The sequence below is a fragment of the Limanda limanda genome, chromosome 14 (genome assembly GCF_963576545.1).
Source record: "Limanda limanda chromosome 14, fLimLim1.1, whole genome shotgun sequence".
In the NCBI taxonomy this organism is placed as follows: domain Eukaryota; kingdom Metazoa; phylum Chordata; class Actinopteri; order Pleuronectiformes; family Pleuronectidae; genus Limanda; species Limanda limanda.
In genome coordinates, this window is record NC_083649.1 from 20,549,759 (window position 1) to 21,092,855 (window position 543,097).

Below are 543,097 nucleotides of genomic sequence, written 5' to 3' on the forward strand. Positions count from 1 at the left end.
AAATCAAAGTGCACACCACTGTGCTTTGAACAAAGTGCAGGAACCTGCCTTTCAGTGAACAATGGTTTAGGCTGTGTTATCACTCATAATAAATACCACTACCCTTATTCAGTTTATGGCACAGAAGTCTCAATGCAATATTTTTTAGCTCTGTTTATCCCCCTCCTCCTCCTCCTCCTCCTCCTCCTCTTCGTCCTGTTCTGTTCTCCCTTTATTGCCGTTTTTCCGTCACAAGTAAGGAAGAGTGTGGAAAATATGTGAGAGGAGAAAAACATACCCATGGCTGAGATTCTCTTGCTCCCTTCCTCTTTGCATGAGAGAGAGTGAAAGAGGCAGCAGCACACACAGCACGGCGGTTGGCAGCCTGCAGTACTTCCTCATCCTGACTGCTGTACAGAGGCAGGCAGTTGTGCTCCTGACCCTTCGTTTCGCCCTCAGTTTCTCCACGGAGCTCGGCAAAGGGCAAATCATTTTAGTGAGCTGTGCTTCAGGGCACTCAGGCAGAGGGCCGGCTCTAGGACAGCGTCCAGCACCTAACACGTGAGTGAACTTCCCCACTGTTGGTTTGTTTGTGTGTTTAGTTGTTTCTGTCCTTCACGCTCTCTCTCATTTCTCACTATGGTGATATTGGGATATGTGGTAGTGGATGATTTTCGGGCTGTAATAGGAAAACCTGAATTCATTTTTATTAAAAGTTTGGAAGAAAGTGAGAGCAACATCTGCTGCTGATGTTTCTGCCAGGTTTCTCACACAACTGTCAGTGAAATGTGGCAGTTGCTCAGCTCAAGGATTAGTATATACAAAATGTTTTACAGCATTGGCTAACCAAAGATGACAGTATTTATGCTTGTGATGTTACAAATTGCAGTATGTAATGTCAAGGCTCATTGAAGCTGTTTTTAAAGTTAAGGTGCCAACCAACCACTGAGCAAAACCACAAAGCATTTTTGAGAGGATGTGATGACACACAGTGACTTTAGCCGAGTATCTTATAGGTAATTTGTTTCTCTCTACCAGTGCATTTAAAAAAACAACCTATGCAACTAACGTATGTACCTTTTTGCTACTAATCTTATATGACGTGATAATTGCTGTCATTGTTGTATGACCTGGCTCAGGTCTAACCCTTTGAAAAACAAATACATACAGAGCATGAATGTCAATGAACTTCTTTTAGATTGACAGTCATATCTGAAAAACAGCACAAATAATTTATTGTAGGAATAACACCCATAAATTTGTGTTAAAGTGAAGCCATAGTTTAGGACAAAGTCTAAAACAGCGCAGTAACAGCATGAAACTGTGGATCAGCACATTCAAAACCGAATAAATAACAGGTCTTTAAAAAAAAACTGTAAATGTGAAACCACAGAATACCTCTCCCTCTATCTTTCATGAAATACTGTTGACATTTTAGCAAAAGCTAGCTACCGGAAATCACTTCCTCTTTGCTGCTATAGAAACAGTTCATGCCAGGGGCAGTACAGCGCAAGTGCTGTTTTGAAGCAGCTAAGAAGAAGTGATTTCTTGAATAAGAAAATTTCAATTTTATCAGTTTGAAAATGATATTCTTTAATAATATTTTCAACATTAAGCTTTGTATATGTTAATGTAATTGAATATCTAGAATATCTAGAATAATGATAATTGATTGTTGCCAAGCAAGGCTCTTAGCCTAATAAAGTGCCCTCACAGCTAGGCAGCAGGTTTTGCAGCCTGTTGTAGAACTGCAGTTTCCTTTTCAATGTCTGTATCAACGGCAGTGACTGTGCGTTTTCTCTTATGCACAGAATGTTCCTGGCGCTGGGAGATTTTATGTCACTCCCATGTGCTCCATATTCTACACAAAAACATCAAGTGAACATTTAAGGGGTGGTTCACATGGCTCGTCCTGCAGTGTACCAGAACAGCCCACATTTAAGGTCAGAGAATGGTCAGGGCTGGTTAGCTCGGATTTCCTTCCATAATCTGAGGCAATTTGTGGTTGTGGCGAGCTGAGCTGGACAAGTTACATATTGGCTCAATGAATGTGTACATGCAAGGTATTTTACCCTGTTACAGTATATACTGTAGTAGGGGGTTGTACAGAGTAATTATTGGTTTTGTCTCAACATCTGTGCTATTTTTGCTGAGCAGTATAGTTCTATTGCAAGTAGTAAAAATATAAATACCACTTTTTTCGTACAACTAAATTATAGTAATTTTTGTCATGAATAATGGGTAAAATATAGGACTGTCGTCACAATAACTTATTTGACATGTCAAATTTGACCTATTATATATCTTGCCTTTAGCAATTTGCACGAGTTTCGATCTGGGTTGTGTGAAGAAAGCACATCATCCTCTCCCACAGGGTTGATTCAGATCAGGTGATATTCAAGAGACTGTTTCAACCAGACCAAAACAGATAAGTATCAGCTGCTATTGACTCCTCGTGCTTTCTCCTTATCTCATCGCAGCAGTGAAGTCGAGCAGCAACCGTCAGAAAAAGTCAAAGAACCTCCTATGTCACATATTTAGCCTTTTACAGTCATCAGCCCGTTTTTGGAAGCAATATAATTAGAGTCAATGACAGCCCATTACTTATGGCTGTGGAGACCACAAATTACATTTGGTTTTCTAATTTAGTATTTTCAGAGAAAATTCAAGATTTAGCTTCTTTTTTGGGGGGGTTTAAGCCACAATGTCATAATCTTATATGTTGGTATGTGGTTAAGTTCAGTAAATGTTTGTCATTTTTGTAAGCTGAGTTGCTTTTAAATAGAGATACCAAAGTCACTGTCTTAATTCCGGGTTTGTTCAAGTTTACAATACAACTTTGCTGTGTGTCTCTCAAAGACATGTTAGCTTGGTAACTGGGTCGTTTTAAAGTAAGTGGGACACAGCTCTGGCTTCTGAGAATCAAGTCACTGCAGAGTAATATGGAGATGCATAATTGAGTGGTCCAAAGAAGGTGGATGAGTCTGTAACTAACATGCTCTAGTGCTTAAGCTGGTAAAACCTTTACATTTACGTTTTCAATCATTACACTTCACAACTCTCTGATTTAATCTGTTATTTGTAGTTCAGTTTCCCCTTTTATTTCCAGAAGTAAAATAATACAGCCTCAAGAGGAACATACTCAATTTCCCCTCGCTTCCTTCTTTGTGTCAACATCAAGATGACAGCAGGTTAAGAAGCAAGTCAACCGGTGCCTGACAAGGAGTGGTGCTCTAACCATGAAAAGTGATCTGGGGGGGGGGGGGGGGGGGGGGGGCGGGGAGCTATCACACAGCTGAGGTCTGATTCCGCCTGGACAGGGGGGTTAGTCAGAGGATCTTGCCTTGAGAGGTCTTCGTATCATATGATGGACCAGCAGGCTCTCATACAGGCAAATACACAAAGTGCATACATTGTGTTCTTAATCAAAGTCCTTAATTCTCAAAGCAGCAGTGTAAAATGTCCCGACCTTAGATGGCAACAGTTGCTAACGGGTATCTCTTTAATGTACTTGTAGTTAGCTCAGGCCCTCACTGCTCCTTTTAAGCATAATATCATTATTTTTAGGTCTGCCGCAGAATATTGGCTACTGCAGATTTTTTATTGCGGCATCACTTGCCCTGCCTTTAGCTGTCATGATGCCAAAACGCGACATTTTAGGCACTGCAGCAAAACAACCAAATATAAATGGATACAATCAGAGATAAGATGTTGTCCTTTTGACGGCCATGTCCTGAGATGGCTTGTTCACGTGCATGCAGAGAGGAGAGGGTTTCCCCATGTCTGTCAGAGGCAGAGGATCAGGTTACCTCAGCTCTGATCAATGAGTCAGCCTGTCCTCTGGGAGTTGCAGGGCTTTTTACCAGTGCACTCTCCAGTTGCTAACAGTCTGTGTGACCACATCCTGCTGGAGTGGGGAAAACGAAACCACCAGCTGCCCTCTGTAGCAACTCTTGGCTTGTGTATTTTGGAATGGTCACAAATGCCATTGTTAGACAGTTCTTATTCACAAAATGCAAAGATATACTGCCTGTTGTTCTGTGCTCCCCCCTCTAGTTTTAAAGCACACAGGGAAAATTTCTAATTATTACTCATTCAGAGTAGTTGTATTGCCAAAATGTTTTTTATAATATGATTATTGTAAAACATTTGAGCAAATTACCTCCACTGTCCTGTGTCACCCCCTATATATCTGTTTGTTTGTTGGTTGGTTGGTTTGTATGTTTGTTTGTTTCACCACATTTTTTCAAAAACTACTGAATGGATTTCCATAAAACTTGGTTGAGGTATGTGGTATGAGTCAGTGAACTTTTGTCACTTTCCTTAAATTTATGACATAGGGTGTTTATTTTCTGACGTTTTGACTGATTTCCCAGGGGAAAATTAATCGATTTTGTTAAAAAAATATCTCGGGAAGTGATTTCTCTAAGTGTTTGCAAATTGTTGCAATTTGATTGAACGTAAAAAAGAAGGTTTGGCCTTGGTGAAGGTAAGCCCTCAATAAGTGCTATTCTAGTTTTAGGCGTTTTAATGTTCTTTTTGTCAGTGCCTCTTTAGTTGATGGGAAATCATATGTTCATATTTGCGCCATGCTTCCTTGAGGCAAAGACAGTGGCGTGCTGTGTTAGAATAGGGCAACCTTCAGTTAGACGATACTGACGGTCTGTGTTGGAGGAATCTGCCCACCAGGTCTGATCTGCTGCACTGCAGTGAATACACAGGCATCACACTCCAGTTTTTTCCCTCTAGATAACAATTTAGAAGATTTTCTGGCACTTCATGTTTTCTGTTTTCTCTGGACTTTTCTCAGGTGTACTTTAGCTGACAAACAGCCATGCTCAAAGCGGGCGCCACCAAGGTGGGGCTGCCCAAGCCCGGACCCCAGGAACGGGCGAAGCAAGCCTCCTTGGTCCCCTCCTCTTCCTCAACCACCTCTACAGCCATGAAGACCTCCAGATCCTCCAGCATGCTTGCCTCAGAACAGCGCCTCAGCAGGGTGAGTCATCACATTGCAATTTACAACTAATATGCTGACACATTTACATGAGGGATGTCAGTTTGAATGAAATAACTTCAGGACATTATTGTAACATCATTAGACCCGTAATGATGGTATTAACAGCAGATGTGTTTCTATGTGTGTCTAGATGAAGAGAGCGAGCAGTGACGATGCGCTGACAAAGCCTGCGCTGGGAGCTGCTGCCTTTGGCTCACGGATGAAGAAAACTGTGACCACCGGCGCCATCTCAGATCTGGCCGAGGCCCGTCCCCGCAGCCTGTCCGGTAAGGGACCACAATAAATACAGAGGAATGAAAAATTTAATGAAAAACATGAAAACATTACTGAATATCTTTGGGATGTTTCGGACCAACATGTTCACAGAGCTCCCCACCACCATTGTCAAAACACCTAATGATACCTGTAGAGTTTAAAACTGACTCAACACTATAGTTGTTCTGGTGGCTCAAGGTTGCCCAACAGTATACTAATGATCTCTTACAGTTTGGGTTCGATGTCTTTAAAAAGCAATGTAACGCTGAAAACATGGAAAAGAGCTGTAATCTTCACAAAATGTTGACGTGATCCTTAAATTGCACCAGGGTTTAGAGATAATCACAGTAAACACTATGGTAAGAATGTAACTAACCACAATAGGCCACTAGAGGGCCACATTACACCACTCAAATCACAGTACACATAGTCGGTGCTGGTGGTAACTGCTTTTATTTACACTTTTCTCTTCGTGCTTGGTTGGCACTGGTGGGGTGCAGGTGGCTGAGGACTAGGGTTGTCTGGGTTTTGATCCAAAACTGAGAGACTGGGTGCATTCATAGTCGCCTTGGACAATATCTGCTCATTTTTTTCTATCCAAGTGCAAGGGAGGAAAAATTGATGTTGCTGTGGTTATTAGCTGGTGTTTTTGTGTTACCTTGCTTCAGTGTGTGTACTTGTGTGAATCGTTTATTTATTGTGGTTTATATTATGGTCTTTTCATGTGCCTTATCACAATCACTCCTGTCAAGTGGCTTGTTTACTGTAAAAGTGCATTCACATGCTCTTCAGAGGCTCCCATTTCACCAGTTGCAAAGTTGTTCCGACTTTGGTAATTGTATTTATGTGTTTGTCCCAATTAAACAATGCATTGACACATCTTTCCAATATTGACATGATAATGAAGAGCAAAGCAATAGGATCAGGTGTGACAGGCAAAGAGATATACAGATAGATAAACATCGGCACGTCAATGATAACTAATATTTGTATTGGCTAAAAGGAATTGTGTTAGGCGCTTGTGAGAGATCAACACACAAGTGACAAAAGTGCGACATTGAAGAAGTTTGCATTAGAACCTACTATTTAGAGCTGATTGTAAAACGTAGTTAATTGGTTTATAAGTGATAGCCTCAGAAACTCGACTTTGCGAGTAGTGAATTTTCCCAGTTTTTTTATTTATGAATATTCCGTCACCACATGAACCCACAATATTCACCTATCACAAATGTATTGATTAATAATATTTACTTATTATTTAACCTAATCCCAGTCAGCTGTCTTTGTACTGTACAAATTTAACCTTATATAGTTTTTCACAACTGTGCTGTGCCATGGAGCAAAGTGTTGCTTGCTATGGCGAACCAAACAGTCATCACTGTGATGTCGGTGAGATGCTTTTGTATTGCTGCTCTCTTTCTCTACCAGAATGTTCACCTGTGTGCAGCTATCTGTAAAGGTGTGGCAAAAATTAAGGGAATGAATTAAACCAAGAATTGCCCCTGCATTAATTCAAGTGACATTGTGGTTCTGGTGTTAACATGTGAAGGCCAGAAGAAGGGTGGAGATACCTGACAGACCACATCTTTGAGTTGATAATATGCCTCAGATGAAATGCAACACATTGCTGTTGTTGGGACGCTGTCCATCCATGTTCCCTTTCTGTGGTTGAATCACATTTCTGTGTGTGTATATGGATGTAGATAATGACAAGGATTTGGTTGCAGTAATTATTGTTGTTCAGAGAACACTCCTCAGTGAGGGATATCACTGTGTTTGTTTATGGGGGCTCATCTCCGCAGCGTGTTGATCCTGTGCTCTCGTGAGATTTGTCTTCAAAGGTTTTTGCTGCTGGAGCAAAAATAATTGAATTCTACTTGACAAAAGACTCTGGAGGAGCCGAGAACCCAGGGCCAAGTGAGGCCCTCAGCTCTTTCAAACACAATTAGACCATGATCAGCTATCACTGGACTGAGTGTTAATTAACCAAGTTTAGATTTTTTTCTTTTCACACCCCTGGACAGGAACAGGATCCCACTTTGTGCTGTTCATGATAAATTCATGATTTAAAACGTACTGCATTTGACCTAGTTTTACTCTGTAATTACTGGTAACCAACCAAAGCTGAGGAGAGGATTTATTTTAAATACAACGTTTATTGGTAAAAATATAACCATCTTTAATAGAAGGCAGAGTGGTTTGCTTTATATGAAATAAGCTAGTCTTTTTATTTAGCTTGCTTTGTATTGTGGTCGATGATTAGGATGTTTATATCATGTCAGATTGGATGTTTGTTTTTATACACAATAACCAGCTTTATTTACTTTTATGTTCCTAATTAAATATTATTGATGGTTTGATCTCATCAAATCTATAAGAAAAGATTAGATTGACTTTTAGATAGAGCGTATTTTAAGCGAAAATAAAAATCTAAAGTGTATATGGAGTAAATGCAGAACCAGATCTTACTAGAAATACCAATTGAAATAAAAACTTACCTGATCTATTAAACTAAACTAAAGCTTTATGAAATACTCTCAAACTGGTATTAATTCCCAGTAAGTCTAATATCCTATACTTGTGTATAACTGTAGACACATGGCAAGAGTGGTGGTTTTGCTCAACGTGATGTTCCCATCAGGTCGTCCACCTGGGCTGGGAGTAGGATTCTAAGAAGCCACTTGTCAAGACGTATGAAGGCAGACAGTGAGAGGATCTGTCAAACAGGTTACAGAAAGCGAGCTAATCAGCAAGTGGAAAATCAAATCGGACACCTGAAAGAGCAGTGATGGTAAACTATTCATGCAAGCAAGCGGTGACAGTCATCATTTAGTCTGCTGCCTGCTTCTAAGTGACTGCACCTGACCTGAGAGGTCTGCTGAAATATCCACACAAGGGAAATGCCATGATTTGAATATAGATTGAGGTGATGACATGTGGTATTTTCAACTCTTTGAGATAAGCGCATTTATTCATGTGGAAGGGAGTAAAAACATCTCTCTGAAGATGATTTAGTTTGTGGATGAAAAATTGCAAACATTGCATCATGACATTTTGGAATAAACATGTTCTGGATTTATTGGGGCTCTAAGACACAGAGCAAAGATTGTTCATCGTGATGGAAAGTGATCAAGGCTTTTCTCAGACGCTGTCATGTACATGTTGTGATAAGACTGTGGTTGCGTGACAGACTCTTTACTGAGCAGCGAAAACAAATATGTTGTACGGAGAAAGAAAAAATGCACCTTATTTTTTTCCTTCACAAATGATGCACTCCATCTTTGTGCAAAAAACAAATCTAGTGTCATTTTTTTATGGACGGTAATTTGCACCCACATCACATCACATTGAGCAAATCATTAATTAAACGTTAGGAATGAGGGCGGCAGTGGTGAGATGCAGAATTTATTTTCACAAGCTCCATCAGAACTAGGTCGTTCCTGGGATACTGTGCATACATAGAAAATCAAAGAAACAACACGGATGATAATTATGCTAATCCCTATCATTTTGAAACTACTGCAGTGCTTTGAGAGCGCACATTTTCTCACATCTTTTTATAATCATGGAGCTGATATGTGATGCCCTCTTTCCCTGGATGAAATCAATCCAACCAGCCTACGCTAGGCACAAACTGCTATTTTTAATCTTTTCAAATATTTTGTGGTACCTTCTCATCTCCAATTCCTACTAGATATCAGCCAGCATGTACCCGCAAATGGCAGATCTCATTGTAGTCACTATATTTGTGTGTATACATCTACAAAAGAACATTATCCAAACAGACTGAATATGATTTCATAATGAAAAGAACAAAAAGAACTTGAGGTTATAAATCAGAACACACACACGCTGAGTGACAGTCTTGACCAACAGTCTGACCCCACCCTTTCCTGCCCTCGCAGCATGCTGCACTATTAATCAAAACTGTTATTTTTGCTAATGCGGTCTTGTCCCAATCCCAGTTGGCACTTTAACAATTCTACCATGCTGTCAGACAACGGGTTAAAACCCAGCCACGTCCTGATAACTTATTTAACGTGTCATCAATAATTCAGCAAAGCTTTCACTCGGAGAGGAGTCCCTGTGGAGCGTGCATGGAGAAGAGACAAAAGATAAGACTACCTGCTCTATAAATAACAAGCCCAGCAGGGGTGGCAGCAGGGCATATCTTTGTGAACTGGCACTTCATTGACAGGCATTTTCTACACCTCTTTTCCCTCGATGCGTGCACACTGATCGTTAATAGCAGTGATAAGCGGCATATAAAAGTCCCTCAACAAATCTTTACTGCTTTAGATTGTCTTAAACAACAAGTGTCAGCTTGTAAACACTACTTCAGCATCTATCTACTTCTACTGATACTTCACCTCTGTGTCATTCTACTGCTGCTTTTCTAAGTTATATTACAGTTTTGTTTCAGTGGTGATATCTCAGGCAATAGATTTGAAGTCAGCAGCACTAGCATCACATTGGCATCACAAAGACTATCGTAGGAGATTATATGTTTATTATACAAATAAATGATTGCAAAAATAAACTTTTGTGTAATCATTTTGAGTTCTCGTACAGGGATTGTTGTAATTGTATGATTTTTCAATGTTTGTAGTGCTATGTTTAAGTGTTGTTTTCATAGTGTGTTCACTGTTACATTTGTGAATATTTGCAGAATCTAATATCACATTTTGCCTTCAGGTAAAATTTAGAGCAAACATTTTGAGTCTTTGACTGCACATTTGAAAACACGTGCGCCTGTCGGTGTCAGGTTTCTTCGTTCTGAGTGGGTGGCACATGTCGGGGTTATACAGACCAAAGTGAATGATCGGGATCAGCTTAGCTTTTCCCTCATGCCATAGTGTTCAAGTTTCTGTCCTTCTCATCCCAGCACGTTCTGCTGATTGTAAACACACAATAGTAACATGTTGTCTCACATTTAAAACTAATGATGATTATAATCATTATTTTCATACGTGCTGATTCAAAGGCAACGTACAAGGGACCAAATGTATTACTTTCGCCAAGGAGGTTATGTTTTCACCCCTGTCGATTTGTTGGTTTTTTTGTTGTAAGCAAGATTACGTAAAAAACTACTGGATGTCTTACCATGAATCTTGGTTGTAGGATGCACTATGAGTCAGAGAAGTCATTACATTTTGGTTTGCATCCGGGCGGATCCATTTTTTTTTTTTTTGGTAGTTTCTTTGACATTATGAGATTTCACTGATTTCCCAGGGAATAATTAATCTTAATGAAAAAAGGCATATTGATTTTGTATTCATATTTAGGGGAAAGATATATATTTGGTGCAGCTTGAATTGAATTTAAGGGGACTGTTGGGTCTTGGTCGGGGGTATGCACCTAGCTACTATCATAGGTTTTTGCTTTGTCATTCTTTATTAATCCATCAACCTAACCTAACACAGGTGACGATTTGTGTTATCTTCCAGTATCTGCCGTAGGAGAGGTCTGTTGTCAGAGAGTGATGGACACAAGGTTCCTCTTAGTTTGAGTCTTGTTGGCAACATCAGATCACTTTGTGTTCCTGATTCATCCGCTCGTAGCCTGAATCTTTTCCTAATAGCGCCAATTGACTGTTGGGAGAGACAGGAGAGGATGAATTTATGAAGAAGATGACCTCAACCGTCTCAGTCAAGGAGAAGAAGAGCGTGTGTGTGTGTGTGAGTGTCACAGCCCCAGCCCAACTCAGACTCCAGACACCAGTAATGTATTCCCAGCAGGGTTCTGTCAGTGTGTGTCCGGGTTTGTGAGGCATCAGAGGGGAGAAGTATGGTGCTCGAGCTCCTCATATCTGTCAGATCAATTAATCAAACATGGCTCAGTTCACTGGGACGCCTCAACCTGCATAAGCACTCAGCCATAACAGACGCACACTGGCACAAACAGCAAGAAGACGTATACGGGTCAGCATGCAGATGGACACTTAAAGATATGCATGCAAAGTTACCCACACCTTCTGCATTCTCCATACTGTCCTCTCTTAGAAGCAAGATATACAGTATGATCACTTACTCCTCTGTTTATTATGCATGCAGTATAGAAAGGATTATGGTAAGCTCAATAGCTTTACACCTACTCAATACTGTGGGTTTGTTTTAAAGGCCAGAATTAACACTGTGTTGACAGATCAACTCAGACAAAAAGACACCTAGCCCTGTTTTAGGTTTGTTGACCAGAGTTTTGGCATCAAATCTGAAATTCCTCTCTTTGTGACCCCACTAAGTCCACATAAAGATGCACGACAGAGTGAAATGGTATTGCCAGATCTTGAAAGAGGCCTGAAGGACCCACAGAGATGGACGTCCTGCGGTGAGGAGAACATTCTTAGCTGGATTACTGGCATGTTTGTTTACTGAGGTGAATGTGCTGCTCCAAGATTAGGAGAGAGGAGAATATTAAGAAAGGGAGAACAAACGACCAGCGGTGTTTGCATCATTTATAAGATATGAAAGGTTTGGAACCAGCCGTGTACAGTAATGTAGCGAGCAGTTAAGTATTCATCCTGACATGAGCAGAATCACGATGCAAACTAGCCCTTCTTTTCAGCCTGTGGATGATTTTTAAAAGGCTTTTCTGGAGCTGAGAGTATTTTATGCATCGAATAAATTTTTCACTTTCATTTTCATGGTTCTTCTCAGCGGTGAGCAGGAATGAAAAAGGCTGGTAGCTCTGAGCTTATGCAACACACTGTAGGTGCCCAAACACCTAAAAATATCAGTGCTTATCTGTTTCAAGTATGGCTTTAAAAAAATATAGTAAAGTAAGGATGAAATGTGAATTTTGGTTTCTGATGGATAATACTTCACACTGACATGTGCTGTTTGCTAAGAGGGTTTCAATGATTGATAATCACAATAAAATACTGTATCACAGTAATCACGGATTAAATTAAGTAATTACTAACTGTTAACTGAGGTTGGATGAAACACTGGCTGTCACAAGTAGAGCCAAACAGCTTGTTCTCTCACCTTCACTGTTTTCTTATTTATATTAATTTATAATAATGTTTATGCTTAAACTGCTCTGTAAAAAGAAAATAGATGGACCAATTTAACAACAATACTTCAATTGTTAACACACAAATTAATTATGTCCGTTCAATTGTTATATTAACACAATTGCTAACTTTAATTTTCATCTTTTTTAGTAGTTGGTAAACAATGTAACATATATCCCTATGTCAAATATCAAGCCTCAATTAAAGTTCTTTGTCATAAGCATATAGAAATTTTAAGAATCATTACATTAAAATATATATATATCAACTATTATATATGTATCAGACATTGTTCCTTCCTAATATCGCATCAGCAACTGTTTTTAATCTATAAAGAGTTTCTTTATACTTCCTGTGATTTTTTGGTACTGATGATTATTATAGTATTTCTTGATCTTGAACAAATTGTAATAACTTTAATAAATTAAAGACAAGAGTTAGGCCAAATATTCTGAAAGCTGATTACACACATTAACTTACTATGACACAACATTGAACACTGGAAATGACTAAAAAAGTCATTCTTCCTTCTAACTTGGTTTCTCCCTGTAGCTCTTGTCATCATAAAAATGTAACCAGTGCGTGCATTGTGAATGAGAAAGGGCAGAAAATAACAAGCCATATTAATACCAACTTCACCCAACCTCACCAAAGCTAGAACATGACCCCCCCCCCCCCCCCCCCCGTGCTTATACACATGTACAGGCACACTCACATAGACACACACACATGCATACTATTGTCTCCTGCTGGGCGTCCTGCAGGGGGGAAAGAACAGAGTCTGGGGTGGCCTCTGATCCCCGGCACAGCATCTCCTCTCCCCATTTATGAAGACATCTGTTGGGTAATGGCAGTTGTGATTCTATGTGGGGGGAGGGAAAGGATGGGAGATTTTGTTAGAGGTCCCAAGTTGCAAGTTCACGTGGAAAAAAAAAGACAAGAGCTGTACTGTCCCCCTCTGCCAAAAACACAAATAGTGCCTTTCCTTTACTTGAGCTCTTCTTTCCTTCCTTTCTCCCTCCACCCTCCTTTCACTCTCTCTCATACTTGTCCTTTCAGTACCAGAGAGGGACGGTTCATCTCACCATTGTTTAACTCATAGTGGTGTGAGCAAATTGGCTGACAGCAGTGGGAGGAGGCGTGTTGATGTGCATGTGTGTGTGTGTGTGTGTGAATGTGTATGTGTGGCCCGGGAAGCCACTCCTCCTCTGAGCTGATTCTAGTCATCACAGCAATAATGAAGTGAACACGACGCTGCCTACCCGCCTCCCTGCCAGTGTGACATACTGTCACCGTTCTGGAGGACACACACACACACACACACACACACACACACACACACATACACACACACACACATTAAGAGACGCGCTCATAGTCACTCACTGACAGGACACGCAGCCTGCCTCCTCACAAATGCATACACACACTCGCACAGTCCTGGGAAGGATTGGAGACAAGAAAAGAAGAACAGAAGGAAGGAAGAATACATCTCATGGTTTCCTCTCTATTTCACTGAGCGCTTTTGGATGTGGGTGCTGAGCAGAGACAAAAACCTACACACGCTCACACACCTACCCTGCAGCCACGGATTCTTGGATTAGTCCGCCCCGGCGTGGAGTGTGGGAGTCGCGGAGTGGACCACTATGGGGAACCAGGCGGGGAGACAGGAGGAAACAGAGTCAGGTCTGCTTCTCTTGTAGCGTGATGTTCCTCAGCATCACTCGTCCCTCTTTGTGTCTGTCTATCTCTGTTGATGTAAAAGGAAAAGACGTTCGTTTGTTAAATACAACAGAAAGGAGCTTAATCTCTTGTCATGTCATATTTTAGTACATCCCTAACAGACAGGTCCTGAGTAATGAGTGTTGACTACAAAAGAGTACTGACTGTTGAGTTCTGATTGATATAGCCTGGGGTTATAGCAGCTGTTTCTACGAGTTTGAGTTTTTTTGCACTGTCATGGATCAGGTGTGTCATGTTTCTGTGTTCAGTCAGTACAGGTCTGTTTGTGTTTATATGGGTGCACCTGTGTGTGGATATTCCGAGTCAGGCGGGGGAAAAGGAGTGAGTGCTAAGCGTGAGACAACCTGCCCCCCACTGCTCCGAGCTCGCTGCTCCTCTGTAAGATTTCCATTTCAAAGTCCCTCTGAACTGCACTCGGCAACAACTTCACAATCGAAACACAACCAACCTTCTCCTCATTTCTAGCCTCTGAATTTCACAAACAAAACAAGAATTTGCATCTCATGTGTTGTGTGTGAGCACATATCCCCCTCATATGTTTACAGTTACACAAAATGCATTTGTACAAATAGAGCTTTATTGTATCTGTGTGCTGGTATGTGATTTTATTTGCATGCAGCTAAACAAAGTGGATACTGAACTGAGCAGACTCGCACACAAACACACAGTGGAGTGTTATATCAGCCGTGGGTGTTAAAGCTGCATCCTTTCATTGCAGTTGCATGTGTTGCTTGAAGATAGAGCACAGTAGGCTCAGATTGGTGGTAGCAAGCTGCTGCATGCTTGAAAAGATTAGCTCCCAGTTTCTTCTCCAGATGCACATACATTATAGTGCAGAGTGCGCAGTTAATGCATGATACACAGAGCCAATGATTGTAGAATAAAGACATAGGAGGAAAGAAGGCTATTAATACTGTCTTTGATCGAACAAGTTATTATGTATTTGTTGTTCATAAATCCACTATTGTTCTTGTTTTCCGGGCTATGAAATGTATTTAAACTCTGCTACGTATAGGACTTTTTTTTCAAACCTACCTCATGAACCAACGTTATAGCTGTCTCAGCTATATGTTGTGAATTGATTGACTCCCCACTTCGAGCCTCTACAGTAAATGAGAATTGATTATTAAATAGCTTGATTTTTCATTATGTCCACTTGTGAGATGAAGCTGTAGATGAGTACTGAGGGAGGGGATCTGAGAAGCCCTTGAATCAATTCTCACAAGTATAACAATAGTAAGCATGCAGAATTTTAAACCTCTAATTGAAGCACTAGTTAATTATCTGCTTTGTTTGAACAGCAGGATAATAATGGATAAGAGCAGTGAGGTTTCCACTCTCCATGTTAGCCTCCGTTCTACACAGATGCTGAAACAGAGCCAGCTGAGGATTGTCAGACAGAAAGACAGCATGGTGCTAGACGCAGGGAAAGGAACGTGGGAATATGAGGAACCGTTCAAATTTGATTGATGGCGTTATCTGTGAAGTGGCAGGGTAAGGAGTAAGCTGTCTGCTGCAGCGATAAGGAGGTTGGTATCAGCAGCAAACTACACCAAAGGCTACTACATTGAGCCTTCCTGTCTCCCCACTGGCTCACCAGGAGAGCAGCCAGGACCAGAGCCTGTGGTCAGCATGTTGTCAGCCGTTGATGAATTGTCAGTAATATATAGTCCAAAAACAGTGGGTCTATTTTCAGGACTCGGTCGCTCATACCCGTTTTGGCTCAGGATCAAACCAAAGCGAAAACATGTTTGTGTAGTGAGGTAAAATAGATTGTTGTGACTTACATGTGGGCAAAAATGGGAAAGTTTTCACTCTTGTGGTTCTCTGCCGAAGTTTGATTGGATGCCTGAAGGGAGCTGTAATGTTGAGGACACTGCCAAAAACATGCAAAAGCAAAGAGTTGGGGATACTATCAATATAGCAGTTGGCATATTGTCACTGGAATAACATTGTTCTTTCTGTTCACAGCAGCACAGCAGCATTAAGGTAATATTTTTGAATGGAGATTGGTAAAAGGGTGTAGAAACCAAGCTCAGCTAGCTACATGATAAGAAGATTTGTCTGAAAAATCTGAATATAATTTCACTGAAATTTTATAGTTTTTAGAACTCTTTAATATATGATAGCCAGATTATTCAGCTGAAAAGTATACTTCCACTTTTAAATACATTTGTGCTGTACTACTTTTAATAGCCCCTCCACAACCATGGCCAACAGGTGTTTTCCCTACATCTACTTCTTTAGAATGCTTCACAGCAGTGTGTGGGTGTTTGCACATGATTTGATGTCTCCGAGCATCTCCCGTTAGCTTTGTTGTATCTGTCGGGGTTGGGACATCTCACACATTTGTCATTTTAATTTGTTCGTGCCAGTTTAGTGACCTCACAAGGTTCCCATCATAGAGTATTCCAACGGAGGTCTCATCATGTAAAGCACCTGTGTGTGGGGGGGGTTGGCCTCGTTGAGATTTAGCCGCCATCTTTATCATAGCACAAGAACTAGATTGCATTCCTTCACCTTAATTGATCAAGCTACACCAAATTCCCATACATGCAAAGATATCAGTTCTCTAAATATGCTTCTATTTTTCATTAAGACCCATGAATTATTAGAAGGAAGAGATGTGTTTTTAGCCTGTGGCGGAAGATGTGTAGACTTTGTGCTCTTGTGATGTCAATGGGGAGCTCGTTCAGCCATTTCGGAGAGAGGACAGCAGCAAACAGTTGTGATTTTGTTGAGTATCTAGGTGTCCCTCGCAGTGAGGGAGCCGCAAGCCGATTGGCCGATACAGAGCGGAGTGGCGGGCTGGGTTGTAAGATTTAACCATGTCCCCGATGTAAGATGGTTCTGTTTCACTCTCAGCATGGTACGCAAAGACTAGTGTCTTGAAGCAGATCAAGGAAGCCACTGGTAACCAGCAGTGAAGCAGGTACAGTCTTGGTGGGGGCTACCACAGAGTTGTCAATGGTGATAGTAAGGTCATGGGTGGGAGAGCTCTCCCCTGAATGGAAAAGTAGGTCAGTCTTCTAAAGTTTGATTTTCAAGTTGTGTGCGGTCATCCAATGAGGGTTTAGTGTCAGACAAGCAGAGATTGGTGCTGCTACCTGTGTTTCAGACGGGGGAAAAGAGAGAATTAGTTGGGGATCATCTGCGTAGTTATGGTAGGAAAAGCCATGGGAGTGAATAACAGAGCCAAGAGAGTTACTGTAAAGATAAAAGAGGAAAGGACCCAGGATGGGACCTTGAGGGACCCCAATAGTAAGAGGAAAAGGTTCTGACACAGATCTTCTCTAAGTTACCCGGTAGGTACAGTCTTTGAGGTAGGATGAGAGCAGGGAGAGAGCAGAGCCTGAGACACCCAGATCCTGAAGGGAGGAAATAAGGATCTGGGGCCTCATTTATAACCGTTGCGTACGCACAAAACGGGCCTGAAACGTGCGTACGCCACTTCTCACGCCAACGTTGGGATTTATAAAAACAAACTTGACGGGAAAATGTGCGTATTTCTGCGCAAACTTAGACCCTCCCGTACGAGCGTTTTGGGGAGACGGGAAAACGGCGACACAGACGTGAGATGGTGAACTGCAGCAGATTATTGATCCAATTCATCATTTACATTAAAACCAACAGTTTTTCTCGCGCGACGTATCTGCTCCACATGAGCCTTTTAATTAAAAAAATATAAAACAACTTTAAGCAAATAAGGTTCAGATTCGATTTAACGGCAGAGTTACGGAGCCGAGTCATTAATAGGTTTTAATAATATCTTCTAACACTGTGCGTGTATCATCAGATCGCTGCAGTGAACGGGACTGAGCCACAGAGCGCACAGAGCACTCAGAGCACACAGAGCACAGAGCGCACTGGAGATTACTTATAAAGGCCAATTTATGCCTCTCCGTTTCTTCTATTACGGACAGATAAGACCGCCCTATCCGTCGTGAAACGCCCTCTCCGAATGCTTCGTACAGCTTTTCGTACACGTCTGATTTTTCTAACTATCCGTCTTCATGTTGGAGACCCGACGGACCGCTCTTGGCTGTGATTGGTCCGCGAACAACATAATTTCCGTATGACGTCATTTCCGTATTTCCGGACCTCAAACTTCCTGTTTACTTCCTGTTTACTTCCATGTAGCATCAAACCCAAACACAACTATGATTCTACGATTAATGTGACGTGTGTGTTAAGCCAGCGGAGTTGTCCGGCTGACGGTGGCTCGTTCGAGCACTGAGGGCATGTGTGCACGGTCACAGACGGTTATAACGAGCTTTCAAAACGGCGCTAGCAGGCTAGGCTAGCGGGCTAGGCTAGCCACCATGCTAACTGCGGTGGTAGCAGTGCAAGAACCCGCCGTCACGACTTTAATTCCACTTCTATCATGACACTGTTTCTATAATACCGTCAGGTTAGAAGCAAACACTGGATAGTAGTAGTTAGTGTCGGGAGTCCTGCTGACTGTGTGTGGAAGCTGGGGGGAGCTAGGTCCGGGTAGCTTCTAGCTACATGTAGCCTCAAGCAGATTCAAGCTGTGGAATCAGCAACACAGTTCGGAAACAAGACCGGGGAACCGCTGCGCTAAGAAACTATAACATCAGCATCTTGACCCGCTGGGTGTCACTTTATTTAGTTCTGTTAGTTGCCATGGTTCAGTGTGTGGGACGCAAGCTAACATGTCAACAGAGACACGTGGACTTCTTCTTCCCAAATGGGGTAGGCTTCTCTGAGCTCGTCTTCCGTTGCGCCACCTATGGGTTTGGCGGTGAATTTTTTCCGGACGTAGACTGACGGAGAAGTAAAAATCAAAAAGAGTCTTTGTCTCCTGCTGAGAACTCTCCGAGAAACGGACACGTAGTAGTATATAAGAGCCTTAAGAAATGAGGAAACTTTCCAAATAATATCCCAGAAGAGGTGAGGATCCACTGATGTGAGGGAATCGGCCCGATGCTCTAAATAAATAAATACTGCCGTGACACCGGAGCGGGGAACTGCTCGATGTTTGCATGTGAATGGGAGGACGAGGAGGAAGCGAGGCTTCAGCGATCTCTGATCTCACACAGTGTGTTATCCACAGCAGCAGCAGCAGAGTGTCAGTGTATTTTCTTTATTAGTGACATCGCTGCTGTCCCATAAAGTCGCTCTTCACCTCCACCTCACTAACAAACACCTCGCTGTCAGTGTCAGAAAGTTTCACTTCCTCTTCACATCGCTTGATGCCGTGACTCCGTCAGGACTCACGGTGGAAACCCATTGGTCAGCAGCATCATTTAATATTCACGCTGTGCTTTGCGTTGACCATTTATGGTTGAAAGTGGGCGTGTGGAGGGCGGATTTGGAGGCAGATCCACGTACGAACGTTTCCAAGTGGACTGTGATTTTTAAAGCGAACATTGCGTTCAGTTGTACGTGCGCACGGTTTTATAAATCGGAATTATCTTTTGCGTACGCCATTTCCGGATTTTGTACGTACGTACACTTTTAGTATGAATCCTACGCACTCTTTTATAAATGAGGCCCCTGGTGGTTCACCGTGTCAAACGCAGCAGAAAGGTCCAGAAGGATGACTTCAGAGGATAGAAACCCTAGTCTAGAAGTGTGAAGTTGCTCAGTGACAGCAAGGAGGGCAGTCTCAGTTGAGTGGCCTGACTTGAAACCAGACTGCTGAGGATCAAGAAAGTTGTTCTAGTGCTGATGTGAAGAGTTGATTAAAGATAGCACACTCAAGTGCTTTGGAGAGAAAAGAAAGAAGAGAGACAGGTCTGTAGTTATTTACTTCAGATGGGTTGAGGGTGGGTTTCTTCAGGAGAGGGTTCACTCTTGCTTCCTTCAGAGAGTTAGGGAAGCAACCATTTGACATGGAAGTGTTTATAAGATGGGTGAGAAAAGGAAGAAGGGTGTGAGCAATAGACTGTAGAATGTGAGAAGGGATGGGGTCAAGGGGATAGGTTGATGTCGACAACATACAAACCAAACAAAAAGCAAATGCACAGTGACAGGGGTAAAACATAACCTCCTTGGCTTACGTACTTAGGTCCCAAGAAAAGACCCATTTCAGTTCAGTGGTTGCCTCACTTTGAGATTGTTGAGTTCTGCTGCCTGCTTTTTAGAGGTTTTTCCTATCTTTATTCAAGAACTCATGTAATGTTCAAGTTAACATTTGTCATTCAAGACACTTCTAGCACTGATAGTAAATACATTCCTGTCTTTATTAATGTCTTTTGAAGCACTGATTCATTGTGCCTGGTGAGTACTGCTCCTAGCCGTAGCAGACACTGACACCGCTGTGAGCAACAAGCCAAAGAATGTGGAAGTGCGTAGATTACTGTGCCATCTCAACACCATATCAGAGGAAATTGACACAGGGCAGGGATTCAACATGAGGAAACAAGTTTGTCCGACTTCTGATAGCAGGGACACCATGAGGAAGTTACATCAGTCATACTTTCCATGGCAGGGAGCAGCTGGTACAGTAAACACACCCGCCGTTCCACACTGCTTTGTGTTTGCAGAGGGAGGCGTGTGCTGGTTATATATCCTGTTTGTTTAACCAGAGACACCGGACTGACCATCAGAGTTCACTGTAGCCTTTAGGCCTGAGGTCACATCAGAAATCATCAATTTACGGAACTAAAATGTGTGTATGAAACTGACACCCTACGTTACTGGAGCTGAATCTGACATGTAAAGCCACTCACGCCTGTGAGTGTGTGTTCAAAAGACAGCAAAGCAAAGTTGTACTCATGAGGTTGCCGTATCTGTCAGGTGCGTGCGGCAGTGGTTGATCCTCACTTTGAGATTGTTGAGCCCTGCCCTGTTTTTTAGTTTTTTTTTCCTATGTTTATTCAAGAACCTGCTCTATCAGTTTAAGAGCAGGATTTATTGATTTCACATTATTGGTTTCAAGGCAGGTGGGCAGGACAAGTTAATTCATCATTACTACACCTGGCCTTCTGTGGGTTGGGGAATGTGATAGACTTGTTGCACAAAAAAAGAAAAATTCCTAGAGCAAAGGAGAAATCCAAGAGCAGATGTTTCACATACACAAAAACAGCATGAGTGCGAAGAGAAGAGTTGAAGCTTGAGCGCAGGAAAGCTGTCCAAGCAACAAAATATCTGAGTGCAAGCAAGCAGTTTGATCACAAGTAGAGCAAATCTAAGCACAAGTGGGGCTATCAAAGTGTCTGCGCAGAGACTTAATTAAGAGCATTTCAAAATCTGAACATGAAATCAATCAGTCCTGCTGTCAAACTGAAACACTCTGGACTCAGGTCATGAGTGTCAGGAATGAATGAGATGTTGTTCATTGTAGTCGAATGCACTGCAGAACGTTTTCCGCTTTATGCTGAATTTGTTGACTGTTGGTTAAGTCTTAGACGGTGCATCACTGGAAGAACAATAGCACCTTAAATGGTGGTTGATACATTGCATCTTGATCTTTCTACAGAATTAGTTTGTATATCCTTGTTGTGGTAAATCCAGGAAATTAAATCCTGCATCTACTTTCCTGGATTCCCCAAGAGGAAACATTTGTTATAATACATTGTTTATTATAAAGGTTTAAGGCTCAGATAGAAATTAGTTCAGCAGTACTTATTCCAACCTGTTACCCATCACATACACTGCTGCCATAAACATGCTGTCATTTAAAAAGACTTATCATTATTTCTTCATCGAGGGCTGAATTGAACTGTTTTCCATCTGAAGCATTGAGACATTGTCTCTCTCAGTGGGCCGGCTCATGGGCCATGCTATTGGATATATCTCTAGGCTATTGGATCCATAGGCATTTTGAAGCAGAAGGTATCAGCATACGGAAACTGTGTTAAAAGTCTAGGCATGCAGGCCAGTTGAATGATTCAATTAGAATGATTAAAGGAGCACAAGAACCCAGGCCAAGTGGCACTTTGTGGCTCGCCAGCTCTCATGCTGTGCTGCAGAGGAAGCACAGAGCTGTTTGCGTTTCAGTCAGAGGCAAGCAGCTCAGCTGAAAGACACAATCGAGTCTTGCAAACTGTACTTTTTTTTTCAAGGCAGGATGGAAGGTTTGCCCAGTCAGCTGTTGGCATGTTTGATTAACGTGCTGCCTGCTGACACACAGTCACCGCAGTGACTTCAGACTAACACTGCACACGGCTGTTTGGCTGCACTGCGGTTTACAGAGGAGGTTAGAAATACTTGAAGTGTTCAACGTGTTAAAACCACAATGTTCAATTCCCCTTTTAATGCTTCATTATTTCCTTGGTTATTGAGTAATCTCAAGAGAATAAATATTACTTCGCCTTACATCAATATAGAACAAACTGTGTGTGATACTGCCATTTAACTAGCCTCCAAATTGGAAGGGTTTTGATGTCAATATGAGAAGAGATAACTGTGTTAGTGAAAATGATTTTGAAGAAAATCCCTTTATGATGTATAGCAAGTCAAGAACAATCTCCAGGATGTAGGCGGCCATGTTTCTTTGTCAACAATAAAGAGGAGAGATCATGACCAGAACCTTGCACACAAACAAAACTGTTTGAGTTATGGAACAAAAAGAAACAAATCAACTTCTACCATAATTTTGGAAAGACGAAAGTGTGGATAAAAAAGACCAGCTCATGAGCATGGTGCTGATACTGTTGTGGCTTTGTGATCTATGGCACATGAAATGGTTTAATTGCTGAAAGAAGCATCGAGGTGAATGTCATACAGAAGCATTCTGTTCTCAGATCAATTCAAATACATCCAACCCATTGGATGACATTTCATCATTCATCCGGAGAGAGATCCTAAACCTATACAACCAAGCAACCAAAGAGCTTTTCAGGTTGAACAGGTGGAACATCTTTGTCTGGCTGAGTCACTCACCAGACCAGACTAAATGACAGGCAGTCATTGACATAGTGATTATCAACTCAATATAAAAAAAAAAAACATAATTTGTGATTGTTCACTGAATCAAGCACACTGTGTCTTATATGTAGCACGATTCAGCTGATGCCAGAGAGAAAGATCTCTTGCGGTGCCTTAAATCAATTCAAATCAGTTCAGTGCTTTTTGAGTAAACAAATAAAAACACCAACAAATAAACACTGGTGAAAACGTCCTTGGCCAAGTAACAAGGTAACAAGTGATGCTCTAACGGTTTGCAGTGGCACATTGGACTGTTGTGATACAGTTTACAGAAGCATGCAGCTAATCTCTGCTCAGCCACTGTGGCAGTCATGGAGCCTCGGCTCTGACTATCTTCCACTTCACTAAGAGGAAAGGAATGCCTGTGAGTCCCAGCAACTGGCAGACGGGCGCCTGTTGACCTATTCCATACCCTGTCATTCGGACAACAGGAAGGCCAGCGACGCAGACTGGGATTTCTGTCCCTCGTCTCCACTTCCACCTGACTGAAAACGAACTGCACACAACATTTCCTGGAACCCAGAAGGGTTGACAGAAAAGTGACAGCCAGAGATTCCCATCCAGCGCTTGTTTTGAGGTGATGAGGCCAGTGCGTCATTTCAGCTGCCAGCGCTCTGACACTTGACCACCTGCAGTCAGTAATTCAGTGTGACTCCTCAGCCGTAACCTTCCTGCTCTGTAAATTGACGACTCTGTGCACTGGCTGGCTCCAGTTAACGGGCTGGTGCTGGACTGTTTCCAGACACGTAGCTCATGCTGTGGATTTGAAAGCTTATCTTCATTAGAAAGAAAGAAGCCGGCATTGTGCATTACTGTGATCACAGCGCTGACTTCCCACAAAATAACTCAATGTCTTTGGATTACTGGAAGTCAGTATGAGCAATACAATTAGATAATTAGTTGTAAACCACACAACCATTTCATATACTTCTTATTTATGTTTATTTAACTTGGCAGTACTGTCTGTGTGTCTACTGACTAAATCCATTTATCCATTATCTATAGCACTTATCCTTTCAGATGGTTTATCATTATTTGCTTCAATCAATATATGGTTGACATTTATTTAGTTTATGAAAAGCTAGCGTGTAAATCCCTTTTTTTAGACACTGAATAAAAAAATTACATTCTGTTTTATTGGGAATGATGTTTCACAGTATTTGCACTTTGCTATCAATAATAGCCAGTCTTCTCACAGTGCATGAGTATTTATTCCCTGCTGGAGGAGAAAAGCTCCTCTGTGAGCCATTTAACTGCCCATTCTTCTCCTTTTCACAGATTTAGTGCTTCTCAGAGCTGGTTCCTACAAATGGCGCTGGAGCTGAGCTGGCCTACGTCGAAGACGGCACTAAATTAAGACTGAACTGACTCTTATCCACAGGGGTGTTTTATATTTTTGCTTTGATTTGCAAAAGAAAAGATGTGCACTTGCACATTTACAAAAGATAAATTATTCTAAGAAATGTAGCTTTTGTTCCCCGTGGAAGAAGGAGAAATATACAGATTTAATTTAATTGCAATCCCTGCTTTTCATTATCATTTTTTTTTAAAGGGGGTCCTCTAACGTTTGGTCAGTTGTAGGAATGGCATTTTTATAATCATCATTTCTGGGAGTTTGTCACCTAATACACAAGGGATTAAAACAACTGTGATGAAAAAAACACCCATACATATAACCTGCTCTGCACCTGTGTTTGTACTGCAAAATACATGTTGGTATTTGTTTGGCTGGATTAAAATATGGTAATGCATACTCTACGCAATGATAATTATATTTTTGGAAACAGTCTCAGGCCTTGATGTCCAATTCAGAGCTTCCCTAACAATCGGACACACTATTCCAGTGACTCTTTAGCATCTTGCTGTCGTGCATGTGTTGGCTCCTGGCATCCAGACTGGTGTCATTCCTGTGCACACATTAAACAGCTGTTGTGATGTCATGGTTAAAGAGGTGGGCGATCTAAAGATGAGTGAGTTCATGTGCTCCATCTGGGTTTTATTGACTAAGACCAAAGGGAAAACAGAATATGATGGAACAGCGAATGAAGAGGCTGTCCCACAGTCCCAGGCGTCTAATCACATCGGACACTTCTCTCTCTGTCTCTCTGTCTAACAGGGACTCATTGTCCCTCTCTTTGTACCCACCTTTAGCAAAAATATGACAAATGGCCATAGATTAGACAGGACCTGGTATGTTTCTTTCTATTTCTGGACCTGCAGTGTGAAATAATCATTCACAACACACATTGCTGTCTTGGTGTTAAAATCTTCCATGTGACAGGACAGAGTTAACTAGTGCACGCTGTTCTCAATCTGTCAGTCATGGATTCGTCCTCTGTGAAGTGCAGTTATGGCCCTATGCATCTTTGTGAAGTGCAGGCCTGTCCAGTAAATCCATCGCATTGGAACGAAATGCTTATTTTTTTAATGTGTATTTAAACGACAACATATCTTAAATCCAAGCAAGATGGAGTTCTATTTAAGGAGCAGCTTTTAACTGAAAGTCTTATCACAGAGACATTCAGAGTGAATAGAGCTGAACATCTTTGCTTTTTTCTTTTGAATCTGAGCCCTTGGTGTGTAGCTTATCATTATAAAATCAACTGATTAAAGTGAAGTTACCCAGTGATGGTCTTTATGTCAATACCTAAAGCAACTCACTTCTTAGGCCACAGCTGCACACTCCAGGAATGTTAAACAGCTTTGTTGCCGAGATATTGTGCCAGTGTTGGCAGCGTCTCACACAGTCGCCAGTTTATTCAATAAGGGGATAGTGTGAGCAAAGTGCCTATCAATGGCAGACTACTTAAAGGTCCCACAGGGGTATAGGATTCCCATTCCAATGTGTGCGTGTGCGTTTGTGTGTGTGTGTGTGTGTCAGAGTGCCAGAGTGATGTGCTGTCTATCTCCTCACATGGGCTGTCTGTCTAGCCCCCTGCTCTGTGGGTTTGATTATGATGTGTGCACGTGAGAGACACAGTGCTGTCTTTGTCCATGCACTGCTCAAGTTGCTTTATGCATGAACGCGCTACATGCACAGGGACCTTTGTCATCCTTTGAAACAAGCAGCCCCCTTGTGTCGGCATCGCTGTTTGTTGATGATCTGAAAACAAAAACAAAACCTTGTCAGGCAGTACCCAGCTCGAGTCAGTTATCGGTAAATACTCTCAATATTTGAGAGGGGTCTGGAAAAGGCTCGCTGGCAGCCCACGCTGATGCCTTTTGAAATGCCACAGTTAAGCTCTGCTGCGACAATGAATGACCACAGACCGCAACAGACAGACAGTGCCAGGCAGATGCTCTGTTGTCCAAACAGAGAATATGTGAATAGGCTACAGTGACCAGCAAAATGAAACTGCTGAATAAGTATATGAATGTGACACACTGTCTATGGTTCACGGTTCCAGCATGTCACTATGCTGATTCTATTAACCTTCTTTCTGTTTAAGGCCTGCTAATTGGTGATTCTATTGAGAAAAGTTCAACCACTGAAACTTGCTATAGTCAAAATTCACTGATAGTAAAGGGTAGGTTGAGGTGAGGGGTATTTAATAATATAAGTTTATAAATATTCTCTACATGTATGTTTGCATGGTTATTGTAAGATTTGTAATTATATTTGTAATATGAATAAAATGTAATAAAAACAACTTAATTATTGACCTATTTAAAGCTTCAGTGTGTAGAATCTAGTGAACTCTAGTGGTGGAGTTGCATGTTGTTGCTGAATACCCCTCACCTCACGCTCTCCTTCCAAACATGAGAGAGAACCTGTGGCAGCCTTCAGTTGTCATAAAAATTCAAAAGGTGTTTAGTTTGTCCAGTTTGGGCTACTGTAAAAAACATGGCGGCCTCCGTAGAGAGGACCCGCTCCTGACATATTAATATAGAGTATTTACATTTCAAGGGCCTATGCTAGGGAAAAGAAACTAACAATTCCTAGAATTTAGATGGTTAGACAATAGTGAAAACATCACTAGGATTATTTTATATTCAATTTCTGCCATTGGATCCTTTTCACATAAATCTTACACACTTTTAATAGCACTCGTTTAGTTTCATCTCAGGTAGAGAGCCTTTGCTGTAGTACTGCTCTCATCTTCTCTACTTTCTGTTTCACCATGGGTGCATCTTGGCCTCTCCTCACACACATGGAACAGAGACGGTTATAGGAGAGACAGGCTGTCACCTCATTATGTTAGGGGAAATAGAAGCTTTCCGACAATTGCTATATATCCCTCTAAATCCAAAGAAAGACAGATGTCAACTTCCAATGTCTGAAAATCATGCTGAAATCAATCTTACAGCAGTGGTGGGGATGCTATTATCAACAAACATGCCTATATTTCTCTTTACAGGTCAAACACATTTGACAAAGGCTAAGGTCCTAACTTTTGTGAATGGAATAACTTCTGAATACATTTCGATTTGATCATTTAAGTGCGACAACACTGTCTCAATATGTACTTTTGTTTTGTTAAGGTGTTCAAGGAACCAAGAAGTCTGGTATCCCAGCACCCAGAGAAATCCCTTCTTCCATAACAAGGGACCGCATCTCCCTGAAGGACCAGCTGAGGAGCTCATCTACGAAGAGAATGGTTTCCAGTGCCAGCACTTCAAGCCTCTCCACCTTGGCAAAGCAGACTCGTAGCTCAACCAAGGCCCGCGGAGATGCAGAGGGCCAAGAAAAGGGTCTTCTGGAGTGCCAGGTGAAAGAGCTGCTGGCGGAGGCCAAAGCTAAAGACTTCGAGATCAGCAATCTAAGATTGGAGTTGCAGCGCTGCAAAGGTAAAGCCTCCGCTGCTTCCTCTTCGCCCTCACACAACTCTGTCTTGAGCCAAGATCCCGCTGCAGATACAGAGCAGGAAGAGGTCACGGAGGCCCTAGTTCTGGTCGGGGAGCTGAGGGAGAAGAATGGGAAGTTTCAGAGAGAGCTGGCAGCCCTCAGAGAGGAGAACCAAGTACTGAAGGGAAAGCTGCTTTCCTTGGAAGCTTCTCCGCTCTCTAGTGCAAAAACCCCCTCCCAGTCTTTAGTAAATGGCCTGCCGTCAGACTCCAACTCCTCGGCTTCACAACTAGACAGCCCCCCTTCTACTGCCAGCCCATTCAAAACCTCTGTCTCTTCCAGCTCCGATATCACCAAGGATTCACCTTCACCTGACTCCTCGGAGTTTGAGAAGATCCCGTCATGCTCAGAATCAGTGAGCAGTAGTGTCAGTTGTGAAGTCGTTGCACCGGGGGCAGCAACCAGTGTGTCGGTACGGAGCCTAACAGAACAGATTCACAAGATGGAGGAGAGCCACCACAGTACAGCAGAGGAGCTGCAGGCCACTTTGCAGGAGCTGGCTGACCAGCAGCAGGTGGTGCAGGAGTTGACGGCTGAAAACGAACGCCTGGCTGAAGAGAAGCGCCTCCTGCAGACCTCACTTCAACAGCAGAGAGAACGTCTGGAGATGCTGGCCCAGAAGAATGAGGCACTGGCTATCCAACTTCAAGAGCAATCCCAAACTCAGGCCCAGAGGGAGGAAGAGCTGGGTAGCCAAGGGCCGCGGCTGGCCGAGTTGGAACACAGGTATCGCGAGCTGGTTGAGGGCTCACACTTTGAACGGGAGAAGCTGGTGGACATCCAGCAGCAGCTGACCGGCAGCTTGCGGGCTCTGGAAGAGGAGCACCAGGAGTCCCAGGGTCAGGTACGCTGCCTCAGGGAGGAGATGGACATTCTGCAGGCTCAGCTGGCCCAGGAGTTGGAAGTTGGAGATCAGGCAGCACAAGCTGCAGAGGAGCAGAAGGCTAGAGCAGAGTGTCTCAGACTGGAAAACAGTAGGCTGAAAGCGCAGGTGGACATAGAGAGACAGAAGGTGGGTGAGCTGAAGGCTATGCAAAGTGCCAGCGACAGCACTGAGATGCAGAGCCTGCTGAAGACAGCCCACAGTGAGAGAGACAGGCTGGAGGTGGAGCTGACAGAGCTGAACCAAGAGATGCTACAGGCTCAGGCCGAGACTGAGCATGTGCGAACCACAATGTCCAAGGTAGGAAAGATGCTTACATGGGAAATCAGTCAAAATACAACAAAAAGCATTAGTATTTATCATTTAATAGAACTTGTTGCTCTCAACAAGTATAATTTAAGACAAGATAAGTTAAGCTTAATTGATCCCATGCCAGGGAAATTAACTTGTTACAGCAGCAGATAGTCAGAATGAATGGACAAGAAAACATGAAATAGTAACTTTCAGTACAGACAAAAATATTTTATGTATTTAAATAATGTACAGTAGCACAGGATAATTTCTCGAGGATGCATACTGTATATGTGCACTATGTATGATATATTGAAATAGACGTATACATATATATGAACAAATATACATATAGATATATACAAATATATAGGCAGGTATATTATACAATATGAACATGAGTATTACAAATTATATGTGCTATGCATATATTTATACAGTAGTATTCTAAATAGCTGTATACTATAGTTGGTTTTCACAAAAGGAGGCAAACATATTGAATAATGTTATATAATTTGTATAGATTATACAGATTGAAACGTAATGTGTAAAGGACAATTTTTTTTAATTTTATTAAAAGCTATGCAAGTAAATTGTGAGTAGTTATGATATAAATAGTAGTGCAAACTTATTTTACATTACAAATGGTGTTAAAGAATTGGACAGCAGTGGGAAGGAAGGACCTGGGAAGTTTATTTAAAACTGGACAGTTCTCTGGTAAGAGAATGTCTCTGTACAGTTATAAGTTACAACATTTTCCACTTGGTTGCTTCCATTCTGTTGGTGTGTGATCAAACCTTCTCATTTTATATTTGTTATCTTAGTGATCTCATTATTTGTGTTGTGTTTGACAACCTACAGGAATCCCCTTCAGTACAATCTATCATCCATGTTTACTGTAATCAGTGAAAAAGCTATTCAGGCAGTTCACCCATAGAAACTGTTTGTTGGTTTCTGTTGAGATGCTCTACTTGCAATGCAGTGATGTATATGAATAGCACTGAAATAAACTATACTGTTAGTTATATGTCTAGTTACGGTAAATATAATTATACTAATAATAAATAATGATAATAGGGCCCAACTATTGAATGTGAATATGAGGACACACATCTTACACAATAGTTAGGATATGACCATTAAAGAGGGTTCACAGATGTCAATGGTTGCTTCTCTTCACCACCACTGCACATGAACTCAGTTTCACTCTTAACGGTTCTCATATGTTTCTCAGTAGTCACTTTGGTTTTCCCCTTCAACACCACACACACTGAGAGGCTGAGGGAGTGTTGTCACCACCAGCTTAGTGATGTCATCATTGTTGGAGTATGACTGTGGTGTGCCAGCAGTAGGGTGGTGCACCAGTGTGTGAGTCACTCCTGTCCTCTGCCACATGGGTGTGAGGGTGAGGCTCCTCCATAACTTCCCCTCACGAACATATAATTCTATTAGAGCCACATGCTGCCAGTTGGACCGTGTCCTGGACAACTACATCATGTACTTGTTCTAGTATATTCTGTTCACAGAGATCTGCTGCACAGTGTCATTTCTCAGGATGACTGCAATCACAACATTGACTTCAGCTTAATAGTTGGAGCAAATAACACAGTGACGCAAAGCAGTGAACTTTAATTACTGTCCTTGCATGAAGCCTATTTACACAACGCCTTACTGTGTGGTCACAGCCGAACTTAAGTTATTACATTTAGCCTTATTTCTATGTGACTTTAGTCATAGTTGGTAGCTAGGTGTACCAACAATGCAATGTGTAAAGATATACAGATTTTTGTTTCTGACTACAGACATGTGCAGTGTAAAAAAATCAGGGGGCACCTCACCACTACATAACCTTTCACCACCTTCATCCCGTCTTTGCAAAGCTTGTTGCCAGCTGGCAAGTCATGTTGAAAATCGTGTGGTGCACACTAGGCTTTACACTCAATTAAAAGTGTTTTCTTTCTTCAGCCTTCCATGACACTTGTGTTTGATGAAAGCATCTTTATCTAATTGTTAGAAAAGTGGAGATTTAGAAAAGCACCATCAAGACCAAACTGAAACACTGCACCACTACATCTAAGTGCATGTGACAGTGAGTAAACCCTGCTTCTTTGTTTTAACACAATTCTGATCTGAACGCCACACAGGCAGAGGCCAAATGCCAGCAGGTTCAGGATTGGGCTGAGAGGAGGGAGCAGGAGCTCAGCAGCCAGGTGACGTCCCTGGAGGAGGCTGGGAACCAGGCTGACAACCATGTGAAGGAGCTGAAGGAGACCATCTTTGAGCTGGAGGACCAGGTGGAGCAGCAGAGGGCCGTCAACTGTCACACCAACCAAGCCGTCCTGGACATGGAGAGTATGTTCATTTCACTGGCTCTTCTGTTCTCTATGGCTCAGTCTCAACCTGCAGCCTTAAATCTTCTGTACACATATAAATCAGACAGTTATTTTCTAATATTTATTTTATTCTCATTTATATAAATGAGGGGCGACAGATTAATAGAAATAGTTGATAAAGTTAAATAATTTCCTCTTAAAACAGTTCGAAAAATGTAAAACCGTCATGAAGGTAACACTTCTATCAGGGCTGCTGTAACAAACTGTAGATGTATTATTTTTAAATTAGATGTACCCCATCAATATCTTCATAAACTGACAACTGAAGGTTCTGACTGTTTACTAGTAGCCCAGTTATGAGGCTTATCTTGGTTTTGATCATATTCAGGAGTGTTTACATAGAACATTGAGAAATCTGATTATTTATATCCTTGTATACATGATACATACAAGTATCCCAGTTACGTATAACTGTGTGCTGTTTGCCCAGGCACCTTTAATGTTTAAGTTTACTGCAGTTACAACAACACAGCCTACTGAGAATTTCGATTCCTTTATGGTGACTATTGAAAATGAGGCCACTTTGCCTGATAGCAGGCTTAACCAAGATTGCGTTGCGAATTTGGCCCATCCACCTTATTGCCGGCAATGGTAGATGAGAGCTACGGCAAGCATTAAACATGTCCTCCACCTCCAACCAGGGCGCTTACTGAATGGAGAGAAAAATTCTGTATGAATAGGGCATCCTTATCCTTATAACAGCTGTGTCACAATACTTTCTAGACGTAACTCTTACTTTGATATGAGCCTTTGTGCTACAGATCTAGAGCTGCTGTGTCACTCCGACACTGAAAGCTGCAGTGAAATCTCTGTTAAAATTCCACCTGATACTACAGCACTGAAGTTGGGAAGTGGCTCTAAACCTTCCATTTCCTCATTGCAGATCTCGTTAAAAAGATGGAAGAGCAGAAAGCTGAAGTTGAGCGGCAACTGAAAGTCTTTAACAGACAGATGAAGGTGAGAAAGCTTTTTTATAACATTTGTGGTGCTAATATTTATTCATTTTTAATCCAGTCGTGAGGGACTTAGACAATACAGGCTGAATACACAAGCCAGCTGTAACCAAAAACTAAAACTGTTCAGTTTTAATCTCCCTTCTCTTCTCTAGGTTTCTTTCTTTCTTTCTTTCTTTCTTTCTTTCTTTCTTTCTTTCTTTCTTTCTTTCTTTCTGAAATAAAAGCAAAACTGCCTAAGTAATTAGATGTGCCATTTCTGGCTTTGGTTCGAGGAAAGACTACAGTATGAGAAGCACATTGGGGTGAAACCTTTTAGTATTTAGAATGTACAGTAGAAAAGTGGATTATGCAAGTTTGTCGTTTTTTTTCTGCCTAAACAAGGTTTTTACAGCCATTCGTCATCTTTTCATGGGTGAATTAGAAATAATTATTAACAACAAATTTTAGGTGCACGGTCACTTTAAGGTAAGGATGATGTTCAGTTTTTCCCTGTTTTTTAGCCAACATGTCTGACCTTGAAGGAATTTTTCCATTGTGTTTTGTTCTAGTACCACTGTGGATCATGCAGGAAGTCTGATCAGTGTGTATTTTTTGGCAGGCACAGATATATTTTTTTTCCCGAGGTTTTCTTCTTTGAATATCACTTCTGTTTAGTGATTGTTTTATATCACCTTATCAAGTGCACCAGATCATCTTCCTGAATTTAATTGTTACATCTTTAGACCATTGTGGCCACAGCTTGGGCTCTTCCTTTTATTTCTTCATTTATTTACCTGACCATTGATTTGTTGATTCTTACTCAATGCTGAAAATATGAAATTATATTTGTAAATTCCTTGTATATAAGCCCTGAACTTCGAGGAGAAGTTGAGGTACCCAGTAGAAAACATTATTCCAGTTCAAGCCTTTAATTTATTCACTGCATATAGACCTACGTATTTTACCTCGGTGCCAAGGGATATCTACTTCCTTTTTCAGCATCTTTTGCCTCCCACAAACCAAAGCGAGACTGTTATTCTGCCTCTCCTTTTGTGGTTCAGAATTTTCTCTTTTGAGATTCCTCCTTGCCTTAGGAGTTTCTGCTGTTTCACACAGGTCTCGATTTAAAAGCAGTTACAGTCTAAATAAGATCATTATTCAAGAACTCCATATACTGTTCCAGAACTAAATGTGTAAATGCTATACCTCTGTATTTTTGGTAATGGTCTGCATACTATATTCTCTAAATCAGATAACATTTGACATTTGTTAGACTTCATTTTAGCACTATTTGAGTGCTGACATTACAAAAACTCTCCGTGTAAGCTGATCATTTACTTACTAAAGAATTTGATTGTATGCATCCTTTTTAGGGATCTGACTACAGCATACATCCATATATTTGTGTCTTTTAGGATGAAAAAGAGGAGTGGCGTCGGTTTCAGGCGGACCTCCAGACCGCAGTTGTGGTGGCCAATGACATCAAGGTGGAGGCTCAGCAGGAGCTGCGTGCCCTCCGGAGGCAGCTGCAGGAGGAGCAGGATCGCGGCGCAAAGCTTTCTTCCGACCTAGAAGCCGTGCAAGGAGTCAGGTACCATCCTCCCCATACTACACCAGTCCCCTGGCCCCCAAAAAACCCTTCCCTCCTTTGCTCCCCTTGTTTAGCGTTGGGCTGCAGTTCCTTTCTCTCTCAACACAACGTGGAAATGAGATACCTGCCAGAGTCTCGCCATATTCTCATTCAGAGCCATGTTTCATACATGTCGTTAAAAAGTAATATATTTTAATCTTAACTCTGAAGAATCTCTTGCTTAAGAGGTTTCTAAAATTCCAACAAGACGTTAAAGCAGGATCGTATTATTCATTTCATATCTTGGTATTTCACAAGATTAAATCTTTGGTGTTTGAGAGTTGAGCTTTGTGGGATTTGGCAAACTCTGTTGGTAAATGAGCAGTCTCCTGTGGTATTTCCCTCTGTTTATTCTACTCCTTTAAGCTGCTGCCCTCTCTGTCTCCCTCTTCCACACTGACCATTGCTCTGCAGTAACATTCAAACCTCATACTTCACTATAAACCACAGTCTATTTATTAGAGATTATTATTTTATGAGAAGGCAGCCGTGGTGGCAGATCTGCCAAACGTACCGATACTGCTCAGTTATTTTAGTGAAAATGTTCCAGAACAATGTGTCATGCTATTGCTATTCAAGAGTTCATGGAGTGTTGTTGCACTGTGGCCATGCAGTATTGTGATTGATGTATTTATTATTAGCGTGGCATTGGTTTGTGTGCAAATATAATGTATGTAAGTGTTTGAGCATGCAATTCCACCTTCATTATCATAACAGGTCAATATATTTGTACCTGTGGCAAATTTATGCTGCTGTTTATCTGTGTGGCCAGCTACAGTATTCTTTAAGCAAACAAATAATCTCTAAATTATTCCTTATTCCGTCATTCATATGTATATTATCACCTCATAAATCTCATGAGAGCAGTTTTAGTATGTCAAATATTGTAATATTTGGTTTAAACCAATGAATATAGTGAATATAATTGATTTAGTATATTACTGGTTTTAGACCATGGCTAAATCAGCAAACTCTCCCAAGATTAGCTGTTACGCTACAACCGCTCCCCACCTCCAGCAGCTCCCTGTGACGACTCTGTCAAAGATGTCCCTCTGACACGCCTCCCTATGTAAATTCCAGGTGAGTTCCCTGCCCTGTCAGCCCTCTCTCAGCCAGCCTGCCTCTCCCTGCCCTGTGTGCCGCTGCTGCTGCTGCTGCTGCTGCTGTTCCCTGACCTTCCTACCTGTGCTTGGCTTGGTGTTGCTGTTTCAGCCTGACTCCGTCTGTCTTTCCATACGCTGGCTGACTGTACTCTCAGGGACCGTCTGTCTTTACCCTCTTTCGATTTGCTTTGCCTGGTCCTTCTAAACCTTCCATTCGAGTAGAAGTATTTGGTGCCCCCTGCTGTTCTTTGAATGAATAACCCTTCTACCTTTTGTGGTTAAATAGCAGGATGGTCTGCACGGCATGACTGGATTTAACTCATGCTATGCATCATCTGCTGCAGATAAATTTGTATATTTGACTTTATTAGTCAAATAAGGTCTGCATGGAGCAGTTAAAAAAATTGTCCAACAGCCCAATGGTCTGCATTTCATAACAACGACATTCAGAAGAAATTACAAGTTTTGCTGCACATGTACATCTGCACATGTTTAATACAGTCTTCATAGAGTAATTGTATACAGAAGTTCATCTTCCTCCTTTTTTGTTTTTCAGAATAAGCACCGGAGCCACTTTTGAAACCAAGACGGCAGTAGAGGGGCACTAGAGAAGTGCCCTCCACCTCTGCACCAAGTGAAGACAGTGTTATTGTTGCACTTTTAAGCTTTTTGTGTTATTCAAAATGTAAAGTGGTGAACAAGCGAGTCATCAGATGCAGTACCCAAGCAAGACTCTCATGACACAGAGTCTGGTTTCCATTACTCCGCGTCTTTACATTTTTGGAACCTTCTGAGTAATAATGTGTTCTGTGGTATTCTTTCTCGATGAATGTACTCTTATTGTTTGTTATTTTCTTGACTCGTGCTGAATAAAAGTCCCTTTGTTTGAGAGACTCTCCTTTTGCAAAGTAGATTTGTGCCTTTTAGAGAGTTGAGGGGAGAGAAGTGTGTGACCTGTTACAAAAAGTACCATGTGAAAAATAGAGTAAACAATACTATTCAGCCAGTATGACACAGTTAAGATTCCGAAGGCAGACTAATACCATCAGAAAATACACACGTCAAGACAAGAGCAAAGCAAGAGGATTGAAAGTGATTTTATCTACATCAAAGTGGCATATTTTAAGCAGTCAAATACTTTAACTTTGAGCTCTGTTTACTTTAAAACTTGTGATATAAAAAACAAACAAAATGTGACCATTCTAAGACCTACGTTTGGTTTTGGCTCTGTTGTTGGAATTGAAAACTGACTTCTGAGTCACATTTAGCCTTTAGATGGCACTATTGAACCATAAACAGGGGACTTCCATGTGGATATACTGGTAATGTCTGCCCTGTTTGTCTGTCTTGTATTTACACAGCAATGCATATCATTGTAACTAGAACAATGTTGATGTTAGCCACGCTGTCAAAATTAGATTTGACAACTGCCACAAACACTGACACCTGTACCTCAGGGTTATTTATCTCCTCACAACAAACATAAGGTTAATGGTCCATTTTAACTCAAAGACCAAGAGACTGTGCTACAGGTTCCTGAAGGGATTGTTTTTATCCTTACAGCAAATGTCAAATCATCAATTAAACTAAATTTTCTATCATTCTACTTTTCAATACCCACAAATTGTAGATGTGTAGATGATGTGATTGATGATAGAATCAACCACTTATCACTTATCCAAACATCAGAGATCACTCAAGGCTCTGGTACTTCTTAATTAGTCGTGATTCACCATGTTCAATATTTACAGTTCTTCTTGAACGTCCTCCTCAGTGTAACAGATATTTGTGATGTCACACGGTTTCATCTTTTCAGCCGAACGCTTACAGAATATGTGTTGTTGTGGTATATTGGCAAACAGTTGTCTCAGGTTTTACTTAAAGTCCAACTTCTATCTCAGATATTCAATTTGTGCATTTTTATTATTAAAAGCCATATTGTTCAGCCAGATATTAAAGCGCTGATGCTCAATCTGCTCTTAAACCATATTTAGAAAAAGAGGAGTTGGGATAGATCATTTTTAAGCCATTCAATGAACAATACAGGGAATGTGCTGTTTATTTATTCTCCAAATAAAGACCCAGAAGCACTTGGTGACTGTTTTTTATGCCTGTGAAAGAGACAGACTAGTGTGTTGTACATCTGTTTGACTTTTGTTCATTAGGTCAATGAATAAATGAAATTGCACCAGTCCAACTGTGGTTTTGTCTCTCTGTCTACACTCTTTGGAGGTGAGGTCAACACAGAAAGTCCTCACTTGTCATTGACTCCTCATTCATCACTGATAAAGACCCGCTTATCCCACAGCCTTTGGCCTACAGTCCAATGTTCACCAGGGCTAATGGTAGATGATGATCGATCCATGATTGAATTAGCTCAGATCAGTAAGTGAAGATCAGCTATTTACGATTTACCATAATCACTTGATCCTGTCAATATACTTAAACCCTTTATGTAAACATTCGTCGTAATGAGCAGGTAGTCTTGTAAGAGGAGATGTAAAGGGAGAGATTTCAAAGTCCAAACCTCGCCAGTGCACATGCTGTTGTTTTCCATTGAATGTATTGTATCTGTCTACACAGCAACCAATTCATTTTGTCTGTTAGGTTCCAAAGTGAAGAGGGGAGAGGGTCCGACTCTGATAGCAGCCGTCACTGGTGTGGCATCTCCATGATCCCGACCACGCCCTCCGACGCCAGTGGAGATGCAGAATCAGATCCCGGAGCTACGGTCAAATCCCTCATTAAGTCCTTTGATACTGTCGGACAGAGTGAGCACTGAGCACCGAGCACCTCTCCTCACACACACAGACAACACACACTCTTTTCTGGGAGTCCCACTGCAGCAGTTTAACTATAGAGAACAGCTGGTGAGATATCCAGTGTGGAGATCTGTCACTTCTCTGGAACACAGTTCTGTGTAATGGTGTTGAACTGTGTGGCCTTAAACGACCACAGGCAGGTTTGAGAGTCATTTCTGTTTCGGTCAGTAGAACCAGTAGAGCCTATGTGTTTGAAAAAAACTGCTCAAGATGAACTATTTAATTTTTATTTTTTGAATTATAGCTCCACTGTTTAAATGGTTGCTCTGGTGAATGTGTCTTATTCAGTTCAATATGTATCATATAATAAATTATACTATAATTATTAACATTATAATTAATAAAAAATACTACAAATTATGTGGAGCTAGTTTTGATAATGGTTTAGCTCACTTTGACACTCGAGTGATTTTTTAGAATTTAGAATAGCCTTCAATTATACACTAGCCACTTTTTGTAAGTACACCCTTACAATCTAATTCAATCCTGTCGGTCATAAAGTTTTGGTTTTGGTTACATCAATTTTTTTTTAGAATTGATTTGTAATTCTTTATGAGTTCATAGTTAAAGGTGGCACATATTGTTTTGAGGTGTTTAAATTTGATGTCCTTCCCATTTACACACAGGAGGGGGCAGAATATTACAAATACTTTTCACTATAATGCAGTTAAGTACAACATCAGCACTAATTGTGAATTAAGTGTTAAAACGATTGAGTTAACACAAAAGTACACTAACGACAGAACATCTGTATTAGATTACATTAAAATTAAATGTCAACAATACTTGATAGTGTTTAGTAGTATATTGACAAAGATTTAGTGAATCATTCTCTGCTGTAGGCCTTGTTTTTCCACTTTGTTTTTTTAATTTCAGTAATATCGTGGGCTGTACTAAAGACAGATGTTACAATCATTTTTTAATGACCTTATTCATTTACTTCTACAGTTGTAAAAAGAAGCTTTAATTGTTTTCTGTACTGGAGTAATGGTGCCCTTCCTCTGTAATCTATACAAAGCTGCTATACACTATCTGTCTTCTCTGTGGCATTGAGTCTCTGAATTAATGGGTTAATTATTAACTTGAGGCTCTTTGATAGAGAAATCAATTAGTATTTCATTTGTTTTGGTCTCTTAGATGGACCAGCTCACACAGTTCAAATGCATTCCTCCCCAAGAAGCCCACTGAGCGGGATTCCTGTCCGCACCGCCCCTGCTGCTGCCGTCTCCCCCATCCAGGTATACACCACGACATGTTCCTTAAAAAAATGGAAACCCCTCAGTGCATGTGAAGATGTTTGTGACCCTCTCTTCTGTTCCTGTAGAGACACTCGTACATAAAGCCCCTGTCAAAGATGTTGGAAAAAAGAATCAATCAGGGAGAATTCTCTCATCCTCACGGTACGTTACACACAGATGGTTTATAGGTGTTCAATTCACTTGTCTATCCATATTTCATTTAGCACAAACTAAGGGCCTCACATTCTGCTTTTATGTTAGAGCACAGCCAGCCAAAGTACTGCTATGAGTCAGTGCTTTTACAAATTATATAAAGCTGACATGTCCAATGTAATTAGTCTGTAAACACAGTAAAAGGAAGAGGAAGAAGACAGAGGCCCTTGGGTAGATTCATTTAGTTTGAAACTAAAGGTACTGCTTATTCTCAGTCAGGAGGGTAGATTTGAAAAAAGTAACATTTATCATTTCGTAAATTATATGAATGAATTTTCTCCAAATTTACATTTATTGGAAATCCTTTACCTGGGCTATCTGTTGGACTATGGTATTTTATATTTGTAGGATCTATATTAGAATACATATTATAAAATTTTCTATTTCATTTTTTCCCAGGGTTTTTTTATATGATCTATTTTTGGAAATTGGATGCTTCACCCAAACATATGTTGCAGTCTAACTTTACTCCTATGTGAATTACTTTACCGGGTGATGTGTCAGATGTTCTTTATAAAGTAAATTATGATCCCTGTGTTTCTGACTCACTCCTCACATTCTTCTTTGTTGTGCCTCCCTCCCTGTTTGGGCATTCTTCAATTCCCTCAGACAAGTTGTCGGGCTGCGGCGAAGACATGAAACCTAATAGCCTTATGAGGAAGAGCCCTTCCCTGGAGTCCGTCATTAAAGCTCCAATCTCCTTCAGCAGCCGCACAGCATCCTTCAGCTACAACCGAGGCAACAGCAAGCTCAGGTGGGCTTTTCCTCTCATCTTGTCTGATAGTTCCAGTTGTTGAGCTGTGCAAGTCTCAGCGTATTAGTATTAATCAAACATGCTTCGGACTTCTGGTGAATTGAACGTCATTTTCCCAAACAGCACCACTCCTCTCTATGTAAACTCAAAAAAATCATTGAGTAAGTTGTACTTCCTGCACCTGTACCAGGTCGCACGCGAGGTAGATTACTCAGGCTCGCATTAATGTGTTGTCACAGAGAGACAAAGTTATTTTAAGCAGTCAGAGACTTGTCCATTGCAGAGGACAACACCCTCATCTTCAGCTAAGACACTATTTACATTAGTAAGCTCCACTCTCCACTGCAGTTGGTGCAAATACTGTATAAGTGCCACCAGCAGCGATACACTTTTAACGATCACACATTCACACACATATGTTACGCTCTTGCGTTACATATATTTGCGTGTTATAGAGGTAAAAGACGTTTTTCATCATGTTGCAGACCGTCTCTCTCAAACAGCAGTTTAGCAGCCGTACATTCAAGTGTTTGTTAGTGTATTTGTGTTTTAGTGTTATGGCACAGCTACTCTGTCACTGCCTCTGCCTTGTTAATTGAACAGGGCCTAGCTGCCTCTGGCCGTCGGTGCACGTTGAGTGTTTAGCATTCTCAGAGTGATGATCGTGTCTGGTGCTGCTCCCATACGCTCAGCTTCAAAACAAACCCCCGGGAGCAGACCCTTTAAATAACACCCAAGATGGGCCTTAGACCAATCTGATGTATCACTGGTAATCTCTATGTGTCTTTTGATTAGGCAGTAAGTATACTGTGTATAGATATTAGAGCATGAGCCAAGAGTTTATATATTAGCTGTTTATTGTTAGCTTCACACAAATATGAAGTTCACTCATTATCTACTCACCACTAAGCAGAAGTGGGGGGGGGGGGGGGGTGGTTCTCATGGACACACCGGAAAACCGCACACACTCCCATCGCTACGTCCACTAGCATCTACTTTGAGTATTGGACTTTTAGGCCTGATCACTGCATTAGGTATTAGGCTACACTCTGCAAGTAGGTTTACATTTAATACTTGATGTAAATTTGGATTTAACTTTCTTTTACTCAATCAGAAACTTTAAAATCCTACTTTTATTTTAACTTAAGTAGATTTTTATCGTTTTGTTTGTACTTTCTCAGGGGATATCAAACACTGCACCTCTCATATACTGTTGAATGACATGCTGAAACTGTCCCTCTCTCTCTATGCCACTGCGGTTTGTGCACACTGGTGACAGTGTGGAAAGAAAGGACCCCTTGGCTGCACTGGCGCGGGAGTACGGCGGATCTAAGAGAAACGCTCTACTGAAGTGGTGCCAGAAGAAAACACAAGGCTATCCGGTAGGGATCAGAGGCCAGAGACCTCTCTCAGATACAAGGCAGGCTCCATTCACTTTCACACCCTGTTTTTCTCTCAGCATCCTTGTGCGACAGTTATATTTTAGTCTCACGCTCCTCAGGTTCTCATTTGAAAGTTCTCCCCCTGTTTTGATTGCAAAGATGCAATATTGGTGTGTCACTGCCCTCAGGTTCACGAGGTATTTTATTTGGTCAGCCATCTCTGAGGTGTTAGACTATAGTGGCACATTACTGTGTTTGCAGACCCGCCATTCAGCCAGCGGTCATCTCACTGGACACACAAACTGTGCTACAGAGGTAATGGAAACAATGAAGCAAAGCGCTCAGTGTCGTATACAAGCTGGATTTATGCATGTGTGTATTTTTATAGCCCGCCATGTTTTAAGGCATGCCCCTTTGTTTATGCATTGTTTTTCTGTTGTGTTCCCATCTGTGTTGCCTGTGTCCATGGAGCCAAATGCTGACAATCACCTGGCTTAGCTGCTCTTCTTATATCTGTTATTACATATGTTTTATGGAGCACATTTAACACAGTGGGATGAGAGATTTGCCAATGTAATCATCATGTTTGTGTGCCAGTTAGCTAATGCTAAAACCCTTACCAGGAGGCCGGCTGGTCACAGGCTGCTAACTCTACATTATCTTCAACTCTCTCAATGCTCTGGTAGAAGATCGACAAGTGTTTCTCTCCTGTTTAGGCTCAGTCTAAACGCCACAAAGCTGTACCTCGACCAAGTATGAACGATGATAACTGCTCAAAATAGACCTGACCTCCCCGCTGGTAAATGGTCTGAATAATTGGATGAGCCGTCCGATCAATAGATCCTATTTCTCAGGTGCAGCGCTGCTCGGTGAACTTTGAGTCACCCTCTAATTATCTCTGGTCGGATGTTTGAATGGTCACACGGCGCATTTGTTGGTAAAATACAAAAAACTGATCCTCTGTGATGGAAACATCTGAGCAGATCAGATAACATTGCTGCTGAATAACAGAAAGTCTGATGAGCTGTTTGATAAGATGCTGGATGTGTGTACAGGGCACTGTTGCTCAAATTGTTTTAACATGAGTGCAACGTTGCGATAATATGAGTGTGTATAAAGACGCCGGTGTGATGGAAGGTCTCTGCTTTATTTTATGATGTCTGCCAATGTCCATCAGCAGCTAGGTGCTTATTTGAGAGAGTTGGGATCAATTTTCAAGTTGCTATTGATGAAGTGTGATGAAGAATTATAGATATAAGATTTATTGATTTATAGGTATAAGACAAAAGGCAGACAATTTCAAATGTTGACACTTGTAATTGTAAATTAATGAAGCTTATTGAAAATAAAAAGTGCAGCACATACTATTACAGTATTCTATACACATTTTTAAGACAACAATTTCTATTACACAAACACAGCCAGTCTGATGTCTTCCTGTTGTGTAAGTGTATGACCTAGGTCAATGCACAAGTGATTGATCAAAGTAATATCAAATTGTAAAAATACTCTATAAACAATAGATAGTCCTGCGTTTTCCCAGAATATAATATTAACAGAATTTCACATTTTCAAACTAGAGAGATGCTGGTAGCAAATTATTCACTCTGCAAAACCTCCCATTCACACTAAGTGTTACATCATTGTAGATTTCAGGGCCAAATATGTAATGAACATTTGAATGCATCATCTGGTTAAGTCGGAGCCAATTTTAACGACTTTGTGTTGGATATAGTTCCACTCTACACAAAAGTATCACATGTTATGTTACGAGCAGCAAGCAACTTTAACTGTCAAATAAATGTGGCGAAGTGAAAAAGTCCAATGTTTCCGTCTGATGCCAAAGCAAAAAGCATAAATATTTTAGTATATGTTTTACAATTTTCAAACCAAAGTGTTGTACTTGAGTTAAAATACTTAAACTTAAACCCACATGGAATTGCAAATCCCAGTTCAGTTCGGGACAGTGAGTTCCAGCAGCAAAAACAAATCCCTTAACAGAACTGTATTCCCTCTGGTCTGTATTTAACGATGGAACCTATGATCCCCTCTCACAAAGGGTTTACTAAGAGTGTGATTATTTCCAAGTACCAGGAATGCAGTAAGAAGATTTGGCTACTAGTAGTGTTTCGGCCTGTGGCTTAATCACTCCACTCCTGGAGCTGTAGGTTGGAGCTGTGATCCTTTGTGCATTTTCTCCATGTGCTCCTTTTGCCTACCCTGTAATTGGACCTTTTCACACTGTTGAGCGGTTAACCTTAAGAAGTTTATTTTTAGAACGACTGGCACTGCCTCGCACTGTACTGCCTCAGGGGAAATTGATCATGAGGCATTTACATATCGAATCAATATTTATCCCCGCTCAACTTTGTGTTACAAATATGTTCAAAGTTAAGCTTTTGTTTCTATCAAGGGAACAAAGATGTTTTTGGATTTGTCCATCAGACCAATTTACAAAATAACTTCTCAACATTATGTATTACAATAAATATCCTGCACATTTGGTTTAACTTAAGTTTCTCTGCAGAGATTTACAAGATCGGCCACTATTTGCCTCTTGAGCTTTCTCAATCTGCTGGTCAATTCCACTACCTTCCACAGGGATTTATATTTCCGAGAATGCATGGATATGTGCTGTATGTTCGTATGTGTTTGTGTGTGTGAGAAGTATAGTTTCACTTAAACTAAATTAGTTTAAATTAAGCTCCCGGCACCAGAAGACATGTGACCACAGGCCTCTCATGGGAAACTAAGGGAAATGGTTACTGTCAGAAGACGTGTTGAGCTCCATATGTCTATTGAAAGGTCAGGTTGTTACAGCGTGATGAGGCCTCTGTCCACATGCAAGCTGCTAAGTACATGTCTCAGGTCCAGAGGCTCTGACTGACCTGTCATAGGGTTTGTAGCTCCAGGAAAGCACGGTTAGGGTTAGCGAGGATCAGTTTTATCGATACATCTACACACACTCTGCAGTCTCTCTCTTCTCTGCTGTGGACTAAGGTCAACGAGGTAGTAACTCAACACTAATAGGCTCTTTAGTATGGAGTCATATGTCGGCCTCTTCAGTCTGCATAATTAATGGTCACTTTGAAGAGACAGCTTTGACCATCGCTGTTCGCTTTCCATCCCATGTCTCCTTTCCAAATGGCAGAGTCGGGGGAAACAAGCTCTTATATCATGCTCACCTGCTGCCAGCACAGAGCCAGAGGAGCCGCTGCGTGTGAGGCGAGAACAAAGCCGATGGGAGGGTCAGCCCCGTGCCAGTTGTTATTACAGTCCTATTGTTGTCGGACCTTTTGCTCGAACAGCAGCCTAATTAAAGTGAAACAGAAAACGGGAGCTATTGTAAGCATGTCGGGTGATTATGTGATGTTTAGGTGCAAATAGCTGCCGGAGGCACAGTAAATCTGTGTGATTACAGCTGACTGGAAGCCAGATGTCCTGTTTACTGTGATCAATAGAGGAATGAGGACCCAAATGGAGCTTATGTTCACCTTAATTATTGTTTCATATGAGCTTCCGTGGCTCTGCAAATTAAAGCTTTTGCGTTTTTAATGAATATAGATGACATTGAAAGGCGTTGCCATGGCCTACGTGCCTCAAGTCATGGATCCAGCTGAGCTGCGAGAGCGTGTGCGCATGTGCTGGTGTGATCCTGTGTCTGCTAGATGGATTGGGTTTCTGGATAGACTGTGACCGTTAACACTGCTAGAGGAAGAAAAGAAGCAAAGGGAAAACAAGGCAAATGGAAGGCAAGTAAACACACACAGAGTAGGACAGCCGTGCTGTCACCATGGAGAGGAGCCCTTAAACCCCAGAGGGGAAAAGGAGAGAGTGAAGGGGTGTGTTTACCCACCATGCACTGGTGCTTGGAGCCGCTCATTACCTGAACTGTGGTAAACTCTGAGGGGAGGACGAGACATGAGCCCAGACAGACTTCGTCACACCTCAAATGTCAGATTCTGGGAAGCGTAGATCGATCAGTGAAGACCTTAAGCTGGTTCTGATTGACTCTGCCCTGTGGGAGAGACTGAAGGGGCCTCTCACCGGAAATTAGCATCGCACGTCAGCAGCCAGCTGGACTCGAACCTGAAACACAAAGATGCGACTTCTGTTGCTTTGGTCTTCAAGTGCTGTTATGTGTTTTCAGCTGTGTCTTCCTGCTCTGCATTTTAAAGTCATTACATTGATTCGATTTTGTGTTTGGACTGCAAAACCAGCTGGACCATTTTCCAAATTTTTTGGTTTTTAGTTGATATGTTATATTTCTGCCAAAAATGTTCACTTAAATGTATTCTATGAATCAATCTTCATTTCAACACAGCTGTTGTCCCATGTTAAGAAGGGTTTCTATAAGTTTCCATTTTTGGCAACACTCAAACCTCCTCCTGTATATTTATTTATCAGGCGTTTTGATGTCTTAATTTAGGACTGCTGGGGACACTTTTTTTCTCAATTAACCAAAGAAGCCAAACAAAAATAAATGTGCTGTTTGTTCAACATGGGAACAATGAGCAAAGGCTCTGAGCATGAGGCTCAACTGGGCCTGACAGAGCACAGCTCATCCGGTCTACGTCTGGGAAACACACACACACACTCACACACACACATATTCACAAAACCCATTGAAGAAAGAGGATTGGACCTCCAGGGGAGTGTGGAATGGAGGTCAGACATCGAGGAGGGGAAGAGACTTGGAAATCAAAGAATAGCCATTACTCTACGTCTACCGTCTAATAATGTGGTATCATCTGTGTGAAATAAGAGATTAGTCACTGCAGCTGAAATAATGGACTATCTTGCAAATAATCAGACTTCCTAAATTCTGATCATGATGTACACGTCAAACCAGGAAAAGAATTTGAGAACAAAAAAACGTTGAGGCTCATTCAGCTTATGTAAAAGAAATCACAGTGAGGAACATTGACACTGGGTAAGTGAATGTGCTAAGTGGATATTAAATTCTCAGTTATAACAATTGGAGGAAATTATGTATTGTCCAGTTAAAGTCACAGAAATACCAACTTTTCTTTGAATAAGATGAGCAGATTGAAATCATGTACAGTCCAGGAAGTGTTGAGGACGAGCTTTAGACAAGCGGAGCTAAAGTCATAAAATTACTGGGATAAATGAAATGACTGGTGCAGGTGTCAAACTGACTGACTATGTTCAGGGCTATGATATAAAAAAATTGTTTGTAGTCGTAGCAGTTTACCATCACAGCTTGGTACACTGTACAAGATAATACCGATACTTACTCATATCACATCAGTGTTCCTTGCTCATTTCCAAACATCCAGTTGATTCAAACTTATGTAACATGAGTAAACTGGAGTAAGAGGAAGTAAAATTGCCTTGTCAGATTTTATAGTTTAGTTAATGATAATACATTGCATATGAAGGGGAGAGTACCAAGCTGAGTGCAAAAGACGCTTTATTAGATCTTATACTGCAACAAGGACATCAATGATAAACAAACCTCTTATATAGTCAGAATAATCATATTCATATGGGCTCAGAGAGGTGAACATTTCAATCAAAGACACATTTATCACAATCCATCTGCACAGTTGCTCTGAGCGCTCGTGAGGCCTCATGTGACCTGTGTCGTCTGCCACACACTTCATCTTCTCCTATGTGTGAAGGGAGTCCATTAAATGGTATGTAGATGCTACCGGGTCGATGGAGAGCAGCTCTCTCCAGCTGCACCAGCTCTGTGACCTCTCCTTTTTGCCCCGTCTTTTTCTCCGTACTCCTGCCTGCCAGGACTTTTCAGTCATTGCTCGTAACTGTGACTCATTGCAAAACCTACGAGGGCGTCAACCCCCCCTCTCTCCCCTCTACTCTTTCGTTCTTTGTCTTTTCAGTTATGACTGTCTTTTCTAGTTTTAGTCGTCCCCTCCGTGCTTGTTTGCTTTCCCTCTTCCCTCATTTGTACGAGCGTTTTTTTTGTGGTTGTCCGTGCGATCTATGCCAACATACGTACAGACATACATACTCTGGTGAGCTGGATACCTCCAGAATGCCATCAGACATTTTTGGCTATTACTTTAATATTTAGAAGCTAATCATGCCAACATTTTTAAAAGGTAAAATTTTGGTAAACAGGTAAAACAGGTAAAATAATTAATTGATTGCATTTTATCCAACTTGTGACATCAAGATGCTTTGAAAAGACTCTTTATCTGGTCAATATTCAACAGAAGAGGAGATTGTGACCATATGTCCTGCAACGTGACTGGTTGGCATTGTTCACTTGTTTATACCGCCAATAAAGTTGTGTTTTTGCCCTCTTGTTGGATTGTTGGTTGTTTTTCACGTTTGTCAGCAGGAAAACGCAAACTACTGGACTTCAAACTTTAAACTTTTTGTTTTTTAAGCTGTGTTGAGCTTCCCTACTGTAAGAAATTAAATTTTTTACGGCTCTATGTCCTGGGACTTTGGACTGTTGATCTATACAAAACGAAATATTTGGCCCTGGAATATTAATAATCATTAGCTGCAACGCTAGTCATGCTTTCTTTTGCGAAAATATTGCAATAAATCTACACAACTTTCTCCACAACTTTTTCCTCCTGCAGCAGTTTCTACTATATCTGTCATAATTTGTTACCTGCTCTTTTGTGACATAATAAGATGGGTATTTTTTTTAAAAGTTGACTATTTGACTATACGAGTGTGGAGCCCCTACTCTCTCACAGGAACAGCTCAACGTGTGACACATGTCTGCCTTTTGTTAGCTAATGAAAATCTCCAGGTTCATTTTCACCCCTAATTTAACAAGTGATGATATCATAGATCTTATCTGCTTTTCACTTGGACTCAGAACAAAGCAGCCACACGCTCTGCGCAGTTCTCTCGCTCTCTGTACAGTCCCCTGCTTCCCTCATACTCTCTCTCCCCCTGAGCTCTAAAAAGCGACAGCTCGGCCTTTTGTGCCGAGCGAGACTCTTCCTGTCGCTTGATGCTGTGTTTGCTTTTCTGAGCCGGCTCCCAGAGAGCTGTTGTTGTCCGCTGCTGTTTTAGCATTCATGCTTCTCCCTCTCTTTCTGTCCCGAACGAACAGCCAGCCCCCCACCTTCCTCTCCCCACTCCCACCTTGACCTCCAGCATACCTACAGTCCCCTACCTTGCATGTGCTCTTCTCAGACCACCCCAATACCCCCCCACACACAGCCCCTCACAGACAGATAAACAGACTGCCCTCTACGACTCTCTTACCATATTACTTGTCATTGTCTATCTTTGTCTCAGTCCCTCTGGGGTCTTACTGGGGACAAACCCCCTATCACGACCTCTGTGTGTGTGTGCGTGTGTGTGCGTGTGCGTGTGCGTGTGCGTGCGCGTGCGTGTGCGTGTGCGTGTGTCAGTCAGCGTGCACATACATCACAGACACAGTGCTAATAGTGTGGCTGCTGAGCCAGCTCAGAGAGACGGGGGAGTTATGAGAGGAATGCGAGCTGACATGACTGCACAGGTCTGCCCTCCAGACATAATAGAGAGGCAGTGACTGATGGAGAGGAGACTTGGGCGTTCAAAACGCACTTTCAGCTTCTGTTATACCATCAACAACTAATGTGTGTTTGAAGGATTACCTCAGTGCTATTTGCAGGAGACAAATCACTTTTGGTGAGAGATGTGAACCTTTTACTGTTAATTAATGTTCATAGGTATCAAAGTTTGGCTAAAACCACATAATGATTGGTATTTTTTAGCAATTGGTGTTGAGTTGTGGCTGTTTAGGTGACTCTTTGAATCCCAAAGCCTGATTCCAGAATGATGTGGATGTACGTTACTTCAGATGAGGCAGCTGCTCCTTTAAATCCCATTGAGACATTGACAGTTGGCTAAACCCTTTAAAGTCTCATGTAATTCCGCATTTCAACAAATCAGGTACATTAGTGTAATTGATAAGTTTGTGGCTTAAGGTTGAAGGAGATTACTTAAAGGGATAGTTCACCCAAAAATGAAAATTAACTCATTATCTTCTCACCACTATGACACTGAGGGGTGTGTGAAGTGTTTGAGTCCAAGAAACACTTTTGGAGTTTCATTGGTAAACAGCGTTGCAGCCGAATCGAATACAATTAAAGGAAATGGCGACCACTTCTTCAAACGTAACAAAACAGAAAAAAACATGAAATGCCTCCATACTGCTCCTGTGGTGTCATCCAAGTACCAGCAAGCACCCGACATTCTAATTTGACTCAAAACTGTGTCATTTACACCATGTTTTTAGCCTAAATTTACATTTAAGCCCCTTTTCCAGTGTTAAAAAAAACCCACTAACATCTTGCAAAGGGAACGGATACATTCGGCATTCACACCCGGATCAAATGACTCTAGATGGAGTTTTAATCGGCTCTGGCTCTGATCGGCATTGATGGAAATGTGACACCCAAGTGAACTTTCTAAGTGAGGTGAGAGCACTCCTCAGTTTTGGGTGCGATCACGACATTGAACATGAAGCACCTGGGGGGGAAACATTAAAACAAACTCTGCTGGCACCGGGATAGGAGTCATCGCCCTTTTTAGCAGGTTTATCTGGTTTTATAAAACCCACAAATTACTGCTAATTTTGGTGTAAAAGAGGTGTTATACAGCCCATGTTGTACATGCTAAAAAGTACATTTCGGTTGTGAGTAACTTTAATTCACCACAGTCTGAAAAAAAAGACATCAAACACACAACTACATGGCTGAAGTTGACACAATTAACTGAGAGATCACACAGAGATAAGGCACATTTTCACAACAGTGACCAGTAATGACCACAGCCGCCACCAGGTTAGGTCAGGCATGATGGGTGCTTCCTCTCTAAAGTTGATCGGCCTCTCAACCTCGTCATTTTAGGAACTGGCATCAATGACGCCAGAGCAGACGAGTGAAGGCATTCACAAAGAACCTAGCTCAGTGGATATTCATGACTGCAATGACTTTATGCTGTGATTTGTAATTCCTGTCCTCAGGACCCAGAGTTGTTTTCCTGCCCCATCAGGTAGTTAATCACATTTACCTGATGTCACGTGTATGGATCAGTTACTGATTAGATTTATAGAATGAAAATCCGCAGGTCCTCAGGGGGACGGTCGCACACCACTGGCTCAGAGCAACAATCAACAACAAACACACGGCTGCATCCATCTGATTTTTAGCATATCACTGGAGCCAATGCTTTGTATACAGACGCACATCAGACTTAACGCAGTGGTTTATCCCAAATAAGAACTTTCTGTTCCTTTTGAACATCTCAGAAACAAATGCATTAATTTGAGTTTGTTGTTTTTTCCGATCTTTATGCAGTACAACAGGCACATTTTCTCATCTGGACAGACATTACTATGTTCCAAGCTGTGGCTGTTTCGCACATAACCACAGACAATGCCCCAAATTTTATTTTAAGACTTACTTTTATTTAAAGACTTTGGATATCCTTCTTACTGTATAAAGCACATCAGGCCAATTTTTGTTAACCCGCAGAAGTTTCATATTCTAGCTTCAATTTATTTTATCGCATGTTTTGAAATATTAAACAAACTGGATGCATGTCTGCTCTGAGGGCTCAGGGTATTTTTACCTGAACAAAATGGACCTGGACTGTAATACTTTAACTTTCCCACGTTCTGTGGGATTTTAAGTGTTGGGGTCATATGGGGGCCTCGCAGACAAAGCCATGACTCAGTAGTCTCCCTATAGCTTTGAGCCCCATTCCCAAAGCTCATACGAGGGATAACAGAGGAAGACACTGGAAACAACTTATCTGTCCTATGGGGGGCCTGAAACGACAAACAATGGCCTGGAGGAAGTTTTTCCTCCGAGCTTTCGACTCTTATCTGGCCCTAAATATGTTGCATACGGTGTTTGAGGTGACGATGCTCTGTGAATCACATACACACACGAAAACACAACAACAGACTGGACGTGCCGCTCTGCACGTTTGTCACACAGAGGAGAGATCAGAGAGAACATGGGAGGATTAAAGGGGATCTGAGAGAAACATCCTCCTAAGCAGACATTAATGGAGTCTGAAAGACCAAGAACATAGTATGAAAACATAAAATGTTATGGTCACGTTGTTTCCTGTGGTTCTAAGACCAAATGATTATATTTCATGGCCTGTCAATGTTGTCAAGAGGCTATTAACTGAAATTACGGGCACTTTCTACTCATTATCATTGTGTGATATTGATTTTGGGTTGTTCATGACTGTGACCTGAATCGTGCTCATTTCTTTTATAACCCTTTAGAATATCGATGTGACTAACTTCAGCAGCAGTTGGAGTGACGGCCTGGCTTTCTGTGCCCTTCTGCACACGTATCTTCCGGCCCATATCCCTTACCAGGAACTCATCAGTCAAGATAAGGTATAAAACTACGGGAAGACTGCACAGACACAAACTCTCTCTAAATACTATAGACATGACAGCATCCACTCTTCCTGTGGTACATGTAGGCCTCACCAGCATTTACAACACATTTGATACAACATGATTCATGCACTCCATCTCTCTGCTCAGACACCTCAATATATTCCTTACCATTACCATTGACCTCCATATCGAACTACATGGCACACTTACATATTTGGATTCATTCATCAATGGGATGTGACCAAGATATTATCCAAACATCCATAAAATAATAACTTTATTTGCACTTATCTAAACGAGGTTACAAAGTGCTTCACACAAAAGTCCATGACAAAATGAAGAATCGATTGTAATAAAAGATATTCGGTTCATTCCAATTTAAGAGCCAAATCATAACAAAATAAGTACCTTAAGTTTATAGAGAAACCCAACAGTTCCCACAATGAGCAGCACTTTGGCGTCTGTAGAGAGTGAACACTCCCTCATTTAATAATCAGACTTCCTAAATTCTGATCATGATGTACACGTCAAACCAGGAAAAGAATTTGAAAACAAAAAAACGTGGAGGCTAATTCGGCTTGTGTGAAAAAAATGAACAGTGAGGAACATTGACACTGGGTAAGTGAATATGCTAAGTGGACATTAAATTCACTTGTCTTGAATATTCTCAGTTATAACAAAGGGAGGAAATTGTGTATTGTCCAGTTAAAGTCACAGAAATACCATCTTTTCTTTGAATAAGATGAGCAGATTGAAATCATGTACAGTCCAGGAAGTGTTGAGGACAACATTAGACAAGCCGAGCTAAAGTCATAAAATTACTGGTATAAATTAAATGACTGGTGCAGGTGTCAAACTGACTGACTATGTTCAGGGCTATGATATAAAAAAATGACTCCGTGAACCAGACTCCGTGTGAGCGTCCATCTGCCTTGACCGGTTGGGCTGAGCGGAGAAAAATGGGGAAGAGAGGAGAGGTGGGTGGCAAAGAGGGAATAGAAAAGAGAGACAGATGGGGGAGGGGGAGCCTAATCTCATCAGGCAGGGAGGTCCAGAGGCTTGGGGCCCTGACAGAGAAAAGCCCAGAGAAAAGCTGTATGTAAGAACCAGCCCATGTTGAGCTTTAAAAGTCATTCAAATAATCTTAAAATCAATCCTGAATTGATCTGGTAACCAGTGAAGGGACACAAGAATCGGCGTGATATGAGCCCCAGGGCTGTTTTTTGTTCAGATACGAGCAGCCGCTGACACAGCTACAATACGATCTGACTATATTCTTGTGAATGTGTTAATACAAAAACTGACTTCACAAGGATATTTATCTATTAGACCTTGAGCACGAATTGAAAGTAAAGTAACTTTGTGGTCAGCCTCTTGTGCCTCCAGAAAATATCACACATTAATTCACTAACATAAGTTGTTTGTGGAAAATGTGAAACTGTAAGCTATAAAACAAATTCCACTTATGCAGTGTACATCTGAGAGATGCATGTTTGCGATGAGGGGAAAAAAAACCCCCACAAGGCTTTGAAGCCATTTTGCTAGGCGTCATTTCTTCCACCAATAAGCTGCACAATAAAGACCTTCTTTATGAAGTATACATTTGACAGTTCCAGCCCAAGGATTATTTATGAAGTCAGCACATGTTAGTCACACTGAAAGAGATCCTCGGCACAGTGCAGTTGCTTTAGCTTTGTGATGACTCCTCTGTAGTGTGGAAGTGTATGTTGTATATACAGTGACTCTGCAAACAATATGGTTCCTCTCTGGGGATCGCGGTGCTTTCACTCGCTACAATAGACCCTACAACACCGCCGACCGGGCCGGACGCATCTTATGTGACACATTAGTCATGTGTGCCTCCGCTCACGCTCGTGTTGGTCGTGAGCGTGTAACATTAAGCTAATGACAGAGACATCGTGTGGCTCTTCTCTCCGAATAATTCAATAGACGTGTGTTTGCCTTCATAACTTGCTGCGTGATTTAGCCAGTCTGTTCCTATTATAATCCTTCCAATAAACCCATCACTGCCCTTCTTTATCATTTATCACAGATGTTTTCAAGAAAAGTTAGGATTGAAATTCAGTAGTCTGCAGCTGCAGAGCAGATTATTATCAGGGATTTATTATTTATTTGTTCCCTATTCTAGCTGTGTTGATGTCTAGAGGCAGTAATTATGACGGACTGGTTGTGAGAGTCACGATTAGCGACTCAGGGACCTGAACTCACATTCATAAACTTCACAAATATTATTGAGTTCAGGTTTCTATCAACTGCAACAGTTTGTTTTACTATAGTATTATTGTTATTATTTTAAGTTGCGGAATATCACTTATTTTCTTTGAAATAATGATTGCGACAAACTCCACAGTCCCATAAGGAGAATTAGGTCAAAATCTGGGATTTCATTCATGGGGATATTGGTTAGGTCACAGACAGGTCTGAGATATTGTCCAGCATAGTGTTACCAAGTGTTTTTATTTTTTTTCAGGTCCGGAATCTAACCCTGGCTTTCCAGGCAGCTGAGAGCATTGGCATCAAACCCTCCCTGGTGAGCTGAACTGCCACAGACCCCCCACACACAACCACACAGATAACACACAGGAACCATTTGATTAGACAAATTGGAAACAGTACACTTGGATTCTGTAAACTATCAGGATGCAAGGCTTCAGAACGGAACTGCTCTACAACCTCCTTATTGGACCATCTCTCCCACTGACAGTCCGGAGCTATATTCTGTCATATCAATTACTGAGTCCTGCATTGGTGATCTGCCTCCAGCCTGTGCTCCAGCACCGCACACTGGTAATCTGCAACAGGAAAAACCAACCTATTACATATTTCAGATGTGAATTGACGTTCATTTGTTGAGTTAGTTTGTGAAAACATTAATTGCTCTCCTCTGAAATGGGTTTGCGTAAAAACCAAAACCTCAAGTATTCCGCCTCTGTGAGCACTTCCATTTTTAACATGGCATGAACAAAGTCACGTTCACATATTTTCCTGTGAAGCAGTGCAACAAGTATTTAAGGATTTAAGGATTTTTTCACCCACTAACATTCTATTGGCATGTTAGATAAGAAAGAGGTGCAACTTATAAGATTGTACATAGGGCTGGGTTTCGTTTCAATTTGATCGATTCCGATCCCATTTCTGCTTATCGATTCCGGTTACTTCGGCTTTTTAGTATATTCCATGTCCCATCCACTAATATGGAGGAGGCATGATTTATGGTCAGTTGTGCCTCCAGCCTCCAGGTCGGCAGATGTTTTGGGTTCTCTTTTGGGGAGCTGTCCATCTTCATAGCAGACTTTGGTTGTATCGTATTTGTTTAATCCACATAAGTCAGAGGAATAACGAGGCAGAGTTAGTGCATTTATGTATTTATAATATATAATATCATTAACAACATTTATCAATATTACCAGTGGCTCTTTGAGTTAAAGGCTAATCTCAGAATGCTCAAAATCACTATGATAACACTGCTAAAACATTGCTAGTTGAGGTTTAGCAGGTATAATGTGAACCATGCTCACCACCTTGTTAGGATGCTGATTAGCACTAAATACTAATTACATTTTTCACCTGATAAGAGCAGTATAAAACCTTGTTTTCACAACTGCACATATTCTTTTAAATAAAATCTAAATATATTTAAAATCGTCTCCAACCACGCGCCCTTCGTTTTACAAATTATTTCTGGCCCGATGAGAACACAAAAACTTCAATAAAATGCTTGAACAAGCTTCACGATCAAGTAGGTGGCAATAAAGTCCACATCAACAGCTTATTCTCATTTGGCTGCAGTAACTTCAAAAACCAAAACAGTAGTAGCTTGTTATGTTTAAGTCATATCTTTGCTCATAAGATGGGGGTGAGGCAGGTGTCTGTGAATGTGGTGCAATGATGCTAAATGTCGCTGCAAACTTGAAATAACACCTGGCAGTGCAAACCAAACGTAGAGAAACCGCTATATAACGCTATTGTTGTTATTGCTGGCATATGCTCATCACGCAAGGCAACAGTGGGCGTGCGGGATGTAAACTGTGACCTCACTGTTTCACCAATGTTTTAGTGACTGTAACAATACCCAAAACATGTTAAACTTTGCTCGACAAAATTGTGTTCTTGTAAGAAGCTGATTGAGGAAAACAACTTCGTAGGCTATTTAAAGTCATTCTTTGAATCTGATGCAATTCTTCAGTTAAATCAGGTGATGTTTTGGGATCAAACTTAATCATCGTGTTTGGGTCACGAATGTTACAGTCGCAGTTCCTGACTCATCTGTCTCATTTAAAACATTCACTTCTCTGCCTGCAGGTCATAGTTGTCATGCAAACACATCATCACGAAAATGCACACAGGCCTTTGTGTTTTTTAAATACTTTCCTGCTTTTTTAAAGGCCGAGTAAAGTGCTGTATATGTCAATAAGTGATTATTAAAACATAGGAAAAGAATGGTAACTATGTAGTACTGAATTGTGAAGTTTGACCGTGTTACAACATTCCTTGGTTCCAGAGCTTTATAAAAGTCAGAGAAGGGGACCGCACGACGTCATCATAACTTTTATTGGTCGACATGCATGACCCCCAAACTATATAATACTGCACTGAAGCATCAATGGTTCTGTCTGGCTGCAGTTGTGCTGGTCACACAGGCAGCAGGTCTGCTGCTGTTCTGCAGAGGAGCTGTTCCCCTACTTTGTGAGGGGAAAGGAAAACCAAGCTCTTCTCCCCCGGTCGCAGGTGACTAGCGGCGGTGCTATGCTACATGCTAGTGCCTGCAGGGGATGAGTTCAAGTAGGGACGTCAGGACGGAAAAAAGCTGTGAACAGACAACGCTGCAATTAAACACAACACTGACAATGATTTTTATTGATTCAGGTGTAATTAATTCTAAATATAAATTTCCCGGAGCCTTTAGCTTGTACTCTGTGTAGTGTTTTGGATTTTCGACAGCATCTTAAGGCAGCACCTGGCCCAGCAGCTTTGGAAGCCACGCCCAGTTAGGAAGAGCTGTGTGACAGCAGAAGAATTCTGATCATTTTCTCTATTTAAATAGACTAGCCCTTTTTCTTTAAGCTATCCACTTTGCCTGGGTGGTTGAAAACACATTGCTCTGTGGTGTGGGAAAAGCCCAAAAATATATTTTTAATTGCTGTACGTGGTCTTTAGAATGTTCATTCTCATAAAAAGAAACCCATGAAACTATCAGTGAGTGTGTGGGTAGTAGATAGTTCATTCTGACCAGGGCAAGTGAACTCCTCATGCACACAACTTCCAGGAAAAAACGGATAAAAAAAGACAGTGGATTAATCAGAGGAGTAATCTGCGTCAACAGCCAATGGAAATAAGGCTTTCATTAGTCATCAACATCCTGGTGTCTCTTTTAATCATTTAAAATATGCTGGAAGTGGATTTAAAATACTCTGCACACAGTAGAGGTTAAACTAATGTGACCTCTACTTCCCGTTTAATGTCGCCGCTTTTGCATGTTCTCGCTCTGTACTTCTGATAATGGCTTCATGATTTAAGGAACAAGGTAAAACACATAAATTAGAAAGTTAAATCTGAGACGACTTTGTAAAATACACAAATCTGTCGAATTATGTATTGTCATTCGCTCTAAATCTGGCTGGACCTCAGCGGAGAAGTTGGTTTGGCTGAACTCTTGGAGGGAGATCAAAGTTCACCTCACTTTATCTTGTTATTTCTCCATTACGTGCTTATGGTTAGGAGACTGAATGTGGCAAACTGGTTCCCATGTCAGTGGAGGAGTTGGTTCCTGGAACCCAGCATTAACTGTTTCTCATGCCCGACATCCAATGTTTTCATCTATCTCTCTGCTGCATAAACACAAGCCGAAGACACAGCCCACAGAGAAGTACCAGAGGTGACCGTGCTGACGCTTCTGTGGACATCTGAACTAACAGAAGATTCTGTGACGCCACAGTCATGTGAAAGTCCACTTCAGCAGCTGACTCACCGCTGTCACACTGCGTTTTTGTCTCCCAGTGGCTGAAAGCAGCCTCACATAACAAAACCGCCATTCCTGTAGATTGCAGATCTGTGAACACTCTCAGTCATCCAGGTCACGGTCACCCAGGACGAGTTGAATTAAAGGAAACAGGTTTTGGTGGAAGATGTTTTCGCATCTCATCCAAGATGCTTCTGAACATGGACACTGTAGATTACAGTTTCTCTCACCATTGTTCACAAAGTTCATCAGTTAATTCTGAGAAGCACAACGCTTTCATTTGTCCATTTGTCCTGCACAAGCCAATCACTCACTCAAGAAATGTAACTCTTGTGTCAGAAAATAAATTTAGATGTTTAAATCATCAAATATTCTTTGTCAATATGAAGAGTTGTTATCACTTCCCCAGAGGAGCTTGTGTTTTCACCCATGTCAGTTACTTTGTTAGGTTAGATAAAACTTGAATGAAACTTGTTGGAAGGATATGTTATGGGTCCATGAAATGTTGGTGTGGATCTGGATCAGGGGGCAGATCCAGGAGGGTTCTGTTCACTTCATTTAACTTTCTGAGATAGGATGTAATTCTACATTTTTGTTGATTTCTCAGATAATAATTGATGGATCTTGATAACTAAAATCTGGCATGGGTAGGGGACTCATATGCATGAATGTGTGGAATTTGGTACAGATCCAAATTAAAATCTAGATCAAGTGAATAGTTGCTCATGGGTTGAATGAGAAATAAGGCAGTACCTCAATAGTTAAGTCTACTCCGGACTGTATACACCTCCTGACAGTCATGCAAATCAGTGTTTAAAAAACAAATTGGACAAATGGGAGTGCGGTCATTTCCGAAATCTCTCACATTTTTATTGGCAGATGCTTTAATCGGGAGTGGCTTCATTATGATACTGCTCATTGCTTATGAGCACAAATATAATTAAATATTTACAAATAAGAGAGGACAAATATTTGCTGCAGTTTTGACTCGACAGATGTTTGGGCCTGATGTGTGTCTGTTGCTTTCAAAGCTCGAATCTTGTTTTACAAACCCTGAAAAGCCGTAACTTATCTCAGTCTCTGTCCCAAACAGGAAATCGAGGAGCTGATGAAGACCGACAGGCCGGACTGGCAGAGCGTCATGCAGTACGTCTCTCAGATCTACAAGTACTTTGAGACCTGACTGGTGAGGAAGAGGAGGACCTGGAGCTCGATGAAGACCGGAGGCACTGCAGCACTTTTCTGCCCCATCTGTCAGCACGACATTCACCTTTCAGACAGAGAGACCGACTGCTGCCATGTTAACCCTTCTCCTGCTCACTGTTCCGCACCAGACACACAGGACAGAGGACCGGTTCTGGTTGTCGAGGAATGGATCAGTCATCGATTGATTGACTGATTTCAGTGCAGCGGTGCAGAAGGAGACACAGCAGCATGTTCATTTTTACAAGTTTAAAGAGTCGGTTCAACATCGGAGGCGGAGACAAAGGGAAACAGACAAACAAGAGTGTGATTCAACATACTTTTTAAGCTTTGTAGCGGTTGACAGAATTCTTAATATTGATCCAGAGGATTTTTTTTTTTAGATTTTTGAAAAAAATACATTTCAAAAAACATTTGTCATACACTGGCTGTCAGTCGGAAACAGCAAAAATCTTTTCTTTAGATCAAATTTTTCTGTAGATTTTGGACGTCTTCCTGTGCTTCCAACTCTTGCCACTGGAGCTGTTTGACTCAAATGCTCTGTGGAAATCTTCCTTGTGCCAAATCCTCTGCCAAACACAACCCATAGGAACTCTCTGTGCATGGTTAAAGTCTGGTGTTCTGTCGCAGTCTGGACTAAAACCGGTGTGAGCCCGACTTCCGCGAGATTTGGTTTCCGTTTGCTGAAATGTTGCTGAACAGGATCGACACTGACTTCTTGATATACATTAGTATTTTGAACTGACATGTTTGAGTTGAGCTGAAGACTTTATATTTTCTTTATTTGTGTATCTTGGTTTGTCATTTAAAAAAAAAAGAGTACAGACAAACCGGAGCTGTCGGCACTAAAATGATTTATTACTACGAGAGCTGCTGAATAGTTTTGTAGGAATGTTTTTTATGAAACAGATTGATCTCTGTGTTTGAGTACATTGACTCAATCGAACCATGTTGCTGTTCCCTCCTGTTGTTCCTTGATTATAAAGTCTCTCTACAGCGACGGTACTGCAGCTGCTTTGCCAAATATGTGTTTCTATATTTCGCATGGCATGTTCAATAATGAAGGAGACGGTGACTTTTACATGTAAGATGTGAGGCACCACGTCTTCTCTGTGGTGGGGTGCAGATTAAGCCTCTGTTTGCAGACGGCCGTATGTTTTGAAAGATTAAAAGTGTTATTTATTTATTTACAAGACATGCATCCTGAAAAGTGTAAATGTGGCCACACATGCACACAGTTTTCTATTTACAGATATCCGATGTGGGCCATGTTTGATGAAGATTACTGAATAAAGTATGGTGAAGTTTTATTTTCAACCGTTCTCTTGTTATATTATTCCACTGTGTATTTTAAAGCCTGAACTGTGCCAGGGCTGAAATAACATCTGGGTGGTTGTTAGGACTTATTGGGAAACGGTGTCATGCTTTACACAGCACACCTTAGTCACACATTTCAGTGACACAAGCTGAGCAACACTTCTGAAAAGAGACTAAACAAAGGCTGGAATAAAACTTCCCTGAGTTTGTTTGGTTTTTAGTTAAGAGATCATCAGCCAATCAATAAATCATTTCAGGTACACGAAGCGCACTTCCTCTGCTTGACACGGATTTCCATACGCAAACATCTTTCTGTCTCATGCGTTTGCGTCAGACTGCAGCGGAAGTGCGATAAGAATACACCAACACTGTCAAATAAAACAAAAAAGAACGTGGGCACATCGAGTTTTTACGATTTGTGCTTCCCTGCCCGGACTCTGGTGTCGGGGGCAAAAAAAAACCCGATTCCGCCCTTATTGAAACCAGATGCAGGCATGTGCACGCGTGTTGCGGGTGCTACAGTGTGTGTTGTTCACACAAGAGATCGTTTACATAAAACGGAGAAGCACGTGGGGGCGTCGTTGGATGTTGACTGAGCGCGTAATTACGCACGGCGGAGCGGTGACGCTGGGCAGGGATTCCATCCTTATCAGCAACGCGTGTGTGTGTGTGTGTGTGTGTGAGTGTGAGTGTGTGTGTCTGGGGAGTGGCTTCTCTGTGAAATCAGTTCTACCACCCCCCACCCCACACACATGCACACTTTTTTCTTGTGTTTCTCCCTCCACTTGGAAACTGCTGCCGCGGGGAAGTAGTGTGACAGTGTGCCGGCGCTCCAGAGCCTCAGATGCCGCTTCGCTGCTCCACAGATCGGTCGGTGCTGATGTGAAATCATCCAGAGACGATGAGCAGGTTCATTAAGGTGAGTGGACAATCAGATCCGGTGACTTTATACGTGCGTTGTGTGCACGTTTGTGCGTAATTACGCAGCTACACCAGCTTCTGTCAACTTTGTGATGCAGCAGCAGTAAACCGCTACTTGTTTCCCTCAGCATGTTGTAAAGTAAAGTCCCCTCTCTGCTGCAGATGGCTGACTGTGCAGCTCACACTTGTGGAATATTCCTGGATTACGGCAGAAAGACTTCTTTACTCCTCTGGGACTAGACTCGGTGTCGGGGGCGGATTCGTCTTCTCTGTGAACTGCAGTTTTTAGTCCTTGAACACACTTTAGCTGATATGTATAATTTATACATCGTGATTGAAGTAGTGATTGCTGTTCTCTCCATATCCGGCAACGTGCTGGTTTGCTGGGCTGTCGCCATCAACACCAGTCTGAAAAACGCCACCAACTATTTTCTGGTGTCTCTGGCCGTGGCTGATATCCTGGTCGGTTGCCTCGCCATCCCCTTCGCCATAACCATCAGCGTGGGCATCCGCCAGGACTTCTACGGATGCCTCTTCCTGGCCTGTTTCGTCCTGGTACTGACACAGAGCTCCATCTTCAGCCTTCTGGCCATTGCCATCGACAGATATGTGGCAGTTAAAATCCATTTAAGGTGAGTGTTCATCTTATCTTCTTGAGCTGATCAGGATCAAGTGAAGTTTAAAGGTTCAGTTGGGTCTTGTTGCTCAGTTTGGGAGACAATCCACTCATCTGTCAATAATCAACTTCAATCTATTCTAATTCGTATAATACAGTTCGCTCGGAGTCTCACTGTGCTTTGCAGGAAAACACAGAAAATATGAAACCAATGAGATAAAAAATACATATTGATTCTCCAATAAAATAACCTGACAGTCACCCTCACCCGCGTGCAATATTTATTCTCTCCTTCACACACACACACACACACACACACACACACACACACACACACACACACACACACACACACACACACACACACACACATACTACTAACAACCAAAAGCCAAAGAGAGAATAAATGTTTTAAGTTTGCTTTTAAAAGAAGAAACAGTTGCAGCAGAACTCAGATCATTCGAATATCAGGAGAAAAGCTTCACAGTGCCTAAATGCACCTTCACCTGATTTAGTTTTGATTCTCTGTACATTACACATGCTTCTGAGGGATCTGGCCAGGCTGGTATCAGTGAGCAGGTTACATGTGCATTGTGCTGAATAATCAGAAATAGACAAATTTCCGTTTAAGAGCTCAGCATCTGTTCTCAGAGCCGCTCCATCCTGTCATGTGTTCTCATTGGAAATGATCTGAATGCATGAGCTGGTTGATCAGTATCAGCTCTGTGATCTCATGAGTCATTGTCATGGTGAGATTAATGGCTCTTGTAAACACAGCAGAGTTACTATGTTAACATGGAATGATAATCACATTATACTTCCGTAAACTGCAGGGACAGAGTTAAACACTTTTGATGATGTCATAAACTAAAGGGTATTGGTGTGTGTGTGTGTGTGTGTAATAGCAGCAGCAGTAGTGCAATGACTCAATGACTGTTGGTACTGACCCAGCTGTGAGGTGTTTAATCTGACGTCTTCTGCAGCTCATTAAAAGGTGCAAACATCTGTCATGTAGCCGTGTGATGTGGCACCTCAGGAGAAGCTGCGCCGGATCAATACCTGGCCACAGCCTGTGTCACTTCCATTGATCCTGATGGCAAAGGTCACAGAGATCCAGCTGCAGCTGCAGAGCGTTCACAGTCCGCCCGAGGAAACAGACAAACACACAAACACACACAGCATGGTGCTGCTTGATGTTTCCTTGAATTGAAGAACAGGAGCTTTATTAACAAACAGCGAATCGTCAGTCTGCAGGTGCACCTGGTGTTTACGGCATTTCGCTTTGTCAGAGTTGACAGTTTTGTTTTTTAAAGGTTTAGTGTGTAGAATTTAGTGACATCTAGTGGTGAAGTTGCGTGTTGCCGCTGCATACCGCTCACCCTCCCCTTCCAACCATGAAACAACCTGTGGTATGCTCCAGTTGTCATAAAAACTCAAAAGTTGTTTAGTTTGTGCAGTCTCGGCTTCTGTAAAAACATGGCGACCTCCAGAGAGAGGACCCGCTCCTGATGTAAACATAACATATTTAAATATAAAGGGCTGATTCTAGGGTAAAGAAAACAACAATACGCACAATTACACATTTTTGCCAATAAATCTCTTTCCCCTAAATCTTTTACACTGGACCTTTAAGGGCAGCGTTCAGTGCAGTGAATGTCATGGGCGCTGGATGCGTTTCAGGGGCTGTTTGGGCTGAAGGGCTGTGATGTGCTGTCATTTCCATTACTCTCAAACACTGGCAAGAAAGAAGGACAGTTTGACACCAGACTGGGGAGAAAGTTGTGTCCCACCAACCAAGAAGTTAGTAAACTCTGTATTTTGTTCTTCTATTTTTGACATGTGGATGGAATCCAAACCTAAACACACCTAATCTATCTCCTCACACAGAAACACTGTACATTAAAAGTTATGTTTCTGAGATATTACACATTAGTGGATTAATGGCATCCTAAACACAGAATGAAGTCACACTCACTCTGTGTGTGTGTGTGTGTGTTGATCTTCTGTGCCCTTTGTTTTGTTAGCTGGTGCAGGCACACATTCATGTTAGTGCCTGTGTCTACATGTTAGCACATGCGGGCCCCTCCTTGTGAAACTGAGGGCCCTCATCATGTTATTGATCAATATAGCAGAGTCCAGGTTAGGAGCAAATGACCCACAATTCTCTCCACTGAAGGAACCATGAAAGTTCTGTTTACACTGGACAACAAACCAGTTCTAAATATCTGATGTGTCGTCTTCAGTGGGAAAGGGTACAAGCTGCACAAATTGACTGTATAGGTAACACCCACAGACTGTTTATAAAGATGGAAATACGGCTTCACTTCCCCCATTGCACAAAAATGAGGTCAATATACCCCAGATACTGGCTCTGCAATAATGTGCCTGTGATGTAATCCAGAGCCAGTCTGCACTGAAGTGATCCGGGGAGGATCGAGGGGAGCGAGGTCCCGCCTATACGCTCTCTTGACCAATTGCAAGTCAGTGTCAGCTGTCAATCATGAAGTCTGACAGATATCAAATAACTAATTAAAAACAAATTTACTGGAAATATAAGTGTGTGAATTTCCCAAAATGACAGAAACCATCTTTTAAGCCCACGTCCTATCCACTAACATGGAGGAGGCTCGGTTTAAGACCTACACTGCAGTCAGCCACCAGGTTGCCATCCAGATGTTTTGGCTTCACTTTCCGGAGTTGTCTTGCTGGGGACATTATAGGAGAAGACAGGGGTTGGGGGAGGTGTGGCTGACAGTTTTTGTTTTGGTCCGAGACGCTGTTGTTAGAGTGAGTATCGTGTATATAACCTATGTAAACCAGCGACACTCATAACATTCCCTGTCAAAAGTTTTCAACGTGACATTTTATAGTTTCCTCTAAAGGACTGGTTCCCTCTGTCACAACACACACACACACACACACACACACACACACACACACACACACACACACACACACACACACACACACACACACAAACACAGGTAATAAGATCAGTGTGTGTATGTTCAGCTCAAATAACATGCAGCAATGTGTGATGCTTGTGTGTGGTCTGGGTATTTAACATGTTGTGGGGACCTAGATCTGTACACAGCCACACAAAGAGGACAAACAGCAAAAGTCATCATAACGTACATCATTCAAATTGAAAGTGAAGACGTGTTTTAGTTTAGAGTTGGTTTATGTTCAGGTTTGGGTACAACTGCAGGAAATGACAAGTTAATCTCCTCTGAAGTCATGGACACATGACTGTGTGTGTGTGTGTGAACTCGTCCTGTTCCGCAGCCCTCTGGGGCCACATATCTCTCTCAGATAAAAGTGTTTTCACAGATGGTTAGGGGAAAAGTGAAAAGCCAGAACCAGATGTTTTAAACCCTGAGAGACGACGGAGCCGAACACCCACCCGACGCTCTCCTCAGGCCCCCGTCTTCCCTGTTAGCATTTCTCTTGGCAAACATCCTCCAGCTATTATGTCCCCTTGCTCCTGTTTAAGCTTTCATATGACAACATTTAGCACAGCGTAGACCGCAAAGGATCCTCCCACACCAGCAGCTCTGTAGACAGAGGAGTGAGCATCATCTTGTCTCTGGCTTCTGAAAATGACCTGGGAGCAGCTGTGGAGGCGACACTTTAATGCAGTGCGATGATTTAGGACTTGATGTCAGAGTTGTGTAACTTGGGATTTGTGTGAGATTCTCAGCTTGACAGTTTCTGACATTTCCACACCACAAAAAAAATAACACCCCGAGGGTTAGATGAGAGGGCTGATGTTACCCCTGTGCGCTAAATGAAAAGCCACAGCCAGGAGACGGTTAAGATATGACGTAGACAGGAAACAACATAAAAAAATACTCTGCCCCAGCACTAGGGTTATATATAGTTTAGGTCTTTTCAGATGCTTGTGCTGAGTAGTCACTTTTAATAAAGCTCCGGGGCCTAAACTGTGCCACAACTGATATCTTTTTCCATAAAAAAAACATTAAGCTACAGTTTATGGTATCAACAGCTTTTTTTATTGCGAAGGCAAATGAGGATTTTAAAGGTATCATTTAACTGTTTGAGTTTTAATTATACTAAACTGAAATATACAAAAACAAATAAGTGCAAAACTATTAAAACATTTACATTAGATGATCGCAAATAAAACCGTATCTATACCCATACTAAAATCATTTTACACTAAATAACCGTTTTAGTGGTTAATAGAGTTAAAATAAAAGTCTTCCCCCTATCCCGATCACCACTGCCGACTGATGTGCTCCGCATGAGGTCACACAAACCCCCCACCCACCCCTCCCCAGCACCTTTACCACTCACTTATTAACATGGTTCATCGTGTTCCTTTAATCTGCTCAAGAGCCAAAGTGAAGATGTGGACAAATTGTGGTTGAATAATTTATCTGCTGGCGTAGAGGAACTGCAGTAGTGTCAGTATTTAAATCACACATCATATTAGAGAAATAAAAGCGATAGATATAATGCTGTGTGATATGTTGTGTTTCTTATCTTTAGAGGTGTGGGTGGAGTATTTCTGAGCTTCAGACAGAGTCAGGCTAGCTTATTGTACTACCAGTCTAAACTAAGCTAACCTGGACTCACTCAGCAGTAGTTGTATGGATATTACAGTTTCACACCTGGGTGCACCTTGTCATAGATTCAAGTATCAAACTCTACAGGAGGAGTGATCTCAGTTCCGTTGGACGATATGGCCAAAAAGGATTTCTGGATTAAAACTGTTCCTGCATTCAATTGAGACCTGTCCAGAGTGAACCCTGCCTCTCATCCAATGACAGCTGGGATTGACTACACCCTTCCCCCATGTGGATCAGCGGAATAGATAATAGATGGGCGGTTAGAAATTAGTTTATATGATAATTATCACCATAAAGGTCACATTGATGCTTCTGAGTGAAGGTTGTGGTTTTACACTCCTTCATGAGCAGAGAATGAAACTCGATAAACAGCAACAGCATTTCAAAAAAATGTATAATTATATCATATATGCTGGATCTCTGTTATATTGTTATTCATTTATATTGTGTTTATTTTAAATATGGTTTTATTTTCCAGCTTTATTCAAAACAGTTGGATTCACATTTCCCTGTAAGGAAGCAGCTGCATTTTATGTATGTGTACACTCATAGGTTTGTCCTTTAATATGTCACCAGTGTGTTTGGATGTTTTACACACATGAATCGGTTCTGGAGGTAATGGGTTAAATCCACTCAGACTGCTGGCTGGAAGCTGCAGTGAGTCTGACCCCAGCCTCCATTTTCTGAGGGAAAAAAATAAAATCTTCTGTCAAACCTGCAGGAGCTGAGTATGACGCACGTAAAACATAGATTGTGAAATGTTGTAACTTCACATACGACACACGGCGACATCCTGGCAGAGCAAGTTCTGCTTTTGCATTAAATGCACAGTGATTGCAGTATCTGTATTTACTCTGCCCTCTGTCAAAACAAGTCTCACATGAGCGCAACACTAACAGAGCGTGAAAAGTTGACATGGTTTATCTCTCAACTTCTCTTTGTCGCGTTATGCAAAGAGATACTCACAAATACATAGCACAATCGTATGCTATGCAGTTTTGTCTGCATACACACTGGTCGGCTGGGCGAAGTATGAAATCTTAATTTGTAAGTGTGAGCGGCCACATGTTGGATTTTGTTTTTGCCGAACTGGTGGGTGTGTATATATGTGCCAGATATTTAAGGGTCCGTTGTGAGCAGAGTGAGACTTTGTGTGTGTGTTGTGTGTTGTGTCTTGTGTGTTTGGAGAATGGTGCAGGAGGAGACAGCAAAACAAAGATAGATGCTGGCGTGCTGGTGTCATGCCACTGCTAAACCACTGAGCCCCTCGCCCATCCCCTGCCTCCAAAGAGAGAAAGAGAGAGAGTGGGAGGTGATGGGCAGGGGAGCAGACGCTTTCTGGGAAATGGACGCGGTCATGGTGGGCTCTGAACCCCCCCCCATCCCTGCAGGCAGAGTGCTGTATTATTCACGGCCCCCGGGGCAACCTGCCCGCCTCCCCGGAGGAGGATGGAGGCTGGAATCGCACATCACTGATGAATAATTTACTCTTAGTATAATTATGATTTTACTTTCACAGATTCTCTGCATCTGATGTCCCGAGTGTCCTCAGCCAGAACTTCCCCACAGCACACACTCATCTCTCCCAGCGTTGTAAAGGAAGACGCAAGTTTATCACGCAATCATTGAATCAATAACGTTTTATTTGTATAGCCCATATTCACAAATCACAATTTGCCTCATTGGATTTAACAAGATCCAAAGTCCTCTGTCTAACATAATTTGATCAAACTTACAAGTAATTCCTGTGTAGCCAGAGCCTGATAGTGCTCATCAAAAACATAAAAACAAGAGTGATACTTTCAAACCGGGCGGGGTTTTCTGCACACATGTCTGACTGAGAGTGTTTGTGTCTGCACGTTAGTCTGGGCAGAGAGTCTGCAGAGAAACAGTGAAGCCAAACACCGACGTGTTGCAGCATCAGTCAGGAGACTGCAGGTCGGGCTGTGTTGGGCTCACTGTGGTCAGGAGCACAATAAATACCACTTAGCAGACTTCAGCCATGTTTTTTTTATAGTTACCTCAGCCCCAGGAGGTTACGTTTTCACCGCTGTCGGTTTGTCTGGTTCCTCTGTAAGCAAGATTATGCAAAAACTACTGGACGGATTTCAATGAGACTTAATGGAAGGTTGTCATATTAGTCAGGAAAGAACCCTCTGCATTTTGGTGCAGCTCCAGATCTTTCTAACATTGAGAGATCTTTTGTTTTTCAACTTTTTCTTTTCTCAGAGAATAATTAATGCATCTTAACAATCAGACATTTTTAGAGGACTGGTATTTATGAGTGTGTGCAACTTAATGCAGATCCAAATAAAATCAAGATCCAGGGAATTTATATGTGATTTTATTAGGGGACTGCGGAGGTATGTACACATTAGGGTCAGCTGTACTTTATAGGGTAATTTACCACAGGACAAGAAGTGTGGGTTTTCTCCTCCGACCTTCACATTGGAGTTGCATTGTTAAGGTTGTTTATGGACAGGAAGATTGATTAATGACCAATAATGCTTTTGTTGTGTGTCAGACCATGAGTCATTTAACATTCACAGTGAAATTATTTGCAAAAAAAGGTTAATAATATATACAATTAATCATTCACAAAACAAAACAAAAAACAAGAACGTGGCAAATAGGTTTGTTGACAACACTGGTACTGTATGAAAATGTGTTTGTTGATTTATTGTTTTTTTCACCTTCCATATCCAGAATCAAAACAATCACAGAGGACTTACGGTGGAAAGTCACAGTAATCTTGAATTACAACAAAAAGTACAGTGCACATATGGACCGAAAATAATAGAAAACGTGCCAAATAAAACTAAAGAATGTGGGTGAAAAACCAAATATTATTCCATCATTCACTAATTGCTTATTGATGACTGATCATTTATTACACATAGTTAATGCAACAGTCCCATGTTAACTTCTGATTTAGTGTGTTCATGTAGAGTGCAGCGGTATAGGTCAGATGGATTATTTATGGCACCTACAGCTCTAACTGCTGTGTGTGTGTGTGTGTGTGTGAGCATGTGTGTTTGTGTGTGTGCGTGTGAGGGTGGGTGTGACTCATTACCATGCGGTTGCTCGCCTGACTCAGTTTGAGGAAGCTGCTAATTTTGCTTCCAGCACAGTTCATATGATGTGGAGAGTCAGGACGCCACTTGTGTCAATCAGCATCTGGACAAGCAGCCGCTGAGCGTCTGTTAATGAGAAATTCACATCATATTTCAGTCAAGTGATTCCTCTGCAGGAATCTGTGCAGATTGTCAAAAAACTAACTTTGTGGTCTGTGAACTCCCACCTTGTCGGAACATATATGACATATGTGACATGTGAAACTGCCTCTCACCTCAAGTCAGTGGTGTGTGAGTTCAGCGACGTGTTTGTTGTATGAATTGGTGATGTGAGGCTGTCAGAGAGAGCGGCAGGCTGATGATGTGTTCAGTCCGTTTCAATTTTTACTTTCCGACCACGGAAAGTACAAATTACTCGGTCTTTAGCTAATCATGTTGAGTTTGTTTTTTTTGTCTTGCTCATGAGCTGGTTATATTTAATTGAATTGACGGTGTATCCTCCCCTCAGAGTGCACATGACAGGGTGAGAGCAGACTGTGACATGATGAAAGTCTGTGTAAATCATGAGGTTCATTCACTAAGAATCGAACCGAATGGAAGCAAACAATGAAAAAACGCTGCTTTGTGTGTGTGTGGTGCTTTCACAGGTTTGGCATCAGACAAACTATTCTGTATGATACTATCTTCTCAGAAAAATGAACACACACACAAACACACACACTACTACTTATTTGAATAAATAAAGAGTGAAACTTGGTATACCCAATACTAAATTGCCCAAGCTCATAAATATCAGTTCCCAAAATCTGTTCATTTTTCGTCAAGATCCATTAATTATTCTCTGAGAAATGTGTTAAATTGTCAAAAAAGGCTCCATCTCGTGACATCAAAGAAAGCGGTAAGAAATCCTGGAATCTGCACCAAACTTAGATCGCTTCTTTCCTGACTCACACCGCATCCTTCTACCAAGTGTCATGGTTTTGTGTTATATTGATTACAAAAATACAACCAACAAACCAACTTACAGGGGTGAAAACATAACCTCCTTGGCAGAAGTAGTAAATTAACGGATGACAGGAAAGGCACCTGGAGTAACCCTTTAATAACGATCTGTCAGGGTCACAGTGTTTTGCCAAGTTGTTACATTTGCATCTACTGTGGCTGAGCTGTACTCAACCTTTAACATGCAAAACTTCCACATTGGAAACATTAAAGTGAAAGTAACTCCTGCTGTGTTTCCTCCAGGTACAAGGAGTTGATGACAGGAAAGATTGCCCGAGAGATCATCGCTATTTTATGGATCCTCTCCTTTATTATCGGCCTCATCCCTTTCTTTGGCTGGAACCGGAAGCATTCCGCTTGTAGCAACAACAGCTCCGGGGCAGACAACACTACAAACGCCACCCTCATGCCGGAGCTGAGCGGAGGCTTGCTGCAGAGTTGCAAGCTGACGTGCTTCTTTGAGATCGTGGTGGACATGCACTACATGGTCTACTTCAACTTCTTCATCTGCGTGCTGCTGCCTCTGCTCATCATGCTGGGCATCTACCTGAAGATCTTCACCGTGGCCAGGAAGCAGCTGAGGAAGATTGAGCTCAAGTGCGTGGGAAACGGCGACAGCCACAACCACGGGCTGTTACAGAAGGAGATCCGGGCGGCCAAATCCCTCTCCATCATCGTGGGCCTGTTCGCCTTCTGCTGGCTGCCCGTCCACATCCTCAACTGCCTCACGCTGTTCTACGGGGGGCTGAAGAAGCCGGAGATCGTCATGTACGTGGCCATTATTCTGTCTCACGCCAACTCCGCGGTCAACCCCATCATCTACGCTTACCGCATCCAGGACTTTAGGGACACCTTCCGCAAGATCCTGTACCAGCACTTCCTGTGCCACAGGGAGGAGCTGTACGTCAGCTCCAACGGCAGAAGACGCAACAGAGACCAAATACACATGACCATCGACCCTCTGCTATAGAAAGTCGAGCTGAGGAAGAGCGTCGCTTGTGTCAACTGAACGGTTTCAGTCTTGAATTTGATTTTTACTGAGGTTTATAATGTTTACAGAAGAGGGGGATGAGGTGGAGCTGAAGCGCCTTGAATGTGGCATTTATTTATGATCTGTGCCAAGTGTCAGGGGTCGAGCAGTGAAACGTGGAAAAGTGAGTCTTATGTAACTTTTGTATTGTGAAGAATTTTAGACATTTTTTTAAATAAAGTGAACTGGATGTGTAGGACTGTGAACAGGATCCAAACTTAACATGCTATTTATCATTCTGAATCCACCCCGTTACTACTAATCTAAACGCTTGTTTTGTATTGTCATCATTCAGAAACAGTGTTTGATAATTTATTTATTAAAAACCTTGTGTTTGAGAATGTAAACATCAGAAAAAAACTTTGTGTGGCTAAATCTGGACTTGGGGACCTAGAGAGGTACAACAGCAGTCATCTACATCCCACATTCATCCTCATGACCACCACAGGCTCTATATAGGGAAAGACGGATCTACATGGTTATAAGAGGAGGCTTTTTCACGTTATATGTACAAATACCTTTGTATAGCAGATATTTTCTTGTTGCTAAGGGCCAGTGTTTGCAGGGACCTCTGCCGCTTCACTGTTGCATCCTGCACAGAAGCTGCAAGCACAGGCGGAGGGACACGGTGGAGGACACAGAGGAATCATAAACAGGCACTCTCCGGCCAACAACTTCACTAGAAGAAAATGAGGACAAATGGGTGCATAAACAAGAAAGAAAAGCTTATTTTCCTATCCCATGAATCCTCTCTCAGAACCACAGGGGTCAGCGATTTTCATCATGACCCCGTGGGTCCGACCCAGAGAAGGGAGTTTCCACGGGTTCCTCGAAAAACAACTTGATTTGATTCAGTCCCGCAGGACCAGAACTAAGAAGCAGTTCACCAAGACACACCTATAGTGGTTCTGCCTATTATTTCCATATTTCATCAGACAAAGGATCAGGAAGTGGGAAAGTGATTGTAGGCTTCATAGGAATATGGCATCCCCACAGGGCATGTCCAGCTGCTTTTGAGTAAACAAGCCAGTTAGAGTTTCCTCATCATGCAAATTCCCATGCATAGAAGTTGTTCACAGAACAAGAAGCACCACTGCTTTGTTCAGTTAACTGTAAATGAATGTTACTTGCCTGAGGAGTATAGCTGAGCCCCCCCCCCCCCCCCCCCCCCGAGATAGTCTTCAACTGGGATCCTGAGGCTCCTCAGTCCTTCAAAAGCTGCTGAAGTCACCACTGATTTGGATTTTTAAGGCTGATCCCTCAAAGGACACCTGCCCTGAGGACTCATTTTAACTGCTTATCATTTTTAATATATAATATCATATTAATTACTCTCTTTTCTTATAAAAGATAGATGACAAAGTCCAGTTTGCCCCAGAAAAGGAGAGATCACTTTGGAGAGTGAAACAGGAACAATGACACCTTGTCCTTGTTTGCTCTCATTGGTGCTCACAGGGCATCATCATAGTTGGAGGGAACGCAGCTGCTGCACTGCTCTCCGGCACCTGATGCTGTCTTTCTTCTCCGCGGGGCTGTGGTGGTCAGCATTGTTCTGGCGACAAGGGCATAGGAATCTCAGAAAAACATCTGATTTGATAGAGATTAATCAGAGTTGGTTTTTTTGTGCGTTTGTAATTTATGTGTAGCCATCACTACACACATGGAAACACATTGCACTGACATTTTCGAGTATTTCCCACATGATGTGCTCCATCGGTTGTGTTGGTGTTGAACCAGTGTTCTTAAGTTGAGCACTTGCCTCCACTGCTTCATTACCCCCCCCCCCAGCCCATGTGTCCAGTAAACAACCTCTGACCTGACTTCAAGGGCTAAAATACAGGAGTGTGCCGACATTTCAGTACATTCCAATGGAGACAACTATACTGTAACTGCACTGTAACGTTGTGTTATATTGTCAATGTCGACTGATGTGTGTAAAAAATGTACTATAGGTGTCTGTCTTTCTACAAACTCTTCATTGATGTCAAACTTCTGCCTTGTTCTTTTTGTGATAAAAAAAAAAAAGGAAAGACGGACAATAACCAGTTGATATAGTTCAACATTCCTGCCTTTCATTCCGAAGTAGCTATCTGTCGGTGTGCTATAGTGAAGTTACTAATCAGGAAAAAACATCCACTGTGCTCGAACTGACGTGCAACCTTTTCCAGAGGCCATTTTTTTTCATTCAACAAAACAGCTGCGAACTGATACTGCTATTTAACATAATGCAATCTGTATGTATGGTGAATTGTTTTGTTAATAAAGTTCATGTTTATATTGTTACAGATCCATCTTTATTCCATGAAAAAACAATTTCCAAAATTGGACAATTCATGTTCACAAAATAGAGCAAAGGACACAAATGCTTCTGAGATAACTTCAGCATGCAGATGCACAATACTTCTTTTAATAATGTGACAAACAATAACCTAAAATGGGAAAGGTCACATAGAAACACTGATGAAAGAGTGAAGTAGATAGAATAGAATTCGGACTGAGAGTTTGATGTTTGGGTGGTAGAAATAATAGATTGTGTTTTCACTTCCATATAAAATATATTAAGGTTTAAAAGAATGGGTCTGAGGTAACGTCAGCATGCACATGAACAATACTTCCTTAAATAATGGGACAAGAAATAACTTCACAACATCAAGAACACACACACAATGAACAGATGTTTCCTTGACACAGATTGAGGTTTCTTTCAACTAAATAAAATAAATAAAGCAACTGGTACCCCAAACAGAGACTTCTGTCGAGCAGCAGAGCAGCAGTGTGGCCATACTTTGAGAGTGCTTCTCTGCAGTGGCACAAAATGTGAGTGTGAAACGTGGGCCCTCATTCAGGAGGCTCCATGCTTTCCCTTTGGAGCCAGATGTGCTGCTCCTGCTGCTGAACTTGGTGGTCAACGCACCTGCGTGTCAGGGGGCTGCGGTCCCGCTGAGCAGCATCGACATCTGCTGATCAGACACACTCTCCTGCTGAGTCACACCCATGGCCTGACAGAGGTAGGCAGCCAGGATGTGTTTGCACTGCGAGAAGAGAGAACGGACGCTGATTCACTAAATCACCACAGGAACCAGTGTGATTAATGACATGCATATGAAGCCCTGGTAATTTAAGAAGCTTCTGCTGAGTAACCGTCAGTCCAAAACTGTGAGTCACAAAGCCAAATGCCAGAATCATTTCAAATGTTTATATGAAATTATAAATATTGACATAAATGGAAAGTGCATGTGATTAAGAGGGTTATGAGTATTACTTTCCAAACGGAACGTCTGGAGAAGAATTACGAGTAATTCCTGATGTTCATGTTGAAGTCTGTATCTTTGCATGTGACACTGAACAGGTGTCATTGTTATCAGTATGAACATGTTAATCATTGACTTGTTTTCAGCCTCAGCCTGTTTCATGCATTACAAATGAGGTCGTGTTTTGCATTAACAATGAGCCAAACTCCAAGTGTGGTGAAAAGGACAAATGTGCAGGAGGTTGTTTACGAGCATCTCCTGTCAGCTTGTTTTTTTGAACTCATGGTCGTCTGTTGTCAGAGGCAGCGCAGCTTTATCTGTCCTCTGACCTACTGGTCAACAGTGTGGACCTGGTCTGGCCTCAACCAGTCATGCTGGAGCCCCTGAATGGTCAGAGTGGCTCCGGCAGGGTGGGACCGCAGATGCCATGGTCAAACTCAAAAGTCTCCTGAGTATCATACAGTTTTGGACTTTGGAAATGAGAAGTTACAGTAAAACCTGATCCACCAAAAGTATGGATTTTTGGGGGTCAACGACGATCGCGAAATTAGGAAGCAAAACACTTCTGATACAGATACATTGACAGTATAACTATAAACTTTATTATGAACAACTATAAATATGTGGTCCTTGGGCAAAACACTGAATCCCAATTGCCCCCATTAAGTCGTGCACATAGATGCACTGTATGAAAATGTACTGTGAAGTACTTTGAGTGGTCATGAAGACTAGAAAAGGGTTATATAAACACAGACTATTTACCATTTAAGTTGAATTTAGAAATAAATGCACATTATGTCTGTAGTTTATTCTGTAAGATAAGTTTCATATGAGCAAACATTAACGCAGATATCGACGATATGTCTGGGAGAGGCTCACACTGGCTGATTTCTATTGGCCAACAGATAAATCAGTATGTTATTTTTCGTGTGTCTTCATGGGGAACCAGTGGCATGGGTCCGCTCATCCGTAGCAGATCTCGGTTCTCACACTGATTTTAGCAGCGTTCTCCAGGGAAACAAATCCCTGTGATACTCCGAGCAGCAGCTGAGCTCTTTTCCTCGCAGATATTTGGAAGCTAAAACACCCAGTCGGGGCGGAGACGCCCCTCAATAACCAGACAAAAACACGACCAGACCACACTGCATCTGCTCCATACACAGTTCAACATGTGCTTCTTCTCATTTTGGACTGAGCAAAGGTTTTTTCTCTAAGACGCCTGACTGACAAGACATAATGGTTGTGAAGCTGACTTCACCTCTATGTGTAAGAATGCTTTTGTATACACTGTATACTGTATATATATATATATATATACACACACATATATATAAAAAAATATTTCCATTTGCAGCCCAAACTGTTTGTCACTTTCTGTGTGAGACTCACCAGCAGACCTTCGTTTCTGCGGAGCACAGTGTAGGCGAAGGCCGGACACGGGCAGAAGTGACAGGAAACAAAGCAAGTGTATAAACGCCCCGAGGCTCCGATTACCTGCAACAGAAATATGCAAACCAGTTCCAATAAATGGCTATTTGTACACAGCAGCGTGTTTGACAGAGTCATACAGAGTGTGAAAGTGTAAATTAGTCCAGAGATGAAAGCTTGAGCTCTGCAGAGCAATAAAAAAACACAAACATGTTTCCAAGTCACAATCTATTTCATCTCTCACAAAAGGATGTTTTCGACCACCTTGGACTTTCTTTTCAAGTTTTCCTTTTGTAACTTTGATCTTTATTGAATTTATTTAAAATATAATGACATTAACACACAGTAAACTTTTAAAAAATTAATCTAATTTCTATAATTCTATGTTTTGTGAGCTGGAAATTCTTTATATTCAGTCATTAGTTGGAGCCGGTTTGTCATTAAATTACTCAGCAGAGACAAACAGGTTATGAATATAAAGGTGGTATTGTTAAAATGCCTTGAAAATGTTCAAAAAGTACTGATTCACAAAATGAAGTAATTTATATTGAAATATCATATAATATTGTTCTGTAAAAATAATAATTTAGCACTAAACTATATCAAATGTCCAGCTAGAACGTTGAAGAAGGAAGGCTTTGGCTCTCTAAAGTTTTTTGTTTTGCATTGACAACTTCCTACAATACGGTTTTAAATGATACCTTAAATAAGGAAATCCAATGCGCATATGAAAACAACACAACCATTATCAACAAGGCATAAAAAACCACAGGAAAACAAATCCAATGTCAGATACTGAAGACACAAAATGATAACACAAAACAAGCCACCCACTTCCTCAGAACTGCTTTTCATGAAGTGCAGTTTATATTTCTAGTCATTTACTTTTATTAGCTGTCTAGTCTGCTCTTAACCTTTGTAAAGTATCTCTGGACATTCTTAAAAGCAAATGTATTATAAATAAAAAATATTAATATTATTATCATCCAGTGTCTCTTTTGAGGATAACTCCATTCTGGACTCTCCTTGTAGATGTTTAATTACAGTGACAGACTGGTGGTTGAGTTGAAGGTGATGTTGCACTGACCTCATCATTTCACATGACTTATTTGCAGGTAACGAGATAGAAACAGCCTGTGTGTGGAGGCTAATGGCTTTCAGTCATTCAGTCTCATTCAGTCTCGTCCTCATGCACATGACACACAAGGACATTAAGTCTGTGGATTAGCTTGATACTTCACAATAACTAATGCTTTCCTGGATGGCAGAGAAGGGCTCCATTACTTTCCAGGGCTTCCATAAATTACCTTTCCCTGTGACCTACTAAAGTAAAAACACCTAATTTGTCCACTGTGACACTTCATTATAAATAAGGCACAAGAGAGACCATCACATGGTCTTAAAAATCCCCAGTGAGGATGAATAAAGCACCACACACAGCAGGATGGGGACAGACTCAGTAGAACTGTGTTGGCCGAGCCAAGGGCCGCTACACTTTGTAAAGAGCCAAAGTTTATTGAAACCCAGCTCACACTCGGGGCCTTTTTGTTCTCTGCTGGCCTCAAGGATTGTGTGGCTCTACCGCAGCTCACACTGTAGAGCTGGAAGCTCACACCACACAAACTGGAGACGTCCACTGCCTGGCAGGGAGTCCACTGCCTGCCAACAAACACCACACATTCAAATCTGCCGTTCACCACTCGCTGCGGATGGAGCAGCGAGAGTTAAAACCTCAGCAAAGCCCCTTCTCTGTCCGAAATGTTCCCTCTCATGGGAATACTTCTCAGGCCAGGAGTTTGGACGGCCCTCTGTCCACTGGTTACGCACTACAAACTGGGGATATTTAGAGCTCTGGGAAGTTACACAGCTGTGCTCCGTCATCACCAGTCACCACAGATTGGATGCAATACATTTGACACCTGAGTCTTTGGCTGATGAACTCCTTCTTCCTTCTTCTTTCTTTCCACATACAGTTTATTGTAAATTGCAGTTGAAGAGCCAAAAAATAATATTATGAAATAAGATTGGAGGAACTCTTAAGCTGCCGCTGGTCATAACCAGTCACTCACATTAGCACATCTTCATCTCAGCTGCTCCTTTCGTAACACAAGACGTGCTTATTGCTGTTTTTTTTCCATCTACTGAATCATTCAACCTGATACGTTCTGATTAACTTGAAGAAGGTATTTTAATGTGTATTAAGCAGTGTTGGTATGTAATGTAGTGTATTTACTTAATTTCCTTCCATGGATCTGTACTTTACTTAAGTAAATATATTTACTCCACCACATGTATCAGCAAATATCTCTAATGTCTACTCCAAACAGTTTTGACAATTCATTGCTTTAAATGTTCACATTGTTTTTATAGTTTTTAACAGTGCTGAGAGGGGAAAAGGTTAATTGATCCAATCAGGTCAGAGGCAGGTAACATTAGACCCCGCCTCCTGCAGCAGCATCATCACTGGTGAAAAAACCACCTGACTTGAATTCAGAAGATAGCACCACAGAGACTTAACCATTAATTAATATGACAGCGTGTTTTCAGTTGCATCATCAGCATTCTTCTAAATATGACAGTGTCTGTATTATTCTTATATTAAACGGAATATACAGTAGGCACAATGATGTAGTAGACTGTTGAATCGGGGAATAAGCTACAATCGACAGGCACTTTTACTTTAAATACTTTGACTATATTTAAAAGGAAGTACTTGTGTAATTTTACTCAAGTATGATGTCACAAGGTCAAACAGATGGTCTTGTACTTCACCCATACTTAGTTCTCTTCATTGGCTCTATGTCACTGACAGGATTCAGTTCACAATACGCACTCTTTCATATTGGTCACTTGACATCAAGCCCCTACACATCTAACACATGTTTAAACATGCATTCAGGTGACATGTGTACTAGGTCTGTCTCTCTTAATGCACTTTACTGGGCTCTGTATTATTCATTTTAGTGAGTGTGTGTGTGTGTGTGTGTGTGTGTGTGTGTGTGTGTGTGTGTGTGTGTGTGTGTGTGTGTGTGTGTGTGTGTGTGTGTGTGTGTGTGTGTGTGTGTCAATATCCATTTTGTATGGTGTAACTCTGTATTTAACTTTGTGACTCTTGTCTCTGAAAATAATTTTGGTCTCTCAAAACCACAAGACATTCAGTTGGCAGTGAAACAAAATGAGATAAAAACAAAAACCTCACATCTGATGACACTGGAACCAAGAAATGTTGACTCAATGATTAATCAAAACCAAAAGAGTCGATTAAAGTCGTCAACTATTTAATCAGCAACCAATAATAGTTTGTTGAGGAAAAAACTGACAGCTGAGTGTGGAGTTTTATTACTGCTGAGAATACACTAACGACTTCCTTTTCTCAAGAGATTCCGATACACCAGAAAAGGTCATGCAGTGTTCACTGTGATAAGATGAAAAGCAGCGAAATCCCAAGATTTCATGAGTTATTCATTCCTCTGAGGAAAGAGGTTGACAAATGTCCACATCAACATGAGTAACTCGGTGTCCCACAGGAAATGACAAAAGAAAATTGTGTAATTTGTGAAATCCTCAACTTCTTTTTCTCTCAGACACAGAGTCCAGTTAGCACTCACTGTACTCCCAGTAAACCCGTGCTGTGTGAGAATATTATTTTTGTATCCAAACTGGGGTCTCTGGGAATCTAACTTCTATTATTTTGAGCATAACGTCCGAAATGCCATATTTCATTTATATGCTGATGACACAGTAATATACTGTTGTGGCACCACTCTTGCCGAAGCCCTTGGTAATTTACAAATTGCTTTTAACCTTGTGGAAAATCAGCTCATTGAACTAAGACTTGTCTTGAATGCCGCCAAAACCAAACTGTTGATATTTTCCAATGGCAGGAAAGTGCCTGTGTCTCCACCCAGCATTTTGTCATTGCAAGGGTATGAAATTGAACTTGTGAACTGTTACAAGTATCTCGGCATTTTAATTGATGATCGACTTTCTTTTAAACCGCATGTAGAAAATCTGGTAAAAAAATTAAGAGTGAAACTGGGATTCTTCTTCCGTCACAAATCTTGTTTTTCTTTTTTTACCAGAAAAAAGTTGATTGCTACCACTTTCCTCCCTGTACTTGATTACAGTGATCTCTTATATATGAATGCCCCAGCAAACTGTCTGCGTTCTCTAGACACTGTATATCATGGTGCCTTAAGGTTTGTCACTGGTTATAAAGCCCTCACTCACCCCTGCATCTTATATGCTCGAGTTGAGTGGCCATCTCTGGCAGCACGCCGCCTTATACATTGGCATATTTTTATTTATAAAGCTATCTTGGGTCTGCTCCCCCACTACTTATGTAATTATATCTTTAAATCCCAGAGCAATTACCTCTTACGTTCAAATGAGTTTTATTTATTAATTATGCCCAAAGTTCACTCTGAATTTGGTAAGCACTGTTTTAAGTTCGCTGCACCTGCTGCTTGGAATGCACTGCAAAAAACTCTAAAGTTAAAGGAGCTCATAAACCATGAAACTTTGAGGACTCGTGTGAGAGAAATTGGAGCGGCTTCATACCGCACTTGTTCTTGTTTTGGTGTGAATCCGGAGCTTTAGTCCTGTTGCCTTATCTTTTTCTTTTAAATGTATTTTATCTGTGTTATGTGATTTCTGTGTGTCTTGTGACTGTTGACATTTTTTTGTATGCTGCTGTCTTGGCCAGGCTTCCCTTGGAAAAGAGGTCATTGTATCTCAACGGGACCGACCTGGTTTAATAAAGGCAAATTAATAATAAAATAACATTTTATAACTTGTTGAGATAAATCTGCTCTCTTCTCCCTGCATTACAGGAACCTCACGAAGACAAGATGACTAAGTGCATTTGGGCTTTTTTTTTTAATGAAAGCTCTTCTAGAGGTTTGACATGGTCGTCACGTGCTGGCCACGTAGATGTCCGACGATTCTTCCAAGAAGATATTAATCAAGGGCAACTGGACTTTGTTGCAGATACTTGAGAATCTCTCATCCCTTGGTCTGTCAGTGCTCCTGGCCGCTGTAGCAGAAATCATTAGAGCTTTTTAGTCAGAGTGTAAACGGCAGTCTGTTGATTACAAACGCTGGACACACTGAGCAAAAATACAGAGCGCCCTGACCTTAAATGTCACGGCTGAGAGGTGTTTCCTGTCCTTTTGTTTCCTAGAAGTAAGACACCTGCTGTGATAGTATTTAGCCAGAGCCTAAATTATAAAACAATGCCATGTCAACTACGTTCTGCTTTCAGGCAATTAGTTGAGAGAGCTTGGTTTGTGTTTAACAGCGGCCCACAGAAGTGGAAGCTTAAACTAAATATTTGTGCCATGGCTCAGTGACGGAATTTGAACAGACCCTGTTTAAACTTCAGTCTCACTTAATGTCTCCCAAACTGTCCCAACGTAAAACAGAACCTGGCACCACTACAGCAGCAACACTCACAACTGCTAAATGCCACAAAATCAACTCAATCTTCAAGATTTTTTGACAGAGAAAGGATAATATAATGTGTTCATTAATGTTTATGCAGTAAAACTTTAAAGAGGAGGTTATATGCAGGCTGATAGTGTCAGAAATTTTCAACCTGGAACATTCTGAGAAGCTGAAAAGGTATAAAAAAAAGAAAAACTTTAATTAGTTATTAGTTTTGTGGCTCTGAAGGAAACTGACAAAGTCTGTGAAACCTTTGGAATGAAGCAGTTTTTCTGTATTAACTGGTCATAAAAGGTTAAATGTGCATTAAACTCTATAAGCAAGACATGTTGGGTTAATAATTAGGCTTTGAAGGTGCTGGTAGGTAACCACCATGTTCTGTCATAGCCAGGCAATCTGTTCCCACCTGTATCCCATCTGATAAAGAAGTCCCCATCTTAAATACCCATAATCCATATAATAATATAATAAACGAATATATAATAAATATACATAGAATATGATGTACAAAATATAAAATATAAACTCACTTCTATAATTCAAGTCACATCAATAGTTGGTATTCCATCACAGATTCTGGCTGGATAGAGTCAGACTACAACATTCAGGCGGATGAAAGAGAAATATCTATAGAAATGTGTAATCAAGAGGAAAGGATGGAGGAAGTGAACTCACAGGAGTGTTCTAAGATCATAGTCTTCATTTAAACCTAAGTTCCCATTATGTATATCTAGAAAAAAATCACGTTTTAAGAGCATGGAGTTAATATCTCTGCCTGGTGGCTTTTGGGTGTCGATACCCGAGCCTCGTGCTCAAAACATCACTAATAAATAAATCCTGGTACTGCGAGAACGGATTTTCTCTTTTTCAAAATTTTTGGCTGTTTTGTATTTCTCAATAAGCTGAACTTTAACTGATTTTTTACACCATGATTCTACAGCTGTTTCTGAGTCAGGGCCGGAAGTGTTGAGAGGGGGGGTAAACAGTGCAGAAATAAAGCAGAGCTAAGTGGGAGACAAGTGTGACCTTTAAGTTCACACTAATGCAGACGACCTGAGACATTTCCACTGACAGACACCAAACCAGAATCAACAGGAAAAGATCATGTGTACTCAGTTTAGCAAATTACATGAAAACTGTGAGATTGAGAAGAAATGGCCATGGTGTGGACAGACCAGGATAGCAACTACCGACTTTTTGTCAATGAAATGATAACAATACACATGATTAGTGTAAAAACACGTCCACATTTCTAAAGTGACTCTTGTTTTGTTCAACGAAAAGTTCAAACCTGACACATGTTTAATTTACTATCGTACATGACAAGAAGATGGAAGAAGCAAATGCAAAACTGATCTAGACTGAGTTGATTAATCACTGCCGCTCAAGTAAAGAATAAATACATGGTTAAATCTTCTGTTAGTTAGCAGATCTTAATGTGTATGGGTTTATCAGAAAATTCTTAAAATCTGTTCCAATAATACATTTCATTTTTATTTCGGGAGTAATTTGCAGGAAAACAAACAGGGGTTTGAAAAGATACATAATTGTTCAGAAGATAGAATAAAAAAATATTATTGAGTTATTTAGTATATATATATTTCCGGTTCATTTTGCTCGACCACAAATATCCAACTACTAAAACAGCAACAATTGGGCTGAAAGTGTCCCCACGAGAACCCATGTCTTTATTTAGCTGCATTGTATTTTACATGAGTTTCCAGGAAATTTGGGTCACAAAGACCATAACCTCAGTGGACTGCCTTGTTCTCCCACCACAAGGAATTCTGCATCCTTTTGAGGATAACTTTGAACTTTCAGAGAACCATTACATAGTTTTCAGAGAATGAAAAAATGAGTAATCCCCTTTTTTCTCAGATAGTAAATAATGTGGTAACTATGAAGGATATCCTGTGTTTGTATAGGTCTGGTTTTTAAATGTTGTTTCACGTTTTAACAAGTTTAAGGGTCCTATCTTACAATTGATGCAAAACCACACCAAACACAATGCAAGTGTACTTGCTTGTTTCAGATGGACGCAACTACAATTTCCCATCTTTTCTTCATTTTTGTAGCATATCAACTCATGTTGTTTTCATCTGAGGTATTTCTATGATCGGAATCATTTTGAATGATGAAAAAAATCAGGTCATTGAGGCTCCGAACACTATTAGACTTAGAATCATGGTATCATTAGAGATAAACCCTATGTTGTGGGTTGTGGACCTTAACACTAAAATCAGACAGACTTTGCTCCAGTAAAACTTTGCTCCTCCACCTTTTCCTTTAAAAATAATAGGAAGCCAACCATGCTGGTGGTTTTCATGATCTACAGCAAATACATATTTTACAAACAGCTACTAAACTGATTATCAGCTTTTTTTGGGTGAGAAGTGGAATAATTCCTTCCCTTTCTGTTTTGGGAAAATACAGACCTGGAAGGCCTTACGTCCACTGGGAGAAGACAGACAGGTGACTGAACGTTGGTCAACCAGGTCCAACGCCTGTAACGCACAGGGACCAAAGACAAACTTCAGCCTGAAAGACACGAGGAAGAAATTGTGAGAGAAAAACACTACAACACACAAATTTTCAAATGTACGGTATAAATGGCCATACACGAATATCAGTCTGTCAATCAAAAGTTGATTTGTAAAGCACCTTTCATAAAGGTTAGTGCAGTTCAAAGTGCTTCACAATTGACTGAGTAGACAAATCTAATAAAAGTACTGAAAATAAGATGCCATAAAATAGATTTATAAATAAAAGTTATAAAAAAACAAATCAAAACCCTTTTAGACCAAACAAGGACCAAAGAATACATTGAATACATACATATATAAATATATGACTAAAAATATTATTCTACTATCACTATATATATCATGATATAGCAAAGGGATGCAAAGTATAGAGAAAATAATTATTTTGATTTAAAATGCCTTATACCATGTCTTTCTCCCTGTAACTCAGACCATTATGTTGGGAAATGTTTGGGTAAAGATACAGAGCAGCATCAAGGCCCCGTGTCTCACAACTATGTCACTTTGGCAAACGTCTCCCTCGTCCTCCTCAGTGTGGTTTCTGCTTCACTTCAAACCCACTCACATTCAGTCATGTGCAAACCTTTTCAGTCCAACAATAACTCACCCAGTCAAAAATAACTTGATTTATGGTTTTAAAGGTCCAGTGTGTTAGATTTAGATGAAAAGGATTTATTGAATATACAATAATCCTTGTGATGTTTTCACTTAAGTGTTTCATGTAAATTTATGCATTTTTGTTTTCTTTACGCTAGAATGGGCTCTTTAAACTTTCAACTTCACCACTAGATGTCACTAAATTCTACACACTGAACCTTTAAAAGTCTCACATCTTGAGTGACAGCAAAATAACATGGCAGAGTTACCTATAGATATTCGTGATGGTAATACGATAATGTACACTTACGCGATAAGCAGGTCATCTGGAACTGCAAAAAAAAAGAAGAAAACATTTTTTTTTATTGAAAATCCAATTCCAATTATTTTAATTTAGGGCTGGGCAAGTTAACTCGTTTTAATCGAGTTAACTCAAGTGATGAGTTAACTCGATTGTTTATCCGCCAATTATTTTCTTTTTTCCTGTTCTGCAGCAGTCAGCAACAGACTTTCACAAAATAAAAGCCTGACTTTCACAATAAAACAATAAATAATCAAACCTGAGTTAATGCGAGATAAAATAATTAATTAACTCATCACTTGAGTTAACTCGATTGAAACGAGTTAACTTACCCAGCCCTATTTTAATCATAAATTAGCTGCAGACAAATAAGGTGGTAATATATGCTTTACCTGATTTAATCTGTTTAGATATACTACAACACAGCATTCACTAGGAAAATACAAGGCACCTCAGACAAACTGTTAGACTAAATAATTATATATAGAATTAGTAGTAGAAATAGTTTCTGTTTTAACATCCTGCTTTTGTTGTTGTTGCTGGGGCTCTAATTTGTTTATGCACAAACCCTTTGTCCTTGTTTGGTTTGACTTTGCTTTTCAAGAAAGGTTTATGAGCCACTGGAAAAGAGACATGATCATCTGATCTTTTCATTCTGTGATAATGTAATTGCGTTTAGACCGTATTTTAATAGAGAGCACACAAACCAATACCTGTTACTTCATTCTAGAGCTATAACAATTAGATGACAAATCGATGAACTGATACATTTATCAGAAGATAATTTGATAGTTGAGTCAATTTTCAAACCAAAGTGTAAAAGACATTTTTAATATCATTCATACTTCCTGTATAGTGATGAAGTGTGAAGAAGAAGGTTCATCTTCTCAGGTGTGGTCTACAAGCACAAATGTGTTACAGCAGCGCCCTCTAGCGCTAGTTTATTAAACCGCAGTGTTCAAAAACAGCGGAATATGAAAATGATAAAGTGCATCATTGATTTCTCTTTGATGCAGGGTCACGACAGTTGTGTTTGAATAAATCTAAAGAGAAGTTAACTCTTGTTAAGATCAGCTTTGCACGTAAAGACAATAAAATGACTCTTGTCTAGGTCTTGCTATTAGCAGCTGTTAGCTCCTGATGCTAACTTGTGAACTGAAGTTGTCCAGGAGCCAACCGTCACGTTGTCTTACTGTGAGACGTGTCCCGGTATGTCCTCTGGATGTCCCGGAACAGTTGTTCAGCCACTGCAGGGAGAAGTGAGGACATCTCTCTCTCTCTTTCACATCAGCACAGCTTCCCTCCACAGGGCACAACCAGAGATCACAATTTCCGCCTGCAAGTTCCCTTTCGCCTCCAAAATAAAAGCCCTCATCGTAATCTAATAACAAGCTTTCCTTATTGCTAGTCTTGTAAGGTGATGATGTGTTTAGTTTATTGCTCCTGATACCACACAGACACTTATTGTAGAAAACTGTGGACAGAGCATCTTTAACATATGTTCAACCCATACACTGTATAAAATGATATGGTTGAGAGTAATAATCAGGGACGGGTCTAGACAGGCATGTATGAGGGGGCAGCCACAAATCTTGAGGGGGCATTGTGCTTTATTATATTATTATTATTATAAATTGGGATTTAGTTTGAGGGGGCACAACATTTATTTGAGGGGGTCAGGCCCCCTCTTGCCCCTGCCTAGACCTGGCCCTGGTAATAATACTAAATATTATTATGATAATTTTCATTATTAAAATTATCAGTAGTAGATCCGCTCCATGATTGCAGATCGGCACCAAAATGTTATGGATTCTTCCCTGACCCACACCTCATCCTTCCATCAGGTTTTGTTGTAATCTGTCCAGTAGTTTTGTGTAATATTGCTTACAAATAAACAGACAGACAGGGGTGTAAAAATAAACTCTAAGTGGTTCTATTAAAAACTTCAGAAAATATTTTCTATGCTCCACCAGAAAATGGACATGTTCATACCAGCTATTGTTGAGATATCTATGTTTTGTTCTCTATCTTACGAATATATTTTACTATATTTTACCTACATTTATATCCTGTGAATCAATATTAGCTGTGTAGTCTATAGAATTAACAATATAACTGTTTCTTTCATCTGGAGTAATGTATAATTTCTGGACTCAAATACAGGATCAAACACAGAGCGCAAACATTTGAGTAAGGAGAGAGGATGTGCCCGGACTAAAACAAAGAACCATTTCATGAATTATTATGGGAAAAACATATGAAATCCTCCTCTAAGGTTTAATCTGCTTGGTCTCTCCACTGTGAAAGACTCCCTTCTTGATAGAGACACCTGTTGGAGTAAACCTTCTCTCACAATGATGTGCTTGCAAAAAACTGCACTTTGAGAGACAGTACACATCTGGCCAATTGCTGAGTGCCCTCAAGAAAAGAACCGCCTCTGTGTTGCACGCTGTGTCTCTTACAAATACTGTGGACTTGGGAAAGTGGGGGCTTCTTTCGTGACATGATCCAGTGACCTGGTGACGTGTCCGGCAGAACTCCAGAGATTCTCTGTAAGTATTGTTCTTATACAATGAATGTACTACTGTGAGACTTTTGAACACTGGACTTGTCTAAATTATTAACCTTTCCCACTTGAACCTCGAATCAACGCACACGCTGTCTGGTCCAGAAGGGACCGGGCTCGACACTATACCTGCTTTGAGTCATACCATAACAATTTACTTATGTTGTCCTGTAATGAGACCTATAAGTCCTTGGTCTATGTGACTCTCCCCATGAGTGTTTTTCATTGATACAACAGCAACATGTAGGTGTTAGGACACATGGGATAAGCAGCAACAGGCCTGTCTTCCTTTAGTTCGGGTCTTAGTAATAACTAACTGAAGAGTTTACATACCAATCATTTTCACATATGGCAGCAAAAACATTGGAATTATTAAAATACACTGATGGCTCCATTCCAGGGTTCAGGTACTGAGCACTGAATCACTGACATAGAACAGAGCCATTATTAATGTTTTTAATGACTCATGCCGTGTTCCTACAATGACAAGTCAAATATATGTGACGAGAAGCAGGCGTTTACCCGAAACCTGACAACGACACGCCTGAATGGAAGGAACTATCTCTACACCTTTGTTTGACAAGCTGCACCTGCTGGGAGAGAGGTCTATTGTCTTTCATTAGCTGGTACACAGTCAGTCACTGACTTGTGATATATCATCATTATTAAGTGTCCTAACAGGATATTAAGAGAATACCATCAAATGCACCGCAGCAAGCTTTTTTCATCACAGTTTAAGAAATAGAAAATCTGTCATTTAAATAGTCCAATGACGTACTCAGACCTGATATTAAGTATTACACCCATCTAATTTTATACATCGCTTGTTTAACCTGGCAGCAGTAGAATTTGGGATGAGGTGCATAAGTCGTGGTGAAAATGATATGACACCCATTAAGAACCTACACGTTTTTCAGTGGTGGAGAACTGATCCACTTTATTTGATTGGTCTGAACTCTTGTAATAGCCTACTAAGAGACATTGTGCGATACAAACATTGCATTTCAACATCATAGGATACACTGGTTTTTCAAGTCTTAATTTCCAAAAGACAAAAAAGTCACCACTGTGTGTTTGATAGAGCTGAAAAGATGCTCCAATTCTTTTTCGGCTTCATGTCGGATTTTCTTTAAGATTCAAGTTTGTAAACTCTTTTTTGTCATTGCCTTTGTAAACACATAGCATCCCATCTAAATAGGATGAATAACAAAGATGTTGAAAATTACAGGAAATAAAAATCTGAACATGTGCAAAGACAAATGATTCAGAGTAAAAGGAAGAAAGAAAATATCAAGTTTATAGCAGAACTGATTAGTTGACTGAGTAAAGTGAGAGCAGAAAAAGCCAAAAATATTGTATTTCTTTGACATATCTAAAATGAAAAGACTTGCAATGGAACGTTTCTGCCATTTATGATGTTGACCAAGTATATTCATATTCTAAGCTTTAAGCCTGTTGATTGACACTATGAAAGCAGAGATTAAGTGATCATTGTTTTGAATGACCATGGCAGCAAACTCCTAAACATTTAACGGTACCATACACTTAATAAAACTGTAACTGTGATGCAAGTGTCACACTACAAACTTATGTACCAGCTACAAGAAAAGACAGGTAGTCAAAACATCCAGATTTCTGTGAGTTGTGGGGGGAAAAAAACCTTAAAGCACATCTTAGTATACTCCTGTGCTGGAGGATGAATAAGTTACACAGCAGGTAGTATGCTTTTTGTTGTCAAAAGCTACAAAGCAAAAAAGTGCAACAATGGTGCAGACCATTCTTTATGTTTGGTTAGTTTTGTCTTTTTGTGTAACTGAAAGACAATTTACAGAGTTCAGATTTTTGTCAGGATAGTATATAAAAAAAAGGGACTACAGAAACAAATACAAACATCAAACACCAACGTATATATCTCTGAGAAAATTACTTAAAGCTGCCTTCTTTCTCAAGTCACACGGCGTGGCAAAACTGTCCAAAGAAAAAAAAGGTTCCTGACAAACTTAACTGTTTTTTACCATGACAACATTGCAGAGCAGATCATTCTGGACAGGCTGGAAACTATAGAGAGAGACAGCAACATGTGTCACGCCATGATCAGCTCTATTGGAAAAAAAAAAAAAATCATTGGCTCACTTACGTAATTCAGACTGGGTCCAGGAGTAGTCATGAAGATATATGTTTTCTGTTTAAATGAAGCTTATATGACGTCAGTGATCTCAACCTTTGAAGACATTTTTCTGTCTGCTCAGAACTGGGTGAGAAGTTAACATCTAACATCTGATAATTACAATCCACACATCATCTTCACTGTGTGGCGAAAGCAGGCGTCGGATATTGAAGCGGTTTGAAATGTTAGTCTGCGTTTAGTCTTGTCCTTGAATATCTGCGATGTTCAGGCTCTGGTGGTGTTTGATAGACGGCGCAGGGCAGCACAATCTCTGTGCTCCACTCATGGTCAAGTACAATGCACAGGTCTGGTCTCTTAGCGTCGCTATGGTGAGAATATTAAAATAGGGGTCAGGTGACATGGGGGTGGCGATGGACTGGGAGAGACCAACTGTGATATTAAAGATTAAACCCCTACTCTTCCCATTTAAAGTGGATCAATTTAAAAGCGACATTAAAATAAGAAATAATCAAGGTAAGAAAAACACTGCAAAAGGTTACTCTATTTACATACAATTAATTTTCTTAAAGACAAAGTATATCTTTACAGAAATCAAACAAAATTCAGAAATAATCTCTTATGATGTTTCTTTTTACATAATAACTTCTTCATCTTTACTATAGCTCAACACAACCCCTAAGTCGAGTCTTGTTTACTTTCCCGATAGGCTGGGTGAGTGCTTCCGGACCAAAAGCCTGTCTCGTTCTGGAGAACCCTGCCCGTCACAGGCTGCTGCTCGTACTCTCGGCAAACAGCGAGGGGGCGCCATAGCACCAAAATTAAAAAAATAACACCACTCCATCAACATGTCACACTTGCCAGTGAGCAAGGTTAGTTCTGGGAGAGGGGGTGACAAGCCTCAGTGCAGGTGTCTCTTGTGGTTACTGGAGCTGTTGCAAGCAGGGCTCAGTCGTCACTGTCAGACAGGGTCTCATATTGCTCTGACAGGAGAGACTGCCAAACGCGCTGCTGGGCCACAGGGGCTCCACTCGGAGGCGGCTGCGGCTGCTGCTGCTGTTGTTGTTGTTGTTGTTGTTGCTGTTGTTGTTGCTGTTGCTGTTGCTGTTGCTGTTGCTGTTGCTGTTGCTGTTGCTGTTGCTGTTGCTGCTGTAGCTGCTGCTGCTGGCTCTGTATGGAGGGTGAGGATATGCAGGTTGGTGGTGTGTTGCTTAGGATGCGCATGGTCAGTGGGTTGTAAGGGAACTGCATTGATCCTGAGGAAAAAAAGAGGGGGAAATGTTAAAATTAAGATTAAACGGACCAAGGTCTTTTCTGTCTTTGATTTCAGCACGGAGTTTTTGCAGACACTGAAAACATGGTATGGACAGCTCACCTGTGGATGAGGGTCGGTCATCCCAACTCCACTGGGGCTGGGCTTGGGCTTGTCTGTGATAATCTCCCTCGGAATGGACGGAGGACACTGAAGAGGGACGTTCCCCTCCAGCGTAGGCCTGACCCAGATTAGGTGACTTGGATTTCCGGCTGTTGGCTTTGCCCTGCTTCTGCTTCCCTGTACATACAGATAGAGAGAACATTTGAATCAGCAACATGGTAAATGTAGGAAAGTGTGATTAATAAAAGTCTGATTTGTGCGTACCCATGCTGGGTGATCGGTTTGCATCTTGGCGGGCGTCACTGCCTGCGCCGGGTGTGTTGTTGATAGGACCCTGAGCCCCTACACCTCCCTGGTGCTCCTCCTGTCTTTCCTCTAAGTTACCCATCAACGCTTTGCGGATTATGTCCTCCAGGCCCAGGTTACTGGCTGGATCACTGAAAGAGTGATTCCTCTGGTTGATGCCGCCTAAAAACCAACACAACAAATCAATGAGGAAGGATGGATCAGTGAAGTGACGAGTGTCTGAGAGAGTTTCACTGCTACTTACCGGAGCTGGTAACAGCAGGCAAGTTAAAAATCTCTGTGCCGGGTTGCGCATTTCCTGCAAGACAAACAAAAACTGAATTTCTGACCAGATATGATGTCTTTATCGCAGTGTGTAATGAGTTTAAAAAAGAATAAAAGCCTTGTGGGCACACATTAGAGGAGTTTGTTTCATCTTCTGGTGCATGCATGTTAGTTTGAAGGAAGAAGATAAGAGAGGACCCACTTACCAACATCAGAATCACCGACACCAGAAGAGTTCAACTTACGAAAGATCTCCTGCTTCTTGGATTGCACCATTGGCGAGGTGTTCTCCAGCTTGGTGAAGAAGGAAGGCAGATAGCTTACGCTTCCCGGGGACCTCGAGTCACTCCTTGAACCAGACAGAGGGTTAATAGTCAACGAGCAGGATGGTAACTGGGGCAACAAGCCCTCTCTAAGTCCACAAATACTTTTCCGTATCAGATTTGAGGTTTTTAGTGTATTTTGGGGCCCAATATGTTGATGTACTATGTACTAGGATTATAGGCAATGTTGTGCAGAAAGAAAATAATAATGTCATGGTAAACATGACTGGTGTCATGGTAAACAGAAAAAATAGCCCAGGACTCCTAAAGGTACCATAAAGCTGTATTAACTAAGACATGTACTAGCTTGTTGGACTTACAGCTTAAAACTATCAAGTTTGCAAACTGTGCAGCACAAGTACCTGATCTCAGAGTTGTCAGCATCTCGCCTCTGAGGTGGAGGCGGCCCGCCAGCCTCCTGCTTGTCCATGACTTGGTAGCTCTGTGGTGGAGAAATGGGTTCGTAGTTCTCCATCAGTCTGCCTCCTCGCTCTGGAGACTTACCCGGCCTGGACAGGAAGTAAAAAGACAGATTTTAAGACACATGATGCATAGTAAAACAGTCTAACTCCCATTACGTCAGGGTTAATGAGCTGGTCCACGTACCTGGACCTGGGCTTTTCAGGAGCAGTCTCTGGTGAAACTCTACTGGAAGGTCTTTGGTGGTGTAGGGCCTGAACCTGGTTCTCAGGGCTGTAGCGGCTGGGCACCTTGGCACGTCCTGAAGAGGACCCAGATGGCCCCACGTTCTGGAATGTTGAAGAAGCTGAGGAAGAAACCTGGGGAGGGTCCTGATTCCGGGCAAAGTCCTGGGTTATGATATGCTGCATGACAGGGACCACACAAAAACAAGGCGAGTTAGGTATATCAGGACGATGTACTTTTAAAACACACTGCATTACTTTTTCATTTTCTTCCACGCAGCTTACCGAAATGTGATCTGCCAAGGTCATGACTCGGTGGGTCTTATGGTGCTGAGAGTAGTTATCTGCCTGGGAGGATGGGGGCTGATGGGAACTGGGTTGTGGCTCCCCTGATGGTCGGTAACGACTCATATCGTAGGCCCTCATGCCAGCTGGTGAAGGGAAAATGTTTTTATGAGACATACTTATTACAGTGCATGGCAACAGTAACTGATCTACATTTGCTTTCAGGTGACAAGAATAACTTGAAGTCAAGTGATGTGACTAGTCTGGTGCAGAGGAACGGTGTCAGATGGCCTCAAATGAAAAGGTCAGTCAGAGATAAGTCATTCAAGTTGTTAGCTTTACTCCACTAGCAGCTAAATTTAGCCTTCTCAGTGACAGAATCAGTCTCACTGTTGTTGCATGTCATCTAGGACATGCAACAACACCTTTTAAAAATGTAACTGAGACATTCAGTATTCAAGTTCTAAAATTGAATATGTTGAAACTGAGTTTGTGTTCATACCTGCTGCCTGCTGTTGCACTTCTTCTGGTTTGTCTTGTTGGAGCTGGACTGGGGAAGTAGCAGGACTGATCACCTCAATGGCTCCTCCACCGGTATTGTCATATCGATTAGACGACACTGCAGGACAAGTATGAGCAAAGAGTCAGTTCTGTAAAGGTTAAGGTTTAATCATGTTGCAGAAAGTTGTGCTTGAAGAAAATTATTAATTTTAAGGTATAACTCATTTGTGTTCAAGTCCGCTCAGGTAACTGACAGTATCAGATGGCACTTATGTTCACGTTTAATGAGGTTCAGTTATTTCTTGGCCATGTGTATCCAAAACACTTACAGCTGCTCGAGGAGTCAGAGCTCTGAGATCCTCGCTCTCGTGAGTCCTTGTCGGACGCTATCTGCCGTGTGATGATGACATCAATGAAGCTTGCGGCTGTGATAGTCGTCTTTCCTCGGGTCCGAAGCTCCTCTTCGATGCGGGACTTTGATGTTTGAGGTCCTTTATCCTTAGCTCCAACGCTATGGCCCTCAGCATAAGCTGAATGGGGCTTACCTCCCGGCAGAGACATAGCACCGTATGGGGACTGCATGGATCGTCTGTCTGCCTCCTGTTGCTGCTGTTCGGCTGCTCGCCGAGCAGCAGCCGCTGATGCCATTTCATCATCCCGATCGTGTTTGTTCTCCTTCACCTTGGACACATCCATCTGTGGAGCAGAGGCTGCAGCGTCCACCAATGCAGCCAGAGCATCCGCGGCAGTACTGTAGCGAGAGTTACTTTGTGCTGCTGCCGTTGCTGCTGCTGCTGAATGAGGCCTGATGAGGAAAGGAAGAAATTAAGGCATCAAAAATATTTCCTGGAGGATTGGTTAGTTAGTTGTGAGATGTATGTAATGAATTATAACATTAACTAGGGCTATCTGGAAAACAGATAGTGAGCAGATATAAACAAAGTTCAAAGTGTTTAAACCTACATTAAAGCGGTGATGACACTCTTGCCCTGGAAAATGCTCGGCCGTTGTTGAATCACTACGTCCTGTGTTCTTTGTAAGGGAGAAGGGGAGTGCAGATAACCTCGACTTCCTGGCCGGCCTGGTTGCTCTGGTCCACCTAATACACAAATTCATCCAACATTAACAAATTTGAATGTAGACTTTCAAAACATCTACTACTGTTTTATACAGCCACAAAACAACTCACCTCCACGCATGTATTCATTGGTTCGCTCCCGGTCGCGGTCTCGTTCGCGTTCTCTCATTTCCCTCTCCCGTTCTCTCTCCCTTTCACGCTGCTCCCTCTCCCTCTCCTTCTCCTGATGCTCGCGGTCACGCTCCCTCTCCCGTTCCCTCTCTGCACTGGCGGCAGCAGTTGCAGCAATATGGGCTTGGTGACCTGAGGAGAACAACAACAAACCGGAGACATGAGATTTTGCACACACCCGTCATGTGGCAGGATGGGCCAGAGCCTCGCTCACACGCTTGGAATCTGTCACAGCACAACCATGGGAATATTCTGTCCGGGGAATATTGCCATCTTTACCACTTGAGATGAAACATTGACTGCAATAGACTGCTGCTTTAGTTGTATATATGCTTAGAATATATATAATTACAATTAGGGATTTTTAAGATAATCATAACCCTACTTTGGGTGAAGAAAAAAACATCTGGAGACCTATCACATCACTAATTTGTATGCCTCTAGGGTTTTTACGGCTTATACTGAATTTGAGTCTAAATATAAAAGTATGGAAGATAATACAGCTAAGAATTACAAGACATTACAGAGTTTAGGCTGCAACATATTGACACTTCATTGCTACATGTTGTACATCAACAAATTCTATGGCCATTCAACACTCAAGTGTGATGAGAAACCCTTCCCAGTATGACTGCAGTAAGATTCAACCTCATCTGTGACTGTACAGGCGGAACTGACCTTTGACACCTCTGGCCTACACAGGGTCACACTCTTACAGAGGTGCGAAGGAACATGGTGATCGTGGCAAGGTAGATAAAGGAACATAGGGTGTGGGGGTAGGGAGGGGAGGGGAGGGGAGGGGTCCTCACCTGGCGATATGGAGGTTGGGTTGAAAGCCCTAGGAGGGAAAGGGGACTGAGCTCCGGGGAGGTAGGCAGTGCGTTCCAAAGTGGGAGCACCTGTTCCCCCAGGGTGAGGCAACAGGATAGTTGGAGGCATCTGGGCTAGATCAATAATCCCTTTTACAGACAGAAGCAAAGGGCCAGCGTTGAACAACAAAAAAGGATCCATCAATTTCTGAATTTACGAACCCCGAATACATTTAGCTTTAACCCATCACCTTCATCTGTTTGTGCTCCCAAATATAGATTTATCATAAAGCAACAGGGCTGCAAAAAGAGGAATAGTGGTCAACTTGTAGGAGGCAACCACTGAGCAAAGGGAGATTTGGGAGACCAAATCCACTTGGTAAATTGAGTAGTAGTATCAGCCGAATCATTTGCAGCCCCAATATTAAGAGCAAATTGGCGAAATTTCTATAGGTCATTTGCTTCTGGGCGTCTGGAAAAGGTAGCCACTACTTCACAAGCACACAATCTGCACCACTACACCTCCCCTTGCCTACAGCCTCTCCCCTGCCAGATGTGGCAGATGAGAGAGGGTCAGCTGGTGGAGGGACATACCTCGTGCTCCAGCTGGGTAAGGGATAGAGACAGGTTGTTCCCTTGGTGACAATCCCCGGGTCATGTCAGGCCGAGGAATGACTTGCATCTGCTGAGAAGTGATATAATCGTTGAGGATGGTCTGCCGTGTGTTCTCCATGGTGTACAGCTGGTAGGTGTTGTGGTAGTTTGCTGGTGACTGCTGCCTGGCGAACATGAACGCTGTGGCAAAGGACGGGAGGAAAACAAAACATATGAACAGAAGGCTCACAGATACTGATCGCTCCTGCCGATGTCAACAGCTGAAAAAGATCCTGGACATGTAATGCCTATGAATTTGGCCTGAGTTGCTATCATCATTTTATGCACAATCAAGGCTACTATCATCAGTTTACAGTTGTGGTGGAACGAGTGGAAAGGGATTAAATACAGTACCAGGATCCAGCACTCTGTGGAAGGCCAGGGTGGGGTCAAGATGCGGAGGCAGGTGCGGTCGGTAAATTTCCCCAGGAGCAACAGGCCGGTGGTGGGGGTCAAAGGGGCTGTGAGAGGCTACAGGGTCCCCACTCGACACAGGGGACTTTGCCGGGACATTGTCCCTCTGTGTTGGGGTCATGGCACTCTTTCTTTCATGTGCAGCAGATTTCCCAGAGCTCATACCACCTTTGTAGGAAAGAGGAACCCACATGACTCATTCAGTTAGTTAAACAGGAACAGAGCACCATCTCAAAACAATACATGTGTGGCAGAAACCCAAATTCAGGAATTAATGTCCACTCAGTGACCTCAGCAGTGAGTGCATGTTGTTACGTAGTGCTCATAATATGCTTATTTTGGCAAACAAGAAGACCCGACTTAGCAAGATAACTAATTCAATTTTGTCTAACAATATAATTGCCTATATTTCCTATTAAGACAATAAATGATGGCTAAGGACCTGCAGTCCACAGTGTGAGTAAAATTAGTATGTAATATACCTTCAGCAGCACGTCCCAGCATAGGTGAACCTCTGGATACGGGATTCGTGCTGTAGTTGACAGGGGTCCTGCGAGCATTGGCATCCTCGTACATGCCCGGGCTGAGCTGCGATTTGTTCGCCTCTTGGTGTGTGGAGCGAAGGACTGAGGTGGAGTTGACCACAGAGGTGTGGCGTACTGCCTTGCTCTCCTCGTATTTGGCCCGTTCCATGGCCTCAAGTTGAGGCATGTTGTGGGGAAGCTTGGAGGGACTGGTGATGAGAGACTTGACGTTGTGCTTGATAGTCGTCTGGTTGTGAGGGTGAATCTAGGAAATGGAGGCCACAACAGGTCAGTGACAAATTCATCCCCCTCATTGTTTCATCTATCATGTATATAAGATGATGCAAGTTTGACCAGATGCAACGGTTTTGTGCTGGTCCCTAGAGTCTAATCCACAAGGTTATTATATTAAAGACACGTGAAATACATTGTTATATACTGAAATACTTGTGGGAAAGGGAAGATGTTTTTTAGTGCTATTTAAGCCTGCAAAAAAGTTTGACTATTGGCTGACTATTAAAGCTAGGGGAGATTTTGGTCAACATTTAGTCAGCTCTTCAGAAAACCCTCATATTTCAGGTGGTAGTTTTCAAACGATGATTGTGTCTTAAGAGTGTGGGTTTTTTCAGCCGGTCATCCTCTTACTCGAAGTGTCCTTGGGAAAGATACTGAACCCCAAATGCCCCTGCTGCACATACAGTCGAATGTGTGTGTGTGAATGGGTGAATGTAAAACTGTACTGCTCTTCAAATCTGCAACTGTCTTACCTGAGATATGGATCCCTCCATAACCCTCCTGTCTGACATGTCAAGGGTTTTGCAAAGGTCCTGGCCAGACAGTTCTTGCCGGGGGATTTCGTGAATAGACCGTCCCATTTCTTTGATAGTGTTCACCCCCTCATAGGGCTTGCCTTTGCCAATACCCCCTTCGAAGGACCGGATCGGTGGGCTCTCTCGCTTGATCTGTTTGCCATATTTCATCGCATCTTCATACGTCTCTGCAGCAGTTCTAGGTGTTCCTGGAAATGATTTCAAAGTATTTCAGATTTTTCTCCTTGTTCTGCTATTAACAGTGAGCAACTTCTGGAAATGTGGGAAACTGTACAATTTTGCTACCTTGCATGATGGATCCAGTCATCATTGGTCTTTCCTTAGAATCTCCATGGCCTCCTTCTCTGGGCAAGGCTCTGCTAATTAAACCTGAGAAACAAATAAGCCCCATCACCATACTGATACAGAACGGAAAAAAACAAAAACGCGTTGTAAACTCAATGTCACACCAGCAGTACCCTCGAATGGAGCTCCTTCCCGCCCGGTGTGGCTCTTGCCCATGGATCCCTCCATCATGTCGTAAGAGCGCTTCATCTCATGGCCTGTTCTGGGGCTGCGGGTGTTTTCCCTGGGGTTCTTGATAGCTTTTGGACACATTTTCATGATCATGTTTGTATTCTTAATGAAAAAATACACTTGTTAATTTGTATACCAATAATCAAAGCCCCTACCATCAAAGGAGAGGATGTGACCACTCTTGCCTTCGTAGATGACGTGACCTTTAGCCAGCTGTTCTCCTCTGGCCTTGTCTTGGATGTTCAGGTCCTCTGTGGCCAGCTTTGTGATTGTGCACTTCAGGAGATCGGCAGCAATGCTGGACTGGGGCAGGGACGGTGTGCCCTATTTAAAAAAAGAGCAAAGATGTAACACAACACAGACTCCATTGCTCCAGACTGCGAATGAAATGGTTTTAATGCGCAACCATTTTTTTGAGCATGTGCAAATTAAAATTTCACAGGGTCACATTTGCGCACGATGATGAATAGGCTGTTTTGATGCCTTTACTGTCTCTGCAGTTGGTTGAAAGTAGTACTTTGTCTTCTTCAATGGCTGAGTTAGTCTCTCTGCCTGCACTTTTATCACACGTGCACTGATGATGATGGTATGAAACAATCCATTTAGCTGTTAATTGGTTCCAAATATGAAGCAGTCTATGGTCGATTACTTTAAAAACTAAATGTGCAAAGAGAGGAAAAGGATCAAGTAGAGGGAGAGCCAATTAGAGTTCCTGACTCAGGCACTACTGAGCCAGTGAAAAAGAAAAAAGCATTACTTTCAACCACAATGGCTGATGCAGCACTGGATGTGACAGTAGAGGGGGAATGCAAAGCTTTGTGTGTATTGTAAGTCTTGTGGCTCGTCCATGACAGCCAACTCTTAACTTGTCAATGGGACTACATAGTTTAACCATTGAATTGGGAGGAAAAAAAACCTGCAGGGACCTATGCATCAACCAAAGCAGTGACCTCTCCTCCCTTTTTTTCATTTGGTAAATCATTCAACAGAGGAGAATGTTATAGTCAAGTACAGTGTTGCCTAAAACATAATGAAAGAGGAACACCCCTTGTGGGAAAAGTCATTTATCCATTGCTACGATCATACCAATACTCTAAAAGAACCCATTTCATCCAGTCCTTACCTGAGTAATTGATCCTCTGTAAGTCAGACCCTCGCCCACCTTTGCTTGGTTGCCTCTGCCATCCTGTATGGATGAAACTGCACCTCCTAGAGAACAAATACAGAGTAAAGTGATGAGTGATTAGTGGAGTTAAACCAAAAGCTTGAATTTTTTTATAAATCGGTACATGCACTGTACTTGTGTGAAGCTTTTCTAACTTAGTGGACAAAGCTCATTAACACACGCACGCACGGGACTGCAAAAGTCACTGAAGACACCACTTTGGAGACAGTGGCTAAACATGTGATCTCAGATTAGAGTGATTAATTTGACTCCCTTATAGGACAGATGATTTTTCACATCTTTACTTTTCAGTCATCACATAAACCTTCAAAAAGCATGCAGCAAATTTAAAGTGCACCATCAGTAGTGCATCTATTTGACTTGACAACAAATTTATCAAATAATAAAATGCTATGATGTAGCAAAAGAAAGTGTTATGGCCCGTTAAGTATAATGATCCGGCATCACTGCAAAGATGTCACTAAAATAGCTAAATTCAAGTCCTCTGGTACACAAGAAGCCTATTGTTTGGTTTAATCTGGATGGGGTCCTGTCTGTTTAAACTGTCTGATGACAAAACAGTGTAGCAATGTGACCTTCTGGAGTCATACCAGGTTTGCAGGGATCCTGCTGCCGAGGCAGACCAAGAGAGATGGAGCCCACGGCGCTCTTAGTCCCCTCTGGACCATAGACAGCATGGGGTGGGAGGTATGTGCCAGGAGTTCCCTGGAAAAGCGAGGTCAAAGAACAGTTTTTCTAGGTCAGGTCACTGTGTTCATGAAAACAAGACAGCGGTTTTAATTGACGTTGAAGCACATTAATGTATTACAGCTATTAATTTATAAACTGTGGTATGTGAAAACAAACAAGTAATAAACACCTTATTTTCATCACTACTGCACCTTCTACAAAAGTAATTTGTAAATAGTAATACATCATTTTTTTTCTGTGCCTTTTTAATTTATTCAAATTTTTAAGCATTCAGAAACTAAATGACCCCTCCTGGGTCAAAGCTTCTCATTCTCAATTTTAAGAGTTGCATTTGTGCAAACAAAGTCTATGCTGCTATGAAGGTCAAGTTACACAGTGCTTCACTCTTTTAGTTTGTCATTTAACTGCAACCCATTTGGTCCATTTTTGGAAGAGAGTTCGAACAATGCTTTTAATAAGATGGTATTTAATGACTAACTGCCTATCAGACCCAGGTTAGTTCATTTAAAGCTAAAGCTCAGCTGAAATTGATAATTTAAGAATTGTAATTGTTGACATTTGTTAATCTGGGGCCACCACTCAATGGCAAGGTGTCTTACCTGGGAGATGGAGCCTCCTTGGATGAAGGACGGCTTGTCCGTGGGCTTGGAGGTTGGAATGAGTGGAGGAGGAGAGGGAATGTTGGGAGGTCGACTGGGTCTGCTGAATGTCACACGAACGCCATCTGGCATACTCTGTACCAGCTGGTTGGGAGCAGGGTGAAGGACTGGTGGGAATATAAAAAAGGACAAAAACATTTTTTTTCAAAACTTTCTAAAGCCAACTTTTGGGAGTGAAAGACCATATGTGTAAAAAGGAATTGCAATATCACTTCTGATTCCCCCGATGCTACTCCGATCCAGACAACATACATGTTCCATTAAGTTAAAATTTCAATCAAAGACTGCATGATAAAATATTCAGCTTCATTCTGACAGAATCTAGTGAGTGGTGAAGTGAGTATTGAAGACATCAGTTAATAGCTTGTTCCTCCGCCTGAGGTGACCTTGTCCCAAGCCTACTGTCTATTTAAAATCTCCGGGGAAAGCAGACGAAATGGATCATAACCCACACAAACACACACATACACAGAGTGGCAGTAACCTCCCTGCAGGGTGTGCACCTCATGATTTGCACTCAAAGCAAAAATCAAAAATGCTAATGTCTGTATGAGAGTTCCTCTAGCGGGCATAGACGTCATCGTCCTGCTGGCTCATCCAGGGACAGATGAGAAAACAAGCCACTCCATGACGAATTTATAAATTCCTGTTGCAGGGAGACTGTGTGTCACACATTAACATTCATGCTTCGTTCACCATAAAGGACAACAACCTAATTTGTCAGGACACAAGAAATATGTTTGCATTGAAGGACAAAAAAGAGAAACCATTGCTGTCATAATTCAGTAACAGTCCAACTGCCTCTTCCTGCTGCACAGCACCTTTTTGTTCTTTAATTATAATTCTGTAAATAATGTTAATCAATGCAATCCTGTAAAATACTGATAAAGCCCAAATTGCCAGCAAGATCAACAGCAATCCTACTTCTGCTCCCACCATAAATTACTTTATTCTAGATTATTAAAAGTCTTCCAAATTAATGAAAATTGTCCAACTTATGAAACTTTCTTTCAGTGTCACAACAGCAATAAAAGAGGGTTCATGATGTTATTCAATTGTATATTTCAAGCTCTACTAAACAGGAAGTGAACAACATTAAAAGTAGACAAAGTGATATTGGATGAACTGTAGGGACTAAGCCTTAGCTCAGTTGCTCTTATTTGAAGATTGGTAATTCTCCATAACAACCACTTACAGAGGTCGTCTCATTTCTCTCTGTTCAGGGTGCAATAGTGTGGGTGTTCTTCATTCAGCAACTAAAATATACATGCATGCAAAACTGTGTTTGTTATTAACTGTTGCACATTGTGTAGGTGATTATGATTTAAATAGGTAGGTGTTGTGAATTTATAAATCAGAAAAGGTGACTGACTGAACAAATTTGACGAAATGTGAGTTATCTGGTCTTAGTCATTGAAATGTACAGTAAGTAACACTGGATTGAGAAGTGAAGTACATTTTCAAATAGGTAATGTTATGTTATTCTAAGCAATAGAAACACAAAATTAAATGGATGACCATGGCAATTATTGATTGACAATGATTCACAAACCACATCAGCTTGAAACAAGAATGTAGCACAAAGGGCAAGATTAAGGTTACAAATATGTGCCTGTGTTTTCTTTGTGCACTGGGGGACAGAACAAAAAATGTCAGATTCATACACTGACGTACTTGCTGCAGTTATAAAGTGGCCAGCCTACTTAAGTGTAAGAACCAGAAAGAGCTGGCTCCTGCTTGTTTGATCTGTACTGGTGCACAAGCACATAGGGCATTAACCACACAAAGGAATCTAGATTCTGCGAAGCCTAAGAAGCATAAATACATAATGTTATGCATCAATGAACCAAAGAAAAAGACCCAATACATAAAAAGAAATTGACTCTAATTTAACATTGGTCCACCCAAGCACCTATTAAACAAAACATTTCCTATAAAAACACAGAAAATGACACATTCCCGCACAAAAACTACTAGAAAAAAATATATCACTCGGTTTAAGTGAACCTTTCTGGTTCAATATCCCTGGAGAGAGACAACCTACGTATGAGAGTAAAATATTAAAACATGTCAAACTGAACCTAAGTAAACTCTTTGGCAGTCCAAACTATATAAATAAATATCCTGCTGCCGACAGTCAACAAAGTGCCTCCATTGTCAAACACAAAAGGCTCAATGTGCGTCGGCCGAATCTACGTTATATCAGGACAGGAAGGGAGGAGGCAAGAAGGGAGAGAGGGGGGAGGTGAAGATGTGTGCTTTTACCTGGCGGCACACTGTAGCGGGAGGCACAGGGGATGTTGGGGTCAGGCTGGGGTGAGGCCCTGCTCAGCTCCCTGGGAGAGAGTCTGTAGGGAGAGCCTGGCAGACCAGAGTGGGCCTCCTGGTCCAGAGCCAGCTTCATTTCATAAGGCAAGTAGGATAAGAGCTTACCTGCAGTACACAGGCATAGGGACAAAGGGAAGACAGCCACTATTAAAACAAGAACTCAATGCCAGTGAGCATTGAGTTGACCTAGAATGGACGTACCTCTCAACTAACACCGCCACCTGGACACACCCGCTGAAACCTATGTAATAAATATCTTGGTGCCAAAGCCCAGCAGCTTACTGACAGCTGCTTTCCTCTTCACAGCACTAAGGCTAAAAGGTGCTAAACGCTTTGCAAAAAAAAAAAAAAAACATAATACAGTCTGCCTTGTGACTTCACCGCTCTCCCTTCAGAGGCTAAGTGGCTAAACTCAGACTGAATGCACAGACCCAGTAAGTGTCCTATGCTGACACGCTCAAGTCAATGAACTTCAAAAAGCACCACAGTCCTTTTCTTCCAAAGGCAATTCAGGAGGGGCACCACTGCACACCTCTGTGTAAAACAGGGTCAGCTAACTTGTTTTGTCTTGGCTCAGGCGGAAGCACACTACAACAGTCCAGTTCACCTTCAAACGCTTCCTTTTTTGAAACTGCACAAAAATGATGGGGGCCTAAAAATGCATTAGCTATAAATAGTCCACTGCTCACAGCAACAGGGAACGAGGCTGATGGAGCGATGAATAGGGAGGAGGAGTGATGAGGACAGAATGAGGATAGTTTTATTTTTCCACCTACCATCTCTGTCGAGCATCGTGGGGCTACGTATGTTGAAAGGTGGCCTGCGATCCAGATCGGCCTGATCCTGCCTCTGCTTCTCCTCCTGGTGGGCAGACTCGTGCACCGCTTTGATCTGGTGCTGCAACATGGCAAAACCACTGATGGGCACGCCACCAGGTCCAAAAGGACCAGGCAACTAGAAGAGTAATGATGGAAAAGGTGAAATTAAGATATGATACTGAAGCACTGCACAGAGACCACAAAAAAAAATCAAAAATCGAATTTGTTCTCTGCATATCTTGGAACTTAAAAAGATACGAGACATTTCTTGACCATAAATCAAAGTGAGACTATACATACAAATTCTACATCTACAGATTAGAAAACAGTCCATCAAGGAGCCCATCAGCTAGCATCGGATGATGAATTTGCCCCAGAGAGCAATAGCCATCATTTTGTGGCTTCTGGGGTAGACATCAGATATTAGAGCAAAGACTCTGTCTTCCTTCTTTCTACACTATTTACTGTCCGACTTGTTTCTTTTATCACAATAGTCAAACGTCTCAACACACATAACACAAACAGCGATACTTTTTGTTGGTGTTTTAGGTCCCAACGACATTTTGGCAATTTCGTTTAAGAGCTATCTTCATATGAATGCACATTACTCAAAAAGCCTTGCCGATACATTTCGGTCAATGTGATCCAACTGTCTTGCTCTCCACATGGACTGTTTACATGTGGGCAACCAAAGCCTGCAGAAACGTGTGGTCAAACTAGCAACAGAGGCGAAAAAAGGCTTCTGGACCCAAAATCTTGTCCCTCACCTACAGATTCTGCATATCTGTTTCTAGAGATTACCAAACAGTCAACCTCGACACAACAGCACACAATCGAACAGACCAAGAGTTTATGATCTGGCCACATTGCTCATAATGATTGATGTGTATGTATATTTATAACCTGCTGCCTGCCTCTGTCCCAATCTAGATGGATCAACATGAAACTGTGACTAACCATGGCTGGGATGGAAGCTGCCCTCTGATGCAGCTGCTGGATGTTGAGCTGGACTTGCTTGGGTGAGGACACCAGCACCGTGCCTGGAGGGTTGAGCAGTGAAGGCTTATCCATGGAGAATATTCTGCCGGGACAAATGGAAAAGCATATCAGTGTGCCATGTTCTTGTCAACTGCAATTTTGTTCACACAAGTTGAGAACATGTCAGGTAAAAAACACACCTCTGTCTTTCAGGCTCTGCTTCCACATCCTCGTCAGCACTGCAGGTGGCACTGGAGTCATTATCTGAATGAAGATCCCTATGCATCTCGCCATGATCTCCCTTTTCTCTATTCTCCTTCATCTCAGGCTCCATCTTCACCTGAACCTCTCCGGTCTTCATGTCCACATCCTGTGGTTCAGTTTTGGGATGTACTGAGCCAGCATAGGGTGCCACCCTGGCCCTTTCTTCCTGAGATCCAGTCTCACTCTCTGGACTTTTCTCTTCCTTGACACAGAGTTCCCCGTATGAGGTCTCTGGGGCCTTTCCATTGCTGCCCTGACCTTTGTCCTGGTCAGAGCACTGAGCATCTCCCGCAGCGTTCTTGGAGTCACCAGACTTTGAGGAGTCAGTCTGAGAGGGGGAGGGGGCGCTCTCTGTATCGGAGCTGTTGTCACCACCTAAGGAAGCATGACAAGATGAATTAGTACATGTCGAGGATGAATGAAACCACTTGCAACTGACAAGGCATTAGAGCAAATTTAAATGTAATTTAAGAATACAAGGACAAGAAAAAATATTATGTAAAAAGGAACGTAAAACCTTGAATCCTTTGAAAATGGCATTAAAATATTTTTTCTATTAATTAATAAAAACTGTGACAGATGATGTGAAACATTTAAATGTCTCATTCAGCAGCTTTCATGACCAGCACACACTATATCTCCTGACTAGTGGACAGTTTCCTCCACTGTTGAGAGGATGATTAAGCCACAGTTGCACTACTTAATAAGAAACATCTTGCAAAGTTTTATGTGGGTCATTAATGTTGTCTGATTTTACCAGTTCTTGGAAGACTAAATCCAATTACAGAACAACGTAGATAAGACAAACCACAAAGCTGTGCAGGCAGCAGGAAGATGTTGCTTTGTACAGTGGAAATATGGCAAAGCCAAGACCAAGGGCTCAAAAATCTCTTCATGATACACACTTATCTGTTCTGTTTATCTCAAACTGAACACACAGTTTGTCAAACACATCACTGAGAAAAGCAACTTTTCAGTCACATCAAGCAATAATTAATATCCAAAAGTCATACACCTTGATGATGAAATCTGTATAAATCTACCTGCCTCTGTTCGTTTTCATCTGTTGTCCCGGTGACAGTAGTCAAGATGCAATGTCTATGCAAAAACCTTTGCAGATGAATTAAATTTATCAAACTTAAATCAGAGATGCAGCATTACTAAACATCTAAATGAAAACCATCAAATGTTTGTGAGTACACTTTAATAGAGCTGTACTGACGCCTCTTGTGCCTTCATGTTTGAATATATAATGTGGGATCTGCAGGCTGCGGATCACCGAGGCCAGTTTGGGTTTTTTGTGAGAAAAGAAGAAAGTCAAATAAACATGTCAAAACCTTTGACCTCCTGTTGTTTCCACTGCTTTCTTGTGAACTGGGGTTTTTCTAAACCTGACCACTTTCCAGAATCTTTCCATTAAATCATAACATGTTTATTGTTTTACTAATAATATTCAGTGTTTATCCATATTTCTACAAATAGCTGTCTTTTTCAACCCTGCACCATGTAATGCCAGAAAACATGAGGACTTCTGGCAAGGAGTCAGGTGATTAGACAGACAGTCTTACGGGATCAAACAAAAGAACCAGCACTTTGTGTTCAAAGAGCAGGATTTGTTGAGTCTTCAAAGCCAAGAACTCTTATGCAACAGGCGCCTATGTAGTCAGAATTGGTTCATATCTTGTATTTCTTCCTCTCCCCCTTGCCTTTTTTCCTTATTTGACCCCCCCTCTCTCTCATTAAAACTAAACTTAACAGACAGCAAGCACATTACTCTCAACTGAAATTCTTTCATGACAATACCGAGGCCTTTCAGATCCGGATTTACTGCTTTGCACTATACTGATCACTACAATCTTTCTCTCTTTAATCTATTCTACTTAATACTTGGTAGTATCAGGCACAAAGTTGGATAGGACAAAAAACTGGATAAACAATCTCTTTATCCATGTATCTTTAACACTTGTACCTCAGAGAAACAGGAAGAAAAGTCCCACACAAATGTGTGTGACCATGCTTGAGTATGCGTGTGTGTGCCTAACTATGAGCACATGCTTTCATATTATCCATCTCTCTGACCTTCACTGTCATCTGCGTTGTCCTCATCATCATCAGGTGATGCTGTGGCTAGACCTTCACCTTGAGACCTATCAGCACGAGCCCGCCTTGTATCCTGGGAAACACAGAAAAGTAGTATCTTGCGTTCATACATTACAGTTACTGAAACACGCAATGACAATGACAGATCAAGGGTAGAGAGCGCAAGATAACCAGCAGCTTACTTGTTTATGCTGCTGGAGCAGATTGTCCAGGTTGTGGCGTCTCTTGTAATTGAAGTAGAAGTTCTTGCACTGCGCCTCACTTTTGGTGCCCACCATTTTGGCAATGGCTGTCCAGTTTCGCCCGTGCTCAACTAGCCCTGGTTGAGGACAAAGACAGACAATATTAAAGATGTCCGCCCTTCTTAATGCCAAAACAAAAACTAGTACGGCTGAAATGTATATAAACTAAGGCTATATTAAAGTTACGCTGTATGTATTGTAAAGGCACAGCTCAGTGGTATAACCAAGAAATCAAAACCCGATGCAACAACCCCGTTCAAACCTGGTAATAACATACGTCCTGAGTCATCCGATTAAAAGTGGTCAGTCCAGGTCTGAGTGCTCCCATATATACGACCTCAATGCGTCCTGAGATCCAATCACTCAAACCCCATTAGATGGTCTAGGACTCAAGTGGCCACATTCTCTTTCGCTGTGATTATTTGCATATAGAGCAGGGAAGTGTGATTCTATCACATTCAGCACGTATTTCAATATAAGGTGTAAACACATGGACTTATGGCTGAGCACTTGTGATCAGATCTCTCAGAACAGATGTTAATACCAAGTCTGAATAGGGTTAATGTCGACTTACATTGAAATTCACTCTCATTTCCAATTGTTGCTTCATGTTGTGCCAGGGTGATAATTATGATCAAAGCAGGGGATCTCAATAAATTCTTCATAGTCTTTCTTTACAATAAAATGCTGCTGCAGTTATTCTTGTTGAGGGTAAACTTTGGTATTGCTGCAAAACTAAACTATACTCCTGGGGTCCATGTTGCCATGGCTTCTTTTTAGTCTTCCCCGTCCTGATTACCACTGAGCTTAACACACAATCGGCTTTGACGGTCTAACTAAACTAGCTGCAGTTAACTGGCAGACAGCCGTTTACCTTTGACATAAGGGCAGCTCTTCTCTAAATCCTGTAACCCCTGTGACCTCCCTTTCCTCCCAGCCTCACTGAGACAAGGGATAGTGGTCGACAAATGACGAATCACCACAGAGCTTAGCACAAAGCCCCATTACTTTTCACTTCACTGGGAGAATGGGGGTATTGTGACTGTTAAGGGTGACTTGGGCCCTTTCAGAGTTGTTAAAACATGCAGATAAAAAAACATCCAATACACCCAATTTACACCAATCAGCCACACAATTAGAACAGGCAACTAGGTTTAATGTTCAAGCTAATCTGTCTAATATTAGTTTACTTGGTCAAGTCAAGTCATAAATAATTACCCAAACGAAAAAATAAAATTTTTGAAATATACAAGCAACAGGCAGTAGCGAAAAGCTCTTAAGAATATATGTTTGGTTGCTTAACTGTTTGATTAATTGTGACAAAATTGTTCACAAGTGAAATGTTCACACATTGAATGAATTCTGCCCATTTTTTCATTTCTGGATCTGGATAAAACTTTAGAGAAGTAACAGTCTGATGGTGTTACCATGGCAACTACCTACCCACTGTTTTTGTGCAAACATCTTTGACTTAAGATTTTTGACTTGAGATCAAAATCTGAATTTTAAATTCTTGTCTTGGTAGATTCTTGCGTGTCAAGTTTATTATAATTATTGTAAATGTTACAAGGAAACCTTCTCCTCTTGTGTCATAAGATAGTGTAGCAGCCCTGCAATAAAATATCGTCTTTATGAAGCTTAGAATGTTCCTTATTTTCTAACAGAGAGGAACTGGTGAGTTATGCTCATTCAGATCAACAGGTTGCAACTATGACAAAGGGGGAACTGTATTCAATAATCAGGCAGGACCAGCCATACATGGCAGCATAGCATCTGAACATGTGCAGTCATATGACTAGAGGAGGTCGAGCAGGTTTCTTTTAGGTAGACTAATCCAGACATAGTTAAAATACAGGTCTGAATGCCTGAAGAGATCATAACTGCAATATATTTCTGTTAAGGGAAAGCAAATTCCAAAACCTACCAAACAGTCTTAATTAATCCACATTAAATCCCCAGTGTATGGTTCTTGGCACTAAGGGAACCCTTCAGCCAGTGAAAAATAGGGAGAGGGGGCACACACAAATGGTGTATGACCTGACTGCAGCAGTGCACTCTGAGAGCAGCATGTAACATTTTAAAGAATTTACGAGACCAAAGTGACTTTAACATTTTTCTAAAGGATCTGACAGAGTGTTTGAATCTGAATAATAGATAGCAATCTCCGGAGAACCCACAAGAAACCACTGATGCTTAATGGATGGCCTTAAAAGATCAATTCTGAGAATCCAGCAGAGTGGTGGAGCTAAAAGACAGAGAAAACCCTTCATGGGTCTCTGACAGCTTCCAGTAAAGCAGCAGCAGCACGAGTTTATATTAATGCGAATGCATGTGCATGTTCATTCCTGCGTGCATGTAAGAAACAGGCAGGGGCGAGGCAACATCAGATTATCAGAGGAGGAAAAGAGAAAGAAAGGGGAGTGGGGGGGACGAGCAAAGATCATAAAAAGCAGAGGAGCAACACACAAAAACACAAGGACAGAGAGATAAAGCCATAGAGAGATTAATTGAAGCGCTACCTTTTTTGGCGACCTCCATCTCCTCCTCGGTCCAGCGAGAAGTTTCTCCGGTTTCAGCAGCACCAGCTAAATCACAAAGAAGAGAAAAGAGAGTCCCATAAGCACTGACAGCGAGAAGGACAGATAGAGAGCAACAGAGAAGGAGGGAGGGAGACAGACGGAGAGAGAGAGAGGCAGTCCTATGTTCAGCCGTCTTCTTCTCATGGCCACTAATCTAATAATCTGTTTACATTCAGGGGCCGAGAGTCTCTCTCTCTCTCTCTCTCTCTCTCTCTCTCTCTCTCTCTCTCTCTCTCTCTCTCTCTCTCTCTCTCTCTCTCTCTCTCTCTCTCTCTCTCTCTCTCTCTCTCTCTCTCTCTCTCTCTCTCTCTCTCTCTCTCTCTCTCTCTCTCTCTCTCTCTCTCTCTCTCTCTCTCTCTCTCTCTCTCTCTCTCTCTCTCTCTCTCTCTCTCTCTCTCTCTCTCTCTCTCTCTCTCTCTCTCTCTCTCTCTCTCTCTCTCTCTCTCTCTCTCTCTCTCTCTCTAGTACATAGGCTCCTCCTCTCTAATCCATGAGGGGAGGGCCTTGGTCAGCTGATGTAGCACCAGACAGTGGAAGAGTTAAGAGCCGTGCCTCCCTCTCTGGGAAAAGGCCTTGGATGGAGACAAATAGTCAGATAGAAGAGCCAGCCCTCCCTCCCGCCCCTTCTACTGTGACACCGTCCATCTCATACACACTCCTCCTTCTTGCCCTGGTTAAACTACGCAGATCCACAGCCCCCCACCCCCACAAACACAAAATTCACAAAAGTGCAAAGTTAGCGTGGAGGGGGCCGAGTGAACTCTAGCCCACTCTCGTCCATGGCAGGCACTGAGACTGAATAAACATTTGGACTAATATAGCAGCAGATGTACCCTTGACATTAACATGAGGCTTGCCCACCACCCACACCCACCCACCTCGAAGCTAAACTCTACTGGACTACGCTTCCGTCTCCAAAAGCAAAAACTAACATGTTCTCCCTGTGACAGCCTAGGCCCCATTGAGCATTAATCTCTCGGCTAAGAAAACAGGCTGAGTGTCTGTCTATAGCATAACATTTGACCTAACGACAGTCACACAAAAGCCCAAAATGAATCAGCAGCTTCCTAAACTTGCCTGGCACCATTTCAACGGGGAAAGGCTGACAGATAGCTTCCCTTTAGTGTCTAGCCCACATATTTCTAAGAAGTACCGTAGCTGGAGGGATTACAACAGAGCAAGCAAACAGTTGACACAGTCCTACGTAAAGCGTGATATGCCCAGAGCAGAGCCAGAAAGGTCAGAGGGTTGACAGGATGGAAGGAGATAATCAATCACATTATAGAGCTGACTTTGCATAACTTTAAGATTGAGGTAAAGCTCGACAAACGGCACAGTAGCAGGTGGCAAAGAAGCACAGCACAGTTATAAAACAGTCAATTAATGATTCAAATTAATGACACGCGGGCTTAGCACACGGGGACTCGGATACCTGAAAACCTGAGCTAACACCGTCAGAGAGACAGACTTCAAAGGGTGGAAGAGTACAAGTGCATGACTAAGTACCATGACAACAGCAAAACCAGAGCCGTGGATTGCCATGGTAATGGACAGACTACAAAGCCCTTCCTGAGTGGAGCACAGTGCAAGACAGAGTCTGTCTGACACCTCGCACTCAGAGTATGAACCTATTGAACCAACGGTCAACTTCTCATTTCAAAAGGAAGAAACTGCAGCACTAAAGCCCGACAGGTCTCTTAAAATAAGATATACATTTATTATTATATCTTGCAAGTGTCTGTTCCATTCTTCCAAAGCATAACATAGAAGAAAAAAGTCTGAAGTTTTTATGTTACATCAGTGACAACACCTAAATTATTCATCAGAGAGAAAAGAATATCTTTTCGCCCACTGTGACATTCATGAGGCTGAAAGGGATGTCAGACTGGACCGGGCTCACTTCTCGGTAACATTCTAGTTAATTGTGTAGGTTACCGTGTGCTTTATGATAACTTGTGAGAAATCTTTGTATGTATAAAACGGTATAAAAAAATCTCAAAACTGAGATGTGACGTTCAAGTGAAAAAGACACCTCAACTATATTCAATATTGAGATAAAAACTGTGTATCTAGCTTTGGATAGTCATTGAATCATAAAGCACATTGTTCTTTGGTTAAAAAATGTATGATAACAATTTTATGGTTTTATCTAGTCACAATATCACATTTTCACACATGATAATTGTTTCCAAAATCAGTAATAATGATATAATAGCAATATCTGTACGTTTGCTCATGTCAGTTAATTTGGTTAATACTTTTCACTGTGGGTGCATTCATGAAATGTTGGGTCTCCGCTACGTTCCGTGCCGTATCACCCTGCTGCATGTTTTCCCTCCTCACTCCCCCACTGACCTGCGCTCACATTACACATTAATAACAAACACCAACCCGATCAGGACACGTATTTAAACACATTGAAAAAAAGTCCAACAGTTTCAAGTTCACAAACAACACGAGACGTAACGTGACGGGCACAGCCAGGACATCAGGCTTAAAGCGACCTGAACGATCCGGATTCATGATCCAACATCATCGATTAATAACTAAAGAAGTTTGTGTGAAGCGCGACAGGGACGAGGAGACACACAAGCAGTAGAGTAGTACAAGGCATAACATTGTTTAACACTTTTTAGTTTGTGGTGTTACTGGTGACCACATAATTATACTGTGAAATAGGATACATTTAAAAAACTATAAATCCTGCTCTTTGTTCTCTCCTGGGTTTCTGCTCTTTTTGCGTACTCCCCGTAACCACGCCAACAGCCAATAACACACAAATTACTGCTATCTGAATATTGTCATTTTCTATTGGGATGTATAGGTGTGTTTGCTGTGTTCAGTTCACACGACCACACCTAAGGTGAAAAAACACTTTCATTTTGTATACAGCAAAATAAGAAAAACAAGAAAACTCAAGGCCCTGCAGCCACAACATAACAAAAATAGTTTTCGTGTTGAAAGGAGAGTTGTTTGTATTTAATGAACAAAGTTGCCCTTCAGTCAGCAATAGACTTCACATGACAATATTCATAGCTTGGAATATTTTATTTTGATTCTCTTAATCAGTGACCCTTTATGAACTACAGGAATGAATTACGCATTTCTTTTCCTGGTATGTGTGAAACAAATTGAATGGTTGAATTGTGGAGAATCTAAACATGCTAATGATTTGTGGGAGGTCAACATTGAAAAATGTTAAAGCTTTTATGGATTTATGTCTTCTGCTGCAGTGCCTTGCTCAATCGTTAACTGGACCCCGGAGACCGCCTGGGTTCAAAGAGGCACTTGTTTATTTATATGATACTATAATATTTATTATGTATATGTATGTACACGCATAAAGTTTGCATGTATACGTATCGTTAAAATTGTGAACTCCCTTTCTGTGTCAGCATATGTGCTCCTGCATAGTAACATATCTCCAACAACTTCCAGAGAGCATGCCCGAGATAATTCACCTTTATTAGCATCCATGGCTGACACTGGAGTTTTAGCAGCCTCCTTCATGGCCCTCTGTGCTGGATCAGATTTCGGGAGCTGTGGAGGATCTGGTAAGGCAGGCTCAGACGAAGAGGGAGGTGCTTCCTCAGCCGCCACAGTTGCAGCCTCATTGGCCATGGAGCGTGTGGTGACTGTCTGCCTTCCCTTACGACGGCCCTGGCTGTTGGCAGTCTTCCTGCCACGCGGCGTGTTTTGCTCCTTTCCGTCCTCGTCCTCCCCACCGTCACACTTGTCTTTGTCCTTGCCAATGTCCCTGTGGTTTAGAAGAGGGAGAGCACAGCGTTAGAGAGCATGGGTACATTACATATCAATTCCCTTCTGACTCAGCAACATGCCTTTTTTGTAATCTGTTCTTTTCACCCCATTATTTAACACAACAGAAAAAAAGGGTTTGTCAACACTCAAACTGAACAGACTTGTTAACAAGTTTCCAAGTTGCAAACTAGTAGCAGTACACCACAACAGATACTGCTCTGCCACTTCAAAGTCATCACTAGACCAAAAACATGCATGACTCCACCAAGAGCCTGCGGATGTAAAGTCTTATTATAATTGGCAACACAATAATAAGGATTTGTTTTATGATTAAAAAAAAGACCAGCTACATTAACTGTGAAGCCAGCTTTGTAAATTCTTCTCTCTTTTACTCATTCCTTTTAAATGTCAACAAGTTACATCCAAAATTGCTTCAGACAGCACAAGCTAAAGTCATATCTCTTGTCCATGGGTTGGAAGCATATTGTTCATATACACAACTGTAAGTCAAATAACTCTCTAATATTTCCTTAAATAATCCTAGTGTATGGACCAAGGTCTGACACTTTGTAACTCTACCTGCAGGGCCTGATGGGACCGGAATAACACAGAGACAGACAACTATTCCAAACTCACCTAGAATCCTCCTTTTCATCTTTCTCTTCCTCGTCCTTCTTTTCCTCTTCCTCTTTTTTCTCGGACCTCTCAGATTTTTCCTCTTCGGTTTTATCGTCTGCCTTCTCTTCTTGTGAGGGACGCGTTATTTGCTGTGGAAAAAACACAAAGGGAAAATATTAGGTTTTTTCTCCTCGAAACATTAAGAAAAAGGTCAATGTGCATTGGAAAAAAACAAAACAAGGCAGTGTTAGCTCCTCAGTCCACACTGATATCAATGTTTTAATTTATAACTGCCACACACTCTATTTGCCCTGTGAGCCCAGAGGACCATGTACAATTATACAACAGATTATGGGCCTGAACTGCTTAAATTTTCTGTTTGATAGCAACAGAAAGCAAGTCAGGCGAATGGTAAAAATGGATGCTATCATCTGGTGATTGGACTTTCATCTGATGATTCTTCTCAAAAAGTACTGACAATAAGAATATGAGGCTTCTAGTTGCACACCCTGTGCAAACAGATGGGCTACACCATGTTCGGATGATCTTCACATGGTCCACTATCTGTAAAATCATACAAAACACAAACCCACCACATCGCAGATTCTGATCATTCTGCTTTGATTTAAAAAAAATCCTGAAATTTGTACAGTGGCCGATTCTCATGCCTCATTTGTATCAGTAAATCCCAGTAAGAGAGATGACGGAACAAATACTATGAAGTTTCTCCCATACTGCAATGGATAACAAATTTAGAAAGTCCTAAGCAGAAAATGAGAAGATTAAAAATTAAGATATTTAGAATTTTAAAAAGGGTTGGACGTTGAGTTCAAATCAATATCACTTTCTACTAAAGAAAAGGGGAAACTCAATTGAAAAACTTGGTTTCAAAACACAGGTTCCACAGAGTGATTGAGGGCCGAGCAACATTCTTTATCATCACCGCTGGCGCGGCACACCACAGAATGCTTCCTCCTGCATGCTCCATGAAAGCGCTGTGCTGGAACAAGTCTGGTTATGCCAAGCCAAACATCCCATGCTGGTACCAGATGGGGTCAAGGAATGTGCTTCACTCAATGGCAAAGGCAAAAAGAAGTAGACTGAGGCAAAGTGAAGGAAGACAGGGCAACAACATAAAAAAGAGAAGAAAGCAGGGTTGTGGCTGGTCAATTTTTCTACAACACGGCTCTACACATGAGGAGACTGGCTGCCAAAGCACACAATTAAACCAGATGCAGAAAAGCCTGACACCTTTCTAGAAATGGTCACACTGATAAAATGATAACAGGTTATCAGAGTCAGCTGTAGCTGATCAGACAGTAACCGTTTTAATGCTCGTGTCTACTGACTTGCAGAAATTGCTCCGACCAGCTCTAACCAGGAACAGCCAATAACCATCAGGATTTTGCCTCCCAGGAGTGGAGCTACGTGACAAGCTAAAAAATATCTACAAGACTAAAAAGAAAACTCCATGTGATGCTCTATTAGATTTACCATGTATACTTTATATAAGTCTGATCACAGCCTCCCCTTCGTGCCCCTTAAATCAATTGTAAACAAAACTGTAAATTTGATTAGTAGTTGATGTCACTGCTGTTATCTGCTTATTTGTCAAGACTGTTGCTAACATGGTACGTTTGCTCTTACTTTTTGCTGCAGTTCCGGTCACGCCAGAATTCTGAATATGATGGTGCTATCAAATGTGTTGACCTAATTCTAGTCCTGCAGATTCAGAGCTCAGATTGAAAGTTAATGTATGCCGGACAGACATGACAACGTGACTTTAAATTTCTTGACTCATGAATGTTTTGGCACTAAACAATTCAGAGGCGTTTTTTTGCAGCAGGGAATTTTGTGTTTGAGGCAGATTTATTCTCCCCATTCATGTCCTCCATTGAGATGCTGTTCTGGTTAGGTATGGGAGCGCTTGTGTTTGCTTTGGAAGTGGTCAGAGAGCCGTGGCATTCCTGCCTCTTCTCCCACATTGCGTAAAGAGCCTCTCCACACAGATGTCCTCCAAAAGTCAATGAGGCCCTGTGGTTCTGCGGTTCTGTGGGTTTCCAGCATTTTAAATGAAGCTCTTTCATGACCTGGCTTGAATACTTTGAGTTTTAATTTCTCTGCTCTTTTGCCGATTCACAATCACAAGTCCTATTTGATTTAGGAAATAATGGAGCCACAAATCAATCTTCCCTTTCCTACCACATAATTTTTGCCACCATAGGAATCTCTCACTTTTGCTTCAGGCTGTTTCAATGCAGCAATAGGAATTGTAAAAATATATATTTGATGCTGATTATTATGAAGCATCACCTCCATCCATGCAAATCATTACAGTTATTGTCATCAATTAACCATTCTAGTTAAATGAGGAAAGTGGAAAAGAATAAGAATTGGTCAGCCTTTATGGAAACCCAATAACAAAGAAAAGACATGAGCAAAGAGTTGCACATATTTTCTCAAGCTGAACGTGTGATAGAATATATACACTTTTCAAATGTACCAATATAAACACATTAGGCTAAAGTGTAGAGAATTAGGTAAACAGGTAGACAGCCAGGAGACAAATAACAATTATATGAGAACATTTCCGTCTGCTCCTATTTTTTTACATTTTAAGAAGTGTGCATTCCACCAGAGTGCTAAACCTCCAAAGTCGAATCAGTTCTTGAGTGGGAAAAGATGGCTCATCCTCAAAGCATAAGAAGCTTGTAAAATATAATCATCACAATGTCATGGCTGATGTGTTTCACCAACAGGCATCAGCATTTAAAGTGTTGACAACAAGGTGCTTGTATACAGGACAATCAGGTCAATTAGTTGATTAAATGGGTGTACCGAAGACCACTCCATGTCATTTGTGGCTTTGAAGAAAGTACTCTCCCCCAAAACATCATCAGAATTGAGCGGTGTCATATTTTTCATTATTTAATGTGTAAAATCTTCTAATTCCAATCAGCAAATTATTCACATTTTGCTTTCTAAGTGTTTATATTGTGTTTTTAGTCCATGCTGGCATTTTACCACAAATACATGCTCTGCAAAATTCTCAGTGTCTTCTGATGAATGTGATGCGTCAGAGAACAGCGCCTGGCCTGAAGCGTAGGTGTCTCGTTTGGTGTTTCAGATGAGATCAAACTTAATGGATGGTTGTGGTAAAACTGGATTTCACAGGATTGGATAATGGAAGCTGTAACTTCTGCCCTGCCCTACTCTCACAGTGTGCAGTTCTTGTTTCACACTTGTCTTTGGTTCTTACGACAATGGCAGATGAACACTGGCCCCATTAAAATGCATCAGAGAAGATATGTGAAATGCAATGATTGTTGTTGAGTTCATTTGTTTAAGAAAGAATATACATATTAAATATTCTAAAAACTGAACCTAACATCATCAATAAAATGGGATTTAAGAGCATTGCCAAATAATGCTGTGGGAAGTGCACAACAGTGGAGCTCTAAAAGGTCACTAAAATAATTATGAAAGTGACAGCATCATGTTATTATCTCTGAGGGAGCACACCTCCCTTAGCTTTAACGTAGATACAGTGATAAACCATTATCGATGCCATAAAAGAGAGTATCATAAAGACACACTTCATTATAACTGGTCCTAATTCAATTTTCATATAAACAGTCAATGGCAAACAACATGAAAGCGGCATAAAAAATACTAATGCGTTAAAATGGTCCTTGACTGCAAAAACCTTTTAGTTGAGATGATTTTTAAAGTGAGGACGTAATAGCTAACATAAATAAAGAGATGCTGTGTTTCTGTCAGACCAGACAAGCATGAACAGGATGACCCTCACACAGAAGGAGATACTTCTACTTAACATTAACCAGTGAAATGGTTGCAGACAGGGTGGGGGGGTGCAGCCTGTGCTGGCTTCCACAATAGTGTTTGTTTTGAGTGTGGAAGTGATTTTTGTTCGCTTTTATTTTAAATATTCATTTAATTTCATGTCAGTTAAATTGAGCTGCCATGTGGGAAATACACCTAAAGCACATCTACTCAAGAAATCTAGAAAGTATAATGTCAAAGTGTTGGATTATGTCAAATAAGCTCTGTTAAGTAGAATTTGACATGAAGATTTGCTCATGTAAAAAAATCTTACCCCAGAGCATAAACACAAAAGCACATGCATGACCACGCTTCCATGGCTTGACAGTTAAATTAAAGACCATGTCTACACATGTCCTCGAAAAAAAAATACCTTAAAATAGCCGAGGGTGACCGCCTGCAAGCCTGAAGTAAACATGCGGGCTAGGAAACAACCTGCACATGCAGTAGAGCAGCAGAAAATATGACGATAAACCAAAAAATGACAAGACAACAAAAGTGTTGCATCAAGTAAAAATAATTTGGTTTCATATCTAGTCACATACCTGTAAGCTCATTTGCTGCTCATAACCCCCCCTTGCTGTGCTGTGAGCCACAGCTTACTGGTGTTGCAAAAGTGAGTTTACCCTCCAGTAGCTCCATAGCGCTGGGAACGATAGCAGTAGAGGGGCAGGACAGCACCATAGCAGAGCTCCTTAGAAGGGCTGCCGGGCCACGGCACCGGCGCACGTATTCCAGGAAAGCGTGTCATCAGGCCGCTTAAGCCGCCCAAAGAATTGTCCATCTCACATGCACACACTAATCTATGCAGGGTCATTCAAGGTAATCCCTGCCGTGCACTCCTCTTTGATTGGCACTCACAGCAGCAGTGAGCTTTTTGGACCTGTCAGATGGCTGGGCTGTACCAACCTCACCGTTTCAGAGAGGGGTGACTTTCTCTCTCAGTCGCTCGCTCTTTTGCTCTCTCTTTCTCTCTCTCTCTCAAAAGGAACAGAAGAAAGAGGAAATGGAAAAGAAAAAAAGCAACAGCACATACTCCACCAGATAAGCTGCCAGCGCTGACTCTGTCTAGCTGAGGATTTTTTCATTTCACTCGCTCACCCTACATTCCTTTTCTCTTGCTTTAGCTCACTCCGTCTCCTTCCTTCCCTCTCTAATGATTCGCTCTACTCACTTGAACTGCAGTTGTGAAGTCGCACCAGTAGCTTAGAAACTCACCACCTCCTGAATTTAACTGGTTCAACACCAGAGAAAGAAAATGTATGCTGCTCCTATTTCTCACAATAGACAATGCTTTCTCTTTATTTAGAAAAAGGAACCTGCAATTGACCCGCTGTTTGAAATAACCACAAACTCCAGAAACACATGGAGATGGTCTTCAAGAAGCTGCTATTAACAGAAAATAAGTAATCTCTCAACTGCTGACATGTTCACACACGAATGACACAAAGATTAAAAGGTTAAGCCGAGGTAAGTCGTCCATGAAGAAACCGTGCCTGTCACTTGGAGAAATCTGAAGGGCCATCTTTGTGTTGAAGATGTAATCATGAATATTTGTGCTCTCCAACTCCTCCTATGTAAAGAAACAATCAACAACAAACCCATTGTGTTCCACAGTAAATTAACTTGACGCAGGGACAGAATGTCCTGTACGGGGACTTTGTCATCAGTGAAGCAACGAGAAGTCATCGACGAGAAGGAGTGAAAACAATGTTTAGTGTCACCCAACAGACTTGGGCGATGGTGCATCTATTAGTACTGGATTTTGATGCAAAGACAACAGTAACACATTGCTCTGGTCATCAACAACATATCTTCATAGTAGTAGTACTTGCCCACACATTAAAAGAAGAGGAATCTCCACTTAACCTCTATTTTATTATTATTTTGTGACCAAGCAGCAGCAGACACAACAACAGGATGAAGCAGACAATCTTAAAACAATCCCACAAATATTTGCAGTTGCTGTTACTGATTTAGTGAAACTGATCATTTCATTTACATTTATTTATGCTCTTTTTGTTTATATATTTGAGTGAGTCCGAAGCTTCCCAATGCTCTGAATGTCCTCCTTGCTCTGGCTTAACCATTTGTCTCTCTGTGTGTTTGGACTGAGTGGCAACTAATGAATATTTCCATTAGATTAAGCAATAATTTTATGTACAAAATGTTAGGTTTTTTTTAAACATTAAAATGCCCGTATGCCTCAGATGTGTCCTCAAATATTTTGTTGTCTTATTTTTGTCCTCGCCAAGAGAAACGATGGAAAGACGTTGTCGTCTATACCGAACATCAACGCTTACGGACATTTTTGTGCCAATGGAACAATTTTTTTTTAAAATGTCTAAATCTTGACGAACATGGTTTTAAAGACAGTATTTTTGCAGAGTGTGCATTCTGTTTCCTTTACCACAAACCTAATATTAAGTTGTTTCTAACTTTTATTGTAAACTCGTTCAGATTTTAAATGGTACACACAGTAGCATCTTTATTTAAACCCAAATTTAACTAACTACTTTGTTATCTTCAATATTTTATTGCTATTATATTCACCAGAAGGAGCATTTCAGAGATATGCTGAGGAAAAAACAACTCGGCCTTACCTGGTTCCTTCCTCTCCGTCTTCCATAATTTCGCCTCACCAGCGTCTTGTAGTTGTGGTTCTTCTTGGTTAGGTAGTAATATAGGGCACAGTCGGCAACACACTGAAACAAGATATAGCAACATATTCAGCCAGTTGCTTGTTTCTTTTTACATGTCTTTAGGTATTACTGCTGTACAGTATAACATCACAACCATGTGTCTTCCCGAGGCATAAACCGCTCACAAAGTTTATTATGAATCAAGATGGAACATTTATACATACTGGAGCAGATTTTAATATCCATGTTCATTATATATAAATACATTGCAGGGTTTTCCCTATCATTACAAGCAGCACTAAGCCGAATGAACACAATATACTATACTCAACTATGCTGAGTTCTCCAATGCTGACAATAAACTTTTTCTGAAACATGGGTTAATGAAATTAAGTTGCCTTATATTTCAGGACTAAACAATTACATTTCTATTCTCCAATGTTACTGCAGTCTTTCAGATAGTCTTCAGGGTGCATTCTGGGTTGTCAATAATGTTGCTAGGCTACCAGGTTTTTATCAATCTGTCTAAAGTGAGTCTTTCAGAATGTTAATCATTATTTTGTTAGCCCAGTTTAACCTTCAAAAGTCTACAGAGGAAAGTGTAACATGTTCTGCTGGAATTGATGGTGTGTTAAATAACAACATAAAAGGTGTTAAATGCAAAATAAAATAACTATGCAAGGAGTAGGACAGGAATTAACTCACAACAATAATTACGTAGATTAACTAGTAGGTTAACTATGGATGTCTTACTGAACATAAAGCAGCCAGACACTGTAACACTGGCAAATGTCTCAGGATGAAGAAAAAATGTAAGCCTTGCTTGACCCATAGAGTTATTGTGTATTGTATATCACTCAGTGTGATGATTCACAAAAATGTGGAAGATAACTTTTAATAGTTTGGTTCTTTTTCTTGTAGCTAATATCTGTGTATTGTGGAAAGCAGCAACCTGTGTTATGTTCATACAAAAACACAAGCAGGAGTTTACCTTTCTCTCTAGATATGAGGCAATCAGGCCAAAGTTCTTGGGGTGTTGGATAAACCTACAAAGAGATGACAGCTGTTACTCATGTGCCAAAGCCAAAAATAAATTGGTGCAATGTGACAGGTTCATAAATCATTTCAGCACAACATATTCACATGGTCAAACTGTGACCTGGCCACATTGTGTCACCGACAAAACAAAAACAACTTACTTCTCCTTAAATATCTCCTTCTCATGTTCTGTCCAAACATTCATGAACCCTCGAGCTTTGTACACCTTCATTGGGTCATCCATCAGGCCATTCATGTTGATGAACTTGACTCGCCGCTGCTCGGTGTCGTACATCATGGGAGGGATGACTGACAGCTGTCTCATCTGTTTCTCATTGTTCTGTGGAACATGAACAGAAAAGTTTATTGAGTAACTCCACTCCCCATTTTTCTACTTGAAAATCTGCTGTCAGGCTTTGTGGCAGATTGAAACAGAGACAGTTGGGATCATTAAAATTCTTTGCTGATGATAAAGTCAACAGACAAAAAGGTCTAAAGGAGATTCTAAGTTTTGAATTCGGCAGCTGTTCATAGCAACGTTCATATGTTGGTTAAGCCACAGTTTGAACCCACCTCCTGTTCAGACAGGCCATCTATGATTTCAGAAATTTCATGCTCGCTTCTTGCAATTGTTGCAGAAAGGCCTGTTCCTCTTTGTCCAACTCTGTAGAAAAAAGGAACATATTGCATTATAAATGTTAAACTGTTACATTAACTATCTATGTGGTGCAAAGTAGACATAAGTTATGTTCCATCCTTTTCAAATTAAATTAAATTATACAAGCTTGCAAGACTCTTTCACAGTTGTGTCCTTGGAGATCAATACCAAGTGAATTATTTAACATGAGCAACTGGAGAAGTTGTGGAACTCTCAACAAACAGAATCACAGTTCCTGTTAATAATGAAATAACTATCTCTGACTAGTTATTTTCTGCTTCCTCCTTCATGGTCTAGATGTCTGCATAAACAGTGCCGGCATGCAAACTCTGAACTTGGAGAAATCAATGTAAGTACAAAGCATCAGCTCCTGCAAGAGCTTTCTTAGTTATCCATGATATACTGAATATCTGCCGATATTTAGAGTGGTTGGCAGTTTTAATGTGAACCTTGCCATTCTTTCAAATTTAAATTTCATGGCATTTTATAGATCAATGATTGTGAAAAATAACTAGTTGATAAATTGATCAAAATAGTAGTTAATTGCAGCCAATGCCGATTTTAGACCCTGTCTGGAGTTGGCCTTTTACAAATGCAGCACACAACAGTTGGGCAATGTCTAGAAACGTGCAGGGTTGCAGAGCATGTCTTAAAGCTGCTATTTACAACAAAAATTGCCCCTGTCAAGCGAAATCCACCACACACTAATACGTTGACAAGGAAATCCTACAGAAGAATTGCATCAGAGTGATTCTGAATAAGATCCAATCATGGCCAATCTGTATATTGTGCTGCAAATATAGTCACTGTGCTGACTGGTGTTACCTCTGGAAGCGCTCCTGCTGCTCTCTCTGCTTACGGATCTCAGGGAATTGTCTCTCATAGTACTCCCGTGTTCTGCCGTCCTTGGCTTTGCGTCTGGGGTTGTTCTCCATTCGGTCCACCTTCTTCTCCCAAGCCTCCATCAGCTGATCATACCGCTGGCAGATCTTCTGTTCCTGTGTGCACAGCATGACAAATGTGTATCAGTATTAGGCACTGATCACAACAACATAGGACTAACGTTACTTCCAATGCAGTGATTAAGTAACTTTTATATACAATCGCACATTTCACAGGTAAAAGCAAAAGTGATTTATTAATAATTAAATGTGATGAGTGTACTGATATTCTCAAATCCCTAAATAAAATCTGGCAACTACAATTAAAATGAATTATAAAACTACTACAGTAAAAGGGAATATGCTGGTACTGTTATTTTACCTCAATACAGGATATTTAAAATAAGGGTTATTCTGTTTTGTTTTTTTAAATAACACATTGTCATATAGTGTCCTAAAAAAGAAAAACTGAGAACTGAGTTCAGTTTGTTGAATGTGTGTTGCTTGGGACTGGCTGTGTTGTTTGTGGGTTTGTATCGGTCTTCAAAAACGCCATATTTCAGCCTAACACCAGCACAGTTTGTTCTGATGCAACTACTCTGTTTACAAATAGTTTACAAAAGCTCATTGTCAATTTGTTAAAGATGCTTACTTTTTAGCATCATAGAGCTCTGGAAAAAATTATAAGGACACCGCAAAGAGAACTTTTTTTTTTTTAAGTCTGTCAAACTACTTCTCCAACAATTCAAGATAAAAATACTGGCACTTTGAGGATATGTTAGCAGAAAATGACAAGTGGTAAGTCCTTTAAGTTGAGGACTATTGTCAGAACAGGAAGGATGGAAGCCATTTGTCTTCCATGTTAATCTCGTTTGTGTCTTGATTCATGCGACCTTCACAAAGAAAATACTGCCTGGCTTCAGCCTTGTTGAAGCAATGATCCTACAACATATCAACTAGTGGGTCCGAGGCACTGCGGCTCACATATGAAGAACACAGCATGAGATTTTTCAGTCAGATGCATTCACACAGAAATCTTCGATGCAAGCAAGGGGTGGCCCAGCTTGCAGGAGACAGAACATGACAGATCAATTCTGCTGCAGAGATCACGTTTTTTTGTTTAAAGCAAATCAACCCCGCCGTCTATCCTCATGACCAAAACCTCTCAAATCTCTTTGTCTTGCCAAGTTGACATCTTTGTTGGTGAATTCTACATGTATGACACCTCTTTTTCATTCTGAGATAATCGTTTTCCTTTTTTGTCAGTTACTGGATAATCTGCAAGTTTTTACTAGGGGGCTCACATGAAACTTTGGAGAAAGTCTGAAGCCTCCGAATCTGACATTTGCTTTCTCATATACAGCCCTTATGAATAATTTCAGATCGTTATACGGAGGTCAGCTCATGTCTGAAAGCATCTCAGGTCTCGAACCCCGAGTTCAACAGACTAAAAAGGAAAGACTACCATACATATAGAGATGCTGGTATAGGGAAAAAAAAAGAATTGTAATTACTTTCTGAGCTGTACCCGTAAACACTGTTACTTTATATTAAAAAAAAAACTAAAAGTCAAACTCCTTTCCAGAGGTGTAAGAGTTAAAATGTTCAGAGAAATTTTGGAGAGACGTCTGTACTGGGAGGACAATACACCCTCGTTTCCACTCTCTGCTGCAACGGAAAAACAATCACCTTCCTCTTGGCACGAGGCCATATGCACTTTGCCATTGTTCAGAGTCCAAAAAGGTCTTTCTGTCTCTGACAGCAAACAGCCAGACAAAGGTGGGACCCTCTGAGCCAATGCACTACAAAAAGGGCCAAGTGTTTCAACATGGCTAATTCAGAAATATTTACCGGTTACAGATAAGAAGGACAGAGAGACAATCGTTTGGCCAATGTAGTGGTCAAATCTGTTCTTTGATGTGACAATATTTGTTATTCTACTGCATATAAAAGCAGTTTCTAGCTCACAGAATACAGATTCAAAAAGGGGAAACCTATGAGTTCCCCATGACTCACTAAAACCAACTCAATGCAATGTTGGTCAATCGGTCCATTAGTCTTGTTGCTAAAATAACTCAACAACTATTGGATGGATTTGAATGAACATTTGAAGACATTCAGGCCTTTAACTTGTATTATTTTCCTAACTTTTCATGGAGCAACACCATGAGGTTGACTTTTGAGGTTTAAAGTGAAAACAACTTACTATCACCAGGCCCAAACTTTTATTGGATGGACGAAATGGCAATCCCATTTCGTTAAAACCTTTGGTTTTTAATATTCATGTTTAAAGCGAACTATGACCAAGAGCATTATAGCTGCGAAACATCAGCACGATAGTGATGTCCTTATGATTGTGTTAACATGCTGATGTTAACATGAATAGAATCACAGAGCCTGAAATGGCTACAGGTTCATGGTCTGGTAAATTCATCGGATTCACTGCAGCCCCGTATTCCAAATTTCACATTACGTGCAAAAAAAAACCTCATTATTAGATTTTGTATAAACTCTAAATAATCTGCAGGGCAAAAAGCTAATATTCACTGACTCTAGTATTTCACATTCTGCCTAACAATATAGATAATCAAAGAAGAGTGCAAAGTATTAATGGGGACACTTACCTTTTGTTTACGAGCATGATTTCTCCGCTTAAAAAACAAAATCAGCTTCTTCCTCATGACTTGGTTGCTGTAATACAACCAAAACAAAAACGATTTTATCAATTATATATTATATAAACTTAAATGACACATACAAAAATAATGTAGGCATAGAGGGCTTTTATTCCATGAGGGAAGATCCAGTGAGTACAAAGCTCATAAAAAAGTATAAAAGATTCTTGATAGAGCTTGATTTATTTCACCTCTGGCTAAAATAAATTTAATATATCATTGTTTATTTGCAATGTGGCAAATACAAAATACTGACAACACTTGTGCAACACATGTTTACTTACGATGGGGGCTTTGGGGAGAAAACATTTGGAGAGCTAGCCCTGAGGGTGTGGCCAATATTGCTGATTCAAACAGAGGTGCTGTCTGTCTTGATAAAATGCTGAGCCAGATGGGTCGCTCCCGTAGCACACACTGAAAAGGGTTTTATCCTAGAGGACATGACCTTCAGCCCCCAACACAACCCGTCCTCAAACGTACCAAATGCAGACACCTGTACATTATTTCGATCCTTTTACAGATCACTCTCCCTGGTGTCAGTAGGGCAACACCATCAGGTGACTCATCAATCAGATTACACAGAATTATCAGCTTGGTTTATCTTGTTGAGGTCAGTGTTACCTCCAACACTTTGCTCACATGAGACGGTTTCTACACTACAGGTGTGTGGCGTGCATCAAGTCTGCTGTAACAGTCTTGCACGTTACAAAGCCGACAGATGCTCATATAGATTAATCTGTAGAACAGATACTTACGTCTTGATGTTGTCATGGTACACCTTTGTGTCTGATGGCTGATTGTACAGGGGCTAAAAAAAGAAAAAGCAGACCAGGAAAGGGTAGTGGATTAATCCTTCGTTATTCGAATAAGCACTAATATTATCTAAAATGATACTGAACCAAGAAGCTACGGAAAGAAAAAAGTAACACAATTATCAGAAGACGCACATACCAGCTCAACTATGGGACCAAAACCTTCCAGAACTTTATGGGCTTCCTCAGCTTTTTTCTAGGAAAATGGACAAAAGTTGAACATATATTTACAAGCTTTACCAAAAGCAAAGTGAAACTGAAATATGAGCACTTCAGAGAAAAAAACATTGTTACATCAAATCATATTTGAAGTTCTGTATTATCTGTGTTACTATTGATCGATAGCACATTTTTATCGGTCCCGGTACCTGGAATTTGCATCCGCCTCGCGACAAAATTACAGTACAATGGAAACCACTTATAGGAATCACGTTTGTCCAGGACCAAATTCATCACTATAAGCGATTTCTTACTTTAAAATGAGAGTGTAGCTTCTGTATGTTAGCACCGGCACTTGAGGGAAATTGAGTTGTGGAGCTCTGCATGGCTCCCTGGGTGTCTGCACCATTGACTCGCATTTGTAGTGACTGCGTGCACTGATCAGAAATGAGCATGGCTTGTTCCAGGGGTGAGTCACATGGTCTTGCTCTCTCTTTCTATATTAAACATATACTCTCTTTCACTCTCACCCATGTACACATACTCTCTCACCCAGATGCGCTCACAGGTATCATTTCATATATTTTATAGATCTATTCAACTTTTACAATTACCTAATTATCCAATTAAGTTACTGATTAATCATTAGAGCTGTTACATAATAATGAAAGATTCAGAAAAACTAAAACTTAGATAAGAGCCATGGACCTTGGAAATTATGTTTGCAGGATCATTTGTAAATACATTTAATTTGCTCTAGAAGAATGGTCTTTTGCAATTTGTCAATTTGAAAAGTGTACTGAATATATTGCTCCTTTCTGGGAGCAGTCTATGATAGAGAAAAAACAGATAAATAAAGACGAAATAATGTTTGGAGACAAACACCCAGACTAAATGCTCTGAGTGCACTGAGCTGGAGCAGCCTCAGAGTCTGAAGGGTTAATGGCTAACTGAAAAGGAAGGTGCTTCTCTGCACTCACTAACCTTAACACTGTCTGGCATACATGAACTACAGTGACCTATATATAACAAGCAATCTGAAAACAGTGATGTTACAAACATGCATGTTGGAGTGAAACTATTCTCCGAACCACAAAGATTAATTTGGAAGCAACAAAAGTAATGACAGCTGAAGACAAACAGTCTTAAAGACACATGTTCAGTCATCACTTTTGTAAGATTGCTTGTTTTGAGGGAGGAGACTCTGGTTTGCCAAGGTCACCATGGCTATTCCATGCTATGAGAACACAGCAGAAACACATGTTCTCGCTTCACGGCACAATTTAAGGGGGATTAATCAGGCCAATGGAAAAACAAAAGGGTGCAGACAGAGAGATAATAGCTAACAAAATAGCTGAAGTTCTCCAGAGCTTAAACAACATGAAAGGAGATACTGATGAGAACTGATACTGGTTGTTGTTGTTGTTGTGTGTTGATGTTTGCAGCAGACGACTTACCCTGTTCTCATCGTAGATGATTTGGACTATGCTGCGGTGCTTGTGCTCCACTGGGGGAGGGGTCACTGGTTTTTCGGGCTCTATTGGCTTTGCTGCTTCCTCCTCCAGTTGTTGCTAAGAGACAACACCAATACACAAACATGTGATCAATACAACACAATAAAAGATGCACAATATACACACATCAATACAAGAACCCTCTTTTTCTTCTTAACATTTTGTATGTTTTTGTCTGTATTGATTTTCATACACAGGAAATGGTGCAAAACAAAGATACATCTACACAGTGTTGACCTGATTTTAGCTTCTGGTGTTGTCAGATGATTCTAATTGTTCTTGTCTTTTTTTAACCCAACTGTTTTCTGCCATTGAGGCCCTGCTGATACTGACAGACAAGCTTAGCTTAAGCGTCTGGTAAATCAATGTTTAACGTTAAAGGTTATGTAAACTACCAGGTTACAGGGATAAGATTAAGAGTTCCTGAAATACCTCAAATAAACAAATAAATCGCTGAGAGAGAGAAAAAACTGAGAGGTATCCCTCTCCCAGAAAAGCTGAGTTTACTTTCATATCTAATGAGACAGAATAAAAAGAAAAAGAAAAATGAAGATTGGCTGAAACAACAAGTTTAAAACTAAAAACTATGTTTTTGAGAGCACCTTATTGGCAGAAATATACAGTCTATGGTGGGAAGAAGCAGACAGATTTATAGACTGACAAAAGCAACTTAGACCTCTGTGTGCTGATTTAACACCTCACTGAGAATACAAACTAGCCTCTGGATTAGCAGCAACTTCCTCATAAATATTTGGTGGAGCTTGTTACCTTAGCCCCTCTTAACCAGCCAGTTCAAGGCATGAAATTTGTGCCTTTATTCCATCTCTCGATACTGTATAAAACAGTTCGACAGATTGAGAGGTCATTGTCGTTCCACTTTTATTTGGTCGTCTGTTTGTGTAAAAGGGAGCCAGCATGACGGAGCAGGGTGCAGACGCTGTTATTTTACACGTCACACCTCTGACTCTGGAACTCTAGCACGCTATCTAAAAATCACACATGGGGGCAGCAATATGCTGGCGTGTAAGGTTCTGTGTAAAGCAAACAAAACAAGGACTCTAATTCATGGCAATATAGTGAGATATCTGTACAGAGAGGACTATCAATACCATTTTTTTCAAGGAGGCACAAATATATTATTCCAATTGTAAGTTAATGTTACACTACACTAAATGCTTCACCTCAGCTGATGTTTCTCTTCTGATACATCACTGTACAAACACGCTCTGTCAGTTGTGACTCTTCTGCAGATTGATTAAGGCCAGTGTCATAGATTTCTATCAAAAACGTAGCTGGATTGGACTCACATGTAAACAGTTACCTGTAAACATCATCTTGGTTTGAAGATCAAGAGAACGGTATCTCCCCTTTCAAGGCATCATCAAACTAGCTTTTTCTGATTCTATTTTATCAACACTGAACAAAAATAAATTGAAAGACCTTTACAGCTTCCGTCATTGTGGTTTATAATTACACACAATTTTATAAAGGGCAATAAGCCATTTAGGTTTGTCCTCATTGCTGCTCTAAAATCCCCTCATTGTCTCATGGGTTAGTGCTTAATTTAAAAGCTGTTACTTGTGCCAAGTTTTTTCACACAACACCATTTAGTTTGAAGCATGTTCAGAGACAAAAAGTCTCACTGGGTATTAGGTAACGAACCTGCTTTTTCTTCAACTTGAAAATCTGCTGCTCCACTTTAGCAATCTCCCTGTCCACCCGGTCCATACTCTGGATCAGCTCCTCTTTGGATAGTTTGGAAGGAGAATTGTCTTGATCTTCCCCCATGTGTAGTGCATGTCCTCCCTGGGAATGGGACTCCGCTTTGACAGTGAACTGAGATTCCTGGCAAAAAAACCATAAATGTTTATTGAGTTATTGAGAATCCTGCAGTCATATTGTACAAACTTCAAAAAGCAGTGTCAGAAAAGGTTCTATCTGGGGACTGTATCTATTTATAATATGATATTACACATCTGAGAATTATGTCAGCCTTTCACAGACAGTATCTTCAAAGGCATTAAATGCAGATATAAAAGGTTTATATTCTTAATTAGAGTTCTACATATTTGTTTTTTTTCAATTCCATTTCTTTGTCATATAGGTTTGATAACGACAATATAAAATACAATCCATATTGGTCTGGCTCTACTTTTAATATCCCAGTAAATTATGTTATTCTTTCAATTAACATCATTTATTATCAATAGTGAAAAACAACAGAAAAGTGTCCCAATAAGGTCATGAGGTCAACTGTGCGGTTACCTTTTTGGCGTCCAAGCCTGCTCTGAGGCTGTCCTGTATGTTATGAGGCATGGGCATGATAATACCCCCAGCAGTGGAAGGGTTTCGGGTAATGTGGCCCTCAGCAACACTTTCCATGCGAGGGCGTTTAGAGTCCAATGCATCATGATCAGCCTGGGCTGTGATGGAGTGAAACTGCTGTTCGTAACCATGGCGTCTCTCTGGAGGCCTGCAGAACAGAATAAACAGGAAGTTTACTGATCTGAAGCTATCTGGTCCATCTCAGTATATGACTCCCACACTGTAATCTAACGATTTCTATGGAATCTTTGAGTGAGTGCAGGTGGAAAAACTTATACTCAAACAATAAAATTGAAGATTTAACAAAACAAATCTAGATGGCATTTATAAGCATACACTTAACTTGTATAAGATATTTAGGCAACAGGTGATATTTGAAGTGAAGCCCTTACCTTTCAGTTCCGGGGTGGAATTCAGAGAGTAAGGATGGTCTTCTCCGACCCTGTGCATCCTGCATGTGAGTCCGATAGTCTGGGACGGTGAAATCCTGTAGGTAAGAGGAACAAAACACAAACAACTGTATAAAGAAATCTGAACAACATCATTGCTCCTGCAAACACCATAAAAAAAACCTTTTTACAGGTGAAGAAACTAAATCATGCTTATGGAGCAGCAAAGTCCTGCCTGCAAGGGGCGAGTTTCCACTGCTGTTTATATGGTCTGTCTCTGTGTGATGCAACAGATGCACATCAGTTTAAACTGGCTGCTTTATACACGCTTCAGGAGCTGAAACATCTCTTCAGCTTAAACCTGTGGGTTTAAGAAAAGGGCTATTTATAATTTCACCAGTTTAAGTCTGGTCAGGGACCTTTGTTGCATTCACTTCCTGTAGGCATTCTGTTATACAAACTAATAAGAGGCAGGATGGAAGAGGGACCAATCAGGACATGGCATGGGAACAACAAATAATCAAAGCATCCTGAGAGAATGCAGCTGTGGGGGTTCCAAAAGGACAACCTAACTGGGCCAGTGAATCCAACAGAGGAAGGTAAAGAGCAGTGGCAGCTAAGAGACGCAAACTTGTGCTGCAGAAACAGAGAAGAAGGAATCAGAGCTTAGTGGAGATCCAGAGTTCTACTAATCCTTTCAGCTGGTAATAGAGGATGGCCATTCTTCCATGCATGGAACTGCTAAATGAGTTACACCTTTGGTGGAAGTCATGGAGAGAGGCAAGGATGGGAAAAAGGAAGGCTTGAACAACAAGTGGAACCATTTCAAAGTAAGACTCACACATTCCTGTGCAGGCTGAAAGGGTCAGGGAAGACAAAAGATGCAGGGAGAAAGCATGGACATCTTCTGGGACCCTTTCAAGCGGGCATATGGCGCTGCTGAAGGAGAAGATGACCAAGACGCCGCAGACCACCGTTCCATTCAAGTAAAAGGAATATATCAATCTACAATAAGTTGTCCATCAACAAAATAAATGAAAACCAAAGTAAAATTCAAGTAACTTCGTGGAGGAAGATCACAGCGAGCACCGACCGGTCTGCTCGTCTCTGTCATTCTGTTTATATATGTGTCTCATAAACTCCAGATCTAACCAAACAAACACAAAATAAACCCTTAGCACTCAGGTGTCCCAAGAAGAACCTTGGATCAGTGACACGGGGTCCACTGTCAAGTGCAAGGTGAGTGCAAGACAGCGGGGGAGCACGGACATGTGGCAGGGAAATATGGCACGTTACAAGGACACCGGACATGCCCCAGTGCACCTGCCCCAGTCCCGAGATGAAAGTTGGTTGTAGAGTCTACTGTGGTCACCCTAGCAGTTCCTGAATTATCTTGGAATCCCAGGTTCCAAGATGAAGAAGGCTCTAAAAGACCTGGTAGAGCAGGCAGACCAAACAAAGGGCAAGCTGTTAGGAAAGCAAGCATCTAAGAGCTAGTTGCAAGGGGCAGTAGGAGACGTTCCTTCCACTGCTCCACCACCAAGAGATGTTCCAGGATTGAAGGGGCAAAACATCAGAAAAGGTGGCCCCTGGCTGATGATCCAGCACCTGACCCAATAGCACAATGGGAGGGGCATTAGCCAGAAATGCCAAACAGGTGGACCCACTTGTGCTCAGATAAAAATTGGTCAAACTCCTGAATTAAATAACAAGGACAGGAAGAAGTATACCTTACTATAGAAGAGCTGGCTCTGAAGAGGGGCAACAGCCCTCCTAGAATACAATATCTCATCAGTCATGCACAATGAAATGATAGAAACCAGTAGCACCGCTTTCATCAATAAGCTCACTCACATAAATGTTATCAGCACACTGTGACCTCCAAACAAACCTGAACAAGCTAAATCAGTTACAGGAAATATTTCCAAAGGCCAGATTGGTCCCAGATTAAAGCAAACATCCAAATCCTCAGAAATGAACCCCTGACACTTTTCTGTGAAAGAAAGCTTCTGAGAAGTATGTCAACTAAAAATGGCAAACAAACATTATCCGATAATCACAATAGTCAAAAGACTGTCCATCTGGAAAATGTCGTGAAAATGTCATGAATTCCAAAGCTTTACAAACCTTATAGAGTTGTAAAAGTACCTGAAACTAAACTGAATATCACAAGTATTTGTTCAGTAATGAGAGCATGATTATCACAATTACTCCTCCTAATTACATTTTAAACAGACAAAGAGTTTGGTAGTCTAAACCTGAAAATATGTCTCAATTGGAAAAATGTGAATATATAAACTTGTTTTTCTTCACAGGAAGTGGGAGTCTATTTAGAATTAAAATATAAATGAAGCCACAATCAGCATGTAATATTTAAATCAATATTAATATCACCACAACAAGCAAGCAAAGCATAGAAAAACCAGTCACATTTCACTTTCAGATTGTAGTACATACTGAAAATGATGTTACTGAAGCTTGGTTCTAGTGACCAAGTAGCAGCAACAGACACACTTTATCTATAGAGATTAATGGTCACCATAGGTTTATTTGTTAATTTAACAAATAAGCCGAAATTGCCCCACAACATTTTCATAGATTTGATCCTAACAAAGTCTGAATTCAGTCTCTCTATCTCACCGAAGCCTCAACTACAGTCGAGAAGAAACCAGAAAAGGTAAAAACACAGTATCTGACTGGACTGGGTAAGGGTAGGGCTGGGCGATATGGGAAAAAATGTTATCACGATATGTTTTTCCATATTGATCGATCTCGATTCTTAACACGATATGTAGTTTTTGATCAGTTTCCTGAAGCCGTCCCTCTCCACTGTGCTCAGGGGCATCATATCTGTAGCTAAACAATAAGTAATAGCGCTCGTTATATTTTTTCCCCGCTTTCGATTGTTTTCATATGGGGCAATGGCTGCAAAACACGACTGGATGGACTGTTGTTTTGCTAACATAGCATCGCTAACGTTAGCGATGCTAACAGGAGACGTAGTGGTCTTGCCTGTCTCTTTGTTTGGTGTCGTGCAAACTTGAGCCCGCAGAGTCAAACTCTCTGTGTAATCACTGGGATGGTGCCGTCTCAGGTGATTGAAAAGGTTTGTGGTGTTTCCCGTCCTGGCTGGTACCGACCGCCGGCATATTTTGCAGACCGGCTTCGTCTGCTCCTCGTCCTTTTAGCCGTATCCAAACCACGTCCACACAACTGACGTCGCGTTACGCTTTTTTCCGACAATGTCTTCGGTTCCGGGTGATGTAGGGATGTCGCTCTCACATTTGGCATTATTTTCGCTGTCCCGGACTTCAGTTTCACTCATTTTTTCAACTTCGTTCTCTCTTGTTCTCTCTCTCGCAACTGCAGCAGTTCTCACGATGGGAAGGGGGCGTGTCGTGTCCTGCCAGCAGACGGCAGCCGGCAGACTCCGACACTGTTGTTGCGCTTACTTTTGCCACGTGAGATCGAATACATGTCACGAGGAGATAATCGAAATCGATCAAAATTTTATCGCGATCCCGAATCGGGATTGAAAAATCGCCCAGCCCTAGGTAAGGGTTAGCAAAATTTAATATTTGACTGGTGATTCCTTTTTTCCCCCTCATACAGACATAAAGCTAACCCTCTGCATTTTGCTCATAGTTTACTTATGGTATCCTACCCCATATTGGACCGTCTCACTAATTGGGCTGCAGACAGCAATAGGGTTGGGTACCGAGAACCGGTTCCAATATGGAACCGGTTCCAATACAACCGGTACCTACCCGGACCGAAACGCAACGGAGATTTCGGTGCCTCATTTCGGTGCCTGAGCCAATGGAAGACTGAGGTCTCCGCTCGTCCCGCCTCCTCACACTTCCGCTCCTTCCTTCACGGGAAGCGGCGGCTCCCGCCGGGCCACGCGGCTGCCGGTGGACAGACTCTTGTCCCCGCGCTGCCCGCACCCCGCGTGCGTCAGGGCTCCCGTGCAGGTGTGGGGGGGGGGGGGGGGGGGGGATCTCCTCGTGAGACCTCTCCCCGGCGCTGGCTGGCCCCCGCCGTGCGCATTTCCTCCGTGGCGGTGCGCCGCGACCGGGCTCCGGGACCGGGCTCCGGGACGAAGACCACGCCGAGAAATGTTTCATAAAAGTGACCGCATTTTAGGGGGACGAAGGCGGGCCGAAGCCTGCCTGCGACAGCCCCAGCCGCGGAGACACGGGGGTCTCTGAGTGATGGAAAAGCGACCCTCAGTCTTCATTTGGCTCAGGAACCGAAGGCAGAGTCACGAGTCAGAGTGTGTGTGTCTTGTACTTATTTTTATTTATTTAAGTTTAGTGTAAACTTTTGTTAACAGTTCGTATGTTATTCATAGTTTTGAGTTAAAAAGGGTTTTGTATTTATTTATATTTATAATCTACTTTAAACAGTTAATATATTTGGCAATAAAAAAAGCCTTTCTTAGTCAAGCATCGTTTTGTGCACTTTTTTGAAAAAAGTATCGGTTCAGGCACCGTTTAGGCACCGGTATCGTTTTAAAAGTATCGGTTAGGAACCGGTATCGGATAAAAACCAAACGATACCCATCCCTAGACAGCATTGTCCTGCGATGTTAAATCAGCCAAATGCCAGTGGTTTCAGATTTACCTGTGCATGTTCCCATGATGGGCTTGAACTTTTCAGCATGCAGAGAGAACTCTGCCAACACCTGACTATAGAGCCAAGAGCCTCAAAGAAGCCAACAGAGAAAAGTCGCCTTCTTCAATAACATGAAAGTAACTTTTTGCCCAAATTGCTTTAAAAGGGCGATTGCCAAAATCCAACACTTGGCAAATGACCAGTGGTGTGACTGTCACTCGGTAACTCACAGACATTCATGTTTATAGTGCTGGCCCTGCTGTAGCGGTCAAGCCAAAAAGAAAAATTACTTTTCTTATTTGGAATGTTAGCCTGCCACTTGCTGAGTGATTTCACAGGAGGAGTACGACAGTGAAATAAAATTAAAACAAAAAGTGTGTAGTTCTGAGCCATAATCTGCTCTCTACTGCACTCAATAACAGAAAACCTGGGGGGAAATTCAGATTTGAACATAATTTATTGTAATTTGAACTGTAAGGGGACCTACAACAAAGCTTAAAAGAGTTTTTACCTGTTGGTGGCGTGTGCCAGTAAAGGTGTACTGGACAGAATGGGAAGGATATCGGCCCTGCTCGCTGCTGAAGCTCCCCTGGCTGGGGGGGTAGCCCGAGCTACTGGACATCCTGGCTCAGTGCTCCCGGGCTGCTGCGGCTTCACGAATCAGATACTTCAGCTAGACCATGTTTGGAGACACAAACCACCTAACCAAAGACAGAGACACATATATGTTTGTTAAAAGTCAGATTCTAATCATTATAGTGGACATATAAAACACTCATGAGTATCTGTCTGCATGAAAAAATAAATCTGTCGTATAAGATTCAAACATAGTAAGTTAGACTGACAATATGGGATCAAAGAAAATACTGCAGTTTGAAACATGCTTCTGCAGCATCAAAGTAAAAGAGTACAACAGGATATGAGCTGTGTGGTCTATTGATACAAGTTAGTATGCACAAAACTACACACAACCGGACATTTCAGAAATGTTCATATTAAAGCATATTTCATAAAAAAGTAAATTGGTTAAAACAGATGCTTCCCATCTCCTTTCCTTTCATGTTTTTCTTTTTTGAAATAAAAATAACTTTGTTTCCATGCAGGTGAGTATAGGAACACTGCCCTGCTCATATCCCCTCCTGTTTCTAGTAACATGTAAAAAGGTAACAATCAAATTCTAAATACACCATTATGAATGGTCTAGTATGTGCAATTTGGTGCAGCTTGATTGAATTTAAGGGGACTGATGGGTCTTGGTGGAGGTATGTGCTCAACCGAGTGCCATTCTAGTTAAAAAGGGATTGGCAGGGTGTTGAGTCGTAGTTAAAATATTTTTGGATTGTATAATGTTTCTAAGATGTTAATTAACTTGTTTGCTTAATAAACTGTCATGCAGCAGTGGAAAGAAAGTGTTGTCTCTAATCTCACATTGCATGGCAAACATATCTGAATATTGATCATGGTTTCAAATATCCTCTCATGTTGACACTACTTCAGAATAGTATATATCATGCCATCTTTAATTATTCTTATTTATAAAATTAACAAATCCACCCCCACTTGAATTTGAACAAATATGTTAGTTGGATAAAATTAGCACGTTTATTTTAGCTGCATATTATGGCTTGGCTCAGTGAAGCAATGTGCAAAGAACAGGGACCTGGCCAGAGCGCAGCGACTTTTGATGAATGACTGCTAATAAAGAAATATCGCAGTGCTTTGCAATAGAACAAACACAGATTTTCTGTTTGGATTTGATATATTAGGACTAAAACATGGTGCTAAACACATGCAGGAAACCTTTTTTCAGGATATTTGCTCTGTTCCTCAGAGGGATCCATCATGTGAATTTGTGCTCTGTTGCCTCTAACATTTTATTCTAGGACTGCGAGATTTACAGTATGATTATGATGCTAACTTCAGGGTAGGAAAAGCTGCAACCACTGCCACCATAACCTGGGTGTTTTTTTTTCAATCCGCAGGCCACAGCATTCAGCAGGTCACAGAATTGAATCCACTTTCACGATTTCAGAAATACTAAAAATATATCAACAGCAGCTGGATAACGTCACTTGTTACTAACCAGCTTTGGTTGCAATTGCTGGTTTTACCATCTAAATAATGAGTTGGTTTTATATTTACTAGTTTCTCATTTACATTGATGGAACTTTGGAAAACTACAAGCAGGGACAAATGGCGTCATGTCCTCTACACATAACAGGTCATGAATCTGATTCTCATCTGCAACATGTTCTGACTTTGAGCCAAACTAACTAGGAACAAATAAAATGATAAAGCTAGGTTTTAAGTCTTGCTTTCACTGTTTCACTCTTCCACGATTCGTTCAATGTATTTCAGGAGACTGACTTCCTCCGAAGGGTAAGGTTTTGACCAAAAAAATGTTGCACATGCTGCGAGAGGAGGAGGGGGGGGTGATGATGATGTCATCTTCATCAAGTGAGGTCCGGCTCTGCTACAAATAGTCAACAACTTTCCTCCAAGTTTTAACAAACTAACTCATCATGCTCCCAATTAAAGGAAAAGGGAGAGCTCATGGGTTGAAGTCTGTGACACAGCATGTTTCAGCGAGTCACCAGGTCGCTGCATCATTTTTTGCTTTCGTTCAAAGCAACTGAGAATTCAGGGTGATATCAAAATGTCTGAATCAGCTGCAGCAGCCATTGAGAGTATCCTTATTATCCACAACCTGCTTGATCAAATCAATGATGGGTATAATTGTCTGGATATATTTAAAGGCCAGTTGAAGCTGTCCCTCTCTCTCATCCCTGTTTCCATAGATCATGAACGTAGCTGGAACCAATGGAGAGAACAATACATGTAGTCCTGGGGTTTTCTCCCACATCTCTCTATCATCGCCATTTAAACACGTTTCACATATATTAACCAGAGGGGTTTAAGGCATTTTCATGCGGGCATGTACGCTGCTTTTGTCGTCACCCGGTGAAGCTCCTGGTAAAGTTAATTTGAGAAACCCTTCGCAGTGGTCTCTCTGATGATGTGAATTCACACGGCGGAGATCGTGGCGCCGCACACAACAGCAGCCGTGAGGAATCCCGCTGCTGTGCGTTGTTATTGTTGTCTTTTACCACCACAGCATCACACAAACGCAATTGGATTTGTATCCTATCTTTGGGTGGTGGGGGGGGGGGATGGGTCCACAACAGAGAGCTCCCCCGGAAATGCACCAAATACATGCGCCACGACGAACGCAGATTTTAAAGTGTATGCTACTTTGCCAGCCCGGCGTTGAAGCGTGACGCTGGAGATGTTGTTGTTGTCGCTAGCTGGCGAACTTAGCCTGTAATTCACCTTTGAAATCCCAACCACGTCGCCATCTTGCAAGGCAGATTTTCGGCGTAGACCGGGGCGCTCAAAAGCGGGATAACCAGACATGTTTCTAGGGTTCACATGAGCAATTTGCACTCACCTCATATATAGAAATTCTACGGATGGCGGAGGTGGGGATTCCCGGGCAGGAATCTGTGTGAATACTTGATTGTAAATCCGCGGGTCTGGGACTGTGGACGACTGAGCAGACTGAAGGCTGCGCCGCATTTGTCGGACGATGTCCTGACAGCATAAAATAAATTGTCCGTACTCGGCTAGTTTCACTGGAAGCTGTCGCGTTTCAAAATTTTTTTTTACATGAATAAAATTATGATTTTTGCACTTATTAAGTTGATTAACTCCTGTGTCTGTATTTTGATGAATACAAATACATGTTCTCTGTGGATTTTTATCTGCCTGTAAGGACAGACCGGTGTGACAGCTAAATCTTCCCCTCAAACATGAGAACGTTTGTGGTGTTTGTGTTTTTCACGCTTAACAAATAGACATTTCCACGTGATGATTTAACTTTATCCCGTTATTTACAAGTCTTATTTATTTAGATGCGGTAGAAAATAATTTTCCAATATTTTTTATTGCCTGCTTTTCCCCAATGTTTTTGTTTTACACCCAAATTTAAGTGAGAAAGCGACAGTGACTCCTGGGGAGAAAAATACATTATAGTTGGCTAAAAGGGGCAAGATGTGGCTTTGATGGAGTTTCATTCCTGTGATGCTTTATAGACGAGGTCGCCTCAGATACAGCACACAGACGTGCAGGTACCCCGAGAGAGGAAGAGGAAGGATACTGCGTACCTGTTTTAAACGTGGAACTATTTACATGTCAGGCTTTTGTTTTCACACGGATTGTTTACAGTAGCGGTCAAAATAATGACTATTTACCTTGGTGTCTTCGTAGTTTTATCCTTTCTAATATGGATCAAATGCATTCACCGTCGACAGCGAGGAGCTTTGTTGACGTCGTTGAAACATTTATCGAGCCTGGAAACAGTCGGATCTGATCTCAGAGCTCTGGTTGTTACTGCGCATCCGGATGATGAATGTATGTTCTTCGCGCCAACGATTATACGACTCGTGGAGTTGAATGCCAGCGTCCACTTGTTGTGTTTATCTGAAGGTACGGTGACAACACAGCGGTGGTTACACATCAATCACACACTAAGGAGTCAGTGTGAAGTTAGGGGACGAATTGTTATGAGTGTGGTCTGATGCTAACTAGTGTTAGCCAGTCCTAGTTACATGTTAGACTCATGAGAGTTAAAAGAGAATAACAACAACATCTTCAAAAGAGGCAGAACATCACACAACATCACAAACGTGTAGTTACAGTTTATGTACATTATCTGTCTCTGCTTTACGGATTACTGGGTCTGATTTATACATCATGTTGGCATGTGAGGTGCTAGAGACAATTCTACTCTACTGTCCACTGGTTTGATGTATTAGGGCCTCCTTGCCTTAAAGTGGTTAAAGATAAAAGCACACAATTATTGCTCTCAATTACTGAACACATACAGAGCTGAAAAACATTTTTGTATATTCGATTGAAACAGAGCACATTGATGATGAGAAGTATACATTCAAAATGTAAATATTCTACAGCTAAGAGTTCAATTAATCGCACTTTACCTCTATTGTCGCTAGGCCGGTAAGAAGCAGGAATAAAACACCAAGCTCAGATTGATACTTTACACGTAACAACTACAGACACCATTATGCTTATATGCAAATCAAGAAAAAACACTTGACACTAAAGCTTAAGTAAAAGAGATCAAAGCTCTTGTTTTCCATTAGCCATTGTTTGAGATGACTTTGATGACTTTGGTGACTTTGATCCAACATTTACTTCCCTTTACCAGCTGCACAGTCTGTCCAGATGTGGTACACCAACATGACACCATACAGTCCTGTTGAGTTGTGCCATTAGTATTGTTGCCAGTGTCATTTAAAAAAAAGAAAAAAGTATTTTAGATAGTCACAACATTATCAACCTAAACAGCCTCAAATTAGGAGCTTGCTTGCTGATCTTTAGTTTGTGATTTCTGAATGGCTTGCACTAAGGGTATATAGCAAGCTTTGCACATCTTTAGTTTTTTCAGTGAAGTTTGGAAAGACTTCATGAAAATTAGATCTTGAAAAAGAGTAATGCCACCAAAGCAAAATATTACAATCAAACAAATTTGTGTCACCAAACGATTTTTTCAACCACAACCATGTTCATTTTCATAAAAAACAAGATAAATTTTGAGCCACATTAAAAGTGAAATACAAATGTAGTCATTTTTCAGTAGAAATATCCACCTTTGTCACACAGTCTAAGGAATTTCCAAAAACGGGGACATTCCTTATTGTACTCGTAAAAACAACGTCTACCCAAAATTTAAATCAGCACTCCAAACTTGTGCCACATTTTCATTTAGATCCAACACAAGTAATGTTATATGATATTTCAATTAGAGATGAACATTTCACAGTGACAGAATTTCCTTAAATTGTTCCGTACATTTTGTATCCAAATATTCCACAGGAAACTACTACAATCAAGGAGCACAGCGTAAACAAGAACTTCTCAACAGCTGTGCCGTGTTGGGGATACCGGCCTCCAGAGTCACCATAGTCGACCACAGGTGAGTAGCCTTCTGTACTAAACACACAACATACTGTATATGACAATATTTCACTTGGGTGCCTTTGGAATGTTGACATATTTGTGTTGCTTATGATGTGTGATTTTGAATGTAAAGATTTGTGTGTTAAACATGATTGTGTCGTCTATTGCAGAGAACCAGAATTGTTTAAAAAAGACTAATTATTGGCTATAAAAAATAGTTCCATAGAGAAATGTACCTACTCTGTCTTAAGTTCAGGACTCAGGTCTCAGCATTTCTGCCTCCTTGAGCTTGTCAGTTAGAGCTGACCACAAATCACACTCGCACAGACAACGGAGGCAAGACAATGCAAGTTTAAAAATACAATACATGTTATCTTTTTGTGATCTGACTTCTACTATGATACTGGATATCAAATGGATTCTTTAACCCTCGATTTTCCTTTATGGGTACAAGCATGTCATGTGAAAGAAATACATGGTCCCAACGATGTTGCCAGCTAACTACAAGCAACATGTTCAGAACCATGAAAAATATATTAATATGATATGAGAGGAAACGCTGAAACCTGCAGGTGAATTCAGTTGTAGCAACATCCACAAGTGATATTCTGCAAAGAAAATGTAAACAGTATGATCATATAGTTAGAATAGAAAATATATTTTTATTAAATTAAATGAGACTAAGGATTTACTGTCAAGAAGAGCATTAGGTCTGATCTGTTGGACAGTAGCCCCCTAAAGCCCCCTTATCTACAGTTTAATCAAAATCTACACATATATTAGTGTATCCTTCTCTAAAAATATAATTAAACAAGTTCCAAAGTTTTCCCCAATGCAAACTTTACAACAGTTTTTTGAGTTTACTAACTTATTTTAGTGGGACTGTGTTAAATTCCTTGTCGTGTTTGCAACACTCAGCTGTTTGTTTGCTCCGAGCAATCTATCAATCTTTTTGACAGTTGTGATGGATCAGTCAATGGCAGGTATCCGCATTTGGGTGACTGTTCGGGCTGGTTAACATGTTTTTTGGCAGCAAATAAATTACTTAGTTTTCTCTACTAAATTAGATTATTAGATATTTTGGGGGTTTCCCAAATACAATCCCTCATTTAACAGCATCTGCTTCACCAGGTAGCTCAGATTTAAGTTTTGATTTGCAGGTCACATATTTAAGTGTCAATGGATTTTAGTTTGAGTTTTTTGTCTGGGAAAACCTTTGAGCATATCTTCCTCTCAGTGTTGTGAATGAACGGTGCCACTCTGTGTCAGTGGTTCCATAACAAATGCAGTGTTAAGAAACATTCTGGCTTTTGTATGCTAGCTTATTCATCTCAGTTCTCCAGGGAAATCCATAAAGAAAATTATAAATTGAGAAAATATCACTTCAATAAAATAATAAATAATATAAAATAAAATATGTATATTTTAAATGCTGTGAACTATATATAGACACAGATACATTTTTCTTAATCTGGCTATAAATTACTCCAAGTTGAAACAAACATAATCACAACCATTGTCATTTCATGTTCAAAGTGGCCAACAGAACTCAGAGACAGCACTTCAAACTTGATTGCTGTTCTTCTTGTGTTTTTTTCCCTATATTTTGTTTTCTTGTGTATGCAGCTGTACGGCTTTCAGTCCCCACGGCTCTGGATATTGGCAACGTCAAGTTACAGAGAAAATAGTTGTTGAAGGTGTTGTTGAAAAAGCAGGATTTGTTTTCCCCCCGTGGAATGGATCAACCCTGCAGCTTCCCTTGAAAATGTTTGGAGTTTCCAGGAACCTCAGGGAAGTGCACATGTGAGAGTGTGCATGTTGGCTAGCCAGGAGAGCTGTATGAACTATGGCACTAACCTGGAACTCACAGTAATAAGCTGGCAGCCTGCCGAGGTCGCCTGCCCCAGCGAACACTGCTGCTGTGTGTGTGTGTGTCCCTCTACTTATATCATTGTGAGGACCATTTTAAGCATTGACGCTACAGAGTGAGGACATTTATAGAAAGACATTTTACTCTCTTTTCAATAGGCTGTTTGAGGGGTTAAGACTTGGTTTTTGGGTTGGAATTAGGTTTAGGTTCAGGTTAAGCATTTAGTTTGGCTGGTTAACTTTAGGGTAAAGGTGGCTAGGGAATGTATTATGTCAATGAATGTCCTCACTAAGATAGAAGAACAAATTGTGTGCGCATGCATGTGTGTTTGCATACTTGTCTGTGTCTGTCTGTGACATCACAGTTTTATCATCTTGTGCACACAGAATATAGCTGAACTTTGATCTCAGTGCTGTCTGCACTTCTGTTGAACTGGAGTGTTGCCCATTTTCCCTTTCTGTGTATTCTGTTGTTTGCCCAAAACACACACCTAATCAGAACTTTGGGAGCCCCAGCCCCGCTCACTCACAACCAAGCGCTCTCTCTCTCTCTCTCTCTCTCTCTCTCTCTCTCTCTCTCTCTCTCTCTCTCTGTCTCTCTCTCTCACTCTCTCTCTCGCTCTCTCTCCCTCCCCCTCCCTCCCCCTCTCTCTCACTCCCCCCCTCTCTCTCCCCTCCTCCTCTTGTCCATGTCCGCTGGAGCCAACTGCCAAGGACTGTGGATGCATTTTGGCAGCCCTCTGAGCGCTGCTAATGTAGGTCATTCCAAACAGTTTTTCTCTTTGTGTGTCTTTACATGGTTAGCAAGGCTCTGGCTTCTTGCTCTTAACCTTCACTGGCCACATATGAACTGCCTTGTTTTTCTCACTGGTCATTTTATTGTGCAAAAAGGAAGAAAAGGGGAAAAGGCAGTGCAAAATCAGTTGGATTCATAAAAACAATATACAGGGTTGAAAAATTGTGCTTCGGCTATAGGCAAACTTAAGTGTTTGAGATAAAGTCAAGCGTAAATAAGGACATTGTCTTAATGCAGATCTTTCTGCATGGTCAAAAACATTTGCCACCGTTTTGTCTGCCAAACTACACTAACCAGGACATGTGCTATGCTTTGGAAAAAATCCATCTTAATGAGTCTACAAGAGTGAGAAAAAACTGCTCCAAAAACACCCCAAACATTTTAATGCGAGAAAAAAGAGACATATGGGAGGTATCCCTCTCCCAGGACAGACAGAAGGCAAATGGTTGTTGCGTTTAACAAAGCACATCAACAAAATAACAATATTCATAACATTCATGAGAAAAGACAGCGTTTAAACAGTGTTCTAAACATTAATGCAGGGGAAAATGTTGAACAGAGATGAATGGAGCAGCATTGGCAATTGTAATGTTAGCTGTATGGTCAGCAATAGTTATAGTAATAAACAGGTTAAAACCACTGTTTTGCAAATCATCTTATATTAAGAAATACATGCCACTGTCTGCATACAAGTAAACATCAAGAGATCAAGAGATTATCAGAACTAGTCAAACTGTATTAATAATTAGCAATACATGTTGTAGTAGTCACAACAATACTAGATGAATGCTAACTCTTTGCATTATGGGGAGTTTCTATGTACTGTCGTCTCATTAATTACGGTGGTGTGATGTACTGACGCCACTGGCCAAGTTCACAACAGAAGTCAATGACACACAGTGTGGGGTATGTTTCCTGATGACAGATCTTGGTGAAACTTTCCCAATCATAACCACAGCCCAGTTCTACAAGATGACAAGAAAAACACGTGGATTCTGTTGTAAAATAGGCTTTTCACTTTAATGCACACTGAATAGGACAGCTGTGTTGACAGTATCTGGGGCTCCAGTGCATGTTGGGGCCTTTGTGATCAAGCTGGATCTGAGCACGCTCTGCTGCCTCTCCATTTGCACTGGCTTGACCTCTGTCTGCTCCCTGGACTCCATAATGGCTGCAAAGATCCAGCCATTCCAATTCTTCATTACATTATCCATCAGACTGAACTGAGGCCTCTCCGCCATCACATGTCTCAGTAATTCTAAAAATGTCTGTCTGTCCCTGATAACATAGCACTTGCATGTAAAAAAAAAAAACCTCAGCAACTTTTAAAAAAGGAAAGTAGATTCTACTACCCCCCCAACACAACTTTTAAATATAAATTGATCAATGGTAAAAACATAGACCGGGCTGATTTATAAGCACATGGCAGGGCGCAGTAAATTATGGAGAGATGTTCCATCCCTGCCACTGACCTCAGGCTGTGCTTTTATCCCAGATACATTTGTCACTACCAGACACTGGCATCTGCACAGTAAAACTCCCAGTCATTGAATTTTGCAGGCAGCAGAAAACTCACATTGATCACATTAGATTGCTTTTGTTCTGAATTACAGTATCATTTCCTTTCATTTTCCTGACAGCTCATTTCCTTAGCAAAAGTTTGTAAATCATTGGATGGGAAGAAAACATATCTGCTGCTGTTGTTACTATAGTTGTAACTACCTTATTACACTTGGATATTGTGGGTGTACTGTAGGCATTTAGTGGCATCTCAACCATTCCCAGCAGGGCATATAATCTTACTGTGTGGACAGAAGTCTGGCACTTTCACAGGCCTGTGGTCCATGTGACCAGACTAAACAAGCTCTCTCTCTCTCTCTCTTTCTCTCTCTCTCTCTCTCTCTCTCTCTCTCTCTCTCTCTCTCTCTCTCTCTCTCTCTCTCTCTCTCTCTCTCTCTCTCTCTCTCTCTCTCTCTCTCCCTTTCTCTCTCTCTCTCTCTCTCTCTCTCTCTCTCTCTCGCTCTCTCTCTCTCTCTCTCTCTCTCTCTCTCTCTCTCTCTCTCTCTCTCTCTCTCTCTCTCTCTCTCTCCCTCACATACACACATGCAGAATCCCCTTACTGGGCCAAGGTTCAACAGCTGCATATAGATGCCTGCAAGCAATTAGACATCCAAATGCAAAGCTAGAACAGGGAGGCAGGGAGGTTACTTTAGGACATTTTATACTGTTGCCATGGCAAAGTTGACACTCAGCCTGCATCCTGCTTGAGAAAGGTCAGTTGTCTGATATCTTTTGTTCATTTTTCTTACCCCCCCCCCGCCTAGCCAACTTGTGCTTAGCTACGGTTGTCAGGCTGTAAGACATAATAATACATTATAAATAAATAAATGCAGCACAGCAGAAGAGACTGAGTGTTAAAACATGAGATGAAATGAAACCGAATATTTGCCTAATTCATATGATGCACTTTGGCAAAAACTATTACATGTTTCCATCAGCTTTTTCAGCTGACACACATGGGGACATTGGGGTTGTATTTTATTAATTGAGGCAGTATATAGCATAATATGTCAGTTTTAAACTATCTCTGAACCTCCAACTCTCCGCCCCCTAATCCCCCGGACATTGCCGAGCCCTCCATCCCACCCCCGACTCCCAGAGCCCTGACCCTCACATCGCAGGCAGCCAATAGATTTGTGGCCTAATCCATCACTTCCCTGCACTGGCTCAACCGTCCTGACTCATTGTTTGCCACGAAGGGGAGGGGAACAACTGTTGACACACACTGAACCCAACTTTATGCACTTTCAAATACATACATGCACCATCTCTCGCACCCACCATGGGCCTCCCCGAGTGAACAACAACACCTCAAGTCAGGGATTGTGATCCTTTCCAGCACCTCTACTGTTTTGCAGTCATTTCAGTATTCAACTGAAGTTCTTCAACATAGTGCAAAGAATTGATCTACTTAAAAAGCAGCACTGAGATCTTTGCCTTTTTGTGCGAACTGTTGTGTCCGAGTTTGTTTTTAAGCTCTTTTTGCCCTTTTTTTTGACTGGTTTCTCTGGAGTTCATGAGGAACAGTCATAAAAAGCCACATTATTATTTTCCATACTGAGAAAAGAAATTATATCAGCCTAAAATGGAGTTTGTGTATGTAATGTAGGCTCAGAGCTTAAGCTGGTCAGGTGTAATGTTTGTTGCTATGAGAGTCTCCTGATCCTTAACCCCCAGACTTCCCTGCATGCCCTCATGTTTGCATTCCACAGCAGCCTATTTTCAAACGCATGGGTTAAATCTGCTCTGTGCAGAAATCCTGTGCTTTATACAGGAATGAGACGGTTCAGCCTCAGAAATATTCAGTGAGCTTAGGTTGCATAAACAATTTCTGACTCTCAGTTACAGTGGAGTTCTGGTATCTCAAGCTGTCTCACAAATGAACTCTGGAAATTGCCTGGACAAGTGGGCCAGGCATTCCCCGCAGTAGGAGATTGTCTGAGTCAGATGCATTAACAAGAACAGGAAAACAGAACAACAAACAGAACTCAGGTGAGGGTTGGCGTCTGGGTTAAACACACAGGAGGCAGGCTGTTTTTGATTACAGCACATCAACACCCACCTCAGCCCTTATCACCAAAAGCTCTTCAATCTTTGCATCTGTTACATCATCAAAAACGCCCACACGCTCGTGAATTCTCCGGATAAATAATCCTGCTGTATATTCACATGGGCTCATTTGGCCACTCTCTGGAGTTATTGGCAGGAAAACCTGGAGCAGTTGACAAAGGACTACAGGAAAGCCAAAGTAGGACAGTTTTTGGCCAAGACATGTCATTGTCCATGTCTGGAACAACTGACATTTGAGTTTTCACATCCCTGCCCTCTGGATAATTCAGTAGAATATTCAGAGTTCAGTGCATGTCTTACAACAGCTTCAGCAAAACACAATGTTCATATTAACTTTGATAACCAGGGTCTCTTTCTTTGCTCTCCAGAAAACTTCCAGACGACCCCAAAGCCGAATGGAGCATCTCTTTGGTCTCCTCTGTAATTGTGAAGCACATTAGAGCCCACTCCGTCAACATGGTAGGATGTTCATACAGTTTCTTGCCATTCTTTGAAAGTATCCTATATTGTTTTGTTTTTACTATATGTTTTGGCATACTGCTAGTTCATTATCCTAGTTCCACTGTGGTCTGGATAATAATCCTGTAAGCCTCATCTCTTTTTGTCCAGTGCAGACTGCATTTTCAGCCTCCCTTAAAAAAACAGGGGAAATGGTCTCTGCTGCAGGATAAAGTTTGGATTTAGTTTCTGAGATTCTTATCAACCCCAGAGCAGTTCTGAGCAATTAGCTACTGGGAATGTGGCAAATTTAGAAACAAGGAATTTTCATCCAGTCTATCTCAACAAGGATAAAACAGTCAAACCACTTGGTGAACAGAAAGTACGGCAGCAATTGTAAAAGAAAACAAGTTCTTTAGGTTGATAATTAAGAAGTACAGCTGAGTTCCTCCGTTCTTTGGCTGCTGATCTCTTTTTTCATCAAAGACGGCAACAAACACACATACTGCCTCCTCCCATCCTCTCAAGCTCAACAGTGAAAGTGCTTCCAGACAATTAGAGAATCATGTCAATCTCACTGCAACATCTGCTCTGTATTTTAAAACAGTGATGTTTACCTACAACCAGATGTGAAAAGTTATTAATTCCCCCCTCTTTTAACAGGATTGTTTCAGTAGGCAAACATTATGCCATTACATTTCATTTAGCTGAGCACTGTCGCACTTTTACTCTGCAACCCAGCCCAATCTAACAGATTCTGGTTTTAGGAGTTTACTCATAATATGTAGTGGTTGGGAGTTTAAACTTATGCTGATGGTAAATACATAGTCATGGTAGAATACGCCTAAGCATAGAACATGCCAAGTCTTTAGTCAAGCACTTTTTCTTTCCCTTTGACCTGATTCTTTTTTTACTTGTTTCCTCCAGTGTGCAAGCATGCACACAGAAAAAGGCTTTTTAAATATCAGTTGTCAGCTGCCAAGCAGCTCCACAGTCAGACACAGAAACCCTTTAACTAACCCTACCAGCATCTGCCCCTCTGTTGTTCAGTTTATTTAATATCACTCTTAGATATCCTGACTCTGGCTCTTCGTCCGTAAAATGAGATATTTTGTTGTTTCAGGTGCTGACCTTCGATGGAAGAGGTGTGAGTGGCCATGCCAACCACATAGCCATCCATAAAGCTGTAAGGTACAGCCTGAACTTTAAGGCTTTGCCATCAGAAAATCGTGAAAATTTAACTTAGAAAGGCCATTTTTAGGGATATGATGTGGCTCACACACATGCACATAGTAACCAGCCTACTCCAAAATCGTAAAAGGATCTCCAGGAAAATGAAGAACATTTAGACTCGCATCAACATCCATCTCTCCAGATACTTCACCACAAGCACACATGCACAGACAAAAACACACACACACACACACACACACACACACCATGTTTTTCAGAATTGGTCTCTTACATAGCTGAGACTGAGAGGTCATCCAAACAGTCCTGGCTCTGCTTCCATAGAGCAGCAGTAAATCCTGTCCCTGAAGTAGTGAGTTGGAAGAGCAGCTCTGGTTTGGTGAGGCCAACAAAGCAAGTTACATCCGACTATTGGTTTAAAAAAAATGTTTTGCTCTGGGAAGTGTATGTTGTTGTCCCCATATTGGACTGTTTTTCCCTCACTGGGCCTATATACTCTAGTTCTGTCAATCCGTGGGCCTAATCTGTTCAAAATATGTCTGCTCTTCAAATCACATGTCATTATTCCCATTAGGATGAAACCCATACGGATTTGAACTTATGCTCCAAATCTCAGCCGTTTGCTTCTGGGTTTTGTTTTCATCCATATTTTTTAAAACTATTGCCTATAGAAATGTAAGCTTGACTGTGCTTGCATTAACACTTGAAGAACTAGATTCCCCTTTTTTTTAAAGTCCTGGAACCATCACCTGATCCAGAGCTGCGCCAAAATGTAATCAGTTATTTCATGACCCATACCATATATAACATATACCATGATACACTATGGAAGTTTGTATACGTCCACCGAGTTTCATGGAAATGTGTTCAGACGTTTTTTTCAACATTTTGTTTACACACAAATAAACTTACAGGGGTGTAAACATGATGTTGTTGTGTGTATATATATATACACGTATTGAGTTTCATGGAAATGCGTTCAGACTTTTTTTTCATCGTCTTGTTTACACACAAACAAACTGACGGGTGAAAACAGGATGTTGTGCTACACTGAAAAGAAACCTTCTTGCTGCTGCACTAAGTTTACAGCGACTGACTTTATATCCATTTGTGTTGAAATCAGTGTAACCAAACTTAAATCACAGTTACATATTATAAGTAAAGCATGACATACAGATGTACAGATGTATAATCTCTGTGACAGTCATGTTTCGTCGTCAATTTCCCTGGTGGAGGTCACTGAGGTAGTCAAACATCTCCGCAGTGGCAAAGCCCCAGGGATTGATGAGATCCAGCCAGAAATGCTAAAGGCTCTGGGTGTTGAGGGGCTGTCATGGTTGACACGCCTATTCAACATCGCGTGGGAGTCGGGTACAGTGCCAAAGGAGTGGCAAACCGGGGTGGTGGTTCCCCTGTTCAAAAAGGGGGACCAGAGAGTGTGTACCAATTATCGGGGTATCACACTTCTCAGCCTCCCTGGTAAAGTCTACTCCAAGGTGCTGGAAAGGAGGGTTCGGCCGATCCTCGAACCTCAGATTGAAGAGGAACAATGCGGTTTTCGCCCCGGACGTGGAACTACGGACCAGCTCTTCACTCTCGCAAGGATCCTGGAGGGGGCCTGGGAGTATGCCCATCCGGTCCACTTGTGTTTTGTGGATCTGGAGAAGGCGTATGACCGGGTCCCCCGGGAGAAACTGTGGGAGGTGCTGCGGGAGTATGGGGTAAGGGGGTCTCTCCTCAGGGCCATCCAATCCCTGTACTCCCAAAGCGAGAGCTGTGTTCGGGTCCTCGGCAGCCAGTCAGTTTCGTTCTCAGTGGGTGCTGGTCTCCGCCAGGGCTGCGCCTTGTCACCAATCCTGTTTGTGATATACATGGACAGGATATCGAGGCGTAGCCGTGGTGGGGAGGGGTTGCAGTTCGGTGGTCTGAGGATCTCGTCACTGCTTTTTGCGGATGATGTGGTCCTCATTGGATCATCGGCTTGTGACCTTCAGCACTCACTGGATCGGCTGGCGGCCGAGTGTGAAGCGGCTGGGATGAGGATCAGCACCACTAAATCTGAGGCCATGACTCTTAGCAGGAAACCGATGGATTGCTTACTCCGGGTAGGAAATGAGTCCTTAGCCCAAGTGAAGGAGTTCAAGTACCTCGGGGTCTTGTTCGCGAGTGAGGGTACTATGGAGCGTGAGATTGGCCGGAGAATCGGAGCAGCGGGGGCGGTATTGCGTTCGCTTTACCGCACCGTTGTAACGAAAAGAGAGCTGAGCCGCAAGGCAAAGCTCTCGATCTACCGGTCGATCTTCGTTCCTATCCTCACCTATGGTCATGAGGGCTGGGTGATGACCGAAAGGACGAGATCGCGGGTACAAGCGGCCGAGATGAGTTTTCTCAGAAGGGTGGCTGGCGTCTCCCTTAGAGATAGGGTGAGAAGCTCAGTCATCCGTGAGGGACTCGGATTAGAGCCGCTGCTCCTTTACTTAGAAAGGAGTCAGCTGAGGTGGTTCGGGCATCTGGTAAGGATGCCCACTGGGCGCCTCCCTTGGGAGGTGTTTCAGGCACGTCCAGTGGGGAGGAGACCTCGGGGAAGACCCAGGACTAGGTGGAGAGATTATATCTCAACACTGGCCTGGGAACGCCTCGGGATCCCCCCGTCAGAGCTGGTCAATGTGGCCCGGAAAAGGGAAGTCTGGGGCCCCCTGCTTGAGCTGCTCCCCCCGCGACCCGACCCCGGATAAGCGGATGAAGATGAGATGAGAGATGAGTCATGTTTGCATACTGGACATTTTCATTGTGTAATATTTTGTTTTTTACTCCTCCTACAGCCACCTTGCTTTCACTGGACAAGTACCCGATGGTATGTTTGACATAAAGAAAACTTTAAAGAAGTTTATATTTTCAAAATCTGTGAGCACAGTGTCACAGATTGAATTCACTGGTCACTCTTGTATTGTTGCTACTTCAAATATGAAGGGCAACGATAAGGAGTACATGTGCTTATAATTGTATTTATATCTCAACTTTAAGGGAAGAGCTTAAATCAAATATACAGAGCTGTCTCACAGCTAGACGAGACAGGAAGAAGAAGCATTACCTCGCCAGTCTGCATTTTTCACATTGAGAATTCTGGAAAGGACTGTGAACACACTGGGCATTTTGTTAATGTACAGCGCCCTCTTCTGATCAAAGTGGTTTCTTGGGTCTTGTGTCTTTTAAATAGTTTGATCTGCTGGTGGCAGCAAAAGGCCAGTTGGATCCTAGAAAAAAACAGTTGTATAGCAAATGTTTCTTTTACAAGTGTGTGCCTGAAATCTAAATATAATGTCAATCCAAATGTACATGATTTTTACTTTCAGTTGCCTTGTCTCATGATGACTCCCATGGGGATTTTTTTAAAACAGAATGTGAAAGGGAAAGTAGGACAGTGAGGGGGTTACATGTTACAATAGGAAGACTACTTTGCTTGTAAGGAAAAACATTCAGTTTTACAGAGCTTGCAGAGACCATGATAAGAAACAAGCATCCCATGTAGTTAATTATACATGGGAATCTAAAATGTTCCACCAGGCTGATGAATGGCTTCGTCGTCCTAGCAACAGCAAACACACACTTTATTCAGGACAAACATACTTCGTTCTTCCTTGAACCCTGTCCCTGCAGTGAGCCATCTTGAAAACACGCACACAGGTTATACATTACCAGACAGCATCTAACCTGCCGGACTGGTCTCCCTGTGGCCTATGGAGGAGGCAGGAGAGAACTAGGCTCAACGTCACTGGAATAAGCCTCCTCACCTTGCAGAACAGAGAGACTCCCTGAGGATTACCAGCAGCTTGAAGCTTCTCCTGCTCCACAAACTGACAAATGTTACAGTCGAAGATGCCATTACAATATTTGCAGTCTGTGCTTGCTAATAGAATCAGATAGTTTTACACTTAACTCCCGTCAATTAGTTCTTACAACCCATAACACAAAGGGCAGCTTGAGTTTGCTACTTTGAGCATGTCCTGATTAACTGCCTGCTGCTCCTGTGAATGTTAAACAACATTAGCAGCTAACTGGGTCTCTGTCTCCTCTCCCAGACTGCTGTTTGCTCTCCCTGGTGACTGTCGGCCTTCTCAGGAAGTATATCTCCTTCCTGGAGCTCCCCCTCAGCTGGCTGCTCTCTTCATGTCTCTGCTGTGTTATAGGCTCACAGGGCTACAGGAAAGCCAAAGTAAGACTGTTTGCTGGCCAAGACCTGTAACTGTAGAGTCGTAGAGGGCAAACATCATTTAAACACGTTCAATATTTGTGCGGAAAAAGCCAGAGTGGAGATGAAGTTAGTAAAAAGAGACACTTCACTGAAGTGGGGAGTGAGTTTAAATTGTTTTATTAAGCTTATAGTACATAAAGAAATGAATACCTTTAGAGTAGATTTAAACTGTATCAATCAAAACATATGAATCAGCTAAAACACGATAAGCTTCAGGTAAAATAAAGTGACATTAAAAACTGTTTCCAGTGTTCAATGCATGTTTTAAATGTCACCATCATCTAGAACAGAAAATTATAATCTCTCTTTTTCTTGTCAGGCTGCAATGATCTGTCATCGCACTCAACTCCTGTGGTTTCGGCATCTCTACGTTGCCTTCTCGCGCTACATGTTCATAAACACATTCCAGATGATCCCACAAGGACCAAAGAACCTGAAGATCTATTGAAAGTTTGTTCTATCCTGATTGTTACACTAGCCGTGAATTTACTAGCTTGTTTACACATCTGATGAGCTGTTTGGCTTACAGTGAATAAAGATGTATTGTTTATGGCTAAAGTAGCCCAAACATTTTCACAAGGCGTCCACAAAAGAAGGTGACAGACGTTTTTTAAATGGCAACAATAGAAATGTCTGTTGCGTTGTTGCTATAGAAAGGTTTTTCAGTCATTACACTGTATATAAACACTATGCTGCGAAACAGGGTCCAAAATACTGTACAGTATCTTGTGTACTACTGATTAAAAACATTTGATTTTTGTATCTTATCCTGTTATTTTCTTTCCATCCACTATGTCCGGTGCAGGTCTAGACATGTCCCTGATGCTCTTGTGAGCTTCCATGCTTTCCTCCCACTTCTCCCCACAAAATTTCTCCACTGTGGAACTTTGCACTGTACCTGGATCCAGACAGTGTGGAGCAATGCCTGGGAAGAAAAAACAACAGCAACAAAAGGCCATTAATTTGTTTGCATATAAACAATACAGTCCACAGTCTGCAGCACATTTCAGCATACTCTCTTTTCCTGAGGTCACTGTTAGTTTTCAAGTCCCATTGTAAACATTTCTCTTTATATAAGTAAAAGCCACGGAAGTGGGGCATTAGAGAGCAGACAGGTCAGCTTGGAGTAAACACGACATGAGGATGTTGAAATAAGTTTACACCACATGTGACAACGTGTCAGGGTCGTACCATATCCATCTGGGTTGGAGCGAGGTACGAAGAAACTTTGAACTCCACAGATTTTACAGAAGGTGTGTTGGCCAATATGAGTGCCAAATGTGTATGTCGTCAGACAATCCAACCCCTGGAAAAAAAATTTGAAAAATAACATTATTTGCTTAAAATGTTTGAGAGAGTTTAAAACTATAATGGAAAGCATTGTTTCCTACCTGTAGGAGTTTGAATTGATTTTCTGCAACAATGAAATGATGGTTTTGTTTCTTTGTGCAAATGCTACAACTGTAAAAGTAACATACATCAGTTTAAAATGAGAGAAAAATTGGTCAAGCAACAACACGTTGGAAATCTCTTTACTATCATTACTTAAATATTTATTCTGGGCCAGAATAACAATTGTGGCAGCGGACTACCCATTGATTATAGATTCAATATAGTCTTGATGTATTTTTATATGATTATGAAACATTGAAATTAAATCAACTAAACGTACTTGCAATCGAAAACATGGAGGTCTGGAGAATTCCAGACTTCAAATCGAACAGCTCCGCAGTGGCAGCCACCTGTATGTTTTACAAGATCCATTCTGTGGGTGTAAAGAAAAGGTCAAAACCATTGTGTTTAATACATATGTTTGTGTTGTTGTATTATGGGATGGTCAGCCTGAATTCAGTTACTTTGCTGTCAACTGAAATGTATTTACCCGGCTCCTCCTTGGAGAAATTAGTGTGACGTGTTTGTTGTGTAACCTGCTGACGTGGGACTAGGCGTTCCAACCTAACAACCACCCTGCTGAGGAAAACATAATGGCCCTTATCAAAGTCCATCACTGATAACAGTCACATTTACATGAAGAGCCTCCTGCTCGCAAACAGCTTTGACCCAATCAGGCTGCTGATATAGTCACTAAATATGTCAATTCAATGAAAAAGTACGTACCTTTATGCTGACAAAGCGTCGAGTTTGCTGTTCCAAGCCGAGATAACTTTAAATGTGTGTGCTAACAGGGTCGGCTTCCACAGTTCTCGGCTGAGCCTATTGCTTGAAAAGTTGTTTTTCCTGGAACACTTGGAGGCAGCACATAATAGTTCCAAGGAGAGGGGGTAGGGCAGACTACAGCAGGTTTCGCACAAACACATTCGTCAGAGCTTGAACAAGTTCAGCCACACACCCAGCAGCTCGGGTGAAAGGCCCTGGGCGGCTCATCACGAGTTGGGTATCATATGACAGCGTGTTGGAAGGGTGGAAAGGGAATGTTTGACCCAATTGCATACATTATTACTCTCCTGGCTGTATCATATCTGTGACCCAAAAATAGGAACCCACTAGGCCACAGACACCAGTATGTGAGCTTTAATTTAGATTACAGTGCCACATATGTCTTTAATATAGGTGGAAGATAAACATGGAAAAAACAGTGGTCAGCACTTGAAACTGCCAGGAATGAAGTAAGGCAGCAGCTGCCACTATCTTACTGGACTACATTTGTGCTATGTTGGTTCCCACAATATAGAGACTATTGTGCCAAATATCGATGCTCAGATATGTATAATCAGTCTATGGAACAAAAAACCCCACATCAAATGAAAATCTTTGTCTGACTGACTTTAAAGGTAAAATGTATGGTTAATCAAAGCATTCTTCAGTCAGTGTTTACCACGTGAGGATTTTCCAGTCAAACCTGTTGCATTGCCGTCACGCTGTGCACAGTTGGACCCTTGAAGCATTTTCCAGTAACATCGACAATAAAAGAACTTGAATAGTTCACCTTGCACTCCCACCTACTTTTCTGAATGGTTGTAAATAAATCTGCAGCTGTAGCATTACATCATAATCTGCACTGTCAGAGTCATTCGGGTTCAGCCATAAAAATACGCCAATAAGGCTTTAAATAATCTTATCATGTCCTGTAAGGAAACAAGGAGCGTTGAGAGGCCATCCACAGCTTTTACACTGCAGTTATAGTTACACGTGAACTTTTCAAATCGATACTAGCTACATGGGGAGGCCTCTTTAAAAGAACAGTACAAGACTAAAATCTACAAAATGTTGTCTATCAGGGTGTAAAGTATCCCGTAGGCTAACACTCCTAAATTCATGACTAATGCAGTTTATGGTCATGAGACTAAAGCTGTGCTTGCCAGATAAACAGCATCAGATAATTCCCCTTATGAAATACATAATTTGCTGTGGTGTTCAGATTGGCAGTAGATCAAGAACATATGCTTTATTTAGATGGTCTGTGCAATGGGAAACCTGGCGTTTGCAAGCACATGAAGTAAAGTGGGCATGGGGAGGCCAGCTAGCAGAGTGATCTTCTTGTTTGGCCCAGATACTCCAGCCTGTTGTCACAACAGCTGGTAGCTACTTTACCAAACAGGTTTCCATCTGTTGACAGGCACGTTTCATGGAGATCGACAGTCTTCTTGCCTGCACTATCCCTCTTTAGTGTCACAATTAATAAGTGCCTGATAAGTTCTTAATAAAACAATGGCTTCTTTTTTTGTGTGTTTATTTTATAGGGTTGGGACATTTATTGAACAAACTACACGTGTGTATAATACACTAGCCACACTGTCCTAGCATGCTGTTATACAAGGTTCTTGTGTGTATTTAGGTGATCATGAATGGGTCTGTGTTCCTATCAGAATCCTACAGTCGTGACCACTAGCAGGCGGTACGTTATGTCACATAGCAACCAATCACAGGTCAGACAAACAGTCTTGCCATCCAATCACATGTCCGGGCAAAGTCCCTGTTGCTGGGCTTCTAGAACATTCTCTAGCCGGAGTGTGGCGAGATGTTACTCCGCCGCGGGGGATACATCAAAATATCGCTATAAAACCCTTGCTGTCGAAATAGACATTCCCTTGTATAACCTTTATGCATTATTATGTATAAACTATATCGTTCAAATCAGTTGTATGTGTTCAAATAACACGCTGCGGAGCAATGGGGACTATTTTGGCTGCGGATGGATATCATTGAGTGACGTACACAGCCTCCCCTATATATGTGACGTTGCAGTAAACTGCGGCAGATCCAGACCAGGAAGCACACAAGACAGACATCTTCTTCGCCTGAAAATATAAACTACGTTGCGAACGTAAGTAGACATTTATATTTGTTCATGAACTGTTGTTATACATACACGTTAACAGTAGTGCCGTAGACTGTTTAGTGACTTGTGTGGTTTTAAAGTTTCCCTTAGACAAGCGTCAACGGTTTCAAAATGTTGAATCCCCATTCAAATCAGTTCGTTTAGGGACAATACCTCAACGTGCTGTTAACGAATATCACTGTTTGTACGATTATCGTCGAATTCGTCGAAGCTACACCACCTAAGGGAAACGCTAATGCTATCTACAGCAGTGACTCGACTCTTCCAGTATCGTCCATTAGCGGGTGACGTTAGCTGAACAAAAGGAGAGTCAGTAAGATCTCAAAATGGCGCTGGGGCCGTAATGGCGGCCGCGCTGCCGCTGGTCGGGTACTGTAAACCCTATTTGTAAATCGACATTTTCAACTGAGTGTTATTACGTGGCTCATATATTAACTTAAATATGTTCCTGTCCATTTAACATTTCACACGAAGATATTGCTGCTCTTTGTCGAGACACAGGATATTCATTCACTTAAAGAGACAACTGTATCGCTGTAGTTTACCACGTCTAATGTTAAATAAGATGTTAAGTAATTTTCTAACCCTGACCCCCCCCCCTTTTCAATTCTACATAGGTTAAACCATGCAGATCTTTGTCAAGACCCTCACGGGCAAGACCATCACCCTTGAGGTCGAGCCTAGTGACACAATTGAAAATGTTAAGGCCAAGATCCAGGACAAGGAAGGCATTCCCCCAGATCAGCAGAGGCTGATCTTTGCCGGCAAGCAGCTGGAAGATGGCCGCACCCTCTCCGACTACAACATCCAGAAGGAGTCCACCCTCCATCTTGTCCTCCGTCTGAGGGGAGGTATGCAGATCTTCGTCAAGACCCTCACTGGCAAGACCATCACCCTGGAGGTCGAGCCCAGCGACACCATTGAAAATGTCAAGGCCAAGATCCAGGACAAGGAAGGCATTCCCCCAGATCAGCAGAGGCTGATCTTTGCCGGCAAGCAGCTGGAAGATGGCCGCACCCTCTCCGACTACAACATCCAGAAGGAGTCCACCCTCCATCTTGTCCTCCGTCTGAGGGGAGGTATGCAGATCTTCGTCAAGACCCTCACTGGCAAGACCATCACCCTGGAGGTCGAGCCCAGCGACACCATTGAAAATGTCAAGGCCAAGATCCAGGACAAGGAAGGCATTCCCCCAGATCAGCAGAGGCTGATCTTTGCCGGCAAGCAGCTGGAAGATGGCCGCACCCTCTCCGACTACAACATCCAGAAGGAGTCCACCCTCCATCTTGTCCTCCGTCTGAGGGGAGGTATGCAGATCTTCGTCAAGACCCTCACTGGCAAGACCATCACCCTGGAGGTCGAGCCCAGCGACACCATTGAAAATGTCAAGGCCAAGATCCAGGACAAGGAAGGCATTCCCCCAGATCAGCAGAGGCTGATCTTTGCCGGCAAGCAGCTGGAAGATGGCCGCACCCTCTCCGACTACAACATCCAGAAGGAGTCCACCCTCCATCTTGTCCTCCGTCTGAGGGGAGGTATGCAGATCTTCGTCAAGACCCTCACTGGCAAGACCATCACCCTGGAGGTCGAGCCCAGCGACACCATTGAAAATGTCAAGGCCAAGATCCAGGACAAGGAAGGCATTCCCCCAGATCAGCAGAGGCTGATCTTTGCCGGCAAGCAGCTGGAAGATGGCCGCACCCTCTCCGACTACAACATCCAGAAGGAGTCCACCCTCCATCTTGTCCTCCGTCTGAGGGGAGGTATGCAGATCTTCGTCAAGACCCTCACTGGCAAGACCATCACCCTGGAGGTCGAGCCCAGCGACACCATTGAAAATGTCAAGGCCAAGATCCAGGACAAGGAAGGCATTCCCCCAGATCAGCAGAGGCTGATCTTTGCCGGCAAGCAGCTGGAAGATGGCCGCACCCTCTCCGACTACAACATCCAGAAGGAGTCCACCCTCCATCTTGTCCTCCGTCTGAGGGGAGGTATGCAGATCTTCGTCAAGACCCTCACTGGCAAGACCATCACCCTGGAGGTCGAGCCCAGCGACACCATTGAAAATGTCAAGGCCAAGATCCAGGACAAGGAAGGCATTCCCCCAGATCAGCAGAGGCTGATCTTTGCCGGCAAGCAGCTGGAAGATGGCCGCACCCTCTCCGACTACAACATCCAGAAGGAGTCCACCCTCCATCTTGTCCTCCGTCTGAGGGGAGGTATGCAGATCTTCGTCAAGACCCTCACTGGCAAGACCATCACCCTGGAGGTCGAGCCCAGCGACACCATTGAAAATGTCAAGGCCAAGATCCAGGACAAGGAAGGCATCCCCCCAGATCAGCAGAGGCTGATCTTTGCCGGCAAGCAGCTGGAAGATGGCCGCACCCTCTCCGACTACAACATCCAGAAGGAGTCCACCCTCCATCTTGTCCTCCGTCTGAGGGGAGGTATGCAGATCTTCGTCAAGACCCTCACTGGCAAGACCATCACCCTGGAGGTCGAGCCCAGCGACACCATTGAAAATGTCAAGGCCAAGATCCAGGACAAGGAAGGCATTCCCCCAGATCAGCAGAGGCTGATCTTTGCCGGCAAGCAGCTGGAAGATGGCCGCACCCTCTCCGACTACAACATCCAGAAGGAGTCCACCCTCCATCTTGTCCTGCGTCTGAGGGGCGGGCAGTAAACTGCAGCATAATTCCATGTTATTCACTATTGTTCTCGCCATATTTGTTCAAATATGACATGCTGTTAAAGTTATTTCACATTTTAACCTTTACATGACCAAAATGACAATTAATAAAGGGTTAAGCTTAACTTTTTGTGTTTATCTTTCTTGATGCGAATCTTATTTTTAAATTGATGGTAATTCCAACACAATATTAAGGAACAAGTAATGGCAATGTTGACATCATAAGCTTATATGTTAAAAATGTATTTTAAACTTTTCTTAGTCATTGGAGCTTTTGTGACGCTAATGTAAAGCAGCCCTTAATTTCTAATCTTGTCAAACAAACTAAAGGCCTACAATGGCAATATTATTGCAGGACATGTTCCTGCTTAGTATTGGAAATCTATTAAGTTGTGTTTTCTCTGGTCAATTCAAAAGACCAGATGTAACTATAACATTAAATTAACTTATTTTCATTAACCAATATAGCTTTCATATAAAGCTGCATAAAGTACATAGTCCAAATAACTAATTGCTGGCCTAAGGCAGTAGATGCATATATGTGCTGCATATATGTATTTTAAATATATATGACTAGAAGTAAGCAGACTTCTTCTAGACCCATAATGTACATTACATAATACATAATGTATGTAACACTATTTATTACATTGAATCATCCAGAGATATTCTACAAGCCTGTTCATAAAGCAATGCTGCTGTAAGCGGGTGCAGAGGGTTGACAAGTCGTGTGCAGAACAGCCGAAATGGTTGAGGACATTTTTTACATTAGGGTGTGGCGCCATCTAGTGTTGAGCACGAGGTGTAGTCTCGTAAGCGTTTTTATCCAGAGGGAGAACATTTTGTATCATTAGAAAAGACAAAGAGTCCATGTTCATATCGCACTTCTGTACAAGCACTGTACTGCAGTGGTTATGTCCTGCTGGCAGCCAGAAGGGAACATGATGTCCTTCCAAGTAAGCCGAGGTAGTCATTAAGGTAATATGCTTTATTCAAAGCAAAAAAACATTATACATCCATAAATGTAAATAAGCTATGGAATGTAAATAACTAGATACATGTAATTACATCAGAGTGAAATATACTTTTTCTCCAATAACATTTATTTGACAATTATAGTTTCTTCTTAGATAAAGCTTTTGCATACAAACCTGTGATAGCTAAATATACAGTAAATATACACAATTAAAGATTAAACAAGTTGTTCCCATCCTTATTGGCCTGTGATCCTTAACAAAAAGTGTTCTTGTTATTTTACAGCTGTCTGAATTAACAATTCCACCAAAGATATATTTCCTCTGCAAATCTCTAAAATATATACTTTTTAACAACTGGTTTTAGGCCCCGAAGATTAGAAAACAGAAAACATATTTGTGCAGCAAAACTTAGTCTTCCTTTTTCCCCCACACCATTATTTATCTCATGACCCAATCATATGTATTATGTGAACTTATGTAAGATGCCCTACCCCTAGATTGAGAACCACTGGACTTAGCTGTAAAACTGAATAAATCAGTTGATGCTAGTATCACTTCCAATGGTCCATTGTTTCTTATGCACTGATGCATCACTGTTAACACTCTAATTACATCATATATGATTATATAAAAGTCACAATGGCTATTTTTCTTTTATTGTTAATTTTTCATGAACATTAGGCTGATAATGCATCTGCATTTTTTTATTTAAGTTAGATTTTTAATGTCATAAAAGATCCTTGTTGCTTTTTAACCCAACTGATGTGAAGTTACTTGAAAGGCGAAGTCTAGGGACAGCACTGTAGGAATGTCATGTGGATTATAGAGCACACCAGGGTTGTGCTGTGGTATTTACCATCTATTCCAAAAATAAACTGGCTCAAAGCTGTTATGTGGATCATCTGGTGTCATCTGTTTATTCTGCCGACGACATTTATCTCATAGTCTCATAGAACTACTGACTCTACAATCTGCTGTTAATTTGTGCACAAAGATCAGGAAAGGGTAAGAGGAAGAATTCGTGAAAAACACTCATTAAATTATGAAAATAAACTGTTTCATATACTTTTCAGAGACTGGTTGTACTCTAAAAAACAATAATATAAATTAGCTACTTGACTCGTTCAGCCAGTTCCTCTGAAACTATTTTTTTAAACAAAGTAATTAATCAGTTGTAAGTTGTAACTAGTCCCACCAGTCTTGTTGTAAACTAACAGATTAACTGTGTGGTTTTGTTGTTTTTATTTATCATGTCTTACTCAATATGGGAGTGTGTATTATTTCTATGGACTTCCTGGTTGATACAATTAGAAGAAGAAGAATTATTTGATGAACACTTCACTGGATGGCAGACTGATTTCCTAAGATCTCCACATGACTCCTTCACATGTGACTCATGATGGTCACATGACTGCCGGTTAGTCATGCAGGTGTAGACAGAAACTACTGTGAGCAGACTGAGCACTGAGTTTTAGTCATTCAGTATTTATCTATGTGCTTAAATTCAGTTTCCAAAGTCATTATCCTGTTCACCGTCCTTTCACATTCATATTCACTTCTCATACTTTATAATTTTAGTATACTGCACAAAAATCGAATTGTCCGTGGACATTGCACTGATGTCAGCGTTGCTTTTCTTTCTTGCTTTTACGTTTTGACAAGCTCCATGTGCCTTAGAATTGCCTTCGGGCAACAAATAAAGTTGTTTTGAATTGAATTGTACTGAATTCTGGTGTGTCTAGTTTCCTGTCTATAATTTCACAAAATGTGCCACATATAAGACAACTAAACTCCTTGTATGACAGAGTAGACTATATGAGAATACATGGTGGCACTGGTTGTCAACAAAACATTATAAAGAGGGTGTATAGATGGATAAGGAGGGCCAGCTCGGTTCTGGGATGCCTCCATGACCCAGTACAGCCATCTCTGCTCCCAGTAGAACTTCACACACCCATTATGGAATGCACTTTAACTCTGGTTTAACTCTCCTAACTGTGCAATATTCATTCTGTCTGTGCAATACAATGGTTCATGTACAATCCATTCACTGTTTCTCACACTGCACATACTTTTCTTGTTTTTACACTATATATATTAGTTTAAATTCCAATCATATTTTTTTTATATTTCCTTACACTTTAGTACTATTATCCTTACTCTTAGGTATGGCATGTTAATTATTATTACTTACTGATGGCTATGTTTGTCTCTTGCTGCTGTAATATTGCAAATTTGAAGATAATTGTTATCTTAAAAAGGAGAAAAAAGACGACAAGGCGGCACTATTTTGAGTCGCGGATGGACACAGGTTGATGACGTGTCTCCTGTATAAAGGGTTCCTGTCCCCCAGGCAACTGCATTCTTGGGAGCTGTTGTGACTGAGAGCGGCAGACGACACCGAAAGGGACTGTAAGTGTAACCATCGACCTCTGAACATGTCAATCCTATATATTAATATTAATTTCTTATTAGCAGTGACATCTTAGTTGAATTGTTCTTTTACCAGAGTCTGTGGTCTGTGTAGCAGCTTAACCGAAACTAACGCCTCTCAAACAAACAACTACGTCATCTTTGTTTTACGGTTCATGTAATTCATCCTAAACTTGCGTAAGCACTTGAGAGACACGTAGGAGTAGTTACAGGTTAACAACGGGACGTTTTCGAGCTGTGTCCTCCATTAGCGGGTAACGTTAACCGAACAAACGACAGCAAACAACAATAGCTTATTTTAAAATGGCGCTGGTGCTCGAATCACCGGTTTCCTCCCAGTATGTTCATGTCGCACAGGAGCTCTCAGCTAACTGTCACTGCTCATAACAGCAGGCTGTATGTGTAAAACGTGTATAACGTTTTATATGATTCAAAAATTGTTATACAGCTCTTGTCACAAATCCTGTAAAGGGATATTTAATAAACTGTAGATGTAAGATCGATTTAAAATGGTTGAGGCTGTGTTCCATGGCAGTTAGGTCAAATATTTATGACACCATTTGGTTGTCCTGTCAAACATACAATGTGTTTTCATTCCTGTGTTTGCTGTTGTATTAAAAGGCCTTAAATAGTGTCTTTATATTTTCTCAGGTGCAAACATGCAGATCTTTGTGAAGACCCTCACTGGCAAGACCATCACCCTCGAGGTCGAGCCTAGTGACACAATTGAAAATGTCAAGGCCAAGATCCAGGACAAGGAAGGCATTCCCCCAGATCAGCAGAGGCTGATCTTTGCCGGCAAGCAGCTGGAAGATGGCCGCACCCTCTCTGACTACAACATCCAGAAGGAGTCCACCCTCCATCTTGTCCTCCGTCTGAGGGGAGGTATGCAGATCTTCGTCAAGACCCTCACTGGCAAGACCATCACCCTGGAGGTCGAGCCCAGCGACACCATTGAAAATGTCAAGGCCAAGATCCAGGACAAGGAAGGCATTCCCCCAGATCAGCAGAGGCTGATCTTTGCCGGCAAGCAGCTGGAAGATGGCCGCACCCTCTCCGACTACAACATCCAGAAAGAGTCCACCCTCCATCTTGTCCTCCGTCTGAGGGGAGGTATGCAGATCTTCGTCAAGACCCTCACTGGCAAGACCATCACCCTGGAGGTCGAGCCCAGCGACACCATTGAAAATGTCAAGGCCAAGATCCAAGACAAGGAAGGCATTCCCCCAGATCAGCAGAGGCTGATCTTTGCCGGCAAGCAGCTGGAAGATGGCCGCACCCTCTCCGACTACAACATCCAGAAGGAGTCCACCCTCCATCTGGTCCTCCGTCTGAGGGGAGGTATGCAGACCATCACCCTGGAGGTTGAGCCCAGTGACACCATTTAAAATGTTAAGGCCAAGATCCAGGACAAGGAAGGCATTCCCGAAGATGGTCACACCCTCTCCGACTACAACATCCAGAAGGAGTCCACCCTCCATCTTGTCCTCCGTCTGAGGGGAGGTCAATAAATGTCCCTAGATATTACATGATTAACATGACAACCTGATCAAATAAAAGATGAGATTGAATTACATTGTGTTTTTTTTTTATCTTGTACATTCAGGCATCTGCACACTGACACTTTAGCTATCAAACATAAACCAGCACTAAAAACAAATTTACAGTTATGTTTGAAATTTCTCTCTATTTGTTTCTGAAGCATCATTTATTTCTTACACAATAAACAAGCAATCCAAGATTTTACAATAAACTGAATAATGCCAGTTGCTAATTTATGAACATTAAGTGGATGTGACTGCATCCTACAGGCTAGTTCAAGAGATAAAGTAATATAGTGTAGGATAAGGTCAGGTGTGTTTTGTCTTAATAATTTATTTTTAATTTGTTCATAGCAGCAGAAAGTTAAGGAATCTGGATCCTTTATATTTGTAAAATCAGGAGCAAGAACTGTCTTAACAAGTCCTGTTACTGGTTTTAATCACTATAATCAGAGACTGCAATGAAGTGTGGAACCACTAGAGGTCACCCTCCATAAAGCTACAGGTTCTGTTATTCCTGTACCATTGCACAGATACTGAATGCTGTCTTAACGGGAGTGCCCTCTCATTGCCTGATCTGCACTGAAATCCCAGTTTCTCATACGTGGAAACAACACCAAGCCTGACCTACAATTTTTGCACACGCATAGAACAAGATGGGTTTATGGTCGGCTATGGATTAGTCTCATGACTTTCAAACAGCTCCCCTTCAAAACTGGTATTCTGGTTATTCATGATGAAACTGATGATGATTTTACATTTAAAGGGCTGTTGAGTCAGTAGTTCAATACACTAAGAGTACAGTGAAGGCGGTTTGAAAAACAAAGCCATGTAGAGTTTATTTATCACTTAACTTCACACAATCTACAGTCACTATAACAAACTAAGTCAATTCAATATTTGGTATGACCCCTTTTTACAAACAGCACCAGTTCCGTACAATTGCAGTTTTGCAAGGCACTTGGTAGCTCATTAGAGAACTATCAGTTGACCAGTAGTACCAGTTTTATGGATTAAGTCTTCATAAAAAAAGCATGAGTACATAAAACAACAACAGAAAAGCACCCAGGAGAGCATATATCTCCTACAAGGCCAAACAGTCCCTTTAAATTACATCAAGCTGCTCCAAATATCAGGCACCTACATGTATTACCTAAATGTGTTCTATTTATTTCATTATGATCCAAAAATTATTCTGGATCTTCACAAAATAAAAATGAAACTGTCACTTGAGCTTACAGTTTGTGACAATATTGGCGAATGCCTCCCGATCACTGTCTGTCCACCATGATCATAGCACCACAGTACAACACAGAGACAAACTAATGTGCTGGTGGACATGTCCCTCTCAACTACCCACCTTGTAGTCTACAAACATTTTGTGTTTCCCCAGTGACCGATTCCTGCAGTAACAATATTAGAGTAGTAGGACATGTGTTTATGTTATAATTAGAGCCACTATACAATAGAAATACAGCAGAGAGATTTATCATTAAACCTGATACGTCACAAAATTTTGTGAGATTTACATGTTCCTCAAGTGACATGTAACGTAATTATTGACGTGTGACGTGTGCACTGTGCTGATCCCTCTGCCCCTCTCTCACTTGGTGTGTCTGCAGCCTGACAAGTGAAAGGGCTGCATATATCAGCTGGAGCCTGGGAGCCTGGGTCAGTGTGTGCAGGCGGTGCAGGGGGGAAGGAATGGCAGGCTGGGGTCTCTTCTTCGTCTCTCTGCTCAACTACAAGACAGAGAAATATGTCATCGCAGAGAACAGGAAGATTGGAATATTGTTTCGTCTCTATCAGCTGGCCGTACTGGGATACATAATAGGGTGAGGAGCAATATGCATGTCCTGGCTTTTTACTAACATGGATGGCATTAAGTAACCTTTTACAGAGTGATTCACAAGTTAAAAATAGTTGAGCTGGTCAAAAAAGTTTTTGGGGATTTTAAAGAGGCAGCGTCACTTTGTTTTCAGATCTGGAAAAGGGTTTTCTCTTTTGAAATTAGGTAGGATTGTGTTGGTAAATTATCTAATGTGTCAAACCACTATGGACGGAGTGGGTTGTGTTACCTCACCGTTCACTGTGTTATGTCACATGCATGTAAGAGACATGATTGAAAAGCAGGTGACAGGTGATTACAGCGATAAACACCAATCTATGACACAGTTATCTTACCAATATGTTAAATAAATTTTTCAAATTGAATGATTATTTATAGTGTAAAATCTGATCTCAGTATTAAATTTGACTTTGACTTTGTTAAACCTAATGATTCTGCATGGTAAATTTCACATCAACAAATATAGAACAGCAAACATAAACCTGATTTCGCTGAATTTTTTTAATGTGAATTCAAATAATATAGCAAGACTTCATAGACACAAAACTAGTAACAGAACTGTCCAAATTTACAATGACATGCTAAACAAACAATAAGAAACAGCCCCCCCCTTTTTTTCTTTTCTTTCTCTCTCTTATATGTATGTCAAACATCATATTTTTCATTTTATGTGTTGAGCACATATCTGCAATGTTTGTACAACATTATACAATTCTTCTTCTTTGAATAAAGGGCTGAGCAGGTGACAGGTACAATTCATTCTATCAACTGGGTTGAGCTCACTGGTTTAGAGGGAGAAGTCGTGCTGAGTGTACGGGTAGAGGCAGCAGTGTGTCTGCTGCAGGCTGGTTGTGAAAATCACAGGCATGTGCTGCAGCTCATGTTCACATGCACTGGTTTTCATTTCTGTCTCCCTCCTGAGACCTTTGGTGGTTTTAATTCTACTCATTTGCTGCTGCTGTCCCGCCCTGTGTGTGAGCATTACAAACTGGTTCCAACATTATTGTTGTGAAGCAGTGGTAGATCAAGGATTCTTGCAGGACCCACAATTTACACAATTATATGTCAAACATCCATAAACAATTACGTATTCAGTAAGTTGTATACATTTAGGTCTGTCCTTGTTTACTGTTAGCTCTATAGCTTTGAGTAAAGGCCCAAATCAGTAAATATACTTTGAAAATGTTATGTAATTTATATGTTTATTTTTGGTATATACTAGAAGAATAGTATAACATGTCCTGTTATAAAATAATTATAGTTCCAGCAGTGCTGTATCGAATATCCTGCCATGTAGTCTATGATACCCATTAGCATTACTCATGCTGGTGAACACACTTACAGACAGTGTGTGGTGTCAGCCCAGATTACATGCTGCTCATATTTTGATATCGCATATGTTTCATTGACATTAAACAAAACAATGTCCACAAACATAATAATTGATTTTGGATGTATTCTGCACGTATGACATTATGCAGTCTAAAGTTTCCATGTAAACCTCAGGTGGGTGTTTGTGGTGAGGAAGGGCTACCAGGAGAGAGAGGAGGCCATCCAGACGTCAGTCATCACCAAGCTCAAAGGTGTCACACTGACCAACAGTTCAGAATCTGGGCTCCACCTCTGGAGCGCTGAGGATTACGTCATACCCCCAAATGTGAGTATCAGCATCTTAACTTTCAGTCTATCTATATGCATCTTCCACATAAACATAAAAACAAAACCAAGCCATGAGTTTAAAAAAGGCCATCCCAGCTCTCAGGGTGTGTATTGATGTCAGAGCGTTCCCTAATTACGCTCCTGTCGAGAGAGATTATGAGAACATTGAGTGTCAGCATTACCCTCAGCACCCAACTAAACAGATTTAACAATATTGAACTTCGTGGGAGTGTAATTAGTTTAACCTTTTGATTGTCGAACTCATTGTCTTGACCTGAATTGTCCTTTTTTAGGGCGAGCAGGTGTTCTTCATAGTAACAAATTACATAGAGACGCCCAATCAGAGACTGGGCTTCTGTGCTGAGGTGAGGACGCAGAAATCCTAATGTCTGAATTTCTATAAATCACACTGTTACAGATGTTTTCACATCCAGCAGCTTTTATCGATCCTCACAGAGTTACAAGGTGCCTAATGGACGATGTCTCAGTGATGATGACTGCGTGGAAGGGGAGGCTGTAACAGCCGGCCATGGTGAGGACCTCACATCCATGTTTTCAGCTCAGTTCCAGGTTTACATTTTCCAGATACATGCAGACTTTTCTTTGCTCATTTATACGTTTTTTTATTAACTAATCATAGAAACACACACACATACTGACAGTACTCCAATATGTATTGCTCTGTAACAAACGTCCCCCAGCCAATAATCTGTTCTTCCTCTGTTAGGGGTGAAGACCGGCCTGTGCATAAACAGCACCGGGACCTGTGAGATTCACGCCTGGTGTCCGGTCGAATACACCAAGCGGCCCGCGTGAGAATCCCTCCTCTGTTGCAGAACTTTAGAAATTAATCCATTTTGTGCCGTGGCATTCACACAGACTGTGACCCCTACCCCCCCCCACCCCCCCCCACCCCCGCACACACAGATATTTCACAGCTTCTATTTATTACTAATACAGTCTGTCAGCTCCAGTTCTTTTTTCCCCTCTCACACAGCCGCCTGTCTCTTTCATTCGCAGAGAGCCTTTACTGAGCGAGGCAGAAAACTTCACCATCTACATCAAGAATTTCATCCGCTTCCCAAAGTTTGAATTCTCCAAGTAAGTGGCGCTGACTACCAGAGTGAACGCACTCAAGACATCATGACACAGATGAGTGAGAGAGCCGAGGGATATACGTTCCAGCGGCTGCTTTAAATAACTTTAGGGTGCAGAGAGCCTTCTATTTATACCGGCCTGTGCATTGCACTCGGTGAGACAGTGAAACAGTCATCTGAGATGTCCTTGACAGCAGGCCTGGCTCCGGACAGGTGTCAGATCAGATGGGGCTAGCCCACTGAGCTCTTCTGCCCTCTGTCGCCCCCCCCGCCCCTGCTCTTTTCTGTTCCACTCCAGCTAGAAAGCATCGGGATGCCACAAGCCACACTTGATTCATCAGTCAGGACCTTATTCCAATTACACACTCGTCTCTCTTGTGTTTCCTTACTGATCTTGACGTGCTGAGGCCTAATGGGGTTTGGCAGGTAATAGAAATCCCTCTTAATCGTTGCTACTTGAAATGGCTGGCAGCATGACTCGTCCTATTATGTAGCACAAGTGGTTTCACTCTGTTCTTATAGCCAGAAGGTGTAAACTTGTGGTTTGAATCCTGCATGCCCTCAGTCAGAGAGTGTGTTGAGTCGGAGTGAGGGCTTTGTAAGGCTGAGCGGAAATGGTGTCTAAAATAAATGATCAAAATGTCAAAGGCAAATGAAAACCACTACGACTCTTACTTGGCATGGTCAGCTGTCTTTTGCAGTCTGACAACTTTACCTTTGGTGATTTTCATCTTTTAACCCTTTCACTCTGGATAGATAAACTTAAAGATACACATTTCTTGTTTTCACCTTTTAGGTCTAACGTCCTTGAAACCGCTGACGACAGCTACCTGAAGAGATGCTCCTACGACAGAGAGAATCATCATTACTGCCCTATCTTCCGCCTTGGAGATCTGGTCAGCTGGACTGGACACGACTTCCAGGACATGGCTGTGAAGGTACAAACTTAAACAATGTCCCAGTTCAGACTGATATTCCGCTTTCGCACTGCTAAGTTCATTTTTTTCTGTATAGCCAGGTATTAACAAACTATAGATTAACAATCTATTGTGTAGAGCACATTCCTCCACCAAGGCCCATTAGTTCATTGAAATCCAATGAAGCTGCACCAACTTACATACACTCAGAGATATCCATCCTCATTGTATGCCTGATGTTCGAAATCAAGATCTCTGCATTATTTCATGAGAAATTCACAAAAATGTTGAAAAACACACTATTTCACAATGTTACCGCAATCATGGATGTGTAGCCTATTAAGTTGTTTTTAATAACAGACGGACAAACAGAAATGAACATATTACCTCCTTGGTGGAGTTATCAGCCACAGTATCTGGTCTGAGCAGCTCTACTAAACCAGAAGAGTGTCATACACCAAAGTAAAAGAAAAAGATGTCGCATTATTCATTCATTCTGTGATATCAAACCATGTGGAGCCGTGGTTCACATCACTTCTTTAACTAGAATGTCACTTAGTGGAGAGAATACCTCAGTCCGCTTATATTCATAATACATAATTCTAAAGACTAATGTTCATTTAATATCTTTTTTTAACAGTGAAAATGTTGAAAAATGCAAAGTATTAAAGAAATGTTGAAATGTTTTCACACTTATTAATATTATTATTATCGTAGTATCCTTTTTGTATTATCGTTATATACAGTATGTACTTGGGCCCATAGGGGGGGTCTGTTGGGATCCTTATCGAGTGGATCTGTGACCTGGATAGGGACTCTTCACAGTGTAATCCACATTACAGCTTCACTCGTTTGGACATGAACTTGAACAACTCAGTCACATCAGGATACAACTTCAGGTGCGTCCTCTCAGGCATGAAAATAGAAATAAGTCTGTCAGCCCACAGTCTGTCTAGCCTGTCTCCTTTTAATCTCCTGCACTTAAAGTCCACTGACTTGTTTCTCCCCCTGCAGATATGCCAGGTATTACAAGGATCAAAATGGTGAAACCTATCGCACTTTGTATAAAGTGTTTGGAATTCGCTTCGACATAATGATCAACGGCAAGGTACAGCAGACATATGAAACGTTTTCCCCCCCAACATGATTCATGTAGCCACCTGCAGTGAATGTCTGTTATTGTTGTACAGGCTGGAAAATTCAACATCGTTCCCACAATAATTGCCATTGGCTCTGGTATTGCCCTGCTGGGTGCTGTGAGTAACTTTTTCTGAAACTCTATGTTGATGTGCATGTGGGTAATTGATTTGTAATTCTAGTATTAAGGTGACGTAAGTTTAAAATAAAAAATCATATTACTGTGCAACAAGCAGTGGCGGAGATGGGATCCTTCTAAATAGGGACCAAGATTTACATAGAGGGGCCAATTATACATCCAACATCATTTCACATTACCTGTTTCAGCTGGTTTCCAATTTAGGAGCTGCGTCCTTTGAAGGCTACATTTGAAGGCTCCTCCTTGTCAGAGCCTTGTCATTTTATCCCCATGAAACAAAGGCTCCAACAGGTGGATCCGCACTGGCCCAGCGGAGTCATTGTGCTTCGGTGACAAACCATTTTTTCAAAGAGCTAATGGTGCAGGGAGCCACAGAGATGTCCAATGAGTATTATGCTTCAATTAAACTGAACAGCTAACAGTACTAGGGTTGCAAAATTCCGGGAATATTCAAAGTTGGAAACTTTCCATGGGAATTAACGGGAATATACAGGAATTAACGGGAATAAACGGGAATATAAGGGAATTAACGGGAATAAACTGGAAATGTTGTGGGTAATTTATACTAACTGTATTTACCTTCATATACAGACATAAATATAAACATTTTCTTTTGTCATAGGCGGATTTGAGCCCTGAGGAAACTTTGGGCACTTGACTATATGCTTCTGCATCTTTGTGTCATTCTTTACATAGGTCTTTGCACAGTATTTGCAAATGTACACAGTCTTTCCTTCTACATTGGATGGGGTGAAATGTCTCCACACATGAGATAGTGCACGTGGCATTGTTCTGTAGAATAAGATGAGAAAAAAGTTTGTAAAAAAACACTAATGCAATGCCAGAGATATAAATAGTTAGCCAAACAATTGGAATCGTCTGTAAACATATTTTACAAATGATGGATAAATGAATGGAAATAGGCTAGATGAACAGATGAACAATCCTCAATAAGCATGGTAATATATTTTTCCCAGTAATATCATCGAAACGTACCTGACTAGTCCTGCACACTACAGCAGGCCTCAGTAGCCCTGCTGTAGTGAGCAGGATGCTGGGAATTATCTGTGCATGTGATGGAAGAATGCACAGTGGAGGGTTGAAACTCAACATGCAGCGTGTGCTGCATTCCATACATCTTTAAAATAGAGTATCGAAAGATGTTTTTATTGCTCAGCGTTCAATTTGCGAAGAGATACAGTTCCCCCCTGGTGCCACCCCTGGATTCTCCTCTGAAAGTGATGGATGACCATCAGTAACAGAGAACTGACCTTCAGCTACTCACTGATATGTTTTTTCTTTCAGGGAGCCTTTGCCTGTGATATGATTCTACTCTACATGATGAACACGAGCTCCTTCTACCGAGAGAGAAAGTTTGAAATCATCAACTTCAAGTATGACTTTAACTGTTTCACATACTCCAATCAATCGTTATCCAAAACTTGTATCATGACATTTGTTGGCACATCTTTCCCACACTCTGTGTAACAGGAAGGACCGGACCAAAAGCAAGGAAGGGAAGACTGGACACCGGGAGAGGAGAGCCAGGAAACCAGGGGCAGAGAAAGGTGTCGGCAACTCTAGCAAAGAGGAGGAAACTGAAGCCAGTAAGGAATCTTCTCCCACAGCAGAGGAAAAAAAGGGTCCCACCATTCCACGCAACACAGGTCAAAGATACAACTCCGCTCTCCCCACCCACGTTTCAGAGCAGAAGAACCACATCACGTTCTCGCCAAACAGTTAAGGTTATAAGACAGAGCTAGACCAATCGTCCAGTGTGGCCCCGGTTATGTTGCAGGAGGTGGAAGCAAAACGTCAAATGGATTGTCCACTTCTTATCTGCTGGTATGACTGCTGCCATTTCAACCAGCTCGAGAGATGCTTACATTGACTGAAAATGTGTTGGCCAAGGAAATGTTGATGTGCTGCACTGGTTTGTGGGGCAGGACTCTGATGTCATACAAACAAGAGGGTGGTTTTTAAATTAATGTGCCAGGAACCAGGAGATTATTACAGGTCTATTATTAAGAAGTACTGTGATAATGATGATTCATTCATCCAAGACTTTTAGTTAATTGCCAAATTTTTGTCAGTTGGTATTTCAGTTTCTATTAATTGTTATAAATTCTTTTCCAATTTTTTGGGATGGTTGGGATTCTAATTAGACTAATTTGGCCTCATTTCCCATGTGTGTGTTGTATTCTGGGCCTAAGTTTTGACCTGTTATTTTATGGACTACATTATAAAAATTACACAAAACACTAGAAATTATACATCAGTCCTTGGACATCTTCTAAATTCAGTGATACAGAAAAGATCATGAAAAAACAGATTGAAGAGAATGTATTTCTAGTGCACTCAATGTAAGAAAATGTTTTAATTACTATTCAGCTGGAGGCATCATGTACCTGTGCTGTGACAGACATGTGAACACTAGTTTTACACTACTGTGTTGTTTCCTATTCTATGGTTCTGACCTGGATATCTACCATGCCATTGTTACAACATACTCGGATTGATCATTATTCACGTAGGACACTATGGACTGCAGTCTGTCATGTGCCGTCAGTCTTCTTTGAGTCGTCAGGTTCACTGGAGACGTGCGGCCTGATTGACGATGAAGTGCTGTGACTTCTTTTCCTGTTTTGTTTCTGTGCCTTTTTATTGAACGTTCTTCGTTGCTGGAAACTAATGTATTTGTCATGTTGATTTTATTTAAGCATGTCACACTGCCTTACAGACAAAATAATGACACTCAGTAGAGTACACATCACCGCCAAGAACCAACAGTCCCTTTAAATCCACTCAAGCTGAACCAAATTTCACCCAGATCGTGAATATACAATGTTTTCTCCCAAAGAGACCCATGAAATCTTCCTTGGAAAACTGAAAATATCTACAAATGCCCTATCTCACAATGTTATGAACAGTTAATGTGACGGGTTCTTTGATTTTGTGGAAACCATTTTAGTAGTTTTGTGTATTTTGCAACAAACAACAAAAAGACAAGAGTGAATACATAACTCTTGGCAGAGATAATAATGTATGCAAACAAATTGTACAGAGGTATTTATTAAAATCATAAATCACATCTATAATCAGACCATAGTCTTGTACATGAAACGTGATGCCACACCTTGTTAAAGTGGTTATGATTTAATATAATTAGGATTTTAATCTATGTTACACCACAACTTACGTTATAACAACTGTGGCTTATTCTGGTGCACAGAGCAGAATTACAGGTTAAATAAATTCACAGTCACGGGTTAGTGTGGAGCAGGATGAAAAGGGGAACTGTGTATTCTGTATTTGGTAGTTATTGACACATTGTCTTGTATATTAATGGTACATACTGGAAAAATCCAAAGACCTGCACTAATGGCTTATCTACAAACAGCAGGGCAGACAATTTATGACTGGTTTACATAGGATTAGATAGAAATCATTCAGGGGATATTCGTGGGTGGATCATTTCAGTACACATGCACCATTCCATAAAGGAAAGTCCAGAAGAGGACGTAGGTGAATAGACCTCCGACGAGGCCGCCAGTGAAGAGCAGCCGCCGCGATTTGAAGCACTTGTTCCACCGCCGTCCGGCCTTCAGGATGAGCAGCAGAGAGAGGAGGATTGCAGAGAGGAAATAAAAAATGAAGCCGTACAGTCCGGACAGGCCCAGGATGCCAGCTGTTGCTCCGGACAGAGCAGACACAGAGGTGCGGCAGTAGTCCAGCACGGCGGCGTTGCCCCTCACGGCCACTTCACTGATGAACTGTGGTCCCTCACGCTTGGCTACTACTGCGGCCATGTTGGCTCAAGTCTGCGTTCAATGGAGGCTGCTGCTGTAACAGGAGAAATTCAGACATGTTTACAGTACAAATACTAAATATTGTGCAGGTTTGTGTTCACTTGTGTTCTTTCATTTTATGTTGTTGAAGTCTTAATTATACTTTTCAAACATATGGAGTGTCTATCAAAACTGATCTTGATGCTTATTTCACTACTGCTAAAAGCAAACATTTGTAAATTAGAAAAGCTGTTATTTAGGTTGCATGCTGACAGACTTCTGTAGGTCTGATGTAAATGTAATTAAATTGGCAGATTTACTACAACGCTATGAAGGGGGAAAATCTGAAATCAATGATAGGTTTTATATATTTATATATCTACTGCATTACATAAACTGTATGGATACCTCATTGTTCCATACATTACCTATTGTTTTGAAGTAATGGCAAACATGTGTAAAACAAACACAAATCACATTTTCATATCACACAAAAAGATCTGGTATTCGTGAACCAATTAATGGCATTTTTTAAGTTATACTTAATTAAATCAAATTATGCACAAATAATGTAGAGAGTATTACATAAGTCACTCCCCCACAGTATAGAGAATTGGTCTGAGTCTAGAGATCCTATATGAAAACTCAGTGGAATAGGTGCGATCAAGAAATCAAGGGGACAAATCCGAAAAATGTATGCAAGACTGAATAAGGGTAAATGTTTTGAATAAATATATTGGAGGACTTACAAACTTAGTTTGATTGTTTCAAAACAGGGTGAAAATATAATTCAAACCCAAGAATTGTGTGTATTTTTTGCTTTATTGGTTAGTACCAAATTACTAATGAAAATAATGAATGAATTAATGAAAATAGGGACATTAATTGTGATAGTTAAGGATAAACTGTGGTCGTACCGCTAAGTTCTGATTAAATCCCTGGAATATGGATCAAGAGAGAAAACAGAGGTGTCATTCTGCATTGGTCAGTGTTAGCTTAATTACCAACTACGCTGAAGCTACCTGGCTAACCAACACATGTAGAAACTAGCAGCGGTAACACACGTACAAACACAAAGCCTAAGTATTACACTGAACCCAACGGCTGACTGCATCTAAAGCACATGAAGCTGATGAAGTGGAGCTTTAATGTTGGTGATGACGCTAACATGCTAGCACCGTTAGCTAGCTCCGCGGCTAGCTCCGCTGACAGCGAGTAATGACAGCCTCTCACCGGGGATAAACGCAGGGAAATGTCGGCGCCTCGCAGCGGGATCACAAGCTCATGCTCCGGGTGATCTGCTTCGGAAACTGTCCGGTCTCTTCTTCAGGTGGAATCAGCCTCTGAGGTGCAGCAGCAGCAGCTTCACTCTCACTGGGACGACGCTCCTCGATCACGGGCGGCCATGTTCCTCAGCAGTGCATTGTGGGAGCTGGGTAACCATCAGGCAGGAGGCTAACGATGTGGTGCGTTTTTATGCACGGCAAAGCGTAGGAAACTCCGCACCTATAAGAGCGACATGCTCCTTTAATTAGTCTGAGTAAACGTGTCATGGTCCTGAGACACCACGTTGCATCTCACGGGTAAATTATTTTCACATCTTTACTATATAAACAATAAAAATGACAATAACGTTTCCCAACACCTCGATTCAAATGAAAGAGATAAACAGGTTTCATGATTTGCATTCAAAGATAATTACGATGACTTTTTTAAATAAGTTGTTAAAAGGCACAAAGGCCTATTCTCAGTGTTTATATCCACATTACTTTACATAAAATAACGCTGTTTATAAATAGTTTAAGACAATGGAATAGTTCTCAGCCTGCATGTGTGACCTTGTGTGACCTTTTTAGTTGCCAATGCACTCAATGCACGTATTTGCTGTAACATGTGTAACAGCATTTTATATGTGTCCATCACATCAGTCCTTGTCCTTAATTGTACCTATTTTGTGTTGTCTAGGTGAGGTGAGGTAGGTCATGGCAGTGAGCCAGTACACACCTATGATCTATATTGTTGGCTGTTGATCGCTAAGCTGAAATGTACACTGTGACAAAACGGTATTAGATATGGTGAGCGGTGTTGCAATGCATTCTTTAAAGTCAGCATGTGTTTTTCTTTTCTTTAATAATAAATTATTATCTTAACAATTATAAGTATGTATTCTTAAACACATACGATTTCACAATAGTCTATATATATATATATATACATCTCAGTAAGCTGTACATTGTGTAATATAGGAGTAAATACTGAGTAAAGTGGACATCAATGTGCATGAGGACACGTTTAGCAATCCGATTTCCTTGTTTTACATAAACGCATCATTGTTGTCTTCCTCCTGATGATGCAGTCGTTGTGTTGACAGAGATAGAGAGAGAGAGAGAGAGAGAGAGAGAGAGAGAGAGAGAGAGAGAGAGAGAGAGAGAGAGAGAGAGAGAGAGAGAGAGAGAGAGAGAGAGAGAGAGAGAGAGAGACAGCGGCATGTCGGCCTACATCCTGGGTGTTGACGTGGGGACCACCTCGGTGAAAGCGGTTTTGCTGGAGACTGACTCCAGAGCGGTGGCTGCGACTCACACTGTCCCCACCAAGTCTGATATCACTGACAGCAGCGGGAGCAAGGTGAGTGCGCTCACTTACCAAACTACTCTCGACCCGGTGTTCCAGTTTAACTGGCGATCATGGCTTCTGGCGATTTGTTTACCTTTTTCCAGATGTTGATTTTCTGTTGCAGAGCTGGTCGCAGATTCGTCATTTTCACAAAGCGCATGTGTGTGAAGTGCGGTGATCTACTGAAGGTCTCGCTGAAATAAAAATCCTACAAAAACCCTTCCCGAGTTCATGTGTCCGTGTCAGAATCACGTTGAGACTTCAATATAAATTAAATGGTTAAAAAAAAAAGAAAATAGTACAAAAAAAACTAATAACTTCTGGCCCGATGGCGATCTCACTTCGCCACTGAGCCGCTGAAATTTCCATCGCGCAATAGATAAATGTCTCGTTCTTTGCTTTGTCAGCTGTATAACAACAGATGTGCTTTAAAGTGACGCCCATGTCATCTGGTGATAGTCCCAACACAGAATAAACGCATATATACTTAATACCAGGCTTCACAATCTGATGCTCCTCTTCATGGGAGACACAGGGAGTTCTGAAGAACACACACGCGTGACCAGCTCCACGCAAAGTGCTTGTGTTTGACGCTGGTGATCATTACAACGCGCACACACCAAAGCAGTGTCAGATGTAAACATCGCCTCACAACAACAAGGCGGAAGCTCCAGCGGTGTTTTTATGAGTAAAGTTGGTGAACGTGCTTCTAATGGACGGGTGAAGCTTCACGTGTCCTCCTGTCGCTGCTGGTTAAAGTCAGCAGACGTGATTTTAAAACACAAATTATAATAGTGATAAATAATAATAATAAAACTATTTATATTTTGTTGTATTTTCACAAACAATGTGATGTGGTGATACAAGCAATTGTGGACGCTTCATGAAACATCATCATTAAAAATAAAGTGCATTTTGTTTTGTGTCAGTATCATCATATCTGTGGTCCACACCAACCATGATATCAACGAGCACATGAAACGCCCACTCATAGTAAGCAGGCGAACTATTTGTGGCTTTTTCTTTGTCTGTGCGCAGGATATAGCAGTTTTTCATGATGTCGTATATACGTGTGGTAGGCACACGGGCGCAGCGGTGTCCAAATGTGTCAAGTATGAATGATAACTCCGAGTTTTTGGGGAAATTGTGACTGTCACAAGTTAACCTGGGCGTGTTCCTTGAAACAATAATTCAGGGTAAGATGTGCACAGGCTTCACAGTCACCTGAACATAAAAGTGACTCAGCAAATCTCCCGATCAGTGGCGCAGTGGGCAGTGCCATTGTCACTACGTTAATTTTTATGTGGACCACACTGCATCGATTTCTATGGAAGCCCATTTCCGCCACTGTGATGAAAAAAAAAAAATTGGTATCTCATAATTATGAGATACTATCTCATAATTATGACTTAGCATCTCATAATTATTACTTAGCATCTCATTATTATGAGATAGTATCTCATTATTATGACTTAGTATCTCATAATTATGACTTAGCATCTCATAATTATGACTTAGTATCTCATTATTATGAGATAGTATCTCATAATTATGACTTAGCATCTCATTATTATGAGATAGTATCTCATTATTATGACTTACTATCTCATTATTATGAGAAGTATCTCATAATTATGACTTAGCATCTCATTATTATGAGATAGTATCTCATTATTATGACTTAGTATCTCATAATTATGACTTAGCATCTCATAATTATGACTTAGTATCTCATTATTATGAGATAGTATCTCATAATTATGACTTAGCATCTCATTATTATGACTTAGCATCTCATTATTATGACTTAGCATCTCATAATTATGACTTAGTATCTCATTATTATGAGATAGTATCTCATAATTATGACTTAGCATCTCATTATTATGAGATAGTATCTCATAATTATGACTTAACATCTCATTATTATGAGATAGCATCTCATTATTATGAGATACTATCTCATAATTATGACTTAGCATCTCATAATTATGACTTAGCATCTCATTATTATGAGATACTATCTCATAATTATGACTTAGCATCTCATAATTATGACTTAACATCTCATTATTATGAGATATTATCTCAAAATTATGACTTAGCTTCTCATTATTATGAGATAGTATCTCATTATTATGACATAATATCTCATAATTATGACTTACCATCTCATTATTATGAGATACTGACTGCAGGGTCTGTCATGCAAGTCAAATGTTGTATTTCTGTTACAGTGGCGGGCGTAGTTATCATTAACTCAAACCTTAACTTGACTTCACTGAGTTCCCAGCCTCTCTACCACTGCTCACCTGCTCTGCTGCAACCCGCCCACAGTCAGACACTAAGTCATAATTATGAGATAGTATCTCATTATTATGAGATAGTATCTCATAATTATGAGATGCTAAGTCATAATTATGAGATGCTAAGTCATTATTATGAGATGCTATCTCATAATAATGAGATACTAAGTCATTATTATGAGATACGGATTGTGGGCGGGGCGCCACAGAGCAGGGAACCCGAGGCTGAGCGGGTGCGGGGACAGCAGCCTTACTCGCGGAAGTGGGCGACTGTGCATCGATACAGAGACATAACAGGATCGATACATGTTTTCTGCTCCGTTCATTGTCTTAGCGATGTGCTGCCGCTGAATAATTATAACAAGCGCTGCTCCAGCATCAGAACAGACGCTCATTAAAAGTCCGGTCGTCCTGTGTGTGTCTGTGTCTGCTTCCGCCTCACTTCCCTCTGACCCGCGCTCACTTCACACTTTAACAATAAACACCAGCACCGATCACAACTTATTAGGACACGTACAGGACTGATGTTAACTTTGTGTTTGTTTGAGTTCATGAAACACGTGTTGTGTGGAGCTGGGGACTACGTGCACACGGTGTTTAAACATGTGTTTCGTAACGTGAGATGTAACGTGACGCGCACAGTACTTGACCGTCAGCGTTAAAGTGACGGAGCGATCCGAAGTCTTGATCGGTCATCATCGAATAATTACTAAAAAATACATGTGATTATCAGTTTTAGTGAAGAGGAATAGAGACAAGCATACACACACACACACACACACACACACACACACACACACACACACGCAGACTCGCATGACAGACCCTGCAGTCAGTATCTCATAATAATGAGATGCTAAGTCATAATTATGAGATATTATGTCATAATAATGAGATACTATTTCATAATAATGAGAAGCTAAGTCATAATTTTGAGATACTATCTCATAATAATGAGATGTTAAGTCATAATTATGAGATGCTAAGTCATAATTATGAGTTACTATCTTATAATAATGAGATGCTAAGTCATAATTATGAGATAGTATCTCATAATAATGAGATGCTAAGTCATAATTATGAGTTAAGTCATAATTATGAGATACTATCTCATAATAATGAGATACTAAGTCATAATAATGAGATGCTAAGTCATAATTATGAGATACTATCTCATAATAATGAGATGCTAAGTCATAATTATGAGATACTATCTCATAATAATGAGATACTAAGTCATAATTATGAGATGCTAAGTCATAATTATGAGATACTAAGTCATAATAATGAGATACTATCTCATAATAATGAGATGCTAAGTCATAATTATGAGATACTATCTCATAATAATGAGATAGTATCTCATAATAATGAGATGCTAAGTCATAATTATGAGATAGTATCTCATAATAATGAGATACTAAGTCATAATAATGAGATGCTAAGTCATAATAATGAGATGCTAAGTCATAATAATGAGATGCTAAGTCATAATTATGAGATACTAAGTCATAATAATGAGATGCTAAGTCATAATTATGAGATGCTAAGTCATAATTATGAGATACTAAGTCATAATAATGAGATACTATCTCATAATTATGGGATACTAAGTCATAATAATGAGATACTATCTCATAATAATGAGATGCTAAGTCATAATTATGAGATACTATCTCATAATAATGAGATACTAAGTCATAATAATGTGATGCTAAGTCATAATTATGAGATACTAAGTCATAATAATGAGATGCTATCTCATAATAATGAGATACTATCTCATAATAATGAGATGCTAAGTCATAATTATGAGATAGTATGTCATAATAATGAGATACCAATTTTTTTTTTTTTCATCACAGTGGCGGAAATGGGCTTCCATAGAAATGGGCTTCCATATGATACTGACACAAAATGCACTTTATTTTTTTTAATGATGATGTTACATGAAGCGTCCACAATTGCTTGTATCACCACATCACATTGTTTGTGAAAATACAACAAAATATAAATAGTTTTATTATTATTATTTATCACTATTATAATTTGTGTTTTAAAATCACGTCTGTTGACTTTAACCAGCAGCGACAGGAGGACACGTGAAGCTTCACCCATCCATTAGAAGCACGTTCACCAACTTTACTCATAAAAACACCGCTGGAGCTTCCGCCTTGTTGTGAGGCGATGTTTACATCTGACACTGCTTTGGTGTGTGCGCGTTGTAATGATCACCAGCGTCAAACACAAGCACTTTGCATGTAGCTGGTCACGCGTGTGTGTTCTTCAGAACTCCCTGTGTCTCCCATGAAGAGGAGCATCAGATTGTGAAGCCTGGTATTAAGTATATATGCGTTTATTCTGTGTTGGGACTATCACCAGATGACATGGGCGTTACTTTAAAGCACATCTGTTGTTATACAGCTGACAAAGCAAAGAACGAGACATTTATCTATTGCGCGATGGAAATTTCAGCGGCTCAGTGGCGAAGTGAGATCGTCATCGGGCCAGAAGTTATTAGTGCTTCGGCTCGCTGTTTCGAGTCCCGGTCAAGTCTTTTATACAATTTTTTTTTTTTTTTAACCATTTAATTTATATTGAAGTCCCAACGTGATTCTGACACGGACACATGAACTCGGGAAGGGTTTTTGTAGGATTTTTATTTCAGCGAGGCCTTCAGTAGATCACCGCACTTCACACACATGCGCTTTGTGAAAATGACGAATCTGCGACCAGCTCTGCAACAGACAATCAACATCTGGAAAAAGGTAAACAAATCGCCAGAAGCCATGATCGCCAGTTAAACTGGAACACCGGCAGCTCGGAAATATGAACTCTGCCCTGTGCGTGAGTGTGCGTGTAGCCCGGCTGTTTTTTCTCTTTCAACCTGCAGGCTAAGGAGCAGGACACAGGTCGGATCGTAGACGCTGTGAATCGGTGCATCGGGCTCCTGCCCAGAGACAAACTGCAGCATGTGTGCAGCATCGGTCTGTCCGGACAGATGCACGGCGTGTTATTCTGGAAGGCAAAGAGCGGTGAGAGCACCGACCTGACTGTATGTGTGGATGCACACGGTGGAGTTTCAAAACAATGTGTGGTCACTTGTGTAACAACGGCCTTGGAGAAGTTTGAGGAGCTTAGACACTTATCGACACTGGATTCATTAGATAACATAGGGGGAAGAAACAGAAACAATATCTTCAGGGTCAGGGGATCGGCTTGCTACTGGACTTTGAAATGTAGATAGTGCAAAATTATATTAATTTAGGTCATAGCAACATATTTAGGTAAGGTCATTTAAAACAGTAGATAGCAGACCACATTCAAATCCAATAGGTCCTGATTTTATTTGAATTTGCACTAAAATGCATACGTCTCATACATATCAATTTACATATTAGACCTACATTTGCCTATCATTTTTTTAAATCTAGATCAATTAACTATTCCCTGAGAAACCAACAAAATAGTTGAATAACACAAGATCTCACAATGTATAAAAAGTAAAGAAAAATTCTGGATCCACCACCGAATCTGCACCTGGATTCTCCCCTGATCCATACCGCTTCCTTCCAGCAGATCTTGTGGTTATCCATTTTGTAGGTTTTTGCGAGATCCCAAACTAACAGAGAGACAAATAAACGCAGATAAAAACATAACTTTCCTGAAGGAGGTAATAGTAATAACTAGGGCTGGGCAAGTTAACTCGTTTCAATGGAGTTAACTCGAGTTAACTCGAGTTAACTCAAGTGATGAGTTAACTCGATTAATTATTTTATCTCGCATTCACTCAGGTTTGATTATTTATTGTTTTATTGTGAAAGTCAGGCTTTTATTTTGTGAAAGTCTGTTGCTGACTGCTGCAGAACAGGAAAAAAGAAAATAATGCTGCAGAACAGGAAAAAAGAAAATAATTGGCGGATAAACAATCGAGTTAACTCATTACTTGAGTTAACTCGATTGTTTATCCGCCCAGCCCTAGTAATAACCAATTCACTTATAATAAATGAGCGGCCTCTGCTCAGAGCCACTCAGTACCCGAGTCAGAGTAGTTTTCAGATGCGGCCCCTGCATGTACATAATCTGTACTTTTTACTTACTTAAATCTAATGCTCCCTATCAGACCATCCATGATAAAGGCCCCACATCACACTCATGTGTGAGGGCTTTAAACAAAGGATTTATTAACACAGTTTTGAATTCTGTGCTGATTCATGACCCTTTTAGGGTTAGTTTTGTTTTCAGGCCCTTAGTGAATAACTAAAGGAACATCACCTCATTGTTCAGATCATGTGGACTTTTGCAGTTTGCCTGTTGAAACTTGAGCTATTTATACTGAGAGGATAAATCTAAGATTCACATCTCTTGATTATCGTGACTATAAGAAAATTGAAGTGTCTTTCAGCTATTTATATTGTTCAAATTAAAAGAAAGAAACCAACTTAACTTAACTTAACTTATTTAACTTATGTATGCATTCACAGTGCCTCAACTTCTTTTTTCCTTCAGTTTGTATTATCAGTAAATATTATGAATTGAGAGTTAAGTGTAAATCATCACCTGTCAATCTAGTCATGTGATAGTGGGCGGGGACTGCACAGAGACAATATTTCCCAACATATCTACATGTTGTTGCCCAGGCCTGAGTAGGAACATGTTTAGTGAAGAGAAAATTCCAGGAAGAGAAGGCAGTGCGTTGATGTCTCAGGGGCCACCGTAGTTTACATTGGTTTGAATATTTCAGTCCAGGCTGATTTGGCGACACCTGCAGTAATTGATGATAACTGCATTTTGCAGGTTACTGCAAGTAGCAGAAGTTTATGGACAGCAAAAACAACACGTTTTAAGGGAGAAGTCAGGCAATAATTGTCCTTCTTCCATCTTTCTTCTTCCACATCTGTTTTTATTCATGCTGCTCACATCAGGAGCCTGTCAGCAGCAGATACATATCTTTTTCAGTGAACTTTTACTATACTATACTATAATTCAAATATATAACTAGATGGGCACTTGATAGAGCACAGACCCCTTTCCAAGGTCTCCTCCTGAATTTACATTCAAATTTACTAGAATCCAGGTTTTTATTTGGATCTGCACAAATGGTCCTCTCTATGGAGGCCATCATGTTTCTTGTAGTAGCCCAAACTGGACAAACTAAACACCCTTTTAGTTTTTATGAAAACTGAAGGTTAACACACGTTCTCTGTCATGTTTGGAAGGGGAGGATGAGGGGTATTCAGCTGCAACTAAATGGAAATCTTCTAGATCACCACTTAAATTGCAACGGATTTGGAATTAGTTGTTCAGAATGATGAAAAATGTGTTTTGTGTAACTATTATCACAGATCAGTGAACATTGCATGTGTTATCTTTTTGTATAAAGTTTTTTTTTGATTTTTATTGGGATTTGAAGGACAACAATCATCATCATTCAACAGCACATAAATAAAGTAATTACCGTATACAAACATAAGCATACCCATGTACTCACACACACAGATACACACATACAGGCCAGATAATAATAAAATGAAAGCATAAAAATAAAATAAATAGATATAACTGAAGATAAATATATAGCAAAAATTAAGTAAAATACATAAAATGTCATAAATGCAAAAGGAAAAAAGTGCCATTGAAGTGTTACCTAGTTAGATCTATCAAATGGTTAGATGCCGTCCACAATTTGCAGTACACAGTGAAACCTAAACAGGGAACATAAAACAAAGAAAACAGGACCGGGGGGGGGGCCTCAGCTCACACCAAAAAGCCTTTGAGAGCCTCCACTGTTCGAGCCCAGTACAATGACACTTCCTCCTTTGCACCATGGACGCGTGCTGTGGACAATTCCCGAAGCGCAACATCTATGAAGTTGAGCAGCCACTGTAGCCGAGATAGAACATGGGGCGGTTTCCACCTTGTTGCGATCATCTTTTTAGCTGCAGTTAGACTAGCCACAAACAAGCGCTTTGAGGATTTCGTGAGTTTCAGTTGAGAGAGATCATTTAAAATAAAAACAGGTGGGGACAGGGGGATAGGAATGGACCTTTTCGTATAAAGTTAAGAAAAGTCAGGTCAGATTCTGATCTAAACAGTCACGTCTGTGTTTACAGTCTGAAGAGAGAGACTCTAAAGATCAGTCAGAGTTTGATGACACAACATTTCCAATAATGTTTAACCAGACAGCATTAGAAGAACATTTACTAGTAATAGTCACGCAGAATTGGAACAAACATGTCAGCAGGAGAGCTGTGTTTCCATACTTTTAAGTAAAGTGATATCTCATTTTGTAATGCTGATGACTTTTTAATGCACTGAGGAAATGGACAGTAAGAGAAACTAATTATCCTCATTTTACTTTCATAACTATGTCAACCTCTGATGGTTTAATTTAAAACTAGATATGCATGTAGTTTTTTTTAAACAATTATAGGAATCTAACGCTACAGGGATATTTTTGTATCAAAACCAAACTTAATCCATAACAATAAAGTTAAACAGTTGCAGTTGTTTTTCTTCATGTCTCTCAGGTTGTGATTGGTCCAACAGAGACTCCTTCACAGCCAGAGACACCAGCCAGCTGATCACCTGGCAGGACGGACGCTGCAGCAGCAGCTTCCTGTCCTCTCTCCCTAAACCAGACTCCCATCTCAGCGTGGCCACAGGGTTTGGCTGTGCAACCATCTTCTGGTACATGAAACACAGGTCAGTACACACACCTTTCAAAAACACTCCATGTAAAGCCACTCGGTTTTGTGATGTGAAAGTAGCAAAATGTAAAGAAGGGTGGTTTCCCTCCAGGCCTGAGTTCCTCGAGGACTTCACAGCTGCAGGTACCATCCAGGACTACGTGGTGTCCATGCTGTGTGGTCTGGACGGGTGTGTGATGACGCCTCAGAACGCAGCCAGCTGGGGATTCTTCAACACTTCTTCCAACCAGTGGAATGTAGACATGTATGTTAAAGTGCTCAACTTCCTGTGTTAATAACACTAAAGCTGGCAGTGTGTCGTCTTACTAAGATCCACGAGTTGAAGCACTAAATGCATGACAGGTGTTCATCATCAGAAGCTCAGTGTCACTGTTGTTATGTGTCCCCTGCATAACGAGTCCCTCCGTGTGTATTGTGCATGCTCTAGTCTAAAGGGTGCCGGCTTCCCTCTGACCCTGCTTCCTCAGTGTGTGCCATCGGGTGTCTTGGCGGGACTGACTCGCTCTGACTGGCATGGTGTTCCTGCTGGTACGCCAGTAGGGGCCGCCCTGGGAGACTTCCAGTGCGCTGTCTACTCCTGCATGAGTGCACTTACCGACGCAGGTGAAACACGAAGTCCAGTCATGGATGTCTTGGGCTGGGAGAACACTTAATGCACTGAAAGCATCATACGCTCATGGTTTATTCAGTTTGAATAAAGGAATCCAAAATGACTGCAACCATTAGATCTCCTCTACTAGTACACCACTTCTTCAATTGATTTGATTCTCTCAAGTTTTTGCAATAAACATATTCCAACCATCTATTAGTTTTTTGATGGAAATAGGAGAATGGTTTCACTTTTATAGCAACTAAAAAAATGGATAATATGTTTTAGCACACACAGAAGACTGATGCATTATGGGTTAAGTGTTATCCCAAAATCGCCTTTTGCATGTCTCGTTTGTTGCTGTTATTCATACATCTTGTACTCTCATATACTGTAACTTTCTCCTAAATTTCCCAGTTCTTAACATAAGCACCTCAGCACAGCTGTCCTTCGCCATGCCCGCTGACTTCAGCCCTCCAGATTCTCCTCAGCCCGCCTCCTCCATCTCCTACTTCCCCTACTTTGACTCCTTGTACCTGGCGGTGGCGGCGTCCCTGAACGGAGGGAACGTGCTGGCGTCTTTTGTGGAGATGCTCACAGCCTGGATGAAAGAGCTCAGTACGTGTTTTTATTCAGCATTTCGTGAGATAGACTGTACACTAAACTTAAATTGTCCGGCTGCAGTAACTCGCTCGTTCCAGGACTTTTTAGAAGGTGAACCCCTGAGTCTTGTGAAAACCATAATAACTTGGCTCAACTGGGTGGCTCATTTCACACAGCAGCTGCGTTTAGAAACTATGTTTGGAGAAATAATTTACACTTTCAGATCATCATCAGTGAGGGGCAGTGTTGGTTTGAGGAGAGAGTGGATGTCGGTAATCTCCTGTACAACCTGTTTCATAATACAATCCAAATTTGTTCATCCTTGGAGACTGAATCCAGACAAAAATAAGCGAAGGATGTTCAATGTTCAGTATTCTGAACACAGAAGGAGAGTTAGTGGTTTAATGGATCATAATGAATGCTCAAACAGTTACGAAAAGATAAGACGGAGGTTCTCATCATAATTTCAGATAGCTTCTAAAGAGGGGTAAACCCTGGACAGGTTGTTAGTATATTACAAGGCTAACTTTAGCTGTTTTGAGAAATGAGCACAGCAGAATTGGGCCCGGTCTTTCTCTGGAGTTTACCTTTCACGCATTAACATCGCAGCAGGAGATTCATAGATAAGACGTGTTCATAATAGCACAGAACGTCTGTAGCGTTCAGATGTAGGGTCCAAGATAGCATATGGATGTGGGCCACTTAAGGCAATGATGCGGCTCTTCTGGCTTCTTGTGGTCCGGAGGAAATGGATAGGAGCCTTAAGTGGCCGAATGTATAATGGAGTTTGGGAGCTAGTTCAGGCAGCCAACTCCAGCTGCACTGCTCCAATCATGTTACATACACCATGTGACACACCTCACTCTCCACAACCATCTATAATACACACCCTCCTTATTAGGCTGTCGATTCAAACAGAAAAAGTTCCCCAAATTTACTCCCTTGCACCTGCATCAGTATTTCTGCCAGTTGCCCCTCCACCATACCAGCATCCACCTGTAGGTGCCGACCGAGGGTGACAAGTATTTGCTCATCACATATCTATGATATCATATCGAGGGGATTGATTAAGTCGGTGCCTAGACGCCAAACACTAACATGTTCTACTTCTGTAATTACCATTCGAACGTGCGTTGTCTAACTGAAACAGTAAATGTGGCCCAAATATCTTTAAACAAATGTTGTTGCTGTAGGCAAGGTGTGGTCTGGACTTGAACCTAAAGTGGTGAAAGGTTAATATAAAACTAACTCGGGACACCTTCGGCTTATTGCTAACTTGTTGCCCAGAACTGGAGCACACCGCCCAATGTGCCATATGGTAGTGTGGGCCAAATCTGGGACTTAACAATTCTATTATATGAGGTAGCACAGCAGGCAGAGGCACTACATAACTTATTAATTCTGCCTGGGGATCACATGCAATTTTGTACAGCACATCAACACTGGCGTCTAACCAAAAACGTTCTTAACATCTGAAGGCTTTCACTGGAACATTTTCCTACGCACATAAAATGGCCTTTGTCTAGATTTGCTGTTTGTTTTTCTATCTGATCAAATGCTTTGTTTCTTTTATTGTTTTATTACTTATTCATTATTCTGTTGAATCACTTGAGAAATGTGCTAAATACACTTATTACTTATTTACTAAAATGACAGATCACTATAGATTATTCCCTTTTAAATGTGTTTCATCCGAATGTCAAACTGCTCCCTCTCTACCCCGCAGATGCTGAGCTAACTGATTCATGTGTATACGAGAAGCTGGTCGGCTGCGCCCTGAACCAGGAGAGCAGCGATCTGAGGGTGAGCCCCACCGTCCTGGGAGAGAGACACAACCCCCACTGCCTCGGTCAGGTCACCAACATCTCCGCCGATAACCTCTCCCTTGGCCACGTGACCAGGGCGCTGTGTCGCGGAGTACTGGACAACCTCACCTCCATGATGCCAGTCGAGCGTCTGCAGCAGGCGGGGGTCAGCAGGATTGTGGGTAGCGGGAGCGCGCTCACTCGCAACGAGGTGCTGAGGCAGGAAGTGGAGAAGGCCTTTCATCAGCCGGTGGTGTACAGACAGAACGCAGACTCTGCTGTCGGTGTGGCCATGGTCCTCTGTGACCGACTCTAAATGAGACTTATACGTTTACATGATTAACTGATGATTTTGCACACCTCTGAGGTCGGTATCATATGGTACCACTTTGAAAGAAGGAAGAATTAAGCAAACTGAAATGCTGCATATTGTAATCTGTGATCTAAAAACAAAAGCTACAGTATATTTGCCAGGATAGGGATCAAAAACCTTGTGTGACTCATAATGTGCCATGAGGTTGTGAAACTTTTTGGACCAAATGATAGAATCTATGACATGTTTAACATTTTAGTCAAACCTAGCAGCTGAGTGCAGCCACATTTAAATTCACTGTCCCTGAAGAGCAATACATTGACCATCTGTGGGTCGCAGTTGTGTTTGGTAGTGTTTCCCCCCCCCCCCCCGCAAAAATCACTATGGCATCAAGGCACTGTTACTTTATGGCATGTGATGCTTGAAAAAAATCCACTGAATGGTTGATTTCTCGACTGACGGGAACCATGTGAGGGCAAATACAACATCAACACAATATGCTGTGAAAGACTTGGGTCAAACGTCTGCTTTGTTCTTCACTGTTAGGCCTTCAACATGTTACACACAAGAATCTAGATCAATGTCCATATATCTCCATTCAAAAATCTGTTTGTGCTTCTTCCCTTTCGCAACAGCTTACACGAGAATGAAAGCTCCTACTGATAGGGTAAATAACCTGAAGCCCACTAAGGGGGTCCTGCACCCCTCATCTTACTACCACGCAGCTTTACAGTTGTTGGTGTCTGCACTTGATGTGCAGAGAGCAAAATGTTTATGCTCATTCCCTGTGTGCTGCTAAAAGACATTAAACAAAGCCCATGAATCATTTCAGCATCCAACAATAAGGGAAATGTGTCTTCCTCAGGTATGTCAGTCTTCCTCCCCCTCCCACATCCTTCCATTTCGTGGTTTCTGTGTCAGGTTTCTTGACCCGCTCATCTTTAAGGTCATCCCGACTATCTGAGGTTGCCGAAGAGATTTCATCTATTGATCGATGCAGACTGAGCCTTTGTGTACACGGGTCTGTATGAGAGAGCAGTAATGAGATACCTTACAGGCTGACATCATTAGTACAGGCCAGTCAGTCGGAAAAACTTCACAACCCTGACATAAACATTACATATGAGATGTGAGAAGACTTTTTATTGAATTATCTTTAGTTATGCAGAACTAGAAACTGGAATGTAACTAAGGCACCATAGAAGAAGTAGGAATACTATCCAAATAGTTAAAGGCTAAGGCTATAAAGTGTCTTTATAAACCTTTGGTATTGTCAACATATTCACTGGAGCGAGTATAGGAGCATGATCTGTATTAACTTTTATAATGTTTTCCAATGATGCACACATTTTTATGAATCATATGTTAAAAAAGTAAAGGTTCTGATGGAAAAGCAGGGTTGAAATGTTCAGAGTGCCTGCATAAAAAGGAAGGGAGATGAGACATCTTGCACATATCAAGGTGTATATAAACAAAGGGTGCATTTGTAGGTTACTGGACAAATTATCAGTGTGTGGACATCTTTTTTCTAACAAAAAAACACAGTGTAATTCATAAGATTTAAGATTTAAACAATTTAATATTCAAAAGTTGCCATGCGCTATTCTGAGCTGTAGTACATGATTAAGAGCCTAAAAACCCTTTGGACAATTGATATTATTTCACTGCATCAGGATCAGCTACTATTGTGATTGTTTCAAGTTCAATATTATTACCAGAGTGGACGCATATTCCTCCTATATAACTATCAAAGTGTTTCCACTGAGCCATTAAAACATCTCTATTGCTCATTAACGCTTGACATTTGATACTGAGAAAACTCTCTCAGTCAGGATTCAGTGATGATGACTGAATATACCCACTGATCTGATTGGACAGTAGTCTGGCAAGTTGACATGTTTTGATCTGATCACTATGAAGTTAACCTGTGAGCCGTGCAACATTGGCCGCCATTGGTGAATGGTTAAAAGTGAATCGGGGTCATGGTTCACATCACAGACTGACCCACTGATGCTTGTGACTCCCTCAGCTGGTGTCGCTGCAGGTTGGAAGTGCTTTGCTCAAGAGCTGCACAGTATCAGTTGGTTCATTCTGTGATTATATTTTCATTAAATCTTATTTGCTTAATGCCCCGATTTTAGGACAAACTTTGGTATAAAGGATTTTTTTTTGTAATCCTTAAATTGCTATTTAAATGGATGATCACTGCACTTTCTTCTCCTTCTTGTAATTCTAAGTCTTAATGTATGGTTTCAGTGTGACTTTCTACTGCTTCAGTTCCACATTTTGCTTCAGATGAGGCTCGATGCAGATTATGGCAAACTGTCCTTTCACATGTAATATTTTGAGCAGCCATGTTCATATTTTATCTTATAATAGTGAATTTATATACACATTTTTCCCGTGTGGAAAACAAATATGACATCACTAATAATAAGGTTGTTTGTTTACTACTCAGGTAGGATTTTGTTGAATCAACTATAGTTGATATGGAAATAAGTTTCTGTCAGTGCTGCTCACGGCTGAAGTGATGTACTTATACAAATAAACATTTTTTTAAACTATAGTGTTATTTAACTCGTCCAGATTATTGTAGACATAGTGACCATCATTATTTTCTTGGGCACACATTTCAAAAGTTCAACCAGACACAATGAAGGACGTCTTGGTGACCTGTGTTACTGTAAAAAAAAATAAAAAATGAAATAAAAAAGGAAGTAACCGTAAGAAAGAAACCAGAACTTGTATGCAGAAGCTCTGCAACCACACACTCAGTCACAGGACCACAGCTGCGCTGGGAACACACACTGCCGATACTGTGAAACTAACGAGAGGCTGATGTGACACAGGAATAGCTTCAGCAACTTTAAGGACAAGTGGCAGAAAAACAGAGCAAAAAGGGTAAGTTTCTCATGAATATTTTTTTATTTTCAGAGACACATAACAATCTTTTAAATTCTTTTCTTTCATGGGAATTTCCTTCCAGCTAAATGTTACAATGGAGTACTCGAAATATAACAATGAAAACATTGCAGAAAGCTGCTCTGCTCGCGACTCGCAACTCATCATTGAAACACATTATTGTAATGTTTACAATGTAACACATCATAGTTGCTGACGAGCCAGGGGAGGTCAATAACAGCATCCTATTTTACACAGGGCTTCACTTAAGTGCTCTGATATTCTCCAGGGCGTGTCACTCAATCTGCCTCTAGCTTCCTCCTGCTGTCTTATCTCTATTACATGTTGCGGGAATCTCAGGACATACAGGACCATAGGATTCACACGCCCAGATCTCTGCTCCTCTTTGTACGCTAGTTTTCGACTAATGGATCAGATTTTTGATCAAGAAGACCATCTGGAAGAGGGAAAAGAAGAATTATTGCTAGTGAGTAACCGATATGTTATGGCTTTGTTTGATTGTTTTGATTAGATTGAGTCAGGTCCAGAGGAGTATCTTCAGCATCCTTACATGAACAAAGCCTAATGTGTCTGAGACCTTTAAGATCGTATTCTGCACAGCTTTGATTATCGCTTAGCTTTGATAAAGATACAGAAAATCAGAGGAAACAGACTTCACAGATGTGACTGTCTCTCTTTACATTATTATTTTTTTATATTATTGTAAGAAATAATACTTATTAATAATCAGTCTATTTGGAGTATTCTGCTGAAAACCCATGCAAATCAAATCAAATCAAAAGTAATATAATAAGAGAATATTTAAAAAATACAGAAGGAAATCAATGCATCGTGTGATGCTTCTGAAAACACAAATTTCCAAAAAACACGTAATGCATTTCTCAAATCCTGTTTCAATTAAATAAAATGTTTAATTTGTCATTCAGATGGGATGTCAAGAATATATTTGAATTTGATATAAGTAAGATGGTCTTCCCTGTCTCTACATTATTGTGTCTGTCAGTCTTGTGATGATCATGCAGTTTCCAGAGTCACTGATTCCCCATTTTCTTGATAAAAAGGGGAACAAGAAGCCGCAGGAGACGTGTTTCCATTTTCCTTAACATGCCATCTTCTACATCAAAACTTTGGACCAATGTGATCGTCTGAAAAGCTGGATTGGATTATTCCAGAAGTAGCTGCGTAATCGTGTTGTGTGCACTGCTGTCATGGAAATCTTATAAATACACTCCTTTGTTAGTCAGAGGGGTTGAGCTATCACATGTTTGTCTGCCCGTGAGGTGTGGTTAATACATTCAGACTCAGCTGATACAGACACGTTGTAACTGATGTGTAAAGCACGAACACTAAACATGTTGTCCTGCACTTTTACTTTCTTTAAGGAGGGTATGTTTACACCTCTGTCTTTTTGTTTATTGGTTTGTTTGTCTGTGGGTTTGTTAGTTTTTAGTGTAAAAAGTCAGCTATGTTTGAGAGAGTGATATCTATCTAAGTTTGTGCAATCTGCTGCAGCTTGATTCAATTTAAAGGAACTGTTGCACCTTGTCGAGATTATTCACTCTTTCCAATATACAAGCAGCCTTTTTGATTTGAGAAATCTCAGATGCTGGAAGAGATTAGTAAGATATTGTATTCAATATTCTTTTCGATCTTTATAATCTTTGGGTGGTTCATAACTCGCTTACAGAAATTGTCTTGTGCACTATTCAAAAGCCATGTCCACTTGTGCCATGTCTCCACATATAGAGCACTGCAGAGGGAGGTAGAGATGAAGAAGTCGGAGATGTTTGGCTTCTCCCTGGAAACAGACGACAGGACGGAGGAGGAGAAATCGCGGCAAACAGCAGCAAATAGGAATGGATTGGTCTCAGCTTTGGGTTTGGGCAAGGAGGCCCCCATGGCACCAATGGACACTGATTACCAGGAAGAAATGGAGGAGACAAAGCCGAAACTCAGATTCAATCTCAACTTTAACAAGTGAGGTTCTCCATGCCTTGATAATATAATCCTACCTGTTTTTAGATCACCATATCTCAGCTTCAGCGTGTCATCAAGCCCCACAGAGTGGACTCATGTGGAGCGGCTTGACCTTTTGACTCATGTATGCCTCTAACCCAATTTTATTGCTTGATATTTTGCATTGTAGAGCGATTCAAGGTATAGACCCGGACAACAGCAAGAGAACAAGTCAGACATTTAACATTGAAAGGCTGTTTGAAGCAGTGGCCAGCGGAGACGTCAGAAAGCTGGAGGGCCTGCACCTGTACCTGTACCAGAACATGAAGAAACTGTCCGACTCCCTCTGTGAGTGTGTCAGAACCCATAGGGCACCACACTGTAAGCTGTTGACCCGTCTGTATGTGTGTGTATTTACTCCCTGAGTGTTATGTTGCACCTGCAGATCAGTCGTATGGCAAAACCCCCCTCATGAAGGCTCTCCTGCACCTCCGAGATGGCAAGAACGAGACTGTGGAATTATTAATTGAGATTTCAGAGAGTCTGGGCGACATTAAAGAGTTTGTGAATGCAGCCTACACCAGCAGCTATTACAAAGGTACACTTTTTATCTGTGAATCTAAGAGCTTGAAACACACAATCCTTTTTTTTAAGGGACCCCACTCTCTCAGTCTTTCCTAGTAAACACAATGATGTTTGACTCTGACAGGTCAGACAGCTCTCCATATAGCCATCGAGAGGAGGAGTATTTCCTATGTGAAATTACTGGTCAGTAAAGGAGCAGATGTCCACGCCAAAGCCTGTGGAAAATTCTTCCGGCCACATGACAGCCCCTACTTTTACTTTGGTGAGTTTACGCTGCTGCAGAGCGAGAAGTACAACTCAGCATTTGACAGTCCTTGTTGCTGTCTTAGCTGGGTTGTTTCTCTGCTGCACATCAACCATTGAGTATATCAATATCCAAAATTCAGTTTCTTTGTTTTCTTTTCATGTCATCAATAATAACTGTTACTTTCTTAATCAATGCCAACGAAGGGTATAAGCTCAAGACACTGGAGTACTAATAAATTGCCAATTGAGTATGTAATTAATTTTTAAAGACCACTGTGTCCTAGAAATCTTTGACACTAAGTGCATGATAATATTCATTATCATTATTATTAATTGTGTTTTCGTCAGAGATAAAGCACTGGAAACACAGAGTCAATGTGTTGTCATTAGATCAAAACGAGCCTTTCATATCTTAATCAGGAGCTGTTACAGCGCAGAGCCCATCATGTTGTTTCTACAACAGCTCGGAGTGAACAAACCAAAGACTCTGAAGAGTTTCTACATTACTGGAAGGGTCCTCGATTGGAAAGAGTGCGATCAGGGCATACTTATGCAGTCAGTTGCAATCTATATCCTCACCGCTAGATCCCGCTAAATCCTACAAAATGGACCTTTAAGCACATATTGAAATAACTCTGATGACAACATTAGGGTTACATAAGACAAAAATCTGTTTTCTTAGGCTGAATTTCTCTTGTAACAAGTAAACTGAACCATGTGTGAAAACCAATGATGAAACACTAACTGTAAATACTAAATACTTTGGGCACCTGCTCGTAAACCTGGTAGCACGGGACGCCCTGCACCCGGAGGCTTGAGTCCTCCAGCAGCGGCTGCAGGTTCGGTTGTGACCCAGCTCTTTGCTGCACATCTTTCCCATTTTACGGATAAAATTATAATAATAAAATAAGAGTGAATTTCCAGAGTTAAAGTAATACTAATAGATCTTAAGGAGTCTGGTTAAATCTGGAACATGGACTGATGTAAAAGAAAAAGTTTATAGAATATACTCTGAAGGGTCATTTCCATCCATCACTGTCCATTAGAGATAACCGGTAAACTTGGTTCTATGAATAAGACTGTGGTAGGGATTATACAATACAGTATTTGTTTGATAAAATTAATTAATAATCTGCAACAGTTTTTAACTGGTCAGTAGTCATAGAACTATGTCTTTCTTTCTGATGTGCTAGTCTCAAAGCTCTGCAGTCAAAGGTCATGCTTGTACAGTCATGAATTGAATGTCAAACCTTCTCACATGAAGAGTTTTAATAAATAACACAAACACAGGCTAAATAAAGTCCAGCCACTGACTGAAGACCCTCTCTGCGTCATCCTCAGGTGAGCTGCCTCTGTCTCTGGCCGCATGCACCAACCAGGCTGACGTGGTGGACTTCCTGTTGGAGAACGAGTACGAGCAGGCGGACGCAAAGCTGGCAGATTCTCAGGGGAACACAGTACTGCATGCTCTGGTGGTGATTGCTGACAACTCCATTGAGAACACAGACTTCATCACCAACATATACGACGGCATCCTCAAGACCACTGCCCGATTGCATCCGAAGCTGAAGCTGGAAGACATAGAGAACCACCAGGGGCTAACGCCTCTCAAAATGGCTGCCAAGACTGGCAAGATAGGGGTCAGTAGAGATGTGGCTAGATCATTTAAGAGGTTTACATATTCCTGCTGCCTAGTAGTGTGCTCCAGACAAGTCTACAGTTTCAGATTGAGTGTTTAACTGCCAGGACAACAGACAATGAACCTTCTGGCTTTCCTTTCATTTGCCTGCAGCTTTTTGCCCACATCCTGAAACGGGAGTTCCAAGAGAGCCACACCAAACATTTGTCCCGTAAATTCACCGAATGGGTTTACGGGCCGGTCAACTGCTCCCTGTATGACCTGTCCTCATTGGATTCCTGCGAGGAAGCCTCAGTCATGGAGATACTGATCCGCGGCAGCGACATTCCTGTGAGTTCTGGCATCAAGAGCCCAGTCAGGGCTGCTGCTGCACCTGTCATCCCGTTCTTCAACATCTTTCTCCTCCTGTTTCCTTGCAGAACCGTCACAATATGCTTGAGACGGAACCTCTGAACCGAATGCTGGATGAGAAGTGGAAGAAGTTTGCGGGTCCCCTGTTTTTCGTCAACTTCCTGTTCTACCTTCTGTACCTGATCATATTCACACTGGTCGGTTACAATAAGAAAGAATTAAAGGTGAGGTTCCGGGAACTAGATTGAATATAAAGATGGATAACGCTTCTGCACTTCCTTCCACTATCCTGAAATGAAGCTAAAATACCCATGATACCAGTGCCACCATCTTGCACATATGGAATAAGAGTATGCAAAGTAGCGATCGAGGGGTGAAGCTATCTTTCAGAAACAACTTTTTTGTCTAGTTCATGCCCAATTTACTACCATGGAGGGGGCCAAATATATGCATCCAGCCGCCAGGTGGCAATCCTGGCGCTTTGGCTCCATTTCTAGGGAGCCAGCAATGTCGTCCATCTGTAAATACAGTCTATGATCCATCTGAGACAGACCTGTGCTGATGATGCTGACCTTTGACCTCTGTTCCACAGCTTCGGTTTCGCCTCGAACACAACTTGAACGGTTACCTGTACGTTTCAGGCCAGCTACTGTTACTACTGGCAAACATCTATTTCTTTTTAGGAGGGGTATGTGCTCCTACTCTAAATCTTATCACTATCTTGTTGAGAATGTATTGCAGTCATGTGACTCTTGCCCTTTTTCCTAAATTCCCAGATAATTGACATGTGCAGGAAGCGACCAAAGCTGCAGACGTTGATGATCGATGGATATTATGAGATTCTTTTGTAAGTAAAAATGTATTTCTCTGTCTGTCTGTCTATAAAGATTTTCAGACGGTCACATGAGATTTTTAATCACAAACTCAGCAGCCAACAAATATCATGTTTGCAAGATATTTTTATTTTCCCTCCTGTACAGAGGGTCACTTCATTTAGTTGTTTTTCGTGGATGTGGAATAGGGGCCATTTTCACCAAGCTTCACAGGAACAGGAAGGGAGGGGAAGCTGCAGCCAGTGAAGCGTTTGTTTTGGTCAGAGATGCTGGTGCTAGTGCACCATCTAGTGGGAGTGAATATTACACATTTGAAAATAGTCATTTAGGGGGTGGCCATTTCTACGGTCTCATAGAGGTGGGTTTTTGGATCAATGTTTTCATGCATTAACTAGAATAATAACACAGATATACACATAGTTCGTATAAGAAGTGTTCCAACAACTGTTTCACACATCAAGTCAGAAACGGGTTAAATGTGGCTGATTTGGTCACCAACATTTCTATTCATAATAGAAAATAAAGTCAGATAAGAAAAAAATAATATAATTTAAAATAATCTGGAGGAAACTATGCATTTCATCGACTCACTAAAGTCACCTGCTTGATACTCTGCCAACAATGGAAATACCACAGCACTTGTTTCCTGTACATACCGTCATAGCAGTGTATTAATATCAATCACTTCAATCACTGACAAGTAAACCCCTCGACTACATACAGGAGATCCCGCTTACACTCGTCTTACAGATCAGTCAGACATTTTGACTTGTCATCATTGGAAAGTCACAGGCGATAACATCAACAATAGGTCCAGTCCTATTTAAGTGTAGATTATGACAGTTTGAACAGGAGCCAACATGAACAACACAAGAACCCTGAAGCAGCTTAGTGGAATGGAGCCGTTATTAATGGTTTAAATTATTTCGACCTTGTGTCTTATCGTAAATGTTGGATTCATCTGTAAAATGTTTTGTGTATTTGATACTTGCTTGATTATTTTATCAGTCTAAATCCCTTTCTATAAAACTGGTTCCAGTTTGACATTAAAAGTCTTTTTGTTCTGTTGCTCAGCCTTGATTAGTTTATAGTCACTGTACAATTTTCAATACTACTACTAAAAGAACAACTCACTATAAAACACAAACAGTGAATAACACAGGGGATTAATGAAACAGCGCACAGACCAATGACATATAATCAGCCTCATATGATCTTTGAAAGTATGTCCTATATATGTTGTTTTACAAAGTAAAAACATACAAACCTCACTGTTTTATGTTTGATAATATAGATTTGCATCGTTGCATCGAGTAAATTATTTCGTCTGATTGTTTGTCTTACAATTAGAAGGATTGTGCAAAAACTATTAGACAGATTATTACAAAACATGGAGGATGGATGGATGGGATATCGATCAGAGTGGAACACATTACATTTTGGTGCAGATTCAGATCAAAGGGGAAGTTCCAGGAATCATTTGCCTTTTTTTAACATTGAGAGTTTTTCATAATTTCCCCTTGATTTCTCTGAGAATAATCCATTTATCTAAATAAAAGTCCAGATCTAATGAATTTAAATGTGGTTTCATAAGGGGACTGCTGCACTGAGTCCTAATTTAAAATCAAAGTTGTGACCTCTCTACTGTTGGGCAGTTTCGTGCAAGGCTTCCTCTTCATGATCTCGGCCGGGCTGTACGTGTGCGGGCAGCAGGCGTACCTGAGCTTCATGGTGCTGTGTATCGCCCTGAGCTGGGTGAACCTGCTCTACTATTCCAGGGGAGACAGCCACATGGGCATCTACAGTGTCATGATACAGAAGGTACAGTCCACATGGCCTCAGCTGTGTCACAGTGAACACCGCAGTGACCACTCTCATCCCTGAAGCCTCTTGTTTCCTCTCTTTTTGTAGATGATCCTCAGTGACATCCTGCGATTTCTTTTTGTCTATATCGTCTTCCTCTTTGGATTTTCTGCAGGTATTTGACTTTTCCTCTATGAATGACAAGAGACATTCAATACCATCTCACAATACTTTCTGACTTGCAAATAGAATGCACAAATGAATATCATCATAGTTATACTTACCTTACATTGATTTGAAAACTAGCTCTCTCCTACATTTTCAAAATAAATCCCCTTCACAAACAAATCAAAAGTACATTGAGATAAACTTTAACATCCCTCTCTTCCTGTCTCCTGTCTCAGCCTTGGTCTCCCTGCTCAAAGAGCCTCCTGTGAAAAACGAAACTGTAAAAACTGGTAATACGCGTCTCTATGCTCCCGTCGGTGCTGATGAGGAGTGCCTGAAACCCAGCTACTCCAACATCACCTACACCACGCTGCAGCTCTTCAAGTTCACCATCGGCATGGGCGACATGGAGTTCATGCAGGACTCCGAAAATATGGAGGTCTTCTACATGCTCCTCATCTCCTACATCATACTCACCTACATCCTGCTGTTCAACATGCTCATCGCCCTCATGAACCGCACCGTAGAGAGGATCCAAATGCAGAGCAGCAGCATCTGGAAGCTGCAGGTGAGTGAAGCATCCAGAAGGTTTCCACTGGTCGTACGAGTGACTTCATCTAGGCGGCTGTGGTTTGAATGAGGTGCTGTGAATTTGGTTTCAGAGGTCCATCACCATCCTGGACATGGAGAAAAGGCTGCCTGGTTTCTTGAGGAGGAGGTTACGCTGCGGGGTGGAGAAGAAACTGGGCACGGCTCTTGGAGATGATCGTCGCCGGTGTTTCAGGTTAGATTCTGCTTTGCTCAGCTCAGACAATTAGTGACCAAAATGTTCAATAAGGTTTCAGACAGTGAGTAGATTACAATAAGGCCCCAGATAGAGTCCAACAGCTGTATGGAGTTTGTGTAAATTTTGTTAGTTTGATTTATATGCATGAGTAAATGAAGCATATAGAAAGATGAATATTAAGCACATGAAGATAAGAATGTCACTAGAATTGTGTAACAACAGTTCTGTGAGACATGAGAAGTTGGAGGAGCAAAGACACTGACGTCTTCATTCAGTAATTAATTGGAGGAATAGAAAAGGAGAGAGACGAAAATCCCAAAAAGGGAGAAGAATTCAGAAAGATAAAATGATCGACTGAGCATGTTCCCCAAGGCACTGGGCCCTAGAATATAGATAGAATGTTCAAAATGTAAGTCATATCAATTATATCAGGTTGGATGGTTTAAAATTTTACAAGAGTGAAACTCAGTGTTCATAGCTCTGAACAGTCTCCTTATGAAAGTACATTTAAATTCACTAGATTCTGATTTTTATTTGGATTTGCATCAAATTACACACATTATGTATCAGTCACTTAATCTGATTTTATTTTAATTCAATATCCATGAATTACTTAATTAGAAATATACGAATATATATGTTGAGAAACCCCCTCTCATGATATTAAAGAAAGTGAAAAAAGTTCCTTGATCCGCCCCCTGATCCATATCCACACAAAGGTTTTCAGTGTTCTTTCCTGACCCATACCACATCCTTCCACCAAGTATAGGGCAATCAGTCCAGATTTGGCCTAATCCTGCTAACAAACAAACATCGTTTAAGTAGGTAACCAAAACTCCAGCACATGTAAACTGCACTTTGACCATGTTAAGGATGTGGCTCTAAGGATGGGAATGTTTATTTGTCTCATCAGCAGCTCGATGATGCCATGAATCTCCTTTATCACCACCATGATGTTGACCTTTGGGATTTTTATGTCTCAACGACCAGTGAACCAATTCCTGTTGAATTTAAAACAGATTCCACTTTTGGTGATCCCCAGTTCATCTAGCGCCATCATTAAGCCAAACGATTTCTTGTCCAATACTTTGGTTTAAAATGCAAATACATGCAAAACTCATCGGCCCCAGCTGCTCCTGCTTCTGGTTGCTGCTAGTTTGCAAAGATGTCCGTGCTAACATGCAAAATGGAGGAAAAATCACACCTGCTAAATATCAGCGAGTTAGCGTTGTCATTGTGGGCATGTCAGCGTGAGGAGAGAAGCATTTAGCTCAAAGCACCACTGTGCCTAAGTGCAGTCGAACACAGCTGCAGTCTCGTCACACACAATATTGATGTCCTGTCTGGTAGAGACTGGAAATCTCTGATATCTTCATTACTTCAGTTGATATAAAGCTATACATTTAGCAAGATCCTATTAATTTAATCTGATTGCACAGTAAACGAGGGGAAGACTTTTATTTCAGCATGTGATTACTGGTTGGTTTTTGGGGCTGAATAAAGTGAAAGCATCATATGTAATCTGCAGTGTGCATTCATTGTACATGCTCGGTAAGAAAGCAACAGGCCAGAGTAAGAGAATAGTAGTGGTACCACTCAGTAGTGCTCATATTTTGGCTCTAGTTGTGATGGATGAGACACAATATCCTCATGTGTGTACATCATTTTGAGTCCTGGTGTGTTGCGTGACAGTGAGATGTGTTGACATAGTAATATCATCACATGATCTAAAAGTTTGGCTGCTATATGGCATTTACGACATTGTCTCTTATGTTTCAAGATGTAATCTTTTTTAAAAGTAACCCCTCAGATTTATAACAGAAGAATAAAAACCTGCAGGAAAATGTGAAAGCAAAAGCAAAGGTTTGTGCTTTAAAATTTAACAAATGATGCAGCTGTGTGCGCGGGATCGATTTAAGTGCAGCACACTGTTCTTCACTAATTTGCCTTCTCTGATGGCAGATTGATGTGTCACACAGCGGACAGTAATTGGAGCATGTGTCTCTTCTTGTCGTCTCAGAGTGGAGGAAGTCAACTGGAACAAATGGAACATCAACCTGGGCAAAATCAATGAGGATCCCGGCTGCTGGGATAGTTTACACCAGCCCACACCAGACACTCCGCTGCACAGACCAAACAGAGGTGCAGACACGGTTCGAGAATAGAAAAAGGCCTTTTTCTAATCTAGTAATCCACTGTGGCAGGAAAGTGATCTGCCCCTGCTGACATTTCCTCCATCTTTCCACAGGGAGGAGCTGGAGAGGCTTATTCGGGGACGGCAGTAGGCGATTGCAGACACATCAGTCCACAGAGATGAGTTTTCTGAGCAGCCAACCGGTCTGAAAAGACACAGCTCAGGGCTTCACTCAGCCTGACTGACCTGAGTGACGAGGCATTCAAACCCAAAGACAGTATTCACTTTCAGCTCTACCTTCCTAAATGACCGATACTCCACTGTCAGCTTGACTTTAAATGGAATCTTTGAGGCAATATCTTAAACAGGGACAGTGACGAGAGAGAGATTGTTGACTTTCATCTTATTGACTGTTAAAAAGAGAATTTATCAATGCTGAATGCTGTAACAAGTGCTGCCTATATACCAAAGAAACCATGCATTTAAAACCGATTAACTATTTAATCATTCTGTAGATGTCACCTATGGCTCCACCTAAACAGGATGCATGTCCTCTGTCTGCAAAAAAAGACCACATCCAAAGGCACGGCTCAAAATCCCTCAAGGGGCAAGATGGAGCACGAAGGTGCTGATCCTGCCCTCCTGCTGTGTGCCCTTTATATGGGTCCCATTTTCATCACAGCCAGACAAGCTAAATCTACTGCAGCCACACAGTCCCGCAGATTTCACAGCTTGCTCTGTCTACTCTTCTTCCTGTTTCTATTTGGCAGAGCCGGGCTCGGATAAATAGTGTGAAAGCACAGCAATAGGTGCAGCTCTGACTGCCTTTAGCACCAGCTGTTGGTGTAGATCGACCCTTTGGACCATTCAGTCTCATGTTAGACAAGCATGTGAATAACTGACCTACCTGCACATGTAATAGTTAAAAGTTACTAAGCTGCAGAATGAAGAGAGCAATAGAAAACATGCAGTTAAATCATCTGTCGTTAGTTCTAACGTGTATAAAAATGTTCCAGATAATCCAAATTTACGGCTCAGACTCATATCAAAGCATAAATTAGAACTTTATTTTATTATTACAATATTACAAAAAGAGTAGCACAACTCTCACGCACTCGCCTCTTATCTCTAGTACAGAATGACACAAAAAAAGGCTTGTGGACCTTCTTCCTTTTCACAGCAATAGTACAAGAAACAAAGGAGAAAATAAAATTTAAATAACAAGCAAATCAAGTATTATAAATAGTCACAACTGCAAACTGAAGCTTTGAAACTTGAAAAAAAAAAAAAAGTTACAGCCCTGTAACTACACATTGCTAAAATATATAATTACAAAATATTACTCCTTTTCTCGCTTTCCGCAATAAAGAATTTCTAAGGAATTGTCTGTCTATTCAACAAAACATCAAAATAAAAAGATCAGGAAGAAAAGAAATGCTATTTCTGTGTATCCTTACTGTCTTCCTTCACCTTATTGTTTGGGGTTTTCGTCAAAACCATGCTCATTTGCAAAGGAAAGTCCAAGGACCAAACACTTAAGGCTTTTTAAGGGCTGTTAGGGAGTTAGGTGAATAAAACATGGGCATCATTGTGTTTCTATACACACACACAACCACTCTCTCTCAATCTCTCTCCTACACACATACACACCCTGAAGTCTACCCACATCAGCGGGCAACATTCACACACAATCATTACATTTTTTAAGTTACAGTAGTCTAGTAGGTAAGCCAGTGTACAATAAAATAAACAATGCATTTGCTGTTTCACTTTAAACTCAAAAGGTCAGTTTTGTTTACCTCCAAGTGATCTTGCAAGTGATCAATTTGGTCTTTCCAGACAGACTTCACATCAAAATCAGTAGCAACTACACATAACTTAATCCACTTAAGTTCCTTCTGTCTGGATCAAAACTCTGGCTCGACTGGTAGCTCGATTCTATGGGACATTTTGTAACACCATCACTTCCTATAGTCCAGAGTTCTGTCCTTAAAACTAACCGATCCCCTTCCATAATCTTCTCAACATTCAAGTATTACATTTGTCATGTTTACAAAAAAATGATCTGAAAAGGAAACAAAATAAAATGGCATCTTCATAACAGTGTGTCTTTGTGAACCTGACTTTGGCCGTTTGAAGGTATGAGAGTACTTCACAATGTTGTTGCCAAACCTTCCTGGCATTAACAAGTCTTTTTTTTAAACACCTGAATTCATTGCAGCATTGTAAGCAGAACAGAGCATCACCTATTTAACATATTTGCTCCCTGCTGGATCACAACTATGTACATGCAACTTGATCACATGTAGCCTTAACCAATAGAAAGGAATCAATGTTGAAAAGTCCCATTATACAAATAAATAGTTATATTTAAAAAGAATAAAACCACTGTGTACGTGTGCATAACGCAAGCTGTACTACTATCTCCAGTGTCTGATCGCTTTGCATTGAAACAAGATCATTACTCTCTAATGATTGTGTTCAATCAAGCTACTACGAAATGTGAGCATTGACACCAAGATTAAAATTAGTCACTTGTCTAAAACAAAATAATCCTGACAAGACCCTGTAAAAACATCCATCAGAGTTTTTTAATGGGCCATCTATTTGTTTTTCTTCTTCTTTTCTTACATGCATAAGAAAATATTATCGGTAGGTCTTAAGTTGAAATAACACAGGATCTGTAGATCCAGGCACACAAATAGGCAAGTATGATAGAAGAGGAGGAAGAAGGGAATGACACACACACAGTACAGACATGTACACACACGTACATGAAAAAGTTCCCTAAAGTGCTCGATAAATGCACTCAACAAAAATAAAAGTAGCAATTGATCACTTGCAAGATTTATTTTTAAAAAAGAACAAAAGAACAAAAAAATACTGTTCTTCATTAAATATATTAATTTACCCTCTTTAACATTAGCGGTAATTTGCTTAAGTTATCAACTCAATTTTCTTCTTGTGTTTCCTTTCTTAAGACTAAACAAAGGGGTTTGATAACTGTTGTGTAGACAAGGCCATAGCTTATCTGTACCCTGGGTGCTGGATGAGAGCGGTTCTGCCATCCCCAACCTCTGGACCTACCCTGCTCAGAGAAGGCCTGTGCATCTTGCCCATCAACCCTAGATTCTGATCGCAGAAATAGGGCGTCTGGAAGTCCCCACCCAAGTAATCTGCTGTTTGTATCAGAGTAGTCTGGGCGGAGGAGGAGGTGGAGGAGGAGCTCGCTCCTAGCCTGTAATGGGTAGCCCCAGGGGGCCCACAGTCTAGTGTGGTGCAACCCCCTGGGCCTGCACCATGGAATGGCATGGCTATGTCCTGAGACCCGGAGCTGTCACTGTTGGGTGTGGGAAGGAAGCTGCTGTTCCAAATGTGAGACTGGAAGTAATGACCATTAGTGTAGTGAGCCATGGGACCAGGCATGCAGTTGTTATTGACTGGGGGAGAGGGGGTGGGCCTCTCTACAGGAGGCTTCAGTGTGTAAGGCTGACCCACACACACCTCTGCGGGGTAGCCCATGCCCTTAAAATGGAAGGTGGGGTCCCTGGAAGGCTGCTTGCAGATGTGGGTCCCACCATTTTGAATGTGGGGTACATGAGCCATCTGGTGCGGATTCCAAGAGAGCATCTTCTGCTGCTGTGTGTTATGTTGTATCTGTTGTTGCTGCTGATTCTGTTGTTGATGCAGATGATGCTGCAGTTGGTGCTGCTGCTTGAGATCAGTGTGGCTGGAAGGCAAGTGGTTCATAGCAGTCATGCCGGGTGGAAGATGAGCTCCCATTGGGGCCGTGGCTTTCTCTTGAGGGCAAATAATGCAGTTGGGTGGGGGGAAGCCAGGGGTGCCAGGGATGCTGTGCATCGAGACCCTGGAGCAGGCGCTGATAAGCAGGTTCCGACTAATAGGGCTGGGGTTGGCGATCTGGCCCTCGCACATGGAGGTGGCTCCTGCACCTTGGGCTCGAGCTTGGCAGAACTGGTTGATCTGATGCACAATGGTGCTCAGGTCGGCCTGGCGGCCATGGTGCAGCCCAGCAGCCATTGAGAGTGGAATGGTTGAGGTAGAGACTGTAACATTAGGAGGTGCATCGCCATCTGGTGGCTTTCTGCCCCCCTGCAGACAAAGTGGCGGCTGCTGCTGCTGCTGCTGCTGAAGGTGCTGCTGCTGAAGCATGACAGTGGGGGGCCCCTGGGGATGGCCAAGAGCTGGGTGCTGAGACATAGTCTGAAGTCTAGGTGGGCCCTGAGGGTGCTGGGCCATATGGGGAGGGTGTCTGAGGCTCTGGCTGTGACCCTGGTGCTGAGGAAGGGGCATCTGTAGAGCCTGAGGTGGGTCCTGTTGTTGAAGGGTTAAGTTATGCTGAGTCACGTGAAGGTTCGGCAGAGGTGGGTGGTGATTTAAAGTGCTGGTCGAAGCCACTTGGTAGGGTCCAGTGGGATGGTTCATGATGACTTCAGGGTGTAAGCGTGCCCGGCTGCCGTCAAAATCTTTTAGGACGCCTTTGACTGTAGGCCCCTTGATGACTGCAAGGAGGCCTGTCTTGGCAATGACCTGAGACGAAGGGTAAGGGCTGTAGCGCTGGCCTGACGTATCCAGCCCGTTCACTGTGCGCCGCACGTGGTTTCTCTGGGGGACCTTGACGCTGTTAGGGAATATTTTGATGGTGAGGGGGTGGTTGGCAACCTTCTTAGCATATGCATCCAATTCTGCAGGGGTTGGAAACGGACTGGATCTCATCCTTTGTGTGGTGTCCCCTGTGGAAGAGGACAGGACAGGTCAGAAAGCAAGAAGAGTCAGAAATTAAGTGAGATGAAGAGAATTTGAGAGAAAGGCACAATGAGAGAAAGAGAGAACAATCCAGTGTATATGGCACAAAAGAGCACTTCAGTTGTAATCTGAGCAGCTGAGGGGAACTTGATTTGGAAAGCACTCTGATATTCCATACCTCATTGCTTTTCTCTAAAAAACCCTAACAGCTCTCATCTCATGAGGGAGAGAGATTCCCCATCTCATTCTCCACTGAACTTCTAGGACCAACACGTCCAAAAATCCAATTTTGTGTTAGTGTCTGTGACTCTGAGGTCAGGAGCTCTTAGTGGGCTTAATTGACGCAGCATCCGGGCAAACAATAAGTATACCGGTGGAGGGGTTGCTGTGCTGCTTGCTACTGACTCACAAAATAAACAAAGAGCGAGTGAGGCACTGATAGTCCCCTGTGGCTGCTTTGGGGAGAAGAAAAGAAAGAGATAGACGTGGAGAGCAGAGCTCCATGACAGCAGACAAGTAATCAGACACAGCAGCAGCGTCTCTGATCTGCGGGAACACCTCCCAGGTCTCAGCTCACAGACATTTGTTATACCTGCTAAGCACCGTGGTTAAATTTAACTATGTCAACCTGACAATGCGAACATGATTATGTGTTTGTGCATGTGTGAAGGCAAGGGTGTGTATCATTCAGGAGCCTGCTTAAAAGAGCTAATGTGTCAGTGTCATGTACATAATGTACCTATTTTCAGTCTGAGTCTAGAGGTTTTAACATGACGTGTGCTTACTGCTTGCTACCACTCATTTAACTATCCCCATAAATGTCAGTTATGTCAGTATCCCAATAAATGGCAGTAAATGGCGTATTTGTTTAGAAATGTTCTAGTCTTTCCACTCAAAGTGCTTAATAGTACGGTTTTGCTATTCATCCATTCACACTCATTTTCATTCAGTGCATCTATATGTGCAGCACTTCCTCTATCACACATCACATCAAGTTGGGGGTCAGTATATTGCCCAAGGACACTGGCACACGGAATGGGGAGACTGGGATCGAGCTAATGGCCCTCTGGCTAGTGGCTGACCCGCTTTACCCTCTTTGCCACGGCCACCCCCGAATGACAGGCTTGTCTCCCTGCTTTGCTTCATCTCACTGTCCTGATCACCTTAGCACTTCTAATCTGACCTACTTTCACCACAGCTTTGACAGACACAAGCGATCACTTGTTATTGAGCTACATTCAATTTTTGTTTTGATTAGAGGCATTTTTTGTTTGGGTAAAATGGATGTTGACATTACAGCTACTTCTCTTTGTTGTTGAGTGAGCAGCAACTTGAAATGTCTGAATTGCTGGCAAAGGGCTGCGGTTTCATGCGGCCGTGGCCGTTATGCCCAGTCTCACAGAAGGGGGAGGCTTGTGGGATGAGGGACGGAGCTGTGAGCACTGACACAGTGGCACTGAGAGTTGTGCCAACTGGCTAATTAATTCCTGCTTTATTTGTGAACAGGAAAACAATAGGCAGCGATGTGCTGGGCCGGTATGGGGCGGCACAGAGGGCTGCTGTGACTAAGTTCAGCCCGATGATGGCAGCCTCATTAATGCTGGGGTCTGGGCCAAGGGGCGGGAGCTCGACACCCGCCATCGCTGGGGCCTAATGTCTGTCGCTGAATAAATGCCAGGGTAAGCAGATACAGATAAATGAACAGTTAGACACAAGCACCCAGACGTGCTGAGGATGGACCTCACCTGTCACACACAGGTGATGATTAATGACCTTGTTGGAAATGATGCTCCACACAGCGACACAGACGCAGGCAAAAATAAATACAAAGCTACTTTTCAGGGCATCAGCAGGTTATACTTACCACACAAAACATCCCATATTAGCAATAAAACGTCACTTTGATAAATGCAGCTTGTTTGCCATCAGTATTCAAGATACGTATATTTAGAGCTTGTAAGATTCTGGCAGAGGCTGTGCTGCTGTTGTCAAAACCTCATGTCAGTGTAGCTCAAGAAAAGGATCTGAGTAGGTGGGAAGAGAGTAATATCAGCTGTTGCAATGAATAAAACATCTTTTATCGTTTCATTGTATTGAGATCTTCCAGATGAAACCAGTCTGAAGAGCATGAATGAATGTTAAAGAACACATTAACTTTATACGTAACATCATCTGTCAGGCTTTACTTTGTGTCAGATGAGCTAGTTGGAGACATCAGGCTACATACTGTTAGAAAGAGGTACATTAGGATAATTAATACAACCATGCAAAATAATGTATAAACAGCAATATATAGTAACAGAGAAGAGTAACTTGTAATTTCTGGAAAGGTTTCTAAATTGGGGTCAGAATTGAATAATTTCATATCTTCACCAACTGTTCACATGATAGATTTACCTCAGTATGTCTGAAAATACCCTAACCTTTAATATAACATGTTAAGTGAATAACAAATGAATATAAATAATAGTAAACTTTATTTGCATAGCACAATTGATGCACACGATGCAACATGAACAGTTTTCCATTAAAGCAATATTATATATGGTAATATAATAACAAGAACATTTAAATTGAATCTAAATAATATGTAAAGCTAAAATTGGAAAGGATCAAACAGACATGAGCTAAAATATTTAATAAAACTGTACGACTATGATAAATAAAACAGGTAAAAAACACGTCAGGAGAGGGCTTCTTTAAAAAGATGTTTCTTTTAAAACTGTCAATAGAAGTTTTGTGGTGTAATTAAAAAAGGCAGCTTCTCCGCGTCTTTTATTTTAGAAACGATCAAAAGGTTTGAGTCAGAGGACCTCAGGGACTAATCAGGCAGATATTTAACCAAACAGGGCAAAGCCATTCTGTGATTTAAAACCTAGTTAAGGAATTTCAAAATTAATTCTGAGAGACAGGCAGCCAGTGGAGAGATTTTGAAATTGGAGTGATGTGGGCTCTCTGTCTGTTTTTTGTTATAACATGTGCTGCTGCATAGGTGTGTGTTTAGCCCTATGCTGTCATTTAGAGAAATTACACTCTGTGCGCCATTTTTAAGTTAGAGAGAATAGCTTTCACTTAAATAAAGCATGAAAAACAGCAGCAGGCATGCAACTAGAAACAGTGTTATTTCTCTGCCACTGGCGTTTCTATAATGAGTTTTATACTGAAGTTGTGAGACTCAAGCGAATAGCTACGGAAGCAATGTCTATGTCTGGAGACTGACCAAACCATTAAATTGGAAAAGGGATTATACATTGTTAACAAAGCTGACATTTTTTCAGGGCTGAAAAAGCAAATCAGAAAGAACAGAGCTGCTGTAAATTGTGTAATGAAATTGGTAAATAGAGTAGTTTCTCCCTGAGAGTGGATAAAAATCAACCTCTTGCTGTTTACATCTGTTCCTGAGTCCTGGCAGCTGTTACATGTTCTGTTAAGCGAGTGTAGCTTATTAGCATTTCAACCTTAACCTGAAACCTAGATTAGCTGAAGAGCTTAACGCATCAGGGAAGGGTTAATGAGGATATGAGTGAAGTTTGTAGGTGGCTGCTGGTGGCTACAAGGATATCATCTCTCAGATCTCACAGCTAAGAACGTTCCCAGGGTAGGGAATGGGGGGGAAAGAGGCTAGCCTGGCCTTGTGTTAATTACCTCGCTGCTAGCTAGATAGCTAGAACACAAGTGCAAAGTCAGCAGGCACTAATTAGCGTTTCTTTTATTCAAACTACTGCTTTCATTGAACAATATTTAAGCAGCGGGGGGCCACGGGCTCATGCTGCTGTAAACTGCAATTTTCACATAAGAGCAGGAAATTAGGTCTGAAGCTTCAGTGTCAAATTAGACATGTGAATTTTGGTTTCTTTCATGAACAAACCTCCTCACTTTCCCCTTTTTTTTTTGGCAGACTTTTGAACAGAGCGGCCCAGCGTAGCAAGGACCTTTGAAAATATATGAGGCGAGAGAGAAAAGATGTTTTTTCCTTTGATCTCAGAAGGGACTGAGATGTGAAAACCAGCCAAGTGGTCCAGCTGTACTCACTGTTTGTTCTGCCTCTAAGAACTGAGGACTAAGGGCCACTTCCTGGTACTCGAGTCATCCTGCCTGGAGGATGAGCCGTTTTCTTGCTGACCCACTGTCTCTTTCAGCATACCTGCTCAGCTCCTCTTACGGCCTTTCCCTTTCACTGCCACGTCTTTTCGCAGTCACTCCCTGATGATAACTAGAGCAGCTGCTCCGGCCTTGCCACTGACAGCAACCTGCGAGCCCGTAACTTTAAATGACTGTGCTATGCAAAGGCTCATTATGTAAACTCTCCAGCATAACTAGGCTGCAGAGAGCTTTGACTGAAGATTTCATGTGAAAACTAGTCTATGAATTTCACCTAAATGCAGTCAAGCACATCTCTTATGGATTTAAACGGTGGGATTATTTTTTTCCCGTGATGGGTAAATGACGAGGCACTTGAGAGACAATGAGTCCCGTGGACAGCTAGTAGCTATACAGCAGTTTTACTCGAGGGTTGAAGCCTGGTTCTGGCTGCGTGGCGGCGCAGAGGGAACTAATGCCTCAAAACATGACAGCTGCTCAACCTGCAGACATGCAGAGGTGATCTACTGGGGCTGGATAGCAAGGCAGCAGGGGCAGCAACCTGAGAGTCTGTACTGAGATACTCTGATAGAAATGATTTAGTCTGAATGAACATGATTTAATCTAAATAAAACACAGATCTGTGGCTTTTGATGGAACATCGTGTCTGGTCACAGTACTTTGAAGAGCAGATGAAAAGGGAAAGCATTATGAAAGAATAATGAGGAAAAAAAGACAGATTGAAATTACACTTCTAGGAACAGCCGTGCACTGGGAAGCACACACTCCATCACCGAAATAGATTACAGAGCTGGGCAGAACAACAAATTGAGCTCCAGTTGCACTTTGTGGTCTGATGTGTCTTCTTAGTCTGTAACATAAAGGAAGAGCAGAGATCCAGTCTGATGGCTGCACCATGTCACAAGCCTGCCTGAGTGAAGCAACAGACGCTGGCACTTAACAGACTCCCTCACACTCACTGATCTCCTGGGGGTTGGCTGATTACTGTGATTCTGAAATTACAGTCTTGATGAGCTGGAGCAGTTTACAAAAAAAGTGCTGCAAAAATGGAGTTTCTGCTCAGAGAGAAAGAAGCAGGAGGAAAATAAGACGTAGATATCTTTTATGATAGAACGTATAAAGATGAGCATTTGGATGAGCCATAATGTTGCTGGTACAATATAAAAAGTATGTTTTTGAGCAAGTATCATTGTATACATATGAACCCATCATTACAAAAATGTAGGAATACATTAATTTACATGAATTTATTTTTGAATATATTTAAAAAGGAATAAATGATCATTTTCACACTAAAAACAATGAAATGTCAGTTTAAATGGGTTTAGGCTGAACAGGTAGAACACAAAGGCAGCAAAACTGACTTAGTTATCATTCCCATTAATCAACTTGTCATTCATTAATGTCCTCCAAAGCCAATTAGTCTTAGCTCTCACTATTGATTGCTGACTCTAACTCTCACTTGTCCTTCTGCCCCCTTACACCCTAAAGAGGCAGAGTTTCTCAGGAGCTGAGTTGTAAAATATAAACACATTGAATTAACTGAGCCAGCGCTGACTGGTCTGCTGTTAAACCAGGGCAGCAGATTGCATCTTAAAACTCACTCACGTTACAAGATCATCAGGGCAAAACCCAACTCAGCCGCAATCTGTCTGCAAGTCTGACTCTTCGTGATGGTGAAAAGTAACTGAGAAGCTCAGATCTGACACTTGAGTGTTGTGATAGTGTTGTAGCAGGCACACAGGACCACACTCTTGTGGCAGACAGATCTTTAAGGGCGATAAGGGAGGGAGGGAGGGAGCTAGTTCGCTGTTCATCAGCAAATTAATGGCGCAATTCATCCTTATTTTCCTTGAAGACAGATATACGGACCTGGAGCATGAAAATGTTCTCTCTCCCTTTCTGGTTTTAAAACATAACTGTAGAGGAGAACCGGGCCAGGGCTGGCATTGGGATTTGACGTGGGGCGGCAGCAGGATTGTAACAGCTTGGTTTATTGTGTGGGATGGTGGTATTAGTTAAAAGACTATGCGTTGTGTGTTTGTGTCGAGATCAGTACTTACATTTCTGAAGTCCAGTGTTCATCTGCGTGTGGGGGAGAAGCTGGAGGGGGAGATCACCTGGCACCGGCAGACAGGCCAGCATTTCACACGGACACTAATGCAACATGGGACATACACTTCTCCTCACACTGCAGAGAGAGGAAAAAAGAGACAGAGAGAGATGGGGGGTTTCAGTAGTCAGACATCACTGTGAGGCAGCACATGGTGGGTAGTGATACAGCGGCCGGGTCCAGACTAATAGAACTCTGAGGCCGATCCCCGGAGGCGCAGGGCTGAGGGAGACACAGTTACCTTTCAATTAGAAACTGATTCACACCTGGAGCATCAGGTAAGGTGACATTTGATGCCAATAACAACTTCAATTAAACATCAAACAGCTGAAGTAAAACGGGCAGACTGGGCCTCAGGGGCCCACAGCTTCAAATAGACTCAGTCCTTCCGCTTACTTTCCCCACATGTTAGTCAGCTAGCTGGGCCCTGCTACCTGCACTTTACCTCTCCGTCTCTACCAGACCATGGCGGAGGAAATTAATGACTCCTGTACACTTGAAAAGAACACACTCAAGATGCCTGGAGCTGACACGTTGGTGGGGCTCTGATCGATACTGCAGTCCTCTAGGCCTCAAAGAGGCCTTTATTTTGGGGACATCACACAATGGATCTAGCTCAGGATGTGGAAAAAAATAAATGAATAAAAAGGATTACAGCTCCAATAAATGCCTGCCACTACTGTGCAATAACCTGATGTAATAGAGAGGGAGAAAACGTAAGCCATGCTCCACTTGGCTTACTGCTGTATTCAAAACACCACAGATGCTTGCTTAATCAGCACTGAAGAACAGACAGGAAGCAAATTAAGTCTACAGAGTCCGCACCCTCCCCTTTTGCTGTGTGGCATAAGAAGAGGGCGGCAAGTGTGCACAGACAAACAGTGTCTATGAGAGAGGCAATTACCCACAAAACAACCTTGGCATGCCTGTCTGCCGCAGGGTGATGGCTTAAAAGTGTCTTTCCCCCCTGCAGGGAGAGGAGAAAAGTGGAGGAAAGAGTGACAAAGAGAGAGAGAAAGGTGGAAAGAAAGAGAGACGGGTGGCAGGTTTGGGGTGGTGGGGTGCCTGAACCTGCTTTAAAAAGCAGGAGCTCAAAAAGGTCAGGATGACAGCTCATTTAAATCCTCCCTGTGAGAGGAGGGGGGGAAAAACAAGCCTTAATGAAGCTGCCAGTTCTATACAGATACCTGAGGGGGTTGCACCTTGGGGTGCTGCAGGGGCATGGCAGCAGGAGGAAGGGCTAGAGAGGAAGAGGGGGAGGCAGGTGGGTGGTGGCGCTGCAGTCTTGAGACAGATCTGAGGATTTTGGGGGGGTGTTTTGTGCTGTTGATGCTGCATCACCCTTTCCTGTTGCCCAGCCTCCCACTCCTCTCATCCTCCTCCCTCTCCCCTGCTTTCTGATTTACAGCCTGGACCGCCATATGGCAGCAATCCCTGCCCTCGATTCAGCTTGTCACCATGCATTAACTTTAATTGGCCTGATATGTTATTCTTTTCCCTCGGCCTTGGAAGGATTTTAGGTACATAGCGCCTTGATGTCAGCAGGCAAGATTTCCACCCCTCTCTCATTTATCAGGTTGCCAGGATTTCGCAGAAAGATAACAGCCATCTCTTTGACAACAAGCAGGTTTGGGACGGAGGAAAGTTAAATATCAAATACAACAGTGTCTTTGCTATGGGTTTCAAAAGGAAAACAGAGGCAGGAGAATGAAATTATGTGGTGGGGGAAAAAACGGAAAAAAAAAACACCAGCATAAACTGTCAGTTCATTTGTTATAAGAACACACACATCACCACACTACAGGCAAAAAACAGCCAACAGGACATCAGCCCCCCCCCCCCCTTCCTGCCTCCCCGACAGCGGCCCTGAATGTCAGAAAACTGTGCAGTGGGGAGTGCAGCGGCAAAGGTCAGCCTATGGTAATGCCCCAGATGAAACTCTGCTTTACAGCGGTGAGCAGGAGGAGATGAAGCCCGACAGACAGAGGCCTGACATCTACCGACTTGCTCATCAGCACCACTGCCACGGCAACTTCAAATACACATCACACGCCAAACACTGGCACTTTCTACAAAAGGCAAACACCCCCACACAGGATTTTTTGCAACCCATTACACTATTTGTATCAGGCGCAGGAGGACTTCACCTGACAGAGTGTACAGGCCCAGACAGAGATTGTGCACACTACAGCTGCTGGCTTCTGCCGAGTTCCATTACCCTCTGACCACCAGGCAGGGGGGTTTTGCCTGGTCTGGACATGGGCTTGACCCCCCCATCCATCCATCCTTCCATGTAGGTGTCTACCCCCAGTGGCTTAGTAGCCTTTGTGTTATGGAGACATAGCCCCTCCTGTCCTGAGTGGAAACAAAGTTGAGTCTGTGGCAGGCCGGCCGAGCCAGCTGGGCAGGCTTGTGAAGCAGGGATTGGCCTGGTGGAGTTTAGCCAGGCGTCTCACACTATCAGCCCCATGCAGACAGACACCACGGGGTTCTCAGAGTATTAGGGGGCCCCCGTGACTCGGCAAGTCTCCACCAGCTACCGATAGAGCCGCAATAAAAGTGTGCGAATAACTGTGTGGGCTTTCATTATAGACAAATAAAGGCGGGCGGACAAAGCAGCACTAGAGGAAGTGATGCACATGGCTTGTGTCATGTGTCAAATTGCTCCCATAAAAGACGACCTATATCTTCTTTTCATTGTGATGAAGGAGAGAAATAGCCATCTGAATGTGTGCAAAAAAAGAGAATAAGGAAGAGGATTGATAGAAGCTATTTAGGAAATTAGACCAACTGACTGTGCAGCATCTTTTGTTCCATGTGTACTTCGTCAGCTATGATCTGCATTTGTGAGAAATTTGGGAATAGCATCAGGCTGACTGCATAGGAAATCATCTATTAAAATATCCAGCGGCGGTAATACATGTGAAAAAGCAAGAATTGTGCACAAAAAATATGCTCATTAGAAGGACGCGGGTACAACAATATTAGATGAGACAAACTATAAAGGAAAAATAAAACAAGGTAAGAAAGTATGTTTTGCATGTTGTCTGAATATTGAGCCTTTTCTATACCAATTAAAAGCAAAAGCAATTAGGAGAACCAAGTCACCATGTTGTACATGGCTTGTGCTAACGGCTGAGGAAGAGGAGAGAGGAGAAGAGAAAGCAGGCTGCTGTTATTTTAATTGCATGTTTACCCCCAGGTTATGGGTCTGAAATAGAGCCAAGAAAAAATGTTGCAGTGAAAATTCAATGCAACTTCACTGTGTTGATTCTCTCAGGGACATAGAGTGAAATTACTTTTCATGCAAGCACAGTCTCTGAATAGGAGGTAAAGAAAGGAAAGGAGCAGGAAGAAGAGAACAGCTTTTTACCCTTGAATACCAAGCCAAGGCATTCTGTCAAAAGAAAGGGGAAAAAAGCCTTGGCTCTTGAGCATGTTCGAAAGAAATAACACTTTGGTATGGCTTTCATTAGTCCATCAGGCTTTATGAACTGCAGAGGTAGAAAAGGATTTTCTGCTGCGAGCAGAGGGACACGAGCACGTTAAGCTATGACAGGCTGGTTCACAGGCTCACACAATGGATCCTGATGATTCCAGCACATCCCGAGGCGTTTGGGACAGGCCGTTTGCTTTTCCAGTCAGCAGAGATCGTCAGCCCGGAGTGTTATCTTACACATGAAGAGAAAGGGCGATAGAGGGGGAGATGGCCATGATAAGTCTGTAAAATAGTGGTTTCCAAGTTGCCAGACAGAGTATGTCAGGGATAAAACTGTCAAACAAGGAACCTGCAGCAGAAATGTGGGAGAGAGGGAGACAGCTACTTGAAACTACTCTCCCTTTGAGGGAGAGAGCGGTTTGCAAAAGAACTGTGAGGCTGTATGAACACTCAGTAACTAACAGATAAAAAAGAGACAGTTCCCTCAGGTGACATGGTGGATATAGAGTGAAGAGAGATGTCATGCCCCAAGAATAATGCATAGTCCACAGCTGGGTTGGATAAATCTTTGCAAAGATTCAGAATGTTCCCTAAACAGTGCGAACACAGGCTCTTAGAGCAGATGTGTACCATGAAACTAAGAGAAGGAAGCTCCCTTTGAAGGTATGAGGCCTCTTTTTATCAGACTGACCTCATTCCCCCTCTCTTGTCTTCACATCAGCAGTTTGGAGGCCAGTGGCCCGCCCTCTTGGATGAAGTCCATGGCTGCTCACAGTGGAGAAGATGACAGTAATGGTGGCGAGATGAGAGGATGAGAAGATATCAGGAAGTGAGTGTCCTGGCCAGGCCTGGCTATCTCTGCCAGAGCTTTGTCATGCTCATTACCCGTCCACCACATCAGCGCTTTGAGGACAGCGAGCCAAGGGCCATTCTTCAACTCGGGGTCAGTTTCACTAACAGCCACTTAAGCCCACTGGGCTTCCCAAAGAGCCCTACAAATGTGTAAGGTAGAACTAAGTGTGCTCAGTCATGTAAAGCCTGGCCAAGGTCAGGCGGGCAGACAGAAAGTGCTGGCAGCACCGCACGGCATGGCCTCATGAATGCCAAAATGCCGGGGCCCCTGGTTGTGCCGTTTGACAGACATGTTTACACCTGATAGAAAATGCAGGCTGGATGGCCTGCCAAAACAGAGGGGATCCAAAGTGAGGCCAGCGCAGTTATTTATTTATCTGCTGAAAATGCATCCAGAGTGCAGCCAGACGCTGGGCATGGCTCAGTGAGGAAAAAAACAGCCTCATCTCACATGTGACACTCCTGAACCACTTGACAGAGACAGAAAAAAGATCTGACATGACGTGAAAGGAAAGAGCAAAGATCCCAGAGAAGAGCTCTAGAGACTGGATTGGATTTACTCACAATCTCAAACTAACTAACCATTAGCACATGAAATCATCCAAGACATTGATTGGAGGCTGTACCTGTTCTTACTAACACTGCAGGTAAAAAAAAAGGCTGATAGTATAAGCAAATGTCAAGGGGACACAGCCATGCTAGTGACGCTATAGCACAAATAAACACTGACATCATCAAGCTAACATGCAGGTCACGGTGCTCACCACTTAAGCTCAGTGTGTTTAGTGTTAAAATGCTAACATTTGCAGGGATCCACTAAGGGATCAACAAAGTTGTTACAGTTCATCCTGAGGTAAACAATTTTTTAACTTTGTATGGCAATCCATCAAACCAACAATGTAAACCTCATGCTACATAAAAAGTCTGGGGATCCCCCAAATAATCTGAATACATCATATGGATGCCATCAATACTGTGCCTATCTATCCATTACATTTTGAAATACTTACTGGATAACGTAAGAAAACTTTCAAATTAACTTCCAACCAGTGGGGACCATGAATATCTGCACAAACTGGTAGAGCTATATCAGCCTGGACTGAGGTGGCTGACCATTAGTCAACCCACCAGTTTGGACCAGAGGAACAACATTGCCAACCCTCTATACCCACACTACACAAGCCTGGTGCTTTTGATGACAACAGCAGATAAACTCTTGAGAAGCACAGGAATGCAGGTAAGCACCAGAGAAAAGACTCTTTATCTTCTGGAGAAACTCGAGCTACCACAGAAACGGCACTCATACATATGAGAGCAACGCTGCTGCTTTCATCTCCTCAATGGTGCCACCACCTCTGTGTTATAGTCACATATCCCCCATATCACACCAGACAACAATGTGCTGAGTCACATAATACTGTGTCAAATACCAGACTCTGGGGTTTGATACAGGACTAGAATGGCACTAGACCAACACAGATACACAGACAGATACTAAACTAATACTGCAAACTATGTGTGTGTCTGAATGTGCATAAAACACTCCACCAGACTCAAGGCAGCTGGCTGTGTGAAAGCTCGGGTATAAAAATCACAAAAAGGTGTGGTCAAACCTGAACTAACAGATGAGCTTATATTGAGCAAAGATATTCAATGTACAAAAATATATGTACTGAAAATGACTTCTGAACAACATTACCTGCTCTTTAGAGCCGTGCACATTTTATTCGATCTATACATTCCGCGAAATGCAATTATTTAACTAATTATTGTGTAATCAGTATGAATGTTGGGGCCTGCAACCCCCGGATGACACCACACGAGCAGTATGGAGGCATGTTGTGTTTTTTTCTGCTGTTTTATTACATCTGAATAGGTGGTTACCTTGAGACTCCAGAAGTGTTTTGTAAACTCAAATGCTTTACCCACCCCTCCATCAGCATAGTGGTGAGTAGATAATGCGATGGATTTTTTTTGGTGAACTGTGCCTTTAAGACTTTAAAACTTTAAAAAGTAGATTTCTGAGCTCTCTCTAATCATTTGACTGTAAGTCAGCCAGGCCGTCTGCCTGGTTAGTGGGGAATAACTCAATGTGCTGAGAGCTAAAGCGCAGCAGCATTGTTCCAGCTGGCATAAAAAGGGGAAATGAAGATGGAGTGGTTTGATTTCATTTGTTAGCAGGTGCATCCATTTTGTGTTCTTCCCCCACACCCACCTCGCCTCTCTCAGTCAAAGCGCTTATCAGAAATTGGACACCCCAGTGACAAATTGAGCCTGCAATTAAAGGGAGAAAGAGGAAAGCTTTGTTAAGTGCTGCTGATTGGGATCCCAGGCTACCCTCACACACAGAAGGGTGTGTGTGTGTGTGTGTGCGTGTGTGTGTGTGTGTGTGTGTGTTTGCATCTATGCTTGGTACAGAGCCAATAGCAGAGATGACACCACCACCACTTCTTCTCCCATTTTCCCCTCTCTCCAGGTGTTCCCACAGCTTACATTTCTGCTCCGAGTACTCAGCAAACAAAATCAAATCAGTGCAGCTGTTTCCCCACCTCTCCTCTCTCTCGCACACACTCACATACATATTTATATACATATATATGCATAGGAAACTACACAAGCTACATACACCAGTAATAATACCTTGCAGGAAAAATTGCCTCCACTTCCATTACCTTCTTATTGACATATATTCTGTGTTAAACAAAGAGAAAAAAAAAAGATTTGTCTCTCCGTATATTTGTCCCAACCAGACTCATATCAGTGACCTACCATTAACCTGGCCTGTTTGCGCGTGTGGCTGGCCTGTTTAAAAGGGAGGGTGGGTGTGGGGTGGGGTGGATGCTCTGCTCGGCAGAACTGTGCAACTGCTGACTCTCGCAAATCATCCTAAAAGGGCTTAACGTACAAAAAACAGCTTCCAGTGTTGCACAGCATTGGCCTGCTGTGAGAGATTTATCCACTGTGCCATTATACTAACTGCCCTCTCTTCCATACGAGCTGTATATATACACCAATACATTCCCACACACATAAAGAAAAAGGCTTAATTAGACTCATGCCTGGTCCAACTCTGCAGGAGAACTCAAACATTTCAACCTTTTATTATTCTGTACTAAAGACGCTACTTTATTTACTGTTAGTCTACTTATTTTATGTTGCCATACTGCTCACATGTTGCATAGTGTTGGTTTAGACACAATTAAATGTTTTGTGCCGTAATGAAGTTAAGTCCTTTAGCTATATACATCTGTTAAAATACAATTAATAACTTCAATACTTAGGGCCACTCTATAATTTATTAACACTGGCAGCCAAATATATATTTTGTGAAACACAGTATCATCTTTAATTCTATTACCTTATTATTTCTTATGTTGGTTTATAAAAGGTCCGGTGACATGCACGGCAAAGAAAAAGGTCTCACTGAGATTCAACTTCAACTAAGTTGGTTCACTTAGTAAGATTGGATTACGATACATGTCTGGATGTGATGCACAGAACTGGTGAGAATTTTGTGCTGCATAGAGACGTGCAGCAAGTCCAAAACAAACCCTTCATACTGACTCCAAACCCTGCTGTGAATGTGTTCAATAAAAGCTGATCTGTCTCCATCCCGGGCCTGTGGAAGGTTGGTAAGGTCAGCCGCCTTCGTGGCAGCTCTGACATTCAGCCTGGCCTCCAGCGAGACCAAACGAGTCTCCTTCGCACCTACAGACCAGCCGAGGAATAAAAGAGATCCTTCTCCACTGGACAGGCCTGTGTGAGATTTGTTCCTTTGGCTTCTGGCGACACATAAGACATTTGCTGTCTCTTCTTCATCTCCTGTGTATATGTGATTAAGTCTGCACCCCCGGCTCTTTCCCCCAGCAGACACAGGCTCAGGGCAACGGGCAGCCAGCCTGTGACTCTGTGGAGAGGCAGGCAAACACAGGCCCTGGCGTAGCAAACATCTCACGTCCGTGCCTGCATGGGAACATCTGGCCCTGCCAGGCTCGCAGGGCCCTCCGTCTGTCTGCCTGTCTGACTGTCAGCCTACACACACTGTTGGTGTGCACTGGTGTTGTCATGGCACCAGAATTTTTTTACGCCTACACAGGTACTGGTTTAATAAACAAAAGCAATCACAACAGGACCTATACCAAAGCAAAAAGGCCAAATGTCACAGAACTATCTAATGATTATCACATTACAAAATCAGCAGTTTAGTTTTCATCATTAATAAAAGGGCTCTGATATTTTGAGATGTCAATGCAGTTGGACACCCACAAGTTAAAAGCCTCTGGTGCCAGTTTTAAAAGCAAGTTTAGATGGATTTTAAATCAGTTCAGAATTTCACTCCAACAAACATCTATACTTTTGGTATCAAAAATCAGTACCAAAAAGTAGCATCCAATGGTGACGTCATCTTATTCTTCCAAATTTAAACAAAAGATTCATGCCAGTTTTAAACTAATTTAAATAATGATTGTAATCATATTTTAACTCAATATTTTGTCTCAGTGCAAATAACTGGATTGAACAATCATAGTAACAACGTTGCATAGAACATGTATTTCATTTATTCATGTTTATACAATGTGGATGTATATCTTTTCTAACATCTATAATATACAAACATAACTGAGGTTTAGGCCTGACTGAATTCTGCACTGGGTTCTGCAGATCTGAACTGATAAGGCGACGCAGAAAATTAATCTTTAACAAAATATTCATAGTAACCGAGTGTGTGTGTGGAGTGGATAGTGCTGAATACATAAAGCCTAAATCAAAATATTCAATCTCTTCGTCTTGTCTGTCGCAGCGAGATAGAGTCATATGAGTAATAGAGTTAGCCCAACTGATAAAAACCCTTTTTCCTATCGCCCTCTCTCTCTCTGCCTCACTTTCTTGCATCATGCCCGCTCATACAGATCTCCTGCGGCCGTCCAATGATTCAAGACTGATGAGGCATGCTCAAAGGTCTATGCCATTGAACACTGCATTAATGCATCCAGCAGCAAATTTTTTGCAATCGACCCCCGTTCCTTCAATAAGGACAGAGCTATCAATCAGGCCGAGATAGCCGTCACCAGACACGGGCTGATGAAGTAGGGGACTTTGGAGCTAATGACAAATGGATCCCTCTTGTGATATGGTCACAATATACTATGACAGTCTGCCGAGAACACTTGACCTTTAAACAAAATCCTGAGCAACTTTTTTGCCAACACTGTGCAATGCAAAAATGTGGAATATGCAAACTGCTGTTGCTGTTAAGAAAGTGTGGTTATTGTGTGAGAACTCCTGGGCCCGACTGAGAGTCGCAGCCCCATCAGTCTCTGAGCTGCCCCTGACCGGCCCAGCCCTCCTCTTTTTCTTTCACACCAAAGCTTGGGGAGTGACCTTCAGCGGGGCCTGCTAGTCTTGCTAATTGGGGTCTCTACAGAGCACGGCAACCCCCCCTCCACACTGCACTGTAGGAGGGACTGTGGGGCAGAGGGGGCGAGAGATAGCAGGGGCCTGTGTTAACTGCTTAGTGTGGGAAAAAGTGAGACCTGGGCTTAAAAACGGAACTTTGAAATACAGAATTAAACTTGCACTGCACTGAAAAAGGAAAACCACAAGATAAATGAGTACTTTATAACAGGGAAGCTGAAAAACACAGAAACAATGTTATGATTTGGAAATACATCACAAATTCTCCATAACTGGGGAAAGTAACATGTCAAAGTGTCTACACTTTAAAGTATTAGCTTTTTAGATTTATCTGTGGAGAGTTATTATTAATGTAGACATAATATTAAGAAAGTATCACTATATGATTAAAATAATAGATATTGGAAGATAAATCATCAATATACTAAACACCATATTACAAGGCTGTGACAGAGGTGTTAATTTAATTTTAAATAATTAATAAATCAATCATTGATGTGATGTCGCAGTGCCTAAAGCTCCAGGTGATGATGGCAGATAACTTGATTTATCTGACCAATATTTCACAACCCAAAGATCTTCAATTTACCATCAAATAATAGTCGATCCCTTCAACTCAGAAGCTGCAAAACTTAATTTATGGCATTTAATTTCAGGAAGTATTTTAACAAATAATCAATTATCTAGTCATCTATTAACCTATACCATTTATATGTTGAGGGCTGTAGGGGGGAGCTGGAGCCAATCAAAGTGGATACTGAGCAAGTGGCAAGTTCACCCTGGACAGGTCACCAGTGTAAATAATCAATTAAAAAAAAAATATGTATTGATCAACTAATGGACTAATCCACTCATCGTTTAAGCTCTAGTAAATAAGAAATGGAAGACATACTGTGAAAAATGTTAACCTGGGTTTGCTGCCCTGACAATAGATACCATCACTTAAACAACAACTATTACAACTACAGGTTAAAACGAGTGCTACATAAATGTAAATCACGTAAATTAAATAAAACCACACTCTATAGTATCTACTTTCATATTAGTGACTGAAAACCTATTATCTAATAAATCAAAACTGTGAAAAGACAGGATGGTATTTAAGAGGGAAAATGGGTCAAGAGGTCAGTTTAATCTGTGGGTCAACAGGGTAAATGCTCTGCTCTCAGGAACATGGAGGGGACACAGGTAGCATAGAGCAGGTTCAGGCTGGTTCCAGCTGAGTACCGAGCTTGCCAACACTACGAATCATCATATCAGGGCCACTTCCTATCAGTGTGATCAGCACTCAGAAATAAAAGAGGGAGGAAAATACTCAGGAAGTCATCCTGTAAAAACAAGATACCGAGCGCCCTTTTCGTTGACAAAGAGTCATTGAGCTGTTTTCTTCTCAAATGTTTTTAAGCTGAACGACTTCTGGAGGAGTGAGAAGAAGTAGAGTGAACCTGGTAACCATTTTCAAGGAACTTTTTTTCAGAGATCTAGTAAATGAGACTTTGCGCCTTGGTGGCCATGAATAGAAGGGTCTGCATTTAATTTTATAATCCATCATTCCAATTGTGCTTGGTAACAAAGGGAGAGGAGAGTGGTGGGTCATTCAGAGGCAACAGAGCATGCTGAGGGGTGCGTGTGTGGTGCTCCAAGGAGCCAGGGAGGCCATGGCCCTTGGCCTTAAAAGCCTAGCCCAGCGCGGGGGAGAATGGGCTCTGATGAGCTCAATATAGGCAAGACTAATCCCTTATGTCCAAAGAATTGTTTAACTATGTATGACTGATTAACCCAAACCCCTCCATTGCACTTCCAATCTATTTGTTCATTTAGGTCTCCTGTACTCATCTTGCTAGAGTGCTTGGAGGGTGATTGTGAGAAAGAAAAGAAAGAGAGCAGGAGAAACAGAAAGAATGAGGGATACAGAGAGCATTAAGAAATCCAAAGAACAGCGTTCTTTACTTGCATTTCTCCAAATGGACACAGCACCTGAGTTCCTACAAAGCAGCTGTTTCTACCATTCAGGGGTCAGAAAACTCCTGCATTGACAGAGATCTCCAGTCTTCAGTAGCATGTCACTGGCTTTTTTACCAGTTCAGTGGAAATGGAAATTTTAAGGTACTCTCCCCTGCGTGGAAAAGAGGTTGCCGGGAAGATTAACCCAGCTTCCTTTTATAGCCTCTGACAAGAGGTTAAATCACACATTACACCGCCTGAAATGTCTCCTAGTAATTAGATCAAGAATATTACTCTCTTCTTCTCCTTGCAGACTGCAGCTGATCAAAGCCTAATGATGGTGTCAGTGCCATAGGCGGTGCTGGCTGGGTAAATCTCCCCATCGGGACGGCAATCTGTCAGGGCCGCGAGCCCTGCTAAACAGCACAGAACATGAGCACAATGGTGCTTGACACAAAGTAGACTAAATGAACCACATCTTTTACCAGCAAGCTATCCATCAGCAGTGGACCATTAAAATTCAGAGTAATGATTATACCTTTCTTTGTTATGGGTCTAGGACTAGTGTTGATATGTACACACTCAGCTGAGGTGTTTTAAGTGAGAGAGATGTTGCTGACATCTGTGGGTTTTACCCCAATAACAGTGGAACGCACCAGCAGCGTGTCTCTCCATGCCAGGGCAGATCTAAGCAGCACCTGGTCCCTTGATGGGGGAGAGGGGGCTACCGGCTATTAATTACAGAAAGCCGACACGCAGAGCAGGCAAACCCTTCGCAATGAGACCCTGGGACGTCAGATACGCGGCAAGACGAATGCTTCTCTGTCACACGGCAACATGACCTGCCTCAGGACTCTTAACACACGAGTACTTTCAAGTATGCCTTTCAAATCATGGCCCACCCTTCTTCCTCTGCCCCCACCCCGTCTCCCTCTCTATCTCAATCTCATTCTGCGGATGTTACACCACTTCAGGGGATATATTCTGACTAATGCAAAATGGTTGTGCAGTAAGATGATAAAAGTTGACATTTTCCTTTTCTAATTCAATGCTTCCTTTGTAGACGACCTGGCATTTTTATGCAAGCACACGCACACATACACACAGGCTGCGAACACATCAGGCGTAATGGTCAATTTCGCTATTTGCTCTCAAACTCAATGGCCGCAAACAAAAGGGGGAAATGGCAGGAGATATGCCAATCATTAACTGTTGAGAGATGTTTGACAAAAGAGGCTTTAAAAACCTGACAGCTTCTCTTCTCCCCGGCACAACTGGCTCCAAAAAAATGGGCGCCCAGAACAACAGACTCCAGCAAGAGGTCTGACCCCATTTTTAACGCCATACAGGTGGCACAGAGCTAACACAGGAAGCCGGAGTGCTATTCACAGGACACAGCTCTCAGAGATCATTCAGACGGGCACAAAAACAGCTCAATGCCAGTTAAGTGTATTCTAAAGTGCAGAAAAGCAAATCCCCTTGAACACGCTAATGGTAAAGACTTGTTCTCATTATAAACTAAAGCATCTGGTGAAGGGGGTTTTCAGAGTTGTTTGTAGAGTAACTATCTTACAACATTGTATAGTGATGTTGAGCAGGAATGTAACAGTTGTGGTTCAAAGTTTAAGATGCAAGTCCCAGAGTGTTAAAAACCGATATGCATCAGTTGTGCAATCAACAATCTTAATGGTCAAAATTAAAAGATTATCTCAATGCACAAAGACAATGATGTCAAGTGTGGTCACCTAGTTCAGGAGAATAATGTCCGATTGTTGATCGGACGAGTCTGACGACAGAGCTGAACTATGAACTGTGATTACAGCCAACATCCCCCCGCAGAGCGACAACTGCATCTCTGCACATTCCAGGAAACGCAGCCAGCTGAAGACAGCAAATACAACAGAGAGGAGGAGATATAAACAACATCAGCTAGTTTGAGATCTGTACCGGTGTTTACCCTCTCACTAATTCATCCCCTCTGCTTTCACAGCAGTGAGGGTATTTCAGCATGCAGCACAGAGGGGCTGCTGATGCCACAGGTCTGTGTACAGAGGGCTCAGTCACAGGCTGGAGAAATTGTTTGGACAATGTAGGTGTCAGACACACTGCCTGTCTGGAATAACGATTCAGTAAAGCCTCTATGAGAAACCCTTTAGTTCCTGTATGGCATGAGGTTCGATGAAAAAACTAACTTGACTGTTTTTGGAGTGTTTAACTTTAAAAAAAATCTAAGAACATTTCGCCTTGCTTGACTTTGAACACTGCTATCAGAGAGAAAGGTCTGCATTTGCTTTAAACAGGCAGTGAATGACATGCCAGAGATTAGCCTCCGAAGGTCACAGTCTTAGCCCATCCTTTCAGACGCTTTTCACAACATAACCCTGGGCCCTTTTGAACAACAGGAAGAATGTCATCTGGTTACTTTTCAAAACACGGAGATACCATTCACTCTGGCCAACAATGGCTGCAAACAGGGCCAGAGGGTTAGAAGGTTATAAAGAGCCCCACTCGCTCTCCGGTACACTGGATGCACACAGAAAAGAACACACCCACACACTGAGGCCTAGAGAAGTGCTGCAGCTGATGATAAACTGAGGAGGGTCATGACAAAGTGCCTTGCGCTGACCGCTCCCCTCAGCAGCTCTCTCAGCTCAGCCTCCATCCCTCCCCAGCACAGCTCTTAGCACCCAGGCTTTCGAGGACACTGGCTGATTTATCGTATGGGAGAGAGTAAGTGTATGATATCATAAACTCCATCATCTGGGCTACTATGTCCTGTTCAAGTTTCCAAAGAGCAAAAAAGAGTTTTTCTACCAATTTCACACAGCTACTCTTTTGGCAAAAATAATAAAAAGTGAAATGGGACTTTAAATATCCAAAGCACATGAATGCCATTATATTCTTATTGCCGGAGAGAGGCTAAAACAACTGGGTTGAGAAGCAAGAATGGGAAAATGCAACCATGTAACATGACTTAGAGATAAAAATATAATTTTGTCATAACAGACATCGTAACCCTGTGTCAATGACAAGACTGATCTGCTATTAAAAAGGATCTGACATTATTTAGGTTGTGAGGCTTGTGCCGCAAAAAGGCCCTCGGACTTCAGCCAGCACTGAAATCCTTCAACAATTTAGTCTCTAATGAACCCTCGGAAATATTAAAAATAAAGCCCAATTAGCCCACAGCACTTTACATCTCCTCCCTCTCTAATCCTCCGGTAGCTTAGTCCTATCTTATGTCTGCGCCAACTATGACACTTTCAGTTCACTCTCCCTCTGTCCCCTCCACTCGATATCCCCCACAGCTTTACTGGTGCTTTGTTGTGGCATTCTCTCTGACCCCATTGCCCGGGTCAGACTCTCAGCCTTTCTGTTGGTGGCTGCTAATGATGCCCAGATATGTACAGTTGGCATGGACATTGGAAAACTGCGGCAATAACCGCGGACATCCTAATGGCATCTATTAGGATGACTTAAGAGTGATATGGGACTCGTCTGGCAGGCTCTTACCGCTGAAGGCTTGGTATTGGGGTGGATATTTTGTGTGGAGGGTCAGTGATCCGATTGAGACGGCCTTATCTTGTGTCATAAACAGATAACAGTATCTGCTGTGCTCTTCTGCTGTTCCTGTGAGATGAAGGTTGATAAACAACCCTGTTGTCTCTGGTGCCTCCAACAAGCCTGATCAGACAGATGCGGTCCTAAACTAAGCCCTGTTCCTTCTGCCGCTGTGACTGCTGCTCATGTCATGAACATCACCAGGAGGCTCAGATCCTTCCCTGATTGCACTGAAACTCAAAACAACAATTTCAAAAAGCCCTTTGGTCTAAGTATTTGTAACATCAGTTTGCAGCACTACCTGGCTTAAGGCTTTGATTTTCTGATTACGCAAACTACCGAGCAAGAGTGGGGCTTTTTGCCCTAATTGGACCTGCCGGCTAACATGCAAATCCATACAAAAAAAAGCCATGAAGAACACAGAAATGTAGCAAACAAAGACACAATATGTATCATCCAATCAGCCCCATGGCCTGTAGTTATTTGGCACGACATAAAACAAACCATGTGAACCAAACTAAATACCATGTAACAGCTGACCCACAGCATAAGCCCTGCAGGTCAGTCCCTTGTTTTCAGAGGTATCCAGAAGTTGCTCATGGTGTCCTAAACACCTGATCTGGATGTATCATGTGGCCGCAGCTCTGGCCTACGTTTAACCCTCACACTGTGTCTCCTGACTTTGCCCACTCACACAACGGCTACCAAACATCTGCTCCCTGTCTGGAACCACACTCATACAGCAGAGAAGGCACTGGGTGGCCTCATAGACAGTCTCTCCAAATGGTGGGTGGCTGAGTGGGTGAGTGTGGAGTGACAGCTGCACTGGTGACCGGAGGACTAGAAGGTGGAGCCGGTTGGCAGATCGTTAGTACCTGGGAAATCTTTGATCTGCTGTCCAGCTAGGGAAAGGGGCAAGTGTACCCACCCAGCCTTGTGCAGCAAATTGATTATTTCATGGAAAACAACCAGTGAGAGGAAAAGACAAATCTGCTCTGCACATAAACTTCACAGACAACACCTGCATGCGATTTAACATACACAGGGCTCCCGCTGGAATATGAAAGGAACAAAAGTATCACACTGGGGAGAATGCACCGTTACGCATTTCCAATTTGAGTATCGTGTATAAAATGGTACATCAAATGACTGGCTTCTGAATAAACTAAAAATCAACATCAGCCAAGTGGCTCATTGCAGCGCAGAGAATCATTGCATCAAAAATATGCTGGTTAGCCGAGCCATTTCACAGGCAACAATCACAGAATCAGGACTGTTACTAATAAATGTATTTTAATGAGCTCCCTGTGAATCCCAACAACAGCTGAAACATAAAAGCTGCTCAAGTTCTCTGGTTCACTCTTTGTACCTTGTGATCTGTTATTCATAGTCTGCTCTGAAGTCTCAAAGAAATAAAGCAGAGCTTTGATGTTATCCTCTTCCTACTCTGTCTGAAACAAGGCTAATGTTTGGAATCAGACCGTTTGGCTGTCCTACTGAAACACTAAACATCTGGGCGTTAGAGTGAGGAGCTCACAGTGATTGATTTTACTCTGTGAAACCTGTAATCACTCTCTAATAGGTGCTATCATTTGCAAGTAAGATTTTGAGTAAGATTGGCCTCTAGAAAACTATGCGAGTGTGCATATTACAGTCACACCCTACTCCACTCACCACCCTAGTTCAAAGTTTCCTCTCACCGTAAGTATGTTGTCTACAATATGTATTTTCTGCAACAGAAAATATCCTCATCCACTGGTGACTGCAGACTGGGAGGCTTGTGCAGCAGAGATGCTCCACGAGTATTTAAAAGGAAATTACTCTCCTATGCCTGCGATGTAAATCAATATTAGATCCCATATATTTGTCAGTGGCTGACCGAAAAATCCAAGACAAACTTGCTTTCCTGTCACTTTGGCCCTCGGCAAAGACTCTGGGTTTGTGGTGACAGGTCAAAGAGTCAGCACATGACTCATGGACAGAGGAGCTCAGACACTTTGAAACGCTGAGCAGGGATCTAATTAACACATGCATTCAAGTGGTATTTCAATTTGGTGAAACACTGTAATTTTCCACAATGCTGACCGACATGACAAACAAGTCAACTAGGTGCTTCTGGCATTTGGGGCTTATTCGGCTGTCTTTATGTAACAGCAACCACACACATCTTCTTTTCCACACAGACATTTACTTTGTACTTATGCCAAACTTCTACTTTCAGCACTAAGCTTTAGCTGCACAAAATATAAAGACAACATGCACTGTCATAAGCTATTAACCTTTGCATCACACTATATCTCCCTGTGTCTGGGAAGCATTTCACTTCCATTCATCTAGGTGTCAGTCTGATTCCTGTCATTAGAAGCTAACTGCATTTTACAGATGGGGAGAGGCCTGACAGTCATTTGCTCCTAAGACCTAATTAATCTTCATTTTGCTGGGAAACATAGCACCTCAATGCAAAAAGGATTCCTTCTACTACACGATAATTGCAGAGAGTCGAGGGGCCCGAGTTTCCCAGACAACATGGCCTGAAATTTAATTATCTGCTCTTCGGAAAATGTAGGGGAGGAAAGCTGCGTTGCAAAGCTGCACTTTTTGGGCAAGTAACGTCAGGCTGTTGTTTGGTGAGATCAGGATATCAGTGGGCACATTTCACCTGCTCACATTAACTAAACATAGTTATTACTGTAAAGAGACTTTAATGGCTTTTTTTTACATTTAGAGAAATCTTTTTCAAAATTCCAAAATTGTCATGCAGATGTGGACACACAACATTAGATTCCAGTGTCATCATCTTACCATGTGCAGATCACAGCTGTTCACATCCATAGTCAAGTCCCAGTCAGTCACAGAGGTGTTTGCTTAATAGCGACCTCTTTTTAATCGGATCCGTCAGGCTCCATGCCATTACACAGCGACTACAGTGATAAAGCCAGACTCGGGACGGCCAAACACAACATGGACAGGCGAGGGGGGGTTGGACATTAACATTCCGCCGTGTTAAGATCAGGATCGGAGGAGGGGAGGGGGGGACATCGATAGGATCCCATTAGTTAAGTGCGCCCTAAGGATACCCGAAATTTGATCAGAGATAGACCTTTTCCTTCCAGACACGAACCATTAGACGTTATGGTTAAAAGACAAACATCGCTGCTCTCCTCCACCTCCTCCTTCACCTCCTCCTGCTCCTCAGTGGTCGAGGTTGTGCGGCAGGATCAGGACGAGCCCGGTGACGTCAACCTTTTGTTATCACCTTTAACACTTCGCCTCTGCAGGTGCGAACACCTCCCCCCCCGCAGCGCTGCGAGGCGCTACGTGCAGAGGCGGCCACCACATCTGGATGGGGGGGGGGGACGGTGGACACTGAATGTGGACAGATGCACGCCAGGTCCCGATACGAGCGGTGGGAGACAACTTCGTGACAGCTCCACTGGACTTTAGAAGCCAGGAATAGCAAAGAGATAAACCACACTAACAACTTGGAGCCACGGCCAGGAGAGGATGTCCTGATTCCTCCGCATCACGTTAGCGATAATGACCCTGATGAGGATTTATAATCATGAGGATGATTTGGCACGGAAACGGAGCCACACGTAATCCTCACTGCTTGTTGTCATATCGCAAAATAAACTACACGCCAAACCATCCCAGCGACACAAGACCAGTTCCATGCAGTTGACAGGAGCTTTAAACACGAGTGTGGCTGATTTAGCACCTGCAGAAAATAGTGTTGACTCACCGGAGACAGACAGGGACAGGGACAGAGACACAGACAGAGCCAGCCCAGAGGAGCAGTGTGGTGGACCTGCTTGTTGCCAGTGTGCCAGCTGACTGCCCGGGCTCCCGGCTAGCTAACCTAGCCAGACTGAAACATACACAGTCCCATTGTTGCCTTCTCAACCTTCCCCGACATTAATGGCGCCGCTAGAGAAGATGTCACACAGCAGCGGGCGGAGGGCGAGGTATCAACATGCGGGTACTTACTCTCCGTGCACCTCAGCGGAAGGCATCGTTTAGTGCGTCGCCATGGTTTAAAAGCGGACTGGTTTTCTCCCGTTGCCCTGCGCTGCCGAATCACTGCTGCTGTCTGCGGCAGCAACTTTCCGCGCATGCGCACTGACTGGGACGGTTCCAGACTGCGCTGTGCGGGGCCGGCGAGGGATTTAAAGGGACCGTCAGCGAGAGATCTGATTGGACACCTACATATTTGTGAAAGAGGGAGGAGAAAATAGATGAATAAATCAATACAGATATTTATATTAAATCACAGTGACTGTTGTTTAATGTCAAACTATGAAGAAATCTTTGTTTTAAGTGCAATATAAAGAAACAGTGATGAAATAATAAAGTGATGATGATGATGATGATGATGATGATGATGATGATGATGATGATGATGATGATGATGATGATGATGATGATGATGATGATGATGATGATGATGATGATGATGATGATTATTGTTGTTGCTATTGTGCTATCTTTATTATTATCATTATCTCAATTAGTATTATTATTTTATTATTGGCATTGTTATTATTACTATTAGTCACAGGGGGAGCTGGAGGCGTTCACGCTTACATTTACACCTATGGTCAAGTCTAGTAGAAGATTAGTTGTAGTAGAAGTAGTGGTAGAAGTAGTAGTAGAAGTACTAGTGGTAGTTGCAGTAGTTAATAAGGAAGTTTTTCTCCCCACAGTCGCAAAAGTGCTTACTCATTGTGGGAAGTGTTTCTGTACAATTTCGAATGTCTCAACCTCAATATGTAAGTTGAATTAAATGCAAACAAATATTATTAGTTGTAGTAGTAGTAGTAGTAGTAATGTGTAAAATACATGTTTTTCAAGGTTGGTTGACAAGCTCTGTGGGTAAAGCTAGTGAAATGTAAACAATTTAACATGTGAAATAACAATAATGTTTAATATGGTGATGGTGACTCAACTGATTTTGCATGAAATGTGACCAGTAGTAACCCAAGAACTTAAAATATCCCTCAGTTAAATACTATATTTACTTAAAGCAAATTGGGATTTAACTATAGTTCAAAGGAGAATACTGTGTGTGCATCTGTAGTTGCTTTAGAAATTAAAATTTAACCTACAAAACATTTTAACAATTTGCAAACATCCTATATACAATTCACCACAACATGGAGCCTAAGTCAATTAATTCACTGTGTTGTCAGAATGGTTTTGGATCCTAAGCAATTAAAACATTCCTATCAGTGTGGTACCATAAAATTAGGGGTATATAGCCTATATATTGGACCTATATGGGTGAACAGAAAACTAAGGTTTTCAAGCCACCAGCCATGATCACAAAGGTCTAACACCCCCAGCTTGTCATTTGATATTGACAATCAATATTTCTTGAATCAACATCTCCTGTTTGCCTTTAAAATAACAGCTTGTTTGTGCTTCTCACTGGTCCAGATATAATAGTCATTAGGTACAATGGCACACAATTTGCCTTGAGTCGCGTTGTGCTAGGATTTTGTGTCATTGTGCCCTTAACACGCTGTATTATGCATCTTGCGGGGAAGGTTAAACCAGGGGAGAAGACTTCACGGTCAATAATGTCACATGCTTCGTGATTTGATGAAAGGTTCTATTTGTGGAGCCTGATGTGTATGGCTCCCTAATCAAAGACTTATATTTCTGTGACAACTAAAATAAATTACTCCATTACAATCGCCCACCTGCCCTCTCCACAGTATTGATACCGTTTTATTACCAGAGAGAGACAGATGGACAACACAGAAGACTGTGGCTAGTTACGGGAAGGCTTGTGAATGTGTTCCCATGGACCTGTAATGTCATGTCAGAACCTGCACAAAAGCAATCAAAAAAATTGATTAGGTAGAAGATTACACATGTTCAACTCTCCAAACATTTCTGAAATACATCACAGTGAAGGAGAACTCCATAGCCTGGGTTCCAGTCTGGACCGGGCCTATTAAAATACTCCAGCCAATTTAGGCCTGCAAGCTTCACTTCCCCTATCAGCGAGTGAAAGAGAGGAGAATTTGGTCTGAAAGCCCAATCACACACAGCGCTCTGAGTTCAGCAGGTGGGGAAGTAGCAGCAGCAGGCACCATCAGGCAATAATACAAAGTTAATGATGCAGAATGGTGTCTTTCTCCATACCAAAGAAGATGTCAATACAGGATGTTTAAGAACGCTGTTCCTAATTACGCTTTTTAAATTCACCACTGACGTGATTGATGATTTCAAAGGGAGGCATTATTGATCCACTTCACAGACAAGTCCCATCGATTGCAAGTCTAGAATGAATAAAAGTTTTTTTTCCCCCTTCATCTCCCCCACTGAGAGAGAGATTGTACAATCAGAGCATCAGTGTGACCTACATGGGTAGTTTTGGAGTTAAATCACCTCTTTTAAAAAATCAGCCTGAAGAAGAACATATAGAGAAGTGATTGCTGGATTTAGGGACCTTGGGGGACCTTCAGGGCATCACGCAACAGTTCAAATCTCACCACTTTCTCATTTGCCAGATGTTAACATTTCATCCATCCATTCATTAATCTGTGGGATACTTCACAAATAACATATCTGTGTTGGGACTGCTCAGCATGAAATAAGTTTCGGCTGTTTTATAGACAGTCAGCCAGCTGTGCAGCATCACGCCTCTCACAGCAATCAGCAGTGATGGAGTGATGGATGCTCTGACACACTGACAGATTGTTCCCCCCCCCCACCCACCTCTGCTCCCCGTTGACATGCCCCATGGCTCGTGCTTCTTATTCCACGGACTTTGTTATTCCTTGTGAGCAGCAAGGTCTTCTTATTAGTGGAGAAGCTGCCAGTTTCCTGCATTTCTAATTCCAACTATTGGCAAATCAACAAGAGAGGAAGCACTCTGACATCACCTGCAGGGAAAAGAAATCTGCATATTCAGGGTGATTTGATCTATTCTCTATCAATACATTGTGTTCTGTTTGAATTTTACCAAACAAGATTGATTAGCGCACTGAACTGCAGCACACACAGAAAGGTCTTCCATAACACCGTGTTGAATCTCACTGGCAAGTGCACTTCAAATGGCAAAGTGGGCTACAGCTTATGATTAAATGGTCTGCAGGCGAAGCCTTTTTGTCTTTTTTTGTAGAGAGAGCTCTTTCTGAAGGCCAAAGTTAATGCAGTCATAGAAAGAACTCTGATACACTCCCACGTGAAATGGCCATGTGAGGAAAGCCCGAAGGGAGAAAAGGCCTTGAATGAATTTGAGAGGGAGAGAGTGGGAGGGAGGCAGATAGAGAGAAAGTTCAAACATTACTGATCCTAAAATATCCTTTTTGTTTCTGGTTCAATTGGAATTCAGCATTAAGTGTCTGCTAAAAGCTCCATTTTTGTTGCCCTTCCATTGCTACAGAGCTTTTAGGGATAGATGATGACAGATTGTGAGCTACCTGATATCCTTCATCATCCTCCCCAGTGGAGGTGTTTGTTCCGCCCCGGGCAAGTCCTCGAGGACTAACAAACAGCCGGCATGTTTGATGGACTATGGGGAGACATCTGCTCTGCCTGTCTTTGCCGTACAGAATGAAAACAACATGGAACAGTAATCAATCAATATGCAAACTGTGTCCTTTTGCACTGATGATTAACCTCACAGACTTAATGCTTTTCAAGTCATATGAGCTTGTCATTGTAAATCAGTGCTGAATAATCATAGGGTGTGACCATGAGAGAATAATCTGCATGCTCGATACATCCTGAACAGCATTGTCACAACAGAGTTTCAAGCCCCCTCGGGGATAATCTCTGCTGTGTGTGCTCAAGGGACGAGAGGGGGGGGGGGGGGGGGGGGGAGACTGCACAGTGCAATCTGATTTGTGGTTGTAAGCTCGCCATCCCTCACAAAGTAATCGGAAGAAAATCAACCCAGCCAAAACATCCTTTCGAGCACTTCATTTTGAACTGTGAGTTGCTCACATGGGGCAGGTGTGTCTGTGCGTTGTGATGAGCTAATGGGAAGAGGAGGATTTTAGCCACTGAATATCTTTAATGTTGTAGACAGGTGGTTCCAACACTGGTTTCCATGGAGTCTTGAGAGGAAAACAGAGCATTGGCTGCGAAATTATGCATGATGGTCATTATTATCGTTATTTAACAAACAAATACACATGTAGCTGAGAGGTAGAGCGGTCGGCAGTTCGGTCCCCAGTCTGACTCATCTGCATGCCGAAGAGTCCTTAGGCAAGATGCTGAACCCCGAATTGCCCCCCATAGAACAACAAAGGGCTGCTAATAGATGCACTGTATGAATGTGTGTGTGAATGGGTGAATGTAAAACTGTACTGTAATGAGCTTTGAGTGGTCATCAAGACTAGAAAAGTGCTTTTACCATGTATTCGATTTTTTTTAATGTATTTTAATCTTGTTATGACTGACTTGAACGTTTTATTTGACTTCAATTATTAATGTGTTTGACTATGATGCATTGGAAGACATCCTTGGGTACAGTGAAATAAAATTTAATAACGTATGTTTATTATAATTTACATAGTGGCTTCTAAATCTGAAGCCGTTTCCTCTTTAATATCCTCCACTCCCTGCTAGTTTATTTATAAATTGAATGATCTAACTCTTTCTTTAGCTCTCTTCTTATATATCTTTCCATCTTTGCTCTTATACAATCACTTTGTGGTCCCTTAGACCCGATCTGTCATTTCTGATTTAGGAACGGAGGCCTAATCTCCTGGTGCAGTCTTTGTGCATCAGTCCAGACAGGAGCACTGGGAAAACACTAACAACGTAAATGTAAATAGACCTAAATCAAGTCATGTCAGAGAAGATACATTTCAAACTGCGTTCCTCCGGGCGCCAGGGGGCAGTGGAGACTTCACACAAACCTCAGTGAGGACACTCCTAGTTGCGGAAGTGGTTTGTCGTTGATCAAAACAACATGGTGTCACCCTGTGGGCAATGTGAACTTAAACAGGGAGTCTCAGCTCACACAGGATAAACACCATCACACCGGCGGGAGAACTCCGGGATCTTTTAAAGCTCATGTATCTGAGAGCGTGTTCTCGGGTTGTGAGGGACACCGCGGTCCTGTGCACACGGCCCCTCGTGTCTGCTCGACAGGGAAGTGCGTCATGGTTCCTCACAGCGGGTCAGTGACAAAATGATGGGGGGGTTTCTCCTCCTCATTCATATCTGTTTATTTGTTCATTTCACCAAGGAAACCGAGTGGGTCTCCAGTAAAGCGTGGCGTTGTTACTGAAGGGGGGAAACACTGTGAGGTTTGAAGGGATGGAGCTGCTCCTCTAGGATTCCTATATGATGGTTTTAATATTCCCCATCAAAGCCTATGTCCAGTCTGACTGTGTCAGGAGAAATGACTGTGTTATGAACAGAGCAAATTACAACACTACTGGGGGGGAAGTAGCAGCTTTCTATTGGTCAGTGGTACATTTACACCAGTGACTTCTCTGAATGACAAGGCAACACAAACCAATGTAAACACTAGTAACTTATTTCATTTAATACACATATTTAAAACACAAGATTTAATGAAACTTTAGAAGTGATTAAGTCGCCCCATCGCTCAGAACTGTGTAATACTTGTTCCCTTACCTAAGTACAGTTCTGACACATTACTTTTAATGTATTTTTTAAAGAAATCAATAAGTGAAATTGACCCATTGGTCCAATCAGGGCGTACAGGTAACATTGGACCCCGCCTTCTGCAGCAGCAGCATTAGTGGTGAAGAAGAATCACCTAAAATGTCGAGACTCTCCCATAATGATGTCATACTCTTACTTTGTATACTTACAGTATCTATTAAGCAAGTGGTTACTTGCTCTTATTCAAATTAGAAAAGTGAATGTAGTACTTTTACTTGAGTACATATTTTTTCTTTTACCTCAGTAAAATATTTGCAGACTTTGTCCTCCACAGGACTGTTTTACATTAATCCGCTGAAGCCTCCAGGTCACGTACACTGGGAATGAGTTAAGTAGGCGACAGCTCATTAACCTGCTGTTAAATGAACAATGTTTAAATATTTATATAATCTCTATTTTTCAGTGGAGGGGTGGATTTTTTCATTACTATTATGTCTTAAAGTATTTCTGGAGGTTGTCATTAAACTTTAATTAACTCTCCTACGCTACATCCAACAGTCCAAACCTCAATGATATGTAGTTTTATTTGATAATGTAATTTAGCTTGATTTATCATTTATAGACAACAAGCAAGTACTTATATTTGAAAAATTGGATCTAGCAAAAGTTTGACATTTCTTCTTAATAAATGACTAATCAATATTATTGGTTATTTTCTGTAAAATAACATGGAGATCATACAAAAGTTTTTACATTCAGCATCTCCCACCAAAATGCACTGGCTGACTCCTGAAGGTCAAACCAATCAACTCCTCATAAATCATTTGCAAAGCTGATATTGACAAATGAAAGTCGTGAGTTGTTTACATCCATGTTATCAGCTGTCTTGCTTACTGTCTACTTCGTCATGTTGCCACAACTTACAATTCATTAGGAGCAGTAAAGTGTAAAACCAGCTGGAGAGAAGGAAATTATACTGCCACATTGTCTTTCACAATACTAACAAAACCGGGGCCCACTTGTGAAAACATCTCTGTAGCCCTACCATTGGACTAAAACTCCACAGGGTAGCTTTTACGGTGTGCTATTAAAATTGTACAATATTTATAGCACATTTTATGTGACTTCTAAAGGCTCCTCAGTTTGCACAAACACCCAAATACTTAGTCGGAAGGAGGTGTTTCTGTGATAAATTGTATGGCATGATATAGACTTTTGGCAGAGAGCTTATGAATGCATAATAATACTGTGTCAGTTTAACATTCAGGTAAACACAATCAGTCAGTTACCTGGCAGCCCTGCTGGCAGTGAAGTGATGGATTTGTCGATGTCTTTACAGGAAACGCCGCCTGCAGCAGAGGAGGGAGGAATGGATTTATCTTCACGCCTGCCTGTTTTATTACATCAGAGGCGTTTCTCAATAGACTGATGAAAGGCAAAGCAGCAGAAGCAGATGGCAGCTTTTATCGCCTCCCAGCATCAGTTCCGCCGGACAGCGGTAACCAGACCACTGCCTCAGAGATTTACATCCATCAACTCATCTAATCATTCTGGCCCAAATAGTGCTGGCGTCATCCTCCCACCACTCTCATGTTCTCATTCCTGTTTTTACTGCAGTCACATCCACTTTTACTGCCCGTCTAATGGCTGATTGCCCTTTTGTTTTTTTCCAGGTGAACAACTGTCTCTGCTGCTGAGACCTCCAGATCAGCCTGACAACGCAAAGGTTTTGAAAGTGGCGATATTAGGTGCCCCGAATGCTGGGAAGTCCACGTTGACAAACCAGCTCCTTCGCACAAAGGTAGCTGTGTTAACTGGCTTTGTATTAATCCGCCACTTTCTAATGTATCTGTCTTACTGAGGGGAGGGGGAGGAGGTGTTTTCCCTTTGTTAAATGCAGTGTTCTTTTCTTCAAGGTGTTTGCTGTGTCCAAAAAAGTACACACGACACGGGCACGTGCTTTGGGCGTCCTAACAGAGGATGATACACAGATAGTAAGAGCTTTTTCCACCTCTCGTCTGATGCCTTTAATGTCATTTGAAAGCCAAATGCTTCAGTCAATACATACATATGTTATCTTTTTATAGATTTTACTGGACACTCCTGGTCTCACTACTCCTTCAAAGGTTAAAAGGTGATTTATTAGATTGTCACCATTACTTAAAGCCTGTAGTCTCCATAGTCTATAATCATACAGTGCAATGTTTGAATGAACCCTCTGTTTCCACAGACATCAGCTCGAGAAGTCTTTGCTTGTGGATCCCTGGAACACAGTCAAAGAAGCTGACCTGAGTATTTCATTTTCTTTTGCTCAGCCATTTGTACTTTTGTGTCATGGATTAAACGTTTAAGTGGAACAAAGTGCTGAGTTTCAAAAGTTTATAATGGGAACTCTTCCAGTGGTCGTGGTGGTGGATGTGGCAGACAGATGGATGAGCAGGACACTTGACTTTGAGGTGCTCAAATGTCTGGCCCAGCACCCAGACATCCCAGCAGTCCTGGTCCTCAATAAGGTAATCTGACCTCACACTGTCATCAGAAGCTTTCACATATACAGACACTCAAACTTCCATCTGCTTTATATATGTGTTATTATTATTATAGTTATTATTATTATAGTTATTATTATTCACGGCTACATATATAGTTATTTAGCTGTACCTTATACTTACCAGGGTCCTTAAGCACTAGAGGAAGATTTTTAAAGGATCAAAATGTTGTATTAGAACTGAAGTTAAAGGATAAAGATATTAATATTCAGTATATTTAGTGAATGTCAACAAATTCCATAAAACGACCCAAATCAATGTATAAGTCTGTGTCTCAAATACTATTTGACTTCCTCATCCTGTATGTGGCCTTGATCTCCAAACCCACTCGCTGCCACTGAAGATTTGAGTCTTGATAAACATAAAAGCATACACTGTATAGTTTCATGCTCTAAAAAGATAATAATTTCTGCTTTAGAGAGTATTTACAGCAGCAGGATTGTGTGTGTTTCCCAGTTCAACTGTGTGGCTCAATGTTGTGTTTTCATAGGGCAAATCTGGCGTGGAGTATCACCAGACTTTCTTATCATATCCCACAGAAATATTCACCTAAACTGAGGTGTCTTATAGAGGCCTTCACTAATGCTCTTCTCTCTCTCAGGTGGACCTGGTGAAATCGAAGGACAAGCTGCTTGAGAGCACAGTAGAGTTGACATGTGGAGTGGTGAATGGACGCAGAATGCGGGTCAGGCCGGTGATCAAGCCTCCATGGGCTGAAAAGAGGCCAGAGAGAGATTCAGAGTTGTCGCTTGACGAGGACATGGCAGGGCCCGAGGGGAGCAGTGAGCCAAACTCTACACTGAACAAAGAGCATCTCAAGGAGCTGAGGAGCCAGCAGGGCTGGCCTCACTTCAAAGATGTCTTCATGCTGTCTTCTTTGGACAAAGAGGACGTGGAGACACTAAAGGTACAGATTAGATGTGAAGCCCATATTTCATCCTTCAGAGGCATAATACATGCTTATTGTGCTGGCTGGTGCTGCTTCTCTTTGGCTTTGTGTCTGATGTCAGATGGAAGTGAGGATGATATTACCCGCAGCAAGTTTTTTCAGGTTTGGGAGAGTCAGAATTGAGTTTTTGCAAGAATCAGATTCATGCTCACAGTGGTCAATTGTCCCAAATAGAAATGCAAAGATCTGAACATCTCTCCTCGTGCTTCAAGATTACATACAAAGTCAATGCAAAGGCATGTCTAGACACGGATTTGCATCAAGACCCTTGGGCATCGTGTTTGGGGCATTTGATGTGGTGCGTTTGACATTTGAAATTTGACATTTTTTTTTCAAATTTCCACCGTAATGGATGTGAACTCATCATTAAGCTTGCCACCTCTACACTAGATTATTTTGGATATAAGCATATAAACCTATAGCAAACATTCAAAATAAATGTTAAAAACCTCCAAATGACAATAAGAACACAAACTGAATACTAAAATGACACATGCCACAATTAAACCAAATTTACTTTTTAACCCTTGCACATGATTTCAACACAATTCCTTTGTACATGTTTGTCATATTTTTAGGTCATTTTGAGTTTACAAGCACAGACAGAGACAGTAGCTTGTCTAAGCATTAGGTAATTCGCAATGGGCCTAATTCACCAATATCTTTGTAAGAATTGTCTTTAATTTGTTCTTGAGAAGTTTTCAAAGAAAACTATGTCAGATTCATGATGAGTTCTTAAACTGCAGAATTGTTCGCATTTGTGTTCTTACATTGAAGGATGACATGTCTTCATAAGTTTAAAGGGCGTCCTAGTTTTCCCTAATTAGCATAGGCAAACGCCTGGCAAATGCCCATGAAAGGGCATGAGACTGCAATGCCTTGTGCATATAGAGAAATCACAGAAATTGAAAAGAACATTTAAGAAGCCAGGAATGATTAAACGAAAATCTAAAGAGGCCACTGCACTGGAACCAAACTGATAAAAAGTCTGTTATATTTTGTAGTGTCAGCACTGAACAATAAATAGCACAAGAAACGATACATGGATGCAGTTACACGTTCAGTGAGAGGGAAAAGGAGGATGCACAGAGTTATCGGAGCTGGTTCAGCGTATCATTGGAAACAGCACGGCAGGTGAACCCTCAGCTGAGCATCTGTGGATACTCGACCTGAGCCTGACAGGACCCATTAGGACTGGACATGCCTGTTCAGACAAAATGCTTTGAATAATATTCGGGTTCAGGTCCCAACGGGACTGCACCCACAGGCCTGACGTGCAGTGCGGTTTCATCTCCTGAGACATCTCTTGTCTCAGAACAGAAATAAACTCAGATTTAACAGGCTACAGTTGGATGAAACCTCTTAACTTAAAGCTATAGCAGTAAAATAGTGTATAGCGTGTAAAAAACCTAGCAATGGTTGATTGTTTTTGTCACTAATTATTCTCCTCTTCAACAATTCCATCCGTCTAAAAATGTTTTAATGTGCACTGTCTTTTTTTCAATATAAAGATGTTAAGATATTATGGTAATTTGAATCTAAGTTACTTTTGTTTTAGTCTAATGTCTGCCTTGCTTTTATTTCATCCTGTTAGAGTTACTTCATGGTCGCCGCCAAGCCAGGATCGTGGCAGTACCACAGTGAGGTCCTTACGGATCAGAGTCCTGAGGAAGTTTGTACCAACATCATCAGAGAGAAGCTTCTGGAGTATCTGCCGCAGGAAGTGCCTTACTCAATGACACAGGTGTGTAATTCTGCAGGGACCCTCCACAGCACATGTGATAATAAGCTGACAGCAAAATGAAAACACCTATTACATCCCACTGCTCGGATTCAGAGGACTATTTAAAGCCCTTCATACTCACTTTCACTCCACATGCTGACATGAGCATTGATGCAGCTATTGAACCCAACCTCCACCTGCGTCACTCCTGCCTTTCAAATGCACTATGGTCATTTTGGAAATGATGTTGCTTATCATGTTTGTGTGTATTTATTGCCTCTGCCTGCTTGAACTCCTGCATCACACCACCAAGGCAGACTGTTGTAGATGTTATTAGTTAACAAAAGTGTTTTCTGACAAATAAACAGTGCCCTTATGACACCATAGAAACGTATACATTGCTAATATTGGGCTGCTTTTGTTTTCAGGCTATTGAGCTCTGGTACGATAGTGAAAATGGTGAACTGGATATTTCAGTGAAACTTTATGCCAAGAAAGAATCTCACATGGTAAGTACATTAACTCTGTTTTATCACACCTATGTAATATTTTGTTTACAAGCCCCAGTGCGGCGGCAGCCAGTGGCCAGTGCATTCTCACAATGGCTCATCCGAAGTTCAGTGCATGTCTGAAGGCAGCTTATTTTTTCTGGTTTTCCATTTGAGGATTTTTCCAAATTTGGTACAAACGTTAAGTTGGACTGAAAAGCGAATTGAGTGGAGTTTAGAGGTCCAAGGCCTAAGCCAATGTGAACTGACAAACCACATTATTTGCCTAGTGAATGAGTTATCTTAAGAGCTCCTTGGGAGAATCTTTTCAAATTTGGCACAAATGTTTCCTTACACTCTATAAACTGATGGATTTAGGTGGTCAAGCTCAAGGTCACGGTGGCCTCACAAAAAAAAAAAGTGTCATGCCTCTTGTCATCTCAAATCTGAATTTTGTAAACTGAAACTGCACTAGTTGGCGGAGGCGTATGACCGCAGGGTGGTCATTTTAGTTTTTTATGAGGTTTGGCTGCTGTAACACTCCACTTTCACTCTGGGGTTAATCCATCTATTTAATATTTAATGCGGGTAAATTTAGCATTTTTGTCGTATTGGAAGAAACAACAGAAAGACACACATTGTTCATACATTTAAAAATCTATGTTTAAAATTCAAATTCAGGTTTGTCAGGACCTCTGTTTTCATGTTCCAATGTCAAACAAGAAATCCTGCATAAATGTATATGAAGCCCCTTATTAAGTCTTAAGTCAGAACTAACAAATAAATGATTTCTTCTCTTCAGAAGTTCTTTTGTTCACATCAGATGAACTGTGGATGCAGCACAAACCAGAATGGCACTCAGTAGAGCACATACCTCTGTCAAGGCTCAAAAGTCTCCTTAAATCAATCAAGCTGCCTCAAAATTCACAAAATAATATATGTCAGTTCCCTAATTGTGCCTGATTCTTTCATCAAGATCAATGAATCATGGGAAATTACGGAAAATGTAAAAAAAATAACTATCTCGCAATGTTAAAGAAAGTGAAAACATGAATCCATCCCTGGTCCGGATCTATGCCAAAATAGAAAATATGGCTTATACCTCATCCTTCCAGAAAGATTCAAGAAAATGGATTCAGTATTTTTTGCGTAATCTTGTTAACAGACCGCAAATCTGCAAATGAAAACAGAACCTCGGTGGTGGAAATCAAACTAATTCAAGTGGGCTGAGAAGTGGGAAAAACACATGTGAAGCATCTGGAATTTATTTGCTGCCCCCCCCCCCCCCCCCTCTCACATACCTTGAGGTTCCTCTTTCTTTGTGTTATAAACTAGTAAATATTTGAGCAGCTTTTCTAAACCATACATATTTGATGACAAAGAATATTTTGAAGCTACATCTGTGCCACTGAAATGTTTCAAGGCCAGCGACCTCTGAGAGTCAGGCCTGCAACAGAGGAATAACCCTGGAGGTGTAAACAGTTTTAGAAAACAGGGGGATGACCGACCACAGGAATCAAATCTCATCTGCTTCTTCAATAGTTCCTTGTACTAAGATATTTCTTCGTTTTTCTCTGAGGAGATGGAAAATGAAAATGGAAATTTGAGTGTAACATTCTCTCAAAAATGTTTTAATCTTTGTATGCAGTTTGGATGAATACAGTTAAGAAATATTTTGCGGTTGCATTTCACCATATACTGTAGCTTGTGGTGACATGGTGCTTGACATCATCCTTTAATATGGATGCATTACATTATCTTAAGCTTCAATTTAGTAAAACGTATATGTATACTGTATTTATAACATTTCCAACCTTTTAAGTCCAAAAATATATTTTTCAAATGTTCTTCCTGCAGTAAAATACAACCGATGACCCTGTCCATTCACTGGTGCTCTGTGTCTTGTGTCTGTAGTCGATGGTGATCGGCCCAGCTGGCCAGATGGTGGCACGGATCGCCCGAGAGGCGGGCGAGGACCTGAGCCAGGTCTACCTGAGGGAAGTGAGGCTGAAGCTCTCGGTTAAGCTGAGCAAGTGAAGAGGATGGAAGTGACTTTAAGCGGTGAAATCTTAAAGAGATGAAGAGGTGGGGACGGATCAGGCTGGATTTCTCCACAAAGGACAAACGTTAAGAGTCAAGCGAAGGAGAAAATCCTGTTTGAGTCTGAGCTGGAGTCATGGGACAGGAAGGACTGTATCCACAAGCCCAGAGCTCCCACTGAACTTGACACATAAGGAAAATAAATTATACTCAAAAGTTTGATGTTTGCATCAGCAGCATTCCGTCAGGCAGTCGTATAAATCCTATTTATTCAAGATTAAACACCTAATCTGATAAACAGTGGTAGAAAAAGTGATAAAACGGTTATTGTTGTAAAATAAACCTTTGTTAAAAATGTTTTTTTATATTTTCTGGATGTTATTATATGTTTTTGCGTGATATCTGACAGTCGAAGATACAGTGAAAGAGAGATGAGGATGACATGTGACAAATGTCCCCAACCGAGGCCATTTGAGGGACCTTGAGGCCATGTGATGCATCAGGGAAATGGAGAAAACATGTTAATGAAAAGCAGCTTATGCAAGCGACAAAGTGTAATGAATTATAGACATTTATTTATCGCTGATATATTTGAGGTAACAAACACAATGAAGACTCATCAAACGGATGTTTTGACTCAAGTTTGGCGGTGCCTTTACGACTGAGCAGATTTGGCGAGGTGTGAAAAGGCTGATGGTTTATCTTTGGCTGTCAGAGCTGTTTACTTGGCGGGCGCCACGTGCGAACACGGCCTGTAGATAAACTGAAGTGTGACCTGCGCAGTTGGATTTCACTCGGATGTCCCTGATGTACCATCCACCCCTGTTCCCTGCACTCCCACATTACTTTAGCCCTCTCCACTTGGCTTTGAAGTGTGGCCATCCATCCCTCTGACTATCACTTTTTGTTCTGCTGCTCCTTTCTTTTTTTTCCTCCCTGCCCCCTCTCCCTCCCCCTGATTTTTTTTTTTGGCTCTTATAAAGCCCAGCACTCCCCCTGAGGGCTGAATTGTCTCCCTAATGGATGGCAAAATGGAGCACTAACCTGATGCTAAAATGGGTCAGATAATGGTGATTAGATTCATTCCTGCTGCCTGTGAGTTAACTCGACAGTTACGCTATCCGGCGCATCTTGATGAATAACCAGCCAGTGGCCTAAAGCGAGGGCGAAGGGAGGAGGGGGGGAGAGGCCTTGAATGTCTCACAGAAGCTGTGTCAACCCCTCCAGCTCCTTCTGCAATGGCTGCTTCCCAGTGATTAGACAAGCCGGCTGCGCAGCAGAGATCGCCACTTAGACAACCCAACTGCTGCTGGAAAACATCATGAGTGATTTCGCTGGCACATTAAAGCAAATCTGCAAACGCAAGATGTTTAGAATGCTGATACCCTGCTTTAGATGTGACTTACACAAAACAAAGAGGTGACATATAATCTTTATTTCACATGCATCCACAAGTACGTCTAAGAATGGCATCAGAAGCTCATTAATAACACGTCCATCACGGTCTTCTCCTGTATGGGCCTGATGATATTGAGCGAGGGCCATGGAACCCTTACGATTACTTAAACTCAGTAATGGTAACGGTTTGACGGCCCTGCTCTGTAGGGGGGTGCAGCCTGCAGTCAGTTGAGCCCGAGTGTGTGCTGATAGGATCCAGAGCGGGAATGAGACCCTGGATAGTACATCATCTATACTGTAGTGTCTCTATAACAAACTTACAGTATAAGATGATATCCTGTCCAGGGCACAAGACAGAGGCGTTAGCAGCATGTTATTGTTGCAGTCTGTGAGACGAAGGAAGAGAAGGTCAATCGATGGAACAAATATGTTAGAAATATTAGTAAAGAAACTATTAAACTAACTTGGCATGTATTTATATACTGAAGGAAACCACTGTTTTAAATAAAGTGTATCATTACACAGCCTCAGCATCCTCTCTGTTGCTTACTCACCTTTGTTGCATCTTCTGTTGCTCGCTGACGCTTTTCTCTGCATGTTTTAAAGCTGCGTCTCGTCCACGTCAGGTTCACGATCTCCTAACTGTTCTTCTGTGGGGCCGGGCCCCTGCACTTAAAGCCCCCCTGGCTCATTAGCATACTGTGATGACATCTGGGGTGGACCAGACATCACGGGCTGAACTTTTTCTCTTATCTGGTCCAAACCTGACTGCCTCTGTCCACTGATGGTCCACGCCCATATAACCATCCAGATGGACTCACAGCATGTTCTTGGAATATTATTTATCAGTAATATTAGTATTAATGAATATCATTGGAAAAGTTCACTCATTTTCCATTTACAGTGGTCAGTATCTTTTCCCACTCAAGTTGAGTAAGCAGTGGCTACACAAGTGTTTTCTATTTTTGTATGTATCCTAATTGTTCTTGTCCAAAGCCACTTGACAGACTTCTGTTGGGAGTTTTGACCTTTCTCTATCACACAGTATTTAAAAGAACTCAGCAGTAAACCAAAACATGTTTTCTCTCCTGTCTATTAAAAATCGCTCTGAGCTTTATCTCACACCGTCATCATAAATCGAAGGTTCGCCATCCTCTGAATGTCACATCCCCTTGGATTAATGCGCGATGCTTTCATGGATTGGAATTTAATACTGCAATATGTCAACTGATGACATGTTATCTGACATATTACATTATGAGGATTTCTTATATGCCCAGACAGATTCCAGGGTATGCCTAGGAGGGATCAACTTTTTTATTATATGTGTCACACATATACAGAAACGATGCATGTCAAATTACAGCCGGGCTGTGATAAAGCAGGTCAGAGAATGTTGTTTTATCTTTTTAATCCCTGATGGTTTGTGTACATCCATTAAGAACAGACTTTATGTACAGTCTGACATTGTATTTTTCATGTATTCCTTTTTTTTCTTTAAGAACTGGATTCACTCAAATTAAACCCTAAATTTCTTTAAAAAGCATGTTGAGTAGCATTTGGAAATACTGCTCACCATTAACACGTTAATTTATCATATTTTGACATGTATGCATGAAGGGCTTAAGATATGAAATTTAATATTAACAACACTATTTTAATATTTTACTTCCTCACATGGTATCTATCTTAACGAATGTATGTCGTTACGCGAACTGTGACATGATCTTCAGGAGGGCCGGGGTTAGGTGGGACACAGCAGTTGCCATGGTGACCCTCTCCCTAGTCAGGGTGTGGGGTCTGGTTGGGGTGTGAGACGTCCTCCTGTAGACACAGATAAAGATGAAGGTGGGTCTATCTGGGTGGTTTGGTTTCCCTCCAACTTTTTATCTGCAGAACAAACGCTTCAGCTTCTTCAAAAAATGTTCACTTGCATTCAAAGATAAGTTTTGTACAGACTTACAGTTTGGCCTATTACTGTGACTGATGTGGCCACTTACAAGAGTTGCCGTTCCTATCACACAAGCTGAGAACACGGAGAGAACGATCAACTCTGATGTGAGAAAGTGGTTAGGAGTCCCAAGATGTCTGAGCAACATCAGCCTGTATGGACGTGGAAGTCTAAATGCACCAAAACAAGGCTGGAGATGATCCTCTCAGAGTCCAGAGACAAGCAAAAGCAGCTCTACATGCGTTCTGACATTGTGGCCACGTTCAACAGGGAAGAGGAGGTTTAGGCCTAGGTCAGAGTAGACCCCTGTGGAACAAAGCAACTCCTTCAGAGAAGAGGAAATGTGTAGTCCTGGAAATGCGGCGTCAGGAAGAGGCAGCCAGATGAGTGCCTAACATCCGCTGGTGGTCACAACCATCCTATATATCAACTGGTGGTAGGCATCAATTAGTGCGGTATAGAAGGTACAAGGGATATTCTCCATCTTGTCCTCTGTTCTAAAACGGGAAAGTATTTAGTTTACAAAGGCAAAGAGGTAATTTTGTCTGATCTATTGAGCGGCCGCATGGCTTTCATAGTGCTGCCATACAAGCCAGCAGTCAGATTTACCTTTAGCCTCTGTGTACTCGCAAGTTCGGCCTGTATCATTAATTTCAAGCCCAAAACACTTAATGACGCTGGTGGCCACTAACACCTGCTAACATCTACTGGTAGATGGTAACCTAACTTGTGCAGAAGACCGTCAAACGTACAAGGGATATTCAGCATCTTGTCCTATAATCTAAAAAAATAAAAATTGTTATTTGAGCTGATGGAGACAAAGAGGGAGGACGAAGGCATTGGGCAACAACGTTTTATCGACAGTACTCAGGGGAACTTGTTAGGGTTTGATTTAAGTGTTCATATATTTGTAGACTATGATAAATGTCTGGGTTCTTCTTATACAACAGCAGTGTTAGAGAGCAATACAACTATGTATAAACATATGATAGAATAAGACTAATTAAGAGACTTAATGATCTTCCTCTGAGGCAACATTAGGTGTAAGAGACATCTTTCCTCTTCTATTTAAACCTTTGACTGTTCCTCCATCTGCCATCAACTGAGTGTATAGTTCATGCCACTGTTGTAGAAGTATGAAACATCTGGCTGGGAGTAATTTGAATCACATCATTTATTTTTATTAGAAGGGAGATTGTGTCCTGTGGGAGAACTACAAACATGGCTGCACATGAGTTTGCATTAACTGGCACAACAGCTGCCACGTCTCTGAAGGTTGTGTACGTGTATTCACCAGGATGTTAAATAAAAAACCTCCGGGACGTGAGCTGCATGGCTGTTAAATGCATTCATTTCACACTTATTTCTTAAAAATTTGTCTGGTTCTTTCCTGACCCAAACCACATCCTTTCACCAAGTTTCATAGAAATCATTTCAGTAGTTTTTTTGTCATCCTGCTAACTAACTAACCATCGAACCCAACAACCAAACAAATAACCAAACAAACGACTAAGTAATAAACTGGAAGATCAGTCAGGGTTAGGGTTAGGGTTACAACATTTTTTAAATATCAAACCAGGTGAAATTAGGAAAAAAACTGTCGCCGGATGTTTCCCCAAAGAAATGCAGCCAATGTGGAAATATGGCCAAAAATATGATTGATGAGAACCACAAGTTAAAAAGTAAAGATTAATCTCTGCTTTTGATCCAATGCGATTCAAACAGACACTTTGATGTTTTTAATTCAAGCATCTGTAAAACATCACCATTCACCTCGAAAAGACAAGGAACTCCACCACAACAACCATCATGTTAATATGTATCATAATGTGGCAGTAAGACACAACATATTCCTTTTACAACAACACAAATATTACACATTATGTTCCCAATGTTTCCAGGTAGTTTTCTTCAGGCATGACATGGAAAATGTTGAGCATTATTATAGAATGACTAGATAGATTGATGGAGAGAGAGAGAGAGAGAGAGAGAGAGAGAGAGAGAGAGAGAGAGAGAGAGAGAGAGAGAGATTTCTTTGGAAATTCATCATATGCAACACAGCAGAACAATTATGCCTCCAACACCAACAGCACTGACACCACACATCAGTAGTAGTGTTTTATGGTTTGTTATTTATTAAGAAGAGAAGTATTGAAGTGTCTGAGTATCAGTGTTTGTGAGCTGACTGTGACGCCCTCTTCAGGTTGAGCATGAACTGTCTCTGGGTCAGTTTCTGTACAGTCATGATGTCCTCCATGCACAGCACAGTAAGGGTTAGGAATCAGTCATCAGATACAACAGATAAATAGTGTGGACTAGAAGGGATTGTTGAAATGATATAATAATAACATCCACTATTCAGAATTCAAAGCACATTTTGCATATCTCACTTACAAGTTGCAATCAGACACAAATAAAATGTGATGAAAAAACACTAGGATCTAAGGGACACAGAGTGAATGGTATTCTAATGATACATACCTGAGGCCTGTAAGAGATTCAAGATTCAAGATTTTTTATTGTCAAATGAACAGAGATAACATGAAGTAGTCACTGTCAATGAAATGCTTGGGTCACACACTCTCTTTAAGCAATGCTCAGTAATTTCAACCCAAAAAAATAAAATTAAAATTAAAATAGTATAAAATAGAATAAAAAAGAATGAAATAGAATATCAAAAATTTAAAATAGAAAATAAAATATATACATCTAAATATATATCTTTACAGATGACTGTTCAATTTGTGCAGTAGTGCAAATATTCAAATATGCTTATTATGGTGCTGGTGCAAATATGCAAATATTCCAGGGTGCTGGTTTGGTGGAGTTATTGCAGTTCAGAGGAGTTTAAAAGTCTTATGGCCATGTGGTGACGGGCAGATGATAAAGACACAAGTCATGTGTTTTACTCTCACTGTTTGGACCATGTCAGGGTTTTCTTTCTAACACTTTGAGATCCTGCTCGTCCACAGTAACCCAACAGACGTACAGGTTGTACAGCTCATGATACAAGTAATAAATGATGATTGCATTTAGGTACAGTTCTGCTTCTACCGCTGAGAGGAAGATCTAAGCTATCTTCTGAATATCCAATAACACAATGGTGACAGGATGAGGATGCAGCGTAAATTTAGATAATTATTTATTCACATATAAACTATTATAGAAGTTAAAGAAGTTTCTGTGTTTTAAACAAAGGAATATTATGAAGATTATTTTCACTGCTTCACCAGAGTTGCTTCCCCAGCATGCAGACCTCTGACCTCTCATAGTGACTCTCTCCAGCCGAGTGGAGGTCAACGACCAGAGGACACGCCTTCATCTGCAGCCCTGTCATGTTGCCAACACACACACACAAAATGGTGCTTATCCTCATTTGATTAATCCTCCAAATATATAGGCAGCTACACTGTGTTTGATGTTGTCTTCTTAAACTCGTTTTGCATGAGAACCATTTGTTATAATTAGTGTTTGACAAGTCTAATATATATTGTGATGTAGCTCCTCATGTGGAGGCGGATGAGATGGTTGACAAGGTTTGAGAAGACAAATCAAGCCTTCCTTATGGAGTAGTATAACAACGACAGTGAGGCAGTCAGCAGGTGGTATAGCTTTTTATTGCGAGGCTACACACAACACAGAAAAACATGAACACAAGCCATGCTGGGTAAATTTTACAAGAAAAATACATAGTATAGGTTTAATGGAGACTACATATTATTTCTAAAATAAAAAGCAGGAGGACAGATGCAGACAAGAGCTGCGGTAGAGATCTGGAACTTTTGGTCTTTACACACATTCGCTTCTCAAATGCAACTTGGAGAAACAGGAAGTTGCCGTGATCCTGAATCGACAATGCAGATGAAAAAGAGTGGATTTAATGGAACACAATAGAAAGGCATCATGAACGAGAAGTCATTGTTCAACATGTACAGGTTGTACAGGGACAGCTGTCAAAAGCTACTTTATGCTACATTTATATTTATCTGATAACTATATATATGTATATATGCATATGTACTGTGTTAATGTTCCCTTGTACTGAATGTTAAAGAAAAGAAAAATAGAAGAGGAAAACTCACAGTTTAAAACTATATATGTATAAATTTCACATATTCTACAAGTAGATCAATGTCCTGCAGTAAATTCCTGATAGAACATCCCCCATGTCTGATTGATAGTTAACAAACTGCACATTAAAGTATCAGTGATACTAATCAACAAAGGCACTGTGTTTACACTGTGTATCTGCTTCTCTCAAGTAACATTGCAAGATAGAACATTGAGGTTTTTTATTCCGGACGAGCCACTGTGTTTTTATGGTTAAATAAAAGTGAGCTACTAGAAAGCGGTGCTGTTGTTCAACCGGGTGTGTGAAGGTTTCTTGTTGGTGTCGGATCGAGGAGATCTGTCAATCATCTACAGTGCAGCCGACTGTAAAGTGGTGTTGGTGTGAGTCTCTCTCAACCACAGCCGCACCAGTGAAGTGACACACTGGAGACTGCCAGGCTGCGGTGAACCATTACAGAGTGGAAAGGAACCAGGGCAGTGTCACGTTTCAGTGAATAATGACTGAGATTAGCTTGTCTAATAATCACATCTTTGAAAAATACTGGCTGTTTCTTGTTTTGCTGAAGAAACTTGGTGATTAATATCATTAGTTTTAAAGAAGCCAGGCAATGTTTTCACTAACATTTAGAGCATAGAAAATAGATGCAGCAGAAACCAAGATAGAAAATTAGTTTTAACTTCAACAAGGAGATGACATTTGCGCAGACCAAATAACCCACAAGTTGTGTGTTTATTTCAGGGAAATAAAAGAATGATGTGATTATGGTAATAACTTTATAATGGTCACTGAAACAAAATATTTACAGGTCACAGACTCTAACAAGTGGTTAATGGACATTCACAATGTGATTTAACAGACACAAAGTGCAAAATTAAAAATGGGGTTAGCAGTACCCAACTGTGTTCACAGGTTAGATAGAGCGGCAAAACAAGAAGTTTATGTATGTAACAGGCAACAAAATGCTCATTCAGTTAAAATGGGTTTAAATGGGTTAAGATCTGAAACTTGACACTAAAATTTGCTGTCATCCTACTTTAATCTGATTTTAAGAAAATTTAAATTAAATCAAAACATTAAAACCTGGTTTTAATATCGAGGCTGATTCAATGACCTCATCACCAAATAAAAAGTTCAGTCTTCACCTGAATTTACACAATGAAGTCAGTGTTGCTCTAACCAATTCGTCCATCTATGCCAGACCACTCAAACAAACACTATGTACAGTGTTTACCAACTGATCACATGCTTTTACTCTTTCATCTTCTCACTGACTCCAGCTGCTTTCAGGTCCCACATGGGATGTGGTCGCAGGGGTCAGAGGTCACTATCACTTTTCTGCCATAGAAAATTTTAGTGTGGGCATTTTTAAGCTACAAAGTATGCACACAATTTGTAAAATTTCAAATGACATCTGAGAAACGCACAACCACAGGTGAGTAGGACTGACAGTTCATTTCGGGTGGAGGAAAGTGAGAGAGGAGTAACAAATTAGTTAAAGCAAAGACCCTGCATCCACCGTGTGCTACTTGAGGTAAAAGGGAAATGTTCAGTAAGCCTGGCAGGCATCCAGGGTCTCCATTAAGGCTAATCTTTTCTTTTAAGTATGGCTTTGTGTTAGCGTCTAAATCTGCCTTTGTGTCCAAACGCGACACAGGTGAAAAGTAAACACTTGTTAGTATAAGCAGATGTTATGAGAACTGTGAGCGACACTTAAACATCTCCTATCTGTATGACACAGTGACACTTGGACAAAAATCCAACTAAAGCCAAACCACTGTCCAAAAGGTTTGGGCACTTGAGTGATGAACAGGCACTGCACATCAGAACGAGCAGACGGGAAACATGACGATATACCACGGGGTCAGGTTTATCTTACAAATAAATCTGATAGTCTGATCTACTATAAATTTGTATGTAACAGCGGTTTGGTTATCCAACACTCTGAGTTAGAGGTAAACTATATAACTATAAGAAACTGTTTTAAGAGTATAAGGTTCAGATTCCACACAGTGCTCAGTCAACTGCAAACAACTTCACCAACTGAGCATCAGAGGAATCACAGTATGATGAAGGCTCTGGAGCACACAACCAAATTGTCATAACTGACGGGGAAGGTGAAAAAAAACGATCTAGAGAGAGAAATCAGGAGAGGAGTCAAACATCCATATTGGCAAACTGTGGTCCTGGAGTATTGTTGCAAGAACTACTTCAGAGGTGGTTCTGAGCACTTTGGCAGTTGTTGATGTACTTAATCATCTAACAATACAGTTAAAACTACTGCGTACTCATTGGGTGTGAATGTCAACATGTTGACAGGTGTTACAGCTGGTGTTTGGCCTCTCTGGAATTTAGTTTAGACTCTTTAAAGCACCTACTGTAAATTACATTGAACGCTACCAGATTACAAAAGAACCAACTCTGCTTTGGATCACTGGTAGGACTGAACAGAACTGCAGAATATAATCCTGGCTAACTAGTGCAGTGTGACAAAAATAATAGTGTTAAAAAACAGGAACTTAAAAACAACAGGAGAACCGACCGGTCTGGTCCTTTAGAAGTAAGGCCCCAGCGTAATTTCCTTCAGAAAATCGAAAACGCATAAACTGTCTTGGTTGGTGTCAAGACGTTCTGGTCAAAGGCAGTTGCATAAGGGGGTCAAAGACTTGAAAAACTGTTATCATGCTTGAGGCAGATATATGTTGAAGGTTTCAGAGGAATTAGTCTCTGGCCTGATTCATCAGATGGCTGATTAGCACTGTTGGCCGATCATCTGCTGCAGCAAAGGGATCTGAGGAGAGAGGGATTGGTTAGTTTTAACAGAGAGTGATGAAGATGGCGGTCGAGTCTAGTCTGTGCTGTCACACATTCATAAACCACAGCTATATATTATAATCAGGGTTCCAGCAGCTTTCAACTTAAGTCTTTTTAAAAACTGTTTAAGACCATAATGAATGAAATTTAAAGCCTTTGTTCAGTGTACTGTGATAAAATCAGACAGGGGTCAGTTATCAGTTCCATGTTGGTCTTTGATTGTAGTTTTATAACAGCGTCTGGATCACTGAGAAAGAACTACACCACATGGTGACATTACAAACTATACATGCCACTAAAACAATTCTCCTAAAGACATCATTTACATTTTAATGGAGGTTGCATTAAAATTACGTTAACATAATTGAAAACTAACAGCAGACCTAGTACATAATATTTTTCACATGAAACAAATCTGACTACAGACTTTTTTTGACCCAACAGAAACCCCGTATATTATCAGTCACAGTACTTCCTCAATTTCAGAATGAAATCTGAAATTTTTATATTTTTCTGAAGAAAATGCAGGTGATTTCTGTAAAAAAAGTATGATGTTTCTTAAACTCATCTTTCATGACATATCTCTAGTAAAGTATGGCTAGTAAGTAAGGATTTTTGAGGAGCCAGCGCCCTCTCATGGTAATAGCTAACCAGGGCGGGGCATTAACACATTTCAGCAAAATCACCCGTGTGTTTTCTAAATTAAGATGGAGCTGCAACTCAAAATTAAATGTTATAATGATTAATTAACCAAAATTTGGTTAGGATTAATAACAAACATTTTAAAGTAAACCTTAGAAGAGGGTTCTGATCATACATTAATTAACTGCGCAGAACAATTTCAGTCTCACCTTAGAGAGATCCACTCCAGTGAGGGCGTTGACAGAGACAGGGAGTTCAGCTAATAAACGGTTCACCTCTCCGGTCACACGGCTGCCGTCTCCACTCAGGATGACAATCTCTTTGGTCCTAGAAAGAGGTGCAGCCACTTTACTGGCAATCTGAAAGAAAAAACGACAGTAATTATGTTTGTTAATTCACTGACAAAAAAACGCACATCATCCGTACATCTGAGGATTGACCATAACTGAGTGCGACTCATATATTGGTTCTGAAGACATCTCTGATGGATTTTAACTGGTGCAGTAGTGTACACAAACACAATGTTAGGGCTGAACATAAATGTGAGACAATTTGCACATAAGGCATATATAACAGGGGACAATAATTTACAATGATAAACATACACAGCCAAGCATGTTAAGGAAACATTAGGAAATGCACTGGGAGGTGACAGGACAGACGGCTGCATTAATGCCGTTGATCCATAACTAACTTGAGTGGGTGTTTTAGTAGTTTTTTGATGTTGGGGAATAAAATTGACAGAATAGTCAACAATATTTCTTGTTCAAATTACACCAACTGTTATTTATCACACTTTCTGTTTAATTTAGAATAAGCTGTTCATAGATTACTTTGGTGCCAATCCTCTGGTGGGGAGGACACTGTGCAATAAACCAAACTTCCCACATATTGGTCATTTGCTCTCAGGCCAGCGGTGACTACATGTACATGTACAACACAGACCTTGGGCAGAGCCTCCAGGACCAGAGCAGTTTTAGCAGCATCTCCATACTGCAGATAAGCCTCAGCTTTCAACCTCATCTTCTCAGCCTCTGCTTTTCCAATCGCTTCAATGGAGGCGGCCTCGGCCTCACCAATGCAGCGGATCTTCTCAGCCTCAGCCTGCGCCGTGAGCACCTTCTTTATCCTGGAGGGAGGGTAGAGAAGAATCATAAGGAATGACTGGTCTTTACTTATGTTAGCAGACAGTTGAATTCTGTTAAATGTGGTGTGTGCTAATTTGAAATCATTAGTCTGGTATACATTATTGACCATAAAAACTTCACATAGGTTTCTATTTAAACTAAAAGCATTATCCAACTTTAATGCCTTTAAGGTCCTGTCTAGCATTGAAGAGACTTGCTGCATGTCTGACAATTTAGTCCCAGATGACTCTGAACCAGCCGCCACGTCCGTGGTCTTGGCAGTCAGGACACTGGAGGCGAGAAGCATCTATCTTATTCCACATTTCTGTCGAAAGGTGCGTGTTCTGTTACCGGAGTTGTACCTCATTGCTAGACAACCTAGATAACTTAGCTAAAGCCGTTTACAGACATGACCTCTAGGAAAAACTGAGAATTGTCACCACAACTCTCTTGACATCTCCATCGTCAGTGTCTACCGCCCCCCGGATTTCAACAGACTTTATACTATGAGGTGAGGGGTTTCCCCCCAAAATTGTAACATTGCGAGTAAATGGATAGAAGGTGATTTTCTGTGGAGTGTACTGAGAAGAGCTAACTGTGTGGATCTCCACTCACTTATGTCCCTCTGCAATCGTCTGCATCCTGTAGGCTTCAGCCTCAGCAGGTCTCTTTACAGTGGCGATGAGTTCCTTCTCAGTCCTGTCGATCTCCTTCTCCTCAATCGTGATCAGCTTCTTCCTCTGCACCACCTCGATCTCTATCTCCTCCAAACGTATCTTCTGCTGCTCTTTGGCTGCCTGCAGCTCATATGCCAGCTGAGCCTCTGCTTTCTAGAAGAGGCAGGAGGTTTTATTAATACGCTACTGTCATGATGATGGAAGTTACAAGATATTCAGACCTATCTATTACCTTTGTGTTCACTTCCTGGTTAAAAGAAGCTTTCTGCATTTCCAGCTCTCTTTTGGAGTCGGCCATTTTTGTGTCAGCTAAGAACTTAACATCCATCATCTCCTTCTTGCACTCAGCTTCCTGTAAAAGACAGTGTGCACACAGTGATGACAGGGCGACGGATTCAGATCAATTTGTTGGTTTGCTAATGTGATAGCTATTAACTCTAAGCAAGCGAGAGAAATTACGTTCTTTAATTATTCCTGTTTGTAGTTTGACTTTCTTCTAAAAGCTTGTCTTACCCTGATGCCAGCGTCTCTCTCAGCCTCTGCCACTCCGATGTCTGCATCCCTCTGTACTGCAGCTGTCTGAGATTTACCCAGGGAGCTCAGGTACTCCACTTTATCATATACATCCTGTCAGGGAGAGGATTACATGTGGAGATATGGTATAGTTTAAACTCTTATAATTTACATGGCAACTGGAAACAGGTATTTCAGTGATAAATATATAATGAAGCAAACTTAATCTTTGCAATTCTCATACCTTGATGGTGAAACTGAGGATCTCGATGCCCATACGACCGACATCAGGTGATGCCACCTCTCGCACCAGGATGGCAAATCTGTCTCTGTCTTGGTAAATCTGCTCAACAGTTAGGGTACCTAAAAGGTGGAAACATTTGTTAGTGCCTTCCAGTCCCAACTGTTCCTTCTCTCATCACTGTCATCTACGTAAAAGGGAGGACACTGGAGAAGATCCTTTGTATGTCAAGAGAGAAAAATGACAAACATATCCTTGACATTGTCATATAGGACCTGATCACATCAAAAAGCTTAGGACAGAATCGTTCGTGTACAAATGTTCTTTAAATAATTTGGTCATAGTTATCTGCTTAGTGTTCTTTTTTCCTTTACTTTTACCGGCTCTGATGTCAGTGTGTGTCGAGCATGTGGTGTCAGTAGGGACTGAATGAATGAATGCACACAGCTACGATGAAAGATTTGACCAATTTGGGTGTGATCAGACCTGTAGTTACCTCTGTCCACTTGTGATCGAATCACTCAGGACGTTAACACCAGGTTTGAACAGGATTAATGGAAATCATCACTTTGTTATTCTCTACAAATAACTTAACTACCAAGCTGCTCTGTGGATGATGTTGAACATTTTGTTTGGATAAGTTTATCTTAAACAGCAGCAGCACGCTTGGTCATTAAAAAAAAATATATATATATTTTCAGTGCCATTCCGTTTCCCTTCTCCTGGATCCTTTCTCAAAAAAACCTGATGCCGTTTTAAAGGCTAACTTTATTTGATTTGGGTTTTCATTCTGATTACTAAAGTTAATTGATTAAAAAAACTATATATACTTTTAAGTGAAAAAATGTCCAAGATCCGCACCAAAATTAAATGAATTCTTGCCTGACCAATACGCATCCTTCCCTTACGTTTAGTAGACAAGTAGTAGACAACCACACAAACAAGACGAGGCCATGCAGCTAATGGAGGTTACCCACCCAGGATGGCGCGCAGGTGACCCTCAAGGGTCTGCAGGATGACACTTTTAATCTCCACGACTGACTTCCCCAGGAACTGTTCGCAGGCGTAACCCAGCAGTTCGTTCTCTGTCATCACCTTCACCTAGTGCCAACATGGACAAAGATCGTCAGCTGTATACACACAAACACAGGCACAACACAAAACAAGCACAAATACAGGCATGCATAGGTGTGGCACACATAACATGACAAAATTATCACTTATCACACACCATCAGTAAGATACAGAAAACAACTGAAAGTATATATAACATAATGGAACATAAAAATGCAATATTAGTCTACAATGCCCTAGTGACAAAATGCATAAATCCTTGTTTGTTTTGAAGAGCAAATACCTTACACTTATGTTCGTGCATCACTGCTATTGATATGCCAAACATAATCATAGACTGTGATAAACTGCTTTAATTATTATCCAGAAAACATGACTCCAAACACATTATTAAAGCAGCTGTTGCATGGCTGGTATTGGAGATGAAAGGCTGCAGCAGTGATCACTGTAACTGTTATCTTGTGTACAGTATCCCTCAAGAAACAGGAGTGGCCGATACATGGAGCTTAGTCTACATGGCCAGATAAATTAAAAACACATTTTAGGATATTTTTGGGTAGTGCTTTGTTCTTATAAATCTTTACATTGGTGATCAATGTCAGTGGATGCAGACATAAATCTGACCTCAAACCTATTCTTTCTTAAGATATTAGCAAAGCGTTTTTAGTCAAAGCAAGGATAAACTGTATAAGTGTGTAAGCATATTGTTCCGGTTAAGAACTACATCTGAGTAAAAATAACATTGAAGAAAATGCAACATTAAAGCCGGATTCATGGCAATGCAGTGACAAAACATAATCTACTGCCGGTCCTGTTATTAAGTCAGCAACCTTTTAAATTTGAAGGAATTAAAGGAGGAAAATCAATGCAATGACAGGAGGTTTAAAAGATAAACACAAGGGGAGTCAATCAGAGGTCACTTAAACAATCAAGAAATCAAAAAGTGTGTTTAAGACAGAGGGTCTTGGGTGATGTACTCCACTGGAGCTGTAAGAAGAGAGAGAATGAGCTGGGTCCTTAGGCGAAAGGTCTGCACATGGTTTAAAATTTGCAACATGCACTCATACTGGGGATGAGGGCAACACAATGTCAGGGAGGGTGGACATCATTCCAACGTTGGTAAAGAGAAAAGGCTACAACTCAGCTACACAACCACACAAAGGCCAGCTTAGACAGACAGCAGGGGGCGCCGTGCTGTGGCTGGAATTAGGATTTGTGTGCTATGGTTTTTTCTTGCCCCTCACTCCTGACCTTCTACCCCAGACCTCCAATCATCCAACTCGTGACACCACCCTACTTCCTGACTCCGCCAATCTCACAGTTCCTTAAAGAAACAAATCTGATGAAACAAATGTGACTGAAAAAGAAAATCTTGACCACCTTTTCCTCATTTTGTGCTGTACCACAAAGGCCAGAAAATATATTTAATGGTGGAAGACTTTCCTTAAATCTATGTGATTTTACTGAAAATTTGTAGAAAAAACTAATCCTTCTCAAAGTTACATGGAATAATATGAATTAATGGCAACATAAAGTAAAAACAATATCCTCAGTTAACATTCTGCTGCTGGATCCCTCCATCTGATCCTAAACCTTTGGTGTCTTTTTAATTTAAGATGGATACAAAACCCCTGTTGCCATTGGACACACTCCACAGTGGCTGTTGCTTAGGTTGGACCAATGAAACAGAGGCATGATGTGCTTCTCTGTGAAGTGAACTGTGTGAGAGTGAGGGGCTGTTTGGCTCCAAACAGTGGACTCATTGTCAGCATGCATTTAGGAGAACACAGAGGAAAGGAACATCGGCATGACTGTGGCTAAAATACAGAACTGATAATGAGACATCAGGTTTTGAAACGCAGAAACGAAAAACTGACATGCAGACAAAAAAGGGAAATATATAACAGGATATCATTTGAAATGGAAAGGCTGAAAAATAGTGTTATTTTATCGTACAAGTTATCAGAGAGAAAATCCACCATAAAAAGCTATTTTTCTTTTCTTTTCATTACACTAGTTTAGAATCTCTTAGCGTACATGAGCACATTTCCTTAAGACCCAAGTCCAGACAGGGTATTCATGACTGATGTTGCTCAATGACATGTAAAACTGATTTAATTACAGTAGTTTGTGTTTACTTTCTTTCTCTGACATTGTTATAGAGTGACGACGGAAAGGTTCTCCTTGACTAATTAATGTTTACTGTCTTTCAATCTCCGGGATACAGAGCTACGAGAGCAGAGACAGAGGAAGTAGGTTAATTTATGCTTCTAACTTTAACGTTTGAGCACTCTATGTACGATGTGTAGTAGATAAATTGTATGAGGAATTTTATTCTATCGTGGATTTTCTCTTCAACATTACAATTTGTCAAATGAACAGAGTTTATTTTTGCAGTGATCAGACTTGAACGATCAAGTAGTAAGCTGAAGTAAAAATCCAGCTATAGAAAGAACCCCGTTCCTGTCAAATTGGGACAAAGTTCGCTGAACCACTGACAATTACATGATTAATAAGATTGTGTGTGTTTTTCTGACACAGTGCTTATGTCAGTCTGAGTGCAACTTAGTCAGGTAAGTTTAATTAGGTATTACTCTGCTGGGATATTAGAATTAATCATGCAGAAAACCATCCATTTCAAAATCTGTGTCTACATGTCCCTAGATCAAAAATGCAGGTGTACATCTTAACTTGACTCCCGTGTATGAAGAACCACCTCTGCTGTGATGCCATGGGGAGATGCCAGAAAAAGGGAAAGGGGTGGTAGGGTTAGTGGAGTCTGAACTGGCATTCTCAGAAAAGAGCGGTGATTTACCTGAGCCACCCCAGTGACAGTAATAGCTACACCCTCCGCTGTCTCTACATCCTCACACTTGGGCTGCAGGGTCATAATCTCAAGCGTTATCCTGTGAAGAATGTGGAAAAATATAAAATAAAAATTGACATGTTCGGAGGGAAAGCAAATGAAGGGCAGGGCCAGAACATAAGGAAAAAAACAGGACAAAGTGAAACCATTCACCCAAGGACTCCAGATCACTAACAGCGGAGAGCAAAATGAGATGCTGTCCACAAGACAAATCTTGTAGGGTTTAGGTTTTTGTCAGATTTTTGTTTATAAAATGCAACCTGCATTTTGCATTGGTTTTCCTGAGCCTTTTTACTGCCATTTATATAGATAGCATCCATTTAGTGCCCCCGTTGCCATGGGTGACTAAGAGTTCAGCTATATGGTGAAGACCAAGTTTGTGACAGTTGATTGTCTCCTTTTGACTGCAGAAGAAAAAGCAATGGTGATGAGGAAAACAAACACACACACACACAGACAGACAGCGTGAGCTTGTTAGTGGAAAACCATTTTCCTGAGTCGTCCTTTGGTCCTGAGCACCAGCCACTTGTTTTTTTTCAGGGTCTTTTGAAATGCATTACCTGAGCCACCCCTGTCACATCCAAGGGAACACCCTCCGAGGTTTCGATATTCTCACAGCGACAGAGGATGGTCATAACCTCCAGAGACATTCTACGTAGGCAGGCAGGCAGCAGGAATAGCAGAGGCAAAACAGTAAGTTGAACAACAGCTGTTAGGAATGTCAGTAACCATGGTCAAGAGGAAGAAGAAAGAGAGAGGGGGTGAAGGACACAACCTGGCCTCGAGCTTTTGCTGTTTTTTTGGCCTTGAAGGTTGTTTCATGTTTGGACGTGCTGCTGGCAACCTGTCTCAGAAAGGCAGAGCTGTCAAAGGTACAGCTGAGCTAATTTAGCCTCCTGTTAATAGATGTTTAAATAAACTAGGACAAAGGGCAAGATCCACAGATTAAAACTCCAATCAGTGTTGACAGGATTCTTGATCCCAGAGACTCTCCAAGATTACATTTGTATGAAGATTACCCAGGAATGTGCTTCTCAAACTATCATATCCTCAGCTTCAATACTGGACTGGCTCGATTGTTTATGTAAGGTTCTGTTTCACAGCTGATAAAACAGCCAGAGCTGTCCCTTCATAATAACACATGACTTGTCTCAGAGTCAGCGTCACAGATATGGGAGGCAGACAGCAGCAACAGTTGGAGAGAAAGCTCTCTGGTTAAAAGCTCCACCTCCCCCTTCCTTCTCAAGAATTGGATCAATGAGTCAGAGGCCTGGACATTAACATGATTACTGCAGCACGAGCGGGAAGCTATGCTCCTTCCTCCTGTTTTTACGACGCCGCACAGCTACTACTGGCTTATGCACACAGGCCTTTTACTTCGAATGGTTACTGCTCTGAGGAGGAGCGAGAGCATCTCTTCTCTGTTCATCATCCAGGAGAGCATCTGAAATAATTATCAAACTGCACATCACCAAAATAAAAATAGGCAAGAGGGGCTTCTTGGGTTAGCTTGTCTCTTAATGGGGTTTTATAAATCCACACAGGCGTCAAGTTGATTTAGTTCTTGAGGTCTACCATTACGTTTCCTAGCAACTAAACTAGCATAATGGGAAATCTGTATCCTGAAGGAGACACACTAGTGCTAAGAAAAGGTGAGACTGACAACAGACAGAGCTAAGCAGGTTAGCAAAGGTTAGCAAAGAGGCAGGCAAACAATAAAAACAGTAACAAAAAAAAGAAACAGGCACACCAGAGACAAGGTATATGATCATGGATAGGTCATTTTCATAGAGATTTTCATAAATGTTCCAGTTGGTTTCAGTGAGAAAAGCTACATTTTAAAAAAAGCCCTCAGACAATTATGGCTTGTGTGAAAAATATTTACACTGAAAATACAGTGTTGATATTTCACTTCACCTCTCCCCAACAAATTTCGGGATAGCCTCTCAGTTAATGTTTGTAAGTTTACTTGCGAGTTAAAATTATAATGTAATGTTGACTTAACTATGTTGTTTGTGTGGAGGCTCCAAATGTGTACAAAATTTACTGGCAAATATTATTGTTGGCTCATTAAATCTGAATAATCCAAGATTACCTCTAAGAGCACTCGAGTTCCATGCCACATCATTTGGGCCATTTTTGTTTATATGTGTAATTAGTCAGACATGAAAATATTTCACTTCAAGCTGTTTAAAGACAGGCCAGAGTCTGTAACAAATTTAACTTCAAATACAATCTGCTTCACTGAAATTCAATCAGCAACTTGGGTCACAAATCTGAGTTAGCACATTTTAGATAGAGTAGTTTAATGCTTCACTGAGGCTTAAAGGTCAAACACAGAGCTAGTCGAAAAGGGTCAGTGCAGCCGCTGTGGGTTCTGTGTTGTTGTTGTTTGTAATTTAGACTTGATTAAAGTCAGTCAATACGTTTGCTTTTTTGGTTACAGGCTCTGAGAAAGTGATTCGATTTGGTTGTGTTTTTTGGGCAAATGAACAATATGCAACTTCTTTCTAGTTTGTTTCCTGTTTGATTATCTTTTTGCTGTGTCTGTAAATCAGATGTTCAACATGCTAAGAGGTAAACTGTATTTTTTCTAAATACTTTCCCTGACCTCGCTGTAATGTGTCATCTACTTATTTTTCCAGCGGTAACTCTGTAGCTGGCCTGTTGGTGCTGCATTTAAAATCAGAAGACAGTGAGGAGCCGCTGTGTTTACACATCTGTTAAACATTAGCTTTTAATATTGATGTTGTTTGTCTTGGGTCACCATAACTTTCTTTTTCTTCAATGGACCGTATAAGGGCCAGAGCGAGAGAAGAAACATCCGTCCTTCTCAATAAACACAGGGTAAATGCATATAAATCAAAATTAGGACATCCACATTTTTATCAAATGTAGATCCATGATAATCAACATTACAATGGTTTGTCAATTTCACATTTGCCTGCAGCACCCAAACCTGGTATGCCAGCTATGCCTGCAATTTAAAAGACATAAAGCTTTTCCTTTTTTTAAATAGGTCTAAAGTTAGTAATTTATTACCTCTACTCACGGAAATATCAAGCCATTCTGTTTTAGCAAATATCCAGTCACAAAATTAAATAGTGCATTTGTTAGGAACAATTTCCTGTACAACTGTGTATTTACAGCACCATGACAGTGTAAATATGAATGCCTCCATATTACATTACACTACATGTCATTTGGCAGATGCTTTTATCCAAAGCCACTTACATTTTGAGAATTCAACATCTATGAAGGAACATTTAGGCATTCAGTATCTTGCCCAAGGACACTTTGGCATGCAGATGGGGAAGAGGACTGAACCACCAACCTCCTGGTTGGAGGATGACCACTCTTCCCCTCAGCCACATATGAACTACAGTGGCCATGTTTATGATAACAGAAGAATTAGCAGGTTTTGGGTTCTTTAGGCATGAATTTGTTGTTGGCTTGTTCTTTTCAATGGATTTGTTGACAATAAGAAAAAAAGAACATCACCAGTCACCCATATCTTTCCTTTTTTCCTCCTTTATAAATCATAAAATTATATCATATATTGTGCTGATGTTTACTTGACACATGCCCTAAGACCGATGCTTAATAAAAACTCAGAAAGAAAGTGGAAATACAACAACCGCTGAAGAGCATTAACGCTCTCAACAAACGCAATAAAAGACTATGCAATATCACAAATTACATTTTAGCCTAGTGTTTGCGGAGAAATTGTCACCAAAACATAAAGGAACATCCACTAAGGGTCTTTGATTTGATTTGAATTATTGATTTAAAATTCAATTTTACTGTCAATTATCCAGATCTCCCTAGCTGAACCAAAACTAATGGACTAAGAATACATTGATAATGGTTATGGAGTGTTCACATGTTAACCATATGCAAACTATTTTGAAATATTTAGCAATTTGTGGGAAAGATACATATTTGTGTATATCATGCAGAACACTGTTAATTATTTCCTAAGTTAAAACACCTGCATGGTAACTGAATGGTGGAAAGTAGGACAGTTATTTCAAATCTGTGATTTATAGCTGCAGAAACCCTCTTCCTGACTGAGATTGTGCGCACTCTGCCATTTAAGACTTCATAGCTCTAAGGAACACTTTAACAATTTCTATGATTTGAAGCCAGAACAGACAGTCTTACCTCTGGATGTCAGATATGAGCCACCAGGCCCATGCCCAGCCTCCAACGACATACTGCTTATTATCTGAGCCACAGCAGCCACCTTTAAAACAATACAAGGAAACAGATGTCACATGGCAACAAGATAAGTCTCAGTTTTTAATAGTTTGAATAAAATAAATGCCAAATGCAATAAGCTACATCACTAGCAACAGTCTTAAATTACAGCTGAAAAACAACACATTCCTACATAATGCATTCATATTCACAGGGCATGTGAAGGAATACTATTGTAATAATACATTAACACATTGTTTAGTAATTGACCAGTAGGTTATATTTCAAGCTCAAAGTAGTGTTAGAGTAAAAAGAAACATCTACACTGAGACCCTGACCCACTTTCCAGGTTCTACAAGGGTTTGCGTCATAACGTCCCCCACCCCATTACATCCAACTTTGTTCTGCCATTTAGTTTTGAAAACCCAACCTAAATTTACTTAAATGAACGATGTTATTGAAAACCATTTTGGGTGTTTTCTTTCAAATTTCGCAAAAGCTTCTACGCTTTATTTTCTCGTCTTCTTTACACCCAGGACATGTATTGTCAAGCATTTGGTAACTGCATGTGTTAATGTCACAAAATGTTGTGAACAGTCCGACAGACGTTATAATGGGATTAAAACATACATGTACATAATGTGGTTACGGTCAGAATAATCCACGTTTTAACTTGATTGTTGTTTATTCCATGTAACCCTTGTGCATTCTTTTGAATCTGTCTCGACCCACTCGGATTTAAACGTTCTGTTCGACTTGGAAGTAGAAAGAAGTCCAACAATCACTTTTTCTCATAGATCATAACATCTACTGATGAGATGCATGTTAGGTTAGGCCACATATATCGGTCGCCTTCAGTGGCCTTGCTCAGATAGCTTGATCTGGAGTGTTAAGTGTGACATTCCCAGCTGTCACACGTTAACTGACAGACGGAGGAGGGGGAGGAGCTGGGCTAGCTTTACTAACACATAACACTATAACCAAACATTACAGCAGGACACACTGAAGCTTTTCTCATCAACAGGAATATTATCAAAAACAGACAGAAAATAGAAATGTGAAATTTTAACATTAACACAGATTATTTCAAATGAATCAATTAACTCTGCCTTCTTGACTCCTTCTTGACAGTTGGACCAGGGACTGACCATGCGCAGGATGCATTCTATTAAAAGATATGTTTTGGGTACATTCACTTATGATATAATCTAATGCAGCCAGAGTAGAATGGGTATTTTAAAGGACGGATTGAGGGTGGGGCAGGCTAATACCATCAAAGTTCACATCGCTCCTGCCAGATGCCATTGCCAGCTAAAGTTGTAGGCAGACGTGCTATGAAATACTCAGAGCTACACACCACTTTAGTCCCGGTTGCTCTGGTTTACCACTGGCGTTACTGAGATTCCTGAGAGCATTCAGTGCACGGTGGGGGGAGGGGCTCCAAGCAAATGAATGAAAGTTTTCACAAGTGGAAAAAAATACAACCCATCTTCAACATCACTTTTAGGAATGCAGTGTTTGGCTCTTGAAAAGTCACATTGACATAACCCACTGCTGAAGCGGTGTTTTCTCACATATTTCACAATTCCACTACTAAATCATGCTTTGTCATAGTCTATGTTACTGGTCGTGGTGACTGACATTTGCTCACAATGGAAAATCCCAACGAGGTTATCTGCTTTGTGTTTTATCAAAAGTGGATAGACCTGAAACTACCGTGACAGATTCGGTTACAGGGGCTGTGCTAGCAATCATTTGTGCAACGAAGTGCCAAACCACATTTATAAACTGACATGAGACTTCTTTTTTTCAACAGTGTTTCAAGGTCAGGTATTCGTTGTAGTCATTCCATATTATACATCAATGGAGAAAGCAATAGCATGTCGTTTAGTTTAGATTCTCAGTCACCTGATAACATAGAAATGTCGGACTCAACAAGTAGATCCTCGGATGTTAAAACAGAATCTTGATAGGATGAAAATCCAGTGTCAGTCTGCGCCTGCGAAACTTTGACACAAAAGAGGAGGTGCTGGCCCCGAGTCTTTAAATAAGGGGCCCCTGGGATTAAGCACATTCCTGGGTAGAGATGTGTGTGCCAAACAGACTGAAACCATGAGTTAATCCCTCTTACAAATCATTAATGTAGAATCGCTTTTTAGAATAACCATATCCCACCACCAGCAATCAGATACAGGGATATTAAATAAATCTAAATTTACTGCATCGCTGCTGTAAACATTTCCCTAATGTCTGTACCATAATAATCACGTGAGAGCAGCTCCGTGATCAAATGTGACACCCGGGAAAAAAACATGGGAACTGACGTGCAGCCCAACAAATCAAACCCCCATCCCCAGCAGCCAAGGCAGATGAGGACAGCCACCGTCTCAAATGAGGGCGAGCGGAGAAAACAGGTGGATTTCAAATGGAAATTCTTCCCGACGAGGGACCCATATACGGCGGTGTAACGTAGTGAACATGGCGGTTTGTCTTTCCGTTTGTATTAACAGTTTTCACACGACAATCTGTGCCTGCTCCTGTGGGAGTGGGCCTGACGACTGCTCAACACAAACCACAAGTGGGTTGTTGTCGTGTTACACGTACATTCCGCCTTTTTCAACGCATTTGTACGTGAGATACTTCTGAAATAAAAGGCTATGACTACGTTGTAGCAATTCCTCTGGGTTTTCCCGGGTTTTCCCCGTTACACCCCCGTCAGTTCCAGGTAATAGACAGGGGCCCATGGAGCGAAAATACGTAGTAAAGAGAGAGAAAAAAAAAACGTTACCTGAAACTACAAGGGCTTCGTTTGGTCCAACGGTGTGACAGTTTCCCATTTTATCGACAGAAAAATAGCTCGTTTTCACACCGACTACTGGCAAACTAAAACAATTCAAGTTAATAAACTCGATTTCTCCTGTTTTTTATCAAACCGTGGACGCTTTTTTCCAGAACACTCGCTCCACGCCCCTATCGGTGTTTCTTTTTTCAAAATGGAGTCGATCGACGAATTTGTCCAGTTAGCCAATGAACCAACGGCACGCTTCCGCTTAGCACTTTCAACATAAAACTTCAGTTGGTTAAAATACCCTTAAATGTTTTATTTTGAAGGTATTATAAAAAATATCCGTCTATTTTTTTCCGTCGCTTAACCCTGCCGATCAGACCCCCTCCTCCACAGAGCAGGATATCATTTCATAATAACAATAAAGGCGTGGTTGTTTAAATGTCCACTCACGCAAGCAGTCCCTTTTCCTGAGAGCAGTTGTAATGTTCCTGTAACATGAGTCCCATATGTTATCAATGAAACGCTCATTTGTTGCTGTGATTTACAATAGTTATATCTCAATGGTATGGGGTCCGGGTATCCCCACACCACAGGTGTTTAGGGGGTCTCCAGCTAGAAAAGGAATCATTAAATGTCGTGTCTTTATGTATGACTTCTTACACGTCCTTTAATGAAACATCTTAAATCAAAAATCTTGTCAAATTGGGGTTCTGCTGTTTAATTTGTGTTGGTTAAGGGATTCTTGACGTGCGAGAGATTAGAAAGCACTGATGTAGGAGGCGACTCCAAACCCAAAACTTGAAACTGGCATTGCAATTGTCTCTGTATGCATGTTTTATGGATATAAGATATTTCCAATTATATAAGATCAGCAAATTTTTATGTCAGGTTGCCTTGTAAAAACTGGACAAACCAGGGACAACAGATGGAAATGATCTGATACAGCTAACTATAGCTCATTTGCAGTGTTTTGTCTGTTGATTAATGAGAATTGTCCCTATCAAGTAAATGAACAAATAAAAAAACAATACAGATTCTGACTTTGAGATTTGAGTACATAGTTTAGTGGACCTGGTCTGCAGCAGTTTGATACCCGACATCCCAGTGCTCCTCAGAAACAGTTCATTTAACTGCTGCTGACTGCAATGGTTTGAGGTTTGCTTTGCAACAGAAATTGGGTGCAAAATTGTCATACTAAAACTCATCACAACAGGAAGTGGATTACGACATTTCCACCACACACAGACAAGGCTCCAGTCTCATGTCTGCCTCATCCCACAGCCCCACTGCTGTACTGGAGACTGGAGGTGTGTTTGCCTCCCCCACTGCTGCAGCCTTCTCTTTTCATGGTCGTCTGTGTTTCCTCTTAGACCCATACTGGTTTCTTTCCAGCTTCATTCAGTAAATATATCCACCCATCTTACCCAGTAAATCCCAGCGAGGCAGTTTGATACTGGTGTCAGCAGAATTTACATTTAATATCCAGTTAGCTGACTTCCCATGAATAAATAACTGCCTGCAGCCCCTTCTGTTTTGAGTTGCAAGTAGTGTATGCTGTGAAATGTTTATTTTGAGGGCGTTCACCTAATAATGTTTATTCCCCCATTCGCCAAGAGAATAAATGATAAATATGGTGACCTGTTATGAATGATATGGGACGATTTAGGAAATAAATAAATATCCAACGGAGACATGAATGTAATTGCAAAGACAAATGAAAACAAAGGAGGCTGATTGAGAAATGCTCTGTCGAAAGATGCTGTGTGGATTTTTGTTGTTGTCTTTTCTTAAAGGTTACGCATTTAAAAAGCAATGGTAAAGATTATCCCTACAGGAATGTGCTCTGTTTAAACCAGATGACTCCACCTGAAACCTGCACTACATAACTTGTGGATAAGAACAAATTATGTAAACTTTCCGGACATTCATGTACAGCAAACTGATCATTAAAGTGTTAAAAAAACAGCTCTCTGTGTCTTCAGTGAAGATATTTCGAATTCTCGGCATTCTAAAGAACTTGGTGGAGATGTTACAGAGGAGTAGAGAGGTGAAGTCTATAAGCAGGTCTATAAGAATGATATCATTTTTCTGTAAAAAATAATTTATAAAGGTTAAGATTAATTAAGTTAATCTTTACTTGAGCTTTATAGCTCCATAGATAATTATTGTTAACCCATATACTGTATACTTTGTCAATGGAAAATTCAGATTCTCCCCACTTAGTAAACAATTATTGTTAAAAATGAATCTTTTCACTTCCAGCGACAAGAGTTACAGCTACTTGAACCATTAAAGTACCAGTGTTTAGGATTTAGTGAAATCGAATGGTTTGTGCAGGCCCTCTTTCATGCCAGTGTTGTAATTTAGTCCGTCCTAGAGTCTGTACTACAAAGGGAGCTCAACATAACCAGGATGTCTTTCGAGATCCAGCTGAACTTCACGTGTGGGAAAGAGAGAAATAACGTTGGGCCACGAGATATGAATCTGTTCTTTACTAACAAGACCTGTGGAACTGAAATGAAGAAGCCTCTTGGATGAGAGATGAAACGTTTCACTTAGTCACATGATGTAGACTCTATAATGGGCTGTAGGTCACACTGTGGTGGAAACGTTTGCAATTACTAATCAATAAAAACACATGGACCTATTTCTCTGCACCATTTCTCAGAGGAGGGGGGGGATAGGGGCTGTCACAAGGTAAATCTGTAAACTATCTACCCCCTTCCAAATAAATATTTAATTTCGAAGGATAAACCTTCTTTAAGATAGGGAAGTAGTATTGAACTAGGTCTTTGTGGGTGGAGCTTTTATACAGCTTAATCTCTTATCTCCAATTTAACCTGCTCTGGAGCAGGTTAGCTGTTCAGCTAACCAAGTTACCATGGTGAATTACCCCGATAAGGTCAAACCCAGCTTCGTGCAGGGCCCCGGGGCCTCTGTGATAACATGGCGCTGCAACAGGGCAGATCTCTGTGGATGAGAGCCTGCTTCAATGTGGATATGAAGAGTTTGAACAGGACCATTCTTCATTTCAGGTTAAACTGATTAAAATATACTTCTGAAAATATTACATTTCTGCTTTTGCATCCTAACTAATGTCTGAATCACTGTGTTGAAAATTCCCTTTTCAAACTACATTTCATATTCAAAACAACCTATTGGATAATTGTTATGAAAACCTGTTAAGTAAGACAAACCTTCCCCCTTTTATGAGCCGCATTGCCATGGCCTGCTGTAGGCTGTCTTGCTAAGCTAATCATTAAAGATAATAAAAAGGAAGGTTATATCACGCAGGGCTACTTGAATTCTAGCCAACCATCCATGTAGTTTGAGCCCCGATGAGCGACAGTGGTGACACAGGGAGAAGGACATGGATCAACACTTCAGCCGACCGACATGGAGCAGGCAGATAGAGTTCACTCTGGCCGGCATTGGCGCTGCTGTGGGGCTTGGCAACGTGTGGAGGTTCCCCTATCTCTGCTACAGGAGTGGAGGAGGTGAGAGGAGGTTAAGATAATGTGCTGTTAGTGAGCCCTGCATTTGTTTGTACTGATTGTGTTAAAAAAATGTTCAAACTATGATTTGGATCACAAGTTATGACATAGTTGCAGTGAACTTTGTGGCTTTTTCGTGTTTACAAGCTCAATCTAAACAGAGAAATTCTGCACGTACAGTTGAGGAAGAACATTTGTTTAAAACAGTAAAAATGACCCAACATAGGTTAAAGGGAAACGCAGGAGCAGGAGCACTTTTACAGTAGTTAAACATTAGAGGATGCCATAAAAACAGTACCAGCGGGAGCTACTTTGCTAGCAACATGTGTGTAATAGTTGACTGATGTGATATTTTACCATTATTTCACTGCCAGGTGCCTTTCTGGTGCCATACCTGTTAATGCTGGTGGTGTTGGGAATCCCTCTGCTCCACATGGAGCTGACTGTGGGCCAGTACACAAGGAGAGGACCTGTCCATGCTCTGATTAAGGTCTGCCCACTGCTGAAAGGTAACTGATGGGTAAAACACGTCTATTTGTCTGACTGTAAAAAACATGATAGTAACATAATTTTTGTCTGTCCTCAGGTGTGGGTGTGGCATCAGTGGCAATCTCCTTCATAATGTGCACCTACTACAACATTGTTATCACGTGGGCTCTTTACTATCTCTTCAGCTCCTTCCAGGCCCCGCTGCCCTGGCAGAGCTGCAACAACACCTGGAACACACCGAACTGCACCAACCATGCCACCAACAGCAGCTACTCCTCCACAGCCAGCCAGGAGTTCTTCAAGTAAGTCTCACTGTGTGGGAGAAACCCACTCTGCTTCTTAGATAAATGTCAATGTCAATGTCAATGATAATGTCAATTTTATTCATATAGCATATTTAAAACAACTTGGTTCACCAAAGTGCTTTACAGCTGTAATGGTACAACTAAAGGATAGTAAAAAGAATAAACATCATAGTGCAAATGGTGAAGTTGGTAATTACTTTCTAGTATGCAGTGATGCCATGTTGAAGATTTTTTGGAAGAACCAACACTGTTCATTGCAAACAGCTTCCTGTGGAGTCAGTGGTGCGAAACCTGTCGTTTTCAAATTGGTTTACTCATGAAATGGTTAAGTTGCCGTAAGTGGATGAATCTATAATCCAATATTTTTTTTCACAACAAAAGTAAACCTTATTTACAAAGCTCATTTCAAATCACATTTACAAAGGGCTTCACGAGACACACATAAAAAATAACTGAAGATAAAACAAAGGAAACAATAGAATACACTTTGAGATTGGTATAAGCTTATAGGTCAATATGTTGTGCCAGGTGTGTAATTTTTTGATATCATATACAGTGTGAGAAAATCCGAGGTCTGGCAATTTAGCAATGGCTGTATAACATATTTGGTAATGGCAGTCAGTGTTTTTCAGCAGTGCTAAATAAAAGTCAGGAATTTGGAAAGTATTGGACACATCCAGATTTTTTTAACCTGTCTTTATTTTTAACCTGTCTTAACGTCTTCATGATTTAGTTTTTAGTCTGCGTTGACATATTGATTTTCTTGAGTATCCAGTTCCAGGACTGGTTTCTGTTATTTACCCATAAGCCTTTGCTTAAATGCCTTTACCCCACTTCTGGGCTATGTTGTTCTTCTTCCTGCTGCTCTGCATGGATCAGGGATATCTGCACCAGGTTGTATAATGTTTCACCCTAATCCATTAATGGGTTGGTCTCAGTGGAGGAAAAGTTAGTGGCTCACCATCAATGTCTGCAGGATTCATCCTTAAGGGACCATGAATGCCCTTTGATGATGTTAACTGAGTGAGAGACAAGTGCAGGGCACAATATAATAGTTTGGTTGATAAAAATTTGTCAGTGATCAAAGGTGGAGAGATAAGAACAATACCGTCACCATTACAGTGCAGAAAAAGAAAAGGGCCCAAAATGGAACCCTGTGATACACCAGATATAAATATTTCCCTGCCTAATGACCATCAGAGTAAAATGACTAATTTATCACAAAATAATTGGACTGATTGTATGAATAATTAATTATGCCTCAGGTATGAGGCATAATGTCAGGATTAATGCAGAATGTACTAATCTTGGACACCTCTCTCCTCTTTTTGAAGAAATAAGATGCTTGAGCAGACCAATGGAGTGGAGGAGGCAGGAGAGATACGCTGGGAGCTTCTCCTCATCCTCTTTCTGGCTTGGATCCTCATTTACCTTTGTATCTTCAAGGGAGTGAAATCAACAGGCAAGGTGAAGGAGTGAGCGAGAATAGACTGAGCCCAAGAGAGAGTTGGACGGACTGATGGGCGAATCGCTTACCTTGTTTGTTTCTGTGTGTAGGTGGTGTACTTCACGGCCCTGTTCCCGTACGTCATCCTGATTGCCCTGCTCATCAATAATGTGCAGCTTCCTGGAGCAATAGATGGAATAACCTTCTTCATTGTGCCAAAATGGGACAAGCTGCTCTCAGTGGAGGTAAGAAAGAAGCAAGAGGATTGCATAAGGTGGAGATAAATAAATAAATGGTTCTGGATGACCTGACTGACACAGAAGTGTCAGCCCACTATTTATTTTGTTAACATTGACACAGGCATTGTTGATAGGTTTTGGCAGTGATGATCAATAGTAATGGATGAACATCTCCTCTGTGTTGAAGGTGTGGGTGAACGCTGCAGCTCAGATCTTTAACTCCATTGGGATTGGTTTCGGCTCCCTCTTGGCCATGTCCAGCTACAATTCCTTCAACAACAACGTTCTGAAGTAATAAGACAGAAATCCTCTTTTGCTTTCTCCCTCAGCAGAAGTAGAAAGTGATACAAAGAATATGTTCTCTTCCCAACAGGGACACCCTGACTATAAGTATCCTCAACTCCCTCACCAGTATCCTGGCAGGCTTCGTAATTTTCTCCGCCTTTGGATACATGTCTCATCTTCAGGGCATTCCTGTCAGCGATCTGGCTGTGGACGGTAAGAGAACAAAACCATAGTCTCATATCAAATCATAACAATTCTAAATTCGGATTAGACTTGCCCATTTTTATACCTCGGTATCAGGATAATATTTGTGTTTTATTTATAATTTAAATGAATTCACTTGCAGTAAAATAAGCTATTTTACCCGTGTGAGGGAGCGAATGGTTATAAATTTGTTTTCTTTCGAGACAGTGCACCTGGTATTAGTGTATTAGGTATTTTCACAGAGGAGTCAAGTGTTAAAATATGAGTCATAATTCAAAATTTGATACTGGTCACCCTCTCGTCGGAGCCTCATTGACCGCTATGCTGTGTTTAAAATCTGAAAAAAAGCTTAATTAAGAATAAATCGTAATAATAGAATAAGAGACAAGAAACACTTATTTAACTAAAGATGTACTAGTGCTTTAGAAGAAATGACGTGTGTAATGTTAATTCATCATTACACACTGCTGTAGCAATATGAAAGCTTTATGAACACTACAGAGTATTTTTGCTCTTCAAGTCTGTGTTTATTGTCTCCATCAAGGAGTGTATAGTGAACAGATTAATTCTGTACATGTTGATCTTTTCCCAGCTTTTTGTTAATACATGTCACAGTTTGTTTATAGAAGTGTCTTCATGATTTAGATTTTAGTCTGCGTTGCCATATTGATTTTATTGTGTATCCAGGTCCAGGACTGGTTTTTGTCGTTTACCCACAAGCCTTTGCCAACATGCCTGTGCCTCAGCTCTGGGCTGTGTTGTTCTTCTTCATGCTGCTCTGCCTTGGACTGGATAGTGAGGTAAAGTCAGGGAAAGGCCATTTTGGAGCTGTCCTAGAGAGATTACGTATAACCTCTTATAATTTCTTCTAATTTCTTTTTTTGTCAGTTTGCGATGGTTGAAGTGATGGTGACCAGTCTGATGGATCAATTCTATCAGCAGCTGATGGGATTTTTTAAGAGGCAGGAGCTGTTTGTTCTCGCTGTCTGTGGTGCAGCCAGCCTTTTAGGAATTCCTTGTGTCATGCAGGTACAAACTCTACTTCATCACTGGTTGATGTTTTACCAAGTTATAACCAAACTGTAAGATCTTCAGTCTCACACCTGTTGTCCTAAACATTGTTTCTGTGTCTGTCCAGGTGGGAATCTTTGTTTTTCAGCTGATGGACCATTACACTGCGATCGTGTCCATCATGTTTCTTGCATTCTTTGAGGTTATAGCAATCTGTTGGTGCTATGGTAAGAAAAAGATGTTCGGCTCTAATTCAAATTTTAGTGGTCAGTTAAAGTGACGATACACTTTAAACCAAACATGGATGTATCTCATCAATTTTGAGCTGCAATTTAGTATGTGACTTGCCATGCCACAAAGTCTATCAGCAACAACATAAAACAGACTGCTAACAGTTGAACATTTTACTAAAGTAGTTTCCCAATCGCAGGTGTGAAGCGACTTTCAGACAACTTGGAAGAGATGACAGGGAAGAGAGCAAATATCTTCTTCAGACTGTGCTGGCTCATAGTTGCTCCTGCACTGATCGCTGTAAGTAGGCAGGACCACCAGGACTTAATTTTCCACTAAACGCAAGTTAGATATCCATCCTAATGTGTCACTACTGAACTTTGAGTGTTTCTTTCTGCAGGTTCTCCTCATTTTCTCCATCATACAATTCAAACCAGCCCGCTACGAGGACTACATCTTTCCTCCCTGGGCTCAGGGCGTTGGGTGGGTCATTGCCATGGCTTCCATCATCTGGATTCCCCTGGGTGCAGTTCACACGTTGTGGGTGCTGCCTGGCTCATTCATGCAGGTGACCTACGTGTACTATTAACCTGTTCTCCATTCAAGGCTCTGCATTTAAAACTCATGTGAGTGTGTTACCACATCAAGCTGTGGGTTAATGTTATTGATTCATTTTATCCAACAGAAACTGAAGCTCTCGATCACACCGCACAGCCTGGATGAGAAGTCCAAAAAGACGTTTGATGAGAGGGGAGGAAAAGATGCATATCCAGTCATGGCTGTCATCAGCTCCAACTCTCTTGTGACTGAAAAATCTCACATTCAGACAAACCTCTGATACCTCATGATGTTCACATTGCCACCATCAGCTGCAGGTTTAACTTCATCTGGAAGTGTTTTGCTATTAGTCTTAAATCTTGAACAAACTTCTGGTAAAGAATTAAGCATATTTATGCCACAAACTATTTGCATGATTGTGGAAACATGTTGCTGCATGTAGATTATTTAAAATGGACATTTTTGTAAGCATCTGAATTTAATCTGAGATTTTGTCCAACGTCTGGTGACTGTTTTGTTCGTTTATATGATTTTGTGGACAGATACGTGTTTAGAATCTGTTATTGTTGAGGCATCCTCAACATCTGGCCTGCATTTCCTCTGGCGTGACAGCTGCAAAGGACAAAGGAGGGGACTCGAGACTTGACATATACACAAACCTGACTGGTCTCTTGTGGACTTGACTTTGCTGAGGGTGCCATCTCTTGGCCAAATATATTAATGCAGATGTCGACAAATCGATGATCAGGGGCTGTTATTGAATTCAGTATCTAATTTTTAGCTAATAACATTAAACCATTTAACATCCATAGTTCAATGCCAAGCTTCAGCTGTAAGAACCAGTTCCCTTTTATCATATTGCACTGTATAGTTTATTGTGGCTGACTCATTTATTAGGTCAAATGCAACAGGGCACTGCGGATAAGAGATTATGCTGCTGCTTAACAGATGATTACATGGGTCATGCAGGTCTCATGTCATGTCATGATGTGTAATAAAAACATTTCACAAAGTTCAAAGATCGTCGCATTTCTGCCATGACAAGCTGACGCCTGCAGTCTGGTGAACACATCACAACACGACTTCCTTCTGGGCAATCATTTTTATTTAATGAGAAATTGAAGGTACACATCTCAAGCGGGTTACATGTGCAATGAGTTAGCTTCCTCCCCTACATAAGTTGCCAGTGTTTACTTGTTAAAACTCCCCACAAATGAATCAAAAGTGCAGAAGAAATGAAATTACATAGGCAAATCAAAGGTGGATTCGAAACCCATGTACTGAAAAGACAATGGCATTGGTCGTTCCCGATTCCTTGTACAGGGCTGAAAACTGGATAGAAAGGTTAGTGAATGTGTTTGTGAAAACTTATGGTGACTACAGGAAGCAGGATGCAAGTCAGTTCATGGTTAGTTACAAGAGTACAGGACATAGTATTGTCTATATTTAGTGAGTATGAGACCACGTCTATTTATGATCAAAAGTTAAAATATTTATAAAACGTATTAGTGGCAATTATACTTAAACTTAAACTCTTTCCATTTCTTTTCAAAAAGATATGTCATATGACCTACAAAAACAAAAAAAATAAAACATGTGCAATCAATGGCATAGTCTTCCCTCTGAAGTGATGGTCACGCAGATGACCATGTAGCACAGCAGCACTCTCCGTTGTCGTTTGTTCCTACTGTAATCTGGAGTCAGCCCGGTTCAGGACCGCAATTCATAAACAACTAGGTTGCTGCGTTCAGTAGTATTTTCGTAGTGGTTTGCAAAGTCTACGCCCTTCATTTCCTCTCACAGCCTCCTTAAGGCTCCAGATCTCCTCAGCCACATCCGAGCAGATCCAAAACAGCTGTAGTTGATTTGTTTTATCCCCCCTCCCTCCCTTGCCCAGCAGAGGTCGCTAATGGGTCATGAGGGCTGCTGTGCTCCTCCTGCAGCTTCCTGTTTGACTGCTACGACACCTGTTCGACCGGCCTCATCTGCATGTCTCCAATCTAAGGACAAGGAAAATAACAAGGGAGATCAATATTGAAGCCGCACCGTGTACTTGATGATATAAAAGTAAGATAAAGAAAGAGAAGGAGATACCTGGACGTGAGGAGGGGCACTGAGGACAAATGTGACCGCGCTGGCTACGTCTTCTGCTTTCAAACACTGAGAAGTGGAGACAAGAGTATTATTGATGCTGCAGCGCTCCAGTTTTTTTTCACTGTATTGAAATACTACGTCGGCTCTTACTTTGATACTCTCGTACACAGCAGCTGCTTTCTCTGGATCACTGTCATGGTGCCGGAAGGCAAACTCAGTCTCCACTATTCCAGGAGATATACACTGTAGAGGAGGAACATGCATGAGGTGTGAACCAACTGTACGGTGATTTAAGTGATCCAGTGAGGAGAGAAGGATCTTCACACTGGGGGCTGACAACTAACTTACTGTGGCTCTGATGTGTGTATTTGCTTCTCTGAGCTCTTGTCGTATCCCCTCAGTCAGAGCAGTCACAGCATATTTAGTGGCACTGTAGAAATGCACGTCAGCACTTGGCACCACTCGGTGTCCACTCATACTATAGAAGACAGAGGAGGCGGACATGATTTAATTCGAAAAATTTGATTCAAGTCCAAATTAAATGAATGAATCTTTAAACTCTATAGCGTCTGATTTACTAGTCATGTTATGTTCAATTCCTCTTCTTTACGGTTAATTATTAATAAAGTGTCTTGGTAGCATAACAATAATAAAAGAGGTCAATATTAGCTGACTTCCACCACCAGGGGTCAGGTGGGGCCCCTGGTTGGCTTTACATAAAGGTTCAGTGTGTATAATTTAGTGACATCTAGTGGGGGAGTCTAGTGGTGAAGCCTTCAATTGTCATAAAGACTCAAAAGGTGTTTAGTTTGTCCAGTCTGGGCTACTGTAAAAGCCATTGCGACCTCTGTCGAGAGGACCCGCTCCTGATGTAAATATTAAGTATTTAAATATATAGGGCTCGTAAAATGTAGGTGATTACACACAAGTGAAAAAATCACTAGGATTATCTTCTGTTCAATAGTTCCCTTTCACCTTAATCTTCCACATTGAAACTTTAACTTATTAAAACCCCTTGAACAAACTGGCAGAGGAATTTTCATATTGATCTTTACATTCCTGAGATTGGAGGATGCATATCTTACCTGTTAATATTAATGATGTGGCCATCGTCCACATTCCTTTCCTTCATTGATTTGTATGCCTCACGGGTGCAGATAGACAAGGCTAAGACATTCACCTGCAGAGAGGGCGAAGACAGAAACTTCATCATTTGCAGAATCCTACTGTGTTGTTAAATTAAATGTTTTGAATGTTATGTAATAACACTAGCAGTGTAGCTGAGTGCTGCTCACTGGGTCAGTGTGTTAGATCATCTGAACCCGCTGGTCATGTCCAGGTTGTGGTCTCTAATCTGCTATTGTAGTGATACTCATAGACAGTATGTTTAAAGCCAACGTGGTGGGAAGATAGGGAGGTGACTAAACAAGGTCAGGGTACAGATTAAACTCGAGCTAAAAATACACTCTAGTACAGATTTATGTAGGGTGCCATGACAACAGATGGACGAGCGTAACAAATGCAGGACGTTGGAGACAGTGGCTTTAGACTAGGGGGTCTTCGGTGGTCAAGAGCTCAATGAATCAGAAAGTAAAGTTCCAACAAGATAAATTGGGCTTCTTTCAATAGTGGGCCTCTGCTCTGTCAGGGCCTCCACTGAAACTGCCTCGGTGAGGAGGGGGGGCATCAGGATTAGTGTGTGTGTGTGTGTGTGTACGTATACAAACATGAATGTGTTTACTCTTTACTCTACAAACACAAGAGTTCCCCTAACTCCATCAGAGTAAACATACATTTACAAAACACACACATAATTATACCCACTACAATTAAAAATGTTCATTTCAGCTTGTTGCTGCCGTGGCATTAATATTTGTGTGTCTGTGATCAACCCACATCGATCATGTTCCTCCAGCCCTCGGTCTTTCCGCTGAGCAGTGGCTCGCTGTGGGCCAGTCCAGCGTTGTTGATGCATACGTCCACGCCTTTGTGCAGCGTCTTTATCGCTGAAAACATGGACAGGATCTCCTCCTCGTTGGACAGGTCACACTTGTAGGGGATCAGTGTGCCACTGTAGCCTGCACTCTGACATTCTGCTGCCAGCTTCTGCAAAACACAAAATCAGACCCAAATTTAAACCCTGTAAGAGAGTGAAAGAAAACACTTTTTTTTTTTTTAAAACACTGTAAATTGCCATGTATTGATTTACAGGACTGAGACACGGTTAGTTAAGAGCTAGAAATAATTAACCTGCAGCATCATAACTAAGATAAGGGTTCCATCCTGCACCCTACCAACTCCGACTCTGAGAAGGCAGAAAGAGCGTGCAGCCATCAGATCAACGCCACATCAAGAGGGCAGATTTGACACTAATGTGGACAAACCACACCTGCCTTATTATGTTTCTTTCCCTGATAATAAAAAGCATTTCAATTAAATTTCGACCAAAATCCAAATCAAGACTGAAAGAGGAGCTTTGTGCAGCTGCCTCTTTCTCGAGGATACAGCTCGCTGAGCCTGCAGCGGCCGGGCAGGCTGCACTCCAAACAGGTCAGCTGGCTGGCCACCACTGTGAGGTTTCATACAAACTGTCACACATCATCAACCCCCCCTCCTTCGCTAGGCACAGCTGCACCGGTCACCTGATGTCTCATTCTGGGTGCCGGTCAGACAGCAGGGGCATGGGTAATAAGGGCGGGGCTGGTGACAGACAGAGATGATGTGCAGCACTGTAACGCTCTGTGCGGGTGTGGAGCCGAGACGATTACATTTCTAATGCAGGCATATTTGTTATCTTGGTTTTATTTAATACATGGGCATGCAGTTTCATTCAGATATATCCAGCTTTAAAGCATATAGCTTTCATTTCCTATTCTCCATGTGAGAGCACCAATGTCGGAGTGAGAGGCTCTAGACATTCTCTGGAGTTTCTTTGGTTAGCTCCCCAGTAAAAAATCCAGAGAATGTCCGAATGAGCCAACGGGAGAATCAGGACAGAGTGGGCGTGATGATGCCATTTCTAACACACAACTGACGCAAAAAGGAAAGTTACATCCTGCCTCTGCACCCTGCACAACTGATTTTAAACATTTAGACTTGTTTTCTCGAGGTTTGCATCCATACTTGTGTAACCTGGAGCGTCGGAGACTGGATGTTTCAACCACTCCTCCATTATAACAGATTCAAACAATTAAAAATATATATAATATAAGTAAAATATAAATTGTGAAGATAAAAAAATCCATGTTAACAGCTCACTGTCAGGGATAAAACTAAAGCTAGAGAAGAGGCAGCACGATCTGATACCTGAAATTACAAGGCCACTTACTTCCAGAATGTAAATTAAGAAAGCATGAGCAGAAAGTTGGGCATCAACACACTCGTGCTAATAAAGGCTCTGGGATTTTGTGTTAATTGTCTGACAGGTGGAGATGGCTGCTCGCAGATAGCAGCAGCCACTGCAGCGGCTCCTTGAAGACACTAAGTATACTTGTGAAGCCTGCTTTTTATAATCAGGATGAAATTGGATAAAGGGATCACTCTGGCTGTTTTCTAACAGAAGGCGTAATAGAGTTGATGCACTGTATCTCACACTTAGGAGTGTGTAGATTTCCCTGCTCTTCCTCTAAACCATTTAACTCGGATTATCCAGAGGGGAAGCATACCCGAGTTAATCTGTCAAAATACAACATCACTGAAAACACTTGTCTCATCTGTAAAGACTAAAACCGACTCTTATGACCACATTGTAGAAAGGTGAAGTTGTGAGCCTGGTGCAGTTCAGCTGCAGTAACGCCTCAATGCAAAGTATCTGAGCTGTCTTTAACCTGTGGCTCTAACATACACACTTGTCTGGAGGGAAATGCTTTCAGGCGGGAAGGAGATCTCAGGCCCAAGAGTGGAGAGGCTCTTCTTTATTCAGAAAGGAGGTTAACGTAAAGGGGAAGTAAGGCCCATCTTTTGTTCCTGGGAGAGAATTACACTTAAGTGGGAGCAGCAGGGCAAACAGGCTGTGATCTTGGTCCAGGAAGTAGCAGGCTGCGAATGTGCGTAGATGTGTGTGAGAGAGTGTGTGTTCTGGCACCAGCTTGACTGCTGTGGGCAGTTCCAGCCCTCGGACTGGCTGTGCCTACAGACATGGCACTGCAGTCCCACAGATAAACAACCACTCCGAAAAATGAGCAATTGCATTGTTCGCAAATTGATTCTACGTACAGCTCATTCAAAAATGAAACGAAATATCAAAAAGGTTTTGCATGTTAACAACCTTTAAAAGTATTAATAAACCTGTTTGACAAACATAATAGTTTTTCTAAAACAGACACAGCAATGTGGCTAAGCAGACTTTCAAAATAAACTGATGCTATGTTTGTGGGCAGGGTGAATCGAAGGTGCACTTCTAAATCAATCAAATGCAACATCGGAATCCAATAAACCAAAATAGACCCAACTAATAGCATTATGCAACCACTTTCCTCTAAAAGCAACATTCACGTTCTGAACTACCTTGTGTTTAGATTTTTCTACAATTGTCCACATTAAAAAAAACATAAAAATATGCATTAACCTTTTTAACATCACCTGTATCACGTATTTTTATATGGTTTGGAATTGTGTGCTTATGAAAGATTGCAGATACACAGACCTCAAACAAAAATCCCTATTTGCAATTACTCAGACAGTCTTGATAAGACCAATGTTGAAACGCAAAAACTCTTACAGCTCAGAAACAGGTCATAAAGGCCGTGCATGTCCCAGTAATGGGTGTACATACACCCACACAGCACTCAGTCATATGTGTACATGCCTACATAGTGACATTAAAGGCCTCTAACCCCTGCAGGGGGGCTGTTATATAAGGTCTACAATGCAAGGGGCATCACTGTCCCGCGCCATGTTCAATCATTCACCCACTCACTTGGAACTGGTGTAAATGCACCAGCAAAACAACTCACTGGAGAGGAGGAAAGAGATAAAAATAAAAGATGCCAAAGTGCTGAGGGCAGATAAGCTTCATGAGAGGAGCCGATCGATAGCACAAGGCAAGAGCTATTAGCAGAGAAATTATATTTGTCTCAGGTTGACTGTGTAGTTCCTCCACACAAAAGTGGGCTTATGTTTAAGGGAAGCTGTGTCTCCTCTTATTCTCTGAAAAGACTGTTGGGTGGGTGGTTAAAAAAAATAAAATCAAAAGACGTAAATCAGCCACTAACCCCTACCCTCTTCATCCTTCCTGTCCTGTCTCTTAAGTACCTGTGACACACAAAACTGTTTTTCCTGTCATTATGAATTTTCATCCTCATTAACGAGACTGTTGTCCAGTGATCACACAAAGTGTGAGAAAGAAGGCAGGAAATGGGGGAGGATGGGGAGGGGTTGGCAGCCAAAATCGTGAAAAGGAGGGAGAGAGAAAATAAAAGCATGAAGCATACATACGGCATTAAAAACTGGATCATTCAGATTTTTGTAGGGGAACAATATAACAGGACGGTCTTACAAGTAGAGCTTCATGGAATTATCCACCTAATAGATGAACTCGCATGTGACTAATTTAGTGCCAGTATTTAATTAAATGTACCCTCCATTTAGTGGTTTTCCCCTCCTGAGAACAGGGTGTCTGAGGAACACATCCAGTTGTGATTCTTTATTCCACTCATTATCCAGCTATACTACTGCTGTGTGACAATAAAAATAAACACTTTCCAAATTTTTGATCAGTCATGCCGAGTGTGGGGGTCAAAGGAGACATCAGGCTGATTGCAGCAGGGTGGAAAGGATGGTTTTGCAATTATCTCGTCTTCGCACAACGAAAGACGGCCACTATAAGAGGTCTAAAGGTTGAACGGGGCGGTTTTACACCACTTCCCTGAGGGTTATCTAATCAAGTCAGGGCGATAAGAACATTTATTACACTCTTTGTTGGAAACTACACTCATTTACAGACTTAGGCTTTTCTGGAGAGTTCCAGGCATTGCATGAACATGGGTCAGTTTTTGGAAAACCTATGTCAGCACTCGGAAATAATGTCACAAGAATCAGCAACTGTGCAGGCATAAATAAGTAAATATAAATAAATAAGTCCTAACACAGTGCTGCTGGGTGATGAGTCAACGACAGCATATGTTTGGTATGAGTATCTGGTTTAAATGAGAAGGCTTTTATAACCCTGACAGGGGAGATAGAGAGCAGGCAGCCAAGTGCTGTGTAACAGACCGGTGTAACCAGTGCAGGCGGATTTTTTGTTCTCGAAACAAAGTGATCAAATCAAGGAAGAGGCAGATATTTATTCTAAATAAGAGAAGAAACTGTGGAAGGATGACATTTCTACAGAGAGCCGCCTTTATTCCTGGATTCACATGGCCGTCAGATGATTAAAAGAATTACTCAATTTCTGTTGTCTGTAGTTGAAACATGCTGAGGGATGAAGTTTCCCTCTTGACGAATCATATGCCTCCTCTCTCTCATGTGAGTTTTTTTTCTGCCCCTGTTGCTGGCGATCGTTACCACAACTTTTGCTCTCACTGCAAAAGCCCAAGGCCGACTCTGATACTGCATTGTAATGCATGCTGCGTTTGTGATAGCTTAAACCCTGAGCAGGCAACAAAAACAGACATGGGAGAGAGGCATGGAGGCAGTGGTGATCTGACAGTCCACAAATTAAACCCTTTCAATCCGGGCCAGCCTGGGTTGGGCCTAAAGAGTGTGAGCTCAGAGTGGCCATAAAATGTTTCCAATATCAAACAAACACCCGGCAACAAATCCAGTTGGGCTGATGTCAAAGCCAAAAACTATAAAATTAGCATTTTCTCCTGCCAGCCCCCCCAATGCCGAATGGTAATATAGAACTCAAGTTGTCTTTGTGCTGTAGACTCATACAATCCTTTCTTTCTCACTCTGCTGTCACTGCTACAACATACACCGACTGAGAAACACCAAAGTATAAGTAATACTGGGTAGGGTTGTGCTTTGCTCTGAAAACAGCCGCAGTTCTTCTGAGCTGTATCTGCATGACTGCATGCACTACATTTCTGCCACATATGGTAATTGCATGCTAATTGCACAAATAAGGACATTACAAGTGCCAGCCTGCTGCAACAGTTGCACATAGCAGTTCCATGAAATGTTCTTCCATTGTACAATAGGCCTCCCTCAAATACACACCGACAAAATACACACAGAGAGGAGCTTTTCAGCAAGTGTGTGACAGAATAGGACAGGAAACACGCTATCTATCGGAGCAGGAGGCCCGGAGAGTGGATGTCAATGCCAGTAAATGTTAGAGAGAGGCACAGAGAGATCAGCACTGTGGTGGTGCAGGGAGAGTGGCTCATAGGGGTCACGGAGCCGTCTAGTCAAATCAGACTGGTAATTGTATTAAGACCCAGTTGAACCAGCATGATGGGTGATTAAAAATACCCCAGACTTGAGTTATTTATTGTGAGCACTGAAAAATGTAACAGATGTAAATGTTTGTATTTTCATTTATATGCAGTACTCTTAACAATTGTACTGTTTTACTGTTAAATGTTTTGCTGCAGAGATACACTTTTAAAAAACTATTGAGTTTCAGAGAAGAGTATCTCACCAGATTTTGAGTTGAGACTACAAACACAACATCTTAATATCCGATTTGACAGACTCTTACAGGATGTATTAATCCATTAGTCTGAACTATGGTACTTACTCGTTCAGGTATACTAAAGTAAAAAGCCTGCCAGTATGGAAATGATGAATACTAAATTGAAATTGGAAATTTACTGTTGAGGCTAGTCTTGTGGGACTGTAACGATAAAATAAACTGGCTTCTCATCAGCAATAGCATCACCTACTCATGATTCATAAATCTCTGCTATACATATTTAAATCATATCAATAACTCACACATGTGGGACAATGACTGAAAAGGCAGACTCAGCCACTACTCCTGGGGGAGCTGGTTATGGAGCCTGGTTGTCAGTGAAAGCAATTTGAGTGTTTTCAGTGAACTCGACAGGACGGCTCCTGTTCAGGTGGTCAAAAAAGTTCATTACATTTCCACTCTTTGTCAGCACGGGTTGCCTGCATAACCCGTATCGGATACATTTCTCTCCAGCTTGAGAAATCTGAACTGCTTCCATATCACTAATGCGGTTTGACCTCTTTTACTGAATTTCATCGTCAGCCATTTGCCTCTGCTTTCACATTTTCATGTTTTACTTTTGTTTACGCGTGTCACATTCATAAGCCTACTGCTCTCGCCTAATAGCGAAAAGTGAAAAAAGGTGGTTGTGAGGGTTGAGCTTAAACCAGAAGACATACATTTATTGAAATGCATTCAGCGGGTTATCATTTTTAAATCATGGTATTTTCTTTCATTCGTGATTCATTTATAGAAATCGTCTCATTGCCCAGCCATTCGACTTCATACCTGTATGTCATTAATAACCTCACATTCTGAACTGCTGCTTTGGGAGGATTGATACATGAGGAAATGTTATTATGTGTTGTGGTGTGAATTGCTTTTTCTCTCGGGAGCAGAATCCATGGACACATGATGGATTATCAGTTAGAGCCCCTGTCAGCTCACAGCTCAGTGGGAAAGCTTTCTGCATGGGTAAGACCGAAGCTTGAGAGCTGAAGAGGCCATGAGGCAACTCTCTGGGTTCAGGAGAGAATTTTCATGGGAAGTCAAATAACTGCACAGGAGCAGACAGCAATGCTGACACACCAAAAGGAACAATCTTAAAACTTAGGGTCTGAACTATTCATTGAGACTATATTTAATATGCAAAGGTAATTTTGCAATGCTTACGTCGTTTTGGGGATATGCTTAAACAACGATCTAACTGTGCATTTACACATCACACCTATCAATATATTTTAATGATTTGAAGGGAATAGACAAAACATAAAAAGAAGAATCAGGGCACAAAGTGATGAAGAGGGACTGAGACAAAGAGAGTAAATCTTTCTGACCTGACCCACTTCAAATACGTTCTCGGGTAAAATCTAATCACTGTGTTTCAACGTGTACAGACACAACCCAGAGGAGGTAGTGGAGACAGCGGGACGCTGATTGACTTTTGTTGTGTCACCTCAGCTTTTGAAGCATGACTGAGCATTTCTTGGCTCCTTCAGAATGGGCACCAAATCAAAGCTGGTCAACCGTGGTTTGAAATTGACCTCCTAGCTAATCTGCAGGGGGCTTTGAGTTTTAATTTAGAATTTACTCACTCAAAGAATACATGCTTAGGCTAGCTAAGAAGTGTAGAGGATTATGCTTTATGTAGAGCTGCATTCACAGGCAGCCAATCAGGAGCCTGTTAGATAGGGCCTATTAGCCCACTTGAATTATGTGCTGGTCAATTGTCCCAACGGCTTTAAACAGGCAGAGAGCAACTATATCCATGCTAATTTAAGTTTAAAAAAGTTTTATATAAAATGTAAGCTGTACAGAAGTGCACTTTTTGCCCGTTACTGACAAAAAGTTGACATTTTCATCTGCATTTACTATGTTTATCACACCTCTTTTTCATTCCAAGACATTTGTATTATTTTTGTTCTGTACCTGGACACTCACTCTGGCATTATGCTGAAGTTTGACTAGGGGTCTGGAAGGAGAAACTCTGCAGCAACTGACTGAGATGTTTGCATTCTCACATACGGCCCTGTTTATTATCCGGAGTTCAGTGCATGTCTGAAAGCAATTTTATACTCCTTGTATTCAGCATTGAAAAAAGGCAGTGAGAATAATAACACAAACTCAGTGTATGCCAAACACCAACGGTTGAGCACGAAAAAGTCATTCTGTTTGCCTATTTTATCTGATCTAAAATGTAGCAGCCAAAGCTTTTACATTTTGACAGATGTCTGTACTGTGCGAGGGCTCAAAGCACCCAGGTAATGTCAGTTTCCCCGTATCAATTTTAAATGGACTTGCAGTACAAACAGATTTGTTATATAGATGGTCAGAGTAACAAGTGTGACTACAGAGAAACCCTACACAGTACCCACAATTCCTTCCTGATAAAAAGCCATGTTCATTGATTTGTGACTTGTTTCTAATGAATGTGATGAATCGGGTTTGAATTATTTTGCAGAAACAGGAACACAAACTATACTTTCTAGATGCACAATCAATCATTTGAATCATCGACTATGTGACAGACCCCACCCCATCCCACCCTTTGCCTCTACGGAAAACGATTGCAACAGGCTTATCTTACATTAGAGCATGTAGGCATGAGATATGACAACTAAAACTCATAAGCAACCCAGTTATGGGAGATTCATAAAACAAGTTGACTATAAAAAAGTTTTAAACCAAGAGTTTTTTTCTTTAAAAAAATACTTTATTACTTTTGCCATGGAGGTTAAGTTAAAACCAGATTTATGTTATGAAACATAAATCATTTATGTTATGAAACATAAATCTGATTGTTGGTTTGTGTAATCTACAGCAGGATTACACAAAAGTACCGAAGCAATTTGCATCAAACTTGGTGAATGGTAACTGCAGGTGAATTCAGAGGCTGCCTCAATCTTTGGAAAATCTTAACCTGTTTAGACACGAGTCATGTTTATATCACTGCTTAAGACTCGCCGCCTCTCATTGGCTTTCATTTCAAGTTGAGATTGATACCTTGATTCATCTGCTATTACGCAATATTTAAACATTTTATTGTTTTTTTTATTTTCTCCACCCATTCTCGTTTTTTTATAAATACTTTTATTTTCATATTTTAAACCTGTTAACCTGTTTATAAGAAAACATCATCTTTGATTTTAAGGGGCAGAAGAGGGATATTTAAAGTAACATCGCAAGATAAGGCCTTTTTTGGTATTTTCAACAACTTCTCAGTAAACAATGTTAGGATCCTGATGAAAATAATCCAGTATTCCAGATTATCTGGATGAGGTGGAGGAATAAATCCTAATGGTGTCTTTTTAGTTTGATTTTTGGGAATAAGCAACAAGAGTTCATTCTCCCATAACTGTGTATTTACTACTGCATCATATTGTGCTTGGTAAGCAGGTACATCCAAACCACAGATATGGGTTATGTGGGCTGGAGGGCCATAGAGGTCTATTCAGTCAGTAACTAGCTGTCCTCTTCTTCCTCTGAGTCAGATTTGAGCTCAGATACGCCTTCTAATATGGCAGCAGTCTCACAAACATGCATACAGTCTTTGGACACTTCTCCACTTTTATGGTGTTGCTCTTCAACACTCAAAGCAGAAGCTGCAGTTCTTACGCTGGACGTTGGTCAGTTTCACAAGCTTTTAATGAGAAGCTGTGTTGCTGCTACTTGAAAGCGTCCTGTTGCTTCCATTCCTGCTCAGAGCCCATGGTGACCACACGTCGCCCTCCAGCTCGCTGCTCCCCCACTGCCTAGTGCATAGTCTCACAGAGACAGCAAAACAATACTGCTGCCACAACTCTCCACTCCCCTCTCTCCATGGTTTGTTTACAGACAAAAACAAAAACCTATTACATTTAAATATATTTGGCCATCATTTTATCTGGTCTACTTTGAGGTGAAAATACTGATGTAAATCTCCTCAAGTAAAGAAATGAACACCAATATGGAAGTCAAGAACAATTACTTGGTGATAGACATTTGCATCCCCCACTAGTAGCATGCCAGGTTTGGCACAACTACAGCAAGAACCCAGTTTACATAGCAGAGAGGGCACAATACTGGCTTTGTCCCTCAACTCACACAGACATCTCTCTAAAGTCTTGTACAGTCTCTCGTGGAGAGAGCAGAAATCTATACAACCTCACATCTTACGGTCTTTGGGGCAAATATTCAGTTTATGGAATGTTGGTTTCATGTACTGCAATCCATATTTAAGAATAACTGAGACTGCTCTGGCTGAGCTGCAGTCGAGTTAATGCTGACAGACATATTCAAAAAAAAGGCACCATAAAGATTTTAAATGTTATGACCTTGTTGTTGTCTTGCACAAGTAATATAAGAGGGCTGACACAAGCTGTGGAAGTTAACTATTGACAGGAGGGACCATGTGACCAGAGTATGAATGGAGGGTGGTTTTCTATTGCGCAATTCACACTCACTGTATGCCTGTATGGGCATGAGTGTGTGTACGTGTGTGTGTGTGTAGCCAAGGTGGGAAAAATGCTTGCATGTCCAAAACAAGACATTATTGAACCATGAGGTACAAATTCCGTAGTGCAGTACGCGCCTGTTTGTCTGTATTGCAACTACCTTGTTGCAGACTGGAAATTGATTTGTTGTTTGAGTAAAAAAACAACACAGTAACAACTATGATGATCGCCAAACTGTTTTCAAACCTTTTTGTATTAAAAAAGTCAGAGAAAGAAAAATAATTTCATTATGAGGATTACAACACATTTAAAGTCATATTTTGTGCTTTGGGAAGCTTGGTGGGTATTTTTCACTAATATTGGACATTATAGTCTGATTAATAAATAATGAAAATAGTTAGCTTTCGCTATAGTACAGAACCATGCAACAATGCACTATGGAGAGAAAAGATTGACACATGATGACCAACTATTCTAACTAAATCCTGGCCCTTGCTTGTGTCTGTCTTTTGTAAACAGCTTGACACTGGAATATCAGAGGTCATCCAGTTTATATGCAACACAATATCACATTGATGGCCCCCGGGTAAGAGCTGACTGAACTGGAAGGAGCTGCCTTCGCCACAGCTCTTCACATTAACGGTGAAGAACAATAAGATGTACAGTACCTTATTCATCTCTTTAGCCTAGATCTCTGCCAGTATAATTACGATTAATTATAACAAGTTACAATTCATATTAGCTAAATAAACTTAAATCTACTTATCTAATCTAACTACATCAGAGGGATTATTCATGTGACTGCTACTGCATAATGCCACTGTGTTTTATGACTCACAGTAGTTGACACTCTGTACAACACCTTATATCCAAATGTGACAGTGATGTGAACAATGCAAGGCATGCTGAACTCTGCTTTATGAAAAACACACCGGGTGCATTCAAGGTGGTCAACCAGAAGTCATACAGCAAGAAGCTGAGACATCTGTGGAGTGAGGAGAGTAAGGCTTGATTACCGCCTGACAAGATAAGCAAGGTGCAGTGCCTTATGGCTTACGGTTAGACAAGAGTGAGAGGGGTGGGGCCACTGTCACCTGCTCCAAGATATTCACCACCAGAGTGTTTGTGCCAGAATGTGTGTCACAGGAGTTGAATTAAAACCACTGTGACTATTCTGAAAATCCGCCTCCCATGTTCGCCTTCACAATCAATTAATTTTTTTGGTTAAACCCCCTAAAAATTCCCTGAGTTCTATAGGCGGATAACAAATTTGCACGCACTTAAAAACTAATCTCCACTGGAACCTATTACTCTCAGAGTCATGATGGGAGCGGGACCTGAATAATGATCTGACTTGTCTTTCCTTATCACAGAGGGTGAGTCTTTAGCTCCCTGTGACAAGACTCACAGAGCAATGACTCAAAATGTGATAGGTGTATCGGATCATGTTTATCCCAAACCTCGAGCAGAGATGAATAGTCTGGCTCAAAATCTAGGTGTGAAAAAAAAGGAGATTATCAGTGGAACAGTGCGTCCATAGAACATTTTACAGCTTGGATTGTTGGTAATTTGTCTTTAGAAGACACATACAATACACAATGAGGAACTGTATGCATGATGTTTTATTTTATTACGGTTATTGGTTGATACGTCCACTGACCAGCAAGTGTAGTGAGGAAACTTGACGCTACCAGAACAAGTTTATTACTAAACACTGGGAGTGGGTGAATTAGGGCTTTGAGATGACGACCTACTATTTGTCTGTCCCGCACAATGGTCAGTTGTTAGCAGGTATCATGCTTGTTTTAAGGGTCATTTAACACAGACGCTCTGCTGATGCTGGTCTGCTGACCTCTGACCTCTCTGGAGCAGGTCAACCTTAAGAAAAAGGTTTTCCCCTCCCCAACAGCAAACAGAGATGCATAAAGAGCAAGGGTTTATGGGATATGTAGTGACAGGAGCTGCAGGGAGAGCATCAGTGGTGCTTTATTGTACAGAGGCACTGTGAGACATCACACAAGTTAAGTGGACCATCAAGCTAGGACACAATTACGTCCCTGTAAAGTTGTAAACACTAGCTTGTCGTGATTTAGCTTTGGTTTACACCTCTGGTGATCCCACTGTTTACACAAGGTTTAGTAATTGACTGATGTAACATTAGTTCACTTTGTTTTATTCTTAACACTATTCAGATGAATGAAGCTCCTCTGCTTGAATTAAATAGGTTACTTGACCTGCTACTGTCCACCACTGGGGCTTCCCAGCTGAAGTTGTGAAGCTAACCTAAGCTAGCGGTTAAGGTTAGGGGGCTAGTTCTGATGTCGTAAAGCTAGCTTCTCCTGTGCGTGTCGGAAACACTTAACGCCCGACGACACTCCACTAAATCACCCACCTCTATTTTGTCGACGTTCCTGGCACAGCCGACGACCCGCATGCCTTGCTGGACCAGTGCCCGGGCTGTGGCCGCTCCAATCCCCACCGAGGCTCCGGTCACCAGGGCCACTCTGCCTTTCCACCGCTCCATCTCTCCTGCCTGCTGCCTGCTGCCTGCCTGCCTGGGCGGGCACTCCGAGCACCAAAGCACCGCTGCTGCTGCTGCTGCTGAATGTCCTGTCTGCTCAGATCACTGTCGCTGTGGTTTCAAACAAGCGATCTAATCACACGAAGGGACGCGGCAGCTACGAGCTCCTGCCTGAGTCTGCAGCATCCAGGACGGCGGCAGGCAGTGGACCTGAAGCCCGGATCCATGCGCTCCGCTGGATGAGATATGAAGAGGCAGTGTGCACAAATGTTTGGTTCACGTCACCTCCCACTCCGTTTTTCAACCCACGAGCCCCGAGTTTTCTCATTGCGTGGTCATCTATCGCCATCTAGTGGATTCAACTAGCCATGACTGCGTCGCGTGTTGCCTTAACGCTTTCCTGTAATCAAAGCTTTTAGACACATTTTTTTTACTCAAGATCACGTTATTAGCCATCCTGTTTTAGTTTTCTAGAAACCAACCCCCAACTCATGTCACTGCTGTGACACAGCTGACACAGTCATTGAACATAAACATGTAGCAACAGAAAACATACAGCAATGGCAATGTCAACACGTGGTATTAAATCAGTCTTTACAGCTATTTAGGAAAGACGCAGCTGTGTCCGAGAATTTATATATGTGGAGAATATATTTAATACCGTTCTGGCTGCATCTTAACTGAGAATAGTCCAATTTCCTATAGAAAAGGAAAGGCAGTGACATCACCATGCACTCACTGAACCCAGCTCCAGGTACTGTGTGAGGAATTCATTCATGAATTTGGATGACTTACATTTTCAGTGAACTATACAGTTTAAATAAAAACTGAAATGTGGGAAAGAAATGATCAAGGGTAATTATTATTAGTTTAGCAGGAAAGCCTTGCACTATTTGCAGAGGATAAAAAGCTACATTATACTTGGTTTTAAATATGCAAAATAGTAATGTTTAGCTTGTATTGTTTCAGATTTGCTGACACTGGAATATTCCTCCAGATGTCCAGTTCCCTGATTGTGATAAAATTCAATAGAGATGTTGAATAAATAAAGCTCTTAACTTAAAACCTAGCTTACAACCCGTCTGATAAACTTGTCGTGTTTGCATAGTGTTTAAATGTTAAAGGCCAGGACTCACAGAAAAAAGTGACATACCAACAATCTCAGATCAAAATAGAGTTAAGGACTCGTGAGGTATAGTAAACAATGAACAAATGTATATATGCATACTAATAAATATTCTTTATTTAGTAAATTTTGAACATTGCGCTCTTAACATCACACCCAATTCCTTATTACAAACGGATGTTTATTCTCTGTAAAATCTTTAAATTTAGAATTTCTGTACACATTAAATGGTACAACCTTTACCACTACACTGAAGTGTCACCAAAGAAAAATGATAGAAAACAGAAAAAGAAAGAAAGAAAAAACAAACACAAGACTCCCAAAAAACGTATTCCCAATTTCACAGCTTGCAAAGCATGATTACAGATTCCACTGAGCTCTTACCCAACAACCCTACAGGAGACCAACAACAAACAGCTAGGCTTGGTCAAAGTGAAAACAATTACTGATGAGAGCGGCCGAGAAATGAACTGCAAGGTGTGTTGGTCTACGAGTGCAAAAGAGAGAGGTGCCCAACAGAAAGTAAGAATTACATTTACTCTGAAGGAAAAATGAGTGAACAAGACACCAAATATAAGTCAAGATTTTAACTTTTCTAAATGTGTTGCAGCAGTGGTCGTGCTTCTCCCAGGGGAAGATGTGAGTAGTGCAGTTAGGTGACACTGGTTGTGGTGGCAAACCACTTTCCACACACTGGCTTACTCCGCTCAGTGACGAGGCAGTAGTTGGTGAATTTCTCTTTCAGAAGCTGACGGTACTGGTGGCGGTTGTTGTAGAAGGATTGGTTTCTTTCTAGAAATGCCTTGATCTCGTCCTGTGTCAGACAGTTCCCTTCATCGGAATTCACCTCTGACTCATCCTGAATAGAAAACACGACAGGAGAAGAGAAACTTAAATAAGTAACACAATTAGATAGCAGATTGTCAGCTGTGACAAACATTTTAATTAACACTTCTCACTAACCAGAAGTTCCACAAGACTTGTGTGAGGGCTGAGGCTCTTTTGATGTACTGCCCATGGTAGTCGTAGTGCAATGCTGGAAGATGTGCTGCCACATGAGGAGGAGAGGATTTCTTTGGTTCGGCAAGTGTGAGATGATGGTGGACCGTGGCCTGTAGTGTTACCAGCCGACACACAGCCTTCACATTTTAGTCCCTGTAGAAAGGTGCATGCTCTCATTAAAAATATGCAGCTTGGTACATTCTGTAAACAGCATGTGAATTATCAAACGTGTTCCCTCACCTGATCATTGCATAAACCCTTTCCCTTCCTTTTCTTTTTTTTACTCTTGCATTGAGCGTTTCCCTCAGAGTGCTGCCAGCAGTCCAGACAACTGTCTATCCCATCCTCCTCCTTGTCTTCAGCACAGTGATGGACAATCGGCTCTTCTCCTTCAGAGAGTAAACAAAAACACACTGTGAGGAAGTGGACTAAGTTACTCTACAATGTAGCTTCTTTTTAAAGAGTTCTTAGTCCTGAGCAGCTCAGAGCTACTCCAGCCTGACCTGCTTCGTGATGGTTGCACATCCCCTCGGAACAGGCCACGTCGGAGCCTTCTCGTGATCCTATGTCACTGCCCTCCATGCTTGAAGAGTAGCCGCAGTCACTGGCATTGCTGTGGGTGGACACATCTGGGGAAAGGTGGAAAAACATTTGCTTTACAGGGTCCTAAGGAGGTTAATGCATTATCAAGACAAATATTCCAAGTGCATCTTTACCTTGTTTGGTTTCGTCTGAGCAGCTACAGGAAGTACTTCCGCTGGCAGCGATGCCCTCCTCACATCTGGCCGTCTCCTCCTCCTCACCGTGGCTACCACAGACCTTGCAACTGTCTTTCACAGCCTCAATAGAACCCTGCAAAACAGCAAATGAGTGGACTGAGTTACAGGCGGTCAAACATGTAGCTCTACAGTACATGTAGTGAACTGTACTGCCCATGTACACTACATATTAACAGTAGTATACATGGGTTGCTTTGTGTCTCAGACTCTTTATGAGTGGGTTTACCTCATCCAGATTTTTGTCCTTGTCCTCTGACTCCGGTTCACCACACTTGTTTTTGCGGCGATTTTTTTTCTTTTGCCTCTTTTTCTCCTGCTTCAGCTCTTTGGCTCTCTCCTCTTCAGACAGCTCCTCGACGAACTGCTCGAGCCGACTGATCCCCTGCATCTTCTCCACTGCCATCTGGGGGGCACGATAATACGTATGTCACTCGGCTATAATCCATTATCTGACAAGTATATAAAAATCATATCATACACACACTGGCTTGGATTTTTGCATACCTCAAAATTTCTGCGTAGTGCATCAATTCCCAAATGGAACAATAACTGCCATGTCTGCTCCTCAGCTCGTAGTTTCTGCCAGATCCTGTGCAGACGCTCATAGAGATGTATGCCCAGACAAGTCAAGACCTCCTCTTGTGCAATGTCAATGGTCTTGGCATGTCTCTCTCTGCGTCTTTAAAAAGGAAAAAGTAAAACGATACATAAATACATTGAAAGGAACAAGGTATGACAGAGACTGTCTCAAATGAAACAGACCTCTTCACTGGTGATCATCACTGTATAAACCTCGACTTACTCATAACCGCCTGCAAACTCGGGCTCTGCCCGGCCAAGCAGGTGAGCGATGAAGTCTGTTTCGCAGCACACATGGATGTGGCGCTCATGAGGACAACAGCAGAGTCCTTCATACAAGGCAGCACAGTAGCCCTTCTCTTTAGTGCAGTCCAGCTCCCCCACCAGGATGTTGTACGCTCTCAGCACTTTATTCTTACAGTCAGTGCAGAACCTGTGCAGAACAAAGTCGCATGCAATTAATCAATTTTTTTTTGTTTTTAAACAATTAACAAATTATTGTTAGGAATTTGGGAAATTGTGCTATACTATGACAGCTGTGTATTACCTGTGTTTACGCAAGTATGTCTCCAGCGTCTCTAGGAGACAGGCACTATCAATGAGGACCACCTCATCCCTGCACTCCTGAGACATAAGCTCCCATACATCCATCCAGCTCCCCCTGTAAGCAAACATCCCATTATTATAGCAATGCCATCATAATGTATAATTATTATAAACCTGCTGATTTTTAAGCCAGTTCAAAGCCACAGAAATAAGTGGAATACACAACACTGACTATATGGTGACATAGACACAGAGGATATTCACATTCATTAGGAGTCCAGTTTTATGGTCACTTGGAGATTATAATACCAATCTAATTCATACTTTTAGTTTAGTTTCAGTTTCTACAAACTCCTGAGGGAAATATCTGGCTCTGAAAACTGTTAAATGCTCCATTATGTTTATTACACACCCACTGAGGGTGTCTATTCCCAGAGTCTACAGCCTTAAAAGCAAGGAACTGCAGCTGTATGTCCCCGAGCGCACTGCATAAGGATTTCTAACAAATTATTATACAAAAATTACAGTGGGTGTGACAAAGGACACGTGTGTAATCAATGACTTTGTTTAAATTACACTATACATTTCAGTTGAGGGGATTAACATGACTGTTCAAGTCCAACAAAACAGTCACCTACTGAAAGAGCTTTAGTCATCTTCCAGTGCAATTCACTAAACCAACCACTCTTTGTCCCTCTCTCACTATGCTAGAGGACAACTTAAACACACTGGTCCTGTCTGCTGGGAAGAGTGACTAGTCCACTTCTCAAATGCAGCCTATGAACAACACATTCTCAGGAATAAACTTGCACAACTAGAAAAATGGATGGGAACAAGTATTTTACTCACCCCAAGGGCTTAGGCTTGTGTGTGTCTAAGGAGTGCAACTGGCACCTCTTGTTCTTTTTACTTTTCGGAATGGCATCAATCATGTCATTTAACTTTGACCTTTAAAAAGGGAAAAAATGCGAGTAAAAATAAACAATATTGTTAGCGTTAATATAAATACAGCATCATCCTTCTTTGTTAGTTGTATTCATTAATTTCCCCCCTTTTTAAATCCAAGTGTCAAAAGTCTTTTATAAACAACAAAAATTTACACCTGAAGCCTAATAAAGAGGATAGGAGTGTTTTAATTTGGTGCAGCATTATATCCTCACTTACTAATTCAACAAACACAGAGCATTTCATGTTAATAACAACTGTTGTCATATGGATTTAAAGTTTGTGTTGACTGAAGAAACACAGTTCAACTCAATTCGTAGTGAAAAAAACAAAAACACCACATTTCACTATGTCTTACCCGTGAACATAGAAGAGGGTGTGAAGCTTCTTCACATCTGCTAAACAGGCCTTGGTGACAGAGAGCATGCCTGTGGGTTTCACTGTGAGAGGCTCCAGAGCCGGGTTCCCTGATTCCACCAGATGTGAGAAGAGGCGCTCCACACTCCGCCTGCAGCCCACGCATGGCACCAGCTGAGATAATGCACTGTAGACCTCTCTGGATGTCACCATCATGGCGATATTCAAGTCCTGTTGCTTCAGCTTTGAGTGATACTGTAAGACCAAGGAAACAACAACAACTGTCACCACTTTGCTGAGAAGTCACATGAAGACCAACTACACACTTATTATCACAAGGAAGTGGCGTCAAGCTTTTGGCACCACGCCCACAGTAGGGTGCGTTTAAACAGGACTTGATAAGTGCTCTGACTGACTTAAGGTGAGGTAACTATGTGTAAAATTAAACAACTCACCTCAGAAAATTGTTTCCATTGAGACAGGTTTATTTCGTGGCTGTCAACATCCAGGATACAATCAGAAAATTCCATCACCATCTGGCAACATGAGATGAAACACAACAGTTAATAAACATCAATGTCTCATTAGGATCGTGTCACAGAACAGATTACTAATTTGTCATGTTTTGGGTGTGAGTATCACATGCCAATAATAACATTCCAATCAAGCTTCCCTTGGTTGTTAATGTTTGTACAATAAAACAAATTCTTGACTTTTAGTAGCTGGCAGGTGGACATTGTTTTCTGTTCTTTTTTAATCTACAATAGTAGGAGAATACCCTCGGAGACTTACATTGGGTGTATGATATATGTGAATATATCATATATATACACATATATATATATATACACATGACATATATATGTACATGTCATGTAATATTACAGATATATGGTTTTACTTTGTCATTAGCAATATTGCACCTGTTCCACAACATGTTAAAAGGGTCAAGGTGGCTCAATAACCTCTGGCAGCTTATACAGTTTCTAATCCATCATCCCTACACATCCATAAGAATGTACTTACTTAACTACACCTTTAATTTTATTGCTATGCTGGTATGATTATTTGTGCATCAAAGTAAAAAAATAAATAAAACGTTTGTCCTTTAAACAGGCTGGGCCTCCTCATGCCACAACTGCACCTTTGCTTCTAGACACCAAATGTTAGTGACAGGATATGGGATGCATACATCTGACCCAAAGAGAGAGATGGCTGCGTTTGCCACATCCCAGTTGTGATCTTAGCAGCCTTTCTCCTTGTGGTCATACACATGGTAGAGCTGGCTTACCGTGAGGGTATCATCGATATACAGGGGGATTTGTCTGGCGAGGAACGGGTAGTCCTCTTCCCCTTCCCTGCACACTGCCACCAGACGAGCCATGCCTTCTTCCAGTGTGGGTTGTGGTGCAGCTCGCCTGCAGGGGACACGCAGGATAATGACTGACCAGCTCAGACCAGCACAGAGCTACAACGAGCTAATGCTAACCGACTGCAGGTCATCGCAGGGCTAGCTACAACACCACCTTCTCTCAGTGGAACCTGACGTTCACACGACCTGCCCCTGAAACACGTCGCAACGTGTCAAGTTGGTGTTGAGGTCGACAACATTTCATTTAACGTCGCTACAGCCGATGTCGATCTTTCCGACTTGCCTTGACCCAGATTTAAGCAGCTAAGTTAGCTGAACATACTGGGAAACGAAAGCGAACACGGGGAGGGCTGAGGGTGTGGAAAACCTGTCTGCACTTCTACAACTATTTGAGTTATGAAGACTGGTTTAATTACGCGAACATCTATTGTTGGGGTCGATATGATGAAATAGTGACCAGTGGCTAGTCAGGTTAGCATGCTAGCTCGTTTCCTATGGCAGCACGGGTTTACGAACAGAGGAATCCGGTCGCTGTATTCGAAGCATTACGTCCTAAAGCGATTAGCCTACGTTGTGTGCAGGAGTTTGTTCCGCCTTTACAGATAACTAACACGTTGCAGCGCTCATAGTTATTCTACGCCCTGACGCCAACTTGGCTAACTTACTAGTTAGCTTAGCTACCGTACACAGCTAACGTTAGCGAGCTTGGATACGGCTAATATAAAGTTAAAGTCGGTGAGTGGCCACTTAGCGACAGCTGCTTTCAACAGCTTCTCTAACTACAGTTTAAAACCCGAGCTGTCACCGTGACAACACAGACAGACATCCGACTAGTCCCCGCTAGTGTTCGTACTCACCAGCTCCTAAAAGTTGCCCTGGAAAATAAACAAGTGCGACAGTGAGTGGAGCTGCTGCGGTGGCGGAATCTTCATGACGGATATGACCTTTGCCCCCGACGTACTAGCTGACGTTTTCATAGAAGCAGCCGCCAGGGGGCGCGTGTAGGAAATTATCCTTGAGTTATTTATACAAGGACAACAGTTTTTCAACATGTTGATTTATTCTTAAGACGTCCTTGACAGAGACAAACAATAAGATAGAAACACGATAAGATAAATTCAGTTGCTACGGCAACAGATTGTGAGAATGAGACAGACAAGGGAATCAAAGGGCAATCGAATAAAAATAAAACATCCAATAAAGATGCATAGACTCTGTACATAATAAAAACTTTTCACCACAGAGAAATATTACTGGTAGAGAAACGTACTTGAGTGGCACAGGATGATATTGAAACAAACACACACACACACACACATATACATAGAGTGAGAGATAAAGAGAATGTTGTATAGGCAGGTATGGTATACAGTATGAATATACAATATTATTATATATACACACATAATATATATTTTCGTCATAGTATACAAAATAACAGTAGATCACATTAATATACTAGTATACAGATGTGTGTATGTATATATATATATATATTACATTCAGAGGCCTATATATGTAATAATATGACACAATACAGTATTACAACCCTACGTTATAAAGATAATGTGCAAAAGGACACAAATGTACTAAATGAAAATTTCATAAAAAATAGTGAAGTAAGACAGTGCAGCATTCATTTTACACTCTGAATGGTGTTGTATTGTCACCAGTAATGTACATCAGTAGGAATCAAGAAAAAAGGGGATCTGGGACAGTAGCTCGGGGTTAGGATTAGGGCTGGGTCACTGGCCTGGGTTACAAGGTCTACTACCATGATCCCTACGACAACCCATGGCAGAGCATGCAGAGCAAAACGACATGTCCTAACATTAAAAATTTTGACCAGCTGACAAACAGTTGTAACAACAGAATAGGCATAATAATTTCTGGAATGTGTCACATCTCAGTTTTAAATGCAAATATGGCTAAGATGAATAAATACAGTTTGTTTGATACATGATCTTTAATAATTCCCACTTTTCAGTTGCTGTATATTATCTCATATATTTGAGCCATAGCTATTATTTGTGGGTTAGGGAGCAATTACTCACCGTTTTTCTAAACATCAACAAATACAAAGCATGTGGGAAATAGTTTCAAATCATCACTTATTCAGATTTGATCCAAAACATATTTGTATAAATAGACAGATAATGCACAACAGTATCTTCAGCTTTGCAAATAATATCAAAACTTACAAATGAACCGTTTCATTTTGCAAATGTGATTTACCAGAATTTCACCGTTATTCCACGGTAATGTAGAACATATATCACAAAGCAATTCATGAACATGTACATCAACAAAACACACACTGAAAATGAATGGCTACAGGTAAGTGTGTCCACTAGCGAGTTGGTCAGGCCTGTCATGATATTTGCAATTAAGAAAAATAGCAACTGATTCCTGCTGATGGCTTGAACAATGCAAAATCTTTCAACTTCACCCCTGTTTTTGTCAGAGGCTGAATCTGATTGTTTTTTATACAAATTCCATGATGAGGGTAGAAAGCGACAGCCTGATATGCCTTTGGAAAACAGTATAACCAGATCGGCAAGACCGAGGCAGGACATAAAGAACAAAGACTGTGCAACACTCCAGAGATAGAAAGATAAATTAGCTAAGCGACGAGACACTGGCTCCACCAGTGTCTGACATGTGTACAAAGCAGTGTACAGCACAACACTACCAAATAAGAGGTTTAGAAGTGCTCTGACCCACTCTTTAACTTGGGATCTCGGCTGCATCACATAACGTCCAATTTGAACCCCTGCCATGTAGATGGCTACATAGCCCACCACAGAGAATATGCCCTCCTTGTTGGCGTACAGAAAGCCCTTATCTCTGTCATTGTTGTGGATAATGAACGCTTTCAGCCCTGATGTCTCCAGAATGAGCTGATAAAGTCCGCTGAGCAGAAGGGAAAACACCAACGACTGATTGACTGGTAAAACGGCCAAAATCAAAGAAGCCAAAACTCTGACGATGGCGAGTGTGAAGAAGAAATTCCAGTGGACACCATATTCTGTCACATGCTCTTGGTAGCTGCTCATTTTCAAGCTTACCAGCCTTCCCATACCAAGAGCAACCAGGGGCCAGACGGACATGAGTTGCTTTGTGACATGATTGATCTTGGATCCAGACATGGTCTTTCCCCGTGCCTGTGGACAGACGAGGGCATTTGCAAAGACATACGCTCCGACACCAAAGTCCATAACCCCTGTCCCATAGGTTTCTGTTTTAGCATAGCGCCTTGGGAAGACGCTAAAGTCTACAGCGAGAATGCTGATGGCTGTTTTCAAATTTACCATCACTCTAAAGATGGTCACAAAAGGAACCTGGTTGGACTGAACATGAAGCTGCAGGAAGGTGCTGACAGTGGTCTTCGGGTGTCGATTGGAAGCGTGACTGTCAGTGCAGTAGATGTAGCAAAGCACACAAACTGAAACAAACAAGCAACCCCCGATGACCAGGTGAAGAATGCCGCTCAGGATGGTGCATGACAGGACGAGGGGAAGGATTAGCACAGAAAAGTCTAGAATCAGGTGAGAGAGGAGTGGAAGTGGCAGTGGGAGGGCCCTTCTGGTCTGATGGTAGAGGATCAAAATCAGACCTCTGTTGATGAGACACAAGGGTGAGAGAAATGAGCCCAGAGTCACCTCCTGCAGACTGGTCCCATTGAGATTACTGACAAACGCCTCCTTCAGCTCCCTCTGAGACATGATCTGCAAACAATAACACAATTTTCAATATGAGAAACTGTAAACCAGAATATGCAAATAGAAGGGGTGGATGCAGGGGCGTGTCCAAGGGGGCACTGGCATCTTTTTTTTATACACTAATCTCTAACCAAAGCTGCTTTCAGAGATGAACGACACAGAATGTACACACATTTAGGTCTAGACTTACTCCGTAGTTTGCCTTTCACACATGAAAACCCCAGCAGGAGATTCTACGATCAGACACGTTCACAACAACACAGGAATCAACATTGGCCCTTATCACCAAAAGCTCCAGTATCTTGTCTTCTGACATCTTTGTTTTATCTATCTCTTGACATATTTGTCGGTGTCTTCTCTGTGTGTGCCACCACTTTTTATACTGACATATTTGTATTCTGTTAGGGTTTTTTCAGTTACGTATATGTTGTGTATTAGAAACATAATCAACAAGCAAACTTGAGCGCGGTGATTCCTCAGAAAAGCTCCTGCTGTATTCTCACACAAGGTCACTCAGACCTAGGCCACTAGGAGGCTGGCAGGAGAAACTCCGGAGAAACTCAGGAGCCTCTGACTCTGCCATTTGCGTTCTCACATTAATAATAACAAAATATAACAATTTGTTCGTTTGTCTTTTCTTTTATAAGCTTCTTTTTTTTTTTAAACATTATAATTTGAAAAAGGAATGATTTTCAAAATATATTCAATGATGTGTGGCTTTGCTCCAAGCTATAGAGCTAGCAGTAAAAAATGAATGACTTAAATGTTCACCTTACTGAGTTAGGAACTGTGCATGGCTGTTGTACATATAATTGGTCCCACTGTGTAAATTGTGGCCCCTTTATGGCCCCTGAATTAGAAAAATCCTAGATCCGTCACTGGCTAAGACACTATTATGACAGCACCCGTGTTAAATGTACAGGGATATTGTTATATTTACAGATTCAAAGACATAAAAAGAATAGATATAATATGTGTGTGTGTGTGTGTGTTATCAGTACTTACGGAGGGTTCTGTCGCTTATAAGTTGGAAATACAGGTTCACAAAGTACCTGTTTAACAGGAGCTGCAGTATCTATAGTTTGTCGCAGTGTGTAGCCTCCGTGAGCTCTTTCATTACTTCCGGGTTCAGTCTCATGATGCGTTCAGGATAAGTCGGATTTTTGGTAACTTCTGACCTAACCGGGACATAATATATATTATGAAAAATAAAATAGCACGAGTACTTCCCCTATGGTACTTGCATTACAATATATTATGAGGACGTATCTTTTATTCAAGTCCCCCTGTTTGGAGGTCAGGTCAGGATGTTTTGGAGCAAAGTATTTATACATTTGAACCTAAATCTTTGCTGCTTGTGTTTGGTTTTCTTGCTTTTGCTCATTTCTTATATCTGCTGTTGTCTGTCCCCCTGTTATAAGCTGGACATTTATACTGCCTTTGTTTATGTGTGTGTGAGATCACTGCGAGTGTGACCATTTGAGTGAGGTGACTATTGTGTGATTTATAAATGTTAGTAATTATAATAAAGTGTTTTGAATCGTGCGGTGAATGTAAGAGAATAAGCACCTAAAATAGTTTCCAGTCAGAATAATATGGACGCAACCGGTGGTGTTGGACACAGCTGGGCCGGGGGAACATGAGGAGGAGGAGGAGGAGGAGGAGGAGGAGGAGGAGGAGGAGGAGGAGGAGGAGGAGGAGGAGGAGGAGGAGGAGGAGGAGGAGGAGGAGGAGGGCGGGAAATGAAGCGGTAAGGACGGACACAGTCACACCGCAGCAGGAGGAGCTGGAGGAGAGGTCGGGAAGTTGCTCAGGGATTTCTGACAGTCATGGAAAATGTCGAGGTTCAGCAACACAGAGGAAAATAACCACAGCTCGTCTTAGTTTATGAGTTTAGTTCACGTCAAAGTGTTCGGGCCTGACACGAGGGCAAAGGTAGAATTCAATGAGTTCTGCGGCGGAGCGGCGTAACGCTGGAGCTGGACACAGGAATGGAGGCGGTGCGGTGAGTTTGGAAACTCGTCTATTAACACGTTTTAGAGGTTTTCTTAATTCATTTGAACATGATCAATGTAATGACAACGCTAAAGTCACCCGTAGTATCCTTTTATATAATCTGTAATGACAGTAACTCAATCCAACGTTTAACACGCCGGGTAAAATAGTCCCAAGTAAGTGACGCCAAACTTCACAGAAAACACAGAGGAATGTGAAGAAACACTGTCAATGCGTTGTTACTCCATTAGCAGCTTTATCAGTGTATTTCAGCATAAAGACATGGCTAACACCCGGTGGTGTGACGTTTAATATACAGATTATACCTTAATTTGGTTGTGTTTGACAGTTTACAGGACAACGTTCACTAAATTTGTATTTTTTTTGCCTGAGGCTTGGTTTTGAGTCAGTCAAGGAGGAGGCTACAGGTTGGCTTTAATGTCTTCTTAATCTATAGGTACCTGTGTTATCAGATGTTGTTCTTACACCAACGACTGACTTCTGAAACCATAACACAACATACTGCTACAACATAACCCCTGTATGTCATCATGTTAAGTGTAGTCTGCAAAGTTTCCCTGCAGTGTCAGGTATTGAATTTACGCCATTCCTTGAGACTATTTACGTTAACCTCGTAGAGTGATGAAATGTAGGTTAAATGCTAGTAATTGGATTAATTGTGTCTGAACAAATTTAGTACGTCAGACTGTTGACTGTCCTCAGGCAGGCTGCAGGTCCAGGACACGTGACAGGTTAGAGTACTGACTGAAGGATTTTAAAATGTCACAGTGACCAGAATAAAATGTATATATATATATATATATATATCCATTACCTCTGTATGACTATAGACATACATTAAGATTTGATTCCCAAGAATCAATGCTTGCACATTAGGTTGCAGTCAGGTGAATTATTAACGAAGCTTCATTACCCCAGAAAAAATGGTCAGATTTAATGGGGGCACAGATCATTTGACATTTTGATTCAAAGATAAAATTGATTTTTACTGTATTGTAGCCGTGATCTCCTCTCGATTTGACTACCGACCTCTGTTATCTGCCCTTGAATAGTCTTATTTCCTTATTTATATACGCACTTGTTTGTAGCCTGATTAGTGTATTTGTATGCCAAAGAGTTTGAATTGTGGACTCATTCAAAGCTTACTTAGTGGACTTACTGTTCTATGACTTTGTTTTTAACTTCTCTTATTCTATTTGTATTTTTCATTGTACAGCACTTTGGTCAACCCTGCTTGTTTTTACATGTGCTTTATAAATAAGCTGATCTGACTTGTAGTAATGACAAATGTTTCCCTTTTTTTGTATCTTATTCTTCCTGTCTGTGTTTGTGTCACATTCTGCCTTATACACATAGGTTAAAGGATTTGTCCACAAATACAGTTCTAGGCATCCATCCCTAAATGATTCACGTGAGGGAGAAATTCAGGCTTTCCTCACTGATGAAGATCAACTCCACACTTATGACGACCTCACTAAAGTCAATCCTGTGACCCCTACAACAGGTAGTAACTCGTAAACAAGGCTCCTCTAGAGTCTCTAAAGTACTTCATATGATGTGTCCTTTCCACCTCATGTCACCTTGGACTGCTACATTCACTGAGTATTATTTACCCACATCAAGATATAATCTGCAGGGATGACTGGTGTAGCATAAACAAGTTTTGACAGAACCAAGGGAATGACTCTGAAATTCCTTATCCATTTAGGGGTATTTCTAATTATTTGTCTTATGTATATTACTGGTGACAATACAACACCATTCAGAGTGTAAAATGAATGTTGCACTGTCTTACTTCTGACCTCTGCAAAGATTTATTCATATTTATTTGATTTATATTTCAAAGTGGTGTCATCCTAGACCTAGCCCAATAAAGAAAACACAACAGCTTATTAAAAGCAGAGGTCAGGTTAACTGCAGGGGACCACTGTAGGATATTTACTTTTAAGGCTCTTGCACTGATTGTGCAGCACATGTTATATGAATCACGTTATTTTATATAGCTAAATAATTGTACTATAAGTAAACTTATACGTGACTTCTTAACCTTGCTGTCCTCTCTGGATTTGTCTTATTTCTGCCTCTGGTGGTTGTCATCTGTGAAATATTTGCTTTTCTGTTAATTTCTACTGATATGTAATATTTGTCCTGCCAGTGCTGAAATGTCTTCAGGCCAGGTACAGAGTGAAAGTGTTCTACACAAATGCTGGCTGTACATTGGTGGCTCTGAATCCCTTCCAGCCAATCCCAGACCTCTACTCTCTGGATGTGATGAAGGAGTATCACTCTGCTTCTCAGCCTCAGGTATTTACATCACACAAGTGTCTAGATGCAATTCATATGTATGTTTTCTTCTGTAGGATTTTTAATTATGTTGGGCCAATATGGGTGGTGAAGGTGGGAGCCTGGGTTGTTCAACAGGGTTATTCCCCAGATGTTTCCTAAATTATATCACACACTAATACAGACCTTAAAAAATTACTAAACAGGTACCTTGAGTGTATCAAAAACCGATATTTCAATATAGCAAAAGTGCAATAAACTCCAACCACCTTGTGTAGTGATGGGAATTTAGTGCTTTAATTTGAGCCGGATGTCATGGCTTCAAAAATGGAGTGGGGGTTTATGTGTAGATATGTTATGTTCTCACATTTCATGTGAGCAAAATTTGGGCACAATTATAAAAAGGAAAGGTTCCCCTTGTTCTTAACAAAGAGCCGTTTATTAAGAATCGGATAATTTATGAACTGTTGTTCACTAATCCTGTTTCGTGGTGACTTTAAACTACCACTATAACATAAATATTGCACTTCCTCGTCTGCCTTTTTTTGTCAGGAACAGCTTCCACGCCAAACTCATTAAACTTTGGAAACTCTTATCCTCTGTGGATCTTTAGAATCTTAATAAGTCTGTATATTCTTGTCAACAGGAGTTCAAACCCCACATCTTTATTGTGGCAGAAGAAGCCTACCGGAATGTTCAGGGTCAGCTGGAGCCAGTAAACCAATCCTTGGTGGTCAGCGGTGAGAGCGGTGCTGGAAAGGTAAACCAGCGCTCACTGTGTCATACCAAACATAAACATAACAGTCAGGGGTTCGGAATATTGAGTTATTAACTTGCTGCCTCACAGAAATATTAATTTCAATTGTTGTCTAAGATCTTTTAGGCAGTTTTGGTGTTAGTTTGTGTTGGCACTCAAACCCACTTAAAGTGAGGGATGTGCTGCTGTTTAGGTTTTTAAACAATAGCAGGGGTTTGTTTTATATAAACAAAAACTTGGCCACTTAAACCTTCTGACAATAACTCGCATAACTGCTTATTCAAAGATTCTGTAGTCAATTTAGAAAAAAAGTAGTTCGGCATACAGTAACATCTGTTTGGAATAAGTCATTTTGTCCACATTTAAAGACCTATTATTAATCAGGTTGTTAATCAATGAGGAAGGCAGTTGGCCTGAATAGCAATTTGATTTTTAAGTGCTGTAATAGTGGATCTCAGATGGTAGAATAAATAAAAAACATGATGCGAAAACAAAAGTTTGTCTTTTACTGGTGTATGCGACATTAGCTCGCTAGACATAGCTGGAAGCTTGAAATAGCTTGAAACGAGGTTGATTTAAATGAGTCAAGTCATGTGTGCTCCTGCTCCGCTGGAATAAAAGCCTTAAATGAATTACATTTTTCGCAAATAATTTCGTGATGGGGTATAAATTCACAGGTTCTGACATTGGTGTTTGCTTGCAAGCTGACCATAATAGCTGGACCCGAATATCAATATTACAACACTCACAAAATCAAACTTAAGTGTATAACTATAATGCCAAAGAATCTCAAAAGATGACTGAGCATTCTGCACACTCTTTGATCAATAGTTGATCTCTCGGGGAAACAATAGTTAGCATTTAGCTTTTAGCTGATGTGATCTGTCATGTGCTGCTTGACCACGTCCACTTATCATGCATTAACGGTCCACACCATCAAGTGTAATTTTATATAAATCGAAATAAAGTTCTAAAACGAGGCTTACCTCCTTTTGGCAGTAGGTGGTGCTATAGATCTGTTGGGTCAAAAAAACTCATGTCTCTTCAGGTTGTAAAAAATCTTTCACCTTTGCAACAGTCAAAGACATCAGAGGAAATCTATGACCAGTGACAGTGTGACATTAAAGAAAACTGAAAACAGGGAATTATTCACTTAATGAATCCTTTGAAGTTAAATAAGTGAAGTTAAATAGTAAGTCACAAACAAGTGTAATTCTTTCAGCTTTACCCTTTAATACAAAACATTGGTCAAAAGGGATACGCCTCAGTTTTTATTGTGAATAATTTCATCAATCAGTATTGATATCCCCCAATTATTACTTATTTATTTTTCCTTTGTTACTTCTTGAATAAAAAATGTTTCTGAATTACTACCCTTCTAATCCACAACTTAGTTAAAAAATGACCCGTAATCATTTGTTGTGTTATTGTTTTATGCATGAGTGTTTCTTTGGTATATCTTTGAAATGAATGCATTTTATCATTTAATATTCAAAGTAATCATTAGATATCTTGTGTTTGATTACCACAAATCATCATTTTGCTTTTTCCTTTCTTACTCTATAAACAAATGTAAATTTTGGGGAATTTATGGTTCTTATTGGACAATGCACAGTGGAGGTGAAAAATACTTCCTGATTCATGACAAGATATTAGATGGCACTACAACCCTGTGTTAATATTGACATATGGATCTGTTCAGGCCGGGACACTGTTAATGTGACAGAAAATTGGTGCTGATCGGAGAGTGCACAGTGGAGTTATGACTTATTCTTCTCCTTTGACGAACGATCAACCTTTGCCGCACCTCAAAGTTGACACGGTTTGAGGAAATGTCACAATTCTGACCATGGTCTAATGACTTGTCTGAGCTCATTTGAGTTGTATATTGTAAAGTAGCCAGGAGCAGTTCATCAAAGTATAAAACATCTCACTTCCTGTCGCCAGCGCTGTGACAATATTGACATATGGATCTGATCAGGTCGGGACTGTGATTTTGTGAAATAGGTTTGAAGGGTTATTGGACAATGCACAGAGGACTTATGTAAATCTTGTTTTATTTGGTAATCTTTAAACTTTGACACCACACCACGGTCACACTGTGTGATTAAAACCATGTGTGACCGTGTGGCCTACAATTTGAGATGGTTTTAATCTTCAAAGTGTCATCTTGACTCCTTGAACTTGAAGTTGATCTGATGAAAGCTCTAGGAGGAGTTTGTTAAAATACACAGTCATGATACACTTGTGTACTGAATTACATGAAGATCGTTTAAACCAGACGGAATTGCTCCATATTTGAAGGGCGCGGTCGAGCCATTTTGCTGCGTCCATTTCGAATTTCTGCAGAATATGTACATTTTCATCAAAACCAAACCAAAATGATTAATTTTCCTGAATAGTCAAACGAAAAGCAATAGGGCCGCACTGTTGGTGCTCAGCCCCTAATTAGGAAAATTAATGGTTGTGAACTGCAGCTCCTCATGGTATGATCTCTATTGATTACGTTGCTAGGTTAGTAGAACAAATCTTAAGTTGACTGATGACTTGTTTTGTCAGTTTGAGGTCAAATTCTTGCTGGTCTCTAAATGATTTGTTTCTTGACAGACGTGGACATCTCGCTGCCTAATGAAATACTACGCCACTGTGGCGGCCTCCTCTTCGGTGGTGAAGAGTCAGAACACAGTGGAGAGGATAGAGAGGAGGGTGCTGGACTCCAACCCCATTATGGAAGCATTTGGTGAGAAGACAGATCACTGATCTGGTGGATGTTGAAAATCACTATTATCAACTGTCAGTCATCAACAGAGTGCTCTTTATTAGGCAATGCCTGCACGTTACGGAACAACAACAGCAGCCGCTTTGGAAAATACATCCAGCTCCAGCTAGACAGGTACCTGCTGTATTTTCATCTTCGTCCACATGACATCATCTCATGTGCTCCACGTCATCTCCAGGACAGTTTATTTTCTCTGTCCAACATGTCATATTATATATGAAGGTGTCAGCTGTTAGTGGGGGCGTCTGTGCAAACATACTTGCTGGAGAAGACCAGGGTGGCCTGTCAACCGGCCAATGAGAGGAACTTCCACATCTTTTACCAGGTGATTTAACTGACCTGCACTACAGCTCATAGACTCACATGGTATTTTATTTTGATATCAACACATTAGTACAGATCTGTGGATAAACAGTGATTGTGTTGTTGTTTCAGATGATGAAAGGGGCCACAGATGAGCAGAGAAAGGAGTGGAAGATGGCACATGGCCAAAGATATGTGTGGCTGCCGAATGCTGAAAAAACTGTTGAGGGTTGGTCTTAAAGAATTTTGTGCAAATTTGACTCAATATTTAGACATGAATAAAATTTGATATTTACAAGTAACTGCTGTTTATTTAATGTTTTATAGAGGATTGTTTCCATGAGACTATTGAGGCAATGGTTCACCTTGGCATTAATAAAGAAAGACGGAGACAAATATTCGGGGTAAGATGTTGATCCTCACCTTTCAATGTAATTGTTTTTAATTATCTTTATCTCTCTGCAAGCACAGGATGAATAAGTTGTGTTCATTTTAATGGTTTACAGATTTTAGCAGGGCTTCTGCAGCTGGGGAATGTGAATTTCTCTTCTTCAACCGATGAATTACAGCCTTGTGACATAGAAGAACAGTCTCAAGGTATTGGTTATATTTTGTGTGGGATATTATATGTAATCAATGCTTATCAAAAACTTGTACTGTCTGAATGCTTAAAATCTCTGTTATTTAGACATTTAAAGCTGATAAAAATCCAAAGTATATATTTTTTAACAGGCCTTTATTTTTTAAAAGATTTAATTCAGGTTGTACTTTTGTGTCTAAGAGCTGATTAATAAGAACAAGTCCTATGACATTGCTCTTCTTTCTGTCATTAACTATTGACAGACATTTTGTTAATGGACACATAGTTACCATCCTTCCCATCCTGTTTGTGTTGTAGACTTCCTGCAGAGGGCTGCTGAGCTGCTGTGTGTCCCTGCTGAGGAGCTTCAGACATGTTTAAGAGTGAGGACTCTGAAGGCGGGGAAGCACAGTGTGCTCAAGCCTTGTTCCCAGGCAGAATGTAGCATGAGGAGAGACTGCCTGCCCAAGGTCATCTACGCCCAGTAAGAATGAACATTTAATCATTAAATCCCACCGCAATTTGACAGACTGGGATGTTCTGTGAATACGTCTGGTCCTGCAGAAGCTTGTTTTCGTCCCTGTTGTCATTTTAATACTCAAAATGCAAAAACTCTCATAAGCCTTTTTTCTTTATAATAAACCGTGAGGAATATGTATTGTATAAAATTTTTATATGATAGGATTAAATGTGACACTTTTTTTCCCAAACAGTTTATTCGAGTGGCTGGTTACATTCATCAACAACAGCATATGTGCGGACAAATCCACATGGTGCAACTTCATAGGTAAGAACTTTTTTTTACAACAACAAATTAAACCCTCCAGTTTCTTTTCATTCGCTCAGTCCTTTCCTCTCCTGTCTGTAATCCACAGGGGTTCTGGATGTGTACGGGTTTGAGTGTTTCCAGGTCAATAACCTGGAGCAGCTGTGCATCAACTACGCCAATGAGAAACTGCAGCAGCACTTTGTGGCCCATTATCTCAGAGCTCAACAGGTAGTGATAGTTTCAATCACTTTTCTGCAGAGATATCTGAGCAGAGCCGCTGATTCTCTGATGGCCTCTTTGGTCTTCTCAAGAGTTTAATTGAAGACAAAAACTTGTTCTGCCTTGTGTGTAATGTGAACATTTATTTTTGTATTTAAACATAAAAGGAGGAATATGTGTCAGAGGGGCTGCAGTGGTCCTTTGTCAAATACCAAGACAACCAGAGCTGCCTGGATCTTATAGAGGGGAGTCCAGTCAGTGTTTTCACTCTTCTGAACGAGGTAACCTGCTGCTTTTCCTATAATTTTCATTGTTAAATGAAAAGATGCACAATATAAAAGTAGTTTTTCAAAAATTATATTCTTCAAGTAAAGATTTTTCTCTCTGCATTGAAGCCAGTTGTAATGTCTTTTAAAGAGATGACCAAAAGCACAATTTACTTAGTTTACATGCAAGAGAGTACAATTATTTTTCTTGGCAAATGTTGACATTCATTTATCATTTAATGTACAATATAAATGTATATGTAGTCAGTGATGTCATACAGCTTTTTAATATACCTGTTCCTTAGGCAAGTCGTCTTAATCGTACCTCAGACGCCAAGACGTTCAGGGTTCGATTGGAGAAGGAGCTCTCTGACAACGTCAACATCAGCTGGGACAAGTTCAGCGAGGAGCCGCACTTCACTGTGGCCCATTACGCTGGCAAAGTCGACTACCAGATCCAGGGCATGGTGGATAAAAACAAGGTAAGAAACCGCTTCCGGACAAGCTGAACACAACAGATCCATTCCTCTCATGTCCTACTGGATTATTTTGTTTTAGGACCCAGTTCCACCAGAGCTCATCGGCCTGCTTCAGAAGTCTGGTAACTCCCTGCTCCACCAAATGTTCACTGATAACGAAACTGAGAACCTGACGAACAAGGGGCTCAGTAAAGTAACCGTGGTTTCCAAGTTTAAGGTGGGTGCTTATGTCTTTATCATCATGGTCATGTTTATCTATCTTGCTCTGTCAGAATTTCTGCTGAGCGGATGTGGTTGAAGCTCTAATTATTGTTCATGTGTGATCGTAGAACTCTCTGGAGGCTTTAATGAAGATCCTCCACAGCACAACTCCTCACTACACCCGCTGCATCAAACCGAACCCGGACTGCAAGCCGCTGACTTTCCAGAAGGAGGAGGTGGATGTTTTTCAAACATGTGATGCTGTTGTATATTTCAGCAGTAACAGGATGACGACAGTGACATGCTGTGCTTCAAGGTTTTCATGATTTATTCCCCGTCTTCCGTCAGGTTGTCATGCAGCTGGAGGCCTGTGGGATTGTGGAGACCATACACATCAGTGCTGCCGGCTTTCCAATAAGGTAGAATATTTTTTTCTTTGTTCAGCTCATCATCTTTACCCATAGCTTGGTTTCTCTTGGATTTGGGTTGACTTGTGGTTTCTGTTGTGCAGAATTCCTTTCAGCAGCTTCATCCAGCGTTACGGGCTCATTGCAAAGTATTCAAGGTTCCCCTCAGAGAGTTGTTGTATTGGTGAGTACAGTTTATAGCTGGTTCCCTCTATGGTTAATGTTGGCATGTTGACTCGGACAGAAGATTGATTTTATTTCCTTTCTTTAGGTCTGCTGGGTTATTCTCCTTTTCCTTCACTAGCCCTCTTAGTAAATTTGACCCTCAGTTCTCTACTCTCCTTGGGACTTTTCAGTTTGTTCTATAAAAACAGGACTTTCTAACTAAATTTACAACTCCTTAGGAACTCTGAAGGTAAATGCATGTGCCTCTGACTATCTGACCTTGCTCTGCTCGTTCTTTGATGCTGTATAAAAGTGTCATTTGGCCTCTTTGCCTCATCTCACTGCACGCTCAGCTGTTTTTTGTGCCAATTTTCAATTAACTAAATCTGAGTGCTGTTAAAACCTCAGTTAACTCTTCACATCTCTCCTCTTTGTCTTCACATGATAACACACGTTATCAGGTGTGAAATATATTATATCCACGTTAATCATTTCATTGTCTGTGTAAGCTGTGCTTTTGATTCTCGTGTATTTCTTTGTGCTCTCAAGCTTTATCCACTAAACACTTTGTATATACCTCACTGATTAATACACTGTTAAACAAATGCTGTGTGGTAGAGGTCTTCATGGGTCCATCCGAACTGTGGGTCTTAAGGCCCGATCCGGGACCAGTACGGGTTCGAATCCCCGTCAGTTGGGTCGGGATTAAGATAATGTGTAATAACCGAGTAGCCCTGAGGAGACCCAGCTAGCCAAGCAATTTTTATTATACTGCGACCAAACATTAAAGCTGATTGTAAACCAGTCGCGTTTGTCATCCGTCACCGTGACAATGAATTTATTTATAATCTGAAATCACGAGTGGATTAAGTTAGCCATGCTGCCATTCAATCAGTGAGAGATGTATTTTACCAACTTTCTTAGAGGATGGATCAAATGCATCACGGTCAGGCACAGAGGAAAAGGCTGGTTACATTACATTTAATGGTACATTAAGACACCTTGTCCATTAACCTTGAAATTCATATGGACCAGTGAAGAACTCATCTATGTAGGAAAACTGAATCTGAGAGTGACTACTGCTCAGACATTACATCTCCTTCTAATTTGTGTTTGTCTCTGTCTCAGATTCGGACGCTGACAACAGTGACATGCTTCATCAAGAGGTGGAGAAGCTCCTCAGGGTGGTGTCACAGCACCAGGCCTCAGACCCATCACTCTGCTTTGACAGCGAAAAACCCTATTCATGGGTGCACTGTGGAAGGACTAAAGTTTTTCTCACCCAGTACATGGTCAGTAATTTATGTTCACAGGCATTCTCATAAACAACATACAGTGTATGTTTAACTTTGCATGGGAAATTCTTTTCAAATTAACTTCATAATTACAAGAATTTCAGCCTGGTTGTCTTGTCGTTAGTGGGTGTTTGAGATGTTGAGTTACTGGACAGTAAAGCAGGTTTGCGTTCTGCTCTATTTTGGGAGTACTGACCTGTCTGCTCGTCTCACAGCTAGATTGGCTAGAGGGTCAGAGGAAGAAGATCCTGTCTCAGTGCGCCTTCTCCATTCAGTGCTGCTGGCTCCGGTACCAGCGACGCAGACGCCACGCCTGTCGAACATCTGCTACTCTGATCCAAGCAGGTAAACTCCTTTAATACCTTGGCCCTACTGCCACTTTGATAGCCTGACCAGCTGGCAGAGTCAGTACACACTGTAAACAGGCCGATGCCGTTATCCTTTCAGAGGTTGCAGAAGGATAATGACATTTATTTTGATACGGCCCTCTGAATGGTTGTATGTTAACACTTCCACAGTGAGACGAACTGTGCAGAATATAATTATGTTGGATGATTTAATGTTTCACTGTATTTTCTTCAGCGGTGCGGTCCTGGCTGGTCAGGAGGCGGGTCCAGAGGTGGAACAGAGCAGCTGCAGTCATCCAGAACATATGGAGGAAGTGGAGGGTGAGATTTTAAAGAATAAACTGTATAAAACAGTATGTAGTTATGTATTTTTGGCTCATTCTTTATGTGTAGTTGTTGATAATAATTGAATGCTGTTTGGCTCTTGTGGCAGGATATGTTAACAGCCTTGGCTGAGGCAGAGCTTGATGACGCTGAGGACCTTGTGGAAGAGGATGTGCCAACATTGAACCCTGTTATCAGCCAACGGGGCTCGGTGCACCTTTCTACCATCCAAGAGCCTGTCATAGTGCGAGGGTGGCCCATGGGCCTGGCTCTGGCCTCAGCCCCATCCATCACTTTATCTATGACTGCCACGGGCTTCAAGAAGATGATATCCTTGATGGCCTCTCTCAACCTGCCCTCCAAAAGAGGGGACTACAAAGTGGAGACCAACCAGTACACGCAGGGGCTTGCCTCCATACGGGCTCAGCCCAAGGTGAGGGCACATCCACACAATTTCTTAAAAGGCTTCATCCACCATTCTACATTTTCATATGAAAACGCATAAACTCTGCTATGGCTATGCCTGGTGTCAACACTACCCCAGAGTTTTATAGCAGCTAAAACTTAAAAGATAGGATTCACTGCAGGCCACATTTTAGCTTGAAAACTGTGGGGCGACGTTGTAGTCTGGAGACTCTGGACAAGCTGATGTGGAGACTTTTAGAAATTATGAAGTTGACAGTGACACTCCACTTGCTGATAGTATATATATTAATATAGACATAGTAGACATAGATTAAAACTAATACAGAGCAAAAATGCCTGAGTGAACAACAGAGAGATCAATTTAGTCTGAAAACACTGTTTTCAAACCAAGACGTAGTAGTATGGATGTAGCCTAAATCTTCTATAAAGTTCACTCCCCTGCGAGATTTCTCTGATTGTTCTTTGTGAGATGAATATCACCTATCTACACAGGGATCTGTGAAGCTGCACTTTCGACGATCTCCACTTCTCTACGCCGACAGGCAACCAGACCTGAAGTGTGACGTGACAGGGTTTAACGAGATCCTGCTGGAGAAAACGTTATAAGAGGTTCCTCTTTGCAGAACACTAAAGCCTGATTTCATGCATTACCTGGCACAGTGAAATCAAACCTGGTATTTTATGCTGCCTTTTGCATGTTTTTGTAACTGAAAAGAGTAGGATTTTTTTAAGGCTGCCAAAGTTGATCTTCCTTAGTGGTATACAAGGGTGGAGAGATCTGCACCTTTTGATTAATGAATATTGACACTTTTAGACCCTTGAATGTTGAACATCTCAGTCAGTCGATGAACACGGCCCTCTGCTACAATTGAGACGAGGCAGGTAAAAAATTGTTAACCTCTGATGGCATGTGTTCCACATATTGAAAACAAACATTTTTTATATTCGGCATGTCTCAAGATCACAATCACAGCACATTTAAGAACGGGACTGCAGGTTTTTTGTCTAATTATTGCATCTTTAGAACATCTGATTTGTGATCAAAGTATTGAACCTTGGACAAGTGCCTTTTTTCTAAATCTACACTCAAATGATTAAAGTGCTGTTAGTATATCTATTTATTTAAAGGTGATTATTTATGGGATTTTATAGATTTTGTATTGGTGTAAGAGCAGTGGTGACGCAGCTGCACTACTGATGATGGCAGATGTTGACTTCCAGCACTCGTTTTGACAGTAGCTCGTGCTGACGTCAATGGTAGATACCAAGGTATTGCACATGTATTGCACATATTGTACATTTAAACCACACACATGCTCATATACTGACAAAGAAAAACATTAACAAGCAAAACATCACTAATGAGACTGAGAAACGATTAACCCAGGTGTATTCATATTGCTGCTGTTTGGTAAAGAATCTTTATAATATGCAAATCAAATGTTGGACCAAGCTTTATTGGTTTATCAGCTGCATCCCAAAGCAATGAATGTACTGTATGATTTATCAGTCTTTGTACACTAAAGTTTGTGTGGGAACAAACTTAGTCGTTTTATATTATTCAGTTTAAACATTCTTTTTGTGATGCAACTAGACATGATGCTAGAATCTTAACGATGATGTTTATCCTCGAACTTTTTATCCAAGACGTCACCCACATGTTCAGATATTTCAATTCAAACAAGCTTTCTGAATAATGTGCTGTTGGGATTCATGTAAATGTACATGTGGGTCATTATGTTCAAACTGTTTGTCAGGGATCCATGTACAAAACTTCAATTGTTGATATCTAAATTAATGTTTTGATGAAATAAATATGTTATAAAATACTCTTGTGTACAAAATTTAATTTCACAAAGCCTTGACTCAGGAAAGGTTTTTTTTATTTAGTTAAATCTCAAGGCATGAATTTTATACAAAAAAAAGGGAACAATATGGACACTAGGTCATCCATACACAATTTCAGAAATCACCAGCTTCATTAAATGTTCATGATTTGTCTTCATTTCCTACAATTTTCAAACATCGATCTGAAAACTCAACAAACAGCGGCTCCTGCATCGCAGCCTTCATGGCGTCGTCTTTGCTGTCTGCGCTGTCAATAGAGTGGAGCAACTGTCTCAGGTGGGGGTTGCAGAGGAGATCTCGCAGCTTTTTAGACTGACCTGTTAAGGAAATTAGAAACAATGAAAACGACTTTTTAAATTTAATTTGAGGTCAAGAAATAATTGATGTTGATGCAATGTTCCAGCAATTGACCTAAATAAGAAATTTTGATTATGATAACATTTATTTGTAATAGAATATTCCATTCATATTACAGAGCACTATCTGATTGTCAAGCTGTTGAAAACTGCTGTATGATGTCCTACAGGATGTTAATGTGTGATTTGGACATGTCTACACAATGTGACTGAGGTCAGAATACTGCATGTCTTAATTGGATTAGTGCTTATTTTGGTAATTACACAGCAATGTCTTATGCAGGCTAGTTTCTTAATATCGGAACATGCTGTCCACGTAAACATCGTGATAACACTAAAGGGTTGGGATTAGGTAATGTTGGATTACTACCTAACACCTGGAGTCTCTGGAGAGGCACTTTATCAATGATGTCCTCCTCGTGCAGAAGATCATCAACTGTCCAAGTCTCTGCGCAGAAAGTGAAGACAAAGGTGCTTTACACATGGAAGACTTAACTCGCTGAATCACTTTACTGGGATTTCATATCTCAGATATTTAACAAATACACTTTCACCCCTACAAAAGTGTAACTCAGTGACACCAGTCACCACAGTAGTAAATTTGTTTATTTGCAGCAATTGTTCAAAATTCACACACCTGACTATATATGGTAAATGTCACTGACATTTAAAACAGAATAAGATCATAAACATTCAGAAATATTAAGTTTATCTTTTAGGTTTTCGATTTAATGTGAATCGGCTTCATGCACATTTCCTATTGTGTTTCAAGTTATGCCATGTTGCCAACAAATGTCATTAATTTGATAATATGTGTCCTTGCTGGTTGACATGGACATTGGAAGGGATAATGAATATTGTGCCATACCTGAGGTGAAAGTGTCCCTCACTTCAGGATCAGTGGGTGTAGGTTGTGTAACAGGGAGGCAAGTGTCTGTGGAGAAAATAAATCAGATTAATGATGTTAAGTAAATCCTATGAGGATGTCAACAACACCACAATAAAAGACTGATCAAGCCGCTTACCTTTATGTAGCTTATAACAGCCAAGGGAGCAACTGCAGGAGGGAAAACAACGGGGTTAATTTAGATATAAATAAATAATATAAAGTGAGACGATGTTGTTAAGTCAACAGAGGGGTCAGAGGCCTGTGACAATAACATGAACTCGCGAGAGAACGAGAAGCTTTTTGACCCGTCTGCGTTGCCGTAACATGCGGTAGAGTTGGCGATGTTGTTTTCATGTGAGATTTTAAGGGAATTGCTACGAACCAGGACAATAAATAAGTGACGATCTAGCTTCTCATAAAATTCATATGATACATCCACGTGTTTTACTTATCTGGGAACCGCAATGCTACAAGCTACAAACTAGCATGAGGGTACTGTTACGTTGTTACAGATGCTTTGTATTCCTCAAGAGTTACATCAAGCTAATTTACTCATCTCAGTACCAGAACAACTAAGTGACAGTTTTAACTTTTGACTAGAAGGTGTAGAAAACTTAGCCGAATCTCTTAACTGGAGATTCGCTAGCTTGCAGACAGGAAGCTTAAGTTACTTACTATCTTATTTTGCAGGCTGGACATCTGTATTTCGGTGTCTGTTCGCTGCACACGCTGCATATCTGCATCCTGGTAACTAGGAAATTAAAATAAATGTCGAAAGAATCGGTCAACTTGATACGGCTTACTAGACGTCAAAACCCCTGATGAACAGGAAATGAGTGATTTCGGTTCCGGTAGGCTAGCCTCTCTTTCAAAATAAAAGCTGGTAATTCACCTAGCTTCGGCTCATACAGGAAGTCGTCCAAGAGTAACAAAATCCAAACTCTGATTAGAATTGTGGAGCGTCTGGTTCAATTGGAGCACAAGAAACTATTTTAGTCATCTATATTTTATTTAACTTTTTAGTGAGTACAGTTTTCCATATCCTCCAGTTGCATATAATTTGAATTCTTGCCGCTGTCTTCCTCATCCTGCTGTTGACATACTGTCCATGTGCAGCCAATCCATCAGAGTGAAAACCTAAATACCTCACATCAGTATTCATGATCATAAATACCAGAAATACAAAACAATATATCTTTCTATGCTACATGTGATAAATATCCTTCAACATTTGTATGCTCCTGCCTGCCTGGGTCTGCATGCCTAACCTTTGAGATACAAAAACAGAGGGGTGGAGGGATCAACACTGCTTTAACACATCACACTAATAATGAAAAACAGTGGCACATAACAGATTTACACCAGATGAATTAAATCAACTAGAGATATCATGTGTGAGCAACAGAAATAAAACAACTCAAGCTGGTTTAGATAACATAACTTTTATTGTGTTATTGATTTAAAATACAGGACATGACCTCTGAACCCACAGAAGCGACCATATCTATTCATGTACATTTATCAAGCACACACACCACTGACCTATATAGCTCACCACAAACTATTCTCGCACAGCTGTAACGTGACTGTAGCACGTAATGTTACAGGGTACAGTATGGAATGGAGGGCGGTCTCAAGACTCATTACTGGGATGTTCCCATTGTCATCGAGCTCCATTCACTGGGACAGGAGAGGCAGACACTTGGTCACGGTCAACATCAGAAATCCAATTTCAGTCCGGATCTGTGGGCGATTCAGAATTAAATGGTCACTACAAAGCAAAACAAAATGCATCTTAAAGTTATTTTCATCATCAATTCCTCTGCAGATTATTTTAATGGGTCTATGAAGTGAATGACCTGTGAAGGGAAATTGTGAAATATATCCATCACTGTTTCTCAAGGCGCGTGTTGATGTGTTGCAACTGTTTATTTTGTCTGTTCAACAGTCCAAAGCAAGTTCAATTCATAATACACAACAGGTGAAGGCAGAAAAGTGGACCAGAAGAGTTTTTTTGGGGGGCATTTTTGATCTGAACTGTCAGTGATTCATCTGTTGTTGTTTGTAATCAGAGTACTCATTAAAAAAACATCTAAGTTTAAACTAACAATTTAGTAGCACTTAAATGGCACTTTGTAGTTGTGCTTTTTTGAAGTGATTGTACTTTCTTGATTCTTGTTGAACTGGGTTTGTACCCTCATGGTTGAATGCACTTATTGTAAGTCGCTTTGGATAAAAGCATCAGCTAAATAAAATGTAATGTAATGTCATGTCATGTTATCCAATTTTAAGATGTAAAAGATGGAATTATTTCTGCGGTTATTCAGGCTTTGCCAAACAAATGGAGCATTGCTATTGATTATATGATTATACAAACAATAGGTGGGATAAAAACCCATTAGAAAGGAAATAACGGATCCAATTAATTGTCCTAGTAAATAGAGCAAAGCATATCTTACAATGGGCCTCATAAAAGTAGTTGTTATTCTCTCCACAGTAATGGGAGGTGCCTTGCAGGCTGGATCTCGTTTATGTAAACAGCAGGTCAGGGTGTTTTCTCTCTCAGAGGCCTATGGTTGAATATACACTGGAAAATTCCACAACAAAGAAAGACCACATTCAGACCTCAGAGGGACCGGATTACCTGTAATCGTCGATAAACAGGCCATCAAGACAACGGGCTCTTCGTTATCCTGCGCTTAATCTCGCTGTTGTGAAATTTTTCCGCTATCTTCCTCTCGTGTCCTGAGGGGGAATGGCGGTTTGTGTTCAGCTCGATCTCCCTCTTGGATCGGCCTTTGCCACAGGCATGGCAGGAGAACTCCAGCAGGTTGTAATAGTCGTACTGATCGTAATAGTTCTCCTCGAAAGAGACGAATCTTTCCATGTCTGTCGCCATTTGGAAGCGGAGAAGTTTCTCAGCGGAGTCTCAGAAAACTGTAAACAGATGATGTCACACCGTGTTTATATACACGCAGTCACGTGACCGCGGCTGTGCCACAGACTGCGGAAGTGGCGACATAAACTTAATGCTTCAATAATAAAGTGTGTACGTTATGTGATATTTTCATTCAACGCTTGTTCAATGTCATTTGACATCTTTTCAGTATTTCATGTGTTGTCAATATTCGCACTCTTGTTATGTGTGTGTGTATTTAATTTATGACGGGTTTTTTTCTGACATTGCACGTTTTGCTGTAATATTACTGAGGATATGACTAGTCAAGACTACTGAGCACTCATATAATGTAGTTATAACTTGTGAGGGCTCATGGATGCGAACTTCAACATGTCATCCCTCCTCAACATGCTATTTACAGCAGTCCCCCTCAGTACTGTGGTCGGTCCACACCCATCTTTAAACTTAGCCTTCATTTAGATCTCAAACACATACTTATAAAGTTTCATGACAGACAGACGGACTGACTTATACGACATGATAAGCACAGTTCATTCATGTGGGTATATGTATAGCTAGTAACACTAATCCTGTATTGTTTTATGTCATTGTTTTATGGTTTCATGGTGTCTGCCTGTCAAAAAACTAACAGGCAGACAGGCAGACAGACAGACAGACAGACAAGCAAACAGACAGACAGGCAGGCAGGCAGACAGACAGACAGACAGACAGACAGACAGACAGGCAGGCAGGCAGGCAGGCAGGCAGACAGACAGACAGACAGACAGACAGACAGACAGACAGACAGACAGACAGACAGACAGACAGACAGACAGACAGGCAGGCAGGCAGGCAGGCAGGCAGGCAGGCAGGCAGGCAGGCAGGCAGGCAGGCAGGCAGGCAGGCAGGCAGGCAGGCAGGCAGGCAGGCAGACAGACAGACAGACAGACAGACAGACAGACAGACAGACAGACAGACAGACAGACAGACAGACAGACAGACAGACAGACAGACAGACAGAGAGGCAGACAGACAGACAGACAGACAGACAGACAGACAGACAGACAGACAGACAGACAGACAGACAGACAGACAGACAGACAGGCAGGCAGGCAGACAGGCAGGCAGGCAGGCAGGCAGGCAGGCAGGCAGGCAGACAGACAGACAGACAGACAGACAGACAGACAGACAGACAGAGAGGCAGACAGACAGACAGACAGACAGACAGACAGACAGACAGACAGACAGACAGACAGACAGACAGACAGACAGACAGACAGACAGACAGACAGAAGACAGACAGACAGACAGACAGACAGACAGACAGACAGACAGACAGACAGACAGACAGACAGACAGACAGACAGACAGACAGGCAGGCAGGCAGGCAGGCAGGCAGGCAGGCAGGCAGGCAGGCAGGCAGACAGACAGACGGACAGACAGACAGAGAGGCAGGCAGGCAGGTTGTTTCCGGTCCAGTAGGTGTCTCCATGACCACATTTTTGCCAGAATAAACCTGTCTCACATAACTTACTTATTTTAATCTCATAGTGTTATTTCTTTTACAGACACTGGTCTGCATTTACGCCGTCTACATTTTATGTGTATTAGTTATAATAGACTTTTATTTATATTTTCCTTTTATTCATTTAAACTTAGTACTCTATTGTTGAATTACATGTACTCTATATTATATATTGAGCGTGGATTGAAACAAGCTGCCACAATAATTTGTCTCATCTTCTCAAGCTTTTCAGCGCTACATTTTATACACATTTCCTCAAAAGAAAATTGGTGATTTATAAAGGGACAGCGTGGATTTGAACAGTACACGCACGCACGCACGTACACACACGGACACACACCCACTATAAACCTCCATGATTAGTTTGCACGCCAGGCCGCTGGCAGTGTTTCCGCAGAGGGCTCGAGTCCCCCTGTCCTCCCCGGTCCTCCCCGGTCCCCCCCCTGTCCTCCGCTGCTGGGCTGCTCGGCGGCCCGCCCCTCACGGTGTGGCGCGTCCTGACGCTTTTCCACGTCGTCGCTCCGTCTCACAGGCGAGCTCTCTGCGTATGTATGCGTGTCTCCAGCTAGGCCACAGAGTGATGGCGGCGCCCGTCCTGAGAGTGTCCACCCCTCGGTGGGAGAGAATAGCCCGGCTCCTCGTGTGCCTGCTGGGCATTCTGCTGTCTCTGTACGCCTTCCACGTCGAGAGGGAGAAAGCTCGGGACCCGGGCTACACGGCGATGTGCGACGTCAGCAGCTCCATCAGCTGCTCCAAAGTGTTCAGCTCGAGGTAATTTGAATTCAGCAAAGAGCGCCGACACACAGTGGCGCTCAATGCAGCTGCCCGGCTGCTATCGCACAGTCTGGGGAAGAGGCTCCGCGGCTCAAACTGTCAGATGCACCCGGCTCACACCGGGGCTAGCCGCGTAGCTCGCCTGCTAGCATGCTGCGGGCTGAGTGTTAGTGTCTGAAATAAGGGAACTGTTTCATTTAACAAGCACATCATTTGCTACCTAGTTAGCCCGGCGAAGCTAACTTTAGCTAAGCGTTAGCTAACGAAACCCATGTCATACTTCCTAGCCGGTTAGCTGTCAGCAGAGAGCCCTCAGCATCATTGAATTATAAATTGATGAATGGCTAATTGCTGCTGTTTATAGCACGTAGGGCCACGCTTGTGTATGGAAGGATAATACATCTGTAAAAACAACTTAATTACAAATTATGTCGATATCTTGTTCTGACTAACGTGATCATCTGTCTGTGCTGTTGCCGGGTGAAGCTTTTCATTCAATTCTACATAACTCTTTGTATGGTTCCTGGGTTTTGGCTGTCTTACTGTTGATAGCTTTGGCTAACGTAACTTTCTAACCTGCTAGCTATGTTCAGGGTAGCTGTAGTGCTGCTGTCATTAGCTGTAATGCTAATGTCACTACCAGGGTTTCAAACTAAACTTTGGTTACCTCCAGAGACAGTGCACATACTGTAAATGCTTCATAGGTCAGTTGGATAGGTCAGTTGCATAGTTTGATACCTAAAAGTGTTACTGCTGTTAGATAACAAGCCACAGTTGCACAGATTTAGTATTGCTTTGGTTTGTGTCCGATGGTTTGCAAATTTAGTACTCAGTAAGCAATCACTGATTTAAATGAACATCTCTTTAAAAAGTAAAGATGATACTTGAACAAAACCAATCCTGAGAAGTTGCCATACTGGCTTAACTGTTGAAATGCAACTATTGATGAGTCAAGTGAATTGTCTTTAATGTCAATGAATGAGAGTCTTTGCAGGCTTTGGATCATAATGACAACATACCTGGAATGTCACCTGTCTGTGAATCATGACATATTTGTTAAGTGAGTGTGCAAAATCTCTGTCTGACAGTTAGAGACAGTCTCACCATTGTCCCTGTCGTAAACTGGTCATCATTTCCTTAAGATGAAGAATAGAGCAGTTGATTTGTAGGTTCAGTGTGTAGAATTTATTTAGTGATATCTAGTCGTGAAGTTTCATGTTGCAGCTGAATACCACTCACCTCACCCTCTTCTTCCAAACATGAAAGAAAACATGTGGTAGCCTTCGGTTGTCATAAAAACCCAAAAGAGTTTAGTTTGTTCAGTCTGGGCTACTGTAAAAAACATGGCAGCCTCCGTAGAGAGGCCCGTTCCCGATGTAAATAGAAACTATTTAAATAGAAAGGGCCTATTCTACAGTAAAGATGACAATTTAGATGAAACACACTAGTGAAAACATGACCAGGATTATTTTAAATTCAATTCTGCCAATAGATCCCTTTCACCAAAATCGTACGCACTGGACCTTTTAAGTCCAAAGTGTCTTAGTTTCCAGAAGTCTGTTACTACAAGGACTTGATAAATTGAATACCCTTTGTTTGATAATACAGTTTATCGTATTAGTTGTGTATGTCTCCTCAAATGGTAATCAGTGTAAGATAAAGCCTCAAAACACAAACCTGAATGCCTGCCCCAGTGAAATTAATGGAAAGCTTCCCACAAGGTGCTGAATTAAATTACAACGCTAAATATAATGTACAATAAGACTATTACATGCATCTTTTTATTAACATTAAAACATTTCTCTGCACCAATATTTTACAGAATTTCATTTAGAAGTCGACTGTGGTGCTTGGTGAAGTTACAAAATTGTCCATTTTGCCTTGGTAAATGAGATAAGTCATTGAACCAACCTCTTACTTTCATTTCCCTGCTTTACAGCCTCAAATGAAACGTGCTGAATTAACTCCAGTGTTTTCTAAAACATTAAAGTAGAAAAGTATTTGTCATTGATCGTTTATCCAAGTCATGGTTGCTGTGTAAGAAATTAAACTCAGTTTGTAGCACTATAGAGGAGAGAGACCGTTTCAGACGTATCTGATCTTGTAGTCTGACTGCAATAGTGAATTTTTTTCACAAGAAATCTAGCAGCACATTAGAAAGTATGTTGAAATCTAGCAGCACATTAAAAAGTATGTTGAAATCTAGCAGCACATTAAAAAGTATGTTGAAATGTGTCATATATAGAAATGTATCATAATCAAGACAAAGGTTTCAGTTTTACTAGGGGCAGAAATCAGAATATGAGACCTCATGTTTTATGGAAGTTTAAAGATATTGATGAACAGGTAGAGATGAGTGTTAACCAGTGATTCTGTCACTAAAACACCCCAACAAAGCCAAATAAAATGTCTCTCGAGAGGTTCATAACAGGCGTATTTAGTTAAATGTTCAAAGTCCTATGTTAGGTATGGTTACAGTGGTATTTCAGGTTCCTGAAAAAATGTTTTGGTATTCATAGCAAGAATTTCCTCACTTCTATCACTGGAATTTATTTTTGTACATTGTCTTTTTGTAAACCTTATTTCCAATAAGTGTGACTCATTGGGTTTTGATAGAACTCTAATCTCATCCATTCTTGCTAAATTGCTGAAGTTTTCTTCTAAATTCCTTAAATAAAGCTTTTTTTCTTTTCCTTTTTTAGGTGGGGTCGAGGATTTGGACTACTGGGCTCAATTTTTGGGAATGACAGTGCACTGAACCAACCCAACAGTGTCTATGGGCTTGCCTTTTATGCCTTTCAGCTCCTACTAGGTAACATGCCTTTCTTATTTAACTGATGAAAAAATGTCCTGTTCTGTTGCAATAGCATCTAATGCTGACTCAGTACTTTGCCTTCCACTGACATGGCTTTATTTGACTAAACCCAACCCACATGACACTGACATGGCTGTAAGTGGCCGTGTATTCATAAATTAAATGCTTAAGTTAGAGGCTGATACCTTGAAGCACACTCACTCTATTTCTCCTAAGACTGCATCTGTAACATATTAGTGAAGTAACCGTAAGATTAAGTCAGGTGATGGCAGTTGTGGGGTTCTAATAATGATGTGTTGGTCTCAGTCAAATTTTGTCCTGACAGTGAATAGTCATGATACAATTGTCTGCTTATGTAATATTTGTGGGTTTCCCCACTTGGATTACATGCAAAGGCACTCGTCAATGGTATTGCTGACTCAGTCATGCTGTTTGACATTTTCGCCTGCTGAAGGGTCTGTAGACTTGCGTGGCCACCTGGCCCTGGCACGGAACAAGATGTCTTTTTAGCCAAAGTAGTTAGCACTCATTTGCCAAACACAATAGCGACCCAGTTAAGTCAAACGGCTACAGCGTGTCAAGATTTCCATATTAAAATCATGGCCACTCAGTTTCAGAACTTGGATTACTCTGACAGCCTTGAATTTACCAGTATTTGCAAGTAGGCACGACTCCAAGATCTGCATAACTAACGCTTTAAGTTCTGTTCAGTGCCATTGTACAGCTCGGGACTAATGTTTAAATTTCACATTCACGTGAAATTAATGCTTTACCAAGACTTTGCTGCTTCTAACAATAGTCTTTTTGAATAATCCAGCAAATTAAATACCTATTAAATATAGTAGAAATAAAAATATATGTCCATAAGGCATTGATTTGCAATATGAATTAGACCCACAATGGTCTAATACAGTCATTAATATATATAGGACATGAACATATGTCACAATGGCTAAATTAATTTATCTTTATGGGATGTATGGTCCGAATGTATTCTAGGTATTTCTCATGTTAAAAGGCAGACCAGCACTATTTCTAGTAATTTATGTCATTCGTGGTTGGAGAAGTACTCAGATCTCAGATCTTTTAAGTTTACTTACTTTTAAAAGCCCTGCACTCAAAATCTCTCTTTAGTAAAAAATATTTGACAAAAGTACAATTGATTGTAATTATTGATGAATTAAGTAATCACTTTAATTCTGTAGCTGGTAAAGGCAAAACCTATATGCTGCTTAGTAGTTTATTTTTTAGTTAAATGTTAATGGATTGTACTTTGTTTTAATCTGAATTTGCAACGTTACAAGTAACCAAAGTAAATAAATCTTTTCGTCTACTTTAGTATAATTATCCAGGTAACCCTTTACTTTTTGAGTTAGCTGAAAAATCTAACTTAAACCTGCAGTGCAAACTGCAAAGCCTTTGTCTCCCTTCTCTGGTAGTGAGGACACTTTGGAATACAGAGAAATCTTCACAGTTCCTATACAATAATTATTCAGGTACAGTAAATATAAATGTTACCTAGCTTATTCCAAATAGGGCAACAACTTGGCCTGACCTCAGTTCCCTCTCTTCTGTAAGCAGTCAACACATCTGTGGCAAATTCTGCTTGCCTCCGTTGTAGATTGCTTCCTTTTTCTCCATTGCTAATTTTATACCTTTTTTCAGAAACAATCATTTCAGTTTACGGTGCGGTATGGTTCGCCACACAGAGATATACCTGGCGCTGACAGGCTTAATCAACATTGTGTGGACTTATCTCGAGAGGGCCTGACTGTAACAATAGTTAATTTATAAATAAATTGTCCCATACTGCAGTTTTAAGAACTTTTCAGTAGTGGTTTTCTACTGCTGGATCCCGCTCCATTGTAGGTCTTGTAGGTAAGCAACAAACAATAACTGTCATTGATTAATCTGTTGATTATTTTTTTGATTAAGCTTTTGTTCCTTTTGGTCCATAAAATGTCAAGAAATGGTAAATGTTGATCTGTGTTTACTGAACGCCAAGATGGCCTCCTCAAATCTATGTTTGTTCCATAAACCAAAGATATTTCCTTAACTGTGATTAGAGGAGAAAATAATTCACTTTTTTCCTTTCGTTGAGAATATTGGAAATAATTCATTATCAAAATAGTTGCAGATTAATTCTGTTGTAGATCACACATCAATTCATCAGGTTTTAATATCTATAATTTATAATCAACAAGATTGACAATATGTAAAACAGTGATTAAATTGATTTGTATTAAATCAAGCACACAATAATGTGCGTCTGCATGTCTAAAGATTAGGTAAATAAAAGAATTGTGGGAGCAAGAGAGAATCCTCATCTGTGCTTCTATCACAAGCACAAACACAGAGGAGACTCAGCCTCAGAACTATTACTGCACCTCATGTGACAACAGCATAGTCTGACCAGTCTATTCAGTGTTTGAGCTGAATGTCATCACGAGGAGGCTCATCGTATAAATAGAGAACTGTAAGGGGGAAAGCTTTGTGACAAGAGCAGACTCATCAGGTTGCATGTTTGATGAAAGGTTATGTTTTTTTTCCCTCACGGTCACTTGCCTAAGCCTTAGTCTCTGTTTCTTGCCATAGGAATGACTGTCAGTGCAATGGCCGCCCTTATTCTCATGACGACATCCATCTTGTCGGTGGTGGGTTCGCTCTACCTGGGCTACATCCTCTACTTTGTCCTAAAGGACTTCTGCATCATCTGCATCACCACATATGCGCTGAACTTCATTCTCTTTATTCTCAACTACAAGCGACTGGTTTACTTAAACGAGGCCTGGAAGCAGAAGCTCCTGGCAAAGCAGGACTAAGCTGTGGAGAACGGCAAGAAAAATACAAACAAACAACAAAAAAAGAAAAGACCTCTGAACATTTGACTTGCCACCAGGAGACCTTGCTTCCAAACAATGTTTATTCTGCTGTGTGTTCAAAAAAATGAAGAAATTTAACTTAAATGTTGGGGCCTGACATCTCAGTGTTGATTGCAAACATGGAAGGATCTGTGAGTGAAAAGGTGATTTTTTTTCTTTAAATGTCATTTACCTTTGTTTAACATTGTACTCACTCAAAGAGGGGGCTGGTTGTGTGTGTGTGAGAGTGTATGCACCTGCGTGCAGGGGAAACCCAACAACAAGAGCAAGCTGAGGCAGAGGGCCACAATACAGACCGATGGAGGACGGCTCTCTTTTGAACAAAAAGGATCGCAGAATGGAAGAAAAAAAACGGGACATTAAACGGGGTTTACTTGAAATGGTTAAAAAGGTCCTATTACTGCACAGCAGATCTGCACTTAAATTTGGAGCCGAATAATGTGTCCCTGAATTAGAAAAACACTCATTAAGGTTATTGTAGTTTGCAGATACGGTTCTATGGCATGGTGGGAAGACAACACGAGTCACATTTATACAGAATCTTCTTTTTTTCCATGTTTACACTTTGTAGAACTTTTTTTTTTTTTTTTTTGAAGAGGACCACTAAAAATAAACACGGGACAATGTGAGATATTGTGTGTAGATCAGGCTGATTGTTTTGCAATTCTGTAAATAGCTGCTGAGCAATATTCAAGGCTAGATTGTGATTTAGTGTTGACACAAACTTTTAACAAAAGAAAAAAAAAAGATCAGACCAACAGTTGAAAACTGATCAGGAAATCTGGATTTGAAAGTAATGGAGGTCACAGTTGGGGTGGATGAGTCTGAAGATGTGCGTGGGACATCTTCTGTCCCGTCATCCTGGTCAGGCATGCAGTTCAGAGTCGTGTGGATTTCTCACTGGTTTATCTGAACCACCGACCACAAGTATTTAAAAACAGCACTATAGGTTCATTTCTCCAAGTTTGCATACAAGGCATCCTCACCTTTTTGTTTTGTTATTGTGTGAAAAGCATTCCTGACCACCACGCATGTGGGATCCATAAAGACTTATGTGCCTAAAGGAATGTTAAGCTGAATTACCTTTTATTTGATTTGTTTTTAGGGGGGGGGGGGTTAACTCCAGTTTTACTCTTCACAGGTCCAAGGATTTATTTTTCTGATCACAATTTTGTAAATTAAGATACCAGTCAAGTGTTTCTCCCTCCCTGATAGTCTCATTAGGTAGCAAAGGCTGCTACACTGTGATTGTCTGCTCAAGAGTAGAGTGGCCTGATGGCGAACGCATCTCGCGCATTTCTGTTGCTTCACTGTCCTTCTGGCTTTCGTTCACTCGTCCAGGCCTGTATACATTTGATGTCAATTGAACAGTAGCGGTGATCTTGCCAAGCTGAGTTGCAGTTAATTTACAGGATGTGAACAAAACTTGGAAAATGGATTATTTTGCTGATATAAATGGCAGAATGACAACGTTAAGAATTATGTAAGAAAACAGAGCATCAAAGTTAAGCCATATGTAGTTTGTGGGGTTTTCCTCTGGTGGGACAGAAATTCAGGGTGCTGATGGTTTTCTGTCACACTGAAGCTTCTCATTTAATGGCAGATGTAACAGAGGAAGGTTTGTACAGAGATGGATCAGTGTTGTGGTGGTTTTTCTGGAAGTATTGTCACTTCAGTGACAGAGTAGGGCCACAGTCTCTTTTCCATCCAAAATCTACTGCTTCAAGTATCATACTTGTCAGATGCATGGTACAGTATCTCCTGGCTTTAAGTACACAGTGGCCATCAGACAATCTTACACACACCGTCAAAGATCTATAACAGTCGTAGTAATAACCGTAATAATGTGATTCATCTGTGTTGTTAAACCAGCTTGTTGATAGTTTCCCATCACCGCTAGTCTCCATCTTGCCCCTTCATGTTTTAATAGAAGTTGTTTTATGGGGTGTAGGTTGTTAACGTGTTGATGATAGCAACAGTCAGGAAAGTAATTTCAGTGACGTGCTTCCTGTGTTAACATATGAAGTCATCAGTTGTAAATGAAAATGGACATTGAGGTGATACTTTTTTGTTTCCTCAGATATTGTCAAAGTGAAACTGTCTGTTTTTGCATGTTGTGGCACATTTACAACCCTTCAGATGTAGGCTGTCTGACATCACTGTTGAGCATTTTCCAAAGCATAATGTGTTCTATGTTTTGAAACAGTGTTTCTTATATTTCAGGCAGACAGCGGTTTCCATTCATTTCACAGTGATATGATGTTCAATTTACAAGACTTGACACTTAACTCCCTTAGTCCTTCACAGTGAAGATTATTAGTACAGTTTGTTAGGTCAATATCTCTTTCCAGCTCAGTTCTTACTCGGAACCTGAGATTATTTTCATTTCCAAGCTTGCAGTCATTTTTGGATATTTGATATTCTTTCAGCAACTTTGTTTCTTAGCCACAACAGGTTTTATACAGCATATATGAACTGGTGCTCCCGAAGACCTGTTAATGGACTTGATGTGTGAAATCAGTGGCATTCCCAATTTTAAAAGGCACCAGTGTGTAGGATTTAGAGAGATATATCGGCAGAAATATAATTTAATCTTTATAACTGTTTTCCTTCGTGGATAATGACCTGAATTCGATAATTGTGTTTTTGTTATCTTAAAAGGATTGTTTTCTCTTTTGCAGAACCTGTCATGTTTCTACAGTGGCTTTAGATAGGTTCTTGTGTTTTTATGTTACTTGAAGACCACTGTAGGCTCCTCTACGAGTTTGGAAATGGTGGTTCTAGGGTGTATTCAGTTGGCTGCTATCTGCAACTTCACCACCATGAGAAACGAAATTCTACACACTGGTCCTTTAAACACATTTCCTGTGTTTTCTCTGCAACTTTATTTCAATATCACACAGAAGTGAGTGTGAACCACAGACTGCCTGGAGGATAAACTAATCCAAACGCTATGATTCACCACGGAAACTGATTGCCAGTTTTGTTACGTTGACATGATTAGTAGCAGAGTTTCCATCATTTCTCAAAGTAATCTCTTAAGATCTTCCTTACAGTTTTACCTGGGCAGGGTCATATCTGGTTCTCATTCATTTATTGTCAGAATGAGAATGTACAATTGCATCACTGTTTTGTCTATGTCCTTTTCCTGGGAAAGCCTGTGCTCATACAACACAACAATGAGCAATCACTTACACAACAGTGGGAAGTCTTTCTGCATGTGGACTCAATCTAACATTACTTGCTGGTTTTTGGTAACGGCTACGGATCCTATGAGCATTGACCATAGAACTGACAAGCGAGAATTAGCCTATCATTACATTAATGGTTCCAGTCATATGCAAACCTATTACACTAAGTTATGTGCAGTTACTTTAAAGATGGAATTTGGATGTTAAATGTTTGAAAACATTTGCTGGTAAAAGGACCACAATGTTGTGTGATATGTAAAAAAAAAAAAGGTCAAAATGGTTGATACTGCATTTCCGTGAATATTCGCTTAGGCCCTGAGGTATAACTGCCATGTTAGTTGCATCACCAATGCCAATAAAAGTGCCTTCTGTATGATCACTAGGCCTTGAGCCAAAGACAAGTAACAGTAACAGCCTTGTAAAACGAAGAATGGTAACTTAGATGTAATCGGATAAATTGGTTATTCCCAAAGATTTAATATCCAGCGTCGGTGCAAAAATCCTTTCAGAAATTGCCGGACAAAATTTTCTGTCAAATCAATGGCCGTTCCGTTTTTCCCTACCTGAACTCCACTGTATTATCATCTTTATTTTATTCTAGCTAGGACATGTTTGTTAGCTACGAACACACACTGTTGAACTACATGATTGTAATGTTCCTTTTCATCATTAATTATGCCCTTTAGCTGTATAGACTGTTAACATTCTGGGTTATTTTAGTTTAAATAAAAGTTGAGGGGTTGGAGGGCTATAGGAATCCATGTGTCAGCATAAAATTTCTTTGTGGAGGAAAACTTTCCGGGTTTGCTTCTGTTTTGCCAAATATGTTTTAAAATGCTGTATTTTCTTACATGGAAAAGTGTTACATGAATGGTAGGAGGGGCCGGAGAAAAGAATCTGTTCAAATCCATATTCTCTTAAGGGAAAACTGTGGAAAAGGTTGACATGAGTACATTTTTTATTGTTTCATTGTCATGTGGAAATGATCTACCATTAAAACATTCCCTCTGAAACTACCTGTTGCTTTTAGTTATTAAATGAAATTGGCTTCATTGGGATTACTGCTGAGTTTAATCATCACATTGAAGGATGAGTCAACAAATTGTCTTAAAAACAATAGTCAAGGGTTTAAGCTTTCACTTAAAATTTAATTTGAACATGGAAGGAAAAAAACGGCGTAGAAAGTTTTGGCTGGGAATCATGAGCTGTGTCAAAACTATCAGCTCCTCATAATAAACAAAAAGGAAACATTAATTCAAAAACCCTATACAAAAATAATGATGTAAATAACAGAGATAAAGGAATCTTTTTGAATCTTCGGGAAGGGACGAAAACATTTAGCTGAAACATCAATTGGACAGTTTAAGAGCATGAGGAATAAAGCGGAGTTCATTCCCAGTTCATGAAAACTTAAACAAGTTTTGTTTAATTTAATTCTCCACCTGTTCACACTGTCATTTAAAAGTCCTGTTTCCAAAGCTCAATCTTAAAATGAGGATATAACCCTAACCCTAACAGTCTGAAGTTCCATTAATGTTAACCACATTCAGTCTTTTTTAAGCTAAATTCAATCGTGTTTCTGTAATATCAGCTTGGTCTGACTAACTCAGACAACTAAAGATAAACTTTGGAATTCATGTTTGAACAGAACAAGGACTGTAGATGGAATAGATTGTTGTTGGAGCTGTATTATGTTGGATCACTAAAGGGTAAATCTGACAGCAAGGTCAATATTCTATCAAGTTTCCCTGATGAAGTCATTGGTCCTTACATCCCTGATTTTGCAACACTCCCTGCGATCACTAATCTGAACAGCATGTGACATATTGGTAAGTGGTGAATCTGTAGAAATAATAGAAGTCTGTAACCTCCTCGGCCAAGGAGACAAGTTTTACCCCTGTCTGTTTTTCAGTGTCATAACGCAGAAACTACTAACTGGATTTCCACAAAAGTTGGTAGAGGGATGAGAAAAAAGAACCTATTCAATTTTGACTCAGATCTGAACAAAGAGGCAGATGCAGGAAATAATATTCACTTCCTTTCATTTCAAGATTAGATTGACTGAATTTAAAAGGGACTGTTTGGCCTTACAGAGGATATATGCTCTAATGAGTGCCATTCTAGTTATAATTTTAAATGTCCCTTAAAACCAATGTATAAAGCATTTAGGTATCAAGAAAAAGAAGGATTCTTTAGATTCAAAAGCATAAATAAACACAGGAGCAGATGCGATGAATTACCATTAAACAACAATCTTGGATAAAGCAGGCTGTATCCCTCAAACAGCTTAAAGAAGCATGTGTAGAAACCTTGGATGTTACTGTGACCAAAAAATGATATTAATGATATTAATATATATATATACACGAGTCATGTCTTGCTGGTCAGAATCGGCACTGATAGAGACTTTGTTTATCAGTTTTAATGTTACGAGGAAGTTGTTGAAATAACAGCGTGTTCAAAGACGGACACATCGGCGCAATTTTGACACAATTTTGTAAACGGCAGTTGCAAAAGGACTGAAACCAATATGATGCAAAAATTTGGGTAAAACTTGCCTAACGGCTGATTTGGTGTGCCAAAGTTAAGCTTTTTATAAATTGTCTTGTAAGTAAGTAAACTTTCAGCCAGTGTGTTTGCAAAGACTAAATATTGCCCAGCTGTAACACAAAGGTCAAGCAGAGTCACTGATAGTGACAGGTCTGATTACAGTCACGCCAGACGCCACCATCAACAATCAATGGGTCATCATGCTACCCTCTAGGTTAAATATTATATTGACTTTTTGAATACATTTAGTTTGACTTTAGTTAGAACACGCACTACAAAGCTGCGTCATCAGTTGAAAACGTTAAGGGGGTGATCAATAAAATACAGTTTGCATATAGATCTCATTTTGTCTTTAATATCTTGATTCATATAAAAAAATAAAGCACTTCATTGGGTTTACATTCAGCATTGTAATTCACATTGAAAGAATGCATTAAATGACCTAAATCAGATTATTTGTACAAAGTAGAGGAATGACAGAGGAACTAGTTTAGCGACAAATTTCCTTTTCAGTGGCTTTGTGGTGTTATGTCATTTGTCTGGTGTTCTCTATCATCTGACTGGAGGAAAGGTCAGATTTTTGTCACTGATGATTTTCATTGGTTGTCACATCACCTTTTTATGGCAGCAACTGAGATGCACCACGTCACACAAATCTATATCAGAATGTCCTGTATCAAATGAATGAGTTTCATTCATTTCATTGATTCTAGTCTAAAAAAACAGTATCACAATTATAAACATTACTGTAAAATATGAACTCTGCTATTCAGCCCTAGAAGTTTTAATCAGCATCAAAAAATGTTTTAATGTTCAGAAACATGTTTCAGATTGCTGGAAAACCTCTGAATAGTGTTGGTGGTTCATAAATGCACACCACAGAAATAGCATAGCTGAATTGTGTTTCATGGTGGTCTGACTTTTCACACACTGAGAAGATCTCGAAGGACGTGTTTAAGTACATTTCCTCAAGAGACATGAATTTCACCAGCAACTTCCCACAAAGTGTAGTGCTCACGTGGTCTCGAGCCTGTCCTGGTCCGGGTGCAGGTATCAGAGCGAGCAGGGGTACTTGGCCCAAGATGGTAGTCTGCCTGTTTCGTTAGCCAGGCTCCAGTACCTCTGTCTCAGGATGAACGCTGCTGCTTTGGGCTGCCTCTGCCTGGTGAAAACACCCTTCTTGTTCCCCACCACACGGGTGATTCCTGCAGATCAACAACAGCCTTGTCATGCACAGGACACAGAACAAAGGAGCCTTTTGTCTGGCCATACGCAGATCGATTCATGTGTGAAGAGATTTTCTTTTAGAGTAAACTATGCCTCCTGTATTGGCAGAAGCAGGACATCTAAGATCAACTTATAAGTAATGGAAGTGGGCAAAAATAGCTGTGTCTGGGGTCAGAAAGTGGGCAAGAAATCAGCCCTGGTCTTCCCACACTTATAGGAGGCCACAGTGACACCTTTTGTACGACTACCTAAACGTATGTTAAGCTTGAACATTGCAAAAGGAATGCAGTGCACCAACTGAATCTATCTGTGTGTGTAGATGACAAGTTAGTTGAGAAAGATCAGTCAGCTCAGCAGTGCATTTAGAGCAAAAGTTGAATTTCGATAAAATGAATTCAGTATAAAGATCTTTATATAAAGAAAGTCAAATACAGTACTTGTTGACTATAAAACTATACATGTTCAATTATGTACCCATGTATGCAGAAAAGTAAGAGAATATCTGCATTTATGTATCCATTTGTCTTAAATATGGTAACACACACATTGTATGATTTGTATCCATATTAAATACATCAGTCAAACATTCACAGTGTGTGTTGGGAAAAGTATGTGAAACCTTCAGCTGAGGACGTCAAATAAAGTTGTTTGTTGTCAGGAGTTAGAAAACCTGGAGTTTGACAAAGAAACATTCTGAGTTTTCTTTTTACAAGAAGCATCTGTTGATGTGAAGCATGTCCCGCCAAAAAGAACTAATAATAATTCTAATGTTTTTTTTCCAATATATGATGTTGGAAATGTTAAATTGATTCTGAAGAGTGTGGAAATTCATCAGTCCACAGTCAGACACATTAGCCGCTTTCAGACTTGCACTGAACTCCTGCAATTGTCCGGATGTGCTGTATGTGAGAACACAGGTGTCCGTGTGAGTTGCTCCAGACCATTTCCAGAGTTTCTCCTTCCAGCCCTCGATTAAGAACTCAAGATAATGTCCGAACAACTTTGTGAGAATACAGCAAGATATTAATCCAGAGGATTCACACAAGTGGGCGTCTTGATGACCCAGGTCACAAGAGATGCAGCGGACTGACCTGAAGAGAAACATTCTCAAGCACGTGTGTGGGAATAATGTTTTGTGTAGGTCTGAGCTGCGGTTTCTGTAAACTTTTGTTTGAGGTCATTATTCCTGCCAAAGGAGTTGGACCAGTTAAGACGACTTCTTCCAGCAGTACTGTGAAGGTTTAATGGGTGTGGTCTATAAACACACAAAAGTCTATAATTGTTTGTCTGTACATGTTACTTAGATGAAGATCAGATTATATTTTAAAACAAGGGATAGTTCACCTAGAAATGAAATTACCTGGATGACTCCAGAAGTGTTTCGTGGACTCAAACATCTCCTCCACCCCTCCGTCGGCATTGTGGTGAGTAGATGATGAGGGAATTTCCATTTTTCAGTGAACTATCCCTTAAATGCAACCTCTAGATTGCTCAATAAGATTGCTCCTAGGTTATTGAAGCCCCCTTTTTTACTGGTCAAAAACCTGAATGGGATAATTTGGTATAGGGATGGGGAAGTATATAGCGTTAGAGCGCTCTAAGGGCTGACCCTTTTTTTTTTGGCAAGTGTACCTGTTGCAAAAACCCATAACAATAATTTTTGGTGTAAATTGACTCAATTGTCCGTTGGTGGTTTGTCTTTGTATGCTTCATTAAGATAATTGAACCTGCTGATTTTCTGTAACCTGCCGTATAGTGTATTTTAGTACACAGTAACTTTCTCCTCATTGAAGTTCTCCTGGCAGAGGTGAGGATCATATTATGATTGTGAGAGAATCTTTGACCATCCCCACACATTGCATCTGTACAGCACCTTGAGGAGAAGAGAGCCTGTCTCACTCCACACATACTCCTTTGTTTTTTAAGCAGTATCCCAGGTTATAGATAAAAGGTCCACTAGCAGTTCATTGTAGTGTCTACGTTGAAGGAATTTCTTACCCAATTTAGATGCCGCAGACAAAGAGGCACCAAACTCCAACTCTTTTGTGTATTACACCAATGGCTAGACGTAATGAAACAACGTGATTTAGGTATGCATGCTTTAGGCTCACCGATCCAATACGATGGGAACACCTACATATAACAAAGAGAGTGACAGCACTTCCAGTCATTCATGGATGAGCTATTGGGTGACGCAAGTAGAGGGAGATATATTGTGATGCTGTAGGAGACATCTTCCGACTTGAGATGACAATTGTTCATGTTACTATGTAAGCGTTTGTATAATGTTCCACTGCGCTGTCTGAGCTCTCCTTTCACCAGTTTCCAGAAAACTGCCATCACAATGATGTTTGTATGGATCATGGATTGATTCGTGTGTGAGTATAATGAGACCACACCAACTGTGGGTTCACATAATAAGCCACAGGCAGTAAGTGAATTATAAGCGAGAATGTATCTTCCGCCAAACATTGTCTTCCTCTACATTACTTGAAGTGTCCCTCTCAGCATCAGGTGTTAATGCAGGGTGAGCCATGTGTGAGCATTGTGTTTACACTGGGAGAAAGGACAAAGGGTCTGGTTCTACAGGTTGCTGTGCATTGCGGCTCTTGTACCTTGTGAAGTCATGAAATCAGCAAAGTTCCAGATAAGTTCACCGACAACATACTGCCTCCTCTTCTGGTCAAACACATCGTGGTAGCTCTGCAGGACGACCTTCTGGTACTCCTCAGTAAACATCACGGGTGGGTCCTGGAGCGTGAAAGGAAAGCTGCCTTAGGAGACTACAAAACATGAAAGTATAACTGATGAGTCATCTAATGTGCATGTGTGCAATTCCTCACATTGTGAAGCCCCGGCACTGCATCTGCCCCATATTCGCTCTGAATGATGGGTTTCTTGTACTTTCCATACCAGTTCTCAAACTGATTGTTGAGCTGGATGGAGATGACCTCCAGGTGGCCTGGGTCGTGGTACCAGGAGAAGTAACTGTTCACACAGATCACATCCACATAGGGAGCCTGGGGACATGATACAATACATGACTTACAGAGAGACTTAAAACACAGTTTGATTAACAGAAATCTCAAATAAAGGCTGTGACAATAACCTCGACTCCTCATAGATTAACATTTTCAAGAAGTAGCAGTAATTTGTTATAAAGAAAAATATATAGTTTTGTGCATGACTTGTGGAGACTTTTTGACCAAGAAAGGGCGTTGCAGCAGTGACTGCTCACAAGTTCAGAGTTGGCTGCCCTTCAGTAAATTAACAGTGTTTGAATCATATATTCAGAGAATCTATGTTCCCCAAGCCGAGAGCCATCACAACTTTGGGGCTGCTGTAGTCAGTGTGGGGGTAGTAACCTCATCATGGGTGTGTTTCGGGGGCAACATACAATAAATCAATCAGAGCTCCACCTGCCATTCTCTTTCAAATCCACCTTAGCAGGTTGCTATTTTGAGGGTTTACATGAGGATTGATTTGCCCGGTACTTAGAAAGAACACAGCAAAGGAAATTTAATACGGAAGAAATGGACAAACTATGTTTTTAACAAGCAGTGTGTATTAAAATTGTGCACCCAACTAAGCAAGTGAAAGGCTGTACAGTGAAATACTGCGCCATTGAGTTAAAATGCTTTTCAGTGCCTCAAGATAGCATGCACCAACAACACATCATGTGTCTGCCCACAATTAATTTTCTCACCTGGGTATACTGCTGATATTGTAATGAGAAAAAGACTCACCCCTTTGTCCCTAGCATAGTTACTGTCCGTGATGTAAGTGACAGGCCGGGTAGGGTCCAGAGCTTTGATGTGTTTTATCAAGGTTCTGGAGGAAAAACAAAGGGGAGTCAATTGTAAATGTGAAAACTGTTGATTCAACCTGCCCCGTTACACATGAATTTGTGCCCTAGATTTCTGTATATGTAAACTGTGCCCACCACCCACATACAGTCCTATACTGCTTTACTATTGCAATTTTGCAGGTGCAGTATTTGTTTGTCCTGCTTGACTCCCTGAAGCCTCGGGCCATTACTGAGCTCCAGCTGTGACTGTTCAGGGCGGCTCCATTACTACTCGCACTGCATTCCAGGCATTAGCGTACAGGGATAGGCTGCTGTGACTGACAAACACATCAGTACCTCTGTTACAAACGCCCGTTCACACAGCTCACAAACGCCTTACATTTTTCTACATTTACTCTTAACTATCAAATAATGGCAAAATGCAAAACAAGGGGAAAAAAATCGAAGTAGTAAAAAAAGTATTTCCAGCAACTGACAAAGTCACATTGTGTGTGAATAATTATGTCTTCACATCTAAAAACACTCACTTGAAATAAAATTCAGCAGGTGGCATCTCCGCAGCGGGCTCATTGGCCACTGACCACATGACTACAGAAGGATGGTTCTTGTCCCGACGTACCAGCTCATCCATGACGACCAGGTGATGGTTGAGGGAGGCGTTTCTAAAACTACGACTAGTACAAAGTACAAAGACAGAGTATATAAGAAAAATGTATTGAATGAGTGTATTGACATTGGCTGGGATAAAGTTTTATAGTTTTATAACATATTCATGTATCTTAACACAATTTAACACAAAGACTATGAGTCTACCACCATACTGTCAGTTCTGTGGTACTGTGCCTGGGAACATGCTTATATGTTTATTTAGTAGCTATGAAGTTAATCATGGTCATCACCAATTCATATTTTTAATATGTAAGCGAACTGAAGTGCATCCGAGATGTATGATAATGGTGATTTGTTTTCTAGGCATGAACTGGAATTTTGACCTCCTAATGGTGTTATTAATCCCAATAGAGACATGAATGTGTGTTTTAAGTTTTAATGTTTTTCATAAAAAAACAAAGCTGGGATATTAAACCACAAAAGTATAGACAGCTTCGATCACTGGGATAAGATGTGTAAAGGTAAAAATCGAACAGCTGTTGTAAGATTTTGACAATGCTGTGCTGTCTCTGAGCAAATCAAACTGAACTAACCTGCATTTAATTAATTCAACTGGATGAATTTATTGGTTTTGATGGTGGGTAAGTCCAGTGTTAATTGTAGCCTGCATCTCACAACAATACTTTAAATCTGGGAAGTTTCTAGTATTTATAATCATTTTGTGTCTCAAATTAAGCAGCAGACATGAGGTTTTCAAGAATAGTGATAGTGAGCATCAGGGGTAATCTGTCCTCATAAACTGTGTCCTAAAGTCAAATGTTAATGCTGTTGACCACTTTGAACTGTCACCCAAAGGTCAGAGACACTCACATGTCTTTGATGCCCACTCCCGGACACTCATCGATCACTACGATGCCGTGACGATCACACATCTGCAGGATCTCCTCAGCGTACGGGTAGTGGCTGGTGCGGAAGGAGTTGGCCCCCAACCACTTCAGTAGGTTAAAGTCCTTGACAACCAGGGGCCAGTCCAAGCCTTTACCTCGAATCTAACACGAAAGGTCAACGGAAGAGTTGTATTAGATTATTGCGCTGGATCCACTTTTTCCAGAACATATATTAGTTAACATATTCATGTCTATTAATCAGAAATTGTCTGAAGATGCTACTGCAGCTAGCGTATACATTGGGAACGGTAAGCTTCCTTTAATGAGACTGAGTGAGACTAGTTCCTCTTGTTAGGGATTTGCTGCCCTCTAGTGGTACTCACGTCAGAATCCTCATGTTTATTGACTCCATGGAAGTAGAAGGGCTTGTTGTTGATGAGGAACTTGGTGCTGGTCACGTTAACAGTGCGGATGCCGACTGGTAGAGAGTACACATCTTCATAAGTTGATCTCTCATCGGCTGCCATTAACTGAACCTGGAATTAGAAGTGAACAAGTGGGATTTTCAAAAAGTTGTATTTCTTGGTATCTCAGCCAGATCCTGCAGACCTTGTACAGAAAGGATTGGGATAATATTGACTAGAGGTGTAATGGTATACAAACAGCAATTTGGCAATGTTGGCACACAGCTTTTGTACAATCCACCAGCTTTTGTCTGTCGTCACTGAAGTGTTTCCACACAGCAGAATTAAATGATGAGGGAGGGTCTTCACACTCCTGTTTAACTGCGGTCGCTATGACGACGAACCGACAGCATATCCTGTCCCTTCGCTAAAGTTGTCCCTCAGAATTTGAGATGCACACAAGTGTGAAATTGCTCCATTCGTTCGGTACACGTGCGTACCGGACCGAAAGGCCCATACCTGAAATGCTCAGTTCAGATACAAGTACCATTACACCCCTAATGATGACACAACTACAGTGAGTTTAGAAGATCATTTACAATTTACACCTCAAGTGCCTTTCTAGTTACTGAATGTGGACAGAGATTGTTTTAGTTTTGAAACGCTGGTTTAAAATGAAAACACATTATTATGGATGTAGCCAGGGATCTTACGCTTGAAGCAAACTAAGTCATTTTGTCATGCAGGCTGTCTTACCTCCAAAGTGTAAAGATAACCTGGACTGTCGTGCATCAAAAATGGCCACCACAGATTGACATCCACTACTTTGAGCACTCCAGATGGTTCATAGGAGGAGGCCACACACTGTCTGTCTTTGTCCATTAGGGTGACCTTTAGGGTGGCTGAAGAAGCACCTTGGACTGATACGGTGTATTTGACCAGACCTTAAACACAGGAGCAAACCATATATGTATAATGAACGGCATAAACTAAAAATGTTGTAAATCACCAGTTTGCATGTTAGAAACTAAATAAATAAGTTGTTTAGTTGCATTAATTTACCAGTGTTATCCAAGAAGTCAGTCACCACAGTGATGTCATCCACATATGCTTTAGGAGTAGTGTACAGCAACACAGGGCGATGTAGCCCAGCATAGTTGAAGAAATCAAAGTAGATGTTTTGCACAAAAAAACCTTCAGGATACCTGTAAAGCAATTAATCATTTAGTTGATAAATTTAGAGAAAAATTGTTAGTTGCAGCCTGACACCAAAGTCTGAATCTCTAAATCAAATGCTCTAAAAGTAAAACTAAAATATACCATGTTGCAGCCAATTCCAGCACAAGTAACCACAAGTAACCACTTCTTCAAAAGTAATAAAACAACAGAAAAAAACATGCTGCTTGTGGGGTGTCATTCAAGTGCACAACATCAGCAATGTGGTGAGTAGATAATGAGTGAATTTTCATTGTTCTGTGTTCATAAGATTTTGCATCAAATCGGTGTTCTATTTAACACTTTGGAGAGTGAGCTTACTTGGTGCGGTCATCCATGTGCTGGATGTTTCCTGGAGGAAGCGTCTCCAGAGTCAGGGTGTTGTTGACAGCGATGGTGATCCTGCATGGTGAGGTAGGGTCCTTTCGGATTACACTGCCTATCTCAGCCTCAAAAGGAAGATGGCCACCTTCATGCTCTGTCACTTTCACCCCGTTCACCCACTGAAAAGATGGAGATAACAGGTAAAGAGTGTTTTTTTTGTTTAATAAAGACAGAAAGCTAAGTTTGAAAGGGGGGGAGAGAACAGAGGGTGACATGACATGCTGAGGCTTGGAGCCAAAGAGTGATTTAGACAAAGGATGATGACATGAACTTAGTAGTTGGCTTTAACACATTGACTGGCTGTTTAATACTTGCTAGAGTTGTTAGGAAGCAGACGTGTGTGATACTCACCACCACTGAATAATAGTGAGCACTTCCCACTCTGAGAACCACTCTGGTTCCCTCATCTGTGATCCAGCGGGCAGGCACCACCACCTCTCGCTCGTACCACACCCAGCCAATGAAATCTCTTAGTGCGGGGTCCTGGGTGATGTCATTGTAGCTGGCAGGAACCGGCATGTCAATCACTGGGCCAGTCTAGGGGAAATGAAGCAATCAATTTCAGTGAACAGGGTTTATTTCTAACACTGTAACAGATCTTAATTATAAATGTCTGTTGGACCCAAGCCTGAGGTTCCAGGACTCACAACATTAACCTGAGAGGACACAAGGTTTAGTTCATAAATACAAAAAACACACGCACATTCGACTTACAAAGGGATAGTTCACCCAAAAATTATAATCAACCCTTATCTACTCACCACTATGTCGATGGATCGGTGGGTGTTTGAGTCCATGAAAAACTTCAGGAGTTTCAGGGGTAAACTGTGTTGCAGCAAAATCCAATACAATTGAAGTAAAGTTTTTACATTTAAAGAATAAGTCACCATTTACTTAAATTCCGTTGAATTTGGCTGCAACCCTGTTTACCCCTAAAACGCCAGCTCTGGGGACTCAAATACTTCACCAACCCCTCCATCAGCAAAGTGGTTAATAGATCATGAGTGAAATCTATGTAGTGCCACGAAAAATCACTTGATCGCACCACTGCACCTGCATAGAGCTGCTCTGTCTCTCATTTCCTCTCAGGCCCAGGGTCCCGCCCCCTGTCACTCACTCACTCACTGACATACTGACATAGAAGCAGAGATCAAAGAGGAGAACCCGTTAACGTTAGCGAGGCGGTACATGTCGGCAACATAAGTGTGAATACAGAGTTTCAACGATGGACGACCAATGACAAATTATTTGCACAGCTGTTTCAGGATCAGAGCAAGAGCAGTGGTTGGTTTGAGTCTTTGTCTTAGTTTCCTCCCTCCACATTCCTGCTGACCTGAGCTCACTTTCCACTTTACCAATAAATACCAACACTAATCACAAGTTATAAGGACCCAAACAGAACAGAAGTTCACTTTGGTTTGTTTGAATGGTCCTGTGTTCGTGAGACATGTGTACACACGGACGCACATATTTTTGAGCATGGTTGGATGGACCCAAGAATTTCATTAGTGTGGCCCTCGGAGGACGCCCCTGACCTCAGGGGTCATGAGGTGTCACAAAGCAGACTGCTAAATTATAAGGAGTCCCAGGCCATCAAGTAAGGAGCCATTATAATTATCACATTTTTTTTATGGGCTACACGTTGATCTGGTATCAAGTTGGACATTGGAAGGTAAATAATGATTTTGGTAAACAGTTTTGTTCTTGTCTGTTGTGACACTAACAGACTGATAGCAACAGCTCAGGATCAATGCTTTTTCTACATCAGGGGCCATAAAGGGGCCGCCATTTACACAGCGGGGCCGATTATATGTCCAACATCCATGAGGAATTACTGATTCATTAGGGTGCACATTTAAGTTATTGTTTGATTTCTGTCAGCTCTCTAGCTTTGAGCAGAGCCACACAGCATTGAATAGACTTTGAAGTGTGTTTCTTTATCAACCGCGCTGGGTTCTTCAAAATAATTAGAAAATAAAAGTCCTCATATTCTTGGGTTATTACTGTTAGTAAGTGATACAACTATTTGAATAAAGAAGGAGCACTTAAGGGGACAATCAGATTTCGATTAGGGCCAGTTACCCGCCTGGCCCCGCCCCTGGCCCCTCTAAACTGTCTCAGTACCGTAACGTGTTGTTGTTGTTCATGTTTCTTATGCTAAAAAGTTGTTGGTCTATACGCGGCTGCATGATGTGTGCAGGTTGTGCATCAGTGCAGATGAGTGTAAGTGAACTTCAGAGACATTTCTAGCTCTTGATCTAAACAGAGAGACAAACAGAGCTGTGTCCCGCTCACCTGGGACAGACGGCTCCGGTACCATGCCTTGTCGAAGCCCTGCTTCCTGCCGGGGGACATGTCCGCCCGGAAGTCCCAGCGGCCGCTCAGCTCCTTCAGCTCCCTGGAGGAGGACTCCCGGGGGAAGAGCAGGCCGCCGCTCAGCGGACACACCGCGGACACCAGGGCCCACACACACAGGGCTGCGAGCACCGCGGACACACCAGGGACACGCATCCTGCTGCACACACTGAACCTGCTGCACACACACACCGAACCTGCCGCCACTACAACACACTCCTCTTCCTCATTCCGTCACGTGAAAGCCCTCTGTAGTCACGTGACCGTAGAGCCGCTTTACCTGCAGTCGGAAATTTAGAACTTAAATTAAACATAGTTGAAGGAATCACCCTAATATTTATAATAAATGAAATTTATTAAGACTTGCTCATGCCTGACACAACACTTTAGATATTGAGAGATCATTTATTGAATATGTGTGTCAAAATAAATACTTTTTAAATATGTCTGTTAACGTTATTTGGAAGTTAAATTTCACAGGAAGCACCTGAAGCGTCCTGTCTTCTTTCCCCACCAAATTAAAAGCCTCGACCTGGCAGACGTCAAGGTCGTCATTAATAGAAATAAAGAGAATAAACAATCTTTAACACCAGGAAAGTTCGCCCCCCCCCCCCAAAAAAAAAAAAATCAGATTATATAATCACCTCTGGTTTTAAGTCTGCACCAGTGAATAAGTGACACTAGATGGCGCAATACACTCGTATATAAATGTCAACAGCAGAGCTCAAAGGCATCAATTCCTCCACATTCACAAAATTCCCTCCAGCTCACGGTAGCCATGTACAGTAGTGATATCGTAATACTGGGTTCAGTATTTATTTAATTTGAGCTCAATTAGTGATTAATTGGGCCCAGGCTTGCCTGGGTTCGGCCCAGTGTGTAAACCAGCCCTGACTAAGGATTCACAGTTTGGGATATTTTGGAAGAGTTGGGCTGTAACAAAATCACAGAATGTACTTTCAAACTATGACCTATGTCTCTAAACCCATCCACTATGACCCCAGCATTATAGTCATGTTTGTATTTCACACATTACATCCACCAGTTCATCTAGCAGAGACATATGTTTTAGCTCCATGTCGGACTCGCTTTTGAATCAATTGCAGGTTGTACTGTACAGGTTGTACACTTCGCCCCACCGGCCAAACGCATTGACCATGAACTGCATTGTTCCCAGTTCCTGGCTGCCGGCTGGAGACCGTCCTAACTTGTTCTACCCCGTCTGTCTCTCCCCTCATGTGCTGCCATCTGTCGACCAGCAAATTGTTAATAAAGGCATCAAATTATGAAAAAAATCCTCTATCTTTCCAGCATCAGTTTACTGGTGGCCCATTACGGCTGAATCATTAGGGAAGAACTGAGACTATATGCTGCAAGTGTATTCTGAGAAAGTGTGTTTACATGGATTTGTGTGTTGACATGGTTTGTGGATTCTGAGGGTGAGATATGTGAGAGCATCATTAAAGCCCTTAAACATAAAAATCCTAACTGTAAATGCATCAACATTGTCAAAGGAAGTATTGGCCTTTTTCACAGCATGACATGACATTTTGAAATGTCACTGCAGGAAAAGCATGCGTGTGAATAATAAAATGAATGATGGCTGAGTTCCATTTAGCTGCATCAGTTTCGGGGCCCTTGTATTGTACTTGCTGCCTCATTGTCACACTGTCCAGATTTACTGGGACACTTTAACTAAACAGAACCATCACTCATGCTGTCAGTAAGAAGTGTGCTTTTCCTACTGTGACATGTCACATGTATGTTATGTTCTCCATGGCACACACTATGTTCTGTTGGAATGGATTGATCTGAGCATATTGGAGAGATATGTATGTGTCGAAACCCCCACTCGTTCTTTTACCATGGCCGAGTGGAGGTTTCGACTTGAATCTAATTAAATAGACACAGGCATGTCTCAGTCCACTTGCACTGAGACATGCAAAACAGGGGACACTGACTTATTCTCTTATGTCCCCCATCCATGATTAGTATGAATTGATGTGTGATTCCTTTTTCCATGTAACTTTTCAATCTCAGAGGGAGAGACTCCTCAGACTGTTGCAGACTAGATTTTTTTATAATTTCAATTTGTATTTTTGTAATTTTTATGGCAAATCACGCAGATACAATACAACTAATTTACACAGAAGAGGATGAAATAGAATAAATCTGTGGAGACTGAGGATGCATAGGCATTAATTGGCATGTATAATTCAACTTGACATGAAGCCAGAAGTGTTCCCATGTCTCAGTTGCATTCCCTCCATTATTAATTCTGCCCAACATGAGTTCATATGATGAAATCTTAATCATTTTATTTTTCCAGTCTTCCTCCATGGGACATCTACCATTTATTTTGTAATATGAGTCTTGCAGCAGTGATAAGACCAGCTTTTTAAAACACTGAATTTGTTATTTGTTGTATTAGGCATCATTGTTCTGTTGCCAAGGAGACAAATCTAGGGTGAGATGTTGGAGCTGTACTATCCATTATAGTTTTTTTTTTATTTTTCCTCTGATTCATGTCCATTATTTTTCACATGACCCCCTGGTTCGGTTTAAAGAATGTTTGTCCTGATTCATTCTTGGGGAGCACGCTTTCTGATTAAATTAAAAATATTTCACATTAACCAACTGACACTGTGCAGAAACGCTCAAGACCCCGAGATTTTTTTCGTTAAGGTTATGATGTCTGAATGGAGAAGAGTCAGACTTACGTTGCACCAAACGCACAAACAAGACAGATATGTAATTAAGTGCCTCAGAGAGCAACTCCAAACTATTCATAGCGCTGCCATCTGGCTGGAATGAATCGAAGGTTAATGGAGAGTTCAGTGTTAATTTCCTGTCTCAAGTCATTTTTCAACCGATTAATTTAGGATGTTTCAAAATAAAAGCACTTTTACTCTTTTTTTGTAGCATTTAACCATGAATGGGTTTCCAACCCATGTCTTTGATATCTTGTTCAAAATATTTATTCTTTGGGGACCATCATAGCTTACAATTATGTTTTGCCAAATTCTGCAACTTTTCCATCACTATTCTGTTGATTTAGGTGGGTCTAGACAACAATTATGTTTTTGGACATCAGTGCAGAATTACGTAAAGCTTTGATAATGACAAAAGACACAAATGATCTCTAAGTGTCTATCCACAATGTCATTAGACCATTCTTTTTCTTGTTTCCTGCAGGCTCTGACAAATTCTTTGCACGAGGTACTCAATTTCTATTTTCCCACATTGTTTTGACTCTGTGCCAAATGTTATGACTTCTCTACATATCTACTTCAAAACCAAACTTCACCCGCTTAAATCACACACACACACACACACACACACACACACACACACACACACACACACACACACACACACACACACACACACACACACACACACACACACACACACACACACACACACACACACACACACACACACACACACACACACACACACACACACACACACACACACACACACACACAGAGGATTGTGCTTCCATTCATTGTGGACAGCCCAACCAAAACCATGACCAATTCATACATAAACCTAACCTTAACCAACATCTCAGAAATGAAGTTTGGACTCATTAGGACTGGGATTTGGTCCACATCAGGTGGACCGGACAAGGTCAGTGTTTATGCTGGAGAAGGACTTTAGGAGGTTACAAAAATGAAACAACGAGTAGACACACATGCATGCACACGCCCACACACAAACTGTGCTGTGGGCCTAAGTCATAACCTTGACTTGGGCAACAATTAGGCAGCAAAGTCTGTGCTTATGACAAACATGTCAGTATATATATTTTTTTAAATCCTCTCTGTCCTTTTGAAGTCTGTAACATTTCTAATATTGGATTGTGCATTTGCATTTCACCAGGCTGCTTATAACTTTGGGATAAATAAATAATGGGTAATGATGTATATATTTGGCTTTTTTACTGTCTGTACCTCTAACTTAAACAGATTTACCACAGGTTCATATCAGAGTGGCTTGGAGGTGTTTCTACCTTCTTCAGAATGTGATTCATTAGTTATGAATCTATCATCATCTCCTGGCATCCAGTGTGCAAGGAGACATTTGGGGAAGTTGGATTTCCGTAGTTGTCACCTTACACTTATGCACTCTCTCTGTCCCTGTTATCTTAAAGCTTTATCCATACATTGACCTGCTTGTAAATTTGTTCTTATTTTTCTTATTTATGTACATATTTAAATAGAAATCAGTCTGCAGTTAAAAAGGTTGAAAAGGTGTTCATTCATGCATTATTTAATAAGCTAAAAAGAGTAAGAAAGTGAGAAAGAGAGAATGAAGGGGGACACAATCACCCAAAGAATTTTTGCTGATGTGCTTTTCAAGGTGATGAAAGGAGACACTGACAGGTTTCGGAGCCTCAGCTCTGACTTACTCTCATTAGTCAGTAAAATACATTGTCTTCCACCAACAGATCATGTGAAGTACAAACCACAACATACAGGCAAAGCTGGGATGGAGGAATTAGTTACTGGGTTAAGTATTCAGTGCAGGTAAAAATGCAGAGTACAGCAGTCTGACCAAAGTACATCTACAACTGAGCACTCAGAGATATTAAGATATTCTTAAATGATTATCTCAATCTGCGGACATAGTTAATAACCAGACATTTCATTTTCTCTGATAATATCCGTAGGCTGATTAGTGAAAAATTCTGTCCGCTAATTGACAGCTTACATTTATTTTTGTGAAAGAACTGAAGCTGATCTTGATTATCTACCTACTAACTTCTGTCTGTCTATATGTGGAATGCACATCCTGTGAATCGTTCATTTTAATCTGTTTCACACTTGGCATGTGTATGCTCAGTACCCAGAGGAAGTGCAGTGTTGAATTTGGTGCAATTTCAACACATGACATTGACACTTATTGAATAAGCCGGTGACGAGCGCTCTGTAGCAGTGATTTTGGGCCGGGCATTGTGTCTTCAGTCTGTGGACCCGAGATGAACGTCCTCTGATAGAATACAGCAGTGGTCCACAACTGGCAGCACCTGGGCCAAAACTGCACCAGCAATCATGTCCACATAATTTGTATTTCACCATATCAGACTGCCACAGACATTCATCAGTGTTGCAGCTGCCGATCTCGGTCATAGCAGCAGCTTTCATAGAATCTCTCCCTCTTTTGTCATCCACGTAAAAGCATAACCTAAGTTTTGTTGCTGCAATGCTTTATATTCAGCTGAACTAAAAAGCTTTTGCTCAAAAAAGTTGTGAACTTGGGTCTGAAGATCGTGTTTGTTGCTGAACACACCTGAAATAGTGAAATAATAACACCATTTTTGTAAATCATTCAAACTTATACATAAACCACAAACGTGAACTGTAATGAAGCAAATTCAGTTTCATATTAGGAAAAGCACTGACTATAATCATGGCAGATAAACCAGATAGGATGAACTTACAGTTGTCTAACTTCACACTGCGCCATAGACTGTTTATAAAAAGCTCTGCACACAAAGTCTAGTACACAAATGATAAGAAGCGACTGTATATTGTAGAACTGTTTGAGGAGGACTCACTAATGACAGGGAATAATTCTGAAGTGTCTCTAGAGAATTAACACAGGATAAGAGAGCAGACCATAACAAACAGGCATGTTTACAACAACACTGCACCAGTCTATTGAAAGCCATTTATCTGGTGGACGATCTTTTTATATGCTAACACAAAGTTTGACCACGCTCGATAACATCCATCATTTGTGTAGCTGAATAAACCTAAACACATTACGGTGTTATCATACACTGTGACCACCGACTTCAGTTGGCTTAACCATTTGTATTGTTTCTTCGTGTCTAATAATAGTAACCCAGTTATTAAGAGAAACACACTGCTGCTAATTAACTGGTTCCAGTGTGGTGCGGATGTACTTGTGTGTTTCCTATAGTGCTCTCTGCATCCTGTCTCCTTTCTTTGTGTCCACTCTGCTTGGATAAACATTTGCTGCTTGATAGAACATCTGATAAGGAGCCAGAATGAAGTGGCTTTGCTGATGAACGCCTCAGGCCACAAAACCAAACCAGCGAGCTGCGCACCAGCTTGTCAGTGTATTTAATTCACTAAGAGACAGGGTATTGCATTTATTTGTGGTAGGTTTGTGTGAGACATAAGGGAATAAAACACAAATGGCACAAGCATAGAAGGGACTTTTCTTGTCTTTTACACACCGATGTCAATCAGAGCAGAAGGAAGGAGGGGTTTCTTCGGCTCTGTTCTTCTACTACAAGTTTGTGCCCAGTGAACATGTGTTACAAGGTGAATGCGGTCGTTGGGACAGCTTGCTGCGTGGCATCTCCCTCGCTCCAGGTCCTCTGTCGTGTTGTGTTCAATCACCTGAAATATTTTAGTAACTCCTGACTGCTGTGACAAGAGCTTCTAATGCAATAAAAAGCACAAAACAATCCTAATGAGACAATAAAGTTCTCTTCATGATGCCGCAATTCTTTGGCAGAGTTATTAGGCGTTGCATCCACGTTTAAGCCATTAATAGATAATCAAGTTAGTTGAACATTGTAAATGGAGAATTCAATGATTTGCTAAAACAGGTTAAGATGCAGGAAGCAGAAGGAATCTAGTCAGGTGACGGATGACAGTTGTTTTTTTTATCTGACAGACATTTTACAGAAGTACACAGAAGAGCTTAATGTAGAGATAATTAATGTCACAGATTTTTGTTCTGCAATATTTGCTGAAAATTTGCAGCTTATTATTTGCGTAATAAAATAAGAGTTATAGTAATAATAACAAGTCATTTGATTTCACGCCACCCAAGGACAAATAAAAACATGAATAATTTAAGTAAAACCAAGGATTGAACTGGGATTAGGAGGCAATATTATATTTTCTTGCAGTTTTTTATCTTTTCATTTTAAATGCACAACCATTCCTCTGCAGAGATATGAATGTGATGCAGGGTGAAGAAAACCATTAGAAGGGTGTAGCTGCACTGAGGGTCCAGAGAAGCTCTGTCACATAGAAGTAGTGGCAGATTGGCTGTGTGGGCGCATGACTGAGTAGGAAGCCGTCTCCCTCTGTGCCAGGGTTTCACACTGCCAAAGCCGTGGCTGTGATCAGGAGCCTGCAGAACCACCAGCACCTCAGCAGGGATGCACTCTCTCCTCCACACCTTAATAATGGCTTCTCTCCTGCTGTAATGCAGAGTTTCAGGAGGTGACATTGGTTATCTCTGTTGCAGCTGTAGATTGATAGTACGACCTCAGGGAGCAATACAGGTTGTGTATGACAGATCTGGGAGTTTTATTAGAACCCAGGACCTATGTGTTGAAGAATAAAAAAGAAAAAAAAGAAAACATAACAACGGACTGGTGCAGGTTTCTCCCAGTGGACACATATGTGAGACAGCAGCTCCTGACACTATAATGTGTGAGCTGACAGCGCCACAGGCTCACAGGCCCAGCTCTATCGATTTTAATTCCAGTTTGCAGTCCTCTTCCTGTCCAGAGGGTGAAGGAGATATACTGCATGGTGGCTGTGTCACCATCACAACCTGGAGAAACAGGGTCATTTTCACAGAGAACAGTTATGGATCACTTCTACACTGCAAACTGCAGTCAGGGCTGCCAGTAGGTGAGGGACGAAAGCGGCTAAAGATTAACTGTTTCACTGCAACCTGTTAATGGCCGTAACAGGTCATGTGGCTGGAGCTGTGGAGGAAAACATATCAGGTTTTATGGGAGCAGGGCAGAGCAGAGGTCAGGAACCGTTGTGCAAATTTGGATGCCTCATCATTTTTAGTGACAGGAAGCAGGTGTACTACTGTCAGCTGCTCACACTGTTGTGCCACACTTGATTAATAATTAATCAAACGAGCTCATAAAGAATTGTCTGCATTAGAAACAAAAGACTGCAGATTTCCTTTGCAGAATTATGTCACGTGCATCATGACTGCTGTAATGCTTTGGTTTGCATGAGACAGACTGATGAAAAGTCATATTCCGCCTCGGAATTCATTCATTTATTTTATTCTCTTATGAACGGAGCTCCTGAAAACATGATTTGTTTTGAGGCATTTCTTGTATTCTAACACCTTGTGGGTGGACGATACACACTGATCGTGGGCGGATGATTTCTCCCCATCTCTGTGCTCGCCGTGCCAATGGTGCATGAGAGAGGGAAAATGAGCCGGAGTGAAGATGGAGAGGAGGATTTGGAGGAGAGAGGGGGAGAGAAAAGAGGAGGAAGAGCCATTCCATGTGTCTTTTCTCACTGTTCTCAATTGGAAATGATAGTGTTACATAATTCATAGCCTGTGGGTGGTGAATAATGAATATGTGCAAGTGATTAAAGGATACATGTTGATGAGCAGAGCCTGAGAGAGACAGGAGGGCTTCCCCTCGCTGAGTGATCCCTCACCTGCTTCACCAAAAATAACTACTCTAGAATAGAGGAGCTGAAATGGACAAACAATTGAGCGCAAAGTGTTCAACGTGCACTGCTTGAAAATGTAACACAACATATATCCATGAGCTCTGCTTGATGTTGGGTTTGTTTTTTTGCTCCGAAGCTCTCTGAATTCCATAAAACTGTGTAAATGGAATGAAAAGGAGAATCCATGTTTAAAGATGGTGAATAATACATCGCTGCAGCATCACGCAGAGTCGTGTCTGCATGCTGGGGTTTCCTATAGAGGGAGGGTTGGGAGGAGAGCTGGTGCATCTGGGGTTTATCTCCCTCTCCCCATCACACTCTCTGTTTCAGTGTGTGTGTGTGTGCGTGTGAGAGAGAGAAAGCACATAATTGAGTCTGTGTGAAGTTGACACATCTGAGCCCATGCATGTGTGGTTGTTTATGCAGAACATGGGTCATTGGTTCTAATGTTGAAAGAAACTCCTCACTACTTCAACCCACGCAACACCCACTGTTATGCACAACTATTCTAAATATACACCTCACATGTATGTGAAGAAGCCAGCGCACCCTCTGGCAAGACAAAAGAGCATGCTGCACTTTTATTTATTAAAGCAATGCAGGGAGGGATGTGCATGTGAGGTGGAGGTTAGGCCCCAATAGTTTCATTAAAGCTGTTGCAAGATACCGGGCAGCAGCGCCGCATGTGACGTGCAAAGGCTGGAGTGGGATGTTTGCATGAGTAGTCAATCATTTCTTGTATGTGAACATGTTCAACATCGTGTGTTGTGACAAAATGAAAGGTGTGTGTTGTTCAGTGCATTGGGCATCAGAGTGAAATGACCTGTGCTTATTTAAAGCTGTGCTGAGGATTTCCCAGTAACATTAAGCAGCCTGGTGCCCATTCAGGAGCAGCTGCAGGAATAATCCCCAGTGGCAACACACACACACATAGTAAAGAAATATGTGTAGGTGTTACAGCTTTCAGACCGTAAAGGTAGGATATTGTGCTGTTAAATCTGCCAAGGCTCAGGATGAAAATAGCGGTCTTGCTGATGATATAGAAATAACTCCAGTAAATGAAAAATTGATTTTTGAACATGTTTTCACCATATCAGACCATGAGCGACTAAAGACACTACCTTCTGTAGTCCAACTGGAGGAGGGTCAGTTTTAAATGCTGACAGGAAAATGATCCGTATATGTTAGAATTTTTTTTAAATGAGCCTGACAACAGTCCAAGATAAGTGACACGCTTTAAAAGGAACAATTTTCAAGACTTCTAAAAGGGGTTTAGAAAATTCAGTATAATTTAGAGTAAGAATTGTGAAAATATTCTCAAAATCAACCAAATATAAGAAATATTTTTTTAGAATATATAAATATAATACAATGATATTAATTAAATGATATAAAATTTTGTAAAAGCATTATTTACCAAGGGCTGCTTAACATCATTGTTGTATTAGTTAATGTTATACATTAGATTGTATACATTAGATTTTTAGATTTTAAATCAAGCTTTGACAAGCCATTAACTATCCTGTGATGAGGGGAGGGGGTTTTTGTAAAAAAAAAAAAAAAAAAAAAGTTTGCCAATGAAAGAGGTCTATAAATTTGACTCATATTCATATTTGGTCTCAACCAACTCCTGAGAAAAACATCTAGCTTCCCTATGTTTACTAGTTGTTAACATGTCTCTTGTTTGTTGCTGGTTAGAAAGTGTAAGAAAACTGCAGCATGTTGCTGAATGGAACTTTGGTCTGAGCATTGAGACTGAACCAAAACAGTTCAGTTGTGGACCATAAAAAGAAAGCAATCACCTTACAGATGCTCAGACACGCCTTGGAGCTAAGAGAAACTGTAAAGCTGTTGTACGCGCATCACAGATAGTGACTCCTTTGACATTACAACATCATTTCACCCATTGTTCATATCAAAATATTGATAAGTGAAAGCCACGGCCTGTTCTGGTCGTTCCTGTCGTGACATGGCAGAGGTTCACCCTGTGGGTCAGTGTTCTCCAATGTGGACCAGCACCCTGGGGTCCTCAGCTGAGAAAATAAATCAGCATTCCCTCTGTCTTCGAGTTGAACTGTTAAAACTGGCCGACACAGATCCCTCATCGCTTTCCTCATAATGAACTGCAGAGAGAAATACAACTGACAAATCCCTCACGGAAAGAAAGTGTGATTGAACGGAAGAGAGAATAATGAACATGCAGATGAATAAGCGCCATGACTGAAAAAGCTTTGTTTTCTGAACACATTTCCAAACACGGATTATGGCTGTGTCGTTCGTCACAAATTTCTATACTCACGGTTGTGAGAGTGGTAACCTGGAGACGTTCTGATCAGCGTTTGGTTCCTTCACACAAACACTCAGCTTCCCCTTCCTGCTTCGGAGGAGACTATGAGAGGCAGCAATCTCCACACGCAGAGACAGACACAGAGGATGTCTGGAATCCATGAATATACACACATACACACATTCCATTGGAAGAAGTGCGTGACACAGACTCGAGGTCTCTGTAGTCAGGAGCTTTTATGTAACAGAAGGTGTTGACTCTGGGCTGCATCAATCAGTAAAGTGAGAGAGCTCCTCTTAGAATGTACACATCTACAGGATATTTAGATACTGAGAATGTACAGTCATCTTTACAAATATGGCCGCTTTAAGGTTTCTAGTTTTCTTAAAATAATCTTAAAAGGAGTAATCTATCAGCAATATATTTACACTCCAGAAAATTGACAAAAATAAGCACTCTCATAAAACAGTATGGCTATAACTTGCATGAAAAAAATAAGGTCAGTATTTTTCAAGGAATTGTTTGAAATGATAAGATATATGCTTCTTGCAATATGCTACTTCACAAAAGATTAATGTACAAAAAAAGCTGCAACTTTTGGAGCTGGTGGTATAGATCTGTAGGGAATACAATCTGGATCCATTGGTTGGCCCACCAGTTTGGTCCGGGCAAAAAAATCTCAACTATTGGCTTGGTTACTGTGAAATGTTTCCTATGCACTGACATTCAAAGTCCCCATAGGATTTAGAATTCTTGACTTTGGTGAGCCATGGATTTTTCCTCTGGCGTAACCATGATGTTATTTGCGGTTTTGATTTGAAAGTCTTGGAAACTATACTGGATGAGTTAGTTTCACACTGGGTGAATTGTAACCTCTAGTCCACCACCAAATACGTTATGTTTATATCAATGTCTGTTTGTCTGTTAGTTAGTTGTGCAACACAGCTGGACAGATTACCGGATTAATTTTTTAGATATTGTGCTGTTTTCAGTTTTTTTGAAGGGTAATGTCTCAGAGAGTAATTCATGGATCTCAGTGACAAAAATCTGACATGTTTTAGCGGACTGACATTAATGTGAGATTTGGTGCCCATCCAAACAAAAATCTGGGTCTTGTGAATTTAAATGTGGTTTCATATGGGAACTGTTGGGCTTTGACGAAGGTACAGTATGTGCTCTACTCAGCTAGTTTTCAATGTAGTGCCACAAACAAATGAAAGTTTTGATTAGTTTCCTTCCTGACTGCAGTCTTTATGCTATGTTTAGCTAATCACCTTGTGACTGAAGCTCTCTAACTTAAAAATGGGAGGGTTGTCAATCTCTTCTAATTCTCATGAAATGTCAGATGTTTACTTAAAGACGGTTTGAGGCAGAAAAAATATATGATAAATTATTATTGTGATAAATCATTTTCTTGATGTCAAACTTTTCTCCAGGCATATTCTCATACACACATACTTCCTGTATCACGGCCCAAGCATTTGTTGTTCCTGGCATCAATGCAACAAACTATTTCCCAGCTTTTTTCTTGCCCTTGCGACAAGAAATGAAATCATTGTAAACGACCAATGGAGGGGCTGCTTCTCAGAAATTGCCGCCAGCACACTGCAGGGACATCTGTGAGCTCTGGCACATATAGCCCAGCATGGGTCCTTGCACTGGGGTAAACGTCCTGTAGGACAACAGGTCACAAGCTCAGTCGCTGATTACCTGTCTGGCCTGACTCAGCACCCTCATTCTTCCTCCCTGTTGTATCCTGGTGTAATAAGAATGGTGCCATGACGTGACTTGGTTTTGGTTCCTATTGTCCCAGGGTGGACAAGATGTCTCTACTTTTTCCCTGGTGGGAAATCTGTGCAGTTTTGTCACACAAACTGTTTCCAAGCAGCCATGCATTCACCAAAACAAAATCAGTCATCTTTAAAAAATAACTCCGGGAAAGTGAGGAGGTAGACATCCTCGATAAGCTTAGAATCAGCAAAGTGACGCCACCGCCTGAAGAATGTGTGGTGATGCATTCACTGTCCAGTTTTCCAACTCAGTGACACACCCTGACAAATATTAAAAGAGACGTGTAAGTGATGTTTTCAGAACATTTTCAGGAAAGTCAGCACCTCTAAAATAGTCTGTCTGCCCCATTAAAGAAATATGGTAAAGTCTGCAGAGGTTATACAAGCCAACAGGAAGAAGATGTACGTGCAAAAAAAAGAGACTGTCTGAAAACACCTCATTCACTAAGCCCTACTCCCTCTATAGGGACTTCCATGAAGAGGACTAAACAATCAGCTCATTGGCAAAAGAAAAATCCCACTAATGATAATAATAATTATATCATTGTCTCGGGAATATAATTTACAACAACAATAACTTTGAGCAGCCGGTGGGATTTTTTTCCCAGAGGGCTGCTTAACATCATTGTTGTATTAGATGGTAATACATTCCTGATGGTATGTATTGCTCGGTGAGTGACCTGCGGTTGTACTCTTTGCACCGCGGGACGACATAAATGTGTTTAAATTCATGGGCTAATTGTGTCACAGTAATGCAACTAGACTATCCCATTGTGTAGGCTTCTTGGAATGCAGCCAACAAATGCGTCCTTCTAATATTGAGTAATGCCGATCCTTCCTGGCCCAACCTATCCCAGGATTCATTGCACTTCAGTGACAAACTTTTTTCAAAGAGATAATAATGGCACTGGTATCAAGCCCCAACTGAAACAAACAGCTAATGGTACACATACAAAAAAAGGGAGCATTAAAAACGTCTTGGTGTGTCCAACTTTAGCTCTGTTGAAAGGCAACAGCAATAAGGGCGGGACAAGCTGGTGATGCAGATCTGTTCGGCTTTCTCATGGTCCATGAAGGACGAAGTCTTCATGGGCCAGGTAGACTGCATCCTCCGTGCCATAGTGCCATGTATAAACATAGCTACCCTTTTATTGTGCATTCCATTCTAAGCTATTCAAATATTACACGGGTTCATATATTCATGTTTTTAATTTAAACATGTGCAAGGTACAGGGTGGCCATGCCACTGCCATTTATAAACATACATCTTGCATACAACACTGAGCAATTAAAGTAACTCACAGATTCATGTTTTCATTTTAACATACATGTAGAAGAGACAGTGAATCCTCAAGCTATCTGTGGATGCCACACATACTCCCACATTAGCGAGATGTTGGACCCTGATGTGTAGCACACAACTTATCTAATCTTGGACGGATGGAGGTTATCAGGCAGAGGGTCAAATCAGCCTCACAATATGTTTGATGCATGTAAATGTGTATTTAAAGACATTTAAATTTGTGGGGAAAAAATTGGTTCGAAAATAAATAAAAAATTATGGAAAAATTAAAAAATTATCTAATCAACCAAAGATTTCGCGGACCCCCTGTTGAAGACCTCTGGAATAGACTATGGAAACTTAAACCACACATTAACATACAAAATGGCACCTTCACTATGTAGTGATTGGTGCATGATTTTGGCAACAGAGAGAAATGCTGGTAAGAATTGAAAGCAGTGTGTATTGCTGTTTGGTAAAAAATGAAAAACGTTTTTTTGATGACTAATTGTACTGCTTTTAATAATAATAGACTTTGAACCAGCTAAACTTTGTCACATTTTAGGAAATAAAATGGACGTTTAATTAAAATTCTGGATTTGTAGAGAAGATTTATCAGCTGACCACAGTTACTAGCACGATTACAGCTCAGAGACAATGAGCTCCTGTGTTATGTCATACACAGGAACAGTACAAAAATAACTTACCAAGCTTGTCATCTGTGATAGATTTCATTCACACACTACAAAACACTTAGAATAACCCTTGACACACATTTGGAATGAAAACATTGGAACACAGATACTGTGCAGGCCAGTACTGTATGTGTGTGTCGAACCGGAACTACTTTTTCTTACCATAAACGTAAATCAACGGCGGCTTTATCTGACAAGACAACGCAGTGTTCACCACTTATCTCCACCTTGAGGACATGGAAGGAAACGTATCAGTAGGTCACTCTATAAAAAGGACGGGGTCTTTGCAGCACATGCTCGAACTTGATCCAGTGGATGTATGATGTGGTCAGGGCAACATGGGGCGTAAGGTTGGAGGACCAGGGAAGGACTATTTAGCAGCGGCAGAGGGAAGAGGACAATAACCATGAGAGAGAAGTGGCCTTGTGCACAGACCGCCACCACTATAAACAAACTATGGTGAAACATCTGGAGAAGTATAACCTCAGCAAGGGTTTAGGCTACAAGTACAACAGTACTATAAGATCTCTAATCCTATTAATCCTTAATTAAATTTCTCTGACTAAAGAAATAGAGTTAACATAATTGTAATTATACTCAAGTTTCCGACACATGCAGTGACTTAACTGAAGAGTCTGAAATCCGCAGATGATGTATTGTTTTCCTTATCTCCAGCTCTCCAACTTATTCACTTCCCTCCCACTGAACACAAACAACATCCTCCCTCTGGACTGGGCGTATGGGATGTCATGGTTCCTCACCCAGGGGCCCCTATAGAGACGCATCACCAATATGTCCCCCCCTGTGCGGGTTTCAGTTCGTGACCCATTCCCCCCCCCTCTCACAGTACGTCTCAGACCTGTGGGTCAGTGCAAGTCTGGGTCACACATTTGCAATAAAGCAAACACAATGAGAATTAGACAATGGGTGAGTGAGAAAATGGGAAAGCTGACTTTGTGTCAATCACCAGAGCTCCACATGTTTCGTGACATTTGGGCAGGTCATATTTAGTGCACGGCTCATGTTGATGGAAGCTTTTTTAATTCACCTCATTAGATTTGCGTGACACCCGCCTTGTGTTACACACGCAATTATTACGTCCTAATACGAGATACATCATGAAGTTGTCACATTTTCATATTTAGCTCTTTGAACACTTGAACAACAGAGGTCATATGAACCATTCTTCATCTACAGCTGCACTTTTGATGGCATATTAGAAAGCAAGGAACCCATAATTCCTCATTAATAATTTACCGACATTTATAACTGCAGAGTTGCTGGCTTACAGGTCGGCTGTGGCTCAAGAGGTTGAGTGGGTCGTCCACTGACCAGCCGGTCGGTTGTTTGATCTCTGGCACCTCTAGTGTGCAGGAACAGTGTTAGAGGGATGTGTGATAGAGAGAGTGCTGCACATAGATGCACTGTATAAATGTGTGTGTGATTGGGTGAATGGCAAAACTGTAAAGAGCTAAGAGTGGACATCAAGACCAGTATAATGTGATATAATTACAGACCATTTACCATTTAGATGCAGGTGATGACATATTAGGAAGTGAGGAACCCATAATACTAAATTAATGATTCACTGACATTTATAAATGCAGTTGCTTCCTTATAAGTATGTCATTAAGCCATTCATAAAAGCCCATCTCTCAGCTAATGTTACAGTCCTATACAGTGATTTATATTACATCATTACATCACAGTAATCTATTATAACTGATAGATTTAGGTTAAAATGGAATGTTCATAATAATGAGCTACCACAGGGATTTTTCACAACCTGCCTGGCAACAGATACGTTGATCTTTTGAGAGCAGTCGTCCATGTTTGCTGCTCGATGAGGCTGTACTTAAAATTATGTATTTTGAACTGATGATTGCACTATAGATGAAACGCTTAAAGAGGTTACACTTCATCCCAAAGAGTACATAAAGGTTTAATCCAAGTGTCATGGCAACCCATCCCCAAACTACAGATGCCAACCTGCTGTTGGAGCTAGAGAAAACGTCAGGGACTCACCAAAATCAACGTTTCCGTAGCAATAATATCTCAACTGAATTCTGTGGCAATTCCTCCAGTATTTGTTGAGCTATTTCAGTCTGGATCAAAGCAGTAGACGAGCCGACACACAATCTGCTATTGCTGTGAGGTGTATTTCTCAGTGCACAAAGCTGGAAAAAATATGGTGATTTAATTGTAAAAAGCCGGTGGCTGTTATAATTGGGCTCATGAGGAAATGTAGTGGGGAACCAGAAGCTGCGAGTAGGTTGGCAGCCTTCCTGCTGTTGGAAAAGATCTAGACAGGGATAGTGGGTAAACACAAATGTTCCTTGTCTCAGGCAATTAAACTCATCTAATTAAGAATTCCTTCTACAGTTAAAGTGAAATTTAATGAGCTGCTTAAGATGCCTCGGGTCTTTCTGTGTGACCTGTTGTGAATCGCTGTCAGCAGAGTTATTTCATCAGAGACAGTTACAGACGAAAGCATTTGCACGACTCCATGCCCGCTTAATGACACACAGCACATTTGCGTTCTATATGACTAATGACATCATCATCCTCTGAGTCAAAGGTCATGTCCGGGACAAATGAGGCACCGCCCAGTGTCGCCCCTGTTTTTATAAATAAACAACAACTTGGTTTTTTTTTCAGCTATTGACAAAATCTCATCCACATTCTTGAGAATAATTCACGGCAGGATGTGTGAATGATAAATATTAATAATCCAGAGCCCCGATGTTATGAGAGCCGCTCATCTGGGAGAGAATTCAGGATCAGAGAAACCCAAACATGCTCCAGTGAATGCCAACGAGACTGTGGGAAAATATTCTCACACGACAAGTTCAGGAAAAAATTACAAGTTTGTATAAGTGAGCATCAAGTTGTGTTAACGTGGCTGCTATTCATAACTTTTCATTAACTGTAGTTGGTTGTTGTTATACATTGCATTAGATTATTCAATTGAAAAAGTCTTATACCATTGTAAATGATTTGGTTAGGTGATTATTAGACACTTTAGAATAATCCTCACTCATGCTTATAATGTGTGTTTCATTACTGTCCACTTTATCATGTAAATACTCCTAATCCTGGAGCTTTTGATCATGTGAATTATCAGAAAGAACCATTTACATACTTGAGGGACAATTGGATAATCTGTCTGCAGAAGAGGATTGTGTGATAAAATTGACAGCTCCAAACACTGCTGCTAAATGCACTGTGAGGTGAGATTATCTAATTTCAAGGGCGTTAAAATTAACGGCTGGATTAAAGCGGGAGACCTGAGGCAGAGACATAGACGTATATTAGAAGCAGAGATGTGGTGCAGACACGTGGTTGGTGCTTGTCATATATATATATACATATATATGCAATAAACTAGAGTGGCACTCAGTAGAGCGCATACCTCCAACGAGTTTCAACCAACCCCCCGCAATCCAATCAAGCTGCACCAAATTTCACACACTTATAGATATCAGCCCATAAAGATCCATGGATTATTCGCGGGGAGAATTTTGAAAATGTGAAAAAAAAAACCTCGTACATCTCGCATTTTTAAACACATTGATCAAAAAATTCTTGGATAGATCAAATTTAATGAGTTCCTCCGTAACCCATAACACATCCTCCCACCAACGATCATGGTATCCATCCAGCAGTTTTTGTGTAATCTTGCTTACAAAAAAACAAACAAACCAGCCGACAAACGGACAGTTGGGAAAACATAAACTTCATGATGGAGATAAAAATGACAAACAAAAACTGTGGACCATTGGATGTTGACTTATACCTTTATAACCTGGCAAAAGGCCAGATGTTAAGGGGTTAAATTATTTATTTAAAAATGTTTAAACTCTGCTACAAATACACCTGCTACACTACCTACAATACCCCCCCCCCCCGCTATATTTGTATTATTTAATGCATATTTTATACACACACACCCATATATAGTCCTTTACCTTGCTAAAAGGTAAATGATAGCTATCTGATGAATTTTACATGTAAGTTTCCCACTGTTTGTCCTGTTGGGGCCCAGTATACGCACGTTTCTCTGTAAACCCACAATGCATCAGCACTCCACTTTCTGGATGGATGCAGCCGGATGTCGCTTCAGAAATGTCCATCATCTGAATAAGTCATATATGTGCTTTCAATAGCCCCTTTTCATCTTTTTGTTGTGTGAAGTATGTGAGAATAAGATGGGGCAGTAATCCTGATGCAAGCAGAGCTGCTCTCTCTTCCGAGTGTTGTCTGTAAAATCGCTGCTTTTAAGTCTTCTAGCAGGAACGTTTCCCTCTCCCCCTCACTGCAGACATACATCACACAGTCACCACTAACTTCTGCTCGAGATATGGGTCGGTGTTATGTGAGAAATACCCTGATCCACTGCCGCACTCGGATTTCGGATGCTGACGAAAGTTTCCTTCTGCACAGCATCACTCGGCAGAATGAGGGCACCCACTTGCAGCTGATCAAACAGGCAAACAAACAAATTCAGCTCGGGATAAAAGTGGAGGGGGTGGATGAAATGAAACAGAGAGAGAGGAGCATCACCCTGTGGGGGGCCCGCACACTCCTTTGAAAAGTTCCGCCTCTGGTTCCCAATCAGCACAGAGTCAGCAAAGGCTAGGGAAAGAGAAGCCCCTTGTCCCTCTCAGGGCGGCGGGGGAAAAAGGGCTGAATGAACCTAAAGCGGACATCTGAGAAGCTCGCAGTGTCCTGAACTGCACACCAGAGGAATCAGCTGCCAACAGCCTGACGGACGCACAAGAGCACTGAGTGTGTGTGATTGATACGTGGTGACCAAGTCATTTGATATGTCACAATAACAGCATCAGTTGTACTTCTCCCCCAGAACATCTGCAGTTATTTTGATATTTCCCCAGCAACTTTTCTTGTATACATGCATGCAGTGCACTGTGTGTGTGTCTGAGTGTGTGTGTGTGTGTGTGTGTGTGTGTGTGTGTGTGTGTGTGTGGTCCAGGTATTCCTAATGTTGTGGGGACCTGAATCATTCACATTATTGGTGGTAGTAACTGTGGTTAATGTTTGAGTAAGTCCCTAGTGCAGTTTTCAGAGACAAGAACTCCAGAGAATGTCCATACAACTGAGTCCAAATGAGTTTGTCTTTCATACATGAACAAGGCAGCAGGAGATTCTCCGCTCAGACAAGTTCCCAACGACACAGAGTCTCTGGAGCGTTCAGGTGAGGGCTGGAGCAGTAGGCAGAGGCAGGATGCTATACGTATACATTCCAATGCAGGGATCACATATTTGTCTTACAGCACGTCCACAATGGCGGCCCTTATCACAAAAAAACCTGTCTTGATATCTTTGTCAGTATCTTCTACAAGCATGTGTCCGCTTTTTCATCCTTAGATATTTGTAATCTTCCTTTTTTTTTCAGTTTGGCGTCCCTCGTGCTTTATAAACACCATTAACACACCCATTAACTAAGGGTGAATCTTTTGGAGGATCTCCAACTATGTTTTTACATAGGCTCATTTTGACATTATCTTTAGATCTTATAGGGGAGGGGGACTGGCTGGACAACAGTCTGGAGCCTCGCACTTAAACATTTGCGTTCACTTAAACAGCCCCTCCTGAGAATGTCCCGGAGGATGTCGGAGTTTAGCACATGCCTGAAAACAACTTAGAAAACCATTAACCAGTCCGTGTTTGTGTGTGTGTGTGTGTGTGTGTGTGTGTGTGTGTGCACATGTGTGTCTGATTGACTTGGCCACAGGAGCAGTCCGAAATGTTACCCTCCAAATCATGCCGATGCATTCCCATTGAAACTAAAGTGTTTGTCTGACTCAGCGTAAAATTGAAGAAGTCGAATATGATCTACACCTCTGGGCCACAGCTCATCCCCCTCCTCCCCCTGAACCTTGTGCGCCTGATGAGGAAACTGTCTCTTGCTTTAATGGATCTCCACGGTGCTAATGATGACCTGCTGAAAGTTCCTCTAACAGGAAGAAAAAGAAAGGGAAGTCTTTGATATTTCCTCCTTCCTTCCTCCGTTGTGAAGGCGTCAGAGGTGAGGCCTCGCTCAGCCTGCCCCAGAATGTACAGTTCTGGCAGCCGCAGAGCCACTAATCCTTCTATGGCTCCCCTGGGGAAGGTGGTGAGGCGCTGAAACTGTATATGGAAGATATTTCACCAGCTTCTGGAAAAAGGTCAGAGCACTTTGCCACAAAGTAGAGAGGTGACCTGCTCTAAACTCAAAAATAGAGATGACCAGGCTTATGCAGGGTCTGTTTTTATTCTCTGCAACATCGTACATATATGTATATATATATATATATATATATATATATATATATATATATATATATATATATATATACATCCATTTGATTTAACCCATTAAATCAAACCTTGTTTATGATGCTGTTTATTTACTCAACTAAGGATGTCATGTTTGTACCCTTGTACCTTTGTTTGCAAGCAAGATTATGCAAGAGAAGGACAGATTACCATTACATTTAGTAAATTCATGTGGTGCTGTTCAGGGAAGTACCCAAACATTTTTTATGTCTCAGGAATCCTCATATTTTTCTAAAATATATATTCCACTGATTTCCCAGGGAATAATCTTGGATCTTGATGAATGCGATCAGAAAGGAGGACTGACATCCATGAGAACCCATTGAATTTAATGGGAGGGTTGGGCCTTGGTGGAGGTATGTGCTCTACTGAGTGACATTCTAGTTGTGATTGACAGCAACTGCCATTAAATGTATTAACATTCAGTAAATACCTCTCTATTCAGTAGCTTTCAGTAACACGCTACAGCAAATCATCTACTGACTCAATAATTCAGCAGGTAATGTGTTACAGTGTTATCAGCCTAACTGGCCTCATATATCCTCGATTTTTGTTCCTACTTCTAATATTAACCTAACATTTCCTGCTGCTGCTTGTTCAAATTTTGTGGTAAAACTCAGGGTGACTTTCACTGAGCAGCAGTCAGCAACACAAGGAATTTGTCCAGGTTCATGCTGACAGGAGGTATGTGTTGTGTTTCACCATCAACCTGAGTCCTGACATCTTCAAATGTGGCTTAATTTATCCCGCTGAGTCATACTGTTATCGAGCTAAAATAATCATGATAATTGTGAGGTAGCTTAATGGGTTATTTGAGGATTGATTTGTTGATTCTGGCATGAATAAAAGTGCACCCCTTTTTGTTTGTTTTACCAAAATCTCATCAAAATCAGATTTTTGGCATTATACATTTTAGCCAGGTGGGTTCTGCTGTTTAAAGTTTAACATAAATACCATATGTTCTCCTTCCATCCGTTTCAGCATCTCAAAATTCAGTATATTTAGTTTAGTTCTTTATTTGATCTTTATTTTGTTGTATATATTTGATTATTACAGGTTAATCTCATAAAACTTATACAAACTGACCAAGGCTGGACAATAAAACAATATATATAATCATGCCAATACAATTGTCATCAATAACAATATAACAAAGTTCAATATATTTCGATATAATGCTAATGCATTGTACAAGGGTAACTGATCAACCTCTGATTTGTAAAATGTTTTGGTGTTAATAAAGTCTTTGTCATTCACCGCTGATTAAGAAGAGCTCAAAACCACAACATTCACTCAGGAGCAAAACTAACTCTTTAAACTTAAAGAAAATAATAATAGGACACTTATCGAAATAACTATTGATATTGACTGTTAATAATGGGGAGTATAATAATGTAATAATTTAAGCCGTATCACCCTGCAGCTCTAACTCTGACAATTACACCAACAAAAGTGTTTTTTAAACCAACCTGCATGTCCTCATCTAAAGTGATAACACTCTGTCAATATGGATATTATGAAATTAAATATTTCCTTGACAAATCTTTCTCATTTTCATCATACCTTGAATAACACTTATAGACTTTTTCATAGATGTTTTCCTTAACTCATTCTTTTACATTATATTGCAGGCGGACCCAGTGACAAGGAAAATCCTTTGTTGTGCTTTCTTACATCATAGTTGCTGAGAAAACCATGAGTAAAAAAAAAAACATTACTACAGAAGCAGCAACAATAACAGGAAGCTATGAGTTCCCTCTTGATAACTTGGACTTAATAATTTATTTCTCAGCAAACCTCCAGAGGACCTGAGTTACTTCAGAGGACTCAGACGTCATTTCACAGCAAACCTCCCTCTGACGCAGGAATAAGGACTGTGCTTTTATCCTGTGTCTGACCCTTTTCAGATGTTATCAATGGTTGATCTGTGACTGTAGACGCCAGGTCTCTACTCACTTACTTTACTAATGAACCAAGGAGCATTTCAAGGGACTTTTGGGGCCCCAGCCAATTGGGATCTGGGACACACATGATACCTAACCACATCATTGCAATCTTCAAACAGTTATTTTATTACGCAAATTAATTGACTGAATAAAGTAGTAATGTTAAATCCAAACCAACACCCCAGACACATAATACACACACATCTGCATCCCAGTCTTCAAACGGACCTGTGTAATTATAAAGCTTTTTGCAGACATCTAGTGATGCCTTTTTGAGGGGTTTCCAAATATGGTGTTGCTGCAGTCTCCTTTACATAACTGATTATATAATTAAAAAAATTATTCTCATTGCCGTTTACTAGCAAAATTAACCATTCCAAGTGACCCTCTCAGCTTAGGTACCCCAGTGATTGGGTGTTTTTCCCACCCTTCTGCAACGGCCTGCCTGAGCCATAGCTTCTGAAACATAATTCAATTATGTCCAATACAAGCTGCATTAATCAATATAAAACATGAACACAATAAATCATCAAACCCTGTAACTCACCTGAGCTATTTACCTCCTTTCAGCTCACTGTCTTCAGCTGACAATTTTTTTTTGTATTGTGCGGTCTCTCCCCCAACAGGACAGAGTTGTACACAGAAGTTAGCAGCTAATGGTAATTAGTAGGGTAAAGTGAGAACTCTGTCTGAGCAGACCCAGACATAGTTGCTGAAGAGTAAGATTATCAATATTGAATTTGTGTTCTTCATTTTGCGTGAGACATGAATCCAAATGACTGTAGATGTCTTTGTAAATGGGAAAATGTTTGCTCACATGTTAGCCACAATATAAGGTGATACTATATTGATCTACATGTGGGCTGACAGACATGACAGCTTCATGTGGGGATGATCTGCCCTAAAAAACTGTCAATAGTCTGATAATGTTTTATCTGCTATACTGTTTTGATCTAAACAGAATATTTTCCAAAATAAAGTCAGATTAATGACTAAACTCAAATGTCAATATCAGTTTCATTCAGGTCAGTTATGCAATACCAAATTTAGTTCTCATTCTTCTAGTCAAATGTCCAGATATGCTGGTGTGTATGCTCACGTCAGGCTGCAAGCTACAGAGATGAGATCACAAAACACAACAGCTGATTTATATTGATATGAACAGAAATATCTCAGTTTGGAAACAAGCACAACACAAGCAGACACAGTCTAGGCTGGAGCACCCTTTATTTCTTTCATATTATTTCTACATACTACTGTCATACTGCTGTTATGTTACTATTATCCATCCTGGATGGAGAACTGCAAGTCACCATGTGCAGGATGGTAAACTTTTCATTAAGACTGTTAGCTGAACATTAAGAGTCACTTTCATCTGATGAGTCACAAATTAGAGTCACAGGAATCTTGCTTAAATAAATCCTGTAGATAAAACAAAATCCATTAAATTGCACCAGGGGGCCTTAGAGTCCCTCACTCTCATCATGTTCTATTAAACCCTATCTGACACCAAATGTGTGCTGATGTGTGTCATTATCTCTGCAATAATAAACTTTTGAACAATGACAAAGGAAACTGTGTTCTTTGTTATGGCTACATGCATCATACCAGTATGTGTACACAAGATGCATGAATACAGAAATAAATATGAGACTTCAAAACCTGGAATTGTTACCTTCAATATATTGTGGGACCTTCCTGGTAAGATAAAGCATAAATAGAATGAAAATAAATATTCACATCAGTTTGGACTGAGCACATGTAAACAGAACTCTTCACAGCAGAATCCAAGGATATTTCTGATTCTTGACTCTCTGCATGTGGTGACTGGTTGTGTCTCCTTCCTTTACAATAACAAATATAAACATTATTCCTGCCTCTGCTCTGTTTGAAGGTGGACTGAAAACAGAGCACCTTCAAACATCATACATCAACAGCACTGCATATCTTTTGCGGAGAGAACTTTACCTTTTTGTGTGGCCACAGACAAATGTTTTGAGAATCCAGTCGTGAATTTCTTTACAAAGAAACACTGAAGAAAACACAGATGTGGTATGGAAAATATATGAACCCGGGTTATCGGCATATGATCACAATTCATATTTCTCAGCAGCTCCTCAGGATAACCTGCCATAATTCTTCAGCAGGGAATGTATAGGGTCCGCCCAAAGCTACACATCAATTTTTCACATGTTCCAAGACCCCTCACCCCATACCCTGGCCCGTGTCCCGTGAACAATGCAGCCATATTGCATTGTTGTCAGAAATAGAGCGACTTCACCGTGTTTTCCTCCAGCTCTTTGTGAACTTTGTTACTTAAGATATCCTTGTTTCTAGTAGAGGAGGGGAGCGTCTGTCACCTCTAGCCTGAGCCTCCTTCCTGTTGACTGATAATCCAAATCTGTACTCAGGTCACGGTGGGGCGTCACTTTCACAGCTAGAGTGGCCTGATATCAGTCTCCTGGCAGTTAGGAGTGTGTGTATATTTTGTCTTCTCTCCATGAAATCTGCCATGGAACAGATATTCAACAGTTTGTCCTGTGAGGTAAAGGAAATTTACTCAGATAGCGTTTGATTCAGGTCAACTTATCATATCTTTGCCATGACTCTGACAATGGCAGCACAATCAAACCTACTGCTTTTTACAGCTGCACGGATCTCTCTCTCTCTCTCTCTCTCTCTCTCTCTCTCTCTCTCTCTCTCTCTCTCTCTCTCTCTCTCTCTCTCTCTCTCTCTCTCGCCCTCTCGCTCTCTCTCTCTCTCTCTCTCTCTCTCTCTCTCTCTCTCTCTCTCTCTCTCTCTCTCGCCCTCTCGCTCTCTCGCTCTCTCTCCCTCTCTCACACACAAACGCACACACACAAACACCATCTTATCAATATGTACACATAACCATGTATCCTGAAACAAGAGACCTTGAGGTTACTCTGCCACGCCACTATCTTTACTTTAAGATATGAAATATGTCAGCAGTGGAAATAAAGAGGAGCTTTTCTCATTGACAGCTGAGTTATTCTGCTGATAAAAACATCTTTCGGCCACAGTATTCCTTTACAACTGATCCCGACTTACGAATTTGTTGACATTGATTGCATCAAAACTTTTTGTTCCTCTTGTTCATACTGGCTGTGAAAAAAATCCTCTCTTAGTGTATTTCTATTGTAAGAGATGGAGGACAAAAGTCTCGGGTCTGCATGAATTCAAAAGTTAAGCCACAATGACAATTATGTGAGACTTCAGCAGTCTGACTCAGGTCTGCTTCTGTAGTTGTTATATATATTAGAATTATGTAGCTGCAGCCAAAACACACTGATAGTCAAACAGCCATTATATTTCTAAAGATCATCCACCCGTTCATTATCTATACACAACCATTCACACTCACATTTACACCTATGATCAATTCAGAGTCTCCAGTTATTCATTCAACCTTTATTTTAACTTGGGAATAACTAAAACTAATAACTAAATAACTATACCTAATTTACAGTATAGCTGAGTACAGAGTATAAACGAAACATTCCAAGACACCAAGAAAACACAAATAACAAACTTTAGCATTTGCCAAATAGCAAAACCAAACACCTCAGGAATAAAAACAATACATAACATGTAATTTGAAGTAAATTAGTCAATTAAATCAAAGGATTTAACCAAAGTAGAACAGAACAGCTGGAGGTATAATAAGATGAGATGAGAAAACTTGGATTGCCCTCAGGATAAAAATTAATTGAGCTTTACATTGTTTTGTATGTTATTCTATGTTGCAGGTGCATGATGAGAATTCTTAATTCTTTCAAGCCACATATGAGTGTGTGAGTATTGATTCATAATAGTTCAGACTTGAAAAATGTGAAGCCATCCCTTAATTCCTGACTCTTCAAAGAGAGGTGAGCTGCTTGTGTTTACTTTTACAAACTAAAGTCCCTCTGATTGTAGAGGTGATTTATTTTATTTGTGAGATTTTCTCCTTTCACTTTGGCAGAGTTTTGTGCATGCACCTCTCTTACTGTATCTCTCCAGGAATGACCACAGTGGGACAGACTAATCCAGATCACTTTCCTAAAAGCTGCTGCTCCTGCAGGGATTATTGTGGTTAACCTATCACTTCAGCTGAGTCTGTCCAAGCAGCCTCAGATCTGCTTTACTGACTCCTCTTTCATGGGTCAGACACCGGGAGCAGCGAGCCGCCTCTTCATCTCACCGCCTCCTTTACCAGACACCGTGGTGCTCCTTAAACACCTCAGATGACCTTGTCTTCCAGACACTATCAGACATGCACTGAACTCTGGATAATCTCCTGACATTCTCCGGAGAGGCTGTACATGAGAGCACAAATGTCTGAGTGAGACATCGGGACTTTCTCCTGTGTTTTTCCTGTCAGCCCCAATAGTAAAAACTTTGGATAATGTCTGAATGAGCCAATGTGAGAACACAGCAGGAGATCCTCCCTATTGCGAGTAAGTGAGTGTGATGATATTTCTATCACAACGTCCCACTTTCGTTCTCTGACCCCTCTGTTAATATCCACCAAGACGACCTTTGACCTTCCCTACAACTTGAGCTAAAGTGTTGTTGAATGGGAGAATAAGATTTTTGAACAGGCTTTCTAATGATTTTTCATAATGCATTTCTCCAACGCCTCGGTCAGATCAAAAGGCTTTTGGTCACTTTACATTCTTTCATTTATCACAGAGCTTGATGTAAACGGATGTCAGCTGCTGTGTATAAATGACAGGATATTCCCCTCTGACCTGCCTAACCACTGAAAGGTATATAACATAAACACATATATGCTATATATATGCATATATATGGTCCCTTTGCTGTATTTATACGACTTGACTAAATACCATTGTGTGCTGTACTTTGAAGTAACATGAAAGTTCTGCTCATATCCTATCTCTTCTGAGGAAATGACGCTTTTTGATTGTGTACTAAGGAGCATAATGCAAGAAATGATGGGTTATTGTGCACTGCTGGTAAACGTTGCACCTCGATGGGTTACAGGTGTTAGCAGGTGTGTGAATTCGATTAGAAGACAGTTGAAATATTTCTTGTTGACAGCTTTAGTGCGTATAGACGCTCTTATGGCAGAATCGATCAATGTGCTGCTTTGGATTAATTTCATAACGTGGATGCAGGAAGTAGGGCCATCACATCGACGGCCAGTTAAGGTGACAGTGTTTGTTTTCATGGACAAAGAGCGGCCCAGTGACCTTTCACTGCAGCTGGATATCTGATGGGCTGCTGTGTGTGTCCCAGGGAGGGTCACATTCAATATGAGGATGCCTCTGGTTTCTCACAGGGAGAATGGTGCCCTTTGTCCTGCAGACCCCTGGGACAGGAGGCATTCGAGGGGAGATTGAGGAGTTAGTGGGGTTGTATGGGCGCTGCTGTCTGTTGACTAGAAGTCTGAGGCACCTCTGCGAGATATTAAGCATCCACCCTTTGATCCCCCAGTCTGTCCTGAAGAAGCAAAAGAAGCCAGGGGAATGAAGGGGAGGCTTTCATTCAAACTTTTGTGTACATTCTCTGTCCGTCTCCGTGCATGTCTCTGTGAGGGGCTACTGTCTTCTTCTCAAGCCTGTCCATCACAGTATGCCTTTTGATTTCTTAATGACGAGGAGGGGGAGAAGTTGGAAAAAGGACCTGTTGTCTCAGAGGCCAGTTGCCTAATACCTTTAGTGTGTTTGTGTTACTCCGGCAGCTTTGATAGTGAGCTGTGTATGATACAACATTGTTCAGTGTGTGTGTGTGTGTGTCGGTCCTTTCTTCTGACTTCTTTCAAAGGGCTGTTTGAGGGTCAAGACTTGCTGTTAGAGTTAGGTTTAGGTTGTGTGTGTGTGTGTGTGTGTGTGTGTGTGTGTGTGTTTTTTTTCTGTGTGTGTGTGTGTGTGTGTGTTTGTGTGTGTGTGTGTGTGTGTGTGTGTGTGTGGTCAAGGTATTACTTATGTTGTGGGGACGTAACTGAAGATATGTTTAAGGTTAGGTTTAGGTTAGATTTAAGTAGCTAAGGTTAAGGCTAGAATATGTCTCCAGGAAATTAATGTTAGTCAATATAATGTCCACTGAAGTCACCGAGACATGACAGTTTTTTGTATGTATGTGTGTATTCATTTGTGTTACCTCTTTAGGACCTTTTGCAACATAAACTCTGACCTTGTTAGGACCAGTAGAGGTCAAAGTTAGGGTTAGGCATGAATTGGCCGTGGTAAAGGAGGTTAAGGTTTTGCTTAGGCTGTCCACAATGGATGGATGCCAATGCATAGTCCAAATAAGGATTGTTGCACAAGCCTGTGTGTGTGTGTGTGTGTGTGTGTGTGTGTGTGTGTGTGTGTGTGTGTGTGTGTGTGTGTGTGTGTGTGTGTGTGTGTGTGTGTGTGTGTGTGTGTGTGTGTGTGTGTGTGTGTGTGTGTGTGTGTGTGTGTGTGTGTGTGTGTGTGTTTGTATGTGTGTGTGTGTGTGTGATCTCTGGCCAATCATGGCCTCCATAACAACACGAACAAGTCAATTAGAAAAGGATTAAAGGCCTGAGATGCATCAGTGTTCTCTCCCAACAGACTGATGGGGGAATCGGACAGGAAAGTGAGAAGCTGGTCTGTGTGTCTGATCCAGCAGACAAACAGCAGAGCCAAGACGGTGTATTTTCTAATATCAGTTTTCACAGTGCAGAGACTATTGGGCAGGACCGGCACTGGGGCTGAACCCGGTTTTGATCAGTGATTCAAACGGCTTGAATTATGCAGAGGAGACTGGGTTTAAAAAGGCATGTAGGTAGTTTATTGTTCAGTTGGAACACATTCTCCATATTATTAATGACATTTTCAAGCATTACAACCGGAACAATCTCATCCACATCATAAGTAAACTCGATTGGTCATGAACAACTTGATACTTCATATATGCATTCAATGCTATATAAACTTTGTAATACATAAATAACAATAACTGTGCGTCCTCATATTAATATACACATTCAATACATAAATACATGTGTACAATGACACAGCATAAAAATATAAGTTGATGCCTTATGAAACAATGGAAAATATACAGATTCCTTGCTCGATCATCACAATGAATCCTGCTGTCGAGTTGCCCAGATCTCTCACTTGAATACATGACGAGTCCCATGAATAAATGAGCGAGAACTCAGTGTTGTGTAATTCACAGTCGATAACATTCAGTGCATCCAAGACCCTGTAATACAAGCCATGAACACAGTCACATGCTCTCCAGATAAGCTCACTGAACTTTGCAGGTCAACGATGGGTAATGAGAGTGACAGATGAGTGTGAGTTATGAATTTGGCGAGCATGGTTGTGTGTATGCAGCGTCACTCCAGCAGCCATGTGCATGTAGTCAATAATGAACATCTAGAACATCGAGACATGCAGATTTATGCGAGTGCTGATGTGCAAGAGGATAATGTCGCTGGTTTGGAAAAGAGAAGTGACACACTTCGCTGGATTTTTCATAAGTGTTGCTGTGTCAACTTCCCTCAGCCATCACTCTGTGGCCCTCTGTTAGCATAAGCATCTCTGTAGCATCATGTTTGTCTCAGGTAGCCTCTCTGTAGGAGGAGGCGGCCTGTAGCTCTGCTCTCAGAACAGCGTGGCTGTTCATCATGGATTTTCTTTTTCTAATTCCTGTAGAGAATGGCCAAAACCTACTGCTGACTGAGTGACTGTGAGGAGTTCACCTGACGGCTGTGCTGTGAGCTCCTGGACTTTGAAAAACAAAAAAAGTGCTGACTCCTTTGACCGCTGGCTTTGAAATGGAGCTTGACTCAGTTCTGCTATTAATAGCTCTGTGCCTTTCCCATGCCCCATTGAGAACGACACGTCACGTGCGGTGTCATGGGGCTGGCTGTTGTGCTCAGAGCACAAACCATCGGCTACTCACACTGACGTTAGCGGAAACTAAATTAACCTGACATTGGACAAGGTGGATGGGGTTTAAAGTGTCCGAGGATGTGTTTATGTGCTGGTGTTTAAAGGAGCAGACTGTGAAAAATTAAGGGCATGACTGAGGGTCTGTGGTGGTGAATTCACTTTGAGTGCTTGGTAACCTGCTGCTTTATGGCACATTCATAATGTTCAAATAAGACCTACTTCTTCACTACGCATGCATGAATGCTGATCAAACCCTTACGGCACCTTTCATAAGGCATTTCTCCAATGCCTTTGTCATTTGTGTCATAAGGGAAGACCACCAGGTGAGTTATGCCTGCACTACAATGTGGTTGATCATCTTAGCAACCATGCAATGATGAAGTTACAAACTGGGGGTTCAGCGGAAGAGTGATACCGAACATATTGTGTTCATGGATGTTGCAGAGCAGCTCTAGTTGGGACGGGACAGTCCCAGGGCCGTGGCCATGGCGGCGAGGAGGAGGGCGGAGCTTGCCAGGATCACTGCACTTCCCGACCGGAACACCTGCCGGCCGTTCAAGGGCTGGACCGGCCTGAAAGTCCCAACCATTGGCTTTCCGTCGTGGAACTTGAGCTCGGAGAAGACCCCCAGCTGGAGGAAAGAAAAAATAAAGATGAATGTTTGGTCCCCGTCTTTTTTGTATGAATTTGTCAATTTGTCTATGAACTGTACATGGGAGTCTGTGGGTCAGGAGATAAAGCGTGTGGTCCGCTAATCAGACGGTTGGAGGATTGATCTCAGTCAACCTGACCAACCTGCCTGAGTGACATTTAGAAAGCTAAAAAGTTGTTAGCAATTCAATGAAAAGATTTTCCGTATGAACTTCTCTTTTGATTTCATTAAAATCACAGTTTGATGCCCAAATAGTTAAAATTATCCCAACATTTCACATAAGATTGTCGATCAAAAACAATCCCTCTGCAAACTCTAAACTTACTAACAGTGTATAAGGTAGTTGCCACTAGCTCCACCTTAAAAAGAAACTACTTTAAAATGCTACTCAATCATATATTTACTGGTGTATAGATGCATATGTACAGAGTTATATCAGTCACCGGGGACAGTTTACATTGTGCAGATAATACTTCTTCAATTTGATGTTAAAGTTTTAATGCAGGACTTTTATAATGTTGTTATGGTAATTTACCCAATGTGAAGGCTGTGGTTTTCATTTTCCATCAAACACTGTACCATTGCAACAAAAATAGGGGAAAAGATATTAAACATAAACATATTATTATCTTTTTTGCTGACCTGGTCCATGCTCAGAGGGATGGGGGTCTCAAACAGAGTCCAGATCACAGCCTCGGTGCACCCTGGGGTGGTCAGAGAGCCCTTGTAGCGGTAGTAGCTGGTCAGATTCTGCTCAGACGGGATCAGCTGTGTCAGGGAAATGCTAGACAGGGATGTGTTGCCATCTGAAAACAGAGAAGCCACAGATGAAACTTCAGTACAATATTATGCTGCCATGTTTTTAAGCTGATCATATTGAACTGAAAATACCTACTTGCAGTTGTTATGCTTCGCAGAGCGTTGATGACTGGGTCGTACTTTCGGTTTCCACTTTTGGACCTCTGAATGTGGAAGGAAAAACATTTAATTTGGAGGTCTGACGTGTAACATACCGTGAGTTTGATTTCAGCGATACAGAATTGAAAATGGTTACCTCATAGAAAAACCCAAGGACAGCAACTCCTTCTGGGTCTGACAGGGCAGTTGTGAGGTCAGTGTAATGGTGCTTCATGTGAACAATGTGCAGCTGTAGATAAAAGATTAACAGAGTTACACATTGTTCACAAAAACTTCAGTCACTATATCTTCTTTTAACAAAATATATTAAGGGGCCCCTTGTTCCTTTTGCTTGAGGCCCCTAAGATCCCTTGAAACACTCCTGGTGACATATTTCTTCATTATAATGAACAGGGGCTCTGTCTTTTTTGAGTCAACTCCTTCTCAGTCAGTTTTGTTAGATGAAATCAACAAGTTGGTTTAGTTTTTTTTGTTATGTGAAACACAAACAATCAAAATGAAAAATATGATGTTTTTGTGCATCGTGGATTTTGTTTTAAATCATCTGCCTGACATACCTCCATGGGATACTGCTCTCCATCGATGGTGTGTTCAGAGCCAGGCCCTCCATTGTTGCCCCAGTGGAGGTGGAACTGTACGGCCTTGTAGACGGTGGGCAGGCCTCCACCTGAGACGGTGCTGATGTGGGGAACTCCAACCTGAACTATTGGACGCATACACATCAGATATTAAGATATCAAGCAACGAATCAAAGCATGATTGGCTATATGGCTATTACGATATATATCTTATATAAACCCATATTATAGGTTCATCGGAAGATAAACTCACCTGAGTGGCCGTTGTTCTTGATTGTGCCTCTGAAGATCTGCTGGTAGTTGTTGAACTCAAACGGAGTCAGACGATCGTCCTTCAGAGTCTTTCTGGTGACGATGTTGATGGGCGACTGGAGTTTTCCCCCACAGTTGCTGTTGGCGTGGTTCCACTTTTCAGGTGCTAGAGGAAGAAAACACAATTAGTTTTTATCTTCCTGGGGCTTTTGATACAGACTGCCACTTGATTCCTTTAGGAGTTCCTCAGGGACCAATCCTGAGTCCACTACAATTATTCGTTTCTGTGTCATTTTGGACAAGGATTTCAAAAACGTCATATCGGGTTTCATTTCATGCTGATTATTATCGGATCTACATTTACACAGTTAAAACTGCTAATTCTTTAAACTTAAAAAAAATGTTGTATGTGTTTTTATTATTACTTTAGTCTTTATATTCAACCATTGCATCAATAAAAATTACAAGATCCAGTAAAAAACGTGTATTCTGTGTAAACAAGGCCAAACACCAGAGTAGGCTGGACTTGTCTGAGGAGAGACATCTTTTTCATTTTTATTTCTAACCGTCTCCTTAAACACATTGTTTTGAGAATTACAGAATTACATTTTCTTAAGTTTTTTCATTCTGTACTTTCTACAGCATTTATTGTTTTAATTCAATCCTTGAAATCGCTCCTTGTTTTAGTCATATGTATTTGTATACACTTAAAATATTAATTTATTAAAATAAGCTTACCATTGCACTGATGATCACAGGTAAACTGGGACTGGTAGCACCAATCTGAAAAACAGAAAATTAAATACATTTATTCGAGACAAGCTTTTCATGTTACACCTCTATCGTGAGTTATGACGTCACCAGCTAATAAACAGCAGGACTGCAATTTAAATGATTGTGTGGCTGGAAGCTATCCGGACAGATGTAATGTGTATTTACATTTGATTAATAGTTTATTTTTCTTCCATTACCACAAACTGAATTGAATTGTTTTCCCAATGGTTTTCAACTGTTGTTACTGACCCCAACCACTCAAAACACAGGAACTGTCTTCCTATTCACTCGACGATGGCGTTTGCACTCTATCTTTCCGTGCAATCATAATAAATAGCGAGCCAATCTTTTGCATCAGCAAAGTCCCATTCTCACGTGTTCGTCAGCGGGGGTAATTAATATTTCACAATTGGTTTGCATGTCACCACCCTGTTCTCAGAGACAAATATCTACAGCTATCACTCAAATCAAATATTTACGAAAAAACACACATACCATTGAAAAACTATGGGGAGGGTTTCCCGCTATGTTATTACAATTGTATGAGGACGTGAAGGAAGTCAGTGCCTTTCTTCTTTGACATGTTGGTCAGCCTTTTCCTCCTGCTCTGCCATGATAATGGGAACTGAAAATAAACGAAGCTGGGGGGGCAAACCTTTTGGGAGCATGGGGTCAGATTGTGTTCACTGATACCATCACACGGGTTCCTCTAATTTAAAGGTTTGTATTTATTTCTTAATGAAGCCTTTGTTGTGGTGTGTGTAAGAGGAGCGTGAAGAGGAGGACGAAAACACAATCTCACTAATCTCCTCTGTGCAGAGCCTTGAGGCCACAGTTTTACTTGACTTGAGTGCTTCCATTTCATACCACTTCATACTTTATCTGCAGTTTTCCAGAGGGAAAACAACATCACACTTTTCACTGCACTACTGTTTAAGTTTGTTACTTAACCAAGATACCAACATTTATACTTAACTATTGAATTTATTCAAATAACACTTTTATAGATAAATACGAGATTGAAACATAACTAAATTACGAAATACTTAATCCCTTAAATATATGGTAATGTGAACTATACATTTATATACATTCATATATATATATACACACAAATGTGGGTGAGGTAATGCTTTTACTGAAGTCAAATTTAAACGCAGGACTTGTAAGGAATATTTTTACAGTGTGGTCCTGAAGTCAAGAATCTGAAACATTTCTGTAACCTTCCTCCATCACTCTCTCCAAGTAGAAAGACTTATTCACAAAGTCACTCGTAGTCTTCTCATCCCAGCCAATCAGATTCCTGTCCGCACTATTTCTGCCCAATCGACTTTGGGCTGTGATCCATCGTGGCGCAGAGCAGCTGAACGGAGTGAATGAGATGACCGAGACTCAGAGGAGGAAACTGATGGGCCACGCCCGCGTGCACCAGAGCAATGTTGTTCACGTGAATACACATTGTGTGGAGCCAGACTTTCACACGCACGAAACACGGAGCTCGAGAGGAGGACAGGGCAATGCGCAAAAACACCCACACCTGGATGTGGCGCTGAGAGTCCGGGTCTGCCACAACATCAGGATCGGTTTCATCACTGCCAGAGGACGGGTTCACTTCATGTGATCGGCTTCTCTCTCCCTCGCACACTTCACCTGCAGCTGCCCCCCACAGGCTGCACGTGGCCGCGCAGGCGCACGGTGCGTAATTGGATGAGAGAGGAACCTCCACTACACTAAGTCCAGACACCTGAGAGCTCCATACAGTGTCCGAGTCCCCCTGCAAACTCTTATTATAATATACTAAATTATTATCGCTATTATATGGATGGCTCACACTGAGTTTGGTTGTTCTGTTGTGTCTCCAGATTATTGGACGGTTTCGACCTGTGTAAAGAGACTTGACATAATGTTTGTTGTGTTTATACAAATATCTTTTTTTTTCTTTTACAGTGGAAGTGTTTGAACCAGTAAATGGCTGTGATTAATCATTTATTCTGCTTGGTTCCTTGTGGAGGAGTGTTTTTGTCACTTTAAGGGTTTAATTGGACTCAACTGCGTAAAATGATTAAGAAGCTAAATGGTTAAAAGATGCAAATTTACAGCAAAACCTAACAGTGGAGCGGCGGTGGAACGTCCTCTGATGAAAGCCTTAATGACTAACCACTGACCAAATTAGCCTGATGATCTAATCTGCGATCCCGACGGCTGCTAATTTACTTCATCACAGAGCTGGTGGCAAAGCGAGAGGCTTTTAACATCTCTCAGTAGATTTCACGCCTCAGAATCCCCCCCCAACCCCCTGCTGTGAAGCTGAGACGCAGCGCAGCGTTATTACGCGCGCCTCTGCCGCAGCAACAACTACAAGGACGCACAAGTAACACACACACACACACACACACATACATACACACACACACACACACACACACACACACACACACACACACACACACACTGAACAATATTGTATCATACACAGCTCACTTTCAAAGCACACACACACAGGCTCAGTTTGCGTATGAGCAGGTGCACGAGAGAGAGAGAGAGAGAGGGAGGGAGAGGGAGAGGGAGAGGGAGAGGGAGAGAGAGAGGGAGAGGGAGAGAGAGAGGGAGAGGGAGAGGGAGAGAGAGAGAGAGAGAGAGAGAGAGAGAGAGAGAGAAAGAGGGAGATGGAGAGGGAGAGAGAGAGAGAGAGAGAGAGAGAGAGAGAGAGAGAGACAGAGAGAGAGAGAGAGAGAGAGAGAGAGAGAGAGAGAGAGAGAGAGAGCGAGAGAGAGAGGTGTGAGGGCAGGTACGGAGCAGCAGCCCGGTGCCACATCGTGACGGACACGGCAGGTGGAGGACAGCGTCACGCGCGGGTTTGGTGCTGTTTTGGCGCATGGGTGGGGGGGGCTTTAATTTGGGGAGCCTATTACACTATTGTCTCTCTCTCTCTCTCTCTCTCTCTCTCTCTCTCTCTCTCTCTCTCTCTCTCTCTCTCTCTCCTATTCGATTCTCGGATTTCCGCAATTTGTCAATACACATTTCAATCTCAACTTTCTGATTGGCGGCATGACACTTCAGCCCGCTGGTCTCACTGAGGAGATCGATCGATTCCATGTTCAGTTTAGAAAGGAGGTACATCTAGTCATGTTAATGCATCAGTAATCGATCAAGTATAGGAGAAGCTCACAGATTTTGATCAGGAACATGATAAAGCCATGTGTAAGAATCACTCATGTCCAGATATGTATTAGCATTAGACATTTTGATATAAATTAGGCAGTTTAACCCATTTGTCACTGTATGCACAGAGGCAAGGGGGATTCAAACAGAGACACATTTTGTTGTGTTGGTCCATATAAATATTTTGCATGGATGAAGAGAAGAGACTCACCTCCGGCTGCTGTGCTCAGGGTCCACAGGCAGGATGCCAGCAGAGCGGGCACGATGAGCGGCTGCATGCTGGCGCTTCTCTGGCTCGACCGACTGGAGGCGACACAACGACTTGTTTCTTTACTATGTGGTCGCATTCTTGCTGGGTGGGGGGGTCTTATACCTATCCATCAGCATATCCCCACAGGAAAGTCAGAGTGGTGGCCCCTCCCCCTCCAGGCGTCGCCACCAATGAAGATACAACCATGGAGGGGGGGTATCAATAGGCTCCTGGTGAGCAGGAACCTATAGTGAGGAAAACACTTCCTGATGATGTGAGGAGTAACTGTACAATAACGATTATAAAAGTGATATTAACACCGTTATTGACTGAACATCAGCTTCACACCTGTCACTCATATCCAACCTGACTCCTTTACAGTTAAGGTTAGAAAACACATCACAGAGGCATTTCAGCCTGTTCCAGCTGTTGATTGAAGTTAAGGGATTTTTAATATTCACATGTCCCACGTTTATTATCACGTTATGATTGTGATGATGGTGACTATTATTAGTACTAGCGTCATGGCTGCATCATTTTGTCCAATGGAACTATTCTCAATGTTTAAAATTAAAGTAAATGTAGCACAATATTGAAAACAATACAATACAAGGTCCTGTATTTAAATTGTACATACAGAAGTATACAGGCTTGTGAGTCACGTGTTCAACACTTTGAGATGCACTTATCTGCACTAAAGGGTCAACATAAATACAGTTTCCTTGATTGATACAACACAATGCACAAAATATCAAAATTAAGAGAAACTAACAACCCCTGTAAAGTATTATATAATTACTGTATTGAACTTTTTTGTTTGGTTAATAAGCAAGAGGGTTTTATTTGGGGAAAGTGGAATTAACTCATGTTAACAGTTGGGTATAGTCCATAATAGAATGATAGAATAAAGCAATAGGATGATCTATAAAAACAGATTGTTAAACCCTATGAGGCAAATTGTGGTTTGTGAACTTGGGCTGTATAAAAAAAAAAGTTTAATTGATGAATAATGCATCATATTATGTAAAAAATGTATGAATCGAATGAAGAAAAAAACTGTGGTGGAGAAGTATAATCTTGCATTAAGTGGAAATACTACAGTGTACCTCAAAATAGCATCTCATTATAAAAGAGCAGATTGACTTTTCACCACCACATTTGGTCCCCATAAGACAATTGGTCAATGAGTGTCTTATAGGGACAGCATGACACGCACACACACGCACACACACGCACACACACACACACACACACACACACACACACACACACACACACACACACACACTCACACGCACACGCACGCACGCACACACACACACACACACACGCACGCACACTCTCTCTCACACACACACACACACACACACACACACACACACACACACACACACACACACACACACAGCCTCATATCTAAAATAAGATATCAGGTGACATCTTTAAAAGGTTTTTTTATTCCAGCTCAGTTCACCTTGTCCAGGAAAACCTATCCAGTCCCAAAAATAAATAAATAAATCTGGACATCTCTCTTCAAGTTTTTGGAGAAGTTGGAGCTGTCATCTTCATTTTCATTCAGGGAGTGGAAACGCGCAGTGTGAATTATTGATCCTGCTGAGTGAGGGACATCGGTGTTTTTTCCCCCAAAAAAACTGAATCAGCTTGTGTTGCTCTTCTTGAAAACTCGGATCACACAATCAGCGAGTCTGAGAAACTGCAGCTGAGCATGATGAGAGGTTAAAGCTCTCGTCTCCATGCAGACCGTGTGTGTGTGAGTGTTTGTGTGTGTGAGTGTGTCTGTGGGGGGTGGGGGGGGGGGTATATATGTGAAAACGATATACGTTATATATAGTATAACTGTGGGTTTTACTTCCACCCCGTATATGTTCCCGACTCAATGTCTCCTCCACCACTGTTTACAGAGAGGAAATGACTTTAGGAACCTAATCAGAGAGCAAGGATACTGTACTTGAAATATTCCACAGCAGGGGAATTATGCAACAATCCCTTGATATGATCGGCTCTAAGTGCTTAAGCCTTGTTGCAGGAGTAATGGCTGGTGTTTCTTTTGATGGAACAGCTCCGTCTAGTGGACGGATGGAAGAAGTTTATCTGTGTCGCAGGACTGGACGAAGTGTTCAAATACTCTAAAGCAGTGGTTCTTAACCTTATTGGAGGTACTGAACCCTGCAAGCTTCATCAGTGCATTCACCGAACCCTTCGTAATTGGAACAATAAAATATGATTTCTTCAAAACATAGGTATATAATTTGTTAGTGCACAAAATGAATCATGCATCAGTTGCACACAAAATCAATGTGTTCAAAGAACAAAACCAACCATAAAAACCAACAAAAACATGACTCAATGACTATTTACTGCAAATCAATGTGACTTTTGCTGTTGCCTTTCAGATACAAGTTCGGGAATGCGCGGCTTCACCTTGGCAAGTGCCACTTTCATATCATTTTCGCAACAAAGTCTGTTCCTTTTCTTAATTTTATTGTCTACTATCGAAAAGGATTGCTCGCACAAATACGTTGTAACAAACAGTTTGAGTATCTCAAGGGCAATAAGGTATGGTACGATTTGGTGACACCAAATCGTTGAGAGCGTTGTTGTTCTGAAGAGTTGCTGTTGAAGCTGGCTCTGCTGAATAACGTACAATCACAACAGCCACAAGTCGACTACTGAGCGCACCAAGCAGCACAGATATCAAAGATAAGCAATGTGGCGTGATCAGCTGCAACCAGCTTTATCACTGCGGAGTGTGACGTCACGAATAATACGAGTAGCCTGAATTTATTTTGTGTAACACATTTTTACTAAGCAACAAAATGTTTGCAATCTGACACGGCGAAGAAAAATTGTGTGTTACCAAATTGTGGGCAGCCAATTTTTTGACGGCCGGACATTGCTAGTGTGAACCGGGCTATACTGTGTGTGTTTTGACCCCTGCCGAACCCCTGAGAGTGACTCACCGAACCCCTGGGGCTCGATCGAACCCAGGTTAAGACCCACTGCTCTAAAGCGTCTCATTACACATTTTAAAACCTTACTTTAAGTCATAGCAAGACCAGTTACACATTCAGTGTTACTTTAATGTGCTAAAGTAGAAAAAAAACCTGTAAATACTTCAGTGAATATACACAATATTTTCCTCTAGTTTCAGAAATAACAAATAATTGAATATGGGCAAGATCACCCACAGGATATCTGTCACTATTAAGAGTTTGAATGAAGTGAATAAAGCTATGGTTTATAATCCTGTATGTCTCACTTCAGGTCCATCTTGTGTTGTTCTGTGATGACATCCACATTTTGAACCTGTGCCAAGGAGTTTTTTTTATCTGCATTTGTTTGTTTGTTAGCAGGATTACGCAAAAACTACAGATCTGATATCTGTGAAATGTTGTTTGGGACAGGACCCAGAGAAGAATGCGTACAAATTGTGGTGCGAATTAAGATCAGATTCAGGATTTCTTTTCACTTTTTTTAACATCGTGAGATAGGGCATTTTCAATATTTTCATGGATTTCTCAGAGAATGATTCATGGATCGTAATGAAACCACATAAGACGTGTTTAGGGGATGACTAGGGAATTTAAATGAGGTTTCACGAGGGGACTTTTGGGCCTTAGCAGACAAATACACTCTTGTAAAGGTTTTTATTGCTTCTAATCCACTATCATTTACCACACCATTTACAGTGCAGTCCATCATTGTAAGCACATCAAGTTATCCACATGTTTAGACCCTTTAAATACTGTAACTCAAAGGTTAATGATGAGGCTGAGAAACAGATGCATATGATATAATCTTTTATTTTAACCCATGGGATTTAACTTTTACAGTGCATTTCTTTACAACAATATATTCATTAAGTGACAGGGTTTAGCCACCACTACAGATCAGATAACTATGTATGTTACATTTCTGAACTCCTCTGAAAGATTCTGACTTCATGAACACCTTGTGATAAAATCCCAGTGATCAGATGATGGTTAACCACATGAGCTTAACTAATTCACTCACATCCATCATCCATTTGAATAGTATCAGTATCAGATTGAAACAGTTGTTAAAGTTTAGTTGCCTCAGTGTTATTGAACAGATGACTCTGTACCGTTAAAACATACAGAGGTGGCCAATTGGAAACCTGCTGCCATCCAGAAGAAAGAAAAAGGCTTTGAAAATAGACAAAACAAAATATGGCACCATTGTCTTAAGGAACAACCAGTAGACAAACACTTTTTTTTTTTTAAAGGGGACCGTGGCCAAACTCCCCTAAACAGAAAGAGAACTCCAAGCACTTTGTTCAGTCTTTTCCCAGAGCAGTCCTTACTGCCAGTTAGCGAGCAGTCGGAGGAGTCGTCAGTCAGATGGACATCAAGCTTTATACGGATGTTGAACCAGTCGTTCTCAAGCACCTCAGCAGAAAATATTACCTCTGTCACGTCAAAGAAAACCAGCACTACCTTCACGTCACTTCACTTCTCACATCAGGAGACACAAGACATTTGCAGTCTTCCAGCAGTGTTATATTCTCCTCCTTTCCACATATCAAGCACACGTCCCACAAAACAAACAACACGCAGCATTGCATCAATCTTTCCATACGTACAATAACCCCCCCACGAACCCCAGAGCATAGAATGTCGCAAAATGGCTATACTGGAGAAAAGCGTCGATAAAAGACAGAACCACATTGACTGTGCATATAGATCATTTTGAGAACACATTGCAGCAATGAACACATATACAACCCACCAAATACACAAGAACATAAAGTCGATCCAGTTACTCATTACATATTACATTCAGGCTCTAAGAAACAACAAAAAAGATGCGATGGCAAAGTAAACAGCAGATTTCTCCCTTTTGCTCAAGTTTGGTCTCAAATTCCCTCAAATACAGACAGCTAGTAGTGCACAAAATAAGAATACAAAATTAGACTTTTAAACACTGTAGCAGCAATTCTTTTCTTTTTGAATTTAGCCTCCGATAATAGTACTGGTGAAGGCTTTGGAGTCCCCGTCAAGTGGAGGGGGGAGCGATTGTCCTCTGAAGCGAGAGACGGTGTCTGTCAGGAGGGTGCAGGTGTTTGGTACTAAGGGTGGGTGGGCTCGGCCTCGGACAGCAGGACGCTGCAGCGCTCCAGGCTGGAAATGTCTTTGAACAGAAAGGGGTTGTTCTGGAGGGAAACCCTCCTCCTGCTCTCACGACTCCATCTAAGACCTTCAAGTTCCTCGTCACTGCCGCTCAGACAGTCTCACAGTGCAAACTGAGCGTCACAAACAGTAACAATTCCTCCTCATATTTCACCCCCAAAACCCACGGCAGGTTTACAACGGGGCTCTCAGCTCATCCGTGCAAAGCGAGCAGAACAGAGCCGAGGCAGGCCACGCTACACGATAAGTCTCTCAGCTGGAGGCTGTGGCGATGGCCTTCTTGAGCTGCTGGCTGCGGATCTCGCGGGTGCGAGCCTCCAGGAGCAGGTCGTGGCAGGTGTTGCAGACCAGCACTGGGTCGTACAGCTGCTGGTCTGGGATGGGCAGCTTCAGATGACAACAGTCTTTACAGAACACATTGCCACAGTTCCTGTAGAACAGAGGACACAGAAAGTTTAGATCATTTGATAGATTGGACAACTTAAAGAGTATACAACTGCATCAATGAACTACCTCTTCTGCCTGTTTATTACCAGCAATGTGTTTTAAGTCTGAGAGTCTTAAGTTTGAGAAAAACTGCTCATCTTAAAGACTGATTCAAATCAAAATAAGACCTTACACCTCTTACTGTCTCATTTTCTCAGTGGAGCATATAAATAATTATCTGACTAACAGAGGAGCTTTGATGCTGAAATAAAAGCTTCTCTTTAAAAACACAAAGCAAAGTGTTGAATCTCAGGCCGACACTTTGGCAAAACTGTGCTGCAACAAGAGTTGTGACAAAAGTGGGATCCAAAAAAAAAATGAATTTTAAAAATTCATCAAGAAAAGAAAATATGAAACTACATCAGCATTAATAAGGGGATATTAGTCTTTGGACAGAATTTTTTCTCCTGATAAATTGGACAATCAACAGGATATGATGTTTAGAATTGTGCTGGTTACATGTTTCTTGATTCTCTCATATTTTCAAAGAAATCGATTTTGGCGACTTTTTACCATTTTACATGGTATTTAATGGTTAACAGCTAATTGCTATTTCAATGTTGTATTATTATTTCAACATTGTCCGCTGAGATCCAGGCACGAACGCAGCTCCAGAGCAGGATATCAGAGAACATTTAGAATAAAAACACGGTGTAAATGACCCCGTTTAGAGTTGAATTTGAATGTCGGGGCTTGCAGACACTCGGATGACAAGAAAGGAGCAGTAATCGGTCACCAGTTACTTCGATTGTATTGAATTTGGCTGCAACGCTGTTTACCCCTGAAATTCCGGAAGTGTTTTGTGGACTCAAACACTTCACCCACCCTCCATAGGAATAGTGGAGGTTTCCATTTTTCTGTAAACTATCCCCTGAATAGACTGTTCCAGATACACGAGGCATTCAGTCCCACATAATCAATCATATTTGATCAAGTGAGACAAAAATCAATTTGTTTGAAAAAAAACAAAAACTAACTAAAACACATTTATAAAATATAATGTTTTTCATTCAGAGTGTGATGTATTTATTCATGTAAGAAAACCAAAGTGAAGCCCCACCTGCAGTGGTGACGTCTCTTGGCAATCCAGAACTCAGAGTCACAGTTGAAACAATGGGAGGCCATGTGGTCAGGCACCCACCTCGTGACCTACACACACAGACACACACCTTTTTTGAGAACACTGTGTGGCAATACGGGGTGCTCAAGCCATACAGGTGAGGAGGAGGAAAGAAGGCGAGGGAGTAGAGTCTATATTAGAGAGACATTGAGCCGTGAAAGGCCTCTGACCTCAGTGTCCCTGGGCTCCACTCGATCCCAGCTGCCCTCAGACAGACGATCCTCACTGTGGGTGGACAAAGAATCCTCCTCGTTGCTGTTGTCCGATTCCCGAAGACACGTCTGAAACAGAGAGACCAGTGAGAGATCAGAAGACAGATGGAATTAATATAAGAGACACTTCTGGATAATAACTAAATATTTATGAATATGAAAGACAAAATAAAAATGTATAGGCTGTCAGACAATATTGTCATCACTGAACAAACTACTCACAATGTCATCCTCGTAGTCGATGTCTGGCTCTGAGGGAGGAGTGCCGTACTGTTTACTCTCCAGCCTCATCTGCAGCTGTCGCACCTGCTGCCGCAGCACCTCCACCTCCTGCTTGTAACCTGCCTCGATTTGCCGCAGCCTCTGCTGGACGGCGTCCATGGGCACCGGCAGCCCGTCATCATCGAGGTAAGCTGGGGCCTGAGGTGGCGGAGGGGAGCTGGACGCGGAGGGTGAGGTGTGGGACACCGGCAGGAGCTGATGGCTAGCTAGGGCGTAGCCGTTGAGGGCAGCGGCGGCGGCGGCAGGTCCATACAGGCCGATGTAACCTGCAGTCCTGGCTGCAGAGAGCCATCCAGGCTGCGTGTTGCTGCTGGGACAACCAAAAGCCTCCCTGCGGCAGCACTGGGACCCGTTACCAATAGCAAAGCCCTGGGAGCGGAGCAGCTTGCTGGCAAGGCGGCGGCTCTGGTAAGAGTTGGGCTGCAAGGCCCGGCTGACACCAGAGTTACTGGCACTGCTGCAGGCAGACTGGACTAGACCTCGAACACTTTCCCAGTGAGAGCCGAGCAGTGACAAGTCTGACAGCTGGCTCTGGGAGATCAGATGGCGAGCTGCTACCTGAGTGCAATCAACAGGAGCTTCTGCAACTGCTAACACACGCTCTCGTCCTTTCACTACAGCTGTCCTCGTGTCCTCCTCCTTCTGGGCTTGAACCTGGGGCCACGACTCAGGCTGCTCCTCACTGTTAAAATTCTCGATGAGATCCTGGCTCACAGTGGGGGGTGGGGTGGGGGGAAGCTCTCCCTCATCTGTGATGGTTTCGGTGGAGTCTTCCATGGGAAGGAGTGGTGTTAGCTGCTTCAGAGCAAACAGGCCTTCAGATTCTGGGAGGCCATTTGCCTGACTGTCATTGTGGCCGTTAAGCAGCAAGGTGGGTGTGGAGAATGCAGGTTGAGTGCCGTTGCAGGGAAGAGGTAAGCACGGCTCTGATTTGTGAGTGGGTGAAGTGGTGCTCTCAGCAGTTCTATGGGGGCTCTCAGCTTCCGGCGGAGGTGGTGGGAATGGAGGGTTTGTGATCTGAGTCAAAGCCTGCTGGAGGACAGGTGTGGGGAGAGGAGTGTGAGCGAGTGTGACCTGCTTCCTGAGAGGGACAGGGGGGAGGGGCAGAGGCTGTGTGGTCAGACAGGGCACCTCCAAAGTCTCCTCCTCACAGCTCTCTGCACCTAGAACATCCTCCGGGGTCTTGGTAGGACTTTGTTGTAGAGGTTCCCCCTCAGCAAAGTCCGGTCCAGTGTCAGGTATGACCTCTTCAGAGTCTGCAGAGGTTTCTTCCATAGCAGGCGAAGGCTCCAGGGAAGAGCGACCCTCCTGGCAGTGCTTGTTGAGATTGGGGTCACTGGATGTGCGTGTCAGGGGTACCCCATTCTCAAAAGCTGTTAGCAGGTTGTCCATGGAGCGGGTCTTGGGAAGTCTAGAAATGAGACATATATGGGAATTTATTTGTAAATATTATACAATTATGTGTTTGGGACTGAGAGCAGTCTAAAAAATTACTTTAAATCTCTGCACAAACAGTACCAATAACAGAAATGACAACATACCTGTCCAGGGAACGGGAGGTGAGTTCATCTCCTGTGACATTTGGGGGGAGGTAGAGCTCCATTGAATCATCCACAGCAGTGCACGGGGAGGAGGTGGGCAGGTAAACAGCTGTCCACAGCTGTAATGCTCGAGTGTGGCAGACTGGCTGCAGCACCTGGCAGACAAACAAGTGATGAGGACTATCTTAGAAGGTCAACATGGACACATGATGATGCTCGATACTCAGTCAGGCTGTTATTTAACTGCTCTGTGTAAAAATCACGTTGATGCTTTCTTTGACAGTGCGAATGAGGAAGTGGGATAGATTTAATTTTAGATTTCAAGTCTTTGATCTAAAACACAGTTGAAGTTAAAATCGGAGTCACACTATTAATGAATCATTAATCCAGCTGATTCTCTGCTCAGGATCAAAAGGAGGCAAGGCTTCATTTTATAGTCTGAAGCTATTCCTTTCAACAAATCACCTTCTCATCACTAACAGTAGGAGCTGACCTCCAGTTGTTACTGTATTTAAGTGGTGGCTCTATTACAAAGCCAGAAATAATACTGTAAAAATCTACGTACCATATCATGACTGGGGATGTAGAGGAAGTTCTGGAAGTTCTTGTTTCCCGTGCGAAGTAGTGACCACACAGAGCAGGTGCGTTTGTAGATGTTCCGCGACTCCCTCTCGCGAGCGTTGTTACACAGAAATGTGCCGTAAAGACATGAGTATGTGTGCTGCACCAACTTGACCTGGACACACGGGAGGTAGAGCATGAAGTCAGGCGTTTTATAACACTCAATTCCCAATTCAATAACTTCTTGATCTGAATAATATAACTGACAGTTGTAAAACAACAGCTTTAGATCTAAATACTTGTTGATGGAGCAATTTCAAAGCACAGACTCAATGCAAAAAAGTAAATGACTAGTTAACTGGTAAGATAACTACTTAACTTTTAGCATGGTATCATGTTATGTCCAGCAATATGTCTGACACTTCTGAGTTTACTGGCGAATTAGTCACAAGAAAATACATTGTGGAGACAGGGAGAAGTAACAAGTGCAGAATGACCACCCACCAGGAAGGCCTCGTTGAACTCAAACAGGCAGGGGAACTGTTTGAGCAGCTGGTGAACACTGTCCAGCCACTGCAGGAAGACGGGACACTGCTCGCTCACATCGTCAGCATTCTCCTGGTGGCCACAGCGGTCCCCGAACTTATGGCCATAGTCGAGCCACTCAGTCTCTACAAGCACCTGGAAACCCTGGGGATGACAAGCTAGTCAGTAATACAATTACAGCTTTTATTCTACTTTTAAATATGCATTTACATTTAATCCAGATCAAATATTCTCAAGACCCTGTGCAGACTCTCACCTCTAATGTTCTGTAGTAGGGGTCCAGCAGGACCTTGGCGAGGGCTATAATTTGGGGTGTGCGGTCCCACCCGTCCGAGCAGTGAACCAGGACAGGACGGCTGTCCCTCTCCACTGCTGAACACACCAGGGTGGCTGCCTTTAACATGACGGACAGGTGCTGCAGCCAGCGGGTGCTCTCGAGTGCTGAAAGCCAGCTGGAAGCAATAGATAGGACGGTTTAGATGAGCACAAATCTATATAAATTAGGTACATCTCTGTGTGGTGTCGCACTACTGTGAGCAAGATCCATTAAAATAAGGGGGGGGCGCGAAGCTGCTCAGACAGAAAGGTCAAACAGATCGACTTACTTTGCCGGATCCGGAATCTGACTGCATACAGCCCTCAGAGCCTGGAAGCTGTTGCGGATGGCGTGGATGTTGGCCATTCCCATGAACATCACCTCGCAGTTGGGGTAGTACTCTGAACACAAACAAACATCAACAAGTCAGATCAAGGTCATCAGACATAAATAATGCTTAGCTTGTAAGCTACGATAGCCTCTTGTTCTGATGGAGGCATTACCTCAGTCAGATGCAAAAATCGGTCAAAATAATAGTTTACATTGCCATAGGAAAATACCTTAGCTGTCAACAGCCAACTGGAAAATTGACAGCACTGTCAGCACTTAGTTTTAGTAAGTTTGGCGCCACCCAGTGTTTAAACTAAGAAGTGGAATACAGTGGGCCATAGTCAATTATATTTTTAGACTTTGATACGGGCCAATTAAAAGTGGATGGCGGGCCGCAGTTGGCCCACGGGCCGTAGTTTGGACACCCCCTGGTCTAGTGGGTCATTTTGTATGGACTATACAAATAAAATATTATTGATTGATTGATTGATATTATTAGCGATGCGAAAATGATAACTGAATCTAAATATAGAAATAAGTTGTTGAGGGCTGTATGAAAGTTCGATCACACTAACCTTCACATTCACAGCCCCCGCCCTTGGCTCTGTTAGCCACTGCAGCAGTGTATGAGCGAGCATCCAGAATCAGTAGCTTCTGTGGCACAGTGTTGTCATCGCAGCCAGAGCCGCCTGTCAGAGAAGAGTCTGGAGACATAGAAGTTTTTATCATTAGGAGAGGATGGTTTAGTTTGAACTGAATGGCAAAACACACGAAGATAAACAATGTGTGAAAGGAGAGAAAGGGAATCAAAGAAGTGCAAGGGATATGATTAACATACACTGCTGAATATCAGTATCTACTACTGATAACACAACTACCTTGTTGCTATGGTTAAACATCACAAGCGATTAGCTTTCAAACGGACAGAACAGACATCAGGGGCAATTTGAGGTTCAGCATCTTGCCAAAGGACACCGACATGTGGACTGGCACAGTCGAGGATCAAATCATTGACCTTCTAATGAGTGGATGACCTGCTCTACCTCCTGAGCCACAGCAGCCTGCATAAAAGGCAACCTGACTGCAATCAATAAGCCACAATTGTCCAACAGTGCCCACATACATGAGTCAACATTCACAAATAAAGCTATAGTTTTACCAAAATCACTATCCGAGGAGTCAGGAGCTTCCCCACGTTGTCTGCAGGCTGGTGCTCCACAGGTACTCTTGGCTCCGGTGTCCATCTGACATGCCTTGGCGATGGACGTCACCAGGTACTCATCATCCGTGTTCCTCCAGCCCCACCAGCTGATCTCAGGCTGGCTGCAACGGGCGATCACAGCCCCGTTCTTCTGGTGCCTGGAATTAAAAGATGTAGATAAAATAAGCAAAACAGGAAAATTATCCTGTTCTTGTGTGACCAGGCCAGAAAAAACCCTGGTGTGTGTGTGTGTGTGTGTGTGTGTGTGTGTGTGTGTGTGTGTGTGTGTGTCTGTGCGTGTGTGTGTAGACCTACCTATAGACAACCACAGGGATCCTCTTCCCTGATCTGAAGGAGGCCACACTCTCCAGCTCCTTGTCTGTGATCCATATGGGAACCAGAAGCTTCTGTGGGTAGCTTGAGCACAGCCTGTGGACAGGAACAAGGGAAATAAAGTTATTGGAGGTTATAATACTGCATTATACCGTCAGTCTGTTGGAGGTGACGTTTATTAAGTTTGCAAGCAAGTCTTATGAGCAGAAATAGATTAGTGTTTTGATATTCAGCAAACACACATCTGAGACAAATATTGGGGTTTTCAGGATGATTGCTGCATCACTAACTCTCAGGGTCAGCAGAGAACAAATCACAATGTGCTACTGCCTCCATCTGTCTCCTCCTCCTCTGTCATGATGCCTCCTTCAATTTCTATTCAACTGCTGACTGACAACCCTGGGACGGTGTGTTTATGTGTTCCTGTACTCACACCTTTGTGAGGACCGTTTTAAGCAGACCCGACAGAGTGAGGACATTTTTGGAAAGTAAGGACATTTTGGCCGGTCCTAACTTCTTCACTTTCTCACTGCTAGGGAATGCATTATGCCAATGAGTGTCCTCACAAAGATAGAAGTACAAACATGTGTGTGTCTGTGTGTGTGTGTGAGGGAAAGTAAAATACTGTGCTGAGTCACAAGCCTCAGCAGGCTGCGGCTTGTTTAATTAGCCAGTTGTCCTGTGAGTCTGTCTCCCTCAGCAGGATGTGCTCTCCTGGGCGCTCTGAGCAGACTGACCTTTTTTTATAGCATTTATTTGCCCAGACAGAGAAGGAGATGCAAAAGTCTGCAAAATGCACACACACACACAGAATACACTGCATTGTTTCTGCTTCAGAGAGTGCCACAATGTTATTTGTGTGTGTGTATGTGTGTTGGAGACTTGGCTTGGTGAAAGTGTTTCTGGCTTGAGACGAGGCAAAGGCAAGTGTACACATTAACTTGTGTTGTTGAAGATATTTAAAGTAACAGTCTGATATAAATGTGTCTTTTGGGTAATAAATATTCACCTTCTAATGTGATTCAAGGAGCAAGTCAGCTGTAGTCAGCTTGACCTTGCAACAGTTACGATAGATTCCTTTGGAAACCCAGACTTCAGAATTAGGTCCTAAATGTGTCAAAATGTCCGTAGAAACTTCTCAGATAATTTCTGTATTCCAAACAAGCCTAGACTCACAAATAAATTACAAATTAAGATACATCATGTAGAGCTTCCGCACTCTGAGGATGCAATTGTGTGACACACGGGTAGTGTTCTGGCCTTTATTGGTAAAGTAAAGATTGTCTAGAACATAATCCACATATGGATTATTTGCAGAAAAGATGATAAGTTTCTCTGGGTGTCGTGATACATCTTGACATTATTTTTTGCTGCAACTCTGGGTAACCACTAGAACCTAACCTCACTGCTCAGAATCTACACCAAGGGTCTCAAAGTCTAACAGTGGACTAGAGACAACTGCACCTCCCCTCAGGACCCCCATCTGTACTACTGACAAATATATACTGAATGCAATATGAAAAAAGCTGATATGAAAAGATTTTTTCACTCCTTTCACCTGAGAGATGCTTTATGTTTCGGAACTACAGTTCTAAGAGTCCCTTTCTTTCATCTATATTTGTTTACGTTTGGCAAATTAAAACAATTAAAAGTATGCTGAACTAGCTATTCAGTTGATCACGTTTGCACTGTACCCATTTGCGGAGACACTTCTCAGCAAAATCTTGAGTTATAACTGATTTCCTATATAATGATTTCTAGGTTGATAAAAGGATTTTAATTTGCAGTAAAATAGAGAGATAATGCTATCGCACTGAATCTAAATATGTTTATCATGTCTGTGTGTTCAGATCTGGCCCCTTAGAATAAATATGAAGTTTTGCGAACATGGTGGAAACTACAACCCCCCAAATGTAACTGCGATACAGCACAAATATAAATGTGCCATTTCTCAATCTAAGACAATGATGAGATGTGTCATTACACACAGAAGCTCTTTCTTACACAAGCTGTCAGTTTAGCAACATAATGGATCCAGTCTTGCCCGATTCTGCGCCTACTCTCACTCTCTACACGTAACTCACCATTCACTTTCCCCACAACCATCATGACACCTTACAGTATTTTGTAGCTATCTGCAAAGAGAGAGGTGTCATGCTATTTATAGGTGACGTATCTGTGACATACTTGAAGTTGCAGTTTATGTCGGACACTCTCCAGATGTTTTGTGTGTCAAAACCCATCCTCTTGACCTCCATTTCCATTCTCTGACGCACATGATCACCTGCTCACACACAGAATGGAGGGAGTAGATTATTTCAGGAATGTTAATAGTTCAACAAACTACACACTGCCAGAGGTGCAACTGTTCTAAACTTTTGTGTCATTATCTGTTTGTATTGTTTTGTACCTGGGCGACAGAGATGAACATGCTGGTCCTCATCGTCAGCGTTGCCTCCTAGGCACCATGCATGGTAGGCCAGGGCGAACAGGTCCTCCAGCCGGGACGGGTGAGCTATGGCCCGGTTCAGACGCTTGACCCACTCCTGGCACTGCTTGAATGTTGCAAAGTGGCATCTGTGGTGAACCCAGTGGGAAGATTAGAACAATAAAGTGAGAACTTCATGCTTTGGCTGAAAAAACGAAACTACTTTTTTCAAAAGAAAAATTGATTTTCCAGCCTTTAAACAAGGGTAATATTGTGACTGTTTATGATTAGGAACCAAGATGGCGCTGGCACATCTGCTGCTGAAAGACTGAAGGCTCCACTTGGTTTGAGCTTTTCACTCTGCTGTGAAATTAAAGCAGGTCTTGTATCTTTTTTTATTTTCTTGAAACAGTCTTTACGCTAAAAACCACTGGAATCATGTTGATTGTATCCCCTTTTATAACTATTAGAGTTTTAATGTAAAGGTAGATATTGCAAATAAAATATTGATTATTGGTTAAATGTGGCAGTGTGTGATATTATTTTCCTCTTTAAGGGAAGACAAAGTTACACTATTGTACTATTCATTTAAAAGAGAACAACACCATTGCATTACATTTGATTAAAAGCATGATGGGTTAATATGGTCAGTCAGCTGCTTTTCTCACCTGACAACTTTGGAGTCTTTGCAGATGATGTGCAGCTGGAACATATCTCTGCTCTCCACACCGTCTATCAGCTTGAGAGGGACCTGTAGGGGGAGACAGAGAACACGTGTGGATCAGCCTAATAGCCCACTGTCAGAGCAGTCAGCACATCTGCAAAGAGGTTACCATCCCCTGTCTAGTACAGACTGAATCCAGGTTAGATACACATGGCACAGTTTTAATCCCACTGCAGAGGAGAAGAGGAACTCTGCAGTATTTAATCGTGTGTCGAGATCTCTGTTATGATGCCAAACCACAGTCACCGACCTAGCATTGTTCACAGGATTGTCAATGGTAAATTAGGTAATTTTACATAGCACTTTTGTAGTCTTAAAGACCACTTTATGTACTTTACTCTATGAGTCACATTCAAACACACATGAATACAGCTTCTACGCTTTATTTATATATTCATATAGTGCTTTTTTATTCCAGTCACACACTGGTGCATAGCCATCAGGGGCAATTTAGGGTGCAAGATCTTGCCCAAGGACATTGCGAAAAGCGGAATTGAGGAGACAGGGATTGTCTACTCCGCTACTCTTTGTGGATTGACATATTAAGAAAGCACTGTCCAGATTTACAGAATCACCCATGCAGCTTAACCTTCTGACCAATATTTACAACTTCACAAGCTCCAGTGTGTGGGATTTAGAGAGATCTATCAGCAGAACTATGAATTATAATATTTGTAATTCTGCTTTCATTGGTGTATAATTATCAGAAACTAAGAACTTTTGTGTTTTCATTACGTTGGAATGAGTCATTTATACCTACAATGGGAGCTAGTCCTATTCCAGATGCTGCTATGATAGACTGTTGTCTCTCTACGGTAGCCCCGAATGGACAAACATAACACTGGATCTAGATGTTTTTTTTTAATGATTATATATTACTTAAAGGCAACCATAGGTTCTCTTACATGCTTGGAAAAGGTTGGTTGGATGAGGGGTATTTGGTTGTTTGTAATATGCAATTTCAGCACAAGGTGTCACTAAATCCAATACACTGAACCTTCAAGTAATAAGGTGCCAATGTGCAAACTACAGAATGAGAGAATAACTATTATTTAACGTCATATGGCTGAAAACATTGCCTGTTTTTCTATGTTTCAAGGTCAGCCAACATTCTGCACTCCAATCATTTACCAGGAGCTTTCATGGAAAATTATTGTAATAAGTCCAGTGTAACCACTCCGTTGAATGTAAATTACAATTTGTCCTTAGAGCGCTGTAATCGTGTGGAGTGAAGAAGCGCTGAATGACTAAGCTGTCTAGACTGTAGCAGAGGGTGGTGTTTTATCATATGGTACTCACAGATATCTCATTGTCCACACCTGGGTAGGTCTAAAACACAATGACACCATGGAGCACACACATACACACAAACAGAGAGGGAAAGAAGGAGGGAGGGAAGACAAAAGACAGAAGGAAATGGAAAAACTATTAAAACAAAAACACTTGGGAGACAAAGGGAAATGAAGAGTTAAAATAAAAGAAAAACATCAAAGAGAATGAAAGATAACCGGGTGGATCACGCAGTGAGCTACTTGCAGCACATGACCAAACCAATTGGAAATCATGGAGAGAAAGACAAACATGAACAGGAGCAAAGGGCATGAAAACAGCTTAGAAGTAAGGGATGAGTGGTGAAGGGGTTGGTTGGGGGGTTCTGGGTGAGAGGTGTTGGCCTGTTGGCATTCATACAGAGTTCATTCTGTGCAGCTGGGGTCAAGTAAGGACTCTGCCTCGGAAGAAATCAGTTTTAGGTTGTGCTGCCTAAACTCAATGCATTAATCAAACTTTTCTCTGATAAAGTAACTCCAGGTTAGTTGTCTACTTTCTCCTACTCATTAACCCAATGTCATCTTTTCCACAAGGATTCAGCTTCTGGATTAAATTGCAGGGATTTGGGAAGGAGAGGGAATTTCTCTGCCAGTAAATGCAAACAATTGGCCCATTTGTCTTTGAGTAAGGTCTGACGTCAGTAGGAGCAAGCTGGTGGACATGAGTGCCAGTAGGGGGCGGTTCTTTGGAGCCTCGTTGTCACATTAAACCTCTCCTGCCTAAAGATCAGAACGCAACTCCTGAGCTAGAAAGTGGTACAAACAACGTCACGCCAACTGTGCTGGGGTACCTCATTTAGAAACATATAGGTTCATTCGCTTTGCTTGTACAATTATGTGTTTATTAAAAAATAATATGCAGAAAAGGGCAAAAAGCCTCCAACCTAAACATTAAAACCTCCTCTCGCCTGCTGTTGGCTTCTGAGGTGGCTAAACATGGCAGCAGTAGGGACACTTGTGAAAGTTGAGTGTCTTTGCTGTGAACTCACATTGATGACAGAGTCTTTGAACTTGATGTGCAGCCTGTAGTTAGAAATGGCAATGACGGCTTCATCAGCACGGCCGAGATATTCCACCCCTTCCCCCTGAAGAACTGGGAATGGCACCTGGAGAGACACAAAAAACATTTTGTTTTATTGTATTCAAAAGTTAATTCTGCACCACAAAACATTGCACCAACAGCTTCTTCTTTATACATATGTGTCTGATACTATGTTTATGTGTGTGTCAGTATCTCAGCATGAGTGAGGGAGAAAAAGAGGAAATGGAGCGAGCAGAGTCAGGAGGGACTGAATGAATAATATGCACAGCTATGAGGAAAGGCCTGGAAAGTTTTGACAAACGAATCGACGTATGGACACGCAGATGCAAAACTATAGCGGGTCAGAGACGTCAGTTTATAAGGCGGTCCTTCATATCTGGCCACGGATACATTTGCGTTCACACAGAAAATAATGTGGGCCATATGAGTCTCAGACGACCTCTGATTGTGGTTTGAGTAATCTGATCTCTAGACGCATGTTAGGCTTCAGCAAGTACAATCATAGGACATGAATGTTTGGTCCAACCTTCATGACAATAAATCCAAAATCTGTTGAGGCGACCAAATCCCAAACATCAAACTAACTGAGATGCCAGATCAAAAGTCTGGGATCACCAAAGGCAGGAGGATTCATCATCATGGAACCATGATTATCATCTACGTACCAGTAGCACTAGAGGAACGGTCAGGGGACCACAAAAGGCACCATGAATAGTTGTGGACCAACAAACTCGCTGTTGGACTGACCGCACTGGATGTCATTGAAACCCCTTTTAGCGACACTGCTGGTATACCTAAAAAAAACATTGTAACTACTCCACAGATTAGCATTGGGATGCTTGAAAAGGTAATTCTTAATGTTTACTTAGATTATTCATTTTTTTATTTGAAATAAAAAATGTGCTGATTTAAGACCGCATTTTACTCAGGCAAGGACCAGAACAGCTGCTTTGTTGAAAGACTAAATTAAGCACTGATCCATTTTTGGACTCAAGAGTCTTTTAATAGGAAAAGAAGGTTCTGTGGAAACGTTCTGGTAATGTTATTTGAACGCAAGAATCATACTGGCAGCAGCATAAAACATTTTCAAACAATACCCAGGCCAGCACTTAACATAATGACTGCTGTGCCATTACTGAGATGATAAAAATTGGGAAACGTGAGAAATTGTGTGCATGTGTCGATGTCCAATTAGCACATCGTAGTTTTACAGAAGGACCATTGTGAGTGCAAAGGGCTTGTTGGTGAGCCTGAATGAGCAGGCAGACAAGAGGCAGCCAGGACTGGGAGGGAGACTGTCTCCACCAGTGCTGACAGTACACCGAGGGATCCCAAACTGTCAATTAACATTCTTACTCCAATTTTTATTGTGGGCCCAGGCTTTGGCTCCAACAAGACCCCTGCATTAAGATAATTGGTTCCCTTCCTAAATTAAAAGAACACATTTTTCTGTTAATTCTGAGACATTATATTATATTTAAAAGCCAACCACGTGGTTGAGATGCACAACTACAGTTGCCAGCTTCTAAACAATCCTGAAAATGTAGGCATCAAATAAATTTTAACACTCACCACTCTGGTAAAAGTTGTTGCACTGACTAGTCTAGCTAAATTTTCAACTGATTTAAAAGGAATGGATTCATTGAGCTTTGATATTTTATGAATGCTGCTAATCAGGGAGATTTATAGGTTGTATGTAGGTTTAGTTAGGTAAGTTGTTTTTTGAAACACTTTTTTTAAATCTTTTTTGTTGGAATCTTCTTCACGTCCTAATAGCATAAATAAACACATCCGGAGTCTTCATAAGTCAAAGAGACATACACCTCTGAAGTAGAGAAGATGGTCAGAAGTTAGCGAGATGAGAGGGCCGATGGGAGGAGGTGGGTTGTATTGACTGCATTTTTTCCAAAGTGCTCATGCTAACTTTTCCAGAATTACCAACCCCGTCTTTAATATACAATGTTGAGGCTTAGTTAGCAGATTATATATTATCACTCAAACATCACTTTTTCCATCTGAAAAATTTGAATTGTGTTATGCACATTCATTCCTTACTTAGGTGATCTCTTCACACTTGAGTTTCTCTTAGTCACTGCTGCTTAACCATGAAGATTATCACTGGGGACCACACACTGCGACCCAGCTCTCTTGTTTAGTTGCTGGTAGTGATGTTGCTTAGAGACAACATTACCTCATCCTACATCAGCATGCATTGCTGAGTCACGAAGAGGAGGACCCACTGGTGCATGTTAAAAGGGGCCATGCAGCCAGGCAGATGGGGGATTATGGTCTGATGCCAGGAATCAGTCTCACTTGAAACAGCATTAGCCAACATGGTTAAAAGCACCAACTTTGTTAGTGCACTTTGTTAGTGACTTTGTTTTTACCACTTGAGATAGGAGAAAATAAATTAAATAAATCAAAACTATTCAATTTTTGAAATTTAAATGCAACATTGTTGACTGGCAAGAGGTCAAAAGCCACCAGTACATTAGATTGTTGATGCCTCCTGGTCCAGAAGGCTCAAACAAAAAAAAACACCTTGACATTTATCACTGCATTTGCTGTTGCTCATCTTGGACTGAGAATGTGTGCGTGCGCCCGGACAGGAAGCATACCAAGGGAAAGAGTACAGTTTAAGTTGGGAAATGGGGCACGTAGTATCCGCACTTAGACACCATCAAAGCCAAATATCGGCAGCGGTCCCTCTGGCACCGTGTGCTTGGACTTCATAAAAGTGGAATATTTAAAATGCAACAGCTGTAACTCAATCGACTTCAAATCTACAGGTGCAAATGCGAACCTGAAAACCCTGAAGCTGTTGACTGTGACAGAAAAAGCTGTACACATATTTTATCAACATGTCAAAGGAGAACAAAAACTGAAAAGCCCAATAATTTTTGCAGAAGTAGTCAGTTTGTATAAGAGGCTGCCTTATGAGCAGCAGAAATGGCGGCAATGAGAATGAGCAACTGAGCCTGCATGCTGCTTTGCCGTGGAACAGACCGAACACGTCCTGCAGAGACTGCCATAGTTAACATGCTGTACAGACCGGGAGCTGCATTAAACAAGCTGTGCTCCAAAAGTAGTAGCATGAATCACCGGCAGCCAGCAAGTGCAGCAGAAGATACTGTGTCACGTTTCCCCTGCGAAGCCTTCAGCGGCAGCATCATAGAGAAAAGGAGAGGGGAGGGGGAGCTGAGAGACCCATGAATAACACTCTGACTTGTGAGTCGTGACTTCCGGTTCAAGCAGCCTCTCTGTGAGGACATGCACATGTGCAAATTCACACACAACTCTGAGCATGCACCATGGCTTGCACGCAGTAACTTGCCTGCAGGAAAGCTGTGGTAAGAAACATCAGCTGTCAGTAAAACTATCATGGGATCGCACATAGAAAAAAAAGAGACAACGTGTGCATGTGTGAATGCAGGGGGGGGTGGGTGGGTTACAAGTGAGCAGAAACAGAAGACATAGCAAGTTGACTACAACGACAACAATTACTAAGTATTTAGTAGAGATTATTTTGCCTTTGGGCTCCTTAAAATGCCGCCTCATTAAGTCTGTTAGACACCGTGATACAGATCCCTCCCAGTTTTCTGACGCTGCTTCTCTGGAAATGAAGAAATCTACCATGACCGTTGACACACAAAATTAATCATAAAAGAGATAAACGCCTTTGAAAAGGTTGGTACACTCTGTAAGGTCGTTGCAACCCAAACGGATACAGGCTTAGAATGACAACCAGAAAAGAAGAAACAAAGGATAGTGACCCCAGGCTGGGCAACCCCACCCTTCCCTTTTTCCGGTTCTCTCCAGACATATGATGCTCAGCTCCATTAACCAGCAGACAGCCAGAGCACAATCTCAAAACCATGGAGGCCACAGACCAAGTAGCCCATCACAATTTTGCTACTGGTGTCTTCACCGTGGAACAGACTTACAATCCATCTCACTTCACTGACCGAAATGCTTTTTAGCATCCCCGTTCTTTATCTGTTGCTGTGACTCTGCTTCTTTAGTAGGGGCAGTGTATTTCTCAAACGGAAACAAACCTATAATGTAAAATAATCTTTGCTGATCTTAAATGCCCTGACAAACTTTCATTTTACGTATTGAAAACATGTAAATAAAAATCGGGCAATCTACAGCTATAAACAAGTTAAATTTAAGACTTTTTATGACCATTCAACACCACTTAAAATTTAATTAAAGACCAAACCTGCAATGGAATAAACACCAAAAATGAAAACATATGAATGTCCATTAGATTCCGCTGCCAGTGGCGTAAATTTGAAATACTTTTGACTCATCACTAGTACTCGTCATAACCAAGTCAATTATTGGTAAACTGGAATTTCCCAATGTTGAGAAACTATCTAGCAGGCTGGCTAGAAAGGCCTTAGCCTAACACATAAACTTAAAGACACAGAGCATGCAGAAACTTATAATTCTCGTTTTTTTTTCGTTGGCACAGTAGAGAAATGTTGTGTGGATATGCCTAAAAAATGAAGACTGTTCCAAACTGAATTCAAGACAATTTAAGATTTTTTAAGGACCTCTGGCCACCCTGAGAGACACAATATTCATCAAAGAAGTTGTTAAAAAGGGGGTTCAACATAAGAAATAGCCACTAATAGTTTTGTATGGGTGTTGGCATTTATGCTCAGTTAATGCAGCTTGTTGGTTGAAATACATCTACATGTATGTTTACATATCAAGCATGTAGTTATATAATTTTTTTGGAGTTTATCTGTTGATGCAATCTAGACATATTAATGCGTTCTTATTTCTACGGTTTAAATGGCGAAAAAAAGCAATCTGGACAACTTTAAATACTCTGGGTTCTTCAGTTATGTAGCATGCAGCTTTTCATTTTCCTGTATTTTTGAGAGCCACACATGTGAAAAGGAAGATTACTACAGAAAGGCGTGAATAATACCTTCATAATTTTTTTAATTCCTGCTTTCATAACTTTCCCTCTGATTATGGTAAGGCTTTGTATATATATGCTGTGTCTATTGGCCGATAATACTGAAGACAATTTGTTCCATTTATGACGCCTTATCTGTGCAGAGTTGGGGTAGAATGTTAGACTCCACCAACTTGCCTAATTCACTTTTTCCAATGTCAAATACTGATAAAGCAAAACGATGACAAAGTTGTTCTCCTCTAGGCCAATGATTTTATCTCTCCTTCGGTGTCTGGCTTCAATCTTGCCAACTGCCATGACTCTTGCAGTAATTACTTGGCAGTCGCAAGGCATTACCAGACCCTACCAAGCTTCATCAAGGTGTTTCAGAGGAATGCTCTGATGGCACTTCTGGATCTAGGGCTGATTCATCTACTGATTTACAGTTCATCTCACCTGTAGGCTGTCATCCTCCTTCACCAGCTCCTTCTGGGGGAACAGGTCCTTGGCCTTGATGTACTCCAGACTGGGAGGCCCCTCTTCACCCTGTCGGACGCAAACACAACGCAGAGAAATATTTCAGTTATTATGTAGGTTGACACAACAGGATGGAAACACCACATAAATCTACATTAGAAAAATCTAAACACACAAACCCCTGAGCTAATATAGTTTGATGATAGCAGGTCGGACCACAAGGGAGAATACTGAGAAGGCTTATGCAAAGAAGTTCACATTGTGCTGAGCATTAATCAGGGTGGTAAGATACATGCCCGGTGGAATTTCACAACCTCCATCAGCTAACTCACAGACATCACGTAGCAGATTAAATATTGACTACAGGAGATCCAAAATTCTCTTTAAATAGGGATAGGCGACCTTGTGTAAGGTCAAAGAAACAAGCTATTTCAAAATGTTAACTACTTGATCTTAAACAGCATTTTCATGATTGATAGATAATATTGCAACAGGATATATTTATATTCTCTTTGCTTTGGCACTGTGCAAGAGGTTATTGCATATGTAAATGACGAAATGACTGAACTTGGCACCGGATAGCTGTATCCTTTGTGGATAAAAACGTGTAGACTAGTGACTGGGTGTTACAGTCTTGAAAAAACGCAGTACTGGGAGTATTTCGCACACATGACCAGTTTTTCACGAGGCTCGGGTAGGGCTGGGCGATATGGCCAAAAATCATTAAGAGAAAAACATTTATATCAGTCGATATTTATTACAATAAAATAAATAAAGGACCTAGTTTAGCTTCTGAGGTAAGGTTGTGGTTTTAAATTCTTCTTAATGAATAGAGAATAACAAACCCTTGATAAACAGCAAAAAAATTTACAAATCCAGGGGAGCCCAAGTTTAGATATACATCACTGTGCTTATGTATCAATATATAATTGACCTTTGTTGTACTGCTATTGATGAAAAAGATACTGCGATAATTATTGATATTTTTTAATTGCCCAAAGCCCGAAGCATGGACATTGATTTCTATGGTTTAATAATTGGGATAATAAACAGGTTTAATGTATTGTTTCAAAGGTTGCTAATAAATAAAAACATCCAAATGCAACGATACCAAGTGCACACCTGTTATAATGAAAGATTGACTAATATTAGACTTCAACAACTCAAGGAGCAGCAGAGGCGAGAGGGAAATAGGAACAAAGAGGGCGGCAAAACCTGTCCTTGCAGCTAAGGGTGACCAGTGCCCTTTCATTAGGTCCCACTTCAATCACTGGAGAGAGAAAAGGGGAACAAAGTAAATTGAATGATGAAACTGAAGGACGTGCCCTATTGTTAAAAACCCCGGCACCACATAGACATTAATATCCTGATATTGAGTGACATCCTTGTTTTATTCATGACATATAATATATAAATGGGACATAAACTCTGTTCCCTATATTCAGTACACTATGTGACCCTAACTTTACTCAGGTTTCTGATCATCTGCTGTGAAATGTGCCAGCACGTCTTCAACCCCTCCATATCTAGTCCGTCTGTAATTTCTGTTGAACCCGAGATACCTCGGCATTTGGGGATGAACCCAGTTCGGTTTCTGGCTGCCTGGTCACCGATTGCTACTCTGCTGGACTTGGCTTCCCAAACCATGTGTGACCGTATGTCGATGCCAGTTCTTAATGAAAATAGATATGGAGTCGTGAAGGGGAACCAGAGGGTTGCAGAAGACCACATCCATGGACCCGGGTTGGTCTTTTTCTTATGTCCCAGAACAAAGGATACAGCAAATAATAAAATAATATAATAATAATAATAATAAGCTCCGACGTGTGATTAAACCACATGATAAGCATACCCACTGGGCTGACTGGTAACAGATGGGGATGGATCCCTACAGTGACAGCCCCTCACCTATAACTCACCAACATGTCACCATCTGATTTTCATTGTGCGGATCATTAGAAGCTGCTAAACAAAGTATAATTTATCTGCAGTTGTAGGGCTGGGCGATAAAAACAAAACGATTAATTAATTATAATTTTCTTTGATGCGAATATAACTTAAGTTAAGCTTGTACAATTATTTAAAATGTAAGGGACATGATGCATTTCTATGTCCTTTATGATAGTAAAACTAAAATCTGTGGCTAATAGGTGTATGTGGTTTTTCAAAGAAAACATGAAGACGCCACCTTGGGCTCTGTTAAAATACAACTTTTTTTATAAACAAAACAATTAATCACAAAAATACTTAGCTAAATAATAGATAGAAAAAATAATCATTAGCTGTAGCTCAAATATAAGTATAGCGAGGAAGGAGTACAGGTGCTAAGATCTTGGGGTCAGCGAAATGGAGAATAGTTTGCTGCTGCTGTCTTTGAGCTGGTGGCTTATTATGGCTATGGAGAGTGTGTATGTGTGTGTGTGTGTGTGTGTCGAGGGGGGATTAACACAGTATATCACTACACAAAGCCAGGCTAACTGCTACTTCTACAACAGTAATTGCAATAAATGGCAGTGCTGATGGCAGCCATGGTGGAAGGGTTACAGGCTGTGTTGAACTGGGATGTCCCTCCAAAGTACTTAATATGTTTGTGCTACTGCTGTGTTTCTATCTCCACAGACATACTTAAGGTGAGGGTGAGTAGGAAGCTGGTTTCTAGCATAACACAGCCACTAAAATACTGCATTTACAACAAAAATACTGGTGTATTTCTGAGAAGAATGAAACTTTGTAGTAAACTTGTCTGAAATCCCTCTGCATTGCAACACCCCTAAACTCTTGACCTATGACCCGAGTTAGCCGATGGCATCACACTGGCGAGGCAGCTGTGTATCATCAATTTGACTTATTTTTACCTGAGAATGGGCGGGCTATGACAGCGGCCATCTGTCAAAGCCATCCTGCGAGAAGGTTGGGTCATTACAGTTTGAACTCCCATGCTGTTGCCAGGCAGTCTGAACCATTTTACTTTCTTTAAGGCAATAAAGTTTACCATAGCACGCCAAAACACTGCCATAATTTACTCAAGAAGCTATCAATATAGTGTTATAGTATAACACACACACACACACACACACACACACACACACACACACACACACACACACACACACACACACACACACACACACACACACACACACACACACACACACACACACACACACACACACACACACACACACACACACACACACACACACACACACACACACACACACACACACATCTTAGATCCATTACATCTTGTTCTCTACTACCTGGTAGATACTTGGCATCTTTTACACACTTCTCTTATAAAGCACTCCTGACGTTGCACTCCTCAGAGGTCTGCTAGAACATAGTGTACTTTAAAAGGCAAAACTCAGCTGACTAAAAGATGAGTGTATATTGTACTGCTCCATAAATCCAGTAAGACAGTCTACAAACAGACTAACGTATATAGATGTTTTAGTGTTAAACATCAGGAAGAAGATATTCCCAATTGTTTACCAGACAAGTTTATATGACAGAGGATGTCAGGTAGAGTATAACAAGTACAGACGTCAGTGTGGCAGTGTTCTGAGGAAGCCTTGTAGCATCGAAAGCTGGTAACCTTGATATTTGAGCCTCGCATGGCAGATAACACAGAAACAAGTCGGGGCTTAAAAAGTCTGTCATTACATTTGCAAACATACACAAGTGGTGAAGCACGTCTGTTTTCAGATTTTTGGTTCATTTCACGGTGTCCACAATCAGCTTACAGGAGATTATAAAGAAGAGAGAAATGCTCTCACTTCCAACCGACCCGTAAAGATGGAGCACAGCTTGTCCTGCGCGACACGTTTTTTGCTTTGTCACTGCTGTGAGCCCGCGCACCCTCCCCCACCTCTGTCCAACCAGCAATCAAAAAGCCGGAGCTGACAGGCATGCGCACACACATGCATACATCTCTATGCATATATCAAATACAGCATAAATGTCACAGTTGATGGCACATAGTGTTTTGATAACGTGTATCGCCATATCAGTGACAGTATTGGACAGCAGCTGAGTAGACAGCTCTCACATAGCTGATAAACAGTGTGCATGTGGATGTAAAAACATCCAGGCCTCAGTTTTTCATGCACTAAAATAAAGTTTTCAACATTCTGGTGAAAACGTGTGTGAATGGAGAAGCGAATAAAGTAGATGGCAGGACAACACAAAGGTAGAAAAGGTGGAGAGATTGAAAAAAGACACTGGCACAGTCTTCATGGATAAGTGTCTGGTTGCCATGGATACAACAACCTCTTTTTGCAGCCAGAGTCCCTTTCTCTCCAAAGCTTCAGGAAATAATTTACTGTCCTTACTCACCAGATTATTTAATCTCACTGCAGCTTTGTCCTAGAGTTGTGCAGATTAGAGAATCACTAGATGATGCAGAGGTGACCTCCTAAATTTGCCAGCTTATACGTCTGCTTTTATGTGTCCAGTTATTTACTGGGTGGTGCAGAGTAAAAATAAGGACAAGGAAACAGAGGAGGCAAGGACAGGGCAGAATGAAAGATGAAAAACAACTCTTCTCAGAGTCAAGTTAGGCAGGGCAGTTTAGGTAATCAGTCAAGATCAAAGCTGGCCGAGTATGACGGAACTCTTTGAATGCATTTATTTCTGCCTGCTCTCTTTCCAACTTAATATTTCATAGACCACCGCGTGGTAAATGATCAGTTCCATTTTAGGCTGAACTTCGAGAGTTGAGGACAGGGTCGAGGTTTTCTACAAGTAAGCAGAATTCAGACAAAACATTCATATGCTGAGGTATGAGAAAACAGTATTCAAGGGATAGTTCACCCACAAATGGTAATTCACTCATTATTTACTCACCCCTATGCCAATGGAGGGGTAGGTGAAGTGTTTGAGTCCACAAAACCCTTCTGAAGTTTTCAGGGGCAATATTTAACTTGAAACACTAAAAGTCCACCAGAAGTGGCTAAGCTAGCGGACGATAGCATTTCCAATGGTCCCTGAATGCGCCTCTTCGGAAGATATCAGCAGAGATTTAATGATGCAAATGGGGCAGTTTTGAGTCGAATATGAATGTCAGGGCTTGCGGACACTTGGATGACACCACACGAGCAGTATGGAGGCATGTTGTGTTTTTTTTACGTCTGAAGATAGTTCACTAATATCGTCAAGTTGTAGGGGATTCGGCTGCTACACTGATTGCCCCTGAAGCTCCAGAAGTGTTTTGTGGACTCAAACACTTCACCCACCCTTCCATTGGCTTAGGGGTGAGTAACGAGTGAATTATCATTTTTGGATGAAAAGTGCCACCTCATCACCACTTTTCCCTTTAAAACTCTTCTCAGTATTAAAATCCAAACTGCTGTCATTTTGCTGCCTTTATTCCTCCGTCACGATAACTCCCTTTATGTCGTAACACACTGAATGTGTCACCTACTAAGTACTTCTAAAGGGTGTTACTGCCTTGATGTCATGCAGAGTGGTGAAGCCCACTCAGCTTCACATGTGTGGCTGAAGCACATCCCCCCCGAAAAAAAAGCTTTTGGCTGTACTTGCACTCTTGATTCATTTAGCTGGTGGGTACAATAGAATCGGAGTCATGGAAAAATCTTACCCAATTCAATTAAGCTTTTTATAGTTCCATTTAGTTCAGACAACATATCACAGAGGGAGATAAATATGATATATTAGAACACTATCTGAAGATCTTTTTTGCTGCAGCTGGATCACAACAATAGTGACGGTGATGAAAACTTGGCAGAATGCTGCAGCCCTCTTCCACATGAGAAGACTGACAGAGCTGTGGTCCACTTAAGTTAACAGAGGGCCTGGATACTAAATTATACAGACTCTGATGCAGAAGAGGAACTGCCAACTCAGCTGCACTACAGACATAATAAAACGGAGATCATAAATTGTGTAGCGACTGACCAAGTCTGGTCACAGATAAAGAAGAAGAGGAACCGACTGAACCAACATGGCTCTCTGGAAGAACTGTGATGGAAACGCATGTCAAGGTTTCCTTATATTACTAACATCTATTGTTTTTAAAGATAGCAACATAACATTCAAAACAAATCTCTCAGTCAACATAGTGGGTTCTATTCTGTGACCTGAATATGTATAATGTCTGTTGCAAGGCTTAGTGGTCAAAGATGGGAATAAACAACCCGTTCCAGTTGAGGACCACAATCCAAATTGTCTGAAGCATCAATTATCACACGCCCCTATATGCTTACTACTTTTCAATAGTTTTTTCCCATGGGTACAATTGCATTAAATAATCTCTAATCCCATCGATGAAGGCTTGTTTTTCAGAGCTGGATGGCTCCAAATGTTCACTATGCAAGTTTGGTAATCCTCACCCTGTCACAGTGGCTGTCAATGTTTACAACTTTGATGATTGGATGAATCTGTCTGGTCACAAAAGGTTTTGTTAAGTTGATGTCTCGCTAACTTCACTGGATAATGTGTCTCCTCATGGTCCGACTGTGTTTTGCCTGCAAGTCACATCCTGTATTATCCTGTGACTTTATGCCCGACGAAAATGAAATAAAACAAGTGATAAGGTTTGCTTAACGCCAACAGCCATTTTTCTTTATGAGCAGCAGCTCGTTAAAGATAACCATGTTGCACGTGGACATGTGTCCATATGCACATGCTTGAAATGAAACTCGTGCCACCATAAATCGATCTGGGGATAAGTCAAGATGATAACAGGCTTAAAACAAGACAATGATATAGTATCTCAGTTTAAGTTTAGTTTTTGGCCCTGGTCTATTTCCATTGTAGAGTATGAATGATATGAACTATGAACTCTCTATGATAAAGTAGTTCTGGGTGCCAAAAGAGAATACTCAGTTTGTTAAGACACACAAGTGATATTTTTATGTTTTTTAATTGGTACGTTACATTGATTTCTTCATTAATGTGTCATTAACATTTTGGTTTAGAAAGAAACTGATGCTTAGGGGTGAATTTTGTCATAGGCTAAATGTTATTAGCACACATGCTCCTTAACATATTTCACAGATAGCAAGCATCTATTCTTTGGTTTCTTTTTGGTGAGGTGTCTGATGTAAAATGGTAGTGAGGGTTATGATGATAATACCACGCTTGAAAGATAGTCATATTAAAGATGTTCATATCAAACTCAGCAGTATCCTCATAAAAAAAGAATGGCTAGTTGTTTCATTGCAGGCCACAAAGAGAAGCAGGACATTTTGTGTAGTCTTTCAGTATCTTGTGCCATATCAGTATAAAATTATATCTCAGTTTTATCAGACAAACTAGTCACTCGTCTGGTTCATCAGTGACAACAAGGTTCCTTACAAAGTCTCCTTCTGAAATAAGTTTAAGCTCCTTAGCTTATAGCTCATAGCCTTTGTAGCATTGTCTCTGTCAGAATGTGGTCTGGTGAATGCTGCATGTTTGGTGCACAAACTCTGCCAAACAGAGTTAACTTCATCCAAGAGCATTTGTTTTTTCAACTCATCCAGTTAAGCTGAAGGTTTCCAGTTGTAATGATGTTCCAGATTGACATTTGTTATCACTGTGAGCAATCCAAACAAAACAGACACTTGCTTGTCCTCATCATTCTTCCATTTCTCTCGGAATACATGACATTTCACGGCTACTTTTATTGACAGTAACCATGATGCTTCACCCTGACAGTGAGCTGACAGGCATACAGCCAGGAGGGACCACCCTTAAGGACACGTCTGTCAACCAGCTTTTTTGTATTTCTGGATTGCTGTTATGCATTTATGAATTGCCTTGCAGGCATTATATGGCTCCGAAGACAGATGGTCCTTATCCCTGCCCTACCATGTACAGCCCAGTACCATAGCTACTACTCAATGCAGGTAGATCACTGCAGTGAACACACTTCACTACAACAGTGAGTGCACAGTGTTCTCACTCAGCAGCAGACGCTGTACATGTCCTACTCCTGATAGGCCCTTCTCTCCACCTGCCAATCAATGTACTGACGCGTCACAGCACTTCATACAACACAGTAAAGTAATGACGGCAATAATGTAGCTTTTCATCATCACATGTATGAGAGGACTCTGAGGAAATTAAATGTTCTGTATGTGGAGTCTGTGCTGGTTATTTAATAACCGCAGCGATCACGTGTGTCGACCATACCCCTACGCCCCCCCATCACCCACTGATTGGCAGGCAAACACACTCTAGCCAAGGTAGAGAGGGGAGCAATTTAATACACACCAATCAGAAACCAGGGTAACACAAAAAAAAAGAAAATAATCACAAAAAAAGCTTGACTTACAAAGCAGTTGAGCATGGAGCAGGACACCCTTCCTACGACTCTCATGTCGAGGAGAGGCAGGGCTGTGCCAGAATGACACGCAGCCTATGGAGCAGCAGCACGACCAGAGCACGAGGAGCCGGCATAACCATTCTTCTCCTCGCCGGAGCCTCTCCACCCCTCGTCCACTCCGAACCCTCTAGCTGCCACCCCTCTCCTCCTCCTGACCACCTTTTGCACGTTTCCCCTTCTCAAGAGGTGCTATGGGACAACACGCTGGTCCCAGCTCTCATTCAGGAACTCTCCCCACCCCCCACCCCCCTACCACTCCCAGCGAGAGGAGAGAGAGAGAGCACACTGGTGTCTGAAGACAGCCCCTGTTGCACTGCTGAGAGAAGGATAATCCAAGGTGCAAACGCGAGCCGCAGTCCACCTGATCAGCCGATCTAGGACTAAAGGGGAAAGCAAAAGTGATGAAATGGCGCAGATGCTCCTTCTTAACTGTAGGGAGTGGATGAGGGGAAACTGCGAGAAGGGAAAGCAGGAGAAAAAGGAAGAGAGAGGGGACTGCCTGATGATAAGCTCCACCCCCTGCATGCGCATCTACTTCCCTCTCTCACATTCACATGCTCGCACACATTTCTTACCGTCTCCCTCTCATCCCTTACTCCTCCCCCACTCCCTCCTTGTTCACCCTTCACCGACATCTCCTCATGAATATGCCTCTCCCTCAGCAATGAGGTAGTAAAGCTTAGAGCGTACCGTTAGCAACCAGAGGATGCTCTGACTGCCATGCACGGTCCATCTGACATCAAACGCAGCCCACTGAAGCAATTGCCCAAGTACACACTGTGTGCTTATAGCTGTGTGTACAAGGTATGCTGAGCACAAAAACACAGCCTGGAGCAAATTCAGCCCTACAGACAGAGAGCAGAGGAATACTCCATCCAGAGGTTGGACGGTAACCCATCACAAACCGTTGCACTGGATGCAGCTGATCTAGTGCAGGAGGATATTACGTTGCAGAGGACAGATGAGGGAGGGTGCTGAGGAGAATGACTCTATGCGGAAATCTCTGATGACACAGCAAATACAGACAAACTCATCTTCAGTGTCTTCTTGGCACCGTCCGGCATAAATGCAGTACATATTTGAAATGCTAAGTCCTATGCTTGAAATCTGAGATGGTCACTGCATGTACACAGTGTGTACATCGTCCTGTATACGATGGTGTGACATGCAGCCCCTCCCCCTCTTGCCCCTATCTCTTAGCTGATGGAGTCGTGACAGCCACTCGTGGGTATGACCCCATATTATGTAACACGTTTAACGTAGTAGAGACAGCACGGACTGGGTACAGAATACAGCAATTTTAGAATGGGATTAATTGTACTAAGGTCCCATTACCATTGTTGGGTGGGGGGTGAGGGGATTTAATTTTAATTATAGACATACTTTTTAATGTCTGCCTGTGCTTGCAATTTCATCTCTGTCTATAAAAAGGGTCGGACTGATAAAGAATTTGATAATGAGATACTATACCTATACTGCACCTTCCCCTATAACGTTTCATTGGAAAATGTCCAGAGAAATGTGTAAAATCACAAAGGAACAAAATTATCCCAAATGTAGCATCTTCTTTATATCCGTTTTGCCTTTATTACTGAAAATATGATACCCTGTAAAACCTGTATGTGCAAGCCATCAAATGACAATTCACTTTTATGCTGGATTAAAAAAACGCAGAGATCATGGAAACTTCAGAATGGATGAATTTTGCACATCACGTATTCGGATAAATCACAGTTTTCTTTTCATTCGACCTCACCGCTTCAACATATTGCTATTTATCTTGTTTCAGTTTCAGAATGAATTTGCTCAGCTGCAGTCATACAACTTTCCAGTGTTCAAATGTGCAACTTTTATAGCCTCCATCAATACATGATTACTAATCATTTCATTGTTACTTTATTGTAAACATCACACTTTACAAAAACTATGATTATTTTATGCAGACTGAACTCTTACATATTACGACGATGTCTATATTTCATAAAAGAGATCCTTATGTTGCAGGATTAATGATAAATTACACTCAAATGCATGATGACTTTAACTTAATAATAAACAAGCTCGTGCATCTGCTGCTATAAAAAGCACTTCCATTAATCAAGCAGAAGTTGAGTGAGAATCATTTTAATGTCACATAAAAAACCTCAGAGTTGTTAAATTGATATTCTTCTGGTGGTGACAGGTTGACACATAAGGCACATGGTGAAATTAAGTGAAATGGAGCATTAAGTATTACAGCGAAGCCCAAACACATTAGCTTAGCAACAATGAGCCTTACAAATATGTTTCTGTTTGTCATTATTGAAACATTGTATTGAGATTGTGTTTCATCAGCTTTATTTGTTGTTTTTATAATCACATTACTCAAACTTGTTTTTAAATGGAACATTATATGCATGAACAGTCTTGCCAAATATACCTGTTTTTACACTTGATCTCAGTGTAAACCTGTATATGCAGTTTGATATTCTTTCAGGTTTTTTTCCTGTATTCAAAAATAATCTTTGATTTAAGCACAGCTTTCATGTCTTTTTACCATTTTTCAGTAGTCGTCCATAAAAAAGTATACATCATATATACAGTATCTGTATGTATGGTGCGTGGGTCCACAGTCCAAACACTGGGCTTTCAATTCCTCCTTCCTGCCTACCCAGCAGAGCCCCACCCAAACCAGCTGCAAAAGTGAGCACCAGATTTGGCCTCCTGTGTCTTACATTTTATTTTAGGAAAGGAGGGCAGCGTTTCACCAACACAGTGTCAGCCTACATGTTAACACACAGCTTTAGAAGTAGGATATGAATAAGAAATAGGAATGGTCTATAATTCTACTCGTATTTATCCTCATCTTTAATGTTTCTGAAAATGCTGCAATGATTGCAGCACAGAGGCCACATATGTTTAGTCATTTTATAACAGTTATCTGGGGCGAACTGAGCCATTAGCTTGAAGAAGCTGAGTGCTGAATGATGCATTAAGAGCATTAAAACGCGGGCTGTCCAATATTTCTTAACTCACAATTGATTAGCTGCAAGGTGACCATTAAAAAGTTGTACATCAGAACATCTCCAACATATGGTATGCTCTGATTAAAAGACACACAAAGTACCCTGAAAAAAACACATTACCAGGAAAAGGGAACCAGACAAAGACAGCCTGACCTCAGGAACCAGAGTAAGGTCAAACAGTACTAGAAGCCAGAGATACAGTCAAATCATTAAAGACAACCTGGAACGAAACACAGGTGACTTAATCGTTATGTAAGAAGGTGACATCATATTGGGCAGTGACACAAAAAACAATTTTTGCATGTTGTTGGTGGCACTACGAAATTCTCTTGCTAGTGCTGCACAGCACCTACAAGGTAGTATTACAGTGTATTGTGGGTACCGAGAGTAGTGTAAACCAATCCCATTGTCCTCATTTCTATGCTCGCATTATCCTGCTAACAAGATCGCAGCATGAGTGGACAACAGAATGAACTCAATACTTCCCAGTTTGTTTCAGCGAAGAAGCTGAAGGCTGAGAAGCAATTGAACACTGCTTCACACAAGATAGGATTAAAAGGATCATATTACCCGTGGAACAAACTGCAGGAGCAAATGTCTGACAAGCCAAACTGAGAAAATGACCCTTAGATCAACAGCAGCTAAGGACAGGTAGACGTATAATTACCTGTGGCCAGTGGCCACAGGGCGACTTTAAAAAGGACCAGCTAATGGAGCTGCACATCTTACAAAACAATAGACATGTTAAATGGACAGCAATATAGCAGTACTGAAAATCGATCAATCATAGACTAACTTCAAATATGGGGTTTTTCTGATCCGTGGTGATTGAAGTAGTCTACAGTGTGTCCTGAGTGTGGCCATGCTCTATAAGTTCCTTACCACACCCAAAATGCAATATGCTAAACATAAGGATGGGTCAGTCAAAAGATGCATTTTACTGTCAACTCAAACAAAACTTCAACACAGGACTAGCCAAGGTCCACGTCCTCACTCCATGTGCATCAGTGGGCACATCATTTGTTCTTTAGTTCCGCCATTAATCAGGCCCATAGCTTGACCATGTGTCTCAAAAAAAGTCAGAGCTGGGCATGCGGCCATGGTGGCATTCTGTGGACCCAGCTCACAAGAACCTCGGAACACACGTCCTCTAGTTACACTTCCTATTTCTGTCCCATAAAAGCTCATTAGTTTCAAGAGGAATTTGTCGCTGCTTCCCGTCTATTAGAGCTTGAGTACATTTGCTCTGGGTTCAGAAAGAAAGAGCAAACAGACAGAACATATCTTGGATATTCTATGCTAGAATTACAGAATAATATGCATTTAAAACCTAATTTGAGAAGCTTCACATGGCTACACAGATCATAATCTTTGGCAAATGGAGCACTTTGGTCAAATATTTGTGAGACACTGATCAAGTCACTGTAATGGCTGACGACAATTGCTAGGAGAGTTGTGAACTGAAAATACCACATCTCTCAAATTATATTTTCTATGTTACAGTATAATTCCAGTAGAACCTTCTGGCCTTCAACAGCGGTAATGATTAGAAAAACTATACACTTGTCTCACAAATAAATTAAACAAAATGCAACTGGCAACTGGAAGGTGCACAGATTTAATTAATGGACAAGTTACACCACACAACAAATATATGTCATCATTGTTTAGCCTCAGAAGTGAACAGTCTTCGACTTCCACTAGAGGGCAGATATCTATCCATTAACTCCTGTCGGACACTCAAGTCAAGGTAGTCTCGCGAGTTGTACTTAAACTTGTACTTAAAAACCATCAGCAAAAAAGAGAGCTGTTTCAGAGACGTGTGGCAAGAAGCTGCATCACACATGTAACATCTGTTCCCTCTACAGAGCACCGTCCTGAATAAAACAATCTTTTACCCTGCTGCGTAAACTACTTATGAAATGTAGAGAGATTCTGACTGGGGAAAGCCCATTTTCACCAAAACTGGGCTCAACTACAGGAATTTTGGCCAATTTAAGTCGGATTCAAGGTTCTGCCAAGGCTACCAAGGCTAACGTCAGCTAGCATGTTAATGTTGACAGATATTAATAAGTGGCAGTTAAAATCTCACCTGAAGAATAGGTAACCTGCATTGAGCACATCTCTCTGACCACTTTCTCATCCAGACTCTTTTAGCATTCTGCTTTTACATTAGAGGATGTTGTCGCTTCATGCAACTCTCCATTTAATAATACTAGTGAAATCCTATTTATGTGATGGGTTATTATTTTCTAATATTTAAGAATATAGGGAAGAGTATTTCTGAATTTTCTCCTTAATTATTATAATAACTAGGGCTACATTGTAGCAGTGACGGGCCCGGGCATTTCGAAGCCTGTTGCGGTTAGTGGAGAGAGCGATCAATGACCAAGCGAACGTCTCCGCATTGCATGCGTTTTGCGCACTGCGGCAAGGATAAACGCTTCACTTCCTGCATCTGTCAGGCACCGCTGCACCACGCTCACTAATCACGCATTACCGTCCACCCCATCAAGTTAGACCCCATAGTGAAAACTTTATCTAAATCGAATTTAGTTTTAAAACGAGGCTTACCTCCTTTTGGCAGTAGGTGGTGCTATCGCTATCACTATACATTACTAATAGATCTGTTCAGGTCAAAAACGCTCTTTTCTCTCTTCAGATAGTATAAATCTTACATCTTGTCATCTAAGACATCAAAGGATTCTAACATCACTGACACTGTGACATTAAAGCAAACTGACAACAAATAATTATTTGAGCTCTATATTGTAAAGCAGCCAAGAGTAGTTCATCAAACTTTAAAACATGTCACTTCCTGTAGCCAGCAGGTGGCGCTGTAATGATGAGTCAATATTGATATGGATCTGATCAGGGCGGGACTGTGAATGTGTGAATGAGGTTTGAGGCTGAAAGAACAATGCACAGAGGAGTTATAATAAATCCCTTTTTTGGCAAAACATTAAACTGTCACACCATATGAAATCATATATACCCAGGTAGTTTATATCTCGATCTTGTTGAGATGACATTCACAGAAGTTGAAGTTGATCTAATTAAAGCTCAAGGACAAGTTCATCAGACTTATTTGTTTGCCATGAAAAGACAAATGTCCCCATCGATTTTTGTACATGTCGGCCAATCTTAGTGCCGGGGCTTCCCTGTAGGGGGCGCTAGTCAGTTATTTTGTCACACCCATTCCTTAAAACCATATAAATATCTTCAGGGGGGTGCTATTGTAACACAAATGTATTTTGAGGGAGACTGAAGCATGCACACTGAAGTTACAGCAATTTCGTGTTTAACGGCGAATTGATGAACTGTTGCTGTTTATGAACTAAGAGCACAGACTGAAGGGGAAGCTGTGATTGAAGGTTTGTTTTTTGTTATTTCTGACAAAATAATGAGACATGTACACTTCCATGCCCAAAAGAGGGCAGGTGTTGAGCTTATCTGTTTAAGAGCAACTGCACACATTTTCACAATGACTGAAAATGTGAGTCCTGCAGTGTTTTTTTTTTTTATTTGATATGTGATAGATACATATATATATACTACTGTATGTAGAGGAACATCTGCTGTGGTAAATGAGAATATTGTTTAAAATAATATGGAATCCTAAACTGCACTGTGGGGAGTTGAAACAGTGCCAAAAGATTACTAACTGTATCCTATTGTTAAGCATATAGCAACACTAGGCACTTGGTTAAGGCTGGTAACAGTATTGTGCCATTTCCCTGTGTGAGAGTTAAGAAATCCCAAATCGCCATTTCACCTTCATAAAGCAACTAGTTTAATATCAACCACAAATCTGCAAACTACAATCCCCACCCAAGTAGTGTGATTGGCTCACCATGCTGCCAGCCCGTGCTGTAGACAGTTGGTCTGGGTGCTCCTCTTCAGATCCCGCCCTCTCCTCCCGTCTACTGGGCTCTGCTGTGCCAGCGATGGCTCCTGCCAAGATAAAGACACACTACCTTTAGACATTGGGTGTGTATAGTGCGGGGGTGTTTGAGGGAGTGTGCGTGATTGTGAAAAATGGCAGGATTTCAAATCTGCTTGTTGTTAAGTACAGCATGCACAGTGAATGCTGGCACTAAAATAATGTGTAATGTACTTTCCCCTTTAATAGAACTGACCACATTCCCAGCAGCTCTCGGAGGAATGTTGGGGTATACATAGTGATGGTTAGACTGGCTGGGACAAGAAGTACTCTCGACAAATCAGGTCAAGTCAATGTAAACACTCCACACATGCAGCGCTGCAGACAGACATGCATGCACAAGCAGGAAGTCTGTTGCCACATAGCAAACCTTGGAGTGGATCACCTGACATGACCCGATGGGAGAAACTCCGATTTAGGGGAAACACAAACTCTACATTCCCGATCAGCTTATCGGCAGCCAATAAGATACCAGCAGGAGACGCATGTATAATAGATGCAAACTCCGCAACTCTTTTTACACACTCAGCACACCACGTCCTGATCCGCTTCAGACAGGACCAAGTGTTTCTGAAATTCATTCCAACACTGAATAGAAGCTTTATCACAATGGCTGCTCACATTATAAAGCAACAAGTCTAAATACTCAATAAAAGATGGTGAAACACGGAGCAGCCTGAAACCAAACACCTAATGAAATAACTAACTACGGTATGAAAAAGCAACACAAAACATGCACTGCCTTCTCTTCCTGTGTGCACGCAAGCTCTGTCAGGAGGGAGTGGCGTTTACTACAAAGACTGTGACAAATACACACAGGCAGCTAGACTAAACAGAGATATAATGTTCACTCCCTTGTGTTTATACTGAGTATACTGCAAAACATCGCTTCCAAGGAAATGGATTGAAAATCTCAATGTGCAGTGCTGTCATCTCACTTCCCCCACTGTTTATTTCAGACACACCCCCTTTTGCACACAGTCTCACAAAAAGAAAAGGAAAACTATTACTCTGAAAATAATATTTTCCACGTAACCTTCTCTTACCTGTGCAAAGTGGTGAATCAAACTTTGTGTTGAAACTTCTCTCTCAGTTTAAGCTTGAACAAAAGCTCAATGCCTTGCGGTAGTGCTAGTCTCCTCTACCGAACACATACTGGTTGTAATCCACTGCATGACATACCTCCCTCCCTCCCTCTCTCCCTCCCTGGCTCCGTCTCTATTGCTTACTCTGTTTCCCTCCCACTCTGTAAGTGCCAGGCTTCTCAAAGTGAAAGGGGCCATACTACAGGGCACGGACATTTCACCCACCTACAATAAACTAATGACTCATTTTATCAAAAGGGGATGGTTCGATTTCTTACCAGTCATAAATAAATAAATCTCCCCGTCCAGAAAGAAACCAGCAATGATTGTTTACAAAAAAGGTTAAAGGTTACACTCAAAGCAAGGAGACAAAGTGTAGTGAAAAGATAATAATTGGATTTGAATAACCTTTAATTACCAAGTTACACATTTAGCGGAGAAACAATCTAGTTTACAGTAAGGAGACCAAACCTTGAAAAGAACAGTGTGTGTGTGTGTGTGTGTGTGTGTAGGATTTTAGGGGGATCTACTGGACAAAATGTTTTCACCCCTGTCCGTGTGTTTGTAGGTTGGTTTGCAGGATTACACAAAATCAACAGAACCAATATTCATGACATTTTGTGGAGGGCTGGGACATGACCCAAGGAAGAACCCATTACATTTTGATGGCCAGAGAAATGAGGAGGCGGATCCATTAACTTTCTTTCCTTAACATTGAGAGATAGGACATTTTTTTAATTTTCATTGACTTCTCAAAGAATAATTCATGAATCATAAGAAAAAAATCTGTAAAGTTTAGAGGACTCATTTGACTGTTTGCAATTTAGTCCAAGTCCAAATGAAAATCTGGATCTGGTGAATTTAAATGTGGTTTCAAGGGAGGACTGTTTAGCCTTGGCAGTAGGTGCCAATCTAGTTTATCATGTTTTCTTTTGTGTATAAACATCACGTTGTTTTCACTGCCTTAAAATTAACCTTCGAAATGTACATGGTAGCACGACCTCTTCCAAGGAGTCGGATGTTCACATGCTTTGTTTGCTGTGTGATGCTGGGGAGGTAATGTGCAGGGGGTTTATCAGAGGTTGCTGGCTGAGAATAGCTGCTTGCTGTTGCTGGAGACTGGGGTAAAGAGAAACGTGACGCTGTACCATGCACTGTGTACCATACAGTACATTTGTGCTCTGACAAAGCAACAAACCAAAACAGGTCAAAATCCCTGCAAACTCTTAATTTAGTTCTTGATCTATCCAATTGGTGCACATTATTAGAAACCATACATTTTTCAAAAGATTCAGAAATAGCTCTTTCCGTAAAAAAATCACTTTGTCTAAAAGAATAATCCAAGATTTTGTCCCCTTCATTTACTCAGTCTTCATATGAAAACACAAACATACACTGACTCAAATTACAATTTGCAATCATTCTGCTTTAAAACGATTCTGAAGAAATAATACAGATGGAGCTAATAGGAAATTCTTGAGAAAATGAATGACACACCAGAGACTGCAGCTCGTGTGAGGTCAAATTTACCATGTGATTTTTGTAATTAAATGTCTTGGCAAGACTTGGCGTATTAATAAAAAGGTATCTACCACACCCACCTCTGTATTATGCAATACGCATGCTTATGCATGTCAAATCCTGTGTGTACATAGGGACTGCTGTGCTCTGTACATGATACTGGTTCATTAAATGGTAAATTAGTCTAAATTGTATGACCTTCTTAGATTATTAAAAACTAGTGTGATAACTCCCAGAGTTTTCTGCTTAATGAAGATTTCACTCAATACCAGTCATATGCCTCCATGAAACACAGCTACAGTGTATGCTTGTAATTATTCAAGAGAGGTACTGTAATATTAAACCGCATTAGTTTGAAATGTTTCATAATCCTTATCTCTCTTCATTTAGTTTTACTTCAGTCACGTGTTCAGCAGCTGAATTACTGATAATGTCAACTTTGAACTGAAGTTGTACTTTAGTTACTTGCGTTGATTTAAAATACAATAAATAAATCAATAACTTTTGCTATCGTGACAGCAAGTTTATCTTTGTTAAATAACCAAAATAGAACAAAGGGAAAAAAAACCTGGTAGCATCAAAAATATATGATGGGCTTCACTATTTTCACAATATCAGTGCAAATGATTAAACAAGAAAAAGGCCATTTACATCTAAAGTGAAAAAATAAATGTCTGATTCCATAACTTTGTGGCCATTCGTGTTGATAAACCATGACTAAAGCTACATTATGTGGATCAACAGAGTTGTTAGATAATAATCAGAAATACTATAGTAAATAGTAAATGAAGCATCGACAGTAGCTGTGATGAGAGGACTTTTGCAATACCAGTTCCCTTTTCTCACTCCACGGTGATTTCCACTGATCTAAAAACAAACAATTTGAAATGTTCCATCCTCCCACTGCACTGCTCGCTCCTCCGGGCAGAGAATAACAGGTGACAACACAACAGGTGTTAACGACCTAACACACTCAAAGTTTAAAGTCGTGCTGAAATGGGGAAAGTGAAAGTGGACGACAGCCTCAGCACACACATGTCCCACGTAGAGTGGCGGCTCGCTGACAAACCGAAAGTGTGTGTTGGAGTGTGTGTGTGTGTGTGTGGGAGTGTGTGTGTGTGTGTGTGTGGGAGAGAGGGCACTGTTTGCAAACGTTAGCATCCTGCTAGCTACCGGTTAGCACCACTATTAGAAGCTAGGGTGTAAATTCCGCCCTTTTTCCAACAGGAAACGGCAAAACGACTTAATGTTCAGATGTCCAACACATGTCTGACAACCCGAGAACATGTCAACCGCGATATATTACACACAAGTTCGCTTATTTTAAAAATTAAACCGAGTTACTCACTCAGAAAGAATCAGCTGACACAACGGTGACTCAGTAGACTACGACACTTCCGCATTCTTGCGTGATGACTATAGCGGCAACCAATTGTCGGGAAGGAGACTCAACCGTCTGGTCCAATGGCGTTAGAGAAGGCGCACCGGCCAATGAGCGTCACCAACAGTCGAGAGAGCGGCTTGCACACACCTACAGCACAGCCAATCAGGTGCCAGAAAGCTCCTGACGCGCACCAATGGAAAATCACAGCGCGGCACAAACCGGGCGCACACACGTACATTGAGCGGAGAGTGCGCACGAAGAGTTGTTTCAGGTCAGCAGGGAGCTCGAATCCTGTGAACAATTCAAAAGTTAGTTTCAGTTTTCACACAAGACCAAATGGAGAAGCGTGAAAAGAGAAGTGAAAATGACATTTAAAGGTCCTGACAGAAGGACAATACATTTGAATGGCGGATCAAATCAGCTTAACCTGCTAAGAGCACTGATCTGAATCTGAAGCCATTAATAACCGATCAATCCAACGTGAGAAAATGATATCACAACATCTTTTTTTATATAATTGATTAGCTGTCGAACAAGCAAATAAATAAACATTCCAGTTCACATTGTTTGATCTAACCTGATGATCATCTGTGTTTAATTGCTGTTTTGGATCACGGTAAATAAAAAAATCTGTTAGATAGATCTATTTAGATATCTAAAGAACTTACACTGAGTTTTGGGGGGATTTTGGTTGGATTTCTGACATTGTGAACCAAAAAGTCAGTGTTTAGATCGATCAATGATCTGATCACTTCATGGTTTGAATTTCCATGACTAAACAGTATTCATGTGAACGTCAACAACACCCGTCTGTAGGATTCTGTTTAAGCTCCCTCACACAGACAGAGGACTGAATGTGTACGTTGTGCAGCTGACATGCCCATGCAGTTTACAGTATACTGTCACTGGGGCAAGACACTATTTCTGTTCAGCAGCCTTGTCTATCACAGCCTGGGCCTGACCTCACATGCTCCCCTGCACCAGTCAACAGCCACACAGCGGCTCCCCTCCTTGTTCCCTATGTTTGCACAGCAAGGAAAATATTTGACTCTCCTAATGTAAATGTTATTATTACCTGAAATCACATACAGATTCAGCAATGTTCAGAATTATGCTGCAGTTAATCTGAGTGATAGATCGTGATTCACTTGTGATCACAGCCCTCAGTGTGTAAATGATTCGTGATTAAAGCATCTTTATTACATTTATTCATGATTAATAATAAAAACATGCAATTCACAGGAGTAGTACAAACTGTTCATATCCAGCTAGAAAAGTTGTGCCTCTTGTACACAGTGACCTCACAGTGCATGGCTGCTGATCTACTTCTATTTATGGTGGTTATATTAGACAGGGTTGCTCCCTCTGGTGGTGGAAGTCAGACACCAGAGAAGTAGAGGGTTTGCCCTGATGAACAACATGAGTATTTGTCATTTTGTATCCTCAACACTTTTACTTCTGAACTTTTAGCTCAGTGTAGAACTCTCAGGTCAGAGTACGTGCATTTTTTTCTCCATACTTCAATAAGCTTTTTTTACCTAACATTAAAAATGCTTCACCTGATCTGTATTGCATGTTCACTTATGAACAAGAGGTATATGAAGTATCTCAGACAAGACTTCCCAAACTATTGTGATTGTAGTGTCTGTATTTCAATGTTTTCCCTAAGCTGTAGAGTCTCCCTCGATATGAGAATGGAGGCTCTGAGGACACTTCAGACACTAGAGAGAGAACCCCAAACAGGGGCCACTGCTGTGGATATTTGTAGCTCGAGTGCAGCGAGGAGTGAGGAGGTGGACAGGTGGGTGTAGATCCCGAAGGACCAATCACAGCTGGACGTCAGGTCAGTATTTATCTGCACAGCCTCAGGCAGGACTCTGATTTTGATATCTCTTTTTCTTTCTCTTGACTGTGGCCCATCTGTTATCACAACATGGTAAGTGACTTTGGCATTATCACATGCAGGTGTAATAATAATGCTAAATATTTTTTAAATTATATTGTATAGTACCTTTTATAGAATATCTGCAGCTCAAAGTGCTTACCATACAACATAGATACAAATAAAAACATGTTTAAATGTAATTCAGAGAACAGATTAAGGTAATATAAGAACAAAAAGAAATCAAATTGAAATGCATAGAAGTCTTAGAGTTATGATGAGCAGGTGCCTTCTGATGTAAGACGTAGGATTGTTTCTCAGCCAAGTAATTTAGGACATAATTTGATTTTCACTGGATAATAATCAAAGAACTCACATTAAAGTATTAGATCTGTCTGCTGCAGGTTAGTCTGAGCAACTGCTGATGAAATCATGATGAATAACATTCTTTTCTTTCTTTTCAGACCAGCTACACAGATAAAGGGGAGAAGGTAAAATTAAAACTGCTTCTGAAGGAGTCTGGTGTGTGGTAATAGTTTAATGTGCAAACTTGACCGTTCTGTCAAGTTACTTGTTAAACGCATTGTATAAATCATATTGTTTTGCAGAAGAAACGCCTGAAACATTAACAAAGAATAAATAAGTCATTTTAAAAAATCCTCTAAAACACATAACTACTGATTTCTTCTGTTGTGCTTTTGTCTTTCAGCATGAAAGGGGAAAGTTTGTCAAGTTTCATCACCTCACCTTCTGGGTCGGCAATGCTAAACAGGTCAGTATGCAAACACTGACATCAGCTAAACAGCTGAGCGTTCACTTTGTTTGTCAGCTGTGACATTGTCATGATCTCAGTGCAATCAAAGCTAAATCTATTAGGCAATTTATTCATTTTTGGATTTGGACACACTTTTTAGAATCAAAATTAAGTCCAAAAATTAATTTAAATAGTTGTAGGAATTTGTATATTTACAGAACATCTACAGGTTTTGGTTTGTTAATTATATAATAATTCTTAATGTATTTCCCATATGAAGGTTTTGTATCTTTAGCATGTGAAACTTTTTTTCCCTTGCTCTGTTTCTGCTCTTGTTTTTCATTAAGTCACAGTCTGCATTTTACAGCTCAAGAAAATCACACATCCAGGGCTGGTTGATTGACACATTGATAGATACATGTGACAGTGTGTCTCACTTTGTAAAATTCCATGAGAAATGCTCTTCACATTAAAGACATTCTGATCACTTTGCAGGCGGCGTCGTTCTACTGTGATAAAATGGGCTTCGAGCCTTTCGCCTACAAGGGTCTGGAGACAGGCAGCAGAAAGGAGGTGTCTCATGCTATCAGACAGGATGAGGTATATGCAGTATAACATGCTAATAGAATACTACACACTCACAAGTGATTTTACAGTTTTATCTAAATCTTCTCTTCCATCTTCTCTCTCTCCTCACAGATAATATTTGTGTTTGAATCTGCATTGAATCCTGGAAATGAAGGCGAGTTTTCATATAAGAACACATGAGACTATATGAACATAACATAATAATATATGAAGCATATACATGTCTGAGTTTCTGAATATCTTTCATCTTTTCTCAGAGATGGGAGAATACTTCATTAAACACGGAGACGCAGTCAAAGACATCGCTTTCCAAGTCGAGGACTGTGACTTCTTAATCAAGGTACACTGATTCAGAGGGCCCGTGTTGGACGGTGATGTGCTGGTGGATGTTGTACAGGAGGAAGTAGAATTAGAGAAAGGTATCTCATTGCAAGAAGCAGTTATGATTTTCATAGTTTCATTTTGTTTCACAGTTCTGGCCAGTGTGTTTTCTGGAACATTATATACTACATAGTTCTAGCTATTTTACACAGTTTGTCAAAGAAGCACTTAAGTATTTTAATTTAATTAGAGTAGCAATACCACAAGGTAGAAGTACTCCCTGGAAGTGGAAGTTTTACTTAAGTAAAAGTACAAAAATGTATACCACTCAATGAAACTTCTTTTGAGTTTTAAGTAATAAGTAATAATAAAGTAATTGGTGTAGGTACTGGACTCGAGTCTCACTACATATAAACGCACTTACTTCTATTTTTTTAACATCTAAATCCTTGAAACAGAGGTAAACATGTTGATGTGGTAACATGCTCCACTAAAGCGCAGCCTTGATGTCTACTGGTTGATGTGATGTCATCAGTTCAGTCGAGGTCAGATTGCACGTTTGGATAAACTCTCTGTATTGACCCTCGGTTTCACAAAGAAACACAATTACTACTGATTTCATGCAAGGATCTACAGCAGCAGCAGATCACAACCTGCACTGAGCAGGGAGATATTCTGTCCCCGGCCACAGGAGGGCTTCCCGGAGCTGCGTACACACAGAAACACAGAGTGCCAGTATTCTTCTGCTTATCTGATCTGATCCCAACACCCCTGTGCTTACAGACAGCTAAAGAGCGAGGAGCTGTGGTCGTCAGGGAGCCCTGGGTGGAGCAGGACAGCAATGGGAGGGTCAAGTACGCTGTGGTTCAGACGGTACGTAAAGACTGACGCACATGAGAGAGTCTCATGTAAATACACACATGAAACTGGAAATGATTAATTATTGTGTCAATGTTTGGTCCTCAGTATGGAGACACAACACACACACTCATTGAATACCTCGGACCCTACAAAGGCCTTTTCTTGCCCGGCTACAGAGAGCCTCTGTTCAGGGATCCTCTGTTAGCCACACTGTGAGTCAATAACATTTTACTATCACATAAAACGTAAATAAAATTTATTTTAGGGACTTTTCAGTATAAATTTGTAGCAAACAATTAAATACGTTAACATACCTTGCCTTAATACCTCCTCTTCAGTCATACTGAAATCATTGTAAAACTCTACTCAGAGTATACGTAGCAATACTACAATGTCAAATACTCAAATTACTACTTAATATATTAAAATATTATATAAGGTTAATATTAATATTTAGGTTAATATTAATAATATTAATATATTTTTACTATTATTATATTTTTAATATTAATATTAGGCTAACTTTACCCAGCATCCATGGCTGGAAAATCAATCAATCAATCAATCAATCAATCAATCAATCAATCAAACCCAAGGCAAGAATGTATGTTTCCATGTTTGTGCTATTTTGTTTACTAATAATATGTGTATGAGTTATTTTTTCTTTCAATGTTGTTATTTTTCAAGTAGTAGAGTGAATGTACTTAGTTACTTATCACCACAAGTGTACTGGTCTAATTTGGCCTGACCTGCTGGAAAGTGTACAATGCTCGGTTGTTAATAATTGAATAGTGACTCAATAATGAATGAATAGTGACTTTTATTTTGTTTCTTTTTTCGATTTTACACAAAAACTGGTCATATAAAAAACTCAACTGTTCAGTGTTTTTCTATCTCTGCAGTCCACCAGGAGGTTTGAACTTCATTGATCACATTGTGGGAAACCAGCCAGACGACCAGATGGTGCCAATTTCGGACTGGTAAGAATCCTGTTTGAGCGCACGTACACACTCGACAGCCAGTGGGGGACACGTGGGGTCAAGAGGAAAAGCAAACACTCCGCCTCTGTCTCAGGGTCAAACCCGACATCACTGGTCAGCGACAGTAGAGGACACATTCATTTCCAAATAAGTCCCAGTTAGCTTATCATCAAATCCTCTGCTGTTCTCCAAACTCCAGGTATCAGAAATGTCTGATGTTCCACCGGTTCTGGTCAATAGATGACAAGCAGATACACACACACTACAGTTCACTGAGGTCCATCGTGGTGTCCAACTATGAGGAAACCATCAAGATGCCCATCAATGAGCCGGCCATGGGGAAGAAGAAGTCACAGATTCAGGTTTGACGTCAGCTCGTTTCATCAATACAGCTCATTAAACACTTATATCGCAGCAGTTACTTCAGTTAACTGGTCCTCGGGGTCCACATAAGTTCTCATATCTGGATCCATGGGTCCAGGTAATTGTGTTTTGTGACATTAGAAATTGTGACACATCCTGGTTTACAGCTCTGCCGCAGTGGCATTGTCAGCCATGTCCCTCTTGTCCCTCTGCACAGGAATATGTGGACTATAATGGTGGAGCAGGTGTTCAGCACATCGCCCTCAACACGTCAAACATCATCCTAGCTGTGAGTCCCCCCAACGTTTAATCATCATCAAAAGTTGATCCACAGACTTCATCTTCGCACATCCTCCTTTACATCTACAAGCAGAGGCAAGTTTAACTTTTATATTTCTCAAAACAGATCGTGAACCTGCGAGCCCGAGGGATGGAGTTCCTCGCTGCGCCTGACAAGTACTACGACAACCTGCGGGTGAATCTCAGAAACGCCAAGATCAAGGTGAAGGAGGACTTAGACCGTTTACAGGTGAGTAAGTGTCAAGTTGCAAATGATTCACAGGCCTTTTTTTTCCCGCTCATGTTGTAAATATAAAAAATCTGTTTCTTTTTAAAGGAATTGAAAATCTTAGTTGACTTTGACGACAAGGGCTATCTCCTCCAAATCTTCACCAAGCCTGTGCAGGACAGACCGACCCTTTTCCTGGAGGTCATTCAGAGGAACAACCACTTTGTAAGTGACCAGTTATGAAATCCACAGGTAAACCAGAGAATCTGGGGGGAAAGCCTTTTTAGCATTTCATCGCCTCACTGATGGGACTCACAGGCCTGTGGTCTTGTTAAAGAAGCCAGAGGGGTCTGAACACCTGTTTCAAGCTCCCACCCAGTGTGAACAGAGTAACAGCAGCCCACTTGTAAAAGCTCAGTAAATCTATCACAGGCACAGATTAAAAGGCTCACATGCTTCTCAGCGAGGGGGATCTTTGGATTGTGTTGCACCCTGTGGCACTCAATTTATAACACCCGGCGCCCATTCTTGCTTGTCAGAACAGGCAGGTCTTGTCACTCTCCAGCGTTTCAGCCAGCCTCCAGATGTGGAGACAATGCATGAAAGTAAGAAACCGAATCCGAACCACCGCAAAGAATCTCTCAGAGCAACCACCAGCACTTGATCTTTTTGATTTCCTATGAAAATATTTACATGATTAATTTTGCGAGCTGCCGGCGAGCGCAGCTCCCCGTCGGAGGGGCCCATGTGGACGTTTGAACCCTGTGAGAATATTTATCCGCTGTTCGTGATCCAACATCAAAGTGGTGAACTGCGTCTGGGAGAAGATTCCCCAGAGCCATAAGGAATGACACAGAAGACGGCAGATCTCTGGGTAATTAGCCATCTGTGTGTGTCTGTTCTCTCTCCAGGGCTTTGGGGCAGGGAACTTCAAGTCTCTCTTTGAGGCCATTGAGAAGGACCAGGATGCCCGGGGCAACCTCACTGTGCTGACACCCCAGGGCCAGGCCGAGGCCTTGTACTGATGCTCATCCTGCTGCCGCCGCCAGACCGCACTGAGAGCATCAGATATGGATGTACCTTTCAACAACGCCAGCAGTATATCAAACACAGTCTTCATGTGACAAGCACCATCAGATAGGCTTAAAGCTGTCTGAAGATTTCATGCTGTATTGCTAAATAAAGAAACTCATGCCTGTGGCTTGTTGTCTGTTTGGAAAAAAAAGGCTCCGTATGTTAAAGGAAATACGCTTATTATGATATACGAAGAGAGTTATTGAGACAATTGACCCCACTGTCATGTCTGTATTGTGAATATGATATATCATCATTTTATACAACTTCCCTTTTAAAACTTGCTGTTTTAGAGAAGCTGCTGGGGCTTTATCACATTCGGATAGAACCAGGCCCTCTGTTTTTCCTGCTAGCAGTAGCTTCATCTTTAGCATAGAGACATGAGAGTGATATCAGTCTTCCCATTTAACACTCAAAGCTAGCGAATCAACATATTTCTCTTAATGTTAGCTTAAGGTTCAGTGTGTAGAATTTAGTGATAACTAGTGGTGAAGTTTCATGTTGCATCTGAATACCACTCACCTCCCCCTCTTCTTCCAAATATGAATGAAAACATGTGGTTGCATTCAGTTGTCATAAAAACTCAAAAGGTGTTTAGTTTGTCCAGTTTGGGCTACTGTTAAAAACATGGCCGCCGTCGTAGCGAGGACCCGCTCTTGATGTAAATATAAACTATTTAAATATAAAGGGCCCATTCGAGGGTCAAGAAAACAATTGGTACAATTTAGATTTTTATACACTAGTTAAAACATAACTATTACTAACATAACTAAATATAAATACTCTCTTTCTGCCAATAGATTCTTTCAACTAAATATTACACACTGAACCTTAAAACATGATAATGTTTTGAATGCAGGGATCGCTGTTGCATCTCTATCACTGAAACAAACGACTTTAAGTAATATTTTCTCTCAAAATGTAAATTCACTCATCATCTACTCTGCTTCGTGTCAGTCAACTTACAAGTGAAATGCTCTGTAAATTAGGCATTTTACTATTTAACTGGTTGGCATTGGGCATCACAAATATATTAGTGTTTGATTGTTCGATATGAAAACTTATACAACAATATTAACCTGGTGAATAGTGACAATACCTGAATGGATGAACAAAATAAAATAAAATTCTTCATACCAAATTTAGCAATTCCGTAGTTTCTATTTGTGGTCCAGGTAGAGATACAACTTTTCCATCTACAAATACAGGCAGAGTCTTATAACAGGTGAACACTGTGTCTCAGTTGAGTTACATGATGACTGTGTGTCATCTGAACAGATGTGTCAGTGCACCAGGTCTTATTTCAAAATAATTTATTTGCATATACTTGGAATGAAGACAGGTTGATACATCTGTGATGGCACTGGTCAGTTTCCACATAGGAACATTCAGTCTATACAGAAACCACTCTTTCAAACCTGGACAAAATGGATAAATATATTAGTAAATAAATATATTAGTGACATGTCACTATATTGAAATGTTCTATTATATATAAAATACAACACTATTTCATTTCTGTTTTTGTTGTTCTCGTTTTTGTACACAAAGTATCCAAAATATACTGACACATCCCTTAAAAGTTCTGGAGGGATTTGTTTTTACTCTATTAGAAAAGGCAGTTTCAGCTCATTATTCTTGCAAAACATAACAATACAAAGACATGAACGATGTACAGAGAAAGAATTAAATCACATCAGATATTCTGCAGCATCAGTAGATGCTATTATTACTATGCTGGAGGTTTTGGGATTGTTTTTAAATTAATACTAGTAGATTTGTTTTTATTTTACCCCCCCCCCCCCCCCAATATAAAATTTGCTATAACCAAAGTGCTGCTTGTGATTCAGTCATTTCCATCTCAGAGACTGTTTGGGCATAACAATGAAACTGGGATACTTTTGCTAGAGGACGCTGAGTTGATTCATTCAGAGTGAGGTATTATTTTTAAAGAAATGGATACGTTAAGTTCTGTGTGATTGTCCAAAAAGGATTTCCACTTCCAATTTAGCATGTCCCTCGTCTCAGTGAAAGTGCATTTAATTCTAAGATTTCAGGATGGGAATGAAGCAGGAAAAAAGGCACATCACCTGCATACTGTGTTACAAGGCCACTGTGTTGAAGATTTTGCGTCTTTGGTTAGACAGGTAAGAGCTTAGCGTGTTGGGAGTTTCCCGATTCAGGATTACGAACAGTTTTCAAAGAATAAGGCACATGGAAGACTTTAGTAAGTGCTACTGGTTACATTGCAAAACCCATGCGTTCTTAGTGTGCTGTTTGTGCTGAGCTAAACTCTATCTGCAGTCTGGCTGCAAAGGAAAATCCTTTCACATTTTCACTGAGCCTTTCAGGGAAAGTCCACGATAAAACTGAGATCCCAGTTACTCTGATCTCAGATTATTTAGTTGAGTACGTGCGTGCATTAAAACGTCTGTGGTGAAGCCAAATGTAAGAGAGCCATGTTTGATGGCATGATGATGGCTGACTTTTATCTGCATAATTTAAATGTACAGAGTCATTTTCTTGGAGCATGAGCAACGTTTTGTATTCTGTCAGTCTGCCAGAGGCTAAATGGGAACAGAAGGGCGACTTGGTAAAGATCTAAACATAGATTCTGTCATTTATGGCTTTCTAACATTTTAAAAACTATTTATCAGAATGTAAAACAATCTTTACTCAACACTGCATACGATTTCTTGTAATCTTCCTTTAAGCGCTGAAAGTGACTGGAAATGCACATTTACCTCGACAAAGGATTTTTCACCATTCTGGAAATCATTTCTGTGACTAACATTAATTCTTCCCATCTTTCCAGTGTTTGTTCCTGAGACATGTTCTCAGACTCGACTCATTAAAGTTTGAAATCATGGGTTAGGCACAGCAAGCTCTCATTAGACTGTTGCTAATGCAGACAGACTCAGCTGATGCCCAGGACTGTAAGGACCACTTGGCATGGCTTCACTCCATATAGTATTATTATTATATAATCACTGTGTGTTTTCTATGGTTGCAATTTAGAACATTTTTCTAGAGCTTTACTTGCTGGAAGACAGCGGGGGGGCATTGTGATGTATTGAGCAGCGGACATGATGTTGTCCTTCTGATGGGGTGGGGGGGTAACAGCACAGAAGTCACACATGTGATGAAACCAACAGAAATTATGCAAATGAAACAATAGCTTGTAAGGACAACAACATAATTCAGTCAAACAGGTTCATTTTGAAAGGTGAAAAAATTATTACAGGCTACAAAAAAAGAAAAAAAAAATGTTAAAAACAGCTGCCATTATTGAAATAATGAAAACAAGGCCCATGCATGGTTCAGCAACCTCAGTGAATGCTCATTGTTTGAGGGGCTGAGCATCAACCTTTCTCTCCATTTGGACAAGAGGATACCTTTGAGTTGGGTTTACGGGAGCTACTTGGTTGTGAGGAAAAAAAAAGGAAAAGTCACTACAGCAGTACCTTAAAAGACCCCCTGTGTGAGGTGTGTTTAGGAATCTGTGCTGAGGTAGGCTGGAGAGAAGAGCTTCTCTCAGCTGAGACTGGACTCAGCGAAGGAAGAAGAGGAAGAAGTGAAAGTTAGTACCTCAAAGATAAATCAGTTTGTAATAGAGTGAGTGATGCAGAGGTGGAGTCTCACTTCATGAGGGCTCCACACCCAAAGCAAGGATCATTCGTTAGATGACACTAAGGAGCATGGAACTTGTGATTTCATGTCAGAAATGACTATTGTTCCTATAACTGATGAAAAGAAACACAGAAAAACAAAGAAAAAAAAACATTATTTCCCCTTTGTGGTGCATGAGCTGTTTCCCTAGTGACTCCCTCTCTCTACACATTTAAATCATTCACTGTATTCTGATATAAAACATCGTAAGCAAAATCTAATCCCAATAATTTCACTTTTAATGATAACCCAACTAAGTCAGCTAAAAGCACATTTCGGCGTGCGAGCGTTGAATCCTGGCGGGCAAGCATCGGGGCGTCATCTGAAAGAAAAGGCATTGCGGCGGAATCATGTGGAAGACATGAGAGCGATTGGCCAATGAGAGGCTTGTCCATTCTGGCTCCTGTGTAGCAGCGTGATAATGGGGATGCAACAAGTTTGTCAAACACCAGACTCCTCTTCTGATCCTGTGGACAAAGACAAAAGAAAGAAAAGTGAATTTACTGTTCTTATTGTTATTACAGCTATTCTAATTTACGAAGACAACCCTGCCTGCTACCTGAAACAGTCCACTCCAGTTTGCTGCAAAGCAAGTAGCTCACAATTCTCCCTGCCACACACACATTGCATTATGCCAGTACGCCCTCTGTGCACTGTTTTGATGTCATACTTGCTTACTGCTGCACTTCTCACCTGAAAACTATGCTGCTACTTTTGCTACTGTTGACATAGCTTTTTAAAAGCCACCACCTCTACCCTACATCCACCCAAAGACTCTGAGGCTACACAGTTATTGTTGTCACTCCCTCACTCTGTGCTGTGTTAAGCCTTCTGTTTCATTGTAAGGAGCCTAGATACCAAATATCAAAGTTCTACATACCCTACAGCATATAATAATCCTGTTGGCTAATTGAGGTGGGTTTAGCTCAGGAAAAAGGATTTTCATGTTCGACCACTTTTGGATGTAGTAAATTCATATTTCCCAAGATCTTTCAAGATGTGTTATTGAAGTGTGAATAAAAAAGAACTATCATTTGACACCTGGTCATGTTATTAAAGATAAATAAGTGAGACACCCACCCTGATTGTGGTGTAATGTTTGGCAGTATAAACAAATGTCTGTGTTGCAGTCAGCAGCAGGCCCGTGGTGGAGCATGCAGGGTGGCCTGTCCATAGAAGTCCCAGGCCCCAGTAGCTGAGGCTCTGAGCAAGCCTGCTGCACCCGTTTTTGCCACACAACATGGGGCCCGGCACAGCAAGGCCACTCCTCCATCCCTCCGGAGTCCAGAATGAGGGGCACAGGGAGCAAAGCTGGGTGCAGCTCAGGGGGAGAGCAGCAGAAGCCTGGGCCCTGGCCGTAGTGAATGTGGATGCTACGGTCATCCGGCAGATCCAGGCTCTGGTGGAAGCGAACAGAGGGGCCATCAAGCACACAGCCACCAACTCGCCCAAGAGGAGCAGGGGGGTGTCCATGTCCCTGGTGGCAGCAGTGGGGTTGGAGCTGTAAGGGGATTGGGGACATCAGGACAGCAGGTCCTGAGGGACTGCTGCGGTCATGGTCATGACGCTCTCCCTGTCCTGGGCAAGGCCGATCTGTGGGGTCTGGCTTTGGGCACTGGCAGGGACTGTGCTTAGGAGGGCACACAGGTGAGTCTTTGTCCAGGACAAGAGCAGCAGGCGCTGCAGCAGCAGACGCCCCCTGCTCCTCGTCCGAGCCTCTGCTCGGGCCCTGGCCGTGCTCCCCCTCCTCATAGTGGTGGTGTCTGTGGCGGTGGTAGTGGATGTGGCTGAACACAGTCTGTGGCTGTTCTTCAGGGCAGCCCGCTTTGTTCACCACAGAATCCAGAGACCTGGGCCGGGCTTGCGCACCAGCCTCTAGGCTGTTTCTCCGAGGGCCCCGCCCAGCACCTGGCCCATAATATACAAATGGATCGTAGTCACTACTCAGAGAGCTACGGAAGGTGGACCAGCTGCCATAAACTCCTTGCAGGGACACGTCAGTACAGTTAAGAACTGAGTCGCTGGAGGAGCCATGGCAGGGCCCTGAGCTGGAGTCACTTGCTGGCCCGTCAGCCAAATATCCACTGCGTTCTGTGTGGTAGCTACCACCTGAGCAGCTGCCCTCGTCCTGCCGACCGTGGGCAGGTGCTCCACGGGTCTGAGGCGTGCCAGAGGCAGCGTGATGCAGTCTTGAGCAGGATGCACTGCGCTGGGTCGGACAGGACGAACGATAGTTGGGGCAGGAGCGACGAGGCGTGTAGTGGTGAGTGGACATCCTGCAGTTACCTCCAATCCTGTGGGGCCTTCCGGGACCCTCTACAGGAAGGCGGTACCCACAGCCAGAGCCAAGTGGCCTGCTGGTGAGGAAACGCAGAGTTTGCGTGTCCATGGGAGAAGAGCCACTGTAGTGGCCCAGAGAGGGATATGGTCCAGAGGGTCCTCGAGGATAGTGGGGCCTCATAGAGAAGGGGATGGCATGTTGAGGGTAAGGGTGGTTGTGTGGGTTGTTGTAGGTCTGAGGGTGGAGGAAGCCTTGACTCTGCTCTGGACTCTGCTGGAGTCGACTCCTCTGGGGCTGCCGCTCTGTCCCTGTGGATCACAGCAGCAATTAGAATCAACACAATACTATACACCTACAACAGTAACCTCTACTTATAGAGCAACTATCAAGATTAAGTTCACAAATGATTTGAATCTCAGTAAAACGTCTAAAGCAAACCTAAATTGTCACTTACAAAACTGTGAACATATTTAAAAAAATGTATTCTACATTTCAACACTAAGCATTTAAGCAAAAGATCATTAATATTCTGCCTTTTTATATCATTTTGAAAAGTGTCATGATTTGTTGAAAACTTATCTTAATGCATTTATTGAAAACATACATATCCTTGCAGTCTACAGTTTGATGGGGCTTCTTATTAAAAAAACGAAAAACTTAACTGTAAATATGCTTGTCCTCACCCATGATGTTGTGCATGCAGAGGGGACAGGTGCGGTGCTGCACCAGCCAGGGGTCGACACAGTCTTTATGGAACTCATGAGCGCAGGAGATGATCCTCAAGTGCTGAGCGGAAAAGGAGACAGAAGTAAGATTTAAAAATATGTGACAAAAACAAACTGCACATGTCAATAAGTAAGTAGAATGGCTCTCAGATGAGCGCATAACTCTGCCATGGCGCAGCAGTTCCCGTAAAATCTACACCAAATCTATCATGTTCATAGACGTAGTTCTAATACTACTGAAAAACTGTCGATTCCCCACTGAATCCACATTATCTCAGTTACACAAGGGTGTTAGTTATAGGCTGAAAAAAGCTCACCCTCCACTTTTACATTGAAAACATACAGATATTTATTTGGATCAGCACACATACATGAATCAGTTCCCTAAATATGCCTGATTATATAGTCATTAAGTTCAATGTATCATTCACTAGGATATTGCCGAAAATGTCCAGTCTTTCAATGTTAATGATTAAATAATTTTAAGTTATTCATGCCAACATTTTATCAGATCTTTCGTGCCCCAATGAACCAAGTTTCGTGGAAATTCATTCAGCAGCTTTTGCATAATCCTGTAGTGTAGACAAACAAACAAACTAACAGACAAGCAAATGGACAGGGGTCAGGACATAACCTCCCTGGTGGAGGTAACTAACCACAGACATGTTCCTCTCTCCTCTTACCTGCCCGTCCTGGAACTCCTCCAGACAGATAGCGCAGACGGGGCTGGAGTTGGAGCTGCTGGCTGAGCCCCAGGCCGCCCGGTGCCGCTGCGAGCCCGAGCAGCCCTGAGAGCTGTAGGTTTTGGTCTCCAGGCGATTGATGGCCCGCATGGTCTGCTGGTGGACAGAGTCCTGCACGCAAGAAGGGGAGACTTAGAAAAAAAACATTGAAAGACCTCCAACTGAGCTGCGTCTGTAAACTTTATACTTCTTCTGATGCTATTGTTTCACTCACCCAGGTCCTGTTGGACTTGCACTTGTAACGGAAGGCAAAGATTAAGACGATGGTGAGAATAGCCAGGATGATGGTGAGCAGGATACCCATGTCATAATGGGGCTGACAATGGAAAAAAGTTGGAAAAAGAGAAAATATGTATAAGAGCAAAGCTGACAGTTTTCCATAACTAGAATCTTAGTTTAGTTTTTAAGTTAAGAAAATCCTAGATATTGTAAATATACTCAGAACCCTTTAATGTGCATGCTCCTGGACTCAGGATATAAAAATCAAGTGCTGTCTCTGATCCTCTCCTCACTGGGCTTGATGGGCCATTTTCATCCTAACTCTCAGTCCACAATAAAGTCTGATGTATTTTACACCAAACCACCATTAAACACAGAGCCTCGAGTGGCCCCTCAGTTAACAGGACGTGAAATTTTCCCCCAGCTTCCTTTCTGTTCTGCTACTTCCTAGAGGGGTTTCTTCCTTATTCTTCTCCCAGCTGTCTAAAGGGGAAAGTCACAGCTCATGAGAGCTCATGACAGAAGGTTGTGTGTGGCGGCGCTTACCCATCGAGACTGTTCCAACTTGATCTCAATGCGAACTTTGGCCTCCTCATTCTTGTTGACCAAACTCATTAGCTCCTCCGCATCCTCGGCCTCCACCAGCACGACTGGTCGCGGAAGGGCGTCTGATTCTCGTAGCTGTGTGTGTCGTCCAGGCAGGTGTGTAAATGAGAGGAGAAACAAAATGAGTGTGGGAGAAAGTGGCCATCTTCTCAATGCTAAAATATCTAAAATGTTAATATTATTAAGGGTGTAGCTGTGGCTGTACACTCACCTCAGCAGCAGCATTGGCATCATCACTGACGTCAAAGATAACAGCTTGAGCTCCTTTGTCCAGCGCCATGCGAGCCTGAAGGAGACACCAGACGGGTTCATTAATTCCTGTGATCTTTGTAATGGACCAAAGTTACAGAAAACATTGCTCCTTGAGGGGTCAGTTGACTATACAGTGGACAGGTGATAAAACCTTGTGTCAGTGTCTTAAAACCATCACTAGGTGGCAGTCATGCCATGAGCCTCTGGCCTTTCAGCACAGACCAAAGTGCAGTTCCTCCTGTCGCTGTTCCACCTGACTCTGGAAGCCAGACACCCTGACTAGAGAGCGTGTTGGGAGAGTAACACAACACTAATCTGCTGCCTCTGTCTAATGCTGGAGAGAGCGGCTAAATGAAACAGTGGAGAATTATTGAGTGAAAAGGAGAAATGCTGAGTGACTGAAAAAGAATGAGGCAAATAAGTCTACCAGGCAAATAAGTGATATATTGTATCCTAATTAAGATCTGAAAATGTTCATTCATTTAATTGTGTTAAATGAATTAATTGTGTTTTGAGCTTTGAATTATAATTCAAAGCTCAAAACCTGCTAAGCTAGGAAACAGCAGGATAGGGGAATCAAAACACCATTGAATTACCATTTGATTTTCAAGTTTTCGTAACTTAAATGCAATAGCATGAGCCAACATTTTCCTATTCCCACAGCCAGCTGATGTGGATCTACATTAATATTTAAATTTTTTCTGATAAGTTCAATTCCTACTCTGCTTGTAGCTCAGGTTTTGTTCACCTGCACCTCCCGAGGAAAAAGCTTTGATTCTTTAGCTTCTAAATGCTCCACTGTGTTTCATCATCACTTCATCAATATGAGCTACTACTTATATATATGTGGTCCCATACAGTATCACTGTTTATTAACACAAGCTAAGCACAAGTGACAGTAAATAAAAAAAAACTGTGTTATACAGTACAAGTAGATTAGAGTAGTCAGTGCTTTGGTGGTCAGCTAACATTAGCCAATATTAGCCTTTCTCAGAGGTTACACTTAAACATCCCATTGATTGAATTGTATTTAACAGGGATTTACATTTATATTTTTCTACTGAAAGCTGCAAATTGCACAAAATGTATAAGTGCTGTAGAAACAGAGCTCCTCAGGCAAATTGATCAGCGGGACAGCCTGTCAGTAAAACAGCAGCGATAAAAATAAACCCAAAAGGTACAATTCAGCTCTATCAGATTCTTTATTTATTTATTGCATAAGACAGATGGAAATGTTTTTATGAGATAATGATCATTTTTATGTGTCTGCTGGTTAATGGTTTCAGTTTTTTGAGTGTGTATAATAATACATATAAAGATATTTTCACTTCTAAGGGCTGCGGTCCCTACATACTTTATGTGTTGTGTGTGTGGGTGAGTGTGCTGCCACTGCTATTTTGTCTATTTTCGCCTGAATGTTGTTTTTGTTGTCAGCATGCTCTTACAAAAAGCCCAGAAAGGCTTTCGCAAGCATCACCAGAAGACGAAGAGAAAACAAACAGCAGCCTTTTCATCAGTGTCTCATCATGAGCTCTCAAGCGTCTGGCATCTGCCATCGCTACAGAAGGAGCAGACACACGTTTAAACACCTAATCACCCAGGTCAGACAGAACACTAAACCGTGACTCCTCGCCTAATTCTCCAGGCACCAGGACAGGAAAGTGTGCACCTTCCCACACACAAAAGCAAATCAGGTAAAAGCATCACTCAGCATCCATTAATCAAGTTAATGGGAAAACACTCTATTTTGGAGTGGTGGCGCTGACCCAGGGTCAGTTTTTAACACTTCAGAATGTGAGAGTCGACACATGACAAGGAAGAAACAGGCCTTTTTTTTGTATACATAAAATATCTAAAGCGTACCCGATCTATTTATTCCCTCAAAGCAATGTGTACTCTGAATTGCCATGTGTAAGTGCACATAATATGGATGTGTGTGTGTTTTTGTGCAGTTGTGAGTATGTAACATTTTCCCACTGAACCTCAGTTGGTATTCAAAGGCCACAGTATCAGTGGTCAGGGAGAGGTCATATAAGAATTCATCATATCCCCTCTGATCTGACTTCCAGCTCTCGAGCAGTAGCTTTTTTTCAGCCTTTCATCGGAACAGTTTATGTAGTCCGTGCGTGGGTCTAAATGGGGTGTGGTCACAGAGGAGAGGAAGGAAAAAAGAAGCTAGATCTTTGACATGTGGGATTTTGCTTTACCTGGGGTTCAAAAGTTCTCTGTGCAGCGCTATGCCCAATACGTCCTGTAGTGGTGGTAATTAATGCAGAAAAGCCCGCTCTTGTGGTGCAACCCAAAAAAATACACACGTTTGTACTTTAATTTTAGTGAGGACACTCATTGGCATAATTCATTCCATAGCCTTTACTCTAATCTTAATCATCACAAGTAAATGCCTCACCCTTACCCTGACCTGAACCCTTTTTCTAATCCTAACTCTAAAACCACGTCTTAACCCTCAAACAGCCCTTTGAAGAAGTGAGGACTGGCCAAAATGTCATCACTTTCCAAAAATGTCCTCCCTCTGTAGGGTCAGTGCTTAAAATGGTTCTTAGATATACTAAGATATAAGTACAGTAGCACACACACACAGAGAAGAGAGTTCTCAAATAGCCTACTACAGTACAGTTTAACAACGGCCAGTTCGAGAATATATCATCCTATATGTCTCTACTGGCTGCTGCTGCGGTCTTATTATATCACAGTATTAGCAGTAGCGGCACCAGAGTGTGGTTGCAGAGACATACGCCTCCACTGAGCCACAGACCTGAAAGAGGCCTGAGAGATCTCATTACATGATTAATAGGTGATATATTTAACTTTTAATACTGCGATGAAAAGCGCAGGTTCGGACGCTAACAAGACTAAGTGTTTCAACATCTCCGCTTTTGTTCTAGATGGAACTGAAACAGACATGACTAGACAATATTTGGCATTTCAGTAAAAACAACTGCAGCGTCGGAAATGACTGTGGTTTGCTGAGCTGAACAGTGCAGACGTCATCACTGGAAAACTAACAAACAATGCACTGGCCACAATAGAGTGTTGCTACTTTTATCGCTGTCGGGCTTTTGAAAGAGGGGAGGACGTTCTGCTGAGAGTTCTGTGACACTGAGTGGGGATTATTGCAGTGAGGAGGAGGAGAAGCAGGTTCATATAGAGCTGCAGACACAAACATAAACACACCTGAGGGCACAGAGCTAGGAAAAGGCACCGTGAGGCTACACACACATGGATGCGTGAGAGCACGCACGCACTTGCACTCACACATGCACACGCACAGGCACACACACACAGTTTGACTTTTTGGTGCTATTACACAGCACACACACACAAAAAACATGTGTTTTACAAAATGAATACTGACTTTGAGACTAATCAGTAACACTTTAAATCACAACCCACAGCTTACAGTGTGTTACCCATCAATTTAAAGTAATTTTTGTAATAACTGGTTATAAATACTTAGAGTATAAGTGCTCTATATTTTATACTGTTGCTCAGTAAGTCAGAGTGTAGACTGTAATAATTGATTATTTATCTATAGATTAAGTTACCAGTACTGGTACATAAAAAGTAGGAAAAACTATAAGCTGTAGGGTTAGGTCACAATGTATAGCATTACTCTTTAACTTGTGTGGCAAACTGCATACTTAATTCCTGCTCTACTAAAACTAAACTAAAGTAAACCCCAACTGCTGATGACGGCCACAAGCATGGATCAAAGCTCTGTTAAAAGTGCTTCTTGTTCTTATGGGGTAAGTTGGTTGAATATTCCACATGTTCTGCATCAGTTCTCACCAACAGTATTTCATGTTTCTACAAATCAAAGCATTTGCTATCAAGAGAGTTGAATAAAAAAAAAAAACTCTAGCAACTGACAGGAAGCAAAGGTTCATAAAAACAGACCAATCAAGCATCTGCTCCACCTGCAGTGATCTGCCCCCTCCAGCAGTGGGTGGCCTGCTTGGGGCCAGGCAGCCAGCGCTGTTTGTTTACAACACTGGTGAAGTGCGGTGTGTGTGAGCCAGGCCTGGCGTCACAGTGTGTTCCCGACCGAGCAGAAACAAACTACGCTGCTGTGATGTCTTTATTTCACATGAGGGAAGGGACAAGCTTTTTTTCCCCATCGCCTGACAAGATCGCTCTGCTGGTTAATGCCACAGTGTTTGTCGTGAGTTTAATGTGGTGCGGATGGCACAGCCGGGCCAGCCGGCGGCTAACTGCCTTCATCTGCAGCCAAGTTCTGACGAAACAGGGAGGAGAAGGACAGGGCAATAATGATAATGTTACACACACATACACGCATTCGTTCTTACCTCGGAGAAACATCTGTTATATTATTCTGTAATTCCGATTACAGAACAAAGTGACCCAGTAGCTTAATAACCTTTGACTTTTGACAGTGGGTTTTATGTTAGTCATACAATAAAAGGCCATAAACTTTAGCAGTGACCACAAATGAAAAGCTCAAATATTTATCTGCAAATTGAGCCATTGACATTTTTCATATTTTGAAAAGAGTCTGTGAAACATTTCCAACAGAACACAGAAAAAGAAAGAAATCGAACAAGAACATGAATGTTACGAGAAATTTATTGAAATTTTTGTTTTAAAGACATTTTTCAGTTCATTATCAGTGTTTTACTCTAATAGCCAAATGATGGCGCTATAACAGATTTGTAGCAATGCACCCAGCAAGTTAAGACATTCTCAATCTCAATTTGTGAGCATTGCTGCTTTTATTTTGAAAATCTTGATTGCAGTTAATTACAAAGCACCACACACCAGGACAGAAAACTTTCCAGGGTTCTGAAAACTCCTCCTAAAACATGATGCTGAACCCTGTTTAACTAGGTCTAACTTTGCTTGTGGGGACCCAGTTGGTCTGGTTTCCCAGCGTGACTCTCATTCACCATGACTAAATTATAGCATGGAATAATATGTGTGGGAATAAGGAGTGAGAGTGAAAGAGGTAAAGAAAAAAGAAAAGGACAGGGCACGCTGTGGTGCTGCTGCAGCATTAAAGCGTCTAATGACAGAGTACAGAGCTCTGGGCCTACAGGTCTGAGGCCGAGACTCTGCTCTGTCATTTCTCCTGAGCGGCCTGGCACACTGGAACCATTACTGAGGCACTGGAACAACACCGCATGGTTAAATGAGGAGCAGCCTGAGGCTGCCGAGGGGGTAACGATGACTGGTGACAATGATTTGGGAGCACATCATATCAGTTTGGAGGTTTGCCCTGCTGGTCAGCTTTAGCTTTAATGTGATGACAGCATGAACATCGCCATCATGTGTCCGTGGTACAAAGTTGAATCACCTCATGTTGACTTCTCAGTGTTACCTCCAGAGCGTCAACCTGCTAATCATTAAACAAGACTGAGAGTTTCCTGCCACATGCTGATGCTTTGAGCTACATGCTAACATCAGCATGCTTACATTGCTCACAAGAGCAATCTTAATATTTTGTCAATTACATTTATAAAAACTTGTGCAGTGCCTTTTTGTTTGACCTTAGTTAATGCCATTAGCTACTTCAGAATTATTCACTGTCATCCTCAAACAGTTCTACATTATATTGTCACTTTTTTATTTTGTGTGCTGGACTTTGTAGATTTTTAGAAACAGTCTATGGGACAGACTTAAGTTAGAAATCGTTGTGTTCACCCTACTTGATTATCTGCAATGAAGACTTTATAGTCTATGTTTTCATGAAATTAACTTAAAGTTTAACATTAGGAACACATCTCAGAATAACTCAACAACGGCACCAGAAATTATACTGTAACCTTCAAAATGACAATAACAATAAACCGATGGACTCAATAAAATCTAATCTTCAAAAAGAAAGTATTTATTGCAGGGCTGTTTTTTATTATTTATTTTAAAAGACCAGTGTATAATAATAAGTTGTGTTGCCTCGCCTTCACCATAAAACGTTGTGGCTATAACCTGATGATAAACACACGGTAGATAATTTTCTAACCAATATAACATCAAAAAGGCTTAGAAGTTTACCTCCATTCAAATCTAATGATTATTAAAGTATTTGAATTGTCCAAATACTCAGGTTTCAATAATACTGAGGCACAGACCTATGTGTCAGACTCATGGCAACAAAAGGAAAACCTGCCCTATCAGATTTAATTGAGAATAATTGGACCTGGATAAACTTGAATCAGATCTCAGGTTACAACAGAGAGTCAGTGACCCACGAAGTCCTCTGCCTTGCATTTGCACAAGTGAAAAAACAAGCATGACTACCCTTATTTAGCCATTTGTGTAGCCTATAGAAGAAATTCAGGGATATGAACGCATGACACACAAACAATGTAAGCAGCCTTATATATAGGTAGGGCTATTTAATATTAAATAAATACATTTGTGGGGCTAGTGTTGTTTGTGCTTTTAGACATACGTGTACTGATCACATGTATGTTGACCAGACCAAAACGCAGGTTCAGCTGCTCAGTGGTTTGTCCTTCTTCACCTATATTATTTTGTTTCACTTCTCTGTAATTTATTTAAAATTATTTATATTTTTTTATATAAAGAACATGAACAAACAAATATGGGTCAGGAAGAGTTTAAATTCTCTCACTGATATTCATTTAACATTTTACGTGAAAAACAACACAGCCTCGCTTTAAATGTTGTGTCCATTTTGTTTAATATTGGGGAACGATTGTGTGTGAATAATTGCTGCATGTGTGTGTATGTGTGTGTTTGTATATGTGTGCCTGCCTGCGCTGCCTGATTGCCGGGTGCTTGCCACTGGCTGTACGGCAGCTAAGTTGGTTGGAAGGAGGCAAGGGTGTGGCCGGTGCTGGGTATCCATTACTCACAGGGGTACTTTGATGTGGGGCTGCTGGAGGGTGGGGGGGGGCAAGAGAGAGAGAGGGGGGGGGGGCAAACAAGTCAGGGCAGGTGAGCAGATTCTACGCACTCAGGAAAAGTATTGAGCCTGAGGGGCTGGACCTGAATCACATTCTCCTCCTCCTTCTGTCTCCCATTCATCCTGACACACACACACACGCATGCACGAAAGCACACACGCACGCACACACACACGCACGCACGCACGCACGCACGCACGCACGCACACACACTCTCTCTTTTGCAGAGAGAGAGACACACAAACTGGAAAAAGTTATGAACCTGAGCAGTCTGTTGGAGGTAAGAGGGGTCATTCAGAGAACTCACAGTATTAAAGCTCACCCCTCCCCTTCCACTTTCCTTGTCACTGGCACTGGCTGCCCTGTGACGCATTGGAAATGCAAAACACAGGTCAACAGAGAAGGACCAGTGCCATCTGATACACTGCCGTTTGCTAAACACATCCTGTAAACATCAGAGAGCTGGGCATCAAGTGCCGCACCCTCGGGGGCAGAGGAGACTGATGTGGCCGGCAGCGACGGCCGTGATGATGGAGCTGAGAGGCCCTCAATCACACACACACACACAAACACACACACATGCACGCACACACACACACACACACACACACACACATACATACACACACAGCAGCTCACTGCCTCCTGGTTGTAGCTTAGAATATTATAATGTTGCCATCAATTCACTCATCGAACAATTGTCAAGAAAACAAATAAATATATTTCCCAAAATACCAAACTACTATTTTTAACCCAGCTGGATGAGAGTGGTTTTATGAAACTAACTAGTGTGAGCATGCTTACCTATCCAGGCTAAGAAATATGTTTTACATAAACATATGAATAAAGAAGTGTGAAAACAGGGAAGAAATAATGAAAAAACATAAAATGGGCATTGATGCTGTGTTAAACATTGTTCAACATTATTCCGTACAGAGACTAGAATATGAGAATATTAAGACACAGCTAAATATTGTATACAATTAGGCTGAAAATAATTAAATGAAGTATCTGCACCATATTGCACAAACTCATAAATAGAACAAAATCTGTCATCTAAACATACCAGATTTTTCAAGATCCATGAATTATTCATCGAGTAATCAGAGAAAAGGGTGAATAATGCCCTTTCTCACAATGTTAAAGAAAGCAAAAAAAACTCTCCGGTAGTTGTTGCGTACTCCTGCTAACTACAACACAAACAAACAGATTCAAATGGAAACAAAACCTCTTCAGCAGAGGTTGTTTCGTGCATAAAATGTAAGAACGAGGCCACAGTGACATTTTAAAAATATCGTACTTTGTCCGACCAACTGCACAAAAGCTAATAAAAACACATCTGATAACAAAGTGTGAACTTGTAACATACTGTTTGATTTTGTTATGAAATGGGAGAGAGCCCTGTTTCTGAATGTTTGGCACTGTAAGTTAGGATTTCCCAAAACCACAGACCTGGCTTCTCCAGAAAGATGTGGATTGAAAAACACCACAGTCAGAGTATAGTTTTTCACATTGTCGGGCCAACAGTGTTTTACCAACACTGACTCCTGCCACACTGACATCACATAACTAAAGCTGCTACGCATATGAAACTGTTCTAAAATTAATCACAGTGATGACTATGATATACCTTAATTATGGCATCACTTGACTTTAAAAGGTATAATTAAGTCAACCACTTGTATGTGATGGCAGCGATTGAAATGTTAAGACAGGAGTGAAATCCCTGGATGTACAGACTCTTATGATCTAGTGGGGGAACACAAACATACAGAACCCCACCTCCAACACTTTCTTCTCACGTCTTTAGAAAAAAGAAGAAAAAAACAACTCGGTTATGAAAGGTCCCACATGAGAAACCGTCTGATTTCCACAGAGAGCAACTATCTCTTTTATTGTTTGTATTGCACCCAATGAAGAGATTCAGGTGGGAATAATCCTCCTTTGACTGGCGAAGGACGCCCTTTTTATAGCCTCGGTATCAGTGTGATGATACATTCCTATAGTGCTGATGAAAGTAAAACTTAGAGGGAAAAGTGTCCTGTATGAAATCTCTCAGTCTGTGGCTAACAGAGGATTTTCTTTTCCTCTCACCACCGGGCGGCAACGCAGAGTCTCAGGGAAGCCAATTAGAGGGCCTTTCCCGGCCTTTTAAGAGGCAGATAATGTTCTTGTTTTCATAAAGCATCCTGTTATTTAATCAGGCCTGTAAGTGAGAGCCTGACACCCCTCCTATAGTGTACAGCAGCCTCCCTCCCTCCTCTCTCTCTCTCTCCCTCTTTCTCTCTCTCCCGCCCTCCCATCATTCCTGCCCTGAGCCCTCCATCTCATTCAACAGCCCTTGTAAGCCTCCAGGAATTCATTCTTGGAACAGGCCGTGCAGTAAGCCATGTCTTTCTGCAGAGCAAACACACACACACTCACACACATGCACATGCACAAACACGCACACTCACATGTACACACACTACTGACGACGCTGCCTGTAAATGAGGGAGAGATATATATAAAGACTTTGATATGAAATTTCAGGAATATCACACGTTTCTACCATTGCACAACTACTGCAAATCAGTGTAAATCACATTTCACATCAACAAGAGAAAGTTTGTTTATGGAAATCAGACCTGCCCCATCTTCAATGCTCATAGTCGATATAAACTTACAGAGAGAAACAATGGATTTTTACTAGTTCACACTTCAAGGCTTCTACATGGCACAGGTGTGTTTGTATCCTCTTAAATTCAAATCATTGACGAAGAAGACGAAAACAGCATGTAAATCATTGACTGGCATTGCTGGAAGACGTGTCCACAGCCTTTACTTTTGTACACCACATTGTAGTAGCATAAATAAAGTTGCATTCAATGTAATACTTCAATGTATTACTTTAGAATTAATATTATAAAAAATGTCTTGAAAATAATCAAAGATAAAGTGTTATATGTCATGTCAATGTAAATAAGATTATTATTGATGTATGAAGAAGTGGACCTTTTTAACAGTTTTACATACTGTTGACTGTTAACAATGTATCATTTATAATAAAATGATAAGATTCTAAAATATATACAATACAATAACATAAAGTAATATATATAATATATCTCTAAATGTATAAAAAACATAAAATATGTAGAGATAGAATAAAGGATTTTTGTTGTTATGTTTCCCAAAGGTATATACGAATGTTGGTAGTTTTACTGGCTTTCAGTGGTAAGTCAAAATATGAAAATTTTGACAGCACAATGATGCCAGATGAAGGTTTTGGAATCACCAAAGTCACTGAAAATTAATCCTGAGGGGAACATGAATGTCTGAGCAAAAAAAATCATTAAAATCCATCCAGTTTTTGTCATATTCCACTCTAAAACTCAAATGTGAGCCTCAAGGTGGCGCTAGAGCAACAGTCAGGCGATCACCAAAGGTCAATAGAATTCCCCCCTTCATGAGGAACATGAATGCCTAAACTTCATGATGGTTGTTCAAATATTTCAGTCTGATCAACCGACCAACATCCTTTCAGCTACAGCACAAGTATGTGTCCTTCCTTGTGTACTCTGTTTTAGTTGTTGTTTGTTGTACCATGTACTGTTCTGCAGCTGCTGTAGCACTTTGGCCCAAGACAAATTTCCCCTAGGGGACAATAAATTAAAGGAAAAAAAGAAAAAGAAAAAAGTGTGCCTTGAAAAATAAAGAGTGACATGTTGGTTCATAGGCCTCTGAATGTAAGATTTAGCAGCTTCATCCCCATCATCCAACATAAGGATGGCGTTTACTCAACAAAACAAGGTTAGTGTGTAAGTTCACATGTACACCACAGTCTGACTTTGGGGATTTTACCTTGCATCCAGAACACCATCCTTATAAAATGTGGGTCAACACAAAAAAGTATAATAATAAAAAAAACACAACATTTCTAAAATAACCGTGCTTGATAGCTTTAGGGCATTTAATACTTAAGAATAACTAGTCTCATTGTATCCTGGGTGAATTGCATACTGTAGAGGCACACTGTCTGTCCTGTGAGTCTGTTTTGTCAGACCCCTGTTAAAAGCAAGTGAGGGGGCACTTGGCACTGTAACCAACCTGAGTCAGAGTTAAACAGGTTCATTCTGCAGAGGAAAAACAAGAGCTCACTCCCTCTGCCTGCAGTGTCGGACTCACAAGACCTGTTTGCTGCTTCGCTTTAAACTCCTGGAAATGCAAAGTGCTCTCTCGCTGGCCTGGGGAAGTAGTTATTGGTAACACAAACCTGTCTTCTTTGCACTTCACTTTCAGCAGCAGCGTGCCCTTGCCCAAGCCTGAGGCGAGCCATAGCTCACAAAAAAGGGAGAGTAAAAGAGACAGATGAAGAAAGAGAAGACAGGGAGAAAGTGAGACGGTGGAGGGTGAAGGGACAGGGGGGAAATGTCTTTTTTTTTTATGGGAATGTTTCACTTAATCTCATAAAGGCAGCGTGAAAACCTCCATCTGTTTGCCGAGCAGTTCAAAAGAGACTCCACATGCCTCCGCTTGCTGCTATATAAAAACAACATTCTAATGCAGATCTTAAAGAGGGCCAGCGGCTCAGCCTGCACAATGAGCTGGATGTGCCAGACGAAGCTATGGAGGATGGGACGGTGGGAAGGAGATCACGGTAAACAGAGGGGAGCAGCAGAGAACGGGGGTCCGGCGGGGATGAAGAAGTGGGGCGAAAGACGTCAGAGGGTTAAATCAAACCAACACATTTTTTCCTGTCAACAGTCCTGTTTCTGACCTGCTAGACATGGCCTTGAAGCGGTATAGACAGACAGGGCTGGTGCGGATCGCCCTCTGGCCTCGCCTGCCACTCCTCCGAATCAACCCATTCACCTCTCCACCTCTCCCGACTCTCTCCTGCCTTCTGTTCCCTTCTCCTCTGCCTCTTCATGTTTCACCATGAGGCTTATACCATTCGCCTTTGTCATTAATAGAGGAATGTCCTGGCGCTGAGCAGGGATCCAAGATCAGCACCTTCACATTAAGGGTCTGCAACGATAAAACCCTCCCTCTCAATAAAAACTTCTACAGCAGGTGGAGGCACCATGAATATCCCGACAGAGGAAATGAAGGAAAATCAGACACATCAGTTTAAATCATATGATTATTATATAAATTATTCCGTTGATGTTATTCAAATACAGGGAACCAACGGTCCTCGAGACGGCAGCGTGATGCCTGTGCAGTCAGGTTTTCCTGCATGCTAGCGCCTCTGCACACCTACAGGCCTGCTCTTCCCACAACCGGGGCAAGACCAGGCCCGATCCTGTCTGCAAAGCTATTCCGACAAGCCGCCCCCCTCTGAAAAACTCCAGGGTTCAAACTGCTGCAAGATCAAAGCGGCAATACTGCAGTAATAATACGTTGCTGCCCTATGTATGTCTCATTCATCAGGGAGAGGCAGTGCTATAGTACATTTGTAACTGCAGGGCCACTAAGCACTCATCATATGATGTTAAACTTGCTGTGTGGAAAACAACTTCAGCTCTGTAGGCAGATTGAGGACCAGGGATGGATTCTCACCAGTCACACTCCCAAAACATTGATATGATAAGGAAGGACGCAAAGTTGCACCCCTAACAAACTCTCCAGCAGCTGTCCCAACTTTTCACACATCCTTCCTCACTCCATCTCATCATCAAGCTGCGACCACACCATCACCCCCACCCCCCCCACACACACAACCCTCCTGCGGCCAGCTCGAGGTGTCTCCCAACCCTTTGGGATGATGGCGGTATTTTAATAGCAGAAATCTGGCACCGAACTGCATCATCTGGACTCCATCTCTCCTTATGAGCATGACATGGCAATCTATTTTTAGGTCCGCATTCTTCTCAGATCATCTGCGCCGACAACAGTCTGATGAAACACTGACCTCCGCACGCTCCCTTTGAAGTGACAAGTGAGAGATGTGCCGCCTTAAGAATGCCTAGAGATGCTTTCTCGAATGCCAGGAGCAGCTCTGCGAGACGGCGGCGTGCTCGCCCTCGGGGAGCAGATAAGCAGCCTTGCGTGCGTAGACGTAGGTGTGTGTGCAAAATCACAAACACACAATTGCTTGTGAGAAAAATGATTCTCTCCCTTCTTGAGGCTTCATTAGTGCCAGTGAGACAGCTGAAATTACCATAAATTAACCACTAGGTCATTTGCATACTGTAAAACATTCAAACCATTTCAACTTGAGTTTAAGAATTTAAAACAATTTAAGCTAACTGACTTTCAGCTGAATAATTCACACAGTCATCTCCTGGAAATTGGCAACTACTGCTTACAGTTAAGTTAATTTGATGTGAAAAGATTAATAAAGTTCAAACAGCTTGACATCAACAACTGTTCAATCACAGTGACAAATACAACTGTTGTGTTCCTTTTCCTCAGTTGCTAGAGTCAACAAGAGTGTAAAAGGATTGAGGAGTTAACAACTAACCTCGTCACTGTTAGCACTGCTTTTATTAGAGGTAGAGGCAAAGGCGCTATATGACATGAAATAGGCAGGTTCATTCAGGTGTATTAAAAACAACGGGAAGTTTGTTGGATTATTTTAAACAACGGATGACTCTTTGCCATTGCCAATAGAGAAGTTTACCTTTCAGATTTATATATCCCCCCAGTGTGTCATCTCAAACGTCAAGAAAGCACTGACAACTGCTTCTCACCTCATTGCCTTGTCAAATTAGAGCGTTCACCCAGATGTCATGTTTCCATCGTGGATGCTTATTTTATCCATTCTCATTGCAGACAAAAGCCAGAGTTTAGTGGGTGTGTATGGGTTTTTTGAACAATGGAAAAAGGGCTTGAGACAAAGGTCATTTGCGTAAATAAATCATACACCTTCTCAGAGTCAAAACGCTATTAGTTCTGAATTCAAAATGTTTTATCCGGCATCAAAAAAAATCTTGTGATGATCACTGTGCATCTACGACCTCAGTGCATACATGAGCTGCTCCACTTAATCATGATATAATGGTCCTAGTTTGCTCAAATGTAAACTAAGCACAATGCTCAACTTATAACACCCCACCAGTGTAACTTAAAGCTTAGAGCATGACTATCCAAAAAGTAGGACAAAGGATTACAGCATGAATACTATTAAAGAAATATTATGTATAGCATTATTATTTAATAGACTAATAATAACATTTACATATTTAAGTGAGCATTCAATTAGTTTATCATAATTTTAATTCAACTGAAATTCAAATGTTGAGATGTTTAAAAATATAGAAAATTTGTGAAACTGTATTGGGAACAATTCACACTATAAGAAAAACAGTGCTCTGTACAAATATTTAGGCGGGCATATTTTGCAATCCACACATATATACACAAGCATGTGATATTCCAGCTTCTATTTTGGAGAGGTACTTCCCACAAAGTGGCACAGCGGACTTCTCAATGTTTGTGTATTGGAAGTTTTGTGGTGATGCTGCTGACAAAGTAAACCACGCAGAGCCAGAAATGAGGACGAGCAGAAAAGTGAAAAAGGGGGAGCAACACTCTGCTAATGGCCATGCAGCCCCTGGGAAAAGACAGCCAGCATCTGAAAATCTCCTCACAGCAACCGACACATCTCCCGCATTGTCTGTACGTGTGGGGAGGACAGTTGGCCATCAGCTCGGAGTCAATGTTTAGCTTAGCAACGCTGGCATTAGCCGAGAAACTAACAAGAGATGTGGATGGGAACAGCAGCCGCAGCTGGGGCGTGTTAATGCTGCTGAAAATAATCCTCCAGAAGTAGCACTTGCACCTTTAGGCTGGAGAATTTTCCACCTATTTAAGGTGACAGGATGAGTGCATAGTGCGCTGCAGAGAGCAGACCCTTCTGCAAATCATTCACACCTCATTGGTGGAAGTGATGACAGGGCTGAACTGAGCTGTACGACAGCGGCGCTGCAGGTCAAGGTGACATCTGTTTAGTTGTGACCCGAAGGCCTCTCCAACCACCGGACTTTCAAGTCTCACTGTGTTGATGATTCTCTCAGCTTGACGACCTGCAATTAAAATGCTCCTTGTCAGCTGCAGGTGGAATTGTGCATGACTGATTTTTGAATAAACAAACAAACAGATGTGGTCGTTCGCTTGAGCTCGAGTTTGCAGCAGCCTTGGGCCAGCATGTGTGGCTTTTGGAGATATATAGGAATGCAGCGGTGAGTCGGACCTACCTCAGAGGTAACATACAACAGGAATGTGATGGCTTTTAACAGCCTCCTCACGGCATTGAGTGATTTTACCTCTAATTCCTTCTCCATTTATCTTTGTGTAGACTCACCTTGTTGCACCAGAGGTCAGAAATATCTCACCAAGCATCCCAACCCACTTTCCTTCCCCCTCTGCAAGAAAACAGGACGTAATTCCTTCCATCCTCGGAAAATTCTGTGACCACCTGTCTTTTTGTTTCCCACCTGCTCACCTTAACAGACACATTCAATTCAGTGCTTGTTTTGCTGCACACAGATCTACTGTTTTTTTTTTTTTTACAAAGCCAACACATGATTGTGAAATGCAAAGCACAGAAAGAGAAGAATGCACTTCATCCATCGAGGAAAGAAACCTGACATATTACTGTAAGCCTTTTTCAGACGTGAACTCTGGAGAATGTCCACACAATTGGGTCTGGACTGCTCTGGAGTTTGCAACAACACAGAAATCTCAGGAGCGTCCAGGTGAGGGGTGATGCTACAGGCATACACAGGACATAATGTATTGATTTTGCGGTGAACCCTTGTTTTTGTTTAAAGTACATAGACACAAGCATTGGACCATATAACCATCACTCTCTTGGCAACTTCGTCAGTGTATTCTACGAGTATAGCCTTGCTTTTTCATCCTGAGATATTTGTATTCCTTTTGTATTCCTGTTTCGCGCCCTTCAAGTGTTGGAAACGTCATCAATAAGGCCTATCGCGGTGAATACTCCGGAGGATCTAACGCTCTATTCTCACATTGGCTCATTCTGACATTATCTGAAGTTTTTGCAAAGGGGTCTGGCAGGAGAAACTCCGGAGCCTCTTATTTGGACATTTGCGTTCTCACATACAGTCCCTTCGGTAAATGTCAGGAGATTATCCGGAGTTCAGTACACGTCTGAAAGCAGTTTAATTGTTGAGCGGCTCACAAAGTCAATTGAACAAAAAATTATACTTCTGCACAGCATGGTTACTTCCTCGCCCCTGTCTACAGATCCATGTCTGCGAACTTGCGCCTTAACCAGCTGGTGACTTTGGCGGAAAACCAGGTTTCCCTCTGATAAAGAGCCGCTTGAGTGGTGAAGGCTGGACACCTGACAACAACAACAACACAGAACAGTATGAATACAGCAACTATCTGGACCTAATGAGCAGAAAATCCTCCTGAAATTGTGTACAAGCCCTCCCACACAGGCCGAGGTGAACGAGCAGCAACCCAAGGTAATTTTGGCAACTGGAATGTGAATAACATTCCTGTTGCTCAGGACTCTTCCTCGTCCAAAATATTCTTTGGCCGAGTCCCATGGGAAAGCATACTCCAGCGTGTGTGACGACAACAAGCAAGACTTATCACCCTGTTTTCCTGTCCTTGGACTTTTGACACGGCAGATACCTCATGAACAGGCTGCAGTGGGCTGAAGCTGCCTTAAAGAGTTTCAAAAGTAAGAGAGGAGGGTCTGATTCAAAACAAAGTGAAAACCTTTAAGTATTATGAGTTTATTCTCTACAACATATAAGCATTCTATGCTTGATGTTTTTTTTTCATAAATATCTTTGCATTAAAAGAAATTCCTAAAATTCCTTAAGATATTGCAAAACTCAATGTTAAAGAAAGTGAAAAAAAATGATAAATACAGGATCCATCCCCCATAATAGAATCTGCTCCAAAAGTTTATAGGTTTTTCCTCAGATCATATGCCACCGTTCCATCAAGTTTCAAGAAAATGCACAAATGTTTCAAAAATATACATTTGAAACATGGATGTATATTATATAACAATTCCTTACATACATAAAAATATTAATGAAATGGATAAATAAAAAGATGTACTATCAAACGTGGACTATGAGTTTTTTTGTCATTTTCTACGATGACTATTGAATGTTAACACACTGATTAACTTAGAAGGCCTGCTGCTCCACACACACTTACTAGACGTGTGTGGATACGTGTACATACAAGAGTGCAGTACCAGCACTGTCACAACAGCAAAGGATAAAAGCTGACTGCAGCCAATGTTACCACTGTTTGCCGTGGAGTAGGGATGGGCGTGGGGGTTTGCTAGAATTCTGCTTGTGTAGCACGGTGGATATAAGGGATCAATCTGACAAAGGTGCCCATTGTTTGGCTCTATTAAAAAACCCTGTGTGTGTGTGTGACACTTCCCTTTTAATATCTGGACCATCATGAAAGGAAGAAGAGGGATCTGACTGTAGGCCTCTACAGTCAGAACAACATCTATCTCACAGACAAAATAAATACAAATGTCCTCAGCGACATGGCTATCAAACTACAAATAACATCATGGCTACAGTAAGAATCATAATGAGTGCACTGACTGAAATGAAGGCAGTCATTAGGCTGCTGGACCCAAAGCTAAGTACTTCCTACTGGGTTATCTTCACTGTGATATGGCGAGCTGAGCCAGTGCCTAACTTTAGCAGCAGAGGAAATGGGAGGGAAGAGACTGCGTCGTCCGGGTCAAACAGGCACATGGGGCGTTAGTCTCATCTTCTCTGAAGAGAGAAGGAACGATGCTGAAAAGAGGAAACAGTCGAAAGGTACTTTCTCTCAGCAGTTAAAAGCAAGAAAATAATATTTGGTACACTTGTCAGAGCTTGATAGAAAGGGAGGCCCGAAAAATTTGAGCCCAGAGCGACTTCACTTTTGGAAGCAATTGCATTCAAGATGAGATGATCAAAGCAGTGTAAACCGATCTGACAGGGAGCATAAAGAATATGACCCTCAGGATAACAGGAAGAAAAAGGCCTGTACCTTTCGCTCAGAGGAGTGAAAAACAGATTTTGAAATGTCCCTGCGTGGTTTGCAATCTTTTTATTTAGTGATTTATGGTTTATCTCATATTGAAAACAGTTAAAATGCTACGGTGTTTTTTTTTTTTGTACGCTTGGAAGATTAAAGGAATAATCTAAGGTGCATGCAATGGTTTAAAAGGAGCACACTCCTTGCCGGTCGATTAGTGAGGCACTGCAGAGGTTGCATATGTTCGTGTCCACATTTGACTCGCAGAAGAAAGAAAGAGAGAGTCATATTTTATCCCTTTGAAGACAACCATACAACTATCTGGCACAGACAAGCAAATAATGGCTTTTCATGGGAGAGAAATCAAAGTGAACAAAGTCTTCTCACACTGCTGCATTTCATACAGGCCAAAATGTCCATTGTGTACCTGCTGCTTTTTGCATTTGCTCTTAAAAGCTGAAATTTTCTCAGTTTTCCAGATGTTTCCCTGTGTTCCTCCTCCTCCTCAACTTGTCTCCGATGAACTGGAGAGGTTGGACTCTGCTACTGGAGGAAAAGAAGCCAAAGGCAGCTGCCATTGCATTTCCAGCCCCTGTCTTTGCTGAAAAACAGCGGGCAGGAATAGCCTAAGGTCAGTGTCACTCCCTACATATAATCAGACATGAGAGGACAAAAACATTGTCATGAGGGCCTTGATTTATTCCTCCCCGAATGGGCTTCCCTTGTTTTCAAGCACTTCCCATAGCTTGGACTATATTCTTCCTGGCCTAAGAGTCTAGGCCAAAGTGGATGACAGATTTCACCGCAGTTGGACTTGTTTCTAAGAGTTGTACTGGACTAAGTAGATCTATTGTTCTTCATTCTTTACTTAGTCATTCTGCAGTCACAGATGGAAGCTTTCACATTTGCTGTTTTAATATACATGTCTGTTTCCTCAGGAGAAAACAGACTTTATTATGAATCAGAGGACTCACGAATATATGGTTGGAGTGCATTACACATTACTGCTTGGTTTGATCACGCCTGTGGACCTTTGCTACTGTTTTTATTTTTACATTATTCCATACGATGCATAAACCTTTCTTTTCCCTTTGTGTTAATCTTTCATGAGCTCATTATTTAAATTTCAATTAAGTGCGATTAAGTGTATATATATACTCAAGTCTATATATATTTATATTAAGTAAAATAATAAGCATAAGAGTGACTCTGTGGCATTGTAGGTGCTGTGCTTTGAGCTTCATGCTAACCAAGCTCACAATGACCATGCTAGCATGATTATGTGTAGAGGGCATAATGTTTGTCAGCTTCACCATCTCCGAACTTATTATACTAAATCCTCTGATCTTCTACAAAAAATATGGTGCTTCAGGCTGTTTGGCACAATATTAACAACATGAATGTATATTTAGTATTAGATGTATGCTGCCAATCATGTTGTTTAAGAGCATATTATTCTAAGGTATCATATTCAGTTTGACAATCAAGTTGTAAAAGGATATTACAACACTAGACTTGTTGCATCTCAATCCCTGTGACTGACGGTGTCTTTGAACGCCAAGCTTGTCTCCTCACAGAGTGGCCAACAGGTAGATTTGGGAGATTTGATGTAATGTGATCCAATGACACATATGCACAAACGCAGGCGTGTACACATGAAAAGCCCAGTTAAAGAAACAGGATTAATGCACAATAAGGCACAAACCCCCTTTTTTATCCGAGAGGAGCAGAATCAATAAGCGAGGCCCTCTGTGAGAGTCAACAAGTTCAGACACGGGCCAAAACTTCAATGACTGTAAAAGAGCTGTTTCCACAAAACCATGGATTCTTCATTGGTTGATGCAGTTTCACAGAACTGCAGTGTGAGTGGCAAAGAATCAAGAAGCAGAGATTATCAAGTCGGAGGTAAATAAGCTCCTGGCACTGCAGTGATGCTGTTTCTCGTCGAGTCATGTGTCCCTCTGTGACTTAGCTTGAGAACATTTTCCAGAGCTTTTGCGTAAACAGGAAAAAAACTGGCCGGCCGGCTGGCTGGTGGAAAGCAGATGGATCATGTCTGCTGTAGAAAAACATGCTGGCAGAGAAAGCTTGTGGCCTCTGCTTGTGTTGTGTAATGATGCAAAACCACTGGAGCAGAGGAGGGTTTTGATTCATGCATTTGCATAGAAAAAGATGTATCTGAAGCAAAGATCGTCGGAGGAAACAGTATGAAGTCTTTGTCCTTTTTGGATTCTTCTGATTTGAAATGTTTACTTCCTACAGTTTTTTTTAAAAGTTTACTAGATTAAGCGAACTAACAGCAACTTTTGCTGCAGTTATTTGCTGACTTTTTTGCTGTCACATAACCTGTTACTTACAGGCTAGCCTACTTTATTGATAGGGCGGATGTGGCTGAGGAGGTAGATAGGGGGGTCCACCAAGAAGGTTAAGTGATTCGATCCCTGACTCCTCAAATTTTTTATTCTGAAGATACTGCCCCCCAAATTGAAGGTTAAGGTAGTCTTACCACTTTAAAACCAAACCTACACCCTGATAATATTAAAAAGCCTCACTGAATTCTATTAACTGTCAAAATTTCAGAGAAATCAGTGCTCCTACTTGAGAAAACAACTCATTTCATATGTATGTGTCAATCTGGGTGAGAGGTTGCCAGAAGGAGGGGGCGATGCTTACAGGCCTCACCAACCACTTTAATTTGAGGGTATCTGGAGAATGTTTTCCTCCTAATTTGTCCAACTTTCCAGTATGTTCAGAGATGCTGTGAGACCCATCCAGTAAAACCAAGAGCAGCAGAGAGATGTGCCAGATCACTGCCAATCAGCAGAGGAATCTCCCCTCGCTGCCGGGGGTCGGAACCTCCGCAAACCCAAAATTCAAACAAAGGACAACAATGAAATCTTATCCTTGATGGTACTGCGTTTTTGCTTTGTTTGGTTTACAGCCTATTCTGAGTGTGTGCGGTGCAACACGAACCCTCTGTGGCCGTCAGGGTATCTATAGATCAGTTGGGCGGGCTGCTACAGTCAGGCTCAACTGTAAACAAGTCCCATTGAGAGAGAGCGAGGCCGACCCACGCACCGCACATCCCAAAGCGTCTGATTCATCGCCTTCAAACGGCCAAGAGCAAACTCCTCAACAGCTGCATGATGAATCCCCAATAAATCCATTACGACCCGAAGCTTTGAATCTCACTGAGGAAGCAGGGATGCAGGTGGCTGGAGCGGAGTTTATTGCAACACATACTTTCCAGGCAACCAAAACAACAAGAAGGATGCCCCCCCCTCGCTCCCTCTTCTTCCTCCCTCCTTCACTTCTGATTTCAAAGAGGATCTGCAGGGAGGGAGAAAGCACTCGGAAGCAGCAGCCTTTTGTCCGCGCGTTCTTTTGCATGAGGGAGAGCCCGTGTTTTGTTTACGGGACAACACAGTGTTGCCATTAAGGCTTTAATCAAAACTGTTTTCTAGAGCTGGGCCTGAGTGACAGCCCTCTCTCCCCCCGGTCGGCTCCCACTGAGGGAGAGCGAGCGACAGGAGGAGGAAGAAAGGAGCAGGGAAGTGTGGGAATGTCTCGACATCGTCGCCACGACGGGAAGCTCCTAAACATGGCTTTAAATTAGGGGAAAAGAAAACACAGGCTAAAAAAAGGCAGTCGCCTAACTATACTCCTGCCTGCTAATTTGTCACCACTTGAAAAAACAGGGAAAAAATAGCAACAGTTTTAAATCATACTGCTTTAAAGTTAGGATGTGCCAGTCTGTCTGTATGGTATAAAACTTAAACATAAGGGAGATTTAGGTCAACTCTGTTGCACTTATACATACATCTAAACCATTGTGGGTGGAATCTATGGAGCGCTGACTGCGCTCATATTAGAGGGGAGCAGAGACGTAGAGCACCAAGTGTCTGGTTCTGGCTGGCTGGCTGGGCTCGGACCAGTGACAGCTGCTGCTTGAAAGCCTCACATCCAAAGCCAGGGCTCACTGCCACTTGCTACATAGCAGTGCTGAGCTAAGCCCGTCCCCTCCTGTCCAAGCCCTCACTCTGAAAGATCAGTGTCCCGAACAAAACATTACACTCCTGCCAAATAATTCCCTCTAAAAACCATCTTGTCTTTAATGTCCGAATCCAAGAGCGGAAGGGATACTGCGGGAGAAAGACAAGATGGCGAGATGGTTTATCTGTCTGCTGCCGTGTCTGAGATGGGACGGGTTCATGGAGAGGGATGTCTCTCAGAGTTTTAATTGGAGAGTAATGTGTGAAACACTCAAAGCCACGTGTGTAAGTGAGTGTGTGTGTGTGTGTGTATTTACCTTATCGAGCAGCGGCAGGCAGCGGGGTACCCTGTGCTCCAGCTTGACAATGGTGATGAAGTCACCTTCTTGCCGTTCATCCTCGCTTGTGTTGCACAATGACAAAGGGTGATACTGCAAAGGAAGTGAAGGAGAGAGAGACAAAGGTTATGAGAGGAAAATTCGAAAATGTAAAGCTACTAAAATGTGACTGGTGGGTGCGTTTTTCTGTCCACAGTTTTAGGTGCATGGCGTTCAAGAGAAGCCCGAATGCCAAGGTACACAAACAGCACATCTGCAACTCCTTCCACCTCAGCACACTGACATTGTTCTTCTGAGCCAATCCAACATGTTTGATTTATGTATAATCTTAAAAATACTGAGACATCCTAGGGATTTGCTTTTTTTAAACAATGCCAGCAATAAAATGTTACACAAAAGCTTATTTTTTCATTGATAATAATCTAAAACAGCTGAACACAGTGACAGATCCTCCTAAGACCAGGAGACAGGACAGAACAGAAATAACAGCTGCTATTTTTAACATCACTTAAAGGAGGTAAAGAATATTTTTAGAGGAATAAATGTAGAAAGGAATAAAGATATTGTTATCTGCTGAAAGGAGATGGAAACTGCAAAGCAATGATAAGAACCAGATCACAGTTACATCTATCCATTCAGTACATTTTCAATCCCTTCGATTTGTACCCAAAACACCACATGTAACCTGCAGTCTGTGACCGTACACATATCAGATTGGATCATAACCAAGAATTAAAAGAATGTTTGAGACAACCATTCAAAAGACAGTCTAGACAGTGAATCCAAAGCTGGTTTTCACGCCATCAGAACACAACAGTTGCACTTGATAGAAGCTTTTATGTGTTCAATTAAGGCGTTTCCTTCCCAGTTAAAATCAAGAGGAAAACTTTGGCATCCAACGTAATCAATTACATGGATGGTGATGTTCTCTCCCACTCAAAGCCTCGAGGACTGAAAGAATGGGAGATGGTTTTTTTGGGAGGAACATTTGATCCCCTCTGAAAGGCAGGAAATTCGTAGCTGCTGAAAGGCTGCATTTAAGAGCTCAAGGGATAGCGGTGGTGTTTGCAAGTCACAGGCAAGCTGTCACGGGTACGAGGGGTTGCACGGCAGTCGAGGAGGAAGCGAGGGGCTCCGGAGACACCCCCTGTGCTTCGCTAATTTGCTCACATGACATCAGTGCGAGCAACTGCCAGTACACCAATGCTCCTGGATGACTCCTCTCATTGCTGCTCACAGATTTGCCCTGCTGCGCCCTATTCTCTCTGCGCTCACCCACACACCAGCGGAGCGGTCCCACCCTGCCCTGCCCTGTCCTATGTAGGCCCGTTCTGGCCCGGCTCAGCCCCGTTGGGCCTCTTCATGTGGCTGTGGGCTGACTTCGTGGGGCTCCCCCTCATCTCACCCAGCGGAAATCCCTAAATTAAAAAGACCCAAGGGTGACATCAACAGCTGGCACGCCGGGGCCTGGGGAATTGACGTAATGTGCTGCAAAGGGCTGTTGCATGTCTGTCAGAAGAGGAGAGGAGGAAGAAGAGGACTATGGGGGACCATGGTGGGGCGGGGACATAAAAGCCAACATTAGATGTGGGGTCAGTAGGAGTGAAGCACATTGTCCAGGGACTGTGCAGTGCAGGCGACTCACAAACCACTTATAATTCATGTGACAAGTTAACCCAATGCTACTGATGAATATTATGGAAAAAGCAGGTCACCAAAAATATTAATGAGCTATATATCAATAATTTCCTACCAGGGCTAGTTGTATCCCAGGGGGTATGTGAAAAACATTAGGAGTTTCTCCGTTATTTTTAAATGCATGCTATTTATGAATGATCGTAAATATATCCCCATATTTTTGTCACAGTGCCCAAACTGTGCCAGAACACTTAGGCAAATTGCAAGTTGAAATTTGACATATTATCTGTTGAAGTATACTTAAATATACAATAAAAAACAAGTGCAAATTTTGTTAACACATGAAGCCCACCTGCAGTAATTTTACACTAAATACCAGTTTCCGTACTGAATACAGCCAAACAGTCTCACCTCCACACTTAATTGTCTCTCCACGGCTGGGGCCAAGGACGCCCACACTGACTGACTGATTTGCTTGACAAGGATTTACACCAGCAGTCAAACATGGAACAGCACTTTGCCTTTGAATGTGTCCTGTGCGTAACCAGGTATTTTAATCTGTTTCTTCCTTGTGCCCGAGTCTGTTTGCCTGTGTTTCCTGATAGTTTTCAGTTTGTTTGTTTTGGCCTGGCTGCAAAACAGTTTACCTTTAGGCATTTTGTTCGACTGGGTTTGAGGTAACTACTAGCTAACTGCAGGCTATGTTACATCTTGTCAGGGCCAGAGTAATATTAACCAGGGTAAGATGGGGATGTTCATGTTGCAATCAGAGAAACTATTTCAGTACACAGCTCAGGCACGGGATTCTGTGTTGTGATTTGGCCCAGTAGTTACTGGCCATGTAGGAAGCGGTGCCTGACTGGCATTGATTTTGCTTCCCAGCCCCAGAAGGGATGAGCGGGTACATCAGACAAAAAAAGCTCTGTGCCACCACAGGGTCATATAGACTAAGGAGCTAAAAAATCTTGGAATCAAATCTAAATACCTCCCTCTTCCAAAGGGGAAGATGAAATAGAAAAAAACTTGGTTGAGGATTGTGGCCTTAGTAAAGGCTTTTGAATAACACCCCCTATGCAGGAGGGAAGGCAGGCAGTGATGCAGCATGAGCCCCTGGACTGGGCTCCACGCTGCTCTGCCAGCGGACTCCACCAGTCTTCATTTACTAGGTCCAAATTAGAGGACTAGAGTTGAACTTGGCCCTTTAACTTAGAAAAAATATCCTTTTCAATGACGCTATTTCACTGATGTTATGACCTCTGCTCTTTTTTGCTGTAGTTTTGTAGGAAATGTTGGGAAATAGCTACACTTCGGGAATCAGGTTTTGCAACACTTATTCTTTAGACTTACTCGATTGTGTGTGGATCTTTGTTGTGACATTAAACATGTCGATGCACGGGGCTGTGCAATCATAGCTAATAAAGCAGATAATAATCCCAATGCTGAGCCAAACAGGCTCAGGAGGAGCGGCTGCGTTCAGTTTCTTCTGGCTTTCTGAGGCGCAGCGTCAATGTTTTGCATCGTTGACAAGACTAAGCCTTATCTTCTATTTTAGATATGCCCACACCACTCACAATCAGATGGCTGTGAACGCTCTCTGTGTGCCACCACTGGTGCCATCCACCACTTACAAACATGCTGCTGCTGGACTATAAATGGCAACTAGGACAGACTGAAACTTCTTCATTTGGTTTTTGTATGGCCCTGAGAAAAAGGGGCCTGGGAAACCAAATCACTGAGTCTCCATTTCACAGGGACTAGTAACCACAGGGCACGCAAACAGTTCCCCACAGACTGTTAACAATGCTCACTCCTCCGTTCCTCCTCCTCATCTGTCTTGATCTGTTGCAAAACTGACGGGGACATGTCCCTCGGTTTCTTTGTAGCCACGATTAAAGGCATTCCTTTCCAGCTCAATCAAAGACTACCCCAAAAATATTCCAAGGCAAGAATCTAACAGCCTCAAAAACAAATACATGGACAGAAAAAGGGGAAAATAAATAGTAGCTGCGGTGAGAAGTCAATAATATTTTTTTTCCCTTCGCTTAGCCCGGCAGATCTTCTTTTTTCATCTGCCAATAATCAGCAAGAGAGTTTTCTAGTTCATCTGTTGCCAGCCGGGAACCAGGCCCAGGCAGTTATGTCAGTGTGTTAGAGGGGGGGAAGCAAAAAGAGCTTGCACCTCTCATCAAGCTCCACCACTCAATTACCAGCCATTCAGGAAGGTCAGGAAGGCTTCAGAGGAGCTGTTGGCTGCATATGCAACATTATCATAAAGAAGCAGATTGGTTAAGGAGGGGATGAAAGAAATATTTCAGTATGTGATTATTCTATCATACAATATAAATCAAGACTCCAAGTCACAAGGGCAAAAGGATTCTTAAATGGAGCTCTGCCCTGAGGTCTGGAAAGCCAGCCAGGTTAGCACACATCAGGGGAAGGATTGAATCAACCTTGCAAGCTCTCACTCACACACACACACACACATACACACACACGTGAACTCACAAAAATGCACATACTATCTGTTGCCTGCGTTCATGATTTACTGAGTGACTCAGCCTCCCACGTCTGGACTCTATATCTAATGAAATCTCTTTGTCTCTCTCGTTCTTTTGAAACCCCACCATTAAAGACGCACCTGCTCAGTCACTGCACACGTACACACACACACACACACAATTATATACTGCATAAAAAGTAGCATGATAAAACTGCCCTGCATTAAGTTTTATGAATGCTCACCAAAAATTGCTCAATAGAAAATTCAGTATTTCTTTTTATAATAGGTCTAATTGCCCTGTATGTGTCTAATTGTCCTGTATAATTAGACTAGAACATTCCTGAAAGTAAAATCCAACATTGTGAAATTGTTTTGATTTTCTCTCAAACACGCATACTGAAGGTTCCAATAACGCAACACAAGTTCTGTCTCTCACGGTGTGCTGTCCCTGAAGGTGTAAATCAAAGCCTTTTTCTTTTTCAACTTGGCAACAAATTCTAAAACAGTAGCAAAAGTTTTTTATTCTCAGTGCAGGAAAAGCAGTTGACAACAAGACCGCATGTAATAGATAAAATAGATTGGAATCTGGTTGCCCAGGTAACTGAGCAACACTAACTGCGGATCCCTACTAAGATTTGGCCTATGTGTGCGTGTTTGTTACGGGATGAGAAGGCCTGAGGTGAAAGGTCACGTTGAGGTACTGACCCCTTGCACACATCAGGTAGTGGGTCTGCCAATGTGTGAGAATTGGTGTAAAGAACGCAGGCTAATGAGTGAGAGCGCCGCTATGTATTGTGGCTAGAGGCGCTTGAGCATGTGCTTGCATGTGGACATAATGTATGTGTGCATGATGAGGCTGAATCTGCCGATATATTGGAGCAAAAAGTCGCTCTGTGGTTCCAGGGTACGGGAGTGTGTCTCTTGATCTCAGCAGTCACTTCAAGGGGGGCGCTCAAGGCCAAGGCACCAGGCCTTTTCTCAAATATCATATCCGCTCTTGGACCATTATTCAAGCAACGCTGGTTTCTACATACACATTGAGGTCCAGCTCTCTGTGCCACAGATGACACAGATACACACTCCTCATACCACACTCCTCAATCAAACAGGCCTGTATCTCAAGACCCTACACTAAGTAGATTTACATGAAAGGCTGCTATAGTGATGCCGGACTGCCCCGGTGCCAAGGGAGTGGAGCAGAGGGTTTCTCTCTGTTGGAGCATCTGGAAAAGTCGGCTCTGAGGCCATCGTCTTCTCTCTTTGCAAATGCAAACGAACAGGACGCATTACTGCTTTAGTCCTGTCAAAACAAAAGGCGTGTCATCTTTCCCCCAGCTTTATTGACAGTGTCAGCCCCATATCCAGTAACGGTTACCACAGAGAATGACTTGAGGGAAACGTGATCCTATAATGAGGCCCAAATAATTACCACCAGCCCCAAATTTGCCCGGGCGCTTTCTTTAAGTAGCAGTGCTTGCCCCCCCCCCCCCCCCCCCCCCAACTCCTGGGTCGTCAGACTGTCTCTGTTCTATAAAAGGGATTAGACGTAGAAGAAAGAACCTGGAGAGGGAAGAGGAGTTGTTCTTAAAGAAAGGGAAATGAGGAAAGAGCTAAGTACTTATATTGGTGGAATACCAGATGAGGAAATATATTTCACATTTTTATTGATGCAGCATACTGTACATCAACAGGCCAAAGCATTAATAATAATTACGGGTTCTAAAGTTGCGGTTGATGGGTGTATTACTGCAGACCATTGATGCATGGCATTTTACATTTACTCCAATTCATCTCTTGCAAGTTTTTCATTGCCCTCCTGACTTGCTTTATCCCTTGTTTCTAGAAGACATGTCAAACTCAAAGCTTGTGGCACAATTACATCCTGTCTGTGGGAGGATTTATATTTATGTTAAAATATTGCCCTTCATATTCAGTACATTACATATCATTTAGCTGACGCTTTTATTCAAAGCAACGTACGATAAGTGCATTCAACCGTGCTACATGTAATTCAATTCTGAAAATTTAGCGGAGTGGACGGACTGGGGTGTAAGGTTTAACCATGTCCTGGATGTAGACTGGACCCGTTCCGTTCGCAGCACAGTATGCAAGTACTAGTGTCTTGAAGCGGATGAGGCCAGCCAATGGTAACCAGTGAGGGGAGCGGAGGAGCTGTGTAGTGTCAGTGAGTGAACCTAGGTTGGTTAAAGCTGCTGCATTCTGGATGAACTGCAGAGGTGGGATGGCACTAGCAGGTAGACCAGCCATGAGGGAGTTGCAGTAGTCTAGGCGTGAGATAACAAGAGCCTGGACCATAGCCTGTGTTGCCTTCTGAGTGAGATGTGGATATATTCTCCTGACGTTGTGCAGCATGTATCTACACGAGCAGGTTTTTAGGGTTGTTATTCTCCACAACATAAGTACCACAAGACCCAACAATGCACTGCAAAAGCCTGTGTTGTCAAAACTGTAAATCATGTGCATTTACGCTACTTCTGACAAGCTCATCAGCAGCCCAGATTACTTCCATCAAGACAGTTATTAACTAGCTAGCTTGTTACCAATCCAGCCAAAAGCAATGCTTCGTCAAAAAGTGAAAAAAAGGTGCTTTTAATAGGTGGAATATAGATTTTTGCAGTCAATAGTTAACCAGACAATATAATGTTCAGTATATTTTGCTTTGAATTAAAAAACATTAGTTTTACTTTAAGTTCAGGAGTTGCGTTCCAGTGATGTGCATGTATAATGTATCAAAATGTTAAACTAGGATGGACCTTGAGGACCAGGGCCTCAAATGGTAAATGGTCTGTATTTATATAGCACTTTTCTAGTCTTGATAACCACTCAAAGAGATTTACGGTCCAGTTTTTCAATCCACCCACATTCATACAGTGCTTCTACGTGCAGCACTTTCTCTATCACACATCATTTGTGCGCAGCCATCAGGGGACGACCAGCTCTACCTCCCTGAGCTACAGCCTCAGTAAGTAAGCCACAGCCCCAATGTAACATTTTTCCAAAGCCTCAGTTTGTTACAAAGAGCAGAATGCTTGAGCAAGTTGTTTTGAGCATTATCATCATCATTACCATCAGACATCAGATGCCTTGCCAGAGAGATGCGGTTTAAGCCATCACAAGGGATATATTGGTGTGATGTACAGTATGTGTTCCGTAATTTAATGTGGCCCTTGAATGATCCTTTAAAAATGTAAATAACTTTTAATAGGAAAAAGGTGTGTGTTAATGAACAGTTGTCACAAACAAATGGACCAATGCTCACGAGCCTGTTCACGCAGCCAACTCTAGTTTCACTGTTCCAATCATGCGACATGCCTCACTCTCCACAATCCTCTATCGCACACGTCCTCCCAATATGGCTGTCCAATTCAGCTACAAAGATTTCCCATCTCTCCCTTTGCTCGTCAATGCCCCTGCTGCCCTGCGTCAGTATCAACACGTACTGATTCAGCACCTCAAACAAGATATATCCTCATCACTCCCATTATGTGTAATCATATCTGGAAAAGGGATGAGGTTAGAGCCTATAGATGCCAAACTCTTCTGCTGCTGCCATAAACATTTCAAATAATAGGTAATCTGACTGAAATATACATTATGGTCATCTATTGAATAGCAAAAACATAGTTGCAGAGTGCATGAGCACAACACATTTTCTCTACCTTAGTGCCATGAATTACATAACATACTGGTACTTTTTAATTGTCATTATTTGTATGACTGCTACAGCGAGTTGCAGAATGACCTCACAGTTTCCCTGGTGACAAGGTGTTCACAGTCACTCAAGAGACAAAATATACTAGCGGTACGGGGATCAGCGTGGATTCACATTCCCTGCACAGGTTCTGTTGCCTTACAAACACACACACACACACACACACACACACACACACACAAATACACACAAACACACACACACACACACACACACAACCAACCAACCAACCAACAACAAGGCCACTCCATCAGCCTCAGGCCAGTGCTACACTATACATTTCAAAGCTCTGAGTTAAACATAAACACAGCACTTCCCTGTCATAACAAGTCAGTGGCTTGGTAACCCAGCAGTTTGTTAGTATTGCAGTGATCCTTCTTCCCCCTAGACACGGGGGCCACATCCACACGTCCTCCAGGCTTCCTCCGGCCTGTCCCCGGCCCGAAGGACGACTCGCATATTCTCTCAGGTTCCACACTATCAGTTAGAGAGAAAACCTACACTTTTCTATGTGCCTAATTACTTAAGGTTGGGAACCTAAGGGTCGGCCGCATGGAAAGAGATTAGCAAGGGGAATGTTGAAAGGCTTTTACGGAAGGGAACTCCAAATTATAGAACGGGAGACAAATACAAACAAAAGAGAGACAAAGGGGAAATGTGATGTGCACAGAAGGGACGAGCCCGGTGCCACAAGGTCTTACAGTCTGTGCCCTATAGAACAACATTAACTAGTTAGCATGCTGATTGGGAGGTCATTAGTTTTGTAAGTATTCTTTGATGACATGATGATCTTGCTCGAGGAAAGGTACGTTGATCTACAAAGTCAAAAGGATTCATCACCTGGCAACATGTACAGATGTATATGATGCGATATTTCAATCCAGACCAGTGGTGGACGAACAGACCAATTACAACCATGCTGCTACGATGGCTGAAAACATGTGACTTACCCCAACCAGGGCTCATTTAAACATATGCAAACTGATGCTGTCACCGATCAAAATAAAACTTCAGCATAGGACGGAAAAGTCATACTACACAGACAGTGAGGGGCACCAGCAGAGAGTTTCAGAGTGGTTTCTCTTTAACAAGAAACAGGTGCCTTTTTAACATGCTTGCACATAAAACAAGCTGCTGGGGGGTTTAGGACCCCCTATTTTATTTGCAAATGCAATGTCCCCCCTGGAACCCACCAACATGTCTCTTTTGTAGCTTTGTAGTCCTTGAAAAAAGAGGCCTTATCCATGTTCATGCAGCTCTGTCTGAAAACAGGAACAGACTGAAACCCCTCGTGAAAGTTTAACTAAACAGCTGCAATGAACAGAGAGCACAGATGCGTTTGAACAATTCCCTTTTTTATCGTCATATTTCTCTTTACTGGTGCCAGAGCATCATCACACATTTTTTACTAACAAGTAGAATACATTTTAAGTGTTATTTTAATTTGAATGTACTCTTTTTGATTTATTCACTGCCACTTTATATACATGTTGTAAAATAATTTTGATCATATTTGAAATATAAATCGTGGCATGTGGCTCTGTACTGTCATATATAATATTGTTTTTTATCTTGTCTACAAATTGGCCGTCGGTGTGTTTCACCTGTTGGCTGCAGTTCAATTCAAATGAAATCACTCCAAATGGCTTCAGAGAAACATAAAGCTCATCCCCATCCTCCCATGTGCACCGGGCAAATGACAGACAAAAACTGACTTAACCAACTGACTTCCTCTTTTTTCCCCTTCATGCCTGATTCTTTTAACATCTGTCCCTATGTGTGTATACTTTGAAAATGATTTCAATACCAAACAAGTCATGTTGTAGCTTGCTCTGCCTTGAATCAAGTTTTTGTGCAATGGGGATATTCGTCATTAAATGAATCAGATTACTCAACTTGTATTTAGAAAATAAATACCCACCCAGTGTTGGCCATTAATCATTTAAATATTTGGTTTTTTTTGGGGGGGGGGTCTCAGCTAAAAAAAACATGCTTTCGAAGTGTGTATTTTTTTAATCAAATCAAATTGTAATTGTGTGGCCCATATTCACCAATCCCAATTTCCCTCATAGGGTTTAGCGATCTGTGCAAGGTGCGACATCCTGTCCTTAACCCTCGACTCAGGAGATAAAAAAACGTCTCTGCGGTGCAGTTGTTAGTGCCTTTAATATACTGTAATGGAAGATCTGTAATTAAATCTAGAGGAGGATCCCGTGGACAGAAACACAGCAAGATATTTCTCCGTAGAAGTCTGCCCCATTCTGCCACTCAATCCCACAGGGAATCCCATAATCACCTGTGGCCGATGTCGGAGAAATGTAGTCATAAAGGCAAAGAGCGAGTAAACACAACAGCTAAATTAAGGGCTTTTATGTGTTATTTTTACTCTTTGCAAATGTTTATGTGACCTTATTGCCCGAGCACATACACATGCGGCATCCTTAGCAACCTCACCAGTAAACAGTCCCGAAAACATCAGCGGAGAGCTCGTCTGATGTGGCCGCTGACTGCTTGCGACACACCTTGTAATTGGCAACATAATTGTTTTCTTTTTCATTGCTATATTTCACTCTGGCTCGGAGGCAGCCATCGCAGCAGCCTGATTTGTGGTCACGGAACGCTGGGAGAGCTTTCAAGACATGGACTGACAGTTGTTCATCTGCATATCTACCCGAGTCCATCAATGGACTGGGGGGAGGAAAAGAACATAAGAGAGGAGGAAGGCTGGGAGGCAGAATCTCCTGCCCCCCTGCGGTGCTGGGTTGCAAGGATCCTTCCCTCCTCCTCCTCCTCCTTCTTTTCCCTGAAGTTGCCCTGCATGCAGTGTCCTTGTGTTGTTTTAACGGTCACACTGAGTGTACAGTTGTGTGTACAGAAGCATGTATGTACCATAGGGGCAGGGGTGGAGGGTGGGGCAGCGGAGTAAATGTTGGTGGGCACAAAGCCAGCAGCACGGAGCTCCTTGTGGAATGCTGTGGAAAAATGAGACAGAGGAATGCAGACTCCACAGAGCAGTGTAAACAGGCCGGGCTGAGAGAATGCTGCCTTGCCGCTTTGAAGTCGCTTCATCTCCCTATCACACACACAGACACACACACACACACACACACACACTCCCACGTACACAACCTACTGTACTGCTTTGTGACTAACAAAGACAGCATGATTTTGAAAGTAGTGCACAATAATTTCAGCTTAGTTTAGGTGGTGACATGAATGCGACCTCAGCATGTGCATTACATGTCAATAGCCCCAGCTTCATGTCTGCCAGGCCTGAACACATCACACTATTTATTACTAGAACACAGATGCACTCGATTCAACACATGAGCGTATTTATGCGCCCACGCAGATGCCTGTGCAGTCACATACAGAACACACACACACACACAAACATATACAGGAGCTCACACCTGCTCTCCCTCTGCAAGCTCTACACTTCCAGCCTTGATGACGACAAAACATTTTATGAGGCGAGTCCGCCTCCTCACTCCTCAGACTCTCCCTCCCTCCTTCCCTCCTGTCCCATCCACTCCTCCTCGTCCTGCTTCAATATGGCCTTTCAACATCTTTGTTGAGCATGTGGCAGTGATATCAGGCTAAGAATGCCTCCAGTGTAGACAGTAGACACACAGGCACCGGAGCCTCTACCTCAGCGTCTGAGCCAGCAGGCTGAGGAATCCACTCAAGTGGGCAGGTAAACACTGCTGCCCTTTGGAACGCCACTCTCCCTTACTACCTGTGTGCGTGCGGGTGAGAGTGTTTCACTGTAGACGTGAGCAAAGCTTTATATCAAAACTACTTTCGATTTGGTTGGTGATGGAAAAAAGGAAGAAAAAAAAAATAATGTAGATGTAATCAAAAGACCAAAACTATAATTGTTTTTGTAATTATTCGCTTATCTTTGCGTTTGTGTCTTTGAGTATTGTTAAAAGCCCTAAATAAATGTAATAATATGCATTTCATTCGAATCATGTTCTTATAATATTAAAATGGTTGAACCTGTATGAGTGGTCACATTTACACAGGGACAGGAGATAGGGGATTAAAACATGTTTTGGGGTTTAACTATAACCCAGAGGTTAAATGAAGGTGTATCATAGCACTGTCTATTGGTATGTTTATAATTTTAAATTAATTTTAATGACGGCTGATTTGTCACCATCTTTGTTTCTAACCATTATCTATCCAGTGGATGAGAACAAAATCGAAACAAATACCAACAAATAAATCTTTCTGGGTTAACTGACATGTTAATAGGACCTGCTGCAGCTCAAGCTGTGGTGAGTTTTAAGAATGCCCTCTGCTGGACCACAAGGCGAGCTGCTTCAGATGATCTCATGCAATCTGACCAGGTCGTTACAGTTCAGAATAATGTTTTCTCATCTTTGAACGAATGTTTGAATTTTTTATAAAAATACGGCAGCTTTAGTAAATACATGACAAACAGTGCTTATGTTCAGAGACAGATACAACAGCAGCACACATTCAACCCCACAACCACGCAACACTCAACACATCTATATAAACAGTCATAAAAGTCGCTATAGTGTATATACACATAAATCACTTGTCCTACTTGGAAACAGTGTGTATACAGTACAAACACAGACACTAACAAAGTAAAGCTGAGCCGTGGCTGCTGCTGCTGCAGGATTTCTCTTTCACAGAGCCGTGCCACCTTAGTAGTAAGAGCCTGAAGGTGTTTGAACATCAGCGCCTGTCCCGAGCCCGATGAATGAACTCTGAGCATTCACCTACTGTACTTCTGTCTGGGCGCCAGTGGAAAAGAAACTATTTAGATAGAGCAACATGCAAGACATGCTCAAAATGGCTCAAAACAAAACGGCTATTATTTAGACATCATCCTCATTAAATTATATTTGGCGCATAATTACAGAAGGGGAAGTGAATATTAAGCGCAGTGACCCTCTGACAACGAAACACAAGACGTCTTTGTACCGCAGCAGCAACATTACAGTGCTGTACTTCCTACTTTAAAGAGCAATCTTCCACTCTATGCTATGTTTTCTGTGGGATAAAAGGTAGTAGAGCCCGGAACAGAGCGTGGCCTGTCATCACCGCTGCGCTGTGATATCATAGGGAAGCTTTTAAATTGGTACTTCTGCTGCCTGGCAGGGTCGGTCGGCTAGTGTTTTCTGGTAGCCGCTAGATAAATCTCTTTAGGAGGGAGAGTCAAGTCTGTGATTTAGGGGCCAGCCGACGCCACAAGTAGGCACTGCTCCGCAACTCGGAGACCTCGGTCAGGTGGCTAAGGTGCATAAAACCCCAGCAGCAGTTCATCTACCTCAGCCCACTCTCCTCCTCCTAACCTGGAAGCTCTGGGGGCCTGCAGACAAAACATTCCTGTTTTTCAGCAGATTCTTGGCAGCAGCAGAGAAGAAGGCCTCCTGATTCAGTAACAGGAAAACACAGACTGTGCTGGAGTTTAGCGTGCATTTTTCCTTTTTTACTATCATTGGCGGGAATTCATCGTAAACAGAGATTCGGAATCATCAGTGTTGTGTGCTCTGTAGAGAAGAGAGCGGGTATGTCCCTCACAGAGTGCGTGCGTTCCACAGACTTTTAGCCTTTGGCAAATGACTAAACCAGTCTGGGTTCTGTTACACTGTGCAAGATATTGTTGTCTGGATGTTGCAGAGCAGCAAAACGTGAGCGCACAACTCACAACACATTATGTTTTATCTATTTATTAATGAAATTATGAAAAATATGTTTTTTCTAAATGTCTTATTGCAAAATGTGATGCAAGAATATTGGCACTAGATTTCAAGAACTGCTGAAATATTTGAATGTTGAAAAGAAGTTTCATAAAACATTGGGTTTAATGGCTGCTCCACATATTATTACAAGGAGGATATAGAGGAGAACGTGGCATTTAAAAATGAAAAATCTCTTAGTTATTTTGATTATTAATTCACTGTTTTCAGACTTTTAGTCAGACAAAGCAGAAAAATTAAAGTCTTTATATCAAGTTTTAAGAAACCTTTTCTATATATCAATGATGACCTGAATACATGTTTATCCGTGAAAACAATCAGTTGCAGCATTCCAGATAATAACCAAAATCAGTCAGTAAAACAAATAAAAGCTGAGCTGTGGCCTTAGGTATGGTTCAGAATTTAGAAAACTATGGGCTATGGGAAAATTACTTGCATCATTAAAAGTATATTTGATTTCAATCGAAGTCGCACGGATTTGGTCACACATATAAAAGTTGAGTCTGACTAAAGTCACTTTTTTCTCATTTGAACACCTCTTCATCAATGTACCTGTACAGTTATATCAAACAGCATATACATTGACATTCAACCTTTTTTGCGTAAGACTCAAACTGGCAGAGTGGGAGACTTGTTGGTGAGGTGGATCATGTAGTTATCATGTGTGGGAAAACTGTAAAATACTTTTATATCAGATTATCTGCAATTAGAGCTGTCCAGGGCACAGCTGATAATTGTACAATGAATCATCTTTACATCAATGAATCCTCCTTATATCATAATCTCTCACTTTCCTGTTTGAATCACATTCTAAAACAAATATTTGCAGTAACCTTAGGAACCTCTCTTATATTAGCTTTATATTTGATTCAGTACATCCTCTCATTGTCAAAAAATGTAAGACCATGGAAAAAAAATGATGTCCTGAATAATTTTGCCCAGTATCTTTTTTCAAGTCAAACACTCATGAATGACATTCCTTTACAACACAAAGGAATTCAAATTTCCACTGAGGCATTCTGTGGTTATAGCCTACGGCGAGGTCAGGGGGGTCTCTCACACGAACAGGACCCTACTGACGGAGACGAGCACATTCACTGAGACAGATTGACTCATCTTTACAATGCAGACCTGGCCGTCCCCGCAACCTGATCTAGTAGCCTTCCAGAGTCACTCAGCAGCCTCACATTGGACCTTTACACTTCCTCTGCTGGGTCTCCTTCCTCTGGCCCCGAGAGCGTGGGGACCATGGGTATCTGTGAGTCTCGGTGATGTGTTTGTGTGTGCACATGACACAAAAGACGGTGACCTCATGTGACATGAAAGGAGACTGGAGAATCCTGTCTCAACTGGAGTCAACTGGAGGGTCCACAATGCTGACGCTCCTGCAGTTTTCTATAAACTGCGAACGGAGTCAAGTTTTTCTGCCCACGGCACAGAGGAAAAAAACTGTCGGGTTTTCCTGCATTTTGTCAGACAGATCAGATCATTTAAGCTTTGCCCTAATTGGTGGGTTCTGCTCTACTAAACAGCGGGCAGGTGACAACAACAATGTGGTAATAACTTTTCACCACCTTTTCCCCCTAGATGTGGGCCGGTTCTGGGGGTTGGTTTGCGGCATTTACTGCCATTTGAGGGGAGGGACTCGGCGCAAAGTGGAACCAGAATTTCCTGATCCATTTTTGTGCTGGAACCCTTGTACGCAAGCCAACACATCTCCATGGTCGATTGCACACACACCTGCACCCGAAGGAAAAAAGGAGGAAAAGAGCGAGGGAGAAAAAAGCGGTGGAACTCGACTGTAGACCGCAGTAAATAACCGCATAAAATTAAACTCCTGGCAGGGAAACGATAAAGGCTGAGGGGAAAGCACAGCGTTCCCTCACATAGGTCCATTCAAGCTGCGCCGCTATGTGGGTGGGCTGCAAATCAGAACCAGCTTTTTACAGGCCGGTCCCTCAGAGCAGGCGGTGCTGTGTGGCAAAGGCCAGCTGCCGCTCTGCCAAACTGCATCGCATTCCAGCTCTCGCCTTGTTAACCACATCATAGCCGAACCGATGTGCGACCATGACCTTTCAGATCACTCATCGCCCTCCCAATTGTCACATCCCTCCCATTCCCATTCACACCTGCTTATCATTGCAGGATAATGGTAAAATAACGGAGCAGTGGGATAAGGGGGCGATGCATCAACAGCTCAAAACAACCTCCTGTGGGTGTTCAGCTGATGTTGATGTGCCTGCTTGTTTTTCTACAAAATATTCTGTACTTTTGTACTGCATTCTTCATTGCAGTTATTTTTATATTAACATAAAAATGACATGTCTTTAATCAATATGTAAGTGCTGCTTCTAAGGCTACATCCACATAACTATGTTTTTATTTCCCACTCTGCTACTGATACGCCTGGTGTCCATACCACTATGGAGTTTCAGAGGCAATAAAAGACAGAAGTTTGGAAATGCTGCTCGCCCCATTTTATCTTGAAAACTTAGGAGCCGTGTTTTAGTCTGGATTTGCAGAAACAATGACATTGACACTCACAACAGCTTGCTGATTGGATCCATTAGGTTAGCCTTCCCTGATTCGTCTAGTTCCTATCACATGACCCCCTTCCATTAGCCTCGGGTACCAGTCTAGAACGCAACATGTGGTCCTTGCCTACAGCTGTTCTGAAGTTGAATACCGCATTTTACACTCCTGCCTTCCTGTTTACACCGCCATGTGCATGTCCAGGGCAGGAGAGTGGTCATTTGATATACGTTTTCAGGTGTGTTAATGTGGTCAGGGAATAAATGGATTGAGCCCAAACACTTGTGTGGACAGAGATTGTCTTAGTCTAAAAAACAAATTTTAAAATGAAAACTTAGTGGTAAAAATGTAGCCCAAGGTGGTGTTCAAAGTGCTTTATGTTTACTACATACTGTGCAAAGACACATCAAAATAATGAAAAGCAATCTTACTTTTCAGTGCAGAATTCTTTTAACGTGACTAATGGTCTCATGCTCACAATGTGAACATACTATTCCAACGTTTCGCTTCCAGCTCTACCCTCTATTTAGTTTAATTGATTTCATCTGCCTCCGCGAAGGTGTGACTCATGGGATTTAGTAAGCTTAGTAATTGCAGAGGAATTAATTCTGTCAAATACTCATGAGGCATTAGGTGTATGAGCAGTGAATAGGTGTGTCCCTCTGTGTATTTCAGTATTCACCCAAGCCAGTAGCCTGGAGTGAACTGTTAAATCAGTGCTATCAGCAGATGTGCATGATTCAAGGAGATTTTTAGTCATCCTGACACTCTAGCCAGACGTGTGTATTGTGTAAGCTAAGTGAGAATGACAATGAATTCAAACTGTTATCCTCACCCTCTCTGTGATTCCTGGTACACTAACACACTTTGGACATGCTGTTTATTAGGGTGGTGCAGGAACACGTCACTCAGGTTGCCAAAAGCAGTTAGTTATTATAGGTCCTAATGTTCCTGTTCATTAATAAACGATACCAAAAGCATAATAACATTGTACTAACAGTTTTTTCTTCTATGTTATTGTTTTGGGTTTGTGTGCGGTTTTCTTGTTCAGCATTTCCTGCTTAATTAAAAAACCCATTTTGGAAAATGAATGGTGGCTCTACAGAAGAGTGGGATGAAAAATAAATCATCAGGAGTTTCTTGACAAAGACCAGAAGACTGGGGCTTTAAAGCGTTTCTCATGTTCTGTTATTTAGTGCTGCGTAACCCCAGGGTGTCGTTCACGTGACAGCTGTTTTTATTGGCATGGCTTAGTTCATCAAAGCAGGACAGTCTAAGAGTAACTGATTTATGCCAGAGAAAGGTCTCAAATCAGTCTCTATCTCGTTTTAATTAATAAATTATTCATTTTTTTTTTTTTTTTTCTGTTCGATGGCTAGGGGCAGAATATCAGCCCAACCACAGACCTCCCACACACTTCCCCTTGAAATTTAACCACAAAAACCCCACCCGCTAAAACTAAGTATAGTGGCTCGTTTAGCTGAATATTTACAATCAAATTACTACCAAAAAAAAACAGGTACATTTCAAGAAGAGACAAATTCCACCATATGAGTGTACAAGCTTATTGTCCGATAAGTTGTACATGTTGGTAGATACTCTTATTTGAAGAGATCAGTAACACTCTCATGTCGGTCAATTTGATATGAAAGTGGAGCGAGCACATGTTTAGCTTAGCTTAGCATTAAGGCTTGAACCAGGTGGAGACAGCTAGCCTGAAGGCAACAAGCTTGCTGTGAGGAGGGGGTTCCCTTTTACCAAAAGAGGAGAAATGCCCGTCTGTTGATTCCAAGGTTGTCTAACTGACATGGTGGGTCCTGTTAGCTGGTTTGCTAATGTCAGCTACTAGTTAGACTCCATTTGGGATACACATTCCCCCTTGTGGGACAGGACTTCTGAGGCGCTGCTGCATTCACCAGAGTTAGTGTTAAGCTCATAAACCTATTCTGCGTGTGAATATGCAGAATCTGTAGGCGAGGGACACGATTTTGGAGCCTGAATCCTTCTGGCTTCTGTTTCTAGTTTTACTTATCACGTTTGAACAGGCTTTGGTTGCCTGCAGGACATTATTCTACAGCAAAAAGTAGCCCAGTCTAAACTGCCAATCTGCCTCTTACATTCCAATACAAAATCTCTCCAAAATAAAATTAGCAACTTTTTTAACAGCAATACTTCAGCTCTCTAATATTAAATAAATAAATTATGTTAAACTAAGTGTAATTTTCTCATTTTCTTTATATATAACTACATTTCACATACGCACAATCTCAACAAATAATAAAAACTAAACAGCTTTAACAACTTTTCTCTTGGCTCCCACTTTCTCTTGTTCAGTGAAGGAAGTAAATTCTTCCTGGTTCTGCCAGAATTTACTACCGTAAAGACAAAAAAAGCTGTGCAGGTTAAAATAAGACTACTGTAAATGCAAGAAGAGTTGCGCAGGTTAAAATAGAAACGATGATGATTTTTCCCCCTTCAATTCCTCTTAGGGCGAATTAATGATTTGACTAGACACTACCACCTTCCATGTGACGCGTCGACACACGTTGTGAAAATCGACGTATTTACTTTATCGATGACGTCGATTACGTTGACGCATCATCCCAGCCCTACTCATAAGAGATGTAAACAGTGTATGGCGAATGGAAGACGGAATACCGTCCGGGATGTTCACTATCTACACTGGCAGCTAATTTGTCATCAGAAGATAGCCGTTTGGGGTCCGAGATCGATGTTTGGCTTGTTGGTCAGTAAAGACCTCCAGACTGATAACTGTTTCCTTGTCAAACCACAATGTCTCATTTTGTTATTTCCACAAGTGTATAAATACAGACTATGTCATGTATGTTGGATCAGGTTTGATGGAGCTAGTAAAATAATAGAATTTTCGTATTTTAAGCATTCATTATTTTTCAATAATTGATGACTTGTTGGTAACATTTTGATGTTACTTGCCCTCAATTACTTGAATATGTATTTGTGCTGATGATGCCTTACGCTCGCTACGGGCCCTACTGCCCTGGCATTAAAATCCTGTGTATTACACAATACAAGAATAAGCTAAGTAGGAATGAGTCGGATGGCGTGTGAGCTACTTTCAGACTTTATATAAGACAATGTAATTTAATGTATACTATACAGGTACTGTGTAGATTAAGTTTAGCATCACTGCATGATGTAGTGAGATATCTATCCAATAGTCAATGCTAAGTTAGATCATCTGAGTCTACAGAGAACAACGACACTACAGAAAACGACTGCTCTCTATATTTGGTCTACTTTAAATATTCAAACGACGCGCACACACACACACACAGTTATATGAGCATGAGAGATTCTACATTGTATTAGAGTGGTGAAGTTATTGTGGCAGTGTTTTCCGACGAGTGTGTGATCCCCTTGCTGTGTGGACCAACAGGCCTGTCGCCTCGGGTAAGATGGATGGGCTGAGAGTGTGGAAGGGGTGTGAAGGGAAGGCGGGAAGGGAAGGATGGGAGGCGGGAGGGGTGTGTTTCAACATGCAGCCCCTCTGTGCAGACGGGCGATGACATCCAAACCACTTCCGACCTTGCACTCCCTCAGAAGGAACAAGTTGCGTTAATGTAGAGAGACAGACATTCATCAAAAGGGAGCGCCATATCAGTGGCGCTGTGGGAAACATGCTGGCATGATTGTTGTTTATAACGCCACACCTACTTGGTCACCAAGTTGTTGATGCATCATTTTATCAAACGCTTTGCAGTTTTACCGCAGGTGCAAATTAAGTTAAGTGTCCTTTAAAGCAGGCCTCACATTGGGTGTAACAGTCTTGTTGTGAGAGTGTTCAAGAGAAAACTACTTATCTAAAATTAATTAATGTCTTATCTACTGCCAAGCTACATTTGTGGTTGATTTGATTCAAAATGAGCAGAACAAAATGTAATCCATATATTGTTCTTTGGAAAAAAAAAGAAGTAACGATGGGGAAATATTTAACATAGCTAAGGTTGGATTTAGTGGAATAAACGACAAATCTCGAGAGGATTATAAAAACCAACTGGCATGTGAAACCCCTATCGTCTGAGGAGGAAATGGAGCCGGCCCAGGGTGTTTTCCACATTACATGCAGCCCTAATATCAAAGAAGATAACAATTCCAGCTGCATCGCTGTTGCTGCTATACACAGGATCATCTGGAGGAGTCATCCCCTACCAGTGGCTGCAGTCCACCATCCAGCACTAAACACGATTCAAAAGCACAATCCAATCGAAACACTCATACTTCTCCATGCAGAAATGTTAGAGCGTCAAAATATTTTTCTGCATTAAGTCTATAAATCAGATGCACAAAGCTACACAGAGGTTAAGAACGCCTGCCCTCCGAGTTATATCTCTATTCTTAATAAAGGCTGTCGCTCCCTTCAGAAGCTTAATTAGAGGCTGAAGTGGTTGCACGCGATGGATCTGGCCCTTGGCATCGACCAGCGACAGCTGAGCTGCTGTGCTTTTTAGTGAGGATCTGCTCAGAAGCTTGCTGTCTATTTGGCCCTCCAGGCCAATCAGGCTGAATGTGGGAGAGGAGTAGGCAGGTAGATCAGGTATGAATCAAAAGCATACCTGTCAAGGTGACAGACCCCCAAGGAGAACAAAATTGATGGTAGAAGCATCCTGTTTTCACCTCACGCATTTGTGGTTCCGTTTGTAGTGAATGGCACAACTTAATTCGACATTCTGGCAAACATAATTATTTTCTGTTTTAATGTTAAGATTTAGTCGAGCGGATCGACAGCGCTCATGTCTGTATATGAAGCTGAGGCCAGGAGACGTGCCATGTCCAAATCTGCATACTTCCATAATCCTACTATTTTGAAGTGTAGAAGTGTGGTCACACTGACATGTTTTGCAATATACAATGGATAATTATATAGAAATATGTTGTGCAGCGATTTTCATGTTACATGACATGTTGCTCTATTATTGTTTTAATGTTATTCTTTTATCAGATTTGTTTTATTGCACTGCTGTGTATGATCTGGCTTTTTTCTACGATTTGCAATCTTGTAAAGCATCGTGTAACTCCGGTTTTGAAATGTACTACAGAGAGAAAGTTTCTTCTACTCTTCTTTGTTGTCTTCTTATTGTTTTTTATGCACCACACCAGTGAGTGAATATCCAGTTTGAGACACAGCAACATGTAGCTTAGCTTAGCATAGAGACTGGAAACTGGGTGAGACTCAGCCTGACTATTGAAACACAACACAATTTTCCTGCTAATGTCTCTGAAGCTCATTAATTAACACACTATATGTTCCAGTTTTATCCATACAAAATAGACGAGTTGTGTATCATACTATTTCTGGATTGGTTGCATTAACTTCCTGCAGTCTTGTCACCATGACGCCACAGACTTAATATTCTTAACCACATAATGTTTTCAAAGACTGACTCCTAGACATGAAGTCAAAAAGGGAGATTATCTTGAGGCAGTATGAAATCTATTTCTAAGAGGCTATTAATCTGACTGATAATATCATAAGACAAATGATTGATGCCGTTTCAATGCTGACCTTATCAGACAGTCTCCAAACAGAACAGGAAATCATTTGTAATCATTACAGTCACAAATAGTGCATCTACACTCCATGTCATGAGAGGAGACTGAGTTGTGTAACAGTCTTTACAGAGCAAAGAACAAAACACTATCTTTCTATTTAGCCTCAAACTGAGGTCAGTGCAATGATTTTTCTTCAAAGACAAAACTACCACAACATCTTTTACAAAGAAGGAAATCGTTTGATTCATAAACACATGATGAAATATGTGTCTGGATGGCATTCTGGTTTTAAATTTGAGTAGAGTAGCACATCTGATAGTTATATATTACATTCTATCAAATGTGGATTTAACAATGCAATGCATGTAAAGATCGAGAACAACTGGTCCACAGAGAGAGGGCACCAGAGATCACACACGGTCAGTACAACCAAACCCAGTGGAGAGAACAAGTGGATTTTTTGGCCATTGAATCCTTGTGGTTTGCCCTCACTGCACTGACTGAATTCATGTAAAGAGAGACAAACACAGTTCTGAGTGAGACAGTACACACAGCATGGTTGAATCAAGTGAACATATGGGTTTGTGTCATTTGAGTTTGACTCACAAAGCAGTACAATTTTAAGATAATATAACACGTTAATGGTCATCTCAAAGTATTATTAGTAACGACGAATGAAGAAAAAATATATCTCTGGATACTTTCAAACCACTTCCTTAATGTTACAGTGATGTTTTGTATTAAATGCTGCTGATGTTTAAAAGAAACATATTGGGGGGGAAACTCCACTGATTTTACACATCAAAGCCTGTGGGGTAAGAGTACTACTGGGTATGTAAAAAAGTTGTGGTTCCAGAGGGAGCTGAGTCAAGTCCATTAAATGGCCGCAAGTGATGTCACTTGAGTCAGGGCTGAAGACTACATGTATGAAAATAAAAATAAATTCAAGGGGATGGAAATCAGTGAATTTACTAGACCTTCGTAACCTGCTCTTCATCTCTGCTTCAGGCTGGTGGCTGATATTATAAAACATTATCTGACTCTACTTGTGCCTTCACATGCTGTCAAAATAATTGGAAAAATGAGTTCCCGACTGGGGAAATTCTTGTGAACGCTACTTCAAGTCGGAACAACAACTTGTTAGGTCGGCAAAAATGTTGGTTCACAAGTTAAAGTGTTGTTGACGTCATCATCGTATATATAAGCCAATCAACGTTTTACAAAACTAAAATAATAATGTAAACTTGTCAAGTATTACAATAGTGTCAAGTGAAAACTGTATGTCCATCTCTCAAAAGTGCCTAATACTACATTATAATGAATACAGATTTGTTTTTATGATTATCTTGCTTCATACTCCTTTTCTTTGATTTTCAATGTGCAAATGTTGCTAAGAGGTGTCAATGTGTTGTTTACACACTCTAAGTACAACACATTTTGTTTACAGCCACCATATCTTTCCATATTCTGACTTCAGAGCACAAGAACACACCAACTTGGGAACGACTGCCCAACTGCAGAATTGGGATCTCCCGAAAAGCACATGAAAGGACAATATTACCAAACTGTCTGCAGTCAAGTAAGACTGTGCGTATTGTGAGCGCCGGGTTTTGAAAAAGAAGGAGCCGGGATCAAATAAAAAAAACATGACATCACTGGTTCTGCTGCATTGATTTTCTTTTTATTGTCCACACAAATCTAATTCTCTGGAGCCCTGATGGAAACTTTCCAGCTATAGCTCTCCTGAAATTATACAGAACCTATAAAATAATGTATAAAGCACCATAATAAAGCATTACAGAAAAGCTGACAGTTTAAATAATTATAAAAATCTTAAATGTTAAAAAATACGTACATAAAAAAAAAGTAGAGTAAGTGCCACCGAACCCAGTATTTTCATGAAGTTCAAACAGGTTAAAGATTCATACTGCAGTGCAGGACAAACTCTAGTTTCTGAGAGCTACCATGTGAACATGACCATTTGTTTTTATAAGTCCACTTTATATGTGAACCTCCAGACATCAGCGTCCACACTGTGCCGCGTGTGTTTCTCATCTCTCAGTGAGCAAAGAAACATCACCAGCCTTGGAGCAGAACCTTCCTCTATTAAGGACTTTAGTATGAGGAACTGTGGAAAATAAAAGCATGCCGACAACAGACAAGGAAAAAAAAAACTTGCGCATAAAAGGGGAGTGATAAGAAAGTTAGATTGCCGATAAGAGACAAAGACTGTACATGCAGAAACGGGCCAAGACCAGAGAGATGAGGGCTGATGATAAAACACACCGAGCTGAAGGTGGCAACACACAAGCGTATGAGACAGAGGGACGGAAAGGGAAGGATACAGAGAGAGGGAGAAAGAGATTATGGGCGAAGATGGAAGTGTATGTGTGTGCGTGTGTCTCATAGTTGCACCTGTGAGCAATCTTGGACTCGTCAGTGTGCTTCAACATCTCTGCAGGCTTCGCTTCCTCTAAATGGGCCAGATGAATATGTAATCTGTGCTCTTTCATCCTGATCCTTTATTTCCACCCTGGCCACTTGCAGCAGTCTGCACTGCTGCTGATCACAGTGTAATGAAAAGTGCACAGACACAATATGCTGCACACAAGCCACACAAAAGCAGGTCGCACGGTCAGATCTCCCCCTGGAGCCAATCCACTGAGCATGACGACAATCTAAAGACTTACTGGTATTTATGATGCCCATCCCTATATACAAACCCCTATGTATGGGATGTAAGGAAGGGATGACAAAAAAAGGGTCAACTTTAAGCGGCCCTTAAAATTGGACTTTTATTGCACTAAGCACAAAACATCTGTAGTGACAAGTGCTTACTTTTCCAGGTGTTCTGATATTTTGGCTTTTAAAAACAGACTACTTGTCCAGCCCGCACTCTGTTCAGAGAGAAACAATAAACTCTGCTATTGGAATTTCAAGAACTCTCCCAACACACATGTAAACACACTCCACAAAGTGTTCAGTGAGATCCTCTCCATTCATCTCCTGCTCCAGGTGTAGGCCATTTATTTTAGAGGACAGTGAGACAAGTCAACAGTGTTACAGGACATTACAATAACAAAGGTTAAAAATAATAAAGGCAAATCATTCCTCCAGGGCTGGCCAACCAGGTGTCAGGTTTTCAGTCAAAGCTGAGAGAAAGGGCTGCCGTTTTTTAATCGGTTAACAATATCACCAATTTAAATTCCATAGGTGAATGCTTCAGTTTTTTCACATTAAAGCAGTTTTTGTCAAATCCTTTTTGGAAAATATGAAGAATGGATGTTAAATTTAAGTCCACCCAAATGTAACTCAAGAGGGGTGGAGGTTGTGCCTGGGCTTTCAGAATACTGCTCAGAGATCTCAGTGGTGCTCAACAATGGATGACTTCACACATTACGTATAAACTGATCGTGGTGTGTAATATGGGAGTTCCAAGACATCATCTACATCCTGCTAAACTTCAGATGTAGCTCAGTGCGATGAGGACTATGGGGCCCTGAGCTGATGTCAGAGATGGTGAAGGTATGATAGTGCATTTTGTAGCAACATGGGTTTAAAATGATAAGAGATGTTGGTGTTATGACTGTCAGCAGCACGTGCTGGGCCATGATAATGACTGAGGGGACAGTGGAACCCACAAGTGAAGGTAGAGTTTACACTGCAGTTTGATGTTGTCACGTTGCCCAACATAAAGCCTGTACAAGCATACTATATTGGCCAAGACAAAAAGCAAAACAACACAGACAAAATATGGAAGAGCCACTGACTTTAAATGAATTGTTAAGATATTTTAACAGAGGTTTACTTTCACTTCAATGCTCATCTAGTCGAGTCTCGTCTAATGTAGCGCCCCTGTCCTTCAAGCATTTTGTTTCCATGGATTCCCATCTAAGCAGATTAGGAGAGCCGTCTTGTTTTTGTGGAGACATGGCAAGCTGTCTGCTGTCCATCAGCCCACATCATGCACATCCAATGTGCTGGCCTCGGCCTCCTCCTCCTCCTGTTACAATCTGAGGCCAAAGACGGGCGCCATGCCAAATACACCAGATAGTTTTATCCACAGCTGCAAGCAGGCGGCCAGCCCAAATAACAATGAAGTCCACTCATTAAAGCTAACCCGACTCACACAAAGACAAACAGAGAGAGAGAGCAGTTAATGGAAAAATGTATCAAAAACACAGAACATCTGATACAGAAAAACAATGTTAAACTAATTCAGGAAGTCATGACGTCTTTAAACAGCCAGAATGTTTCTGCAATAGAAAAAGACAGTAGCGCAGCTTGTGATAGACAAGACATAAGAATTGACATGAGCTGATATCAGATGCAAAAGATATCTAGTTTTGTATCCTCGGGCTATTCAGAGCCTGCCTTCACTGAGTGGAAATGAAACCAATCTCTCCACTTATAAACACAAAGTCTACTGTCTGCAACAACTGTGTGATATCAGTCTTCGATAAGCTGCCTTGTTGCCATGCATGATGTAATTAAAGCAAATAAAGACATTAAAGGTTCAGTGTATAAGATTTAGGTGAAATGGGTCTATTAGCAGAAATTGAATATAATATAATCAAATTGATGTTTTAACTAAATTGTAGTTGTTTTGTTTATTTTACCCTTGAATGGGCTCTTTAAGCTTAAATACTACATATTTACATCAGGAGCGGGTCCTCTCTACGTCGGCTGCCATGTTTTTTTACAGTGGTCCAGAGTGGACAAACTAGATATCTTTTGAGGTTTTATGACAACTGAAGGCTACCACATGTTCTTTTACATTGGAAGGGGAGGGTGATGTGACATGACTTATGTAAATGTTTGTCAAAATCGATCAACGGTAGCAGAAATTAGCAAATGAAATATACAGAATTTTTCATATTCAATTAATTAAAGCTAGTGTTGGTAATCCTGGAAAAGCAAGCCAGAGCCGGCAAAACTTGAAAAATATGCAATATCTGCATCACACCCCCTCCTGTCGGTCCTTTAGCCAAAGCTGCACCCCCAAAACACAAGAATGCTCACTACCTGACAAATGTTAGTAATCGACTTTTCCATGACTTGGTCGTCAACTTTTGGCTATCATCTCTGCTTCAATGGTGTATGAATCTCTGGTTTATGAATACCCCAGTGAATACCCTAGTCATGTGTAGCAAGAGCACGTGCATGGTGCACGTTGGAGGGCCGGTCAGTAGTAATAGGTTCGTAAGCCAATCATTTCATCCAGTCCAACTTTATTTATTGATAGCTGTCAGGACGTGAAGGGGATTTCACCGAATGCGACAAACAGTTTTGCAGAAACACCTATCTACCTTTAATGATGAGATTTAAGACCCTGTGAAGCGGTACTTGCTAACTGCTTACATCCGAATGCTAGTATGCTCACAGTTACAAAGCTAACAAAACAATATTTATCGAGTGTAGTTTTTACCATGTTCACCATTGTTCATTTAACATTAGAAAATTAACATTAAACAAATTAGAGCTGAAGCTGATGGAAATGCTGTTAGTTTTATTGAAGCATTTAGCCATGATTCCAGCATAGCTATAAAAGCAAAATAAAAACCATTTACAAAGTGTATGGCTTCTTTTTCTGTGTGGTTGTGTGGTTGAGGCTGTACGACTGAAAATGAGAGTGAACAACATTGTTAACATCAGCTGTAATTATATTTCGTTTTCTGTAGCCTGTTTTTTCTCCACAGTAACATTCCTCCAAATCCTGTTTGATTAGCCGCTTTAAAACAGTCACTTGTCTTACTGTAAGAGAAAGAGACTGTAACTGTAACATATGAGCCGGCCACAAAACCCTGTATTTATTCCGAGGGGTCCAACCAACAGCCTGTTTCTCTCCAGGACACTCAACATTAAAGGCTGCTGTCTTCTATTTCTGTCATGTGGTCAAGTTTTAAAGAATTATACTCTGACGACCACAGGCCTTCAGATATGTGTGCAGTATATACAATATGAGTGAAGGGGAGAGTACATGGAACAGTGTCATGCTGGGAGTGCAGCTAGCATGTAGCATAAGTTTCTCACCACATCCTTCGTTAGCAGTGTGGACATAGCTTGGTGCTGTGCCGACGTAACCTGAAGCCTGCTGGTAAAGGCATTTCATGCTTTCACACGGGCCTGGGCCGAGTGTGGGTGGGTTGGGGGGGGATTCGAACATAGAGACGATCATCTAACAGAGGCCTGGGCAGGCCGGTAGAGGGCGGGGAACAGCTGGCTTTTCATTGACAGGATTTGAGAGCTGGCAGTTAAGATTTCCCTCCAAAGAGAGGTGGGGGCAGTGGTGGCAGGGGGGGCATTGACATTGTTCCAACAGGAGCATACTGTGCTTGGAAAAAAATATAAATATATGCCAGGGAATGGAGTTGACTGGATGAGTATTGTTAGGAAATAGGAGATGATTGATGCCGCCTCTTTGGACAGTAGAGCTACTGGGGGAACTAAAGCTATAATCACAACGACAGTGCATACTATTTATTCTAACTGTGCCAAAGCTGCACATCCCAGAACCAAGACTCTTATCTGCAGCGTTATGCCAACATTTAACTGCCCAACCCACAATAAAGACTGGACTCTGTAGACCAGAGTCATATTAGCAAAGCTTAATGTAAAATATGACATGACCCAGTGAGCAATGGCAGGAAATGCATGGTGCCGCAACACAAATGCACACACCTGAAATATTGAATGATTCATTACCAAAAACATAGTAAATGATAAAGGGGTGTGTCATATCAAATGTATAATGAACTTCAAAATCCACATGCTCCACATTGTCACTGATAGGTCTGGTGCCGGACTGCATACATTCAGTACATGTGCCACCTCATGGTCTTTTCACCTGCAAGGAATGAGCCTCAGAAGGAAAGCATATTGTAGAAGGTTCATATTATTGCCTTGTTTACGTCATATTGTTGAGACAGTAACACCACTGGTTCTCAAAGTGTTTCCCTATTCTGTGTTCCCAGCCCAAAAAACAAACCGAAACAAAATGAAAAGAATGGCCCTTAGCCGCTGCCTGTGTATGACATACTGGCTGCAACTGAACCCCAGATCCTTGATAAGTTAAAATTTAAAAGCAAATATGTCTATTCAAGTATGCTTCCACTAACTGCCTTAGTTATCTCATAATAGAATAACGTCATAAGTAATTTATTTAAGAACGTAGATAGAAAATATGCAATCTAGTAAGAAATGGCAGTGCTGATACAATAATCTCAGAACACACGCACAACAACCCTCCAGTCCATTCACGTGCTGCATGTTGACGGATTCAGTATCGAGTGGACAACATATTTTGACACCCCATGGAATGATTCCATCTTGTTATTTTTAGCAGTGAGCGCAACACATCCATCCTCCAGCAGGATGGTGCTGTTTGTCCCTGTTCATAGGGGCCACAGCGCCCCAAGACCCAGCAACCTGTCCTGCCCTGTCGCCCCCATATAACTAGGCCACCCAGTGAAGACATCAACATGCTGATTGTTGGACTCCAGAACATTTACCTCATCTTTTACCCCCACCCCCATCCAATGTGCACCAGCCAGTTGGTTCCCACACTCCCCCTCTGTAGCAGGCATCACTGCTCCCCAACCTTACCCCCACAAAGGGGCCAATGAGCAGTGATGTCACTATGTAGAGGCTCGACGCTCATGCACGACTTCACATGCACATGTTGTCACAAACATCTACATATACACAAATGTGTACACAGATCCACACATCTACTACATCATTGCCACCATCCTCCTGTCCGACAATGCCAATGTCTTTTATCTGCTATCATCTCCAACAATATTAATTTTCTTTCGGATATTTCACAATGACATGCACAGCCACAAAAGGAATAAGTAAAGATTCAAACATGACATCGCCCACAAATGTAGCAAACATGTATCATGTGTCAAGTAACACCATGCTCTCTATAAGCATGGACCAGGCATTATAGAGACTTCCAGCTCGATTATTTAATCTTTACCAATAATTGTCCACTTTTCTTCTATCCTCACATTCAGACACACAACCACTGCTCTTCTGCTGCTTCATTGTTGCTTCAGCCCCCCCTCCAAGCTCTTCAAGCTTCTTGGCAAAATAAAAGGCCTCTATGATCAAAGGATTTAGACACAGGTTCCAACTGAAAAACCTGCCGCTATCGCAACGGCTTGTTTATTCTGCATCGCCATGACAATATCAGATAAGAGATCTAAAAATATAAGGGGCTTAGGAAGCGGGTAGACGATGACAGAGTAAAGCGTGCATTTTACAATGAATGTGAATCACTATGGTGAAGGAAACATGGGGAGATCAAACGTGGAAATGCCTGTTTCCATTGCTACTGGTTAAAAACAGTGGCAACAAAAACAACAACACAGGTGTGGGGTCACCTACCCAGTTAACTTTACTATGAATTATCCTATGGGAACTGAAGCTTCTGTATAACTACCAATTTATAGTATAATGTGATGCACACATTTCACCTAAATACTATTATGCTGTGCTTTATATCTCTTTCTGGAAAAACACAGTCTGGCTATGTTGATATGAAAAACCTTAATTCTATGTACATTAGATAAGCCACATGAATAAGAAAAACAAACAATGCAAAGTTTCCGAGTCATTTCTTGGGTACAGTTAACAAATGGCGGTTATATGCAAAATAACGTAATTAATGATCAACAACTAATGCATTTGATTTATTAGCTTTTTTATCAGTATGTAGATGAAGATGTTACTGACCATTAAATTAAATATTTATAGTATATATTAATAGTTATTAATAGTTATAGCTTCAACGGGCAATTCAGTAGTTCAAATTTAGGCTCCATGCTAACTACTAACTTTTGTATGATAACACATCAACCTCAGAGTTTTACAGCAGCCAAAACAGAGAAGTTTGGAAACGCAGCTGGTTCTGTTTTTGTTTAAAAACTCCAGGCTGTGTATTTGTCTGGACATGCAGAAACTGAGATGTTTGGAAAAGATGAGGTAGACACTAACAACCTCTTGCTAATTAGGTATTTTTATCTTACCACCTTTCAGAGGAGATAACAACCGACATTGGCCTTGGCTACCAGTATAAAACGCAACATGGATAACCAATTTGTAGTGTTGCTGTCCCTGTTGTTTTTGCTTAAAGCTGGTGTGCCGCAGAATTCTGCATTTTACAGGGATACAACTGCGTACATGTAAGAGACAAACATGCGCATGCCTTCCTGTGTAAACCGGCACACCCCTGCCCAGCGTATGTGAGTGCCCAGTGTGAGAGTTCAAGTGATATGGGTTTTCAGGCATGGGGATTAAAACTGATACAGAGCTAAAATGCTCATATGGACAGAGATCCATTGGTTTGAAAACACCATTTAACTTAGCAGTATGGATGTAGCCTCACTCTCGTACAGAGCCGCTGCTAAAAAAACTTTCTAGCATACAAGTATACATTTCTCTCATGTGAGAAGTCAAAACAGAGACAAGCAAGGAAACGGGCAGATCAGAAAAGCGGAGCGATGTTTTTCCATCATGCCAGGTCATAAAGTGTCCAAGAGTTGACCCAAGCAAAAGGTGGGGTAATGGGGGGGCGATTGGAGTGGGCTGTCTAGTGGAACACAACCCTGCCCCTTGTGGCCAATGATCGCCTAGGAAAATGTCACCCTGAAAAATGATTGACAGGCCACAGCTTTGACTGTTGGTGAATGTTAAGGAGGGAACGAGTATTGCATAACCACACAGCTAGGGGAACATAACTCACAGCTATAGTTGCCTCCCATGTCTCCAATGCCTCCCATTCAGACCACAGCCATGCAATACTATACCTGCTAACAAGGCAGCCTGACATTCTGCCTCCAGTATTTACTTTCCACTGTATTTATGATCTCTTGTCTATTCTGGAACCAACCCGTGTTATATTCCCTTTGATTTGCCTGCCACAATTCCTTCCGTTAAAAATGGTATTGCTTCTCTGTGTCAATGATTGCCCAGCTCTGGATCTGAACTTTTGAACCTTTTGAACAACTACTCTTATACGCCGTGGGGAGGAGAGGCAGGGAGAGAGTGATCTGGGTTGGGGGTTAACTAACGATTCGCACCATAAAGCTTCCTGAAAGGTTGGTGGGGCCGAACGACCAAGGATATGTTAACCTTTCACCTTCCCACACTGTAGCTACACAAGAAACGGTTACATGTAGGTGTTTGTTTTTGTGAAACTGTGTTTGTGTGACACAGTGAGCGTGAAAAGGCAATCCAGACATGTCTTTCTCCTGCTAAAGAGCAGGTGTTTGTGCAAGCTGTCCCACGAGAGGCAGCCTGGCTACAGTGTTGTGAGATCGCTCCCACCTGTGAAGATCAAATATGAGATATTTATTATACAGGGGGGACTTATCTAGTGTGCCCTATCAGATGGGCTATGTAATAGAGAAGCCCAGGGCAGATTTACTTTCACTGCCCTGAAAGGCACGAGAGGTGACCCAAAAGAAAATCATTATGCCAGAAAACAAAGGCGTGGAGGAGCAACCCTCTGAAGGGTACTGCCCTCTCTCCTGCCTGCTCGCAATGCAGACTGGGAACACTGGGTCGCTGCAGGGCATATTATGTCTCTGTGTTTGTGTAGGGGAAGTGTCTTGGTGTTGTGTTTGAGATCTCACTAGTCACCAATTTTCAAGTTGTGCATAATTAAACTGTTTAAAGCAGTGAAGGAGTTCAGGAAGGTGGTGAGTAAGTAACTATATATTTTACACATAATTACGTACTGGCAGCGGCTGATATTTTAACTTGTGAGTGGGAATTTAACCATATTGAGGCCTATGCATCTTTGTGCATATTCTTTTATGAAGTCTTTAGTAATAACCAGCTGTAAAGGGCTGCAACTGTTTGTCTTCTGGGCACCAACCAGACACCATTGAAATGACGTTGGCCTTCTCAAAGTCAAAGCTAGCTCACCACTTACCAGCCCTTCAGCAAGGTCTCATGCAACCAACACTTGCCACAGTGCCGTATGCAAACTGTTATATAATAACCAACAAAGAGCTCTGCAACATCGCCAGAATGAAAACAAATGGGATTACTGCCAGAGTAGTAGATTATGTAGCTGCATTCGACACCTGCAAAATCTGTACGCTATTTGCGATTTCCAGCTTTCCAGTGTATTCAGCCTCTTGCCCAATGTCAGCTAGAATTTACCCCAGTTCCACCTGGGACCATAAAAGGATAAGTGGTGTCGATTATGGATGAATGGACAATTAAGAAAAAAAACAAGTCCAAGAAGCTTCTGTCTCTGGTTCTTTGACAGGGAGAACAAGGCCAGGACTGCAAGGGAGAGGAAGAGAGGTTGGGAGAAGAGAGGGGAAGCAGGCTCCAATGGAACAGAGTAGCGCATGGCCCGAGGATATCTGACATTACCATTTGAGACGGTCCACCACACACACTTCAAAGAGTTAACATTTACATTTCAATTATAAAGAATCCAAGTTCCCTTCAAAGTATGTGCTCAATCAAGAGTACCATGTGTACAGACAGATTCAGCCTCAAATGAGTGAGCACCTTGTCCAAGTATAATGAGGCAACCACCTGATCAAATAAGCAACATAATCCACTATAATTGACCCACATGGACACATACTGTGTATCGTACAGTGTCTATCTGGCTGCCATCATCCCCTCTCACCTACATTTGTTTAAGAAATCCTAACAATGAATACAAAAACACAGAATATACCGGGAACAACATTGGTGTACTTTCACTCTCTATAAAGTTTAACTTTGGATGAACAATATGGCAGCTACATTTCCAACAAGGGGCATAGCAAATACATTGCATTGTAAACGTTTTAAACTGAAACAATCTCTGACCAATGTGTTTTAGCTTTGTAACGTATGGTGAAAAGTAAGAGGGAATTATTTTGTTAGATAGATAGACACTTTGCCCTCACATAGCCCCAGAGTTTTCAAACTGAAACATAGCCAACAGTGTTTTCCAAAATTCTCAATTTGAGGGGCTTAAAAACTAAAAAGAGGTGATGAACTTAAAACTCAAAAACAGCAGTGTGGATGTAACCTAAATCTGGTTGATAATATTTGGTTAAAATGCTGTATATTTTTTAATATTAAGAACTGAAATGTGTCACTTGTGACACAAGACAAGATAAGATGTACCTTTACTCATCCCTCTGCATGGGAATTATTATTTGAAGCAGGCACAATAAATTAAATCAAAATTGAAAGAGAAGGAAACAAAGCTGGACATGTAATTATCCAGTTCAGGTCACAGCTCTGTCCCTATGACTATAAAAAAAACATTTCTGAATTCAAAAAAGATGGCTCTCATGTTTCATCTAGTTTTCCTACCACTTCTGTATTATTGTCCCTATTTACTGCCTGCCGGTCGCTCCACCCCAGCACACACACCTGTCCTTATTAACCTGCTTGTCCCCTCTGCGCCTCTCCGTTTACAATGACCTCTTCAGATTGCCTTCATGCTCATTGCCAAGCTCTCTAGACCTTCGTTTGCTTATCTACTTCATTCCTGTTCCTGTTCACTTGCCTAACCATTCTGCCTGACACCCATTTGTACAGTTGCCTGGTTTGTTTGCCTTGTGAACATTAGTAAAGACCTATTTTACCTGCCAGCATGACTATGTTGTGCTGTTGGGTCTTCTTATGTTTCTTGGGATATATTATTAGTGCAGTTCAGTTTTTTTACATTAATACCATGCAGTTATGGACACTGAAATTGGTTTCTCATAAGTATTTCATCCATTTATGATCACGACTTAAAGCACATGATGTTTTCTCATATTTTAATATTTTATGGGATCTCCCTGGTGCAATTATGTAAATTACCTCCTAATAAGTTTATTTTCTTGTGATCAGGAGCTATATTTCACGACAGTATTAAAGCAAATTCACAGCTTTCGCGTTTTCAGTCGGATGGATATATACAACTCACTCATTTATCGGTCATTTGACTTCAATAACTGATCAAATTTGGTGCTCACTCCTGTCTACTTCCTCCATGCGATATACTCTTTCCAAATCAACTGAGCAGTTAGACTGGATCTCGCCTTCCCATGAATTTGTCATCTCGTGATAACAAGTTAATAAAGTCGTGATCATCATAAGATATTAATTTTTAATTATCTCGAGATTGGTATACAATTGATTCCTTATCTCAGAATCATGGACTAATAGAATTATGCACAAAATTGTAATTTGTTATCAGGATTAATTAAATTATAAATACATGATAAGAGTTTCATGATGGTGATAGCAGTTTCCAGTCTTGTATTTCCGGTTCAGAAGGTGCTTTTAAATTTTAGATTGCAGATGGTGTCTTTATGATGTTATACTAGATAAGTGGCAAATATGATCAGCTACCTCCGCCCTCAGAATCTGTATAAAATAGCAACCATAAGAGCTTAACCACCTTTCTATCCTGCTGTTATCAATATCACTTTTTCAGCTGCAGATTTGACGGAAGGAACCTCTTGCACATTTTTACATACTATCAATTATGGGTTCATTTATCGGCAGAAAAGTAAAAGGCAGTAATAAGTAATGAATTTCAATAGAGTTTTCAAGCAAAATCCCCTTAATGTTGTTAGTTTTTCACTAAACACTACACATCTGGTGGGTTAATGTCTTTTAAACCACTTTTTTTACTTGCTTTTGAAAGGGGCTATGTGAGTGGGTGAGGTACCTGCCAAGGACAGTTTAACCAACATGTGCGTGTTCGAGCAAGGGGATTAGGACACGGAGGGAGAGAGCGAAAATGTGAAGAGGGAGAGACGAAAGAGACAGAGAGAGAGATACAGGAGGGAGGAGGGAGTGCTCAGATAGTGCGGCAGCGCTGGGATAGGTTTTGAAGCAGAAACTGTAGCTGTGGCCCTTTTGGAAGGACTCCAGGGCTTGTAGTGCAGGTCTCCTTTGATAATGGGCCACAGTATGTGTAAGAGTGTTGGGCTCCAGCCAAGGTACACAGCCCTTTTGCTAATAGTTAACAGAGTGGGCAAACAGTGGAAGTCAGCGGCATGGAGGTAGGTCAGGGAACTGCAGTCAACAGTGTGTATACCCTACACTCTCTCTCTCTCTCTCTCTCTCTCTCTCTCTCTCTCTCTCTCTCTATCTCTCTCTCTACCTCTGACAGATCTCGGCTCAGTTCCTGACTTGTAGGTTTGAACTGACGCTTCATAAACATGCTGTTGACTCATGTAGGACAAAATGTTGTAATGAGCACTCAACAAGACCTTCTTATTAAAATACTGCAGAATATAAACAGTCCTCCAACAGGGTGAGCCCCCTATCTAATTTCTTCCATTTCTAGATGTCATGTGTTGCAGATCTATTCCAGGAATCCAGAAAATAATCATAACACTGCGACATAGAAGCTGTGATGGCTATGGCAGTTCAAATTTGGAGGAAGGTCGATAAAACTGTTAGACAACAAATGTGCTTTCCTTTCCACTGTCAAGTGCTGTGAACACACAGATTTAAACGTCACTAAATCCACACTACATATTATAAATTCACATTGTAAGCACGTGCAAACACAAGAATGCATAAAAGGATTAATTGACACTAAATCAACCGAATAATGAGGATGGAGACATCGAAACATTTTATTGAGCACTAAAAATGTCCTCCAATATTCTATTTCTTTATTATTCAGTGACATACTTTCAAAGGCTTCAAGCTTGTATATACATGTTCTTAATTAATATAGTAAGCAGCAACTATTTTCTATGTAATGTGTGTAACAGCATGTGTGTGCATGTTAGAGCATGCGAGTCCCTCCCCTTAAAAGCATTGGCCAGCCCCATGTTTATAAATCAAAATGGCTCCAGATTCAATTGGCAGTGATGTAAACATGACACATGCATAATTTTTGTACGTAATGTGACGTCTTTCAGAAAACACAAACACTGTAAACACACATGGCCACCACGGTGCTGTTAAACGCCTTGTTCCGTCCTTGGGCTACACACAGCACAGCACGACTATGCTAACAATATTAGCCATGATATGTAGCTGCTAGGTGCCATGCAGGCCCGCTGAAAGTGTCCTGCGCTAACTCTTTCAGCCCTGAAACAAGTAAAAAAACAACATATGTTTACTGACTGAAGAGGAGCACAACTTAAAACTGTTTGCAGTCTGCTGGATTGCTTTCTAATGGCTCTCTAGTACGCAGGGTCAATTTTTTTCAGCTGTGACACTGGTTGTGTCTTTGAGGGCAGCTTTCATTTGGCAGAGTTCATGAATGTTTTGTTCTTTCTTTTACCACCTTGTTAGCCTATCCTGGGGATTCTTCGTGCTAAGTTGGTGCGAGTCTTAGTGTGTGTGTGTGTTTGTGTGTGTGTGTGTGTGCGCCTGTGCCTGTTGCTTTTAAGTAGCCGTACAGTCCCAGACAGTCCAAGGACTCAAGAGCGGTAGACGTGTCATTACCCAATCCTCTGCCGAACTGCTGCTCTAATCTCAGAGTGAGCAGACCAAACACCAAACCACACACAGCTCTGCTTTAGTCTTTAGAGCTGGCTTTCAGGGCTGCGCTGGTGTAATGCTGTGCTAACCCTAACCTAGGGCACAGAACAAAGAGCAACACCACGCTCCACCCCACTTCCCCAGAGCAATCTGGGTGTTTAAATAGCAGGCTGTGAGGGAATGAGGCTTGGCAGCTCCAGTCACCAACAGACCATCGCAAAGTAGAAAGGAGCCCATATAACTCCAAACAGTCCTAAAAGGATACCATGTTAGCTGTCAAGTACTACTTTCTGTTTTGGAGTGGCTCCCACAAAGGAGGTTATCAGGTGAACGGCCCTGATGAGATGGCCCCGTTTCTCAAACACAGACTGCCTTTTGATCCGCCCACCTGATTCCAGTCAACGGCTGCACACTCACCAAGGGCAGCTGACATTGTAACAGCAAGGATCTGTTTTTTTTACTTGGAGGCTGCAGGAAACATAATGTTGGACTAAATGTAAACACACAGGGCTTATGTAACCCAGATGTAAATTATATTCCATTGCTCTATCACTTCTCAACAAAGGCTATTTGAAGAGAATAATCAGAATGTATTTCTAGTGGAAACGCAGCACAGCATGCTGGCATGAAAACGCAAAGACAGTAATGCATATTTTAAGTGACTTCAAAATGAGATAATTTGTGTTTCCGTTGCTGACTAGTGTTAGCTGTTAGTGTTGGCTGCACCACAGTCCAGAGCGTTATACGTGAGGGGAGTCAGTGACTGTGCACGCCTCTAAGAGCACCCTAAACAGCAGCATGTCAGCATTCCTACTGGGTGCCAACATATTTACTTTGGAAGACAGAGGGAGGTGCTGTAAGGGACTGCCTCTAATTAGGAACAGCCAGTCAGGAGGTCATGGCCAATTGGAAAGGTTCTCCAAATGTGTGTTCCTTTGGACATCAAGGACAGTCCAGAGTGGGTTTGGTTGTTTTTGGAAAGTGCAACAAGGTGAGGGGCATGACTAACGCTGAATCAAATATTTCAACTAGAGTAAAACTAACAAACTGCTGCTGGGAGCATTGTTGCAACATATTTAAAGAAAATGTACTAAGTCTTACCTGCCTTGACCTGCATTCCTCGGACTGTTATGGGGTCTGTGTGACATTTCCCTTCACTATCAAAAGAGAATTTAAACTGTAGTGTCCATTTGAGCAGAGCTATTTGGTGATTCAGATGCCAGCCCTTGAAACCAACTTGATGTTTGCCCTCTATTTTTATCGAAGTAAATTAACTAGATGAACTTGGCAGTCCAATTCAATTTGTGATTAAACAAGATGTGAGCTTTGATGTGGATTTTATCAGTCCCCTTTTTTAGGACACATCCTCTAGCGTTTGCCAATTTGAGTTGCTCCACCCTTCACATGTCCTAAGTATCAAAATGATCCAAAATTAAATTATCCAAAATGGATCCCTATGGATCCTAATGTATTAATATACACTTTGATCCATTTGTCTCTATTTAGGTATTAAACCCAGAACTGCTAGGAGGATGACACTGTACCTGACCTCAATCACATAGAGTATAATTTAGCTCCAGTCCAGACTTTGGTCCTGAACTGGATCTCTGTTCCATAGAAGCAAGAGAGCCCATAATAATTATAAAATAATCTTAATTTGAGCTCTTTTTTGAAAAAGTCAAATTACAAAGGAATATATCACAAGGAGGGAATCAACACAATTAAGTCATAAAATCGTCAGGATAAAAAAAAAAACACATGCTTTCTCCCTGTGTTTTTTTACAAATACATTTTTTTAACCAATAAACAAGCCGTGGGTACCTGACCTGTTGCTGGACTCTACAAGTTGCCTCCTGTTTGACAGTAGGTACTGTGTATCAGTAAATAAAGATCTCTACAGTTAAGTCACTCTAAGTGCCTGAAGAACTCCCCGCTAATAAGACTTATTTAGAGAGTTGGATTTGGACCACTGTGCTGTGGTGTAACATTCACTCAAATGAACAAGTAGAAGCAGGGTGATCAGTGGTACTGGTGGTAGTGGACAGGAAAGGTGTGTGGAATGAATATGTGATAACATGCATATATGCATATACAGTGACCATGTGACAGCAGCTCAAATTCTCTCAGCAGGTCACATGGGACTTTCTCTGCAGCACTGAGTTTGCATTTTCATCAAAAACCAACTGAAGGGGAAGAGGAACACTCTCCCTCCCTGCAGGTGAAGTGAGATGAACACATCAGTTAAACACTCGTCTGGCAGATAAACTAACCCTTTGTCTAAATCAAAAGCATGCAACTTCCATTTAGTCCAACTGAGAGAACCGCCATCCATCATGCTGCCAGGCATGTGACAGGTAGTATGATGATCAGTCATGTTCACAGAGAACAATCATTCACCTCCTGTTCACAGAGTAGTAATTAGGAGAAGACTACAAAGGGCCAAAACACAGTCCACATTCAAGACAAAAAAGAAAGGGGAAAGAGTTTTTTCAATTTACAGATTATATAGCAGAAAACTTCCTGTTTTATTTAAAACAGGTAACTGTTGAGAAGTTAGCTCATAGTCTGCATATGGTTATATCATAGTTGTAGTGTGATCCAAATCATCATTACAGAAAGACTTTGAAATTATTTGAGATGCACTGGATTATTTACACAGTATTAACATATATGTATTTTCAACATTTCAACACTACATTTTTTTAAAGATCACAGTTATTGTCAATACCCCTCGTCTTAAACCATTCATCTCATCTTTGGCAATAAGGCTAAATCAGACCTTGTTTTTGTTGTCAGAGAATACATACAGTAACCTTAATGTTAAGCATTTCCAATTAAGTAAACTAATCTTAACAGGAAGCAGGAACATATGATGCCCATTAACACAACCCTGAAGGCTTTCTGAGAAGAAGGCAAAGGGAGGTCAGAAGGGGACATGCTGCTTGCTGCTCGGAAGTGACCATGTGACTTTTGGAGACATAAAGAATTTTTTGTCAGCTGAGTTATCTTCCTGGTTCTGAGGTTACAATATGGCTTTTGTAGTCAAGCAGCACTGAAAGATCTAAGTCCCTTTGATCCCGCTTAATAGAGTTTGGTAAATGATCTCTGTATGGGAGCTCCGCCTCCTGCTCACACACACAAGCACACACAGGCTCACTTATGCTTGTACACATACATAAAGAATCGGACGGTCACACAGGTAAAAGCTCTTCTTGCGGATCGCTGAGCTGAGCGTTCGAGCAGAAAAGTAGAAAATTTGCTTCCTCTCACAAGACTACTCTGTGCTCACTGCAAATCCTGCTTTCGCTGTGCCGCTCTGGAGCAAACTAATTAGTGACACGCCATACATATAAGTATTTGCATTGTCATACAGGAACTAAATAACTAATGTCAATTTACAATGCATGATATTAAACTGCTGGGAGGTGCTATAGCTACATATTTGCCAAAGCAGTGGCCACAAAGCCATACGAATAAAAGGTCTGAAAGAGTGACTGGGGGAGCCACAGGGAGCCCGAGAGAGGGAGGGAGTTTGTCAGAGAGCATTTATCTGTGGTATGGTGATGACTCTTTTCCTCCGACCTCTCAGCAAACTAAGCGCTTCCTGCCTTTTGAGTACATGTCGCCAATTTTGTCCTCCAAAGTAAAGCACATGCAATGAATTACAACCGTTTTAAAGAGCTATCAAGAAACAAGAGAGAGCTGGTTAAAGGAGAGGAGGTGAGGAGGTTGAGGAGGATGAGGAATTTGAAGCTGCGTTCCTGGGAGAAAGAGGAGCGAGACGAGCAGAGAAAAGATAAACTGAGGAGAAGGAGCTAAGTCTTTGATCTTAGAGGGAGCAGAAAAGGCTGCCCCTGCCATTAGAAGCTGAGCGCAAGTTAATACTGAGTGACTGCACGATTAAGTCAACACTGACACCATCTATGATGACATTTGGCTGAAAGGCACAGAACTATCTATTAACTGTCTGATAATATGACAGCAAGGACAAATAAGGTCCCAGATGATTACAAACAGTGGAGGAGTTCAAATCAACACCAGATCTCAAACTGAAATTTATAAAAGAAACATAGGAGAGCCAAACCATTAGTCCAAAGTCCATTAAAGTTGAGCTTTTATTAAACTAAAGTAAGGTTGAAAAATATGTTGCCAAAAGGAGGGAGACACATGCTTATTAAACAATGGTTTGGCCATAAAACATGTAACTCATCTATAGGAGCCAGAGATCTTAAGTTGCACTTAAGTTGAAAACTGTTCTTCAGATGGTGTGAGCTGGGATTTGGAGGGAGAGGAAAAGGAGCCCTATTCTCTTTTGTAATGTAACAAAAAGTTCCATGAAACTGTAACAAAAACACAAAATTCTGGTGTTGAGATAATCAACAAAACCAAAAGTCACAGCCATGCTAGCAGCTCTGTAAAGCTTATACCCCTTTGACACCGAAATTAGTGGGTATATGCAGCTTTCTTCAAACAAAGGTTAATCCATCCAATCGTTTTCTGAGACATTTTACTCAAAGCAAAAATGTCAACCTGGTGTCCCAACACAAAAAGTAAGAGGGTCACCGAAGACATGAGGATATATTGTCTAGGAAGCCTCTTAAGCTGTTAGGGGGCCACGCCGACTGCAAAGGCCAAACCAAATGAGGTGGTCTGGTCCAAGGAGGATTTTCAGGATTGGTTTCACGGGCTTGTCCTTTCCTTGTAGCTGTTGTCTAACAACATATTGGCCAACAATTTGGCAGCAATGAGAAAGTTTTATGATGCAGCCCTTTAAATTCCAACAAACCTTTTGTCTTTATATAAAATTGTGCCAATGTGTAAGTTAGATTTAAATAGATATTTCACAGGACAAGGGAAAACTTCGACCTGCTGGTGGTGCGACATAAAAAGTCAGTGGTCCACCGATAGCTAAACTTTATACTATGGCAAACCATCCCATAGCTGTTGACATATTTCTGTCTGGTACAAAGTGGCAGAGAGATCAATACAGCTCTTCCAAGAGCCAAGTTGCTACCACAGCTAGAGATCAGAGTGGTTAATTTTAATATGTTTACTTTTCCACTCTTGTCTTTTGAGTTTAGCAACTTAAAACACATCAACAGAACAATATCTGGAAGCACTTAACTTACAGTTATCAGTTATTCAGTCATCGCATAAAATCTGCCCCTTTGTGATTGGCCCGATCGGTATGAGGATAGATTGAAATCTATCTGAATGAGAGGGAGCTAGACCCATCTTAAAGAGCAAATTAACCTGACCTCCCTGATTGGTCTGATGGTATCATTGTTTTAAATATAAGAATTTAACCTATCCCTGTCATCATAACCTTTCATCTGAAGGGTAATACAAATCAGACACGGCAGACTTTCCCACAAGTAGCATCTGAACTCTCCATCTATATGGTGCCATTGTCATCTGTTGCAACATTGTTCCATGTAAATCTCTATAAGTGTGACCTTGATCCCCAGGGAAGGGTCAGCTTGACCTCCATGCCAGCTATGGATCAGTGGCCTTTTCTATGTGCTCCCAGTGGATCGATTTCAACTGGAAAGAGACAGGTGCTCAGCTTGACATGCAATGTCTGGACAGATTCAGAAAAGGTCACGCAAGATGCCAGTCTCCCTGGGAATGCAAAAATGTCAGGGTACTCTTGACTGTTTTTCACTTTTTTACATAATTGAATTCCACTCAACTGGAACGTCCCCTCGCCCGAACTGGTGCTGTCGGGTACAGTGCCAACAAAGAAAATTATAGGCAGGTGTGAGAATGTTTGTATGTGGTCTTTCATAGCCAGCACTGACTCATTCCTCCCCATTGTAATGGATGGTACATAATAGCACAACTTTAAAAAGCTTAGTAAAGTGCTGCTTACTTACATATGCAATATTAAATGTGTATGTGTATGCAAAATCTTCAACCACTCCTTGGGAGACCAATGAATTTAAAAAACATGCACACACAACCTTGTACTTCTATCATATTGAGAACTTTCATTGGCATAGTATATTTCATAGCCCCTTACCCTAGCTATAACCATCACAACTACATACCTGACCCTAATCCTTACCCTAACCTAAACCTGAGTCTAACCCTTACCCTACAAACAAGTCATAACTCCTACAAATCCCATTGAAATTGGTTCCGAGTGAGGACTGGCCAAAATGTCCTCACTTTCTCAAAATGTAATCACTTCACAAGGTAGGGTCTCAAAATGGTCCTCAAGGATATCTGTACAATTAAACACACACACAGTTGTGAGGACAATCCCTCACTTTAATGTGAAATTTTAAATAACTTGTTTCTGCTCTGATGTTCCTTTTTTCCTTCTCTGTTCTCTCCAACTCACCCTTTCTGTGGGCCGGTTCAAGGATTAATCCTGTAGTAATGCCTCTAGCATGTGTCTGTGTGCATGTGTGTTTGCTTGCTCTACGTGGACAGAAACATGGAATTAAGTATGTTACTCTTTTGTGTCTGAAGGAGGGAGTGAAGCAGTGATAGGGACTGTATACAGAATTAGCAAAGGTCTTCCTCTGTTATTTGCACGAGGAGAGCTATGAAAAGTTGACAAGAATGTGTTGTATAACGTTCAAGAATTCCAGACCTGGGCTGATGACTTAAAAAGAAGGGGGCCGGCAGGATTAAGGGACTTGCCATGTTTCCCTGACCTGCCTCTCCCATCTTCCCAGTGCTGCAGCAATAGTAAGAAACATCTCAACAGCCATCTCTTGTGGAAGAGGCTGGGCAAGACAGCACTAGCCCCTGCTTCCTGTGCTGCAGGCTGCAGCTTTGTCAGATGCCTGCCCAGGAGAAGCCATTACTCCAGAGCTCGTCTGATAGCTTGGACACACATGGGGGTGTGTTCGAGGAGGGTGCCAGAGGCAACACAGACCAGTAGTCTCATATCGCCATAAAGGAAGGAGATGGCAGAAAAGCAATAGCAAACAAGTTGATCTGATGAACATATGGGAATACAGAAGACAAACATGTCTTGACTGTGGGCCACATAAAACAATATGAATACTTCCATTGAAAGCAGTGAGCATGTTATGTTGTTATATGCTGGATTTCAAGCCGACGTCTGACCCTGAGTGTCCTCCATTTCTACACAAACAGCACTTAATTGCTCTTCTTTAACCTTCACTGTGGTGAAGCAGACCAAAATTGTGAGCTTATAGAGATTTGATTCATTCCTTAATGTAACTGCCAACATCACTAAGTGCCAGAGAGGATGTATAGGGAAATTACTCTGCTGCTGTGTGTGTTGAGGTCTCATATGGCGTCCATACCAGTTTACATGGCAGAGCTTTGCATGGTAGACATAGTTGCTGTGCATGTAAACAGGGCACTGCAGCAAAACTTAGAGCATGATCCCTTCCCGTCTTACTGTTACTATACCATAAAAGTCAGACCTCAGTGAGTGCAGCTGCTTGCCAAACTGGAAATTAGTTCCAGATTCATTAGCAAGCAAATAACTGGAGGACAATAAAGTGATAGCAAAGCACTAACTTGAATGTGAAACTTTAGCAATAAACATTAACTTAAAACCCATATGCAGCCATTTTACAGAAAATATGTTTCTGTCCATGTTACAAATCATCCCCACACAGATCATGGGATACATATCAAACTATGCCCCGAAACTGGACAAAAATCATTTGAAAGCTTATCTAATAAAAAATATTTGCATGAGTGAAACAAATTTTTGAACAATTGCATAATGTTGCAAAATCCCAAATAACCCAGTATGAAACATGTGATGCGACTGTACTTTAGCGACGAGCAAACAGAGTAAATGCCCTACCCTCCAGGATCCCAACTTTTTTTCCAGACTATCAGTTTTGGCTTTTCAGATCAGCAGGACAACGCTGCCAATAATTACGTGATTTGCACGTTGACCTGACGATTAGCCCTTTCAAAACTCCAGTTTGAATGTTTCAGATATAAGTGCAACAATTTTCAGATCACCCTTTACAAAGATTCAAACCCAAAAAACAAAAGCAATTGGGAGAACAGTGAAAATACTTTTTTTTTAGCTTATCAAAATATTATGCAAGGCTTTCAATCATGCAAAATCTTTTTTCTTAAATTTCAAACATTCCAACAGTTTCAACCTTTTTTTCGAGTATGGTATGATTTATCCCACAGCCAATTGCTCCACACTGTATATCAAATCCTCCAAAAGCTTGATGGATTTTGGGACACGATCAGAGAACATTGAGTAACCCCAAGCAAACCAGAAATATGAGCAAAATATTCCAGTATTTACTGACACAACAGAGTTAAAAGGAGTTGATATGAAACTAAAGAAACTCCAGGCTATTGCACACACTTCAGGAAAAACATTCAAAATCTATTTGTCCCAGGTACAGACTGTGCACAGCAGTGAGCCCAGCAATGTAAAGCAGCGAGGAGCCCCAAGGAGCCTTGGACAGGATGTTATCTCATCCAGGGAGATAGGAAGTATGTACAAAAAAATCTAGAGGGAGGGGGAGGAGAGGGCCCATTTGGGAAGTGCAGAGTAAACAGTCTCGGTTTTTAATCATCCCGGCTCACGTTCGGAACTGGACTCGCTTTGATGTTCTCCCTCAGCGCCCCCCCCTCCGCCCTCCCATCCCTCGATCCCCAACGGCTGTGGTGAGGGCCAGCCAGGGGGGAAACATGCAGAAAGTGTCCTCGGACAGTCGAGGGAGGCACACAGTGTCTTGTGGGACACCGAAAAGGGAGATGAAAGAATGCAAAGTGCAGAGTTAACTGGTGTTCAGTCAATTGCTAGGCCTGCCTTAATTATAGCTGGTGTATTTAAGTGAGCTCTCAAAGGTCAATGCAAAATTTCAAAGTACAAAGCTACAAAAATACGACGTGAGGTAGAAAAGAAAAAGTCAAAACGTCAAAAAGTCAAAAAAGATTAACAATTGACAATCCTTTAGAGTTTGAAGTTATCCCTCAAGCCTTTGCACTTCTCTTGTACTTGTATTTGTCCAAATAGTTCTGGCCAGACCCCAGCCAGAGTTCCAATCAACGTGTTCATTCAGAGGACAGGGCAAACTTCCAGGGAGATCACAGTTTTAATAGATCAGAGGGAAATGCGCACCAAAGCAAAGCCTCATCGCTTGAATACACAGAAGGAGACTCTTTCCTACACCCTCTACTTTGAGTTTTTACCTTACATGCATTGCCAAACAGGATTACAACAATACCTCGTGGTAAGAGCAACAGCTCCTGCTCTACCTTTAGAAAACGTTAGACTTCCCAAATTAAATTTAGACGAACAAGTTGCTAAAATGCCAAGTAACTGTAGCATATCAAAACGGGTTGCCATGCTTCATCATGGTCCAGAGTAAAATCTGTAGACGAAACCAGACGAAACTACAGCCCCACAATAGACATCTAGAGCTTTGGTTTCATGGTTATTATGAGGCATTAATCGGCTGGACAGTTTTATCACAGTGGAGAGATCGTAATCTGTAATTGAAAGGGGACATTGTGAGGCAGAGTATATATGTATGGAACTCCACCTTCTTTACAGCCTTCAACCCCCTCGTCCACTGGAAGACAAGAACATTAAAGCAGAGCAGCTTGCTGAGGCAATGAGGACCTGTTCGAACAGGCCTGCCCTGCACAAAGAGCATCCTGCAGCACAACACCACCTCTGTGCACTGTGGGAAGAGAGAGTTGGAACAAACTATACCTTCCTAACCTTGAACAGAACCACAATCACTGGTCTGACTTAGAGAAACAAGAAGCAAAGGTTCAGACATAACCAACTCTGCTGACATTTTAGCCTGCAAAAAGAAAAAAAGGGGAAAAAAAGGGATCTTATCAGAGGAGGATTAGACTGTCGCCATTCTGACGGTGGTATAGATGAAAGTATTAACTGGCCCTGTTGCACTTTCCTTCACACCTACAGGGGACTATGTGCAGATATCACTTCTACAATCTTGATCAAGTCTCATCAACCATATGCCAGCTTAATATGCACTGTATCTTAGTATGTACAGTATATTGCTGAAGCGTTCTTCTGAGACCTGGTGGAATTGGGTTAATATCTTTTTGACAATTTACAGAAAATGTGTATTTTGTCATTCAGATCTTTACAAAAACTGAGGGAAATTTAAAGAATTCTGGATATCCCAGAAGTGTGTCTGATCTCAGCTGCTCAGTGTTTCAGCTCAACAACATGTTTCCAAGATACCACACAGGCCCATTAAAGTTGTATTTTTTTAACTGGAGAAGCAAACAGCACCAACGTTTCACCATCCCTAATACTGGGCTTTCTCTGTGGGGAAGCCATGTAAATCCTTATCAATTACGGCAAACTGAAGCATCTGGCTCACCATTCACAAAACCTCCCACACCTTGTGAGTGAAGAGAGACAAGATCCTACAGTGCCGCGTATCTGTCGTCCTGTTTCTTTGGAAACAGCAAATAAATTGACGCAAGCGGCTTTATGGCCGAGGACCCATAATCCACTCCTGAATCCTAAACATGCACAGTGAATAGACTACATACTTAACAGTCACATGGCAGTGACATGCTGTTTTTAAAATGGTGTAGGAAAAGAAAACAAGTTTGGTTAAGTTATATGTTTATATGGGTTTAAACATGATTTGCGGTGTTGATTAATATTCCTCGACCACACCTTGGTATCAAAAAAGGTTGGAAGAACATTGCAAGTCATAAATAGTAGAAAACAAAGCTGTCGCCTCAGTAAAGATACACCTACGAAAGTTGGCAACCTTAATCAAACCCTAAGTAAAAATAGACTGAAAACAAACTAACCTCAATAACAGCTGTGTGTCATCACTATTGTTCAAGGAATTTAGATATTCTGTCATCACACGCTGAGGGCTGAGTGGAAAGGGTAGTACTGTGTACTGTAACCCATAGTCACTGCTGTATTTTGATAGCATAGAGCAACAATTCAGGTGTTAACATCATCTAGCTCTAATCAGACAGTGGATTGCTGTGTAAACAGCCTTTTTTTGCTTAGAGAAACATGTGGCGCCAAGAGTCACTCCACAGAGGGATGGATACACTGAAAGACAGAACAGTCTTGGAGCAAAAACTAAATGTCAAATTGATGCTTATTACATAGAGCCCCAATAAAATGGGATTTTAATATTGAATTATGTCTCCCCAGTTGGCATCGAACAGCAGTGATGGGAGTAGGGACGAGTCCAGTGGATCTCTTGACAGTTCAATATTTGTTAAATACTCTACCATGAGAGAACAGTCTAGTAATAATAAACTGATCTGTGCACAGTCTCTGTTAGGTGTCCACACAGAGGAACTTAAGTCAAACACATGATCAACTCTAAACCAGGTGTGCACCCCCACCCTGTATGTACCAACAGCCTTCAGGAATCGACTTTTCAGGTGTTTGGACATTAATAAAGTGTGAGGATGAGAAACCGTGTTGTGATCACACATAGTAGATCCCCCCTTGAGACGTCTTACCTGCATTAGTTTCCCATCCGCGTAGCCGGCACTTCCTCCCACGAACACCCCCTCCAGGGTGATGGGCTTCCCCGTCGGCTCGTTCTTCAGCAGTGTCACCTTGATGACCGCTCGGAGGGCCGGCCGCTCGGACTCCAGGCCCGGCTGGCCCAGCACCACCTGCAGGGCCGCCATGAGCAGCCACGGCCAGAGCCCGGCCAGGCGCCGCTGGGGGACGGTCATGGCCTCGGCTGCAGCGGCGGTGCCCGGCCGCACATGGTGGACTTCAAAGCAGGCAAGCACCGCGGATCAAAACAAGACAAATATGTACACACGTCCCACTTCTTCTTTTCTGCCTCGGCGACTACTGCGAAGTAGATGCGATCCAAGCGTTTACAGCTGGAGGACTGCCAGCATAACTCAAAGTCATAACTCAAACTCCCATTCAGCACCAGAGTTAATATTCAAACTGTACAGGGTGCAGAAGTGCGCGTCGCTCAGTGCCCACATGGAGCCGGCCGCATCGTCCCCGCTACACGGATCCGTTCCCTGATTTAACAGCGAACTTTTATCCAGTGTCATTAATGTGGGTGACGGAGCAGTGCACGCACACATGCACCGTGAAGACGCGTCGTGTTGGGTTAGGAGCTTGAGGTTTGCACTGGTTTCCAGCAGACGCACAACGAATGTCCTCATGTGGAACGCGTTGGCCTCACGCTTCAACAAGTATCCTTTACGCAGGAGGAGGAGGAGGGCAGGTCCCGGCAAACAGCGATGCGTCGATCTTCACCCGTGTCCCGACTGCTGCGTGTTATTGAGCGTTATTAAAAAAAAACAGTGCGCACCGGCCGCTGTTCCGCGCGGTCACGTTTGCGGACCGGACACGAGTTGACAAACGGCGTCAGAAGGCAGCTCGTCCCGGCGGCGCCACATTTTCTAGATAAATCCAGAGAAAACGAGAGAGGCTTGAACTTCAAAGGCTTGGTTACAGGTTGCCGCCGGAAACTCGTGAGGCGTGTTGACCCACAATGGAGAGACAGAGGGTCCGATTCAACTTTTACAACCATGGAGAACTAGAAGAATAAAACCCCTCGCAGTCAGTACATCGTAGTAGCAGATGGACAGTGGACTCACTTGATTTATATCTTAGTAACTACGCTGACCCCTGAATCAGAGCCATCCACTCTCCATTTTAACCTGCTCACTGCCAAAAACAAAGAGAACACGGGAGGAGGAGGAAAAAAAGGACATTCCCGAGTTCAGCGGCTCCGCTGCGCTGAGAGAGAGAATTGGATCCGATCCTCCAGAGGACAGAAAATGAGTCGCTTGTCAAAACAATCTTCAGCGAGAACGGAGAAGAAACTCTGGAGGAAACAGTGAAGTGGAAGTTCTCCAAACTCCTCGTGATTCCCAAGTTGATCAAGTGGAGAGACGCAGTGTGCAGTAATCTCTCTCTCTCTTCTCTCTCCCTCTCTCTCGGGAGCCCATTGACGGCCTCTACCTGCTCACTGTCCTGATGCCTTCATGTGTTGTAGGAGTTTGGGACTTCTTAAAAAAAAGGAACTCGACCATTAAAGTAACAATTCGTTTGTAAAGGTCTGAGAAAACATCTGAATCGATTGTGATGCTGGTTGTTCCTATATGCTTCTGACAGGGATGCAAAGTGAGACTCAGAGCTGAAATTCGCCTTCTCTGTCTCAAGTCAAACTTACTTCTTACGGGCTGCAGGCTGCGTCACATAACACTGAAGTCCAACAAGAAAAACAAAAGTTGTAGAAATATAATAATGGAGCTTCGGAGTAGCACATGAAGGCAACATTAAATGCGGAGGGAGGAGCAGCAGCGCGGAGCAAGAACTAGTGAGTGGCTCCCTCTAGCGTCCAGATTCCTACACAACCACCATAGGTCTCCTGTACCCAGCTGTCAACAAGACATTAGGCAATACACATAAAAACCACGCACCAACTGATGATCGAATCTATATTTCATTTATTTACAATACTTTTACACTCGTGCCTTTAAAACCAAGCAATTAGATATTTGAAAACACAGCAGCTACAATAGATATATTAATATGCAACTAATAACAACTTAATTAAAGTCCTCACACTGATCAGAACAGATCCTAACATGTTGAGATCTAAAATAAGCAGCGTATCTCCAGCGGTTGCGGGCCCTGCTCAGGCGTGATCCATGGGGGAAGTGTCTGCAGAGACAGGGAAACACAAGCAGACAGTATCAGTCATTATCGTGGTGTGATTTACATCAATAGTAGCATGACAAAAGCCCAATATATATATATATAGATGGAAATTATTAACCATTATGCAAGCAGTTTGGAAAAGTGAGCTACCTCAGATTTTTTAAGTTTTAAAGAGGAATTTCAAACCACAAGCTTCAATACTGATACACACACACACAGGATACAATATATAATAATTCTGAAGATATAAAATCACTTAATGACAAAGAAACGTAGCTGAGGCTTTTATAGGATATATTTGATAGGATATTAAATAGTCTAAGCATCAATTTTATTATAAATAACTAATTAAAAAGAAAACACAAATACAAGGGAATATATGGAAATAATTTAACTTCAAAATTGTATTAACTTTTTCCCCACCTTCGGTTTCGCCACCTTGATCCTCTATGGGTGTATTCACAGTGTGACCAACTCGAAGCTTGACCCTCTTGCGTGAAGCGCTACTCCTCATTGTGCGAACAAGTTCTGGACAGCTTTTCTGGAACTTGCTGTTTCTGAAGTAGCGAAACTTCCCCTTTCCATGGTTAGCAATAATACCATCTACAGCCTCTTTGGATGGTTTTCGGAAATTGTACCAGTACAGCTGACTGATAAAACTGGACAATTTTATGGTGCTGATGGTGGTGCTGCTGCTGTCGGTGGTGATGCCGGTGGTGCTGATGGTGGTGCTGCTGCTGTCAGTGGTGATGCCGGTGGTGCTGATGGTGGTGCTGCTGCTGGTGGTGCTGCTGCTGGTGGTGCTGCTGCTGTCGGTGGTGATGCCGGTGGTGCTGATGGTGGTGCTGCTGCTGTCGGTGGTGATGCCGGTGGTACTGATGGTGGTGCTGCTGCTGATGGTGGTGCTGCTGCTGTCGGTGGTGATGCCGGTGGTGCTGATGGTGGTGCTGCTGCTGTCGGTGGTGATGCCGGTGGTGCTGATGGTGGTGCTGATGGTCTGCCCCTTGATGAGGTTCATGTCGATGATAATCACCTCGCCCAGACTGTCCCAGTAGATAGCCTTATTCTCTGGGTTACTCATCAAGTCCCAGAGTTTTCCGGGGAAAAATTGATGAAGGTTATCCCCTAAATGTCCACTAGCATCCATGCCGTTGACTCATATGTAGATCTGGAAGTGGGGGTGAAACTAATTAACATGGGCTTATCAGGTCAAATGCCAGCAATGAGCTTTAGTTAGCTTATAATCCAACACAATACACTAACTACCAATCCTACAGATAACTATGTATAGCGAAATTTAGCGCAGATGCTACACCTTCAAAACATTGAGGAGTGGTTTACGGTTAAAAAACAATACAATATTGCCCATTCTCCAGCATAGAGTGAAATAAAAGTGTAAGATTTAAACACAGAGTGAATTCACCTACCTTGAAATAACCATGGGTCCTGGGTAGGGATGGGTATCGTTTGGTTTTTATCCGATACCGGCTCCTAACCGATACTTTTAAAACGATACCGGTGCCTAAACCGATACTTTTTTCAAAAAAGTGCACAAAACGATGCTTGACTAAGAATGGCTTTTTTTATTGCCAAATATATTAACTGTTTAAAGTAGATTATAAATATAAATAAATACAAAACCGTTTTTAACTTAAAACTATGAATAACATACAAACTGTTAACAAAAGTTTACACTATACTTAAATAAATAAAAATAAATACAAAACACACACACTCTGACTCGTGACTCTGACTTCGGTGCCTGAGCCAAATGAAGACTGACGCCGGGTTTACACCGGGCGCTGAAGCGTCGCGTAAGCGCAGCGCCATGCCTTAAATAACATCCCATCTCCCATCCACTCCCATGTTAATCCTCTGTGCCGGTCGCACAGGACGCTGAAGTGCAGCGCTGCGCCAAGGCTGCCTCGCGCAGTGCAGCGATCGTTTCGGCGTCGAGTCTATTTTTTGCGCTTGACGCGAGCGTATCGCTGCAGGAAACACACTGAAAAATGATTTTAAACGATATTGATGACATATTTTATATGATATAAATGATCAAATATGCAACCCATAGTTTGTATTCCCCTTCTGTTGTCCTGGAGTTTTCAATTTTACCGATCACATTATTAAATGTCCCCCTCTGCCCCCACTACAGCCACACAAGCAGTCATAAAGATAAAAAGAGAGAGAGGGGGGGGAGGGGGGGGGGGAGGCTACGTACTCTCCCCATAGGCTTGAGTGGGGAATACGTAATTTACCCTCGACACCCGACATTGAACAGAGCAAACAGCGGAGAAGTTATTGATGATGGATGACATTAAATTAATAATTGAAGTGGAGAAGTAGTACAGTGAGCTGTATGATCCTCGGCACATGTTGTATAAAGACAACATTAAAAAGGACAAATGCTCGGAAGCTGTTGCAGTTAATGACAAATATCAGCTGTATGTGTGATCACGGAGAGGAATCGCAGGATGACCTCCGCGCACTGCATGAAAAGAAGCGTTTATGTCAATCTGTGTCGCAGAGAAGTGTTGGCACATCCTTCGGTTAACGACTTTCACACGTATCTGCAGGCAGCAAAGGAAACGCTCAGGGTTCCTGCAGTTGTCAAGCCTGTGAGCTGTTGAGATTTGACCCCCCTGCTCCAACTCCTAGAGGACGCTTTCACATGCAAATGACAATGCTCTGAGCTTCACAAATGCAAATCAGTTTCCCTGAGAGCAGATAACACCAATGTGTAAGAGGCACCAACAAACTATCTGGCTGAGTAAACCAGGCTTAAAATAAATATTAAACCTGAAATTTTAAATTGTTCTTAAGTAAGTAAGTGTGCTATAATGAATTATATTGTATACCGCGAACAAAGGTCAATGCAGTCAAAAGAAATGAAACAATGCACTTATTTGAAATTTTTATTGTCATCCAAAACAATCCTAAATCTCAACAACTGTACAGAGTGGCATGATTACAGTCACTTTTTCAATTGTGCTGGTTAAATGCACAGAGGAAGTGTTAACCACACCTCTACCAGCAAATAAATGATGCTGGGTATGATCATCTGTGCCCTGTAAGCTCCAAACTTCTACTGGCTTTCCATAAAAATATCTGTCCTCCCAAAATACTGGCATTAAATTCACATGTCAATGGCAAACTAAGCTGTTCCATGAATTATAAATGGTACCTTTTCACCACTACTTTCAAAATTGCTATGAAACATTCATTGATTTAATGATTTATTTTTTCAGTGTAATATTTAATCCCCCATGGACTGCACAGTGACAAAACACAGCAGCCGGCTGTTTGGCTACAACATACATCTCCACTCAGTTTGATTATTATTTTAAATATAAAGAAGACACAATATAGAGCTTAAATTCCTTCATAATTTGAACTTCAATTGTCTAATTGTTGTTATTAAACTTTCTCAGTATTCCATTAAAACAGTCAACACTTTTATCCAAAGCGACTTACAATAAGTGCATTCAACTATAAGGTTACGAACACAGAACAGCGTGAATCATGTGTGTAAATGTACTAAAAACCACAAAAAATAAACCTGGCCTCAGTCACATGCTCATCCCATATGAAGTAACCGCTGCTCACGTCACCCGCTCGCGTCATCAGCTGATGGCCTCGTCCAATCACAGCCTCGTAAACACAGTGCAGCAGCGTCGAGTGTCCCGCAGACAGGAAGCGCGTCGTGTTTAGCTTGTCCCGTACGAGTGACTCTGTTTTCGGGGTAAATAACTTGCTGAAGTCGACACGACGCTGTTCCCTGGAGGAGAAGATGAGTGCGTGGGAAGCAGAGCCGCGGGCCCGGTGTGGACGAGTCGAAGCGGAGAAGACGGAAGCACAGTCCCTGAGTTAAGGTGAGAGCTAAACGGAGCCGACATGCTAACCACTAAGCTAACCCTACATCTGAAAGCATGTCCGCCACTCTTTGGGATAGCGAGAAAGTTGCTAAAATACGAATACATCATCAAGTGCTGGAGCAGATCTAGTGCATGTGTAAATATGTATGAATTACTTAGATGTAACAGTTTGTTCTCGTTAAGTTTTTTCATCAACGTGACTTTTTTCTGTATGTTTTCACAGCCTCACTGAATGTGTTTACAGCTGATTGAAGCGGGACAGATGACATGGATCCATCCTTCCACAGCCAGGAGCGCACCGACCTGTGTCCCACACTTCATATAAGACTGGAAGCTACACTGATCTCACAGCTACACACCACAGACGTCTACACACTGGAGAAGAGTCCCACAAAGAAGTCATGACCCAGAGGCTGCAGAGAAACATTTCAAGCCTCATCTGAGTTTTTGTACAATATTTTTGCTGTATGTAAATAAAGCTTTCACTCCACATATACCTTGTTCACATTTGTTCCCTGTACAATATGTTCACCTATAACATCAAGCATCACATGAATGTTTAGTTTTAATTAACTGCAGTGCTTTTGGTAAAGGCTTACTTATAAATAATAATAAATATTAATATATACATTTTTATTATAAATATTGTGTGGGAGGGGCTTACCCCACGTGCGGAATGCTGTGACCCCACGTGTGCACTGCAATGACCCATAAGGTGACCAATAGCAACACTTCTACCAGCCGATCACGAGTGACATTAGTTTCAAGGGTCTGTGGTTTCCTCCAATGGTGAGTAGAGAGAGGTTCTAGCCAGCGGCTGGACTCCGATTCATATGCTAATTAGATCACACGTCGCGATCGGTCCGCGAGGCACAGCGAGCCCCCCCGCGGCTCTCTCCTTTGTTGTCCAAATCCCCCTTAAGGTCCGCAAACGCCGATAGACCCACCTTGTCTTCACTGGCGAACGCCGAGGTAACATCATGGAAACAGTTGGTTACAGCAGGGGATTAGGCCTGTCCGTAGAGGTTCACTGTGACAATAATACTGCTTTTCGTCTAGTGGGAGAAAAGTGTGTTTGTTGTGACCAGCCTGGCGCCTGCGCACTAGCGATCTACGCGGCGCTTACGCGAGGCTTCAGCGTCCTGTGTAAACCCGGCGTGAGGGTCGCTTTTCCATCACTCGGAGACCCCCGTGTCTCCGCGGTTGGGGCTGTCGCAGGCAGGCTTCAGCCCCCCTTCGTCCCCCTAAAATGCGGTCGCTTTTATGAAACATTTCTCGGTGTGGTCTTCGCTCCTTCCGCCCCGAGCCTTTCCAAGCCGACCCGGAGCCCGTCGCGGCGCACCGCCACGGAGGAAATGCTGCCGGTGGGGGGGGCCAGCCAGCACGGAGACAAGAGTCTGTCAACCGGCAACCGGGCCCGTGAAGGAAGGAGCGGAAGTGTGAGGAGTCGGGACGAGCGGAGACCTCAGGCTTCAATTGGCTCAGGCACCGAAATGAGGCACCGAAATCTCCGTTGCATTTCGGTCCAGGTAGGTGCCGGTTGGAAACGGTTCTCGGTACCCAACCCTAGTCCTGGGTAGCCATGTCAGAAGCCCATTCTCCATCATGTGATGCCACATGGTTCAGTGGTAAAAAAAAATTACAATCATAAAAGAAATCCTGAAATGTGCTTCCGGGGTGTTGCACATTGGGATAGGTTATTTGAAGACTTTTTTGCATAGATAATCAAAAATATTTTTCTCAATATACAGATACTACTATTTATAACAGGTTAACTCAAGTCTTTCCCACATGTGGGAACAGAGACAGGCAGATACTGGGCAGTTTCAGCATTAAAACATGTGGTGAAGATTGGCTTTCCATGGTTCGCACAGGTCACGCACTTGACGATACTCCTGCGCAGCAGTTGCTTGGAGATACTGGTCCAGTTGGTAAAGGTGCATCAAGACTGTGAGCCCTGCTCAGGCGTCGTGGTGGGGCTGAGGTTCCAGTGTTGTATCCTGATCCATGGGGCCTGGTGGGGAAGTGACTGCAGAGACAGGGAAACACAAGCGTATCAGTATTATCAGTATATATATATGTATATACATGGTATATGCAGCAATCCTGAGATTAAATTCAATACTTTTCAAGACCTTTTTCAAGACCCTTCGAATATTTTTCAAGACCCCAGCGCCACTAGGAGCTGTAACCGGTTACATCTACATATAGTGGAATCCATCTGGATGCTGGATCATGATCTTGCTGGCTGCTGACCAGATACTATGATTGCAGCAGGACTGCTTGATATATAGTATCGAAGTTATCGTTCAAAATGTTAACACTCATCAATGCTGCTAAAAACTTTAATCCTGATGATGTTTTCCTACACTTGACATCTATTGCACTTCTGTCCGTCCTAGGAGAGGGATCCTCACATGTGTCTCTGAGGTTTCTACGTGTTTTTACACCTTGTTCAAGCCCTTTGAGACAAACTGTGATTTGTGAATATGGGCTATACAAATAAAATTTGATTGATTGATTGACATCGGCGACACAATTGAGTTTGAGATTGCAAAATTAAATTAAGTTTGCCAGAACTTCTATGTAGCACTGTATCAACACAACAGAATTCATATAGGCCGGGAGGGAATAAATCTCAAAAGAATAAATTTAGTTACTAAGCCAAAAGGCATAATTTATTTAAAACAATAACATGCTCACTCACTCACTCACACATACAAACAACAGTGTTTCCCACAGGATTTGTAGAGATCATGGTGGATGGACCCTGGACCCCCTTGGAAGAGGATATAGTACATTTTAAAGTAAAGATGCATCAATCTGGTCCACTTTGAGAGACAAATTAAGAGGCTAGATTGAAATTAATATGGCAGTCAGAATCTACTTGTGGTGTGAGAAACACTGCACAGACACACTGAGCAGTAACTGGTTCAGTCAACTCTGCAATAGGCACTTTTATAATACTTTAAATAATAAAACTATTTTGCAGCATAAATCATATCAACATTGTCACTGATATAATGCTACAACTTTCTCAAAAAGAGCCACCATGTGGCATGTCTTTAGTGCAACAAAGTGTTTAACTGACATACACAAGAAAACTAGTCTGGTATCTCACCTGAAGGAAATTACAATCTGCGCCATTCTCCCAGTATTATGATATAATAATAGAACTCAGAAATGTACGCGTGTAAACTTTGAACATGGACAAAACTAACTGAGCTGTGGTAGTGCTCACTCCTTACAATTATGATTCACTGGACAGGCGAGAGAGGGGTTTTACACTCCTGCGCGCAGCGGTGGCGTGGCGACGTCACTCTGACGTCTGTACAAGTTGAAGCGGCGACAACTGAGTTAACGTTAGCAACGCTAGCAGCTAGTTACTAGCTTCAGCTGTCGTACTCGTACTGGGTCGTGTAACAACGTTAACCAAGGAAGGTGTTGCCCAATGCTCGATGGACAATAGCTGTCTGCGTGCCGTAGCGGATTTGTGGCTAGCGCCTTGCATCTGTGACTGACTGGAGAGCATTGATCCCCATTGAAGCTACACTCGCTGGTGTTTACCTTGAAAGGAAAGGAGAGCGTCCTCCCGCTCGGCCGCCTCCCGGGCGACGGCCTCCCGGCAGGCGGCATCCCAGTATTGGGCCTCCCACACGGCCTGCTGCCTGGCGTCCTCCTGCTCGGCGTTCGCCGGATCGTGCCTCCGATGGAGCCTTACCTCGACGTCTCTTCGTTAGGTGACATTTTGAAAGATCTGACTTCTGGCGGGAAAACAGTTTACAAATAAACACAGCTACGGGATCTCGCGAGATGTGCTGTTCCCGTGTTGCGTTTACGTGTAACCTTAACCCTTCGGAGAAAATACAGAGTATGTTTACTAAGGATCATTCCTGACTAGAGAATGTTTGGTCCAACAAAGGCATATGGGCTACAACTAACTCGACAGTGAGATGTCAATGCTGGGGATCATTTCATTCTACACCCAGCACAGTCATGTCATATGGGATATTATGTTATATCAAGGCTGGGGAATTACGATAAGATAAGATACACTTCATTGATCCACACACTGGGGAAATTCAGTTGTTACAGCAGTAGGTCAGAATGAGGTAGACAAGAGAATAAATATCAACAACCCGCTTAGAACAGGAAATACAAATCAACCCTCGACAATAACGTCATTAAATAAAATAGCTTACAATTATAATGCTGATATTATTTCAGTATAGAAATATCAGGCACCTTTTAGGCATGTATATCACAAAACAGGCAGAACAAGAGATATATTTAATTGCTCTAAAAAAGTTACGATGGTTCGTTAATGGTTAGCCTATGCATACACCTCGAGCTAGCTGACGTTATTGCTCAAATATGTTATAACTTAGGTGCAAGCTAAATTGAGATTTTACTGTTAAACATTATGCATTTTACAAGTAGGCCTAACTAACGCCAGCTAGATGTTACTTTACTTTACATTCTATTATGCTTTTATATTAGATTAGATTCATCAAACAGTTGATAAATAAAGGGGGAGAGCACCTTGGCTGCATGCTTACAGTATTAAATGTTTATTATTTTTTCGTTATAAGATTCTTTGTTGGAATATTTTGATTTTGGACTTTACTTGAATGTGTGTTTTAGTTGTTCTTCATAGTGTGTTTACAAAGTTAAGTAAAATTGTGTGAATTTTCTGCATCTAAATCTTTTCTTTATTGAAGAAGATTGCTAACTTGTATACTTCTGCTTTTAAGTTTGTATTTATGGATGACTATTTAATTTCTACGAAGATTTTGCACATCCCAATATTTGTGTGTATGTATGTTTTGGCTGTTCTGTGTACTGTGTTTACAAAGTAGGTTTTCCTTTTTCGTTTTAATACAATGTTAAACTTTCTCGGGGGGGGATCATAAAGGAGTTAAAGAAAGAAAGTTAAAGAAAGAAACCCACAAATAACAAAGACTATTGAAAAAAAGACATTTCGTGGATGATAAGTAGTAATTACATGAGTTATTACAAAAACAATACATGGATGTAGAAAACTCAAATTAAAAACATGTAATATGATATGTGAGTTAAAACAATCACAGTTTATCGATATACGAAATTCGTTCAAAGTCACAATTTTATTTTAAATAGAATATAAATACATACATTTATCACTACATCCAATAAAATATAATATATTCATAGAAACACGGTATCATGAATGATGATATATATAAATAAGTTTATTTTAATTCAGTTATAGAATTAAAGGATCACAGTGGTATAGACAAGGGGGAGGAGTCTGTGAGAGGCAGCCTATAAATAGAGGAGCCCTCAGCCTCCTCACTCACTCTTGCTCTGAATGTTGTAGTAGAAGGACCTCACAGCTCAAGGTAGAAATATTTAGCTTTTTAACATGCCTAATAAGACCTGAAGAAGATGTTTTCAGTTTTTGATTTTATTATCAGTTTGTTTCTTTGAGTTATTGTGTTTTGATTTAATTTCATGCAAAAAACAATGGTTCCAAGTTGCAATCTGCGACTTCTCAAGTATTCTCCTCACAACGCCCGAGGTTTTTTTTCTGTCGAGCAGGCAGCGCTTTCAGTTGTGATACCGACGCACATGTCCCACTGAACATAAATACAAGTCCACGGAGCTGAAAATGTCTTCTGCAGTCGTAGTAGTAGAGAGAAATTATTCCTGCAAGTCACCGTCCCACACATGTTTCACGTATACAAGGTGAATGATTTGCAGAATAAACTAAAAGTTAATTTAAAGCTTTATTTTATATAAATTTATATGTAACCTACAATAATAATAATGCTCATGTCTGACAGATGGAATAGTTTGGATGTGCATTTAAAACAAATTTCCATGACTTCTCAAAAAAAACTGACTAAAAGACAGCTGAAAACAGACGTTTATTCTAAGATGAACACTGGTTTTATTATAAAATAGCACAACTTCAAAAAAGCGCACTATTTGAAGCTAGCCGTCCTCTACATGGAGGATTCAACAGCGACAAGCGCTATGGTCTCGCGCTCTGACAGACATCTGTGTAGTTACTGCTATAAGCAAGGTGATGGTTGGGACTCATGTTTTGAAGGGGGTGTTGTCGAGAGAGAAGTTTTGAAGTGTGAAGGAAAATAAACGGTTGCGATGTCCCGATTCAATAACCGTCTCTCGTGTCATTTTTCGGCTGAGGCCTGACAGTAATGGAATGCTTAACCATTATGCAAGCAGTTTGGAAAAGTGAGCTACCTCAGATTTTTTTTAGTTTTAAAGAGGACATTCAAACCACAAGCTTCAATACTGATACACACACACAGGATACAAAATATACAATTTATAATAATTCCAAAGATGTCAAATCACTTTATGACAAAGAAACGTAGCTGAGGCTTTTATAGGATATATTTGATACGATATTAAATAGTTTAAGCATCAACTTTATTATAAATAACTAATTAAAAACAAAACACAAATACAAGTGAATATATGGAAATAATTTAACTTCAAAATTGTATTCACTTTTTTCCCACCTTCATTTCTGCCACCTTGATCTTCTATGTGTGTATTGAATACCCTGCATGTCACAGTCTGACAAACTCATAGCTTGGCCTTCTTGCGCAAAGCGGTGCTCCTCACAGTGCGAAACAGTTCAGGACTGCTTTTCTTGAAGTTGCTGTTTTTGAAGTAACGAAAGTGCCCCTTTGCAGCGTAAGGATGAATTACATTTACAACAGCCTTGGGGTTGGTTTTCTGAAGTTGTACCGGTACAGCTGACGGACAAAACTGGGCAATGCTATGAATGTGTCAGCGTCTGACTCCATTTGCCTCTTGATGAGCTTCTGGTCAATGGTGATGACCTGGCCCAGTCTGTCCCAGTAGATGGCTTTATTGTCCTGGTTGTTCATCAGATCCCATAGTTTGCCAGGGAAAAATTGATTGAGGTTATCACCTTGTGAAAGTCCACCAGCATCCATGCTGTAGTATGTAGACCTGGAAGTGGAGGTGATAATAGTTAACATGGGCTTATCAGGTCAAATGTCAGCAGTTAGCTTTAGTTAGCTTATAATCCAACACAACACACTAACTACCAATCCTACAGCTAACTATGTATAGCACAATTTAGCTCAGATGCTACACCTTCAAAACATTAAGGAGGAGTGGTTTACGGTTAAAAAACAATACAATATATTCTAGATTTTTATCAACAGTGTAATTCAAACGCATCATATTAATGGCTGTTGACTAAAAAGATGAATAGTGCAAATTATTAGCTGTACTCAAAGACAAAAGATGTAAAAATGCTAACTTGTGACGTTGGCTCCACTCAGTTAGCATTAGCTAGCGACAACCTTAGCTCATCAATAACTTGCTGTGTATCTGGATTTATCTTCGCACAGTTACGTTAGAGAACATTCTGTCCACATTCTGTTGTATTTCTGCGCCAAATGATGCTAGAAAACTACCTATGATTAATTAAAGTCCTCACACTGATCAGAACAGATCCTAACGTGTTGAGATCTAAAATAAGCAGCGTATCTCCAGCGGTTGCGGGCCCTGCTCAGGCGTGATCCATGGGGGAAGTGTCTGCAGAGACAGGGAAACACAAGCAGACAGTATCAGTCATTATCGTGGTGTGATTTACATCAATAGTAACACGACAAAAGCCCAATATATATATATATATATAGATGGAAATTATTAACCATTATGCAAGCAGTTTGGAAAAGTGAGCGACCTCAGATTTTTTAAGTTTTAAAGAGGAATTTCAAACCACAAGCTTCAATACTGATACACACACACAGGAAACAATATATACAATATATAATAATTCTGAAGATATAAAATCACTTAATGACAAAGAAACGTAGCTGAGGCTTTTATAGGATATATTTGATAGGATGTTAAATAGTCTAAGCATCAATTTTATTATAAATAACTAATTAAGAAGAAAACACAAATACAAGGGAATATATGGAAATAATTTAACTTCAAAATTGTATTAACTTTTTCCCCACCTTCGGTTTCGCCACCTTGATCCTCTATGGGTGTATTCACAGTGTGACCAACTCGAAGCTTGACCCTCTTGCGTGAAGCGCTACTCCTCATTGTGCGAACAAGTTCTGGACAGCTTTTCTGGAACTTGCTGTTTCTGAAGTAGCGAAACTTCCCCTTTCCATGGTTAGCAATAATACCATCTACAGCCTCTTTGGATGGTTTTCGGAAATTGTACCGGTACAGCTGACTGATAAAACTGGACAATTTTATGGTGCTGATGGTGGTGCTGCTGCTGTCGGTGGTGATGCCGGTGGTGCTGATGGTGGTGCTGCTGCTGATGGTGGTGCTGCTGCTGTCGGTGGTGATGCCGGTGGTGATGGCGGTGGTGCTGATGGCGGTGGTGCTGATGGTCTGCCCCTTGATGAGGTTCATGTCGATGATAATCACCTTACCCAGACTGTCCCAGTAGATAGCCTTATTCTCTGGGTTAATCATCAAGTCCCAGAGTTTTCCGGGGAAAAATTGATGAAGGTTATCCCCTAAATGTCCACTAGCATCCATGCCGCTGACTCGTATGTAGATCTGGAAGTTGGGGTGAAACTAGATAACATGGGCTTATCAGGTCAAATGCCAGCAATTAGCTTTAGTTAGCTTATAATCCAACACAATACACTAACTACCAATCCTACAGCTAACTATGTATAGCAAAATTTAGTTCAGATGCTACACCTTCAAAACATTAAGGAGGAGTGGTTTACGGTTAAAAAACAATACAATATATTCTAGATTTTTATCAACAATATAATTAAAACGCATCATATTAATGGATATTGACTAAAATGATGAATAGTGCAAATTATTAGCCGTTCTCGAAGACAAAATATGTAAAAATGCTAACTTGTGACGTTAGCTCCACTCAGTTAGCATTAGCTAGCGAAAACGTTTGCTTTTATAGGATATATTTGATAGGATATTAAATAGTCTAAGCATCAATTTTATTATAAATAACTAATTAAAAAGAAAACACAAATACAAGGGAATATATGGAAATAATTTAACTTCAAAATTGTATTAACTTTTTCCCCACCTTCGGTTTCGCCACCTTGATCCTCTATGGGTGTATTCAGTGTGACCAACTTGAAGCTTGACCCTCTTGCGTGAAGCGCTACTCCTCATTGTGTGAACAAGTTCTGGACAGCTTTTCTGGAACTTGCTGTTTCTGAAGTAGCAAAACTTCCCCTTTCCATGGTTAGCAATAATACCATCTACAGCCTCTTTGGATGGTTTTCGGAAATTGTACCGGTACAGCTGACTGATAAAACTGGACAATTTTATGGTGCTGATGGTGGTGCTGCTGCTGTCGGTGGTGATGCCGGTGGTGATGCCGGTGGTGCTGATGGTGGTGCTGCTGCTGTCGGTGGTGATGCCGGTGGTGCTGATGGTGGTGCTGCTGCTGTCGGTGGTGATGCCGGTGTTGCTGATGGTGGTGCTGCTGCTGTCGGTGGTGATGGTGGTGGTGCTGATGGTGGTGCTGCTGCTGTCGGTGGTGATGCCGGTGGTGCTGATGGTCTGCCCCTTGATGAGGTTCATGTCGATGATAATCACCTCGCCCAGACTGTCCCAGTAGATAGCCTTATTCTCTGGGTTACTCATCAAGTCCCAGAGTTTTCCGGGGAAAAATTGATGAAGGTTAAAAGATGTAAAAATGCTAACTTGTGACGTTAGCTCCACTCAGTTAGCATTAGCTAGCGAAAACGTTAGCTCATCAATAACTCGCTGTGTATCTGGATTTATCTTCGCACAGTTACATTAGAGAACATTCTGTTGTATTTCTGCGTCAAATGATGCTAGAAAACTACTGATGATCATAGCCTACCTCACGGTCACGGTGCAGCTGAAGCAGTTGAGCTCCAAATGCCTGTTTTCTAGGGTGAACTGTGAGGCTGATAGATAGATAGATAGATAGATAGATTAACATGGGCTTATCAGGTCAAATGCCAGCAGTTAGCTTTAGTTAGTTTATAATCCAACACAACACACTAACTACCAATCCTACAGTTTACTATGTTTAGCACAACTTAGCTCAGATGCTACACCTTCAAAACATTAAGGAGGAGTGGTTTACGGTTAAAAAACAATACAATATTTTCTAGATTTTTATCAACAGTGTAATTAAAACGCATCATATTAATGGATATTGACTAAAAAGATGAATAGTGCAAATTATTAGCTGTACTCAAAGACAAAAGATGTAAAAATGCTTACTTGTGACGTTGGCCCCACTCAGTTAGCATTAGCTAGCGACAACGTTAGCTCATCAATAACTCGCTGTGTATCTGGATTTATCTTTGCACAGTTACGTTAGAGAACATTCTGTCCACATTCTGTTGTATTTCTGTGTCAAATGATGCTAGAAAACTACCTATAATTGCACCTGGGTGACAGGTGCAGCCTCTGTCCTGGTCCTACCGAGCTGTGTGACGTTCAGGCGCCGTTGAAGCAGTTGAGATCCAAACGCTTCTTCTCCACAGTCTACTGTGAAGGCTGCATCCATTTGACTTGTAAACAGCTGCTTCACAGTTTAACTACATAACGCGTGTTGCATTACACATGATAACGTGTCATATCAGCAGATAGATAGATAGATAGCCATTCAGACTCAAACACACAAATATGTTGGAAAGTGTTAATCCTGCAGCCACAAATGTTATCACACTGGACTAGACCATAAAATGTCTATTAAGTAAAATCATTATAAGCAATTTACACGTATCTTTAAGCTAGCTTTTTAGTAGTTTGACCAAGAGTGAGCTGCTGACTCAGTGAGGATGGATGGAGGGATACTTGAAAAGATTATTGGATGGATGGTTGGACAGATGGAGGCATTGATAGTCCTCACACTGACACAAAAAACAGACACAATAAATCTTTTGAGCGAGGAATGAAGTAATGGTGATGGTGTAGACTTCCCTATGCACACCCTGAAGACTTTCTGTCACTTTCCAACTTGTTGAGATCTAAAATGAGAAACAGGACCAACTATCAGTGAACCTGATGCAGTGAAGACTTGTTTTTTTCTTCTACTAATTTTACCCTGAACAAACTTCCTGAATATTCATCAGTGTCTTACCTAAAGGATTGGAGCACTTCTTCTGTAGCTGATGTCCATAAACTGACTGAGATCAAAGTGAACGTCTCCAACCTCTCCAACAACTAGGATCTCATTGTCCTTTGAATCTACCTTTCCAGAACAGAGGAAAGCACAGCAAATAATGTGCAGATCTTCTACTGAGCTGTTACAAACCCTGTATTACATGTTAATGCCATATCAAATATTAAGGTTGCAAACTTCTGTGCAGACCACGTCCAGTCTTTCTTAGCAAAGTTTCTTTAGAAAAAGATGAGGCCAAATGTCTTCAGGAAATCTACAACATTGAAGCTTACCTCATACATGGCATCGTCCGGCATGAGTTCAGTCACCGCAGTCACAGATTCCTTGTGTTCACTGTACGTAGATCTATCAGCATTGCTTGATCTATTATGATGGTTTGAGGGTTGGCTGTTCTTGGGCTGGCAGAGCTGGTAAAACTGGTGCTGGAGGACACCTCTGACACAGGGACCGGCCTCTCTGAGCTCACAACTCTACTTGGTGGAGCTTGAATCACTTCATTAGCAACCTGGAAAATGGTGTTTAAGTTAATTACATTAATCACATTATTTCACCCCCTGGTTTTTCTAATTCTGTAACTCCTGGATTCAACATGACAGAGCATAGAGTGAAATAAAAGTGTAAGATTTAAACACAGAGTGAATTCACCTACCTTGAAATAACCATGGGTCCTGGGTAGCCATGTCAGAAGCCCATTCTCCATCATATGTGATGCCACATGGTTCAGTGGTAAAAAAAAATATTACAATCATAAAAGAAATCCTGAAATGTGCTTCCGGGGTGTTGCACATTGGGATAGGTTATTTGAAGACTTTTTTGCATAGATAATCAAAAACATTTTTTCTCAATATACAGATACTAACGCTTTATAACAGGTTAACTCAAGTCTTGCCCACATGTGGGAACAGAGACAGGCAGATACTGGGCAGTTTCAGCATTAAAACATGTGGTGAAGATTGGCTTTCCATGGTTCGCACAGGTCACGCACTTGACGATACTCCTGCGCAGCAGTTGCTTGGAGATACTGGTCCAGTTGGTAAAGGTGCATCAAGACTGTGAGCCCTGCTCAGGTGTCGTGGTGGGGCTGAGGTTCCAGTGTTGTATCCTGATCCATGGGGCCTGGTGTGGAAGTGACTGCAGAGACAGGGAAACACAAGCGTATCAGTATTATCAGTATATATATATGTATATACATGGTATATGCAGCAATCCTGAGATTAAATTCAATACTTTTCAAGACCTTTTTCAAGACCCTTCGAATATTTTTCAAGACCCCAGCGCCACTAGGAGCTGTAACCGGTTACATCTACATATAGTGGAATCCATCTGGATGCTGGATCATGATCTTGCTGGCTGCTGACCAGATACTATGATTGCAGCAGGACTGCTTGATATATAGTATCGAAGTTATCGTTCAAAATGTTAACAATCATCAATGCTGCTAAAAACTTTAATCCTGATGATGTTTTCCTACACTTGACATCTATTGCACTTCTGTCCGTCCTAGGAGAGGGATCCTCACATGTGTCTCTGAGGTTTCTACGTGTTTTTACACCTTGTTCAAGCCCTTTGAGACAAACTGTGATTTGTGAATATGGGCTATACAAATAAAATTTGATTGATTGATTGACATCGGCGACACAATTGAGTTTGAGATTGCAAAATTAAATTAAGTTTGCCAGAACTTCTATGTAGCACTGTATCAACACAACAGAATTCATATAGGCCGGGAGGGAATAAATCTCAAAAGAATAAATTTAGTTACTAAGCCAAAAGGCATAATTTATTTAAAACAATAACATGCTCACTCACTCACTCACACATACAAACAACAGTGTTTCCCACAGGATTTGTAGAGATCATGGTGGATGGACCCTGGACCCCCTTGGAAGAGGATATAGTACATTTTAAAGTAAAGATGCATCAATCTGGTCCACTTTGAGAGACAAATTAAGAGGCTAGATTGAAATTAATATGGCAGTCAGAATCTACTTGTGGTGTGAGAAACACTGCACAGACACACTGAGCAGTAACTGGTTCAGTCAACTCTGCAATAGGCACTTTTATAATACTTTAAATAATAAAACTATTTTGCAGCATAAATCATATCAACATTGTCACTGATATAATGCTACAACTTTCTCAAAAAGAGCCACCATGTGGCATGTCTTTAGTGCAACAAAGTGTTTAACTGACATACACAAGAAAACTAGTCTGGTATCTCACCTGAAGGAAATTACAATCTGCGCCATTCTCCCAGTATTATGATGTAATAATAGAACTCAGAAATGTACGCGTGTAAACTTTGAACATGGACAAAACTAACTGAGCTGTGGTAGTGCTCACTCCTTACAATTATGATTCATTGGACAGGCGAGAGAGGTGTTTTACTGTGTTTTACACTCCTGCGCGCAGCGGTGGCGTGGCGACGTCACTCTGACGTCTGTACAAGTTGAAGCGGCGACAACTGAGTTAACGTTAGCAACGCTAGCAGCTAGTTACTAGCTTCAGCTGTCATACTCGTACTGGGTCGTGTAACAACGTTAACCAAGGAAGGTGTTGCCCAATGCTCGATGGACAATAGCGGTCTGCGTGCCGTAGCGGATTTGTGGCTAGCGCCTTGCATCTGTGACTGACCGGAGAGCATTGATCCCCATTGAAGCTACACTCGCTGGTGTTTACCTTGAAAGGAAAGGAGAGCGTCCTCCCGCTCGGCCGCCTCCCGGGCGGCGGCCGCCCGGCAGGCGGCCTCCCGGTATTGGGCCTCCCACACGGCCTGCTGCCTGGCGTCCTCCTGCTCGGCGTTCGCCGGATCGTGCCTCCGATGGAGCCTTACCTCGACTTCTCTTCGTTAGGTGGCTCTGACATTTTGAAAGATCTGACTTCTGGCGGGAAAACAGTTTACAAATAAACGCAGCTACGGGATCTCGCGAGATGTGCTGTTCCCGTGTTGCGTTTACATGTAACCTTAACCCTTCGGAGAAAATACAGAGTATGTTTACTAAGGATCATTCCTGACTAGAGAATGTTTGGTCCAACAAAGGCATATAGGCTACAACTTACTCGACAGTGAGATGTCAATGCTGGGGATCATTTCATTCTACACCCAGCACAGTCATGTCATATGGGATATTATGTTATATCAAGGCTGGGGAATTACGATAAGATAAGATACACTTCATTGATCCACACACTGGGGAAATTCAGTTGTTACAGCAGCAGGTCAGAATGAGGGAGACAAGAGAATAAATATCAACAACCCGCTTAGAACAGGAAATACAAATCAACCCTCGACAATAACGTCATTAAATAAAATAGCTTACAATTATAATGCTGATATTATTTCAGTATAGAAATATCAGGCACCCTTTAGGCATGTATATCACAAAACAGGCAGAACAAGAGATATATTTAATTGCTCAAAAAAAGTTACGATGGTTCGTTAATGGTTAGCCTATGCATACACCTCGAACTAGCTGACGTTATTGCTAATGTTAGCCACTCAAATATGTTATAACTTAGGTGCAAGCTAAATTGAGATTTTACTGTTAAACATTATGCATTTTACAAGTAGGCCTAACTGACGCCAGTTAGATGTTACTTTACTTTACATTCTATTATGCTTTTATATTAGATTAGATTAGATTCATCAAACAGTTGATAAATAAAGGGGGAGAGCACCTTGGCTGCATGCTTACAGTATTAAATGTTTATTATTTTTTCGTTATAAGATTCTTTGTTTGAATATTTCGATTTTGGACTTTACTTGAATGTGTGTTTTAGTTGTTCTACATAGTGTGTTTACAAAGTTAAGTAAAATTGTGTGAATTTTCTGCTTCTAAATCTTTTCTTTATTGAAGAAGATTGCTAACTTGTATACTTCTGCTTTTAAGTTTGTATTTATGGATGACTATTTAATTTCTACGAAGATTTTGCACATCCCAATATTTGTGTGTATGAATGTTTTGGCTGTTCTGTGTACTGTGTTTACAAAGGTTTTCCTTTTTCGTTTTAATAAAATGTTAAACTGGCAGAAACAAACGTTTTTTTTCTCGGGGGGGGGCATCATAAAGGAGTTAAAGAAAGAAAGTTAAAGAAAGAAACCCACAAATCACAAAGACTATTGAAAAAAAGACATTTCGTGGATGTTAAGTAGTAATTACATGAGTTATTACAAAAACAATACATGGATGTAGAAAACTCAAATTAAAAACATGTAATTTGATATGTGAGTTAAAACAATAACAGTTTATTGATATACGAAATTCGTTCAAAGTCACAATTTTATTTTAAATAGAATATAAATACATAAATATATCACTACACCCAATATAATATAATATATTCATAGAAACACGGTATCATGAATGATAATATATATAAATACGTTTATTTTAATTCAGTTATAGAATTAAAGGATCAAAGTGGAATAGACAAGGGGGAGGAGTCTGTGAGAGGCAGCCTATAAATAGAGAAGCCCTCAGCCTCCTCACTCACGCTCTGAATGTTGTAGTGGAAGGATCTCACAGCTCAAGGTAGAAATATTTAGCTTTTTAACATGCCTAATAAGACCTGAAGAAGACCCAAGAGGGGCGAAATGTCGTGACACGTCACATGTTTTCAGTTTTTGATTTTATTATCAGTTTGTTTCTTTGAGTTATTGTGTTTTGATTTAATTTCATGCAAAAAACAATGGTTCCAAGTTGCATTCTGCGACTTCTCAAGTATTCTCCTCACAACGCCCAAGGTTTTTTTTCTGTCGAGCAGGCAGCGCTTTCAGTTGTGATACCGACGCACATGTCCCACTGAACTAAAATACAAGTCCACGGAGCTGAAAATGTCTTCTGCAGTCGTAGTAGTAGAGAGCTCTCTTGTGCAGAGAAATTATTCCTGCAAGTCACCGTCCCACACATGTTTCACGTATACAAGGTGAATGAATTGCAGAATAAACTAAAAGTTAATTTAAAGCTTTATTTTATATAAATTTATATGTAACCTACAATAATAATAATGCTCATGTCAGACAGATGGAATAGTTTGGATGTGCATTTAAAACAAATTTCCATGACTTCTCAAAAAAAACTGACTAAAAGACAGCTGAAAACAGCCGTTTATTCTAAGATGAACACTGGTTTTATTATAAAAAAGCACAACTTCAAAAAAGCGCACTATTTGAAGCTAGCCGTCCTCTACATGGAAGATTCAACAGCGACAAGCGCCATGGTCTCGCGCTCTGACAGACGTCTGTGTAGTTACTGCTATAAGCAAGGTGATGGTTGGGACTCTTGTTTTGAAGGGGGTGTTGTTGAGAGAGAAGTTTTGAAGTGTGAAGGAAAATAAACTGTTGCGATGTCCCGATTCAATTGTAAAGGTCACCGCAGTGCACTTTATGGATCAAAAAAAAAGCTACATATGTCATTGGTCAGACACCTTAAAACTATAGGAATGAGGAAGTGGATCTATGTATGTATTTGTTTATTATTTGTGTGATTGTTTATTATTTGTGTGATTATGTAAATATGGGGTTTTTGTAAAGGAAATGTGTTAAATATGGGGAAGTGACGTCCCGCCGGGAGGTGTGTGTTTTTTTTGGAGCTGCGGGCGGGCGGTGCGGCCAGTGGTTCGAGGAACTGGATATATAATTTACAACCGAGGATTTTTTCTCTGGAACGGGATTATTACCTGGGAGATTTTTGTAATGGCTTATATCGTGGACTGAACATTTTCTGGGCACTGGAAGGGGGTGAGAAAGCGTGGACTTTGATTTGTTTGCGGCACTCACCTCGCCACACCTGCAGACATTTTTGTTTTGGACGTTTGTTTGGGGATTATGTTTGGACCTGGGGTGGGAAAATATTGTTGTTTGAGTGTGTGTAAATAGCTTGTTTATGTTCACGGGTCCGCCAATGTTTGCGGGCATGAGCGAGGGGGGTTATTGGTGTTTTGTGTAAATACAGTATATAATAAGCAACCTGTTTGAGTGTTTTCCGTTTATATATATATTTAGTTAATTTTTAATAACTAGGTTATCGGTCCAATTAGGGATTTTTCGTTTATGTTAACTTGTTCAGGCAGCGTGCAACAAACACAGTGGGTCGGCTCCGCCCGTGTCCTTTAAATTTAATGCGTAGTAACTTTGCCCTGGGGTTGAAACAGGGCGATTTGTTACACAATAACCGTCTCTCGTGTCATTTTTCGGCTGAGGCCTGACAGTAAAAGAGGAAAAAACCATCGGCTACACAGAGTCTTGAATTTGAAAAAGATTCAAGACTTTTTAAGGGTCTTGATTTACCCTAAATTTATATATCAACTTTTAATACTTTTCAAGACTCTGCGGATACCCTGATATAGATGGAATGCTTAACCATTATTCAAGCAGTTTGGAAAAGTGAGCTACCTCAGATTTTTTTTTAGTTTTAAAGAGGACATTCAAACCACAAGCTTCAATACTGATACACACACACAGGATACAATATATACAATATACAATAATTCTGAAGATATAAAATCACTTAATGACAAAGAAACGTAGCTGAGGCTTTTATAGGATATATTTGATAGGATATTAAATAGTCTAAGCATCCATTTTATTATAAATAACTAATTAAAAAGAAAACACAAATACAAGGGAATATATGGAAATAATTTAACTTCAAAATTGTATTAAATTTTCCCCACCTTCGGTTTCGCCACCTTGATCCTCTATGGGTGTATTCACAGTGTGACCAACTCGAAGCTTGACCCTCTTGCGTGAAGCGCTACTCCTCATTGTGCGAACAAGTTCTGGACAGCTTTCCTGGAACTTGCTGTTTCTGAAGTAGCGAAACTTCCCGTTTCCATGGTTAGCAATAATACCATCTACAGCCTCTTTGGATGGTTTTCGTAAATTGTACCAGTACAGCTGACTGATAAAACTGGACAATTTTATGGTGCTGATGGTGGTGCTGCTG

General features: G+C 41.5%; 26 protein-coding genes and 1 long non-coding RNA gene across 36 annotated transcripts; 13 read left to right on the plus strand and 14 right to left on the minus strand.

The window, feature by feature from the left end:
• The first annotated feature begins 484 nt into the window (after nucleotides 1-484).
• Nucleotides 485-58,929, plus strand: specc1 (sperm antigen with calponin homology and coiled-coil domains 1). Its single transcript, XM_061085781.1, has 15 exons — nucleotides 485-540; nucleotides 4,790-4,975; nucleotides 5,127-5,262; nucleotides 27,390-28,936; nucleotides 31,072-31,279; nucleotides 32,204-32,277; nucleotides 33,671-33,846; nucleotides 37,596-37,759; nucleotides 38,948-39,048; nucleotides 39,135-39,210; nucleotides 39,871-40,015; nucleotides 41,295-41,397; nucleotides 51,644-51,760; nucleotides 54,258-54,317; nucleotides 58,840-58,929. Exons 2-15 carry the CDS (start codon nucleotides 4,814-4,816, stop codon nucleotides 58,927-58,929), a joined length of 3,159 nt encoding a protein of 1,052 aa, XP_060941764.1. The 5' UTR covers nucleotides 485-540; nucleotides 4,790-4,813.
• A 2,156-nt stretch (nucleotides 58,930-61,085) lies between these two features.
• adora2b (adenosine A2b receptor) lies at nucleotides 61,086-72,614 on the plus strand. The gene is made up of 3 exons (XM_061085917.1): nucleotides 61,086-61,185; nucleotides 61,350-61,819; nucleotides 70,715-72,614. The coding sequence occupies exons 2-3, from the start codon at nucleotides 61,500-61,502 to the stop codon at nucleotides 71,439-71,441; spliced, it is 1,047 nt and encodes a 348-aa protein (XP_060941900.1). The 5' UTR covers nucleotides 61,086-61,185; nucleotides 61,350-61,499; the 3' UTR covers nucleotides 71,442-72,614.
• A 1,219-nt stretch (nucleotides 72,615-73,833) lies between these two features.
• zswim7 (zinc finger, SWIM-type containing 7) lies at nucleotides 73,834-86,389 on the minus strand. Its single transcript, XM_061085918.1, has 5 exons — nucleotides 86,260-86,389; nucleotides 85,076-85,097; nucleotides 84,061-84,163; nucleotides 76,142-76,246; nucleotides 73,834-74,533 (listed from the first exon to the last, which is right to left on the minus strand). The coding sequence occupies exons 1-5, from the start codon at nucleotides 86,333-86,335 to the stop codon at nucleotides 74,423-74,425; spliced, it is 417 nt and encodes a 138-aa protein (XP_060941901.1). The 5' UTR covers nucleotides 86,336-86,389; the 3' UTR covers nucleotides 73,834-74,422.
• Nucleotides 86,390-88,541: 2,152 nt separating this feature from the next.
• On the minus strand, nucleotides 88,542-139,783 carry ncor1 (nuclear receptor corepressor 1). 5 transcript variants are annotated; one of them, XM_061085810.1, is made up of 46 exons: nucleotides 139,674-139,783; nucleotides 136,737-136,926; nucleotides 131,612-131,706; nucleotides 131,160-131,367; nucleotides 130,557-130,739; nucleotides 128,838-128,951; nucleotides 127,361-127,417; nucleotides 127,165-127,217; nucleotides 126,359-126,425; nucleotides 123,679-123,851; nucleotides 122,769-122,859; nucleotides 122,357-122,535; nucleotides 122,149-122,203; nucleotides 121,119-121,220; nucleotides 114,691-114,821; nucleotides 113,757-114,052; nucleotides 110,236-110,301; nucleotides 107,657-107,793; nucleotides 107,454-107,547; nucleotides 105,311-105,749; nucleotides 105,090-105,213; nucleotides 104,091-104,268; nucleotides 103,252-103,419; nucleotides 100,927-101,093; nucleotides 100,228-100,342; nucleotides 99,575-99,660; nucleotides 98,607-98,775; nucleotides 98,394-98,519; nucleotides 98,221-98,304; nucleotides 97,873-98,123; nucleotides 97,064-97,370; nucleotides 96,522-96,749; nucleotides 96,108-96,308; nucleotides 95,514-95,663; nucleotides 94,645-94,836; nucleotides 94,419-94,554; nucleotides 93,785-94,260; nucleotides 93,457-93,573; nucleotides 92,955-93,100; nucleotides 92,632-92,849; nucleotides 92,388-92,534; nucleotides 91,948-92,051; nucleotides 91,683-91,736; nucleotides 91,397-91,600; nucleotides 91,133-91,309; nucleotides 88,542-91,013 (listed from the first exon to the last, which is right to left on the minus strand). In XM_061085810.1, exons 2-46 carry the CDS (start codon nucleotides 136,845-136,847, stop codon nucleotides 90,706-90,708), a joined length of 7,284 nt encoding a protein of 2,427 aa, XP_060941793.1. In that variant the 5' UTR covers nucleotides 136,848-136,926; nucleotides 139,674-139,783; the 3' UTR covers nucleotides 88,542-90,705. The 5 variants fall into 5 exon arrangements, with proteins under 5 accessions (XP_060941793.1, XP_060941792.1, XP_060941794.1 ...); XM_061085809.1 differs by having other exon boundaries at nucleotides 91,909-92,051; XM_061085811.1 differs by lacking the exon at nucleotides 110,236-110,301 and having other exon boundaries at nucleotides 91,909-92,051.
• A 520-nt stretch (nucleotides 139,784-140,303) lies between these two features.
• On the plus strand, nucleotides 140,304-155,140 carry pigl (phosphatidylinositol glycan anchor biosynthesis, class L). Its single transcript, XM_061086507.1, has 7 exons — nucleotides 140,304-140,710; nucleotides 142,121-142,220; nucleotides 148,868-148,958; nucleotides 150,061-150,128; nucleotides 152,951-152,982; nucleotides 154,208-154,341; nucleotides 154,700-155,140. The coding sequence occupies exons 1-7, from the start codon at nucleotides 140,464-140,466 to the stop codon at nucleotides 154,826-154,828; spliced, it is 801 nt and encodes a 266-aa protein (XP_060942490.1). The 5' UTR covers nucleotides 140,304-140,463; the 3' UTR covers nucleotides 154,829-155,140.
• Nucleotides 154,500-156,193, minus strand: cenpv (centromere protein V). The gene is made up of 4 exons (XM_061086509.1): nucleotides 156,053-156,193; nucleotides 155,772-155,841; nucleotides 155,572-155,686; nucleotides 154,500-155,305 (listed from the first exon to the last, which is right to left on the minus strand). The coding sequence occupies exons 1-4, from the start codon at nucleotides 156,142-156,144 to the stop codon at nucleotides 155,145-155,147; spliced, it is 438 nt and encodes a 145-aa protein (XP_060942492.1). The 5' UTR covers nucleotides 156,145-156,193; the 3' UTR covers nucleotides 154,500-155,144.
• Nucleotides 156,194-158,580: 2,387 nt separating this feature from the next.
• ubb (ubiquitin B) lies at nucleotides 158,581-166,350 on the plus strand. The gene is given in 3 exon segments (XM_061085255.1): nucleotides 158,581-158,665; nucleotides 159,298-161,356; nucleotides 165,438-166,350. Coding segments are annotated over 2 exon segments (2,904 nt in total). The 5' UTR covers nucleotides 158,581-158,665; nucleotides 159,298-159,305; the 3' UTR covers nucleotides 166,291-166,350.
• A 1,674-nt stretch (nucleotides 166,351-168,024) lies between these two features.
• p2rx5 (purinergic receptor P2X, ligand-gated ion channel, 5) lies at nucleotides 168,025-174,862 on the plus strand. Its single transcript, XM_061086346.1, has 12 exons — nucleotides 168,025-168,155; nucleotides 169,676-169,826; nucleotides 170,122-170,193; nucleotides 170,285-170,360; nucleotides 170,556-170,640; nucleotides 170,849-170,929; nucleotides 171,722-171,863; nucleotides 172,608-172,741; nucleotides 172,857-172,950; nucleotides 173,033-173,098; nucleotides 174,424-174,512; nucleotides 174,610-174,862. Exons 1-12 carry the CDS (start codon nucleotides 168,025-168,027, stop codon nucleotides 174,860-174,862), a joined length of 1,374 nt encoding a protein of 457 aa, XP_060942329.1.
• Nucleotides 174,863-176,172: 1,310 nt separating this feature from the next.
• emc6 (ER membrane protein complex subunit 6) lies at nucleotides 176,173-178,404 on the minus strand. Of its 2 annotated transcripts, none has more exons than XM_061085443.1 (2): nucleotides 178,140-178,404; nucleotides 176,173-176,958 (listed from the first exon to the last, which is right to left on the minus strand). In XM_061085443.1, the coding sequence occupies exon 2, from the start codon at nucleotides 176,925-176,927 to the stop codon at nucleotides 176,595-176,597; it is 333 nt and encodes a 110-aa protein (XP_060941426.1). In that variant the 5' UTR covers nucleotides 176,928-176,958; nucleotides 178,140-178,404; the 3' UTR covers nucleotides 176,173-176,594. The 2 variants fall into 2 exon arrangements, with proteins under 2 accessions (XP_060941426.1, XP_060941425.1); XM_061085442.1 differs by having other exon boundaries at nucleotides 176,173-176,961; nucleotides 178,140-178,402.
• A 985-nt stretch (nucleotides 178,405-179,389) lies between these two features.
• On the plus strand, nucleotides 179,390-192,981 carry shpk (sedoheptulokinase). Of its 2 annotated transcripts, XM_061085440.1 has the most exons (7): nucleotides 179,390-179,531; nucleotides 184,719-184,860; nucleotides 188,356-188,530; nucleotides 188,627-188,779; nucleotides 188,963-189,138; nucleotides 189,542-189,742; nucleotides 191,454-192,981. In XM_061085440.1, exons 1-7 carry the CDS (start codon nucleotides 179,394-179,396, stop codon nucleotides 191,846-191,848), a joined length of 1,380 nt encoding a protein of 459 aa, XP_060941423.1. In that variant the 5' UTR covers nucleotides 179,390-179,393; the 3' UTR covers nucleotides 191,849-192,981. The 2 variants fall into 2 exon arrangements, with proteins under 2 accessions (XP_060941423.1, XP_060941424.1); XM_061085441.1 differs by lacking the exons at nucleotides 179,390-179,531; nucleotides 184,719-184,860 and adding an exon at nucleotides 187,727-188,154.
• A 1,670-nt stretch (nucleotides 192,982-194,651) lies between these two features.
• trpv1 (transient receptor potential cation channel, subfamily V, member 1) lies at nucleotides 194,652-207,357 on the plus strand. The gene is made up of 16 exons (XM_061086407.1): nucleotides 194,652-194,746; nucleotides 196,514-196,744; nucleotides 196,914-197,071; nucleotides 197,169-197,321; nucleotides 197,433-197,570; nucleotides 198,896-199,194; nucleotides 199,347-199,523; nucleotides 199,613-199,768; nucleotides 200,137-200,232; nucleotides 200,321-200,391; nucleotides 202,033-202,198; nucleotides 202,289-202,355; nucleotides 202,585-202,916; nucleotides 203,011-203,132; nucleotides 205,156-205,277; nucleotides 205,384-207,357. Exons 2-16 carry the CDS (start codon nucleotides 196,536-196,538, stop codon nucleotides 205,476-205,478), a joined length of 2,361 nt encoding a protein of 786 aa, XP_060942390.1. The 5' UTR covers nucleotides 194,652-194,746; nucleotides 196,514-196,535; the 3' UTR covers nucleotides 205,479-207,357.
• On the minus strand, nucleotides 206,315-235,534 carry fam222ba (family with sequence similarity 222 member Ba). The gene is made up of 3 exons (XM_061086408.1): nucleotides 235,449-235,534; nucleotides 216,201-216,328; nucleotides 206,315-210,023 (listed from the first exon to the last, which is right to left on the minus strand). The coding sequence occupies exons 2-3, from the start codon at nucleotides 216,280-216,282 to the stop codon at nucleotides 208,297-208,299; spliced, it is 1,809 nt and encodes a 602-aa protein (XP_060942391.1). The 5' UTR covers nucleotides 216,283-216,328; nucleotides 235,449-235,534; the 3' UTR covers nucleotides 206,315-208,296.
• Nucleotides 235,535-240,384: 4,850 nt separating this feature from the next.
• eral1 (Era-like 12S mitochondrial rRNA chaperone 1) lies at nucleotides 240,385-250,687 on the plus strand. The gene is made up of 11 exons (XM_061085717.1): nucleotides 240,385-240,603; nucleotides 242,398-242,556; nucleotides 242,732-242,859; nucleotides 242,975-243,052; nucleotides 243,146-243,192; nucleotides 243,289-243,350; nucleotides 243,459-243,571; nucleotides 244,209-244,514; nucleotides 246,151-246,300; nucleotides 246,708-246,788; nucleotides 248,682-250,687. The coding sequence occupies exons 1-11, from the start codon at nucleotides 240,498-240,500 to the stop codon at nucleotides 248,802-248,804; spliced, it is 1,353 nt and encodes a 450-aa protein (XP_060941700.1). The 5' UTR covers nucleotides 240,385-240,497; the 3' UTR covers nucleotides 248,805-250,687.
• A 5,067-nt stretch (nucleotides 250,688-255,754) lies between these two features.
• Nucleotides 255,755-273,356, minus strand: LOC133019986 (flotillin-2a). 2 transcript variants are annotated; one of them, XM_061086584.1, is made up of 11 exons: nucleotides 273,168-273,356; nucleotides 270,344-270,425; nucleotides 266,129-266,219; nucleotides 263,217-263,340; nucleotides 262,243-262,361; nucleotides 261,999-262,112; nucleotides 261,718-261,837; nucleotides 261,424-261,638; nucleotides 260,627-260,810; nucleotides 259,891-260,040; nucleotides 255,755-259,016 (listed from the first exon to the last, which is right to left on the minus strand). In XM_061086584.1, the coding sequence occupies exons 1-11, from the start codon at nucleotides 273,214-273,216 to the stop codon at nucleotides 258,978-258,980; spliced, it is 1,287 nt and encodes a 428-aa protein (XP_060942567.1). In that variant the 5' UTR covers nucleotides 273,217-273,356; the 3' UTR covers nucleotides 255,755-258,977. The 2 variants fall into 2 exon arrangements, with proteins under 2 accessions (XP_060942567.1, XP_060942568.1); XM_061086585.1 differs by lacking the exon at nucleotides 266,129-266,219 and adding an exon at nucleotides 266,740-266,830.
• A 2,757-nt stretch (nucleotides 273,357-276,113) lies between these two features.
• On the plus strand, nucleotides 276,114-281,710 carry si:ch211-283g2.1 (sodium- and chloride-dependent GABA transporter ine). Its single transcript, XM_061085347.1, has 14 exons — nucleotides 276,114-276,202; nucleotides 276,528-276,664; nucleotides 277,036-277,170; nucleotides 277,248-277,452; nucleotides 278,790-278,922; nucleotides 279,013-279,147; nucleotides 279,329-279,432; nucleotides 279,515-279,639; nucleotides 280,318-280,430; nucleotides 280,519-280,659; nucleotides 280,769-280,868; nucleotides 281,072-281,172; nucleotides 281,273-281,440; nucleotides 281,558-281,710. Exons 1-14 carry the CDS (start codon nucleotides 276,114-276,116, stop codon nucleotides 281,708-281,710), a joined length of 1,839 nt encoding a protein of 612 aa, XP_060941330.1.
• An 807-nt stretch (nucleotides 281,711-282,517) lies between these two features.
• dhrs11a (dehydrogenase/reductase 11a) lies at nucleotides 282,518-298,323 on the minus strand. The gene is made up of 7 exons (XM_061085735.1): nucleotides 297,968-298,323; nucleotides 285,421-285,630; nucleotides 284,610-284,704; nucleotides 283,873-284,002; nucleotides 283,675-283,767; nucleotides 283,525-283,590; nucleotides 282,518-283,430 (listed from the first exon to the last, which is right to left on the minus strand). The coding sequence occupies exons 1-7, from the start codon at nucleotides 298,097-298,099 to the stop codon at nucleotides 283,389-283,391; spliced, it is 768 nt and encodes a 255-aa protein (XP_060941718.1). The 5' UTR covers nucleotides 298,100-298,323; the 3' UTR covers nucleotides 282,518-283,388.
• Nucleotides 298,324-299,313: 990 nt separating this feature from the next.
• Nucleotides 299,314-305,724, minus strand: ggnbp2 (gametogenetin binding protein 2). The gene is made up of 14 exons (XM_061085449.1): nucleotides 305,660-305,724; nucleotides 304,722-304,848; nucleotides 303,886-303,966; nucleotides 303,432-303,685; nucleotides 302,978-303,076; nucleotides 302,130-302,243; nucleotides 301,806-302,015; nucleotides 301,508-301,682; nucleotides 301,230-301,406; nucleotides 300,941-301,076; nucleotides 300,728-300,853; nucleotides 300,465-300,613; nucleotides 300,186-300,377; nucleotides 299,314-300,081 (listed from the first exon to the last, which is right to left on the minus strand). Exons 2-14 carry the CDS (start codon nucleotides 304,812-304,814, stop codon nucleotides 299,875-299,877), a joined length of 2,013 nt encoding a protein of 670 aa, XP_060941432.1. The 5' UTR covers nucleotides 304,815-304,848; nucleotides 305,660-305,724; the 3' UTR covers nucleotides 299,314-299,874.
• Nucleotides 305,725-305,862: 138 nt separating this feature from the next.
• On the minus strand, nucleotides 305,863-309,618 carry pigw (phosphatidylinositol glycan anchor biosynthesis, class W). Its single transcript, XM_061086085.1, has 2 exons — nucleotides 309,530-309,618; nucleotides 305,863-308,530 (listed from the first exon to the last, which is right to left on the minus strand). Exon 2 carries the CDS (start codon nucleotides 308,525-308,527, stop codon nucleotides 307,034-307,036), a length of 1,494 nt encoding a protein of 497 aa, XP_060942068.1. The 5' UTR covers nucleotides 308,528-308,530; nucleotides 309,530-309,618; the 3' UTR covers nucleotides 305,863-307,033.
• A 691-nt stretch (nucleotides 309,619-310,309) lies between these two features.
• LOC133019646 (unconventional myosin-XIX) lies at nucleotides 310,310-323,969 on the plus strand. Its single transcript, XM_061086198.1, has 24 exons — nucleotides 310,310-310,529; nucleotides 311,897-312,044; nucleotides 312,696-312,844; nucleotides 313,470-313,583; nucleotides 316,188-316,320; nucleotides 316,404-316,473; nucleotides 316,582-316,684; nucleotides 316,795-316,891; nucleotides 316,990-317,066; nucleotides 317,169-317,259; nucleotides 317,561-317,726; nucleotides 317,956-318,029; nucleotides 318,118-318,239; nucleotides 318,398-318,511; nucleotides 318,802-318,978; nucleotides 319,055-319,192; nucleotides 319,305-319,412; nucleotides 319,525-319,595; nucleotides 319,688-319,767; nucleotides 320,877-321,040; nucleotides 321,259-321,388; nucleotides 321,626-321,711; nucleotides 321,824-322,147; nucleotides 322,633-323,969. Exons 1-24 carry the CDS (start codon nucleotides 310,470-310,472, stop codon nucleotides 322,744-322,746), a joined length of 2,910 nt encoding a protein of 969 aa, XP_060942181.1. The 5' UTR covers nucleotides 310,310-310,469; the 3' UTR covers nucleotides 322,747-323,969.
• A 36-nt stretch (nucleotides 323,970-324,005) lies between these two features.
• Nucleotides 324,006-326,077, minus strand: znhit3 (zinc finger, HIT-type containing 3). Its single transcript, XM_061085538.1, has 5 exons — nucleotides 325,909-326,077; nucleotides 325,370-325,401; nucleotides 325,213-325,278; nucleotides 324,715-324,792; nucleotides 324,006-324,305 (listed from the first exon to the last, which is right to left on the minus strand). Exons 1-5 carry the CDS (start codon nucleotides 325,974-325,976, stop codon nucleotides 324,130-324,132), a joined length of 420 nt encoding a protein of 139 aa, XP_060941521.1. The 5' UTR covers nucleotides 325,977-326,077; the 3' UTR covers nucleotides 324,006-324,129.
• Nucleotides 326,078-330,159: 4,082 nt separating this feature from the next.
• vkorc1l1 (vitamin K epoxide reductase complex, subunit 1-like 1) lies at nucleotides 330,160-336,129 on the plus strand. Its single transcript, XM_061086560.1, has 3 exons — nucleotides 330,160-330,428; nucleotides 333,134-333,243; nucleotides 335,842-336,129. Exons 1-3 carry the CDS (start codon nucleotides 330,205-330,207, stop codon nucleotides 336,066-336,068), a joined length of 561 nt encoding a protein of 186 aa, XP_060942543.1. The 5' UTR covers nucleotides 330,160-330,204; the 3' UTR covers nucleotides 336,069-336,129.
• Nucleotides 336,130-342,204: 6,075 nt separating this feature from the next.
• On the minus strand, nucleotides 342,205-352,977 carry gusb (glucuronidase, beta). The gene is made up of 12 exons (XM_061086561.1): nucleotides 352,699-352,977; nucleotides 350,755-350,940; nucleotides 350,341-350,522; nucleotides 349,867-350,009; nucleotides 349,561-349,748; nucleotides 348,784-348,936; nucleotides 348,384-348,562; nucleotides 347,432-347,578; nucleotides 346,843-346,927; nucleotides 345,940-346,116; nucleotides 345,712-345,847; nucleotides 342,205-343,074 (listed from the first exon to the last, which is right to left on the minus strand). Exons 1-12 carry the CDS (start codon nucleotides 352,912-352,914, stop codon nucleotides 342,923-342,925), a joined length of 1,944 nt encoding a protein of 647 aa, XP_060942544.1. The 5' UTR covers nucleotides 352,915-352,977; the 3' UTR covers nucleotides 342,205-342,922.
• A 30,901-nt stretch (nucleotides 352,978-383,878) lies between these two features.
• On the minus strand, nucleotides 383,879-390,110 carry ca4a (carbonic anhydrase IV a). The gene is made up of 8 exons (XM_061086460.1): nucleotides 389,975-390,110; nucleotides 386,566-386,610; nucleotides 385,829-385,993; nucleotides 385,555-385,700; nucleotides 385,134-385,226; nucleotides 384,975-385,041; nucleotides 384,722-384,885; nucleotides 383,879-384,058 (listed from the first exon to the last, which is right to left on the minus strand). The coding sequence occupies exons 1-8, from the start codon at nucleotides 390,108-390,110 to the stop codon at nucleotides 383,879-383,881; spliced, it is 996 nt and encodes a 331-aa protein (XP_060942443.1).
• Nucleotides 390,111-393,821: 3,711 nt separating this feature from the next.
• mtmr4 (myotubularin related protein 4) lies at nucleotides 393,822-432,306 on the minus strand. Of its 2 annotated transcripts, none has more exons than XM_061085461.1 (19): nucleotides 432,255-432,306; nucleotides 428,211-428,311; nucleotides 413,003-413,092; nucleotides 407,582-407,698; nucleotides 405,209-405,291; nucleotides 404,523-404,689; nucleotides 404,300-404,396; nucleotides 402,095-402,208; nucleotides 401,738-401,937; nucleotides 401,154-401,282; nucleotides 400,538-400,649; nucleotides 400,189-400,384; nucleotides 399,891-400,076; nucleotides 399,391-399,561; nucleotides 398,826-398,980; nucleotides 397,225-398,695; nucleotides 396,961-397,071; nucleotides 396,731-396,819; nucleotides 393,822-395,614 (listed from the first exon to the last, which is right to left on the minus strand). In XM_061085461.1, the coding sequence occupies exons 2-19, from the start codon at nucleotides 428,211-428,213 to the stop codon at nucleotides 395,437-395,439; spliced, it is 3,669 nt and encodes a 1,222-aa protein (XP_060941444.1). In that variant the 5' UTR covers nucleotides 428,214-428,311; nucleotides 432,255-432,306; the 3' UTR covers nucleotides 393,822-395,436. The 2 variants fall into 2 exon arrangements, with proteins under 2 accessions (XP_060941444.1, XP_060941443.1); XM_061085460.1 differs by lacking the exon at nucleotides 432,255-432,306 and adding an exon at nucleotides 429,347-429,455.
• Nucleotides 432,307-434,163: 1,857 nt separating this feature from the next.
• On the plus strand, nucleotides 434,164-439,747 carry hpda (4-hydroxyphenylpyruvate dioxygenase a). Its single transcript, XM_061085741.1, has 14 exons — nucleotides 434,164-434,226; nucleotides 434,637-434,663; nucleotides 434,882-434,944; nucleotides 435,422-435,526; nucleotides 435,626-435,668; nucleotides 435,772-435,854; nucleotides 436,619-436,708; nucleotides 436,802-436,908; nucleotides 437,599-437,676; nucleotides 437,876-438,038; nucleotides 438,257-438,328; nucleotides 438,446-438,568; nucleotides 438,656-438,772; nucleotides 439,459-439,747. The coding sequence occupies exons 1-14, from the start codon at nucleotides 434,224-434,226 to the stop codon at nucleotides 439,570-439,572; spliced, it is 1,188 nt and encodes a 395-aa protein (XP_060941724.1). The 5' UTR covers nucleotides 434,164-434,223; the 3' UTR covers nucleotides 439,573-439,747.
• Nucleotides 439,748-441,428: 1,681 nt separating this feature from the next.
• LOC133019310 (E3 ubiquitin-protein ligase RNF43) lies at nucleotides 441,429-520,413 on the minus strand. 2 transcript variants are annotated; one of them, XM_061085740.1, is made up of 9 exons: nucleotides 518,927-520,413; nucleotides 470,302-470,415; nucleotides 448,076-448,150; nucleotides 447,805-447,939; nucleotides 447,254-447,355; nucleotides 446,980-447,150; nucleotides 446,255-446,357; nucleotides 444,371-445,879; nucleotides 441,429-443,757 (listed from the first exon to the last, which is right to left on the minus strand). In XM_061085740.1, exons 1-9 carry the CDS (start codon nucleotides 519,146-519,148, stop codon nucleotides 443,732-443,734), a joined length of 2,457 nt encoding a protein of 818 aa, XP_060941723.1. In that variant the 5' UTR covers nucleotides 519,149-520,413; the 3' UTR covers nucleotides 441,429-443,731. The 2 variants fall into 2 exon arrangements, with proteins under 2 accessions (XP_060941723.1, XP_060941722.1); XM_061085739.1 differs by having other exon boundaries at nucleotides 446,234-446,357.
• A 4,201-nt stretch (nucleotides 520,414-524,614) lies between these two features.
• On the plus strand, nucleotides 524,615-525,477 carry LOC133019925 (uncharacterized). Its single transcript, XR_009682896.1, has 2 exons — nucleotides 524,615-524,980; nucleotides 525,207-525,477. It is a non-coding gene; the product is annotated as an uncharacterized LOC133019925 (long non-coding RNA).
• Nucleotides 525,478-543,097: the final 17,620 nt, after the last annotated feature.

Bases quoted from the DNA above. Each gene is read 5' to 3' on its own strand.
- pigl (XM_061086507.1), top strand. From the start codon at position 140,464: ATGACTATTTACCTTGGTGTCTTCGTAGTTTTATCCTTTCTAATATGG. The intron at 152,983-154,207 runs GTATGTTTGACA...CTCCTCTCCCAG, and splicing joins CACTGGACAAGTACCCGATG to ACTGCTGTTTGCTCTCCCTG. The intron at 154,342-154,699 runs GTAAGACTGTTT...TTTTCTTGTCAG, and splicing joins AGGGCTACAGGAAAGCCAAA to GCTGCAATGATCTGTCATCG.
- LOC133019310 (XM_061085739.1), bottom strand. From the start codon at position 519,148: ATGACCGTCCCCCAGCGGCGCCTGGCCGGGCTCTGGCCGTGGCTGCTC. The intron at 447,151-447,253 runs GTGAGTGAAACA...TCTTGCGTGCAG, and splicing joins GCAAGTCCAACAGGACCTGG to GACTCTGTCCACCAGCAGAC. The intron at 443,758-444,370 runs GTGGGTGTCTCA...CTTTGTCCACAG, and splicing joins AACATTACACCACAATCAGG to GATCAGAAGAGGAGTCTGGT.
- eral1 (XM_061085717.1), top strand. From the start codon at position 240,498: ATGTATCTGAGAGCGTGTTCTCGGGTTGTGAGGGACACCGCGGTCCTG. The intron at 240,604-242,397 runs GTCAGTGACAAA...ATGTCTTTACAG, and splicing joins GTCATGGTTCCTCACAGCGG to GAAACGCCGCCTGCAGCAGA. The intron at 246,301-246,707 runs GTGTGTAATTCT...TTTTGTTTTCAG, and splicing joins TGCCTTACTCAATGACACAG to GCTATTGAGCTCTGGTACGA.
- p2rx5 (XM_061086346.1), top strand. From the start codon at position 168,025: ATGGCAGGCTGGGGTCTCTTCTTCGTCTCTCTGCTCAACTACAAGACA. The intron at 170,194-170,284 runs GTGAGGACGCAG...CGATCCTCACAG, and splicing joins GACTGGGCTTCTGTGCTGAG to AGTTACAAGGTGCCTAATGG. The intron at 173,099-174,423 runs GTGAGTAACTTT...TTTTTCTTTCAG, and splicing joins GTATTGCCCTGCTGGGTGCT to GGAGCCTTTGCCTGTGATAT.
- znhit3 (XM_061085538.1), bottom strand. From the start codon at position 325,976: ATGCAGATATGCAGCGTGTGCAGCGAACAGACACCGAAATACAGATGT. The intron at 325,279-325,369 runs GTAAGCGGCTTG...TTTTCTCCACAG, and splicing joins CTGTTATAAGCTACATAAAG to ACACTTGCCTCCCTGTTACA. The intron at 324,793-325,212 runs GTATGGCACAAT...CTTTCTGCGCAG, and splicing joins GAGGGACACTTTCACCTCAG to AGACTTGGACAGTTGATGAT.
- gusb (XM_061086561.1), bottom strand. From the start codon at position 352,914: ATGCGTGTCCCTGGTGTGTCCGCGGTGCTCGCAGCCCTGTGTGTGTGG. The intron at 346,928-347,431 runs GTGAGTGTTTTT...TTTTTCCTCCAG, and splicing joins CCTGCTGAATTTTATTTCAA to AACCTTGATAAAACACATCA. The intron at 346,117-346,842 runs GTGAGTCTTTTT...TCATGTCCCCAG, and splicing joins ACTATGCTAGGGACAAAGGG to GCTCCCTATGTGGATGTGAT.
- fam222ba (XM_061086408.1), bottom strand. From the start codon at position 216,282: ATGCTGGCCTGTCTGCCGGTGCCAGGTGATCTCCCCCTCCAGCTTCTC. The intron at 210,024-216,200 runs GTAAGTACTGAT...CCTCTTCCACAG, and splicing joins GAACACTGGACTTCAGAAAT to GGGACACCACACAAAGGATG.
- pigw (XM_061086085.1), bottom strand. From the start codon at position 308,527: ATGTCTCAGAGGGAGCTGAAGGAGGCGTTTGTCAGTAATCTCAATGGG.
- si:ch211-283g2.1 (XM_061085347.1), top strand. From the start codon at position 276,114: ATGGCGCTGCAACAGGGCAGATCTCTGTGGATGAGAGCCTGCTTCAAT. The intron at 277,171-277,247 runs GTAACTGATGGG...GTCTGTCCTCAG, and splicing joins GGTCTGCCCACTGCTGAAAG to GTGTGGGTGTGGCATCAGTG. The intron at 279,640-280,317 runs GTAAGAGAACAA...TTGTGTATCCAG, and splicing joins CAGCGATCTGGCTGTGGACG to GTCCAGGACTGGTTTTTGTC.
- ca4a (XM_061086460.1), bottom strand. From the start codon at position 390,110: ATGCGACCACATAGTAAAGAAACAAGTCGTTGTGTCGCCTCCAGTCGG. The intron at 385,042-385,133 runs GTAACCATTTTC...TTCCACATTCAG, and splicing joins TCCTTGGGTTTTTCTATGAG to AGGTCCAAAAGTGGAAACCG. The intron at 384,886-384,974 runs GTAGGTATTTTC...CTCTGTTTTCAG, and splicing joins GCGAAGCATAACAACTGCAA to ATGGCAACACATCCCTGTCT.
- dhrs11a (XM_061085735.1), bottom strand. From the start codon at position 298,099: ATGGAGCGGTGGAAAGGCAGAGTGGCCCTGGTGACCGGAGCCTCGGTG. The intron at 285,631-297,967 runs GTGGGTGATTTA...TGTGTTTTGCAG, and splicing joins GGAACGTCGACAAAATAGAG to AAGCTGGCAGCAGAATGTCA. The intron at 283,431-283,524 runs GTATCTCCTTCT...CCTTGTCCTTAG, and splicing joins GTGCCCCTCCTCACGTCCAG to ATTGGAGACATGCAGATGAG.
- zswim7 (XM_061085918.1), bottom strand. From the start codon at position 86,335: ATGTCCTCACTTCTCCCTGCAGTGGCTGAACAACTGTTCCGGGACATC. The intron at 84,164-85,075 runs GTAAGTGTACAT...CGTGTCTTTCAG, and splicing joins CCAGATGACCTGCTTATCGC to GCTGAAGTTTGTCTTTGGTC. The intron at 74,534-76,141 runs GTGAGTCTCACA...CTCTTCTCGCAG, and splicing joins GCAGAAACGAAGGTCTGCTG to TGCAAACACATCCTGGCTGC.
- cenpv (XM_061086509.1), bottom strand. From the start codon at position 156,144: ATGGATCTTGTAAAACATACAGGTGGCTGCCACTGCGGAGCTGTTCGA. The intron at 155,687-155,771 runs GTAGGAAACAAT...TTTTTTTTCCAG, and splicing joins ATCAATTCAAACTCCTACAG to GGGTTGGATTGTCTGACGAC. The intron at 155,306-155,571 runs GTACGACCCTGA...TTTTCTTCCCAG, and splicing joins CTCCAACCCAGATGGATATG to GCATTGCTCCACACTGTCTG.
- shpk (XM_061085440.1), top strand. From the start codon at position 179,394: ATGTCGGCCTACATCCTGGGTGTTGACGTGGGGACCACCTCGGTGAAA. The intron at 188,531-188,626 runs GTCAGTACACAC...GTTTCCCTCCAG, and splicing joins TTCTGGTACATGAAACACAG to GCCTGAGTTCCTCGAGGACT. The intron at 189,139-189,541 runs GTGAAACACGAA...TAAATTTCCCAG, and splicing joins GAGTGCACTTACCGACGCAG to TTCTTAACATAAGCACCTCA.
- vkorc1l1 (XM_061086560.1), top strand. From the start codon at position 330,205: ATGTATGCGTGTCTCCAGCTAGGCCACAGAGTGATGGCGGCGCCCGTC. The intron at 330,429-333,133 runs GTAATTTGAATT...TTCCTTTTTTAG, and splicing joins TCCAAAGTGTTCAGCTCGAG to GTGGGGTCGAGGATTTGGAC. The intron at 333,244-335,841 runs GTAACATGCCTT...TTCTTGCCATAG, and splicing joins TGCCTTTCAGCTCCTACTAG to GAATGACTGTCAGTGCAATG.
- LOC133019646 (XM_061086198.1), top strand. From the start codon at position 310,470: ATGAGTTCTGCGGCGGAGCGGCGTAACGCTGGAGCTGGACACAGGAAT. The intron at 312,045-312,695 runs GTAGTAACTCGT...TTGTCCTGCCAG, and splicing joins TCCTGTGACCCCTACAACAG to TGCTGAAATGTCTTCAGGCC. The intron at 317,727-317,955 runs GTAAGAATGAAC...TTTCCCAAACAG, and splicing joins CCCAAGGTCATCTACGCCCA to TTTATTCGAGTGGCTGGTTA.
- hpda (XM_061085741.1), top strand. The intron at 434,664-434,881 runs GTAAAATTAAAA...TTTGTCTTTCAG, and splicing joins ACACAGATAAAGGGGAGAAG to CATGAAAGGGGAAAGTTTGT. The intron at 438,039-438,256 runs GTTTGACGTCAG...CCCTCTGCACAG, and splicing joins AGAAGAAGTCACAGATTCAG to GAATATGTGGACTATAATGG.
- trpv1 (XM_061086407.1), top strand. From the start codon at position 196,536: ATGAAGAAGTCGGAGATGTTTGGCTTCTCCCTGGAAACAGACGACAGG. The intron at 197,072-197,168 runs GTGAGTGTGTCA...TTGCACCTGCAG, and splicing joins GAAACTGTCCGACTCCCTCT to ATCAGTCGTATGGCAAAACC. The intron at 202,356-202,584 runs GTATTTGACTTT...CTCCTGTCTCAG, and splicing joins CCTCTTTGGATTTTCTGCAG to CCTTGGTCTCCCTGCTCAAA.
- adora2b (XM_061085917.1), top strand. From the start codon at position 61,500: ATGTATAATTTATACATCGTGATTGAAGTAGTGATTGCTGTTCTCTCC. The intron at 61,820-70,714 runs GTGAGTGTTCAT...TGTTTCCTCCAG, and splicing joins GCAGTTAAAATCCATTTAAG to GTACAAGGAGTTGATGACAG.
- LOC133019986 (XM_061086584.1), bottom strand. From the start codon at position 273,216: ATGGGAAACTGTCACACCGTTGGACCAAACGAAGCCCTTGTAGTTTCA. The intron at 270,426-273,167 runs GTAACGTTTTTT...ATTGTTTTAAAG, and splicing joins CGAAGCCCTTGTAGTTTCAG to GTGGCTGCTGTGGCTCAGAT. The intron at 259,017-259,890 runs GTGAGACTGAAA...CTCTCTCCTCAG, and splicing joins CTGGAGTGGATCTCTCTAAG to ATCCCTTTGCTGCAGCAGAT.
- emc6 (XM_061085443.1), bottom strand. From the start codon at position 176,927: ATGGCCGCAGTAGTAGCCAAGCGTGAGGGACCACAGTTCATCAGTGAA.
- ggnbp2 (XM_061085449.1), bottom strand. From the start codon at position 304,814: ATGGCTCGTCTGGTGGCAGTGTGCAGGGAAGGGGAAGAGGACTACCCG. The intron at 303,967-304,721 runs GTAAGCCAGCTC...TCATGTTGCCAG, and splicing joins ATATCGATGATACCCTCACG to ATGGTGATGGAATTTTCTGA. The intron at 303,077-303,431 runs GTAAGACATAGT...CCCTTTTTAAAG, and splicing joins ACCCTCTTCTATGTTCACGG to GTCAAAGTTAAATGACATGA.
- ncor1 (XM_061085809.1), bottom strand. From the start codon at position 136,847: ATGTCCAGTAGCTCGGGCTACCCCCCCAGCCAGGGGAGCTTCAGCAGC. The intron at 128,952-130,556 runs GTTCGTTACCTA...GTTGTCTCTTAG, and splicing joins TCAAGTTGAAGAAAAAGCAG to CAACAACTGGAGGAGGAAGC. The intron at 98,776-99,574 runs GTAAGGACTGGA...TTTTTTAAATAG, and splicing joins ACAGAGGATCAATTACTCAG to GGCACACCGTCCCTGCCCCA.
- mtmr4 (XM_061085461.1), bottom strand. The intron at 405,292-407,581 runs GTGAGTTCACAG...CTCCCCCTACAG, and splicing joins TCAAAGACTCTGTCATCAAT to GTCCCTCTCAAGCTGATAGA. The intron at 404,397-404,522 runs GTACAAAACAAT...GTGTGTGAGCAG, and splicing joins TGTTCATCTCTGTCGCCCAG to GTGATCATGTGCGTCAGAGA.
- specc1 (XM_061085781.1), top strand. From the start codon at position 4,814: ATGCTCAAAGCGGGCGCCACCAAGGTGGGGCTGCCCAAGCCCGGACCC. The intron at 28,937-31,071 runs GTAGGAAAGATG...AACGCCACACAG, and splicing joins TGCGAACCACAATGTCCAAG to GCAGAGGCCAAATGCCAGCA. The intron at 33,847-37,595 runs GTACCATCCTCC...TTTGTCTGTTAG, and splicing joins GAAGCCGTGCAAGGAGTCAG to GTTCCAAAGTGAAGAGGGGA.